At 46.8% G+C, this 536178-nt stretch overlaps 8 protein-coding genes, 1 long non-coding RNA gene and 1 pseudogene across 31 annotated transcripts; 5 read left to right on the forward strand and 5 right to left on the reverse strand.

Annotated features, from left to right (window-relative positions):
- Positions 1-68878: 68878 nt before the first annotated feature.
- ARK2N (arkadia (RNF111) N-terminal like PKA signaling regulator 2N) lies at positions 68879-176279 on the reverse strand. Of its 12 annotated transcripts, XM_070050256.1 has the most exons (7): positions 175991-176252; positions 160473-160611; positions 159385-159583; positions 116545-117328; positions 91720-91902; positions 81445-81571; positions 68879-72890 (listed from the first exon to the last, which is right to left on the reverse strand). In XM_070050256.1, exons 4-7 carry the CDS (start codon positions 117257-117259, stop codon positions 72701-72703), a joined length of 1215 nt encoding a protein of 404 aa, XP_069906357.1. In that variant the 5' UTR covers positions 117260-117328; positions 159385-159583; positions 160473-160611; positions 175991-176252; the 3' UTR covers positions 68879-72700. The 12 variants fall into 12 exon arrangements, with proteins under 12 accessions (XP_069906357.1, XP_069906359.1, XP_069906364.1 ...); XM_070050258.1 differs by lacking the exon at positions 160473-160611; XM_070050263.1 differs by lacking the exon at positions 91720-91902.
- LOC138843206 (large ribosomal subunit protein uL6) lies at positions 104893-107115 on the forward strand. The gene has a single exon (XM_070050265.1). It carries the CDS (start codon positions 106440-106442, stop codon positions 107016-107018), a length of 579 nt encoding a protein of 192 aa, XP_069906366.1. The 5' UTR covers positions 104893-106439; the 3' UTR covers positions 107019-107115.
- Positions 175781-178524, forward strand: LOC138844027 (uncharacterized). The gene is made up of 2 exons (XR_011379347.1): positions 175781-176051; positions 178345-178524. It is a non-coding gene; the product is annotated as an uncharacterized lncRNA (long non-coding RNA).
- Positions 178525-186960: 8436 nt separating this feature from the next.
- Positions 186961-208226, reverse strand: HAUS1 (HAUS augmin like complex subunit 1). 4 transcript variants are annotated; one of them, XR_007921466.2, is made up of 11 exons: positions 208104-208226; positions 207218-207392; positions 202625-202760; positions 200703-200837; positions 196490-196613; positions 196022-196087; positions 192162-192233; positions 191896-191943; positions 190215-190299; positions 187681-187747; positions 186961-187074 (listed from the first exon to the last, which is right to left on the reverse strand). XR_007921466.2 is itself a non-coding variant. In XM_002713514.5 (9 exons), exons 1-9 carry the CDS (start codon positions 208197-208199, stop codon positions 190249-190251), a joined length of 903 nt encoding a protein of 300 aa, XP_002713560.4. In that variant the 5' UTR covers positions 208200-208226; the 3' UTR covers positions 190034-190248. The 4 variants fall into 4 exon arrangements, 2 of the variants coding, with proteins under 2 accessions (XP_002713560.4, XP_051707218.2); XM_002713514.5 differs by lacking the exons at positions 186961-187074; positions 187681-187747 and having other exon boundaries at positions 190034-190299; XR_007921467.2 differs by lacking the exons at positions 186961-187074; positions 187681-187747; positions 192162-192233 and adding an exon at positions 192050-192121.
- Positions 208227-208696: 470 nt separating this feature from the next.
- On the reverse strand, positions 208697-209660 carry LOC100338817 (large ribosomal subunit protein eL8-like; annotated as a pseudogene).
- Positions 209661-211620: 1960 nt separating this feature from the next.
- Positions 211621-223031, forward strand: ATP5F1A (ATP synthase F1 subunit alpha). Its single transcript, XM_002713512.5, has 12 exons — positions 211621-212046; positions 213464-213542; positions 216846-217015; positions 218623-218796; positions 218889-219055; positions 219250-219398; positions 219696-219847; positions 219951-220175; positions 221494-221601; positions 221721-221865; positions 222427-222577; positions 222812-223031. Exons 1-12 carry the CDS (start codon positions 211987-211989, stop codon positions 222891-222893), a joined length of 1662 nt encoding a protein of 553 aa, XP_002713558.1. The 5' UTR covers positions 211621-211986; the 3' UTR covers positions 222894-223031.
- Positions 223032-233253: 10222 nt separating this feature from the next.
- On the forward strand, positions 233254-312634 carry PSTPIP2 (proline-serine-threonine phosphatase interacting protein 2). 5 transcript variants are annotated; one of them, XM_017344148.3, is made up of 15 exons: positions 233254-233564; positions 265239-265339; positions 273089-273166; positions 278242-278276; positions 283597-283703; positions 287907-287969; positions 295324-295422; positions 295983-296028; positions 296960-297039; positions 301505-301603; positions 303263-303359; positions 303483-303561; positions 305786-305820; positions 307117-307174; positions 310978-312634. In XM_017344148.3, exons 1-14 carry the CDS (start codon positions 233532-233534, stop codon positions 307164-307166), a joined length of 1002 nt encoding a protein of 333 aa, XP_017199637.1. In that variant the 5' UTR covers positions 233254-233531; the 3' UTR covers positions 307167-307174; positions 310978-312634. The 5 variants fall into 5 exon arrangements, with proteins under 5 accessions (XP_017199637.1, XP_017199635.1, XP_017199636.1 ...); XM_017344146.3 differs by having other exon boundaries at positions 233437-233564; positions 273089-273170; XM_051851259.2 differs by lacking the exon at positions 233254-233564 and adding an exon at positions 261915-262333.
- Positions 312635-322583: 9949 nt separating this feature from the next.
- Positions 322584-431680, forward strand: EPG5 (ectopic P-granules 5 autophagy tethering factor). 3 transcript variants are annotated; one of them, XM_070050250.1, is made up of 44 exons: positions 322584-322804; positions 336643-337587; positions 339643-339886; positions 341083-341219; positions 342552-342659; positions 343396-343469; positions 345240-345342; positions 349091-349205; positions 349560-349710; positions 350989-351144; positions 354136-354296; positions 355922-356076; positions 358025-358165; positions 360545-360709; positions 363325-363444; positions 364388-364647; positions 368549-368689; positions 370260-370404; positions 370625-370822; positions 371459-371569; positions 372649-372771; positions 373440-373606; positions 374747-374968; positions 377511-377634; positions 378385-378529; positions 382195-382366; positions 383841-384003; positions 392391-392533; positions 393670-393826; positions 397812-398006; positions 399110-399323; positions 401619-401767; positions 402829-403030; positions 403558-403630; positions 405106-405212; positions 406786-406961; positions 410548-410733; positions 411235-411444; positions 412181-412325; positions 417447-417689; positions 420988-421204; positions 421583-421798; positions 424047-424161; positions 427278-431680. In XM_070050250.1, exons 1-44 carry the CDS (start codon positions 322616-322618, stop codon positions 427458-427460), a joined length of 7866 nt encoding a protein of 2621 aa, XP_069906351.1. In that variant the 5' UTR covers positions 322584-322615; the 3' UTR covers positions 427461-431680. The 3 variants fall into 3 exon arrangements, with proteins under 3 accessions (XP_069906351.1, XP_069906352.1, XP_069906353.1); XM_070050251.1 differs by having other exon boundaries at positions 405109-405212; XM_070050252.1 differs by lacking the exons at positions 322584-322804; positions 339643-339886 and having other exon boundaries at positions 337449-337587.
- A 1260-nt stretch (positions 431681-432940) lies between these two features.
- On the reverse strand, positions 432941-449736 carry SIGLEC15 (sialic acid binding Ig like lectin 15). Of its 2 annotated transcripts, none has more exons than XM_008261253.4 (6): positions 449475-449684; positions 438729-438788; positions 437963-438346; positions 436906-437280; positions 436033-436063; positions 432941-434567 (listed from the first exon to the last, which is right to left on the reverse strand). In XM_008261253.4, exons 1-6 carry the CDS (start codon positions 449524-449526, stop codon positions 434447-434449), a joined length of 1023 nt encoding a protein of 340 aa, XP_008259475.1. In that variant the 5' UTR covers positions 449527-449684; the 3' UTR covers positions 432941-434446. The 2 variants fall into 2 exon arrangements, with proteins under 2 accessions (XP_008259475.1, XP_017199632.1); XM_017344143.3 differs by having other exon boundaries at positions 433151-434487; positions 449475-449736.
- Positions 449737-486835: 37099 nt separating this feature from the next.
- Positions 486836-516356, reverse strand: SLC14A1 (solute carrier family 14 member 1 (Kidd blood group)). 2 transcript variants are annotated; one of them, XM_017344141.3, is made up of 10 exons: positions 516248-516318; positions 512607-512758; positions 509388-509544; positions 508638-508827; positions 505536-505664; positions 502604-502796; positions 499481-499628; positions 496776-496910; positions 490883-490932; positions 486836-490077 (listed from the first exon to the last, which is right to left on the reverse strand). In XM_017344141.3, the coding sequence occupies exons 3-10, from the start codon at positions 509521-509523 to the stop codon at positions 489904-489906; spliced, it is 1155 nt and encodes a 384-aa protein (XP_017199630.1). In that variant the 5' UTR covers positions 509524-509544; positions 512607-512758; positions 516248-516318; the 3' UTR covers positions 486836-489903. The 2 variants fall into 2 exon arrangements, with proteins under 2 accessions (XP_017199630.1, XP_008259474.1); XM_008261252.4 differs by lacking the exon at positions 512607-512758 and having other exon boundaries at positions 516248-516356.
- Positions 516357-536178: the final 19822 nt, after the last annotated feature.

Raw genomic sequence — 536178 nt, forward strand, 5'->3', positions numbered from 1 at the left:
AGTGGAGGTGCACACTTTTCTTTCCTTTTTTTTTTTTTAAAGTAGAGAGATCTCTATCTTCCATCCACTGGTTCACTACTCCCCCAAAGCCTACACAGCCAGGCATGGGCCAGACCGAAGCCAGGAGCTAGTGACTCCATCCAGGTCTCCCACGTGGCTGACAGGAGTATGCGTGAACCACCATCCGCTGCCTCCCGCGGTGTCCATGAGCAGGAGGCTGTATAAGGAGGAAGGAGCTGGGGCTCACGCCAGGCACTCGGAGCTGGGGACTTGACTGCAGAGCCAGACACTGGCCCCCAAGAGAAAGTGACTTCTAAGACTTTTGAGGGTTGAACGGCTAACAGGAGTAGTATGGAAGGAAGAAGCAACAGAGGGGAAGCTGTGGCCTGGCTGCCTTGCTCCCGGTGGCCACGGCGGGCAAGATTCCCCTGGGCACATTTTTCTGTCCATCTCAAGCCCCTAGTTCCCTCAGAGCAAAGCCCTCTTCCCCAGCCTAAGGCCCCTGGCTGCTCCTAGAGAAGAGAGGGCTGAGAGAAAAGTCTACCAACAGTGCCAAGCCTCACGCACAACGGGAATTCCAACCCACTCCTGCTACGAGCTTGCTCCTTCTCCATAAAACCATAATGCCATCGCTCATAAGTATTGGAAAAAATGGAAAAACTTTGACAAACACTTAGTACTTAATACCAAGTACTAAGTAGAATTCTTCCTGTTCTATGTCAGGCTTGGCCACTACACATCTATATGGGAGTTATCATCATAACCTACATATTTTTTAATCCTTCTTTTTTTAAAAAAATTTTATTAATTTATTTGGAAGGCAGAGTTACAGAGAGGCAGAGGCAGAGAGAAAGAGGGAGATCTTCCATCCACTGGCTAACTCCCCAAATGGCCTCAGTGGAGCTTCACCTAGGTATCCCACATGGGTGGACGGTCCCATGCATTGGGCCACCTTCCACTGCTTTCCCAGGCCACAGCAGAGAGCTGGATAGGAAGTGGGGCAGCTGGGACTCGAACCAGTGCCTATATGAGATGCTGGCACTGCAGGCGGCATCTTTACCCACTACGCCACAGCACCAGCCCCTAAATCTTGCTTTTTAAACTTAACATTTTGTCAGAAACATGTTCCCATCCTTTTACACAGTCTTTGTAATTATCATGGTAAATGTTTTCACAGCATTCCAACAAATTAATGTATTGTGAAATTACTTAATCATATGTTATTCCAGGACACTTAATTTGCTCCCGGTTTTCATTATTACAGATCATACAATAAACTTCGGGATGCTTTAATTGAAGTATAATACATTTTCTAGGATTGGCATTCCTTGATCAGCAAATATAGAAAACTTTATGGTTCTTGTCACATAATGCTTTATAAAAAGAGGGTGCTGCCAGCAGTATGTGGTGTGCCAGTTCCCCTGCAACATGCTAGGTTTGGTGAGCCTCCTTTTTCTCCTCTTGCTTTGTACCAGAGCAAATCACCAAGGCTTCTGGCTGCCTGATCTGACCTGGACGGGAGAACAGTTAGGGGACAAACCCTGAAATCAGATTGCCTGGCTTCACATTCCAACTCTGACACTGACAAGTCCAGGTAAGTTATTTAACTTTCCCAGGCCTTGGTTTCAGTACTTGGTTTCAGGATGGGCGTGATGACAGCACCCTTCCTCATAGGATCAATAAGAGGCACAGATGAGTTCACACTTCTGCAGTACATAGGCTGGCGGTATCTGGCTAGTTAGCTTGCAGCTCCTTCTCTGTTACCTGCCCATCTCTCCTTGCCCCGCCACATCTCTGCCTCCTGCTACTGCTTGTGATGCCCTACTTACTGCATGCACTACAAACTGCATCCTAACGCAGAACATCCATCAAACAGTAATCATCAAAGAACACACCAGCAGTGTCGGCCCAAGGTCGTAAATCCAAATAGTCACACCTTTCCTATTCAAACATCAGAGAAACCCAAGTCCACATTATCCCATATGCCAACATCCATGCACAGACATGAGCCTCCTGCTCATTAGAATCATTGTAGATTAGAAGAAACAGTTCATTGGGCAAGCAGCTAACATTTCTCAGCCTCAACACATCCATCTGCCTAATGGGAATAAGAGTAACCCCTGCCAGACCTTTCTGATGCGTTTGTCATAGAGAACAAGTGAGAAGACCACTGAGGGTCTGAATTCTGGAGCCACACACGCAGCAGTGTCTCTGAGAATGCAGTGTGATTTTTGTCTTGCTGGCTCTTGCTTTACAGATGAGGAAACTGAGGCTGGGAAGGAGAGGCAGGGAAGGGGTCACAACCATTCATCCCTGAGTTACAACAGAACAGCCTATAGTTTACTCTGGACTGGAATGGAAACGGTATGTTTCAAGTAAGGTGAAGAGGGTGCGTGGAAGGCACAGAAGGTTATGAAAGAAAGAAATTTTGGATACAAAAGCTATTCATCTATTTCTCTTTGACATAGAATTAGCATCTGATTCTCTGTTAAAGCAATGAGTGAATGTAACCTATTATGTTCTCTTGATACCTCTGTTAAATTCTAATTGTTTTAAAAACAACTGAGTTTTTATTGGCGTTGTGGCGCAGTGGATTAACGCCCTGGCCTGAAGCGCCGGCATCCCATATGGGCACCGGTTCGAGACCCCGCTGCTCTACTTCTGATCCAGCTCTCTGCTATGGCCTGGGAAAACAGTAGAAGATGGCCCAAGTGCTTGGGCCCTTGCACCCGCACAGGGAACCCAGAGGAAGCTCCTGGCTTCAGATCTGCACAGTTCCAGCTGTTGTGGCCATCTTGGGAGTGAAGACCTCTCTCTCACTCTCTTTCTCACTGCCTCTGCCTCTCTGTAACTCTGCCTTTCAAATAAATAAATAAATCTTTTTTTAAAAAAAGCCCAAAGGAGTACAATAGATTTGCAAAAATACTCCGTTTATTGGGGCTTTTTGTTTGGGTGATCTCCTCCATCCACTGCCAAAATCAGTATCTAGTGTGTGTGTACAGGTTCAACATGTAAGACTCAGGAGGAGCTCTACAAATATGAAAGATGAAGGCTAGAGAAGGCTGTATTTCCTGAGCCAAAAATCGACAAAATGAACAAGGACGACCCTGTGAGGTAGAGACAGCACTGTCACACTGATCCCCGATCCATGCTTTGCTTCCTCGCTCTCTCTCGGCTCACCAGAGGCCACCTGCATTAGGTTTCTACAGGGCACCATGGTCTGGGGCCCAGGAGCACCTGTTCGATGACAACGCCTATGGAGCCCAACATCAGATCCAGGTTATGACCCCCACTGCCCTGCAGTCAACAAGTCCACACCAGTCACGTACTCACCGACTTCTGGGGCTGATGGCAGAATTCCTGCTCGTCTGCACGCAGCGTTGGCATCAAGGAGACACAGTCTTTAAACTGTGCAAAACAGCTGTGCTTCAACCAGTGGACCCACTGGCAGTGAGGTAGGGCTGTATGATCTAGCTCTGGAGAAAGGATGGGAGTAGGATGTTGTGGAATGGCTGTCTCAGAAAGTAAAGCTCATTTGGAAAATGCTAGAAATCGGTAAATAAGAAGAATCAAGCATGTGCCCTGCTTTTCCTATGCAGATTCCGTTATTTTAAAGCAATGAAATAGTTGATGGGGGTAAATTTCTCTTTCTCTAGGTATTGGCTAGTGAATGAAGAAGAAATCAGGAAGTGAGAATACCATCCCAATGATGTAATAGTTGTAAGCAACAACCATCTGTAGCTGCTATTATCACCAAAAGTGACAATGGAACCTGACGTGTCTCCTGATACAGGAGCACATGGTCACCTATGGGACCACACCACATGACTGTCCAAGATGAAACCTGAACCCAATCACACCTGTCTGTCTACTCGCCATTGATGAGAAGCACAGGAAACAGAGAGCCAAGATACTGTTGGGAGGCAACCAGCAAACTCCACATTGTAGAAATACTACAGGATAAACCACTGTTTCCTTCAAGAAATAAAGTATTAGGTGAAAAAATGAGATGCATGGGGCCCCTGTAGAGTGAAAGGGGTCTATCAACCAACCACAATGTTCAGACTTTTGTGGCTGTGATTAGAACGCACAAGCTTGGGCGGCATTGTGGCGCAGTGGGTTAAGCAGCCCCGGGCAACACCTGCATCCCTTACAGAGTACTCATTCAACCAGCTGCTCTGCTTCTGATCCAGCCTCCTGCTGATGCACCTGGGAAGACAATGGATAATGACCCAAGTGTTTGGGTCTCCACCACCCCTGCAGGAGAGCCAGATTGAGTTCCAGCCTCCTGTCATCAGCCTGACCCAGCCCTAGCTGTTGTGGGCATTTGAGGAGTGAACCAGCAGATGAAAGATCTGTGTGTGTCACCTCTCTGTCACCCAGCCTTTCAAATAAATAAATAATAAATCTTTAAAAATGAATGAGCAGGGTCAGCACCGTGGCACAGTGGGCTAAGCCCCCACCTGCAGTGCCAACATCCTCATATGGACACTGTTTCGAGTCCTGCTATTCCTCTTCCAATCCAGCTCTTTGCTATGGCCTGGGAAAGCAGAAGATGGCCCAAGTCCTTGGGCCCCTGTACCCGCATGGGAGACCTGGAAGAAGCTCCTAGCTCCTGGTTTCAGATGGGTCCAGCTCTGGCTATCGCAGCCATTTGGGGAGTGAACCAGTGGATAGAAGACCTTTCTGTCTTTCCCTCTCTCTGTCTGTAACTCCACCTCTCAAGCAAATAAATAAATCTTTTTTAAAAAGTGAATGAGCTGGGGCCTGCGCTGTGGTGCAGCAGGTTAAAGCCCCAGCCTGCAGCAATGGCATCCCATATGGGCACCGGTTCAAGTCCTGGCTGCTCCACTTCCGATCCAGCTCTCTGCTATGGCCTGGGAAAGCAGAAGATGGCCCAAGTCCTTGGGTCCCTGCACCCACATGGGAGTCCCGGAAGAAGCTCCAGGCTCCTGGCTTCAGATCAGCTCAGCTCTGGCCGTTGTGGTCATTTGGGGAATGTACCAGCGGAATGGAAGATCTCTGTCTCTCTGGCTCTACTTCTCTCTGTAATTCTGTCTTTCAAAATAAAATAAAACAATTCTTTTAAAAAAAAGTGAATGAGCTGTAAAAATAGTCAAATATATGCAAGCAATGGCTAGATATTAATGATGCTGAGGAATTAGGGTTTTTTAAAAAATGGAATAATGATATTGTGATGCTTATACAGACAGCCCTTATATTGATAGATGATATTAAACAGTTCTGGAAGGTTCTTATTCCTCTGGAGGAGCAGGAGGAGTAGGAGCATAGATAAAACTTATTGGCATCAAATTGCTAGTCAGGGAAACAGGGTAAAGAAGACACAGGTTTCATTCTATTTTTCTCTCAACTTTTGCTTGCATTTGGAAGTTTTCTCTTTTTTAAGATTTATTTATCTATTTCAAAGTCAGAGTTACAGAGAGGGAGAGGCAGAAGCAGAGAGAGAAAGAGAGGTCTTCCATACATTGGTTCAGCCCCCAAATGGCCACAACAGCCAGGCCAAAGCCAGGAGCTTCATCTGGGTCTCCCACATGCGTGTAGGGGCCCAAGCAGCCCCGGGCAACACCTGCATCCCTTACAGAGCGCTCATTCAACCAGCTGCTCTGCTTCTGATCCAGCCTCCTGCTGATGCACCTGGGAAGACAATGGATAATAACCCAAGTGTTTGGGTCTTCACCACCCCTGCAAGAGAGCCAGATTGAGTTCCAGCCTCCTGTCATCAGCCTGACCCAGCCCTAGCTGTTGTGGGCATTTGAGGAGTGAACCAGCAGATGAAAGATCTCTGTGTGTGTGTCACCTCTCTGTCACCCAGCCTTTCAAATAAATAAATAATAATTTAATATTATATAATAATAATATAATATTATAATATAATATATAATAAAATAATATAATATATAATAAAATAATATAATATAATAATATGTTATAACATAATATAATAATAATATAATAAACAATGAGCCATCTTCTGCTGCTTTCCCAGGCACGTTAGCAAGGAAGTGGATCAGGAGTGGAGCTGCTGGGACCCAAACTGACGTCCATGTGGGACGCTGGCACTGCAAGCAGCAGCTACCTGCTATGCTGCAGTGCCAGCCCCTGGAAGTTTGCAAAACACAAAGAATACAGCTGGCACATGTCCTGTGTTCTGTAGGCACACAGGAAGATCTTTCTCTGGGTGAGCAAGGTTAGAAAAACGTACACTCTGCACATCTGTCACAGTCCCACCAGGAGCTCGCCACCTGGGCTACCCTTGCCCTGCTATGGGAAGTCCTGGGAACACAGGCAGCTCTGGCGCACCACACACGGTGACAGCAGTCTGCGCACTTCACAACGCTGGGGTGAGAGACAAAGGAATTCCTGTCTTGTTGGGACGACTGTGTGACCCTGGTCTTTGTTCATAGGTGGGTCTACTCCCAACTGCAGGTAGAAATGATTCCTATCCTAAGATAGGCAATGGAAATACGGTGGGGGTTCCAGTCATGGAGGCTACGCCTGTCTGCTGAGGTACGCCAGGGAGCCCTTGCTTCGAAACCATCCCAGCACGTGCGATGACAAAATGGCAGTGGCACACAGCAACACGCATCTCCTGTCTCACTTGTGCGGACCAGCCAGCTCAGCTCCTGCTCCGGGGGAAACAGTAGCAGCTGCTTCCCGTGGCAGGTCCGTGCATTGCGTGTATCGCTGGGGTGACTTCACACCACGTGTCCCCCATCTCCCTCCAGCTGGCCGGGACACAGCCTTCACTGGCAGCGGCAAGTGGACACCTGCCAAGCCTGTGACAGCTTATGTAGAGCCTCAAGGTGACAGGAAACAGAAAGAGGTCAGATATGGTGGAGAACAGAGTGAGAGTGTGTGTGTATGTGTATGTGTGTGTGTGCGCGCGTGCACCTGTATCTGGGAAGCAGGCATTTACTTGGTAAGAAGTGGACAGCACTATAAGTTTCTGAGCGCTGAAAGGAAGCGTAAGGAGGAGTCGTTACTGTGTATGCACGCGATGAAGAGGGGTAGGGTCGACACTAGGGCTGGGACGCATCAGTCCTCAGAATGGCACACGGACCCTGGGAGCACACATGGCAAGGAGGAGCACAGGACACACCTGACATTTTTGAACATAGAAAAGGTTCTCCAGGCACCGCTCTCCTGATGATGACGTGGCATTCCAATAGTGGTTCTTAATCTAGTTGTTTCTTTTAAAGATTTATTTATGTATTTGAAAGGCAGAGTTACAGAGAGAAAGAAAGAGAGACAGAGATCTCCCAACCCCTGATTCACTCCCCAAATGGCCACAATGGCTGGAATTGTGCCGATCCAAAGCCAGGAACCAGGAACTTCTTCCGGGTTCTCCCAAGTGAGTGTAGGCAGCCAAGAACCTAGGTCACCTTCTGCCGTTTTCCCAGGCCATGGCAGAGAGCAGGATGGGAAGTGGAGCAGCCATATGGGATGCTGGCACTGCAGGCTGTGGCTTAACCTACTGCGCAACAGTGCCGGCCCCAGGTTGCTTCTTAATCAAAGGAGACACCAATCAAAGGAGTCCCACGTGCTCATTCATTTCCAAGAAGCTTTCCTGCTATTCCCTTCATAATGATCTGATTCTTTGCTGTTAGTGAACCTGAGCCCAGAAGATCTGTTCATAAATCAGCTCAAATACGGGCTCACGCCCCAAGTGAAGGCGGACTGCATTCATACCACAGAGATTTCTGGCTTCCTTTGACTTTTTAATTGAACACACGGCCACCTGGAATAAAGACTCCATTTTGAGGGCCAGTGTTGTGGCATAGCAGGTAAAGCTGCCACCTGCAGAGCTGGCATTCTGTATGGGCACTAGTTTGAGTCCTGTCTGTTCCACTTCCAATTCAGCTCCCTGCTAATGCACTTGGGAAAGCAGCAGAGGATGGCCCAAGTGCTTGGGCCTCTGCACCTGTGTGGAAAAACCCAGAAGCAGCTCCTGGTTCCTGGTTTCAGATCAGCCCAGTTCTGGCCATTGTGGCCATTTGGGGAGCGAAACAGCAGATGGAAAATCTGTGCTCTCGCATGCGCTCGCTCTCTCTCTCCTCTCTCTGTAACTCTGCCCTTCAAATAAATTTTTAAAAACATCTAAAAAAAAGATTCCATTTTTCATGTTACTTTGTAGCCAGGTGTAGCTGTGTGACTAAATTCTGATCCACGAGATGTAAACAGATTTCCTGTGTGACTCTCAGTGTTCTTCAGCGTGAGGAGGTGTGTCTTTTTTCTCTTTGCCTTTTGTGCTAACTGGAAGATGGACGTAAGGGTTGGCGCTAGAGCCGCCATATAGGATCATGAAGTGGACAGTGCATGCTGAAGATGCTGCAGAAGCAAGTCTGGAAGAGCCTGGGTACTGAATGATTTCAGGAGGCCACACCAGCCCCAGATAGCGTCCCTATTACTTCCTTAAGATAGGAAAGAATTGGGGCAGGCATTGTGGCACACTGGTTTAAACAGCCGCTCAGGACGTCCGGATCCCATACTGCAGTATTGGTTCGAGGCCCAGCTGCTCTACATCTGGTCCAGCTCCCTGCACCTGCGAAGCAGCAAATGCTGGCTCAAGCACTTGAGTCCCTGACACCCAAGTGGGAGACCCGGATGGAGTTCCTGCCTCCTGGCTTCAGCCTGGCCCAACCGCAGCTATTGTGGCCAACTGAGGAGTGACCCATTAGATGGAATAGCTCCTTCTCTGTCACTCTACATTTCACAAATAATTTTTTAAAAAATAGCAAGCATCTTGAATACAGTGTCCATTATATAATCAAGAAAATTAAATAGGAAAAGAATTTAATTCCCGTCTCTTTGAGGCCATTGTGATGCCACCAAGTTCTCTTCCTTCCCCTCAGCCACAGCCAGGTGTGAAATCCCTCCAGGAGCCCGACTCCTCCCCGTGCGGGCACTCCGCAGAGGCGGACATGACCCCAGTGTGATCTAAGACTTTGTTCAGGGTTACGGGCTGGGTAAGCTGCAAGTTCGTTTCTAAGAAGAGACTCTACCTGAATGCACATGGAGAGGCGGCCAGGAAGGGAGAGGCAGGGAGAGAGCGGCCCTGAGTAGCCAGGGAGGGAAGGCTAAGGGCAGATTGGGCCAATGAGGTAGGACAGGGTGTGACGCGGTAGCTCAGGCCTGCAGGAAATGGAGACACGGCGACCCAGCCTTAGCTCTTGAGCTCTGCGTACGCCTTGAGCGGCTCCCTCCCGGCTGCTAGGGGAGGAGGAGGGGTGGGCATCATGTGCACAGAGGGGGCAGAGCAAGCCCCGGGTATGCCATCCCTAGGGGGCGGTTCTCTCTCCTATGTGCACACTAATCCCAAGGAGAACCTGCATAAGAGGTAGATCCTGGAGCAGGCGGCATGGGCATTTGGACAGCAGTTAAGGAGCCATTGGGGTGCCCACATCCCGCATAGAGTGCCTGGCTCTGCTTCTAACTCCAGCTGTCCACTAATGCACACCCTGGGAGGCAGCACTGGTGGCTCAAGCACTTGGGTCCCTGACACCCACGTGGCAGATGCAGATGGAGTACAAGGCTCTTGGCTTTGGCCTGGGCCAGCCCTGGTTGCTACGGATAGTAGAGGAGTGAGCCAGGGGGTGGCAGCTCTCTCTCTATGTCTCTGTCTCTCTGCATTTCAAATAAGATGGAAATAACTAATTTTTTCAAAAAGGTAGAGAGGCCCAGGTCCCAGTCTTTGAGATTCTGACTCTGGACCCCAGGGTAGGGACCAGGAACCTACATTTTAGTTGTAGCCCCTTCTGCACATGGCCAGAGCCCCTGTTTTAGAAACACGACGATGAGAGCTGGAGTCGCTGAAGGCAGGGCCGCTCCATGCCTGCTCTGGTCGCCACTAACCCAGCACCCTGCACACTGCCAGCACCAGGGGCCGCGAATGCCTGTCCACTGGCAGTGAAGAGCCACGTGTGTTCTCGAGCTGCAGACTGACCTACAGATTCCACTTCTGCTCTGCTGCCCTGCAGCCTGCTGGGGAGAACAAAAGAAGTGTCTAACCCAGGTGGAGCGGGGCATTTTCTTTAAAAAATCAGGTTCTCTGGCCAGCGTCTTCATCCTGTTGCGACTCAACCTACTTTGCGGCTTTGCAGCCTGAGTGTGACTGACTGGCCCACAGCGCACCCTGGGTGCTAGCATGGCGTGACTCATTCTTTTGCAGCTGGGGCCTGAGGCGCAGGTTGGGGGCTGCAGCCTGTGGCTGGAGCCTCTGCGGGACTCACAGCCGCGGGCTCGTTCCAGTGTCCTGGGGCCTTCTCATCAAACCTCCCGTGCCAGGCCCAGCGGACTGAGAAACGGCAGCTCCAAAAGTGAGGATACCTTATCCAAGTCAAAGATGCGAAATTCACACTGGGTGACGCACCCAGGCACGCCTCCTAGCTCCAGCCACTCCGCTGTGAGACACCTGCTCATTCTGGCATCATGGGTGCTCTGTCCCAGCCCCCAGAAGCAAGGCTGGCCGCACACCTAGATGTTGGCCTCATGTCACAGTGGACTCCCACTCCTCCCCTCTACATTGTCCCCAAGTCAGACCCGGTGCCTTACAGGGCCACCATCCCTTTGGCTGCTGCCATTCCTTTAACACGTGGCCTTGGGAAAAGGTGGGGAGCATCAAGTTTACACAGGAGCCCCCTTCGGAACCCGAGTCTTCCCATGGCCCAGGAGCACACGCTCAGCTCTCCTTGGGATGGTGTCCCCTCCGTGGAATCCCAGGGCTGCGCCTCCCGGGGTAGCCACTGGGCCTTGGGTCAAAAGCCTCAGACGGTAAAGGCAGAGTTTCAGCTTTGGACCAGGCTGAAGGGGTGGAGGTGAGAGGCGTTTGGCGAGGCAGTCACTGTGGATTTGTCTGACTGGCCCAGGAGGGGGAGGGAAGGGCTCAGGATGGACAGCGGGAAAGAGGTCAGAGGCCTGCCAGACCCCGCCCCCTCCCCGGGCGTCATATGCCAGGCAGATGTGGTCCAGGCTTCAACCCCTATGCGATGCGTTCAGGTTGCATCATTAGGGATGAATTGATGGTTGATTACCAATAATAGCTACGCCTAAGCAAAGCCAGATGGAGAGTATTTGAACTTAATGAGGAAGGAAATGAGCTACCCTCCACATCGTGGGGAGCCCTGCATCAGGGACCCTCAGAACCACAAAGGACTGTTTCCAAAGGCCACCAATGACGTGGGAAGGAAATCCCCCTGGGAACATCCCCCGCGAGCAGCCTTGCGTGGCCGGGGGGCTCCCCCTTCACTTGGCCATCTTTCTGGGTGCCCTCCAACCACCTGTCAATGCAGGGGTCCATCCAGATGTGCCGCACAGCCGCTGCCTGCCCCAGCACCGTGACTGCGGCGACAGCAGCGATGGCTGCCAGGGAAACTGGAGGGGTCGGCACGGGCTGGGGAGGAGGGGGTGTCACAGTCATCCTCGGGGCTTCCAAACCGGCTGCCACGGCGAGGCCAGGGGTCAAGGGCTAGAGACACATCTGGAAATGACCTGCGGTGAGACGGCAGGGTACACATTCTTGTTTCCTGGCAAGCTGCCGGGGCACGGGGCGGCAGAGGTGGGGTCTGGCAAGGACTACGGGGCCAGCAGAACACTTGTTCTGTTTGGGTTTTGTCTGAAAGCTGCCTTCTCTCAGCACAGTAACCCCATGCCCTGAGATCTGACTCCCACAAGGGGTCTGAGTTGCTGTCCCTTTGGATTCACTCCTCTGCCAGGATGCCCTCCTAGATGGACACCCTGCAGGGCTGCGCAGCTCACCCTGGGCTCACGGCGAGAGGGAGGCTAAGCCAGCCACGGGCTATTGCTTTGCTTGTGACACTTGATGCTGGTAGCCCTGACTGTGTCTACCATTTTTGTTTCTCTGCAACACCTGAGGGAGGGGGTGACATATTGTCAACCTGGGCGAAATCTGATCTGTGCTGTTTTGTTTTAAATTTTTTTATGGCCAGTGCCGCGGCTCACTAGGCTAATCCTCTGCCTTGCGGAGCCGGCACACCAGGTTCTAGTCCCAGACGGGGCACCGGATTCTGTCCTGGTTGCCCCTCTTCCAGGCCAGTTCTCTGCTGTGGCCAGGGAGTGCAGTGGAAGATGGCCCAAGTCCTTGGGCCCTGTACCCCATGGGAGTTCAGGAGAAGCACCTGGCTCCTGCCTTTGGATCAGCGCGGTGCGCCAGCCGTGGTGCGCCGGCCGCGGCGGCCATTGGAGGGTGAACCAACGGCAAAGGAAGACCTTTCTCTCTGTCTCTCTCTCTCACTGTCCACTCTGCCTGTCAAAAAAAAATTTTTTTATGCACTGTTATCCTTTTATTTGAAAAGCAGCCATTTTTCCATCCTCTGGTTCACTCCCTCAAATGCCTGCCACAGCCAGGACTGGGTTAGGCCAAAGCCAGGAGCCCAGAACTCATTCTGGGTCTCCCAAGTGGGCGGCAGGAGCCCAAGTACTTGAGTGATCACTTACGGCCTCCCAGGGTGCTGGGATCTAGGCCGAGGTGAGTCTTGAACCCAGGCACTCCAGTGTGGGAAGTGAGTGTCCCATAACTGCTATGCCAAACGCGTACCCCTTGTTTTGTTTCATTGTCGAGGGTAAAACATATATCACATATGATTCACCATTGTGAGCCTAGTAAGTGTACATCCCCATCAAGTCCACTGCCAGGGCTGCGTGCCCATCAGCCCATCACCCCAGAGCCTCTGCACCTGTTGGTCACCCCACTGTCCCCTCCTCACACCTCCCCAACTTCCAATCTGCTTTCTGTCTCTGTGAATTTACCTCTTCCTCACATAAGTGGAATCATAAAACATGGGTTCTTTTGGGTCTGGCTTGCTGCACTTGGCATAACATCTTCAAGGTTTATGTTGTAGCATGGGACAGAATCCCCTTCCTTGTCAGGGATAAATAACAGTCCTTCATCCAGTCATCTGTCAACACAGACATGGGTTCTTTCTACCTTTTGCTGACTGTGAGTGATGCTCAACGAACAGGTGCACAAATACCTGAGTCCATGTGTCCAGTTCTTTGGGGTGCACCTCTGGGAGATCATTGCTGGCTCATATGATAATGCGATGTCTAACTTCTGAAAACCCTGAGCTCTGCTCTTAAGTCTGGTGAAATATCACCTCCACCACAAAGCTCACCGTCCTCAGCTCTCTCCCCAATACAACCAACATGGTCCCATCAGCTCTTCCTGGTGTCTAGGCTACAAGGTCCCTTGATGGCAGGGACAAGGTCCTCACCAGTCTCGTGTCCCCAGAACCCACCGTGGAGCTTGCTCGTGGTGGGCTCCATGCACTTGTGTGACCGACGGGGTGATCCGTTGCTTGCTCACTCTCCACTTAGCCACCGGGTGGGCTGACTGGCTGAACAGACACAGGAGCTCTCCAGATCCTTTTCTTCTTGCCTGGAAAGGGTTACTTAAGACCTGGCTGTCTGGGCAGTCACAAAGTGTGGAGTCAGGGACTGGATGCTTCCTGGCCATGGAAAACTTCTTGAAGCTCACTGAGTGAGCCTCAGCTTCTCCATCAGCACAGCAGAGCCAGGGCTACCACCTCCCACACCTGGGGCTGGTGTGTGGCTGCAATGCTAGCTGCTTAGCACGGTGCTCAGCCACAGCTATGTTCCACACCAGGTCACTAGCGGTGCCAGCACTGGAAGACGTCCCACTTGGTCATGCTTCCCATATCTTCCTGGTTTGCTTTTGGATTTCAACTTCGGCACCTAAGTCAGCACCAGTCATATAATAAACACTCAATAGAAAGTGAATAAACAAGTTGCTGGTTCAGTGGTCAACATTGTGGCACAGCAGGTTAAGTCACATCTTGCCACATGGGAATCCCCTAGCAGAGTGCTGGTTCAAGTCCAAGGTTGGGTGGCCGTGTCTCCATTTCCTGGCTGCTCTACTTCTGATCCAGCTCTCTGCTAATGTACCTCGAAAGGCAGCAGATGATGGCTCAGGTTCTTGGACTCCAGAACCCATGTTAGAGACCCAGATGGAATTCCTGGATCCTGACTTTGGCCTGACTCAGCTCTGGCTGTCATGGCCATTTAGGGAGGCAGTGTATAATGAACAGAAAACCTTATTAATGGAGACTTAAGCCACAAGTTCCTTTATTGTTGACTTGCCATGTCCCATGGTGGGAACAGAAATGATACCAGGGTGATCTCAGAGACTCAGCAATTAATAAAGGCCCCGCCCATATTCTTTCCATCTGAGGACTTCACTGTCCACCGTGTATGGACTCTTATCTTCTAGTTTATTGCCTCATGGTTGCAAGATGGCTGCCCAGCTCCAGCATGATATTCACATATGATAGCTCCAAAACAGAGAGGAAAGTCTTCCTCTCTGTGTGTCTCTCTGATATCAGAAAGGAAAACCTTCCCAGAAGTTGCACCACACGCCACACCATCCCCCATATCCATGCATACTTCATCTAGCCAGAACTAGGTGTGTGGCAGGCTCATCCCCTAGGTGTTGTACCCCTCTTGGGACCAGGCATGACACAGCTTATGACCCACCCCAGGGCTGGCTCGATGCCAGCTGCACAAATCAATATTGTGTTAGGCAGGAAGAAAGGTCATAGCCACTGGGCTGACATCCACAGGGTCCCCTGACTGGCACTGTCCCCCAGGCAGAGGCACAGTTTGCAGTTCCCCAGAGTGACAGTAGCCCACAAGGGGGAGGATGCCGTCATGAAAGATGAGCCCACTTGAGAAACGAGAGTGAGGCTGGTGCCACGGCTCACTAGGCTAATCCTCCGCCTGTGGCGCCGGCACCCAGGGTTCTAGTCCTGGTCAGGGCGCCAGATTCTGTCCCGGTTGCTCCTCTTCCAGGCCAGCTCTCTGCTGTGACCAGGGAGTGCAGTGGAGGATAGCCCAAGTGCTTGGGCCCTGCACCCACATGGGAGACCAGGAGAAGCACCTGGCTCCTGCCTTCGGATCAGCACGCTGTGCCAGCTGCAGCGGCCATTGGAGGGTGAACCAACGGTAAAGGAAGACCTTTCTCTCTGTCTCTCTCTCTCACTGTCCACTCTGCCTGTCAAAAATTAAAAAATAAAAATAAGACTCAGCCCTGGAGCTCCTGATGCAGAGCCTCCCCCTGCTCCCCACCCACCCAAGTCCCCTGGCTCTCGTTCTGTGAGAGGAGGAGCCTGGGTCAGTGACCAGTGACCAGGCTGCAGGCCAAAAGTTTGAGTGAAACCCAGCAGGAACAACACTGACGCCTTTCTCAGGTGCCGTCCTCCAGTGCCTGCTCCCTGGATGCAAACCAGGTGTTGGGCTGACATGCCCTTGGCCAGGGCTGGCTGGACTCCGTCGCCTTGAGCCCTGCCTCCCTCCCTCTGTGAAGGAGCCGCAGGTCTCTGGGACTCCGTGAGCCCTGGACAGGTTGGGGTTCTGTCCCCAGAGAAGGTGTCTCCATCTGCCAGCTGCAGCAATTTGAGAAGCAGCCCCGGGAAGCATGGCCTCACTGCCGAGGTCACAGAAGGGAGAAGTCAGCAAGTCGTCAGAAATCTGACTACTTGGAAGAAGAGTTGGAGCACGGCGGGAAAGGGCAAAAATGGCAGGTTCAACAGGCGCACCTGACTTTCTCCCTTCCAAACGTCTCTGAAAGGATTCCTTAAGAGACGGGAACCCACAGGGACAGGGAGAGGAAATTGCAGCAACAAATGTGAGGGCTGGAAAGCAAATGTGGACACCAGAAGTGGGGCACAGCCGAAGAAGCTGAATCCTCTGCCAGTGGAGTGGGAGAGATGCTGAGAAGCGTCTGCATCCACCCCACGTTGCAGGGGGCATGAGCTGACCACCATGGTGCCTTGGGGATTGGGAGCAAGGGGGCTGATGAGGTGTAGGGGATTCTAGGACACCAGATCCTCCAGGTCCCCTGCCTCTCTCCACAGTGCCGGGCACCCACCTGCTTCTCCAACAGGGCAGGGGTCTACAGGTTTCCTCTCTGCAAAAAAAAAAAAAAAAAAACAGCAGAGTCGCTGGGCAGGGACCAGGTTCTCCCCAGCTCAGCCTCTGAACACTGGCTCCAGACCTTTATCCTCCACCCAGAGACCAGAAGGGAGCCCGGGGGCATCTCTCCAACCAAAGGCAAAACTCAAGGGCAGTGGCCAGGGGTTCCCCGCCCAAGGGCCCACCACCATCACCCTACAGTGAAGCTCACAGTCAGTGTGCCCCACCTGTCTACTCAGTTTCCAATCAACATGCTTTTCTCTCTCCATCCACCACTACCCTTAATTATAAGCAGACGACAGGGCTACCAGGCTCCCTGGGAAGCTCCTCCTAAGGAATATGGAGACCGAACAACACAGAGGCAAGAGAGACCATGCAGGAACGAGAATGAGAAGGGAAGGGGAGGAGGAGGAGGGAGAAGGAGAAGTAAAGTTGAAAGATCATTAATGCACTCAGAGACATGAGAGAAGAGGTGCACCAAGAACATACCAAGAACAGAATGCTACTTCAAAGAGAGCATTTAGAGAACAAGAAAGAGTTCTCAGAAATCGAACAGGCTGTGTGTGTGGCACAGCAGGGAAGCTGCTGCTAAGGATTCCCGCACTCCACATCACAGTGCTTGGTTCAAGTCCTGGCTGCTCCTCTTCCGACTCCAGCTGCCTGCCAATGCACACGCTGGGAGGCAGCAGGTGATGGCTCACATTATGTTCTTGGGTCCCTGTCACCCACGTGGGAGCCCCGGATGGAGTTCCTGGCTCCTGGCTTCCACCTGGCCCAACCCAGCAGACAACTGGGGAGTGAACCCGCAGATGGAACATCTTTGTCCATCTGTCTCTCTGCCTTTAAACACATTGAAAATAAACAATATTTAGAAAATAAACAAACACATGAGAGCAGATACGTGAAGTCCAATACCAGTAGAAGCATTGGAAGAGCAACTTAAAGAATTCTGCAGAGAGTAGAACAGAGAAGCAACAACATGGAAGACCCAGAAACTCCAATTTCAGATAACGGAGGGGAGGTGGAGAGAGAAGTCCACAGAGAAAATGGGGACCCTGAAATCACTCTCGGAATAACCAGGAAGCATTTCCTGGTCTGCAGGAACTCATGTGACAGGTTGTGAACCAGTGGGCCCTCTGGGTCTTCCCTTCTGGTGCGGGCCAGGGCTGGAGGAGAACTCCACGGCCTCTCACAGTCAGTGACGAGGAATGGATTGACTGCAGAAAGAGGGGGCAGGAAGACAGGGATGGAAACCCCTGAATCTCACCATCTCACAGAGGCTGCTGCTCTCGGCAGAGGGACCCCCATCTTCACGGGGTCTCCCTTTTCAAGACAACTGTAGGCTGACTGCCTTGACATGGGAGCCACAATGAGCTACGCGGCATCAGGCAGTCGGGATTCAGGCACGGGACGTTTGCCGTTGTTGGGTAATCCCAGCTACCCGGCTTCCGGAGGCCTTGGAGTTCTTCGGGATTTGTGGGGATCTGCATGTGCGACCCCAGCCTGGGGCGGCAGATGAGGGGCAGGGAGGAAGTCGTCGGTTCCCTAGGAAGCTGAGCCTACGTGTAGCTCCTCCTACCAGGAGATGGGGACCCAGAGACCCAGCTGGCTCATGTCTGGAGACGCAGAACAGGTTCCCGGATGCTTCTGATAATTCTGCTCCCCGCTCCATAAAGACTGCACGGCCCACTGAGCTTCTAGCACAGTGACGGAAAACAGTCCCAGGCCATGCCCGTCGCTGGGAATGCTCAGAGCACTGAGACCAGGAGAGCAGAAGATCCAGGGAGGAAAGCACAGGTCACACCCAAGGGGTCAGTGACAATGGATCTGAACCTCTGAGCATCCATACTGGCAGAGGAGACGACGAAGCAAGGCCCTCAACATCCCAAAGGAACGCGATGCCCAGTCCAGAATCCTCTCTCCAGACAAACTGCCAGATGGGAGAGTGCCGGTCTTCACCTGTGCAAAGTCTCCAAAAATGATCACCCTACACTCCTTCTCAGGGAGCTATTAGAAGTGGCTCACCAAGCCAGCGCCGCGGCTCAATAGGCTAATCCTTCTCCTTGCAGTGCCGGCTTCCGGGGTTCTAGTCCTGGTCAGGGCACCGGTTCTGTCCCGGTTGCCCCTCTTCCAGGCCAGCTCTCTGCTGTGGCCCAGGAGTGCAGTGGAGGATGGCCCAAGTGCTTGGGCCCTGTACCCAATGGGAGACCAGGAGAAGCACCTGGGTCCTGCCATCGGATCAGCGTGGTGCGCCGGCTGCAGCGCGCCGGCTGCAGCGGCCATTGGAGGGTGAACCAACGGCAAAGGAAGACCTTTCTCTCAGTCTCTCTCTCTTTCACTGTTCACTCTGCCTGTCTAAAAAAAAAAAAAAGTGGCTCATCAAAAAAAACTAAGGAAGAAAATGCAGAAACACAAGAGAAAGCAAGGAAAAAGACAGGGAAAAGGGGGAAAGCAGGAAGCCCAAGAGAAGAGCCAAGGGCACTTGCAGGGGGACAGGGGAGGGAGGTTCCTGAGGCGCAGGGAGCAGCCAGCAGGGGCTGAAGCAGTCATCACCCTGCCTTCCGCTGCCGTGCCTGCGTCAGCGCCACAGTGTGCGGTGCCACAGCAAGGGAGAGAACCACGGAAGGGAAAGCCGTGGGGTCCTGGACACCTAAGCTCCAACTCAGGAGGAAAGGCAAACGGAACTTTAAGGGTGACAGCAAAACGTCCCCCAGGGTCAGCATTATGACATAGGGCACAGTAGGTAAAGCTGCTGCTGGCGACCCCAGCATCCCATATGGGCACCAGCTCGTGTCCCAAGCTGCTCCACTTCCTATTCACCTCTCTGAGAAAAGCTGCAGCAGGTGACCCAAGTGTCCTGACCCCTGCCGTCCCCATGGGAGACCCAGAAGAAGCTTCTGGCTCCTGGTCTTATACTGGCCCAGTCCTGACCTCTGTGGCCATCTGGGTAGTGAATCAGCAGATGGAAGATCTCTCTCTCTCTCTCTCTGTAACTCTCAAATACATAAATAAAGCAAAAAAAAAAAAAAAAAAGAAGAAGAAGAAGAAGAAGAAGTCCCAGGAGAAGGACCACTCCAGGAAAACAATCTGAAAGCATGCATTGGCCAGTGCTGCGGCTCAATGGGCTAATCCTCCGCCTGCGGTGCCGGCACACCAGGTTCTAGTCCTGGTCAGGGCACCGGATTCTGTCCCGGTTGCCCCTCTTCCAGGCCAGCTCTCTGCTGTGGCCAGGGAGTGCAGTGGAGGATGGCCCAAGTGCTTGGGCCCTGCACCCACATGGGAGACCAGGAGAAGCACCTGGCTCCTGCCTTCGGATCAGCACGGTGCACCAGCCACAGCGCACCGGCCGTGCCGGCCATTGGAAGATGAACCAACGGCAAAGGAAGACCTTTCTCTCTGTCTCTCTCTCTCACTGTCCACTATGCCTATAAAAAAAAAAAAAAATAGAAAAGAAGGCATGCATTACCTCCCAAGATTGACTTTACGGAAAAATACATTGTGGGAAAACTATGCAAAGGCTACAAAGAAAGCTAAGCAAATGAAAACAACAAAGCAATGATTAACTTTGAGAAAAACAAAAGAAAAGAAAGCGAACAATAACACAAATTACAGTACTCAGCTGTGAATAATTTTTGCAAAGGCATAATAAGCTAGACTAAATGTTGGTTTAAGCAAAGATTATAAAGCAGCCATATTGGAAGATTAGAGAAGGTGGGGTGGGGACAGAGAGAGAGAGAAGGAGGACAAACAGACAGCAGTAAGAGTGCTAAACCTCACCTATCATAATAAGAAACAGGGGCTGGCGCTGTGGCGTAGCAGGTAAAGCCGCCACCTGCGGTGCCGGCATCCCATATGGGCGCCGGTTTGAGACCCGGCTGCTCCACTTCCAATCTCTGCTATGGCCTGGGAAAGCAGTGGAAGATGGTCCAAGTCCTTGGGCCCAGAAGAAGCTCCTGGCTCCTGGCTTCAGATCTGTGTGGCTCTGGCTGCTGAGGCCAACTGGGGAGTGAACCAGTGGATGGAAGACCTCTCTCTCTCTCTGCTTCTCTTTCTCTGTGTAACTCTGACTTTCAACTAAAAATAAATAAATGTTAAAAAATAAGAAGACGAAGAAACCAATAGAATAGTGATGCCTGTAACATAGTAATCAAAAGATAGCAGCATAGGTGTATTCTTCAGACATATAGAAAACCAGCACTGTGGCATAGAGGGTTAAACTGCCACCTGCAACACTGGCATCCCATATGGGCACCAGTTCACGTCCCAGCTGCTCCACTTCCAATCCAGCTCTCTACTATGACATGGGAATGCAGTAGAAGATGCCCAAGCCCTTGGACCCTTTCACTCATATGGGAGACCCAGAAGAAGCTCTTGGCTCCTGGCTTCAGATCAGCTCAGCTCCAGCCACTGCAGCCATCTAAGGCACCTGGGAAAGGAGCAGGAGATTACCCAAGTGCTTGGGAAGAAGCTCTTGGCTCCTGGCTTTGGAGCTCCTTGCCCAGCCCAGGCCATTGTGGCCATTTGGAGAGTGAACCAACAGGTGGAAGCACCCTCTCTCTCTATCTCTGTAACTCTGCCTTTCAAATAAATAAATAAAAATCATTTAAAATAAAAGAAGAGGGGCTGGCGCTGTGGTGCAGCGGGGTAAAGCCCTGGCCTGCAGTGCCGGCATCCCATATGGATGCTGGTTCGAGTCCCAGCAGCTCCACTTCTGATCTAGCTCTCTAATATGGCCTGGGAAAGCAGTAGATGATGACCAAATCCTTGGGCCCCTGCACCTGCATGGGAGACCAAGAGGAAGCTCCTGGCTCCTGGCTTCGGATCGGTGCAGCTCCGGCTGTTGCAGCCTTCTGGAGAGTGAACCAGCGGATGGCAGATCTCTCTCTCTCTCTCTACCTCTGCCTCTCTGTAACTCTGCCTTTCAAATAAATAAACAGGAATCTGCCACATGACATCATAAGTCCTTTAGTAGTACTTGGCTTTGTTGTCATTTGCTTTTAAATCTTTTAAATTTTCATTCATCTACTTGAGAGTCAGAGAAGGGCAGAGAGAGAAAAAGTGAGTGAGAGAGAGAACTCCCACCCACTGGTTTATTCCTCAAATGCCTGCCCCGGTCAGGTGAGAGCCAGGCTGAAGCTGGGAGCCAGGAACTCAATCTAAGTCTCCCATATGAGTGGCCAAAGCTCAGCTTCTTGGGCCATCAGTGCTGCTCCCTGGAGTCCTCATTAGAGCCAGGTCAAACCCAGGTACTGTGATTGGGATGCAGGGGTCCTATCTACCAGGCTAAACATCTGCTCCTTGATTTTAAAACAAAGTAATTAAACAAATGAAAGTATAGCAATATTGGAAGGCTGTGACTTGGAAATTAGTCCAATGTTTGATTTGATTGACTTGTGAACACCGTACAAAGACTTGGGAATTTGCTGTTTCTTAATAGTTTTGAGTCTGTGATTCTCCCCAGAAGGGTGACTATTTCTAAGTATGCATGAGCATTTTGTGGAATGTACAAATGAGCCAACACTCAGACAACCACCAGAAGCACAAGCATAATGTACTTAGAAGAACCGAGAACGCACGGGTGTGTGGACAGCAGCCATCTGTTAGGGACCGTGGTAGTCGGGGTTCTCCAGAGAGAGAGAACCAATGGGGTATTCAGAGACACAAGAGAGGGGCTTTGATATGGAACAGCTCTCGCAACCATGGAGGCCAAGCAGTCCCGTGCTCTGCCACCTGCACACTGCAGACCCAGGAAAGCTAGTGCTGTATCAGAATGAGTCCATGAGCCCAAGCCCCAGGAGAGCCTATGATTTCACTCTCAGCTGGCGGCCCAGGAGCCAGGGCTTGATGTCTGAGGACAGGAGATGACTGTCCCACCTCCAGACGGGAGAGCAGATCTGCTGTCCTCACCTTTGTGTTCTGTCCAGGCCCTCAACATGTTGGCGGCCGACGTGGATGACGACCATCTTTATTTAGTCTATAGACTCAAATGCAAGTCTCTTCCAGAAACAACCTCACAGACACACCAGAAATTGAGTTTTACCAGAAATCTGGGCATCCCTTAGCCCAGTCAACTTGACACTTACAACCAACCATCACAGGGACCCAGGCAGGGGCTATCACACAAGATCGCGTGTTCTCTCTTTCTCTAGGAGGTCTCAGGGTCCCAACTCCAGATCCACCCAGGAGAATTAACTCCACACATGGATGTCTACACAAGCTTGGGCTTTGTTACTGGATTCCTTTGGAAAAAGAAACTAAGACTCACGGGGACCACCTTAAGAAAGGCAGACCATCACGGCCAGGAAATGTGGGGACTGAAACAGGACAGTGCAGGCAGCTCGGAGGACCTGTTCCTCCCACGCGCTCTTGTTTCTTGGCGTGTGTGCTTCTCTCTGGGAAATGACGCAGTTGGATGACCCCGCTCTGTTCTTAGGTATTTCCTATTGTCGGCTCCACGTGACCCTCCCAGAAAGCACTGCTGAACTCACAAACCTCACCTCTACAGCCTCCTGAGCAACAGCGTCTCGGCCAGGTGACCCGGATTCCTCTGTTGAGTTCCATCCCCAATAGGCTTTGTCCATACGTGAGCACCTGGAGGGGAGAGCGCCACCGGCAGAGGCATCAGCTTGGAAGCAACGGCACTGGCTTCTCTGTGGCATGGCATAGGCCACACGCCTGGCTGCTGAGCGGAGCTGAGTCTGCTTCCCAGCCCTTCCAATGATCCTGTGTGGGGTTTGGTTTAGGATGCCCCAGAAGCAGATCTTGATTCAAATGTTCCCAGGAAGACAAAGCTGGGCGAGAGAGGAAGAAACACGGACAGGAGCAGGAAGCTAATAAAGTCCTCAAGTGTGGGAGGTTGTTTAGCGGTCACTATTCCTCCCATGGCAGCATCTGGTGTCTGCTGTCCTCAGTAATGTGACCCCACCACCCCTCCCACCCAGTGGCAGATGTTTTCCTTCTTGGATCATGAGCAGCCTTCGAATTTGTTTTGACCGATGGAATATGGCAGAAGTGGCATTGGGCAGGCTCTGGAACCCAGGGCCAAAGAAGCTCTGCAGCTTCTGTTTGTGCCCTGTTGGAACCCTGCCCTGAGACTCCATCCCAGGAAGTCAGTCTAGCATCCTGGAGGATGACAGGTTACGGGGAGGGGAACTGAGGCACTCAGCCCACCTCCGCATTTGGGAGTGAGTCCATCTTGGACCATCTATCCTGGCCAACCTCCAGCCAAATGCAGCTCGATGGGTACACCTGGGCAAAACCAGCAGGAGAACCAACAGCCACCCCACAGAATCATGAGAAAGAATGAATCTTATGGTTTTATGCCACAAAATTGTAACACAGCTTGTTCCATAGCAATAGAGGAGCCATTTACTCCAGGGCCACTGGAGCTCCATGTTGCTGGGGACTCTGGGAGACAGAGCGAGCATGCCTCAGAGTTATCTCAGCTATGGCAAGGGGGAGCTGGGTATTCACTCTCCAACCCCCTGTCCACTGTTGGATAGGTTGCTGCTTCCGTGGGCATTCACTCTTTCCCTGCCTGCTGGCCAGCTGTGCCCCCTGCATGGTCACAGTATACAGATTTCAGTAGGTTTTCAGCATGTGACCACACAAGGGTCTGGCCACAGCACGGTCAGAGCTCCCCACACTCTAACCCAGTGTTCCACTCAGAAACTAGAGTTCTGCTGAATCAGCTGGAGTCAAAGGCCTGTTGCTTGCCTCCTGGGACCCCTGCATGGTGAATGTATTTCTCTATTGGAGTCCTTCCTGGCTACAAGTTGACCTGCCCTCCCCTTCCTCACCCCCCATCACTCAGTCCAAATTCTGGAAATAGTAAAGTGGATTGGTTCTGCACTCCTCCATTGCCTCTGATGGCCAGAACTCCTCCAACCATAAGGTCACCAAGTGGCATGCATATAGGCTGCTTGCAACCAGGAGCCTACTTGAGCCAAACAAGGTTTGGTTCCCTCCCTCCCTGGGCAAGGCCATTGAGTGTGTGCAGGCACCATGACTGTTGGCCCCACCAAGGTGGGGGAGAGGCCTGTGTGTCTGGATTCTTGCCTCTGCCCCACCTTGCTTTGAGGCTAATGCCCATTGTTCCCCAACTCAGAACTTCTGTCCAGTCAGGGAGCAAGTAAGGAGTCTCTGGTGCCCAAAAGTATTTTTGTCCATCCTTCTGCCTCCCAAAGGAGCCCCTAACCTCTTGATGCCACTTAGAAGTGAGAGGCCTGCCTGCCTTTCAAATAGGAACCCAAAGTACATTTTTCCATTTAAACCACATTATACGGCCGGCGCCGTGGCTCACTAGGCTAATCCTCCACCTAGCGGCGCCAGCACACCGGGTTCTAGTCCCAGTCGGGGCGCCAGATTCTGTCCCGGTTGCCCCTCTTCCAGGCCAGCTCTCTGCTGTGGCCAGGGAATGCAGTGGAGGATGGCCCAAGTGCTTGGGCCCTGCACCCCATGGGAGACCAGGAGAAGCACCTGGCTCCTGCCATCGGATCAGCGCGGTGCGCCGGCCGCAGCGTGCCAGCCATGGCGGCCACTGGAGGGTGAACCAACGGCAAAAGGAAGACCTTTCTCTCTGTCTCTCTCTCTCTCACTATCCACTCTGCCTGTCAAAAAAAAAAAAAAAAAAAAAAAAGCACACACACACACACATTATAAAAGGTGACCAAAGGCAGTTAGCATTGAACAGTTAATTATAAGCTTCAGGAACATTATGAGTTAAACAGAAATTTGTGGACTGGCCTGGAAAACCGACCACCATTTATAACTTGGTTTCTATGGGGAAATGCATTCTGAGTTCCAAACAACTGGCTCACAGAGAGAGTTCTGGAACTCAGCCCAGTTGCCACGTTGGGAATTGTAGGTGGCTACTCTATATACCCAATCGCCATGGTCCTTGTAGGTAGGTAGTGGTGGGCAACCTTGTGGAGCGCCCAGGCCTTTCCTGCTGGAAGCTGGTGTGACCTCACATAGAGGGGGGACATCAAAGGACATCCAGCTCCATGCAACAGAGGACTCTCCTGCCAGCATCTGCGTGCATGCTTCCAAGGCCAAGGAGCCCACTGCTTCACAGCGATGTTACAGGGGCAATGGCTGCTGTTCAACACGTTGCTCCCTTGAGCTGAATCTTCCCTCCCCTTTCTCCCACCCCCACTCCAATTCCCATCCCAGTTCCCACTCCCCCTTCGCACCTTGTCCAGGTATTAGCCTTTCTGTGAAGCCTTCTCTAACCCCCCAAGCTCCTCCACATTAAAGGAGCACTAACAAACAAGCAGCAAATGCTACAAAATACATCTCTCCTTAGCAAGGAGTGGGTGTTCCTGGCTGGCAGGCAGGCTGCATTTGGCACCTGGTGGTTGGGTAGGGTCCTTGGCAGGTGGCAAGGAGACCAGGGAGAAGGCCTGCCTGCTTCTGCTCAGTTAACCCTTCTTGTCGTGGAAGGGACCCACTGCTTTCCCTCAGTGTCACTGGCAAGAACCAGTCACGGCAGGCAGCAGTCGTCACGCATGTGTCCTGTGCCTGGGACCACACACGGGACACTCTCCGCGCTGTCAATCCGCGTTCCGCCTATGGCTGAGTTCTACCACTGTGCTCTGCATTACTGATAGGGACAGTGAGGCGCTGAGGGGGAGTGTCTTGCCCAAGGTCACAGAACCAGGATACAGAGGAGCTGGGCTACAATCCCAAACATGCAGGCTGCAGAGTCTGGACTTTAAGCCCTGCACCACCCTGCCCTGCTCGGGCCATCCAAGGGGTCCCCAGTCTAGTGCACTGTATCCTAAACATGTCCCCAACTGGAGCCCCTTCCATTCAAAGGAAGGGGGAGAGGGGAGGGAGGAGGAAGACGCAGAGGAAGGGAAAGATCCCCCAGGAGTGGAGGGAGCCTGAACCCTAGCTTGGATGAAATCCTGACCCAGCCTGGTGCCCCCTCCACCGCATGGACGCCTGCCTTCCACGGCAAGAGCAACCTTCATGGCCTGCTAGGATCCAGGGGTTTCAGACTTTCCCTGACCCTGCCTGGCTGTCCACCTGTCAACGACCTGTCACAGCAGCTGTCTCAAGAGGAGGCCCCAGGCAGGGGTGGGGAAGCCGACCAGGGCAAGGACCTGCGGGAAATCCCAAGCTGGCCACTGGGAGGAAGAGGCGGGTTCTGCAGCTCCTCCTCCTCCTCTTCCCCAGCCCCATTCACAACTCAGACCTGATCAGTCCCAGACCCACCCTCAAGGCTCCACTTCCCCACCCACAGCTTCTGGGTGACAGAGAACTCAGGGTTAGGGTAGCGGATGGAAGGAGGGCCAGCTCCAATGTCCCAGGACAGAGCCTGGGATCAGAGACAGAGAGACCCCCCACCCTACCCCGGGGAAGAGCCCGAGGAAAGACTCCTCCCGCTTCCGCGGACTTGATAGAGTTTAGACCGCACCGCCCACATGTGGGGCCGCGGGGTCCTCATCTCTGAAACAGGCTCACTGCCCGCAGTCATATCTGTGCCCCTCCTTGTGCAGTTAGGGATGGATTAGATGCTATAGAAGACAAAGCTATGGGACTGGCCACCATGGCGTAGCGGGTTAAAACTGCCGCCTGCAGTGCTGGCATCCCATATGGGCGCCGGTTTAAATTCCAGCTGCTCCACTCTGATCCAGCTCTCTACTATGGCCTGGGAAAGCAGTAGAAGCTGGCCCAAGTACTTGGGCCCTGTGTGGGAGACCCAGAAGAAGCTCCTGGCTCCTGGCTTTGGATTGGCCCAGCTCCGGTCGTTGAGGACATCTGGGGAGTGAACCAGCGGATGGAAGATCTCTCTCTCTGCCTCTGTCTCTCCCTCTCTGTAACTCTGACTTTCAAATAAATAAATCTTTAAAAAAATAAAGCTATAAAATATAGGAATTAGAAAAGTTGTATCTCAGCTGGGATGCCCAGAGTCTGTTATAGAGGCTTGAGTGTTGAGTGAATAATTGTTTTCCATGCTCCTGGTCAATGGTAAGGGGCTCCAAAATTGCGGGATGCTGGCCAAGCAGGCCCCATTTCTTCCAGAAAGTGCCAGGCAAATATATTTTTTTTTTATTTGACAGTGAGAGAGAGAGAGACAGAGAGAAAGGTCTTCCTTTTCCACTGGTTCACCCTCCAAATGGCCGCTACAGCCAGAGCTACACCAATCCGAAGCCAGGAGCCAGGTGCTTCCTCCTGGTCTCCCATGTGGTTGCAGGGGCCCAAGCACCTGGGCCATCCTCCCCTACCTTCTTGGGCCACAGCAGAGAGCTGGACCAGAAGAGGAGCAACCGGGATTAGAACCAGTGCCCAAATGGGATGCCGGTGCCACAGGCGGAGGATTAACCAAGTGAACCAGTCAGGCAAAATTGAAATCTGAAACTTCAAGGCCACTGCCCATTATCCTTCCATGGCCAAAAAGACTTGTTGAGAGGAGTAAAATACCCACCACCCACCAGCAGGGTCTGGGCAGGCTCCTCCCCCAGGGGAGGACACTAGAGATTAACAAGTGCCTTTGTCCCCCAGGGGCTCACAGCCTGGGCAAACAGGCAAAGGGCAAACCGAAGCTGATCAGAAGTTAAGGGCCAGGACAAGCACAGGCCAAGCCAGTGAGCAGGAAGGGCTGTGGGGTTGGCGCAGGGGTGGTGAGGCCTCAGAGAGCTTGAGCAGGAAGCCCCATGGTCAGGTTCACCTGTCAGAGGGCCTGTCTGGGCCGGCGCCTCAGCTCACTAGGCTAATCCTCCACCTGCGGTGCCGGCACACCGGGTTCTAGCCCTGATCAGGGCGCCGGTTCTGTCCTGGTTGCTCCTCTTCCAGGCCAGCTCTCTGCTGTGGCCCGGGAGTGCAGTGGAGGATGGCCCAAGTGCTTGGGCCCCGCACCCGCATGGGAGACCAGGAGAAGCACCTGGCTCCTGGCTTCGGATCAGTGCAGCCAGCTGGCCACAGCGGCCACTGGGGGGTGAACCAATGGAAAAGGAAGACCTTTCTCTCTGTCTCTCTCTCTCACTATCCACTCTGCCTGTCACAAAAAAAAAAAAAAAAAAAAAAAAGGAGAGAGAGAGGTCCATCTGGCTGCAGGTGAGGAAACGGAGGCCGTGAGACATGCTAAAATCCAAGCACCTTTGGGACACAAACTTCGAATCCAGCTAGGGTTTGTCAAGCGGCCATGGTGCTGGGGCTCTCTCACATGGCCCTGGGAGAGCCGTCTGGTCTCAGGCTCTGTGAGGGCAGCGGCTCCCAGCTGCTGCCACCATCCTATCCTGACTCTGGCTTCCCTTAGCTTCCTGTTCCTCCCTAATCACTGGACGTGCAGCCGGCCTCCACCTCCACGCCCAGGAGGGACTCTGAGCGACAAGTATCTAGTAAGACACTAAGCCTGGAAGGGTGGATGTTTGGTGCGGTGGGAAAGATGTCAGCTGGAGCACCCACACCCGCCTCCCATCCAGCCTCCTGCCGATGCACACCCTGGGAGGCAATCAAGCGATGACCCGAGTACTTGGGTCCCTGACACCCAGCGTGGGAGAACGAGATGGAGTCCTGGGCTCCTGCCTGCAGCCTAGCCCAGCCCTGGCTCTTGTGGGCATCTGGGGAAAGAACCAGCAGATAGAAGATATTCTCTCTCTCCCTCCTCTCCCTCCCAATAAGTAAATAATTTTTAAAAAGAAAAACATTTAGGCCTGGAGTGTGGGGGGACAGGGAGGGGGTTAGCGGCCTGGGGTTGTCCTGGAGACTCCTGCCCACCCAGCCCTCCCTGCCAGGAATTCCCTGTCCAGCAGGCTGAAGGGGGAGGAGCCTGCCCCTCTGTGGGAACAACCTCTGCTGAGTGACACCAAGGAGGGCAGAGTTCAAACAGGGGGCAGTGGGGGGCGGGGCCTCCGGGAGGAGGGGAGCTTGAGCTTGGCTCTGACAGCAGACAGAATGGGATCCCTCTCCCCCTCCCCCACCTCCACGCTGAGCCCCCACCCCCTCCTGGCCCTGCCCTCCTCCCTCCTCCCTGACCCCAAGCATGGGCCCCAACCCACTCCTGGCCCTGCTTTCCTCCCTCCTCCCTGACCCCAGCATGGCCCCCAACCCTCTCCTGGCCCTGCCCTCCTCCCTCCTCCCTGACCCCAACATGGCCCCCCACCCCCTCCTGGCCCTGCCCTCCTCCCTCCTCCCTGACCCCAATATGGCCCCCCACCCCCTCCTGGCCTTGCCCTCCTCCCTCCTCCCTGACCCAAGCATGGGCCCCAACCCTCTCCTGGCCCTGCCCAGCCGCCCTCCTCCCCAGGTGGGGGCCTGCTGTGTACGCCTGGCGCACCCAGAATGCCTCTGCACGCAGGGTCCCATGCTCCAGGACCTGCTGTGTGCCTGCCAGCCCTGCTCCGGCTCTGCCTGCTCCCTGCCCACTTCAGATCCCTCCCCCCTGGGCTTTGGCCAGCAAGTTACCTGACCCCCACAAGTTACCTGACCTCTTAGGGCCCACGTTTTCTCATGCAAATGAGGAGCAGCAATGAATAACACCTGCTCTGGGATTGCTGCAAGAGAAAGGCCCAGTGCCAGCAGGTGCCAGGGCAGATCTCAGGGCCTGCTGGCCCCTGCCGCCTGCTCCCTTTATCCTGGGGAATGGGCCAGACTGGAGCACCCGCCTCCTGCCTGCAGAAGTATCTCCAGCATCCTCTCTCAAGGCAAAACCAAGGTAGGGATGGTCCTCATGGCAGTGATCTCTGTAGCAGAAGGCACTGGTGGGAGCAGGGAGGGTACAGAGACGCCCTCCCTACAGCTCTGGAACAAGCGGGGATTGGGGGAAGGCCACTTGTGGGGGAAAGTCTGTTCCCATAACATTTTCTGCAGGGGGCAGGAAGGGTTGTCTACCTTTGAGTTCTGTGCTCTTTGGGGATCCTGCAGTTCACGCATTGTACTCCGCACATCCTGAGTGCTCCGTGCACCCCGAGTGTCCCACTCCAGGACATTAGCTCATCAGCAGGGATGGGGAGTCCATCACTCTCATACCCCCTGTTGGTGACCTGAGTCTCCTGGCACCCAGCACAGTGCTGGATTCACCCTAACCTGCTGCCGGCACCACACTTACTCTCAGAGGGAGAAGGCGCCTGGGACACTCCTGAGAGCTGTGTTCTGCAGTGAAATCGGACGCCACAGGGAAGCACTTCCTGGCACGGGGAAACACGCCCTGTCTCCTGTTGGGTGACAGTGGTGGGCTCTGAAGCAGTGGTTTATAGCAGCCAAGCTTTACTGAAGCCATCGACATAGACTTAGAGAAACAGCTGTCATCCTGCTCACGGGGTGCAGTAATTGTGGGAAAGGGTTAATGTTCTTTTTTGGCTCATTTCAGTTTTTTAGAACATGTTTTGGACAGGCGTTTGTTATCAGATTAAATTGTTGCTTCCAGGACCTAAAACCCTACTTTTACCTTGCTCACTTTCCTGCTCAGAAAAACACCAAAAACACTGCCTTCTGAGAGCGCATGGGGCAGTGGTTTTTTAACTCTTTGGGAGCCACAGAACTCTTAGAAAGTCTGACGAAAGGTGAGGGCCTCTCTCCAGAAAAACGCACATAGAGGCAAAATGTGGGTGATGCACCAAGCGCGTCTTAGAGCTCCGTGAAATCTGTCCATGAACTTCAGGTTGGACACTTCTGACCTGGAGTGGTGGCGGTGTGGTGGCAGGTTAAGTCACTGCTTGGTACTCTGCCTCCCATCTCAGAGGGAGCGGTTCCTGTCCCAGCTACTCTGCCTCCGATCCCGCTTCCTGCTTACGCACCTGGGAGGCTGCAGGGTGACGGCTCTGGAAGTTGGTCCTTGCCACCCGTTTGGGAGACATGGATGGAATTCTGAGCTCCTGGCTTCAGACTGGCCCAGCCCAGGCTGGTGCAGGCACTTGGACCCTGAATTGGTGAACAGAAGCTCCCCCCACCCCACGCCCCACCTTATCCTCTTATCTCTTTCTTGATCTGCCTTTCAAACAAATAAATGAACTTTTAGAAAGCTTCTGGGCCCGGTAAATCCTCAGGTGCTATGGACGAGGAAGGGGCAGGGAGAGAGAAGCCAGGGCGCTGAGCGCTGCAGCAGGCCAGGAGTAGTCAGTTTCCTTGAAGGTCTTCTACAGCTCCGCCGTTCCCACCCCTCCCCCCAACTTCCCCCCACACACGACGGGCCTCCACTCACCACGATCCCTCTGCTCAGTGTCCTGTCCCCTCTCCACCTTCCAAATCCTCTCCATCAATATCGAAATGGCCCTCAGTTAACAAATAACTGAACTCTTCCTCCCCCAACAAAAGCAGTGCGAACACCCAAGGGGATACTCCATCACGGTAGAGTCACTTTAGAGGTGAGCGACCCAGGGCTCGGGTGGGAGCTACAGAAAGTCCCCAGGAACCCAGGCTCCTTCCGGCTTTCTGCTCTGCCATCCCAGGATTTGAAGGTCGTACCCAAGGTTGCCTTGAAGACCAAGATGTCTACAATGGAGTAGAAGGAACAGGGGAAGAGCAACACAGAGCTCGCCTGTGAGTTACTTCCTTTTAAGGAGCCTTCCCAGAAGTCCCACACCTCCTCAGCTGGATCTTATTGGTAGAACCTGGGCTCATGGCCACAGCTAGCTGCAAGGGAAGCTGGGAAATGTAGTCTTCTCAACTAGGCACCTGAGAAGAGAGTGGAATGGCTATTGCCAAGCAAACTTCAGCCTCTGTTATATTATCTCTAAAACCCTGTTCAAATCCCACCTCCTTCTGGAAGCCATGCCTGCCCACGCCCCACCCCTGTGCTCTCAGCTTCTAGTCTGTGTTTCAGTCTTTAATTCTCTGTCGTCCATTTCTAGCTATTATCTATTTAACTGGTTTTCTCCCATGACACATCAAAGTTCGTGGAATTCAACTAAATTACTGATTTGTTTATTTATTTGAAAGGCAGAGTTACAGAGAGGCGGGGGCAGAGAGAGACAGATCTTTCATCTGCTGGTTCATTCCCCAGATGGCCACAATGGCCAGAGCTGAGCTGATCTAAAGCCAGGAGCCAGGAGCTTCTTCCAGGTCTCCCACGTGGGTGCAGGGGTCCAAGCACTTGGACCATCTTCTGCTGCTTTCCCAGACTCATTAGCAGGGAGCTGGGTTGGAAGTGGAACAGCCGGGATTTGAGCCGATGTCTATTATGGGATGCCGAAACTGCAGGCAGCAGCTTTACCCGGTACGCCGCAGTGCCAGCCCTGTTGAGGGAAGTTCTAACACTAAATGCTTTTACTGGGGAAAAAAAAGTAAGATCTCAAATTAGTAATCTAAGCTTCTATCCCCATAAACTAGAAAAATAAAAGCAAACTAACGTGGAAAGCAGGAGAGACAGAATAAAGAATACCAATCAATAAACTTTAGAAAAGCATAAAAATCAATGGAACCAAAAGCTGCTTCTTTGAACAAAAATTGATAAAATTGACAAAACTCTAGATAAATACACTAAGAAGAAAAAGGACACAACTTACCAAGATCAGGAATGAAAGAGGGGACGACACTACAGACTTCACAGATGTTAAAAGGATAAAAAAAGAATTTAACTAGATTAATCCTCAGTCTGCAGCACTGGCATCCCATATGGGCGCCGGTTCTAGTCCCAGCTGCTCCTTTTCCAATCTAGCTCTCTGCTATGGCCTGGGAAAGCAGTAGAAGATGGCTTAAGTGCTTGGGCCCCTGCACCCACATGGGAGACCCGGAAGAAGCTCCTGGCTTCGGATCGACTCAGCTCTGGCCATTACAGCCATTTGGGGAGTGAACCAATGGAAGGAAGATCTTTCTGTCTCTCTCTCTCTTTCACTATACCTGTCAAACAAATAAATAAAATCTTTTTTTTTTTAAAAAAAAAGAGCAATCTCATTTGTTATTAAAGGGATTTATTTAAAAAAAGAATTTAAGTGAAATGTACCAATTTGTTACACAAACCACCAAATGTACTCAAAAAGAAACAGATAACCCGAACAGTCCTGTACCCATTAACAAACCTGGACCCGAGGTTTAATACCTTCCAACAAAGATAACTGCAGGACTTCCCATTCGACCAAACACTTAAGGAAGAAGTAATGTCAGTTCTACACAGTACTTTCCAAAAACAGGAAGGAAAGACACTTCCCAGCTCATTTTATAAGGCCAGCATTACCTTGATGACAAAGCCAGAGAAAGATAGTTCAAGAAAAGTAGAAGCCAATCCCAATCCCAATCCCACATGAACATGGATGCAAAAATCTGTAATAAAATATCAGCCAGTTACATAACAGCGATATACAAAACACACATTACAACAGGGCCAAGGAAAGCTGATCCCAGAAATGCAAGATTGGTTTGATGTTTGAAAATCAAGGTCATTCACCATATTAGCAAAGTAATAAAAATTTTAGAATGCGATCATTTTATTAGATTAAAAAAAGTATTTGATGAGATTCAGCATCCCTTCCAAATGAAGGTTCTCAGTAAACTAAGTACAGAAGGAACTTCCTTAACTTGATCAACAGTATCTATGAGACCTCCACAGGTAACATATCCTCAGTGGTGACACACTGCACACTTTCTCCCTGAGATCCAAAGAAGATAAAAATGCTCTCTTACCATTTCTGTTCAGCATTGCACTGCCATTTCTGCCCAGTGCAATAAGGCTAGACAATAAAGAAAAATTATCTCTGTTAACAGATAACATGATTACCTCTAGATAAAAAAGCCCAAAGAATCTACAAAAGACTCCCAAAACTAAAAAGTAAGTGTAGCAAAGTTGTAGGACACAAGATAAACATACAAAACTTGATTGCATTTCTGTATTCCAGCTACAAACAAGTAGAAATCAATTTTTAAAGTACTCTCTACGATAGCACCAAAAGATGAAATACTTAAGTATGATTCTCACAACCCATGTGTAGAATCTAGCCGCTAGAAAGTGTAAAACATCACTGAAAGAAATCAGAGATAAATACATGGACACAGTGTTCATGGAAAGGAAGAATCAATAGTGTTAAGATACCAGTTATCATCAAAGTGACCTGTAGATTCAATACAATTCCAGTTAAACCCCCACCAGGATTGGGGTTTGTTATGTTTTTTGTACATTTAAGCAAGCTCATTCTAAAATATATAGAAAGACAAAGAAATTAAAATAGTCAAAGGGGCAGGCACTGTGACCCAGCAGGTTAAGCCCCCACCTGCAGTGCTGGCATCCCATATGGGCACCGGTTTGAGTCCCAGCTGCTGCACTTTGATCCGTCTCCCTGCTAATGTGCCTGGGGAAGCAATGAAATATGGCCCAAGTGCTTGGGCCCTTGCACCAATGTGGGAGACCTGGATGAAGCTCTTCACTCCTGGCTTCAGCCTTGCCCAGCCTTGGCCATTGTGGTCATTTGGGGAGTGAACCCTGTCTCTCTCTCTCTCTCTCTCTCTCTCTCTCTCTCTGTAACTCTGCCTTTCAAATAAATAAAATAAATCTTTAAAAAATAAAAAAGAATAGTCAAAATAATTTTGAAGAACAGACGTAGAGGATGCACACTACCTGAGTTCAGGACCTAATGTTAAGCTGCAGCAATTAGGAAAGCGTGGGAAGCAAGCACTGTAGACTGAAGGTTAAGTCACTGCTTGGGACCCCCACAGTCCACTTTGGAGTGCCAATTTGAGTCCCAGCTACCCCGCTTCTGACCCAGTTCCCTGTGAATGCATCCTGAGGAGCAGTAGATGATAACTCAAGGGCTTGGGTCCCTGCTTCTGACTCCTGGAATCAACCTGGCCCAGCCCTGGATGTTGTAGGCATTAGGGGACTGAGCCAGCAGATGAAAGATCTCTCTCTCTCTCTCTCTCTCTCTCTCTCGCTTTCTCTCTCTCATGCATGTGCATATGCATGCACGCTCTGACACTCAGCCTTTCATGTAGATGAAAATAAACATTGGAAAAAAGTGTGGTATTGGCAAAAGGACAGATACATGCAGTAACAAGTCAGTATAAGGGGTCCAGAATAGACCCACACTGATATACTTAATTGATTTTTAACAACAGTGTGAAAGTAATTCCATGGGAAAAAAAAACAGACTTTTCAACAAATGTCTAGAACAATTAGATAATCTCGTGAGAATGAAGAATGATCTAGCCACTTTGGAAAACATTGGCAGCTTCTTGTAAAGTTAAAGCTATATTTACCATGCGACTACACCAGCAATCCCATTGCTAGGTGTTAACCCTGCAAAACAATGGAAACTTAGGTTCACACAAAACCTGTACTCAAAAGTTCATAGCAATTCTATTAACAATAACCCCAAGTGGGAAATAACCCAGATGTCCATCAACTGGTAAATGCTCAAACGAGCTGTGCTACATCATGCAGCGGAATCCCACTCAGAGACACAAAGGAAACAGCGCTTCACTCACAATCCCCTCAAGACACGGAGGAATCCCAAATGCATTTTGCCAAGTGGAAGTAGCCAGACTCAGAAGGCTGTGTGTTGTGTGATTCCATTTGTGTGACACCCTGGAAAGTGCAATCCTGCAGAGACAAGGCCAGATCCAGGGTTGCCAGGGGCTAAGGGGAGGCACTGGCTCCCAAGAAGCAGCCCAGAATTAGGTGGGTGATGGAATCATATCAGGTCTGTGAGGGGGACAGTTGTGTGCATTTGCCCAAATCCTTAAAACTAAGCAGCAAGTTTACTGTTTGTAAAGCTTTTTAAAAATTATTTTCTGCTACCCTCTGTGGTCGTGAGCTTCCTGAGACTGGAGACTGTGGGAGGAGCCTAGCTCCAGGGCTATAGCTCTTGGGGATGCAGGAGGTGAGTTAGAGGAACAAGGCTGCAGATGGGTGGAGAAAGGAGGAAGCCACCAGATGTGGGGACAGAAACCCAGACACTTGCCAGACCTGCCTATTGTGCCTGTATTCTGGGCAGCAAGCCCGGCCCAGGTGAAATGTGGTGAGAATGACCGTGAACTTGGGATTCCTTTCTCTCGGCTCCGGCTCCTTTCTTCCTTCCAGGGATCTGCTTCCCACCGTCAGGGAGTCCACACAGATGTTCTCAGTGGCTTCTGGCTCAGAGATTTGCACATTCAAAGATAATGCCAGAGATTACAGAGGGATGTCGGAAGTTAGGTAAAAAGCGTGCTGAGAGGGGTGGGCGTGTGACAGTTAGGATGGTGCTTGGAACAAATCAGAGTGCCTGAGTTAGTGTCCCAGCTTCCTGCAAATGCACACCATGGAAGGCAGCAGATGACAGCTCAAGTAGTTGTGTCTCTGCCGCCCACGCGGGAGTTCTCGGCTCCCGGCTTCTTCCACTGGGTTTCTGAGGAGTGAATCCGTAGTGAGAGTAACAGGGAAGGCGAGGGGGAGACACCACCACAGAGTCAGTCTCCAGAGACTGGCCATAAGGCCTGGCCACGCTTCCCACAGCCTCCCCAGACCTAGGCCTGGGCCCAGCCACTTGCCTCCCCAGACAGAGCAGCTGAGGTCGCTGTCCACAGCTGGAGTTGTTCTCAGACGCTCAGCTACTCAGACAGCTGCTTCCTCCTCACAGCTGCCAAGGGCAGGGGTATGGGGTCTCTACCTTCAAGGAACCCTACCTCCTGCCTGCACTAGGCTGAAACCCACAACTGGAGACAGGAGGTGGGAGCTGGCAGTGACCTCTGTGGCAACTGAACAGTGTGATTCCAGAGAGAGGCCCTGGGAGGCACAGAGCATATGGAAAGGGGGGGGGGTATCCTTGTCCCCTTGTCCCCGGGGTTTTCAGACAAATCTCACAAACATGGTGTTTAAAGCTGCATCAATTTACCCTTACCTGGAGCCGGGGGCCAGAAGTCCAAAGTCCAGATGCCAGCAGGGCCGTATGCCCTCAGAGCTCCCGGGGGAGAACCAGTCCCCTTTGCTTCTCCCAGCTGCAGGTGTTGCCAGGTGTTCTTGGCTTGTGGCCGTGTTGCTCCAAGCCCCGTCTTTGTCTCCATGTGTCACCCAGCACCCCTGCATCTTTTCTCTTCTTCTCTCTCTACGAGGACACTTGTCATTGGATTTAGGGCCCACCCAGGTAGCCCAGAATGATCTCATGTCAAGATCTTTGACTTAATGACATCTGCAAAGACCCTCTTGCCAAATAAGAACATTCACAGCTTCCAAGAGTTAGGATGAGCACATATCTTTTGCAGGGCCCCTTATGCACCCCCATTACATCCATCAACTCCCATGGTACCTCACAGTCAGTGCCCTCATTTTCAGGAGCTCCCCTAAGCACAAATGACTTTTCCCTCCCATTTTGCTTGGAGGAGGCCTGATTTACCAGTGTAGCTGTGCTCAACGTCCCCCTTCTCTTTCAAAAGTGTTGAAAATATAGGGCAGGTGTTTGGTACAGTAGTTAAGATGCCACTGGGAATGACTGCATCCCAAATGGGAGTGCCTGGGTTCAAATCCCAACCCCACTTCCAGGGAACCTGTAGGCATGGCTCAAGTAGCCAGCCCCTGCCACCTATGGGGGACACCCAGACTGCGGTCTGGGCTCCTGGTTTTGGATGAAGGGCATTTGGGGAGTGGGCCAATGAGTGGAAGATGTCTCTCTCTGTATCTCTGCCTTTCAAATGAATAACGATAAGTAAATAGAAGACCTTCATAGCCAAAATGGGTATGTATTTGAAAGAGCCGAAATGAACTCTGTGCTGACACTGCCCAAGAGTCCGACTCCCCAGGGGCACTGTGGATGACAGTGTCTCACTCCTCTTGTGCTCCGAGTGGCCACAAGACCTGTGCTGCTCCAGCTCACCACAGAGGGCACCGGGCCTCTCGGGTCATTCCAGGTCATGTGGCTGGTGGCAGAAGCGTGACTTGGGTCTAGAAGCCAGGGCTCCCGACTCCAAGCCCAGCCTCGGTGCACAGTAAGCACAGACGTAAAATGATGTGCAGGACACCTAGAAGAGACTCTGCCCTCATGCTGGGTGGCCTCTAATGGGTGCCTGGCCCTCGGGCAAAGCTCCCTGGGTCGGTCAGGGCAGAGTCAGCCAATGCAGCTTTCCCAGGGGAGGCCACACCATGGGGAACAAGGAGGAAGGCCCTGGGCTTGTGTGAGGTGACTTGTGTGGGGGGAGCAGGGCTTCTCTCCCCCAGGGAAGCCAAGGAGCTTGGTAGTTCTGTGGCATCTTCACCTCTTTGGTCCAGAAGGAGCAGGGATGTAGCAACCCCAGAGCTGTCCACTCGGCCCTCAGTATGCACAGGTTCCAACAACCACAGAGAGAGAAAAAAACTTTTTCAGTGGTCCTGGTGGGTAAAGTGGCCACCAGCGAGGCCAGCATCCCATATGGGCACCTGTTCGTGTCTCAGCTGTGCCACTTTTGATCCAGCTCCCTGCAAATGGCCTGAGAAAAAGCAGCAGAACATGGCCCAAGTGCTTGTGCCCCTGTCACCCATGTGGGAAACCTGGAAGAAGCTCCTGGCTCCTACCTGGCCCAGCCCTGGCTGTTGCAGCCATCGGGGACACGAACCAGCAGATGGACGATCTCTCTCTCTCTTTCTCTCTCTCTAACTCTGATTTTCGAATAAACAGATAAATCTTAAAAAAAAAATTTAGTGCCTCTGTACTGAATATATACAGATTTTTTTTCTTGTCATTTTCCCCAAGCCATACAATATAGCAACTATTTTCATAGCATTCTATTTGGTTTCTAACCCAGACATGATTTAAAGTACAGGGGAGGGTGTACATAGGTCAGATTGCAAAGGCTACGCCATTCTATAGAAAGGACTGAGCAGCCACGGATTCGGGTGTCTGCAGGGCGTCCTGGAGCCAATGCTCTCTATCAAGTGCATGCGTTGGGACCATTGTACGTGGCACCTAGGCGGCAGCCACGCAGAGGCTTGTGTGTTTTGTTGTTGGACCAGTATTCTTGCTTTTGTCTGTGCTCCTGCAGAGGGGCCCTATTCCTGTCTCGACCTGTCACAGCCACAGGCGTGGCCCTGTCTGACACGGATGCCTTGTCATTGTTTCTGCTGGAACAGGACGGCAGAGCTCGTGCTTTTGCAAACCTGTTTGTTTCTTTTCATTTCCAAACAGATCTGGTTTCCTGAGGGGGTGGGGATTGACGAGCTCATGGAAGAGCCCCTGGAGAACTAATGATGGCTGGGCTGGGCTGGGCTGGGCTGGGCTGGGATGTGATGGGCTGGGCTAGGGTGGAGTTTGATGGGGCCGGGGTGAGGTGGGCTGGGGTGTGATAGGCTGGGCTGGGCTGGGGTGGACTAGGGTGGGGTGGAGTTTGATGGGGCTGGGCTGGGGTGGAGTGTTATGGGCTGGGCTGGGCTGGGCACGGTGTGGTGGGCTGCTGTGCACGGTGGGCAGTCACTCAGGGACCACGCTCAGGATCTCTCCCTTCATCTGCCCCATGTGCCACCTCCTTCACAGAGCATGGAGAGCAAGGGCCGTGGTCTGAGAGAGGCTTGCAGGAGATCTGGTGCATGGACCCACTTCTGGGCAGCAGGTCAGCTAGGCAGCCCACATCCGCCCACACCCGCCCCAGGCGACCAGAGACCTTCTTCCCTGGACCCATTTATTTGTTGATGGTGCTCTCCCTCCCTCCCTCCCTCCCTCTCCTGGCTGGCACCTGCGAGCAGCAAGCCTCCAGGTCTGCCTGCCGCAGAGGTGTGGAGTTGGGGTATCAAATGCAAGGGCACACAGCCAAACACCCTGCTCCTGTCTGGGTGGGGAAGCCGAGACGCTTGGTGCCCAGTGCTGTCTTGGGGGGAGGGAGGAGAGCTGGGGGAGGGGGCGGAAGGGACAGCAGGGGAGACGGAAGAGGTTTCATTGGCTGCCCAGGCCAGGGGCTTTTGGGCTCATGCTGGGAGCTGAGCAGAAATCTCTGTTGCTATGCTTTTCAAACAATTAAAAAAAAAAAAATAACAGGGCACAGCCGAGGCCCTCAAACTAGGACCCCACCTCTCCGCCTCCAGCATGCCCAGCTCAGGGGCTATATTTGCAAATGAGATGCTGGGCTGGGCATCTGGGTCCTTCCAGGGCTGACCCAGAAGCCTGGCTGCACCAAGGTCAGAAGCCCTGGCTGTCACGGGGCCATCGTGCTAGGGACACATGGGGACTGGGGGACGTCCAGTGGTATTTCAGGGCGCAGGAGGGTCCGTGTGGGATGGCAGCGCATCATCAGCCCAGCACAATGCTGGGGAGACTGCTGCCTTGGTGTCCCAGGGCTAGGAAGCCAGCTGCATGCTGGGCTTTCAGCTTCCCCTAGGTGCTCAGGATCAGCAACCAGAAATGAGTTTGGGGTTTGGGAGCGTCAGGCTGAGCCCAGCGCCAAGCCTCCAGGGAGCCCCTTCAAGCCAGGAGGCAGCTGGGCAGGGTGAGGGAATCAGTCCCCACTGCCTGCTGCCAGGGACCCGGCAGGAATTGGGCCACAGAGCTCTGAGTTCAAGTGCAGGCTCTGCCCTCACTGGCTCCAGGACTGGGACAGGGAACGGGGATGGGACGGGCCTCAGGGGGACAACTCACCAGCCAGTGTCTCGTTTGCTCTCTGGCTGCATGTCCCCCAGCCCCGGGGACCCGTGGCTGCACTGTGTGCCGGGAGGCTGCAGGGCCTGTCTCTCTCCAGGCTGAGTACCTGAGTGACAGTCCTTGGAGACGGGACTCTGCCGCCATTGAGACAGTGCTCCCAGGCATCACCCTGCAGCGAACCCAGACCTGTGCCATTGACTCAGCTGCTGTCACCAGCAGGAGGCCTGAGCAGCTGGGAGATCAGGGCTGCCACAGAAGAGCAAAGAGGAGGTAAGGGCCTTGAGAAAAACTGTCTCTTTCTCAGCCCAGCCAGAGACTCCCCGCCCAGCGCCAGCCCCCAGCCTGCCCCCCTGCCTTCTCTGATTCCAGGCTTCCCACCTGTTCGTGCTGAAAAGGAAGAGCTGTATGGGGGCTCTGTGCTCGCCCACGGCCCCCACGAGAGACACCAGAGCCAAACCGGTCTCCCCAGCTCCAGACAAAGGAGGGTGGTCCCTGGCTGCGGGCTGAAAGCAGATCTGCTAGGGCTGGGTTTCAGGACGCGCCTGCCTTGGCTGCAGGAAGGAGGGAGCGAGCCGGAGGCTGCCGGTCAGGTTCTGTGTGTCGTCCCTTCTGCAGGAAGGGCTTCCGTGGTTTCTGTCCTGTAGCTAAGCAGGCAGAGGATTGAAGCTGGAAGGACTTGCACAGGGGCCAAACAGCTGGGGGTGGACCTGGGCTCCCCAGGGTCTGGCTCCCCTGCACAGGTATTCCCTTGGGCTGTGAGCGGATCTGGGTCCCCACGGGCTCCCTGCTACTCCCATGAGCCCCCTAGGCTGTGGTACTCATCCTGATCATGAATGGGTATCAGATTCGCCTGGGAAATTTTCCAAAATAAACCTTCTTCCCACCCCCACTTGTATTAGGCTAGGCTGGGAGTGAGGCACATGGCTCAATGGGCAGCGGAGGTGGGACCAGAGCCCAGGCACTCCATGTTGGATGTGGGTGTTCTAAGCAACTTAAACCACTGCCCAACTAGGCTCACTCAGGCAGGGGGGCTTGATGGAAGGTGTGGGCTCCATGCCTGCCTGGCAGGAAAGACAAGGAGGCCCAAGGAGTGTGGCCAAGTCACAGCGCTGTAGGGTTGGACACAGGGACCTGCAGCTTACACAGTGTGTGCGTGGGGAGGCTCTGTCAGGAAAATAATAACAGATAACACACACAACAGTAGTGCAAACACGAACGTTTATTTAGTGCGAGACTGGGAAGCACTGCAAATTACAAATGTTAAAAAGCTGAAAAATATCACAAATATCAAAAATATCCAGGACAAATGAATATATTAATAACAGTCAAGTTCACCTCTGTTATACTTTTCCTGTATTTTTTGACTACATTTGTTTTGATGACCTCTTCTTGTGACAATTGTGTAATTTTTTCCATAGAGGAAGGTGAAAGATATGATAGACTTTCTTCTAAGATGGTTGGTCCAGGTTTATTTATTTATTTATATTGAAAGATGGAATGACTGAAAGGCGAAGCCACACACAGAGTGAAGGAGAGTGAGAGAGGGAGAGGGAGAGGGAGAGGGAGAGGGAGAGGGAAAGAAAGAGAGAAAGAGAGAGAGAATCTTTCATTGTTCACTCTCCAAATGCCTGCAATAGCCAGCAGGGCTGGGCCAGGTGGAAGCCAAGAGCCAGGAACTCCAGCCAGGTCTCCACAGGGGTGCAGGGGCCCAAGCACTTGGGCCACCCTCCACTGCTTTCCCAGGGTGCCTGTGAGCAAGGAGCTGGATTGGAAGCAGAGACGGGCGATCCCAGGCACTCTGATACGGGATGCAGGCATCCTAAGCCATGGCTTAACCCACTTCACTGAAACGCCTGCCCCGGAGTTTGGTTTTTATTATGAGCAAACGTTCACATTCACAATGTTTAGGATTGCTTAGCAGTTTCTTCTGTATAGGAGCTATAAGATTTCATGTTTTCTTGTTCAAAGCATCCAGAAATTAAGCACACACAAAAGAAAACCCGGTAAGTTCTATTTAATATGCTCCTCATTTTAAAAAATAAAACAGTATGGTATGCATTACAGGATTGAGCTTCCATCCTAACTAAAGGTTGTTAGGAGGCAAGGTTTCCAGCTGATGCACTTGATGTTCAAAAGGATCTTCTCCAGACCAGCTTCTGGCTCCAGTATCTCAAACTGCTTTTCTTCATACCTACCCATGTATTCCACAGTCCCACCTGCAGGACACGCTCGTGTTGCAACACAGCCTCTGGGCCTGAACCTTCGTGTCATGGTGCCAGAGAGCTATCCCCAGAGGCCACTTCCACACAAGGGGCACAAGCAGCACCCAGAGAGAACTATACCACATATATAAGTCCCATTTACCCAACCAAATGTACCTGCAGCCCCACTTCCCTACGATAGATCTGCAAATACCCAGAGTCACTCCAATGCCATATGTCGTGATGGAGGGGACATCAGAGGAAAGAGACAAGGGACTTAGCATCCAGCTACATTTAAAATTATTCTAGGGGCCGGCACTGTGGTGTAGTAGCTTAAGCCTCTGTTTGCAGTGCCAGCATCCCATAATGGATGCTGGTTCAAGTCCTGGCTGCTCCACTTCTGATCCAGCTCTCTGCTATGGCCTGGGAAAGCTGCAGAGGATGGCCCAAGTCCTTGAGCCTCTTCACCTGCTTGGGAGACTTGGAGGAAGCTGGTGCCTCCTGGCTTTGGATCAGCCCAGCTCTGGCTGTTGCAGCTATTTGGGGAGTGAACCAACAGATGGAAGACCTCTCTCTTTCTGGCTCTCTCTCTGTCTGTAACTCTGCCTCTCAAATAAATAAATAAATCTTTAAAAATTATTTTATTTTTGAAAGTTTTCAAAAGCAAATGGCCACGTGCAGAGATGGGGCCGGCCTTTCCCAACACAGAACCCACCCTGAGGGCCCCCTCCTGCCTTCTGTCCAGCAGACTTTCTGCCCACTTCTCATCTGGCACAGAACTCCGTCCTGGGGCTGGTGTGCAGGAAGCACTGCCCAGTTAACATCCAGGCTGCGCCTGTGGCTGTTTCCTGCATAGTGCAGGGGACAAGTGTGTGCAGTGAGGTTTACAGGTCAGCGGAAAGTTCAAAGATGTGGCTTCAGAGGCCCTGGGTTCTGTTCTAGCTCTGCCATGGCACCTCCCTGAACCTCAGCTGGCTGTGCTGCAGAATGGGCACATATGGGTGACACCTGTTTTGAGTTGGTAGATGTGAAAGCACACACTGGGCTGCAGATTCCCAGACACAGCCCGTGAGCGGAATGTGCAGGTTGGGGTGCACTTGTCCAGGAGAGAAAGCTCCTGGGGAGCAGGACAGTGGCACCTGAGCCAGGCCCTGGCAGGCTTGGAGCAGCTGAGAGAGGGCATCTGGACAGAAGCCACTGGGTGAGCACAGGTGTGTGTGGGGCCCCGACCGCTGCCCCCGGGGCAGGTGGGGGCTGAGAGGTTCTGAAGGCCCACAGCTGAGGTTTCCCCAAGGACGGCCCTGCTGCTGATCAGCAAGGGGGGCGGCGCAGAGCCAGCGTGGCCTGTCCCTGTGAAGTGACTGCAGCCTCCCGTCCTAAGGATGAAACGTGCCTGCGCAGGCTGTCCTGTGTGCCAGGCAGCTGGGGCAGGGGCTGGGCTGGGCTGCCAGCCTCCTGCTACTCCTCAGTGGTCAGTGGCCCTGAGTGGGGGCCGCTGAGTCCGCGGGAAAGTGCTCTCCCTCCAGCGCTCTGCCCCTGCCCTCTGGACACTCCAGCCGTCTCTGATCCCACCCGCCATCCGCCTTCTCACCGACCTGCAATTCACTCATTCCACGAAGGGATCTGACAAATGGTTAAAGTCCCGTTAAGGCCTGGGCACAACACGCTGCACAGGGTAGGCGGCTCTGCACAGAACCAATGAGCTCAGAGCGTGGGCGGGGGGCAGACACCACGGTGAAACAAACCCCACGACGCAGGAAGCACGGGGCTGGAGGAAGATGCAGACAGCTCTGGCTCCGGCTGTTGGGGGTGGGTCATGTATCCGCCCCACGCCAAGGCTGCACTCCAGGTCACTGGGCTGTCCCTTGTCTTCCTGATGACAGAAGGCAAGGTGGCCACACAGCACATCTGTTCCCTGATGCCTCTAGCTCCTCCCTGACACCCCCCGTTCCAACTCCCGGGCTTCCTGATCCACACACGGAAGCCACATCTAGAAACGGGCTGAGACACCACTGCCCTGTGTCCCTGGCCGCAGCCGGGCCCTGCAGCTTTCAGCAGAAAGGAAGCATCCCATCCTGGAATATTTATTATGCTCCCTGTGTTTTCTGCATGGGCCAAAGCTTTCGCTCCCTTTCAAGCACTGCGGGACTTGGACATACACCTGCCATGGTGCACGTCTGATACACAGATGCCCGTCTGATACACAGATGCCCTGCGGCCTCCGTACTACACGAGATGCGCACAGTGGCAGGTGACTGCAATGGCCTGGGTCTCGGCGGGGACGTGCTCTGAGTCTGAAGAGCAAGGGGCTCTCACAGAGCAAGGACCAGCGCCGTTTGAGCTCTTGCTTCCGTTCTCCTCACTCGCGCTGGGTCAGTCAGCCGGACCCCACAACAGGACTCAGAAAAGAAACCAGCAGGAGCCAGGTGTCACCAACTGCCTCTCCTGGCGCGTCTCTCTCGTTTCTTCGTCGGTGCAAACTGACCATGACGCCCAGTTCACAGGACGGAGCATGAGCCCTGCCACTCTCCCATTTATACCACCTGCAAGAGACCAGCGGGGATGCCACTGGGATCTCGGGTTTTGGTCCCAGATGCGCAGGAAGGGCTGTGGATGGCGCGGTTTGGCCAGCATGTCAAGCCTGGTCTGGGGAGAGGCAGGACGAGCGGTTTACAGAGGCAGGAGAGAGCGGAAGTGAGAGTACACAGAGGCCCGGCTGTTCCCCAACTGTGCGCCTTCGTATTTCCCCACCTGCCAGGAACCACTCCAGCCGCCCCCCAGCCCCGGGTGCCCTAGTGAACCTCTCACCTGCTCCACTCAGCTCTCTCCTCCTGGCCCCCTCCTCGACCCCTACACCCTGCACTGATTCCTTTATCACTTTCGTCACTCACACGCGTCATCATGTCTCTCCCCTCCACCAGATGGCAGGGTTCAGCTGGACAGGACTGAGCCACTGTGGCCATCTCGTCCTTTGGGTAACCCTGACAGTCATCCCGACCCGGGTGGGATACACAAGGGGTCAGAGGTAACCTACCTGGGCGTGTCTTGCTGGATTAGGGCCCCGGAGTGCCCCTTACCTAGCGCCTGGAGGGTTGCTATTCCCTGAGAAAGGCCGAGTACACGGCCACCCCAGATCAGGCTCCTGTCCAGAAGCCGCCCGCTCCCACTTACATTACGTTTTGTGTGACCCTGGATTTGGCAGCCTCTTTGATCTCACACCCTCCACTTTCAGCAGCCGGTTCTCCTGTTCTGCGTTTCCCGAAACACACATTCGCTTGGGGCCACGGCGGTATCTCATCTCTGTAGCTTCAGCACGGAGCAGTATGGCGGGAAGCACCCGGGAAATGTTTGTTGCAACCACTTGATGATTCAGTAAATAACTATTCAGCATGCGAGGATCAGTCCAAGTCCCATGATGCACCCAGCGTTTGCTGAGTGCCCACTGCGTGCCGAGAACAGCCCTGAGTACAACTGGGAAGCAAGCAAAGGCTTTCTTGAAATATCACTGCACTTTCCATTCTCACCATTCCTAGTCCTGAGACACGGAAGCTCTCGTGTGGATTTTCACGTGGCCTTGAGTAATCTTACCTTCACCTTCCGCGTGTCCAGTGCTCACTTCCCATAAGAGCTGACTGCCTCGGCTGCATGGCCGAGAGGCTGGCATACAGCCAGAGCTTAACAAACCTTACTCAGGGCTGTGCTGTGGTGCAGGTTAATCCTCCGCCTGCGGCACCAGCATCCCATATGGGCGCTGGTTCTAATCCCCGCTGCTCCTCTTCCTATCTAGCTCTCTGCTGTGTCCTGGGAAAGCAGTAGAAGATGGCCCAAATCCCTGGGCCTCTGCACCTGCGTGGGAGACCCAGAGGAACTCCTGGCTCCTGGCTTTAGATCGGCCCAGCTCTGGCCATTGTGGCCATATGGGGAGTGAACCAGTGGATGGAAACTTTTCTCTGTCTCTCCTTCTCACTGTCTGTAACTCTACCTCTCAATTAAATAAATAAAAATCTTTAAAAGGAAGAAGAAAGAAGAAAGAAAGGGCTGGTGCCACGGCTCACTAGGCTAATCCTCTGCCTGCGGCGCCGGCACACCGGGTTCTAGTCCCGGTCAGGGCGCTGGTTCTGTCCCAGTTGCCCCTCTTCCAGTCCAGCTCTCTGCTGTGGCCCGGGGGGTCAGTGGAAGATGCCCCCAGTCCTTGGGCCCTGCACCCGCATGGGAGACCAGGAGAAAGCACCTGGTTGCTGGCTTCAGATCGGCGCAGTGCACCGGCCGTAGCAGCCATTTGGGGGGTGAACCAACGGAAACGAAGACCTTTCTCTCTGTCTCTCTCTCTCTCAGCAGGAGCTTTGGGGTTTAGCTGAGATCAGTGTCCCTCTAAGAAGAGAGCCAGAGTCCCCTCCCTCTGCGTGTCAGCTCAGAGGCAAGGCAGCCACCCGCGGGCCAGGAAGAGAGCCCTGGCCAGAGCTGAAGTCCACCCCCTCCATCTGGTCCTCCCCAGAGATGGAGAAAAGCCACTTCTATGGCTGAGCGACTGTCTAGGGTATTTTGTCACGGCAGCCAGAGCTGACACAGGCACAGATTGTGCAGGGAATTTGACAACTTCAGCAGGTGTCTTTGTCCCCTCACCCCTGTATGTGTGATGCTATCTGTTCAATTATCAGTCTTGACTTTGGTCAGGGGCGCTGTCATGCCTGTCAAACAGGGACAGCTTGGCCTGGCTTCCCGGGCCCTCTCCCAGCCACCCCACCTTGGGTGTCTACCCCAGGAAGTGTCCCCTCTGACCCTCGCCCTGGCTGCTCTTTCAGCCTACACACAGGAGACACATTCACTTTACTTTAATAGGATAATTTTCAGATTGCAGGATGAGTCAATTGCAGAAAAATGGAACAAACTCCAAGCAGTCCCAGGGTGAAAAGCCGGTCCCACGGTTCAGGCACCAGGATTCATTTTCTCACCCTCTCTGTTCAGTGAACGTCCACTCAAGTGGGTTCCTCTAGCAGAACGGGAGCGCACGGCTTTGCAACAGGCTTGTTTCCCTCAGCGGTAGCCGATCACATTCTTTCCACTCCCCAGGGTTACAGCCGAGAGGAGCCAGGGTCAGAGAAGAAAGTGACCAAGCTCTGTCTTCTGCTTCAACACTCCCAGCCAATGGGCCCTGGCTCCCTTCCAATACACCTCACGCGGGGGGCGGGTGGCTAGAATCACTTCCCGGAGGACGCTGCCATTTTCCGAGAGCTGAAATGTGGCCCCTCTCAGAGCAACCTGGGGTCGCCTACAGGTTCCTCCCAGCAGCTACCAGCTCCCCAGGGACTGATAGCACGGCTCTAGGTTCAACAGCTGGGAAGCCCTCACCACCTTAAACACCCCCTGGACTCCATTCTCACCGTCATGGTTCTTGGTCATGCTATTAAACTGTGCCATTCAGGTAGAATTCAGGCGTCTTTTTTTTTTTTTAAGATTTATTTATTTACTCAAAAGTCAGTTGCACAGAGAGAGGAGAGGCAGAGAGAGAGAGAGAGAGAGGTCTTCCATCTGCTGGTTCACTCCCCAGATGGCCACAACGGCCGGAGCTGTGCTGATCCGAAGCCAGGAGCCAGGAGCTTCTTCTGGGTCTCCCACGTGGGTCCAGGGGCCTAAGCACTTGAGCCATCTTCTGCTATTTTCCCAGGCCATAGCAGAGAGCTGGACCAGAAGAGGAGCAGCCAGGACTAGAACCAGCACCCATATGGGATGCCAACGCTTCAGGCCAGGGCTTTAACCCTCTGCACCACAGTGCCGGCCCCGAATTCAGGCGTCTTTTAGTTACTTGAAAAATATTTATTATTTATTTATTTAAAAGGCCGGGAGAGAATCATCCATTGATTTACTCCCCCAAATGGCTGCAACAGCCAGGGCTGGGCCAAGCCAAAGCCAGGAGCTGAGACGTCAGTGTGGGTGGCAGGGACCCAACCACTTGAGTCATCACTGTGGCTTCTCAGGGTCTACAGTAGCAGGAAGCTGGGGAGTGGAGTCGGGTCTCGAACCCAGGCACTCCAGTAGGGGATGTGGGTGTTCCTGGTGGCATCTTAACCACTGTGCCAAAGGTCCACTCCTTGGAGTTACTTCTTTATGATCTTCTATATTTTCCTTTTTTTTAAAGCATGAATTTCCATTATTATTAAAAAGTCATTTAATGTATAAGTTTCCTTCTCGGCCATCCTGCTATAAACTACTTTTTTCTGTTCAATAGCTGAATCCTTACGGGCCAACAATGTCCAGTAGTTATCTCTTATTGATAGTTTCACTTTCCATGGTTTCAGTCACCTGTGGTCTGAAAATATTAAGTGAAAAATTCCAGAATTAAACAATTCATGCATTTTTAAGTAACTTTTATTCATTGATTGTATCATTCTTCTATTGTATTATTATGGTGAATTTTTTACAATGCCCAGTTTCTAAGTTAAACTTTATCACATGTATACATATGTAAGGAAATACAGAACACACGTAGGATCGATGCTATCCATGGCTTCTGGTCGCCACTGGGGGTCTTGGGACACGTTCCCTGTGGATAAGGGGAGACTCCTGGGCTGTGCTGTCCCCCGCCGCCCCACTATGTGTTCCAGGCCATGGCCCAGTGCTGCCCCTCCACCCCCACCCCTGCCTCACTGGGCGTGTCCCTGCACACCTCTCTCCCGTGCAAGGCTTCGTTCCGTGCCTTACCAAGACGTCCTGTGCTTTTCCTCCACGCTGACAGTAAATATGCTGCGTGGATGAGAAAAAAATCCCCCAGTGATGAAAGCCACGGGCGTTTAGTGCGACATGATTTAATGAATTCATTCTGGAGTGAGCGTGCTTCTCCTAAAACGCTCCCAGACCATCTGCTCGCTAAGCCCAGAACGCTGCTGAGGGACATTGAACTTCCAGCCTGGGAACCACATTCCTCTCTTTCTGAAACTCAGGACATCTCGCTCCCTTTGGCTGCCTAGTCCTTCCTCCGTTCCCGAAACCATTCCACAGGTCCTGTCTCCCCTTGGGCCATTCAGAAGCAGTTAACGGCCCCTCCATCACCCTCCACACACACACACACACACACACACACACACACTCCGGAATGACCACAAGGAAACAGCGGCCACGTTCGCAGCTACAGTGACACAGCGCTTGCTCTACCCCAGACGCTGCCAAGCGCCTCTGCACGCTTCCCTACCCCTGCGTGCTGCTATTGAGTGTTGGGTTTTCAGCTGCTGCTCCGGTCCCCACTTAGCAGGTGAGGAAAGTAAGCGTAGAGAGATTCAGGCCCCCGCATGGCTCCGCAATCCTTCGCCAGTGAACCGCGGCAGACCCATGACCCCAGTCCTGGGTTTACCTGGGCCCAGAGTGTGGGTTCTTACTCCTTTGACCCCCAGGTGTTGTTTCTGGGGCTTTCAATGATTTCTTGATATTTCTGGCACCTGCTGCGTAGTACTGAACACGGCCATGGGTGTCATGAGTGGGTCCTTCGTGGCTAAGCGGCCTTTTGAGCACTGGCCTGGCCCTGCCTGTCACTGGGCGCTGGTGGCACCCTCTGCCTCCATCTGTCACTGCAAGGTGGGAGGGGACCATGTCGCAGAGGGATGCACACAGCCTAGAGACCCGAAGAGGACGCCGCTGCTGGAAGCTCCCACCCACCGCGTGGCTGGGGGCTTGAGGCCGCAGCCCACAGCTTTGATCATCCCACCCTCAGCAAGGCCTTCCTGGCTGGTAGTTGAATTCTGTGTTTTTCTCCCAGACCAATCAGGAACCTCACACCACATTCGCTCATCAAACCACTGGGCCAGGCGTCGGCAGGGGCAGGGTCCTCGGGGGTACTTTTCAGCTCCCTGGAACTTGAATTTCAGTTGCCAGAGGTCACAGGGTCTGGCATACAACCGAGGGGCAGCTGGGTGACTGCTGTCCACATCCAGGACAATCATGGGGGCTGGGGGCACGTGTTTATGGAGGAGGAGGATGGACAGCGTCCTGCTACGCATCGAGGAAGGCAGAGAGACCGGCCTGGGTGTGGGGACATAATGGACCCATTCAAGGGACAAGAAACAACCCCATCTGGACAGGCCCTGGCTGTCTTCAACCAAGGAGTGATGATGACTCCGAAGAACTCCAGGGGTTCCCAGCAAGTGTGTGTGGCCCAGCCTTGGTGCACAGAACAAGGAGAAAGTGTGCTGGGACTGCACGGACAGAGGTGTTCACCACTGTTGCTCCGGTGGAAAAGGGAGAGTCTGACTCCGCCTCTCCCACGCCCACTTGACCCCATCCAAGCCCCGCCCATTTTACCATCAGCATCAGGCACTTCTCACCTGTCTCAGGGGACAAGCGCACATTCTCCCCACACACGCCCACAGCCTGCCCCTCCCCTCCACGCCTCTCCAGTGACTGCCAACACCTTTACATCCAGGGGCCTCCGGCCTTGTGCCTCCATGGCTCCATGGTCATTCCTTGCCTTGCAAAGCTCCCCAAATACACGAGCACAGATCGAGGCCTTTAACTCAATGTATGATGCTAACCTCCACCCTAGTAGTATTTCATACATGGATGTGCTTAATCCTCATGAGGACTCTGTGTGGATGAGAAACAGAGAGGCCAAGTGACTCGCCCACGGTCACACAGCTATTAAGGGTGCTTGCTTCTTAAACACCAGCATCTCCTTGGAACTTTCTAGGGTACCAGCAGCCCCTCTCGAACACCATCTCACATCCCCTGCACCCTGTGTTCACTCACAAGCCTCAACTGCTTGTATGGCACCCCTCTAGCAAGCTTGCTCTGACAGCCCACCCCCTAGGTTCAAGTTAGGGTGGCAGGTCCCCTACTTTGCTGCATGCTGGATTTGCCTGGGAATCTTCTAGAAAATACTGATGCTAAGCCCCACCCCTAACCTTGTGATTAAATTGGGCCAGGTGCACCCTGGACCGAAGTCCCCGATACCTCTCAAACATTGCAGGGGTGGGCAGTTGGGTCAAGGCTTCGGTCACTCTTGCGACGCCTGCATCCCATACCAGAGGGCTTGGCTTGAGTCCTGGCCCCTCCGCTTCCAACCCAGCTTCCTGCTAATGCTCACCCTGGGAGACAAGCACTTGGGTTCCTGCCACCCACATGGGAGACCCAGATTAAAGTCCAGTTTCCTGGCTTCAGCCTGACCCAGTCCTGTCTGTTGTGGGCATCTGGGGAGTGAACCAGTGAATAGAAGATCTCTTTCTCTCTCTCTACCTTTCAAATAAAATAAAAATTCAAAAGAAAGTAGCCACTGGCGGTGCTCAAAATGGAGTAGGGTCAGGAGGTCTTACTCAGTCAGGGACTGCTGGGCCCACCTCAGGCTTTCTAGTAGTGTGGATCTGGGTTAAGGCCTGAGAATGTGCATTTCCTTTTCTTTTTCTTTTTCTTTCTTTCTTTCTTTTTTTTTTTTTTAAGATTTATTTGAAAGGCAGAGGCAGACAAAGAGGGAGGGGTCTTCCATCCACTGGTTCGCTCCCCAGATGGTCACAATGACCGGATCTGTGCCAATCCAAAGCCAGGAGCCAGGAGCTTCTTCTGGGTCTCCCACACAGGTGCAGGGGCCCAAGGTCTTGGGCCGTCTTCTACTGCTTTCCCAGGGCATGGTAGAGAGTTGGATTAGAAGTGGAGCATCCGGGACTCAAACTGGGACGCAAATCGGCGTGCATACAGGTGGTTTCACCTGCTACACCACAGCACCGGCCCCTTGGCGTGAGAATGGGCATTTCTTTCTTTTTTTTTTTTTTTAAAGATTTTATTTATTTGAGAGGTAGAGTTACAGACAGTGAGAGGGAGAAACAGAGAGAAAGGTCTTCCATCCGCTGGTTCACTCCCCAGATGGCCACAACAGCTGGAGCTGGATCCGAAGCCAGGAGTTTCTTCCCGGTCTCCCATGTGGGTGCAGAGGCCCAAGCACTTGGGCCATCTTCTGCTTTCCCAGGCCACAGCAGAGAATTGAATCGGAAGTGGAGCAGCCGGGACTAGAACCGGCGCCCATTTTGGATGCCGGCGCCGCAGGCAGAGGACCAACCTACTGTGCCACAGTGCCTGGCCCCTAGAATGTGCATTTCTAACACATTCCAGGTGAAGCTCCTGCTGATGCTGACCCAGGGACCACCTTCTGAGAGCCCCTGAGTTAAGGTGTCCCCCCGGGTGCCCCCGTGCTCCCAGAGCTAGGCCAGCGCTGACCCTACCTACGCCCTCACCGCATCTGCTCTGACTGAGCCGGTCCCCTCCACCCTGGCTAGGTCCCGCAGCTTTCTGCTCGGCTCTCTTGGGTAACAGGCGTCAACACAGGCTGGGCCGATGACCCCACGGGACAGCCAGGCCGGCTTCCTGTCTGTGAGCTGATATCACGGTCAGCGCGGTCTCCCACTGGGGCCCTCCTTAGGGGCCAGGCACTGTCCTCAGCGCCTCACACAAGGGCTCCTCTAGTCCTCACAACCACCCCAGGAGGAGGTGCTACTATCATCCCATTTCATAGACAAGGAAACTGAGGCACAAACAGGTGGAATAACTTGTCCAGGCCACAGATGGAGAAAGGGGCAGGGCCAGGATTCCACGATTAACCACTAGACTCCTAGAGGGCGCCCAAGTCCAGGGCTCCGCCCTCCAGCCTGGTGTGTGTCCGTGGGCAGCCTTTGTGAGTGACCGAATCCCAGATCTGAATGAAACTAGATCAGCACGCACCCATGTAGTAAGGGTAAGTGTTGTTGAGCAAGGCACACGTGCCTGGCATCCCAGATTGTGTCCCGATGTCAGAGGCACGTCTTACTGTGGGTCACGGTCAAAAAAGTCTGCAGAACCCCAGTGCAGAGACAAGAGCCTTAGCCAGATCTCCACAGGAGGCCACGGTGCCCCTGCAGGCGCAGGAGCTAGAGAAGAGCGAGGTGGGCCTCTGCTGGGCGCCGCCAGCATTGCACCTGGCAAACCGAGGCCCGGACGCCCGGGAGCTTGGGGAGGAGCCAGGATTGATTTTCTCTAGGGAATAAAAGAACATGGGGGTGGGGGGATGCAAACAAAGAGTTAACTCGTTGTCTTTCAAAGTAAGTACTTCTCTGTCTCCAGTACCACAGTCAAGTCTTCCCTGCAGCCTGACTGCATTGGCTGAAGCCCCCATGCATTCTTCTACCCCTACCCCAGCACGTGGCGGATGGAGCACACCAAAGAAGGAAGTTGTTATTTAGTTAATCATTTACTTTTAAAATTATTTTACTCTTACTGCTTTACTGTCATTTTATTTGAAAGGCAGAGAGACAGGCAGAGGTCTTCCATCTGAAGGTTCAATCTCCCCAGCCGCCGCATGCCTGCAAGAGCCAGGGTTGGGCCAGGAACACCAGCCATTGCCTGCTGCCTCCCTGGCTGCGATCGGTAGGAAGCTGGATTGAACCAGAGGAGCGGGGACTTGAACCCAAGCACTCTAACATGGGATGTGGGAGTCCTTAACCACTGTGCCAAATGCCTCCCCTATAGCTAATCACACAGAATCATTCAACTCTGAGCACCCGGGAGAGAAATGTCAAGGCCCCCATCTTTTTCTTGGTGCAATAGCAAGAGATGTGGGATCCAGAATGCACCAATAGCTACTACAAGGCAGGTAATGAACTACCCGACTTCATTAAGGCTGTGTTCCCACTAGGAGAACAGAGCAAAGCCCTCAGCTCACAGGCTGGTTGTCGCTCCCCCTCTTCGTGGAGGAACGACACTAAACCTTGCCTAGGCTTCATATCCGAGTCACGGCACCATTATGTCGCTCCCCGTGTTCGTGGAGGAACGACACTAAACCCTGCCTAGGCTTCATATCCGAGTCACGGCACCATTATGTTGCTCCCCCTCTTCGTGGAGGAACGACACAGGACCCTGCGCTGTTCTTTCGTCTGCTCGGCCCTCCCCGGGTTTGCTGCTGGTTCTTCCCGGGTTGGCTACTAACCCTTCCACCTCCGTGGAAGGGCAGTTCCCCCTGGCCACATTCCCCACTTCCGCAGGGGAGCGGCACACCGCCGGCCGGCTCTCTCGGGGGCTGCACAGGTGTTCCCCTTAGATGTTCCCCTTAGATGTTCCTGGTGCATGCCGTCTCTCTCCTCCTTTATAGTCCTCCTCCGCCAATCCTAACTCGGCTGCCCACACGCCGAGTACGCTGCTCTCCAATCAGGAGCAAGTCCTACAGTTTATTGGTTGAACTGGAGGCAGCTGTGCGGAAGCTGTTTACTTCTCTCCCAACGCCATATTGTGGGAGAGCAGATGCATAGAATAAGTCTTAATTCCAGTAACAGTCTAGTCCGAGTTGCTCCCCACAGCTGGTGAGCAGTCAGGCCTCTGCAGACAGGACAGCTGGGTTGACTGGGATTAGCCTCCATCTGGGCCTCTTCCTTACCTCCAGCTTTGCCCTGTCTTTCGACCTCTCCCTGTGAGCCAGCATCTCATAAGATGAAACAATGGTCTTTGAAAAGCAGGGCCTTCCCAGGGTAGAGTGGGTTTGGGCATAACTCTTTGGTTGTTTTAGATTTATTGACAGAGTGACAGAGAGGGAGAGACCGAGAGAGAGATCTTTCATCTGCTGGTTCACTCCCTAAATGGCTGCAATGGCTGGATCTGGGCCAGGCTGATATCAGGAGCCAGGAACTCCATCTGGGTCTCCCACACGGGTGGCAGGGGCCCAAGCACTTGAGCCATCCTCCAGTGCCTTCCCAGGTGCATTAGCAGAGAGCTGGACCAGTAGCAGAGCAGCCCGGACTGGAACCGGCACTTGGATATGGGATGCTGGCATCACAGGTGGTGGCCTAACCCGCTGTGCCACAGTGCCAGCCCCCTGGGCATAACTTTCAGATCCCCAGGCCCTCAGTGGTGCACGTGTGGTCTTACAGAGAGCACATGTCCACTGTTGTTCACCATAAGCACCTCCCACTGGAGGCCAATCTAATAGGATGTTTTCTTGTCTACTGTGACCCACGATGGTTTGGACCAAGTCTGTTGGGAGGGCAGAGCTCAGGAGGAGAGAGACGGGGAGAAGGACTTGGAGGTGAGGCTGATTTGCAGTGAAATAGATGAAGGCCAGTGAAAGGGGGCAGGGAGAAGGGGCTCACAAAATGTCCCAGGGCTGGGGCTGCAAACCCCTAGACCCTGCCCCCATGCAAATGCCTAGGGTGAGGTGGTCCTGTAGAACAAGTGTTTTGTATTCAAGACCTCAGCCCCGGTGAAGCCAGCCAGTGCGTGCAGACACAGTAGTCCTAAGAACCTAAACCCCAAGTACACAAACCCCGTGGAGAGAACTTGGCACATCCACAGGGCAATCCCCTTGGAAGGGTGTTCCTATCGACGCCTCGGGGCACCACAACAGCCTCGTGCTGGCCTCTGGACACACCACCAGCATGGCCCTCCCACCCCGTCACTTCTCCCCCTGCAGCCTGAAGACTGCCTGCTGCCAGGACAAGCAAAAAACAAGCAGGGAGGCCCCCTCCACAGCCTACACTCCCCCCGGCCCCCTGCGCCCCCCCCCCACAGGTGCACATTAACTCCCCCCACCCTTGCTACCTTCCAGCTCTGGGGGAAGTTTTCCTTCTTTTTTTCCTTTTTTTTTTTTTAATTTATTTGACAGGTAGAGTTATAGACACAGAGAGAGACAGAAAGGTCTTCCTTCCGTTGGTTCACCCCTCAAATGGCCGCTACGGCCGGCGCTGCACCGATCCGAAGCCAGGAGCCAGGAGCTTCCTCCTGGTTTCCCATGCAGGTACAGGGCCCAAGCATGTAGGCCATCCTCCACTGCACTCCCAGGCCACAGCAGAGAGCTGGACTGGAAGAGGGGCAACCGGGACTAGAACCTGGCACCCATATGGGATGCTGGAGCCGCAGGTGGAGGATTAACCAAGTGAGCCATGGCGCCGGCCCGAAGTTTTCCTTCTGATCCAAGTTAAGTTGCCTGTCTCCCCAGTGCCTCGGAAAACTTTCCTGATCCTAAAGCCCCTTCTAGCGACTCCCAGCATCCTCTCGTTTCCTTTACCTCCAGGCTCCAGGATTCATTACCTGCCTTCCAGTCATGTCTTCCCTCCCCCACTCCACACTGGTTTCTTCCCTGCTTTGTCAGCGTTGGCAAAGGTTCCTGTTGCTAAACTCTGTGGGGCAAGGAACAGCTCTTCCTTCCCTGGATCCCCCAGCAGCACCATCCTGCCGGCCCTCCTGGCTCTCCCATCAGCACACTCGCTGCTCCTCTATAACCCTCTGGGAGGAGGGCTTCTCTGTCGGCATGGGTCGCCCTGGAGCGTGGACAGTTTTTCTGACGGGCTCTGACCTGGACATTATGGGATGTTTGCAGCGTCCCCAGGCTCTACTCCCCGGATGCCAGGAGCAGCACCTGTTCCCGTGTGCCAACCAAAAATGTCTTGAGGCATTGTCAAATGTCCCCTGGGTGACAAAATGACCCTTGCTGGGAACCGCTGCCTTCAAAGGATGCTTCCCTTCCACAGGCCCCCTGCAGTTGAGTCTGCAGGTCTATTGTTCTCTCTGCCACTCTACGCTTGTAGACCTGCGTCTCGAAAGGCATGTGGTCACTGCCTGTGGCCCAGCCCCACCGAGTATGTCTCCGACAGGTCAAGCTCAGGGTACACGCCACCTCTTCCTCTCTGAGCTTGCATTGTCCTGGAAGCAGAGTCTGAGATAAGGACGTGGAAGCAGGTGGTTTACTGTGTAGGTGATCTCAGAACTAGGGACTGAAGAGAGACAGTGAAGGGAGAAGCCAATGTTAAGTTCCATCATCCAAGTCACTGCCAGGAGCAATGGCGGCTCAATTCCACTTGGATCTCCTGAGAAGCAGGAAACCTCCCAGACCTGACCAACCAGGGAGACTGGGCCATTTAGTCCTACCCTTCGTTGTGAAGGATTGTTCCAGAACCGTTGCTCCCTTAACTTCTGGGCCATGCTTGAGTCATACAAGCTTAATGGAATCCTGTGGCTCAGAGGAGGCCGTAAAACAGAGATCAGAATGACAGAGGGCCAGCACTGTGGCACTGCGGGTTAGGTCACTGCTTTCAACACCCAAATCCCACACCAAAGAGTCAGTTCAAGTCCTAACTGCTCCACTTCTGATCCAGCTCCCTCTTAATATGCCTGGGAAGCCAGTGGAAGACGGCCCAAGTACTTGGGTCCCTGCCACCCATGTGGGAGACCAAGATGGAGTTTCTGCTCCTGCTTCAGCCTGGCCCAACCCTGGCTGTCAGGGCCATTTGGGAAGTGAACCAGCAGATGGAAGCTCTCCCTGCCTTTCAATAAACAAATAAATCTTTAAAAATTTCAGAACAAGGTAATCCATGTACTTGAACTTGGGTGGGTGCTGTCAGCATTGAGCCTGAGCTCACACATCACTGTCCAGCAGAGGTGAGGTTCAGTGCAGAAGCTACCGGAAGGCACGTGGTCCAGGGCACCCACGTGCTCAGTTCCTTGCACAGTCCCGACCCACTCAAGCCCCATGTTAAGCCCTGTCTGTCTTCCGGGTGGTAGCCAGTCATAATCTAGTCGAAAAAGCTTTGCTGATAATTGACGATGGGCTATAGCAAACCCCCACTCACTGCTGCAGGTCCAGAGGCTGAAACTGCCATTCATTTCTCCTCCTTGCCAGCTAACACTTCAGCTGGTCCAGGCTGTCTGCCTGATGGGGTGGCCCATGCTTATGTTCCTGGGGGGTCTGAGTCCTTGGTTGGTTTGACCCTGACCTTGACCTTGTCAGGCCGTGGTTGCTCTGAGGGCCCATTCTTTGATGTCACTGGGCCTGGATGCCCCAAGCGACGTTTTCCCCCAAGTTCCAGACATACTCTTGAGCACATTTCCTGAGTTCTAGATATTCCTTTACCTGGTACAAGTGGATCACTGAGCGTGACGGTGAGAGGGACCAATCCTACACCCCACCTCGACTCCTGAGGCTGGAAATTCTAACAACTGGGGACGCAGTTTCTCGTATCAACTATATTCTTGATGACAGCACCCAACTCCAGTGTATCATCCCTGGTTGGGGACCTCAGCTGAGCTGTTAATCCACCCTCCCATCATTCTAATAGGTCCACTGTGTATACCCAATTAGTGGATCCCATGGTCACATACCCACCTCCTTTGCTGTAAAATAGGCCTCTTAGGCTGAGACGAGGTTACAAGATACATTGTGGATAAATCAGGCAGTCCCCAAGCCCTCAGGTTAACACCAGGCATCAAGCCCAGGAAAGGTCCCCTGCTTTTCCTAAGGTGCAAAGGCCCGACGCCAGTCAACAGGCCTGGCCGGCTGAGCAAGACCTTAGGGCTCGCCTCTGTGCCGGCAGATCAGTCAGCAGTGGCGGGAGCTAAATGTGCGGGTGCTTGTCTCACTTCCACTCATCAGCATGGCTCCTCCATTCCTGAGGTCGTGGTGCGGGCTGCATGGTGGCTCAGCGCCCGTCCTGCAGTGGATGCTCTGGGCTGGCACATCCGCCCCTCCCCAGACCTCGTCTCCTTTCTTCACGTTTTCCTTTTAGGCCCACGATCCACCAAGCAAGCCATTGTGACCCCAGCGCCAAGTTCTGCAGACAACCTCTTACCAGTCTTTCTTGATGCGGCCTCCCCTTGCCATCCCGTTCCCACCACCTTGATTCCGCCTGCATCACTGCCCTGCTGGACTCCTGCAGCAGCTTCCTAATTCCCCACTTCCAAATATCACCTCTCACTCACTGTTGCCACTGAACTCCTCCCTACACACTGCCTTGGTCTTTCCCATTTCAGAGGTATACCTTCATTGCCTGTATGTGTTTAGATGTCATCTTTCTTCCCAAGTGTAGCCTTTTTGCGAGTAACAAACGTGTTCCTTTGTCTCCATAGTAGCGTGGCTGTAGGCTGTTGCTGAGACCTCCAAGGCCCATCACCAACGGCTCTCCTATCTGCAGCATATCCCCCCACCGCCCCAGCCCTCCCTCTGATACCAGTTTCTCTTCTGCACCATGCCCTCTCCCTGCTCTGTGCTTTGGGCTTTGCACCTGAGTGATACCCACCCACACCCTCTGCGCCCTACGACCCAGGACCTCTCAGTCCCTATCCATCCGTCAAACTTAGCAAAAGTCTTGGCATTCTGCAAAAGCCGCTCCATCATTCATTCCTTCCATTGCACCAGCTGGTGGGGGAAAGGGGGACTTCATTTTGTTCCCATAATACCTTGCATTGAGCTGTAATCTTAGCATTTTGTCAGGCTTTGTGACAACGGTTTGTTACATCAGAGCCAGTCACTTAATGGTGAGGACTTGGCCCCAGGGTCTGGCCCAGTGCCTAGCACACAGCAAATGCTAAGTGTTAGCTGAATCAGTGAAATCTGCGTAGTACAGAGGTAGCAAACCAGCAGTCTGCAGGCCACGTTAGGCCTGCTGCAGACAAGTCTTGTTTGGCCCACACAGGTCCTGGCTGAGCAAGGCCAAATAGGATAGATCCAGGTTCTATGACTGGCAAGAGACGACACGGACTCGGCCTCCATTTGGTTAACTGTCTAGCAGCCAGAGATGTACCCAGGGGATACACCAGACCAAGCCTGAAACTGACTCCAGCTCCCCGGGAGCTGCGTCCCTTACAGGAGTGGCTCACCTGCAGCTCAAAGTCTCAGCAGCCTACAAGAGAATGAGGGTCAGGGCGCCAGGACACCCCAGGTTCACTTTTTTTGTCCCATCCCAAGCCCGGGGAATAAGGAATGGGGGCGGTGGCATGTCAGTGACAGGTCCCCCACGTTTTTATTTCTGCCTGCACGAATAGGTCTATTCCAGCTGTACATTTCAGCAGGCCAGACCACAGCCACTCATGAACATTTGTAAGCCAAAAATCCCATGTTTACATCCTTAAAATTCAGATTTCTATTTTCTTATCAAAATATCCACACATCTGCAACACTGAACCTCTTTTCTCTCCTGCTGGACTTCCCTCTGCAGCCAAGCCAACTTCCCATGTCATTTCTTTGTCCAGGGAGTTACTTCCGTTACCAGCCCTGCTTCTGTAGTCATTGAGTCTGCAAGATTTGTAAATGTTTGAAAGGCAGAGTGAGAGAGAAAGGAGAGGGAGAGATAGAGAATGAGATCTTCCATTGGCTAGTTCACTTCCCAAATGGCTGCAATGGCCAGGCCTGGGCCAGGCTGAAGCCAGGAACTCCATCCAGGTCTCCTATGTGGGTGGCAGGGGTCCAAGCTCTTGGACCATCTTCCACTGCCTTCCTAGGTGCATTTGCAGGAAGCTAGATTGGAAGTGGAGCAGCCAGTGCTTGAACTGGCACACTGACATAGGACCCAGGGTCACAAGTGGTGGCTTACCCCTACCCCAACGTTGGCCCTGAGCGTGCAGCTTCCCAACAGCTCTGAATCATCCTATTGACCTTATTTGATCCTATCGTCGCCCAGGGATGCAGGCGGGCCCACAAACCCCTCCCTTCACTGGCAAAGGCAATGTCCAAGTCCTGGCAGGTCCCAAGCTTCTTAGCAATGGAGTCACGACTCAGCCAGTGAGGGGACTCCGGATTTCTCATCACCTCATGCCAGTTCTCCCCCCTCCCCCCACTCTTTCCTGCTGCTTTAAGTACTTCATTTAGGTTTCAAAACATGTGCTACTTTCCCTATGTTGCTGTGAAATGTTAGCAGGCCTACACACAGGTGCTACCAGCAACCAAGCTTCTCGGCACAGCTAGCCAAACAAGGGCTGGCACGGATCTGGCAGGCCTGATGGCACAGGGCTGGTTCCCAACCATTCAAGGACAATCCCATGAGGTAGGTAGGTCCTATCAGCCCCACTTTACAAATGAGGCACCCAAAGCACACAGATGAGTGTGCTCGTTCATCAGTGGTTAAATGGTGACAACCTCCAACTCGAGACACACACTGCCCCTGTCCTGAGCCGCCTGAGCCTCTTCCCCTCCCCAGCCTCTGGATCTGCCGCCTAGCGGTGACTGGCCTCATGACACTTGCCCACAGGACCCTGTGCCAGCTGTAGCCGCCATGTGAATTCTGACTGGTTGGTGATGAAAGGATTTGGGGTATTTTGCTGCAGGGTGAAAAGTTTGCATTTTTAACGGTATTTTTCAATGTACTAGCAAATGAACACACTTTGGCAAGAGTCCAAAGAGCTCATGAGCAGAACTGAGAGAACAATTTGAGGTGTGGGAGACTAAATGATGAAAGCACCCGATTCCACCTACAGCCAAGGTTCCAGCGTGTGTTCTGCTTCAGCACCGAGGGACACCGTGGACTTAGCAGCAGTGACAGTGACTCTCAGGGAGAGAAATCACTGCACCAGACTCAGGGGTTAGGGGCATGGATGAGAAAACTGCCCCACCCCCAACCCACTGCCCACAGGATGCTGGCTGTCAGGGCCCCCTCAACAGCTGCAAATCTTTCCCACGCCAGGAGCAGGGTCTGCATGAGCTCAAGGGCTGTGGTCACGCTCCAGCCCTGAAAGGAACCCACTAGCACCCTCTGCGCCACCTCACACACAAGGCCTCCCTGGCGTTTGCTGTGAGTTGGTGAGCGTTCGTGTTTGAGCAGGGAATAAAGGCTCCTTGCCAAATAAACTGCACCTTTGAATGGTAGGTTATTTTTTTTAAGATTTATTTTATTTATTTGAAAGACAGAGTTAGAGAGGTCCTCCATCCACTGGTTCACTCCCCAGATGGCCGCAACAGCCAGAGCTGCACCGATCCGAAGCCAGGAGCCAGGAGCCTCGAGCCTCCTCCGGGTCTCCCATGTGGGTGCAGGGGCCCAAAGACTTGGGGCATCCTCCACTGCTGTCCCAGGCCATAGCAGAGAGCCGGATCGGAAGAGGAGCAGCCGGGACTAGAACCAGCGCCCATATGGGATGCAGACGCTTCAGGCCAGGGCTTTAATCCACCGTGCCACAGCACCAACCCTTAGTGGTAGGTTTCAATGCTTCAGAATTCTCCACAAGATAAATTTTCTTTACAGAGGGAAGTTTTCCTGAAGTCCCACGTCAACATCAATATGGTCTGCAGCTACAGAAGGCTGGTCACATTTGTCTTCAATTACAGCTGTCTTGGTCTCCTGGATCCTTGGTAGCTGGATGGCACCTTCCAACTACCCTTTCTGCCCCCACCTGTTACATTTTTTTCACCTATTTAAACTTTAAGTGTGTGGTTTTTTGTTTTTGTTTTTGTTTTTTTTTTAAGATTTCATTTATTTATTTGAAAGGCAGAGCAATAGAGAGAGAGGGAGAGGCAAAGAGATCTTTCATGTGCTGGTTTACTCCCCAAATGGTTGCAACAGCAGTGGCTTGGCCAGGCTGAAGCCAGGAGCCAGGAGTTTCCTCCAGGTCTCCCACGTGGGTGCAGGGGCCCGACCACTTGGGCCACCCTCCGCTGCTTTCCCAAGTGCATTAGCAGGGAGTTGAACTGGAAGTGGAGCAACCGGGACACGAACCAGCATCAGTGCTGCAGGTGGCAGCCACAGCCACGCCACAACACCGGCCCCAGTGTGGCAGCCTTTTCATGGCAAGGCAGTAACAGCTTAAAGCACTATGTAATTTTAGGATGCTTTCATCACCCCCAAGAGAAACACCTTACCCCCTAGCAATCTCTACCACCACCTCTCCCAGCCTCTGGAAACCACTCATCTACTTGTTTCTAAAGATGTGTCTACTCTGGACATTTCCTATAAATGGAAGAGAATCTGTGGTCTGTTGTGAGCACTTATCAGTACTCCTGCTGATGGCCAAGGATACTGTTACACAGCTCAAACCACATTTACCCATTCATCAGTGATGGCCATGTTGGCTGCTTCCTCTTTTTGGCTATTGTGAATAAATGTTATTTCTGTGGAAGTTTTCATTTCTTTTGAGCGCATTTCTAGAACAGCTGAGTCATACTCTAACTCTTAGGGTTACCATTTGAAGAACAGTCCAGCTGTTTTCGGAAGTGGCCACACTATTCCATGCTCGTACCAGCAGCATGTGAGGCTTGAGTTCCCCACTCCACTTGCTCACCACCACTGGTTACCTGATGTTCTGATCCCAGCCACCCTACTGGATATTAAGTGACAGCTCATTGTGGTTCCGACTGGCCTCTCTCTGACCTGGAAGTACACAAACTTTCCATGTGTTTATTGACCAAGCAGACACTGCTTGGAGGACATGTCTATTCAGAGCCTTAGCCATTTTAAATTGGGTTGTCTATTTTATTGAGTTCTTTGGATATCCAAGACAATTTTTTTATCAGAGTTAAGATTCACAAACATTTTCTCCCATTCCGTGGCTTCTCCTTTCACTTTCTTGATCATTTCCTTTGAAGCACAAAATTTTTTTAATTAAATAAAATTTTATTTGAAAGGCAGAGTGACAGCAAAGGAAGACAAAGAGAAATCTTCCATCCACTGGTTCACTCCCCAAAACCCTTCAACTGCTGGGGCTGGGCCAGACCAAAACTAGGAGTCAGGAACTCCATCTGGGTCTCTCACGTGGGTGACCCATGATCTGCTATCTCCAGGCACACTGGCAGGAAGTTGGATTGGAAACAGATAAGCCAGGACTCAATGCCAATCACTCTGATATGGGATGTGGGCATCTCATGTGGCAGCTTAACCTGCTGTGCTACAACCACCACACCTAACTTTTAGTTTTGATGAAGTCCAACTTACCAAATTTATTTGTGACTCGTGCTTTTGGTGATGTAGCTAAAGAGTTGACATCCTCTGAAAGCAACAGTTTGAGACTTGATTGCTGCTAACATACCAGCAAAGTCATGACAAGCTTTTATTATTTGTACTTGAAACAGAAAATAAGCCCTTTATTACATTAAATATATACCACAAAGGACAAAGAATAACACATCTGTAGGAAATTTTACCAGTGAAGTTGAAGGCTCCTCAAGACCTCCCCTTCCAGAGGTAAACATTACCCTGAATTTACTGTTTATTATCCTCATGTATTTATTATACTTACTACGTGTGTATGTGTCCCCTATCAATATGTAGTACCGTTTTGCCTTAGAACATTTCATACAAATGGCATCATGTAAGATGCATTCTGCAACCTTGCTCTTTCTTCATGCCATGCTGTTGCAATTTTTTTCATGGTGATGTAACCAAGTGTATAAATATAGGTCTAGTTCTTTAATTTCCATGGTGGCTTAATGTTGCATAAATATATTTTGCATCTATCATCTTGATGGACCCATGCTGAAATAGCCCACAACTGGAAAAATGACAGCAATCATTTGAGCACATACACTAGTTTCCCTAAAACATGACCTTCATCTTTTTTAAAAAACTACAATTCAAAGTAAAAAACCAAAAAACGACACATTTTACATCTTAACCCTATCACACACATATTTTTGTATAGATGTATGTCAGTATCTAAGAAACATAAGTTTAACAACATTGTTCCCAATTATTTTCTGTTATTCTACTTCCTTTGAAAAACAGTAGTTGGTTATAGATGGGCACCAAACTGACTCCATGACTTCCCTGTATGAGCTGCAAGCACAGTGTTAACTGCTTGGAGTATCAGCATAAGCGGAGAATTGCTGGGTCGTGGGCTGTACACATATTCAATTTTACTAGTCACTTCCAGTGTTTTACAAAATAGTTTTAGCAACGTATACTCCCGTAAGCAGACAGACAATCCACCATTGTTCTCTCTGTTGGGTTTAAACATATTCCTACCTGCTTTGGCCTCCAAGAAATGGCATTTCCTTAGGTACTAGTAAGCCCAAGCACCTTTTTCTGTGTTTACTGGCCATTCCTATTTTTCTGTTCCATACACCATGACATAGGAAATCCATGGAAAAAGTCTGCAGTCATCCCAGAGCCTGGGCTGGGGTGCACACTCAGAAGTGTGGTTCTGATCTAGAGTAGGTTTTAACCTGTGGCCACTTGCCCCAGAGAAAAGGGAATCAAACCAACATTACCTTCTCAGGAAGACTATGAATTCTTCTCAAGCCAGAACAAAGTGGAATAGCAGCAAAAAGGAAAATAGGGCAGGGAAATGAGGTTCTGGTTTTAAGTAAAAAAGTCCTAATTTGAATCAGAAAAAAGAAAAATCTGCTCTTGCAAAGTCTAGCTATGTAAATCTGGGTACATAGATATGCTGTTCTCAGTTTTTCAATCTGTAAAATTAGGATAACAATCTGTACCACCACTTAACTCCATTTGCAAATAAACAGTTGTTTAAAACTTTGAAAACAAAGAGTTTGTAGAAGTTCAAGGTTGTGTGGGTGTTAGTCATCCAAGGCCCTCTAAAAGCTTAAGTGGGAAGGTAGAGCTATTGTCCTTTGAATAGCTTTTGGGGGTGAGCAGCTCTCTGGAGTTCCTGCCTGAAAAGTCTGATGATGGCTCTACAGAACAAAGTGCCCCTAAAATAACACAGCCCAGCCTGTCAGTCTAAGGAAAGAAACCTAAGACACTCTTCATTTTCCAGGTACAGAAACCAAATCCTTCAGCAGCCACATGGCCTTCCCAGGGTCTCCTATTCCTTGGGTCAGGCTTTATTTATTTATTAAATGTATATTTCATTTGAAAGGCAGAGTAACAGAAAGTGGGGGGCAGGGGAGACAGAGAGAGAAACCTATCCTGTTGGCTCATTCCCCAGATGGTACTCCATCCTGGTCTCCCACATGGTGGCAGTGGCCCAAGTACTTGGGCCATCTTCTGCTGCCTTCTTAGGCCCATCAGGGACCTGCACCCAAAGCAGAGTGTCAAACCAGCAGCTCTTGTGCAATGCTTGCATCACAGGCAGGGGGAGGGGCGTCCCTAACCTGCTGTGCTTCGATGGGCTCAGGCCTTTTATACCTCACCCCTTTGAACCTCTGGTCCGACCCCCTCATGCTGCAGAATCCAAGATCCCTTAGCCTGCCTTGCTTTAGCATCAGCTGCAGGAGTGAGGCTCAGCAGTCCACATCACTCCACCTTCCCACACTCGGAATGCAGCAATCAAGGAAAGAAAACGCATCCGACTCCTCTCAGGTGTCAACGACCACAGCACAAAGGAAGTTGGTAGCAAATAGCTTCCTTCCCTAAAGAGTGGGAAGGTATGCAAATCTAATACCCGCCCAGGGGAGGTTCCCAACCAGCTGGCCAGGATCTGCTGCTGCTGCCACACCTCCCTTCTGAGACTGGACCACTCTGCCAGCACTCACTCCTACGTTTACACCTCCACCCTTCCAAATGGGATGTCAAGGCTGCGATTCTCACCATACAAAAGGATTCCTGCCTAAGCCATCAGCACCTGGAAGGCATGCCACCCACAGAGCAGTACAATGGCAGCCCTGAACTGAACTAACAGACAGCACCACCTCTGGGCAAGTGGGTGCTCTTTCTGTACCTCTGTGATTCTCCCCATCACCACCTGCACCTTTTTCTAAGCTCACTGCTCCTTTCCCAACTTTCTACTGCCTTCTTTCGCCCCAAGCAGAGTCTGCTAGCCAGAGTTCCACTGCAGCCTAAGAGCGTCGCTAATCTGGACATGGGTGCCTTTGAACACGGAGTCAGGAAAATACAGACAACGATACCGACCAATGACCTAGAAGAATCATTCCTCACAGAGCGGTAACATGGTTAAAACAAAGCCTAGAAGCAATCCACTTCACTTTGGTTGTAACAGTGGAGTTGGGGAGGTATGTATATATTTGGTAAGGATTTATTTGCAATTTTTCTGTTTGGCCTAAAGTTATAAATAGCAGGCATGTGCTGTGAAAAACAAACCAATAAGGAAGGGAAGGCCAAAAGCTAGCAACAAATAGAAGACAGAAGCAGCCCAAAAAAGTACCAGCCACGCGTTATGTTACTTACTTGTGCCTATTTTTTCAGAAGTAGCATCCAAGGGCTAGAGTTCAAAAACAAAGTCCTATGTAAACAATTTTCTTCTGGAGGCAAAGAATCTCTCATAGGCACTAATAGATCTCAGTCTCAGATACAAGGGAGTGCAAAACAAGACTTTACAAAATTGAAAACATTTCCTACTTTTTTAAAAAATATATTTATTTTATTTGAAAGACAGAGTTACAGAGAGAAGTAGACAGAGAGGTCCTCCATCCGCTGGTTCACTCCCCAGATGGCCGCAATGGCCAGAGCTGTGCCGATCTGAAGCCAGGAGCCAGGAGCTTCCTCTGGGTCTCCCATGTGGGTGCCAGGGCCCCAAGGACTTGGGCCATCTTCCACTGCTTTCCCAGGCCACAGCAGAGAGCTGGAGCAGAAGAGGAGCATCTGGGACCTGAACCGGCGCCTATATGGGATGCCGGCACTTCAGGTCAGGGCTTTAACCCACTGCACCACAGCGCCGGCCCGAACATTTCCTACTTTAATTAAAGTATATCTCCTAATTGCTGAAAGATCTCTTTCCAGTGCAAGCAAAACTAAATGGAAAATTGAGAGATCCAGGAGCTAGATATTTTAATAAAGGTAAGACTCACTCTCCCTGGTGCCTCATTCCCCTTTATGTGAGGCTACAGAAATCATGAGATGATGATATGGTAGTTCCCATCACTTTGATAACCAAATAAAGGAAACTGAGCATAGAACCAAACCCAAACCATGGGAGAAGCTTTGGAGGCTCTTCATTTACTTGCCTAGACTTCATTCAGAATACAACCACGTGCAAAGTGTGTGCGTCTTACCCTGATGTGCAAGGCTTCAGGAAGTGCCAAGTTTTGTTCCTAAGAGCAAAGGGGCCCAGTACTACAAAGCCTTTGGCCTCTTTGAACTTCTCTGGTCCTAGCTAAGGGGTGGAGGTGGGGATGCCACAAGAATACTAATGCAAAACTACCTTATTCAGGATTTATCTATTCATTTATTCAAAAAGGAGAAAGAGGGAGAGAGAGAAATGTGCAAGCAAGCTCAATCTTCCATTTGCTGGTTTTCTTCCCAAATGCCCGAAGCAGCCAAGACTGGGCTAAGCTGAAGCCAGGAGCCGGAATTCCATCTGGGTCTCCCAAGTGGGTGGCAGGGATGCTGCAAACAATTGGGCCATCATCCCCTCCTTTCCCAGGCACAGAAGCAGGAAGTTGGACTGGTAGTGGAGCAGCCAGGAATCGAACTGGCACTCCATTATGGTATGTCAGTGTTGCAGTGGTAGCTGCTGGGCCACAATGTCCATCCTGAAAAACCATCTTTATCTAGATCCAACACACCTTGCAAGTAGGACACAGCTACTGCTTGGAAAAATCAGGCACCCTGTAACAAAACATAATCTACTTTCACATCCAAAAGGTAACTAGGGAGCTGCTCCAGGCACCACCTAATTCACTGAAGCAGAAAGGAAAAAAAAAGTCCTCAGAAAATAGCATTGTTTAAATACACTCTATTTTATTTTGTCTTAAAATAGTTTAACCTTTATGCTACAGACTTATTTCAAAAAACAGAAAATCTTATCTTGCACCAAAAAATATATATATAACACTCTGTTTTATTATTTTTTTCTCCAAAGACCATTAAATACTAAATGGAAACAAAAACTAAATAATGAATGTAAAGAACCAAATTTCATTTTAAAAACTAGAGTTGCACATTTGAAAACATTAATTCTAAGCAATGATTTGTCGTCACTGCATCAAGTCCACACTCACACTCCAGCAACAGCAGATCTGTTACGCGCCAAGTGCATTGGTTCCTAGCCATACAATGGCTAACAGTTCGTTTTCACGGTAAGAAGAGCAAAGGGCTTCAAAGACCTCTGTACTCTTTTAAAAACAAAACAACAACAAAAATATTTCCTAGTTATCCAGTGATTTTTTTTTTAAGATCACTACCCTTTAAAATTTGTTAAAAGAATAAGAAGTAAGTAGTGTTTTAAATAAAATGAAAAATAAAAGTACAACAGCATTGGACTAAAATACGTGATTATTTTAAACAAACAGTGCACAATCTGAGGAAGTTTGGTTAGGGTGCAATCATTTTTATATATACATGGAAGTCACATCATACACATTGGAGAACAGGGATCAGGGGCTCTTTTCCTTTAAAAAAAAAAAAAAAGTTTGAAACAAAGAAGACGAAATTGTGTCCCTAGCTTTTTCAAAGCTCTGTGACACGTGTATAAAAAGCAGGCAACACATTCATCTTTAAGTTACCAATGGTTCTAGTCTGCTAAAAGTAAAGATGAACAAAGGACTAAATTAGCAAATCAGACAGTTCATGTTCACAATCAGTAACAGCAAAAGCAGAGTTCATATTTTAAAGAAGTACGGAGCCCATTCGGTCTGGCTCCTAAAACGACCGTCACTGGACAGCAGAGATTGTAAGTTACATGGCAGTCATGATGGTGCAGTAGCAAGCTTCTGCTCTGCTTCTTCAAATTGGAAGGGAGGGGAATTTAACCAGCGGCATACACCAATCCCATGTGTCCCATTTTAGAAGAGCTACTACTTTGAACATACAGTGTCCTGTGAAGCTTAAAGAACTACTTACGCTATCAAATGCAAGCTCTGGTTAAAAGACATCCCTTTAAAAGAAATTTCAAATGTCACAGAAGTTGTATATCACAGAGTTTTATCAAAACCTTGCCTGAAACCACATCCCCACTCCTCTTGATGGAAAAATGAAAAAAGAGGTGAAACAGGGTCTCTCTACCATCAGCTATTATGTGGGAAAGTGCCAACCACCTACCATCCCTCCCCCTGCCCTGTTTGCATCTCAATGTCTACATCTCTGTTCCAGTGCATCACACAGAGAAGTCAGGGAACGCCTTAAGGAACAAGTTAGGAAAAGTGCAAGCTGATGGTAAAGCAAAAGGCCAAAAAACAGAGCTTGACTGCCAGTCCACCCTCTGTTCCCAACTCAGTGTGCACACAACACGCCCCAAAGGCCTCTCTGTAGAAGGCGCCACTCGGGGATTATGGAGACTATGCCACAGGATCACCTGCTATGTGGAATCAGACGAACACACTGTTGACACAGGAATAAGTAATGCAAACACAGTCTTCAAAAATGGGGCTCTGCTCTAACACAGGCAGGGGAAAAAAAAAAAAAACAAAACAAGATGCAAATACTTCAAGTCATATAATCCACTCTATTCTCTTCCCAATCATTTTCCTGGAAAACACAGACCAGAAATTATACATTTCTGCTTGTCCAATATTTTAATTCAAGTCAAAAATAATGTGTAACAGTAACACTCAATAAATTAGTCCTAAAGTAAAATGTGAAGGTTCGAGGATTCACCAGTAGTGAGTCTTCAGAAGGTCCTACTTCGCACTGGCTTCTGGGTCTTTGGTTTTTGTCTAGAATTGTGGCCATGTGAGGTGCTAAAAGCAGGGGTTCATGATCTTAAAAGCCTGCTCTATCAAAGGTAGACTAGAAGGAAAATGAAAAGCTGAAGAACAGAGGCCAGATCAAATGAGATGCCATCGAGAAGATCAAGGAAAACACGCTCAAATACGTTCCCAAGGAGGAGGAGGAGGAGGTACACAGAAGAACTGAAGGAGCAAGATGAAGGGTAAAGGAACAAACTTGCCTTCACATAAAACACAAGAAAAGGCCAGGCAGGTGGAGCCAGGCAACATCGGATGCCCGTGCACGTGGGCTGTGTCTCCCTCATCCCAGCGCCTCCACAGCACCCACCACCCCTGCACAGTGCCCAGTGCGGAGTAGCCACTTGGTAAATGTGTGTTGGCCGAATGGAAACTGAAATGGTTCTCATGTTCTTCTGATATGGAAGAGCCACCGAGGCATTTAGGAAGAGAGGTAAAGGACTATAGCAACACTGGAGACGGAAACAAAAAACAATGAAAGCAAACAAAAACCATGAAAAATAAAAGGTGAGGTCTTCTGTGCCAGTATACTCCCCTCTGCCTGGGCACAATACATAGTGTTCTAACTCTAGGTATTGCTTTCCAAAGAATTCACTAATAACTACAAGATACTAGAGGGAAAAGTTAGAAACTAATGCCACAAAACTCCAATGCTAGCATTTCCTGAATTCCCTGAAGCTGCTTCTACCCTCTGCTATTCCTTTCAGATACTGTAGACTTACAGTGCTATTCGTGTTCTCACAGCATATATCTGTTTTTTTTTTTTTTTTTTTTTTAAATCATGGTATGCTTTCTTAGAAGGCAGAGCGGGGAAAACATCCCAATATAGCATCAGGTCTAGTTCAGCTCAGGTGTTAAAGTCATTACACCTTTTATGGAGAGCAGCTATGAAAGGTGGCACTCTCCTCTCGGATGTGCAACAGCTGTCGCCTTAGAAGCCACACAACTTTTACGTTCTCCCTAAGGGCTTCTAATAGGTTTCAGTGTTCTTCCATTATTTCACCAAACCATGAAAAACAGTTGAGGGAGACAGATGCTCCCACTGATTCCTCAGTATTCTCCTCCTTCGATGCCCAGACATCCTCTGGGTGGGGATCTACCTGAAATGTCCCTGATCCAAAGGAGACATTTTCCACAGAGTCATAAATTATTGCAACAAGGAGACCAGCTAGGGTTCCTTGGTAATACTTAGAAACACAAAGGGGCAAGTCAATTCTTTGTGTTGTGCGAAGTCCATCGGGAACAAAGTCAGGAAAGAAGGTCGAAGGCTTGAGCCAAAAAAAAAAAAAAAAAAAAAAAAACCAACAAAAACAAAAAAACACTTGTAATACTTCTGTCTTCTATTTTGAAGGACAGGTTTTTAAGTGCACATGCCCTACTAGATGCCAATAAGGACCTGACTGATATGTGTGTGAATGCCCTAAGGTGAGGGTGCCAGTGGGGGCAGGGCAGATAGTGGTCAAGTCTAGATATTAATTTTATTATACAGAAAAATAAATACAAGATTCAAAAACTGAAATCCACGTTATCTGGCAATTAAATATTATTCTAGAAGGAAGGCAGAGTTTCCTAAGATTAAAAGTCACCAAGTAAAATGAAGTCATCTAATAAAATTCATTATTCTCATAGGCCTATTGAGGGAAAGAAGAAAAGAAATCCTTTTCTCTGTGATAAGTTATTTTCCTAAGTGACTTCTTTTAATTAGAAAATGGGGGAGAGGAGATTTTCCATGAGTTTCAATTCTACAAATGCCACAAACAGCTTCTGAAGCTGAAGCTATGACAATGAACTTCCGTGTCACAGAGAGGAGGAGGAGGAAGTGGCAGGGAACAGTGCAGAGGAAACACAGTGACAACGTATTACAGTAGGTATTTACGTCTACTATCCTCATCCAAGGTAAGGTCGACCACTTCTGCTGGGGAAGCCCAAGTCTGCTGAGGAGTCACGGCAGTCCATGGCTGTGTTTGCCGGCTGCTCACGTACTGCGTGCCCGAGCCGTGCTTCCACGAAGAAACACTCTGAATCACACCTCCTCGAGGATGGACACACCTACATGGGAGAGGAAGAGCAAAAGCATGCGTAATCCCACCACAGGAGACACAGAGGACAATATGACTGCAGTTCTGCTGATCGATGCTTTTACTAAAATAAGCCTTTTACGCAAGTTCAGGAAACCTACAATCAATAACCTTTCTTCCCCCCCTTGCACCACACCCGTCTCTCCCCCACTCCCCATCCCTCCCATGTCTCCATCCTTCAGTTTAAGGCCAAATGTCTTGTCTCAGAAACTCCCAGGTTGTGTCCAGCTCAATCACTGGCCACCGGCAAGACGGTATTTTGCTGCATGTGTTTAAACCTCTGGCACCTTTGTGACAGGGCAACATTTAAGTGCAGGACAAAATTAAGATGCCAAACAAGACAAACAGGAGAATGGGTGAAATAACTTTTGCTTGCTAATAATAACTTCAAAGAGAATGAGAGTAATTACACTGTACAGAGCAGATGTCTGCAAATACTAGGTCATACGGAACCAACCAGTTTCAATCATCTTGAAGTCACAACCGAAGTGCCTGGGTCCTTTACCAGAACTGCTTATTCTCTGGTTCAGTAGAAGTAACAAGGCTGAAGCACCCCGTTTAGATCCTCTAAAAAGACCCCATCAGAAGGGCAAACCACTCCTAGAGATCACCAGGAGAAGAGTGTGCCTGAAACACCTTGAATTCCACATGCCAAGCAAATGACACAACTGAGTCCCCAGGATGAAGCACTAAGATAAGGATTAACTCAAAAAAAAAAAAAAAAAAAAAAAAAAAAAAGAAAAGAAAGAAAGAAGCAGGCAGCTCAAGCTGCCATTGCTATAAGTGTCCTCACATCTAAATGACTGCCCAGTCCCCAGGCAGGCATGTGAGAAGTAACCAGGGGTCTGAGGCAGGTCATGTGAACTTTCACAGTGGCTCCCAAGCAGCTGTTCTGACAAGCTGTACCCAATAAGCGACACACCATGGTCACTTGAAAACCCAGTTTGACTTAATACTACTTGCACCATGAGGTTCAAAAGAATATTAGGGTGACAATTCAGTTGCAAAACTGGCGCAGGGCCCAGGCTCCTAGAAAGATGCTTTGCTCTGACAAAGGGTAGCCTGGAACTACTGCCTTCCTAAGAAGGGTGTCAAGGGACCAATGTCTGACTCAGAGGTTAAGATGAACGAGTTCCATGTCTAAGGATCTGGGTTTGATACTTGACTCCCTGCTTTGTCCTAATGCAGATCTTAGGTGGTGGTGACAGCTCAAGTGACTGGGTTCCTGTCACCCCCTGAGATCTAGACTGATTTCCAGGCTCTGGGCCTCAGCCCAGGCCCAGGAAGGGGGGGACGGGGGGAGAGGAAGGTGCAAAAGCACAGACCCCTTGGGGCCAGAAGGCCAACTAGATACAGCGCCAGAATGGGCTAAGCAATTACTAACTTGAAGGCTACTATATTTGCAAAGATCAGCTAATAAAAAGCATTAAGATAACAGAAAGCCCAATGTCTCATCAAAATCTGTCCAATTCATTAAGTGAACTCAAGATTAAGTGACCAGATAGTCACAGGAAAATGGCAGCCAAGAGTCCATTCAATATTTATTGAAATGGTTTTGATGAGTGCCAGCCAACAGACTACCAAGCTTATGCAGCACTTTCAAATATATTACCTTAACAATTCCGACAGATCTATGAAGCAGACACGAAGTTATTGCCCATTCCCAATACATGGGTAAACTGGGGCTTCGACAGGTTCTGATTTGCCTGAAGTCACTGCTTAAAAGTGGTAAAAGTCAAAGAGGAGCTTCAAGGCAGGCCTGACCTCAGGACCAACGCTTTCCACATCACTCTGCCACCTCACAGATGTGTGTAGTAAATCAGGCAAAAACAGCAGAGGATAAGGACAGGATCAGACTAACAATGTAAAAGTTGGGGCTGGCATTGAGGCATAACCCGTTAGGCTACCACCTACCTCGCCAGCATCCTATATGGGCAATGATTTGAGTCCTGGTTGCTTCACTTCTGATCCAGCTTCCTGCTAATGTGCCTGGGAAAGCAGTGGAAAGTGGCCTGAGTCTTGGGCCCCTGTACCCATGTCAAAGATCTGGATGGGGCTTCTGGCTTGGGCCTGATCCAGCTTCAGCCATTGCAGCCATCTGGGGAGTGAACCAGTGAATGGAAGTTTTCTCTTTCTCTCTTTAACTCTGCCTTTCAAATAAATAAAATAAATCTTAAAAAAAAAATAATAAATAAAGTTCTTTAATAGGTCCAAAGCTCTTCTGTACAAGGACTACCTCAAGTCAAACTGGCTAGAAACTTGGTAAGGATTCAGCCAATGCAGTCTTTGGCAGAATTCCTAGAAATAGCTCTGACATAAAAGAAGCATACAGCCCCAGCTGTTACCCTGTATGGCTCCCTAAGTAATCACACTTTGTAACATCAGGCAATGGCTTTAAAGGGATCTAATCTAATCTGTTCATTTTATGGAAGAGAAAACAAGGCCAAAAGACAACTAGCAGCGCCTTAAGCAAGTTATGCATAGAACGGAGCAAAAGCAGGGTCTGCTTTCCACTAAATAACTAGGCCTTCCTCTGGCTACACCTGGAGTACCAGACCAAGCCTGACTGGGAGAAGCACTGCCTGGGCCCCAGGAGCATTTGATAAAAGCAAACCAGACTGCAGACAGTATCTGATGTATAAAGAAAACAAGGAGAGTGAGAAGCTTTAAGACCCAACTTACTGCTAAAGAACAGCAGAAGGAGGAAGAAAAATAAGGAGATGAGGTACTTTTTAAACTATCTAAGAATAGAAACTTCTGTAGTTAATGGTTCCAGAAACCGACTCAGGCTTCTTTAAAAAAAAAAAAAAAAAAAGGCATTTATTAGGACACTGGAACACCTCAAAGAACCTGAGGTTGGTGGGACAAGTTCCAACCCTCTCAGTCTCTTCCTTCACACTTTCCTTCCTCTGGAGAATGATCCCATCTTTGGTCAAAAGCTTTCCTGGCTATGATTAGTTGTAGCTGGAAGAGTGGCTCCCAAAGAAGAGAATCACTATATGCTGAGCAGCCACCACAGAAGGCACTACTCCACCTTGCACAGGAGCACAAATAGGTGTCTGCAAAGCAAGTTCAGGGTAATCATTGCTACACAACAATCACAGTCACTACAAAATGGAATAAACTGCCTTTTAAACACTGAAGCAGGGGCCAGCGCTGTGGCGCAGCGGGTTAACGCCCTGGCCTGAAGTGCCAGCATCCCATATGGCGCTGGTTCTAGTCCTGGCTGCTTCTCTACTGATCCCACTCTCTGCTATGGCCTGAGAAAGCAGTGGAAGATGGCCCAAGTCCTTGGGCCCCTGCACCCACGTGGGAGAGCCAGAAGAAGCTCCTGGCTCCTGGTTTCGGATCGGCGCAGCTCTGGCCACTGTGGCCAACTAAGGAGTGAACCATCGGATGGAGGACCTCTCTCCCACTCTCTCTGCCACTCCTCTGTGTAACTCTGACTTTCAAATAAATAAATTAATTAAAAAAGAAAGAAATGCATTTTCAAAAAAAGAAAAAGAAAGAAACAAAAACAGGGGCCAGTGCTGTGGTATAGCAGGTAAAGCCGCCACCTGCAGCACCAGCATCCCATATGGGCGCCAGTTCAAGTCCCGGCTGCTCCACTTCTGATTCAGCTCTCTGCTATAGCCAGGAAAAGGGGTAGAAGATGGCTCAAGTGCTTGGACCCCTGCCCCCACATGAGAGACATGGAAGAAGCTCCTGGCTCCTGGCTTCAGATCGGTGCAGCTCCGGCCACTGCAACCAACTAGGTACTGAACCAGCAGATGGAGACCCCCTCCCTCCCTCCCTCCCTCCCTCTCTCTCTCTCTCTTTCTCTCTCTCTCTACCTTTCTGCCTCTCCTTCTCTGTGTAACTCTTTCAAATAAGTAAAATAAATCTTTAAAAAAACAAAAATCAGAGCAGGTGCTGATGGCCAGTGTTTGATATAGTTAGCTTACCATTCTAAGAAACAAATCAAATATTGATCATTTTTGTTCTCATTTACAGAGTCAGAAGGTCACCTCTTAGATACTATTCCTACTTATTTTCCTAAACTGAAAATGAACCAAATCTTTGGGATTTTAGGGAAATGACTGTTTGCCTCCCTATTTTTTCAGGGATAATGCTAGCAACTGGTTCCATGAAGCAATCAGTTTTAAATGCAAAAGCTTCCTGCACCAATTTTTTTGCTGCCAGATGAATCAACATTAACACCCATGGCCCAGGACTAATAAGCTAAAATGAGGTAAGGGTCTTATTATTCCTAAAAGCCTCAGTTCTGTGACGGAACTATCTGGGCTTTACACACTCACCTTCCTGGGGAAGTCGCCGGTAAGGCGGGTAGAAGAGAAGGGAAAGGGATCTGGGACAGAGAAAAGCATGGCATGAGGGTCACAGCTGTAGCCAAAACTTCTGGCAAAATTAAGTGGGTACAGAAGAACTACAGAGGCTGGCAAAGTCTGCATTTCACTAGCAATGAAGACCAGGTAAAACTAGACGGTCCAAAAATTGACATCTGGAAATGGTAGCATTAGGCAGTGTGAGGAGTTCATCACAGCAATATAAGGCAGCCATAGACATGTGTTCAGCCGTTAGTGTAGAGAGCGTGCTTCCCAGTCTAAGACCAGAGGAAACCCAGAAGCTAAGAAAGCACATTAAAAGAAGAAAAGATAGTAACAAGCAAGCAAAGAAAAACAACTGTTTTCAAACAGGAGGAGAAAGTCTCTTCCCCTACCTGCTTCCCAGCTTTTAAACACCAATGTTTGCAAGACTATCTGGCTACTTCTACAGACACCTCTGGGGGGAAAACTCAGAAAGAGCACAGTCAGTGAAACTCTACACAGTCCTAGACCCAAAGTTCAATTGAAGAGATACAGCTAAAAACACTCCAACAGATCTGCAAGCTCCACATCCCATTTTACAATGAAAAGATCTAACCAAGATTTCTACTTTTCTATAAGCTTGTTGAGGTAACCTTGTGTTAACCATGAAGTTTCAAAACTGATTAGTCACCTATAAGAAGTGATTTCTCCAGGATTCAAACCAATGGAACAAAGTAAAATACAGCTTTTACACTTCAAAGCCTTTAAGGAAAAGTTCTCAAAAGGAATGTTATAGTCTGTTATTTAAAATACAGCCTAAGTCAAACCTTTTTTTGTTTTGTTTTGTTTTAATTTGAGAGGCAGAGTTATAGAGAGAGGGAGAGACAGATAGGTCCTCCACCCACTGGCCTACTCCCCAAATGGGAGTAAGGGCCAGAGCTGAGCTGTATAAAGCCAGAAGCCAGGAGCCTCCTCCTCCAGGCCTCCCATGTGGGCACAGGGGCCCAAGCACCCAGGCCATCCTCCACTGCTCTCCCAGGCCACAGCAGAGACCTGGATTGGAAGAGCAGCAGTCAGGAATGAACCAGTGCCCATATGGGATGCCAAGGCTGCAGGCAGAGGCCCAGCCCAGCATGCCACAACACTAGCCACGGAGCAAAACAAAAGTTCATAAGGTAAATGGCAATCTGGATAAATGGCCTAACCAGTTCAAAGGGTGTACTAAAGATTCTGTGTGTTGGCAGACAGGAGCTGAATTTAAATTTCCCAAGTTTTCATAGAAATATAATGATAATTTTAACTGCATGTATCAAAACACTGATAAACAAGGAAGCTACAAATTTCAAGATGGAAAAAAAGCTGGTCAAAGAGGTTAAAAAGAAGAGTGGCTCATGTTGTAACACTTCTACATAAGGAAGCAATAAGCAAACGAGACACAATATAAGTTAACTGGACAACTGATCTGTCTTAGCATAGTGAAGATTAGATAAACAACACTGGTTACTACCTTCTCTTTCCTATTTGAGCAGGAACAGGTGAGTACAAAGAATCAAAATTTGAAATGTAACCCAAAAAGCAGCTGATGAATGGATAACCTGCTCCTGGCACCAGTGAAAATACTTAACCTGCATCAATCTGTCTATATGAGAGGTATTTTAATAGCAGGGAGCCTGAAAAAAATACAATATTCTAGAAAGATCCTGAAACAGAGTTTAAAATAATATCTTCAATTTTGTAAGGAATGATTCTGAAATAAACTAATGCAAACACATGCTTAAGTGAAGGAAGAAATCCGTAGCTCTATCTTCCTCATCTGATGGAGAGGTCAGCTTGACGAGAATAAATGAAAAAATGGAAAAGAATTAAACAAAGGAGATAAAAGAAAGATCAAAGAATGAAAATTCTTTCCCATCAAAATAGTGGGAAAGAGGAAGCACCTATGCAGGCATACTCAGGACTTACACATAGAGCAGGATGAAGTGCTAGGGCAAGGCTAGCAGCAATAAACACCAGACTGACCACTCTGGCAGAGATGGTATGCTAAACTGTAAGTTAATTCTACATCCTTAAAGTTCCCACTATTTTTTTTTAAATGCTCTCAAAGGATAGTCAGATCATATTTACGTGCACCTGAATTCACCCTCACACTACACTCCTACGTCTGCCTTTTATAGAAGCAACACAAGAAATGCTAGTGACTATTTTACCCAGCTAACTGATGAGTAAAAGCAAGGTACTATGTCACATACTTAGTTATCGGAAAACACAAGAAATGCTAGTAACTTTTATTACCCAGCTAACCAATGAGTAAGAAAGAACAAGGTACTGTGTCACATACTTAGCTATCAGAAAAGTCACAATTTAACCCTTACACCACAAGAGAAAAGTTGTTTGTTAAACAGAACACACACATTCGGGGGTGGGGGGAGCATTTGGTCTAGTGATTAAGATGCCCACATCTCAAGACCCGAAAGAAGCTCCTGGCTTCGGATCAGTGCAGCTCCGGCTGTTGCAGCCAATTGAGAAGTGAACAGCAGATGGAAGACCTCTCTCTCTCCTTCTGTAACTCTTTCAAATAAATAAATAAATCTTTAAAAAAATAAATAAATAAATAAAAGATGCCCACATCTCCTATCAGAGTACCTGAGTTCAATACCAGACTCCAGCTTCTAACTCCAGTTTCCTGCTAATGCAGACTCTGGAGCATCAAGTGATGGTTCAAGTTGTTGTGTCCCTGCCACCCTAGTTGGAGACCTGGACTGAGTTTCCAGCTCCTGGTCAGCCCCAATCTCAGCCCTTGTAGGCACATGGGGAGTGAACCAGCAGATGGAAGCACATGCATGTGGGGTCACAGTCTCTTACCTTGCACTCTACATAAAAACAGCCCAGCAGACTGTTAGCCATAGTTTGCTGAACTTTACCTTAAAAATGCTAAACTTCTTTTTTTTTTTTATTTTTTTTTTATTTTTTGATAGGCAGAGTGGACAGTGAGAGAGAGAGACAGAGAGAGAAAGGTCTTCCTTTGCCGTTGGTTCACCCTCCAATGGCCGCCGCTGCAGCCGGCGCACCGCGCTGATCTGATGGCAGGAGCCAGGATCCAGGTGCTTTTCCTGGTCTCCCATGGGGTGCAGGGCCCAAGCACCTGGGCCATCCTCCACTGCACTCCCTGGCCATAGCAGAGAGCTGGCCTGGAAGAGGGGCAACCGGGACAGAATCCGGCGCCCTGACCGGGACTAGAACCCGGTGTGCCGGCGCCGCAAGGTGGAGGATTAGCCTATTGAGCCACGGCGCCGGCCAAAAATGCTAAACTTCATAATTATTTTCATAATACTATACACTAATTTGATGTGACTTTATCTTAAGAAACAGGATTTCCTTAGTATAAGAACACTAGAAATATATGACGTAAGAACAGATCAAAATAACTTATGAGTTTGCTTTTAATGAAAGACAAGAAGAGGTATTCTTGGAAACCAGGCAAAGAGGTATGATGACAGGTGCACATTCCCTGGTTGTGTGCTCCCAATATACTTCAAGGTAAGTGAAAGGCAGCAAAGTAGGAATGTGAGGTAAGAAAGAACAATGGCACTTTTTTTTTTTTTTTTTTTTTTTGGGACAGGCAGAGTTAGACAGTGAGAGAGAAAGAGACAGAGAGAGAGAGAGAGGCAGAGAGACAGGTCTTCCTTTTTCTGTTGGTTCAACCCCCAAGTGGCCGTTACGGCTGGCGTGCTGCACCGAACCGAAGCCAGGAGCCAGGTGCTTCTCCTGGTCTCCTATGCGGGTGCAGGGCCCAAGGACCTGGGCCATCCTCCACTGCACTCCCAGGCCACAGCAGAGAGCTGGACTGGAAGAAGAGCAACCGGGACAGAATCCGGCACCCCGACAGGGACTAGAACCCGAGGTGCCAGCGCCGCAGGCGGAGGACTAGCCTAGTGAGCCGCGGCGCCAGCCAACACTTTCATCCTAAGAGAAAAATACATCCACTCTAGTTCAAGCACAGGTAGAGTTGAGATGACCTTGCTATGAGACTATCCCACACGTTCTGAGGTTTCTATCATGTCTGAACAAAAAATGTTTCTGAAGCCAAAGAAAGTCAAGAGGTAGCTCCCACCATTCATGTCAGCCACTTGAGGAGGCTACCAATTTTCTTAGCCTTGTTTTCTGGATAAAAGGAAATTCACTATTTAAAATACCAGAATACTCCAGTTAGTATCCTACCTTGCATGCTCCTGGACTCCCACAATTTCTACTTCACTATCTGAAGAGGCAATATTAATTTCTTCATTAAGTGGTGCATTGCCCGCAGATGGTTTATCACTTGTCAAGAATCCTGGATCCAAGTGACCTGAGAGAGAAGGGAAGAAAAGAAAAAAAAAAAAAAAAGTACTATAGTTTGACTTCTCACAAATAACAGAAACAATTCATTGACAGATTTTACTTCCAGGCTGAATCATAGAATTAGAATAGCCCATATGAGATACTCATCAAGTAAGATGAGGCAGAACTTTTGCTTTTCTTTCATCTGAAATAGTTTTAAAAATTAACAGGATACACACTCATGGCATGTATTCAGATATTATGGCAGCACACATGTGAACTCAAAATCTCGTGTTCTCTACTCCTATTTCTTAAGGGGAAAAAAAAGTTGATGCTTCAGTAAATATCTAATAGTATAAACTATAATAAATACTTTTACTCTGAAATTTTTTTTTTTTAAATTTAGCTCCAGTCGGCTTTTAAATGATCTGTATAACCACCAAGATAGAAAGCAATGAGGTGAAGCCAGCACTATGGCACAGCAGGTAAAGCTGCTGACTGCAGTGCCGGCATCTCATATGGACACTGGTTCAAGTCCCAGCTGCTCCACTTCCAATCAAGCTCTCTGTTATGGCCTGGGAAAGCAGAAGATGGCCCAAGTCCTTGGGCCCCTTCACCCATGTGGGAGACCTGGAAGAAGCTCCTGGCTTCGGATCAGCTCAGCTCTGGCCGTTTTGGCCCTTTGGGGAGTGAACCAGCGGATGGATATCCCCTCTGTCTCTTATCTCTCTGTAATTCTGCCTTTCAAATAAATAAATACATACATAAATAAAAATCTCTTTTTTAAGAAAAGTTAAATTTATTTTAAAAAATCAGCTTGCTGTAGATTCGCTGAATTTCAAATCTCGCCTGTGGTTGCCGTGGCAGGGCCAGACCCAGTGATTTTGTGGGCCTTCTATAGCCCGCAGGCCATATGTTCCCCACCTCTGTTTAAAGGAAGGCAGAACTGACAAGTCTGATCCGAAACTACACCTAGAAGGGAAGGCTAGAAGATCACAACCTTGGCTCCGAGCAACCGGAACGTGGCCTGCGCACTGCCCAGAGCTCTTACTAGACAGAAGCAGACCACTGCTCTGGAAAAGCACAACAGTTTGTGGCAACGGGGTTTTCAGAAAGCACACATGTTAGCACACATGTTATATGCTGCAGTCAAACACATCCTCCAACATCACAGAAAACAAGCTTCTCAGAACTCTCTCAACAAAGGCTAACAGCACAGACCCAAAGTACACAGGTGAAAACTCTTCTAACAGTTAAAAATTCAGTTTACGTGTTCTTATTTGAAAGGATGAATTTTGGAACACTTAGGAGTTAACACGGAATAAACAGCTGCAATGGGTATAAATTTTCATTTATTCTTTAAAGTGTATTGAATATACCGCCATCTGATACAAAAGTATTTCTTCAATTTTAAAAAAAATCTCTCTTGCAAGACACCTCAGATAAGCTAAACCAATATAATGAAAATTAAATTTCACACACACAACTCTCCCTGATCCATGCTTCTTTCACTCCAATGCTTCAAGGTCAGAGAAATCCTACCTCACACTTCAGTCAAGTTTTACAGGAAACATTAAATATAGTCTCAAAGCAAGCTATCATTGTTATACCCTTTAACACTATAAACTCATTGCTGAGAATTTTATCTAAGGGAAAAGACCTAAAAGAGGCAAAATACTATGACATTCAAAGGTATTTACTGTAGTCCTATGGAGAAACATGGGAAATTGCAAACATGAGCATAACAAAGTATCACACGTAACAGTGAAAATACCAGCACATACATGTTGGGTAAGCTGTGAAAAGTACGCAAATCTGAATATGAGTCATGTGTCTTTTTCATAACTCTCTATCATTTTTACCTTTCTCCTTCAATTGAAAATGATGCACATGAGAAAACAAAATTAAAAGGCTTAAAATGGTTTCTAGATACAACTAGCAATTGAGATTATATTGCAGTCTGCCTGGGTCTGTAATCCAGTGGGCACCAGACAAAGCCCCGCCTTGTTAAATCTTGGGCAGTTTCTTCAACAAAACTTGGTTAAGTCTGCATCTGGTAAACCTAGATTCTTGCTCTGCCCCTCAATACCTTGTTATGGTTAAATCCAATTAGGTCTATTATCATATATATTATCCCAATTGTACCGCTAAGGAGGAATACAAATTCTTCAAATCTTCAATTTGTCCATATTCAGTAACTCAAGCAGTCCTGTTTACTTCATCTGTTACTTCCTGCAATAAATACTTCTTTATAATATGCTATGTATTATGCTACGTGCTAGGAACACAATGGGGAACAAGGCAACCAGTCTCTATCTTCACACGCCATATATTCAGGCTAATATAAAAAGCAGCACATTGCACAATGACCAGAAAAGCACTGATAGGGAAGTTTAAGGGTACTTCAGGCCAGTGCCACGGCTCACTAGGCTAATCCTCCACCTGTGGCGCCATTACCCCAGGTTCTAGTCCCGGTTGGGGTGCCGGTTTCTGTCCCAGTTGCTCCTCTTCCAGGCCAGCTCTCTGCTGTGGCCCGGGAAGGCAGTGGAGGATGGCCCAAGTGCTTGGGCCCTGCACCCGCATGGGAGACCAGGAGGAAGTGCCTGGCTCCTGGCTTCGGATCCGTGCAGCACGCCAGCCGTAGTGGCCATCTGGGGGGTGAAGACCTTTCTCACTGTCTAACTGAAAAAGGGGGAGGGGGGGCACTTCAAACAGTTCATGGAAAACAGAATTGAAAGGTAAATTTATTTTGGAGAAAATGTTTTTGAAATTCATAGTTTTTCCAGAACACACATTTTTCCATGGACTTTTTGAAGAACCCTTCCAAAGACCAGCCTGGAAAAAGGAAAGGTACAATCCCCAGACTTGAGGGTGATTAAGGAAGCTGAGTTCCCAGGAAAGAGTGGGCACAGGTGAGCAGAAATAGCATAAGGAACATCTTGTTGCCTCTTGGTCAGAGTTGGGATAGTAAAAAAAGAGTACTGAGAACCAAGGCTGGCAGAATCAGCAGAGGTCAGATCATGGGAAAGAGTCTAGGCTTGACCTTGAAAAGCGGGAAGCCACCAAAGATTTCTGCACAGCAGTGAGTGACATGACCTAGTTTTGCACTGTTAAGAATTTCCTGGAGCCGATGCTGTGGCACAGTGGGCTAAGCTTCCGCCTGCAGTGACAGCATCCCATATGAGCGCTGGTTCAAGTCCCGGCTGCTCCTCTTCTGACCCAGCTCTGCTAGGGCCTGGGAGAGCACTGGAAGTACATGGGTCCCTCTGCCCATGCGGGAGAACCCGGAAGAAGCTCCTGGCTCAGCTCAGGCCTTTGTAGCCATATGGGGAGTGAGCCAGCAGATGGAGGATCTCTCTCTGTAACGCTTTCAAAATAAGTAACTAAAGCTTAAAACAAAAATTTCTTTTGGAGCACAGAAAAGAAACCAATAGCAGCACAGGAAACTGGAAGCAAGGACTGGTTAGACTGCTGCAGTTTCTTGGTGAGAAATGACTAGCTAAATCAAGAAAGGAACAAAATGGAAAATACTCTGTGTGGGTACGGAAGGTTGGTTAACAGGGTGGGGGGAACCAGGCAAAAGAAGGAACATAGGAAGTCAAGAACGAGGCTTAGGTTTCTGAGGGGCAACTGGACAGAGTCACAGAGCTGCTCAAGGTGCTAATGAAAGCTGAGTGTGGCTGATCTGGATATGGCAACAATGTGCCCTTGAGCTGTCCCATGGTCTATAGTCCGTGGCACTGTTCTAAATCTTACATCGGGGCTCAAAAGAGGAAATAAGGACTTGGTAACTCCTCTGCAACAGGCGGGAAAATAAAGGTCATGGAGAGGGAAGGGGGCCCAGAGGAGAACCCCGAGGAACACCAGTAATGAAGATATGGGCAGGGAAAGGGAAGCCCTCAAAGGAAAGCCAGAGGTAGAAAGAAAACCCAAGGACATGAAATCATGGACACCAAAGAGGATTTCTAGGGAAGAGGTATCTAACAGTGCCCAACTGAGGGCTCAGATAAGACAGTGAAGTGGTGTCCACTAGAATCTAGCATAAGATGACCATGGATAAGCTTGGCAAAGGGAGCATCAGAGTAGCGATAGGCTGAAGCCAGTGTAGCCAGGCAAGCAGAAGGATAATGGGAGGGAAGGAGCAACAGGCAAATTTTAAGCTTAGCTATGGAGGAAAAGGATATATACTGCTATTAAGCAAAGAATATGGATTTGAGAGAAAGGGGTATGTGTGCATGTTCAGGGGGCAGCGCTGTGGTGTAGCACATTAAGCCACCACCTGTAGCACCAGCATCCCATACGTGTACCAATTCAAGTACTGGCTGCTCCACTTCAGATCCAGCTCCCTGCTTATGCACCTGCGAAAGCATCCTTTGGCCCCTGCCAAAGCATCCTTTGGGTCCCTGCACCCACATGGGAGACCAGGATGAAGTTCCTGGCTCCTGGCTTTGGCCTTGCCCAGCCCTGGTCACTGTGGCCAGTAAGTAAGTAAATAAATAAAGAAAGAAATCTATCTTTTTAGAAAATTTAATCAGTACCAGGGTCAACAGGGACATAAGGAAGTGATTGGGTGCTAAATACAAACTTCCTGGCTACTGTTAAGAACCTCTAGAGTAATGGTGTGCAGCTTTTGCCACATTTCTTGTCAGAGCCATCAGATAAAACTGGCCACACAGTAACAAGGCAGCTGGGACCCACAGCAGTCCATGGGCTGCCATGCTGCATAGGACCCACCAGTGGCATTCAGGAAATGCCTCTGTCCCTCCTGCTTCCATGCCAGGACAATTAGCCCTTTACTCTCATGTTGCCATCTTCAGCCTACCAGCATTCCTTTGGGAGCTCCTGTGCACAGCCTGACATTCTCTGGCCTTGGAGCCTGCTCTGCTCCACTCCAACCCCTCCATGACCTCAGGAATTCAACCGCAGAACACCCTAGAGCCTACACAAGAGTCAAAGATGCCACCAGGTTCTTCAAATACTGTCAGTGGTAATAACCTTTTCCAGTTCTAAGAACAAGCACTGCAGAGAAAAATTAAATATCTCAATTACCATATATTAAGCTGAAAATAAAGCAGGGCACTATATTTAGCTATTGCGACAGCTGGCTGTCTCTGTGTGTGTAGGTCTTCGCCTGTGCAGATCTTTGGAAAGATACCTTCTTTCATTTGGAGAAAATTCTAAATTTTGCCCTCCCACTACAGACCTTTTCAACACATTAATAAATCTGAATCAGTTATCAACGTAGCCACATACAGAAAGTAGTAACTGAATTATCATGGCAAACAAATTTTTTTTGGACTTTAAATGAAATAATGTAGCTACTTTTTAAACTGTAAATCAGGGGAAGGATGCCTGAGCCTTTTTGCAGCACACTGAAGGAGAGTATTACATACTGGATGACCGTGGCATGCTAGGTGTAAAAAAAGGACTAAGATCTGAACTCTCTACACACTTGGTTTTAAAAACAAACACATTATTACTTTGTTTAGCTCTTTAAAATTGTCTATAACATTCTTACTAGGAGATCAGAAATCTCAACTCTTACAGCAGGTAAATAAGATGTGGATGACCAAACATCATCTCCTTTCACAAGATTGACAGTCTTAAAAGTGCCAATAATAGAAGCATGGCCCCTTGGGTCGGACTATAAAAAGCCTTACACAAGGAACAGGAAACCCAAGATTTGTCTGTCTGCAGTGCTACCATGCTTGTATTACAACAACAAATCAAGATTTCCCTCCCTATTTTAAAATCTAGGGAAAATGCTCAGAGCCTACCTTCTTGAAAAGAAGGCTGATGGGGAAAAAATCAGATACGTATAGAATTTATCATTTCTCAGGAAAACAAATCTAAACTCTGTTAATCACAATCACAAGCTTCCCACACAAGAATTCTACTTCTTGTAGTCCCGATTACATTTGTAATTTTACAGTGAGAAATTACTACCAGTTAACAACAATTAAACCACCTTCAAATATTTCCTAAACAAGGTACATACAAGAAGTGTGCGGGAGGGGGTTATTATTAAAAAGAGATTTGAAGATCCCATTTCAGATCTACTTACAGAATCTTCAGGAAGAATCCTTGGACCCTGAATTTTTATAAGCGCCTGGATAGTTTTCTATATTCAAAGTTTAAGAAATGCTGTAGCAGGTGCTACTAGTATGATTTTAGTTTTGTAGATACAGAAAACTGAGGCTTTCCATAATTTACCTGAGGTCATAGTTTACTATGGCTACTCATTCAAAACCACCCTACAAATGTTCAATTCTAGCATGAAGAAAAAGGAAATACAGGTCAAGAGTTGAAACAGAAAACAGAAGTCTTGTTGACCGGTAGTTTCCTAGATTTCAACATAGTCTGTTAACCTGCTTGTGACTCAACTCTTTCGCCTAGGGTAAAACTAAAACAAATTAGGGACTACTATTTTGGATACAAGGACATTGTCTAATTCCTTGGAAAAGAGGCAAGCTCCTCCACCTCCACTGGTTATGTAGATGATAGGGAGGCTGTGGATCCAGATGCTGACAGTGATTAAAGTGAACTCCCTAACAGTCTGTTTAGGGACTGGGCTCTTGCTCTGCTGCAAAGAGAGCGATCCAGATTAACTGTCAGAACATGTATCTTATTTTAAACCACATGAATGATCATCTGACTGATACCATTAAGTCAAGGTCTTTATAATAAAAACTGGCAATCAAAATCAAGCATTTTGTTGTGATACTGCAAGTACATTCAGATTCACAAGATGCGTTCCCACTATGATAATTGTATCAAGACTGGAGTACATTAAGTTTTACTATCCTGTGTTGTCAGAGTTAGACAAAAATTATTCTGAAACAGCCAATCAATGGAAGAATGCAGAAAGGTCCTGGGAGCTGACTACACCCTCCTATATACGGACTTTACACAGAATTTATGGCCCAATATGCACACCATCTCTGTATATTATACAGAGGAATTGTACACACATATACCAAGAAACATGTACAAAAATGTTAATAATAACTTATTTAAAGCATCACCTTAAACATCCAGAAAATGAGCAAATGAATGCTAAGTAACAGTGCAAAATGAATGATCTAGGACCATACTTAACGTTCACAAAATGTTGAACTAAAAAAAGATCCAAAAATGATTACCTTCAATGTCATACCAATCAGTTTTAAAGCATACCTTTTTACAGATACATAACAAATGTAATAAAACTATATAAAGAAATACATAGGAATACCAAACATTAAATACCAAATTTAGGGTGGAGGGCGGAAAGGAAGGGTAACAAAGCTGAAAACACTGGTGTTTCTCATCTCCTACACTTTTGAAGGTTTTATTTCCTAAGAATGATGGCAGGTGTCTATGTTTGATATTTTAACTAATTGAGTGACAATTATAGTTGGTCCTCCATATTCATGGATCTACATCAGAGGACCCAAATGATCATGAATCGGAAATAATCTGGAAAAAAATTAGATCTCCACTTTAAACATGGATAAAAACATGGACAGCAATAACTTATTTGCATATTATTTACACTGTATTGGGTTTTATAAATAATCTACAGATAACTTAAAGTACGTAAGAGGACTGCATTTCAAGGAACCTGGGCATGCACAAAGTTTGGTATCCATGGTGTGGTAATGGAGTGATCCTGGGAAGTGAGGGATAACTATACTTAAATCTGAAAATGCAATGTTATCCACTGTGCTGGTTAACTTTAAGACCTCAAACGTTGCACCATTAGACTGACTCATATGAAACTGTCTGCTGTATGTCAAAAAGACAAATACTAACAATTCAATATGGTTCAGGCTATTAACAAGAATTCTCCATATGAAGAATAAGGCACTGGTAATCATTCCTTTTTCCCAAAATAATGTACCATCAAGAGCTCTATATTTAATGATAAGATTAAGGGAAGAGAGCCGGCGCCGTGGCTCAATAGGCTAATCCTCCACCTTGCGGCGCCGGCACACCGGGTTCTAGTCCCGGTCGGGGCGCCGGATTCTGTCCCGGTTGCCCCTCTTCCAGGCCAGCTCTCTGCTATGGCCAGGGAGTGCAGTGGAGGATGGCCCAGGTGCTTGGGCCCTGCACCCCATGGGAGACCAGGAAAAAGCACCTGGATCCTGGCTCCTGCCATCGGATCAGCGCGCTGCGCCGGCTGCAGCGGCGGCCATTGGAGGGTGAACCAACGGCAAGGGAAGACCTGTCTCTCTCTCTCTCACTGTCCACTCTGCCTATCAAAAAATAAAAAAAATAAAAAAAATAAAAGATTAAGGGAAGAGAAATTATAATTGACAACGGACAAAGGAACAGATAAACCATCACATATACAGAACAAACTGCATAACTTAGAAACACATATTGTACAAAATGTGGTCAAACACTACTCTGCTATCATTATTTATTTCTTTCAAAACACTTATGATAGTATTAATAAATCCTTAAAAGTTCCTTGTTGGGCAAAGCAAGGATTTACATATAAAAACTGAAGTACAGAGGGGAAACAACTGATCCAAGGTCAAACAGGCAGTTAGCAATCAAAACACAGCCAAAACCAAAGTCAGGTCTTGTTCTAAAACTAGCCACCATAAATGTAGTAGAAGGTCAACAAATAAGTTACTTTTGTTTAGTTCTAATCAAAGTTTCTAAAAGGAAGAATTCAGGACAGTAACTAGTGGAGCTCTGCCTCAATATAAAAAGTTCTAAATTAGAATATTTTGTAATATAAAACTCATTATCCATAAAAATATTTTGGATAGTGACTCAATTGCTAGATTTTCATAAAATCAAAGCATGTCTAATTTAACTAGAAAATTATAACTTCTTACTTTCATCAAAGTAAGAAAATATATACTACATAACAGCCTCTCTCTCAATCCACTCCCTTTCTTCTCATAAATGTAAACATCAGTACTTTTCTTAATATTTAAACTAGAAAGAATGGGGCAGGCATTTGGCCTAGCAGTTAAGATGTCTGCACCCCAGCTTCCAGCTAATGCAGAGCCTGGGAGGCAGCAGGGAGGCTCAACTGACTAGCTTCCTGCCACCCACATGGGAGACCTGAACAATCCATAACTTCTGACTCCAGCCCAGACCTAGTCCCAGCCATTGTAGGCATTTGAGGAGTGAACAGCAGATGGGGGTACTTTATTTATTTTTCTGCTTCTCAAATAAAAATTTAAAAGTAAACAAAGTAGAAAGAATGCTGAGTTTTGTGGAAGATACTGAAGGAGACCTTGGGGCACTGTGAAAGGTTTTCAAAAATAATAGTGCCGGCATCCCATATGGGTGCCGGTTCAAGTCTTGGCTGCTCCACTTCATACCCAGTTCTCTGCTATGGCCTGGGAAAGCAGTGGAAGGTGGTTTGAGTCCTTGGGCCCCTGCACCCATGTGGGGGACCTGGAATAAGCTCCTGATTGGTGCAGCTACAGCCGTTGCAGCCAGTTGGAGAGTGGACCAGCAGATGGAACACCTCTCTCTCTCTCTCTACCCCTCTCCCTCCCTTCCTCTCCTCCTCCCACCTCTCCTTCTCTAACTCTTTCAAATAAATAAATAAATCTTTAAAATAATAATAATAGTAGTGGGTATTTTAAGGCAGAATTCTCACTGCTAACAATCATAGAGCCAAGATACATAAAGCAAGATAGAGAACGGGATTTTTTTTTTCTGAGATAGCAGTAAGAAACTGAAACAAAAGGGTTAGAAAAGATAAATGATACTACTCAAGTGAACTGACAGGAACACTCCACACCAAGAAGCAGAAGAAACAGTTGCAGCGCTGCACAGAAACAGCCCCACCGGGGTTGTCTCAACAGTTCCCTACCCAAGCTGCAAAGCTGCTTATCCAGAATTAAGTGAGGGAAAGAGCTGCCCCAAAAACATGCGAGTATCTGAGTATTTTTTGCATGTTGGGCATTTTTAACCCAAGAAATCTTACTACTGAAATCTACAGATGCCTACAATTATCGTCGCATTTTTGCTTCCTTCTGATTAGATGAAAGACATGCTACCCAAATCTTTTCAGTTATAAATGGCAGCTTGGATAGTCACAATCATTCCCTGCCAGATGTCTCCGGCATGCCCTGCTCTCATCAGCAGGGTGCTCTACAAGGAAAACAGCTGCCAGGATACATGCACATCACATCATCAGAGAAGGGGGTGGGGGAGACCAACCTGCCTCTGCATTCAGCTCTTCTAGAAGCCCGCTGGTCCTCCAGGTAGCTCCTGTGTCCTGGCCGCCTACAGAATTAGTGTGCTCTTGAACTACTGCAGCCGCCAATAAATTGTCCACATTTACCACTTCTGGGTCAGAGCTGGTGTCAGATATATCATAATGAGCTACAACTGGAGGTCCATCTAGGGAGGAAAGAAAATGTACACTGGTATCTAACTTGTGGGGTGAAAAAAGAGTTCTGAAACGAAAAGAGCCCTCTAAATGCCAATTGCCCTTTACCTTAGCATCCTTTCTGATCAGAAAAGCTATACATCTAATATTTTTACATGATGTGTGAAAGTGGAAAAGATAACCCAAGCTTACAGAGATGAGGGACACATTTTGGGAGGAAAGCAGTGTTATGAAGAACAGAAGACAAGACTATACTGAACAGTGTTACAATGAATTCCCATTACACTCCTAAGGAACAACAGAGTTTAGAAAAAGGGGATGATGACTCCTCAAAGTGAAACTGGCTTTTTTTTAAAGGAAAAAAACTGATGCAAACATCAAGACTCAATTTATATGTGTTAAGGGAATGAATCTAGTTCTTTTTCTTGGTAGCTAACATTGAAAGTCCTTAACAGATTCAGAGACGAAAATGACACATCTGTGCATTTTCCTACTTACTCAAAAAAGAAAAAAGCTAACACTGGAGCTCTACTAGACTAACATCTATTGGCAGTAAAGCCCTTTTATAATAAGAGATGTTATACATTTTGCATATTCTGCTAAAAAAAAAAAGACTCACAAAATCCATTTTCAGGATTTTGCTTTAGGTGTCTTGTGAGGGATATTTATATTTTCTTTTCCCTGAGAAAGACAACCAGCTCATACTCCAAGGAAATGATATGCAAACTTACAAGTGATTTTAGAGGAAGCTACTAAAGTTCCTGTTGGAAAAATAAGAGATCCCAAATCATACTAACTAGCTGAAAATGACAGCTGAGTCCCAAAGTAATTACACTGCAGCAATTCATGCTAAAGTAACTCAATATTCATGCTTGTAGAATAGATACATGCTTTAAAATGCTAAATGCTAACTTTTTCTAACGTTAACAGCAAAAAGCAAAAATAAAGTTTGCATAAGTAAGAACTCCCTCTACTATCCCCATTTTAGAACAAAGCAGAAATAAAGAAATGTTTCTCTCTCAAGAACTATTTATGAAGTGCAAGCAAACCATTTACTTCCATAAAATCTATGATATCATTCAATAAATGAATAAACACACCTATTTTATGAAACTCTTGACTACGGTGGAATACATATGCCAATGAATCATAAAACTATATCACAATGAGGGAGTACTGTAATAATACAAACATCCATTGTGTAAATTGTCACTGAACAAAAACATGGAACACACTTGGGATATTAATCCCTTAAAATTAAGTCCCAAACCATAGGTTTACATAGCAACATTTAAAAAAAATGACCAAACATAAAAGCAAATAAGTGCCACTGTATAAAAAAACAGACATGTCACAATATGAAATTCTGACGATCATGACAATTTTAGCTTACTCAAAAAATAATTTCCAATTCCCTTAAAAGGGTGAGTCAAATATTCAATGGTGTGGCCTTAGTATCAGCTGGTAACGAATTTTAGTTCAAACAGCAAAATATTGGTTATATTTGGGGTTTTTCTTTTCTGAAGAGAAAAGAAAGCTGCATCAGTCTATGGAGTTCTCGTCAGAGTTCAAAATGATTATTATGGAACCAAGATACTGTGTGATGTCCAAATACTAGGGTGCAGAAGATATGAGGGCCAAGTACAATATTGACTATTTGACCACATGTTCTATTTTTTAAAAAAAGCTTTGTTTTTCAGATGTTTGCAGTAAATTATTTTGGCAACTGATTTTAAAATTTGTATCATTAAAGCTGTTCAAAGCTTCCTGCCCTCACATCACCCCCACCCCAAATTGAGGCAACAGGTCAACAGTCAAGTCAAAATTGTACCACTCCTACATGTATAATCATGCAAAAAGTATAAGTGTATATATATGTATATATACATGCAGAGCGACATCACCTACCCACAGAAATAACTTGTCTGAAAGTCTTCATCAGTAGGAAATACAAGCACAAACTTGTTATCTGGCTTCATTCTTGTATCTTCCATATTTCCAAACAGCACACCTTATAACTTAGCTTAAATTTAGTATTCATCATAAACAAAGAGTACAATTTTCATATTTTAATTATACTTAACAATTAAAATAAATTATGATCACTGTTACTTTTAATTTCCAATATACTCAAATGATGACAAGTCAATATTATACAGATTTCAATAAGGTAATGGAAAGGTTGCCTTTCTAATATCCCTAACCACAGTCAAGGAACTTGCACTCCAAGACCATCTTACACCTAAATTTAGCAAACCAAGGTTAAAGAAGATATGTTTAAAGCAGTCTAATATTCACTACATGAATATTAGCTAAGTGATGGTGAAAATTTGTGATATTTTAAAAATATGATTCCTGACGCCCAAAATTAGGAATAGGTAAGGGACTACAGTAACTATTTCTTTTAAAAAGCAGCAAAAAAGAGAAAAAAATGGAGACTGCTGAAAAGGGGCTAGAAAATTCAACCAGGAACAGTTATCTATCTGATAATGCCCATCATTACAGAATAGGAGAAACACAGGGAATCTTCCCTTGTTCTCACTTACTATTCCTCTATGCTGCTAAAACAGAGTTTTGATTTCAATAAATCAAAATAGTCACTTCAAATAGTTATCCATGGAAACATTTCCAATCTGAGATTTAGTCATTAGCATAAGCACATTCCATGCTTACAATACTTAAGGTATCTTATCACATTCTCCCACCTGCCTACTCTGGTATCTGTTAAAATCTTAAAGCTCTAAGTATATAATAATGATTTGACTAGTTTTTCTACAATCAGTAAAAGTACATCTCTATAAAGGTAAACGAAACAGCGAATACTCAATTTTTGGCTAATACAGGTGCTATCTCTCCAATTGATTAAAATCTTGATATTAATGCTGTTTGTTACAATTACAAGGCAAGAAAAAGAGTGAAGCAATCCACCAGTTAGTTTTCCTTTAAGAACATGAACTCATCCATTGTATGCTGTAAGTAGGTGTGTGCCCTCTCAATCTCCTATACAAATAGATTCTAACTTTTCAAACACCAAAATACAGATGTATAAGGTACTTCAAAAGGTTTGTGGACAATTAAGAGATGTTTATTTTGGTGAAAAAAAATCTGAAATCCATGCATACTTTTCATAACATGCATTTCCCATAACTTTTTGAAGACCCCACATTATCTGTGTCATCACACATTCCAGACATAGTGAAGACAGCTTTTTATAATCTTAAGCCTTTGGCAATATTGCCATCAAGTGTTTAATTCTATGAATGTTTCCTTTCCAAATATGTTCTAAGTCTCAGAAAAAAATCTGAACCACAAAAACAAAGAAAAACAAAACCTAACTTTTCCTTTACTGTGTTTATCCATGATTAACTCCTCTTTTCAAATCTGACAACCAGAAGCACCGAATTTTTAAATTCTGCATACTTTATCATTCATATTTCACAGTTGAGAAATTTCAGTTCTAATTACATGGAATAAGAATAATCTACAGTTGATCCCATTGTTGAGGGAAAGAGGAATATACAGAGGGGATTGGGAGAAGCACAGGAAGTAAAGATTTTTGGCAGCAGACACACAGGTTAAAGCCCTGCCCGCTCCTTCTTAACTACCAAGCTCAAACAAATTTATTTTACTCCTGGGTTTCTTCACAGGGCTATGGTGAAGGTTAAAGAAGATGTAACACAGAACACAGCAGTTTAAGTGCTGGTCCTCTGCGTCACCTTCTGATTATAATTAGCACTTGCCTGCTTCCTTACTTGTTTTCTTGCCCTTGCATGTACACTTTGTTGGACACAGCCTGCATGCAAGAAGCTTTGAGGAAACATCACTGCCAGGGCCGGTCTTATATTGTCATAGATGAACCAAACCTGTTAAGTAAATGCTTTGTGAAATTAACAGTTAAATAAAATCATTCAGGTGTAACTTTTATATTTTTCTTTGCAGTGAAATGTTAGCTTGTATGTATTCAGATAAAAATGCTTCAAAGCCTAACAGAAATCATTTCTGGATCAGTCCATACTTAGCATCATACTTGCCAATAGAGCACTTCCACTGACACAAATGTTGTAAAGTCTCTTTATGAAGTCAGAACCTACGAAACAGGAATTCATTTTGTATTCCAGAGAAACCTGGAAACACCACTCCTCCTTCTCTCTATATTGAAAAGTGTTAGGCCCAAAGAAAGGTAGGTAATGGACTATTTAAGGATTGACCCTTTGACCCCCTGTATAAGGCCACGGTAATGTCTGACAAAGCCCAGAGGAAATGCCTTCTTTCCTACCTGCCATACTTCATTTCTCCAACCTTCTCACTAGGAAGAAAAATTTTATGTTGTTGCTGCCAAAGGGCCCCTAGATCCAATAGCATTTCTACCCAACATCAAGACAAAGCTTCATTTCAGAGAAACTCGAAAAATGTTCATCTGAAAGAAGGGTTCTTAGAAATTACCACGCTAGTATCCTTCGATAGCTCAGCTGGTAGAAATTACCACACCAAGGGACCTAACCGGCACGCATGCGTGGTGGCCAGGAAAAGGAATGAGGTAGGTATGAGGGATCAGGGAAGAAGCAAACTTCCAAAGCGGCTGACAGGACTCTGCATCTCAGCAGAGCCTCTCATCACATACCAGAATATTGACCAAGATGAAAATTTACATGCACAAGTGACAAAAAAACCTTAAAGAGAACGCCTGTGTTATATTTCTTTAACTATAAAAAATGAATATACAGAACAATTTGAAAAGTCATTTTCAAAGCATCTCCTGGAAAATTACATCAACAAAAGACTCTATATAGAAAAACAGCCTTGAAAACTGAAAGCTATATGTGTATAGTTTCTTCAGAATATCATAAAGCTGGTTTAGTAAAGACAAAAATGTATGTATTTAATTGAAATTAAATATAGCAAAATGTACTGAAATTTTGGAGTCAACCCATTTTTAAAAAATAAAATTGAATCAATATCCATTTGATACTTTTTCTACTGTACTCATTTCAATTACTACAGATTTAAACTTTACAAAGTTTCCAACATGGAAATACAATTTTAATGATTATTTGTCCTTATATCCATATACTATGTCCATATATTATAGGAAATGTCCATCCAGAAAAGCTCTCTGATATTGACATTTGCCATTTTGAAATGATCAAAAAGTTAAAAAGTTCAAGATTATCAGAGGAATTGAAAAGTTGGTCAAAAGAGAAACACAACTTAATGCTTCACCACTAACTAAAGGCTTAGAATCAAGCAAAGTTATTCAAAAGATAAATCAGGTAATTTATTTGGGAACCTACAAATACACAAAAAGGATACTTAAATCACCTTACAATTTATCTTTCTATTTCAGAGATAAATCCATGACCTACTGCCTGTACTATCTACACCTGGGAAGAGCACAAACATTTAGGTAAACATTAACCACATCCTCAAATCTACTTACTTTGCTAAAGATCTATACATTCTAGCTTTCTGATGACTTCCTGAAATAGTAATATGCTAAATATTGTTATTTTACAAAAATTCCTCAATTTTTAACAGGATGATGTAGTAGGACATACCATTTTAAAAGGGAAAGAACCTTGCCCTTTTGTGCTTAGTGGTTTATTTTTTTTCAACATACCAATTTTAAAAACCTGGAAACTATCCCAAAAGTAGGTAAAATCAATTTTTAATTATACTATGTGTAAACTAATACCAGCTATTTTATTTAAAGCAAAGCAGGTTTCTTGACTGAGGACCCAACGTGAACTAACTGGCCGGGAATCAATCACTAACACACCAACACTGCCCTCAACAGAGTCACAGGAAACATTTCTTTTTCAAAATGTTTATTTATCTAGGTTACATTTCAAATGTACAGTTAGGGAAAAGATATAAAGAAAATGCAATGAAAGGAAAACAGTAAGTTGATAACATTCTTCCCAAGTCTTAAAAGTTATAATAAAAATAAGCAAGCCTTCATTATCAAAAAATACACTTCATAAATTATTCCTTCATTTTCTATGCCACTTATGTTTTGTTGTGTTATTTTAATACAATACGAAAATATCTACTCAGGACTAGTAAACTTCAGGTTGGTTCCAACTCCAACTAACTTTCCTAAACTTCGGACAACATAAAAACAGAAATCCATGAAAAAAATTTAAATTATAGAAACTCAGAAGTTATTCATATTATTCACAATTCATACAACTCCTAGACAAATTAAAATGACACGTTTTATCATACAATGATTGAGGGCATATACACCATTTTTGGAGAGGCTATTAATAGCTTTCTTTGAAATATTGTTTTACAGAATAAATTTAATAATTAAATTTCAGTATAAATTTGATGAATTTGCTGGAATTGTTTTATACTGCATTTTCTGACATGGGGCATTCTGAAAAATCTTCACTGTGCCTTCAATGTACTATTTAAATAATAAAAAAGAAAAGGAGGGAAATAACTAAGAGCTAAATAAAATAATGTGTCAACTACTTTGCAAGGTTATCTTTTTGTAAGGACACTTATCTATATAATTTGCTATTCTAAACAAATTTCATGATGATAGCATTAAACCTATCCACCATCTTGCTGTAAATTTTATGTAACTATATCTTTAAGCAAAGCTAGCTGAATATCAAAACTGAAAATTATCAGTAATATCAACTTAGGGTGTTTTATTTGCTCAATGAAAGGACTAGTCATATAATTTCTTCCTTAAAGATGAATTTTTAGGTAATACATTTTATATAAACCAAGAGATACCTGTACCAAAAGGCATGCCTTTGTTATATCTATGTAATAGTAAGGAATAAGAGCAGTAAAGTAAAATAAATTGATTCTCGTATATTTTGTATCCAGTTTGCTTGTGAATGGTCATTTTTCCATTCAATTATTGTTTATAGCTGTTGTCTATATTCCCACTAAACCAGGATCTTTTTGCTTTTTAAGTATGTCACTGCAAAAATTAAAAGAAAAATAAGGAAAGGAGGAGGGAGAGCGGGAATGAGGGAGGCTAGTAGGGTGGGAAATATCACTATATAAACTATATATATAAAATATGTGAAATTTGTTCCCCTTAAAAAAAAAAAAAAACAAAATGAAAGTTCAATTTTTTTTTTAAAAGCCAGGCTACCAAAACTAGGTTTATATGTAGGCAATTTTTTTTCTTACATACCTTTATAAACAATGAATGTTTATTATATGGGTGTTAATGACCTGAATCCATTAGAATCACTGTAGATTACAGCAGTTATCTGCCTCTAGCCACTTGTCAAATATAATATTAATGAAATTCAGAATTATTTCAGAATTCTTAAGATGGGTGTGCATGTGCATTCCCATACACACATATATACATTGTTAAGACTGAATTCATTTCTGAATTGGTAACAAAAACAGGTAAGTTTTACTCTTGGTACACCAATAACAGAATCCTTTATTTTACTTCTAAATTTTAAAAAATGTTACACCAAATATTAAACCTAATATTTTAATTTTACCAGTCTCTAAATGAAATTTTATTTGTGTTTTTAGTTATAGTCAATTTTAATAATGCACATATTTAATAATAATTAAAAGCTACTGTTTAGTAAGTGGCTCAAATGACCACATCATTCTAATCTGCTGCTTAAATTCCCTTAAGATGATTAAGGGTGTAACGTCTTAGAACATTGAACTAGTACAAGCTAGACAGAAAGAAGACTGTAAACAGATTATCAAAAGGCACATTTACCTTTGGTGGGGGATAATTTTCTCTAAATGGCATGAATTAGAGAGAAATACTACTAGGACATATCAAATACTACTGGGACATATCAACATAACAGCCAGTAACAGAGTTACAATAATTTGTTTCCTGACATCCCCCTCCCTGTTTTTTTACAATGCTTGGTAATTTTTTAAATGGAATGACTATTTTTCTAAGTCTACAGCTTAGTCTTAATTCTCTAGCCCATGAAAACAAGCTGTAATATTAAACACTTGCTAGATTGGACAAAGGGAAACTCCATATACACATATTAAAAATCAAGTAATCCAGATATGGGATTTTATTCTTAGATAAAAAGCATTTCAACCATGTTTGGATTAGTGCTGTAAATTAGAAGATGTTTCTTTTTAGCATTAACCTTTTATAGACTACATATAAATCCAAACACCAAACAAGACACAGTCCTTATCCTTGTATAAATTCAAAGAAAATTAAGGGAATTCAAGGAAAATGAAGGGAGGACCACTAGGCACTTACACAATAACTACATAGCAATGCCACCAGGCACAAGCATTTAGGTTAGCAGGTAAGAGGCCTGCATTCTAGTGGGTTAAGCTGCAGTTTGTGGTGCCAGTTCAAGTTCTAACTGTTCCGCTTCTGATCCAGCTCCCTGCTAATGTGCCTTAGAAAAGCTGTAGAACATGGCCCAAGTACGTGGGCCCCTGCCACTCACATGGAAGACCCAGATGGAGTTCCTGGCTCCTGGATTTGGTCTAGTCTAGCACCATCACAGCCATTTGGGCAGTGAATCCAGGGGTGGAAGATCTCTCCCTGTCACTCTTTCAAATGAATAAATTTACATAAATAAATCCACCTGCAGTGTCAGCACAGGAGACCTGCAGGAGGGCCCCTGACTCCCACTTTGGACCAGCACAGCACTGGCCGTAGTGGCCATTTTGGGAGTGAACTAGCGGATGGAAGATCTCTACTTTGCCTCTCAAATGAATAAATAAATCTTTAAAAGAAAGATTTAAACTGCTAACACATAATTCAAAAGTAATTCCTACTTACTAATATTTTTACTTGTAATCTTAGGAATACCAACACTGGCTCAGTGGAAAAGAACAATAACCCACAACAGTAGCTGAGTAAAAATAAAATACGGACACTACTTCAAATACTCAACACTACTTTAAATGTCTAATACAAAAAAAAAAATCATTTTAAAGGAGGAATTTTTAGATTGTGCAACCTGGAAAAAGTGTTGTCATTCTGAAGCAAAAATAACTATTTTAAAAAACAGGGGCCGACGCCATAGCTCACTTGGTTAATCCTCCGCCTGCGGCGCCAGCATCCCATATGGGCACCAGGTTCTAGTCCCGGTTGCTCCTCTTCCAGTCCAGCTCTCTGCTGTGGCCCGGGAGCAAAGTGGAGGATGGCCCAAGTGCTTGGGTCCCTGCACCTGCATGGGGAAACCAGGAAGAAGCACCTGGCTCCTGGCTTCAGATCCGCACAGCGCCGGCCGTATCAGCCATTTGGGGATTGAACCAACGGAAGGAAGAGAACTTTCTCTCTCTCTCTCTTTCTGTCTATAACTCTACCTGTCAAATCAAAAAAAAAAAAAAAAAAAAAAAAAAAAAAAAAACCACAAACAAACAAAAAAAAAAAACACCAGTACTCCATGGAGGCTGGCCCTGAGGCACAGCAGGTAAAGCCACAGTCTGTGGTGTCTGCATCCCATGTGGGTTCTGGTTCAAGTCCCAGTTGCTCCACTTCCGACCCAGCTCTCTGCTATGGCCTGGGAAAGCAGTACAAAATGGCCAAGTCCCTGGGCACCTGCACCCACGTGGGAGACCTGGAAGGGGCTCCAGACTCCTGGCTTTGGATCAGCCTAGCTCCAGCTGTTGTGGCCATTTGGGGAGTGAACCAGCAAATGGAAGAACTCTCTTGTCTCTCTGCCTCTGCCTCTAACTCTGCCTATCAAATAAATAAATAAATCTTTAAAAATATAAATAAAAAAGGTGCTCCTTAAGAAAACAACCCATTATCTTCAAGACACTATGAGAAACTGAAAATCAGGATGGAAATTTATGTATTTCTATTACAAAATACTATTCTTATACTCTCCAAAACACAGACTGTAAAACCGTATTTCAGGAGACGTTTCCAATATTTTAGCATACGTTCTGTGAATTAAATCAGGGTATTATGATGCTCCTTCTCTTTCCATCAAAATTTCTCCTACCACATATTTAATTGAAATTGTGTAGAAAGGCTTTTCAAAATTATTAGCATTTGTTTTAAACATTCAAAATGTTACTCTTACCTTGAATTTTAATTATTAAAATCTGTAATTCCATTCAACTGAAATTTTTTTCTTTAGGGCAAAACAGAAAGTTCTCAGAGCTCTTGTTATCCAGTAACAACAAGAATTAGAATATATCCAGTCAATATAATATTAGCAATAACTTGCTAGTTATTGTCATTCTTAAAAGATGAACTGATCTTTCCCATCATAAAAATAAAAAGCACTTCAGGACATGCTTAATATATATTATGAAACAAAAAAGAAGCCTGTTGAGTGCTTGAGGAATTTTATACATGCATAAAAATGTAGATTAAGATGCTGAAATTAATACTTCTGTCTAAAAGTCCATGGCCAATAAAAATCTGTAATCCCAGGAATAAGGCAAAGACAGAATAAATTTTCCTGAAAATATCTCAACTTCAAGTAAAGATTATAAGTCAAATTTAATTAGTCATCTAAAACCAACATGCTCTTACCACTGATATAAAACTTACATTAAAAAAGTTAGCTGAAGTGGTTTATGAGTGTCAAACTATCATTTAAGAGAAAAATTCATCAGTTATATTAAACTGTTATATATTTTATGGTGAAAAGGCAAACTAACACATTATTGACTGCAAGCTGCCTCGTGTTCAAACCTTCTACTGGTCAAACACTAACTTCAGGAAATCAGACAGTCATTACACAACAGAGAAAGGTGACCTACTAATTTTTGATCAATATATATTTGTGCATTTATATTCTTAACACAAGAACTGAATATATTCACAAGTCTTCCCCAAAGTTCACTCCCAATTCTCATACATCAAGTTCTGAAAGGTGAAAGAAAAAAAATCAATTATCTTTCCATTCAAAACTAGAAAAGGAAAAACATGGCTTAGTCTATTACTATTAGTAACAAATATTTTAACATAGTACCAAATCTTTTTAAAAGAGAAAAAAGGGGGGCGGGGGGGAACGGGCCGGCATTGCAGGGTGGCAGGTAAAGCAGCACCATATAGGTGCTGATTCATGTCCCGGCTGTTCCACTTCTTATTCAGCTCCCTGTTAATGGCCTGGAAAAGGCAGCACAAGAAGGCCCAAGTAGTTGGGCCCCTGCCACCCACATGGGAGACCCAGATGAAGCTCCCGGCACCTGGCTTTGGCCTGACCCAGTCCTGGAAGTTGGGCCATCCGGGGAGTGAACCAGTGGATGGAAGATATCTCTCTCTCTCTCTCTCCCTCCCTCCCTCCAACTCTGACTTTCAAATAAATAAATAAATCCCTTAAAAAAAAAAAAAAAAGCAGTGACAATTTTTGTGAGTAAAATTACTGACAAATATGAAGATAAATCAACAGTCTCCAAATATACTATCTATCCTTCCCCTTATTAAACACAGAATTTACTATTTTCCAAAGCTGCAGCTTCATTAAATAGTAAGATTAACCCTCCTCATATTGATAACTAAGTAATAAATGTGAAGGAAAAGACTCAGTTCCTCAAAAATAAAACCAGCAGAAAGCAAAATATTTTTAAAACCGTTAACTTATATATCTCTATTGAAGATTTTCATTCTACCACAAATCCTGAAAAGATAAAACACCAGTATTTCCCAACTCTAGACCACATATTAAAAAACACCCATTATTTTGCAAGACTTTTCAATCCCGTTATTTTATCCCTTTGACACACTTCTTGGACCCTTTAACACAACTAAGTTTTTAGCTCAGGAACTGAAAACAAAATTAAACTGGTAATACAAAACCTGTATTGAAAACCTAGTAACAGCTAGTAAACTTGGTCTCTTGCAATTTAAAAACTCATTCAGTACATAATCTTAATAGACTGTTTCATCTCTTCCCTCTAGAGATACCCATTGTATGAGGGTTATCATAAAACTCTACTTTGTAATGTTTGCCAGGTTTTTGCCTCAGGAACTGAGCTTTCAGTTAAAGCTCAAAATAAAAAACCATCTGCGTAGCAATGAAAAAATACAATGGTTCCCCCTCATCCATGGTATTACCTTCCTCAGTTTCAGTTATCCATAGTCAACCACAGACCAAAATACTGAGTGGAAGATTCCAGAAATAATTTGTAAGCTTTACATTTTGTACCATTCTGAGTAGTGTGTCCCACCCTCTGGCTCCATCCCCTTGGGATACCAGTCATCCCTTTGTCCAGTAATATCCATCCTCTCTATGCTACCTCCCCATTAGTCACTTAGTGGCTGTCTCAGTTACCAGATTGACTGTCACAGTATCACAGCACTTGTGCTCAATAACCCTTATGTTGCTACATCATTCACCATAAGTAATTTCATAGTAGCATCTCACATAATCACAGGAAGAGTGAACTCAATATGGTAAGGTACTTTTAGTCACAATGTTCATAAAAGCTTTTATTATAGTATACTACTCCAGTTGTTCTATTTTATTATTAATAATCTCTTACTATATATCATTTATAAATTAAAGTTCATCATTGGTATGTCCATTTTAGGGGCAGTTTATATGGAGTTTAGTGTTACCCTTGGATTCATTCATTGAGGGTCCTGGCATGTATCACATCCCTCACACATAAGGGAGGACTACTGTGCTATTTTTCTCAAGCTTGAAACCATACTCCATTCTAGTTTGCTTTCCTTATAAGTATCTTGTAAATTAACTGCAGAGTGAATACTCAAAAAAAAAATGTATTCTCCCTGTATTTAAGTGCTATTTAATATTATCGTTCATAAAGACAAGCAGCAAATTAATTCTTTAAATGACATACAGAGGGGCGGGTGCTGTGGTGTAGTGGGTAAAGCTAGCACTGCACATATAGGCACATTTCACACATGAGCACCGGTTTGAGTCCCAGCTGCTCTACTTCCGATCCAGCTCTCTGCTATGGCCTGGGGAAACAGCAGAAGATGGCCCAAGTCCTTGGATCCCTGCACTCACATTGGAGACCTGGAGGAAGCTCCTGGCTCCTGGCTTCAGATTGACACAGCTCCGGTCAATGTGGCCAACTGGGGAGTGAACCAGTGGATGAAAGATCTACCTCTCTCTCTGCCTCTCCTTCTCTCTCTGTATAACTTTGACTTTCAAATAAATAAATCTTTTTAAAAAATGACATATGGAAGAATGATATAAAAACATTCATCTAGAACATTCATTCAGGAACTTCATGGTGGCATAAACTAGTTGATTTCCCAAAAAGAATCAGAAGGGAATCTGGTTGAACTCTGTAATTAACACACAATTATTCTTAGGTGTTTAAATTTAACTGAAAAGTGATCCCTGTTAGGAATTTGGAAAACATTATGCTGAGTGAAATAAGCCAATCCCAAAGGGACAAATACCACATGTTCTCCCTGATAGGTGACAACTAACTGAGCACCAAAAAGGAAACCTGTTAAAGTGAAATGAACACTATGAGAAACGGTGACTTGATCAGCCCTCGTCCTGATTGTTGATGAACAACTTAATATGTTATCCCTCTTAGTATTTTTGTTTGTTTGTTCTACTTAATACTTTTGGTTGAATACTGTCATCAATACACAATTATTCTTAAGTGCTGAAACTTAACTGAAAAGTGATCGCTGTTAAATATAAGAGTGGGAATAAGAGAGGGAAGAGATGTGCAATTCGGGACATGCTCAAGCTGACTTACCTCAAACGGTAGAGTTAGAAACATACCAGGGGACTCCAATTCAATCCCATCAAGGTGGCATGTACCAATGCCATCTCACTAGTCCCAGTGATCAATTTCTGTTCACAATTGATCATAATGATAGGACTAAGAACCAAAGGGATCACATAAACAAGAATAGTGTCTGCAAATACTAGCTGATAGAATAAAAAAGGGAGAGAATGATCCAACATGGGAAGTGAGATACACAGCAGACCCATAGAATGGCAGATGTCCTAAACAGCACTCTGGCCTCAGAATCAGCCCTTAAGGCATGCGGATCCGGCTGAAAAGCCCATGAGAGTATTTCAGGCATGGAAAGCCAAGACACTCTGGGGAAAAAAAACAAAAACCTAAATGAAAGATCTCTGTGAGTGAGATCCCAGTGGAAAGAACGGGTCATCAAAGAAGGAGGTACCTTTCTCTGAAGGGAGGAGAGAACTTCCACTTTGACCATGGCCTTGTCTAAATATGATCAGAGTCAGTGAACTCAGGGGGCTTCCATAGCCTTGGCAGCTCATGACAAGAGCCTAGGGTGATTACTGATGCCATAAACAAGAGTGTCAATTGGTTAAGTCAACAATAGGAGTCACTGTGCACTTACTCCTCATGTAGGATCTTTGTCCTTAGTGTGCTGTACATTGAGATTTAATGCTATAACTAGTACTCAAACAGTATTTTTCACTTTATGTTTCTGTGTGGGAGCAAACTGTTGCAATCTTTACTTAATGTATGCTAAACTGATCTTCTGTATATAAAGAGAATAGAAAATGAATCTTGATGTGAATGGAAGGGGAGAGGGAGTGGGAAAGGGGAGGGTTGCGGGTGGGAGGGACGTTATGGGGGGAAGCCATTGTAATCCATATTCTGGCTCTTTGCCGCATCTACTGCGAGAATGAAGACCATTCTCAGCAATCAGACGGTCGACATCCCAGAAAATGTCGACATCAGTCTGAAGGGGCGCACAGTCATTGTGAAGGGGCCCAGAGGAACCCTGCGGAGGGACTTCAATCACATCAATGTGGAACTCAGTCTCCTGGGAAAGAAAAAGAAGAGGCTCCGGGTTGACAAATGGTGGGGAAATAGAAAGGAACTGGCAACTGTTCGCACGATCTGTAGTCACGTACAGAATATGATCAAGGGGGTTACACTGGGCTTCCGATACAAGATGAGGTCAGTGTATGCTCACTTCCCCATCAACGTGGTTATTCAAGAGAATGGGTCTCTTGTTGAAATTAGAAATTTCTTGGGTGAAAAGTACATCCGAAGGGTTCGGATGAGGCCAGGTGTTGCCTGTTCAGTGTCTCAAGCCCAGAAAGATGAATTAGTGCTTGAAGGAAATGACATTGAACTTGTTTCAAATTCAGCTGCTTTGATTCAGCAGGCAACAACAGTTAAAAATAAAGATATCAGAAAATTTTTGGATGGTATCTATGTCTCTGAAAAAGGAACAGTTCAACAGGCTGATGAATAAGACCTAAAAGTTATCCGGCTGCAGAAACAAGAACCCAGATTGTGTCTTGTGGTATTTTAATAATGCAATAAAAGATTATTGATTTGAAAAAAAAAAATCCATATTCTGTACTTTGGAAATTTATATTCATTAAATAAAAGTTTAAAAAAAAGGTTTGTAGAGGACAAATGCTTAGAGTTTTTCAAAGAAATAACTATTTACTTATTTGGTTCCACTAAAATTCTCCCAATTTCAAGTTATTTCTGGCATGAAAAAAAAGCATAAAGGAAAGATAACCCCTATTATTATATAAATATGGTTGTATGTCCCAACCACACATAACAAAACTCAAGCTAAATATGTTCTAACACAGCTTTCTATTTTGAGTACCTATTTTTGGGGGTTTTTTTTTGGGGGGGGGGTTGACAGGCAGAGTTAGACAGTGAGAGAGAGAGACAGAGAGAAAGGTCTTCCTTTCCGTTGGTTCACCCCTCAAATGGCTGCTATGGCCGGTGCGCTGCGCCAATCCAAAGCCAGGAGCCAGGTGCTTCCTCCTGGTCTCCCATGTGGGTGCAGGGCCCAAGCACCTGGGCCATCCTCCACTGCCTTCCCAGGCCACAGCAGAGAGCTGGACTGGAAGAGGAGCAACTGGGACAGAACTGGCACCCCAACCAGGACTAGAACCCAGTGTGCCGGCGCCGCAGGTGGTGGATTAGCCAACTGAGCCATGGCACTGGTGAGTACCTATTTTTTAACAAGAAACTGCTTACTATTGTTGTTTTCAAAACACAAAAAAATACAGTGTACAAAAAGAAAACCTTTCGTAAGCAATCCAAAAAGTAGTTAACACAATTTTGTAATAGAGTCAAAGGTTCTGTAATATTTCCATTTTCAGCAACGTTACCTGGAACACTGTTGTTAAGTCTTTGGGACTACTAATGTACTATCAACATTTTTCAAGTCACAGAGGGCCAAGGGCTGCTGTGGTGGCAATACCTGAGAAACAGGCATCTGCATGTAAGCAACTGACTGGATGATAGGGGAAGTTCTTTGGCCAACTAGTTGCATTTTACGTCCCCTGGATCCAAAAGCCCGGTTGTTCTCTTTGCCAGTATCAAGGTTAATGTCTCCATCCATATGCAGAACTTCTCTCTGCCTCCGCATCTCAGAAAAAGCTCATGGCCTCTTCTAGGACACTGCCTATGCAGTTCCCATCACACACAGCACCCCTGTCAAGTAATCCTGGAATTCCCCTGGGTATTCCTTCAGATCCCCCAGCAGGACAGAAGTCAGCTTTAAAGACATTGAGCCCATTTGATAAAACATTATTAGTTCAGAAAAGTGTAGTTTTATTAAAACATACTTACTCAGGAAAATGGCTTAAGCCTTGCTAAGACCAGCCTGACAGATACAGCATTGATAAGCAGCATCTAAATTTATTAACCAAACGAAAGCAATGAATTCCAAGAAAAATAATAAAATGACGAATACAATATTACCATTTCCACAGTTTCAATATATTTGCTTGGAAGCATATATTCTGTTATTACACAACTGACTTATTTATAAAAGAGGTTTCCAATCTTTGCTGAACATGAGAACCTGGACTGGTACCGGGGGTGGCTCCAAGGCATTTGAGATTTGTTTCATTTTAAGCTCCATGGTAATATATAATTTTGATTGAGAACCACTGTGCCATTCAGTATTTTAACTTTCACTTTAAAATTTTTAACACTTGTTTTACTAGCTGCCTTATAATAAATCATTACACAGTAATTCTCAGCTGGTTTTTATCAAAAGTTATTTTAAGTGGGAAAAAAGCCTTAAAGAAAAATCACATAAAAGGTATACAAGAATCTGTGTTATACTTCTGAGTCAGCTTTTACAAACACTGGTCTGTGCAGGGTGTTAAAAGGCACGCCACCGAAACAGAGTTGTGAACAAATCCTATCCTTCCCTGTAGAAAGCACATTAAGCTATTTACACATAACCCTGCATTTTCCAAATATGTGGACACGTGTATGGCTATTAATAGCCAGGAGAAGAGTAGTTTCATAGGATTCCCATTTAGGAACCAAGCTAGACCATATTGGTTTGAGTTTCTCCTAACGCAATTTTACTGAAACCTTCATTCTCTGGGATCTGCTCAGACCACTCTTGGCTGACACTATCTAAAACAGTTTTTCTACCCCACTTGATTTATATTCATCACTTATATCCTGCTTTATTATTATGCACAACATATCCCCACCTGATAGCTTATAATGAATTGTCTGTCTCCTCAAAGAAGATTAGATCATCATGAAAGATTTCTGCATACTAGGTGAAGAAATACTTGCTAAATAATTGAATGTCAGTAAAATCAATCTTGGGCTTATACCATCTCCCAACATCAAGAAGTCTTATAAAGAAGCGTCCTATGAAATGCTCTATAGGGGCTGACACTGTGGGAAAGCAGGTAAAGCCACTGCCTGCAGTGCCAACATCCCATATGGGTGCCAATTCGAGTCCTGGCTGCTCCTCTTCAATCCAGCTCTCTGCTATGGCCTGGGAAAGCAGTAGAAGATGGCCCAAGTCTTTGGGCCCCTGCACCCACGTCGGAGACCAGAAGAAGCTCCCTAGCTCTGGCCATTGTGGTCATTTGGGGAGTGAACCAGCGGATGGAAGACCCCCCCCCCCTCTCTCTCTCTCTCCCTCCCTCCCTCTCCTCTCTCTGTGTAACTCTTTCAAATAAATAAATAAATCTTAAAAAAAAAAAAAAAAAGAAAAGAAAGAAAAATAAATGCTCTAAAGTATGTACCCCATGGAATCTCTGGAATTATGGTTCATTTTTATCATATACTGGCTTTTTATGAAGATGTGAAACAAAGATTTCCCATGTCTTTTTTTTTTTTTTTTTTTTTTGACAGGCAGAGTGGACAGTGAGAGAGAGACAGAGAGAAAGGTCTTCCTTTGCCGTTGGTTCACCCTCCAATGGCCACCACGGCTGGCGCGCTGTGGCCAGTGCACCGCGCTGATCCGATGGCAGGAGCCAAGTGCTTATCCTGGTCTCACATGGGGTGCAGGGCCCAAGCACTTGGGCCATCCTCCACTGCACTCCCGGGCCACAGCAGAGAGCTGGCCTGGAAGAGGGGCAACCGGGACAGAATCTGGCGCCCCGAACAGGACTAGAACCCGGTGTGCCGGCGCCACAACGTGGAGGATTAGCCTAGTGAGCCACGGCGCCGGCTCGATTTCCCATGTCTTAATAACAAGACAGGCTGTCTTTCTCCTGGACAGTAAGAACTTTTTAAGAAGTTGTATCACCCATCTTTAGTGTCCAAATGGCAATTGGACAAATTTGTAGCACAATTCCATCTAGCAAAGAAAATCCTCACATCTTTTCCTGATTACTCTTCCCTTACACTGTCTTCACTTATTAAAAAGCCTTGTTTAAGGGCCGGCACTGTAGCACAGAGTTAGGTTAAGTTCTACTTGCATCCCATATCCAAGTGCCTACTTTGAGTCCTGGCTCCTCCACACTTCCAATCCAGCTTCCTGCTAACACACCTGGGAGGCAGCAGATGATGGCTCAAGAACTTGACTCCAGAAATTTCTGGCTCCTGACACCTGGCTCCAGTTCAGCTCAGGCCTGGCTTGCTACAGATATTTGGGGAGTGAACCAACAATGTCTCTCCCCCTCTCCCTGACACTCTGCTTTTCAAATGAAGAAGAAAAAAAAAAAAAAACTTAAAAAAAAGATTTAAGTCTTGTTTACATGTAGACTTCCTCAAGGACATGCTTCTTCCCCAAAAGATGCTATTTAGCTCATGGAAAAACAAACTACATGGACTCTAAAGAATATTAAACTTTCTTTAAGCCCCATTATAAGTATTGTATAATTCAAACTTTTACGTATAGGACAGGAAATCAGATGGCAACTTTGATCTGACTTGATTTTTGACATTACATATTTCTCAGTGAAAAAAGGAGTATTTAAAAGCTGAGTTCAGAAAATGATGTGAAAACATTTATGCTGGGTAAGATTAAATTGTGGCCTCATAAAGGCTGCTACCAGCAACACACACAGACAGAGAAACACTGAGGCCTTAAAAACAAGAACCAATTACACATGTCAAAACTCATAGAACTTAGAAGACTGAACCCTAACAGCAAACCAAGGACTTGTCAACATAGATTCATCATGCTAACAAAAGCACACTCTGGTGCAGGATATTGATAGTAGGGGAAGCTATGGATATATAGAAGCAGAGGGCATATGAGAACTCTATCTTTTGCTCAATTTTGCTGTGAACTTAAAAACTGCCCTAAATAATGAAGTCTATTTTTAAAAACAAGACCAAGGATCATATTCTCACCTTAAATACACCTGTCCTTTTATTAACACTTAGAAAAATCCTATTTTGAGAAATAGACATATCAAAAGCTAAGTTTATGCTTTTGCATATACAAAGTTAATTTAAGCACTTACTATAATAAATTAGGGAATAATAAGTTAGGGAAAGCTGGTCAAAAATACCTGTTTGAGAGATTCCACAGGTTACCACCAATAAGACTTCACAGCTTGTAAATTTCAGATCCAGGTGTTATAACATTCAGAAAACCAGATTTAAACAATGCATGCTTGTCAAATAATCACTTAAATGAAGTAGAAGGTGCTCATGCTTGTTAATATTGAATGCCATAGTTTATAACTAATATGACTTAAAGAAACTAAACTCTACTTTTTAGAACCTGATACTGATTCACAGTAACAGAACTTGTCAGTGATAACTTATAAACTCCAGTTTCACACAGGTTTTTAACCATGAGAGACTTAACATATCACTGCTTACCTGGGTAGTTCACAGCACTGGCTGCTCATTGTCAAAACCAAGGCAGCTCTAGAAAGATTCCACAGCTCACACCCCAAAGATGTGCACTTAATTTAAGGGCTGCAGTATGGCAGAACAGACATTTTAAATGCTTCCTAGATTATTCTCACATAAAGCCAAATTATAAACTGGACTTTACCTGTCTAGTTTGCATTCATTAGGCTAAAAATACAGTTTTTACCTGATTACTCCATCTCAACATTTTATCATTAATGTGGTTACTAAGTTTTTTAAATAGCTACAAAAACACAACCAGATTACAAAAGGTTTCTAATAAGCACATGGGGCTGTTAGCCATTGAGTCATTACATATTCAGTCTAGGAAAAAGGTCAACTACTGTGCTTCATGGGATTCCTCATGTGGTCTAGAGGTCTTCTACCATTAGCCCCCAGTGCCTAACTTAACATTAAAAAGTTTCCAAATAGTTAAAACACCAACAGGTTACTTATCACAAATTAAGAAGGAAAAATGTGCAAAGAACATGAACAGACTGTTTACCAAAAAAAAAAAAAAAAAAAAAAATCACAAATTTGCCAAACAGGACTTCTCAGCTTCATTAGTGAGCAAGAAATGCAAATTAATCTAGACACAATTCTCCCATCCAATCAGTAAGACTGTCATAAAACAAAATGAAAACCCCAGAATATAATGCATGCACATTAAAATTCCTGGACAGAATAAATATTTTTTTAAAGCAGCACGGCTGGATGTGATGAAGAGCCTTAAATGTTCACACCCTCATAATAGCAAACACTAAAAACAGCCAAAAAGAACATTAGGGAACTTATTTTTTATAGTTAGCTAAAAATAATCCAAAATTCATACACTCTAGGGAGACTACTGCATTTTGGTTACATGCTGAAAATGCCATATTAAGGAGTACGCACTGTGTGTAGTGGGTTATGCTGGTGCTTAGGACACCTGCATTCCTTAAGAGAATGCCTGGAATTGAATCCTGACTCCGTCTCCAATTCTACTTCTTCTTAATGTGCTTGGGAGGCAGCAGATGACAGCCCAAATACTTGGGTCCTGGCCACCCATGCAGGCAGGAGACAGGCTCTTGGTTTCAGCCTGGCTCAGCCCTGAATGTTGCAGGTATTTGGGAAGTGAGCCAGCATATAGAAGATCTCTCCCTCCGTCCCTCCCTGTTGTTCTGCCTTTCAAATAAACAAACAAATCATTTTTTAAAATGAAACATTAAGAGGAAAAGGAAGATTGGTGTATATCTGGTGTGACAAACTTTGTTATATGTTATGGAAGGCAACATGCTGAAATGTTAATTTTAAAAGTTAACAAAAGCTTAATTACAGGTGATTCTAATCTACTTTATGTTCTTCTACTTTAACAAAGCTCTACTACTTTAAAACATCTTTTACATTTCCAAGCAAGAGTCGGTTTGTCAAGTATAATAACCTCTACCACAAAAACTGTGAGGTAAAATGAGAGCTTGTCAGATGTACTTCAGTGCTTTAATATGAATGGTAAGTAATGGGTGCAGAGATTCTGAGGGGCTGAACTGGTCTGGCCTGATCACATGGATTATGAATTCTGATCATCTTTAAACAACTATGTTCAATAGCCTCTCTGACATTCCCTAAAAAATGTAAACCAGCCAAGATAGCCAACTCTTACCTACCATGATGGTAAGGTTGGAGCTTCAACCAGAACAAGCATTTACATAGTGGATCATCACACCACACAAAAGCAGGCCATTATGGCCAAGACAAGGTGAAACTACTACCCTCAGGTTCATTCTATGCTCAATACTATGGAAAAAAGTTACAAGAAAAACTTCTCCACTGTCCTTATACACTGATATATGTATTTGATGTGTTTAGGTAATTAATTTCTTGAAATAAAGTCTAATGGCCAATACTCATAATAAATAACATCAAAATCCTTCCAACAGACCAAAGAATTAGTCTCAAAAGTGATTTTATAGAGAAACTAGCCCCTTCATGAAAAATAACTAATCATAAAATTGCAAAGAGCAAAACATACACATAAAAATCAAAACATAACTCAGATATTTAATGTCTTGAATATTCAAGATAATAATCACATAGTACTTTTACATTAATTCACTATAAAATACTATAAATTTACCATAAAATACTATATATCTGCTCATCTTTAAGTCCCCAAATGAAATTACTGCAACAATTATCTTGATAAATCTCCAAAACCTTCATGGAGAGAACAGTATATTGGTGATACTAAGCTGCCTTTCAGATCATTGCTAACTTAAAAAGAAAATCCATAAACATCTGTTGTGTAGCTATTAAACTCAATTGCTAAGCATAACCATGCATTATGATTCTGTATCAGTATTTGTACTCTTTGAAATAAATGCATTAACTATTAAATTATTTGGAGAACAGGTAGGATGATTTCTCAAACTTTTAAACTGTTGTCAAACAAAAGTCTACAAATAAAGCATTTCTGAATTACTCAATTGGTTGTACCTTGATGAAATAGTATAGTAAGAATCTCAGTTTTTATTTTTACAATTTGTTTCCATTCTGTGTAAACAGCTGGATTCAAATTTTAACACCCAAGAGTTTCCATTAGGTACATCCAGTTTAAGTCCACCTGAATTGTCCCATGTTCATCATTTAACCTATTTTTAGATTTATACAACTTTTCACCGCTCTTGCTATCAGGTTACATGCCCAAGGTCATAATGTAACTCAGGAAACTGAAGTATACATAACTGTTATATTAAAATGCACAATGTCACAATTTTTCAGAGCTAACAATATGAACAGCTGAACTGAAATTCCTAATATTTAAACTGTAGACTGTTTCATCTCTGCTACTACACAAAATTCTAAGATCATTCATGTAAAGGCACCTCCCCAACCTGTGCAGTGCACAGCAGTCACACACAATGGCCCTGCACCTTGACTCACCACTGGATTTTTCACGGTTAACCTTAAAAACTACATATTTTCAAAAACCACATAATCACTAAATGACATGAACAATAAAACTAATTATAGGTTCATATTAATTTACTTTGGTGTTTGGTATACAATTAAGAAAGACAAGAGAGAGACAACTGGTTTTAAACAGTGGTCAAGGTGGTCAATTAGCAAAAATTGTTAGGAAAATCTGAACAAAGCAGCAAAACATACCTAACCTACGTAATATAAGCCAAATAGGGAAAGTGTCTACGAAGACATTTCTCATGCCACCTCTACTAGGGGGTTTTATCTTCAAAGAGAATTTTGTTCATCTACCTTCTCCCTTTCCATAAAGGCAAAGCACTGGGATGGCTACATAAAAACCTGTTTAGTAAGTACTGTTTCAAGAGATCCATCATGATCTTGATTAATAAAATAGAAAAGTATGTAAGAATGCATGAACATTCATATTACATGCCCTAACAGGACTTTTTAAAAAATACTAAGAAACTGTCTTAGAACAACCCTGAAATTTGCTTCTTTCATGAGCCTCACTTACATCCAGTTCAAACTTTTTTAATAGAGAGAAAAACAGTGAAAAGCACTTCTAAACGCTATTTAAAATTTTTAACTAATATACCATATGGATGAGACTTACTATTTGAATGCCTATAAAGTGCTTCGAATCTGATCATTCTTGTTAATTGGGTTTACGTAAGTTTAGTTAGCTATAGGCTTAATTAACCAATATGATTTTTCTTCAAATATTTTTCACTTATCAGCAATATGCTGTCTTCAAGTGTAGACAGAAAACTTTCAGAAAACCAGGGAGAAAATATAGTCACTTAAAAAACCTTTAGAAACCAAAACTTCCCCCTCTTTAAGGTAGCAATACACAAAGCTGCCAAGATGTATGAATTGCCATGTAGTTTACAAAATGTACCTAATCCTAAGAGTTTTTTCAATAAAGAGAATATACCAATTAAGAATCATTCATTATCATCTTTCTTCCTCTATGAAATTTCAAGCCTGCCTTTGTAGTACACAGTACCAAATGTGACAATATAAGGAAAGCAGATGTCAAATATGTGATAAATCACAGATCCCTTTTACCAATGAGAGCTAGAACAAAAAAATTTCTAACAAACTTTTTAAAGCTTGGGGAATTTTTGCCAAAAAAAAACAAACAAACAAAAAAAACACTCTTTTCAATATGAGTGACAACTAGGACAGAAAATGTGAAACAAGGATTACCTGGTTCATCATGCACTAAATCAGGGCAAAAATACATAAAATTCCTTTTTTAGGAGGAACAGTTACTACAAAACTTTAACAAAAGAATGTTTATTTCAGACACCATAAACTTGAGTGCAATGGCTATATAATAAAGGTGCCTATTCCTGAGAACATACTTAGTAATAATGCAGAACAGTAAGTATTAAATCTAAGCAGTGCTTAAAAGGCAATGATGGGAGTTCAGGTAATGTGTTACAGAGAGAGACCTGTGAGAAATAACATTACTTAAAATTAATCTTGTCCCTATTATTAACCTTTTTTTTTTTTTTTGCTAATGTGCTAAAGTGCACTCGAAACCTCAGAACAGGTTTTTAAAATTGGCCATGTCTTTATTTAATAGACTGCAGTCTTCAAATTTACACAGAGCTGCAGGTCGCCTGTACTTTTTCAAGTGTCACTCATCTAACTGAGGCTGACAGCTGAGAAATGTCATCAGGTGCTTTACAGTCAGTTTAAAAAACATCCTCTACCTGGTATCTCTGCAGTGATTGTCTTGCTGCTCCCTGAAACCTCTTCATCATCATCAGATGAGCTTGTGCTTGAGTCACAAGTCAGGTCACTGTCACTGGTACTACTGTCCTGCAGCAGGTTGTACTTCTTCCTCGCAGCAGCCTCCCGTTTCTGCCTCAGTAGTCTGATCCTCTCCTTGTGCTTTTGGCTCCGATGACCTTTAACCTTGGCAACTCGGCCATTCTGTTTATCACTGGATTGCCGGTTTTTCTTGGCAGCCATGGTAGATGTTTCACTTTCAGAACGAGACCGCCTAGACTTGCGCCCAACTGCGGCACCAGACACTCCTGATGGGTCTCCTTCTACTGCCGTTTCTGCCTGGGAGGGTTCATTCTCCTCTGCAGAAGACAATGTATCTGAATCAGCCAGGTGACCACTAGAGGAAGGGGAAAGCATGCAATGATTAGAGGAGTCACTCTCATAAACACGGCCGGCTGTAGGCTTGTCACTCTCTGTGGATGCTAACTGAGACTCAGAAGAGTCCCTTCTCAGTTCCATCAACAAGCAGGGCATTGAAGAAAGAACTGTAGAATCCGTTACGCCATCTTTTGGAACTTGAGATTCCAGTTCTACAGATCCATCTTCCTCCTTGGCCGTCTCTTGTTCAGAGATTTTTGGTGGGACTTCAGACTCAATGAGTTCTTCAACTTTTCCTACTGCCTCCTCCATCTTCATTTCAGAATTTCAAGTTAAATCATGGAGCAAAGTCTAGGAATGATATCAAAGATGCAACAGGAATGCAACCTGCATGAAAACAGACAAAATCAATCAACAGAAATGACAGATTTAATAGATACAACATTCTTACTTTTCTAAATGGCCATAGAGTTACCATTACACAGGCTTTTAAAATATATGTATCTATTATCTCCTGTTTGATTAACAGTAAAATTCAAAGGACTTATTATCAAAAAAACCCTATCAGCATGGTGAGTCAGTGGTATCCAGATGGGGATCCTAAATCCCGGTTAAAGTGCTCAAATTTGAGTCCTACTTCCACTCGCGATTCCAACTTCCCACTAGTGTGCACCCCAGGAGGCAGCAAGTGATGGTTTGTGGCATCAGGTCCTGCCTCCCACATGGGAGACCCAAACTGAGTTCCCAGATCCTGGTGCAGGCCTAGCAGTTGCAGGAAAATGGGGAGTGACCCAGGAAATGGGAGTTCACATGCAGACACTCTCCTCTACCCTCACCTCTGCCTTTAAAATAAATAAGATTTGAAGGTTGGCGGTGGCATGGTGGGTTAGACTGTCACCGCAATGCCAGCATTCCATATGGTACCAGTTAGATTCTCAGCTGCTCCACTTCTGATCCAGCTCCCTGTTAATGTGCCTGGAAAAGCTGCAGAGGACAGCCGAAGTCCTTGGGTCCCTGCACCTAAGTGGGAGACCAAGATGAAGCACCTGGCTACTGCCTTTGGCCTGGACCAGCCCTAGCCATAGCAGACATTTGGGGAGTGAACCAGCAGATGGAAGACTTCTGTGTGTGTGTGTGTGTGTGTGTGTGTGTGTGTGTATGTCTCCTCCCCACTCTGTAACTCTGCCTTCTGAAATAAATAAAATTAATCTAAAAAAAAAAAAAAAGATCTTCAACTACATGCATTTGGCAAAGAAGCAATCAAAGTATCAAACCTGTCTCCATTCCCCTCAGCACTAGTGGCTGTAAGCGGGCATTAGGAAGGAAAGCCACCATCGGCTGTTGCCTTGGTCCTTCCTACTTCCCATGACCCCCCCTCTCAATATACTGAATGTGAATACAGAGTTTACACAGTGTTTTGTTTCATAAACAATGGCCACTAAATACAGTCCAACTACTTTGTGACCCCAGAAAATCTGGTATACTCTATCAATGATTTAAGGAATTTAAAGCACCATACATACATTTTAAACCCTCTCTGCTAAACTTAGAGCCTAACACTGCCACTACCACTATAAGTGATATAATGATAAATAATCATGAAGGAATAGGACATAATCTTTAACTACAAATCTGTGCCTTATATAGTGCAAACTTCATTAACTGGTAAAGGTTTTTCAAAGAACGTTAAGAATGTACAAGGCAAGTAAATACCTCATACCGCACATGTGACATCACATAAGGTAACTATCACGAAGTCCTTTGGTAATAAACATTAATCTAGGGGCCGGTGCCGAGTTCTAGTCCCGGCTGCTCCTCTTCCAGTCCGGCTCTCTGCTGTGGCCCGGGAGGGCAGTGGAGGATGGCCCAAGTGCTTGGGAACCTGCACCCACATGGGAGACCAGGAAGAAGCACCTGGCTCCTGGCTTTGGATCAGCGCAGAGCCGGCCGTGGTGGCCATTTGGGGAGTGAACCAACAGAAGGAAGACCTTTTTCCTCCATCTCTCTCTCACTGTCTATAACTCTACCTGCCAAATAAACTAAAAAAAAAAAAAGAAAAAGAAAAAAAAAAACACACATTAATCTAGAAGATGGCATGCTACTCAGGTGCAATATGGCTTCTCCATCACTTCATTCCACCAAGTTACCTGATGGTTCAATCTATGGTAGACAGAAACTAGAAAACATCTGAAAAATTCTTCCATTTATCTAACACACCAAACCCACTTTTTGCTTAATACAAACACAAATATTCCATATGCCTGTTTGTTTTTCAGACAGCCTTGTTCTCAGCTGCTGACAAAACAAGCATTCTGAGTTTCCTTAATGTATTCATGAAAGCCAGAACATTCAGGGCTCAAGGAGGAATTATTAATTCAAAACAATCCCTTGAAGAACCTATTTCATAAACATATTTATACCATTACTAATATCTGAGTTAAGTGAACATAAGCATAAATATTTTTCCTAACACAAGTAAAAAAGCAGTGTAACACCTCTGAAAGCCAACAGAGGGAGTAAAAGTTCAATCAACAAACTGAAAGCATTAACAATTTAGCATGCTGGCAACACAAACATGAAACAAAATATTCGTATATATAAATATATATATATATATAAAAATTCTCCCAGGTATGAAGAATAAACTCAAAATTTTCTAACAATAAAAATGAGAGTCTATTCTTCTGTAGGGAATCAAGTTACACATTCTGGAATAAAGATTTTTTCCTTAAAATTGAAACATCTGAGAAATACTCAAAATTAATATCAGCCATAAAATACAAAGCATTAAATGTCTCTAATTTTTGAAAGAGGCAACACTGGGCCTTTTCAAATATATAACATCAAAATAAAAAGTAAATTTTTTTTTAATTTATTTGAAGGCAAAGGCAGAGAGAGTAAGAGAGTGAGAGAGGAAGGCTTTCATCTGCTGGTTCACTCCCCAATTGGCCACAACGGCCGTAGCTGTGCAAATCCGAAGCCAGGAGCCAGGAGATTCTTCCAGGTCTCCCACATGGGTGCAGAGGCCCAAGGCCTTGGGCCATCTTCCCCTGCTTTCCCAGGCCATAGCAGAGAGTGGGACTGGAAGTGGAGTAGCCAAGACTTGAAACGGCACCTATATGGGATGCCGGTACTGCAGGCAGTGGCTTTACCTGCTATGCCACAGTGCCGGCCCCTGAAAAGTAAATTTATTAAAATGACCAAAAAACTCCTTCAAAAATTAAGTTATGTGGATAGCGCAAATGAATACATATGCTCTTCCTTGTAAGAAAGTATGACAAGGGCCAGCACTGTGACACATCAGGTTAAGCCACAAGCTGCAGTGCCTACATCCAATATAGATTCCAGTTCCAGTCCTGGCTGCTCCACTTCTGATCCAGCTCCCTGCTAATGCACCTGAGAAAGCAGCAGCAGATGGTCCAAGTCCTTGGGCCCCTGCACTTATATGGGAGATCCAGAAGAAGCTCTTGGCTCCTGGCTTCGGCCTCACCCAGCCCTGGCCATTGTAGCCATGTGGTGAGTGAACCAGTGGACAGAAAATCTTTTTTCCCTGTGTCTCCTCTCTAACTCCGTCTTCCAAATAAATAAATAAATCTTTAAAAAAAGAAAACATGACAATATCAATAACTTCCAGTATGACACATCAATCAAATGATTATCTTTAATTTCAGGTTCATTAAAAGAATTGAATGAGATTTTATTTCTGTTCCCTAAATAAGTAACTAGCGTCATGGTTAAAATCTCTTAAAATATGATCAAATCAATCACAAAATACTAGCAACAATCACAAACAGGACTCCTGTTAGCTGACAATGATATGACCACACAATGTGGCAACTGAGAATGGGAAATCTTTTTATAGTGATATGCAGCAATTCTCATGAGCAAAATTTATGAACAAAAATGGTACAATATAACATTTGTGTAAATAAATAAAATATATTTATATATATGTTTGCCTATAGATGTATGGAAAAGTAAGAAAACAATACTACCAGCTGAAGGAAAAAAAGCAAAAGAAAGAACACTAGTACACAGCTCTATACCCCTTGAATTTTATATCACATACAAAATACATGTAAGGATTATCCATTCAAAAGTCTTTGGAAGAAAAGGGAGCTGTGCTTTTCCTGGCCACGATACCAAACAACTCACTACTTGGGTCAAATTTAGTCAGTGCTTTCTACTAGGTTTTCCACTGTACTGCAATCCTGTTATAAGCAAGTAAATGCAAGAGGGAAAAAATAAGACAAAGTACAGCTCTCTGCTATGGCCTGGGAAAGCAGAAGATGGCCCAAGTCCTTGGGCCCCTGTACCCAGGTGGGAGACCTGGAGGGAAGCTCCTGGCTCCTGTCTTCAGATTGGCACAGCCAACAGGGCTGCAAGGCTCCCCTTGCAGCCAACAGGGGAGTGAACCAGTGGATGGAAGACCTCTCTCTCTCTACCTCTCCCTCTCTACCTCTCCCCTCTCTGTGTAACTCTTTCAAATAAATATTTTTAAAAAAGAAAAAGAAAGTAGAAATATAAGCTTTGACAAAACTTCCTGCAGTGAAATGAAAACTTTAGCAACTTAGCCTTAAACACAGGGAGAAAATATGTCACAAATAAAAATTAACCTTTTGTAGTGATCCCATCCCCCTGAGCTCCTGGTTTATTGTGGAAACAACTTACCTATCCTACCCTTCTGGTGGTTCTTTTTGTTTTATCATGAAAAAGCCAGAAAGGATAAGACTGCAAATCAGGTCTTTTGATGGGTTTTGTCCTCACCTTGTAACTGAATATCATTTTTTTTTCTTCCCCAAAACTGTGCTTAGAAACCCCAATACCAGTGGCCCCTTCCCTTTTCCTCTCTTGGAGCCTGCCTCCATGGCGCTCTGGTGGAGGTCCTTGACTCTAATAAATCTTGCTTTTAATCACAAAAAAAAAAAATTTTAACCTTCCCAAACTTCCAGATTATTTACTCCATATATTGCTTTTGGCCAGTTACCTCCAACTGTTTTGAAAGAAATGGTGGATTTCTCTATAGAAGTAGTCCAATAGCTGGCAGTATAAATTTAAAAAATTGTCAAATGGGAATTACATCATGTAAATGGGATAAAAGGCTTTCAACCTTCTGGGTTAATGGTCACAGTGAATTTATAGTGAAGTACTAAATATACAACATTTTCCCTATTAAAACAGTACCTGGAGCCAGCGCTGTGGCACAGCAGGTTAAGGCCCTTGGCCTGAAGTGCTGGCATCCCATATGGGCGCCAATTCTAGTCTTGGCTGCTCCTCTTCCGATACAGCTCTCTGCTTTGGCCTGGGAAAGCAGTAGAAGATGGCCCAAGTTCTTGGGCCCCTGCACCCATGTGGGAGACCTGGAAGAAGCTCCTGGCTCCTGGCTTTGGATCGGCTCAGCTCCGGCCATTGCGGCCATCTGGGGAGTGAACCAGCGGATGGAAGATCCCCCTCACTGTCTCTCTCTACCTCTTTCTGTAACTCTTTCTAATAAATAAAACAAATCTTAAAAAAAAAAAAAAAAAGTACCTGCCAGTTCAAGTCTTGGCTATACTTTATTTGAAAGACAGAGTTAGAGAGAGAGAGAGAGAGGGAGAGAGAAAGGTCTTCCATCCACTGGTTCACTCCCCAAATCACCGCAATGGCCAGAACTGAGCTGATCCGAAGGCAGGAGCCAGGAGCTTCTTCCGGGTCTCCTACGCAGGTGCAGGGGCCCATGGACTTGGGCCATCTTCCACTGCTTTCCCAGGCCAAAGCAGAGTGCTGGATCGGAAGTGGAGCAGCTGGGACTTGAACTGGCGCCCATATGGGATGCCAGCGCTGCAGGCTGCAGCTTTAACCTGCTGTGCCACAGCGCCGGCCCCCTGGCTCTACTGATCTATCTCCCTGTTAATGCACCTGAGAAAACAGAGGGAGATAATTTGAATCCCTGCCACTCACATGGGAGACCTGGATGGGATCCCAAGCTCCTGGCTTTGCCACAGCTCAGCTCCAGCCATTGCAGTCATTTGGGGAGTGAACCAGCAGATGAAAAATAGCTTTCTCTATCTGCAACTCTGCCTTTCAAATAAAATCAAACTTTAAAAAAATAAATAAATAAAACATCATTTTCCCCCATATTGTTCTTCCTTTCAACCTAAAGATAACCCCTTTCTATACAGGTATTAGAGCTCATCCTTCATTGTTGATTATTCCTTGGATCTTAACAACCTCTTTATACTAAGTTGGACCACTTATTCATTTGTAAAATCTTACTTCCACCTACCACCTCAACCTCACATCTCCCTCTCCAGGTATCAGTCTCTTCTTAAACAAGGTATTTGACCACTTTGTACATGAGATCCAAAACTGATGGGGGTCTCCTCTCATCAGATCAAGGAATCAAATCTGAGTTACTCATGTAGGAGCACCGAATCCAGATTTGTTTCTTCACTACCGTTTAATGGCATAGTTACTAAAGAAATGATAAGGAATCTATCCATTACTCTAGGAATCCTTTCAGACTCCACTGCCAAGGCTATTGTGACACAGTAGCACTCATTGAATTCCCTTGCTTGACTGGTTTTAGACAAGAGGATAGCTTGTAATTGTTTACTGGCTGAACAAGGTAGAGTCTTCATTATTGCTAATATTATTACTATATCCAGATAAATTCTTCTTGGGAATTTAAAAATTATACAAAATAAGAGAACAGCCATATGGCTGTAAAGGGCTCATCCAGTCTCCCGTGGGTTATTTCAATTTAATTAGTTGCCTTTGATTTCTAACTCAAAACCATCCTGCAAATAAGAATTATCATACTATTAACTTTGCTCTGTATCATCCATCCTAAGCTTTTTTTTTTTTTTCCACCTGATAAGTCACAGTAACTCCTAAAAGAGTAATGCTGGCCCAGTGCACTGAAATGACAGCCATCACCTACCAAACACACAAACTAAAACCTGACAACAAAATCCAGACAGATTACCCTGAGAGTCTCTCCTTTTGGCCTCTTTATTGCTCAAATGTGGCTGAAAAAGTTTTTTAACATTGATTCCTAGTTGCTAGTCATTTCCCTCTAAAGTGGGTCCAGTCTAATGAGGATCCCAATAAATAAAAACTTTATTTCAGAATGGCTGATCAGAAATGCTCTTAGAAAAAGGCCTTGGCCGGCGCCGCGGCTCACTAGGCTAATCCTCTGCCTTGCGGCGCCGGCACACCGGGTTCTAGTCCTGGTCGGGGCGCCGGATTCTGTCCCGGTTGCCCCTCTTCCAAGACAGCTCTCTGCTGTGGCCAGGGAGTGCAGTGGAGGATGGCCCAAGTGCTTGGGCCCTGCACCCCATGGGAGACCAGGAGAAGTACCTGGCTCCTGCCATCAGATCAGCGCGGTGCGCTGGCCGCAGCGGCCACTGGAGGGTGAACCAACGGCAAAAGGAAGACCTTTCTTCTCTCTCTCTCTCACTGTCCACTCTGCCTGTTAAAAAAAAAGAAAAAAAAAAAGGCCTTGATCAAAAGTGAGAAATGTGCGAGTTCTATCAATAGTAACATGGATTCAAACTCTAACAAAATAGAACCTGAGAAATAGGAAGGAGAGAGGTCTGGTCCTCATGTTTCCATACCTATGATATGAACTCCTTTAGGCAAGGAATCCCTCAGAACTGCTGCATTCCAGGATGAGCTACTTACCTAAGGGTAGCTGCCTAACAATGGTGATCCCCATCTATGAGTTAACATTAGCTCCTTAAACAAAGCCCTCATAACCATTGCTCTTTGTTTCAAAACAGCTTATGTGAACTTTATCTTGTCTTTAAAAGCTTTCAGGTACCAGTGTTGTTGCCAGGCAGATTAGCCACCGCCTGCAACACCAGCATTCCTATGGGTGCCAGTTCTTGTCCTGGCTGCACCACTTCTCATCCAGCTCCCTGCTACAACCTTTGGGAAAACAGTGGAAGATGGCCCAAGGACTTGGGCTTGTGCACCCATGTGGGAGACCCGGACGGAGTTCCAGGCTCCTGGCTTTGGTTTGGCCACTGCAGCCATTTGGGGAATTATCCAGCAGGAAGGAAGATTACTGTCTCCCAACTTTGCCTTTCAAATAAATAAATCTTTAAAAAAAAAAAAATCCCTTGGGACAGCGCTGTGGTGCAGCAGCTTAATGCCCTGGCCTGAAGTGCATCCCATATGAGGCGCTGATTCGAGACCCGGCTGCTCCACTTCCTATCCAGCTCTCTGCTATGGCCTGGGAAAGCAGAAGATGTCCCAAGCCCTTGGGCCCCTGTACCCGCACAGGAGAATCAGAGAAGTTCCTGGCTCCTGGCTCCGGATCGGCGCAGCTCCAGCCAATTGTGGAGTTGCAGCCAACTGGGGAGTGAACCAGTGGATGGAAGACCTCTCTCTCTCTGCCTCTCCTCTATGTAACTCTTTCAAATAAATAAATAAATCTTTAAAAAAAAAAAAAAAAAAAAAAACAAACCTCTGTCCCTACCCCCACCCCACTGGATGTGCCTATGATCTGCTGTGGCACAAATACCCCAGACTGCAATCCTTTGTTATTCCTGAATTCACTTTTTGCTTTGGAGAATTGGTCTACTGTATGAGACTGACAAGTCCTGCCTCCTTTACAAGTTTCCAGCTTACCCATTTATTCTCCATCTCCACTGTCACCACTCTTTTTTATTTATTTATTTATTTTTTTATTTTATTTTATTTTTTGACAGGCAGAGTGGACAGTGATAGAGAGAGAGACAGAGAGAAAGGTCTTCCTTTGCCATTGGTTCACCCTCTGATGGCCGCCGCGGCCGGCACACCGCGCTGATCCGATGGCAGGAGCCAGGAGCCAGGTGCTTTTCCTGGTCTCCCATGGGGTGCAGGGCCCAAGCACCTGGGCCATCCTCCACTGCACTCCCTGGCCACAGCAGAGAGCTGGTCTGGAAGAGGGGCAACCGGAACAGAATCCGGCGCCCCAACCGGGACTAGAACCTGGTGTGCCGGCGCCGCTAGGCGGAGGATTAGCCTAGTGAGCCGCGGCGCCGGCCCACCACTCTTTTTTTAAAGATAGGATGGGCGCAGATCTGGCTGTTGCAGCCATTTCGGGAGTGAACCATCGGACAGATGACCTCTCTCTCTCCTCACTCTGTGTAACTCTGACTTTCAAATAAATAAATAAATATTTAAAAAAAAAAAAAAAGAATGGTCACAGTGGAGATGGAGAATAAATGGATAAGCTAGAAACCTGTTAAGGAGGTAGGACCTGTCAGTCTCATACAATAGACCAATTCTCCAAAGCAAAGTGAATTCAGGAATAACAGATGTCCTTAGGCCCCTGCACCTGCTTGAAGAACCCAAAGAAGCTCCTGGCTCCTGGCTTCAAATCAGCCCAGCTCCGGCCATTGTAGCCACTTGGGGAGTGAACCAGTGGACAGAAGACCCATCTCTCTCTCTCTCTCTCTCTCTCTCTCTCTCTCTCTCTCTCTCTCTCTCTCTCTCCTTTCAAATAAATAAATAAATCTTAAAAAAAAAAAAAAAAAAAAAAAAAGGAAGTGAAGAAGCCAGAAACACAATAATATGATCCAGGTAATAGTGAGGGTCCACACTCTAAGGGTTACAGCCATGAACATACAGTTGGATGTGCTTCCATTTCCAAGTTCAGCTGTGTAAGTCTAGGTCCAGAGGAGGCAGAAGCTGGAATTACCCAGAATCACAGTGTTGCCAAGCAAACACAACAAAGCAAAAAGAAGCAAGTGTGTGTAAAAGAAGACTATTTTAATAATCAAATCAACAAAGTACAGGGCAGATGTGGTGCATCAGGATAAGTCATTGGAATGCCTGGGTTCAAGCCCTGAATCCAGTTCTAGCTTCCTGCTAATGCTGCACCCTAGGAGGAAACATGTAATGATGGCTCAAGTAGCTGGATCCCGCAACCCACATGAGACCTGGATTGAGTTCTGGCTCCTAGGCACCTGGGGAGTGAACCAGCAGATGGGAGGTGTGTCTGTTTTTTCTGTATCTCTCTCTCTCTCTGCCTCTCAAATAAAATTTAAATGCACAAGTTCAGTATGCTTAAGGAATCCCATGTAAATCAGCTATATTTCTAAATAGCATCAACAATCTGAACATGACATTAAATCAATTCCATTTATTAAAGCAGCAAATAAACACTTAGGAGTAAATTTGGAAGACCATGAAAACTGCCAAGAATTTCTGAGGAAAACAAAAAAAGATCTAAATAGCTAGAAAGATACTTTATATTTGTTCATGCATTAGAAAATTCAAGATCATTAAGATGGTAATTCTCCCCAAACTGATTTACAGATTCAATGTAATCCTCATCTAAATTCCAGCAAGTTTTCTGGGGAAGAAATTGATAAACTAATTTCTATATATAGAAATGCAAATGACTCAAAAAGCTAAAAACAATTTTGAAAATGAAAAACAAAATTTAGAAACTTTACACTTTAAAAAGAAGCTTCACCCACCCCCAGCCCATCCCCAAACAGTATTAGGTTGGGATGCCATAACAAAATACCATATTCTTGGTGGCTTAACAGAATTTTTAAAAAAAATCAATAAGAAAATGAAAACACATGCCACAGACTGGGGGAAAAGTATACAAACAAAATACTTTATTAAGGGGTTGGTACTTTGGTGCAGCAGGTTAAGCCACTGCTTACAACACCAGCATCCCACACCAGAGCACCAGTTCAAGTTCCTGCGGCTCCCATTCCAATCCAGCTCCCTGCTAATAATGTGACTGGGAAGGAAGCAGAAGATGGTCCAAGTGCTTGAGCCCTGCAACCCACATAAGAGCCCCGGAAGGAGTTCCAGGTTCCTGTCTTAAGTCAGGCCCAGCCCTGACCATGGCACTCATTTGGTGAGTGAACTAGCAGATGGAAGATCTATCTCCCTCTCTTTCTCTTTCCCCAACTCTGCCTTTCAAATAAATAATTTTTTAATAAAGATTTACTTATTTGAAAGGCAGAGTTACAGAGAGGCAAAAAGAGAGAGATAGGTCTTCCATCCACTGGTTCACTCCCCAGATGGCCACAATGGCCAAGGCTATGATGATCTGAAGCCAGGAGTATCCTCTGGGTCTCCCATGTGGGTGCAGGAGCCCAAGGACTTGGGTTATCTTCTGCTTTCCCAGCCCATAGCAGAGAGCTGTACCCAAAGTACAGCAGCTAGGGTTTGAACCAGCACCCATATGGGATGCAGGCCCTTCAAGTGGCAGCTTTAACAATTATGCCACAGTGCCGGCCCCATTAATAAATCTTTAAAAAAAAAATACTCTGCAGTTAATTCTCTTCTTCCATAAAACAATCCCCATCTCAAGTTGTAGCCATCTGTGCACAAAAGCTGCTAACCTAGAAACTATTTTCCTCAGCCTCTTTTGCAGCTAGAAGGCACTACTACTAAGACGGATAATGGGATCGGTCCATATTTCAGGCAATGTGCTCTATTTCCTCATTCCCTCTTCCAGATGACAGGACTTTGGCAACAGCTAGTGCAACACATCCTTGGATTCAAACATGGGTCCAAACAAGGAACCAAGTGTTAAGGATGGTATTGCAAAACTCACGAAAGAAAAAATATATTATCTTCTGTTTTAAAGCACCGTAGTCTCTTTCATGAAAAGGAAAGGATTTACCACAGATATTTAATTGGGACTATTAACTGTCATGACCTACTATTTTCTTTCTTCCTAACACGAAACCATAACTACTGTATTTCATTATCTGTACTATATCTATGTCTCCCATTAGTGTCTAAGCTAATGGCAGCAAGGACATTACCTGCTTGACATACTGCTCTCACCACTGAGTCCAGTGCCTAGCCAGAAATAAGCAACTATCTTTTTTGAGTAAATGAATGCACACTCCAATGTTTAGCCTCCTCCAGACTTCACTGACATTCACTTCACTGAAAGTTAAACATCTCACTAGTGTGCCCAAGATAAACTTGTATTTTTGATCAGCTATCTCTGCTACTAAACTGTGAACACATAAATACAGAATGTGTTTCAAGTATCCTCAACACTCAATAGAATGAAATGAAATTGATTACTCAAAACTATCCATCAATGAGATCACACAGCTATCAGTCCACACAAATTTGAAATATATTTTTTAAAAACAAAGGAGACAAGGTTTCATGACAGATCAGGGAGTTTTTTTCTTTTTTTAAAGATTTATTTATTTATTTGAAATTCAGAGTTACTCAGAGAGAGAAGGAGAGGGAGAAGGAGAGAAAGGGAGAAGAGGGAGGGGGAAGATAGAGGGAGGAGAGGGAAGGGGGAGAGGGAGAGAAGGGGGAGAGGGGGGAGGGGGGAATAAGGTGAGAGAGGGGAGAGGTGAAAGGGGAAAGGGGGACAGGGGGGAGAGGGGAGAGGGAGAGAGTCTGCTGGTTCACTCCCCAATTGGCCGCAACAGCCAGAGCTGTGCAGATCCAAAACCAGGAGCCAGGAGCTTCTTCCAGGTTTCCCACAAGGGTACAGGGGCCCAAGGACTTGGGCCGTATTCTACTGCTCTCCCAGGCTGTATCAGAGAGCTGAATAGGAAGTGGAGCAGCTGGGATGCGAACCGGCACCCATATGGGATGCCGGCACTATGGGTGGCTTTATCCACTACACCACAGCACCGGCCCTGGGAATTTTTTTCAAAGAGAAGTGGCTAAAGACCACTCCCTGGGAAAACACAGGTACGTTACAGTAAAAACAAAAAGTTTGGTAGAGAGTAATGGTCAAATTGGATTTGAACTGAATGATGCACATGAGAATATAATTCTCAAAGAAAAGAAGTTTAGAAATACAGATTTAGGGGCTGGCACTGTGAAGCAGCAGATAAATCCACAGTCTGCAGCACCAGCATCCCATAGGAGTGCCAATATGAGTCCTGGCTGCTCCACTTTTTATCCAGGTCCCTAATGTGCCTGGGAAAGCAGCGGAAGATGGCCCAAGTACTTGGGCCCCTGAACCCTCATGAAGACCCAGAGGAAGCTCCTGGATCTTTGCTTCAGTCTGGCCCAGCCCTGGCCATTATGGCCATTTGGGGAGTGAACTAGCAGATGAAGATATCTCTCTCTGTGTAACTTTGCCTCTCAAATAAATAAACAAATAAACCTTTTTTAAAAATTACAGATCTGGGGTGCAGTGGGTTAAAGCCCCAACCTGTGGCAACAGCATCCCATATGGGCACCAGTTCTAGTGCCAGCTGCTCCACTTCTAATTAAGCTCCCTGCTAATGCACCTGGGAAAGCAGTGGAAGATGGCCCAAGTCCTTGTGCCCCTGCACCTGTGTGGGAGACCTGGAAGAAGCTCCTGGCTACTGGCTTTGGATCAGCTCAGCTCTGGCAGTTGTGGCCATTTTGGATGTGAACCAGTGTATGGAAAACTTCTCTGTCTCTACCTCTCTATAACTCTTTAAAATACATAAAATTAGGGCCGGCGCCGCGGCTCACCAGGCTAATCCTCCGCCTTGCGGCGCCAGCACACCGGGTTCTAGTCCCGGTCGGGGCGCCGGATTCTGTCCCGGTTGCCCCTCTTCCAGGCCAGCTCTCTGTTGTGGACCGGGAAGGCAGTGGAGGATGGCCCAAGTGCTTGGGCCCTGCACCCCATGGGAGACCAGGATAAGCACCTGGCTCCTGCCATCAGATCAGCGCGGTGCGCCGGCTGCGGCGGCCATTGGAGGGTGAACCAACGGCAAAAGGAAGACCTTTCTCTCTGTCTCTCTCTCACTGTCCACTCTGCCTGTAAAAAAAAAAAAAAAAAAAAAAAGAAAGAAAGAAAAAAAGAAAGAAAGAAAAAGAAAAAAAAAATTAAAAATTTTTTAATTACATATTTGGACATCATCAATACTCATATAAGGACTAGTGGCAACTGAATATATCAGCTCATCTGAAGAGAAAGCATCACTGAACAAAGAATGCTTCAACAGACACATTAAAGTAAAAAAGATGTGAGCCTCCTGCCTTCTTGTACAAAGTGGAATTATCTTAGAAGAAGAAAAATGATATAAAGTTATCCGTAAGTCCTTTTCTTGTATGGCTAACAACTTCTTGTAAACTTTGAACTGTGAGAAGGTCTGTGAGAAAAAATGTCTTAACTGAGACCAACCACTACAGAAAACCATCCTGAGAGTTTTGACATAGCAATGTATAAAATCATGAAACACTTTAAAGTAATAAAGGTTTGCCTTGGCCAGCGCCACAACTCGATAGGCTAATCCTCCGCCTATGGTGCCGGCAAACGGGGTTCTAGTCCCAGTTGGGGCGCCAGATTCTGTCCTGGTTGCTCCTCTTCCAGTCCTGCTCTCTGCAGTGGAGGATGGCCCAAGTGCTTGGGCCCTGCACCCTCATGGGAGACCAGGAGGAAGCACCTGGCTCCTGGCTTCGGATCAGTGCGGTGCGCCAGCCGCAGCACGCCGGCTGCAGCGGTCATTGGGGGGTGAACCAACGGAAAAAGGAAGACCTTTCTCTTTCTCTCTGTCTCTCTCTCTCTCACTGTCCACTCTGCCTGTCAAAAAAGAAAAAAAAAAAAAAAAGTTTGCCCCCCCCTTCCATTTTGCCCCTGGTGAAAAACAGCCCTCATTAACCATCCTTCAGGAACACTTAAAGACAATGACATTTCCATTAACATGGATTGAATAAACTTAAACTGTATTGCCCTTCTTGGTGAGACAAATGCAAACTGAAGTCATTTGCCATTACAAGTTTACTGCTGCCACAAGCACTTTGCAGTTGAAACCAGAAGGTGACACCATAAGATGACACAAGCACATTCCATTAAATGATACTGGTCTAGGCCATACTGTATTCTGCAGTCATGTAAAACAGGGCATTTTAATTGCTAGCAATCCTGCAACTATTTTATATCACCACCCTATAACTGTGCAAGCAATTCATGTCTCAAACACAATCTCTATCAACCAGTCAACGTACATTGCTGCTCCACATGTACAAACTATAGTACTAGATAATTCATGAATTCCAACCTAGCTTTCTTACACAAAACTATGAACAGGGCTTTCTATCCACACAAAAGAGCAACTTTATGTGGAAGGTGTTTGGCACATCAGTAAAGACAACACTAAAAAGAAACAAACAAGCCGGTGCCGCGGCTCACTAGGCTAATCCTCCGCCTTACGGCGCCGGCACACCAGGTTCTAGTCCCAGTCGGGGCGCCGGATTCTGTCCCAGTTGCTCCTCTTCCAGGCCAGCTCTCTGCTGTGGCCAGGGAGTGCAGTGGAGGATGGCCCAAGTACTTGGGCCCTGCACCCCATGTGAGACCAGGATAAGTACCTGGCTCCTGCCATCGGGTCAGTGCGGTGCGCAGGCCGCAGCACGCCGGCCGTGGCGGCCATTGGAGGGTGAACCAACGGCAAAAGGAAGACCTTTCCCTCTGTCTCTCTCACTATCCACTCTGCCTGTCAAAAAATAAATTAATTAATAAAAAAAAAGAAAGAAAGAAGCAAACAAAAGACACTGCTGGACACCCACATTCCATATTGGAGTGGCGGGGTTCCTGGCTCCACTCCCAATTCCAATTTCCTGCTAATGTGCAGCAGAGATGGCAGGTGATGGCTTAAATAGTTGCATTCCTGTCACCCATATAGGAGATCTAGACTGAGTTCCAGATTTCTTTGCTATTACAGGCATTTGGGGAGTAAACCAGCGGATGGAAGATCTGTCTCTATGTCTAATAAAACTAAATTTTTAAAGACTTTTATTTAAGACATTTATTTACTTGAAAGTCAGAGAGAGAGGGGCCAGCGCTGTGGCATAGCAGGTAAAGCTGCCTTCCACAGTGCCAGCATCCTGTATGGGCTCCAGTTCGAATCCTGGCTGCTCACTTCCAATCCAACCCTATGCCATGGCCTAGGAAAGCAGCAGAAGATGGCCTAAGTCCTTGGACCCCTGCACCCATGGGAGATGCGGAAGAAGCTCCTGGCTTCAGATCAGCCCAGCTCTGGCCATTGTGGCCATTTGGGGAGTGAACAAGCAGATGGAAGATCTCTCCTTCTCTGCCTCTCAAGTAAATCTTTCAAAAAATTTTTTTTAAAAAATCAGAGAGAGAGGAAGAGACAGATCTTCCATCTGCTGGTTCACTCCACCAATGGCTGCAATGGCCAGGGCTAGGACAGGCCAAAGCCAAGAGCAAAGAGCCACCTCCAAGGCTCCCAAGTGGGTGGCAAGGGCCCAAGTACTCGGGCAATCTTCCACTGCTTTTCCCAGGCCATGAGCAGGGAGCTGAATCGAAGTGGTGAAGCTGAGACACCAACATAAGGAATGCCAGTGTCACAGGCAGCATCTTCACCTAACACCTTGCCACAACGCCACTGGCCCAGAACTAGACTTAAAAAAAAAAAAAAAGAAAAGAAAGCCAATGTTTACTAACAAAATAAAGAAGTCTCTACCTACTAAATGTTACAGTATTTTCCCTTGCAGAAATCTAACTTTTTTTTTTTTTTTTTTTTTTTTTTGACAGGTAGAGTTAGACAGTGAGAGAGAGAGACACACACAGAGTGAAGTCTTCCTTTTTCCGTTGGTTCACCCCCACAATGGCCGCTGCGGCCAGCGTGCTGCGGCTGGCGCACCGTGCTGATCCGAAGCCAGGAGCCAGGTGCTTCCTCCTGGTCTCCCGTGCAGGTGCAGGGCCCAAGCACTTGGGCCATCCTCCACTGCACTCCCAGGCCACAACAGAGAGCTGGACTGGAAGAGGAGCAACCAGGACAGAATCCAGCACCCCAACCGGGACTAGAACCTGGTGTGCCGGCGCCACAAGTGGAAGATTAGCCTATTGAGCCAAGGTGCTGGCCAGAAATTTAACCATTTTTAAAGAAAGAAAAAACCTTAGAGATGAGTCTACCTTCCTTGAGAGCACTACATTTTTAATAGAATTTGATGGTAAGTCTTTCATTTTATTTAAAATTGACAGCAAAAATTCTGTCAAGCACAGAATTTAAGGTGCTACCTAGGACATCCATATCCCATGATAAAGTCGCTAGGTTCAAGTTTCACCTCCCTTCTCAATTCCAGCTTCCTGCTAATGCACATGCCCTGGGAGGCAGCAAGGGATAGCTCAAGTTGTGTCCCTCCCACTCATGTGGGAGGCCCAGATTGAGCTACCAGTCCTCTTGGCTTCAGCCTGGCCCAGCCCCAGCTGTTTGCACTCATCTGGAAACTGAACCAGCAGATGGAAGATCACTTTTTTCTTTAATTAATATTTAAAATTTTTAATTTTAAATTTATTAAAATATATTTATTTAGCAAGCATCTTAATAATTATCAATAATAAATATTGATTAAATTTAAAATTCTAGTATTAAAGGTCACTTTTTCTTTAATAGCTATTTACATTTTTTAAAATTTCCAAAACAGAAAAAAGGGAAGTCTATAGATTGTGTCCAATGACTATCCTCCTAGTATACTTAGATATATGTGAGAGCAGATAAATTGTCTCTAAGTTCACAGGTCTTCAGAAGAAAAGGAACTGTATTCAAGAAATCACATCTAGGCCGGCGCCGCAGCTCATTTGGCTAATCCTCCGCCTATGGCGCTGGCACCCCGGGTTCTAGCCCCAGTTGGGGCACCGGATTCTGTCCCAGTTGCTCCTCTTCCAGTCCAGCTCTGTGCTGTGGCCCGGGAGTGCAGCGGAGGATGGCCCAGGTCCTTGGGCCCTGCACCCGCGCGGGAGACCAGGAGGAAGCACCTGGCTCCTGGCTTCAGATCAGCGCAGCGCGCCGGCCGAGGCAGCCATTTGGGGGGTGAACCAACAGAAAAGGAAGACCTTTCTCTCTGTCTCTCTCTGTCTAACTCTGCCTGTAAAAAAAAAAAAAAAAAAAAAAAAGAAATCACATTAAAGAGCTTCAACCACACGTGGACAGGATTAAATGCAAAAATCTTGGACGAGTAGACAAAATAAAGGAATGGGATTCTGCAGATCCCCAAATGGAAGTACATCTGACATGTAGGATAATGTAAGTAATCCGTGGCCAGAAGAAAGAAATTCACAGTTTTACTTCTTTGACCGGGGCGGGAGCGGGGGCGGGGGGGGGGGGTGCTGGTGCTGTGGCACAATGGGTTAAAGCCCCAGCCTGCAGAGCCAGCATCCCATACGGGCACCAGCTCAAGTCTCTACACTTCCAATCCAGTTCCCTGCTAATGTGCCTGGGAGAGCAGAAGAGGAAGACTCAAGTCCTTGAGCCCCTGCACCCATATGGGAGACTCAGAGGATGCTCCCAACTCCTGGCTTCGGATCGTCCCAGCTCCAGCTGTTATAGCTATTTGGGGAGTGAACCAGCGGATGGAAGACCTCTTTCTATGTATCTACCTCTCTCTGTAACTCTTTCAAGTAAACAAAATAAATCTTAAAAAATTGAGGTCTACATGGATAGGAACTGAGGGTTCCACTAAACAAGGGGCCTAATTCTTCCCTTTAATACAGGTTAGACTTAGTTTTCTAGTAGAAAATGGTAAAAATAATGTTCACAGGGGTAGAGAATTACCTACTCACAGGCCATACAAGGCCCCTGAAATCATTTAATCTGGCTATGCCAAGGCAACCACAGGCGGGACTTGAAATTCAAAAAAAATCTACGACAGGCTAATTTTAAAGTTGATAATTGTGTATTAACCGCAAATGATATCTAAATGGTCCACAGAAGAAGAAAGGTTCCCTTCTCCTTTCCTATGATTTCCAAGTTGAGATCTAAAAGAAGATAGTTACTACCTGACTTGTTTTACGTTCTCTCTCAGGATTGCTCCCTCTGGGAGAAGTCAGCCACTTTTACATAAGGCCACTCATTGAGCCCTGAGAGAAGTCAACATGGATAGAACTGAGGGTCCCACTAAAAGCTGGCACATGGCGCTGTGGTGTAGCGGGTAAAACCGCTGCCTGCAGTGCTGGCATCCCATATGGGCGCCGGTTCTAGTCCCAGCTGCTCCACTTCCAATCAAGCTCTCTACTATGGCCTGGGAAAGCAGTGGAGGATGGCCCAGGTCCTTGGGCCCCTACAACCATGTGGGAGACCCAGAAGAAGCTCCTGGCTCCTGGCTTCAGATAGGCACAGCTCCAGCTGTTGCAGCCAATTGGGGAGTGAACCAGTGGATGGAAGACCTCTCTCTCTGAAACTAACTCTGACTTTCAAATAAATAAATCTCTTTTAAAAAAATAAATAAAAGCTGGCACCACATTGCCAATCATGTGAGTGGGTCACTTTGCAAATGGATCCTCCTGCCCCTAATCTTCAGACGTCTGAAGTTTCGGCTGACAATTTGATGGCAACCTCATGATAAAGTCAAAGCTTACCAGCTAGTTGCTCCTAAATACCTGACCCTCAGCCACTGGGAGAAATAAGTGTTTATTATTAAAATTACTTCACTAAATTTGGGGATGATTTTTATTCAACAATAGATTTTACAATCAAGCATGTTAGAAACACAAAAAGAATCACTAATTCATCATATAAATAAAACAAATTATTTCCATAGATAACAAAAAATTTTTTATAAAATTCTACAATGGTTCATGATAAACTAGAAACAGAAGAAAACTAATTGAACAAAACATGACAGGGTTCTTATCTAGCAATTATGCCAAATAAAACACTTAAAAACAACTATTTAAGCTAGGCAAAAAGAACATTAATGGGTTTCACAAAGGAGGAATTAGGTTTTGTGACCAAAACCCTGGCTCCCCAAGTAGCCAAGAGTTAACAAATTTACAGTGAGCTTTTAGGTAAATCATGTATGTTCATTAAGTTTTGGGAAGCTTCAGGAAGAGTTAGGTATATTCAAAGTGTGGAGGGCACAGGGCCTACTTGGTTATCATGTATGCATGTATGTTACATGCATTTAAAGTTCAGTAAAGGGTGGAAATATAGCATTAAAAATGAAAATCAAAAAAAAAAAAAAAAAGTGAAGCTGTGCTTCTTAGGCACAGAATCCTTAACCAGCTTCAGCCAGGTAGGGCTCTGATTTCTTATTAATGGGGGTTCACCATGGAAATGTGTCTTCATCCATCAGTTGTGATTTGTGTCCACCTACCAGGACATTTGGTTGATTTTTTAAAGATTTATTTATTATTTGAAAGGCAGAGTTACAGAGAAGCAGAGCCAGAGAGAGACAGAGAGGTCTTCCATCTGCTAGTTCACTCCCTGAATGGCCACAATGGCCAGAACTGGACCGATCCAAAGCCAGAAGCCAGGAGCTTTCTCTGGATCTCCCATGAGGGTACAGGGGCCGAAAGATTTGGGCGATCTTGTACTACTTTCCCAGGCCATAGCAGAGAGCTGGATCGGAACTGGAGCAGCTGGGACCTGAACCAGCACCCATATGGGATGCCGGCACTGCAGGCAGCGGGCGGCTTTACCAGCTACACCACAGCGCCGGCCCCCAGGTTGATTTTAACTATAACTAAAACAGGTTTGTGTCATGTTCTGCAGAGAGGCTGTTACTTACTCTAATAAACAGCATCTACCAAAACCAAAAAATCTACAGCTAATATAACCATGGTGAGATACTGATTGAGACTTTTCCTTGAGTTCAGAAACAAAAACTTACACTATAACCTCTTCTACTAGAAGGTAGGTCCCAAAAAGTACGAAGTAAAAAGAAAAAAATTATGTTTGTAATTTATAAAGAAAAAGTATTTACAAATTGCATGTCAATGTAAATAAAAACCCAAAAGAACATATATTTTGGTGTAAACAACTTAGTAAGGCTGGACATAACTGATATATATATATATATATATTTTTTGGACAGGTAGAGTGGATAGTGAGAGAGAGAGACAGAGAGAAAGGTCTTTCTTTTGCCGTTGGTTCACCCTCCAATGGCCACCACGGCCGGCGCGCTACGGCTGGCGCACTGCAGCCGGCACACCGTGCTGATCCGAAGCCAGGAGCCAGGTGCTTTTCCTGGTCTCCCATGGGGTGCACAGCCCAAGCACCTGGGCCATCCTCCACTGCCTTCCCGGACCACAGCAGAGAGCTGGCCTGGAAGAGGGGCAACCGGGAAAGAATCCGGTGCCCCGATTGGGACTAGAACCCGGTGTGCCGGCGCCGCTTAGGTGGAGGATTAGCCTATTGAGCCGTGGCGCCGGCATAAACTGATATATATTTTTTAAAAAAATAAACTGTAATTCTATATAATACCAATTAAGAGAATGAAATTTTAAAAATAACAGTGTGAGAAAGTTCTAGAGATTAAAGGAGTTTAGAATAAAAAAGGGGGAAGCTAGGAGTAGCACATTAGTTCTGACAAATACACTAATATGATATGTTAATATGGAGTATGGCAAAGGGATATATAGGAACTCACTGTATTGCTATCTCCCAATTTTAGTTTTGTATATTTAAAATAAAAAACTTTTGGGGCCAGCACTGTGGCGTAGTAGGTAAAGCTTCTGCCTGCAGTGCCAGTATCCCATATGAGCACCAGCTGAATTCCCAGCTGCTCCACTTCCGATCCAGCTTTCTGTTATGGCCTGGGAAAGCAGTAGAAGATGGCCCAAGTCCTTGGACCCCTGCATCCATGTGGGAGACCTGGAAGAAGCTCCCGACTCCTGGCTTCCTATAGGCCCAGCTCCAGTCATTGCAGCCATTTGGGGAGTGAACCAGTGGGTAGAAGATACCTCTCTCTCTCTCTGCCTCTGCCTCTCTGTAACTCTGCCTTATGAATAAATAAATAAATAAATAAATCTTTAAAAATTAAATAAATAAAATTATAAACTTTTTAAAAGAACGTTTAGAAATCTGCTGCACCACAATATGCATATAGCTAGCACCACAGTACTGTATACTTAAAAAAATGTTTTAAGACAGTAAGATTTACGTTATTGTGTGTGGTTTTATTACCACATTAAAAAAAAAAAAGAGCAATACTGTGAATTCCACTTCAAAATGAAACCACGAACCCCAGCAAAACTAGTGAGACTAGTGAGATGAAAAAAAAAATACAGGGGCAGGCATTTGGCACAGGGATTAAAATGTTGCTTAGGATGCCTGCATCCCATTTCAATGCCTGATTCGAACCCAAGTTCATCTGCTTCTGATTGCTCAAGTAGCTGGGTCTCTGACATCCAAGTGGAAGATCTAGGTAGAGTTCCAGGCTCTGGCTTCAGCTTGGCCCAACCACAGCTGTTGCAGGCATTTGGGGAGTAAAACAGCAAATACAAGATCTCTACCTTCCAAATAAAATGAAAATAAATAAAAATGTCCCCTACTCCATCTCCAAAAAAAAATCTCATGGAAGCCTCTAGAAATCCCCACAGGTGTATAGCAACTAAAAAAGCAGTATTTAAGAGAATTTGCTAAAATTTAGTTACAACAGTGACAATTTGTGTTATTTGAACAGACTCATCCCTCTCCACACAGCTAAGTTGGAAACTACTCAAGAATGGTACTATCAAAATACAGCCTCCCTTTTCCCCAGGTCCAGTCACAGGACTACCTTTCCAAAACAGGCAGGTTCTCATCTTGTTTCCAGCCACCTGTTGCTGAGACTAAGTTCTATCAAGTGTTGCTAAGAGATTCAGCACTGTTCTTTTAAAAAAAAAAAAAAATTATTTATTTATTTACTTGAAAGTCAGAGTTACACAGAGAGGTCCTCCATCCTCTGATTCACTCTCCAAATGGCCACAACGGCCAGAGCAGCACCGATCCAAAGCCAGGAGCTTTCTCCAGGTTTCCCACATGGGTGCAGGGGCCCAAGGACTTAGCTTTCCCAGGCCATAGCAGAGAGCTGAATCAGAAGTGGAGCAGCTGGGTCTTGAAGTGGCACCCATGTGGGATGCCAGCACTGCACACGGTGGCTTTACCAGCTATGCCACAGCACTGGCACAGTCAGCATCATTTTTATACGAAGCCCTGACTTGAGAGAGACAGAGGATCTACATTGGGTGCAATGATCACTCCTGCACTAACACAATTTCCCCAATTTAATGAAAAGCATGAATATGCACATTAAAGCAGCTCAGTGAACTTCAAGTAAGACAAATTAAAAGAGAGCCTCAAACAGACACATCATAACACGGATGTTGAATGCCAAAAACAAGGAGAAAGATCTTCAGAACAGAAAAATGTTGTCATTATCTATTTGGGAACCCCAGTAAGATGACAGACAGCAACAGTGAAGGCTAGAGAACAGTGGACAAGCATATTTAAAAAAAGTGCTATTAAAATAAAAACAAAAACAAAAACAAAAACCTCCAAGCCTATATCCAAAAAAGCTATCTTCTAGGCTGGCGCCACAGCTCACTAGGCTAATCCTCCGCCTGCGGCGCCGGCACACCGGATTCTGTCCCAGATTGCTCCTCTTCCAGTCTAGCTCTCTGCTGTGGCCCGGGAAGGCAGTGGAGGATGGCCGAAGAGGTTGGGCCCTGCACCAGCAAGGGGGACCAGGAGGAAGCACCTGGCTCCTGGATTCAGATCAGCGCCGGCCATAGTGACCATGTGGGGAGTGAACCAACGGAAAGAAGACCTTCCTCTCTGTCTCTCTCTCACTAACTCTATCACCCAAAAAAAAAAAAAAAAAAAAGCTATCTTCTAAAAATGAAGGTGAAATAAACTTTCCCAGACTTCCGGAGGAGGGGGAGAAGGCAGGGCTGGGGGGAGGAGTATGCTTTGGTTTTCAAATACAATCAAATAAACAAACACTAGGAACTCACAAAAATTAGAGCTAAAGAAAATATCAATGAAGAGAATTTTATTAGGCTTATTAGGCTTAGAATGTTTTTAATAAATAAAAACAAGAGTGACAGGTGTCACTGCAGAATCTTATACCTCTGTTCTATGGGGTAAGCACTGTGACACAGTGGGTTAAGCCATTGCTTGGGTTGCCCACATCCCATATCAAAGTGCCTGGGATCAAGTTCTGCCTCTGCTTCCAATCTAGCTTCCTACTAATGCATCTGTCCAAGTACTTGGATCCCTCCCATCCATGTAGGAGTTCCTGGCTCCTGGCTTCCGCCTGGCCCAGCCACAACTGTTACGGGCATTTGAAGACTGAACAGCAGATAGAAGATATGCGTGTGTGTGTGTGTGTGTGTGTACATACACTACTCTGCCTTTCAAATATATAAAAAAAGAGAAAAAAAAAGTTGCTTCTGTTATAATTCTACTCTTTTAATACTGGGAAGGCAGCAAATGATGGTCCAAGTACTTGAGGGTCTGCCACTCACTGGGGCAGACCAGGATGGAGTCCCTGGCTCCTGGCTTTGGGCTGGTCTAACCCATGCCAACATGGCTATCTGGGGAGTCAACCAACAGATCAAAGATCTTTCTGTCTCTGTCACTCTGCCTTTCAAAGAGATAAAACAAATCTTGAAAAAAAAAAAAAAACTTGTGGGGCCAGTGCTGTGGTGTAGTGGATTAACGCCCTGGCCTGAGCGCTGGCATCCCACATGGGCGCCGGTTTGAGACCCAGCTGCTCCACTTCCTGTCCAGCTCTCTGCTATGGCCCAGGAAAGCAGTAGGAGATGGCCCAAGTCCTTGGTTACCTGCACCCATGTGGGAGACCCAGAAGAAGCTCCTGGCTCCTGGCTCTGGATCGGCGCAGCCCCAGCCTTTGCGGCCATTTGGGGAGTGAACCATCGGATGGAAGACCTCTCTCTCTCTCTCTCTCTGCCTCTCCTCTCTCTGTGTAACTCTGACTTTCAAATAAATGAATAAATCTTAAAAAAAAAAAAAGAAAAATTTGTAAAGAAATAAGCGATCAAGCTATGAAAAAATATAGAGGAAACTTAAATATGTATTAGTGGGGCCAGTGTTGTGACAGAGCAGGTAAAGGTACCAACTGTAACAACAGCATCCCTTATGGGCATCGGTTTGTGTCCCAGCAGCTCCACTTCTGATACAGCTCTCTGCTAATGGCCAGAAAAGAACAGAAGATGGCCCAGGTGCTTTAGCCCCTCCCACCCACTTAGGAGACCCAGGTGAAGCTCCTGGCTTTGGCCTGGCCCAGCCCTGGCCATTGCAGCAATTTGGGAAGTGAACAGTGGAAGAGGAAGATATATATATATATATAGATCACTCTCTATAGATATATATAGAGAGAGATCTATCTATCTCCTCCAACCAATCTAGAAAATCTACATTCTATATAATTCAAAGTATATGACATTTAGGAAAAGGCCAGACTCTATATATATATATATACATACACACACACACACACACACAGAGTCAAAAGATCAGTGGTTGCCAGCAGATAGGGGTGGAATAAAGGAAGACACAGAGCATAGAGGAATTTTAGGCCAATGAAACAACTTTGTATGACACTGCAATGGTGGATACATGTCATTATAAATCTGTTCAGCAGGCACTGTGGTGTAGTGAGTGAAGCCACCACCTGCAGTGCCAGCTCTCCCATATGGGTGCCATTTTGAGTACTGGCTGCTCCACTTCCAATCCAGCTCTCCACTATGGCATGGGAAAGCAGCAGAAGATGGCCCAAGTGCTTGGGCCCCTGCACCCATGTGAGAGACCTGAAAGAAGCTCCTGGCTTCAGATCGGCTCAGCTCTGGCCATTGCAGCCATTTGGGGAGTGAACCACCAGATGGAAGACCTTTCTGTCTCTTCCTCTGTAACTCTACCTCTCAAATAAATAAATACAATCTTAAAAAATAAATAAATCTGTCCAAACCTCTAGAATGTACACCACAAAAAGAAACCCTAACACAAACCTTGTGGTACAATTTTAATAAATGAACTACTCTGGTAGCGGATGCTGATAACTGCATTACGCACTCCTCCAAACACACAGAACTGTTTTTCAGTGTTATTCAACAAAGGATCTGTTAGTCAATACAAAAAATAGTGAATCCTAATGTGAAGTATGGACTTCAGTAATGCATCCACATTGGCTCATCAATTCTAACACATCTAATTAAAGCAGGATGTCAACAGGACAAACTGGAAGGGGATAACAGAAAAACTGTACTTTAAGGTTTTTTGGATAAACCTAAAACTACCCTAAAAAAATAAAGTCTAATTTTTTTTTAAATGCTGAAGAAGCTTGTTAGCCTGGAGCTGCTAGCAACCGACAGCCCTCCTAAGAAAAAATCCTGGCTGAAAATGGAAGCTCAAAGGCAATACTCAGAGCCAACATAAAAAGAGAAAAGTAGCACCCACATAACAACAGATTAAGCCCCTGGATCCAACCTGGCAAGAGCAGTTGCACATTTGATTTGTCATAGATAAATGAACATATTAAATTTCATTTTGCTTGTAAATAAATGTAGATGGTGCATATATGGACACCTATTATAACCATCTTCTGCAAAAATCTCTGTAGATGCTAGGAATCAATCAGAGCATACAAAACAAACAAACAAACAAAAAACACTGTAGTTAATAGCTCCACTTCCAGACTTCATAGACAAAGCCAATGGGAGCAATCTGCATTATGCTGGCCTTTTCTTCTCTCAGCACTGAAAACTAGTGCCTCCAGTGTGCACTACAGGGTATCTATCAATGCTGCTGCTGGCAAATCCCAGACATGGCATAAATAATCTCAATGAATCAGCCAAGACCTCAATGTGTTTAAAAAGTTTAAAGAAATACGAAAAAAGCAAAAAAAAGATTGAGGCAAGCTTATTAAATATACATATGCACGCATGCACACACACAAGAATGCTTCAGGAATTAATGATTTGTCAAAATAAATTGATGTTTTACTGCATATTTTTAAGCTTTCCAAAAAATTGTAATTTTAAAACACTATAGGATAAACAGTCTACCCATTCTAACAACTATCTCTAAACAATTCTATTTAGGTTTTCAGAACATTCTAATTATTTTTATTAATTATTGCTCACAGCTAACCTGAAATGTACAATCCTCACTGCTAAGAAAAGAATATGTAGGTCAATGACCAAGATATCTTTAGATACATTTAGGTAGATATATTTAGAACAGTTTATGAATTTCCAACCTCATCTTAGCTTAAGACTAGATCATACTACATAAGCAGCCTTCTTGAACCAAACATGAATACTCGGAATATCTAGATTTTACAAAAGAGAAGTTACAGTGTACGTTCAAAAGATAAGGTTTTCTAACAGGCTTCATGGTACACTGGGTTAAGGACCAGTTGGGAGGGACTCCAGCATCCCATATTCAGAGTGCCAGCTGAGTCTCGGCCACTCTGCTTCTACTCTGGCTTCCTGCCTAGGAAGGCAGCAGATTGTCGCTCCCCCATTCGCGGAGGAAGGACACTAGACCCTGCGCTGTTCTTTTGTCTGCTCGGCTCTTCCCGGGTTAGCTGCCGTTCGTTCCCTCACTCATGGAAGAACGACGCCGTCCCGGGTTAGCTGCCGGCCCCTCCACCTCCATAGAGGGGCGGCACCCCCCCGCCGCTTTCCCCGCTTCCGCACACCGCCGCCCGGCTCTCTCGGGGGCTGCTCAGATGTTGCTCAGGTGTTCCCTCAGATGTTCCTGGTGCATGTTGTTTCTCTCCTCCTTTATAGTCCTCTTCCACCAATCCCAACTCTGCTACCCACACGCCGAGCACGCTGCTCTCCTCCAATCAAGAGCAGGATCAGCTCCTGCAGCTTATCAGTCAAACTGATGAGACAGCTGCGTAGAGGTTGTTTGGTCTCTCTCTCAGCCCCATATTGTGGGAGAGCAGATGCATAGAATAAGCCTTAATTCCAGTAACTTAGTCTAGTCTCAGTTGCTCCCCACAGCAGATGATGGCCCAAGTACTTGGGACCCTGACATCCCTATGTGGGAGAGACCCGGATGGAGCTCAGGGCTACTGGTTTCAGCCTGGTTCAACCAGGGCTGTTATAGGCATTTGGGGAGTGAATCAGTAGAGGAAGATCTCTCTGCCTAGCAAAGAAACGATCTTTTTAAAAATATGAAAACAAATGATACCGTTTTATTTAATACAGGCTCCTTTAAAATAAATTTTTCTAATATATTTAGAATTTGGTTGTCCACAAATATACAATATTTGTACTTTTTGCACTAAATCAAAGCACAGCTACATTTCACAGTTAAAAATGTAAACAAGACTGACTGCTCCTTGCCTACACCTATAGTCTTGCTATACGTTTCTAGTCAAAATTTTAATTTCTTTAAGGCCTACACTGTCTATCACTCAAATCTCATTTTTAGCATCATTTTCCTTCACTGGGCTCCAGATCTCGCCACACACAAAGACCTTTTCTGATTCATGAATTTCTGTACTTTGCAATCCCCCTGCCAAGAAAGCATACCCCTAGCTCTCTCTGAGGTTAGGATGGCTTCTTCCTGTATTTCCAGCCTCATCTTCAAAGGGCAGGAAACAAATCTAGTAACTTGTTTCCTAGTTCACAGACCACCTTCTTGCTATGATCTCACACAGTGGAAAGGACAAGGCCAAGGAGTCTCTCTGGTCCTTTTTATAATGGCACTCATCCCAATCACATAAGCAAAGCCCTCAGGACCTAGCCACTATTTCTGGTACCACCTTGGGGGTTAGGATTCATGAATGTGAGAAGATACACACCTTCAGACCGTAGTAAAAGGCCACCTCTAAACACATTAAACACCTCTTCTCACTCACATTCCACTGTTCTCTACTTTTTTTTTAAGTGGCTAAAATTACTTTTTTGGGGCTGGTGTTGTGGCAAAGTGAGCTAAGTAAGTTGTGTATGCAACACCAGCACCCCATATCAGAGTTTGAGTCCCAGCTGTTCTACTTCTGATCCAGCTCCCTGCTAATGCCCAGGAAAAGAAGTGGAAGTTATCCCCAAGTACTTGAGCCCCTACCACCCTCATAGGATACCTAAAGGAAGCTCCTGGTTTCGCCCTGGTCCAGTCCTGGCTGTTGGAACATTTGGAGACTAAACCAGAAGATAGAAGATCTCTTTTTCTGTACCTCTGCCTTTCAAATAAATAAGTAAATATTTTTAAAAATAAAATGTTAAAAATGCTTATATCTGAGACTAGAGTCACAAGCCCACAAGAATGCAGGCAAACTTCAAAGTAATAAGTCTCTGTCTCTAATACAATTATGTCCTAAAACATTATAATTCATATCTACTGCTTATTTTTTTAATTATTTTTAATTATTTTTTTTTTTTGACAGGCAGAGTGGACAGTGAGAGAGAGGTCTTCCTTTTGCTGTTGGTTCATCCTCCAATGGCCGCCGTGGCCGGAGCACCGCGCTGAAACGATGGCAGGAGCCAGGTACTTATCCTGGTCTCCCATGGGGACAGGGCCCAAGCACTTGGGCCATCCTCCACTGCACTCCCTGGCCACAGCAGAGAGCTGGCCTGAAAGAGGGGCAACTGGGGAAGAATCTGGTGCCCCGACCAGAACTAGAACCCAGTGTGCCGGCGCCGTAAGGCAGAGGATTAGCCTAGGGAACCGCGGCGCCAGCCCTCTACTGCTTATTTTTTAAAGGAATACCAAGATTTTCAAAAACAAAATCTATAGCAATCAATTTTCTATCTTAAAATCACCATTAGGAGGCCAGCTGTGGCATAACGGGTAAAGCTACCACCTACAGCGCCGGCATCCCAGATGGGTGCCAGTTCAAGCCCTGGCTGCTCCACTTCCAATCCAGCTTTCTGTTATGGCCTGGGAAAGCAGTAGAAGATGGCCCAAATGCTTGGACCCCTGCCACCTTTTTGGAAGACCTGGAATAAGTTCCTAGCTCCTGGCTTCAGATGGGCATAGCTCCAGCCGTTGCAGCCATTTGGGGAGTGAACTCACATCGAATGGAAGACTTCTTTCTCCATCTCTCTAGGCCTCTGCCTCTCTGTAACTCTGCCTTTCAAACAAATATATATTTTTTTAAAAATCACCCTTGTGCTGGCATTTGACAAAGTGGTTAAAATGCCTCTTGGGATAGCTGATTCCCATATCCAAGTGCCTCATTTGAGCCATGGCTCTTCTTCTTCCGATCCAGCTTCCTGCTGAAACACATTCCAGGTGGCAGTAGTAATGTCTAAAAATACTTGGGTCCCTGCCACCCATGTGAGAGACTGTATTGAGTAGTTGGCTCCTGTGGCTTGGGCCTGGCCCAATTCTGGCCATGGAGGCATTTGGGAAGTGAACCAGTGTATGGAAGATCTGTGTCTCTCTCCCTTTCAAATAAAGTGAAAATAATTACTATTTAAAGTAAAAAATTAGGGTGGGTGTTTGATGCTGCTAACGAGCCACATTCCATATCACAGTGACTGGTTTTAAGTCCCAGCTCTGCTTCCAACTCTAACTTCTGCTAACGAGCACTTTGGGAGGCAGCTGATGATGACTCAAATATGTGTGTCCTTGCTACCCATGTGGGAGATTCAGACTGCATTCTAGGCAACTGGCTTTGGCTGTTGTGGGAATTCAAGGAGTAAACCAGCAGTTCAAAAATCTCTCCCTCTCTTTCTTCCTAACAAAATAATTAAAATTATTTAAATATAACAAAAATTTAAAAAAATAAAATAAAACCACTCTCAGGGCCGGCGCTGTGGCACAGTGGGTTAAGCTGCTGCCTTTAGTGCCGGCATTCCATATGGGTGCCGGTTCGAGTCTCGGCTGTTCACTTCCAATACAACTCTCTACTCTGGCCTAGGAAAACAGTAGAAGATGGCCCAAGTGCTTGGGCTCCTGCACTGGCGTGAGAAGACCTGGAAGAAGCTCCTGGCTCCTAGCTTCGGATTGGCACAGCTCCGGCTGCTGCGGCCAATTGGGGAGTGAACCAGCGAATGAAAGACTTCTCTCCCTCTCTCCTTCTCTCTCCATGTAACTGGGACTTTCAAATAAATAACATAAATCTTTAAAAAAATAATTAAAGAGGGCTGGCGCTGTGGCGCAGCAGGTTAAAGCCCTGGCCTGAAGCGCCAGCCTCCCATAAGGGCACCAGTTCTAGTCCCAGCTGCTCCAATTCTGATTCAGCTCTCTGTTATGGCCTGGGAAAGCAGTAGAAGATGGCCCAAGTCCTTGGGCTCCTGCACCCACGTGGGAGACCCAGAAGCAGCTCCTGGCTTCAGAACAGCACAACTCCAGCCGTTGCAGCCATCTGGGGAATGTACCAGTGGATGGAAGACCTCTCTGTCTCTACCTCTCTCACTCTCTTTCAAATAAATAAATTAATTAATTAAATAAAATAGGAAGGAAGGAAGGAAGGAAGGAAGGAAGGAAGGAAGGAAGGAAGGAAGGAAGGAAGGAAGGGGAGGGGAGGGGAGGGGAGGGGAGGGGAGGGGAGGGGAGGGGAGGGGAGGGGAGGGGAGGGGAGGAGGAAACAAAGCACTCTCAGCTCTTTCCTTTGCGGACTTTACACCTTGATGCTTACAAATTAATAACAGCTTTTCAAGTTTTAGTAGGCACTGTTTTTTAAATATAAAGAACAGAGATAGGGGGCCAGTGCTGTGACATATTAGGCTAAGCCTCTGCCTGTTGCGCCAGCATCCTTTGCGGGTGCCAGTTGGTGTCCCAGCTGCCCTACTTCTCTGCTTATGGCCTGGGAAAGCAGTAGATGATGACCCAAGTGCTTGGGCCCCTGTATTAACACAGGAGACCCAAAAGAAGCTCCTGGCTCCAAAATGGCCCAGCTACAGCCATTGTAGTCATTTAGGGAGTGAGCCAGTGGATGGAACAGTTCTATCTCTCGCTCTCTTTCTGTAACTCTACCTCTCATGTAATTAAACAAAATCTTTAAAAAAAAGAAAAAAAAAAGAACAAAGACAGGGGACATTCAGACTAGAAACCAAGACACAAACTGCAACATATGAAGATAAAACTGGAATAAAACAGGACTTCTGAACAACATTGTATGTCTACTTGCTGGTTTGGGCAAATGTCATCAAAAGACTTAAGTCAGCTCAGTGTTAAAGCAGTTGGTTATCTGTGGAGTACTGGGAAAATTCAATGGTAAGAGAGAATCACGCTAGTAATCATGCAAGAAAATTAACACCCAACAATTAACTGATTGTTCTGATGGTGTTACAAACACACTGCTGCACAAGGGTGATTTTTAAAGCAAACACATATAAAACAACAATTGAGAAAATTTAAGTCCAAGAAAGACAGAAGATAAATAGCACATTATAAGAAAAGCAACAGAAAAGAAACAAGTTATTTGTGTAAATGTTTTCAGTCCCTCCCTCATGGAAACATATACTATGCTCTCTCATGGAAACAAGGGTCATGTTAATTATTTCAACTCACTCACAGCTCCTAACATGAAATAAATATTCAATATTTATTGAAATGATGAACTGAATCTATTTTTAAAACCACCAAGACCACTAATGAAAAAACTAATATGCTTAAAAATATTAACCCCTTTGATATAAAAATATATTCCAATACATAGAATCAATATGATTTCTCAGAGAATAACATATCTTTCTACATAAAACTTAGATAGGGGCTGGAGCTGTGGACAGCTGTGGCATAGCAGGTAAAGCCACTGCCCGCAGTGCTGCCATACCAAATAGGTGCCTGCTTGAGGCTGCTCCACTTGCAATCTAGCTCTCTGCTAACGCGCCTGGGAAAGCAGTAGAAGATGGCCCAAGTCCTCGGGCCCCTGCACTCACATGAGAAGAAGCTCTAGGCTCCTGGCTTAGGATTGGCCCAGCTCCAGCAGTTGCAGCCATTTGAGGAGTGAACCAACGGATGTCAGACACCCACCCCTCCCTCCCTCCCTCCCTCCCTCTTTCTCTCTGCCTCTACCTCTGTAACTTCACCTTTCAAATAAATAATCTTTTAAAAGAATCTTTAAAAAAATTAAGATAAAAACTGACGTAAGTAGTTAAGAACTTAGTAAAGCTGCTTCCTTATTATTTGGTCTAGTACATACAGTGATTGTGTTCAAGCAAAAATGCAAATCAGACACTATGAAACTATCTTAAGCCATAATAAAACTTAAGATGAAAGCAGTATCCTACTCAAAATCAAAATGGAGGTCCCTCCCCTCCGATGCTCAGTTCTAGGAAGAGATTTCATTGTATCCATAACGGTATGTTCCCAATCCTGAAACAGAAAAAATAATCTTTTCTAATTTCTACATACAAACACTAATTTACATAGAAAACAACAGTAACCTTATTTATCTTAAAGCTTATCTTAAAATAAGCACCAATACTTAAATTCTGTCTTTAATTATTGGCAAGCTTGGGGTTAGTTTCTCTACTGAGAAGTTGTGGCATGGATATCTTGGCCAGTGCAGAACCAAAGATTAGGACTGAAATAAAAACACCACGTAGTAGAAACAGCAACACATCCTTTCATTAACTCTCAAAAGGAAGAGTATGAAGAGGTGATAGTAAGACCAAACAGATGAGTAAAAGACTCAAACTCAGAATGATGTAAAGCATTCAGAGTGAGAAACTATGAGTAACTAATTAATGAAGCCTGGCAATGATCACCAACAACTAACATCACTTAGAGGAACCAAACATTGTGTCTCCTGATCCAAGCACACAAAATCATCTGGAAAGTATTTTCCCCAAACATAAAAGAAAAAAAATTGAGGGAACATACAATACAGAAACTGAATCTGATCAAGCTTCTAAATCTAAGACCATTAACAAGAAACCAAGGAGTCAGAGGAAGAAGCTTACTACCACTACAAGAATGTAACTGGCAAATCCCAGCGGGGGGCAACTCAGCCATTTCTTCAACTTAGTTTGCAAGGAAAAAAACTGAAGGGGTAACTTAGAGATTATGAAGTAATGCCCAGATTTTATATGGCTCTTGATGTGAATAAACGTAAAACACATTTAGTATATTATGGAGAAATCCAAGCACTTTCATGTTACATTACTATTTTTCAATGTGATAATGATTGTTTGATTTCCCTTCAAGAGCTGGGCCTGGTGCTGGGCTTAACAAGTAAAGCTGCTGCCTGCAGTGCAGGCATCCCATATGGGCAAGGTTTGAGCCCCAGCTACTCTACTTCTGATCCAGCTCTCCACTATGGTCTGAGAAAGCAACAGAAAATGGCCCAAGTCCTTGAGCCCCTGCACCTGCATGGGAGACCTGGAAGAAGCTCCAGGCTTTGGATCAATGCAGCTGGCATTGCAGCCAGTTGGGGAGTGAACCAGTGGATGGAAGACTCTGACTCTCTCTATTCGAAACTCTTTCAAGTAAATAAACAAAATAAAATAATAAAAAAAAAAGTGAAGCTGACTGAAACACCTCGAGTATTAAAGGGTTAGAGTACACAAAAAGAACACTATAATTAATACGGTATACTAGATCTGTCCAAAATGTGCTAGATTTGGCCTACCCGGACTGAAATACAAACTGTGAAATTGCAACCATGAGGAGAGAGCGGCTTCGCTTCCTTGCCAGCCAACCTTTACTCCACTGATAGAAGCTCTATAAATAGACTAAGAGTGACAATGGCTGCTCAAATCACCCCACAGTGCAGACACTACCACTTCTGGCATCTATCTGGCCCAACATCAGGGTTGTGAATAAATTAGCATCAAGTAGAAAGCCAAGGAAGCTACCAAATGCAAAAAGTGTGCTGCTGCTAATAAAATAAGAGATCCTCTAGAATATTGAAAAGCACCATCAGGGTAACTCAAGAATAATTTGAAACATAGGTTCTGAGTTTCCTCCAAGATTTCTGGCCATTTGCTATCTCCCTAGAAAAACAATCTACATAAAGATGGATCCTGAGGACCCCAAGACAAATGTTGTCAAAAATTTATCCACTACACAAATATCCTCAGGCTAACTGCAAATTGTTTAGTGGACTGGGCAGGGAAGGAAGCTGAGATGGGAAACCCTTGATAAATTGTTAATTTTATATATGCTTCTATGTTAAGTTAAAACTAAGGTAGACAGGAGACTACTTAAAATTTAACCAAATGAAGTTTTTGTTCTTAACACAGAAGGAAAACCGTGCTGTTTTTCCTAAAGTTTTAGCCCACATCCTACTTCCCTATCCCCAACAATACCTTTCTCAAATTATAAGGCTGACTCTAGACATAAGTCGTTTTTTAAACCAGACAGCTCTTTAAAAAAACAATCTTCTGATCCCTTTGGTGTCTTGTTTCTCTAATGTTTATCATGCTAAGGAAAACAATTTTTATACTAATACTTGATCACAATCCAAGTTTACATACATTCTTAATAACAGCTGCTGTAAATTTTAACATTTAATTTCATTGCTCTTTGAATAATCAGAACTAATTTAATAAAACGCAGGCTTGAATTCCAGACAGAGGTAAAAAGTATTTGCAAAAAAAAAGAACACTCCTCAATCATTTAAGTTTAAAAACCTACTTACCAAAATACTATTTTCTAATATCTAATCTAAAATTATTTTTTAAAGGAAAAGACTAGCTCCACACTGCAGTTGTTTTGTTACTCAGCACTTTGCTTCTCTATCACCTACTTTCTCTTCTCCACAGTTTAGAATAGGAAAGAAACTCAGAATCATCTTGTTTACTACACTGAGTTCCTCAAGCAGAAACTTTTTTTTAAGATTTATTTATTTATTTGAAAGTCAGAGTTACACAGAGAGAGGAGAGACAGAGAGAGAGAGATGGATCTTCGATTCACTGGTTCACTCCCCAACTGGCCACAACGATCCGAACCCAGGAGCCAGGAGCTTCTTCCGGGTCTCCCACGTGGGTGCAGGGCCCCAAGGACCTGGGCCATCTTCTACTGCTTTCCCAGGCCATAGCAGAGAGCTGGATCTGAAGCAGAGTGCCCATATGCGATGCCAGCACTGCAGGCAGCAGTTTTACCCGCTACGCTACAGCGCTGGCCCCAGAAACTTTCTTTTATCTACGCATCCATCCCCACCTGGCACAGAAGTGCTCAGTAACTGGATTTTTAATTTACCCAGGTTTAACGCCCTCTATACACACAAGAAGTAAGGTCTACTGATACACTTCTACTTTTGATTACTCTTCACTGAATTAGAAAATACTCATACAGCTGTTTTAAAATTAAATAAAGCCAAGTTAATAATTTAGGGACTTACATCATCTCCACAATTTAAAGTCTGAGCAAAGAGGAATGAGACTCCTTATTTTGAATAAAGACACTAAAGAGAACAGAAACAAAACAAGCACTATACATTAAAGCCACAAATCCTTAATAAGACAACCAAATCTGAGTCACATCTACCATACTAAGGTTTTTAAAATCACATTGACTATCAGTTGCTATTAGTATGTTCCACTGAATCTCCATAGTATTTAACAACTCGTTTCCTTGGCCAGCAATTCAGGAATACAGAGAAAACAAGCAAAACACTTCTCCTTTTCACCTTTCTCCTCCCTTTTACCATAAGGTCACAAGGCCCTGTGAGCTGAGTGTGAAAACAAAATGACTGAACATCAATCCCACCTCTGCTGAGACAAGCTGCCCACACAGAGCAGAAAACACTGCTTCTCGCCCTTGATTTCAATCATAAGAATTCTGAAAAAGTAAGGAAAGGTACAATTAAAAATAAAGGCTAGGGGCTCGTGCTGTGGCGTAGCAGGTAAAGCCGCAGTCTGCAGTGTATCATCCCATAGAGGCAAGGTTTGAGTCCCGGCTGCTCCACTTCAGATCCAGCTCTCTGCTGTGGCCTGGGAAAGCAGTAGAAGATGGCCCAAGTCCTTGGGCCCCTGCACCCACGTGGGAGACCCAGAAGATGCTCCTGGCTCCAGGCTTCAGACCGGCACAGCTCCAGCTGTCGCAGCCAACTGGGGAGTGAACCAGCGGGTGGAAGACCTCTCTTTTCAATCAATCAATATCTCTCTCTCTCTCTCTGTACAACACTGACTTTCAAATAAAATAAATACATCTTCTAAAAAATTAATTAAATTAATTAAAAGAATAAAGGCTAGGGGCCAGCGCTGTGGCATGCCAGGTAAAGCCGCCGCCTGCACTGCTGGCATCCCATATGGGTATCGGTTCAAGTCCAGGCTGCTACACTACTGAATGAGCTCTCTGCTAAGACCTGGGAGGACAGCAGAGGATGGCCCAAGTCCTTGGGCCCATGTGGCCGCATCGGGGGCCCAGGAGAGACTCCTGGCTCCCAGCTTCGGATTGGCCCAGCTTTGGCTGTTTCAGGAGTGGACCAGCAGATGGAGGACTTTCTCTGCCTCTCTGTAGTTCTGCCTTTCAAATAAATAAATCTTTAAAAAAAAAAAAAAGTTTTGTAACAGTAATGCCAAACTGGAATTTGACAGCTAAAGCAAAATAACTATCAAAACCTTTAAGCTGACAACCAAGAAACTACCCAAAATGAAATTTTTACTCTATGAACATAAGGCTCAATGCAGAAAATCCTCCAAAAAGAATGCCTACCTCATCCTTCATATTCCACAGGTTGTTGTTTTATTTTTTTGCCCTAGATGAAAATTCATAACCTTTTAGCAGACTAAGGTACCTTTAGAACCTAGCCCTACCTCCACCTACCCTGTTAATCTCTCTGAAAACTCAAGCCAAAGGCCCCACTTAACCATTCAAGAGTATAGGTATAGGTATAGGTATAGGTATAGGTATAGGTATAGGTATAGGTATAGGTATAGGTATAGATATAGATACCATGACTTTTTGGGCTATTTTCCAGCCTGGAGTTCTCAAATGGAAATCCCTCTCAAACCTCAATTTTAAAAGTTTAGGTTCCAGGGCTGGCGCTATGGTCTAGCAAATAAAGCTGTACCCCATGAGTGCCGGTTTGAGTCCTGGCTGCTCCATTTCCAATCCAGCTCCCTGCTATTGCTCCTGGGAAAGCAGAAGATGGCCCAAGTATTTGGTACCCTGCCAACCCAGATGGAGAACCTGGAAGAAACTCCTGGCTTTAGATCAGCATAGCTCCAGCTGTTGTGGATATGTGGGAAGTGAACCAGTGGATGGAAGATTCTCTGTCTCTCCCTATCTCCAACTTTGCCTTTCAAAGAAATAAATAAATTTGAAAGAAAAAGAAAAAGTTGGGGAAAGCGCTATGGCGCAATGGGCTAAGCCACTACCTGACACACCAGCATTCCATATGGGCCCAGTTCGAGTCCCAGCTGTTCCTCTTCCAATCCAGCTCTCTGCTATGGCCTGGGAAAGCAGTAGAGGATGGACCAAATGCTTGGGTCCTGCACCCATGTAGGAGACCCAGAAGAAGGTCCAGGCTCCTGGCTTCAGATCAACCCAGCTCTGACCGTTTCAGCCATTTAGGGAGTGTACAAACAGCTGGAAGACCTTTCTCTGTGTGTGTGTGTGTGTTTCTCTCTCTCTCTCTTTCTCTCTCTCTCTCTGTAATTCTATCTCTCAAATAAATGAATCTTGAAAAAAAAAAAAAAAAGTTTAAGTTTCTTGGAGCCGGCATTGCAGCACAGCATGTAAAACCACTGCTTGCAATGCCAGCATCCCAAACAGGCGCTAGTTTGAGTCCCAGCTGCTCTACTTCCAATCCATCACCCTGCTAAGGTGCCTGGGAAAGCAGAGGAAGCAAGTGCTCAGCCCCACATCTACAAGCGAGACCCAGCAGATCCGGACTTCTGGTTTAAGCCTGGCCCAGCCCTGATAGTTGCAGCCATTTGCGGAGTGAACCAGCGGAAAGAAGATCTCTGTCTCTTCCTCTTTGTGTAACTGATTTGCAAATAAATAAATAAATCTTAAAAAAAAAAAAATTAAGTTCCTGAGGCCAGGCATTGTGGGAAAGCAGGTAAAGCCATCTGTGGTTGCTCCACTTCTAATCCAGCCCCCTGCTAATGCGTCTGGGAAAGCAGCAGAGGATGGCCCAAGTCCTGGGAATCCTGCACCCATGTGGGGGAACTGTTAGAATTTCTGGCTTCTGGTTTCAGACTGGTCCAGCCCTGGACATTGCAGCCATAGGGAAGTGAACAGTGGATGCAAGACCTCTCCCTCTCTCTCTCTCTGTAACTCTGCCTTTCAAATAAATAAAATAAATCTTAAAAAAAAAAAAAAGTTTAAATTCCTTGAGCACTGTGATCTTAATGGTCTCATTCACGACAGCACCTGCAACTAGAGCATTGCTGGCACAGAGAAAGCAATCAATGAATTAGTGTGGCGAGAATAAAGGTTTCACATGGATGCGCTGTCTTCCATGCTTTCTCCACAGCGCCTCTCTTTTTCAGCTTTTTAGTATGTCTATTTCATTTTCCCTTCCTATTTACAACTACCCAAGAAATTTCATTTAGTCCCAAACTCTTTCCTAAAATAATCTAATACTGGAATCAGTATACTTCAAAACACATGAACTATAGATTTCTAATCATTTATAGGTTTTCTCAAATACTGTCACTTCAGTAAATATGAAAATATTTTCATGTATGTGTCAGAAAATGGGGAAAGTCTAAGATGGTTTACAAAGTAACTGAACAGTAAGGTTTGGGTCTCTAGTATAAACATATACCACCTCCAAACTTTAAAAAGAAAGGAAAAAATTAGCAGATTGCCTGTACTCTACATCAAGTTTATTCATGCAAGTATCAGAACAAAATCTTAAGACTGAGGATCCTGACAAAACAATGAATAAGCAACCACACAAGCTCACAGAAATTACCAGTCCTAAAGAGATTTAAAATATCAATGTCAACATAAACACTAAGACACCTTTAAGGGGCCTGTGGTGCCAGCATGCCATATGGGTGCCAGTTCCAGTCCCAACTGTTCCACTTGCGATCCAGCTCCCTGCTAATGCACTCGGGAAAGCAGCAGAAGTCAGCCAGAGTGCTTGGGCCCCTGCCATCCAATCGACAGACTAGGAAGAAGCTCCTGGCTCCTGGCTCCACCTGGCCCAGCCCAGGGCGTTGGGGCCTTCTGGAGAGTGAACCAGCAGATGAAAGATAATCTTTCTCTCTCCTACTTCTCCTTCTGTAACTCTGCCTTTGAAATAAATAAAAATTAAGACAAAAAAAAAAAAAAACGACACCTTTAAAGGACATATATTGAGCACTGTTTTAACAGAATTCCACTAATTTAGGGCCTGAAGCTGAGTTTATCTTTAATACAGGACCTTGTATTAATCATGAAAGCTACAAAACAGATTACGATAGTTACTCTCACGTGTATGCATGAAAGAGTACTATAACCTAAAGTAGTGGCATAACTACTGCACTGTTAGCTTAATATGAAGGTAACAATGAGCAGTTTCCAGCTCCCAAATCCAGTCCATCCTACCTTCCACAAACAAGTGTTGGGGAGAAAAAAAATCCCATTAAGAAATCCGATTTAGTTGGTCCCTTAGGTTGAAGGAAGTTTCTTGAAGTCTTTCCCTGCCTTTCAGATTCAAATCACCTACTGCAAAGTTTGCATCAGCAACATGTTAACATTAAGGAAAAGATGAGGTCTGAAGATTTAAGATTACAGTGGTACTGAAAAGCAGTCTATAGAAACCTGATTTAGAAATATCTAAGAAATATTTTTATCTCTCATTTAACAGAACTTAGAAAATCTCATTAAGGTTCTTTTTAAAGTAGCATACAGGTCACTGCAGTCAATTCCACCTTGGTTTCTTGAATGCAAATTTAATTCATAATTTTGTTTACCAAGCGTTCAACTAGCATTGTATTGGGCATATCACTCGGCCAAAACGTTGTACTGCCTACTGAAATACCAGCGTTGTGACTCCTCAAGACATCAGGTAACAACTATTCATCGCGGGCCTCTAAAAATGCTTGTTAAATCAAAAGGCAAGGCTCTGATTCCTGGAGAAATCCAGACTGCCAGGATCAGCAAAACTACATTAGAAAGTTAACAGCTTCCATCCTTAAAATACCCCAAGAGAAGAAAGAGAGTGAGCCAAACTGTTAACACGTATGTGCCCAGGGATACCGCCGAATAACACCCGAAGCAGAACGGCCATATGTATCTGTAATTAAGAGGTCCGACCATGATAAAGCATCATCATGTGGGTTTTTCAGCCCCTGGTGGAAAGATTCAGAAAGCCAAAACTCAGGCAAAAGAAAATAAGGGGAAAAAAAAAAAAAAAAAAAAAAAAAAAAACGAAAAGCACATCTAAGCATGAACTGCTCAAGCGGCCAGAGATCTGGGACGACCAATACAGACGCTCCTGCCTTCAACCTGTGCGCATCTATTTTGGGACAGAGGATCGGACAATTTAAAAGTGAGAAATGGCGTGCGGCTCCAGCAGAGGCTGCTGCATAAATAGCACAATACAGGGCGGACGGCGCCGTGAGGAAGGAAAAGTACGAAGCGCACCCGGGGAGGAGAGGAGAGGAGAGCAGAGCCGGCTCTGGGGAGTCAGGCACGGCGGCAGCCTGTAACCGGGGGGGTCGCCGGTTTACTGCCTCGCCGGCTCCGAGGCCAAGTTAACAAACTCCCCAGAAGAAGTCAACCTTGGAGACTGACACACGTCTCCCACGGATCCGGGGAGTCGGAGTGGAAGAGCCCACCAAAGCCTTTTTCTGCCCCCGCGCCACGGCCACCGCAGCCGTGGCGCCGAGGAGGCCGCTGGCCTCTCGGCGGCCGCGCAGGTAGCAGCGCCGGACCCCAGCTCGCGGACTCGGCGAGCCGGCGCCACCGCCTCCCCCGCCGCGGGCCCGCGAGCCTCAAAGTTGCGTGAAGACAACTCCAGGGCCGCGCGGCCCGGGGGGCTGCGGCACCTCCCGCCTCCCCCGCCACGACATGGCCCCGGCGGCCCGGACAGGGAGAAAAAAGGGGGCGGCCAACTCGGCCCGGCCGGGAGGACGCGAGGGTCACCGGCCGCAGGCAAGCCAGGGGGTGGGAGCTACTCGAGCCCCTCGCGGCAGCCCCCCTGCACCCGGGCCGCGCCTCCCGCCGAGTCTGGGTGCCATCCTCGGCACCCACCAGCCGAGCCCGTCACGACCCCTGCGCCCGGACGCCGCAGAGCCCTCGCCCGCGGCCCGCGCTCCTCCCTGGGATGCAGCCCGGATCCCACGGCTCGACCCACGGCCAGGCCGCAGCCCTGAGCTGCTTCCCGCCTCACCTGTGCTCCGCGGCGGCTTCGTGCCTTCTCGCCCGCTCCGCGCGCCCCGTCGGGGCACGCACCGACCCTCCAGCCGGGAATCCCGGCCGCGGTGACTCGGGAAGCGACGGCCACCGCCGCCTTCTCCTGCTTGGCACAGGCCCTGGCAGCGAACAGAGGGTCGCGGTCAGAGCCACCGCCGCGGCCAAAGTGAATCTCGCCGCCTCCGCAGCCTCCACCACCAATTCCCTTCAGTCGTCCGCGCCGCCCCAAGAAAATGTCACCAGAGGCCGTTCCGCTCGGCTCCTCACTTCCGCCCGGAACCACAGAGCCCGCGTCGGCCGGCTAGAGCGGCCGCTGCAGCGAGAGCCGCTGGGGATGGAGGCGGAGGCCGGGAGGAAGCCGGACAGCGCCATCTGGCGGGAGGGGACGCGAGCTCCTCCCGCTGCGGAGCGCCGGGCGCGCCGGCGCCGGCTTCACGGGCTTCTTTCCCGCGCTCCCTCCTCCTGCTGAAGCGGCTGCCTTCTAGAAATGTCCTTGCCTGCCGGTGGGCAAGCCAGTCGGTGCGAGCCAAGAACAGTGCCGCAAGAAAGAGACGGCGCTCCCTTTTCCATGCGCTGCTCGGTACTCACCCCCTCCCGAAGATTTCCCGCGGCGGCTGAATTGGAGCTCCTCCTGCCGGGAGCCCGCTCCCCTCTCCCTACTTTTCGGCGAACGCCAGCGGCTGGGCGCGGGGCTGCTCCGCTGTGCTCTTCCCGTGCAGTGGCACCAACATCCTGTGCAAGTTTCTGGCCGGGACCCTGGCGCGCCTCGCGGCTGGAGCCCCACCTGCTGGAGAGACAGCGTCGGCGGGGGAGACGCGCCCCACCCCGGCCCCGGGCGCCCCAGTTTCCACCTCCGCGGAGTCACTGCCGGCTCGGCAGCCCGCGCTGCAACCGGGACGCGCCCCGCCCTCCAGGGGCTCTCGGAGCGCATCCCTGAGGGGGCCAGGGGCGTGAGGGGTCTGCCAGACGTGGGGCCGGGAGAAGGCTGGGGTGGGCGCGCGGGCCCCCTAGAGTTGGAGGGTGGAAGGCTGCCCGGGAAAGAACACGCCGGGCTGAGGACAAACCTCGCACCCCAAGATCTGGCCAAGGCCCGCGCTCCCTGATCAATCAGTGAGAAGGGGGAAAACAAAGACTAAAAAGGGGGAACACGTGAAAGGTCTTTAATCTTTAAGGAGCTGTGCTCAAAACTTGGAAGAGGCCCCCGTGGCTCACCCCGCACAAGACCCCAACGGCCAGGGCTGGACCAGGCAGCCGCCCGGAGCCTGGAACTCCACCTGGGTCTCTCACGTGGGTGTAGGGGTCCAAGTAGACGAACCGTCCCCTCACGGCCTGCTGCCTGCCAGGGTGCGCATTAGCAGGAAGCTGGAGCGGAAATGGAGGAGCAGGGACTCAAACCAGGCACTGGGGCATAGGAGGGGGCTGTCCCAGGAGGCAACTGCATTGCTGGGAAGCCTCCAAACCAGGCTGTTGCTACTGCACAGTGGTGGAAACTGAGGCACACAGTGACCTGGGCAAGAAGACCCATGCAGAAGTAGAAGACTAGGTTCTTACACAGCCAGCTCAACTCGGGCACCCTCTCAACCACAACCACCAACCGCCTCCCTGGGGTGGGTGGAGAGCGCACCGGGACTTTTTGCCAGATAAAACATTTTTTAGAAGCTATTTATTTTACTTACTTGCAGAGTTACAGAGAGAGAGAGAGGGAAAAGCACGAAGAGAGATGTGATGTGGACCGGGTGCTGTCTCCACTTTGCTCACTCCAGCAGAGTGACCTCCGGGCGGTTCTGCCACCTCTCCGAGCCCCTGGGTCCCTGCCTGTCAAACACGGATGACCCCTACTAGTCGCCTGCAGGTTCATGGTGGATGTGAGGGAAGAGTCCTGCCTGCAGAGCACGTTTGCGCACCTGCTGGGGCTGTGGTGGCAGTACTCTGGGTCACGCACCTCCTGGTGGCTGAATGCCCTGACATTTCCATCCCAACAGGCTCATCTTTCCAGAGTGACAAGTTCACCTGGAACCAGAATGGAACAGTACAGAAGGATGTCACAGAAGTGGAGCAGCAGGTACCCAGAGTGGCCTGGAGGGGCATCCCCCACAGATCCTCCTGTCCTGGGGGCTGATGGGCTGAGGCTGCTCTGTCCCCAGTCAGGTGCTCTGGCACCGGCTCCCAGAGCTTTATTCTAATCAAGTGAGTTCCCCAGATCTGTAACTGTATGGAAAGTCTGTAACTACTGAAAAACAAATGTGGAAGTAAATACAAAGGAAGGATCTAATTATTTATTTTGATTTACTTGAAAGAGAGAGACACACAGATCTTCCATCTACTGGTTCTCTCCCCCAAATGCCTGCTATACCCGCCACTGGGCCAAGCCAATGTCAGGAGCCAGAAACTCAGTCTGGGTCTCCCACATGGGTGGCAGGGACCCAACTACTTGAGCCATCACTGCTGCTACCACCCCGGGTGCACAATAGCAGAAATTGGAGTTGGAAGTTGAGCCCATAATTGAACCCAGGCACTTAAAAAAAAAAAAAGATTCATTCATTTATTTATCTGAAAGGCAGAGAAGGCAGAGAGAGGGAGAAATCTATTTTCCATCCTCTGGTCCACTCCACAAATGCTTGCAATAGCCAGGGCTAAGCCAGGCTGAAGCTATCAGCCAAGAACTTCATCCAGGTCTCCCACTTGGGTGGAAGGGACCCAAGCACCTGAGCTATCATTTGCTCCCTCCCAGGCGCATTAGCAGGAAGCTGGATCAGAGGCAGAGTAGCCAGTCTGATAGGGCATACCACTATACCTGCCCTGAATACAGCATGTTTGTTAGCAAGTGTGTGTTTCTCATTTATTTATTTATTTATTTATTTTTTGACAGGCAGAGTGGACAGTGAGAGAGAGAGACAGAGAGAAAGGTCTTCCTTTGCCGTTGGTTCACCCTCCAATGGCCACCACGGCCGGCGCACCGCGCTGATCCGATGGCAGGAGCCAGGAGCCAGGTGCTTTTCCTGGTCTCCCATGGGGTGCAGGGCCCAAGCACCCGGGCCATCCTCCACTGCACTCCCTGGCCACAGCAGAGGGCTGGCCTGGAAGAGGGGCAACCGGGACAGAATCCGGCGCCCCGACCGGGACTAGAACCTGGTGTGCCGGCGCCGCTAGGCGGAGGATTAGCCTAGTGAGCCGCGGCGCCGGCCCCTGTTTCTCATTTTTTAATGAAAGGAATTGCTCTTTATGACATGGTACCCTGTCTGTAGGGCTTACTGAGTAGGGAAGAGGGTCCTCCATCCCACTCCCCCATATAAACTAGCACTCATCACAGTACTTGTTTATTTCCTTCATAACATGAAATTTTTAAAAAATTATTTTATTCAAAAAAAGCAGTGGCTAGCGTTGTGGCGTAAAGGATAAAGCTGTCACCTGCAGCATCCGGTCTATAGGGGCCCCGGTTTGTTTCCCAGCTGCTCCACTTTCTATCCAGCTCCCTGCTAATGGCCTGGGAGGACAGCAGAGGATGACCCAAATGCTTGGGCCCCTGCAACCACGTGCAAGACCAGGAAGAAGCTCCTGGCTCCTGGCTTCGGCCTGGCCCAGTCCTGGCTGTTGCAGCCATCTGGGGAGTGATGCAGTGGATGGAAGATCTCTCTTTCTGTCTCTCGCTGTAACTCTGATTTTCAAATATATATATTTTTTAAATAATAAATTATTCAAAAAAGCCGACAGATATCCTCTGTCCACTGATTCACTCCCCAAATGCCCACATCAGGCAGGGCTTTGAGTACCCAAAGCCAAAACCCCAGAACTCACATTCCAGGTTTCCCACACAAATGTCAGAGAGCCGAGTTCTTGAGCAGTCTCCCAGGCTGTGCATGGGCAGGAAGCTGGATCAGAAGTGGAGCCCAGGATGCTGGTTTCTTTCCTGGCTGGTCCACTTCTGATCCAACTCCCTGCTAATGGCCTGGGAAAGCAGCAGAAGATGGCCCGAGTCCTTGGGTCCCTGCCACCCATGTGGGAGTCCTAGATGAAGCTCCTGGCTCCTGGCTTCAGCCTGGCCCAGCCCCGACCGTTACAGCCATCTGGAGAGTAAACCAGCAGATGGGAAATCTCTGTGTCTCTCCATCTGTCTCTGTAACTTTGCCTTGCAAATAAACAAATTAAAAAAAAAAAAAAAGCAGAAGAAAGAAAGAAAAGGAGAAGGAGGAAGTGAAGGAAGAAGACAGAGGAGCCCAGACTGTGGTAAGGGGATGGGAATGCAGGTGGGCTCCTGGCTCCTGTTACCCTCTGTGCCACACATCCCTACAGAGGTAACATTTGCCCTCAGGGTTCCAGCTCTGAAAATCCTTTCTTCTCTGACCCAGTGGGGTGGCCCTGTGTGGAGACGTGTTGTCTCTTGTCCTGTTCTGTTCCGCATGCCCCACGGCTGGCTTCAGATATACTCAACACACGTGCTGTGAATGGGGGAAGTGGGTGTAAGATTCAGAAACCGGATTCCAGGATGTCAAAACAAGGAAGTGGTGCCAGGTGCCAAGTGGGCGAGAAGCTGGGAGGAGGAAACCCATAGACAAAGGAGTGGGGCGGCCTGCCCCTGGGGTTTAAAAGGAGGAGGAGGAAGAGGAGGAGAGGCCATGCCTTGAGGGCAGAGTGCAGGTCAGCCTTCTTGTGGCCTCCCTGGAGTCATCACTGGGTGTGGCTGTGGGGTACAGGGGGGAAAGCCCCTAGGGTATTTGGAGAATAATAGCCCAGATAGCAAAGCAGGGGGAGGGGGAAATTAGAGAGAGAGAGATAGAGAGCGCGGGTGTGCGCGGGCGCTAGCTTCCATCCGCTGGGTCACTTCCTAAGGCTAGCCGGGAACTCAGTCCAGTCTCCCACTTGGCTGGCGGGGCAGGCACTTGAGCCATCACCTGTTGCCTCCCAGGATGCATTAGCAGGAAGCTGGATCACAAGCAGAGGTGCCAGGACTCAACCAGAGCTCTGATAGGAGATGTGGGCATGCCAGGCCCCAGCTTAACCCGCTGCACCACAGCACTGGCCCCAAGTGCTAATGGGAAAGCAGGGACAGATGTTCTCACAGAGACTTCCACTGAGTGACAGCCAAGCCAGCAGAAGGGGCCAATGTTGTGGCACCACAAGTTAAGCCACCACTTATGACACTGGCATCCCATATCAGAGCACAAGTTCGAGTCCTGTGTGCTCCACTTTGAATACAGCTCCCTGCTAATGCACCTGGGAAAGCAGCAGAAAATGGCTCATGTACTTGGGCCTCTGCCACTCATGTGGGAAACCCAGGTGGAGTTCCCGGCTCCTGCTGTTGCAGCCATTTGGGGAGTGAACCAATAGATAGAATCTCTCCCTCTCCCTCTCTCTCTTTCTCTCTTTGTCACTCTATCTTTCAAATAAATAAAAAAAATCTGTTTTTAAAAGACCAAAAAGGGGGCCTGCATTGTGACATAGCAGGTTAAGCTTTAGCTTGTGGCACTGGCATTTGAGTACCAGCTGCTCCACTTCTGATCCAGCTTCCTGCTAATGCGCCTGGGAAAGCAGAACTTGGCCTAACTACTTGAGCCCTTGCACCCATGTGGGAGACCTGGATGAAGCTCCTGGCCCCTGACTTTGGCTTGGCCCCAGCCTTGGCTGTTGCAGCCATCTTGGGAATGAACCAGCGGATGGAAAGTCGCTCTCTCTGTCTCTCCCTCTCTTTCTGTAACTCTGACTTTCAAATACACAAATACAAATCTTCATAAACAAATAAATGAAAATGAAAGACCAGCAGAAACCCAGATGTCCCCTGCCCCTGACAGCTTGGAGAGGTAACAGCCAAAGATTTCATGCTGACCTCCCTGGGAGGCAAGTGGGACCTAGCACTGAACACTATAGAAGAAGAGTAAGGGAAACAGTGGGGTAGGAGGGAGTTGCCTCCAGCCCTAGGGACCTTCCCTATGGGTAGTCACAGAAGACCCTCTGCATTCTGGGAGAAGATTCCGTAAGAGCTTCGAAGTTCTGGGGATGCCAGCCGAATGGAGAACGCCTCCACGTGCCGCTCTCCAGCACTGAATGCAAGAACTGCGGGAGAGACCCTGTGCTGGTATCTGCCCTGGTCCCACACAGTTCCTAAAACCCTAGGAATCTGGCCGGCGCTGCAGCTCACTAGGCTAATCCTCCGCCTTGTGGCACCGGCACACCGGGTTCTAGTCCCAGTCGGGGCACTGGATTCTATCCCGGTTGCCCCTCTTCCAGGCCAGCTCTCTGCTGTGGCCAGGGAGTGCAGTGGAGGATGGCCCAAGTCCTTGGGCCCTGCACCCCATGGGAGACCAGGAGAAGTACCTGGCTCCTGCCTTCGGATGGCCGCAGCGGCCATTGGAGGGTGAACCAACGGCAAAGGAAGACCTTTCTCTCTGTCTCTCTCTCTCACTGTCCACTCTGCCTGTTCAAAAAAAAAAAAAAAAAAAAAAAAAAAAAAAAAAAAAGAAAAAGAAAAAAAACCTAGGAATCTGCTGAGCCATAGGCGTGTCTTGTCATTCCTAAGGAGCCCCTGGCCAACACACCTGAGCTGCACACCTGCTACTGAGGTGTTTTGGGAGGACCCCTGGACAGCTTCACGGTGGGGCTGGTAACCAGAGGAATCAGCTTCTAAGGGGTGCAACTTCCAGCCCCTTGCCAGCCTCCAGGGAGGGGAGAGGGGCTGGAGATAGAGCATGATCACCAATGGCAGTGATGTAATCAATCATGGCTATGTGATCAAACTTCGACAAAACCTCCAAACAACAGGGTCCGGGGGGCTTCCCATTGGTGAACACATTGAGGGTGTTCACCCTCAATGGGAGGGTGGTGCACCCCGGGAAGGCACAGAAGCTCCAGGCTGACCTCTCCCCCTGCCTTCTTATTCCATTTGGTTCCTGTAAATGTATTTAAACTGATGCTGGGACTGGTTGCTGCTTGCATCACTAACATCCCATATCAGAGTACTGGTTCAAGTCCTGACTGTTCTATTTCCAATCCAGCTCCTTGCCTTGGCCTAGTCCAGATCCAGCTGTTGGGACCATTTGGGGAGTGAACCAATGGATGGAAAATTTTCTCTCTCTCTCTCTCTCTCTCTTTCTCCCCCTCCCCATCACTCTGCCCTTCAAATAAATAAATCTTTTTTAAAAATTAAATATAGAGTGCTATGGCATAATAGACTAAGCCTCTACCTACAGCTTCATGTTCCAGCTTCTCCTCTTCCGATCCAGCTCTCTGCTATGGCCTGGCAAAGCACTGGAAGATGGCCCAAGTCCTTGGGCCCCTACAGCCTCATGGGAGACTTGGAAGAAGCTCCTGACTCCTGGCTTCGGATGGGTCCCAGCTCCAGTCACTGCGGCCATTTGGAGAGTGAACCAGCAGATGGAAGACTTCTCCCTCTGTCTCTGCCCCTCTGTAACCCTGCCTTTCAAATAAATAAATAAATCTTTAAGAGAAGAATATGGACCATTTGGTCTGATACATCAAGCAAGACTAGTCCTAGGCAAACCCTCTCACCAGGATTCATCACCTCCCAGCCATGTGAGTGTCTCCACCCAATACCCCAGAAGGTGACTTGCTTTAATGCTTTGCCTCTCCCAGTGGTATTGAAACACAAAGGAGTGCCTCTGAAGAGGAATCCACAGGAATTAATCTTTGGTGACATTTCGGGTACTAAATCCTGGGTGGGGAAGATATTACTGGGTGGGGATCATCCCAGCATTCCACAGCCCCACGCATTATCAAGTGCCCATCCTCTCCAGCATGTCTTAAGAGAGCTCAACACATTATACACACAGTTCAATTTTTTTCGAATGACTTTTTTCCACTTATGCAAAGGCACACTGTGTTAGGCTCTTGGTGGCAAATCACCACAATCAGCAAGAAGCAGCAGGTTATACAGAGGAGGCAACTGAGGCTCACAAAAGGCGGTTCACCTGACCAAGGTCCTGTGGACTTATGGGAAGAGTTAGGATTCCTGGAAGAGAATACGGTTCCCTCCCTCGAGAGCAGTGCTGCAGACTCATAACAAGGCTCAGCCTACGAACACTTTGCAACAGCAGTGCAAGATGGGGACACGTGGGAGGGAGAAATGAAGTCCCAAGAGCAAAAAGGACTTGGAGGAAGAGGAAGCTTTCAGCTGGCGTCTTGGAGAAAAAGCAGGGCTTCCAAGGACAGAGATGAAGGAAACGGATCACAGGCAGAGTCTGGCTCCGGGAAAGGAATCAGGAGGGTCAGGGCCCAGAACAAGTGTGATTCTCAGGCAAACGGTCTCTCCCCAGTTCGGGCCTGGGCCTTGAGCCCTCGCTCCTCCAATTGTCATCTTATCTCTTTGCTGAATTAAAACCAGCAATATACATTTGTACAGAGTTGAACCCCGGGCTCGGTGTGATTGCCTGAGTTTCTTTACACAGCCCTGAGAGGTAGCTGGGGTGGGTAGAGCTACCATTTTGCAGGGATTATATGACTGACACAGGAGAATGAATGAATGAATGAATGAATGAATGACTTGCCGCAGGTCACTAGCACTAAATGGGGGAATTTTGACCAAACCGTTCTCTGGTGCCTCTAAATGCTACTCTTTCAGTACAGTATGCATCTGGGGAACGTAGCTATGCCTGTGTGTGTGTGTGTGTGTGTGCTGAGGAGTGGGGAATTAGACTCATTACTGTGCTGTATAATGTGCTGATCATTTGAAAAAAGCCCCGGGCATGAGAACAATACAAGCATTCATTAAAGTACTTCAATAGACACTGGCAACAATAACCTAAAATTAATTGCAAAGCAGAGTGTCTCCTTGTGAGGTCCCTCTTGAGGAGTAAGTGCAAAGGCACTGAGCCTTGGGGGGAAACAGAGAGGGGCTCCCGGGGAGAAAGACCAAGTGGGGGATTTAGAGATGGGAGGTGGCACTGGGAGGGGCCCCACCAGCCAGGCCAACAAGCTCCTGGGACCACGGGACCTGGCAGGTTTCAAAGGCCTCCCCACTTCTTGAGTAACTGTCATTTACTGGTTACCATAAGTAACCACCAGGCCTGGAGGGGACCTTAGAACTCACTGTCTGATTGTGCAGAAGAGGGCTCTGGCCGAGGAGGAACCACAGGAGTTTCCTACCTTCGCTCCTGGGAGTCGGGCATCCCTGCAGGGCTCAGCGCAGCAGCCCTAGCCTTTAGATGCTGCTTCTGGTTCCCTCCCTCAGGTCACCAAAAGAGCAGAAGCCCAGCTCTGCAGGGAGGCCCCTCCAAACCCTTTACCGGGATCACAGGGAAGCCTCATTAAAAGGAGCCAGCCTCCCAGCCCCCGCCCCGAAAATTCCAGGATGCTTGCAAAGAGAAGGGGTGCATTCCAAAGCTGGCCCATCTGTAGCTCAAGAAAACATCGCCTCGTGCACTTTGGTCCAGCCGTCTGGGTGTGTGAAATGTGCGAGAGCAAGCCCTTGCTCCCAGAAAGCCAAGTGCTTGTCCCTGAAACTGACAAAACGCTGAGTTACCTCCAGGACAGGAAGCTTCACCGAAGGCAGCAATCATGCAAACACTGTCTTCCATATGTCTCTCCCCTCCATGCTCAGGCCCTTCCACTCAAATCCCTCGCATGTCAGCCCTTCCTTGTCCATCGCCCACTTCCCACAACCAAACACTCCTGGCCTGAGACTCAATCCCCAGGTCTCCCAGTCCCCCCGTTTATAATCAATGATAGAAACGAATCTGTCCTAATGTGACAGCTGACTAATATCGTGCCCCACCCAGGGGATGGAATTCTTCAGTCCAACTAAAATAAACACTTCTCTGGAAGCCCTCTAGGAATGGAATACAAGGTGGGGATTTCAGATAGCAATCAGCTCGGCTAGGAAGAGGTAAATATTTTTGTTGAGCTAGGTTTTGCAGATTCCTCAAATCATAACACTCTGGCGACCTGGGAGGATCAGTGTAATACACATTCCTCTGTGCATTCTTCCCATCCCCACTCCCAACTCTGTTTGCTGTTCTGGGAAATACTGAGAGGCTCTAGAATTTACCATCTAAGAAGCCAAAGAACTCACAGGCGAAGAGCAATGAGAAGAGCTAAATCTGTGAGATAGATTACCCGCATGGTGGTAAGTCAGAGAAGGAAAGGGTCACTGCCCTGTGGAAAGAGTCGTCTCCCCGAAACAGACTGTGCTCCCAGGCACACATACAAGAATTTGGGGGGGCCGGCTCTGTGGCATAGTGGGTAAAGCCACCACCTGCAGTGCCAGCATCCCATGTGGGCGCTGGTTCAAGTCCCGGCTGCTCCAGTTCCAATCCAGCTCTCTGCTATGGCCTGGGAAAGCAGTAGAAGATGGCCCAAGTCCTTGGGCCCCTGCACCCACATGGGAGACCCAGAAGAAGCTCCTGGCTCCTGGCTTCAGATCAGCTCAGCTCCAGCTATTGCAGCCATCTAGGGAATGAACCAGTGGATAGAAGACCTCTCTCTCTCTGCCTCTCTCTGTCTATAACTCTACCTCTCAAATACATAAATAAAATCTTTTTTTTTTTTTTTTTTTGACAGGCAGAGTGGGCAGTGAGAGAGAGAGAGACAGAGAGAAAGGTCTTCCTTTTCCGGTGGTTCACCCCACAATGGCCGCTGCGGCCGGTGCGCTGCAGCTGGCGCACCACGCTGATCCGAAGCCAGGAGCCAGGTGCTTCTCCTGGTCTCCCATGAGGGTGCAGGGCCCAAGCACTTGGGCCATCCTCCACTGCACTCCCGGGCCACAGCAGAGAGCTGGACTGGAAGAGGGGCAACCGGGACAGAATCTGGCGCTCTGACTGGGACTAGAACCCAGTGTGCCGGTGCTGCAAGCGGAGGATTAGCCTATTCAGCCATGGCACCGGCCTAAAATCTTTTTTTTTTTTTTAAATATAGTAGATGCTTGCAGTTTCTTGTTTTAAAAATATATTTGAATTATTAATTCAACTTTATATTTGAATTATTCCTTCAACTTTCTTTCTTTCTTTTTTTTTTTTTTTTTTTTTTGAAAGGTACATGAGGCTGTCCAGTGGGGCTGGGAGTCCGTGGGCCCCTCAGACAGAGGTAGAATGTCCTTCACAAGCAAGCTGTCAGCTGTGGCTGGAAAGCCTGTCTCCAGACCAACCGCCATCTCCCCCACTAATAGCTTCTTGTGCTGCATATGTGACCTTGCAGCCTTAAATCACACTCTCAGCGTGGCTGCAATATTTCACCCAGAGCTGGCAGGGGAAGGGGCTGGGCCTCTGGGGAGAGTCGTACTTGTTCCAAGAGATCCAGGCTATATTGAGTGACCTTATGGCTTTAAATCACACCTCCAGGGTGGTGGCTGCAATCTATCACCCAGAGCTAGCAGAGGAGGGGGCTGAGCCCCTAAGGAGACAGACAGTATGCAGGAGACCCCCTGCTATCTCCATGAGCCCCAAGCCACTCAACATGTGTATGTGAAACCCCCTGTTCAATGGGCACTCCCAATGGAATGACCCAATAAATAGATGGTAATGCCTTAAAAACCGGGACATTCTCCAAAGCCAGTGTCCTGCTTGGGTACTCCACCTGCTCTCCTCCCGGACCAGATGCTTTACTGTCACTTGCCAATCAAATGACAGTTTCTTTTCTGCCTAATAAAAGGAGGAAAAAGGCCAGTGCCATGGCTCAATAGGCTAATCCTCCACCTAGCGGCACCGGCACACTGGGTTCTAGTCCCGGTCGGGCACCGGATTCTGTCCCGGTTGCCCCTCTTCCAGGCCAGCTCTCTGCTGTGGACCGGGAAGGCAGTGGAGGATGGCCCAAGTGCTTGGGCCCTGCACTCTCCCATGGGAGACCAGGAGAAGCACCTGGCTCCTGCCTTCGGATCAGCGCGGTGTGCCGGCCACAGCGCGCCAGCCGTGGCGGCCATCAGAGGGTGAACCAACGGCAAAAGGAAGACCTTTCTCTCTGTCTCTCTCTCTCACTATCCACTCTGTCTGTCAAAAAAAATAAATAAATAAAAATAAAAAAATAAAAGGAGGAAAAGAACTCACAAGACTCGCTCTGGCAGCTGCCCTCCCCTCTGTGACTGGTAATAGTGGAATGATGCAGGGAGAGATGAGAGAGAGAGAGAGAGAGAGAGAGAGAGAGAGAGAGAGAGAGAGAAAAGGATCAGTCTTCCATCCTCTGGTTCACTCATCAAATGCTGGCAAGAGATGCAGCTGGGCCAGCCCAAAGCAGGAGCCAAGAACTTCATCAGGGTCTCCCATGTGAGCAGCCAGGACCCAAGTACTCAAGCCATTATCTGCTGCATCCCAGGGTGCACCTCAGCCAGAAGCTGGATCAGAAACAGTGGGGACTGGCACCAGGCTCTTGTCCACATGGGACATAGGCGTCCCAAGTAGCATCTTAACCGCTGTGATAGATGCCCGCCCCGCGCAGGTTCTACAAAGTCTTCCTTGGGTTAGAGGTGACTTGTGGAGCCTCACAGAGGGATCGACCGAAGGCTCTTCCTGGCCACCCTGTCTTCCCTGGCACTGGCTGCTGGCATCATCTTCAAGTCTGGAGGGGTCCTGTTTGTCCCCAACAGGCCTGCCTTGTCTCCGTGGGCTTGTTTGCACGGAGGGTTTCTTTTCCAGACTCCAGAGGTACGACTTGACCTTGAGCAGCCCCTTGCTGTCTGTCTTCACAGAAGGAGCCATAGGAGAACTCTGCTCACCTTAGTCTCTGGCAGGGCTGTGCCAGGCTTGCCCCGGGCTGCTGTGAGCTCACTGACGTCAGTGTGTCGTCTTGGGAATGAGACACCCTCCCCAATGGCTACATTCCAGGGAACAGGAGAGGGAAGGACAGAGCAATTTCTGGGCCAGTTCAAGCCTTGGAAAATTTTCTGGAGTACAAAAGATGAGCAGGAGAGCAAGCTTTCAGGGACCACGCAAGGGATTCAGAATTGATTTGTAGTGGGTAATAATCTGGCTCTCCAAGGTAAGTATGCAAGAAACCACTTTCTGGTCTTCCCATAAGTCACTGTAATGCCTGCTCTGAGGCCCCTGCGTGGCAGGAGCGTCTACCCCAATGATTGCTGAAGCCTTGTTTTCCATCTGCACCCAGGCACCTGCAGAAGCCAGGTGCTCAGAAAGTGGAAAAAGCCCTGGTTGTCCACCCATGCGGGCTTTGTTTGTCAAAGCCTAGGGGAGCGCAGTAGCTGGACTCTGTGTCTTTTTTTTTTTTTATCACTTTTGTGTTTATTTACTTATTCTGTAATTTTTAAAAATATTTTTTATTTATTTGATAGAGTGATGAGAGAGAGAGAGAGAGAGAGAGAGACAGAGAGACAGAGGGAGAGAGAGAGAGATCTCCAAAATGACTGTAATAGCCAAAGCTTATCCAGGCCAAAGCCAGAAGCCAAGAACTCTGTTCGGGTAGGGGATGCAGGTATTGCAAGCAGCAGCTTAACCTACTGTGCCACAACTTAATTTAAAAAATACTTGATAGAGACAGATCTTTCATTCACAGATGTGTCCCCCAAATGCCCCCAACAGCAAAGGCTGGGCAAGAACTCTATCTGGGTCTTCTACATCAATGGCAAGAACTCAAGGATTTGAGCCATCACCTATTGCTTCCCAGGGTGCACATCAGCAGAAAGCTGGAATCAGAAGTGGAGTGGGAGCCGGCGCCGTGGCTCATTAGGCTAATCCTCTGCCTGCGGCGCTGGCACACCGGGTTCTAGTCCTGGTTGGGGCACCGGTACTAGTCTTGGTTGCCCCTCTTCCAGTCCAGCTCTCTGCTGTGGCCTGGGAGTGCAGTGGAGGATGGCCAAGTGCTTGGGCCCTGCACCTGCATGGGAGACCCGGAGGAAGTACCTGGCTCCTGGCTTCAGATCGGCGCAGCGCCGGCCGTGGCAGCCATTGAGGGAGTGAACCAGCGGAAGGAAGACCTTTCTCTCTGTCTCTCTCTCACTGTCTAACTCTGCCTGGCCAAAAAAAAAAAAAGTGGAGTGGAAACTCGAACTCAAACCTCTGATATGGGATGTACGCCTTCCTAGCAGCATCTTTTTCTTTTTTAAGATTATTTATTTGAAGGGCAGAGTTACAGAGAGGCAGAGGCAGAGAGAGAGAAAGAGAAAGAGGTCTTCCATCCACTGATTCACTCCCCCAAGTGGCCACAACAGCCAGATCTGGGCTGGTCCAAAGCTAGGAGCCAGGAGCTTCTTCTGGATCTCCCACGTGGGTCCCGGGCCCAAGGACTTGGGCCATCTTCTACTGCTTTCCCAGGCCATAATAGGGAGCTGGATCAGAAGTGGAGCAGCCGGGACTCAAACTGGCACCCATATGGGCTGTCAGCACTGCAGGTGACGGCTTTACCCACTACACCACAGTGCCGGCCCCCAGCAGTATCTTCACCACTGCACCTAATGTCCACCCCCACTTCCTTTTCATATCAGGCTTGGGAGGCAGAGGTCTGGGATTCCCAAAGGCTTCCATGAGGATGGACAGTCACCTGCATCATAGATGGACTCACAGATGTGGAGGGGTGAGTGCCCCCCGCCAGTCTTCTCTCTAAGACCATCTCCAACCACCCCCAGCTTCCACTCCCTGTACCCAACAAATAGACATTACACTCAGTTTAGATTATCTTCAAAGGACAGGAAGAGTCATCGCCTCAGGTTCCTTCTGTTATGCATCAAGCTCAAGTCCCTGACACAAGGAATCACCAGCCTGGCAGTCTACTTGCAATAGATCAGGTAGGGCAGAATACTATGGAAAACACATAGATAAATATGTCAAAACATCATCTCGCCTTCATTCCTTCCATGAGCTTTTTATATGCCTGTGGAGCCACCCACCAGGCTGGGCACCCAGGCCACCGATGTGACCAGAGGAGGTCCTTCCACGTGCAGGGCTCAACCCGATCTGCCCCAGTGGGCAGGACAGACATGAGGTCACCTAGCATTAGGACTACATGACCATGTAATAGAAATATGCACCACATCTACTAGAACCGAGACAAGGAAGCTGCTGACCCAGCCTGGGCTTCTGTGGGGAGGCCTCACCTGGGAGGAGATCTCTGAGCCATGACTCCAAGAATGAAGAGAATTTTGCAGCATAGAGAAGAGGAAAAGCATTGGAGAAAGGTATCACAATGGAGCCAGGCATGCTGAGAATGAGCGTGCTTAGAAGTAGACACTTGTTTGGGAGTGTTGAAGGCAGTGGTGAGAGGAGTTTAGAAAGAATGGAATTCCCAAGGAAGGAAAACTTCAGAACCTGGACTTTCTGGATGTGTCTTCTTTCTCCTTGCTGGAGTGGAAGTATGTGTAATAAATCTCTTCCTCATCTGTGGTTTTGTACCAATTAAGAAATAAGACACAGGTAGTAGGTGATTTAATTTTTTAAAAAGGTTTGATCGATTTATTTGAAACACAGAGAGACAAAGAAAAAGATCTGCTGGTTCACTCCTCCAAACACCCACAACAGCCAGGACTGGGCTGAGCCATAGCCAGGAGCATGGAACACCATCTGGATCCCCCATGTGGTAGCAGGGACCCAAGTACTTGAGCCACCCCTGCTGCCCCCAGGGTGTGCATTCTCAGGAAGCTGAGTTGAAAGCAGATCTGAGACTCAAACCCAGGGACTCTGATGCAGGATGGGGGGCAGCCCAGACAGTGACTTCACCACTGTGCCAACCACCTGCCCAGTCCATATTTAAATATCAACTTTATGGCGGGTAGAATCTCTGTTGGAGGACATGGTGCACACCTGCAGGCCCCACACACTTCCTAGTATGCTTGTGGCTAACGTAGACAGCCCTTCCCTAGCTGCAAGGGGTGCTGTACTGTCCCCCCGGTTCCCTGGAAGGCAGATGTGGGACCTGATGAGCAGCCCAGAATATCCCCTCTCTGTAGGCAGGCAAGTCCTTGCTGGCTTTGCTGAGCGTATCCAGTTCCTTCCCCGAAAACTACCAAGCAGGCAGGTCATTCTTCTTCCATAAAGAGGCCAGAAACAGCAGAATTGTGGCTCACTTGGCAAGGCAAGGCATGGAGGCCCCACCCCACAACTCACGCCCACCCTGTGGTTGCCACATTGCTATTGTTTTCAGAAAGAAAGAACTCCCTCCTATTTGTGCAGGAAACTAACTTTTTAAGGCCCTTTCACATCCATACAACAAAGAAGAAATCGTCTAAGTCCACTTCCTGGTTTTAGGGATGATAAAAGCCAGGCTTGGGGGATTCCAAGATTCGTCAAGGGCCTCGCAATTAGGAGTCACATATCTGCCAGCATTAACAAAAGTCACAAGTTCATTTGGCTTTAAGGTCCCCAACCCCAAACCTTCCTCCCGTGCCTTCCCACAGCAGCTGTCCTGCAAACCAGCACAACGGTTTAAACATTTGCATGGCCAGGCTTGGGGGGAGGGTGTGAGCCCCAGTCCATCTGAATTTCTAGGGGTTGAATACACTGGGCATGCATGAAAGAGATGAATGGCAGAAGAATTAGAAGACTGGAGACAGAAAATGCTTTTTCAGAAATGGGTGAGGAGAGGGTCTTTCAACAACAGAGTGGTGAACTTGGCATTGCTGTGAGGCCTCTGCCGGGCTGGTACCCGGGCACCTCTCCTCCTCCTCCAGGGATCTTTAAAGGTCATCTTGGGCTCTGTCCTCTGCTTCATCCCTATCAAATTTGTTTCCAAGTTCTCTCATGTCTCCTGCTTTTCCATCTCTGCTGCCACATCCTGGCCTGGGTCCTTATCACTTCGTGCTGGGCAGGACTCATGTGTCTGGGTGGGGTGGCCTGGGAGGCAGCAGGGAGGCTATCTGGGGAGATCAGGCTGCAGTCCACAGTGGCTTCTATCTCTCCGCCCCCACCCCCCATGGCCTGTGTGTTCCTCCTTATCAGCTCTCTCCTGAGTACCCCTGGCCTCACCTCACTCAGCCAGACACTGCCCACACTGGAGGCTTCCTCCACCCCCCAGCCTCTTCCTCAGGTTTCAGTTAGCCAGCTGCCCACAGAGGGCCACACACTTATTCTCCCTGAAATAGAAGTGACCCGTAGCAGGGCTTAATGAGATCATCCCCCGAGGAATTTAATAAGGGACAATCCCTTGAGCCAGTGGGAAGAGGGTGTCATACGGCTGGTGAGGGAGGGTGAGGGGACAGAAGGCAGAGGTCCACCACTCCACCTCTGGGGGGCATGGGTGGTCTGGGACCCCCGGAACTGGAAGCAGGGAGATTTGGCAGATGCACTGGGTGAGAGAGCACAGAATACAGCCTCACCTGCTCCTGAAGTTTGCTGCGAGCTGGCAGGAAACCGATGGCCTCCTTGACTCAGCTTCCCGTGAGTTCTCCCAGCTGTTTCTAGAAGTCACCAGCCCAGGAGCTTTGGGTGTCTCCAGACAGACTCTGCGAAGAGCGGACTCTTTGCCCCCTCCTAAATCCCCGGAAACGGGGGCAGGTGTCCAGCATAGTGGCGCTGGCCTTGCGGGGCAGGGGAAAGAGGATGTTTTGTTCTCCTTGCTCTTGAAAGCCGATCGCCTCTGCAGTCGGAGCTGTGCCAGCTGTGGGCAGTGGCCAGCCCGGCAGATGGGGCATTGAGAACACGAGGCGGGGCCTCAGCTCTCTGCTTGTCTTTCTGCCTGGGCACCAGCAACCCCAATGGCACACCTTCTTGGCACCCACACCCCCATCCCACGTGCAACCCCTTGGAGGACAGATCTTGTCTCTCAGCACCAAAGCTTCATACATAGAGCGAGAGCCTGAGGGACTCTGAGGCATGACTAGTGCAACCATCTCCCCAGTTTCCAGAAAGCAACTGGACACAGGGAAGTTATGGGACGTGCCTAGTGCATGAATTTTATTGATGCATAACAAATCACTACCAGCTAGCAGATTAAAGCAACACACACTTATTAGCTCGGTTTCTGTCCATCAGGAGTCTGAACTCGCTTGGCTGACTCCTCTGTACCAGGGCTGCACCAGGCTGCAACCCAGATGTCAGCTGTGACTGCAGCCTCACCAGAGGCTCACACGGGGAAAGACCTGCTCCCAGGCTCCCTCAGTGGCTTCCAGAACTCGTATTCTTGCTCTTGTAGCACTGAGGTCCTATTTTCTTGCTGGTAGCCAGGTGGATACTCTTGCAATTCAAGGCTGCCCACAGTTCCTTGCCAAGGGGCCTCTCCACGGGGCTTCATGACTTCTTCAAAGCCAACAATTGGGACAGTCTGTGACCACAGGGAGGGTCTAGTCTCTCTTTTAAAGCCTTTTGCTTGATGAAGTCAGGCTCACCCAGGATAATCAATGTTTTCATTCAAGAAAATCAACTGATTTGAGACCTAATTATATCTGCGAAATGTTTTCACCTTTACCAAATTCTGTTTGCTACTAACAAGTCACAGGTCTGCATGAGGGATCTCCAGAGAGGTAGAAACAATGGAAGAGAAAGAGAGGGGAGGGTAAGGAGAGGAAGGGAGAAAGGGGGCAAGAGGAGGGGATTTTTCAGGGGAATGGGTTCATGTGATTGTGAGGCGGAGAAGTCCCATCTGCCGGCTAGAGCTCCTGGAATGCTGCTAGCATGGCTCAGTCCAAGTCCAAAGGCTTTGTGGTTTCTTCCATTAGTCCTTTGAGTCATCAGAAGGGCAAGAGCCCAGCTCTGCAGGGAGGTCTCTCAAAATCCCTCCTCGTTACAACAGAGAAGCCTCAGTACATGGAGCCAGGCCCACCACAAGTCCAGGACGCCTGCAAAGTGAGAGACTGATCTCCAAAACTGGGTCCATTCCTGTAACCCAAGAGAACACGCAGGGCGGGCGGAGTTGGAGGGTCAGGAGAGACAAGGGAGGAGTTGCATTTGGTGCAGTGGTTTACTCACTACTTGGGATGCTCCCATCCCATGTTGGAGAGCCAGAGTTCAAGTTCTGGCTCCATTTCCAATCCAGCTTCCTGCTAATGTGCACCCTGGGAGGCAGCATGATGGTTCTGAAGCTTGGGGCCCTGCCACCCACATGGAAGACCCAGATTGAGTTCCCAACTCCTAGCTGCTGCCTGGCCCAGCCCTGGCTATTGCAAGCATTTGGGGAGTGAACCAGCAGATGGAAGATCTCTTCCTCTCTGTCTCTCCCTATCTCTTGGTGACTCTGACTTTCAAATACATAAATCTTTGAAAAAAAAAAAAGAAAAATGAAAAAAGAGAGAGAGATGTAGCGTCCAGGTTTCAAGAGGAAACAGGTCTCCAGGGCCAGCTGTGTTTCAGAATTCAGAATATTCTGACTTTCGGGAGGTAATCAGGTGCCGGCCCCGTGAGCCGCCAGCCCCCGCAGAGGCGGAGCCAGCACCATCATGTGCTTCAAGACTCTGCAGTCAGCCAGTGTTGGCTCAGGTGAAGTTTCGCTGCCAAGCAAATTCAGGTCAAATCAAGTTTTGCCAAATGAATGATGGAAAGCTTTTGGGTTATCTCAGCTTTGTGGGGGCTTTGAAAATTCTAGTAAGGGGTCGTGAACCTGCAATGACTGACACTCGTTGGGTGACAAGTCTTGCTGTCCGCTAGACTTGAGCTGAGGATGCGCATTCCCACAGACTTTGGAGATACTAACCCTTGTCCCCTCTCTGTCTCCTCACCTGCACTTCTTCTCCTTCAGGGGGCTCTGAGGTCACTGACATGAGAGCAGGAGGAGGCCAGGTGGAGCCTGAATGTCTCTATGGTTTATATTTTCTAAGTGGCTCAAGTCCAAAGAAAGTAAGGTTTTCATGAAGAAGAAGAAAGAAGGAAGAATGAAGAAGGAAGAAGGAAGAAGAAAGATGAGGAGGAGAAGGAGGAAGAGGAGGAGGAGGAGAAGGAGGAAGAAGAGAAGGAGAAGGAGAAGGAGAAGGAGAAAAACCATTTTGAACAAATAAATAAAACCAAGACTGGAGTAGAACCCCCACATCAGACTAGAGAGAGGAAGAGCCGGGGCTCCTAGGAGCACTCTGAGGCTGGCAGGACCCTAAGCATAAGGGCTGCATGCTGTGTGGAGGTAAGCTGGTGTGGGGCTGGCATTGTGGTGCAGCCAGTTAAGCTGCTGCCTGTGACGCTGGCATCCATATTGGAGTGCCCCAGCTGCTCTATTTCCAATTCGGCTCCCCGCTAAAGCACCTGAGAAACTAGAAGACGATAACTCAGCTGCTCAGGTCCCTGCCGCTCATGTGGGAAACCAGGATGGAATTCCTGGGTCTTGGCTTTGTCCTGGGCCAGCGCTGGTTGTTCCAGTTCTTTCAGAAGTGAACCAGCTAATGGAAGATCTTTGTCTATCTCTGCCTCCCTCCCCTCTCCGCCTTTTTTAAAAAATTTTATTATTTTTTAAAGATCTACTTATTTATTTGAAAGGCAGAGTTACAGAAAGAGAGAGAGGGAGACAGAAAAACACACAAACACACACACACACAAACCCAGATCTATCCACTGTTTTACTCCACAAATGGCTGCAATAGCCAAACTGAGCCAGTCTGAAGTCAGGAGCCAGGAGCTTCTGGGTCACCCACATGGGTGCAGGGGCCCAAGGACTTGGGCCATCTTCTGCCGCTTTCCCAGGTGCATTAGCAGAGAGCTGGATCAGAAGTAGAGCAGCCCAGGGCTCAAACACCCATATGGGATGCCAGCACTGCAGACGGTGGCTTTACCCACTACACCACAGCACCAGCCCCATCATGCTGCCTTTCAAATAAAAAAGAAATCTTTAGCTAAGCTGTGATCATGGTGCCTCTTAGCACACTTCTCCCAGAATGGAGGGTAGGGGCATCCAGAATGGACACTGCCAGGCTGTCCCTGTTGCTTTCTCATAAAACTGTGCAAGTTAAGTCTCCTCTTGGAAACTGGAGCAAGTCCAAGGACAGAGCTGGTTGTTGAATAGAGTAGATATTGCCTGATAAATTTTCATGACCGATTCTGTACAGTGAGTACAGACTGTCTAACTTATGGTGGCTTGACTTAAGATTTTCCAGCTTTAGGGTGGTATGGAGTGAATCATTTTAGTCTCCACTTTCAGTACAGTATTCAATACCTTACATGAGACAGGCAACACTTTGTTAGGAAAGCACTCTGTGTTGGATGATTTCACCCAACTGCAGGCTGAGTATGTGTTCTGAGCAGGTTTAAAGGAAGGTGAGGCTAAGCTACAATGTTTTGTAGGCTAAATTTATGAAATGCAGTTTCAGCTTCCAACATTTGCAGTTTACAATGGGCTTAACAAGACATAATCCCATCATAAGTCCGAGAGCTTCTATACTTGAAAGGTAGGTGGTCTGTGGTTGCCCTAGTCCCTCACTCACGGGGTCCTATGCAATTAACTTCCTCTGGAATGTTTGGCTAGAGAGACTCTATGATCTATTTTGTCATCTCTCATACTGAGTTTAATCACATCACCTTCCAGGCGAGGGGTGACAAATCGGTACAATCTCAGGACCGAGGTAGGAAACTGGTTTGAGCGCCGGGCACGTGGTCCCAGTGGAATGAGCCTCACTTTGTGATCCGACTTTGGCCCCTGAACTCCAGGGATGATAGCTTTTCAGAGGCTCAGTTTGTTCCCCCTGCTGGCCCATATCACTGCTTTGAAAATGTTCTAAGGTTATGACTGCTCCCTGGTGGCTAACAGTATGTATGTCAATGCCCCACGCCCTTCAGACAGGACCCAGAGTAGGGACTCACAACTCCAGGACAGAGAATCCTGGCTTAGGTTACCAAGTTATTTGGGATGGGGTGGGGGAGTGGGCGCTAACATATGTCTCTGTGTGTTCTGGCCAAAACCCTGACTTGAAGTAGTTCACTGGACCTGGACCATTTTGAGCACAAACTGCACGAGGGTGGGGAGTACTGCCCTTTGGCTTAGCGTTTTCTCCTGATGCCTGGAACGCAGCAAGTGCTCAATATATTTACCCACTGAATGAATGAACTGCTCAAAGGGACAGCCACAGCCCCACTCATTTTTCCCTTATTTTGCTGCCTCTTCATAGATGTAGTATTTGAAAAAGTAGTCATAAAAATTCACCATCTACTATTTATTTTTTTGAAACCCAATATAATTGGAATAGATGAACTTTCTTGACATGATAAATGAACAAATCTGAGCCCAGGCTTAAAGGCAAAACCCTGTGAGTGCAATTTCCACTCAACCCAGGAACACAATGCACTTTGGCAGGCTGTGTTTCCTACACGTGGCCACATACTCTTCTCACAATGCAATCCTGACAATCCAACCCTGGTTCAGGGGAGTAAACCATCTCTCTTGACTCCAGCCAGATCAGAGAGAGGAAGGGACACTTTGTGACTTCCAAGCTTAAGTCATAAAAGTACCATACACTCTGCCTTGCTCTGTTGTTAGAGTCACTGTAAAAATCAGCTATCACATTGGGGAAAAGCTCAAACCAGCTATAGTGGAGACAGTACTTAAAGGGGTCATGGATAGTTTCAGACAGAGGCCAACAGCCCTTCTGAGACCCCAGCCACCAGCCTGCAAATGCTGCCGCCATGCGAGTGAAGACAGGGCCAGGGATCTTCTGCCATTGAATCATCCCAGTCATTAAGCCTTCCTAGTTTGAGGCCCTAGACAGTAAGAAGCAGAGAAAAGCCATGCCCACTGTGCCCAATTCGAATTCCTCACCCCATCCCCCCCCGAGTCTGGGATTATTTTACACCATAGCAACAATGATCAGAACATTTCCTGTTGCCATTGTTACTACACTGGTATGACCATCAAAGACAAACACAGCTGGACATCCATCAAAGCAGTGACAGTAAGGTGACAGTAAGGGAAAAAACCACGCCTCACTCTGGTTTGTGCAGAGGTGACTGGGCCTTTGAAAGGGAGAATGAGGGAGGGGGTCAAGGCAGAGCTCAGGAGAGCCAGAGACGTGGACAAGTACAGTGGGCTGGGCAGTGTAAATGCAGTGAGCCCAGCTGTGTCTGTCAGCAGGCAATTGTCAAGGTCAGGATTCTACCCCCAGCAGAGACGAGAAGACACCCGGATCTCAGAAAGGCACTACAGAGTTGCAGAAAGTACATGAACACTTCAGAGGATTCCTAATTGTGAATCCTTCTCAGTAAGTGTTCTCCAGTTAGGTGTTGTCTAGAACAAATAGTACCTTCTCACGGTAGTGTAGGGCTTTCTTAGGCAGCCGCTTGTAGTGGGGCTGGGGCCACCTGAGGGACACAACCTTGTGCTGCTGGGAGTCTTGCCAACGTAGTCCTCTCTTAGGATTGAGGTTGGCTGGAGCTGTGTGTGCTGAGAGGTGTGAACTCCCAACCACAGCACGAGGGCGTCTCTTGAGGAGAAGAACACAAGAACCCAAGTTCATAAGGAGGAAGCAAATTTAAAAAGTGCTTGCATGTGAAATAATTATGTGTCTAGGGGGCCGGCTCTTTGGCACAGTAGGTTAATCCTACGCCTGCGGTGCCAGCATCCCATATGGGTGCTGGTTCTAGTCCTGGCTGCTCCTCTTGCAATCCAGTGCTCTGCTATGGCCTAGGAAAGCAGTAGAAGATGGCCCAACCCCTTGAACCCCTGCACCCACCCATGAGGGAGACCCAAAGAAGCTCCTGGCTCCTGACTTTGGATTGGCTCCAGCCGTTGCAGCCAACTGGGGAGTGAACCAGCAGATGGAAGACCTCTCTTTCTCTCTCTCTCTCTCTTTCTGCCTCTCCTTCTCTCTCTGTGTAACTCTTTCAAGTAAATAAATAAATCTTTAAAAAAAAAAAAAGCAAATGTGATACGTGCTTTCTGGGAAAGATAAGACGAGAAACAGAGAATGTTAGCAGAGAAATGGAAGCTGTCTTCCGATCAGCTCATTTCTAGCTATTGTCAGGGGCCAGGGTTGTGGCATAGCAGGTTAAGCTGCCACCTGCAACACCAGCATCCCATATGGTTCCGGTTTGTGTCCTGGCTGCTCCACTTCTGATCCAGCTCCTGGATAAAGGCTTGGAAGGGCAGTGGAGGATGGCCAAGTGCTTGGGCCTCTGCACCCATGTGGGAGGATTGGAAGAAGCTCCTTGCTCTTGACTTTGGATCAGCCCAGCCTTGGCTGTTGCAGACATTTTGGAAGTAAACCAACAGATGGAAGATCTCTCTTTCTCTTTCTGTCTGCCTCTACCCCCCGCCCCCGTAACTCTTCCTTTCTTTTTCTTTCTTTTTTTTTTTTTAAGATTTATTTATTTATTTGAAAGGCAGAGTTACAGAGATGCAGAGGGAGAGAGAGAGAGTGCGCGAGGTCTTCCACCCACTGGTTCACTCCTCAAATGGCCATTACAACCAGAGCTGGGCCGATCCAAAGCCAGGAGCCTGGAGCTTCTTCCGGGTCTCCCATGCAGGTGCAGGGGCCCAAAGACTCAAACCGGCGCCCATATCATTTGCCGGCACTGCATGTGGCTGCTTTACCTGCTATACCACAGCGCCAGCCCCGTGGGTTCCAGTTCTAACCTATGGGACATCCGTATTCATTTTACTTTTTGGAGTCTCAGTTTCCTTGTCTATAAGACTAATATTTGGATTGGACAGTTTCTTCAAGTCAGATATTATTGTGAATTTATAAACTGCCTCTCTGAGATTGAGAGGAAATTCTTACTATCTTTTTCAACCCACTGCTAACATGTAGTGTTTGCTAATGCTTGCTGAGCAGTGAGTAGTGAGCTGTGAGGAAAGCAGGACAGCTGTGCCATCCTTCGGTCCCTGAGAGTTGACACGATGTCCTTAAGGTCACATTGCTCAGGAGCAGACGGACCAGTCTCACACTCAGCGTCTGCGTGTGCTGCAGCCAGTCGGATCCCGGGGTGCCAGAGAGAGCAGGAGGCAGACTGTCAGCCCCGAGCAGCTGCTGCAGAACTCACAGACAAGCATGAATGCAAGCACCAGGCACTGCAAGATAAACCTAAAAATAGAACCTGGCCAATGTGAGAGGAAGCCGTGCCGGGAGCCGAAGGGCGTCCACGCTCTGTGGCATGAACTAAAGCTGCCAGATTGGCCTCTTTGGGTGGTGTCTCATCCAACCCACAACATCAGCTGTCCAGGCACAGGGCCACGGCCAGCCTGGGGTGAGCCATCTGTCACGTGTTCCTGTGACAACCCACAAGCAAAAGTTCCCCTGGCAACGAAGCAGGCTGCAAGGACATCCACACACAAGCCTCAGTTCTCTCTTAAAATAGCTTCAGACACATTTTCAGGAGGCACGTCTTTTCATTCATGCTGGACTTCTTACTCCTTGCTTCCCAGGGAGCAGAGGCGGTCACAGCTCATTCTGTTCTGCTGGTAACTCAAGCCCCCGCCTAGCAGTGAGTCCTTAATTTAGTATAGGCAGAGGTAAATTTACAGCAATGCTGCCCTTCTCCCCAGGGCAGATGCAGGGCAAAAGAGAATGAACCTGCAGGGCCTGGACCTCAATGTGCAAGAGTCCTTGAGTTGTGCCACCTCCCCCAACCCACCTTACACCTGAGCAGCTCTGGCAGCTGAATTTGGGAAAGAAAGTTTTGTCTACCTGGCAATACAGGTAATGGAACAGTAAAAGCAAAATGGTCTAAAGTAGGTATCTGTAAGCAGGTGTTTCATGCATCGGTTAACACCATCTTCCGGGGCCATTGCTGTGGCATAGCAGGTAAAGCCGCTTCCTGTGGTGCTGGCATCCCATATGGGTGCCAGTTCAAGTCCTGGCTGTTTCTCTTCCGATCCAGCTCTCTGCTGTGGCCTGGGAAAGCAGTAGAAGATGGCCCAAGTGCCTGGGTCCCTGCACCTGAATGGGAGACCCAGAAGAAGCTGCTGCTGGCTCCTGGCTTTGAATTGGCGCAGCTCCAGCTTGTTGCAGCCATCTGGGGAGTGAACCAGTGGATGGAAGACCTCACTTGCTTGCTCACTCTCTCTCTCTCTCTCCCTCTGCCTCTCTGTAGCTCTGCCTTTCAAATAAATAAATCTTAAAAAAAAAAAAAAAAAAGACCTTCTACCTGGGGATAGTGTTGTGGCAGTGGGTAAAGTGGGTAGAATCCTTTAGCCAAATATATGTTTTGCAAACATCTCTTTTATTCTTTTTAAAAAAGATTTATTTGAAAGCCAGAATGAGAGAGAGGGGAGAGAGAGAGAGAGAGAGAGATCCTCCATCTGCTGGATCATTCCCCATATGGCCACAACAGTCAGGGCTGGGCCAGACCAAAGCCAGGCAGGGACCCCAGCACTGAGGTCATCTTTTGCTGCTCTCCCAGGTGCATTAGCAGGGAGCTGGATCGGAAGTGGAACAGCTGGGACTGGAACCAGCGCCCATGTGGGACATTGGCACTGTAAACACAAACTTAACCCACGTGCCTCAGTACCAATTGCACATTTCCTTTATTCTGTGAGTTGTCTAGTCACTTTCTTGATGGTGCCCTTTGTAGCACAAAGATTTTAATTTATATGAGGTTCAACTTATCTATTTTTTTCCTTTGGTTGCTTGTTCTTCTGATGTCATATCATTTGAAGGTCATGAAGACTTGCCCCTTTTGTTCCAAAGGTTTTGTAGTTCTAGCTTTTTAATATAGGCCTTTGATCCATTTCCAGTTAGTTTTTTTATATGGTGTTAAGTAAGAAAAATGACACCCCATTCCTGCTCTATGAATTTCAAATTGTATGCTTATTCCATACATGCAAAAACAACATATTTGTTATCAAAATATACTTACTCATGCTAGACCATTTCCACTTACTCTTCTTCTATTTGTGCTTTTTTATTTTTTAAGATTTATTTATTTAAAGGTAATTACAAGAGACAGAAGGAGACAGAGAATCTTCCACTTGCTGGTCCATTCTCCAAATGGCTGCAATGACCAGAGGTGGGCTAGGCCAAAGTCAGGCGCTTCACCATGTGGGTGGCACAGACCCAAATACTTGAGCCATCATCTGCTGCTTCCTAGGAAGTTGAATTGGAAGCTGAGGCAGAACTCAAACCCAGGAATGTGGCATGTGTGCATCCTAAGCAGTGGTTAAACCTGCTGTGCCAACACCCACCCCTCATTTGCATTCTTGAATGATACTTTTCCTTGATACAGATTTCTAGGGTGATAGATTTTTTTCTTTTTGAACATTAAAGATATTATTCTGCTGGCTTTGCTCTTATTGTAACTATTAAGAATTCACTGTCAGCTATACTATGCACTTTTTTCCCTCTGCTTTTGAGATTTTGTTTTTGTTTGTATGTGATTTGTACATGCTCTGCTTGGAATTAAGCAGTTAAGACTGTTTGGGATGGCTTTGTGATATGTCAACTTGGATAAAGTCAATTACAGTCTACAGGTTTGCCTTTCTAGTATGCTTCCAGTTAGGGTGGGCCTCAAGGGAGACTCGAGATCTGGAAAGCGGGAAGGGGGCAGTAGATATTTTTCCTTTTTTTTTTTTTTTAAAGAGTCATCTATGCTTTTATAAAAAATGCAGGGTATAATATAAAATGCCATGTCAGATGGAGCTATATATCTTTGTTTTTCTTAGGAGAGAGGAATTATATGGAATTTTTTTTCATTTTTTCATTCCTCTATGTCCAAAGTTGGAGGCAGGTTATATGATAAGGTTCATCATATCTTCTGAACTGAAAAACCATTTATGCCATTTTTCTTCTAGCCATAGCAACACGGTCTCATGATGAAATTTATAACACAGCAGTCTCCCATCTAGGGTGGTGAATAGGGTTCCATCACTGACACAAAACTCTTGCTTTCAGCATCCTTTCAACCAAATCCCAGAATTCGTTCACAGGGTTAGCCACTGCGCAGTCTGGTCCTTCCTTAGAAAAATGAAAACACATTTTAAAAAATCAACTGTCAAGACTTCTGAGAAAGAAGTCAACAACTTTCTTCTCTAGGAGAAAAACCCTTCTTTTTATCCAAAAATTGGATTTACACATGTAAAAATGTATATTTGAAAAGAAATTGTGATGGCTTATTCACATATAAAATGAACCTTGAAATCCCATCTTTACACTTCCCCAACAGCAAACCTGGACCTTTGATCTTGTCCAGGAAATATGTCACAGGATGTCAAATATATAAATACATGACACTTCTAGCATCTCTTTTCATTTCAAATTAGAATGTAAATTTGGAATATACTGCTGCAGTCTTAACTGTGCTTATCAGAGTAGTGGCTGAATCTGGAAGACAATTTTAAAAGCCCTGTAGTCACCCACACTTGCATTTGGTCTTCTTGTTTGGAACAAAAGGTAGACTGGCAAGTACCATCACTTAAGCACCTGTTTCAAATTAAACATCAGCCTTCAGGGTGTAAAATAATTTCTTTATTAGGCAAACTGCAGCAGAAGATTCATATCAGTTGCTTCTTTCTTTCTGGGGAAGTCAGCAGGACAGCTGCATGCCACGGGATTCTCTGTTGAATCTAAGAGGTGGAACAGAAGAAAAGCAGTCTTTTCCATACCAAATCATGAAAGTAATGTGCAGAGAAGAAATATCCCCATTCCAAGAACAGGGAAAGTGACTGGATAAAGGAAGTTGGACTACCCACTCTAGGAGTCAACACAGATTTATCTGCCAAATTCTGAGTTCAGAATCTTGTTTTTGAGATGAATAAAAAGCACCTAAATGTCAAGAGAAATGTTCTTCCTGTGATAAAGAACCTGCATGGCCCAACTGCTATACTTGGCCTCCCAGGGGGCTGTGCGTCCCCGGCTCAGAGGCCAGCAGGCCATGGCATGCCTCACTCCGCCATCTTCACTTCTCCTCAGATCCACCAGTAGATATTTCACGGCACAAATACACATTCTCCCAGTTACTCAGTCATGCACTATGCAGGTGCTGCTGCATAAGGGATTTTACAAATGTAATTACTATTCCAAATCAGTTGAGTTTCTGGTGGACCCGGGGAGTTGATCTCTGAAGTCTCCTGGTGGCTCAGGAGGGGCCAAATAGTCTAAGCCCTCCTTCACATGGTGATTGCAAGCCACTCTGGACTTGAGGGCTGGAAGCAGGGCTAAGATGGAATTACCTGTCTCTGCTCTGTGTAGTTTCTCATCCTGAAATGGACTTGTCCAGGCTTCTTTACAAGGTGGTCTCTGAATTCCAAATAGCAAAGAGAGGGTAAGCTCCAATGCCCAACGATCGGTTTTTATTACATTGCTTTTGTCAGGTTTGCTGTTATCCCACTGCCCAAAACAAGTCTTAGGGCTAACCAGACAATCTGTGGACATGAGAAGTCTTCAAAACTTTATGGAAAAACATGTATTGTGAAAAAGTTGCATGGATTTCAATTTTTTTGTACCAAAATAAACTTGGCTTTAAATTCTATCTTTCACAAACTTTTTGAAGTCTTGCTGTTTAGATGCTGCCTCTTGATGGGAGAAGTGGTAAAGTTGTATTACAGGGGCTGGCACTGGGGGGTAGCGGGTAAAGCCACTGCCTGCAGTGTCTGCATCCCATATGGGCTGCTCCACTTTCGATCCAGCTCTCTGCTATGGCTTAGAAAAGCAGTGGAAGATGGCCCAAGTCCTTGGGCCCCTGTACCTGCATGGGAGGCCTGAAAGAAGCTCCTGACTCCTGGCTTTGGACCAGTGCAGCTCTGCTTGTTGAGGCCAGTTGGGGAGTGAACCAGCGGATGGAAGATCTCTCTCTCTCTCTCTCTCTCTCTCTCTCTCTCTGCCTCTCCTTCTCTTTCTATGTAACTCTGACTCTCAAATAAATAAATAAATCTTGGCCGGCGCCGCGGCTCACTAGGCTAATCCTCCGCCTAGCGGCGCCAGCACACCGGGTTCTAGTCCCGGTTGGGGCGCCGGATTCTGTCCCGGTTGCTCCTCTTCCAGGCCAGCTCTCTGCTGTGGTCCGGGAAGGCAGTGGAGGATGGCCCAAGTGCTTGGGCCCTGCACCCCATGGGAGACCAGGATAAGTACCTGGCTCCTGCCATCCGATCAGCGTGGTGTGCTGGCCGCAGCACGCCGGCCGTGGCGGCCATTGGAGGATGAACCAACGGCAAAGGAAGACCTTTCTCTCTGTCTCTGTCTCCCACTGTCCTCTCTGCCTGTCAAAAAATAAAAAAATAAAAAATAAATAAATCTTTTAAAAAAAGTTGTATTACAAAGGGGTAAGCACAAAGGTTGAGAATTATTGTGGTCATTTCCACAATGAATCAACCAAACTGCTTTACCAAAAGCACTGAATTACATCAAATGAAAAACTTGGGAAAACATTTAAAACTCAAAAATCACAGAAGATTGGGTTAGTCAATATATAAGGACCTCCTAAAAATTGTTAAGAAAAAGACCAGGGGCCGGCGCTGTGGCGCAGCGGGTTAACGCCCTGGCCTGAAGCTCTGGCATCCCATAAGGGCACCAGTTCGAGACCCGGCTGCTCCTGTTCCAATCCAGCTCTCTGCTATGGCCTGGGGAAGCCACAGAAGATGGCCCAAGTCCTTGGGCCCCTGCACCCACGTGGGAGACCTGGAAGAAACTCCTGGCTCCTGGCTTCAGATTCGCACAGCTCTGGCCATTGCAGCCACTTGGCGAGTGAACCATCGGATAGAAGGCCTCTCTCTCTCTCTCTCTGCCTCTCCTCTCTCTGTGTAACTCTGACTTTCAAATAAATATATAAATTTAAAAAAGAAAAAAAAAAAGACCAGAAGTTAATACAAAAATGGCTAAAGGACATACGACAGTTTCTAAAACACAAATGTTCTTTTTGGCTGATAGCAAAGAAAAGGAGAGAATAAGGGACATTTCAAAGTTATTTAGATAATCTTTAAAAAAGTTTTTTAATTGTATGCTATAAAACTTTAACCATGAAAAAGCTACATAGTATAAAAATCTCTTCCTTACCTCCCATACATGTGTTACGTCCTTTTACCTATGATTTTGTTATGAAGAATTTTTAATGTTTCCAAATCTTCAAAAACTTCAATCACTTAATTTATGGTTCCTATATATTGGTCATGCTTCTGACTCTATAATTATTTAAAAATGGGAATATTAAAACTCCCCTATGATTTCGTTGAGGTCCTTTTTTATACTAAAAAAATTCAATCTTTGATCTTTTGGATTATCCTGACCTCAGGTGTGCAGCACGGCTCCAGCACCGCGCTGCTGAGCTCTTGTCTTCTTACTATTGATTTGAAAGGTCATGCTTTTCAAAAACTAATTCCTGCATATATTAACATTTGGAAATAGGCAGATGAGCTGACTGGAAAGAACAGGAAACCCCTGGAGAAGAAGAGCAGGAAAAACAGAACTAGAGATGCAGAATCTTCTCCCTTCTCTTTAGCTGAACTGATGAGTGCATGCCTGCAAGTATCATAATGTCAACATCATAGAGCTACTAAAGGATTCTTAATCACTGGCCATATAGGAAGCAAGTGAGAGAAATGCTTTTTAATATGAAAACTGTATTGGAGCACAAAAATACAATACACAGCCAGAAACCATCATTCTATCAATATTGACATTATCATCTCATCTAAGAACATAGAAATTATCTTTTTAAGGAATGCCAAGAGCAAAAAAAAAAAAAGGTCCTTTGAAGTTCTACTCAATGTACTTTGTTAGGGAAAAGGATGTTTATTTGGCTCTGGTCACAGTTCCATCATGTCTACTTTCTTTGTAAGTTCAGCTTCAATGGCATCCTAAAAGAAGAAATACATAAGTACCATAAACAAGTCATAAAACAGATGCTGTAACTTCCACTGTTATTTAAAATAAGGGAAGCAAAAAGAAAAACATTAAAACAGAAGCATCTTGCGCAACCACTATAGATATCAAATATGGTTTTAGACATTAGACGTTCCCTTGCTTTATACTTCCCCTTTGTCCCCTTTGCCTTCCAATCTCTCTCCTCACCCAAGTCTTCAGTTCCTTCACTGATTCTAATAAACATCTGATGGGGACAGCCTAGAGATGATGAATTAGTGTAATGATACATGAATAGATGATTCTGATTTTTAATCCTAAAGCAATGTACTTCTCACTGCTGTTGTCTTCACTACTTCACATCTGCAAAGCAGGCCAAATTGTTTCTACAGTTTTTTTTTTTTTTTCTTGCTCCTCTTACCCATCCTATATACTGGTCACAGAAAAATCATCCTAAAGCACAGGCCTGATCAAAAAGCATAACTTAGCAGGTTAACACACTGCTGGGAGGCCTACATCCCATATCAGAGGGATTGAGTCCCTCTGCTTCCTATCCAGCTCTTTCCTAACACACCTGAAAAGCAGCAGATGATGGTCCAAATGTCTGAGTTCCTGACATGCATGTGGGAGACCTGCAGTAGAGTTCTTTGTTTTGGCTTTAGTCCGGCCCAGCCCTAGCTGTTGTGGGAATTTGGGGAGTGAATCACCAGATGGAAGGCTCTCCGTCACTCTACCTTTCAAATAAACAAATTTTTTAAAAGTGTGTAGCTTTGATCACATTTCCCTTGAGCCTAAAAATCTACAGACTTGGGACTGGTTTTGTGGCGTAATGGGTTAAGTCACTACCTATGATGCCAGCATCCTATACAGGTGCCGGTTCAAGTCCCTGTTGCTCCATTTCCAGTCCAGCTCCCAGCCATTGTGCCTGGGAAAGCGGCAGGAGATGGCCCAAGTGCTTGTGGGAGACCCCGATGAAGCCCCTGGCTCCCAACCTGGCCACTGCAGCCATCTGAGAAGTGAACCAGCTGATGGGAGTTCTCTATCTCTCCTTCTCTGTCTAAATATGCCTTTCAGACAAATAAATCTTTAAAAAATAAAAAGATCAACAGACTTTTCAAGCAACTTTCAGGTAGTGCCCTATAGCCTCCAAGTCCAACCCTTGTTATGTTTAGTGCCCTTTACATCTGAAGTCGGTTCTCCACCCTGTCTTACAGCACGAACCCTCAAGCAGTTGGACCTCATCACTTGTCACAGTTTGGAAAAGTCCTCCATTTTTCCAGCTCTTATGCCCTTGCTAATTATCTTTGCATAGAATATTTTGCATTTGTCAACCTTTCTTTTCCACTAGGGAAATCTAAGTAAAATATTAAAAGATATATAAAGTACCACTGTGTATTTTTTAATGGAAAAAAAAAACAAATACACACATGCCCAGAAAGTACTAAAAGATCCATAGAAATGGCACACAGCAACGCTGGGACTGTGGTATGCCTCTGAGGAGGAAGCACAGAAGCTGGAGGGGCTTAGCTATCTCAGCATTTATTTCATTTCTTTTACAAAAATCTGAAAAACAGAAAATTGGAACTACTTACTAATTCTCGCTTTGCTTCTTCAATTTTCACTTGAGCAAGAGATGGATTCTTTTAAAGGAAAACAAAAGAAGGGAAGGTTATACTGCCTCAATTCAGACTCCAAGGGACTACAATCAGAAAGCAAGAAATGTTACAGAGGAAATAGCAGACATCCAACACTGAGATTCCCCAACTGACTTTAAATCCACAAACAATTTTCACGATCATTTAGTACGTTTACAGAATGCTGTGGGAAATAAATAAAAAAAAAAAGAAAGAATAATTACCGGCATTAAATCTAAATAGGACTCTAATTTTTTCTTCAAAGGTATAGTCTGTCGTTTTAGTTCTGCTAGTTTCTGGGGATGGAAAAAAAACAGAGTCACAGAGTAATAGATATTCACAATGCAACCAAATATTGCCCGTTTGTGAAATAAAACATAAGAAAATACTGACATTAGGGTGTTCCGGACACTGAATCAAATGATGAGCTTCAAAAATAAATGGATAGACAAACTCACCTCCACTGGAAGCAGTGCTTATAGGATGGCTAAAATAGTAATGTCATACACCCACTGATTAAGAATAAGATGGAAGTATGTGAAGAACATAAACAATGTGATCATGAAGGATTAGAATGTATAAGAACAATTAAAACCTCAAATATATATTTATAAATTGTCAACTTTAGATTCCAAGAATCAGACAGAAAAAAGTAAGGATAATAAAATAAAATCCCCTATTTCTCTCTCTTCCTACCAAAATAGATAAGACACTTACACAATCTGAAAACCCAGAATTGCACTGGGAAACTACAGGAGTTTAGTGACCTGTATTCTTAAAAGCATACTAGAAGAGAAGAAAGGTGCACTTAGATGGTTAGCACACACTCAATAAATCTGTTTAATAAATAAATCAATAGTTTATAACTGACTCCAGTAGAGTTCGCAGATTATAGTAACACAAAAAGGAAACCAAATGTGTGTGTGTGTGGGTGTGTGTGTGTATGTATACGTATAGCCAAGCAGGTAATACAGATGTAAATACTGTGGACATAAAAAGTAAGGGAAAAGTAATCAGCTCAACAGTGTACGAAAGCCCTAAAAATAAGAAATAATAAAGCATATTGAGGACTAATACTTATTTGGGAGGCAGGAAGTGAGATAGAGTTAAGATGAGAGAGAGCCGGCACCGCTGTAGCTCAATAGGCTAATCCTCCGCCTGCGGCGCCGGCACACCGGGTTCTAGTCCCAGTCGGGGTGCTGGATTCTGTCCCGGTTACCCCTCTTCCAGTGCAGCTCTCTGCTATGGCCTGAGAGTGCAGTGGAGGATGGCCCAAGTTCTTGGGCCCTGCACCTGCATGGGAGACCAGGAGAAGCACCTGGCTCCTGGCTTCAGATCAGCGCGGTGCGCTGGCCGCAGCGGCCATTGGGGGGTGAACCAACGGCAAAGGAAGACCTTTCTCTCTGTCTCTCTCTCTCTCACTGTCCACTGTCAAAAAAAAAAAAAAAAAAAAAAAAAAAAAAAGATGAGAGAGAGACAGAGAGAGAGAGAACAATTGCATTCACCAGTTCACTCCTCAAACGCCTGCAGTGGCCCTGAAGGGCTGAAGCCAGCACCCAGGAGCTGGGAATTCAGTCCAGGTCTCCCATGAGGGTGGCAGGTATCCAGTTACTGCAGACATCACCACTGCCTCTGAGCATCTGCATTAGCAGGCAGCTGGAGTCAGGAGTAGCACTGGGAATCAAAATGCAGGTACTCGGGCGGCCAGCACTGTGGTGGAGAGATGCTGATTCATATCCAGGCTGCTCCACTTTGATCCAGCTCCCTGCTGATGGCCTGGCAAAAGCAGCAGAAGATGGTCCAAGTGTTTGGGTCCCTGTGACCCATGAAGGAGACCAGGACGAAGCTCCTGATTCCTGGCTTTAGCCTAGCCCAGTGCTGGCCATTGTAGCCATTTGGAGAGTGAATCAGCAAATGGAAGATTCTCTGTGTAACTCTTTCTAAATAAATAAATAAATACAATAACAAAAACCCAGGCACTCAGATGTGGGACCCAGGCATTTAAAGTTATTTATTTATTTACATTTTATTGGAAAGGCAGACAGAGACACACAGTGATCTCTCATCTGCTGCTTCACGTCCCAAATCCCTGAAAGAGCCAGAGATGTGCCAAATGCAGCCAAGAGTTTGGAACTCAATCTGGATTTCCCACATGGGTGACAGGGTCCAAGAACTTCAGCCATCATTTACTGCCTCACAGGTGTGCATTGGCAGGAAGCTGGACAAGAAGCAAAGGAGCTGGGGCTTGATCCAGGTATTCTGAGGTGAGGGAATCCCAAATGGCATCTTAACTTCTGTGTGAACCCATTCTGAGATGCAGGCATATTAACTAGCATCCTAACTGCCAACCCAAATGCTCACCCCGGAATAATATTTTAAGGAAAGTTAAATTAGGTTAAAATAAATACAATGGTTAAAATGTTCCCTATAAAAGTTGTGTTGAGGCCGGCGCCGCGGCTCACTAGGCTAATCCTCCGCCTTGCGGCGCCGGCACACCGGGTTCTAGTCCCGGTCGGGGCGCCGGATTCTGTCCCGGTTGCCCCTCTTCCAGGCCAGCCCTCTGCTGTGGCCAGGGAGTGCAGTGGAGGATGGCCCAGGTGCTTGGGCCCTGCACCCCATGGGAGACCAGGAAAAGCACCTGGCTCCTGGCTCCTGCCATCGGATCAGCGCGGTGCGCCGGCCGCAGCGCGCCGGCCGCGGCGGCCATTGGAGGGTGAACCAACGGCAAAGGAAGACCTTTCTCTCTGTCTCTCTCTCTCACTGTCCACTCTGCCTGTCAAAAAAAAAAAAAAAAAAAAAAAAAAAAAAAAAAAAAAAGTTGTGTTGAAATTTAATTGTTGGGGCTGGTGCAGTGGCATAGCAGGTAAAGCTGCCGCTTACAGTGTCAGCATCCCATATGGGCGCCGGTTCAAATCCTGGCTGTTCCACTTCTGATTCAGCTCTCTGCTATGGCCTGGGAAAGCAGTAGAAGATGACCCAAGTCCTTGGGCCCCTGCACCCACGTGGGAGACCTGGAAGAAGCTCCTGGCTCCTGGCTTCAGATTGGCGCAGCTCTGGCTGTTGCTGGCAACAGCAGATGGAAGACTCTGCCTCTCCTCTCTCTTTCAAATAAATAAATAAATCTTTAAAAAAAAGAAATTTAATTGCTATTGTGACTATATATATATATATTTTTTTTTTTTTTTTTTTAACTTATTTGACCGATAGAGTTAGTGAGAGAGAGACACAGAGAGAAAAGTCTTCCTTCTGTTGGTTCACCCCCCAAATGGCCACTATGGCCAGCGCTGTGCCAATCCGAAGCCAGGAGCCAGGTGCTTCTTCCTGGTCTCCCATGTGGGTGCAGGGGCACAAGCACTTGGGCCATCCTTCACTGCCTTCCCAGGCCACAGCAGAGAGCTGGACTGGAAGAGGAGCAGCAGGGACTAGAACCTGGTGTCCATATGGGATGCTGGCGCCGCAGGCAGAGGATTAGCCAAGTGAGCCACAGCACTAGCCCCTATTCTGACTGTATTAAGCAGTGGGACTCTTAAGCGATTAGGAGGGGCTGCATTGTGGTGCCACCACCTTCAACGCTAGCATCCAATATCATAGCATCCTAGTCCCAGCTGCTCCACTTCTGATCCAGTTTGATGTGTCTGACAAAGCAGCAGAGAATGGCCCAAGTACCTGGGTCCCTGCCACTGGGAAACATGGCTGGAGTTCCAGGCTTCTGGCTCCTGCCTGGCCCAGCCATCTAGGGAGTGAACAGGTAGATGGAAGATACCTCTCTCTCCTTCCCTATAACTTTGACTTTTAAATAAATACATCTTTAAAAAATTAAGAATAAAAAAGAGGTGATTAAGAATGGATTAAAGCTGTTATAGTGGGAGTGGGCTCCTGAGAGAAAACATGAGCTCCACCCAGTTTCCTCTGTGTCTCATACTTGTGTGTTCACTTGTCTGTCTAATGTGTCATGACTCGGCATGAAAGCCCTCCCAAGATGTGGCCTCCAGACCCCGGAGCCAGAGAAGGTGCAATTATTTACAGATTACTCAGTTTGTGATGTTCTGTTTCAGCAGAACTTGGACTAAGACAAGCAGCTCACCTCCGACAGTGCGACTAGTGACTGATGAGACAGAGAAGCGTCCATGCCTCTGGCTGAGAGCTGCTCCTGCAATGATGAGAAAGGGGCTCAGTTAAAATACTGTCTTGAAGGTGAGCATCATGAAATAGTTCCAACATCTAACAGAGTAAAGAGAAACTATAAATCACAGAGGAACACTTACACACACATCTAAGCACTTTGATGCCACACGCAACCCCTTTCTAGACCCCCGCATTTGCACATTTGTGACAAGATGGGTACAGTGCTTAAAGCCTTAGCTTCAGCGCCTGAATGCAGGAGTATGAATCTGGATCAGCAGCTAAGATGGTAAGTAACCCTGGCAAGTCACCTGTCTTCTCTGCGGTCCTCTCAGTTGTGACAATGAACTAGTAACACTGCCTAGTTCTGAGGATGGAGGTTAGAAGGAAGTCTGAGGCGAGCTGACTCTGCTCTGGCCTTCATACAAACCTCTGCAGCTTTGATGCCAAATCTGAACTCCTCTGACTTTGCCTTCAGGAAATCCATGTTCTGAAGACGACTGTCAACTTTGGCCCTTTCTATAGACAGATGCAGTTCTGCCTTCTTGAGATCCCTTTAAAAAGCAAAATTAAATTATTACTTTATAATAATTTCACATTGATCAGGGCCGACGCTGTGGTGCAGCAGGTAAAGCCACCGCCTGCAGTGCCGGCATCTCATATGGGTGCTGGTTCGAGTTCCAGCTGCTCCACTTCCAATCCAGCTCTCTGCTATGGCCTGGGAAAGCAGCAGAAGATAGTCCAAGTCCTTGGGCCCCTGCACTCGCATGGGAGACCCGGAAGAAGTTTCTGGCTCCTGGCTTTGGATGGGCCCAGCTCTAGCCGTTGTGGGCATTTGGGGAGTGAACTAGCGTATTGAAGACCTCTCTCTCTCTTTCCCCACGTCTGTTTAACTCTGCATTTCAAATAAATAAATAAATCTTCAAAAAAATTATTTCACTGCTTTCCAGTGAAATTATTATAAAAAAAGAAACTCTACTGCTTTTTGGATTCAAATCTAGCTTAGTAAAGGTAGATGATCTACTTATCGGATTTTTCTTTTCTATTTTTTTAAAAAGATTATTTATTTTAAAGTCAGAGTTTTATTTATTTAATTTTATTTTTTATTATTTTGACAGGCAGAATTAGACAGTGAGAGAGAGAGTGAGAGAGAGAGAAAGAGAGAGAGAGAGAGAGAAAGGTCTTCCTTTTTCCGTTGGTTCACCCCCCAAGTGGCCGCCATGGCTGGCGCGTTGCAGTCGGTGCGCTGCGCCGATCCGAAGCCAGGAGCCAGGTGCTTCCTCCTGGTCTCCCATGTGTGTGCAGGGGCCCAAGCACCTGGGCCATCCTCCACTGCACTCCCAGGCCACAGCAGATAAGAGTTTTTATATGTATATATTTTTAAATTTATTTATCTGAAAGTGAGAGTTATAGAGAGAGAGGGAGAGACAGATCTTCCATCTGCTGGTTCACTCCCCAGATGGCCATAATAGCCAGGGCTGGGCCAGGCAGAATCTAGGAGCCAGGAGCTTCTTCTGGGTCTCCCAAGTGGGTGCAGGGGCCCAAGCACCTGGGCCATCCTCCACTGCACTCCCAGGCCACAGCACAGAGCTGACTCGGAAGCAGAGGAGCCAGAACTTGAACATTCACCCATATGGGATGCCAGCACAGCAGGCAGTGACTTTTCACACTACACCACAGCGCTGGCCCCTCTACCATGAATTTTTATATCCTAGACTACCCTGTATTATCCTAGGTCACCTTCCCCTCTGTGCTGCCATCTGGGATTTTTCTCAAGGAATACACAGTAATTTTAAGATTAACTTATGGCAGTTATTCTTGGAAAAAGTAAACCTGTCATTCAAGGGTCTTAAGGCCTATTTGAAAGACAGTGCTTTGCACATACATACTATTTTCTGAACATATTTGCACACCACCAAATTACCTGTGCATTTATAGACTCCTGTCCCACAGGATCTCATTTCTGGGGTAACAAGGACCTAAAGAAGGCCCATGCCACCAAAACAGGACAATCAGAGATACAGTAAGAAAATGCAGCAAAGCAAATATAATGGCACTTGAAGTTACATACTATTTTATAAGTTAAAAAAAATCATGAGGGCAGGTGCTGTCGCATAGCAGGTAAAGCCACTGCCTGCAGTGCCAGCATCCCACATGGGTACCGGTTCGAATCTCAGCTGTTCCACTTCCTTTTTTTTTTGACAGGCAGAGTGGACAGTGAGAGTGAGACACACAGAGAGAAAGGTCTTCCTTTGCTGTTGGTTCACTCTCTAATGGTCGCCATGGCTGGCACGCTGCGGCCAGCGCACCGCGCTGATCCGATAGCAGGAGCCAGGTGCTTCTCCTGGTCTCCCATGGGGTGCAGGGCCCAAGCACTTGGGCCATCCTCCACTGCACTCCCTGGCCACAGCAGAGAGCTGGCCTGGAAGAGGGGTAACCGGGACAGAATCCGGCACCCCAACCAGGGCTAGAACCTGGTCTGCCAGCGTGGCAGGAGGATTAGCCTAGTGAGCCGCGGCACCAGCCTTCAGCTATTCCACTTCCAATCCAGCTCTATGCTATGGCCTGGGAAAGCAGTAGAAGATGGCCCAAGTCCTTGGGTCCCTGCACCCATGTAGGAGACCTGGAAGAAGCTCCTGGCTGCTGGTTTCGGATCAGCCTAGCTCTGGCTGTTGTGGCCATTTTGAGAGTGAACCAGCGGATGGAAGACTTCTTTCTCTGCCTTTGCCTCTCTGTATTTCTGCCTTTCAAATAAATAAATACCTCCTAAAAACAATTAAATACATTTTGAAAATCATAAAGTGTGCACTATTTGTAAAAATAAATGACAGTCCTGCAAGATATAGGCACAGGCAAAGACTTCTTGGAAAAGACTCCAGAGGCACAGGCAGCCAAAGCCAAAATTAACAACTGGGATTACATCAAATTGAGAAGTTTCTATACTGCAAAAGAAACAGTCAGGAAAGTGAAGAGGCAACCAACAGAATGGAAGAAAATATTTGTAAATTATGCAACTGTAAAGGATTAATAATCAGAACCTACAAAGAGATCAAGAAACTCCAACATAACAAAACAAACAACCTACTTAAGAAATGGGCCACGGACCTAAATAGACATTTTTCAAAAGAGAAAATCCAAACGGCCAACAGACATATGAAAAAATGTTCAAGATCACTAGCCATCAGGGAAATGCAAATCAAAACCACAGTGAGGTTTCATTTCACCCCAGTTAGAATGGCTTTCATACAGAAATCAACTAACAACAGATGATGGCAAGGATGTGGGGAAAAAGCACACTAATTCACTGTTGTTGGGATTGCAAGCTGGTAAAGCCACTATGGAAGACAGTTCGGAGATACCTCAGAAATCTGAATATAGCCCTACCATACGACCCAGCAATCCCACTCCACGGAATTTACCCAAGGGAAATTAAATTGGTAAATAAAAGAGCTGTCGGCACCTCAATGTTTATTGCAGCTCAATTCACAATAGCTAAGACATGGAATCAACCTAAAAGCCCATCCACGGAAGGCTGGATAAAGAAATTATGGGATATGCACTCTACAGCAGAAAAAAATGAAATCAGGTCATTTGCAACAAAATGGAGGAATCTGGAAAACATCATGCTGAGTGAAATAAGCCAGTCCCAAAGGGACAAATATATGTTCTCCCTGATCAGTAACAACTAACTGAGCACCTAAAAGGAAACCTGTAGAAGTGAAACTGACACTATGAAAAGCAATGACTTGATCAGTCATTGTCCTGACTGTGAGGAACAGCTTACTATTTTATTCCTTTTAGTATTTTCTTTTTCTACTTAATACCATTGGTTGAACTCTTTACTTAACATAGAATTATTCTTAGGTGTTTAAATCCAATTGAAAATTGATGCCTGTTAAAAATAAGGGTGGGAATAAGAGAAGGAAGAGATGGACATTTCGGCACACACTCCCTCAGACTTACCCCTAAGTGTAGAGCTAAAAACTTGCCATGGGACTCCAAATTCCATTAAGTTGGCAGGTACCAATACCATCTTACCAGTTAAGGTGATCAGTTTAAGTTCATAACTGATCATAAAGATAGGATTGAGTGTCAAAGGGATCACATAAATAAGACCAAGTGTCTGCTAATAATAATTGATAGAATTAAAAAGGAGAGAATGATCCAATATGGGAATCAGGATACACAGCAGACTCATAAAATGACAAATGCCCTAAACAGCACTCTGGCTTCAGAATCAGCCCTTAAGGCATTGAGATCTGGCTAAAAAGCCCATGCATTTCAGGCATGGAAAACCAAGACACTGTGGCAAAAAATGGCCTACATGAAAGATCTCTGTGAGTGAGATCCCAGAGGAAAGAAGGGGCCATCGAAGAAGGAGGTACCTTTCTCTGAAGGGAGGAGAGAACTTCCACTTTGATTACGGCCTTGTCTAAATAATGTCGGAGTAAAAAGTGAACGTCCACATCCATTCATTCCCCACTTTCACTTAAGTAATTTTCTACTTAAAAGAATATTATGAGCCCTGTTTCCCAACATATTAAAAAAAATCCTATTTATAGATAGCTAAAACTAAGTCTGACAATGTCCTGCTATCATCTGTATAATAAAAATTTGTCACCATTTTCAACTCAATTACTTACTCTCGTAGACATTTTTCTAATACTAATGTTGCAGTTAGATTTTTTTCAAGTTTTCCCAATTCAAGCTTGATTTCTTCATTTTTGGATTTGATACGAAAAAGATCAGATGTCAAATCATTCACTGCAGGGATAAAACTACAAGAAGAATTTAGTCACATAAGTGAGCATTACAGATAATTAGAATCATTCCTCATTTCTAAAAATGATTTTATCTCTGTGTGGATTCTTACTTGTGCTGTTTAATCCTGGTGCGTTTTTACACGCTGTTCCCAATCCCTGAATGTCCTTCAGCTGGCAAAGTTCCACTTCTCCCTCCAAACTCAATCTAAGATTTCCTTGCCTCCTGGAATTCACTACCTCTTTTTCTGTGGCTGTGAGCAACAGGTAGTGCACTCTTGTATGGCTGCAGTTGTCATACCACAGTATACATGTCCGTCTCCCTTATTTGACCATGGGCAGAAGCTGTCCTTGAAGGCAGTCTGCTTCTTCAGTGCTCACATACCTAGCCTACAACAGGTCTCTGTGGAGTCACAACAATGACGTCATTCTAGACTTCTGCTGCCGTACAACCTACGTGTTCTTAGACCTAACACACTACTCTTTGGGCCTATATAAAAATTCCAAGCCCTATGGCCGGCGCCGTGGCTCACTAGGCTAATCCTCCGCCTTGCGGCGCCGGCACACCGGGTTCTAGTCCCGGTTGGGGCGCCGGATTCTGTCCCGGTTGCCCCTCTTCCAGGCCGGCTCTCTGCTAGGGCCCGGGAGTGCAGTGGAGGATGGCCCAAGTCTTTGGGCCCTGCACCCACATGGGAGACCAGGAAAAGCACCTGGCTCCTGACTTCAGATCAGCGCGATGCACCGGCCACAGTGCGCCGGCCGCGGTGGCCATTGGAGGGTGAACCAACGTCAAAAGGAAGACCTTTCTCTCTGTGTGTCTCTCTCTCACTGTCCACTCTGCCTGTCAAAAAAAAAAATTCCAAGCCCTGAAACTGGCAATTAAGCAGAACAACCATGCAGTTCTCTGATTGTATGTTAGAACTGTGGTCCTCAGTAAGATATGGCCAAAAACTATACACAGTGTGGAGTCAGACTGTGTTAGACGCCCAACTCTGCCATTTACTAGTTTGTGAAAGTTATTTTACCCAGGCCTCCGTTTTCCTCTTGGGGTTGTTGAAAGAATCAAGTCGTTATAAAGGTGTCTATCACAGGGGCTGGTGCTGTGATGTAGCAGGTAAAGCCATCACCTGAAGTGTCAGCATCCCATAGGGGTGCCGGTTCTAGTCCCGGCTGCTCCTCTTCTGATCCAGCTCTCTACTATGGCTTGGGAAAGCAGTAGAAGTTGGTCCAAGTGCTTGGGCCCCTGCACCCATGTGGGAGACCTGGAAGAAGCTCCTGGCGCCTGGCTGTGGATCAGTATAGCTGCCATTGTGGCATTTGGGGAGTGAACCAACAGATGGAAGACTCCTCTCTCTGCCTCTCTGTAACTCTTTCAAATAAATAAATAAATCTTAAAAAAAAAAAAAAAAAGAATCTATCACAAATAAAGACCCCTAACCTCTTCTACTCAATATGGTGAAAACATGACCAATATTTACCATGCTCAAGTGGATCATTCAGCCTACTGTTTTTCTTATTATTTACAGAGCACATTGTTAAGTGGTACCTAATCCTTTTCCAAATATACATGAGAACCAACCTTTACAAACCTAATCCTGGAACAAGAAAATATTAAAAGTTAACCAATACCAAATTTATCTGAATTAATTTTATTCACTAGCAAAGATATGGAGTTAAATGAAATTCAGTGCTTTCGCATTTATTGTTGATTCTTTATAAAGAATTATCCTAATAAACAGAAAGTCCTCAGATCAATACCTCATGGCATATATGACAACAGCAATTAAAATGGTCACAATAATTACCTAGCAAGTGAGGTATCCTTTGTTTCAAGAGCCACTGCACTGTCAACCAAAGCATTCAGATACCTGGAACCGGTGCTGGAGAGATTGGCAGGAGAGAAATTTACACTCTCCATGAGAAGGTCTTGAAGATGCTTGGCTGAAAAACATAAGGAGTCCCATGGTGACTAAGATGCTTTCCTTGTGTGTGTATGTATGTTTGTTTTTTTGCGTTTTGAACTTTTAATAGCTTTATTTAGTTATAACTCACTACCTAGCATTCCACTCACCTAATGGCCATTAGTACATTTAGAGTTGCATATTCAGCAACACAATCCATTTTAGAATATTTCATCACCCCCAAAAGAAACCTCACATTCCTCAAACATTATTTTCCTTTATTTTTTTTAAGATCTATTTTATTTATTTGAAAGATAGATTGACAGACAGCAAGGGAGAGACAGAGAGAAAGAAATTTTTCCATCCTCTGGTTTACTCCCCAAATGACTGCATCAGCTGGGGCTGGGCCAGGCTGAAGGCAGGAGCCAGGAACTCCATCCAGGTCTCCCACATGAGAGGCAGGGTTCCAAGTACTGGGGACATCTTCCTCTGCTTTCCAAGGCACTCTGATATGAGATTTGGGCTTCCCAAGTTGGGATTTAACAGCTTCCTATCCAACTTCCTGTTAATGCACCCTGGGAGGGAGCAGATGATAGCTCAAGTGGTTGGACCCCACCACTCATACAGGAAACCCAGATGGAGTTCTGAGCTCCTGGCCAAACCCTGGCTGTTGCTGACATTTGGGGAGTGAACCAGCAGATAGAAGATGTCTGTCTCTCTTCTCCATCACTCTGCCTTTCAAATAAGTGAAAATAAAATAAACATATAAAGAAATGAAAGCAAAATAAAGGCTACAAGATAGACAAAGACAGAGAATTTGCTGTTAGCAGACCAACTTACAAGAAATACTACAAGAAGTTCTATAGGCTGAAAGCAAGTGATTCCAAATAGTATTTTGAATGCACATGAAAAGTTAGATCATCCGGGCCTGTACTGTGGCATAGTAGGTTAAGCTTCTACTTGCTGCACCAGAATCCCATATGGGTGCTGGTTTGAGTTCCAGCTGTTCTACTTCCAATCCAGCTCTCTGTTAATGGCCTGTGAAAGGCAGTGGAAGATGCCCTAAGTGCTTGGGCCCATGTACCCACATGGGAGACCTGGAAGAAGCTCCTGGCTTTGGATCAACCCAGCTCCAGTCACTGGGGCCATTTGGAGAGTGGACCAGCAGACGGAAGATCTCTCTCTCCCTCTCTCTGTAACTCTGCCTCTCAAATACATAAATAAATAAAAAAACAAACAAACAAACAAAAAACCAAAAACTAGAGCATCAGCAACTACGGATATTTTTCTTAACTGATTTTTAAAAATTGTATAGAATAATCCTATAAAATTTATGAAAAACAATTGTGTATAATATACTGTTGGGCCATAGAAATATGTTAACAGCAGCACAAAGGATATGGGTATGATCCTGTAAAGGTGTCTAGGGCTAAGAAGTGACTACTCATGGTCCAGTCTGTAACATTGGATATGTGTAACAGTAACACCACAAAAAGGGAAAGGAGAATAGAGATATAATTGTATACAGGTGGATGGAAGATCTCTCTCTGTCTCTCCATCTCTCTGTCTGTAACTCTGCCTCTCAACTAAATAAATAAATCTTTACAAAAAAAAAAAAATGCATCGGGGCAGGTGCTCTGGCATAGGAGGCTAGGTCTCTGCCTGTGGTGCCGGCATCCCATATGGGCACCAGTTCTAGTCCCAGCTGTTCTTCCAATCCAGCTCTCTGCTATGGCCTGGGGAAGCCGTAGAAGATGGCCCAAGTCCTTGGGCCCCTGCACTCATGTGGGAGACTGGGAAGAAGCTCCTGGCTTTGGATCAGCCTAGCTCTGGCCATTGCAGCCATTTGGGGAATGGGCCAGTGGATGGAAGACCTTTCTCTCTGTCTCTCCTTCCCTCTGTAACTCTACCTCTTGAATAAATAAAAATCTAAAAAAAAAAAAAAAAAGAAAAAGAAAAAGAAAGAAAGTATTTGGGGCTGGCACTATGGCGTAGCGGGGTAAAACCGCCGCCTGCAGTGCTGGCATCCCATATGGGCGCCGGTTCTAGTCCTGGCTGCTCCATTTCCAATCCAGCTCTCTGCTATGGCCTGGAAAAGCAGGGACCCTGCACCTATGTGGGAAACCAGGAAGAAGCTCCTGGCTCCAGATGGGTCCAGCTCCAGCCACTGCAGGCAACTGGGCAGTAAACCAGCGGATGGAAGACCTCTCTCTCTGCCTCTCCTTCTCTCTCTGTGTAACTCTGACTTTAAAATAAAAGTAAATTAAAAAAAATGTTTTAATTTTATTTGAGAGGTAGAGTTATAGACAGTGAGAGGGAGAGACAGAAAGAAAGGTCTTCCATCCGTTGGTTCACTCCTCAAATGGCTACAACGGTTGGAGCTGTGCCAATCCGAAGCCAGGAGCCAGGCACTTCTTCCTGGTCTCCCACACGGGTACAGGGGCCCACGCACTTGGGCCATTTTCTACCACTTTCCCAAGCCATAGCAGAGAGCTGGATTGGAAGTGAAGCCGCCAGGAGTAGAACCACCACCCATATGGGATGCTGGCACTGCAGGCAGAGGATTAACTTACTGCGCCATTGCACCGGTTCCAATAAAAATCTTTAAAAAACAACGCATCATTCGAGTAGCAAAGCAACCACAAGAATGCTGGCAGATAGCTACACTGATATCATCAGATAAAACAGACTTTATAAAAAAAATATGGTACTAGAGCTAAAGAGGGAATTTTATAATGATAAGAGTCAATCTATCAAAATATATAACTGCAAAAATATATACACCTAATAGACACCAAGATCTATGAAACAAAAACCGACAAAAATAGAGAGAAATAGACAATTCAACAATAGTTGAAGATTTTGATATCCTACTTTTTTTTTTTTTTTTTTTGACAGGCAGAGTGGACAGTGAGAGAGAGAGACAGAGAGAAAGGGCTTCCTTTTACCGTTGGTTCACCCTCCAATGGCCGCTATGGCAGGCGCACCACACTGACCCAAAGCCAGGAGCCAGGTGGTTCTCCTGGTCTCCCATGCAGGTGCAGGGCCCAAGGACTTGAGCTATCCTCCACTGCACTCCTGGGCCACAGCAGAGAGCTGGACTGGAAGAGGGGCAACCGGGACAGAATCTGGCACCCCGACCGGGACTAGAACCCGGGGTGCCGGTGCCGCAGGCGGAGGATTAGCCTAGTGAGCCACAGCACCGGCCTCGATATCCTACTTTCAATAATGAAAGCAAGGTAGAAGATCAATATGGAAACAGAAAACTGGAACAATGGTATATAATCAACTAATCTAAAAGTCAGTTAAAGAACACTCCAGGGGAAGGCATTTGGCACAGTGGTTTAAGATGCTGGCTGAGTAGCCCACATCCCATACTGTAGTGTGTGGGTTTCAGTACCAGCTCAACCTTCAATTCCAGCTAACTGCTCATGCACACCCTGGGAGGCAGCAGATGATGGCTCAAGTACTTGGGTTGCTGCTACCCTCATGGGAGATCCTGGGTGGTTTCCCAGTTCCTGGCTTGATCCTGGCCCACCCCTGGCTGTTGCTTACACTTGCAGAGTGAGCCAGCAGATGGAAGATATGTTTGTCTCTTGACTTTCAAATAAGAAAAGGAAGAAAAAAAAGAAAAAGAAAAAACAACTTATAGAATGAGATTATTCTGGACTCAAAGTTCATTTCTCTAGACTATATTTTAATAACTACAAAAATAAAATCATTTATAAGTAAAACAATTTAAAAACATTACAAAGGAGTAGCACTGGGGAGGCTTTTGGGATGATGGATGGAGCTGCTCTGCACCTGTGGTGCCGGCATCCCATATGGGTGCCGGTTTGTGTCCTGGCTGCTCCTCTTCCGATCCAGCTCCTGGCTGATGCACCTGGGAAAGCATTAGAAGATGGCCCAAGTCCTTGGACTCCTGCACCCATGAGGGAGACCTGGAGGGAGTTCCTGGCTCCTGACTTCGGATCGGCTCAGCTCTGGCCATTGCAGCCATCTGAGAAGTGAACCAGTGGATGGAAGACAATCTCTCTCTGTGTCTTTACCTCTCTCTGTAACTCTTTCAAATAAATAAAATAAATCTAAAAAAAAAATAGATGTGTGGAACACACTTTTTCAAACCGAATAATCCCAGGAGAAAACCAAAGCAGTCCCTGACACACAGTCCTACTGTAGTTTGTTCAGGGCTGCCACCACAGGTGGTCTAACAGCTTGGCAGGACTAAGGCATGGGGACAGGAGACAGATCAAACACACACGGAGGTCAAAACCCACAAGGCATCTTTCCCACTGGACTCCTAAGTTTAGACTCTTTAGGTTTGTGGTTTTGCTATCAGAGTAGTAACAAAATAATTCTATGAAACCTGAGTAGAAGACACATCTAGCAAACAAAGAAGCAAAATAAGCTGTCTATACCGAATCTTGCACATTTCATTGTTACAAACATTGGTTACTTCTACGATCTCATTCAGAAAAACTCAGGACTTACTCTCACCTTCGGATTCATACTCGCTTGCTTTCTGTTTCAAGTCCTCTATGACTAGGTGGACGTCCCTGTCCCGGGCCCTGTTGCGTTCCGAAAGATGATACAAAATCTCTGTGGTCCGTGGGTTCACCTCATACTGTGGAATGGGATGATCTCCAAATATTTTTTTCAACCACGCAGCAACCTCATCATGAAAAGGAAGAAAATTATATAGACATATTTTAATTGCAATGACACGATGCAGGCATGACGGTGAACAAACGCGAAGTAAATACTCTGGCTCCCTTGGCGTCACCTCCTAACTGTCTCGAGGGATACAAGCTTTGGCAGTGGGCGGGCGCAAAGAGTCGAATTCACCGGGGAACGAATCATTCCTAAAGAGCTACAAAGCGGTACAGACGAACAATTTGCCTCACTAGGAAAGCCTTAAGACTCAATATGCAGGGTACAAACGCAGTCTTACACCCCCCGGGGCTGAATTAAAAAAAAAAAAAAAAAAAAAAGGAGTTGCCCGCAACATCCTAGACGGCGCGTGCCGGGAGACCCCCTGACCCGGGATGCGGGACTTGGAAGCGGTGCCGGTGTGAAAATTCAGGCAGGAGGCAGCAGCGACGGGCGAGCCGAGGCTGGAGGGTGGGTGCACAAGTCCCGCTCCAGCCAGCTCCGAGGGGGTTCGTTACGGCGGCTGCCTGACGCCTGTCCAAGCCCGGGACAGCGAGGAGAGTCCGGGGAAGAAGGGTCCCGGGAGACCCGGCTCACAGGTCACTAAAGACGGGCGTGTGGGGAACAGGAGAAGGCAAGCAGCTGTGGCAGCGCTCAGGAGATGCGCCGGCGGCACCGGCACGCCCCAGACGCGGTCTCGGGAAGCCGCCAACGCCCGCTCCCAGCCGGTCACCTGCGCTTCTTTCGCTTCCCGCGCCTCCATAGCCGCAGCTCCCGCCACTTCACGCGGAACTCCTCGCGGGAGAAGCGCCCCTGGGGCCCCGCCCATACACCGTTGGCCCCGCCCCTCGCCTGGCCGGGGATTTCTGGGAGTTGTAGTTTTATAACCCCTGCAGGGCTGGCGTCTTGCCTCCTCCTGGCTCTCTGCGCTCCGCGATGAAGTACAGCTGCTAACGCCAGGCTGCTTTTTCTTTCATGTAATTTTATTGCTAGCTTGAGTCACATCTTAAAAAAATCCTTGAAATGTTGCTTCTTGCTTAGTAGATTTCTTTCATATTGTTTGCATAAACTTAAACGTTTTTGATTCTATTCTGGCAGTTTGAATTGCAGCAATCTTTTTATTTATTTATTTGAGAGACTGTAAGCAGAAAGCTGGATCAGAAGAGGAGCGGCCAGACACGAATTGGCACCCTTATGGGATGCTGGCACTGCAAAGGCCCAACCTACCAAGCCACAGCGCCGGCCCCAACTGCAGCAACTTTAACCTCACCAATTAGTTCCCACTGCCAAGGAGCTAAGAGTGTAGGTGTGTAGAAGGCATTTTTTTTTAAAGGAGAATCTTTATTATGTACAGGAAGCTCAAAAATGCATACCTATCCCAACCCTGTGGTGAGTTCTTTAGCCTGTTACAGCTTAGCAATGCAAGCCACAGATTTGGATCCTATGCATCGCCTCCCCAGTGATGGTGGATCTCACCATCATCTGTCATTGTAGTTGGTCCTGATGGCTTCCACCAGCTTAGCCAGAGCTCCTTTGTCTTCTGAGTTCACCTTTGAGAGAAGACCACGGTGGTGCAGGTCTTCCTGTGGACAGACACTGAGCCTGGCCTTTTCCTTGACGATGCAGTAATGCACCCCCATTCACAATGTAGGGAGGCAAGAAGCCAGCCAGCTAAGTGGACCCCACACCGTGTGCAACCACCACTGGCTGAGTCTTCTTATTCTCCCCAAAGGTGATGACAGTGGTGACCTCCACTAGGAGGACAGGCAGGGTCTCTTAGTGGGGATGTCACCTTGGCCAGCAGCTTTCTTCTTGGCCCTGGGCACCAGCCTGTGTTCCTTCTCTTGTTTTGTCTCTGGTTTATACTTGTGGGCCAGCTTCCACAGCTGAGTGGCTGACTGGAGGTCCAGGGTCTGGGTGTAGTGGCTAAAGGCAAGATGCACTTTCAACCACTTATACAGGGTGGCCCTGTGCTGTTGCAGCCAGATGTAGCAAGGCCATCTAATAAAATGGATGAGGCTCTTCTTAGAGGGTTGGATGTCCTGTCCGATGCCATAATTCTCAGGTCTCTTCTCAAACAGGAGAATTACCACCTCCTTGGCCTCCTGCTTCTTCACATAGCAGGAGCTGGGGTCACCTTCTTCCTCTTGACTTTACATTTTGGCATCTTGGGCAGCTGCAGGAGAATGTGGCCATTCCCTCATTCATTTCTTGTCTTACCTAAGGTTCTTGCTTGCTTCCAAAACTTTCTATTTAACACTATGAGAGGTTCTTTATACAGCAATATATAATTTTCTGTTTTACATTTTTGTTTCACTCTTAGAGGAACCTGGTGAAATTGGTGGGCATAACTTATTTTGCCCATTTTCACATTAAAACATGCAAACATGGATTAAATGACTTGACTAAAGTTGGATAGCAGAGCTAGAACTTGACCAACATGGTCTGGCTCCATTGTGTGTTTCACTTTCCAAACTGCTATTGGCAACCGTTTATAGTACATTGTGTTACTAGGAAAAGCAGAGAGCTCAAAGGCTCATGTACTCAACTTTCTGTGAGGTTTAATATGAAATTGTGGATCAGGCTTAGCGCTGAATGTGTTTCTCCTAAGGTAGATGCATATTTAAAGTTATTAAGTCTTTCTCTTCAAAGAACTCTTTTAAAAAGATTTATGTAGGGGCCGGAGCTGTGGCCCAGCAGGTTAACGCCCTGGCCTGAAGCACCGGCATCCCATATGGGCACCGGTTCTAGTCCTGGCTGCTCCACTTCCGATCCAGCTCTCTGCTATGGCCTGGGAAAGCAGGGCCACAAGCAGGGCCCAAGCCCTTGGGCCCCTGCACCCACGTGGCAGACCCAGAAGAAGCTCCTGGCTCCTGGCTTCGGATCAGCGCAGTTCCAGCCATTGCGTCCAGTTGGGGAGTGAACCATCGGATGGAAGACCTCTCTCTCTCTGCCTCTCTATGTGTAACTCTGACTCACAAGTAAAAAATAAATAAATCTTAAAAAAAGATTTATGTATTTGAAAGGTGGGGAGAGGGGGGAAAAGAGGGGGAGGGAGATATTTTACATGTACTGGTTCATTTTCTAGTGGCTGCAAACTGCTGGGGATGGACCACGCTGAAATTAGGAGCCTAGAACTCCATCCAGGTCTCCCATGTGGGTGACAGGAGCCCAACAGACCCTGGAACAGACACTGCCATGGGATGCCTCACATGTAGCGACGTTACTGACTGCATCACAACACCAGCCCTTCTTCAGAGGATTCTGACTAGCTCTCTGTATTATGTTTTATGGCTTATCATTTTGTTTCAATAAAATGCATCTCACCTCAGTAACCAAATTGCAGATAAATTGGTGCAGCCCTTGGGTATGGGAAAAAAGTGATCGCTGTCCACTTTCATCACTACATGGTTTACAAAATCTCTATGTAATTTTGTTGTTTTTATAAACCAGAGATAATTTTTCTGTTAGCCTATGCCTCCCTGGAGGATTGACATATTGACTCATGGCTCCCCTTGAAAAGGAAGTTGGATATTAGAGAAAAGGATTGCTGACCACGCACTTGCAAGGCAAGCTGCAGGAGACAATCCTTTTAGCCCAGAAGGTTTTGGTTGAAAGCCAAGATTTGATGGCTGGAGCTGAAAGATGCTTTTCAGAACAGCTACAAGTGTAGGCAGTGTTAAATAGCTTCCCTGATGACATAGTACCCAGAGTCTCTCCCTCTCCCTCCCTCTCTTTCTCTCTTCCTCTGTTCATATCACAAAAATTTCAAATGTTATAAAAAATCTGCGGAAGAAAAATTCCTCCCCATTTATTAAGTAGACATAGAAAGAACTCCACCAGAAAAATAGAACCCCCAGTGTTGTAAAACTAGTTGCCGGCAGAACATTCAAGCCCTAGCCCGGTCTGGAGTGAAACGTAATTCTGGACCATTCTTCTCAATAGGATTGGCAACCACTCCTCTGAGACTCCTGTCTTTGTTAGACTTTTTAAGCAACTTGGTCAAATTCAGAGACAGGATCCTTCTAGATCAAAGCTAAAAGGTCCAACTTGGGCGCGTTCCGGATCACCTGGAACAGGGTGGGTGTTTGTTAGAAATTCAGGGTGCCCCCAAAGGTCGATTCTGAGTGGGGTCAGCGACCTGCGGCGTACAGGTGGCCGCCCCGAGGGATGGCCGCTCTCGGTGGCTACCGCACCATCTTTCAACGCCGCGGACACGGTTCATCTCTCACGGTCAAGTGAGCCGCAGCGGTGACGCCCAGGTCACCTCGCGCAGGGGACTGCTCTTCACAAGTTCCGCTGATCACGTGGTCGCCCGGGGCCACCACAAGGTCGACTGGAAAGACTGAAATTTATACGGAACGAATTCCGGAGCCGAGGCTGGTGAAGGGCTAATCATTCATGTTGAGGTTTAACTAAAAAAAATAATACTTCAAAATAATGTAATCGGACCAAACCCAGGCAGATTCGCGTCCGGGGAGGTGGGGAAAGAGAGAGGTTGTCCTTCCGGGTCAGGTGGGCCGGCCGCCTTGACCTTCCTCGACGCTCGGCCATTTTGTCCCAGTCAGTGCAAGGCTGCGGCTGCGGAGGAGTCACCCCGAAGAGAAGCTGCGAAGATGCTGTCCGTGCGCGTAGCCGCGGCCGTGGCCCGCGCCCTTCCCCGGCGGGCCGGACTGGTGAGCGCCGGGGACCTGCAAGGGAGGCGGCTCGGCGGGGCTGCGGCGCGCGGGGCTGCGCTGTCTTCGGGGCTCTTTTTGCAGGGAGGGTGAGGGGCTGTGGCGGGCGCCGCCATCTTGCTCCCGTGGCTGCTGGGGCTGGGCCGAGCAGGCTGCGGAGGGGCCCTGGGGATGGCCCTGCGAGCGGCGTGGTGCCGAGGCGGGCAGGGGAGTCGATGACCCGGGTGTTGTGCAGAGACGGGGCCTTAGTGGGATTTCCTTGGTCTGGGGGCGCGAGCGGCCGGAGAAGGTGGCATGAGTGAAGGTCAGGGCTTGGGCGCTAGTTCTGGGGGGCCTGTGCCGGCGCTGCGGGGCGCGTCCCCAGTGAAGGTCAGAGGACCGCTGTCTGCCCCGGTTGAAGCCATTCTGGGCTGCTGACATTGTAGGAAGGTCAGCAGGCCCCGGCGGCCCACCTGCGCTCCTCGGAGGTCAGTTCAAGCAAAGGAAGGGATGAAGGTGGTGGTTAGACTGCTTAAGCAGGCGATCTCTCAGTGCTCCATACCGGAACGATTCTGAAAATCCCGGCCGGGTGCAAAGGAGCGTTTCAGGTGGCCCGTACGGTGACAGCACGGAAGCTGGCCGGCTTTTGCTTGGCGGTGCTCTGACACGTCCAAAGCTGTCGCCCTTGGGTTGTCCAACTGGGATTTTTGAAGAATTGTTATTGAGAATATAAGTAAAATGGGACAGAAAGTTGGAAAAATCCCTGTAAGGGTCGATTGCCTTGAAAATAAGAACATACCCTTAAATCCGCGTAAACACATTTGCATTTACCTAATTTCTTTGTCTTGAAGGTAATTGCAACTTGTTAGGTGAAATACACGTAATGGCTGCTTTGCTGTCCTAACACGAGGGCTGGTAGCATCACCAGCATCCTTAGCCATTTTTATCTGGCTTCGAAGCTGCAGAATTAACCATTCACAGCGTGACAGCTTGAAGAAGAGAGAGAGGAGATTGTTGCAGGATTTGGTTCAAGGCAGTAAATAAAGACCCACATGCGCTACATCACGATTTCTACCCTAACCTAAATGCCTGCATTCATTTACTTGGTTTTTGTTTTAAGTAAAATTGGAAGTATATGGAGATTTGCCCTTTGGAAGAAGCAGTTTACCTTATTGAGGATTTTTACTACAGTATTTACATCAACCTCAAAATAGCAGGATCTGGGTGCTTTGGAAAGAAGAAACTTTAATGATAATTGTTTCTTAAAATAGACTTCATTTTCCTATAATGCTTTATTAAGTGCCTTGCTGTGTACCAAAGACTGCTAAAAGGATTTTCACATATATCAAGAGATATTTAAGCAGAGTGTTTTAAATATAATCTGTATTTTCATCAATAATGTAGTAAGATCAGATATTTAAGAATATTCTTGCACTAGGTCTCCAAAAATGCTTTGGGATCATCTTTTATTGCCGCAAGGAACCTTCATGCCTCTAACACGCGTCTTCAGAAGACTGGTGAGTTACTGTTTCTAAGTCTGCACCACACTTACTACCTTATCATTAAAATGAAGACAGATTACATAACTTACGGATTTTTTAAAAACCCTTTGTGAATTTTTAGTTTCTGTAGAATCTTAGATTCTTTTTTTTTTTTTTTTTTAATTTGAGAGCTAGAGTTACAGACAGTGAGAAGGAGAGACAGAAAGGTCTTCCTTCTGTTGGTGCACTCCCTAAATGGCCGCAACAGCCGGAGCTGCACCAATCTGAAGCCAGGAGCCAGGAGCTTCTTCCTGGTCTCCCATGTGGGTGCAGGGGCTCAAGCACTTGGGCCATCTTCTACTGCTTTCCCAGGCCACAGTAGAGAGCTGGATTGGAAGAGGAGCAGCTGGGACTAGAACCTGTGCCCACATGGGATGCCAATGCTGTAGGCAGGGATTAACATACTGTGCCACAGTGTCGGCCCTGAATCTTAGAAAGATTTTTCTTCCTTCTCCTCAGAACTGTTCAAAAACAAGCGATTCTTATTTATAGGTTTTTTTGAAGGCAATAGATGCTACTGTAAATCTGATAGCTTATGAGCTTGTACATTGCACCTGCCATCACGGAGCAGGGAGGTGAACATAGGAAGATAGCTAAAGGTGGGGAAATTTCTGAGATGTGTATTAGGATTCTTTTATTTATTTTTAAATATTTTATTTATTTGAGAGGTAGAGTTACAGAGAGAGAGAGAGAGACAGAACGGTCTTCCTTCCGTTGGTTCACCTCCCCCCAAATGGCCATAACGGCCAGAGCTACGCCGATCTGAAGCCAGGAGCCTCCCCCTGGTCTCCCATGCAGGTGCAGGGGCCCAGGGACCCGGGCCATCCTCCACTGCTATCCCAGGCCATAGCAGAGAGCTGGATTGGAAGACGAGCAGCTGGGACTAGAACAGGCGCCCATCTGGGATGCCAGCGCCGGCCCCAGAATTTTTTATTGTTTTAAAGATTTATTTATGTGAAATAGTTAGCAGGGAGGGAGAGACAGCTTTCATCTGCTGGTTCACTTATACAGATGGCTGCAGCATGAGGGCCGGGCCATGCCGAAGCCTGGAGCTTCTTCTGGGTCTCCTACGAGGGTCATAGGGGCCAAGCACTTGTGTCATCTTCTGCTGCTTTTCCCAGCCCGTTAGCAAGGAGCTAGATTAGTGAAGCAGCTATATGAACTTGAACCAGCACCTATATGGGATGCTGGCATTGCAGGCAGCAGCTTTACCCACTTTACCACAGTGCTGGCCCAAGACTCTTTAAATAATTATTTATACACACACTAAGAGATGTAAAAGAATAGTATTGGTAACTTCAAGGGACAGCTTAACAGTTGCTTTTTAAATGGACTGCATTTTTATTTTTTAAAAATGTATTTATTCATTTGAAAGGCAAAATTACAGAGAGAGGGAGAGAAAGAGAGGTCTTCGATCGGCTGGTCACTCCCCAGATCATCACCCTGATGTCGAGAGCTGGCCAGACCGGAGCTGGGAGCCAGGAGCTTCATCTGTGTCTCCCACATGGGTGGCACGGGCCTGAACATTATTCATCTGCTGTTTTTCTGGGCCATTAGGGAGCTGGATTGGAAGTGGAGTGGCCGGGACAGTTAACAGGCAGGCACCTGTGTGGTTGCAGGTGTCTCAGGAGGTGGCATTACTATGCCACAACACTGGCCCCTAGACTGCCATTTTGAAATAGGCTTTTTTATGGAGTTTAGCAAAAAAAATCAGGTTTCAGCAGAGATACAGATTCTTTAGAATTAAGTTACAAGAAAAGGAACAACATTATGGTAATGTTGAATAATTTTGTTAGCTTGTTTGGCTTACATTTGTCTTGTGAAGATTTTTTTTTTTCTTTCAGATTACTCAGATAATTTCCATTGTGCTAGGCAGCCAGCTTTTCTTTCTTTTACAAAGGGTTTATTTATTTGAAAGGCAGAGTTACAGAGAGGTAGGGGCAGAGAGAGAGAAGTCTTGCATCCACTGGTTCACTCCCCAAATGGCCGCTATAGCCGGAGCTGAGCTGAACCGGAGCCAGGAGCTTCTTCCGGGTCTCCCATGCAGGTGCAAGAGCCCAAGGACCTTGGCCATCCTCTGCTGCTTTCCTAGGCCATTGCAGAGAGCTGGATCAGAAGTGGAGCAGCCAGGACTCAAACTGGCACCCATATGGGATGCTGGCACCACAGGTGGCAGCTTTACCTGCTGTGCCACAGTGCCAGCGCCTGGGTAGCCAGCTTTTCACAATAGAATCTTGTGTTATACTTTAGAATGTAATTTTTTGGCTGGCACCGCGGCTCAGTAGGCTAATCCTGCACCTGCGGTGCTGGCACACCAGGTTCTAGTCCCGGTTGGGGCACCGGATTCTGTTCCGGTTGTTCCTCTTCCTGTCCAGCTCTCTGCTGTGGCCCGGGGAGGCAGTGGAGGATGGCTCAAGTCCTTGGGCCCTGCACCCGCGTGGGAGACCAGGAGAAGCACCTGGCTCCTGGCATTGGATCAGTGTGGTGCGCCGGCTGCAGCGTGCCAGCCGCAGCGGCCAGTGGAGGGTGAACCAACGGAAAAAGGAAGACCTTTCTCTCTGTCTCTCTCTCTCACTGTCCACTCTGCCTGTCAAAAAAAAATGTAAATTTTTATTAAGATTTAAAAAGTTTTATGTTATTGAGAAATGGATTTTTTAAAGAAACATTTATTGTATTTATTTGAGGCACAGAAACCTTTTTGGGGCCAGTGTTTGGTGTAGCAGGTAGAGCTGCTGCCTACAACCCCCACATCCCAAATGGACTGGTTCATATCCCGGCTGCTCCACATCTCATCCAGCTCTGTGCTAATGGCCTGGGAAAAACAGTGGAGGATGGCTCAAGGTGTAGGGCCCTTGCATCCACAGAGGAAACCTGGAAGAAGCTCCTGGCTTTGGCCTGGCCCAGCCCTGGCCTTTGTGGCTGTCTGTGGAGTTAACCATTCGATGGAAGATTGAACTCTCTCTGTCTCTCCCTCTCTCTGTAATCCTTGATTTTCAAATAAATAAATAAACCTTTTAAAAAAGGGGGGAAAAATCCAATAGGACTAGACCGGGTCAAGGCTGGGAACCAGCCCTGATCTCCCACCTGGGTGACAGGGACCCACGTACTTAAGCTGTCACTTGCTAGAGCCTGGAATGGAGCTGGGATGTGAACCCAGGAACTCTGATTGGGGTGTGGGGTGTCAGGGACCAACATAGTCACTAGGCCGGGCACCTGCCCTCGGTGGTAGGTGGAAAGATCTTGGTTACTACTTTAAATGGACTTGTCCTTTCTCAATAGGCACTGCTGAGATGTCCTCTATTCTTGAAGAGCGAATTCTTGGAGCTGATACCTCTGTTGACCTTGAAGAGACTGGGCGTGTCTTAAGTATTGGTGATGGTATTGCCCGAGTACACGGGCTTCGGAATGTTCAAGCAGAAGAAATGGTAGAGTTTTCCTCAGGCTTAAAGGTAAATTCTGAAGTGAGATTTCGGTCTTCTCAGTTATATTCATTTACAGATTGTGTCAGGTTTTTTAAAAGTTTTTAAGTCTCCATTTCTCATTTTTCCCTCCTTGAATATATCATAGATACAAAGAGAATAAACAGGTTTTGATCGACCAGGTTGTCTGGCTTCTTTTACTCCAGGAACTGATTAAATCATAAGTTGTAGCCACCAACTCCAAAATACAAAATTAAGCAGAACTTCACCCAAATTAGCTTTTTTGAAGATTTATTTATTTATTTGAAAGTCTGAGTTCCACAGAGAGGCAGAGAGAGAGAGGTCTTCCAACCAACGGTTCACTCTCCAGATGGCCGCAACGGCTGGAGCTGTGCTGTTCCGAAGCCAGGAGCTTCTTCCGGGTCTCCCACGTGGGTGCAGGGGCCCAAGGACTTGGGCCATCTTCTGCTATCCCAGGCTATAGCAGAGAGCTGGATCAGAAGTGGAGCGGCCGGGTCTTGAACCGGCGCCCCTATGAGATGCTGGTGCTTCAGGCCAGGGCATTAACCTGCTGCGCCACAGCACCGGCCCCAGATAATCTTTTTTTTTTTTTTTTTTTTTTTGACAGGCACAGTGGACAGTGAGAGAGAGAGACAGAGAGAAAGGTCTTCCTTTGCCATTGGTTCACCCTCCAATGGCCGCCGCTGCTGGCGTGCTGTGGCCAGCGCACCGCGCTGATCTGATGGCAGGAGCCAGGTACTTCTCCTGGTCTCCCATGCAGTGCAGGGCCCAAGTACTTGGGCCATCCTCCACTGCACTCCCTGGCCACAGCAGAGAGCTGGCCTGGAAGAGGGGCAACTGGGACAGAATCCGGTACCCCGACCGGGACTAGAACCCAGTGTGCCGGCGCTGCAAGGTGGAGGATTAGCCTAGTGAGCCGTGGCGCCGGCCCACCAGATAATCTTTTAAACTGTGTATGGAGCTTTTGAAGATTAAAAAGGTGTAAGTCAAGAGTGCCTTAAAACTTCCATTCACTATTTCATACTGGTTATCCAGCTCAAAGCTGTAGATAAAATGCAGTGGGAAAAATTTACTACTTCGATTTCTTTGGGGATGTTATGAGCATGTTAGGACTGTTGTAGCCTTGATATTCAGGGAGTATGATATTTTAAATATCTTCACTGTGATGGCATTTATGTGGCATGCCAATTCAAGTCTTGGCTGCTGCATATCTGATCCAGCTTCCTGCTAATGCATCCCAGGAGGCAGGATTGCTGGGTCAGGTCCTTGGACCTCTCTGACACATGTGGGAGGACCCAGCGGGAGTAAGGGAATCCTGGCGCTGGCCTGTGCAGCCTGTGGGCATTTGGGGAGCGAACCAGTAGATGAAAGATTGTCTCGCTCCTTCCCTCTGTCTCTGTTTCACTTTGCCTTTAAAATAGATGAAAATAAGTTTTTTTTTTTTTTTTTAATAACAGTCTTAGCTGAAGAAGGTTGGCTGTTGGAAATTACTCCAGAGTAAGCCAGATGGAAAGGACAGTACTCCTTCCGTCCTGGCTGTTTTCATAGCATGTTTTGATGTATAAGGAGTAGTACCTTTCTAGCTTTGTTGATACCCAGTTTTGGCTTTCGTGCAGGGTATGTCTCTGAACTTGGAGCCCGACAATGTTGGTGTTGTCGTGTTTGGGAATGATAAACTCATCAAGGAAGGAGATATTGTGAAGAGGACAGGTGCCATTGTGGATGTTCCAGTTGGTGAGGAGCTGTTGGGTCGTGTAGTAGATGCCCTTGGTAATGCCATTGATGGAAAGGTAGGTTTAATGGTTAGTAAGTATGGTTGCATCTTTTAACGCATATCAAAACTGATTATTCTGAGAGTTCCTTTTTGTTGTCTTTTTTGCAGGGTCCAATTGGTTCCAAGACTCGTAGGCGAGTTGGCCTGAAAGCCCCTGGAATCATTCCTCGAATCTCTGTGCGGGAACCAATGCAAACTGGCATTAAGGCTGTGGATAGCTTGGTGCCGATTGGTCGTGGTCAGCGTGAGCTGATTATTGGTGACAGACAGACAGGGTAAAGACTCAAATCATATTAGAAAATTCTAGCTAAATTTTGCTATTTGTGAAAATTACTGTTTAGTCTTGGAATGGTAAATGTATTGGATGTAATTGGGACTGTAGAAAGTGATATGAGAGTTAGTAGAAAGATTTTGGTTGGTAAATCCTTTGAATTATTTAATAAGATTTATGTTTACTTTGTCTTTATAGGAAAACATCCATTGCTATTGACACAATTATTAATCAGAAACGTTTCAATGATGGAACTGATGAAAAAAAGAAGCTGTACTGCATCTATGTTGCTATTGGTCAGAAGAGATCCACTGTTGCCCAGTTGGTGAAGAGACTGACAGATGCAGGTATTCAAGAACTTAGTCTCCTTGCCGTTAGCATAAGACCTGTGGCTGATGATCTAAGAACATCTTCTGCTTAATGAAAGCAGATTTTAATTACTCCCTAATGAACTGAACTTTCTAAGACAGTTGTCTTGGATAACATAAAACAATAAAGGTTTTGTTGGTTTCTTTAAAGTGCAAACTATTTGACTCTGCTTAATTCTTAATAGTAAATTTCAGTTTTTGTTCAGTTTTTGTTATGGTAGCCTCTGGTTTGAAAACACAATATTGATAACCTTGTAAAATTTACTTCCTCTCCAGATGCCATGAAATACACCATTGTGGTGTCAGCTACTGCTTCGGATGCTGCCCCACTTCAGTACCTGGCTCCTTATTCTGGCTGTTCTATGGGAGAGTACTTTAGAGATAACGGCAAGCATGCTTTGATCATCTATGACGACTTGTCCAAACAGGTGAAAGGAATTAGATGTTTTGTGGTTTGTATGTTTGAACTGGAGTTGATAAGTGTGGCTCCTCTGTAACAAGTGAACTTCACAATCCTCTTCTGTACTGTAGGCTGTTGCTTACCGCCAGATGTCGCTGTTGCTCCGCCGGCCCCCTGGTCGTGAGGCCTACCCTGGTGATGTGTTCTACCTACACTCCCGGCTGCTGGAGAGAGCAGCCAAAATGAACGACTCTTTTGGTGGTGGCTCCTTGACTGCGTTACCAGTCATAGAAACACAGGCTGGGGATGTGTCTGCTTACATTCCAACCAATGTCATTTCCATCACTGATGGACAGGTATGCACAATTAAAATGTAAAAAAAACCTCTGAATTGTCCCAAGGTCTTGGTTGAGACTTGTGATTATGAAGATGTTGCAGTTGATTTCTTAACAATGTTGCAGAGTGGATTCCTTTCTGAGAGGAGGAGCGTGGTGGGGGCAAGAGGCGAGGAGTCACCACACAGACTCCGGGAGTCGGGTGAAAGCAGGCCTGAGGCGAGCAGCCTGCAGACTCGTTTATTTCAGTTGGTACCACATCTTATATAGCCAAGACCAGCCAATCTGCTCCAGGGGCAGTCTGTCCCCCAACCAATCCCAGCCTGTTGCCAGGCAGTTTCCAAAGCCATCCAATCACAGCCTGTTGCCAGACAGGCTCTATTGCCAGGTGGGTTTCAAAGCCATTCCTGAGTAACTGACGCTCGCTTGCCAGTGGCCACCTTGGCATGGCCTTCTCATTCCACCACGTGAATAGATTGTCAAATTATTTTTACTTACTTTCATTTGAAAAAGAGAGAGACAGATCTTCCATCTCCTGTTCCATTCCCCAAATGTGCAGAGCAACTGGGGCTGGACCAGGCTGAAGCCAGGAACCTGGAATACAATTAAGCTGTCCCATGTGGGTGGCAAGGACCCAAGTAGTGCTGCCTTCTATGGTGTGCATTAGCAAGAAGCTGGAATTGGAGATGGAGCTAGAACTTGAACCCAGGCACTCTAGTAGAGGGTGCAAGCATTCTAGGACATGGCTTAACTACTGCCTGCCTGCCTAGTGGAAGAGTCCGCAGTATACGGAAGAACAGGAAATAGTGTAATAAAGCCCCCACCCCAAATACCATGCCTCATCCATCATGTTTGATTTTTACTCAGCTGCTGTTCTCTACTCCTAGATAATTTTGAAGCATATCCCAGAAGTCATATTGCTTCAGTTTCATATATTTTAATATAAATGTTACCTGTGTTTTCCTCAATTCAATGTAGGGAGACTCTGTGTCTCAGATTAAAAAAAACTTTTTTAAGGAGCTAGACATTTAGCATAGTGGTTGATACCCATTTCCCAGGAATTTTAGCTCATGACAGTGGAGAACCCAGGAGACAGCGGTGATGGCTCAAATAGCTGGAGTCCCTGCCACTCACCTAGGAGGCCTGGGTTCTCCCCCTTGGCCCATCTACAGCTGTTGGGGTGAGCAGCTCTCTATAAATCTGTTTCTCTGCCTCGTAAAATAGATTTGGGTGATTATTTAAGATATTTAGCATTCTCCCTCAGTTTTGTGGCATTTTTGACTCAAGTTTGAAGCTAACTTACTTTAAACTTACTATTGTTTGTATTCTTGCATTGTAGATCTTCTTGGAAACAGAGTTGTTCTATAAAGGTATCCGCCCTGCCATTAATGTGGGTTTGTCTGTGTCCCGTGTCGGATCTGCTGCCCAAACCAGAGCTATGAAGCAGGTAATTATGGATCACAGTGGCAGGGAGGTGTGGATAGCATTGGGTTAGAACCTTATGAACTGTGTTTGAATAGCGTGGTATGTCATTGGGTTACAATACCACTGATTTCTGTATTTCAGGTGGCAGGTACCATGAAGCTGGAATTGGCGCAGTATCGTGAGGTTGCTGCTTTTGCTCAGTTTGGTTCTGACCTTGATGCTGCCACTCAACAGCTCTTGAGTCGTGGTGTGCGTCTGACGGAGTTGCTGAAGCAAGGACAGTATTGTGAGTTCTTTATTAAGTTCCTTCTGTATGTTAGTTTTCCCAGGCCTATAGAGTTGCACTACATATCACAAGCTGTATTGCATGCTGTTACCTTTTATCTACGGTGCACTCGCTGCCTTTCGAATGTGCTTAACTTACAGTATGGTCTTTTATTACCATGGGAATATAAGTGCTATGAGCTTAATAAGTAGAAAAACTTACTATATATGTTACCTTGCTTTTAGTAATTAGGAACTCCAAGATTCCCCCGCCCTCTTGGCTATATGAATGTGGAATTTGGGAGATTGAAGTGATATTAGTATGGTTTTGCCCTCCCCCCAAAACAGTATAAACGTGGACATTTTAACAAGCAGTGCTTAGGGATATACCCAAAGATTACACTTTCTTGTGGGCTTGAGGTAGGAAGGAGAATTGAGTGGAGTGCTGGCCACTCAGATTACCTGTGAGAGAGGGTGATTATGGGATCATGGTAATCGTTGGAGGAAAAGTAAGTTTCTCTGACTGTGGTAACATGGTGGGTTTTGTGCAGCTCACTTAACAGTCTGTTTTTTTTTTTTTCAGCTCCCATGGCTATTGAAGAACAAGTGGCTGTTATCTATGCGGGTGTGAGGGGGTACCTTGATAAATTGGAGCCCAGCAAGATCACAAAATTTGAGAATGCTTTCTTGTCGCATGTTGTCAGCCAACATCAAGCCCTGTTGGGTAATATCAGGTATGGACGCAGATGTTGGCCTCTTTTTGTAAACAGTTAAGTTTTATGATAGTGTTTATTTTTATTTTATTTTTTTTAAGATTTATTTATTTATTTGAACGATAGAGTTACAAAGAGGCAGAGAGAGAGAGAAGTTTTATGATAGTTTTAAGAATTGTTATCAGTTCTGTAGCTAGGCTAGACGTGATACTTTTGTCCGAGTCAGAACTCATCGTCTGCTTCTGTCTTCGGTAGGACTGACGGGAAGATCTCAGAAGAGTCGGATGCCAAGCTGAAGGAGATTGTAACAAACTTCTTGGCTGGATTTGAAGCTTAAACTCCTATGGATTCACATCAAATACTGGTTTGGTTTTATTGTTTCTTCTAGTAAAATCAATTCCATTTGTAAACGGATACTCTCCTACTCCTCATGTACAGAAATCACGTTAAATAAAAGTTCCATGTTGCGTGATAACTTTCTGTGGTTTGTGTCATTTAAAACAATTGAAATTATGTAGAAAAAGTGGTATGTGTGCATCTTAACCCATTTTACTTGAATTTTGGGTAGACCTAGGTAATTCAAGACTGGGCTTTTGCAAGAGTCTTTAATGCTTAGTGGTTGATTATTTTAATGCCTTGTTCTTAATGTACAATTTTTGTTAAGATTTTTTAAAAAAATTTATTTGAAAGAGGAGGAGAGAGAGATCTTCCTTCTGGTTCACCCTCCAAATGGCTGTAATGGCCAGAGCTGGGCCATGCCAAAGCCCGGAGCTAGGAGCTTCTTCCAGGTCTCCCGTGTGGGTGCAGAGGCCCGAGGACTTGGGCCATCTTCCACTGATTTCCCAGGAAAGTTAACAGGAAGCTGAATCAGAAGTGGAGCAGCTGGGTCTTGGAACCGGCTCCCATAAGGTTGCCGACATTGCAGGTAGAAGCTTAACTTGCTATGCCACAGCGCTGGTCCCTGTCATTTGAAAGGCAGAGACAGATCTTCAGTCCACTTGTTCCCTCCCTCAGATGCCCACAATAGCTAGGGCAGGGCAGGCCAAAGCTGGGAGCTGGGTGCCAGAGACTGAAGTACTTGAACTGTCACTATCATTGCTGTCCTGACTTGAGCCCAGACGTTCCCATGTGGGGTATAAGGTTCCCTAAACTGCTGCCCCCCTTTTCCATATCTAAATATGCACATTACCACTGTGGTACAACTGCCTAGTGTTTAGTAACATACGTAAAGATTTGCAAAGTAGAGGCAGTGGGCTTTATACATTTATATAACTGCAGTCTGGAAATTAGCGAGTGTAGTGGGCATTTGTTATTTTTGCCACCCACCTGCCCAGTATCCATCTGGTGGAAAGACAGGCCCTCCTGTCCCTGCTTAATCTTTGTGCTTCCGGATGCAGTGTCCTGGCTCAAAACTAAAGTAGCACGTCCTGTGCCTCGGGCCCTGGAGAGAGGTGAACATGACTGTGCTGGCCTTTTATTTATTTGGTTTGTTACAAATTATTATTTATTATATTGTTATTATGTTATAATATATAATATATTATTAATATATTATTATTATTTATTTGGTTTGTTCCAAATGTTGGGGAGGAGGTGCTTTTTCTGGAGGGTAAGTGCCTGGAACTGCCACGTGGAGCTTGAGGAGAAGACCAGCCCGGCTAAGGCAGAGCCTGGAGGTGGACAAGCACACAGGTCCTGGTGACTGGCAGCTGGTTTTGAGCCCAGCAGCACTTGAAGCCAGTGCTAGCCAGAGACTTTTCAGTTACATGACCTAATGATTCTCCCTTTGGCTTAAATGGATTTGAGTTGGGTTTTGTGTATTGCACAAGAAAAGTTGTGACCAATAATGGGACTGACCGGTATAGTCCCTTCATTGTAGAGGCCCCAGAATTCCTAAGTGGCGTGGCTGATTCAGTGCCCCAGTGTCTGCTGTCTGAGGTGTAGGTTCCTGCCTAAAAGCAAAACTAGATACAATAACATTTTGTAGATGTTGGCAAGGAGAAGATTCAGCAGTGCCTGTTGGGTCTGAAAGGATTTTTCTTTTCATAACTGAATATTTTTTGGATGATACCCTGAAACTTTGCATATCTTATCCTCTCACTATACTTGTTGGCATTGCCTGAAATAGTTACAGCATTGGAGTTGTAAAATGGTTTTATAATTTTTTCAAAGATTATTTATTTATTTGAATTATACAGAGAGGAGAGGCAGAGAGAGGTGTTACATCCTTTGGTTCACTCCCTAATTGGCTGCAACAGCTGGAGCTCCGCCAATCGGAAGCCAGGAGCCAGGGGCTTCTTTCAGGTCTCCTACGCTGGTGCAGCGGCCCAATAACTTGGACCGACTTCTACTGCTTTCTCAGGCCATGGCAGAGAGCTGGATCGGAAATGGAGCAGCTGGGACTCCAACCAGCGCCCATATGGGATGCTGGTGCTTCAGGCCAAGGCGTTAACCTGCTGTGCCACAGCGCCAGCCACTCTGCATTTTCATAAGATAATTTATTTGAAAGGCGGAGTTAGAGGGATACCTTCTGGCTGGCGCTGCGGCTCACTTAGCTAATCCTCCGCCTGCGGCACCAGCACCCCGGGTTCTAGTCCCTGTTGGGGTGCCAGATTCTGTCCCGGTTGCTCCTCTTCCAGTCCAACTCTCTGCTGTGGCCCGGGAAGGCAGTGGAGGATGGCCCAAGTGCTTGGGTCCTGCCACCTGTATGGGAGACCAGGAGGAAGCACCTGGCTCCTGGCTTCAGATGTGCAGCACGCCGGCCGTAGAGACCATTTGGGGGGTGAACCAACGAAAAAAGGAAGACCTTTCTGTCTCACTGTCTGACTGCCTGTCAAAAAAACAAAACAAAACAAACAAACAAAAAAACAAACCTTCTATCTGCTGGTTCACTTCCTCAAATGGTTCCAGGAGCCTCTAATTCCATCCAGGTCTCCTGCCTACATGGATGGCAGGGGCCTAAGCACTTAGATCATCTAACAGGGCATTAGCAAGCAGCTGGATTGGAAGTGGAGCAGCCCAGACATGAAATAGCACTCAAGGGATGATAGTGTTGCAGGAAGCAGCTTTGTACCACAGTACTGACCCCTCTGTTTTCTACCTGGCGTTCTTCACTCAAAGGGAAGCATTTTTCATACAGGTAATGGATTTGTGGTTTCTTTTTTTAAATTAATTATATTAAAGGATGGGTTAGATTTTTGACAAAGTGAAGGTCAAGGGCATTAAGTGTAGACTTAACCACATATACAAACGAAAGTAGAAGTTGATTTATTTTGGGAGTAGTGACTTAATCTGCTGGCAGCACATGTGGTTTGCATGGTAGTGTGGTTTGTATGTTTGGGTCTTTATTGAAGATTTGTTTTTCATTTATTTGAAAGGCAGAGTTACAGAGGGAGAGATACTCACTCCCGAATGGTTGCAATGGCCTGGGCTGTGCCATGTCAAGATGTGGGTACAGGGGCTGAAACAGGCCATCTTATGCTGCTTTCCCAGGTACATCAGTAGGGAGCTGGATTGGAAGTGGAGTAGCCGGGTCTCAAACTGGTGCCCATATGGGATGCTGGCATTGCAGGTGGCGGCTTTACCTGCTGCGCCCTCCATCGGCTCTGTATGTGTGGGTCTTGTCATGGAGGACTTTATGCTTTACTATACTAAAGCATTTACAATCCTCAGTCATGACGAGTTGGTGAAGATGCTTGAATAGGATGCAGACATGATTAGAATTACTCCTTAGGAAAATAAAAGGCAATTCTAGCTAGAGAAGGGAGATGTGAAAACCAATCCAGAGTTCCTGGTAAAAGAGGAAAGTTCCTGGCAGAAGGGGAAAGGGAGGGTGTGAGGGACATTAAATAGAAGAATCATTCATTACAGGACTGGAAATTAGTCAATGAAAAGCGAGAAGCTAAACTTGTATGTCTTCCCGTCTGGAGAACCAGAGAAATGTGGGGACGACTTGGAAGTTACGTGATTTCATTTTGGCCAAGTTCGTTTGTTGGAAGTTCTATTTCAGGTGCTTCCCGTACATTCAACTTGATACAGCCAGAAATTTCTCCCAAAGGTCTGAAAGGAGGACACTGAAGTACTGAATGACGGCTTGCTGCCAGGCTCTCCTCGGGAGGGGTGTCCAGGCCTGTCCTGGCCCCTGCCTTCCGCACAGGCGTCTTTGCAACGCGAGGATTATTACTAAGACTACGAGGCAGGGGGATGCCAGCCTGGATGTCGACAGCCGTGCTCTCCAGGGCAGCCAGACAGCAATTCAGAATGGATTTCATTAACCAGGAAGGTCAACTGCCTTCTGCAAGTTTATGTGTTACCTTGTTTAACTGGCTGAAGACATACAGTTGGGTGTGTGTACATCATTATACATGACACAGCACAGCCTAGCCAGTAGGTTGAGACTGACCTGAGCACCTTCCAGGCTGACGTGGTTTCCTGGTGGCCTGTTAGTAACTCACTTGTCACCGACGAGAGTCCGCACTTCATTCAGACTGACTAGATTTTACCTGCTTTCCTTTCCTGCCCTGGGATCCTACCCGGGATACCACACATCACCACATCTTAGACCCCTCTGGGCTGTGAGGGTTTCTCAGACTTTGTGCTTGTTGGCGATGGAGTTGACATTGTGAGGGGCACTGGTGAGGCATTTTACAGAAGTTCCCGCTGCTGAGTTAGATAGTTCTCACAGTTGGGCAAGGGTGGGAGTTTTGGGTGAAAGACCCCAGGTAATACGCTGTTCTCATCACATGATAGGCACGTGCTGTCAACATGAGTCGCTAGTGTTGGTGCTGACCGGGTCACCTACTGGACGCACGTGGCAGCTGTTTTGACTGGAAAGTTGTTTCTCCCCAACCCTGTCCTCCTCCACACTGTGTGTGGGAGGAAGTCTACCGAGGGCTCTTACTTTGAACAGGGAGTTAGGCTTCACCTCCTTGAAGGTGGAGCATCTACACACATTACTGGGAAGCTGCCATGGTTGTCGTTTGTTTAGGTACCCAGTCACTTACATCATGTGGACTCATGGTTGTTTGACATTGGATTATGATCCGATATTATATTTCTTTGTTCAGATTGCCCCTTCTTTGGCCCCTGGGAGCTCTTTCAGTTGGTGCCTGTATCCCTTTGCTGTATCCCCAATTTGTGTGTGTGTGTACACACGCTTGTTGGCTTGTTTTGTGTATTTCTTGTCCAGCCCTCAAAAAAGTCCATAGGGCTATTTTTAAGAAACTACTTTTTGCTTTATGAGTTCTTTATATATACACATGATAAAGAACACTTTGTAGGATAATGCATTTTCTCTTCCAGTCTAGCATGCTGTTTCTTTTTTTTTTTCTTTAAAGATTTATTTATTTGGAAGGCAGAATGACAGAATATATCTTCTACTTACCAGTTCAATCCCCAATGGTCGCAACAGCTGGAGCTGATCCAGGCCGAAGCCAGCAGCTAGGAACCTCATCCTGGCTTCCCGTGTGGGTGCCAGGGCCCTAAGCACTGGGGCCATCTGCCTGCCCAGGCACACTAGCAAGGAGCTGGATTGGAAGCAGAGCAGCTGAGATGGAGGCGGCCCTCTGACAGGCGGTGCGGGCCTCCCCAGTGCAGTTCAGCGAGCTGTGCCGCATGCTGGCCCTCTGTTCACCGGCTTGTTGCCTTTTGATGATGAAACCAAAAAAACTGGCACACACTGTAGGTTGTCTTCCGGGACAGTAGATATTGAACTTTCCTCATCTTCATCATATTTTGATGGCAATGAGTCCTTGGAATTCCTTGTCTGTCTGAAATTTGAACAATTACCCGAACCCTTGCTCGTTTGCAGAGCAAACCTGTCTTAAGAACTATCCTTCAGGTAGCCCTTGGGCACTTTAGCCTCCTGGGTGTTGGTCCCTTGTATTCCATTCCTGTGCTGGCCTCAGTCTGCTTTGCTTCTAACCTTAGTGACAAAAATCCAGCCTCTCGACTGTAACATGACTTGGTACACCTGATAACACACCTCACCCCACCCTCATTCTGTGGCATCGTGGCCTCTGCTTGGCCAAGCCCTGGTCTCTAGGATCCCACCTGGTGTGAGCTACTTGGCACCTCTGCCAGGCTTGCCTCTGCTCCCTTCAGATTATGGGAACAACAACAAAACCATTAGTATTTCTGTTGATCAGAGAGTTCTTGGGCTGGCTTCATCACTCATTCGTGAGAAGAGAGGAGAAACTGTCTTTGCTAGAGGTGCTTGGGGAGGTAAGGTGCCCAAGAAGGAACAGAAATTAGGGAAGAAAAACACAGGGCATACGTCATACGTTATTAAAGATGGCAAGTTTTGGAAATTGAAGAAGTGGGAAGACCCTGAGGGCTGGAGCCGGTGGAGAAGTGATGGCAAGGGGCTTGAGCAGGAGGAAGGGCAAACCCACGTAGCCTGCGAAGCAGGAGCAGATGTGGTGGGTGAGTGGTCAGGGGTCGTCTGGAGAGCTCAGGCTGGGGGAGCAGACCGGGGATGCCAGAGTACCTCCAGAGAAACGCAGGCAGAGGCATGGACAGTGTGCTGGGCGGGGGGCGGTAGCTTTGCAAGGAGAAGAGAGGAGTGACTGCATCATCCATTTGGGCAGAGGTAAAGGAATGCGTATGCGTACAGCTTTTTAAACAACCGGCGAGTGCAGTTGGCATTGTTTGCTTTGCTGTTCACCAGCTCTGCGTTCGCTGCAAAAATCCTCAATTTCCACTCTCAGCCCTGTTCTCGCTCCTCATGGAGCGGAGCGGTGTCCTGGGCCTCTGGCCCTGGAGCGATGTGAACACGGCAGTGCTGGGTCAGGTCTGTTGCAGACGTTGGGGAGGAGGTTCTCTCTCCTTTTCCTGGAGGGCGCATGCCTAGATCCACCACGTGCAGCTTGAGAAGGAAACCGGCACAGCCAAGGCAGAGCCCAAAGAAAAGAAACAAGTCTTGGCCGGCGCCGCGGCTCAATAGGCTAATCCTCTGCCTGTGGCGCCGGCACACCAGGTTCTAGTCCCGGTCGGGGCACTGGATTCTGTCCCGGTTGCTCCTCTTCCAGTCCAGCTCTCTGCTGTGGCCCGGGAGTGCAGTGGAGGATGGCCCAGGTCCTTGGGCCCTGCACCCACATGGAGACCAGGAGAAGCACCTGGCTCCTGGCTTCGGATCAGCGCACCAGCCACAGCGGCCATTGTGGGGGTGAACCAACGGAAAAAAGGAAGACCTTTCTCTCTGTCTCTCTCTCTCACTGTCCACTCTGCCTGTCAAAAACAAAACCAAAACAAACAAACAAAAGAAAGTCTTAGTAACCTGGTCAAATCTCTGAATCCAGCAGTGCAAGCCAGGGCTAGCCACAGACCTCTCAGTTACGCGAACTCATGATTTTGGTTTAGATGGCTTTGAGTTGATTTTGTGTCTTGCAATAGAAAGGATTCTAAGCAGTAGAGGCACTGACTGGTGCAGTCCCCTGCTTGTGAGAGGCCCCAGAATTCCTAAGTGGCGCGGCTGGTTCAGCACCCCAGCATCTTCTGTCTGAAGTTTGAGTTCTTGCGGAAAAGCAAAACTTGGGCTAGAGGTGGCCACACTGTAGGTGACCACCGCTGGCAGCGAGGAGACCTAGCAGCGCCTGATGGATCTGAGCGGAGCCTCCGTTCAGACCCAGGGGCGGTGGGTACATCAGGCCGGGAGCTGGGGTCTGGGCTGGCTGGGAACTCCTGCCACTTGGCAGTAGCATGGCCTTGAATCGGGCGCTGAGATTAGCTTATCGAAGTCTCGTCTTGCTCTGCAGGAAGCATGTTGCCGTGTGAGCAGATTAATGCAGAAGTCCCTGCAGCGATGATGGGCATACAGCCAGCAGGAAACTCACCAAGAAGCCCAGGAGCGGGCTGGGCCGTGGTTCCTCAGCTCCCCGGGAGCCTTCAGGGGACAGTGGGCCCCAGTGGGCAGCTGCCTTGCAACTTCCTGAGATACCCGGAGCCACAGTCACAACGCAGCATCCTTGACCTTGAGGACTGTGTGTGACCCTTTTAATGTAATCTATTTTTCAGCAGTAGAGAATTAATACAGGCCAGGTGGGATGGCCTGCCTTCCTTTTTTTTAAAATATATATAAAGATTCATTTATTTATTTGAAAGGCAGAAATACAGAGAGAGAAGGAGAAAGAGAGAGAGAAATCTTCCATCTACTGGTTCACTCCCCAAATGGCCACAATGGCTGAGGATAGGCCAGGCTGAAGCCAGGAGCCAGGAATCTGTTCCAGGTATCCCAAGCAGATGCAGGGGCCCAAGGACTTGGGCCATCTTTTACTGTTTTCAAAGGCCATAGCAGAGAGCTGGATCGGAAGTGGAGCAGCCAGGACTCGAACCGGTGCCTGTATGGGCTGCTGGCACTACAGGCAGAAGCTTCACCCGCTACACCACAGCTCTGGCCCTGCCTGCCTGCCTTTTTGGATTTATTTATTTGAAAGGAAGAGTGACACGGAACTCTTCCATCCACTGGTTCATTTCCCCAAAGGTTGCAACAAACAAGTCTGGGCCAGGCCAAAGCCAGGAGCCAGGAACTCCATCCAGGTCTCCCATGTGTGTGGCAGGGACCCACGTCCATGGGCCATCTTCTGCTGCCTTCCTAGGTGCATTAGCAGAGAGATGGATCAGAAACAGAGCAGCTGGGTCTCCAACATGGGTTGTGGGCAATGCAAGTGGCTGTTTAACCCACCGTGCCACACTGCTGGCCCCAGTTTCTGTTTGAAGTTAGCTAATGCTTGGAATTAGGAGATTGGATGGCTTTTGTGTTCTTCCACATTGTGTCTGTGTTCCCCTGATTGTTTAATTTCATTATTTCATAATTGCCATAGTAGTAGGATTAGCTCTGTAGTAGTATTTAGTCTTGTTAGTAAAATTTCTTAAATTAGTTACAGTACATCTTACCTGTCTTCTTTTTTTTTTCCCAAAAAAGGAACCTTTTATTTAATGAATACAAATTTCATAAGTACAACTTGAGGAATATAGTAAGTAAGTCCATTGGAATGTATGCAGAACTATACAGCTCTACAGGTATAAACTTCCTCCTCCCTCTCTATTCCCACTTTTATTTTTCACTGAGATCTATTTTTTTAATTGACTTTATACACATATGATTAACTCTATGTTAAGTAAAGAGTTCAACAAATAGTATGGAGAAGAGGAAAAAAAAAAAAAAAACTGTTCCTGGACAGTCAAGACAAGGGCTGTCAAGTCATTGCTTCTCAAAGTGTCAGTTTCACTTCTAGAGATTTCCTTTTAGGTGCCCTATTAGTTCTCACAGATCAGGGAGAACATATAGTATTTGTCCTTTTGGAACTGGCTTATTTCACCAAGTATAATGTTTTCCAGATTCATCCATTTTGTTGCAAATGACCAGATTTCATTTTTTACTGCTGTGTAGTATTCCATAGAGTAAATATCCCATAATTTCTTTAAACAGTCTTCAATTGATGGGCATTTAGGTTGATTCCATGTCTTAGCTATTGTGAATTGAGCTGCAATAAACATTGAGGTGTAGATAACTCTTATTTGTTGATTTCATTTCCCTTGGGTAAATGCCCAGGAGTGGGATGGCTGGGGCATATGGTAGGTCTATATTCAGATTTCTGGGGTGTCTCCAAACTGTCATCATAGTAGTTTTACCAGTTTATATTCCCACCGACAGTTACTTGTCTTAACACAAAGCTTACCCTACCCAGATAAATGTTTGTGGAATCAATGTTTTCCAGCCCATGGGCAACCCCTTGCAATTTTAAATTTTGCCACCAGGTGGTGGAAGAGAGCTAAAAATTCCCGGCTCCTTGGCTTCTGAGTTACAGAAATCAAGCAGGATACTCCATGAAAGCTGATGAGACTTTTCTTAGACTTTACAAATAACATGTGCTAAAAATTAAACTGAAAAATTCTAATTTTGCCTAGAGTATTTGCCCCCACGTATTTGACAGCTCCAGGAAACACCTTGGTAGCTTGTTTCCGGGTTTGGAGTCGGTCCTTGGCGCCTCCTCCTGGTGCCCACCAGGCTCTGCGCTGCTCACGCTGGCATGATGCATGCCCTCGAGGGACCCGGGCTGGCGGCCAGCTATCTGTCCTTGTAGTTGTGATGGGAGTGGATGAAGCATGAAGGGACAGAACCTTCTAGAGGTTTTTCTAATCACCCCAGCAATGGCCCCGGTCAGGCTTCTGGATCTAACTGGAACCTGCTGGAGCGGCACATTCTTGCCTTAGAGAGTCTGGGGTCCTGGGCTGGGCGGGAACCAGGCTTGGTAACGGGGACTTTCACCCTCCCCTCCTCGAGGGAACGCCTGGCCCTTGTGGCTCTGCCCCAGGAGGGATGTAGGAGCTCTAGCCTTGGACGTCTCATCCCCTTAAATGCGCCGTGATGCAAGCAACTGGGCCTCCCTGGGCCTCTGCAGCACCGGGCAGCGTTTGTCCTGCAGCTCCGCATGGCCACCAGCCCCAGCTGGTTTCAGCCAAGGGTGATGGAAGGCCTGAGCTTGAGCTTGAGCTTCTGGGCTGGGCTGGGACCGGCGGGGAAGGGTCTGGGGCCGCGAGACCCGGATCGGGGTCGGGGAGGCGTTGAGCCCCTGGACGCCCCGAAACGACCGCACTAAGGGACCTGGAGTCCAGCCGCGCGGCAGCAGAGGTGCCGTTTGGGGCGGGAGCCGGCCTGCAGCGACAGCTCGGTGCGGAGTCCCCACGCCAATGACCTCTGGCGCTGCCCGTGCCCAAGCTTCCCCGAGCGCACTCGGGTCTGCCGGGGCGGGACCGCAGCCCCTTCCTCCGCCCCTCGGGGCCGGGATTTCTCCGCGGCGAGTTCGGGAAGGAGACGGGGCCGGTCTGGGGCCAGCCACTGACGCGCCCGCCTCGCCCCCGGGCGGGGCTTCGGCGCGGGCGGCTCCCGGGCGCGGCCGCGGCGGTGCCAGTCCAGTCCCCGGCGCCGGTCCGCGCGCTGCCCCGACTGCGCTGGAAGCCCCGCGCCCTCGCCGGCATGACGGGCGCCCTGTTCAAGGGGAACTTCTGGGTAAGTGGGCGCCGCCGCGGCACCCCGCGCAGGGCGGGCGCCCAGGGGTCGGCGCCACTCGGTGGCCGCGCGCCCGGGCCCTAGTCCAGCTGCTCCGGAGCGGACACGGGGCCGCCGTGCCATGTCTGTCCCCGCCCGCTGGCCCCACGTTTCGCCGAGGTCGCGGGGCCAGGTCCCCCGCTGCGGGTCGCCTACGGTCGCAGACGCCTTGGATCCGGACAGGAACCGCTCCTGTCGCCTGAGAGAAAAGAGAGCCTCCCCTCCACCCCACCCCCCGGCGGGGGCCACCGCGTCCGGGCAGAGCCGGGTCCCACCGCCCCAGGGCTGAGCTGGGGGCAGATTTGGGGAACCCAGGCTGGGAAGGTGTGAGCCTGGCGCGCTGGCAGCCGCGGTCGCCCCAGGGCATGGTCTCGCAGCCCAGAGGGGTTCTCTTTGCCTGAGGTCGGCCCCGGCTAGCAGCCCTGTTCCCTGAGCCCCCTTCCCAGGACCTCGCCCCACACCACACCTTAGGGTGGCGGAGGGGGGTGGGGGCGTCTGGGCTCGGCCCGGAAGGAGAGAGGGCTGAGCCCGTCCTGCCAAGGGGGCGTTCCTTGCTTGGGACCCTGCTGGTCTTCCTCTCTCTTTCCCCGCCCCCCCCCGGGGGGGGGGGCTGCTGGGTCGGTGACCTCCGGGCACAGGTGAGAGCCTGCCTTGTGAGGTCCCCTTTGCAGGAGGTTTTGAAGTCCTGCTAAGGCACTGGCCCCTGGAGAGAGCACGGCTGGGGCGGCTTCGCGGGGAGGGACAAGGACTGCAGGGCAGACACTCACAGCAGGTCTGGGAATTCTTGAGGTGGAACAGAAGAGGTCTGGGACTCATGACTGGTGCTGCGGGAAACAGCAGTGCCTTTCCCCCCTCAAAGCGTGATGCTGTTTTCAGATCTCAGTCCAGATATCTATCACTTCTTCTGGGAAGCCTTTCTTGATTCCACCTAGCTCTGATGTTCTGTGCCTTCTGCCTGCGAATCTGTGGCCTACGGCAGGCGGGCATCTGTGGCTGGGCACTGTGCCTGTTCTCAGTAGCACACTTGTACCGGCTGGCACGGAGCAGGTGCCCACCGGGTATACATCGAATGAATAAAATGGGGCCGGAGGTCATCAGGGCAGGTGACTTGGTGAGAGCTGCAGCTTCCATCCTCAGAAGGCTCCTGCCCCTGGAAGGCAGGGATGAGGAGGGGAGGGGCAGAAATGAGGTCTGGGTCGAGGGTGGCTGGGGGAAGGTCTCAGGGAAAGAACTTTCCCGGTTTCTACTTTCAGAGATAGCCTGAGGCCGTGGGCAATGGTTTGCAAAGGTACCCCTTCCATCTCTGATTCCATGACAAGGAGCAGAAACAGTGATCAGATACTACTGCCCAAGAGGGCCAGAACTCAGCGCTCCGTGCACACAGCTCACGTAAGCCTCACAGCTACTTCGTGGGGTCACTCACTTTCCCATTTTGCAGATGAAGAAACTGAGCCGCAGAGCGGTTAAGCAACATTCCCCAGGCGCTAGAGCTCTTAACCAGTGGAGCAGAGCTCGGCTGCTCGGCCAGTGAGTCAGCGAGGCTGCTGCCGAGCGAAGGCAGCCCCGTGGAGCTGTCTGCACAGCCCTTCCGGGCAGAGCCAGAGCTCCATGTTGGGCAGCCACTGGCCTCTTCATGTGCATCTGTCTGTCTCCTCCAGCTCCAGGCAGGAGTCCCTGGAGGGTGGGCGCTGGGTGTCGCCACCGGAGAGGTCCTGGTGCCTGCCGTGGCGCTTTCCCTGTGGTTTTCTGGGGGTCAGGAAGACAGAACAGTTAGGCAGGACTTAGGGGAAGAGAGGTGGAGGGGAAGATGTTGGAGATCCCAGCTAGCAGGCAAGGCAAGGCTCTGGAAAGAGCTGAGTGATGGCCATGTCTGTGCTGGGGGCGGGGAATAAGGGTGTGATTGGATCAGGTAGGAAACCTTGGAAACACAGGTGGATACTGATGGACCAGGTTCAATACGCGTTTGAGATACCTTCTCTGTAAGAGGTGCTCCTGTGGAGGTGGCCTGTGTAGGGTGAGCCCACCACCGGAACAAGCTTGGCTAGAAGGCAGATACTGCCCCAGGAAGCAAGGTAGGAAGGGCAGGTGTTGACCTTGAACGCCTGGCCTCAAGCACGCAGCGGTGGGGGAGGGCAGTCCAGGGGGGGACAAAGTAGAGGGGTCTGTTTCAGGTGGAGACCATAATAAGGAAGAGGAGGATATGGGTGGGAGAAGTGGCAGAGACGAAAGGGAACAGGAAACAGGACAGCACAGGCGACGGCAGGTCCACGGCAGAGGAGGGGACAGGAGGCTGGAGCGGGCTCTGTGTTAGGGAAATTGAAGAATGAGCCGTGGGCCCCAGAAATACAGAAGTCAGCAGGAGGAACTGGTTTGTGGAGAAACGAGAAGGAGGCAGAGTGGTAGCAACAGCAATTAGCCACAGGTAGAGTACCAGCAAAGCCCAGGACTAAGCCCTGTTCTGCCGCAGCCTCACCCCTCAGCACCATGGCACGGATGCTGGACAGGGGAGGGGATAGGGTGCCAGGCAGCAGGGTTTGGGAGTATGAGTGTTTTAATATTATAGCAGCCCATCCAAGCATGGCGGGGAGTACTCCCTCGCGTCTGGTGGTTGATGTTCTGGGTTTGAGGGGCTTAGAGAGGAGGCGCAGCTGAGTGGACCATGACATGACCTGGAGTACAGGAGTGCCATTGCAGCAGCACAGGTGCACTGTTGGGTTGTGAATCCCAGCTGTGCCCCTGACTAGCTGGGTGGCATCAGGCAGGCGACTGCCACCCTTCAAGGCTCATTTTTTCCATGCATAAAATCGGAACAGTAGCAGTGACTACTCCATAGGGCTGTTGCAAAGATTAACACTGAGAGTTTAGTGTAGAACCTGGCTCACAGGAGCTGTAGTTGTTAGCTATTACTAACAACACAGAGGCGACAGTTAAAGGAAGTGGGTCACAGTTACTCAAGGAGAAAAAAATGAAGACATGAGAAGTCTTGGACAGGCGAATGCCTGTGTGTAAGGAGGAGGAGAAGGCCAAGGAAGGAAGCTTCTAGAGAACTGGCAGGCCCAAGGTCCAGTTTAGTACATGTTCCTGAAAAAGACTGAGTCAAAACACCTTATAGACGTACATGCACCATGAAGATGGAACCTTGTGGTGGCTCCCTTTCAAAAGGAATGATGAGCGTTCTTTGGAACTGGGACCGGCCCCCGCTGAGTTTGCCTGGTGATGGTACACACTTCATTTCTCTCCCACCTTTTCTCTGCCTGCACATTCCGTGTGGCCCTTTGGTCAGGCAGGGCTGTGCCGTTTACCTTGGTTACCTTTGCAAGAACGGAAGCTCTGGATAGGGTTTGCAGAGCTCCAGGGGAATAGCTGAGCCATCACGGGGGCAAAGTCTCAGTCTCTGGCCTGATGAGAGGCAGTGCCCTTCAGCTGTGGGTGTGCTCACACACTGGAGTCTTTCAGACCCAGCGTGCACAGGTGGCTGTGGGACCTGTGCCAGGGGAGCTGGATGAAAGCACTGTCTTCCCACTGCAGGGCAATTCCAGGCTCTGCACTTGGCTACGAGGCCCAGGCTGTCTTTGCACATCCTCTACATCCTTTTTTTTTTTTTTTTTTTAAAGAGTTATTTATTTGAAAGGCAGAGAGATGGACACACATACACACACCCAAATTGCTGCAATGGCCAGAGCTGGTCCAGGCTGAAACCAGGAGCCCAGAGCTCCATCTATGTCTCCCACATCTGTGGGATCATCTCTGCTGCCTTCCCTGGTGCATTAGTGGGAACTGGATTGGAAGCAGACCAGCTGGAACTTGAAGTGGCATTCTGATCTGGGGTGCTGGCGTTGCAGGCGGCAGCCCGGCCCGCTGTGCCACAGCACTACCCCTAGATCCTTATTTTGAACCAAGCTTTCTGATTTCCAGGGCTTTTGGTCCAGACCAGCTTCCCAGTTGCTGTCCCAGCACCCTGCACCTGCAACAGGTGGGGCACCTTTCCCCGGGCATTGGAGAAGTCTTGGGGACATTTGAAGTTGCGCGTTGCCATACTGTCTGCCCAGGGCTGTCCGTCTGCTCTGAACCTTTGACCGTCTTGGCTTCTTGTCCTTCCGAAACCTCACCAGAGCCTGAGCTGGTGCTGCGTCCAACTTTGCTCTAGAGCTTTTTTCTCCAGGGCTCGGAAGAAAAGTATGAGAGGCTTTTCTTTTTTAATAAAGGAAAAGAAAGCAAGTTGTTACAACTCACCCTCCATGCTGCCCTCATGTGCTAGTTTTTAAACAATATTTAGATTTTTTGCTCTAATTTAAAAATATTCTTTCTTGGATCTGGCCCCTAGAAACACACCATAAGAGTTATTGTGTGTTGCTTTGCTTAGTGGCAAAAAAAAAAAACAAAGTGAAATCTTCTGGACAGTTATTCCTGCCCAATGCATTTTCCTAGAGCAGCTAGAGGGAGCTGTCTTTAAACTAATTGTTCAAGTTCTTTTACTTTGGCTTATCGCCTTAAAAATCTCAAAGGTGGGGGCTGGCGTTGTGTATGCTACGATGCTGAGGCATTCCGTATTGTCGCCGGTTCAGGATCGGCTGCTCCACTCTCATCCAGCCCCTACTAGTGGCCTGGGAAAGCAACAGAAGATGGCCCAGGTCCTTGGGCCCCTGACCCCATGTGGGAGACCTGGAAGAAACTCCCGGCTCCTGGTCTTCGGCCTGGCCCAGCCCTGGCCATTGCAGCCATTTGGGGGAGTGAACCAGCGGATGGAAGATCTCTCTCTCTCTCTCTCTCTCTCAAACAAACAAACAAAACTCCAAAGCAAGGCATGGACTTATCTTTTTTTTTGCAGCCGGCGCACTGCGCTGATCTGAAGCCAGGAGCCAGGTGCTTCTCCTGGTCTCCCATGGGGTGCAGGGCCCAAGCACTTGGGTCATCCTCCACTGCACTCCCGGGCCACAGCTGGCCTGGAAGAGGGGCAACCGGGACAGAATCCGGCGCCCCGACCAGGATTAGAACCCGGTATGCCGGCACCGCAAGGCGGAGGATTAGCCTAGTGAGCCGCGGCGCTGGCCAATGGACTTATCTTTTAAAGAAAATAAAAAATTCTTATTGAAATACAAAGGACAGGGGCTGGTGTTTTGGCGAAGTGGGTTAACGCCCTGGCCTGAAGCACTGGCATCCCATTTGAGCGCCGGTTCAAGTCCCGGCTGCTCCTCTTCCAATCTGGCTCTCTGCTGTGGCCTGGGAAAGCAGCAGAAAATGTCCCAAGTCCTTCGCCCCTGCACCCACGTGGGAGACCCGGAAGAAGCTCCTAGCTCCTGGCTTTGGATCGGCACAGCTCTGGCCGTTGCGGCCATCTGGGAATTGAACCATTGTATAGAAGACCTCTCTTTCTCTGCCTCTGCTCTCTGTGTAACTCTGACTTTCAAATAAATAATCTTAAAAAAAAAAAAAAGAAATACAAAGGACAAAACCTAGACAAGGGAAAAGGCATAGAGAATTTTTGGTTGGTAGAAGTTAACAAAATTTTTAAGTCAAAGTAACAAAAGTAGATGCTTTAAAATTTTTTAAATTTATTTAAATCTTTAAATATTACTTACATATTTCCAAAAGATTTATAATTAAAAAGCAGCATTTTCTTTGCGTCTGCCGCATCCAACTCCATGTTTTTTCTCAACATCGTTATGTCAGAAGCTCTTACTGTCTTTTCTTACTACCACCTCATAAAATATTACACTACTGTCTCTTTTTTTTACAGTGTATAAAGGATTATTTATTTATTTAAAAAAGTTTTTATTTAATGAACACAAATTTCATAGGTATAGCTTTAGGAGTATAGTGGTTCTTCCCCCCCATACCCACCCTCCCACACCCCCACAGACACACAAAGTATAAAGTACTGTTTGAAGACAAGTTTTACCACTAATTCTCATAGTACAACCCCTTAAGGACCGAGGTCCTACATGGGAAGCAAGTGCATAGTGACTCCTGTTGTTGATTTAACAATTGACACTCTTATTTATTTATTATATTTTCTTTTTTAAGATTTATTTATTTATTTGACAGGTAGAGTTATAGACAGTGAGAGGGAGAGACAGAGAGAGAGGTCTTCCGTCCAATGGTTCACTCCCCAAATGGCCGCAATGGCCGGAGCTGCGCTGATCCGAAGCCAGGAGCCAGGAGCTTCTTCCTGGTCTCCCACACAGGTGCAGGGACCCAAGCACTTGGGGCATCTTTTACTGCTTTCCCAGGCCATAGCAGAGAGCTGGATTGGAAGAGAGACAGCCAGGACTAGAACCGGTGCCCATATGGGATGCTGGTGCCACAGGTGGAGGATTAACCTACTGAGCCACGGGGCCAGCCCGGACACTCTTATTTATGATATCAGTGATCACCCAAGGCTCTTGACATGAGCTGCCAAGGTTATGGAAGCCTTCTGAGTCCACAAACTCCATCAGTATTTAGACAGGGCCATAAGCAAAGTGAAAGTTTTCTCCTCCCTTCAGAGAAAAGTACATCCTTCATTGATGGTTTGTTCTTTCCACTGGGGTCTCACTCACAGAGATCCTTCAGTGTAGAACATTTTTTGCCATAGTGTCTTGGCTATCTATGCCTGAAATGCTCTCTTGGGCTTTTCAGCTAGATCTAAATACACTATTGTCTCTTGATGGAGCAGTTTTAAGCATTGTCTACTGACTTACTGCTATAATAGAGACCTAGCTCTTTTATATCACTATTTCTACTTCTCTATGTAGTTATTCTGCTACTTTAAGCTTTTGACTGAGAAAGAATTTCAAAGCTAAAGTCAAGAGCATAAAGAATTCACACATGCCTTTCACGCTGATTCCCTCTGTCTCTCACTGACTAGAGTAACATACTTGATTTCCCGTGAACTGCTGAAGGTAAATCTTGCTGATGTGACACCGATGACATTCACGATGTGTGAAGACTGCTTACTCCACAGCTAAGGACTGTTCTACGTCTACACATTCCTGTAATTCCCACGCTTTCACATGGCCTTTCCCCCTACATCATTCTTGTCTATCAGTGCAGCTTCTCCACTGCTCTCTCTCAGTGTAGACGCTCCAGTGTGTGGGTATTTAGAACACTTGTTAGTGCCCACTCCTTCCTGTGGAGACCCCCTCCTGGAGCCCCCCAGGCCCCTCTCCCAGTCTGAACTGGGTGTTTTGCGGGCCTGCTGCATGGCTGCTGTCCCAGGCTGCCCTTCAGTGCTCCCTGGAGTCGGAGCCACTGTTTTCCAGCCACATCACGTAAAGAGCTCCACAAGGCGTAAATCAGGTCAGGTTGTTCCCCTGCTGAAATTCCTCCAAGGCCTTCCCCTTGCACTTGGAGTCCAGAAGTCTGGCCGCGGCCTCTCAGGCCCTGCCCGGCCCAGCACCGACTGCCCCTGAACTTGTCATCTGCTCTCTCGCCTCACGTACTCTACTGCAGGGTCTCTGCATTAATGACCAAGTAATGTATTATAGTTTCCAAGTGGTTGAAGAGAGGAACTTCTTCCCTGGTTACTACTTCTTCTCCAGGGACCTTGGGCAGTTCAGCTCCATACATACGTATGATGTCCAGGTGCCAGCCATAGGATAGCTGCTGTCAGGTCACGGAGAGAAAAACCCACACATCTCACTTTATGGAGATGATTACTAGGCTGGGAGTTGGGCCTAGCTCTTAAGATGCCCTGTCCCACATTGGAGTACCTGGGTTCGAGTCTTGGCTCTGGCTTTTCCAATTCCAGCTTCCTGTGAATGCACAGCCTGGGAACCCGCAGGTAAGGCTCAAGAAGTTGGGTCTTTGCCACCCGTGGGGGAGACCTGGACTGAGTTCCCAACTCTCAGCTTTGGATGAGTAGACATTTGGGGGGAGTGAACCAGAGAACGGGAGCTCTCTTTCTACCTGTCTTTCTCTGCTTCTCAAATAAATAAATAAATAAATATATTTTAAAGATTTATTTGAAAGGCAGAGTTACAGAGAAGCAGAGGCAGAGAAGTCTTCTATCTACTGGTTCACTCCCCAAATGGCTGCAACGGCTGGAGCTGCGCCAATCCAAAGCCAGGAGCCAGGAGCTTCTTCTGGGTCTCCCACGTGGGTGCAGAGGCCCAAGGGCTTGGGCCATCTTCTACTGCTTTCCCAGGCCATAGCAGAGAGCTGGATCGGAAGTGGAGCAGTTGAGACTCGAACTGGTGCCTATATGGGATGCCAGCTCGCCACAGTGCCAGCCCCTAAGTAAATATTTTTTAAAGAAGAAATTATTATCTTCTCAAGGAGATGAGTCTAACATGGAATTTTAAAATAATAGTTTTAAATACTTACGCTAACATAAAATTAAGGAAATTAAAAATACATCACTAGCAAGTTTATATTTAAAAAGATATTTATTTGAATGACAGATCACACACACACACACACACAGAGCTCTTTCATTGACTGGTTCACTCCTTAGCTGGCTGCAACAGCTAGGGGTGGGCCAGGCTGAAGCTAGGAGCCAGAAACCCCATTTGTGTCTCCCAGGTGCATGGCAGGACCCAAGTATTTGAACCATCATCTGCTTCTTTCTAGGCACATTAGCAGGGAGCTTGATCAGAAGTAGAGCAGCTGGGACTCAAGTGTCGGATCCAAGCATCCGAAGCAGCAGCCCAACCTGCTGTGCCACAATACCCACCCCAGTATTTCTCCTAATATTTTTCTCTGTGTATCATTGCAATCATAGTGTATGATGCACTATTTTTTGTATTCCACTATTTCAATGAAAATATATTTGCTTTATTTTATGTATTGTTATCTACTTTTGCTGAAAATTATATAAAAGTTTATTATACAGGATTTAACTATTCTATTGCTGTTTTGGCTTTTATGTAACTTCCAGTTTTCTACAATCCCAGGGTTGTGATACAGGGACTTAAAATTTGGATCCTTTCTGTGTCTATTTCTGGAAACTCATGACGCGACTCGTCACCGCCCAGCCGTGTTCGTGTTGCTCTAAGAAGGTCACCCTCTACCTTTGCACAGGGATTCTTCTCTGCTTAGACTTCTACTTCCCTCCCACATCCCCACCTCGGTTTTGGTGGGCTTGCTTCTACTCTGTTAGAAGACCAGACATGGCTGGGGAGAGCTTTTTGTCCTCTGTATAGATAGGATTAAGCTCGGCCTCTAGTAACATAGACCCCCAGACACGGCAATGTTTGCCTCTCTCTCACACCCTAAGCCCCAGCCAGTCATTCCAGGGCTGGCATGGCTCCCTCCTGCCTGGCACCCTGGATGCCTCGTTCAGTCCCTCGCATGGGGTGGAGTCACAGCAATGCCTATGAAATGTCTGAAACTGGTGCTAATGGTAGGACATTTAAAAATTCTTGGTAAGAACCAGACAGATTTCCCAAGGGGTGGACATATTCTCGTGTTTTCAATAATATTTGAAGATGGTTGTTTCTGTCCATTAGTCCTGGCCATTGTGTTTTTCTCTGCCCATTTGACATGCAAACCCAGTCACTTAATACACTTTGATTTGTGTTTTTATTACCTAGGAGGGTGAACATTTGTTTATGACTTTGTTTCCTCTTTTACAAATGCTTTTGTCCCCTTCCTCATACTTTCCTTATACATTTGTAAACTATTTATTTATTTTAGTGGGAGGTAAAATAGCAAGGTTTATTAGGGCAGGGACATCCGTAAGGATGGATGGGCACCTCTCCAGACAGGGCCTGAGAGACTGGGCGCGGGGAGGAAGGAGCGAGGTTACATGGTTGGGTGGAGAGATTACACCTGGCCAGACCAGGCGGGCAGCTCAGCAGAGAGGCAGAGGGCTGAGCGCCTGTAAACTATTTAATATTGATAAAAATATATTCTTGTCATTCACTACATGCATTTTGCATGTATATTCTTCATTGGCTTGTGCATATCCTCAGGGGTATGTGCAGCTGTGTGTGTAATTCATGTGTTCTGACGTCCAGGGTGGGCATGGGGCAGTGAAAAGCAGTTCTGACTGGTGCATTAGACATCCTGGCTTTGGATCTCAGCTTGGCTCTTGGCAAGTTGAGGGGTAGACCCTCATTCAAATTATTCAACCTCCCCAAGTTTTTTTTTAAAGATTTATTTAGTTATTTATTTGAAAGAGTACACAGAGAGAGAAGGAGAGGCAGAGAGAGAGAGAGAGAGGTCTTCTATCTCCTGGTTCACTCCCCAGTTGGCAACAACGGCTGGAGCTATGCAAATCTGAAGCCAGGAGCCAGGAGCTTCTTCCGGGTCTCCCACGTGGGTGCAGGGGCTCAAGGATTTGGGCCATCTTCCTCTGCTTTCCCAGGCCATATCAAAAAGCAGGATTGGAAGTGGAGAAGCCGGGATGTGAACCGGCACCCATATGGGACGCCAGCACTGCAGGTGGCAGCTTTACCTGCTACACCACAGTGCCAGGCCCCCTTCGCAAGCTTTGTATTCTTTACGTGACTTTGTACAGATGCTCCTCAATTTATGATAGGGTCCCAATTGTAAATTGAAAACATTGTAAGTTAGAAGAACATTTAAGAAACCTCACCTGTGGAACAGTGTAGCTTAGCAACACAGGGCACGGTGGAGTTGGGCGTTTCTCCTCCTGATCATGGGACTAACAGAGCTCTGTTCCCTGCTGCCGCTCAGCAAGTGATCCAGGAGAGGATCCTAGAGCCTACTGTGCTAGCCTGGGGAGAATATGGTTTCTGTTGAGCGCAGGTTGCTGTTGTATCATCCTAAAGGCAAACAAAAATCTTAAGTAGAAAAAAAGATCATGGCCAGTGCCGGGGCTCACTTGGCTAATCCTCCACCTGCGGCGCCGGCACCCCGGGGTTCTAGTCCCGGTTGGGGTGCCAGTTCTGTCCTGGTTGCTCCTCTTCCAGGCCAGCTCTCTGCTGTGGCCAGGAAGGCAGTGGAGGATGGCCCAAGTGCTTGGGCCCTGCACCCGCATGGGAGACCAGGAGGAAGCACCTGGCTCCTGGCTTCGGATCGGCGAAGTGCGTTGGCCGTAGCAGCCATTTTGGGGGTGAATCAACGGAAGGAGACCTTTCTCTCTGTCTCTCTCTCTCACTGTCTAACTCTGCCTGTCAAAAAAAAAAAAAAAAAAAAGAAAAAAGAAAAAAGAAAAAAGATGATAAGTTGGGGGACTGTCTGTACAGTCAAATTTATTGTTCTGGCCTAATATGTGAGTTCACCTGTTACACATCAGGGTTTAAAAACCTCTTGGCCATTTGAAAGCTTGATAAATATTGACTTGTTTTTCATAGAGATTGTCTAAGGTCAGAATTTTATTCATTATTTAATTGGCTTTTGAGCCTGAGTGCTTATATATGCTGACACTTGCAGAAGCCAGAGATCTGTGTGGACCTGCAAAGTCTGGGGAAAAGTTGGTGCCGGCCCTGGAGCCTCTGCTCTTGTGAAGGGGCGGACACTAATTGGAAGCAGGTGACCATTCCTCCTTAGGCTGAGAGGAGTGGTTGAACAGAGCAAAGTCGGGGCAGGTCTGCCTGAGTGCTGTGGGGTACCAGTCCCACAGAGTGCTAAAATGGTACGGGGCATGCAATAGGCCAGAAAATCTGTGTTTGCAGAATGCCTTGGAGGGAGAGTATGACATGACATGGCCCAGGGCTGGAAGTAATGCTTGAATAAGCTGCCTAGAGTAGGGACTCTGAGACCCCAGCTCCACCTGAAGATCATGTCCTCTGAGGGGCAGGAGCCTCATTAACTCTGGCGTTTGGTGTTGGTGAGTGATGCATGCAAACCGAACTGCCAGAGGGAACAGTTGCCATGGTCTTTCCTTTGGCTCTTGTCCTATAGTGCTTGGTCCCTATCCCTATATTTTTAAAAATATTTATTGAAAGTCAGAGTTATATAAAGAGAGGGACACACACACACACACACACACACATATATATATATATATATATATATATATAGAGAGAGAGAGAGAGAGAGAGAGATCTTCCATCCATTGGTTTATTCCCCAGATGGCTGGGCTGGGCCAGGCCAAAGCAGGAGCCAAGAGCTTCATCCAGGTCTACCACATGGGTGCAGGGGTCCAGGCACTTGGGCCATCCTGCGCTGCTTTCCCAGGCCATTAGCAGGGAGCTGTCTTGGAAGTGAAGTAGCAGGGACTTGACCTAGCACCCGTATGGGCTGCTGGCAATATAGGCAGTGGTTTTACCTGCTACACCAAAACGCTGGCCCCTCTGTCTCTGTTTGAACACTAAGATTTAAAGAATGGCTGTTTGTTAGAAGTGACAGATCCATAAGTGGTCACAAATGTCCAAAAGTCTAAGTGTCTTGGTGGCCCCACCTCATAGAATCTGCTCTGAGGACAGATTTCTGGTTATCAAACACAGACGCTGTTTTCTGCATCCCAGGAGATCCAGATTCTGACCTGTGGCACCTGAATTAGGGGTTCAGGAGGACCCCAGCTTTCTAGAGTAAAAGTCTTTACATCAGGCTTTTGTCAGACCTGGGCATTATGGACTGGACCTTTGGGCTTTTTGTCCCAAGCTTGGGCATCCTCACTACTTGTCCAATGCTAGCGCGGACCTATTCAAGCAGGATTCCCAGCTCATTCCTCACATAACAATGGTTGACCTTGATTCTGACCAGCCACAGCCCAGGGTCATTGTCTTGGCTGGCAGGCCTCTTCCTGGCAGCACAGGCTGGAGTTTCCCCTCCCTGGGCAGTGAGGAAGGGTATCTGTGGATGATGGACCTTGGCGCTCCTCCCAGGTGTCAAAAGAGCAGTTGAGCTGCAGATTCAAGGACCTGCCTGTGGCCCTGCCCACAGAAACCAGACTGAAGGTCCCAGGGCCAAAGGGCTCAGCAAACTAGAAGCCTGTCTGCTCCTGGGGGCTAAAGAAATGAGCCCTGTGGGTGGGCTTTCAGATGGGAAAGCTGGAAGCCTAGAAAGACCAATGGCCTGAGAAAGTCTGAGTGTATGATGACAGCAGCCATTCAGAAGGACTTGATTGATTTGAGAGAATGGGACATGGGGAGGAGAGGCCATCAGCCAAGGGCAGCACAGCCCTCCTGGCCTTGGCTATTTGTCATCTGAGGACAGCAGCTATTCTGCTCAGAATAACTGAGTGGCTGGCCACTCAGTAACCACTATGGGCTTGAGCTGCCTGTTGTGCAGTGAGGACAATGAGATCTGCAGGCCCCACACTAGATCTGCAAGGTGTCTCAAATGATAAAGTAGGTCCTAGTTGTGATAAGGAAGTAGAATTGTGGGTAATGTGTAGTGTCTCTGCAGTTAATTTTAAAAGTTGAGATAATGAGTGGAAATCTCTTTGTTGTTTATTTTTATTTTATTTGAAAGACAGACAGACCATTCTTTGTAACATCTCTGGCAGTGCTGTTCCCTCCTCTATGCCCCTATAGGGATCTCTGTCCTTCTGCCATGATGCTAATTACGCAATGTTTTCTTGAGGACTCAGAGGCTCAGGCTTTGGCTCTGGGTAGCCCTGGGTTTGAGCCTGTATGGATAAGCTTTTGCTGATGAATCTTGGGCTGCTGGTGTAACTTCTCTAAAATTCTGTGATTGCCTCTGTAACATTTGGATAGTGATGCCTGTGCTTACTGGAAACCTCTTCTGTGCTAGGCATGATACTATATTTTGGGGGTTTTATATTCTAGTGTGTAAGACCCACAATAGCAAAATAACATACAGTCAGGAACCTTAGTGATTGGAGTGAGGGAAATAAATCAGATGTGTGAGTTTTCCATTGCTGCAGCAGCAAATTAGCATAAATAATTTTTTTTAAGATTTATTTTATTTGTTTGACAGAGTTACAGAGAGAGGTAGAGACAGAGAGAGAGGTCTTCCATCTGCTGGTTAACTCCCCAGATGGCTGCAAGGAAGGAGCTGCGCTGATCTGAAGCCAGGAGCCAGGAACTTCTTCTGGGTCTCCCACATGGGTGCAGGGGCCCAGGGATTTGGCCTTCCTCTAGTGCTATCCCAGGCCATAGTGAGAGCTGGATCAGAAGAGGAGCAGCTGGGACTAGAACCGGCACCTATATGGGATGCTGGTGCTTCAGGTCAGGACTTTAACCTGCTGTGCCACAGCGCTGGCCCCCAAATAGTGTTTATTTAAAGATTTATTTTATTTATTTGAAAAGCAGAGTTACAGAGAGGCAGAGGCAGAGAGAGAGAGAGAGAGAGAGAGAGAGAGAGAGAGGTCTTCCATCTGGTAGTTCACTCCCCAAATGGTCACAATGGCTGGAGCTGGGCTTATCTGAAGCCAGGAGCCAGGAGCTTCTTCTGGGTCTCCCACATTCGTGCAGGAGCCCAAGGACTTGGGCCATCTTCTACTGCTTTCCCAAGCCATAGCAGAGATGTGGATCGGAAGTGGAGCAGCTGGGACTCGAACAGGTGCCCATATGGGATGCCAACACTGCAGCTGGCAGCTTTATCCACTATGCCACAGTGCTGGCCCTACAAACAGTGTTTTAAAACAACACAAATTTATTAGCCTGCAGTTCTGAGTGTTGGCATTCTCAGCAGGCTAAAGTCAAGGTGTCTGTAAGCTGGAATTTCTCTCTGGAACCTTGAGGGGAGAACCACGGTCTTGCCTTCCCCACCTTCTAGCATCTGCCCACATTTCTTAGCTAGTGGCCCCTTTCATTTTCAGAACCAGCAGTCATGTCATTGTGGTTTTTTTGTAGACTGTGGTTATACTGAGTCTACTTGGACAACCAGGACCATCTCCCCATCTCAAGGTGTTTATGTGAGTCATACTCCCAACATCCCCTTTTCCAGGGAAAGTGGCATGTTCACGAATTCCAGGGATTGGAAGATCTTTGGGAGGGAGGTAGTCATTCTCTGCCTGCCACATTGAGTGGTTGGATGGAGAAGCACTCATGTGTTTAGGGGACAGAGTGGTCATAGAGGGGTGTCTGTGGAGTAGCATGTGGGCTGGGACATGAAGGAGACAGGCTGGTCAGCCTGTGGATAACTGGGGGAAGAGGAAGGCATATTTGAGGAACAGTAAGACCAGTGCGGCTGCAGTAGGAAGCAGCTCCAACCCCTGAGAATCAGTTTGACAAGAACCAGTTTGCTGAAATGATCATCAAGTTGCTAAAAACCTGTGTTAGTAGTAGAAAGCTGAAACATGCTGGTACCACATTGTAAACAACTTTTATAAAATTAAGAGGCATATTATTGAGAGTGGCTTTAAGTTTATATAAAAATGAAACAAAGATACGGATTTTCCACATGCTCTTCCCCATTCTTTTATTATTAAAATCTGCATTAGTAGGATTGCTTTGTTATAGTTGATGCACCAATGTAGATACATTGTTATCTGAAGTTCAAACTTGGGGCTGACATGGTGACATCAGCATCCTATACTGGAGTGTTGGCTCAAATCCTGGCTGCTCTGCTTCTGATCCAGCTCTCTGCTAGTGTGCCTGGGAAGGCAGCAGATGCTGAACGAAGTCCTTGGGTTCCTGCCAATCCATGTGGGAGATCTAGATGGAATTCTGGGCTTCTGGCTTCAGCCTGGACCAAATCTGGCTGTTGCAGTCATTTGGGGGAGTGAACCTGCAGACAGATTTCTCTCTGACTCTCCCTTTCCTTCCCTCTGTTGTCCTGTCTTTCAAGTAAGTAAATAAATAAATCTTTAAAGCTCACGGTTTACATTAGAGTTCCTTTGTGTTCCATGGGTTTTGACCAATGAATAATCACATATCCCCCATGATAGCTTCATACACAAGAGCTTCACTAAAAGCTCATGGGCTCCACCTGTTCATCCATTCCTCCCTCCTCCTGAACCCAAGGCAGCCACTGATCTTTTTACTCTCTCTACAATTGTGCCTTTTCCTGAATGCCAGGTAGTTGAAATCATCAGGGTATAGCCTTTTCCAACTGGCTTCTTTCTCTTAGAAATATGCACTTGAGTGGCTGGCGCTGTGGTTTAGTGGGTAAAGCCACTGCCTGCAGTGCCAGCATCACATCCAGCATCCCATATGGGCGCTGGTTTGAGTCCCAGCTGCTCCACTTCCAATCCAGCTCTCTGCTATGGCTTGAGAAAGCAGTAGAAGATGGCACTTGCCTGGGAGACCCAGAAGAAACTCCTGGCTCCTGGCTTCAGATTGGTGCAGCTCCGGCCATTTTGGCCATCTGGGGAATGAACCAGCAGATGGAAGACCTCTCTCTCTCTCTCTCTCTCTCTGCCTCTCTGTAACTCTGCCTTTAAAATAAATAAATAAACCTTTAAAGAACAAACAAAAAAAGAAATATGCATTTGAGATCCACTTCTCCTCTGTCTTCCTGTAATATGACAATTCAGTATTTCTTATTGCAGAATAATACCCTATGGTATGCATATATCACAGTTTATTTATCCATTCACCTATCAAAGGACATCTTGATTGCTTCCAACTTTTGGCATCATGAATAGAGTCCCTGTAAACCTTCAAGTGCCAGTTTGCATAGGCATAACTTTCAACCCAAGTTGGTTGTAATTTAGACCTGGCTTGTCAAATTAAATGTGGTTTTTATGTGTTTTTCACATCTGAGATGCCTGATTACTCCTCTGTGCTCAGAACTCATGCTCCTTGGGTCAAGTAGGATAAGAAATCAGCCAGTGAGTGAAAGAAATAAAGCTGTGGCCTGAGGAGTGTGAAATGGAAGAAATACTCATACATTCTATGACTTCCTTTTTTTTTTTTAAAGACTTATTTATTTGAAAGCCAGAGTTACACAGAGAGAGTAGAGAGAGAGAGAGAGAGAGAGAGAGAGAGAAAGATCTTCCATCCGATGGTTTACTCCCCAATTGGCCGCAATGGCTGGAGCTGCGCCGATCTGAAGCCAGGAGCCAGGAGCTTCTTTCAGGTCTCCCACACGGGTGCAGGGGCCCAAGGCCTTGGGCCATCTTCTACTGCTTTCCCAGGCCAGAGCAGAGAGCTGGATCGGAAGTGGAGCAGCCGGGTCTTGAACGGGCGCCCATATGGGATGCCGGTGCTTCAGGCCAGGGCATTAACCCACTGCGCCACAGCGCCAACCCCTATGACTTCCTTCTAATACCATGATATTTAAGACATGCTTAAGTGTAAAATGTGAGTATGTAAAATATTCTCATTCCTGAAGTACAGAAAAACCAAAATACACTCACCTTGGGCTGGCAATGGTGAAATGGCTGTGGTGAAACTAAAAAAAAACTAAATCTAAAACTTAAATGTGTGTATTTAAGAAAGTTTTCATTTCGTAGGGTGGGGATTTGCTGCAGCACTTAGGATACCACTTGGGACACCCACATCCCCTTGGAATTCCCGGGTTTGAGCCCCGCCTCTGTTTCCGATCCAGCATCCTGTCAATGTGCACCCTGAGAGGCATCAGAGCATGCCTCAGTGCTTGAGTCGCTGTCACCCATGTGAGAGAGCAAGATTGAGGTCTGTCATGACAAGAGCCTCAGGTGATCACTGACGTCATCAGTAAGAGTGTCAATTGTTAAATCAGCAGCGAGAGTCACTGTGCTGGTCCCCATGGAGGACCTCTGGCCTTAATGTGTTCTACTATGAGAATTAACTGTAAAACTTGTCTTCAAACAGTACTTTATATTTGGTGTCTGTGTGGGTGCAAACTGTTGAAATCTTTACTTAGTATAGAGTTGGTCTTCTGTATATAAAGATAATTAAAAATGAATCTTTATGAAGAATGGGATGGGAGAAGGAGTAGGAGGTGGGACGGGAGTGAGGGTGGGAGGGTGGGTATAGGGAGAACTGCTATATTCCTGAAGCTGTACCTATGAAATTTGTATTTATTAAATAAAAGCTTTCTTAAAAAAAAAAAAAAAAGATTGAGTTCAAGGCTCCTGGCTTGGGCCTCACCCAACCCTGGCTGTTATGGGCATTTGGAAAGAGAACCAGTGAATGGGAGATCTTTGTCTCTGTTTCCCTCTCTGTCTCCCTGCCTTTTTTTTTTTTTTTTTTAAAGATTTATTTATTTGAAAGTCAGAGTTACACAGGGAGAGAAGGAGAGGCAGAGATAGAGATAGAGATAGAGATAGAGATAGAGATAGATAGATAGATAGAGAGAGGTCTTCTATCTCCTGGTTCACTCCCCAATTGGCAACAACGGCTGGAGCTATGCAAATCTGAAGCCAGCAGCCAGGAGCTTCTTCCAGGTCTCCCACATGGGTGCAGGGGCCCAAGGACTTGGGCCATCTTCCTCTGCTTTCCCAGGCCATAGCAGAGAGCGGGATCAGAAGTGGAGCAGCCGGGACTTGAACTGGCGCCCATATGGGATGCCAGCACTGCAGGTGGCAGCTTTACCCGCTACACCACAGTGCCGGCCCCCTCCCTGACTTTAAAATAAAATGAAAATAAAGGAATAAATAAAATTTTTAAAAATTTATTTTATATACTTGAGAGAAAGTGAAGGAGGAAGAGAGGAGGGTGGAAGGGAGGGATGAGAAAGAGGGAAGGAGAGAGAGAGAGAGAGAGGGAAAGAGAGAGAGAGAGAGAGGAGAGACTCCCATCAATTGGTTCACACCCCAGATGCCTGGCCTGTAACAGCCGGAGCTGGACCAGGTTAAAGATGGGACCTGGGAACACAACCCAGGTCTCCCACATGGGCAGCAGGGCCCTAAGCACTGGAGCCATCATCTGCTGCTTCCCAGCGTCTGCATTAGTAGGAAACTGTAACTGGAAGCAGAGCTGCTACTCAAACCCCTGCACTCTGCTCCAGGATACAGGCATTCCAAGCCATCTCTATCCTCCATGCTGAATATTTTGCCTTTTAGCCAAATTTAAGTTAAAATGTTGGGAAAAATTCTCCAAGTACATCAGAATTGTTGTCAGTTTTATAGAGTCAATAGGAATGAGTAGAGACAAGACCTATTTCAGAGGGCAGGGAAGGCTGATTTCCTGCCACCTGGAGGGTGAACAGCTCCTGGAACAAACAGCAGGTTACTGGGTGAAATTCTCAGAACCAAAGTGAATCAGCCTGGTGTGCAAACTTGGAAGTGAATGCATTTACTTGAACATTCCTGGTTGATTAGCATTTTTTGCATTTATGTATTTCGGTTAATGTTGAGTATAAGGACTTTGATCAACTTGTAATTAAGCCTGAGTTTATTAATTAGTAAAAAGATGCAAATTAGTTGCATGTTTGCTCTCTCAGATGTCCTCTTGCTCTGATACCCTAGCACTCTGAGACTAGAACATTGTGGAAAAGTAGCTAGACTCCTTGGTTAACTAGAATGTTTAGGAAATGGTACGTTCTGATTAATTGTACCCTCTGATCAATTGCCAATTACCTTGACTCATTGCTGGCTTAAATTTGCTAGAAATTATAAATCCACCTTTGCCTGGAGAAATCCATGCCCAAATAATGTAAGAATAAAAGAAAAAATTAAAAAAATTTTTGATGATTCTTCCAACTATGCATTGAGGTTTCAGGAATAAAGATGGATAACATGGAATAAAGGCACTAAGCCCAGATTTTTAACTTAGAAAAAGCTCCCACCTCCCAGTTACGTTAAATATTTTCTACTAACTTGCAATTTCTTGTGATTAAACAGTGAAGTTGAAAGGGTGTGTGTTGTGATGCAGTGGGTTCAGTTACCGCATGGGCTGCCCATAGCCCATGTAATACCTGAGGTTGAGTCCTGCCTCCATTTCTTTCCATCTTTCTTCCTTTAAAAATATTTATTTATTTATTTGAAAGACAGAGTTACAGAGAGGCAGGGGCAGAGAGACAGAGAGAGACAGAGAGAGACAGAGAGAGAGAGAGAGAGAAAGAGGAAGAGGAAGAGGAAGAGGAAGAGAAAGAGAAAGAGAAAGAGAAAGAGAAAGAGAAAGAGAAAGAGAAAGAGAAAGAGAAAGAGAAAGAGAAAGAGAAAGAGAGAGTCTTTCATTTGCTGGTTCACTCTTCAAATGGCTGTAATGGCCGGAGCTGGGCTGATCCGAAGCCAGGAGCCAGCAGCTTCTTCCAGGTCTCCCATGAGGGTGCAGGGGCCCAAGGTCTTGGGCCATCTTCTACTGCCAATGTGGCTTGGAGGCATCAAAGGATGGTCCAAGTACCTGTGGTCCTGCCATCCATGTGGGAGACCTAGATGAAGTGCCTGGCTCCTGGCTTTGGCCTGGCACAGCCCTACCTACTGAGGGCATTTGGGAAGTGAATTAGTAGATGGAAGATCTCCTTCTCCATCACTCTGTCTTTCAAATAAATAAAAAATCAGATTTTGAGCTAAAATATTGAAGTCCAGGTTTCCCAGCTTGCAGCTGTGATGTGCGTCCCAGTCATTCCTTCTGCAGGGATGTGGTCTTCAGTTATAACCGTGTCCCAAGATTCCAAGATTTGGTCCCTTTTGCTTATCCTGTTTAAACATAAGGGTAGTTGATAGAGAGCAAAGACCTCCAAAATGGTACTGTGGGGGGGTGTGACTTGGAGGGGGTCAAAGCTGCTCGGGATTTTCATAGACTGGGCTCTGACCCTGCACGAGGGTGAGTAGAACACAAGTCCGCTGGTGCAGCCCCTTTGTACATTCTGCTGGATCTGACCTACTTTGGGTTTCTGGCAGCCAGTTCTTTGCTTGCTTTTGGCAGTAGAGGCAGCACATTAGTTGTTTGAGCTGGCCAGCTTTCTTGGCCTGGTGTCTGGACTGCTGGGGTTTGGTGTCTGAACTTGTTTGGTTCCCCTGGGCCCCACCTCTGTGGACCTGGTTCCAGTTTGGACTGTAGCTGTTTCTCGGCACTCACCTGCCTCCTCAGCCCAGGGCAATGTCTTGAACTTGAAAATAATTAATTAATCAATGAGAGAGAGAGAGAGAGAGAGAGAGAGAGAGAGAATCTTTCATCCACTGGTTCCTTTCTAAATGCCCTCCGCAGCCAGGCTGAAGCCAGGAGTCTAGAACTCAGTTTGGTACTTGAACCATCACCTGCTGCCTCCCAGGGTATGCACCAGCAGGAAGCTGGAAATGGAAGCAGAGCTGGGATTTGAGCCTGGTCACTTTGTTAGGGGCTATAGGCATCTCAAGTCTCAGGCTAATTGCTGTTCCAAATGCCTGCTCCCAACCGCACCCCTGGGAGCAGAACTTTGGGGTCTGTATTTCGGGGCTCATCACTGCTCTTACCCTGTGTTATGTGTGATCCTACTCACAGATCTTCGGCAGATTTTTGATCGCTGGAGAAGTCTTAGTGTTAACATTAGTAGTGCTCTCCAGGGAAGTTTAATGATTCTTATGAAATAAAACACCCACTTTCAATCCTCCAATTTTCTCTCTCAGTGAATTTGTAATTACATTTTACAAGTCCCTGAAGGTATTTTTTTTTTTTTTAATTTTGAGCCTGTTGAAGTTTAAAGGGGTAATGTGGAACCTTTAGTTAACTTTCCACACATTGGAATCTATAAACTCTTATACCTTCTATGTGAAATTTACAGGGATAATAGTATTTTACAAAACCATGATCTCACTATACATAGCATCGATTAATCTCTGTTTAGTGAAGTGTGAAGTTGCTTCTAGTTTTCTGATCAGTCTTTGTTCAAGGAATCTGAACAGTTCAGAAAGAGAGTATGCTGATACTAAATGTCCTGACTCGTGTCTGCAGTTACATGTAACTTGCACAATTTTCTTAACAAATCGAGATCGTTTGTTATTGGCTCATATATACCACCTTCGGTTTTCTCCCAACAATATGAGTGTCTTTTTATGCTTGTATGTATAATTCTGCTTTATTATGTTCAGTCTGCTCAGTCTCCCACTGTACCTAATTTACTGAAGCAATCTATTGCTGGATATCTAGGGTATTTCCAGTTCTTTGTAGTTATGATACTATAAAGAACACCATACCATTCTCCACTAGATGAACCCTACTCAAACTTCCCCATAATGTCCTTAATAGACAAAGAGGAAAACACTTCCAGTTTAAGATTTCTGCACTGGGTTTTGTCTCCTGTGATCTGGGATGGTTCCCCAGTCTTTCTGTGCCGTTGATGATTTGGACATTTGTGAAGAACACAGGACAGCTATTTTGTAGAATGTTCTTCAGTTTGAGTGTGCCTGTTTCCTTGTGATTAGACTCAGGCAGCGAGGTTTGACAGGAATAGCACAGAGGCGAGGCACTCTTGGGGCCAGGAGGCACGTGCTGTTTGTGCTGTTGCTGGTGGCCTTAACCTTGATCCTTTGCTCGAGGTGCTTGTGTTGGTTTCCTGTTGCTGATGAAACAGGGTAATGAGGCCATCAGAAATCCAAGATGGGTTTCATTTGGCTTACAGCCCTTCCTCCACCTTCAAATCAGCAGTGCAATATCTTCAAATCTCTCTCGTTGACCTCTGTACCTGTTGTTACACCTCCTGCTCTGACTCCTTGTAAGGACCTTGTCAGGATTACATAGGACCCTCCAGGATAATCCAGAATAATCTCCCCATCTCAAGATCCATAATCACACCTGAAAAGTCTTTTAGGCCAGGTATAGAAACATATTCACAGGTTCCAGGGACCAGAATTGGATTTTATTACATCCATGAGGGGCTGTCACTGTGGCGTAGCAGGTAAAGTGTCTGCCTGCAGTGCTGGTATCCCATATGAGAGCCAATTAGAGTCCTGGCTGCTCCACTTTTGATCCATCTCCCTGCTAATGGCCTGGGAAAGCAGCAGAAGATGCACTTTTGATCCATCTCCCTGCTAATGGCCTGGGAAAGCAGCGGAAGATGGCCCAAGTCCTTGGGCCTCTGTACCCATGTGGGAGACCTGTGCTCCTGACTTTGCATTGACCCAGCTCCAGCCGTTGTAGCCACTGGGGAGTGAACCAGCGGATGGAAGACCTCTCTCTCTATCTCCCACCTGCCCCCCACACCTTCTAATTCTGCCTTTTAAATAAATGCATAAATCTTTTAAAAAAGAGATCCGTGAGTTTTAGCATCTATTGACTGACTCAATTATGATTAATCTTGATTGCTAAATCGTGATTAAAATTTTCCCAAAGTTTCCTTGTGCCCCTTTGAAATCTCTACCACCTCATCATCTCCTTTCCAGTCAATCACTCATCTGCTTCCTGTCACTGCAGATTAGTGCATTTTCTAGAATTTGTATAGTTGAACACAGTGCTTTTTTTTTGGGGGGGGGCTGGCTTCTTTCACTTGTGCTTATTTTGAAATCCATCCATATTGCTGTGTGTATTAACAGCTTACTCCTTTGTATTACTAAGTAATGTCCGTTTCATGGATGTATCACAGTTTCTTCATCATTGACCTGTTGATGGATAGTTGGGCTGTTTCCAGTAATTTGCTGTTACAAATAAAGCTGCTATAAACATTCCTGGTAAGTCTTTATAGGTGATTTTTTTAAAAAAATGGTTTATTTTACTTGAAATTTAGAGTTACAGAAAGAAAGAGGCAGAGGCAGAGAGCCAGAGAGGTCTTCCCAGCTGCTGGTTCGCTCCCCAAATGGCCTCAATGGCCAGAGCTGGGCCAGTAGGAAGCCAGGAGCCAGGAGCTTCTTCCAGATCTCCCACATGGGTTCAGGGGCCCAAGGATTTGGGCCATCTTCCACTGTTTCCCAGGTGCATTAGCAGGGAGATGGATCAAAAATGGAGCAGCCGGGACTTGAACTGGTGCCCATATGGGATGCTTGAATCATAGGCAGTGGCTTTACCTGCTACACCACAGTGCCAGCCCCTGTATGGTGATTTTCTAATGCCATTTACATAATAAAGGTGACATTTGATTCTTATTTTATTCAATAGATTATACAGTTACCATCAGTATTAATCTTGGTACTCAAATTTCCTAGATTTGGACAGTGGGGAGCTCCTTTAAACTGGGTCCTACTTGATGAATCCCCATCATTCTCTGGGCACGTTCTTGTTTTCTAGCGCAAGATGCTACAGGCTTCCTAGAGAATGTCCCTGCATGGGCCTGGAGTCTGCTATTTCTCCAAAGAGAAGTGTTTGTTTTTAAATATCTTAGGGGCTGTTTTCTTTTTTTGTACTTTATTTATTTATTTGAAAGACTGAGTTACAGAGAGAGGTGGAGACAGAGAGGGAGGTCTTCCATCTGCTGCTGGTTCACTCCCCAGATGGCCACAACGGCTGGAGCTGCGCCGATTGGAAGCCAGGAGCCAGGGTCTTCCACGTGGTTGCAGGGGCCCAAGGACTTGGGCCATCTTCCACTGCCCTCCCAGGCCACAGCAGAGAGCTGGATGGGAAGAGGAACAGCCAGGATTAGAACCGACACCCATAAGGGATGCTGGCTCTTCAGGCAAGGGCCTTAACCTGCCGTGCCTCATTGCCAGCCCCATGGACTGTTTTCATTCACCTGTTCTTCAATATGGACTTTATAATGAACTTAAATTTTTAAAGAAATCCCATTCTGACTTGGATTGAAATTATTTTAGCTTCCTAAATCTATTTGGGCAGAATTTAATCTTTTTTTCCAATGTCATATTTTTCCTGTCTTGGGTTAGGAGTTGTTTCTAGGATGTATTGAGACGTGTATCTGTGTTCTCTGGTGAGTTATAGTTTTGCTTCGAAAAGAATTAGTCCTAGATATTTTATAGCTTTTGTCCGCAGTATGAATAGGGCATCCGTATTTTAAAATGGTTATTGTTAGCATGCCAGAAAGCTTTTGCTTCTCTGTGTATTTTGGTCTGCTCCCAAGGTCTCTCTTGCTTATCTCTGGTTCTCTAAGCAGACACTGGTACTGCCAGTCTCAGATGGCTCTGCTTCTGTCTGCAGTGACAAGTTGGGAGAGGCATTACTCTCGAAGAGGGACCATTTCCAGGGCCTCAGAGCTCTGCTGATCCCTCCTTCTTTTTTCCGTAAATTTTTGTGGCAAAAGCTTCGAAGACTGCTAGGGCCGGTGCCCCGGTGCCCCGCTGGTCTTCTCGCCCATGTGAGGAGCCAGTTGCCGGGTGGAGTCCTCAGCAGCTGCGGCTTTGGCACACATGTTGGAACCAGCTGCTCTGCTTCCACCGGGTGTGGGGCAGGGCACTGGCGGGGTTCCCAGTGTCCTCTCAACACCCTGCCTGTTTCCCTGTGGCTCTCGGGTTTCAGCCCCTGCCGACTGGCAGAGGAGGGCTTCGGTGCTAGGATTTTGTTGGGCAACTTTGCCTACTTTCTTCTTTGTTTTGACTGAGTTGGAACATTGTCTTCTGTCTACTCCCATCTGCTCTTGTGCTACAGAAATCCCTACTAATCTCCCCTTTTCTCACTGGGCCTTCCCTATTTCCTGTCGTTTGCGGGTCATTTGTTATGTTAGTGTGACTTGAGAACACGTGGGTGATAAACAAGAGCTGATTTGCCACTCAGGGATAGAGGGAAGGAGAAAGACTTCAGGTTATACCAGTCATGGAAGGATGTTACAGAAAGTTTAGGAAACAGAGGGACGTACTAAGAAGAGAATTACTTTCAATTTTTGGTATACATCCTTCTAGGCTTTTCTACCTTGTTTTATTAATAGAAATATTATTACTGTTATTATTTTGAGAGGCTGAGAGACAGAGTGAGAGGTAGACAAAGAGCTCCAATCCATGGATTCACTTCCTAAATGCCTGCAACAGCTGGGGTTGGGCCAGGCTGAAACTAGAATGCAATCCCGGTCTCCCCACCGGTGGTAGGGACCCAGGTACTTGAACCATCATGGCTGCTTCCCAGGGATGCGGTAACAGGAAGCTGGAATTATGAATGGAGTGGTGATGTGAACCCAAGCACTCTGACACGGGATGCAGGGATCCCAAGCGGTGTCTGGACTGCCAGGCCAGAACACCTGCCCCTCTACTGTGTTCTTACATTCCACAGTTGCTTTCTTAGGTTCCACGTGAGGCTTCCTTTTAAACTGACCAGGTGATTTGAGAGGAGGACATTTAGGCACGTGAAAATGTCAAGTGTGGATCCTGGGCAGACAGAGTTGGGGATGCTTGAGGGCTGTAGGGGGTGAGGTAGGCAGACAGTGGGTGTGTAGAATAATAGTAGAGGAGGAACAGGGTGGGAATTCATTATTGCCCTCACGATCTACTGCTATTGTTAAGAGAAGATGAAGGACACCATTGAACCTTTATAGTGACTTTGACCTTGGGCTTAGGAGAGCTGACAAGAAGTTTTCATGTCTTTTGCTGAAGCACCTCTGACACCTCTCCAGCTGCTTTCTTGAGGATACCTGCATCTTTGAATAGTTAACATTTATTTTACAGTTAGTTTATTTTATAGTTAACATTTATTTTATAGGCTACGCTTACTTTATAGTTATTTGCTTTCAATGAAAAATTCACATGGTCTGAACACATACTCCCTTTTAATTACATGGTTTGTCTTGAAATATTCAAATGTGTCTCCCTTAATTTCTTTAGTTTGCAGAGCACTTGACAATCTCAAGGAACATTATCCATTTTCATCCTCCCAGTAGACCTCAGGTTACAGCCTAGGAAATTAACACCAAGGGAAACCGAGCTGGCGGTTCGAAGTCACATAGCCGGTGGACTGTTGAATTGAGACTCAAATTCGAGTGTGGCATTAAGTATGGGTGCTCTCCATTTAGAACTGCAAGGAAATAGATTAACTGCCAAAAAGTTAAAGATAGGTCTTGTCCTCAAGTAAGAGAAGCTGTGTGGTCAAGTGGTTTAAAGATACAAACTTCCGGGGCAGGAGGTTGGTGTAGCGGTTGAGGCACCACTGGGGATGCTTGCATGCCATATTACATTCCCTGGGTTGGGGTCCCGACTCTGCTTCTCATCCAGCTTCCTGCTAATGCACACCCCAGGAGACAGCAGGAGTTGACTCAAGTAAATGGGTCCCTGCCACCACATGGGAGACCCGGATTGAGTTCCAGTATCCCAGCTTCTGCCTGGCTCAGCTCTTGCAGGCATTTGGAGAGTGACCCAGTGGATAGACGATTTCTCAGCCTTTCAAATTAAATTAATTAATTCATTAAAACATTTTTATAAAGGATGCAGACTATAGCCTATTTCATAATACAGATTTTTGAAAAGATTGATTTATTATTTGAAAGTCAGAATTACCGAGAGAGAGGAAGAGAGATCAATTATCCATCTGTTGGTTCACTCTCCAAGATGGCCAGGGCTGGCCCAGGCTGAAGTCAGGAATCAGGAGTTTCATCCAAGTCTCTCACAAGGGTGGCAGGGGCCCCAAACACTTGAGCCATCTTCTGCTGCTTTTTCCAGGCCATTAGCAGGGAGGTGGATCAGAAGTGGAGCAGCCAGGACAGGAACCAGCGTCCGTTTGGGATGCCGGCATTGCAGGTGGTGGCTTTACCTGCTATGCTACAATGTGACATTGTAAGGATGAAACAAGATATTACACCTGAAATACTCAGTGGTCTTCGGCACACAGCAAATACTCATTGTATATTAGATATGCTTATTAATTAAACAATAATTAATCCATATTTGCAATGACTGATCCATTTGATTTTACCTTTTGGGCGGTAAATAGGTAGGAAAGAAAGCTCAAGGTTGAAAAGGAAGTAAAACAAGCGCCTTGGTCTTTATCCCAGGTCTGTTGCTACAACGCTTAATAAATAACAGAGATTTGGCTACTCTCCTTAGTTGACAGTTAAAACCTTTCACGGTGGTTGGAGGCAGCGATGGGAAAACTTTGCTTCCCAGGGTCTCATTTTCTCTGCCTGTGAAGCATGGAGATTGCTCTGTCCTCACTGTGTTCATGGGGCATCCTGGGGTCCCTCCATACAAAGAAAGTACAGCCCACTTAGGAACCCTAGTCCCGGGTGTTAAACAAACATAGCCTCTGTGTGCAATGCAAAGTAACTGGCCTCCTCCCCATTCCGGTGGGGGCTCTCTGGACGTGCGAGAGGGACCCAGGTCACTTCGTGTGTTTTACTCAAAGCTGTAGGTTTTAAAATGAAATGCGAACTTTGGGGGCGTCTTCTCCGCACTTTTCCTGACAGGCATTCTCTCGCCGGGCTCTGCTGTGTTCTAGTGTCTCTTGTAAGTCCCTCTAGGCAGGGATCGTGATTGTTCTTTTGTGTTTGTGTTTCCTAGGACAGCCGTTCTTCAGTTGCAACCCAGCCATTGGAAAGGGTTATAAAAGGCTGGTGTTTTCTCTGCCTCACCGCTGGTTCGCAATCAGCAGATCTAGGGTGGGACTGAGGGCTGTGCGCGTTTAACGAGTGCCTGGGTGATTCCGGCCAGGTGGTCTTTGGAGCCCTGTCTGGTGCGTTTGTGGGCAGCAGCCCTCCCGATAAGGCCGGGCGTGAGACGCAGCGCAGGCCCAGACGCGAGGTTGCTCAGGGGGCAGCGCCTGTTACCCCGGTGGCGGCTTTGGAGCTGCGGGTGCTGTTTGCGGCTCCTCGGCACCACGTGATGGGGAGGAGAGACGGAAAAGCAGCAGCGGGCAGGTTGTCAGAGGCCCCTGCAGCGCGTGCTGCTCAGGGTGCGCAGGAAGGCGGGGTGGGGTGTAGATGCCGCAGTCAAGCAGACCTGCGCACTCCCGAGCTGGGCTGGGGTTGCTGCGGGCCAGAGAAGTCACCGTCCGCCACGCGGCCTGGGCAGACCTCCTGCTCTGCCCCCACCCCCCCCATCCTGAATGTCTGTTGGCTTGTTTGCATCACTGATTTATTATTCTTTGGCTTGCACATCTGGTCGATGTGGCACACATGTGCTCACTGCTGGCTCTGGCTATGTTTTTTTTTTCTTTTTTCTTTTTTTTGGTCTTAAAAATTTGTGTCTTCGTGGCAAAAGTAGCAATCCATTGACTACAACCCGAAAGCCATTTACCGTTTTTTTGGGATCCCAGCATTGTCAAACCTTTCATTCAGGGTCTCAGGTAGGTTGCCCAGCTGCGTGCCTCTGCTCTCTGACGGCCACGTAACAGCCCCCACTCTGGCTGCTGCCTTGTGTTTTCCTCCCCACCTGGCCCCTTTGCCTCTCTGAGTCTTTGCCTCACCAGGACCCCAAGGCCAGACTTATGGTCAAGGCTTAGCTTCCCCTGTTCCTCCTGGTGCCGGACCTCCCCCAACCCCCACCAGTCATTCTGCTGAATCTTAAACTTTATTATTATTATTATTTTTGCCTTTTTTAAAAAGTGTAATGCCGTAAGACGAAATACCCAGAGCACTGGGTTTTGAAAGCTGCAGGAAACCTCCACAGAGATGGAGGTGTTTACGGAATATGGGCCACTTAGGCGGTGCCTTTCCATCATCCTGGAAGGTTCTCTCGCGGCCTTTCCCATTCCACCTCCACCTTCTGCTCTGCCTCCCACACCAGCACTTTTCTTTCTTTTACCGGAGACTTGTCTTGGCTGACCTAGCACTTCGCATAAGTGGAAGCACAGTAAATCCCTTTGGTGCCTAGCATCCTGCACTTGGAATAATGCCCCTGAGATTCATCCTGCCGATTCAGCAGGTTGTTCCTTTTTGTTGTTGAGTAGTACTCCACTGCGTGAACGTAACCCACGCGTTGTTTATCCGCTCGTCTGTTGGACATTCACGTTGTCCCCAGGAGTTGACTCCTCTGCGTCAATCTCCCACGACTGTTGTTGTAGGAGTCTTTTTGTGGATGTGTGTTTTCATTTCATGTGGGTAAACGCTTAGGGGTAGAACTTTGGGTTACAGGGAATGTGTGTATTCAGCTATTTGAGACATGGCCAAACCATTTTTCAAAATGATTGCACCATTTTACTGTTCCATCAGCAGCATACACGCCAGTTCTGGGAGTTCACATCCTTGCTTTGTTCAGGATTGACTGCTGAGTTTAGCCATTCTGGCAGGCTTCAGGGTGTCACTGTGACTTTCATTGAAACTTCTTTGATGCTTGTGATGTTGGGGAACTTTTTGCTCAAAGGAATCTCTTTTACAAAGGGCGTTTCTGTGAAGTTCAAATTATTCTGCCCAGTTTTTCCTGGGTTGCTTGTCTTTTCATTATTAATTTGTTAGAGTTATGTATGCATTCTGGATATAAGTCCTGTGATGTAGGTTTTGTAATTACTTTCTTCTAGTCTCTGGCTTGCCATTTAATTTTATTTTAAAGATGTATTTACTTATTTGAAAGACAAAGTGTCAGAGAGAGAGAGAGGGAGAGAGAGAACGAGCACTCTTCCATTTGCTGGTTCATTCTTTAAATGACTGAAGTAGCCAGGGCTGGGCCAGGTGGAAGCCAGGAGCCAGGAACTCCATCTGACTCTTCCAGATGAGTGGCAGGGGCCGCTTGCGTTTGCTGAGGACAATGGAGTTATGAGTTTCCACGCTGACTACCGATGGCAGGTCTGTGGTGCCTCCTCCATGTCATGTTGGATGGCGTGTGCCATCCTCTTTCCTGCTCTGATTCCTGACAGCTTACCACTCCTGCTCCCTGAGCAGCACGGGCAGGAATGTACAGGTGAAGTCCTCCAGCGCCTTGGTTTTGGGCACTCCTTGTTTTCTTGTGGGGATTTCTTTTCTTGATTGCCTCTGTAGCCCAGCCACGAAACTGAAACAGCACTTTTTTTTTTTTTTAAGACTGATTTATTTATTTGAAAGAGTTACACAGAGAGAAAAGGAGAGGCAGAGAGAGAGAGAGAGAGAGAGAGAGAGACAGATCTTCCGTCTGCTGGTTCACTCCCCAATTGGCTGCAACAGCTGGAGCTGTGCTGATCTGAAGCCTGGAGCCAGGAGCTTCTTCCCAGTCTCCCATGTGGGTGCAGGGGCCCAAGAACTTGGGCCATCTTCTACTGCTTTCCCAGGCCATAGCAGAGGGCTGCGCTGGAAGTGGAGCAGCTGGGATTGCCAGCACTGCAGGTGGTGGCTTTACTCACTATGTCACAGCGCCGGCCCCCCTCCCCCTCTGCCTTTTTTAAGGCTAATGTTTTGGTTTATGTTTTTCCGTCCAAGAAATATCTGCACCCTAAATTAAGAAAAGGGAACAAACCTTCCCAAATGAGCATCAGGGAAGCCAAATATCTTTGGGAAGAACCAGGGCTTCTGTCTACAAGCCAGCTTTGACATTGGCTCATTCATTCATTCACCTACTCACTCTCAAGTCTTTTTCTTTGTTCTCTTCTGGGACATCTGGCTGGGGACACAATAGGCATCTTCCTTCTACAGAATTTTACTGCAGGCCTTGAGTGTGCGTAATATGAAGACAGAGCTTTTGGGAGATACGGGTGAGGCCCAAGGCTTGGATGAAATCATAGGCACCTGCAGTAGAGTTGGGACAGAAAGGCTATTTGTGCAGGAGACGCCAAGCAACAAATTTAGATGCTGGGTGCTTGGAGAACCCAGAGACTGGAGCATTATGGGTGCTCTGAGGAGACTGGCAGACGCCTTGGCCTTGGGGGGCTGGATGTACATTCAGGAGGGGATAAGGTAGACGCTACCTTAGAGAGGCATTGCTGAGCCTGCATCTCAGGGGGCAATGAGAGGCCTACCTGGCCGAGTCAGAGGGGTGTACACAGAGGGGACAGGTGGCTGCACGAGGCTTAGATGGCAGCTGTTTCTTTGGGAACCTTATCCAGGTGCCTCTCATTCCTTGGCTACTTCCTTCCTGTTGTATGCACCCTTGGTTTTGTCATTTTACAGCTGCTTCCACAGCTGCATGCGTTCTTCTTCTCTTTATGGTCGCATGTGTCTGGGAGGTGCAGTGAAACAGCAACAACCCCTAGCTGACCTCCTGCCTCGCTGCCCGGTCTACCCCCAGGCCTTGGGGCTGCCGTCTGTGCTCTTCGCGGTCTGATGCCATGTTGTCTTTTCCACCAGAGTGGGGACATCCTCAGTACCATCGGCTACGACAGCATCATCCAACATCTGAACAATGGCCGCAAGAACTGTAAAGAATTTGAAGAATTTTTGAAGGAAAGGTAGGGTGCTCTCTGCTCTCTGGACAGGGTGGCCAAGATGCCACTGCAAAACAAGGAATGGTTACTGATATTTGCTTGCGCTTAATGCTTCTGTAGACTCCGCTATGGGTTATTGAATGACACTCAAGAAGTAAAAGATGTATCTGTTTTAAAGTTTAAAGAGGGGCAGGTAGAGAGGGATCTCCTGTCTTCTGGTTTGCTCCCCAAATACCCACGATGGACTGGGCTGAGCTGGGCAAGGTTGAAGCCAGAAGGAACTCAGAAACTCAATCCAGGCCTACCAGGTGTACTAAGTACTCAAGTACTTGAGCCACTACCTGCTGTTTCCCAGGGTGCACATTAGCAGGAAGCTAGAATCAGGAGTGAAGCCGAGACTTGAACCAGGCCTCTGATATGGGATGCAGGCATCCTGATCACATCTTAACTGCTGTGCCAAATGCCTGCCCCTGTCCAGAAGTTCTCAGAAACCAGTTTGAGAGCCGGCGCCGTGGCTCAATAGGCTAATCCTCCACCTTGCGGCGCCGGCACACCGGGTTCTAGTCCCGGTTGGGGCGCCGGATTCTGTCCCGGTTGCCCCTCTTCCAGGCCAGCTCTCTGCTATGGCCAGGGAGTGCAGTGGAGGATGGCCCAGGTGCTTGGGCCCTGCACCCCATGGGAGACCAGGAAAAAAAGCACCTGGATCCTGGCTCCTGCCATCGGATCAGCGCAGTGCGCCGGCTGCAGCGGTGGCCATTGGAGGGTGAACCAATGGCAAAAAGGAAGACCTTTCTCTCTCTGTCTGTCTCTCTCACTGTCCACTCTGCCTGTCAAAAAAAAAAAAAACAGTTTGAGAGAGATTTATGAATGAAACAGCAAGCAAAATATAGTGAGTAAGCAAAATATACCAAGAAGTACAGCATGAATAACAGTGAAAGACCATATGGAGGGGGAGACAAGGGCAAACAGAGGACGGGAGTAATTGCTTCACAGAGGCAGAAATCGCTGCGAAGGTGCATTTGACAGGTGGATGTCTGGATGTCTGGGGGGATGAGCATGGCCCAAGTGGTAGGAGGGTGACAGAGCCGCAGGAAAGATGTGAGCAGGTCATGTTCCCATTGAGGCTCTAGAGGAAATGTGCTTCCTGTCTTCCTTTTATAATTTATTTTTAATTTATTTGAAACGTAGAATTACAGAGAAGGGGAGAGAGAGAAAGAGAGAGAGAGAGAAAGCTTTCATTTTCTGGTTCATTCTTCAAAGCCAGAAGCCTGGGGCCGGTGCTGTGGTATAGCTGGTAAAGCTGCTGCCTGCAGTGCTGGCATCCCATATTGGGTCCAGTTTGAGACCTGGCTGCTCCACTTCTGAGCCAGCTCTCTGCTATCATCTGGAAAAGCAGCAGAAGATGGCCCAGGTCATTGGGCCCCTGCACCTGCAAATGGCCGCCATGGCCGGAACTACGTTGATCTGAAGCCAGGAGCCAGGTGCTTCCTCCTGGTCTCCCACGCGGGTGCAGGGCCCAAGAACCTGGGCCATCCTCCACTGCCCTCCCGGGCCACAGCAGAGAGCTGGAGTGGAAGAGGAGCAACCGGGACTAGAACCTGGCACCCATATGGGATGCCGGCACAGGTGGAAGATTAACCTAGTGAGCCACGGCGCCAGCCCCCACATTGTCTTTTTATAAAGATATCAGTTACATTGGATTCAGAGCTCCAACACTCCAGTACACTCATTTTAATTCAGTTACAATAGCAGGGACCTTATTTCCAAAGAAGGTCTTATTCTGAGAAATTAGGGGTTGAGATATTTATTTATTTGAGAGACAGAGTTACAGAGAGGCAGAGGGAGGGAGGGAGGGAGGGACGGAGGGAGAGAGAAAGGTGTCTTCCATTTGGTGGTTCACTCCCCAAATGGCCACAACAGCTGGAGCTGAGCAAATCTGAAGCCAGGAGCCAGGAGCTTCTTCTGGGTCTCCCATGTAGGTGCAGGAGCCCAAGCACTTGGGCCATCTTATACTGCTTTCCTAGGCCATAGCAGAGAGCTGGATTGGAAATAGAGCAGCCAGGACTCGAAGCAGTGCTCACATGGGATGATGGCACTGCAGGTGGTGGCTTTACTCTCTATGCCACAGTGCCAGCCCCATAAATGTCTTTAAAAAAAAAAAAAAAAAAAAAAAAAGGCCTGCGCCACGGCTCACTAGGCTAATCCTTCGCCTAGCGGCGCCGGCACACCGGGTTCTAGTCCCGGTTGGGGCGCCGGATTCTGTCCCAGTTGCTCCTCTTCCAGGCCAGCTCTCTGCTGTGGCCAGGGAGTGCAGTGGAGGATGGCCCAGGTGCTTGGGCCCTGCACCCCATGGGAGACCAGGAAAAGCACCTGGCTCCTGGCTCCTGCCATCGGATCAGCGCGGTGCGCCGGCCGCAGCGCGCCGGCCGCAGCGGCCATTGGAGGGTGAACCAACGGCAAAGGAAGACCTTTCTCTCTGACTCTCTCTCTCACTGTCCACTCTGCCTGTCAAAAAAAAAAAAAAAAAAAAAAGATTCCCTCTGCTCCAACAAACAAGGAAAGTATCATTCATTTGAAGATTTGATTGGCACATACAGTAAAAATGAGCAAGACAGCAGGAGCTATAGTGAAAGCATTTCGTCTTCTGTGCTGGTTCTGATTTGAGGGCTGCCCGGGCCCTGGACTTAGGACCATCCTAAGGCTGCTCTCGGGCCTGGTGGAAAGGGCCATATCTGGTGATATTTGACAGGGTTGTTGAAGGGGAAATGGCTTGGAGATTATTCCTAGTCTAGGGGAGAGGTCAAAGGGACCAGGCCTTTTCAAGGAGGGGTTGGTGAGGGAAGTGTGACCAGCTGAGCACTCAGAGGAGTGGTGCCCCGTCCATGTTTCCCAGCCTGTTCTGTCCATTTGCTGTGGCCCTGGTACATGGCAGGAAGCTGAAGGCCTGGTTTCCATCTGTCTCCCTTCCCAGATTCTGAGCTCCACCGGGCAGCTCTCATATCACGGTCATCTCTGTGTTCTTAGCACTGAATATGATGCCTGGCAGATCACAGATGTCCAGTGAATGACACACTGATGAGCACATGAGAGGGGAAATTTGAATGGGTGGCGGGAGGATGGCCTAGGTAAACACTCCCCGTATTCAAGGGTGATTTCTGGGAAGCCCTAGTCCCAGCGATTTCTTCATTGGCTGTGGCCCTCGCACCCACTGCTCCCCAGCAGTGCGAATGCCCTCTCGATCTCCTTCCTTCTTCTCCTGCCTTCAGGAGGATGACGGCGTAGTTTCACTTCTGTGAAAGTGCCTTCCTTTTTCCAAAGAGCACGCCATTGTGTCTGCTAGAAATCTCTACATAACTGAACAGGATTCTTGCTCAATCTGTAGTTCTGAGCATGTTAACAGAATCAGAAAGACACAAAGGAGCACTCACTTGCATGGCTCCAGAGCAAATAGACAGGGCTGCCCACAGGGCCAGCAGCATGATGGAGCCAAGTGACACACAGCCACGCAAAAGTGCACCTTGCCAAGGAAGGACGGGGAAAGAACTTTTAGTGTCTGCATCCTCTTAATTTGTTCTTCTCTTTTTTTTCAAGATTTATTTATTTATTTGAAAGACAGAGTTACAGAGAGGCAGAGGGAGGGAAGGAGGGAAGGAGAGAGAGAGAGAGATCTTCCATCTGCTGGTTCACTCCCCAGATGGCCACAATGGCCAAAGCTGCATTGATCTGAAGCCAGGAGCCGGGAGTCAGGAGCTTCCTCTGGGTTTCCCACATGGATAAGGGGCCCAAGGACTTGGGCCATCTTCCACTGCTTTCCCAAGCAACAGCTGAGAGCTGGATCGGAAGTGGAGCAACTGGGCCTTGAACCAGCGCCCATATGGGATGCTGGCACTGCAGGCAGTGGCTTTACCTGCTGCACCACAGCACAGGCCACTAATTATTTTCATACATGTAAATTTTTAAATTTCTTTGAAAGGCAGAGAGACAGAGACAAAGAGGCAGACAGAGGTCTGGTTCACATCCCAAATGCCTGCTGGGCCAGGTCAAAGCCAGGAGTCCAGAACTCCATCCAGGTCTTCTAATGGGTGGTAGGGACCCAAGTACTTGAGCTATCTATCTCCTGCTGCCTCCCAGAGTGTGCATCAGCAGGAAACTGGTTCAGAAGGAGCAGAGAGTTGAACCCAGGCCCTCCGGTATGCACCAAACACTCACCCTTCATAAGCATCTCTTTTATTATTATTATTTTTTATTTTTTTAATGTCAGGAGACTCTTTTAGGAAACAATTTGTCCTATGGAAAAGAAAAAAATGTAAAATGCACTGATCCCTTCAGATTTTCTTTAGCTTTCTTTTTCTTTATTTCTTTTTTTTTTTAAAGATTTATTTATTTACTTGAAAGTCAGAATTATGCAGAGAAAGGAGAGACAGAGAGAGATCTTCCATCCGCTGGTTCATTCCCCAGATAGTCACAATGGCTGGAGCTATGCCAATCCGAAGCCAGGAACCAGGAGCTTCTTCTGGGTCTCCCACGCAGGTGCAGGGGCTCAAGGACTTGGGCCATTCTCTACTGCTTTCCCAGGCCAGAGCAGAGAGTTGGATCGGAAGTGGAGCAGTTGGATTTTGAACCAGCACCCATAAGGGATGCCGGTGCTACAGGCAGTGGCTTTGCCCACTACACCACAGCGCAAGCCCCCTTTAGCTTCCTTGTTTTCTGGGAAAGTCAAATAAAATCAGGTTTAATTCTCCATTTTCAAAAAGCATGTGGTTTTATGGTCTAATTCTTTTAAAGTTATTGGTTGTATCTTTTTATCCATCCTATCTGCATACCTGCATAAAGAACTATCTATCCCAGGGACAGGCATTTGTCCTAGTCATTGGATGCGATTGGGACAGCCACATCCCATATGGTACTGCCTGGGCTGGAGTTGTGGCTTTGCTTACAATTCCAGCGTCTTGCTCTAATGCATTTCAAAGGAGGTAGCACATAGTGGTTCAGGTAGTTGGATCCCTGCCACCCACATGGGAGACCTGGCTGAGTTCCTGACTCCTGGCTTCCACCTGGCCCAGCCGCAGCTGTTTTGGGTTTATGGGGAATGAATCAGTGATTAGGAGATCTGTCTGTCTCTATCACAGTCTTTATACTTCTCAGGTAGATAGATAGATAAATAAATAAATAATTTAAAAAATAAATGTCCATTACAATCATCACCAAATGTTTGTACTAATTTGTTGGTGGAATTTGGATGCTTTGCTACTTCCCTCTCTGTTCTTTTTGTTTGTTATTTTTATACATAATGAATGTGTATTATTTTAATAAAATAAAGTCATTATTTGAAAAAGGCAAATGAACGACTGTGAGAGACTTTGTAACATGTGTAAGACTAAATAATATATTCAGAGTACCTAAAGAACTTGGAGGGACCAGCATCATGGTGCAGTAAGTTAAGCCACCCATGCCACACCTGCATCCCATGAATTTGAGTTTGAGTTCTGGCTACCCTGCTTCCAAGCCAGCTTCCTGCTAATGCACCTGGGAAGTCGATAGAAGAAGGTCCAAGTACCAGGGCCTCTGCTACCCATGTGGGAGACCAGGATGCAATTCCAGGCTCCTGGCTTCAGCCTGGCCTAGCCCTGCCTGTTTTGGTCATTTGGGGTATGAACCAGCAGATGGAAAAATCTCTTTCTCTCTCTGTCTCTCCCTCTCTGTCACTCAGCCTTTCAAATAAATAAAATAACTCTTTTTTTTAAAAAGAACTTCTGGGCTGAAGCTATGGCATAGGTAAAGCCGCTGCCTGCAGTACTGGTAATTTGGGCACCAATTTGGGGCCTGACTGCTCTACTTTTGACCCAGCTCCCTGCTAATGTACCTGGGAAGGCAGTGGAGGATGGCCCAAGTGCTTGGGTCCCTGCACTCATGTGGGGGACCCAGAAGAAGCTCCTGGCTCCTGGCTCCCGGCTTCAGTCTGTCCAGCTCCAGCTGTTGAGGTCATTTGAAAGGATCATTCTCTCTGCCTTTCCCTCTCCCTCTCCCTCTCAGTATGCCTTTCAAATAAATAAATCAATCTTAAAGAAAAAAGAACTTCTACTAAATAATAGGAAAAAAAGCAGAATCTTCAGTTAAAAAATTGCACATAACTTACAGTAGAAGAATTAAGAAAAGCCCAATAAATGTATAAAATAATGTACAATCACAGTAGCAATCTTGGAAATGCAAAGTGAAATGAGAGCTCTTTCTTACGCCTTCCCCAGACTGGTAGCATAAAAAAAAGGAGTAATATCTATTTTGTGGGTGAGGGCTCCTGGGAATGGGAGCTCTTATATACTTTTGGTGGAAGTGCATTTTGAGAAAGTTTTGTTCAGAGGGCAACTTGGCATGACTTTTCAAAACTTAAAATGCACTTGCCTCTGATACAGTAATTCCACTTTCTCTGAACTCTTAGACAAGCACTCAGAGGCATGCCGAAAGTGTTCGTTTAGCTTTTCTTCTGGTGGAGGGGAAAACCTGGAAATAAATGAGGTGAGAATTCTGTACTACTATGTTATGAACATGATGGACTTGTGTGTACTGATAAGGAAAGTGCCAGATGCCACCCTATCAGGTGAAAAGAAGACCAGCAAATAATACAATGGTCTCGATTGTAAAAACATCTAAAGGTGCCGGCGCCGTGGCTCACTAGGCTAATTCTCCACCTAGCGGCACCGGCACACCAGGTTCTAATCCCGGTCGGGGCGCCGGATTCTTTCCCGGTTGTCCCTCTTCCAGGCCAGCTCTCTGCTGCAGCCTGGGAAGGCAGTGGAGGATGGCCCAAGTGCTTGGGCCCTGCACCCCATGGGGCCCAGGAGAAGTACCTGGCTCCTGCCTTCGGATCAGCGGGGTGTGCCAGCCGCAGCGTGCCAGCCGTGGTGGCCATTGGAGGGTGAACCAACGGCAAAAAAGGAAGACCTTTGTCTCTCTCTCTCACTATCCACTCTGCCTGTCCAAAAAAAAAAAAAAAAAAAAAAAAAAAAATCTAAAGGTATGTATAAGTGATTAGTGCAATAATATGAGTACAGGTGTGGAAATGCGAAGAAAAACACCTGGGAAGATTCAGCTCATGCTGTGGCTACCTGCAGAGAGGTGGGGTGGGAGGAGAGCATGAAGGGGGACTTTCGGGGTTCAACTCTGTCTGGGTCTCCCGCATGGGTGGCAGAGTCCCAGACACTTGGGCCATCCTGGGTTGCTTTCCTGGGCATGCCAGGAGCACAGACAGCAGCTTAACCCACTGTGACACAAGATTGGCCCCAGAAGGAGTTAAGAATAACTGCTTCACAGAAGTGAAGACATGCCAACTACAGACGGCCTACACTGACATCCCCCTTCTCTGCTATCGTTGAATTGTATATTTGAGTTGACTGTGAATGAGGAACTGTAGCAGTGGTAAGAGGGCCCTCTTCGAGAGGATGGAAGAAATGGGGACCTCTGGGGTACAGTTTTTAATAGAAATAACTCTTAATTCACTGTTTAAAAATGCTCAGTTTTGCTGTGGTATCCATGCTAGGGACTTCTAGCTAGAGAAGACCACATTGGGGAGGAAGGCCACTGGTCTTTCTAGTCCCTGTTCCATAGAGTTTCTGGTCCCAGTTCCATAGAGTTTTGCGTTTTAGAGAATGGTGCTGTATCCAAGCTTGTACTGACAAAGATGCAGTTTTGCCTTCAAGGGCAGTGGTGTGCAATATGCATTCCGTGGCTAAGAGTCAGCTCTAAGACATCCCCATGACTTTCTCTTCTGTCCCCCAGGGCAGCGATCGAGGAGAAGTATGGCAAAGACCTGCTCAACCTCTCCAGGAAGAAGCCGTGTGGCCAGTCTGAGATCCAGTAGGTACCGTGTTTCTTTCTGCTTCTGCAGAGTTACCAGTAGGTTCAAGTGTGTTCACAGTGGAGAAAGATTGAGACTAGCAGGAGAAAGGCTGGAAGGGACAATGCAGGCACAAACCATCATTAAGATTTTTTAAAATTGTCCTCGAAGTCTTTTTATGGGTATTTGTTTTCATCGGTAGGATTGTATTATATATAATTTTATACTGGAAATTTAATAAAAGGACTTATCATTATATATTTTAAAATAATATTTTAAATAAAATAATTAGAAAATATGTGAGATTATGCATGTATATGTTTATGGTTTGTGATACTTATGAGAGTGTCTTTGCACCATTTTGTAGTTCTCAGCACCTAAATTGCCATAATGATTTATTCTTCAGTCATTCATTGACTACTCTGAGGATACAGAGATGAGCTGGGCACAATGCCTGCTTTAGCACCACACTCCCTCATATATATAGGGCTGGCTTCATGGCCATTATACAGGAACCTACACTCAGAAGGGCTTTGTAATTGGTCTAATGCTCTGTGGTCACCATTCAGAGAGTCTTAATAATTTATAAACAGTGGATCCCACATTTCCGTTTTGTGGTGTGCCTCACAGATTATGTAGCTGGTCCTACTCACATGGAAATCTCTAGATTTCTTCCCCAACATAAGCTTGTTGAGGGAGGCTTAAGAGAATAGGTCAGGCCTCTCTCTGCAGGTGTGATCACATGACATACTTGGTCACTGCTCTGGCTGTGCTGCATATACCTGCAGGGACGCACTGGGGGTCTGTGTCCCCTCCGCCTCAGGGGTCCTGATGAGGGTGGACGGGACATTGCCCTTCCTCTTTTTGTGCTTGTAAAACACACACATTGCTTTCTATAAGGAAGGAAGGAAGGAAGGAAGGAAGGAAGGAAGGAAGATGGAAGTGTGAACCTAAACACACACACACATCCATGCACACATGCATGACAACACACACACACATGCACACACGCACACTCATCCCAGAATTGGACTATTGAGAAGGAGGAAGATATTGAGAGATATGTCAAATATTAATGGTTTCGTAAGCCTAAAAAAAACTTGTTACACTCTCAGATGTATGACATTAGTACAAGGAGAGGTTTTTTTTTTTATTCATTGATAAATTGTACTTTATTTTTATGGTTTTAAGTGCTATTTTAAAAAATATTTATTTATTTATTTGAAAGGCAGAGTTACAGAGAGGCAGAGGCAGAAAGATAGAAAGAGAGAGAGAGAGAGGTGTCTTGCATCTGTTGGTTCACTCCCCAGATGGCTGAAATGGCTGAAGCTATACCCATCTGAAGCTGGAGACAGGAACTTCTTCTAGGTCTCCCATGTGGGTGCAGGGGCTCAAGGACCTGGGCCATCCCCCACTGCTTTCCCAGGCCATAGCAGAGAGCTGGATTGGAAGTGGAGCAGCTGGGTCTCGAACCAGCGCCCATATGAGATGTCGGCGCTGCAGGCAGCGGCTTTTACCTGCTAGGCCACAGCGCTGGCCCCTTAAGTGCCAATTTAAAAAACACACATAAAAGTGAAAAGACAAGCATAATGCACAGCTACACACCCGTCCCCAGGATTTTACCGTTCTTCACTTAGTCACGTGGATGTTGTGATTATTTCTCTGTCACCTAGGTTTTCAGTTATTAACAAGTTAAATGCTTTACATGTAGACCTGGAATCAGCTATTTCTCCAAGTAATATCTGTTTCAGTGATTAATTGTATTTCAGGACTAAACTCCGTTCCAGTGTTGGTTATTGTCATGGAGGTGTCAATGTTTCTAGGTCCTTTCAGGGGTCAGATTTTAAAAGTGTGAGTTCATATTGATAATTTAACTGCATAGGATTCTACCTAACCTTAATTTTATGTTCTTATTTCTTTACTCTTATACTGAAAATCTGACAATATTATCATAATTAGTTGCTTTATATGACAATACATATTAAAGTGCTTCAAAAACAATATCAGTATTTCTACTAATAATATATTTTCTGAAGTTAGTTTTAGATTTTAAGGATTGTTGTCTTTTTCCTCTTTTTGTTGTTTTTTTTTTTAATGTAAGATATTTGTATATCCAAAGAGCAAAACTGACTTAACTTAGATAAGTTTTACTGTTGTTCAAAAAGTGTTTAGACCATTTTATGAAAGATTAGTGGGTCAGTTGATTTAAAAATTAAGTATATTTGGAAATCTATTCAAAAACTCTTGTGGTGATGTGATTTTCCATAGTCATACTCTCTCCACCACATCTTGGGGATGATATTTAGCTGGATCAATCTGCTCAGAAATGGTATTTCTTATATTCTTACACATTTGACATTTGACTTACAACACAGAGCAAATCCAACACCGTTCCCTTGTGCTCCTTGGTAAAGCCAGGCAGTTTTCTTCTAAGTGCATGCCTCCGACAGGAAAAAGCCACAGGGTTTGAGAACTGGAACTGCGTTTCCAAGGCTGATGTGAGAGGCTATTTAGGTGACTGTGGATGAATGGGAAGGCATCTGTAATCACAAGCCAGACTGCCTGCAGACTGGAACTCCAAATTGCCAAATTGCAATGTAGTGGTCCGACCAATCCTAAGTGAAAACTTTAAAGTGGCCTGGGAGGTAAGGTCTCTACTTATGTGGCAGCTGTGAACACAGATCCTTTCTACAGAAACACAGTGAACTTGTAATGCACAGACACACACACACACACACACACACACACACACGTTACCGCAATAAGAGTTAGTAGAAGTAATAATAGCAGAAAAAGACATGCAAAGATTTTTGATACTAGAATTAACAGGTTCAAAAAGCAAGTATATGTAATATGATTCACGAAAATAAAAGTGAAGTTAAAGCATGAGACAGTGACTTTTGGAAGTGCCAAGAATTTTGAAGAAGAACCAGAACTTATACAAAGAAATATAGCATAGTTAAATTAAAAAGTCAGTACATGCATTAAGCAACATATGGAACATAATTAGGGAATTAGAAAAACAGAAATGAAGAAATCACTAGGGGCTGGCATGAAGGAGAAGTTAGTCAATGCTTAGAAAATTTCATTTAGGACGAACAAGTTCAAGTTCTGAGTATGAGTGCAACATGGTTGCTACAGTTGATAACAATATATTAGATTCCTTTTTTTTAAAGACTCAATTTGTTTATTTGAAAGGCAGAGTCACAGAGAGGCAGAGGGGGAGAGAGAAAGACAGAAGGAGAGAGAGAGAGAGAGAGAGATAGGTCTTCCATCTGCTTGTTCACTCCCCAGATGGCTGCAATGGCTGGAGCTAGGCTGATTTGAAGCCAGGAGCCAGGAGCTTCTTCCAGGTCTCCCACGAGGGTGCAGGGGCCCAAGGATTTGGGCCATCTTCTACTGCTTTCTCAGGCCATAGCAGAGAGCTGGATTGGAAGTAGAGCAGGAATCAAACTGGCGCCCTTATGGGGTGTGGGCACTGCAGGTGGAAGCTTTACCTGCTACACCACAGCACCAGCCCCGGTATATTGGATTCTTGAAACGTGCTGAGAGAGATTTTAAGTGGTCTGACTATAAAAAATGATAAGCAAGGTAATACATAAGTTAATCTGCTCTGTCAAGCCATTTTACACTATTGCCTATTTTAAAACATTTTACACAATAAACATGCATCATTTTAATTTGTTGACTTAAAAAAGGTTATAAAAAAGGAAATCACTCAGAATTCATCAGAGAAAAAGAATAGAGATTCAGAATAAAGAAAAATTAAGAGACATGGAGAATAGAATGAGAGATCTAATGCACATCTGATCATGAGAGATAATACGGAGAATGTGAAGGAATTTAGGGAGCAACAGAGGTCGAGGATTTTATAGAATTGATGGGAGCCATAAATACTTAGGTTTAGGAGGCAAAACAAATTCCAAGATTGATAAATTAGAAATTCCCAACTACATAAGAATAGTCAAGCCATGTAGGATCCAGGATAATGAAAAAGCCCTAAAGGAATCCAGAAAGAATGACAAGGAATGTTTATTACAGTGACAGCTGGGTTTTCAACAGCAACAATGAAACCAGAGGGATTGTGGAATTATATCTTCAAATCACATAGAGGAAGTAACTATCAACTTGGAATTACATAACCAGAGAAATTTTTTTCAGGAAAGAAGAAAAAATAAAGATATTTTTAGGCAAACAAAAATAGAGAGTTAACTACGAGCAGGACTTCAGCCAAGAAATATCTAAAGGGTATACTTCAAGGAAGAAAGAAAACAATATAGGCCAAAATGTTTATAGTGCAAGAAAGAATAGTGAGCAAAGAATATGGCAAATCTGGGTGTATATAATGTTTACATAAAGAAATGGTATTAATTTTAGGGATTTAAAAAAATAAGATGGACCCAAACTGTTGGATAATAAAACCATATAATTTTAAAAGATTTATTTATTTATTTGAAAATCAGAGTTACACAGAGAGAGAGAGGAGAGGCAGAGAGAGAGAGAGAAAGAGGTCTTCTATCTGATGGTTCACTCTCCAGCTGGCCGCAACGGCCAGAGCTGTGCAAATCCAAAGCCAGGAACCAGGAGCTTCTTCCAGGTCTCCCACGTGGGTGCAGGGGCCCAAGGACTTAGGCCATCTTCCTCTGCTTTCCCAGGCCATAGCAGAGAGCTGGATGGGAAGTGGAGCAGCCGGGTCTTGAACTGGCGCCCATATAGGATGCCGGCGCTTCAGGCCAGGGCGTTAACCCACTGCGCCATAGCGCTGGCCTCTGGTTGCTGTACTTTAAAGAATGACTGATATCCTTATGATAAAGGCCCATAACTATTACATGTGTTATCATGGGGAAAAGGAAGCACAAAGAGTGGTGGCGCTTTGGCCTACCCCAGTGCGCAGTGAACAGTTGCTTAGAATTGCCTGGAATCGAGGAAACTCCCCTGAAGAAGTCCTAGTCTTCCCATAGTTTTAATAGTTTTGTGATTACTTCACAGTTTTCTCTGTTTAAGATAAGATGCAGATGGAGAAAAGCATGCAAAGGCATTATAGTAAAATTGTGCAATTTCCAGAGCTGAAATCAAATCTGTGCTTGTGTTTTAGCACCCTGAAGCGGGCCCTGGAAGTCTTCAAGCAGCGTAAGTGATTTTTTTTTTAAGTATTTGTTACTCTTGGCAAGCTTTATGTCTGTCCTCCAAAGTGCATTTTAATTGGAACAGCAATTTCATAATGGGTGAAAGAAAGTTAGAGCAACTCCTAAGGTGAGAAACACTCTCAGGGTTGAAATGAGCTGGAGAACCCTCTACTGCACATCGCGATGTGCGTGTGATGTAGAGCAGCGCATCTCATGCGGGGGTGAGCACCCAATCACTGGAGAGCCTGTTGTTAACACAGACTCCTGGACCCAGGCCCTGAGTTGCTGATTAGGAAGTCAGGTGGGGGCGTGGCTGAGATTTCCCATGCCTTGCAAGTTCCCAAGTGATGCTGCCATCGATCCAGGAACCGTGGTGAGAATGACCATCTCCAAGAATTGTCTGTACTGTTTAGTTCTAACTCAGACCTAGTCACTCGAACGGCCAACCCCAGTCCACCTACCTCAGCCAGGCTTGCTACCAGCCTCACCCTTTGTATGTTCTTAGGCCAGCACTGGTTTCCTCCTCCCAGAGCCATCTCCCAGTGCAGGGCTTCAGACACAGGGACAGTGTAGTGAGGGTCTTGCCATCTCTCCCAAAGTGCCAGACATTTTTGTCCAGGAGAAATCCTAGTTACAACAAGCATCAAAGGAAACACTCTTGGTTTTCTCCCCTCCTGCTCTGGCTTGTGGCTATCCCACTCACTTGCAACCGCTTTCTCCTAGGACACCGATGACCTCTGTGCCATTGGGTCCCGTGAGTACTCTCGGGCCTCGTCTGCCTTGACTATTGGGCGCTGTGAGCGCTCCTTCCTTCTTGACGCTCTCACCCTTTCTGACGCCCTTGGCGTCTTCCTGCTTCTCTGGCTGCTCTGCTGTCGCTTTCTTTGTCCCTTTCTGTCGAGCTCCTTGGTGTGGCAGGTCCTCAGGACACAGCCCCAGCCCTTATGCTTGTCCCTGGCATCAGCTACTGCCCTTACTCAGAGGACGTGCGGATGTGTATCTTCAGTGCAGAGCACTTGGAGCACCAAGCTTACATCCTGGTATCTACCTCATGGTTCTTCTTGGATGTTTCTAAGGCACCTTAAGTACAAGAAGTTTGCAAGGAATTCATAATCTTCAGGCCGATTACCTAAGGCAGTTTGAGATCTTTTTTCTTAGAACCACATCCTACTGTTTCCTTAAGAATTCTTATTCATTTTTCTCTTCTCTGAAGGCCAGGATACTTATCCTAAAATAATGGGGCTCCCTCTGCATCCTTCTTCAGCCCTTTGAGAAGAAACTCCAATGGGAGGAGGTTCTTGTGTGTTTTGGTGTACTTTTTAATTTTGAATGGGTGTTTTAATTTTATCACGCTTCTTGAGAGTAGTAAGGTTTGATTCAGAGAAGAAAGAGAGGGTGTTTGGGGTAGTGCTAAGTTGCTGCTTGGGATGCCTGCATCCCATATTGGACCACCTGGGTCCCAGTCCTGGCTCCACTTCCAATTCCAGCTCCCTGCTAATGTGCACCCTGGAAGGTGGCAGGTGATGGCTCAAATACTTGGTTCTCTGCCACTCACGTGGGAGATGCAGATTGAGTTTTCAGGCTCCTGGTTTTGGTCTGGCCCAGTCCTGGCTGTTGCAGATGTTTGGGGGGAGTGAACCAGATGATGAAAGGTCTTTCCTTGTCTCTCTGCCTTTCAAATAAAAAACAAACATAATAGATAAAATGTTTTTAAAAATTCAAGGGTTGAAAAAAAGAGAAAGGAAACGGAAAGCCTTCAGAAACACCAAGGTCAAAATGGTCGGGGCTCAGCTCTGCAGAGGCAAAGTTCTGCTTCCCTACATCACTCTCCTTCCTGTTGTGGTCATCTTTGCTGCTCTTGGGTGGCTGATTATTGACTTGGCCTCTTGTTTGGAGGTCACGTGGAAGATACAAGTCTTGGTGCCCTCAACAGTCTTTCTTCTCAAGTTTTATTTCTGAATTATGGTCTTTTTTTTTTTTAAGATTTGTTTATTTGAAAGTCAGAGTTTCAGAGAGGTAGAGGTAGAGGTAGAGGTAGAGGTAGAGAGAGAGGTAGAGAGAGAGGTAGAGAGAGAGGAGAGAGAGGAGTCTATCCACTGGTTCACTCCCCCAATTGACCACAATGGCAGGAGCTGCACCAATATGAAGCCAGGAGCCAGGAGCTTCTTCCTGGTCTCCCACGTGGGTGCAGGGGCCCAGGGACTTAGGCCATCTTCTACTGCTTTCTCAGCTCATAGCAGACAGCTGGACTGGAAGTGGAACAGCCGGGACTAGAAATGGCACCCATATGGGATGCTGGCACCACAGGCAGAGGATTAACTTACTGTGCCACAGCGCCGGCCCCCAGAGCATATGTTTTTAAATGAAGCAATCATATGTCCGTTCTGACTTTTTTCTAAGCATTTATAATTCTTTCTTATAATTGCATACACACACATCAAAAGACTCTAGTGGGCCGGCGCCGCGGCTCACTAGGCTAATCCTCTGCCTTGTGGCGCCGGCACACCGGGTTCTAGTCCCAGTCGGGGCACTGGGGTTCTGTCCCGGTTGCTCCTCTTCCAGGCCAGCTCTCTGCTGTGGCCAGGGAGTGCAGTGGAGGATGGCCCAAGTACTTGGGCCCTGCACCCCATGGGAGACCAGGATAAGTACCTGGCTCCTGCCATCGGGTCAGCGTGGTGCGCTGGCTACAGCGCGCTGGCTGCGGCGGCCATTGGAGGTGAACCAATGGCAAAAGGAAGACCTTTCTCTCTGTCTCTCTCTCTCAAAAAAAAAAAAAAAAAAAAAAAAAAGACTTGAGTGAATTCTTGCAAGACCCCACTATGCCTATTTCTCTATAATTTGCTTTTTTACTTAACAATGTATCAGACAGCTTTCCATTTTAGTTAGATAGCTCTGTCTTATTCTTTTATGTCTAAAATGTTCAATTTCACAAAATGCCAGATTTTCTCCTCCTGGAAGGGTTGTGCTGTTTCCTCCTCTGACCACCCCCAGCCCAGCAGTGCTGTTTCCCCCATGCTACTAATATCAAGAATTTTCACGCTTTAAAAATTTTACCAAACTGCAAAGTTTGAGTTTTTAAGTTTTTTTTTCTTTAATTTGTGTTAAGGCTGAATAAAGGTTTATTGGCTATTTAGCCATGCTTTTTGAATTTTATGTTAACTGATTTGTTAAATACTGAAATATGTCTGCTTCTTTTGCTTTGTGAAAGCTGTTTTAATAAAGTCATTTGCTCCTTGTTACGTAAATTGCAAGTATTTTTCCATTTGTCATGTATTTTCTAGCCTTTTGCAGGGTTATTTTGACACACACAAAAAAAAGTTTAACATTTTTTCTTAGATCAGCTTTGTCAATCTTTTCTAGCTTTAATGCCATACTTCAACTTGGTTTCTTAGAACAAGTAAAATAAAGAGTCTATTTTTTTTCTATTACAAAGGCAAGCTATGGTTATTGTAAAGATCTTAGAAAATGAGGGACAAAAATCATCAATGATCTATTTACTTTGAGATAACTATCAATAGCCAAAAGTTTGATGTATAACCTTTCTTATAAATGTTTAAGATCATGAGATTTTAGAAAAGAAAAGAATTTTGGAGGGCATCTTAAGAGAATGAAGAATCCAATTTGATGGATTTAGTAGTTGTTTTAGTAATGTCTCCTAGGGGGAAGCTGCATGAGCAGGAACCTTGGGTTTTCTCCCCGGGCCTGAGCATTTACTGGATTACTAACAGGTAAAACAGGAGGTCAAGCTATACATTTTCTTTTCTTTTTTTTTTTTTTTTTTTTGACAGGCAGAGTTAGACAGTGAGAAAGAGAGACAGAGAGACAGAGAGAAAGGTCTTCCTTCCGTTGGTTCACCCCCCAAATGGCCACCACAGCTGGTGCGCTGCACCGATCCGAAGCCAGGAGCCAGGTGCTTCCTCCTGGTCTCCCATGCAGATGCAGGGCCCAAGTACTTGGGCTATCCTCCACTGCCCTCCCGGGCCACAGCAGAGAGCTGGACTGGAAGAGGAGGAACCGGGACAGAACCCTGGTGCCCCGACTGGGACTAGAACCCGGTGTGCCGGCGCTGCAAGGCAGAGGATTAGCCTAGTGAGCCGCGGCACCGGCCCCAAGCTATACATTTTCTTGCCTTGGTTTTCTTGACCAGGCCAATGCTGAGCACATGGAGGGATTCAGTAAATCCTGGTGGCCAGGGATGGTGATACAGGCTCTAACAGTTGCCCCTGTACTGTGCACACACAGCAGACTCCCCCACATCCACATGTTCTACATCCAATCTGTGAGTCAAAAATATTCAGGGAAAGTAATTGTGTCGGTGTTGACAATGCGTGGACTTATTTTTTAAAAAAGGTTTATTTATTTATTTATTTGAAAGTCAGACTTTCAGGAAGACAGGGAGAGATGGAGAGAGAGATCTTCCTTCCATCTGCTGGTTCACTCTCCAGATGGCTGCAATGGCCAGGGCTTAGTCAGGAAGAAACCAGGAGCCAGGAGTTTCCCCTAGGTCTCCCACCTGGGTGGCAGGGGCCCACAGACTTTTGCCGTCTTCTGCTGATTTTTCTAGCCCATTAGTAGAGGGATCTGGCTAGGAACTGGAGCAGCTGGTACTCAAACTGGCCTGTATGGGATGCTTGTACTGCAAGTGGCAGCTTTATCCATTATGCCACAATACTGGCCCCTTGTATACAGACTTTTTTTCTTGTTTTCATTCCCTAAATGACACAATTATTTACATAGTATTTGCAATATATTGGTTTTAAAAAGTAATTGAAAGATCCAGTCCGGTGGCATAGTAGGTTAAGCCTCTGCCTACAGCACTGGCATCTCATATGGGTGCTGACTTTAGTCTGGCCTCTCCTCTTCCAATCCAGCTCTCTGCTATGGCCTGGGAAAGCAGTGGGGGATGGCCCAAGTGCTTGGGCCCCTGCCCTCATGTGGGAAACCCTGGAGAATCTTCTGGCTCCTGGCTTCAGATCTGCCCAGCTCTGGCTGTTGTGGCCATTTGGGGAGTGAACAAGTGGATGGAAGACCTTTCTCTCTGTCTCTCCCTCAGTCTATAATTATGCCTCTCAAATAATCAAATCTTTAAAAAAAGTAATTGAGAGATGATATAAAGCACATGGGAGTACTGCTTAGGTTCTTTGCAAATAGTATGCTATTTTGTATAAGGGACTTGAATGTGCATGGAGTTTGGTATCTGTAGTGGGTCCTGGAACCCATCTCCTGTGGACACAGAGAGACAGCTGTATGTATTTTTTTCTATGGCTTTGTATTTGTGAATCACGACATCTGTAGACCCTGATTATTTTAAATTCTTTTTGCAGAAGTAGACAACGTGGCACAATGTCACATTCAGCTTGCACAGACTCTAAGAGAAGAGGCCAGGAAGATGGAAGAATTTAGGGAAAAGCAAAAGCTACAACGGAAAAAGGTTGGGTTTGCCTGTGTGTGAAGACCTCACCTTTGCTCCCGCAGAAAACCCCGGGCTTGGCTGCTCATTCAGCTCCCTGGCAGGGTTCCACCTGGTGCAGCCACGCCCTTGTCTAACCTGAGAAGTTGAGCCATCCTGTGGGGACTCAGTCCAGGCCGTTATGCTCTGCACCATTTCTGCACCTGCAGCCAGGCGTCCTTTGAAAATTTTTGAGGGTTCAAGGGTCCAGCTTGCATTCCTCTTCTTTTCCAATCTACTACCACATTTCAAATTACAACTGGGAAGGGGACCACTTTAGTGCGGTCCAGCAGGGCCCAGCTGGCAGGCTCCCAGGCCACACTCCTCCTCCTGAGCAGGGCAGTAAGGGAGGGCTGAGGACCTGGGGGAGACTCAATCTCCTGAAGATCAAAATGTAGTCAGACCACCTTCTTTCACAAATAGCGACACTGAGGCGTTGGGAAATCCAAGTCCTTTTTGTCTTCAAAACAGCCATGTGTATGTAGACTCTTTCATTGATGGGATTCGTTCCAACCAACTACGTGGAAGGAGAGAGATAGCGAGGAGTATGTTCTCAAGTGTTAATAAAACTGGCAAGTATTGGGGAAGCTCTAAGGTTTATATTTAAGTGTTTCTTAGGCTGGACCAGCCACTATTCAGACTCCTTTCTCTTCATTCCTGAAGACTTAGATGTTCAGGTTGATCCTACAGCTCAGTAGGGCCCTTACAGGATTTCTTTGTATATTTCATTTGCAAGCCGGAACTCTGGCCTCACGGAGGCCAGACATCTAATGTGACATGTGAAGATTTGCACTCCCATCTCCTGGGACGCCTCTGTGTGCCCAGGCCTCTTGCACCCTTCCTGGCGGCCCCTTGGAAACCCTTCCCTTGTTCGTCCTGACCCTTCCCCATCTATCTCCAGGGTTGTGTCTGCAGTGTGTACCCAATGAGCGACCAGGTTAGTGCTGATCCACCCTTGCTTCAGTCTCAGCAACTTGGCTTTTGGTTCAAAGTTGGAGTCTGGGTCCAGCTAGTGTCTTGGAGGCCACTGGCACCTGGAGCAGATGTGGCATCTTAAAGCCTCCTGCTTTACCTCTCCTGTTGGTTCCTGAGCTGCTCTTAGCATACGACTCTCTCTGCCCATCTCACAGCCTCACTCACGAAGCAGAATGCCTCGGACAGCCGGAGGCATTGTCACCAAGAGGAGAGGAGCCCTTTCCTCCTGTCTCTGAGTGCCCTGGCCCTTTTGAGGGCGAGTTTGTTCACTTTGCAAGGCCTTTGGAACTTCTGCATAATAAGTCACACAGACCAATTCTTGCAGTTGGAAGAACACCCCCTGAATTCTGTTGAGCGGGTAGAGTACCTAGGTCCAGCCTGAAGCTCTCATCCAAGTTCCCTGTCTTCTGTGTGCCCTCCCTGCAGGAAGATATCTTCTGCGCCTTCTTTGGGAAGTCCATGGTTTCTTAACACATTTGTAATTTTTTGTGTCACAATGGACTCGGATTTCGCCACTTCCGTATTTGGATACTTGAGAAAAATCTCTCTCCTAGATAGAAAATGTGTTAGTGCCAACTTCTCATTTTGTACTGGCCATGCCATACATGTTTCGGTTTTTCGCTTTTTGGAAATGAAGCCATTTCCACTTATCAAGGAAGGCCATTGGCTGTCTTCTTTTAGTAGCTGGAACGGGGGCAGTGCAGGTGGAAGAGCCGGTCAGAAGTATGTGGTGTGTTCACTCATACAACTAATATTTCCTGAGATGGACATGTTTCAAAGTGCACAGGGTCACCCTTTCTCACTAAGTATATAGAGTGGCTGGGTGGACTGATGTGACACAGTCATGGTGACCAAGCATGACGCGCCTCAGATGATAGGGGAAGGAAGAGTCTAGGGCTGTAACATCCATGCTATCTGTGCTTCGTAAAGGCTTTGGGTCACACACGTCTCCCTAGGACCTGAGACAGTGAACATGCAGTGGGGACCCACAACCTCATCTGTGAGACTGGGGAAGGCTTCCTGCAGGAAGTGACATGGAAGCTAAGACCAGCAGAGTGAAAGGCTGTGTAGGAGCTGGACAGTGGTGAGGTTGTCAGGCCTACAGGGCCTGTCTCAGGAGCCCTGACATGGGAGACTGGGAGATTCCTTCCCCAGCCCAGAAATGCCCTTGCATGGCAAAGAACTCATTAGTCACCTTATTCGCTGCTGCTGGCCACCTCCAGGATTACGGAGAGAGACGCTTCCAGTTTTCAGAACAGTTTGAGTGTGGGTAGACAGAAAAGTGGACCACAAAGCAGCCATTTCTATAACTGACCTCAGGGTCCTTTGGGCCATTTGCAAATCTTTCCTTTCTCCCCCCCCCCCCCTTGTATCCCTCCGCCCTATAGCAGGGATCATTGTGTTTTCACACTCCCTTCATGCTATCAAATTCCCCCTGATTTCGTCTGAATAGAAAGTCTCAGAGTCCTGTAAGAACAACTTCTCCAAGGGGACCTGGAAGAGAGGCTTTGATTCGCTGAGTGCCATGAGTAGGTCACCGTGTAAGTCAACATGGACCCGAGGAGACTTAAATCAAGGTGGTGTAGCAGGCAGAGCTGGGCCTGGCATCTGAAGCCTGAGTGGCCTTGAGCAAAGCATGTCACCTCATGGGTCCCAGGAGGCCCACTTCTCAGTTTTGAAGAAGTTTAAAATTTTGCCTTCTAGATTCCTGCCAACTTCAAATGCCAGGGATCCCTGAAGGCAGGGGGAGGAAGGACAGGAAGTAAAAGGGTTTGGCTAGTGGTAGAATTTGGCTGCCACCTGACAGGTGCTTGTGGCAGGTGTTATGTAGAATTTAGAGATAAGGAAGGGTCACGAAATAGAAAACCCTAGCTGTTCCCAACTGGAAGAGTGGCAGTGAGTGTGTTTGGACTAGGAAGGACCATGGAATAGACCAACATTGCTAACTGAGCTACTCTGGGAAAATCAGGAGCCACTGTTAAAGAAATAAACCCAGCTCTTCCTCCTGGCTGAGGGAGCCAGTCGCTCCTGTGAGCCACAGCTTCTTGCCTCTGATGGCAAGGGCTGCCCCGCATCTTTCTGCATGGGGCTCATCTGGAGCTCTGTCTGTCCTGTGTCTACCCTGCCCTCACCATTAGCAAGTAAATGAGCAGCTCCTGGTACCTCACTTTCACCTGGACTAGAAGATGACTTGAAAAATCCGTCCAACCACACTTGGTAGCAAAAGCTCCAATTTTTGTGTATCCAGAATTTCATTGTCAGCATAATTAGAGCACTTTTGCACAAAGCCAATGCCAGGTCTCATTTTGAACTGTTGTATCTCTCCGTCTTTCACACTGGTTTTACGGAGCTATCATAAGGCTGGTGGTAGTGTAGAGCTGTGGTTAGGAACAAAGGCACCGGAGTAAGCCTCCTGGGTTCAAATTTCAAATTACTTCCCAAGCCTGTTACTTTGGGTGAGTTAACTTCGGAAAATGGAGATGATATTACTCAAACAGTTTTTGGGATATGTGAGAACTGTTTAGCACACAAATGCTTGGTAAATGCAAGCCACTGTGATTATGTCTGAGAGGTACATTTTTACTATTAGAACCATGTGACTAATAAAAATATTCACATCGGAGTCACAGCAAAGGAATTGCTCCCAAGGAAACCCAACAGGGGCATTCATCTTGCCTGGATAAGGTAAGGGGGGCAGAGCAGCCTCTCTTAGCTGTCCTAGAAATGTGTCTGCCCTTCCCACCACCCAGGCACCTGGCTGGTTGAGGGTTTATCATTGATGGACCACTCAAGTGAATGGCAAAAATCCCTATTTTAACTACCGCAGACATAAGCTTACAGAACAAAGAGCTCTTTGAAAATATAAATGGAATTTTTGAACAAATGTTGAAATTCTGTTTTTTAAACCAGAGTTCCTTGATTGCAGGTTTATTGACGTGATCAGTGAGTTTCCATGGTGTCTGACCACACAGTCTGCTCAAGTTCAAAGATAGGCACCATCACTCATCCTCCACAAGACCTTGGGCAAATTGTTCAGTCTCTTTGTTCTGCAATTTCCTTATTTGTGAAATAGGGGTATAAATAACATATCTGCTTCCTGAATAGTGTAAAGACTACACAGATAACCATGTTGAATTGTAGTCCTCAAGATAAGCCAGTATTGATGATAATTTCTATTTTTCACTAATAGAGCTTGTATTCTTTTCACAGACCGAGGTTATAATGGATGCTGTCCATAAACAAAAGAGCTTACAATTCAAGAAAACCATGGATGTGAGTCACACATTATTGCTATGGTTTCTTCTTCATATTTTTTTTGTAATAGTGACATTTTCTGAAATCTTGTGTTGTGTATGAGCTTATTCCCCCTCAAGTACTTTTCAACAATTTTATTATATATTAATGCAATGTTTTAGGGAAAACAAGCCTTAATGGTTTGGTGTTCCTTGTTTTTTTTTTTTTTTAATTTTTTTTTTTTTTTGATAGGCAGAGTGGACAGTGAGAGAGAGAGACAGAGAGAAAGGTCTTCCTTTTGCAGTTGGTTCACCCTCCAATGGCCACCGCGGCTGGTGCACTGCGGCCAGTGCGCTGCAGCTGGCGCACCGCGCTGATCCGATGGCAGGAGCCAGGTACTTATCCTGGTCTCCCATGAGGTGCAGGGCCCAAGCACTTGGGCCATCCTCCACTGCACTCCCGGGCCACAGCAGAGAGCTGGCCTGGAAGAGGGGCAACTGGGACAGAATCCAGTGCCCCGACCGGGACTAGAACCTGGTGTGCCGGCGCCGCAAGGCAGAGGATTAGCCTAGTGAGCCACGGCACCGGCCTGATATTCCTTTTTTTAAGGCCTTCGAAAGATTGGAGATGAAACTAGATACTTGAAAACAAAGATTTCATCTTTCTGGTAACCTAGAAAATTATAGCAAATTAATTTAAATATTTTAGGCCAAGACACAAAAGCACTTATGCAAGGGCACTTCCAAAGGTTCATAGAAAATGGAATTAAAAAACAAGTTTATTTTGATGCAAAAAATTTTTGAAGTCCCCGAAGTCCTACTACTTATTTTCCGGAAGCCTTTTGAAGACCTCATATATACATGTATTTGCCATCTTATCCATTTTTAAGTGTTCAGTTCAGTGGTATTAATTACATTCATAATTTTTTAAAAAAAGATTTATTTATTTATTTATTTGAAAGGCAGAGTAACAAATAGGCAGAGGCAGAGAGAGAAAGAGAGAGGTCTTCCATCTACTGGTTCACTCCCCAGATGGTCACAACAGCTGGAGCTGGGCTTATCCATAGCCAGGAGACAGGAGCTTCCTCCTGATCTCCCATGTGGATGCAGGGGTCCAAGGACTTGGGCCATCTTCCACTGCTTTCCCAGGCTATAGCAGAGAGCTGGATTGGAAGTGGAGCAGCTGGGATTAGAACTAGTGTCTGTATGGGATGCAGGCTCTGCAGGTGGTGCCTTTAACTGCTACACCACAGTGCCGGCCCCCATTCATAATGTTTTGTAACCATCACCACATCTTTCTCCATATCTACTTTCATTTTACAAAACTGAAGACTCATTGACCAGAAACTCTTATACCCATTGAACAATAACTCATTGGTGGTGATCTCCAAGTTCCAGGTACCACCTACTTTCAGCTTCAGTTGCATTCTTAAGGGATGTTTTCAGTAGATACAGGATTGTGTGTTGACAGTTCTTTTCTTCAGCACCTGCTGCTTCCTCATGGTCTCCATGGTTTCTTTCTCTCTCTTTTTTAATTTATTTGACAGATAGAGTTAGACAGTGAGAGAGAGAGACCCTCTTTCTCTCTGTTGGTTCACCCCCCAAATGGCCACTATGGCTGGAACTACGTCGATCCTAAGCCAGGAGCCAGGTACTTTCTCCTGGTCTCCCATGCGGGTGCAGGGGCCCAAGCACTTGGGCCATCCTCCACTGCCCTCCCGGGCCACAGCAGAGAGCTGGACTGGAAGAGGAGCAACTGGGACTAGAACCCAGCACCCATATGGGGCGGGCAGGCAGGATTAACCAAGTGAGCCACGGCGCCGACCCCTCCATGGTTTCTTAAAAAAATTTTTTTAAATAATTTTATTTGAGGAGGTGGAGTGTGGAGAGAAAGAGAGCAAGCGAGCACTTTCATTTTCTGGTTCACTTCCCAAATGCCTGCAATTAGGCCAGGCAGATGCTGGGAGCTGGAGATGCAATCTGGGTCTCCCACATGGGTAGCAGGACCTCAACTGCTTGAGTTATTCATTATTGGTGCCTCCTAGAGTTTGCATTAGTAGGTAGCTGTAGTCAAGAACAGAGCCTGGGCTAGAATCCAGGTAATCTGACTGATGTGAGACACAGGCATGTTAACTGCTGGGCTAAATGCTCACTCCATCTCCATGGTTTCGTTTCGTTTTGTTTCGTTTCTTTTCTTTTATTTTCTTTCTTTCTTTTTTTTTTTTTTCTTTTTTTTTTTTTTTTTTTTTTTTTTTTGATAGGCAGAGTGGACAGTGAGAGAAAGAGAGACAGAGAGAAAGGTCTTCCTTTTGCCGTTGGTTCACCCTCAAATGGCCGCCATGGCTGGTGCGCTGTGGCCAGTGCACGGCGCTGATCCGAAAGCCGGAGCCAGGTGCTTCTCCTGGTCTCCCATGGGGTGCAGGACCCAAGCACTTGGGCCATCCTCCACTGTACTCCCAGGCCACAGCAGAGAGCTGGCCTGGAAGAGGGGCAACTGGGACAGAATCCGGCGCCCCGACCGGGACTAGAACCCAGTGTGCTGGCGCCACAAGGTGGAGGATTAGCCTAGTGAGCCGGGGCGCTGGCCACATCTCCATGGTTTCTGACAAAATGCATATGGTCATTCAAATTGGTTTCCCTTTTAGGTAAGATGCTATTTCTCTGTATTTTAAGATATTTTCAGAGCCGGCGCTGTGGCATAGCTTGTAAACCTGCCGCCTGCAGTACCAGCATCCCATATGGGTGCTGGTTGAAGTCCTGGCTGCTCCACTTCCATTCCAGCTCTCTGTTATGGCCTGGGAAAGCAGTAGAGGATGGCCCAAGTCCTTGGGCCCCTGCACCAATGTGGGAGACCCGGAAGAAGCACCTGGCTCCTGGCTTCAGATTGACCCAGCTCTGGCCATTGTGGCCCTTTGGGGAGTGAACCAGCTGATGGAAGACCTCTCTTTCTCTCTCTCTCTGCCTCTCTATAACTCTGCCTTTCAAACAAATAAATAAATCTTAAAAAAAAAAAAGAGAGAGAGAGAAAAAAAGGTATTTTCTTTGCTCTCCGTTTTCAGAAGTTCAGTGACGTCTTGGCATGAATTTCCTAATAGTTTTATCTTGTTTGGAGTTTAATCAGTCTCTTGACTCTAACTTTACGTTTCTTCCAAGCTTGGAGACTTTTCAGCCATTATTTCTTCAAGTGCTTTTTCAGCACATCTTCCTTCTCCTCTCCTAAGATTCCCAGGCCATGAATGTGAGATCTGTGTGTGTAGGCCAAAGGTCTCTGAGGCTCTGTTCATTCTTTAGCCTATTTTTCCTCTTTGCTGTTTCATATTAGGTAATTTCTATTATTTATCTTCCAGTGCACTCATTTTTACATCTCAACTATTCTTTTGTTAAGCCCATTCATTTGAGTTTTTTAGCTATTGTATTTTTCAGTTCTAAAATTTTCATTTGGTGTATATATATATATATATGGCTGAGCTTTTCCATATCTTTGCCAATTCTATTATTGTTTTCATTTGTTTTTCAAGTGTTTTTGTAGTTGCTTGCTTAATGTCTTTATAATGGCTGCTTTGAAACTTTTGTCAGGGATTGGGAATTTGGTGCAGTGGTTAAGAAGCTACTTAGAACACCTGTATCCCAAATCAGAGTTTCTGGGTTTGAGTCCCAGTTCCACTTCTGATCCAACTTCCTGTTAACACAAACCCAGGCAGGCAGCAGGTGCTCAAGTACTGGGGTCCTTGCCACTCATTTGGAAGACCCAGAGTGAGACCCAGTCTCACTGCTTTTGGCCTTGCCCATCTCCAGTTGTTCTGGGTATTTGGGTAGTGAACCAACAGATGGATAATCCCCCACCCCATCTCAGCCTTTCAATTCATTAACTAATTAAAAAAATAAAATCTTTGTCAGATAATTTTAATATATCTATCATCTTGGTGTTGGCATCTTTTTTTTTCTCATTCAGTTTGATATCTTTCTGGTTCTTGGCATGTTGAGTAATTGTTTTGGACATTTTGGGTACTAGGTTGCAAGACTCTGGATCGTATTTAAGTATTCTGTTTGAGTTGGGTTTTCTTTTTTTTTTTTTTTTAAACATTTATTTATTTTATTTGAAAGGCAGAGTTAGCGAGGCAGAGGGAGAGAGAGAAAGAAAATGAGAGAGAGGAGGCGAGGTCTTCTGTCCACTTGTTCACTCCCAGATGGCCGCAACGGCTGGAGCTGTGCCGATCCAAAGCCAGGAGCCAGGTCTCCTCCGTGGGTGCAGGGGCCCAAAGGCTTGGGCCATCTTCTGCTATCCCAGGCCTCAGCAGAGAGCTGGATTGGAAGTGGAGAAGCCAGGACTCTAACGGGTGCCCACATGGGATGCCAGCACTGCAGGCAGCAGCTTTACCAGCTTCACCACGGCTCTACCCCCAAGCTGGGTTCTTTTAACACCACTCCAGCAGGGGATATGGGGGACTGCCTCACAGGCAGGGTCACCTCATTACTGCCAGGTTGGGTGGGAGTCCAGGGTCCCACATGATTCCCACTGGCACTGACAGTGGGAGCTGTGTTAACTTCTGACGACAATGAAAGTCCAGAGTCCCTATTTGTCCTACTCTGATGGTATTGAGGCAGGGGAGTTGGGTGCCTCCTTACAGCCTGGGGCTGGAGAAGTTCAGATTTATTTACTTATTTGAAAGGCAGAGTTACAGAGAGGCAGAGGCAGAAAGAGAGAGAGAGAGGTGTCTTCCATCTGCTGATTCACTCCCCAGATGGCCACAATGGCTGGAGCTGTACCGATCTGAAGCCAGGAGCCAGCAGCTTCCTTCGGGTCTCCCATGTGGGTGCAGGGACCCAAGGACTTGGGCCATCTTCTACTGCTATCCCAGGCCATAGCAGAGAGCTGGATAGGAAGTGGAGCATCCGGGACTTGAACTGGTGCCCATATAGGATACTGGCACTGCAGGTGGAGGCTTTACCCACTATGCCACAGCGCCGGCACCTGTATCTTTTCATCTCTCTCTTTTTTTTGCATATGTGTATTTTTTTGACAGGCAGAGTGGACAGTGAGAGAGAAAGAGAGTAAGGTCTTCCTTTGCCGTTGGTTCACCCTCCAATGGCCACCGCAGCCCGCGTGCTGCAGCCGGCGCACCGCGCTGATCCGATGGCAGGAGCCAGGTGCTTCTCCTGGTCTCCCATGGGGTGCAGGGCCCAAGCGCTTGGGCCATCCTCCACTGCACTCCCTGGCCACAGCAGAGAGCTGGCCTGGAAGAGGAGCATCCGGGACAGAATCCGGAGCCCCGACCGGGACTAGAACCCGGTGTGCCGGCGCCGCAAGGCAGAGGATTAGCCTAGTGAGCCGCGGCGCCGGCCTTCATCTCTTAAAAATGTTGAACCGAATGGGTGGTGCCATGGCTCACTAGGCTAATCCTCCGCTTGCGGCGCTGGCACCCTGGGTTCTAGTTCCGGTCAGGGCGCCAGATTCTGTCCCGGTTGCTCCTCTTCCAGTCCAGCTCTCTGCTGTGGCCCAGGAAGGCAGTGGAGGATGGTCCAGGTCCTTGGGCCCTGCACCCACATGGGAGACCAGAGAAGCACCTGGCTCCAGGCTTCGGATCAGCGTGGTGTGCTGGCCACAGCACACCGGCCGCAGCACGCCGGCTGCAGCGGCCACTGAGGGGTGAACCAACAGAAAAGGAAGACTTTTCTCTCTGTCTCTCTCTCACTGTCCACTCTGCCTGTCAAAAAAAAAGTTGACCCACTTGATACAGAGAAATGTCCCCAATACTGTATTGTTTAAAAAGAATTGTTACGTGACTCTTGTTGCATAAATATTTTATTTTCTTGCAATTATGAAAAATTGCAAACTTATGCTTCTGTGGATGTATTACATAGAGAATTTGTAAGCTTGTTTACTGAAATGCTAGCTCTAACCAAATTGTAGGAGATCTGAAAAAGGTAGGAAACAGAAATATTTGATGAGCCCAAACCACCTTTGTACCTTTCTCTGTCTCTTCCTCTCTGTCTGTAACTCTACATCTCAAATAAATAAAATCTTTTTAAATAATAAGGCTTTCACCCCTTTATTATTATTAATTTAAATTTACTGGTTTCGTGGGTTTGAATTTCATTTATAAACATAATTTTACTTACAGATTTTAATAACTATAGAAATACAATTTGCTTCTACATTTCTCATTCATATGTGATAATAAATATATATTTGTATGTATTTATATGTAAAATCCCTGCTTTACACATGAGGAAACCAAGGCGTAGAGAGGCTAAGCAATTTGTGGGAGAACATGTAGACTATGGTGGGACTGGGATTCCAACCTATGCCAAGGTCCAGCATTTGATCTCTGGTTCACAGGTGGCCTCAAAAAAGACAGCTGAACAAGGACTTGGGGTGGCGGCGGCATCTTCATTCTTGGTCAAACAGTTTTTTTAAAAAAAAATCATTTTAACCAGTTCACAGCTAGCTATGTTTGATCACGTTAAGTTTTTGCTTCAATTGTTGAAACAGAAAATTATTTCCTGACCTACTGATGATTATGGGTTGTCAACTGTCTCCATAGTGACAGTGGCATGGGGCAGACCATGGCTGTTAAATCGTGTAATACAGAATTCTTCAAGTCAAAAGGAACATGGCTATATTTAAGCAAAAAAAATGAGGCCATTAGTGCCCTGTGGGGCACATTATAATATTGAGGCATAATTAGAATTGGAATGAATAGGTACCAATTTATTGCACATAAATTCTGAGGATTATGAATGTTACACAAATGTTGGATCACACATTTTAGAGTTATATAAATATTTAGATTTTGCCTATTTCAAATTCCATGTTTTATTGTGTCAATTTTTAAAATATTTATTTGAAAGACAGTGCCTATCTGCTGGCTTACTCTCTAAAAGCCTGCAGCATTCGGGATTAGGCCAGGCCAAAGCTGGGGGCCAGGAACTCCATCCAGGTGTCCCAAGCGAGCGGCAGGGACCGAAGTACTTGAGCCGTCATCTGCTGCCTCCCAGGGTGCACATCAGCAGGAAACTGGAAGTAGGAGCAGAGCTGGGACTTGAACTCAGGCACTCTGATTTGAGATGCAGGTGTCTCACGTGGCATCTTGACTACTGAGTCAAACACCCACTCTTCAATCATTTTTTTTTTCTTAAAGCTCAACTTCTTTGCGTTGTCAAACAGGAGTTATTACTTCCCTGCGTAGGTTGCTGTTACATGCTGTTACATGTTACATGCTGTTACATGCTGTTACATTTGGGACAGGGCTAGGAGAGATTTCGGGTAAGAAAGAGCAGGTGTGCTCTGAGAGCCTGGGGCTGGTGGCGATCTCGGTGTTGGGTGTGATAGGCTAGGGTGGCTGTCTTTTAGGCAGTGCTCACCTGTTTCTGTCCTCTGTTCATCACAAAAGGCAAAGAGGAATTACGAGCAGAAGTGCCGTGACAAGGATGAGGCGGAGCAGGCTGTCCACCGGAGTGCCAACCTGGTAAACCCAAAGCAACAAGAAAAGGTACGGAGCAGGGCTGCCAACCCGACAACGCAGAGGTTCACATGTGTCAGGCTAAAGCCAACCAGGAGTCTTAATAGAAAGTGGACCTGCCCTCGGAGGCCCTGGCAGTATCTTCCCTCAGGCTGGGAGGGTCCCCTGAACCAGAAACACACTTATCATATGTCTGGGGTTTGGGGAAGAGCCGGGGAGGCATGGCCATGGTGGTGGAGGTGGGAGGAGGTTATGATATTTTTCATCTTCCTTTAAGACTCAGCTCCAATACTCTTTGTTGTCTCTTGCTTGGGCAGATGGCTCATTTAATTTGTAAAACCTGCATATACCCCAGAGGGCAAGGGTAGCTCTTTAGGAAAACCTAGGGAGAAGTACTTTATGGATATTTCCCAATGGTGGTGAGATTTGAGGCCAAGCTGAATGGTTTGCTCCCAGGGGAAATGTAGGTAGGACTTGGACTAGACCTTGTTTCTCCACAGTCATTGTACTTACATTGGTTTTGTCTACTGATCTCTGGCTTAACATTCCCAGTGTCTTTTTTTTTTTTTTTTTTTTTTTTGTCCTCACAGCTTTTTGTGAAACTGGCAACTTCAAAGACGGCAGTGGAAGACTCAGGTGAGGGGGCTGCTCCCACCCATGGGGGTGGGTGGGTGGTGGGATTTACATTATCCTAAATGTGTCTCTGAGAAAGGCAGTTTTATATACCTTACAATACAGAATACAGGGATAAACGGTGGGGTTAACAAGGTATGGGAAGGCAGGAAGGAAGGAATGGAGGAGTGGAGGGAGGCATCTCAGAATCCTGGAAACAGGAGGAAGCAGATGAGGAGGCGCAGTCTGGAGCGGCTTCCTGCTCGGGTCTTGCTGCCTTACCTGAAAGTGAATGGTGGTGGGGGAGTCGTGTGGTAGGGGCTCTGTACTCAGCGGCTCCCTCTGACTGACAGGGGCGTCTGCATCAAAGCCCCTTTTGGCTCTGTTAGCCTTTATCTGCTGTGAAGGCAGCAGCCAAGTTGAAGGCCTTTCGGTCACTGAAATCTAAGCCCCAAGCCAGGTGTTTGCAAAGGCTACTGATTCCCAGAATAGCCTCCAGCAAACAAGCCTCTGGCCACCTTGCTCCCTTGAGGAGTCTCTAAATCCAATACTAATGTAACTTGGCGTCCCCAGGCGAATCTCTTTCCTGCATCCTTTGCTGGAGACTTTTCTTGAAAATGGAAAATGCTGGGAGCTACTGAGGTGGAATTTGGCAAAGAACTTCCTCTGCTTTCACTTCTTCCTTGAGCCATTTCTTGCTCAAGGCTTGGTTCAATGTTTAAGTGAAAGTGTTACCCACATTTGCTTATTTCGTAAAGATATTATGTGGTGAGATGCAGTTATGTCCTTCCAGTGTTCAGACCTCTTGTGGCCTTGTGAGCTCACCACAGCTCTGACGCATTTCACTGGAGATGAGAGATGAGCGTGGGGTGGAGTGGGGTGGGGTGGGGTGGGGTGCATCCGCGAGTTCCCCTCCTACTGGTTTCTGAACCTATGCCCCTCTCTCCCACTGCAGACAAAGCATACATGCTGCACATCAACACGCTGGATAAGGTCCGAGAGGAGTGGCAGAGCGAGCACATCAAGGCCTGCGAGGTACAGGAGAGCGGAAGCTGCCTGGGGCCTGGAGAGTGTAGTCTTTTTTAAAATTTGATTTATTTATTTTTATTTGAAATGCAGAGTTTCAGAGAGGCAAAGGCAGAGAGAGAGAGAGAGAGAGAGAGAGAGAGAAAGTCTTCCATCCGCTGGTTCACTCCCCAGATGGCTGTAATGGCCAGAGCTGGGCCGATCTGAAGCCAGGAGCCAGGAGCTTCCTCCAGGTCCCCCACACAGGTGCAGGGGCCCAAGGACCTGGACCATCCTCCACTGATTTCCCAGGCCATGGCAGAGAGCTGGATTGGAAGTGGAGCAGCTGGGACTGAAAACCGGTGGCCTCTGGGATGCCAGCACCGCAGGCAATGGCTTTACCTGCTATGCCACAGTGCCAGACCCGAGAGTGTAGTGTTGTAGAAATGCTCTCATTCACTTTTATTGCACCTCAATTCTCATAGAATGGGGGCAAATTAGAAATCAAGAATTTAAAATATTATTTCATTTGCTTTGAAAGGGAGAGAAGGAGACAGAAGCAGAGACAGAGAGAGATCTTCCTTCCAGATTCACTCCCCAGATGCCCACAGCTGTTAGAGCTGGGCCACGCTAAAGCCAGGAGGCTGGAACTCATCTGGGTCTCCCACAAGGGTGAAGTGCCTGTGCCATCACCTGCTGCCTTTCAGGGTATGCATTAGCAGGATGGGGAAATCAGAAGTGGGTGCAGGACTTGAACCCAGACACTCCAATGAGAGATGTGGGTGTCCCAAGTGACATGTTAACCACCGTGCCAAAAGTCGGCCTCAGAAGTCAGGAATTTAAGTAAAAAGTGAAGGAACTGGAATAACTTATCCATCAACCTGAATAACAGAAAACAATCAGAACGACTCTCCAAAGAAGAATGTATTTATTTGGGAATGGCAGAGCAGTACAGTGTGCACGCCCTAGTCAACTGTGGGTGTTTTTAATGAGAATGAGGAAAGTGGAAATTTTTAGAGGTAAGCATGAGGAGGAGGATGTCAGATATTTTGAAATAATAATCTTTTGCCACAATGATTCATAACTCAGTGGTCGTTAGTTCAAGGTTAAACAGAGAGTTGCTAGGCAGATGTCCTTGGAGAAGTGCTTTTTGGTTGCATTGGGCTCTGTGTATGTAGCTCCGTCAGGGTCCCCTGTCATAGTTGTCGCAGGCAATAATGTATAAGAATCCTTTCTTTATAATGCTCTGAGTTTATTTTTATAAACTTATTTTTCTTAAATTATTTTATTCATTTGAAAGGCAGAGAGAGAGGAGAGATCTCTCATCCGCTGGTTCACTCTTCAAATATCCGCAACAGCCAGGGCAGGGCTGGGCCAGGCCAAAGCCAGGAATGGGAAGCTCAATCCAGGTCTTCCAGTGGGTAGCCAGGACCTGGGTACTTGAGCCATCATCTGCTGCCTCTCAGGGTTCACATTATTAGGAAGCTGGAACAGGGAACTGAGCTAGGACTTGAACCCAGACACTCTGATGCAGGATGTGGGTGTCTTAAGTGGCATCTTAACCACTGCCCCGACCACCTGCGCCGTGTTTGTTTGTTAGTGCTGCCGCTAGCGACTCCATCTGGATCCTGACAATGTTTATACCTTTCACATAGTAAACCTCATCTTTCTGCTTCCTCCCCATCCTGACTGTGCTGTCCAGTACTCTTCAAAGCTTTCATCCAGTGTTTGGTCAGCGCAGGAATGAACCAGGTGAATCAGTTAGTGGTTGATTAACTGTAGTAATTACCTTTTGAGAGTCTTGCCTGCACTTTCTAGGTTCTAAAGGGTGTGCATATAACAGGTGAGTAGGTTTTGGAAGCTCTTTTTTTTTTTTTTTTTGATATTTATTGAAAGACAGACAGAGAGGGAGAGAGAGAGGTCTTCCATCAGCTGGTTCACTCCCCAAATGCCAGCAACAGCCAGGACTGGGACAGGCTGAAGCCAGGAGCCAGGAACTTCATCCTAGTTTCCTATATGGGTGGCAGGGGCCCAATACTAGGACCATCTACTGCTACTGTCCCAGGTGCATTAGCAGGGAGCTGGATTAGAAGCAGAGCAGCCATGACTCAAACTGGTGCTCATATAGGATGCAGGCGTTGCAAGCAGTGGCTTGATTTGCTGTGTCACTACATCAGACCTCTTTTTTTTTTTTTTAACTCTTCACACCTAAGATTTTATCAGCATCTCCTTTCATTTGCAGCACATGATGTTACAATTTCCAAGAGAAAATAAAAGACATAACCTACAAATGTCTTCAAGTTTCTGTCACTCTGTCAATACCTCTCACCAGAGGTTCTCAAAGGGAGGTCCCGGGATGCATCAGTGTCCTCTGAGGATGGCACTCTCAGACAGATCCTAGACCCAATGAGTGAGAACGTCTGGCAGGAGGCCCAGAAGTACCTGTGGTAGTTAGTCCTGCCGGTCACTCGGATGGGACTTCAAGTATGGGAACCACTGCTTCACAGCTCCCCCCACCTTTTCTCCTGTGAGTAGAAAAGGGACCACTCCCAGCCCCATCAGGATCCTATTCTACCCAGCTGGCCTTGCCCTTGAGCACAGCTGTCTTCACTGCGAACTGCTGTTATCTTGTACAGATCGGTGCGTCTCCCCGCTTTAAACCACCCAGCTCTTGCTTCCTATCTGCTCCCCTCTATTCTCTTTCCAACTACACTTTTTGAAGAAACTGTCTCAAGTCCTCGTGCTCCCTACTGCTTCCTCTGGGGTTTGCTCCCCTGCCGCTAATCTCTTGGCTGGCACCTAGGGGCCTTTGCAGTTCTACTCTTAATTTGACTTTTCTCTACTATCTGAATCCATGGGTCATTGTCTTCCTAAAACGCTCTTCTCTGCTTTGCTTTGTGAATGCCAGACTCTCATGGAAAAGCTTAGAGCAAGGCCATTTTTGTAGATACCTACTCGAGGTTCTTTGACTTCTTTGCAATGGAAATTGACAAGAGGCCAATGTGCAACCCAGACAGAAGTTACAGCAGGCTTATGCTTGAGCACAAGGGAAACAGCGGGATGCGAAGAGGGTCCTCAGTGAGGGGAACTGGACAGGCATTTTCACTTGGTGTAGTTCCCCCTTGGCACTTGGCACCTCTGTGTGTACTTGTCCCCCTTAGTACATAATGCTTTGGTCTGCACTCGGCTTGGTACTGTGCACAGGTTAGTTCCTTTCTTGGCACATGGATTACTCAAAATGGTGCTGTTGCTCACTAGCACATCCCCAGGAAGGTTATACCTTGGTTGTTTTGAGCTATTATGGGCATGCACATGGCCTGGGGGAGTTTCTACAAGGTGGTCGAGGGTCTTTTGTGGTTAGGATGTGAACTCTAGCCTCTCATTGGTTTGGAGCTTAGTGGAGAGACCTGTGGTGGGAAATGGATACATGTTGGGTCAGGAATGTCTTGATTTTGTGAGTCCTGTTTTAATTCTGTCTCAATATCATATGCATTTTGTGGATACATGTTTAGAATAAAAGCCTTCATGGGAATGATAATATTTAGGATAATGGTTATTCTGGGGAAGGAGGAAGGTGATGTAGATTGTGAAGTCGCTCAGGGGGCTTTAACAGAATGCGAAGCAAACTTGGGCAGTTTTTGAGCTAGGTGGTTGGTATGTAGGTATTTATTATATGTCTCTCTCTGATTCCATGTGAAGTATTCTGTAGTGAAACTAGTAGTATGGAGATACTAAAATATTTATAAGTGAAATAGTGCATTCACTACAAAATACCCCAGGGAGTAGGATAAATGGTCATGAGTTGATAAATGGTAAGCTGTTGATGGATACAGATAAATTTATTATATTATTCTCTCTACTCTTGTATATGCTTGAAAATTTATATTATAAAAAGTTTTAAAATGTAATAGCTGTGATAGTAAATGTTTAAAAAATATGCTAACATATAGCATCCACTGTTGAATAGACTTTCATCCATTTTGTAGATTGGCTTGACTTTTTCAGAAGTTGCTTTTAACTTTTTTATTAAGGGAAACTTTAAACATGTACTAAGACCAAAGGGAAGTGTAAGGGCCTCCGTGTCCTAATCCTAATTGAGCAGTTTCAATAGTTATGACCACCTTGCCAGACAAATTCATTCATCACGGGGCAGGAGGGCGAGTTTTGGCTCTGGGGCCACCCAGATGGAGATGTTTATTAGACAGCTGGAAATGTGAGCTGGAACTCGGGGCAGAACACTGGTGTCTGGGATCACTGTTCCTTCTTACCTGCAGAAGTCTATCCAGTCCTGTTTGGGTTGATACCATGTTAGAATCTATTTGCATTCCTTTTCCTGGTCAGAGTTCATGAGTGTCCTCGGTGGTGCTGGGAGGGGGCACCCTATTGGACAAGAAGCTTACAGATAACTGGGGATGACACTGCTTAAGTCACAGCCAGTGTCAATGAATGGCTCCTTTTTCTGCACATAGATGTATATATAGTTGCTCTTCTGCAGGTGTTTGAAGCTCAAGAATGTGAACGAATAAATTTTTTCCGGAATGCACTGTGGTTACATGTGAATCAGCTGTCAAAACAATGTGTCACCAGCGATGATGTAAGTAGGAGCATCCACAGAGTACTGTGGCTGTGCCTGTTGGATCCATTAGAGGGAAAACATAGAGATTTATGAGTTCATACCCCCCCAATCCATTTGAGATCCAGAGAGGTAAAGTGACTTGTCCATGGCCACACAGTGAGTTGATAGAATACCCAGATAGGGGCCGGCACCGTGGCTCACTTGGTTAGTCCTCCACCTGCAGTGCCGGCATCCCATATGGGAACTGGGTTCTAGTCCCGGTTGCTCCTCTTCCAGTCTAGCTCTCTGCTGTGGCCCGGGAGGGCAGTGGAGGATGGCCCAGGTGCTTGGGCCCTTGCGCCCATGTGGGAGACCAGGAAGAGGCACCTGGCTCCTGGCTTTGGATCGGCACAGTGCCGGCTGTAGCAGCCATTTGGGGGTGTGAACCAATGGAAGGAAGACCTTTCTCTCTGTCTCTCTCTCTCTCTCTCACACACACACACACTAACTCTTCCTGTCAAATAAAAAAAATTTTTTTTTAAATACCCAGATAAATATGTAACTTGCCTGAATCCTGGTCCATTTTACTACCATGATTTTTTAGAAATTCAGCGTTAGGGATGGAGAGCAGAGGAGGGAACCCAAACACAATGTATGGACAATGTACAGAAGATAGAAGTGTTACAGCATGATTCTGAGTCCTGAGCCTGCTGTAGTCTGGAATGGGTCACTCCAAGATAGCACCAACTACCAGCAGACTGACCCATACTCAGGCTTGTGGTCATTCGGGTTCACTCCAGGGCTCAAAATTTGCTGCAGCAACTTTCACAGAGCTGTTGTCTGGGTTTAACTTGTACATAGCAACAGTAATCAGGTCCTCAGACTGCAGAGACACCAAATCAAGTATCAGCCTTCTTTGCTAAGGAACAGCCACCTAGACCCAGACAGGACATTCACATTAGCAAACAGTTCAGCACCCAGCAAGCCCATAGAAGTGAATGGAAGAAACTTGCTTCAAGTTAGGTGATTGTCTTGGCATTTGTGGGGGACCTTGGTCTTGTGTCACAGGACTTGGTGTGTATGTTTTGGTTCCTTCAGTATATTTTTCTAATTTCTCAGCCAATGTTTTTGTCTTGCCACTGAGACATATTTCCCATCATCTTTAAAAAAAATTAGCATCATATAGGCGTTAAAGAAAAGCCTTTGTATGAGCTTGGGACTTAGGAACGTCTTATTTTTCTTTCCAAAATAACAAAATTTGGAAGAGAATCAGCCATTTATCAAACCTTTCTTTAAAAAAAAAGATTTATTTTATTTATTTGAAAGAGTTACAGAGAGAGGTAGAGACAGAGAGAGAGGTCTTCCATCTGCTGGTTCACTCCTCAGATGGCCGCAATGGCCGGAGCTGTGCTGATCCGAAGCCAGGAGCCAGGAGCTTCCTCTGGGTCTCCCATGTGGGTGCAGGGGCCCAGGGACTTTGTGCCATCTGCCACTGCTTTCCCAGGCCATAGCAGAGAGCCGGATCGGAAGAGGAGCAGCTGGGACTAGAACCAGCGCCCATATGGGATGCCGGTGCTTTAGACCAGGACTTTAAGCCACTGTGCCACAGTGCCGGCCCCTATCAAACCTTTCTTAGTGAGCCGTGCCACATTTGTCATTGACATGCCTCTGCTTGCTGATCTGTCTTCTTTTTGGTAGATGTATGAACAAGTCCGGAAGAGCTTAGAAATGTGCAGCATTGAGAAAGACATCGAGTACTTTGTGAATCAGCGCAAAACTGGACAGACCCCACCAGGTGAATGAGGTTGCGGGGTGGGGGAGAGGTGCCGAAGCAGCTCTGCTAGCATTTCTTGGCCGAGCTCATTGAAGATGTAAGACACCTGCCTCGTAACGTTTTGTTTCTTGATGGTTCTCCCAGCACCCATCATGTATGAGAACTTCTACTCCCCGAAGAATGCAGTCGCTCCGGGAAAGGCTACCGGGCCCAATATAGCAAGGTAATACCGACTGCCCTTCACATGATGAGAGACTTTTCACAAGCATGTTTACTATTAATTTTATAAGACATTTTAAAATTGGTGGTTGATAAATAAAAATGCATTTATTCCTTGTGTGTGAGACATGAGAATTGGAACATTTCTACCACTGCCTTTGCTGAGTGACATTGCTAGCTTTTTGGGAATGGCACTTCTAGGAAAAATGTGAAATGGATTTTATTAGTCATAGTTCAAGGAAGACTGGCTCATGCATGGTGGGATATCATCACCACTCATTCGTGAATCCTGCACCCTTCTTCCAGCCTGTGGAAAGTGGGAGTCAGCCAGCTGTCCCCTTAGGATCAAATCTGATGGACCTGTTTTTGTAGGTCTTTGAATTAAGAAGATTTATGTTTCCAAGTGGTTAAAAAACTCAAAAGGATGCTATTTCGTGACATGTGGATATGACCTAAAATTCAGATTTTAGTGTTTGTAAATCAAGTTTTATTAGAACATGGCCACCTCGGTGGCTTCTGTTTGTGTATGGCTAACTTTCGTGTGGGAGTTGAGCGATCACGAGAGAGACAGTATGCAGGCAGCAGAGCCTGAGTCATTTACTATTGGGCGTATTGTAGGAAAAGTTTGCTACCCTCATATAAAGGACTCGGAGAGGAGAGAATTTCTCTTTCACATGCAGTCAGCTGGAAGCCTAAGCTGTTGAATTTTCAGTCCAGTTTCAGTGAAGATGGCAGGTTTGGGAGGGATCACATGATCATAACCTGAGAATGCTGGAGCCGGTGCTGCAGTGTAGTAAGCTGAGCCACTACCTGCGGCGTCAGCATCCTATGTAAACATCGAGTTGTGTTCCAGCTGCTCCTCTTCCAATTCAGCTCTCTGCTATGGCCTGGGAAAGCAGTAGAAGATGGCCCACGTGCTTGGGCCCCTGCACCCACATGGGAGATCTTGAAGTAGCTCCTGGCTCCTTGCTTCAGGTTGGCCCAGCTCTGGCTGTTGCTGTCATTTTGGGAGTGAACCAGTGGATGGAAGGGCTTTCTCTCTGTCTCCCCCTCTGTCTGTAACTCTACCTCTCAAAAAAAGAAAAAGAAAAATGTCAGGCCCTGTTCAAATCCATTAATATGAGTGAGCTGACTTAGCTCTCAAAATGAGGGAGGAACTTCAAAGTGTTTCTGGAAAAATGGAATTGAAAGAGAAATTTGGGGACAGGCAGTTATTCTGTGGTTAAGATGTCCATGTCCCATGCTGCAGTTCTTGGGTTTGATTCCTGCCCCAGCTCCTGCCTTGGGCTTCTCACAATGCAAACATAGGGAGGCAGTGGTGACTGCCTTCCTGCCACCCTCACGGAAGACCTAACTTGTGCTGTGAGCTCCTGGCTCCAGCCCTGGCCCAGCCCTGGTGGTTGTGAGCGTTTGGACAGTGAGCCTGTGGATGTGAGCTCTTTCTTTTTCACTTTCTGTGTTTTTCTGTCTTTCGGCATCTCAAATAGGAACATAAATAAGTTTTTAAAAATAAAAGATTATTTTGGTGGAAAATCTTGAAATCCATGTATACTTTTTCATAATATGTATTCTCCATGAACTTTTTATTTGAAAGGCAGAGCCACAGAGAGAGAGCGAGAGAGGGAGAGAGAGGGAGAGAGATCTTCAATCTGCTGGTTCACTCCAAATGGCCACAACAGCTGGGGCTGGGCCAGGCTGAAGCCAGGAGCCTCCTCTAGATCTCCCACATAGGCACAGGGGCCCAAGGACCCCGGCTATTCTCCGCTGCCTTCCCAGGCACATCACCAGGGAGCTGGATCAGAAGTGGAGCAGCTGGGATTTGAACTTGGGCTCATATGGGATGCCTGCTGGCACCACCTTAACCCACTGTGCCACAATGCCAGCTTCTCTGTGAACTTCTTGAAGATCTCATATTTTCCCATTTTACACACGAAGATAGGTGTGCTCAGAGCTTAGGAAATCTTGCCCCCATGGATGAGAGCTTAACCCTGCCAGTCTAGGCGATGAGAGCAGGGCTCTGTGCTCCTGCCCACCGTGCACCCTGGCTCTCAACACCAGGCTCAACCTGCAGTGTGGATTTCCGGATAATTTGCTCCAGCTGTGCTTTTCTGGACCCTCTAGCACAGAAACCAGATCTGGTTAGAGTATGGCATGCTAGTAGCATGAACTTGATTGTTATAAAAATAACAAGAATGCGTGTGAACATCTTTGGTTTTCCTTTCTTACAGGAGAGGACCTCTCCCGATTCCTAAAAGTTTACCAGGTAGGCTGCCAAGAAAGGTCTTTTGACATTCCTCTGTCAGGTTGTTTTTGAAGGTTAAATAGCTAAGAGTTGAAGTAAGGGAAAAGAAAAGAGTAAACAGAATTAAATCCCCAGTGGAAGGAGCCTGTGTTAGAACCTTACTGTCACACCATTTATCACAGGGTGAACTTTTGTTATTGGTGACCTGTTTTGTAGTTATCAAAGAGAGTCAGTTCTGGAAGTGACAGAGAAACTTATTTGAAGGCAAATTGCCCAAGAAACTGGTCTCCCTTGGGTCATGAGAATGGCATATATTGCACTACCCATCATGGGGTCATTCACCAGTCCCACTGGTCTCTTCTTCCTCTGAACTCCCATGGTACCTCTGGGAGAACCACGCGTCTGAGCTGTTTTGTTAGTTGTATTTCCGAGATGGTCATGAGATCTTTCAGGGCCCTTTGTCATTTCCTGTGTTGGATTGCAAACACCTAACACAGTACTGGGCACATATCAGGTTCTCAACAAATACGAATGATTTGAGTGTAAAGAAGATATATTTGTCTACGTTCAAAGAAATGTGGAAAGAGGATAATTTATGCTGCATTTAGCGGCTCACTAAAATTTAATATAGTTTCAGCCACTTTTGTAGCCATATTTGAACAATGTGATGATTTGTATTATTTCTTGTTTGCCTGATAATTACCACCTGACAATGTGGTTACTGTTTGTCCACTTTTGAAGATGCCTTTACTGTGGGTGCTGATACCTGGGCATGGAGGTGAAAGAGTAAAGAAGACATAATATTGAGAATGTCTTCTGATTTGTAGTCATAGCTATCATGTATAGTTTTTTTTTTCACCATGTATAGTTTTTGTTGTTGGATATGTTTTCTTGTTACAAAAGGGCAGTCATCTCAGTCTTTTAGTGGAGTGCCTTAGTTTGAAAAGGGCCAAGATTGGGGCCAGAGTTATAGTGTATTGGTTGCCAGTTCGAGTCCTGGCTGCTCCTCTTCTGACCCAGCTCCCTGCTAATGCACCTGGGAAAGCAGTGGAGGATGGCCCAACTCCTTGGGCCGCTGCACCCATGTGGGAGCCCCGGAATAAGCTCTTGGTTTTGGCCTGGCCTAGTCCCAGGTGTTTTGGCTGATTGGGGAGTAAACCAGTGGGTGGAAGATCTCTCTCTCTCTCTGCCTCTATTTCCATGTAACTCTACCTTTCAAATAAATAAATCTTAAAGAAAAGAAAAGAAAAGAAAAAGGCTAAGATCTTATGGTGAAAAATAGTAGCTTCATGTTTTCCTGTTTTCCATCCTTTGCAGATGACCCTGATTACTCTGTGGTTTCTGACTACAGCTTGATCTATCAGTGACATTGAAGGTAAGAGCTGTTAATGTTCACATAGACTCACCAGTGTGTCTTTGAAGCATCTCTATGACACCACTACAAACAAGCAAGGCCGCACGTGAGGCTGGCACACTGGTGGCTGTGGGCCTCCTTGAGGCTGACCTCTCCTGAATGGAAGCAACTGGAAACCACTCCATACCTATTTGAATGAGGGTGTTTCCCTTCCTTAATTCTTCTACAATTATTAGTTAGCTGCTCTTGTTAAGCTCTTCTGTGGCTATTACACACCTATACTTGAAGTATCTCACAAACAAAGCACATGGATTCTTCCCTGTTTAAATCAGTTGACCTTTAGTGTTCTACCCCAGCCCCCAAAATTGGAGAAGTCAAGCAAAAAAAAAGTCAGTACTAACAATCAGACTCACTATGGCATCACAGGATCAGCCTGTACCAGATTAGTACTGCTCTGAGCGTGCATGCTGCGAGGATTCTTGGAAGGGAGCTGAACACTGCTAAGCCAGTCATGGCTGCAGGAATGGCCACGTGGCAACATGTTCTCTGGCATTCAGGTGCTTCAGCTTGCCCCAAGTCAAAACCAGTCTTCACAGTCCCAAAGGAGTGCCTGAGAAGCCAAAGTTGACACTCCTTGCATTTGTCAGCTTTTTGTTACTTTAACTGAAATACCTGAGAAGAGCTTCTTAGAAGGAAGAAGGTATACTATGGCCCACAGTTCTGGAGGTTCACAGTCCAAGATCAGGTGGTTCTATTTGTCTAGCATCTGAGGAGGGCAGAGTGCATGCAGAGGGAGGATCACGTGCAGAGGCAGGAAGCAGAGAGAGACAGAGGAAGTTCGCTCTTCTCCAGGTCTGTGTGTCTCTATTTAGCCCTCATGATTCCATCATGGGAGCTCCTCCTACCCCAGGAACCAACCAATGTAGTTATTTTCCAAGGCTCCACCTTCAGATACCAATATCAATTCAATTCCATCCTTAATCCAGTAACATAGGATTCTGGGGATTGAGACGTCACCATGTGGACCTTTGGGGAACCCTCAAATTATTTTCCAAACCATAACACTCTTCATGAAGTAGAGTTTTTTTGTTTGTTTTTTTTTTTTTTTTGGACAGGTAGAGTTAAACAGTGAGAGAGAGACAGAGAGAAAGGTCTTCCTTTTCTGTTGGAGCCAGGTGCTTCCTCCTGGTCTCCCATGCTGGTGCAGGGCCCAAGCACTTGGGCCATCCTCCACTGCCTTCCCGGGCCACAGCAGAGAGCTGGACTGAAAGAGGAGCAACTGGGACAGAATCCGGCGCCCCAACTGGGACTAGAACCCGGGGTGCCGGCGCCACAGGTGGAGGATTAGCCTAGTGAGCCACGGCGCCAGCCTAAAGTAGAGTTCTTGTAACTCAAGTGGTCTTGAGGTTTAACTCCATAGGCCTATATGCACAAAAAAGTCTGAAAGGCTATATTCTGAAATAGGTAATACTTTCTTCTTTCTGACTGCCCTTTTTCTAATTTGTTTACAGTGAAAATTTATGACTTATTTGACTGAAAATATTTTGAAGAGTTCATCACTGGAGTGGGTGGGTGGAATATAGGACTTCACAAGAGAATTGGAACAGCCTCTTTCCCCCTTTTCTGATTTGGTGTTGGTGATCATTTTTGAAGCAGAACAAGTCTGAACAGTGCTCCATGGTGTTCTTTCTATCCGCTGAAAAGTGCTTGCACATCAAACGTTGAGTACGTCAAACGTTGCTTACCTTCAATCCTCCAAAAACACCTACTTTGTGACTTATAGCCAATTAGGTATTTAGCACAGACACCTTATTGTCTTAATTAGATAGAAATAACAAGCTAGTATCTATTTACATGTAAACATAAGTCCTTAAATTGCTTAAGAAACACATTTAAAACTCAAGTACCTTTGCTGTGAAATATAAGGAAATTGAAAGATTAAAATATTCCATTCTAGGGTGCTGGTGCTGTGGCATAGCGAGTTAAGCCACTGCCTGCAGTGCTGGCATCCCAAATGGGTGCTGGTTCGAGTCCTGGCTGCTCCACTTCTGATCCAGCTCCCTGCTAACGCACCTGTGAGAGCAACAGAGGATGATCCAAGTGCTTGGGCCCCTGTATCCACATGGGAGACCTGGAAGAGGCTCCTGGCTTTGGCCTGGCCCTGCCTCAGCCATTGCGGCCATTTGGGGAGTGAATCAGGAGATGGAAGATTGTTTCTCTCTCTCTCTCTGTAATTCTGTATTTCAAATAAATAAATCTTTAAAAAAAAAACCCTTATATTTTCTAATTATATATAATTTTATGACCTACACATAAATTGCAGTCTTTACAAGCAGACGTCTTTTCTTTTTCATTTTGTAAGCCCACCTGCATCTCACGGGGAGGTAAAGTCCTGGGAGGAGGTGGAGCAGAATCTGAGTGATCCAGTGACTTGGGATTCAGAGGTGAAACCTGCCCTCTGGAACAACATGTGGGTGATGGCTATGGACAGAGCATGAGCAGGCCTTCGAGTTTCTTTTTATGTTTTACTTCTTTCTTTCTTGCCTTTACTTGCTTGAGTTGAGCATATTTTTTGTAAAAGATTTATTTATTTATTTGAAAGTCAGAGTTACACAGAGAGAGAAGGAGAGGCAGAGAGAGGTCTTCCATCTGCTGATTCGCTCCCCAGTTGGCCACAACAGTTGGAGCTGTGTTGATCCGAAGCCAGGAGCCAGGAGCTCCCTCTGGGTCTCCCAAATGAGTGCAGGGGCCCAGGCCACAGCAGAGAGCTGGATCAGAAGTGGAGCAGCCGGGACTCGAATTGGCACCTGTATGGGATGCTGGCACTGCAGGCAGTGGCTTCACCCACTACAGCACAGTGCCAGCCCCGAGCATATATTCTAATGGGTTCAAGGAGCAAGAACTCTGACTTCTGAAAGTCTACAAGTTTTCTATATGAATGCAAGATGCTAGTGCCACGTGTTTACTTGAGTTCAGCCTCTCGAGTTCTGTAATTTTAGGGTCTGTACCAGCTCAAGGAATAGGTGCTTAACATATATGCACATGTATAATTGAATTCAGAGGATTTTTAAGAAAGGAATCTAGTTTAGTTAATAACTTAGTTAAATGCCGTGTCATCTAACATTTAAAGTAGTTGGCGGCCAGCGCCGTGGCTCAATAGGCTAATCCTCCGCCTGCAGTGCTGGCACACCGGGTTCTAGTCCCGGTCGGGGCGCCAGATTCTATCCTGGTTGCTCCCCTTCCAGTCCAGCGCTCTGCTGTGGCCCGGGAGTGCAGTGGAGGATGGCCCAAGTGCTTGGGCCCTGCACCCCATGGGAGACCAGGAGAAGCACCTGGCTCCTGGCTTCGGATCAGCGTGGTGCGCCGGCCGCAGCGCACTGGCCGCGGCAGCCATTGGAGGGTGAACCAATGGCAAAGGAAGACCTTTCTCTCTGTCTCTCTCTCTCTCACTGTCCACTCTGCCTGTCAAAAAAAAGAAAAAAGAAAAAAATTTAAAAAAAATAAAGTAGTTGGCATCTTCAGAATGAAGATTTAAACTGGAAGACTTGGGAATTCATGTTGTATTCTGTAGTTGATTTTAGCTGTTATTCTTTGATTCTAACATGTTTATGTAAAGATACATTGCATTTTTTAATTCAAGTATGTTTATGAATATGAGTACATGTGTTATTTATCTGCCATAAGGAATGCTATCTTCACGTTCCTCTCTCGCTGTTCATTTGCCTTGGCCGAGCGGGCACACTGAACTCTCCTTGCAGGAGACGCGCTTCCGTCGGGAGTGGGTACGAACATTGAAATGAAATGTCTTTGCTCTTCTCTTTCAGAAAACAAACCTTTTTTTCCGGCGAATGCTCCTATGCTTCGGAAAGAGGTCCCCAGAGCAGAAGAATCCATAGCTGAATCTTGCCAACCATGAAGACTTTGCAGTGAACCCTGGTTGCAATTTGTTGATATTTTGTAAATTTATGGTAGGCATTTAGTTCCATTTAAGCTAATAAACTTATGCAGTTTTTATTTTTTATTTTTTTATTTTTGGACAAAGTTTACAAATTGCCCCAGACCAAAGAATCGTTTTTTCTCAGTCAGGTACTGCAGTTGTGGGTGAGTGGTTGTCTCCTGGGGAAGCAGGACAGTGGATGGAGTGGTGACGCCCCCACCCCTACCCCGGGAGAGCAGAGGTGGCTGCCGAGGGGCCGAAGGACTCCTTTGCAGTGGGTGGCAGTGCTGCTAGGGGATTTCCACACAGGCTCACACTTCCAGTGGTGCAGGATGGAAATGACCTTGCTTTTTTGGCTGGGAGACTTAGAAGCCGTCTGATTGCACTTTCTATTTCACAGATGAGGAAATGAAGCCCAAAGTGAGAAATCAATTGCCGTACGGGGCTGCCAACTGATTAGGGACAGCCAGAATCAGAGCGTAGCTCATTCCCATGTCACCACTCTGTCAGCCCCTCCCGAGGTTGCCATGCTCATGCTAAACTTTAGGTTATGCCAAAGATTTTTTTTTTTTTGGCCAGCATTTTTCTAATTGGGAAGCTTATTAGGGCCTCAATGTCAGATGTATTTGTGTATGGATCACTGTGTGTACTGTACTACAGAGAAGTATATTTAATTTAAGCCATAGGTTATAAAATATGCCATTATTTAATATGACATGGAGAAGGTGGGATGGGGGAGTTGCCAATTAACTTGTGACAAACCATTGATGGCCAAGCTCATTCACATGGGAGACACCAAAGCGTGAAGACAAAGAACATTCTGGAATCAATGAAATACAGTGTTTTGACTCTGTTCCCCAAGAGAATTTTGGAGTTACAAAGCCAATCTCCAGTCCTGGTCTTCACAGAAAATCTATCCTTTGCTAGATCCTGAAACTTTAAAGTGTCAGTCTTACCTCTTAGCAAAGTTTTGGGTCTTCCTTTTGTTACCACAAACAGCAGCAAGGTTATGTAGCTTTTCTACATCACTGGCAAACCATGAGAAAAGGGTATATTTTCATTCATGACAAGTCAGAATAGCATACTTCCTTACTGAGTATGTTGTTAAGTTCTGTGTCACTGCAACAAACAAACATTTGCCTCTCCTGCTCTGGGCAGCAGTGCTCCCAGAACTGTGCACAAATGGGATCAAAAGAAGGCCGATCAGTTCTCCTCTTTCAATGGAAGGTGCTGCTGACTGTAGGAGCTGCTTGTCATGAGGGGGAACTTGCATCAGTTGGATATCCTTTTGGGAAAGTGAAGTTTGCAAAGAGTCATTGACTTCCCCAAACTGGAGGGGCTCAGGAAATGGTCTTTTGTTCTCAGAACAGTCTGTGTTTGGGTAGATTATTTATTATTGGCAATTCCTCAGGGATTTCAGTTTTCTCTCTCCCTTGGTCAGTGCAATTTATGTAAACGTGTTTTATGAATGGAAGATAATATTTTTATTCTGTTGCTCTTTCAGTTTGATATGAAGTAAAATAAAGGTTCTCGATGATTTGGGATTTCTGGTGCATTTTTGGGTTAACCATATCTCTCTCTCAAGCCTTATTTTACACCGTGCTGCATTTGTAGTTGTCAGATACCTCAATGACAAGCTGCTGGTCAGGGAGGCCAAGAGAGGATAGCACCCTATCACTTCCTACCAATTCTTTCCGCTCTCAGCTGCAACGTCACTTCCTGCGGGAGGCACCCTGCTTGCCTCTAGTGTAACTTGATTTTCTCTGCCGTACCGTCCCCTGCCCCGTTTTCCTCGTCATTACCTAATTATTCTGGAAATTCACGGTGCAAGCTCTGTGTTCCCTTGTAGCCTGTGACCTCCACGAGAGCCGGACCCTTTTTATCTTTTTCCTGCTATATCCCCTGCATCTGACAGACAGTGGTAAATATGAAAGGATTAATGGCCTATAAGAAGACCGCCAGAGAAAGAAAGGAGGAATAGAGTGAAGAAGGAGAGAAATAAGGGAGTGAAACCAATGAATGAGGCACAGGTGTTCAAGTTAGCAAATATGAGCTCACTGTAGACTGTTGGTGCAATGACATTGGAACCACCAGAAGCAGACCCAAGATAGGGGTTTGAGTACTAGGATTTTTTTCCTCAGGGCAGTGGTGGTGAGGGTGGGGAGGTTATTTCCCCCCAGTAAAACTGCCACTGGAGTTGCCCCAAAAGTGGTGACAGGGGAATCCCCACAATTGCAGCATTCCAAAAGGGGAACACTCAAGGCCAGGGTGATGTAGCAAGCATTGTTCAGGGGATTTTACCAGCAGGGGGCTGGAGCTTGTCCTCGTGGTGGACAGCATGAGAGAGGGATGTTCTCTGTGTGTCCACTGCAAGGGGACAAGGGATGGAGTTTATATGAGAGTCGCAGGAATTTTGGCTCCGGGTCAGGGCCAGTTTGGTTCTGGGCACTAATCTCAACGTTATTATCAGGGCCTGGGAATGTTCAAGGCCCTGGCTTGGGGCTCTGTTGAAGTTGATTTCTTCCTGAGAGGATTCGTCCACACAGATCCAGGGAGTTGGGTGAAAGCAAGCCTGAGGTGAGCAGCCCGCAGACTCATTTATTTCAGTTGCTACAGCTGCTTATATAGCCAAGGCAGCCAATCTGGTCAAGGGGCAGTCTATGCCCCAACCAGTCACAGCCTGTTGCCAGGCAGTTTCCAAAGCCATCCAATCACAGCCTGTTGCCAGTAGGCTCTTGTTGCCAGGCAGTTTCTGAAACCATCCAATCACGGCCTGCTGTAAGTCAGGCTCTGTTGTCATGTGGTTTCCTCTGTTGTCATGTGGTTTCTGAAGCCATCCAATCACGGCCTGTTGCCAGGCAGTTTCTGTTGTCAGTGGCCATCTTGGCATGACCTCTTCACCTCAGTGGCCATCTTGGCATGACATTTTCACCTCCTCATTCCACCACAGGGCTCCAGCCTGCTGGCCATACCTGCAGCTGGCTGGGTGGCAGAGCGGTCAAGGCTTTCTGTGCTTTTTTTCAAGAGTGGGCTTCCAGGGGGTGAACCCAGAAGACATTTGTATGGAAGTGGGCACGTAAGACAGGGAAAGGGAGGAAGGCAAAGAGCACACATGGTCAAGCGAGCTGCACAATGGACAGCTGGAGCTTACTATACTGGGCCTCCCAGGAAAACTGTGGAAGACACACGAGGGAGCTGGGGCATCGACTCACTGCCTCTGCTAGCCTCTGGCAGAGGAAACTCCTAGGAGATGTTAACTTCCTGGTGTTTCAGGATGGCCTCAAACACTGGCAGAGTGGATGCCAGCCTCTGAGAGTTCCTCAGCTGGTGACCTGGTCCCTGGTGGGTGGAAGTTGGGCCAGTGTTTAAGGAAATGGTAGGGACTGAGGGGGTGTGGCTGGGGCTGTGACAGCAGCTGACACCCGCACGGCTCAGAGCCATCTGTGCCCGCGCTAATTGTTCTGCATCCTAAACCTCTTTCCTCCAGTCCCAGCTTCCGAAGCAAACACACGAAAATGACTATGAAACAGGAAGGTTGGAAGAACAAGCTGCTGTCCCTCTTGCTGCAGTTGGTCCCAAGCCCCTAGGTGATGCTCACTCCCCCTCCCCCAACCCTGTTACAGGTGAATCGTGCCACCTTCCAATTTGTATGTTGAAATCCCCACCCCAGCACTTCAGAATGTGACATGTTCAGGGCAGGATCTTTAAAGAAGTCATTAAGGTGAAGTGAGGCCATTGGAGGGAGGCCCTGATCCGTATGCCTGGTGTCCTTACACCAACAGGAAGGCCCCTGAAGGTGTCCGTGCCGAAGGGATGGCCACGTGCAGAGGCAGCAAGAGGGTGGCCATCTCTAAGGCAAGGAGACAGGCCCCAAGGAATGCCAACTCTGCAGGATCTCACCCCCCGGCTCTCAGACTTTCCAGAACCATGGGAGAAGGTCAGCGGCTAAGCCACTCTGGCCACAGTGCTGTGTTCCGGCTGCCCTGGCAAGCTGACACACGTCATCCTGCCCACCTCAAACAGGTCCCGCCTTCATTGGTCAATTAAAGATAAACAGAATAAAATCAAACACATGCCTTCCAGATCCCCCTCACACGCGGCACGTTCTCCGGCTTGTCTAGGTCTCTGGACTAGTGGGCCAACCCAGACTGCCACGCCTGAGGGGTCCCAGTGCCCGGCTGTGAGGCTCCTATCCAACCCTGTTTGCCGAAACGGCCACTTTATGTTTCTCATCAGACGTGGAACCTGAAGAGGCACCCATGAGATTCCTGAGTTCCAGACTATTCCTCCCTCTCCTCGTCTTCCTCACTGGTGACTGCTCCCTGCTGCAGGTCTATTGGCATGAGGAACCCCGAGTGACCCACTGCTGGTCCGCCTTGTAGAGGAGCCCTCTCTCTTTCCCCTGTGGATGCACCCTCTGCCCACCTGCTACATCCAGGACCTCCGGTCCAGCAGAGCCTGAAGTTGACGGGGTGTGAAACACAAATTCCCCCAGTGGGTCCATCGCTGGGAACCATGGTGACAGATGCCACCCTGACCTCTCGGTTCCCAGATCTGTTTTTTCTACCTATTGGAATCATAACCGATATTTGGGACGGGGGGAGGATAGACTGCTGAGTCTATGCCTCCACCTTGGGAGGTCCTGTTCTTGGGCTGATGCCCCCTGCAGAGGCCACCAGGTCAGCAGCCACTAGGGGAGGGAGTCCAGAGCAGACGGGGGATCCCGTGGGCCTTTGCCCCTGCAGAGCCGCCTTCTGTGTGAAGTTGTTGGATCTGGTGTGTTGGATTAGGGTCCAGTTCATTTTAACTTGACCTCCTCTGTAAGGACCCTGTCTCCAAGTGAGGGCACGTTCTGAGGTAGTGGGGTCTGGACTTGAGCCTGGAATTCCTGGGAGGGTTGGCTGGCGTTTGGTGTAGCAGCTGGGATGCCACTTGGGCCTGCATCCCATATTGGAGTGCCTGGGTTCTAGTCCTGGCTCCAGCTTCCTGCTCATGTGAACCCTGGGAGGCAGCAGGGATGGCTCTGGAAGCGGGGTTCCTGGCACCTACATGTGGAACAGGTTCTGGTTTTCAAGATTTGCATATGGAATCTAGATTGAGTTCCAGCTCCTGGCTTTGGCCTGGCCAAACCCCAGCCCCTCCTCCCAACCCCCATCCCGTCTGGCTCTCTCCGCTTTTCAAATAAATAAAATGAAATAAATAAAAGTAGGAAAAAAACCCATCTTTTGCAGGGATACATCTGAAACTGCAGTTTGTTTACATGGGCCCTCCCAGCTGTTACTGCTGTCCGCTGAAGGCCGCTCTGTCTGGGGAGAGTGGGGTTTCCCTGTCACTGTCACCTGCCAGCAGTGTGGCTGAAGGCAGCTCTGCAGAGAGGTCAACTGTTGGGATCTCGATTACCCACCCTGAAATGTAGGGTTAAGCTACCGCCTGCAACCCCAGCATCCCATATGCGTGCCAGTTCACATCCCGGTGCTTCACTTCCTATCCAGCTCCCTGCTAATGGCCTGCGAAAGCAATGGAAGATGGCCCAAATGTTTGGGCCCCTGCACCCACATGGGAGACTGGAAGAGGCTCCTGGCTCCTGGCTTTGGCCTGGCCCAGTGCTGGCTGCTGTGGCCAACTGGGGAGTGAACCAGAGAATGGAAGATCTCTCTCTCTCTGTAACTCTGACTTTCAAATCTTTTTAAAGATTTACTTTATTATTTGAAAGAGTTACAAATAGAAGGGGAGAGAGAGAGGGAGAGGGAGAGAGAGAGAGAGAGAGAGAGAGGTCTTCCACCTGCTGGTTCACTCCCCAAATGGCTGCAATGGCCAGATTTGAGCCAATCTGAAGCCAGGAGCTAGGTGCTTCTTCCAGGTCTCCCACATGGGGGCAGGGGCCCAAGGACTTGGACCATCCTTTATGGCTTTCCCAGGCCATAGCAGAGAGCTGGATCAGAAGTGGAACAGCTGGGACTCAGCCGGCAGCCATATGGGATGCGGGTGCTGCAGGCCGGGGCTTTAACCACAGCGCCGGTCGCTCAAATAAGTCTTAAAAAAGGATAGGTGTTGGCCAGTGCCGTGGCTCACTAGGCTAATCCTCCGCCTGCAGCACCAGCACTCCGGGTTCTAGTCCCTGGTTGCTCCTCTTCCAGTCCAGCTCTCTGCTGTGGCCCGGGAGGGCAGTGGAGGATGGTCCAAGTGCTTGGGCCCTGCACCCACATGGGAGACCAGGAGAAGTACCTGGCTCCTGGCTTCCGATCGGTGCAGCACGCCGGCTATAGCAGCCATTTGGGAGGTGAATCAATGGAAGGAAGACCCGTCTCTCACTGTCTAACTCTCTGCCTGTCAAAAAATGAAAGAAAGAAAGAAACTGAAAAAAAATCTCGAGGTAACATGATATCACAATTATACAGGAGATATTTAGTAGCTAGGAATGATGAATGATTTCCTCGCAGAGTGATTTAGGGGAAGTAATGAATTATTTGTAGAATAAATGACTTCCTGGAAATCATGGGTGAGAGGTTGCACCAATGGAAGAAATTGCCACCAGGTGGCAGCAGAGACCCTGGAAGGCACCAGTCAAGAAAGGTGGCCCAGGGCTCCTTGGAGTTCCCTAGATGTTACTGAACCCCTTAGGGCCCCACTGTTCCAGACACTGGTTGATTTATGAATCACAGTCATGTTACATTTTGGAATGCCGTAAAGTACTATGTGGGTTACAGTCCTTTAATGAATGCTTCATTCTTTTTATCACTTGGTTAGGATTTTTTTTTTCATGAAATTAAAAATATTTTAAATTCTCAGGGCTGGCCCTGTGGCTTAGAAAGTTAAGCCTTTGCCTGCGGTGCCAGCATCCTATATGGGCACCAGTTCCAGTCCCAGCTGCTCCTCTTCCCATCCAGCTCCCTGCTAATGATTCCAAAAAACTGCAGCAGATGACCCAAGTACTTGGGTCCCTTGTACCAACATGGGAGACCCAGAAGAAGCTCCTGGCACGTGGCTTCAACCTGGCCCAGCCCTGGCCATTGTGGCTGTCTGGGAAGTGAACCAGTGGATGGAAGACCTTTCTCTCTCTCTCTCTGTCTCTGTCTCTCTCTCCTCTCTCCTGCCCTTCTCTCTCTGTATTTCTGTCTGTCAATAAATAAATAAATCTTTAAATATATATATTTTAAATTCTCAAAATTGTAGTGAAAATCTATACAGATCATCAGAGGAAAATTGGCAAATATTTATTAAAATTAAAAATGAGAAATTCCGTTTGGCCAGCAATTTTACTTCTAGGACCTTGTCTGACAGAAATACACAAGTGCAAAAATAAAAAATATGTAAGAATGGTTACTTGTAAGCATTGTTTTTAGCAGTAAAATGTTGGAAATGACTTAATGCCACCAGAATTCTGTTTAAATAAAACAACAGAAAATTTAATTAAGGAAAAATGAGGTAGAGTTGTCTGTGAGAAAATATCTCCAACAGTCAACACGGTGACTATTATGAACAATACAGTTTCTCCTCCTTCTCCTTTCTTCTTTTTTGATAGGCAGAGAGAGAGAGAGAGAGAGAGAGAGAGAGAGAAACTTCATCCACTGACTCGTTCCCCAAATGCCCACAAAGCCTGGGGCTGGGCCAGTGCCAGGAGCTGGGAGTGCAATCCAGGTCTCCCACGTGGCTGGCAGGAATATACTGCATGATTTCTCATCCCTGCCTCCATGCTCTGCATTGACAGGGATTGAGCTGGAGCTGGGAATCAAACCCAGGCACTCACAGATGCAGGATGTGGTTACCTTAAGTGCTAGGCCAAACACCTGCTCCTCCAGTTCTATTTTAAATGAAATATTTCTGCGATTCATCCTGGCCCCAGTCTGTAAGTATAGGATACTGCAGGAACCGGTGCTGTGGTATAGTAGGTAAAGTTGCTGCCTGCAGTGCCGGTATCCCATATGGGCACTGGTTTGAGTCCTGGCCGCTCCTCTTCTGATCCAGCTCTCTGCTGTGGCCTGGGAAAGCAGTAGAAGGTGGCCCAAGTCCCTGGGCCCCTGCACCCGCATGGGAGATTCAGAAGAAGCTCCTGGTTCCTGGCTTCAGATCGGCACAGCTCCGACTGTTACGGCCAGTTGGGGAGTGAACCAGCGGATGGAAGGCCTCTCTCTCTGCTTCTCCTTCTCTCTCTGTGTAACTCTGACTTTCAAATAAAATAAATATATCTTTTAAAAAAAGAATACTGCAAACAAATGTAAGAAACCTGCATTTCAATCTTTGCAAAAACTATTATTTATTTGAAAGATAGAAGAGGGGGAGTGGGAGAGAGAAAAAAAAGAGGGAGGGAGGGAGGGAGGGAGGGAGAGAGAGAGAGAGAGAGAGAGAGAGAGAGAGAGAACGAGCCGGGGATCTGTCCAGGATTCATTCCCTAAATGCCTGCAACAGCTGGGACTGGGCCAGGCTGAAGCCAGAGCCTGGAACTCAATCTGGGTCTTCCATGTGAGTGGCAGGGATCCAAGTACTTGAACCATATTATCTGCTGCCTCCCAGGGTGCACGTTAGCAAGAAGGTGGAACCAGGCAGAACCAAATCCCAGCACTCTTGCATGTGACACAGGCATCCCAGGCAGAGTTGTAACCCTTCTGCCCAATGCCAATCCCTGGCTTTGCATCGTAAAGGTCTGCTTATGCTGCACTACTGCCTTCGTTCACGTCCCAGCTCGCCCTGTAGGCAAATGAGCCGACCTCTCCGAGGCTTAGTTCTTAGTCTACAAAGAAAAGAAGAGACGACCAACTCTGCAGGGTTCTTAGGAGGATCATGTGATCAGGGTGTCAGAATTACTCAGCACAGCGTCCAGCAGACAGCAAGAGCTCAGGAAATGTTGGCGATTGTTACTGCGGTGGCTGCAAACCCTTGGCTACTAATTAGGCCAATGATTAACCTGCTTGCTGTCAGAGGTAAATTCTTTTGGTGTCTCAGTGAGCAGCATTTGTGTACTGTATATCCTTTCAAAGCAGGAGTCTCAGAAACACCTTCCTGGGTTCAACTTTTATCATCATCTAATTCTTCTGTTTAGACTAATGCTTTACTTCCTGAATGGATTTGGCACTTTTTTAAAGATTTATTTTATTTATTTGAAAGACAGAGTTACAGAGAGAGGTAGAGTCAGAGAGAGAGGTCTTCCATCCGCTGGTTCACTCCCCAAATGACTGCAACGGCCAGAACTGCGCTGATCCAAAGCCAGGACTCAGGAGCCTCCTCCAGGTCTCCCACATGGGTGCAGGGGCCAAGGGCTTGGGCCATCTTCTACTACTATCCCAGGCCACGGCAGAGAGCTGTATTGGAAGAGGAGCAGCTGGACCAGAACCCATATGGGATGCCGGCGCTCCTGGCCAGGGCTTTAACCTGCTGTGCCACAGCGCCGGGCCGGCATTTTTTCAAAGGCAGAACTTGATCTGCCTGGCCATTGGCCACAGATTCTAAAATCATTCCAGCAGTAAATGCTTCACGGTGGAAGCTCCGGTTGTTTAGCGGGCGCCTCTGCAGCAGGCCTGTCCCACCTCACCTTAGTTGGCTGCCCTTTCCTCTCTAAATGCTCTCCACCTCTGCTCACACAGAGCACCATGGCTCTCTGGCGATGGAGGTGACTTTTAGCACACATGGTGGCTGTTAATTCTTGCCCAGGTACAGGCTAGTTCCTTCAAGTTGTTGTCTAAAAACCCTTTCTTTCCATCTTATAACCTTTCTCCATCCTCCCTGGTTAACCTCTTTTTTTTTATATGAAACTCACCCCAGCCCTTCCCATCTTTCCAAAGTATGCTAGGCCTCTTTTTGCTCATGGGCTGTGATAGATCATGATTTATCTGTGCACCGGGTCTGCTTCCTAACTAACCTGTCAAACATGCACATTGAAGGCTGACCCAGTTTTGCTGACCAAATAGTGGGCAGTACATAAGGTGTTAAAGTCCAAAAAGGTTTTGAGTTGGTGAAGACCAGCCACGGTATTCCAGCCTGGAGAAGTCCTAGCAGGCATTACAGATCAGACCAGTGGTCTGAAGAGTGTTGGTATTTGTCAGGCAGGCAGTAACTTCACACACACACACACACACACACACTCCAGGACACACGGAGTACATGTACATTCTGAGTATCTTCATAGCTTTTTGTTTGTTGTTAAGGCTTTAGGATCAAAACACTGTTTTTTTTTTTTAAGATTTGTTTCTTGGGGCCAGCGCTGTGGCACAGTGGGTTAAAGCCCCAGTCTGCAGTGCTGGCATGCCATATGGGCGCCGGTTCTAGTTCTGGCTGCTCCACTTCCGATCCAGCTCTCTGCTATGGCCTGGGAAAGCAGTAGAAGATGGCCCAAGTCCTTGGACCCCTGCACCCACGTGGGAGACCTGGAAAAAGCTCCTGGCTCCTGGCTTCGGATTGGCGCAGCTCTGGCTATTGTGGCTATCTGGGGAGAGTGAACCAGAGAAGGAAGACCTTTCTCTCTGTCTCTACCTCTCTCTGTAACTCTTTCAAATAAATAAAAATAAATCTTTTAAAAAAATTGTTTCTTATTTGAAAGGCAGATTTACAGACTGAGAGAGAGAGAGAGAGAGAGAGAGAGAGAGAGAGAGAGATCCTCCACCTGCTAGCTCAGTCCACAAATGTCTGCAACAGACAGGGGCCTTGAGCTTCTTCTGGGTCTCTCCCACATCGTCAGCACGAGGGCCGCAAACACTTGGGCCATCTTCCGCTGCTTTTGGTGTTGCAGGTGGCGGCCACAACGTGGGTCCCCTGAGCGTGTGATTAATTAACTCACAAACAGGACTCACTTGGTGTAAACATTGTCTGCTGCGTGCTGACCCGCGTTCCAGGGACCTTTGAGATGCGCCAGGGAACACAGCCGAGCACCCGCTGCGAGGCTTTGGCATTCCAGGAGGGCCACAGACAGGAACACGAAACAGAAAGACAAGTTTCATGCATCTTGTTCCAAGTGCTCAGGAAAAAAATCACAGAGCTGAAAAACGGAGATGTGGCCAAGTTTTTCGCATCTGGAATGTTCTGACGAAGCAGTCTGTAAAACCTATACCAAGACTCCTTTTCGGGTTGCTGTTGTCTGCCTGGGAATATATGTAGCACCGACGATTTACAACTGCCCACCGGCCGCCACTGCACCTGCCCCCAGCGTCATGACATTGCCCATGGCGAAAGACGAAGCTTTAGTGCACACCCCGGTGGACATCAAGGTTCTCTCCTGGGTCGCAGCGCAGAGACGCAGGCGAACTGATGGGATGTGGGTATCTAAGGATCCAGGAGGGTTCCCAAGCCACTCCCCGTCCTCCTTCAAGCCCACGTGGGCGCGGAGTAGGAGCGCCGTAGGCGGGGGCCACCCGTCACCCTGGACAGCCGGAAACCCCATAGGCCCAGCGCGCTCCCCTGAGCCCAAGTCCAAGGCTAAGCTCGCTTTGCCACAGGAGGGCGGAGCCTGGGCTCCAGAAAGGGGCAGGGCCGCCCTCTGCCGCCGCGAACGCGTCTCGGCGCGGTTTGTCCTGCGTTGCGGCCCGTAGCGGCCGGAGATGCCGCCTCTTCTGTGGGAGTGGTGGGGAGTCGGTCATGTGACAGCCGGAGGCCGGAACTGGGCAGGTTGCGTGAAGCGCTGGGTTTTGACCAAAACAAGCGGCGACGGCGCCACTGTAGCGTCTATGGCCGAGGCGGTGAGGCCCCAGCGCCGGGCCAAGGCCAAGGCCAGCCGCACAAAAACCAAGGTGAGGCGTCCCCCCAGACCCCGCCGAAGCCCTGCCGAGTGCGCTCTGCTCCCGCTTTCAGTCGTCGCCCGCTGCAGCCAGCTCTGCTCGCGTCCCGCGAGTCCCGTGCCTCCCCTGCCGCCACCTTCCAGGATTGGGTACCTCCAGCCACTGCCCCCGGCCGTGCCGCTGCGTTCCTGCCCCACGCCCGCTGCCAGTCGTTGACAGGCGCCCCTGTTTCCCGCCTCCTCCTTGATTGACTTCGCCGGGCTCTTGGGTTTCTCCCCGGGGTCTGGTTTCCTGCCGGAAGCGGCGTTCTCTCCATCCCCATCGTTGACCCTCTTCGTTTTTCAGTCCCTCCGTGTATAAAGAGGGAGGGTCCTGTCCTCCACGTGGAGACGGTATCCTTTGACGGAGCTTCGTGGATAGCGACAGGTGTAGGCTGGTTTATGGTGGGGCACGAATGTCTAGACATTAACCCAGGACGGGACATACGTGAATTATCTGGGTTTTCTAGGTTAGCCGGCTTGTAGTTTTAGTGTGTTTTATGTTGATTTGTTTTGTCGTTGGGTGCAGTCTGGATTTGCATGTAGTTCTTGTAGGCTTTTTTGCAGTGAATAGATTAAATGAGGCCCCAAGATGGCCCGATAGAATCTGTCTAGATTAATTTCGTCTCAACCCGAGACAGAATTTACATTAAGGAAATAATAAAGATGGTGTTACAATGAATTTTTCTTAGTAGAAGTGGTCGATGTTCGACAGCCGATGTAACTTAAAAGTGTTCCCATAGTCTGAATTTCCCCTGGAAACAGGGCTTTTACAGGAGGCTGGTTTTCATAAGTACCATATTTAATGAACTGTGAGTGGCTTACGTGGCTCCCTTTCATTATGCCTTTTAAAAATAAGACTTACGGAGTTAGGCACATCAGTGTTCCCAGGTCTGTGAGGAGCTGCTCTGGTGGTCGTTTTGATACCTAATTACAGGAACATTTTTAAGAGAAATACTTTTGCATTGTATTAGTGTGATAAAGGACTATCCAGGCATAGGAGTAAGAAAAAAAGTCATGAGGTAGCCATGCATGAAATCCCTGAACCTAGAATACACTCGTGCACATAAAAACTCATCATCGCTAAAGAGCAGAATCTTCCGTGGCAATCCCTAGTTCCCTTCTCCCCAAATAAATGATGAAACAGATGCCTAGAGGTCTTAGATGGTAGTCCAACATCACTCAGTTAGCGAGAGAAATCAGGTTAAAGCAAGAAATACCGACTCAATCCAGTAGCTTAATAATGACTTCCTATGTCTGTAGAGAAGTATGTGTTTCTATAAATACAATGCCATAATGCTAAAAAACAGTTAAGAGGATTCTTTCTCCACTTACTTAAAGCAGGCTTTTTGAATTAAAAAATGAAAAAGCTGAAACTTTGAAATGCATCATGACAAGGCAACTGCTTATTTTATTGACGCGGTTCAGGCAACTTCCCTGTACAAACATACATTCGTTTATTTTGATCTGTTCGAGTTTGTAAAGAGGTCTTCATGTTGGGGACATTTGGTAAAACCCCAAATCCTCATGTTTCTTACCCTCCAGATCTAATCAGTCACTAAGTCTTGCTAATTGTATTCTAAATATTCTTTTAATTCTGCCCATTTTCCTCTTCCTGCACTACTCTGATCTTCTTCCAAGGAGAATTTCTGCTAAACCGATCTGCTGCCCATTTTCTACACTGGAGCTGGATTGGTATTTTTAAACACAAAGCTGTCTTGATGTTACTCCTCTCGAATCCTTCCCAGGTTTCACCTAGAGGCTAGAGTCTGAAGCACGGAGTAAGGGTCCCAAGTGATCTGAGCTCAGCCTTTCTCCTTAGCCTCAGGTCTACCACTGCTCGCTCCTTCTTTTTTAAAACAATTTTTAGAAAAACATTTACTTGAAAGAGAGTTGCAGAAGAGAAAGAGAAGGAAAGAGAGCGAGCGAGCACTTCGATCTACTGTTTATTCCCCAAATAGCTGCAGAGGCCTGGGCCGGGCCAAGCCTGAGCCAGGAGCCTGGAACTCCATCCAGGTCTTCCACATGGGAGCAGGGACCCAAGTAGTTGGGCCATCGTCTGCTACTTTTCCAGGTGCGTTAGCAGGGAATCAGATGGGGACTGGAGCTGCAGGAATTTGAACTAGTGCTCATATGGGCTGCGGTATCTAACCCGCTGTGCCACATGCCAGTCCCTCTCCTTCCCTGCTGCCGGGCCTTTGCACATGCTGATTCCTCTACGCTGACGTGACTTCCTGCCCCCTTTCACCTAGGGTTTAACTATTGCCCATTCGTGAGGTCTCAGCTCAAGCCATAGAGTTTTCCATCCTCAACCCCTCCAGTAACACTCGGCACATTCTGGGTCCCTCACTTCACTGAGTTAGTTACCTTGGCAGCATTGCGCTTCTCCTGATTGTGAGCTCACCAAGGGATGGGGCTTGTCTGTTTGATCGTGTTTGTTGAATGCAGAAATAAGTGCCAGTATTGAAGTGTATTCCCAAACTTTGTCATACCGAAGAATTTGCTCTACTAAGTATGCCCTGACAAGCTTGAGAAAACGAATAGAAAAAGTCCACAACGTCAGCAAGACTCTCATACCTGTCAGTCTAGAAAATTAATTCTTTTAAGGGTAAATAGATGCATTTCTCAGTGTGGACTGTTGAGCGTTAATGACACTTTGCTGTCTGATGCAATTGGGTGACTATTTACTGAGTCTTGCAGTGATTCTGTGGCTTAGTTCAGGAAGTAGCTAGCGTCATGTGCTGTTGCCTGCAGACAGTTTGCGTGGCTTCTGGATGTGACCCAGCAGCTGACCTACATTCCTCAGTGTTAATTATCTGATACATGATCTCATGTTGCTGGGCCATGGTGAGGTGTCTAGTGCTTAACACCTAATTTTCATTCTGGTATATTCTTTGAGGACCCTGACTTCCTTAATCCTGGTAAATTATGAGTTAAAAAGAGTAGGTTCCTTTTTTTAAAAAAAAAAGAATTTATTTTATTTGTTTGAAAGACAGTTACAGAGAGAGGTAGAGCCAGAGAGAGAGGTTTTCCATTCCACTGGTTGACTCCCAAGAGACCTCAATGGCCAGAGCTGACCATATGGGATACAGGCACCTCAGATGATAGCTTTACCTGCTGTGCCACAGCACCCCCACCAATCCCTTCTTGTTCGTGGCCTAAATGATTGATTTCCGCCTCTAGTCCCTACCTGCCTTGGTGGTTACTGGAGTGAAGTTGAGGGATGCTGTATGGTATTTAGATGCTTTTGTGCCTCCCAGCATCTGTCTATTAAACGCTCACTGATCCCCCAGCGTGTCCCAGAAACCATTCCTGGCTTGGCTCAGAGAGCGCCCCAGCTAGACCTAGTCCAGGTTCTTGTCTTCCTGCATGTAAGAATGTAACTGGGTAGGGGTGAATAGAAGAACAAGATTTACTGAGAGGCAAAATGATAGTACACTCAGGAGTATGAGAACCCTCAAGAGAGAAAATTGCCCCCCCCCCCCCAAGGCAAGAGTCATCCTTTTAGAGTTAGGGGGGCATTCAGGGCAAGGGCCTGGTTGTTGAAGATCCAAAGGAGACAAAGATTTGGGGTGGGGCTGCAACACAAGTGGTGGTCTCCAGGCGTCATGGCGTGTGGAGCATGATAGAAAGTGAGGCTTAGCTGCATGATGAAGAGTGGGTGTGCCAGGCTTTCAGCCATGTTGAACTGACATGAAAGACCATGGGATTTGGGTGGTACACATGGCTTGGGTATTAGCAGTTCTTTTTCTTTCTTTCTTTCTTTCTTTTTTTTTTTTTAAATCCCTTTCTGACTCCCTACCTCACCCACATCATTATTGTTCCTTTTTTATTTAGGTGGTTGGGGTAATGCTTATTAAAGGTGGCATTTAAGGAAAGGCATGAAAAAGATGAGGGAGTTGGCCCTGTGGGTACTGGGGAGAAGTGTTCCAGGCAGAAGGATCTAAGGCAGTCCCATGCATGTCCTGCTCTAGGAACTACAAGGAGGCAGGATGGTTAGGGTGGAGTGAGTGAGGGAGAGTAAGAAAGCAAAATAGCACAGGCCAGGTCACGTAGAGGTAATAACTAGCTTTTACTCTCAGTAATATACTGCATAACCTTAGGGTTTTGAAGAAACCCTGGGATTTAATGGGTTGTGGTGCTTTGCTGAGAATGGATAGGGGCCAAGAGTAGAACAGAGACGACCTAAGCGACTGTCGCGAGAGTCCAGGCAAGAGTGATGTGGGTTGCCCCAAAGTTGTGTGAATGAGGGTGGAGAGAAGTGTTTGAAGTTTGAGAGCCAAGAGGATTTGCCAAGATTTGGCAGCGGAATGAGAGAACGCGGTCAAGGAAGACTCCTGCAATGGAGCAGTGGGGAGGCGGGGCAAGTTTTTGGGAGACGATCAGGAGTTCGATTTTGAACGTCTTGATTTTGAAGTGTCCATTAGACGTTCACATGGAGATGTGGGATAGGGTGAGTTTGTGAATCTAGATTTTGAGAGAGCTTGAAACTGGAGATAAAGATTTGGGAATCATTTACATATAAATGATATTTAGTGCCAGAAATGGAATTAGGTCACTTTGGGGATGAGTATAATTTAAAAAGGGTGACAGGTGAACTCAGGGACAACCCAGTTTTAACAGGTTGAGAAGAGACGGAAGCAGCGAAGGACTGTGGGAAGGACGGGTTGGGATGCACTCCCAGTGTCCTTCACCAAGAGTGTAGTGTCCTAGAAGCTGATTGAAGAAGTGTAGGAAGGAGAAGGGAGAGATCTAGGAAGCAAAATGCTGCTGATACACGCAGTAAGGTTGCTAAGAGCAGCACCAGAGCAGTGACAGCCACGAAGTTGTAGTCATAGCAGAGACCATTGCCCCCGAACCTTCCTACCTGGGTAGCATTCTTGCATCTCCCAGGAAGAGCTGGTGGAACTTCCCAGGGAGCATGTGGTCTGATGTTTATACCAGTGAGTCCTACTCCCATTTTATCTGTTCTGTGCCAGGCATCATGGTAAACGCAGGGATCAGACATGAATGATAAGCAGACCCTGCCTTTAGGGTAATCCAGTGATAAGTATCCTATGAAAGGTATGAAATGGAACCATCCTTGATGAAAAAATGCCTCATCATTATTTTTAAGGAAGGAAAGAAGTTTTAATTTTACTTAGTGAGAGTTCACAGAGAAAGAAAAAGTAATGAAACTTCTCACTTGTTTTTCAGAACTTAAAAATTGCTTAATTTTTAAAAAAAATTATATTTATTTATTTGAGAGACAGTTACCGACAGAGAGGGGGAGACAGAGAGAAAGTTCTTTGATCTGCTAGTTCATTCTCCAAATGACCACAATGGCCACAGCTGAGTTGGTCCAAAGCCAGGGGCCAGGAGCTTCCTCTGGGTCTTCCCCATGGATGCAGGGGCCCAACGACTTGGGCCATCTTCACTGCTTTCCCAGGCCGTTAGCTGAGATCTGGATCAGAAGGAGCAGCTGGGACTCAAACCTGCACCCATGTGGGATGCTGGCACCGAAGGCAGAGACTTAGCTTACTGCGACAGAGTGCCGGCCCCCCAAAATTACTTTTTTAAAAAATGATTGCTTACTTTGTGATGACTTTTTTCTTATTGCTTATTGAATGTATACATATAAGTACATGATGCAAAAATTGACAGCCAAGAAATGAAATGCCCAGAATGCACTTCTATGAACTGTTGTTGATCATTTGTTGTGTTCTTCATTAGGTTTTTTCCTATACCCCAGTCCTCTACATAGTGTGGTTAAGTGTCTTTCTGTGCTTTTCATCAATTCTTCCATTTCTGTGTAATTTCTTGATTATTTTCCCTCCTGTTGAATATTTCTAAAATTGATTCTATACCTCTATGTAACTTATGTGGAGATCAAAAATGAAGAAATATAGATTCTTCTTAATCTTAATTTTTAGTTGTAAGAAATGGGTTAGCATAAAATTATGTAAGCACTAACTTTTGCACATGTGGCTCTATCAATGGAATTGTTTGAGTTGTATTGTGTGGTCTGTAATGATTATATATATATATATATATACACATATATATACACACACACACACATATATAAATATATACGCACACACACACATATATATATACACAAAATGTCTCCTCCTGAATCTTTATCTTAACTGAAGAAGACAAAGTAATTAAAAGTTGGCTTTTTAGAAAAATTGTAAGTGAAATGGAATTACACATTTTAAGAATAAGAATGGATTCAGACTTTGTTATAAGAATTTTATTTCTCCTGAATTCATTGGATTTGTCCCTCTGCTTTCTGAGAAGCATATAATGACAAACTTCCAAATGTAGAGCATGTGGTAAGTATACATATTTCTTGGCTAGTTCCATAATTTCTTCATCTTAGAATTCCAGTACCTGGGACAGAGTTCAACGTGTAGTTGGTACTCAATTCTTGCGAATTATAGGTCATCATTTTTATCTCAAGAAGCATTTTTTGAACTCAATGGTGAAAATTAGAGGCAGATCAGCTCCAGAGAAGTATAAGTGATAGTCCTTGCTCTCGCAATGCTTGTGGCCTGTTTGGGGAGATAGAGCATAAAGGTAAATAACTGTGGAGGTAGTGCGTGGTGAGGGCCGCGTGACAGGTACCTGTCACAGGAGTTCAGAGGGAAGCTGTCGGGAAAGGTTTGTGCTGGGACAGGATCATCACTGAGTTCTCGAGCCAGTCTTCCATTAAGTGGATGGCCGGGACTGTTTTTGTGGTGTTTAGATTATGATGGTGGTGAGGATGCTGGTGGTGCCTCAGAGGCTGGAGGCTTGGAGACTGTTCAGGACCTGGTTCCCTCCCTGGGGTTTGAGGAAGTGAAGTGAGCCCCGGGAGCCCTCAGCCCTGCTGCTGAGTCCCCGGCGTTGCAAACCCCTGTCTTCCTGTGTGCATCCCCAAGGGCCTGTCCCTACCGCAGGGGTCTGAGGCAGCCAGGCCAGGTCTGCGTCCCTCGCTCTCACAGTTGTGCTTGCTGCACTTGCCCTTCCCGCCTGCCCCTGCCTCCTTTGGCTTGGCCAGTCCATTCTTGAAATCAAAGCAGCAGCTCTTCTCTCCCTTTTCCCCACCCCCAGTTAATTCCTTCTTTGGTCCTAACGTCTCTAACAAAGGCAAAGGTGGAGAGAAGAGAAATCCACCACCTGCAGAGGAAATAAAAGCCTGCACAAAGGCTTTTGTGTTTTTCCTGGAGGTTAAAAAATGTCTCTTCAATTGGTTATTGAACCATTTTAGCTGCTGCTGACAGTAACTCCTGGGAGTCCGGTAGGGTGTAGGCGAGCAAGTTAGGGAGTAGTAGCTGGTGGGAGGAAAGCATTTGAGGCTGCGTGAGCAGTCCTGGCATGGGACGAGGCAGCTTCACGAGGGTGAAGTGGTGAGCGGGACAAAGACAGGTCAAGAGCGTCTTGAGGGGAGGGAGAGCGTTTGGTTTAGTGGTTAGCCACTAGTTGGGAAGCTCCTGTCCCACTTTGCAATGCTCAGGATTAGATTCCTGGCTTCAGCTCCCAATTCCGGTTTCCTGCTAATGTGCACCTTGGGAGAGAGTAGGCGATGGCTCAGGTAGTTGGGTCCCTGTCTTCCACTTCGGAGTTCTGAGCTCGCCTTGGTCATTTTGGATATTTGGAGAGTGGGCCAGCAGATAGGAGCTGACATTTGTCTCAGTAAATACAAGAAAACAACAACAACAAATACTGAGGCCTCATTTTTTAAAAGAAATTAATAAACTACCCAGGGGCTGGGGAAGAAGCCTTGGGATGGCGTGTGGGAGGGGGTGTATGGTGGTTGCCAAGTCAGGATCATGTGGTCCATCCTGATTACCGCCAGCTCCCTGCTTTCTTGGTCTCTCTCCCAGGTAACATCCCAGAGTTTCTTAAAGCTTAGAAAAGAAACCAGTCTACCCCCCCCCCCCCCCCCCCCGTTCTCTGTGACACTCTCACTTCCTGCTGCTTTACTTTTGCTTTACTTTTCATTCAGTTCTTACTCAGGAAATTCTTTTAGTCTTTGTTTTTAACCGATTTATTGAGCTATAATTCACAGATGGGAGACCTCAAAAGGAATGAAAAGATCATTTTGGTGCAAAATTTTTTTGAAATTCATGCTTTTTTTTTTTTAATAATACTTCTTTCCCAAGAACTTTTTGAAGACCCTGCACACTATACAGTTGGCCTGGTTAAAGTGTACAGTTCACTGTTGGTACCATTATGGAGTTGTGCAGCCATTGCAACCTGGAATTCCATCGTGGCTGCCTCTTGTTAAATTCATTCTATGGGCAGCGGATGAAGGTTCTAACTGTAGGTCCTCAGACACTATTTGTCTTTTAAAGTACTCACCCTAGTGGATGTGATGTGATGTGATTTTTGTGATGTGGTAGCTGATTCTGGCTTTGATTTGCATTTCTCTAGTGGCTAATACATTGAGCATCTTTTCATGTGCCATTTGTGTATCTCTGGAGAAATGTCGAGATCTTTTGCCTATTTTAAAGTTGAATTGTCTATCTTTTATTATTGAGTTGTAAGAGTTCTTGTATATGCTAGATATAAGCCTGTTATATCTGGTTTGAAAATATTTTCTTTGGTTCCCTGGGGCCGTCTTTTCACTTTCTTGGTAGTTTCAAGTGTGTAGCACAAAAAGGTTTACTTTGATGAAGTCCAATTTATTATTTTTCTCCTTTTGTCACTTTTGCTTTTGGTGTCACATCTAAGAAGGCTTTGCCCAAATCAAAGTAGTAGGATTTACTCTTCTGTTTTAGTAGCTTTTCCATAGTCAGTCTATCATCCTTTTGGAGTTTATGTTTGTATATTGAATGAGGCTGCAGTTAGAGGGCTGGTGTCTAAGTTCATTCTTTTTTTTATTATTTTATTTTATTTTTTTTAATTTTTGACAGGCAGAGTGGACAGTGAGAGAGAGAAAGACAGAGAGAAAGGTCTTCCTTTTGCCGTTGGTTCACCCTCCAATGGCCACCGCGGCTGGCGCGCTGCAGCCGGCGCACTGCACTGATGCGATGGCAGGAGCCAGGTACTTATCCTGGTCTCCCATGGGGTTTTGCATTAGGGTATCCACTTGTTCCAGCACCATTTGTTGAAAAGGTGATTTCTTTCCCATTGACTTGTCTTGGCACTTTTGTCAAAATTGGTTGACTGTAAATGCTAGGATTTTATTTCTGGATTCTCTGTTCTGTTGGTTAATTTGTCTATCCGTATGATAACACTTTTTTGTCTTTATTATTGCAGCTTTGTAGCAGATTTTGAAAGTGCAATGTGTGACCTTTTTCAACTTTTTCAAGTTTTTTTTTTTTTTTTTTTTGGCTGTTCTGGGTCCCTTATTTTTCCATATGAATTTAAAGATCAGCTTTTCAATTTCTACAAAAAAGGCAACTGGGATTTTGCTAGAGATGGTGTTGTGTTTATTATCTTAAGATTGTGAAAGACATGGAATGTCCTTCCATGTATTTGATCACCTTTAATTTTTTTCAGTTAATGTTTTGTAATTTTAGAGTACAACCTTTATACTTCTTTTGCTTAATTTATCCCTATGTACTTTGTTCTTTTTATGCTAATGTTGATGCAAGTATTCTCATTTAATGATTGTTAAACTAACTAAAATTTCACCTCTGCCCTCACCAGCATTCCCACATTTCTCTCACTCTAGCAAACATTTTTCCTCCTAACTATTCCTTTCTGACCTCTCAGTGTAAAAAACTCTCAGTGATTTGTATTAGCTGCGCACTATGTGGCTGGCTTCCGAATCTGATACCCACAGTTCATAGTGTGGATGGAAATACTTTTGGAAGGGTCTCTGGTTCCTTGAATCATTACCATTTGCAGTTTGGCAGCCATGTTCATTTCAGCAAGGTGACCTCAAAATTCCACTTAAGGAATGTTGATCTTTGCTTCTTAACATATGAAGGCCCCACTCTTTTAATCTGTCACTTTTTGTTTGCTGGACATTAGGAGCAGAATAAGGCAAAATCACTGACAACCTTCCTTAAAATATCATAATAAAGAGAAGGTATTTGAGTGATTTCAATCAGATTTTTAGTTTGTTTGAATGTTATTTAAATAATTTTTCCATTTTTTTTATTATTCAACCCAGCTTTCTTCAGTATCTAGTTTGTGTGTTAATGCTTGAGGTATTTTTTTAAATTAAAGATTGATTGATTTATTTGAAAGGCAGAGTTACAGAGAGGAAGAGGGAGGGAGGAAGAGAGAAAGAGAAAGAGAAAGAGAGAGACAGAGAGGTAGAGAGGTAGAAAGGTCTTCCATCTGCTGGTTCACTCCACAAATGGCCACAACAGCTGGGGCTAAGCCATCCGAAGCCCGGAACTAGGAGCTTCTGGGTCTCCCATGTGGGTGCAGGGGCTCAAGAACTTGGGCCATCTTCCGCTGCTTTCCCTGGCCATTAGCAGAGAGCTGAATAGGAAGTGGAGCAGCTGGAACATGAACCAGTGCTCATATGGGATGCTGGCACAGCAGACAGTGGCTTTACCCACTATGCCACGGCACCAGCCCTGAGGTATTTTATTTATTTGAAATACAGAGTTACAGAGAGAGGTAGAGAGAGAGAGAAAGGTCTTCCAACTGCTGGTTCACTCCCCAAATGGCTGCTCAGTCAGAGCTGAGCTGATCTGAAGCCAGGAGCCAAGAGGTTCTTTAAAAAAAAAAATCCTCACAGATACAGCCCTTCAACCTTGGACCTCCAGAACTGTGAGCCAAAGTAAGTCTCTTTGGGGTTGGCACTATGGTATAGCGGGTTAAATCGCTGCCTGCAGTGCCAGCATCTCATATGCGCATCAGCTGCTCCACTTCCCATACAGCTCCCTGCTAATACACCTGAGAAAGCAGTGGAAGATAGCTCAAGTGCTTGGGCCCCTGCCCTGGCGTGGAAGACCAGATGAAGCTCTTGGCTCCTGGCTTTAGCCCTGCCCAGCACCTTCTGATGCAGCCATTTGGAGAGTGAACCAGCAGATGGAAGATCTCTGTCTCTCTCTGACTCTCCCTTTCTGTACTCTGCCTTTTAAATAAATGAATCTGTCTTAAAAAAAAAAATAATAGGTGCTGGCACTGTGGCATAACGGTTAAAGCTGCCGCCTGCAGTGCTGGCATCCCATATGGGTGCCGGTTTGAGTCCCAGCTGCTCCACTTCTGATCCAGCTGCTGCTATGGCCTGGGAAAGCAGTAGGAGATGGTCCAAGTCCTTGGGCCCCTGGATCCGCGTGGGAGACCCGGAAGAAGCTCCTGGCTCCTGGCTTTGAATTGACTCAAACCCAGCTGTTGTGGCCATCTTGGGAATGAACCAGCAGATGGAAGACCTCTCTGTCTCTCTGCCTCTGCCTTTCTGTAACTCTGCCTTTAAAACAAATAAATAAAAACTATTAAAGATTTAATTTATTTGAAAGGCAGAGTTACAGAGAGAGAGAGAGGGAAAGAGAAAGAGCTGGGGGTTGGTGGTGGGGCAGTGGAGAGCGGGATCTTCATCTGCTGGTTCACTTCCCAAATGGCTGCGATGACTGGGGGTGGGCAGGCTGAAGCCAGGAGCCTGGAACTCCATCTGGGTCTCCTACATGGGCACAGGGTCCTAAGGACTTGGTCTATCTTTTGCTGCTTTCCCAAGTGCAGTCACGTGGAGCTGGATTGGAAATGGAGCAGTCAGGACTTAGACCGTGTTCATGTGGGATGCTTGTGTTACAGGCAGTGGCTTAGTCTGCTGTGCTATAATGCCAGCCCCTGCAATGACCTCTTAGTTCCCAGAGTTCCAAAGTGGCACAGGGTGTCACATGGCAGGAGACAGAGCATGTGCATGCATGTGTGTGTATGTGAAGCTAGATGTCCAAACTCTGGTCTCTCTCTGCTTTTGTAGCCACCAGTGTTCAGTCATTGGGGCTCCTCCTTGATGGCTTTATCTAACCCTGGTCATTGCCTGAAGGCCCTAACACTGAACACCATGTTCAGGTTAAATTTTCCTCCTCTTAATACCTTGCAATAGCAGTTAAATTTTCAACATGTGAGGCCTTGGAGGACGTAGTGGCAGGGGAGGTGTTGCTGCACAGTGAAACCAAGCCATAGCAGTTTTCATTTTATGTATCCTTATATTTTGTGACCTGCAGCATTTATCAAACCCAAGTAATTGGCATTGGAATAGTGCTGGTAACTAAAATGTAGACCTCAGGGCTGGTGTTGTGACGTAGTGGGTTAAGCCACTGCCTGCTGTTCTGGCATCCTATATGGGCACTGGTTCGAGTACCAGCTGCTCTACTTCTGATCCAGCTTCCTTCTCATGTGCCTGGGAAAGCAGTGGAAGATGACCCAAATGTTTGGGCCCCTGTACTCACATGGGAGACTTGGATGAAACTCCTGGCTCCTGGCTTTAGCCTGGCCCACCCCTGGCTATGGCGTCCATTTGTGGAGTGAACCAGCAGATCCAAGATATCTCTCTCTCTACCTCTGTAGCTCTTTCAAATAAATAAATAAATCTTTAAAAAACAATAAAATGTAGACCTCATTTGGATTTCAACAGTTTCTACTAGGGTCCTTGTTCTGTTGCAGGATCCAGGATCCAATATAAGATTTCACCTTGTACTTGGTTGTCACACTTCTGAGGTCTCCTCTAATCTTGGACAATTTCTCTCTCTTGCCTTTACTTTCACCTCAGTTATTTTGTGTACTTTCCTGGAGTTTGATTTTTGCTATGTTTTCTCCTGGTTAGATTGGGGTTGTGTTGTTGGGAAGGACACTGCCGAGGTGATAGGCCTTCTAGGAATATCCTGTCTGGTCATCTGCTGTCAACATGAATTCCTGGTGATGATACCTTGATCACTTGGTAGGGTTTGGTCTGCCAGGATTCTATGCTGAAACTTGACTATTTTCTCCTTTGTAAGTGCTAAGTATTAGGGAGAAAACACTTTGAGGCTAGGCTCTGTTTCTGTTTAAACTCTCATTTTAGCTTCCATCAGATTGGCTGCAGCAGTTACTACCATGATGTTGTAGCAGTGATTTTCTCTGCTTCCTATTCCATCTATATTTATTAATTGGAATTCTTCTGTGTGGAAGAGTTATCACTTCTTGCCCATTTAATTTACTTAGGTAGTTATTTATGTTGTGGGTGTTTATAACTCATGGGCATTTATTTTGTTCTATAGGTTATAATCCAATCCTGTAGTTGATTTGCTGGGCAAGTTGTCCCAGCATCTTCTGCTTGAGTTTTTTTTTTTTTTTTTTTTTTAACATTTATTTATTTATTTGAAAGTCAGAATTATACAGAGAGGAGAGGTAGAGAGAGAGAGAGAGGTCCTTCATCCGCTGGTTCACTCCCCAGATGGCCGCAACGGCTGGAACTGCACCAATCTGAAGCCAGGAGCCAGGAGCCTCCTCCTAGTTTCCCACATGGGTGCAGGGGCCCAGAGATTTGGGCCATCTTGCACTGCTTTCCCAGGCCACAGCAGAGAGCTGGATTGGAAGAGGAGCAGCCAGGACTAGGACCGGCACCCATATGGGATGCCGGCACTTCAGGCCAGGGCGTTAACCCACTGCGCCACAGCACTGGCCCCTCTGCTTGAGTTTTGAGTGAACTTTCCTCTTCCAGTTTTGAAATGTAAGTTGTTGCTTACTGTGGTATTTTTCTGTAAAAATTAGACTAGTGAATCTCCAAATTGAACGTTCTCAAAATTAGATGATACTATATGTGAAACACATTGCTTCCTGCATTTAGATTCCATTTGTTAAATGATAGCATTTAGAATTCCACAGTTTCAGAATTCTCATGCCGAAAGCATCAGTTATTGTTATATTATTTCACATTATAAATCTTGTTTTCAGGAAAAGAAGAAATATGAAACCCTACAGAAGGAGGAGTCTGACGAAGTCTCCCTTCCAAAAACCTGCAAAGAGCAGGAAATCTCGTTTCCTGCTTGTGAAGTCAGGGGAGAGCACGTGAAGGAGTTAAGTGATGCGCGCCTCCAGAACGATGCTGCCAGTGGACAAAGCGAAAGTGAACTGTTTGAAATACCACTCACCTCCTTGACTCTGAGCAGCGAAGGGTCCCTGGCGTGTAACATGGAGCCTCCAAAGGAAGGGGAAGAGGGCAGAGCCTGCGTCAGGGACAGTGCAAGCGAGCTGCAGGTTGACTCCGGAGACAATGTTGGAACTAAAATAGAAGCCCCCAGGAACTTCTCGGAAGTAGAGGGAAGTAAATTGGTGCAGTGTGGACCTTCCGAAAGCACACTGCAATCTAGTTTTTCTTGCATTCAGCAGGAAATGGAAAATTTACAAGTCAGAGAAACTGAGGATAGGAAAGAAGACAAACCAGCCCTGGGCTGTTCTTCAGAGGTGCTACAGAATGTTCGCTTGCAGAGTTCCTGTGAAGCTACTGACATTTTTCAGTCACCCAGGGTGAAGAAACTGTATCCCCAGCTGCCCGCTGAGACGGCTGAAGTGCCAGCTCTAGTGGCAGTGAAGCCCTTGCTTTGTAGCGAGCGACTCTACCCAGAACTCCCATCTCAACCGGAGCTAGTGCCATTTACTAAGGAGCAGCTAAAAATCTTAGAACCTGGCTCTTGGCTGGAAAATGTTGAGTCATATTTGGAAGAATTTGACAGTATGGCTCATCAGGACAGGCATGAGTTTTATGAGCTGCTTTTGAACTACTCCCGATGTAGAAAGCAACTGCTGCTGGCTGAAGCTGAGCTCCTTACTCTGATGTCTGATTGCCAAAATGCGAAAAGTCGACTGTGGCACTTTAAAGAGGAGCAAATGCTTGTGCAGGTATTTTGACTAGTGTTCTGTGAAGTTTTCAGGAGCCTGGGGAACTTGGCAGAGGAGCTGCTGGCCCTGGAGTCTGGTTTGTATACACATACTGACCCTGCCTTAGCCCAGAGTAGTAGCGCAGGAATCACAAAGTCAAATGCCCACAGGGCCCAGACATTTAACCTGGAAGAGTGAAGCAGGCTGAGTGGGACAGTGGTCAGGGGTAAGTTCCTGCCTGATCTAGAGGGAATAGCTACTCTGGAGTTCTAGCTGATTGTTCCTATGATTATTGCTTGGTCCAGTGTTGCCACATCTTGATTTTCCAGGAGAAGCTGGCAATCTGGATTTTCACATGAGGTGTCCTGATTGGAAAATGTTGGCAACTAGTGAAACACATACAATCATAATATAGGCCAATATATCATCTCTGCAGGTCAAATTTAGCCGTGGGCCACTAGCCTAATCCCATGAACATCCAGTGGGTAGAGAGTATCAGGGTTGAGAGGAGATGAGGAAATAGGGACGGTCATTAGGTGTGACCTTATCGGGGCAAAGGTGATGGAAAGGAAGTCATTTCATAGTGGCCTGGAAGGAATGGCAAGAAAGAGAAGGCCACTACTGATAGTGAAAGCAACCTACAGGAGACATTGGGAGAAACACGTGATTCCCCATTCCTAACCCTTGTTCATCGGGAAACCCATATGTCTCTGTGTAGATAATAGGGAATCCTTGGAGAAAGAAACATTTGGGAATACTACAGTCAAGAATATAACTGGAGGAGTTAGCGTTGGGAAGGAAAGGGATTTCTTTTGAGCAGAACTACAAAGGATGAAGAGGATAGGTCCAGAGATGTTTTGAGGTACCTTGACATTGAGAGAATATACTGACCTCAGTGTTGTTAAAGTGGAAGGTAAGATCATCAATCATTTTTTTTAAAGATTTATTTATTTATTTGAAAGTCAGAGTTACAGAAAGAGAGGAGAGGCAGAGAGAGAGGTCTTCCATCAGAGGGTTCATTCTCCAATTTGCCACAACAGCTGGAGCTGCACTGATCCAAACCCAGGAGCCAGGAGCTTCTTCCAGGTCTCCCACAGTGGTGCAGGGGCCCAAGGACTTAGGCCATCTTGTACTGTTTCCCAGGCCATAGCAGAGAGCTGGATCGGAAGTGAGCAGCCAGGACTTGAACCGGGCGCCCATATGGGATGCTGGCACCTCAGGCGGTAGCTTTACCTGCTACACCACAGTGCCAGACCAAAGATCATCAATCTTGAGTCTTAGGGGCAAGCTCTTTATTTTCTTACACCTTCCCCTTCTCCCTGACTTTTTATATTTTTTGAGATATTCCTGGACTTTTTTTTTTTAACTTTTATTTAATGAATATAAATTTCCAAAGTACGGCTTATGGATTACAATGGCTTCTCCCCCATAACGTGCCTTTCACCCGCAGCCCTCCCCTTTCCCACTCCCTCCCCCCTTCCAATCACATCAAGATTCATTTTCGAAGACATTCCTGGACTTTCTAAAGTTACTTTTCTTTGAACTTTTTTTTTTTTTTAATTCATTTTATTTGGTAGCAGGGAGAGATCTCTTCTATTTGCTGATTCATTCTCCAAGTGCTTGCAAACAACTAGGGCAAGGCCAGGCCTAAGTCAGGAGTCAGGGATTCAATCTGAATCTCCTACCTGTGTGGCAGAGACTCACATCTTTGGGTTGTCACCTGCTACCTCCTTCCTAGGGTATACATTAGCAGGAAGCTGGATCAGAAAAGAGTAGCTGGGACTCGAACCAGACATTCTGATATGGGATGTGGACATCCCAAGCAGTGACTTAAGCTGCTTATTCCCAATCCCCCAACAGTGTTTCTCTTAACTTGTGACCCATTTATGGTTGGCATTATTTCCTTGGCACGTGATCTTATGGTTGCTGGTGGTGTTCTTCACCCAGTGGCATTGTTCCCTCATCATGATTGTAAGCTCTTTGAAGATGCTGCTGGAGCCTCTGCATTTTATGCCTGTTGCCTGATTACGTTAAAGAGTAACTAGTTTTGTATTTCACCCTTCTGTCCATTGGTAGGGTGTCTGTGCAGACCAAGTGAAAGTTTCTGGCTATCATCGCTACCAAAGAGTAGAGATGAATGAAAATGCCCTGGGAGAGCTGAAGAAACTATTTGATGCCAAGTCTGAGCACCTCCACCAGACCCTGGCCCTTCACTCTTACACCTCTGTGCTCTCAAGGTTGCAAGTGGAGTCTTACATCTATGCATTGCTCAACAGTTCAGCTGTTCTGAGATCTTTAGCAATTCATCAGGAAGGCCGAGGTATGTAAGTAATGAAGGTCTCACTCTTTCTTGTGCTCTAAAATGAACAAAGAATTGAGGGGTACAGCCTGGGTGAACTGCTTGTACACTGATTGTTATTGCAAGGGACCATTTTGCCTCCATTTTACCTGCCTCTCAGTGCACGATGAAGACCTACCTTAATGATGTTGCTAGGAAGCAGTGCTGGGTCTCCTTCCCCGTGGCTGTCACCCTCTGCTTCTGTGGGATGCCAGAATGCCTGCTCTCTAGCATTGATGTCCCTCGCTGTCCTAGTTTATGTGCTTTGTTACCAAGTTGAATCCAAATAGTTTTTTGACTCTGAAACTAATTATCAGGATACTTTTCATCTCCTGTCTGTTGTGCTTTATTTTTGAGTGTCCAATTTGTTGGACTATGCTAATATTCAACAGAGGATATATAATGTTTTGAAGTTTTTATCTAGAATTTTAAGAAATTAGCCCTTACTGGGCCGGTGCCATGGCTCACTTGGTTAATCCTCTTCCTGTAGCGCTGGCATCCCATATGGGTGCCGAGTTCTAGTCCCAGTTGCTCGTCTTCCAGTCCAGCTCTGTACTGTGGCCTGGGAGGGCAGTGGAGGATGGCCCAAGTGCTTGGGCCCCCGCACCCACATGGGAGACCAGGAGAAGCACCTGGCTCCTGGCTTTGGATCTGCGCAGCGCTGGCCATAGTGGCCATTTGGGGAGAACCAATGGAAGGAAGACCTTTCTGTCTGTTTCTCTCTCTCACTGTCTATAACTACCTGTCAAATAAATTAAAAAAAAAAAGAAATTAGCCATTACTACATATTAGGTATTAAATATGCTTATTGAATTATGTAATTTTTATTCTTGGGAGAGACGTTAGAATTCCTTAAAGTAAACCCCAATCCCCTTGTTTTCTAAACTAATCAAAGAGTTAGAGAAAGGCCAGAGATCTGCCGATTTTTGAATAACAAAATAATAAACTACAATAAAGTTAATTTTCCTTTGCTTTGGAATTCTTCATAGTTAAATATTTTTGTTTATCTCTTGAGCAGAAATTCACATACTTTGATGCAACTTATCTCCTTGGATTTTTGTCTGAACTGAGTATTTTAAAGATAGTTTCTGGTTTGTTCTAACTGAAGACATTTAAAGTAGTTCTCCCTACAATACCATTTGTGTGGGACTCATTCAATCCTCTTTTTGAATTTATAGCTTCTAAGCAGACAGAAAGTATTCCTTCTGACTTGTGTCAACTAAAGGAGTGCATTAGTGTCCTATTCATGTTCACCAGGAGAATCAATGAAGATTCTCAGTTCCACGACGATATTCTTCTCTGGCTGCAGAAATTGGTAAGAAACAGAAATGGACAGAGGCTCTTTCCTTTATTTCCCTAGTAATTTAAGAATTATCTTGTGCTTCATATCTTTCTTTGACAACTTCCTCAACTAATTGATTCAATGAGTTAATTACTGACTACTTTCATCATGACACATGGTGATAAGTTATTTGTTATATTTGTTGAGCACAAAGTGCTGGCCTTCATTTTAGGGAGAAATAGAATTGTGGGAAGAATGCCACATTGAAGAGTGGCTGCATGTTCAGAAGGCAGGTATTGATCTAAAAACTGTACAGCGCTTGTCTTTTTATCATCTCGTTTAATGCTGCACTGTCATCTTTAAATTTTATTTATTTAAACGAAGAACTTAAGATTGTGTGAGAAACCAATATGTGATACAGTAATATGAATTTTGGGTACTAAGCATAGAGTTGAATCAAGAAGTTGAAAATAAGAAGTGTGCATGTGTGTGAGTGTGAGAGAGACTATAAGCCGGTTTATCCAGGAGAAACTGAGATACCTTACTTGTTCAGTTGAGACAAGACATCATGGTAAATCTCCTTTTTTTAAAAATTGTTTTTAAGAGAAAGGAGAAAACTATCAGGACTTAAAAGACTCAGGAAAGATGTTAGGTGTATTATGGGGGTGAAGGGGTTGGGTATTTGTTTATTGGTTGTATTTCTCAATGAGGGAGCCTTGAGAACTTTTTAAAACTTACTTTTTGAGAAGTGGACAGAGAGAGAGAGACAAATAGCTCCCATCTCCTGGTTCATTGCCTGAATGCCTAGGAGCTGGAAACTCAGTCCATGTTTCCCACATGGGGGCAGAGACACAGCCACTTGAGCCATCACTGCTGCCTCCCAGGGGTCTGTGTTAGAGGGAGATTGGAATTAGGAGTGAGGGGCACGTGGACTTGAATGAAGGTCCTCCCGTCTGGGATGTGGGTGTCCTAAGCGAGGTCTTAACTGCAGTGCCAAACGCCTGTCCTTCGGTACTTTTTTTAGGTTCATGCTAGAGTTCTTAAATTTAAGATGTTCAAGCATACTTATTCAGATTTTGAGACACTAACAAAATGAGTAGATTAGACTACTTGACTTAAATCTTTTCACATGTGGCCAGAAACATTAGTGATTTGCCAGATTTGGAGAGACACTACCTGTGATGTTTTAATCACAGTATTCATAGATTCCTAGACCTCTGTGATAGAAACTCACTTGGTCTGTTGTTGTGTCTAGTTAACCCTTGGAAAGAGTGCGTGTGTATAAACGTTGGATAGCTCATTTTACCATATCTGCATGTAGCTCCTATTTCTAAATAGTGAAGCCACATGTCCTTTATTGTTCAGGTGTCAGTGTTACAAAGAGTCGGCTGTCCCGGAGATCACCTCTTCCTTCTCAACCATATTCTGCGGTGCCCAGCTGGTGTTAGTACTTGGGCTGTTCCTTTCATCCAGGTGCGGTGTGGCCTTCGCATTCCGAGGGGGTGGGCAGAGGTTCCAGTAGACGTTTGTCCCGAAGAAATTGCTTAAGACAAAAAGGGGGGACTACTTCACAGTGTTGATAGTTGAAATAAAATTCTTAAAATAGACCACTGCCTGATTTGTAGATCTGAAGCTTCTTCCCACCTACAATTGCTAAAACTGACAGGCAGATGTTCAGTGGTGGTCTGGCTTGGTGGGGTCCGGAGTGTTTAGTTCTGTGAAGTTGCTGTACAGAAAACCTAGCCAGGACTTTTTTCTGTACTGCTCCACACAGCTTCCTAAATTAGTTCATCCCACAGCACAGCTGGTACTGGGAAAAGAAGCCACCAGCACCTCCAGGTTCTTTAATACCAGCAGAGAATGTGGGTCTCCTGTGTACTTAGGAGTTGACTATTTTATTACCATTTCTCTTCTCTGCTGCCTGCCTCTGAGTCATTTTGTAACCCATAATAACCAGTCAGATGCACAGGAATCAAAACTTTGCCAGGTTCAACTTCTGCACTTTGCTTTACTTTTGTATTTGGAATCTTTTGAGTTAGAAGGCAGATTTGTTTCTCCTTGGGCTAAAGTCCTAGTGTCACTCTCCATCCCAGCTTGTTATTTGTATATTTACAGCTGAGTCATTGCCGCCAGATAACCCATGAGCTATGTCTCCCCCTTGTGGCTGATTGCAGACACTTAGGTGACTGGTTTCCTTTTCTGATTTCAGATCAAAGTGTTGAATAACCCATCAGGAGTCTTTCATTTCATGCAGTCCCTTGCCTTGCTGATGTCTCCTGTCAAGTAAGTGTGGAAGAGCTTCGCGAAGGGTTGGCTGCTTAAACTCTCTAGATCCCAAGAAGAAAACCACTAAGGGAAGTGTTAGCATTCCAGAATTTACCGTTGCAGATTTTGTTTGGGTTTGATATCCCTTGTCCCAAAATGACTGTTTTAATTAATCATTTACATATAAACAACCCTGTTTGGGATTCGCCTCTTTAGTCATACGTGCTATTGCGAAAGGTGCCTCAAACGAAACAGATGATCTCTTTCTTAGAAGAAGCGATTTAGTGCCAGAGGAGAAAAACACAAGGAGTCTTAAGTGCTAAACTGAGAAGCCATGGTGGACGCAATAGAGAAGAAGAGAATAGAGCTCAGTGGAGTGGCCAGAAAAGGTTTCTTGGTGGATGAGCTGAGTTTCAAGAATGGATTGGATTTCATCTGGAGAGAAGGACAAGGGACGCATGCAAGTGAGGAGAACAATGTGAGCGAGGCCCCAGTACAGTCAGGATGGACACAGGGCCCCTCGTGGCTGGAGTGAAGACATGTGCAGGTGATGGTATTAGGATGTATAACGGGGGTTGGTTGGGTTATGGACAACCTTGAAATAAGTTAGAGGAATCTAGGATTGATATGATCTTGCCTTTGTAGGAATTGAGGGTTTTTGAGCAGGGGTCAAAGTTGTATTTAAGCAAGATTAGAATGGACTGAAGCCATGCTTAATTGCAAGGACATCTGGCTGTCCTGGCTCTGGAACCTAACTCAATATCAAGAGGCCACATCTTAAGTGGGGAGAAGGCAGAGTCTTTGTGTAGGTAAGCCTGAGCAGTTACTGCTGCTGGCTTTCGGGTGCTGAAACGTCTGTTATCCCAAAGGCTTGAAATGGGGCAACGGTAGTAGGAACGAACAGGGGCCTGAAGGTCATCTGCCCAGGAAAGGATATAGTAGCTGATTAAATAAAGAGTGTGGGAAAGGAATGGGTCAGACATCATTCTATACTGAGTCTAAGTGACTGATAGGTATTGGTGGCTTTAACAGAGAGCCGAGAGAAGAGAGCTATTTTATAAGGAGGTCACTGACACATGTGAGTGGACACATACAAGTGGCACGTACCAGGGACATCTGGGGTCCAGGATGAGCTCATGCGGGCAAAAGAACAGCACTGGCACTTCTGAGTTAGAAGTGGAAGAAAGTGTCTGGTTACAGTAGGAGTGGATGGATCTTTAGGGTCAGGGCAGAGAGGAAGGGACAAGGGACTGAGAGCTGGTTTGTAGCCTAAGAGAAGAAACTTGCTGGGTTACGCGTGCTGATCAGACCCAGCCCACGCCTTGGGAAAGCCTAGCTGACAGTTCTCCAGCTTCCTCTTCCTTGCTGCCCGGATACAGGGCTGCTCCTCCCTGTGACAGGGTTTCTGCCTTTCTCTGAACTTCCTGGCCCTACACAAGCCTCTGTGTTACCTCTGGATCACCCTTCTTTATTCAGTGAGGCCTGCTTCTTAAAGTTGTCTCCCTGGAAACCCTGTGTCATCTTGGTTTGAGTCCTGGCACTGTAGCAGTCCATGTGCACTGAGGGCCAGTAGCTGTGTTAGTCTGAGCACTCCTGCAGGCACTCGGATCACTGATTCAGAGTGCTTGTGGTCTCCCCATGGGAAAGAGTGAGGTTGTCATTTTTTGCTTTCTAGCTGGTTCTTATTTCTCGTTTGCTGACTTGAAGCCTGTGAAGGCTGAGGGTGAATAAAGGACCCGGCTGCGCCCCTAGGGGCTTTCTGTTGATGTGATTACCTCTGTTTTTCAGGAATCGAGCCGAGTTTATGTGCCACATGAAGCCCAGTGAGCAGAAGCCGTCCTCGGGGCCCGCATCTGGGACCTGGACTCTGGTAGATGAGGGAGGAGAAGAGGTAACCGTCATGTCTGCGTTTCTGTGATGAGTCACTTTTCATTTGTTTTTCATTAACATGGCATTTGTACAGTGGGGTACAGCATCCTGCTTCAGTACCTGTACACTGGGTAATGAGCACCTGCGTCTCCTCCAGTGTTGCCTTTTCTAGGCATTGGGGATGTCAAATGCTTCTCTTCTAGTTATTTTGGAATGTGTGATTAATTGGTGTAGATGGGGTTACCCTGCTCTGCTGTAGAGCATTGGAACCACTCCCCTCGTGGTGGTGGCTGTCCCCCACCCCCTCCCCCCAGCCTCTTCCCCGCCCCGCCTAGGCTCTGGTGACCTCTGTTCTACCTCTGCCTCTTTGTTCTCTACTTTAATAATTTTTGAACTGTTCTTATGTGCCAGCTATTCCATGCATTTTTCACAGATTATCTCATTTCATTCTCCCCAAAACCCCCATTTCAAAGGTGGGGGAACTAAGGTGTGTGGGTGCACTAATTTGTTCCAAATCACATCATCATTAAATGCTGAGCCTTAGACCACTGTGCTGTGGCATTGCCCTTCCTTAGAATATCCTTCTGTTCTGGGAGAATTTGAAACCTGGAAATTAAATGCAGCAGTATTATGTAAAATTTATATTAGGATTTTCTTTTTTTATTTTAATTTTTACTTCTTTTTATTTGAAAGGCAAACAGAGAGCTAGAAAGATGGAGGAAGACCTTCTATCCACTGGTTCACTCTCCATATAGACACAACAGCCAGGGATGGACCAGGCTGAAGCCAGCACCTCAAATTCGATCAGTTCTCCCTCATGGGTGGCAGGGACCCAAGTATTTGAGTCATCCCTGCTGCCTCCTAGGGTGTGCACTAGCAGGAAACTGGATCAGAAGCAGAGGAGCTGGGACACACACCAGGCACTCTGATGGGGTTGCAGGCATTCCAAGTGGTATTTTAACTGCTGTGCCAATGCCCAAGCCAGAATTTTCTTTTCTGTAGGAACAAGCTTCTGGGGTTGAGGTGTCATCTACAGATAATGTGAGTCTGAATAATAAAGAACTGGGGTTCACCAAGATTCTGCCTTAACTCTTTTTTTTTTTTTTTTAAAGATTTATTTATTCATTTGAAAGAGTTACACATAGAGAGGAGAGGCAGAGAGAGAGAAATCCTCCATCCAGTGGTTCACTCCCCAATTGACCACAACAGCCGGCGCTATGCCAATCCTGAGCCTGGAACTAGGAGCTTCTTCCGGGTCTCCCACGCAGGTGCAGGGGCCCAAGGACTTGGGCCATCTTCTACTGCTTTCCCAGGCCATAGCAGAGAGCTGGTTTGGAAGTGGAACAGCCGGGTCTCAAATTGGTGCTTATATGGGATGCCAGCACTTCGTGCCAGGGTGTTAACCTGCTGCACCACAGCACTGGCCCTTGCCTTAACTCTTAGAATGCCCATAGGTCTTCTTATTTGAAAGGTAGCAAGATAGTTTTCTAGTTTGGTGAGAATTTAGTGATCAAAATCCAGTTTCATGAGGTAATACCTGAATTTTTCTTTCTGTACACATGGTTAGTATATTTGTACGGGATTTTTCTTTCAGCTAATTACTACTCTAGTGCTTTTTCCTCTGCCAAATCCTGACTTGATGTTATTGTCCAGGATGGCTGGTAACTGGATTGACTAAAATACTTCTCTCTCTCTTTTTTTAAAGTTATGTATTTATTTAAAAGTCAGAGTTAGTAATACAGAGAGGGAGTGAGAGAAGGATAGATCTTCCATTGGCTGGCTCATTCCCCAGATGGCCACAGTAGCCAAGGCTGAACCAGGCCGAAGCCAGGAATGATTTAACCTGCCACACCATGACACCAGCACCAAAATCCTTCTCTTTCAAAGAAGTTGAAAGTGCATAGTGGACAGTTCTCATAATGACAGTTGCAGAAACTCTGGACATCAGGTCTGTGTGTTTCCCCAGTGCTCGTTCAGAAGTGGGAATCCCTCTCTGAGGCTCAGAGGAGGCAGCGAGGGGCTGGGAGATGATGTGACGTGTGAACGTCTTTGCTGGGGACTGAGCAGTCCTCCTGGAGAGTTTCCCAGTGCCTGGTGCACACGGTCCTTTAAAAGCTGTTGTTGACCAGTAGTTTTTTTCAGAGTAGTCTTGAGTTAGAAATCTTTTTCTCTGATCAGTTTTCCGCATTTCATCCCAGATGATTATAATGGGTGGATAAGGACCCAGTAAATATTGAATGAATTTAGGTATGTGGGGAGGTGAGGAGGTTGGGAGAGCTGTAGCACATAGGTGGTGGGGAGCAAGGTGCTGCGGGTTTCAGCTCGGCACACACCAGCATCTGCTGGAATCACCAGACCTTGCCCTGGCCCGTGGCACACATCCAGCCTGATGACTCTAATGTACAGCCAGAGTCCAGAAATGGGAGTTTCTGAGGTTCTTTTTTGCTAGCCATTTTGGACATGCAAGAGGGTAAAAATGAGTGGCTTCAAGAGGTTATGAATGAATTGCATTAGTGATAGGAGGAGAGGATAGATTCTTCAGGTTCTCCGGATCCTTTTACATCCTTCCATTTTGAATTTAGCATGTCTTAGGACACAAGTCAGTTTGGTTTCTAAGATGACCTTAGTTCTGTGCATCAAACAAAAGGACCCCAAAGATGTCCCCTATGCATTCTCTATGGGCGACCACTGTTATTTTTATCTGGCTTCCAGCAGCATTGACAACAGAACTTCAATCATCTGTAGCAAATGCTAATTGTTTCCTCATCAGTCTGTTGATTACTACAGTAGAACTTGATTTTGGGGGAAGAGAACTGAGGCTAAAACAACTCTAGAACAAAGTTCTTTAATTGATGTCAAAGCACAGGGCCACACAGTAAGGTTCCCAATCTAGGGGATTATTATTATTTTTTTTTCTATCTTCTTTGGGATGGAAATTTACTGAGAGCAGTTTCAGCTACTAAACAAACGGACATGACCCAGATACATATACAGTTGTGATTGTTGGGGGCTGGCATTGTGCCATAGTGGGTAAAAGCTGCTGCCTGCAGCACAGACATCAATATGGGTGCTGGTTTGAGTTCCAGCTGCTCCAGTTCTGATCCAGCTCCCTGCTGATGTGCCTGGGAAAGCAGCAGAAGATGACCCAAGTGCTTGTGCCTGTGCACCCACATGGGAGTGCCCGATAAAGCGCCTGACTGCTGGCTTCTGCCTGGCTCAGCCTTGTCTGTATAGCTATTTAGGAAGTGAACCAGTGGATGGAAGATCTTCCTCTCTCACTCTGTCTCTCCTTTTCTTTCTATAACTCTGCCCTTCAAGTAAATAAATATTAAAAAAAAGTTGTGATCGTGTGAGAGGGCCTCTAGCCTGGTGGTTAAGATGCCCGTGATCAACATTGCACATTGCCTGGGTTCAATTCCCTGCTGTAGCTCCTGACTCTAGTTTTCTACTAAGGCAGACCCTGGGAGGCAGTAGTGATGGCTCAAGTGATTGGGTTCCTGCCACGTACCTGGGAGACCTGGATTGCATTCCTGGCTCCCAGCTTTAGTCCTGGCCCAGCCCTGACCATTGTGTGCATGAGGAGATTGAACCAGTGGATGGTAGTCTATAAAATGGAGACTATAAATTTCTGTCCTGGAGAAAAAGTCCATTGAAACTCGTGAAAATACTATGTATGCTTCCTATGTACCATTGAGACCTGTGATGATTTAGCTCCTGTAACTAGTGATCTGATCAAATCAGCTGACATGATTTTGCATTTTTTCCCTTAGGATGAAGACCCTGAGACAAGCTGGATTCTCCTTAATGAAGATGACTTGGTTATCCTTTTATCACAGTTTCCATTTCATGAGCTCTTTCAGCATCTTCTTGGATTTAAAGCAAAAGGTAGACTATTTCTTTGGTCATAAATAAAATGTGGCAATGGATACATCAAGTCTTCTTACTTCTTCTGTAGGCTCCTAATTCAGTTTTTCCTGAGCGTGCTTATTCTAGACTTCCTTTCTCTCATGCTTGTAATTCTCCACTTTCTGCTTAAGTAAGAGAAGGCTGACTGGCTTATGTGCTGTCCAGCTGGAAGAAATTGTTTTTTAATTTTGTGATTTGTCTCAAGTTTTCAATTTTTCCATTTCATGTTGCTATAGGAGCCAGAGTAAAGGGATTGTTGATTTGTTGCCATCTTTTTTTCATTATTTATACCTGTAGACTGAATTTTTTCTCTTGTACTTGATTTACTTCCAGGTGATTATTTGCCTGAAACAACAAGACCTCAAGAAATGATGAAAATTTTTGCCTTTGCCAGTTCATTAGTGGAACTTCTGGCTGTAGGGTTAGAAACCTTCAACAGAGCACGCTATCGGCAGTTTGTGAAGCGCATTGGCTATCTGATCAGGTAATACTGCTGGTGCCCTTCCGCCTCTGTGTGCTTTCACCCTGCCTGGCACAGACATTGCTTCTTAGGAATGATGGGCATTTGAGGCTTCTGATTTTACTTCTCATAAAAGGAAGACATTTTCTTCTTTAATTATCTCAAATTTAGCTGGCTTGCTAGATAGTGTTTTTGGAGTCAAGATCCTTTGAGCTGCTGCTGCATTGAAGTCTGGGCCAGAGAGCAGGGATCAAGGAAAAAGCTGACTCTTCTTTCTTTGCTCCCTCCTCCTCCATCTCCTAGCTCTTGCCTTGGAATAGTCGCGTAGCTATGGAAACTTGGCATTGGCTGTTTATATCATTGTTTCCTTGTTTTCTCACTTCTTTATTCTTATTCTGATTTCTGGCAAATATCTTTTAAAAAAATTACAAAGACTCAATCAGTGGCCACTTACTTGAAGTGGGAAGGCTTTATTGGGTATTTGAGTGAAAAGTGGGTTGTTTTTTATTATCAAGTGCCTTACTACATTTTGCTTTCCTCTGAATTCATTTTATACCTTTTGCTTCTGCATCACAATTTTTCCATCTATACTGTTTCACTCTCTATAGCCTTACATATACTGTTAATTTTTCCAAACTCCTCCCCTGAAAAAACACCATAAAACAGCAGAACTTCTCCCCCTCTTTACTTTTCTATCACAACACAATTAGCTTTGATGAATTAATTAGATTAGGTTTATGAGGTAAGCAAGTGATTACTGGGTGCCCTGAATGGCAGGGAGGTTAAAGTGTGGAAGATCTGCGTCCTTTGGCATGGGCAGGGGTGAAGTGTGCCTTTTCCAGGATCCAGCCTTCTACCACCCTCCCTGCTGCCACCTAGTTCTTTCCTAGTTGTTCCTCACCGGTTGCCACCATGGGCTGCTGACGTCTCTTCCTGCTTCTGACCTTGCCTAGCCCCCTTCCATACTCTGGTGTGGTCTCACAGCAGCCCGTGTTCCCATCAGCTCATGCCGCTCTGTGCTCAAGAGTGTCCTGTGCCTCCATCTCAGAGTACAAGCCAGAGTCCCCATGATGGTCTACAGGAGCCTCCACGAGCTGGGCTCCTGCAACTCTTCTGAGTTTGCTTCCAGCCTGTCTGTCTCTCTAACTCTGCTTTAGCACACTGGCCTCCTTCCTGTTCCTCCTGGAAGAGAGAGATGCATATAAATATGTATTGAATAAATGAATTCTTTCAATGTAATGGGAAGGTGCTGGTATCGAATGAGTTAGTGAAAAACGCCCTGTTGTGTGTCTTTGTGCTCAGGATGACCCTTGGCTATGTGAGTGACCACTGGGCTCAGTATGTGAGCTACAATGGTTCTTCAGGACTGCCCCTGCAGCCCTACTCCCTGGAGAAGCTACAACTTGAATTTGATGAGCTGTTTTTGAGGGCTGTCCTGCATGTGCTGAAAGCCAAAAGGTAAAAAATAGGAGGGTAACTGGTGAGAATGAACTCTGCCTGGTAAGAAAGGTATTGACTAATTCAATGTCTGTGTCTTAACATGTGTTATGTATTTCTTATGGGCAAATTTTTGGGCCCTAGTTTCCCCTTCTGTAGTGTACTTCCTGTTGACTGAAGTGATCTCTTTCCAGTTTCTTTCTATCTTAAAATAACTCTATTCTGATATCTCAGTTTTGCCACTCTTAAACTTTTAGGGCAGTCTTAAAGATAGGAAAAAAAGGTCGAATTTCATCACCCACTCAGCCACAGTGCTTTCAGTGGGGCACAGTAGGCACTCAGGATGGGGTAGTGATTCTATCTTACTGTAAGAGTTTAAGGTCTAGGAGAGCCATAGATCTTGGTCCCCTGGCTTGGTTATGTAAATGCTGGCTCGTGGTTGTGCCCCTGTGTTGCTGCCTACAGCCTAGGATGTGTTTGAGGCATGGGGAGGCTCAGCTATGCCTACCACAAAGCCTTCCCTGAGGTCAAGTTTAGGGGGAGGTTCCACTGCAGGAGTGCACCCTGTAGGAAATGTGGACCGACCCCAACCGTACTCACAGACTGCTAGCTCTTCTCTGCTTTGGCCTTTCCCGAGCAAGGTTCCCTCTGGCCATGTGATTCTGAGCCTCACTCCCTGATTCATTGTGTGTCATGCAGTGAATTTGAGTCTCGGTCTGCCATTTTCTGTTACCCTGTGTGAGGTACTTTTTATTATTGGTCTCACTTTGTTCATTTATAAAGTGTAGGTGGTGATAAGAATACTACTGTTCCACTGACTCGTGGGTAGGTTCCAAGGATGTATTGTGGTAATATGTAGAAGTTCTTTTTAAACCACAATGACTGTTCAGATGTAGGTATTGTTCTTGTGTGACTTCAAATGAAGAACAGAGTAACAGAGAAAGTCCAGGTTTCTTTTGCTAAGTGGTAGCCACTTTTAGGTACTCAGAAGGCATGGATCTAGCATAAATAAAGCTGGGCCTACAAAATTATCTTTAGATTGTTTTGTTACGCGGAGCACCAAGTTGTATTCAGGACCCCAGCAGTGAGTCATCACTGTAGCACCTGCCTGCTGTACAGGGAAGCCAGCACAGTGCGTGGGAACTTGTAACAATGTTCATGCAATTCACAAAAAAAAAAAGAGATTAAATTTTAGAATGTTGAGTTCTGTTGTTCTTGAATACAACTTATTTTAGAAATAAATGGTATGAGAACCAGTTATTTAAAGTCATGAAATTTAAATTAAATTGAACTGAACCCCTCAACCTAAAGCCAAATGAAACCAATGCAGACCGAAAGATAGATAACAGAAACCTAAGCCAGACTCACTGAGGTTTGCCATGAGGGGAATTTTGTAGCCCAAAATATATCCCATATGGTGATATTACATTGAGGATCTCTGTAATTTCCATTTATTGTTTTGGTATCTGTTATAAAACAGCATCAGGTCTTGTGGGAAGTGCTAGGCTAATTAGACAGAAGTGTGGCCTACCTTACAGAAGTTTCTTCACCTCTTGCTCAAGAATGTAGCTGTTGCTTTTCCAGACTCTAGGTCAGTATGGGTTTGGGCTACCAGTTCTTTGCCTGGGTTCTAAAAGGTGGATTAGGCATATACTATTCATTTCTTTTTTTTCTCAATAAATTTTTTTAAAAGATTTATTTGTTTGAAAGGCAGAGTTCCAGAAAGGCAGAGAGAGAGAGAGAGAGAGAGAGAGAGGTCTTCCATCTGTTGGTTCACTCCCCAAATGGCCATAATGGCTGGAGCTGGGACCATCCGAAGCCAGGAGCCAGGAGCTTCTTCTGGGTCTTCCACGTGGGTGCAGGGGCCCAAGCACTTGAGCCATCTTCCGCTGCTTTCTCAGGTGCATTAGCAGGGAGCTGCATCAGAAGTGGAGCACCTGAGACTTGAACTGGCACCCATATAGGATGCTGGCACTGCAGGGAGTAGCTTTACCTGCTATACCACAGCACTGGCCCCTAAATTTGATTTTACAACTTACCATAAAATTCATATACAGTTTTAACAAGCAGTTATTGAATGCTCATTTTTCTGAAGATACTGATTTAAGTACTAGATAATTGAAATACAAGGCTGTGGTTACAAACTGGTTACTGAACAAGACCTGTTTTTGCTCTCAAACTGCTGATAGGCTAGTATATGTGCATACATTACAGTACTATGAGGTATTTGTCACAGTGTGATTTAAGGATCATTTGAGTTTGAGTCACCAGGGGTTACTGTTAAAGACGCAAATTCTTGGATTCCCAGCTGTGAGCTCCAGACCCAGGAGCCAGTGATCAGTGAAGAGTCCTCTCCAATCTGCTGCACATGTGAGCCTGTGCACATGTGTACCTCATGCCTGCTAACACACTTCCACAGCTAGGGGTCCTCTCAGGGCAGAGCCAGCTCTGCCTCTTAATACTTCCTCTGTGCCTTAGAAGCCTCATGTGTAAATTGGGGATAATACCAATAATTTTTTTCTTGATTTTAGAGAAGTTTGAATGAGTTGATATACATGGAGCATTTTAATGCTCTAAATCTGAAACTTTTTCAGTGCCAACATGATGATGCCACGAGTTGAAAGTTCCACACTTTTATGTGACAGGTTGTAGTCAAAACGTAGAGGCTAAGAATGTTATGTACAATTGCCCTCAGGCTGTGTGTATAAGGTGCATATGAAACATGAATTTCCTGTTTAGACTTGGATCCCATCCCTATAAAATCTCATTACATGCATTGCAGATATTCCAAAATCTAAAAAAATCGAAAATCTAAAGCACTTCTGGTCCTAGGCATTTAGGACAAGGCACAGATAAGTGCTTCCCGAGTATTTGCTGTTACTGTTGTCCATCTTTGAGGTATTTCTGACAGTGTGGTAGAGACTGTGGGAGTAGGAGTTAAGAATTTTTTTTTCCTGCATGGAGAAGCTGATTAATATATGACATTATTCCTGCTGTTCTTAAAATATGTAGACTCGGTATTTGGCTGTTCATGTCTGAAATGCCCTTCGGGACGCTGTCGGCCCACATGCTCTGGAAGCTCTTCTACCTCATGCACCAGGTGGAGGAGAGTGGGAACCTGCAGCAGCTCTGCTGCACCCTGCAGCCGGCCGAGTGCAAGCGGCAGCTCCAAGGTACGGGCCGTGCCAGCTTTCCTCCCTCCGTGCGCCTCTCACTGCGATCTTCTATTACTCTAGGAGGAATAAGAGAATGTCTTACTGTGTGTATTCAGGTGTCGTGATTTTGAAATCTACAAGAGAATGTTTCCAAATTTGATTAGTCTCCAACAGCATGTCAATAAACGTAATATTCTAACTTTTAAGGAAGCACTTTTTTGCACATGGATGTGAAATGATTCTAGTTTACAATCAGATTACTAAGTATGTGTTAATCACCTATAAATTTTTAAAGTTTTAAGCACAGTTGTCCCACTAGTTTTTTTTTTTAAGTTGTATTTTTTTTTATTTTTTTATTTTTTATTTTTTTTTACAGGCAGAGTGGACAGTGAGAGAGAGAGAGACAGAGAGAAAGGTCTTCCTTTTGCCGTTGGTTTCTTATTTTCTCTCCTTGTTATGTTTGTTTCTAGTATGATAAACATTCTGACTGCTAGTAAAGTGGAATCCCGAAAACGTTTTATGATAAATAAATGTAGAAATGTGCCTATCTTGTTTGTCTTTAAAGATAATGTTTTAAAAGCTAATTAGAGTTACGTCTTTCCTATTTTTAAAATTTTATTGAATTCTTTAAGGTATAAATCCTCTCCCTTGATTGTACCTTAAAATACTCTTAAGTTAGAATGAGAATCCCAATTTTGATTATTCTGGGTGTATTCTATGTCATAATTTCCATTATAAACCTAGTTTGGGGATGGGAAATGAAAACTGGTTTCTTAAATGCCCCACGGGGTTATTTTGAAAATACAAATAATTTGACGAATTACCTTTGATTTCTCAGATGCGTAAAGATGTGAAAAGAATTGTTGGCTTGTTGCCTTCTTACTGTGAAAAATTTCATGAGGGAATTATATATTTCTAAAATGGGCTTTTTTTCCTCTTTCCTCTGTAAAAGTTTGCCTTTGCAATGTCTGGTTTTTTTGGTCATGTATTGCCAAGTTGGTTGTCTATACTGCCTCCTAGTGATAAAATGTAATATTGGCTACACAGCACCCTCTGAGAAATGGACAGAACATACTATATGCTGTTTGTGACATTCAACAGCATTTCAGTCATCATTATAATTCATTTCTTGCCCCAGCTTTTCATTTGTGGGCAAGTCTGTTTTGTTTGGGATGCCATGCTTATGCCAAGGAGTCTTAGCGGTTTTCATGAATAGGGCCTTCATTCATTCGGCCGCAGTCACCTTGTAGCCTCAAGGGTGCCTTCCTGGTGGGCAGTACTGCCTTTGCAGGTGATCTGCCTAGTGCCAGCAGTGATACATTGCAGTTAAAGATGTTGCAATTAATGAAATACTTCCCCAGTGGTGGGTCACTCAATCTTCCTAAGCTACAGTGTGTGACAGATGAGGAAACAGGTTTGGAGGTAACAGTGTCTCCTCGGAGGCCACATTCTGCCTACAATTTGTTGATGTTTCATCTGGTCCAGCCTTCTTCTTCATATTTACAGAAATCCATTTGGGGAGAAAGAAAGACCTTTTTTTGTTTTTGGATATTTCTAAATATCTTTTAATTTTATATCCCTTATCTCTGGAAGAATAATTGAGGTATATATTTCATTTTTATTTTCTTCATATGAACTTACAGACCCAGAACATTTTGTGAACTTTGAGAAGTGTCTTTCTTCCATGAATAGTTCGGAGGAGATTTGCCTTCTGACCACTTTTGCTCAGATGGCTCAGGCCAGAAGAACCAACGTGGATGAAGACTTCATAAAAATTATTGTTCTGGAGATATATGAGGTCAGAATATGAAGTTTCATAAATCAGCTAAAAATTTCTTTTGAGTCATCTATCCATTGATTCTTTTGGGATTGCTTTGAGAAATCTGATTTATTGAGCTACTATGTGTACTCGGAGAAGGGGACAGAGAATCAAAGGAATATCATTTGGCTGTGAGGAGCGTTGGAGACATGAGTCATACCTATGCCATTTCCCACTGCTATCTCTTGACCTTTAATGCAGGATTTTTGAAGGGAATAGATGATCTGGCAAAACCTGATGTTAGAGGTTTTAAGCTGTTTCCTCAGAACCTTCCAACACCCACCAAATTCCATTCCTTGATGCCTGCTAGTAATATGGAAACCTGGCTTTGAAGCCAATTTAAGGAGATGGTAGAAAGAATATTGAACCTAGGCTTGGAGACCTGGGCTTTGTGTCTAACTCTGTAATTTATTGCTGGTCTCATATCAGGAAGATAGCTTACTGCTCTGAGCTTCATTCTTCTCATACATAAAGTGGCAGGCAGGGAGGAGCCCTTGAGTGTCTAGGACCAGCTCAAAGTGGCTGTCACAACTTCATTGGCTTTTTTTTGTGTATTTTAAAAGCTATGTACATTTTGTGCTTTTGACAGTCATCTGTTTTATCTTCATTTCATGGAGATAAAAATGCACCTCCTCCAGAGTATTATATAAAAAATATCCTCCAAAATATTCAAGTATACTCAAGTAAAATTATGTTTGAAGAAAATTCAGAGAATTATTCTGCCCTAATACTTCCAGTTTGAGAATGACAGACCTGGATCCCGAAGGATCAATCTCTGTTAAGCTGTACCTTGTAACCATGCGTAAAGTTAAGACCTTGATAATCGGGAATTTTAGACAAAATTGGGAGAAAGTATATTTTCATGAACATTAGGTGATGTTCTCAAGATCTGGTGAAGTAATATTTGTGCTCTTGCATAATGTTTTTAGTGTTTGACCAGGAGTCACAGTCAAATTTACATATTCAGTACTGCATTCTGGTCCTGTGTGTGTGTGTGTACGTAATTGAAGCAACACTTAGTATTTCTGTGATGCACTCTTAGATTTTTCTGTTCTCTTTTATTTCTCTGTTCTGCTTCATTTTATTAAAAAAAAAAATACTGGCCATTGTCATTAATGGAGTGTATCCTGTGATTTGAAAGATACTGTTAAAGAGAAGTTGGTAAGCAATGTTTTTTTTTTTTTTTTTTTTTTGACAGGCAGAGTGGACAGTGAGAGAGAGAGAGACAGAGAGAAAGGTCTTCCTTTGCCGTTGGTTCACCCTCCAATGGCCGCCGCGGCCAGTGCGCTGTGGCCGGCGCACCGCGCTGATCCGATGACAGGAGCCAGGTGCTTCTCCTGGTCTCCCATGGGGTGCAGGGCCCAAGCACTTGGGCCATCCTCCACTGCACTCCCTGGCCACAGCAGAGAGCTGGCCTGAAAGAGGGGCAACCGGGACAGAATCCGGTGCCCCGATTGGGACTAGAACCCGGTGTGCCGGCGCCGCAAGGTGGAGGATTAGCCTAGTGAGCTGCGGCACCGGCCAGCAATGATATTTTAGAAGCTCTTATAGTTCAGGGACCTGATTGTGTAGGAGAAAATAGACATTTCCATGAAATGCATTCTGATTTTTATCATTTTAATCATTTTCTCAAATTGAGAAAAGTTTTGCCACCAAAGGAACTGTTTGATTGCTAATTACAAACCTTGGGATATACTTTCTGAATACCTCACTGTTTATTGTTATAAATAGTTGCCATTCCCCTCCCTACCTCTCTTGCCCCATTCATGTAAACAGTTTGCTGTCTGAAGGTCTAATTTATCTTTCAGAACATGCTGTGAACTGAGACTCAATCTGATGTTCTGTCTGCTGTACTTGAAGCAACTGTAGAAATGTGTTTTGATTGATACTTGTTATTAAAACTGCCATCTCCCCTGGTTCCATTTAGGTATCTTATGTCACCTTGTCCACGAGAGAGACTTTTTCAAAGGTTGGTCGAGAGCTTTTAGGGGCCATCACAGCTGTTCACCCTGAGATAATTTCTATCCTTTTGGATAGAGTTCAAGATACCATTGATCAGGTTGGAATGGTAAGAGCACTAATTTTGTTTGTTTGTTTATTAATCCTGAAGTAATGGAGCAAGCAAAAATAGGAAGGTTGTTGGGGATGACTACATCACTTAAGGATACAACAGAATGAAAGGAACTGTATTACTGTGTGCCAGGCTCTTTGCCATTCACCACGACAATTTAGGATTAGCTGCTGCATATAAAAAGCTGTGATGTTTCCTCAAATTTCCTCTAAGTTGATTTTACCACCTCCTGTAATAACAGGTTTTTAACCTTAATTCTAGCCTGTAGTTAATTGACATTTTAATTTCATAATTCTTTTGGCTTTCATAATTATAATTTGGAAGACACAACTGTGACAGAGAAAGAAGGCTCTATTTGTGGGGGGCCATTTGCCCAGCAGTTAACATGTCCTTTAAATGCTTTTGTCCCACACTGGAACACCTGGGTTCAATTCTGGGCGTGGGCTCCTGATTTCAGCTTCCTGCTGATGTAGACCTTGGAGGTAGTGGTGATGGCTTAAGTAATGGGAGTCAGCCCTGGCTTCTGGCTTCAGCCTTAGCCCAGCCCTGGCTGTGAGAGGCAGTGGGAAGTGCACCACTGAATGGGAGTGCTCTTCTTTCTCTGCTTCTTTCTCAATGTCTGCCCTGTCACCCTCTGTATTTTAAGTGAATAAAATAAACTTAGCACTTTATTCAAAATATTCAAGTATCTTATTAGGGAATTTATAGAAATTTACCTAAAGCCATACATACACAGAATTAACAGAAAGGAAAAGTTTTTTTAAAATTCATTTTTTCTACTGTTCTTTCAAATTTTGTTTTGGCTCCAATTTGAAGCAGAGCATGAACCTGACAAATGCTAGTTGGTGTGTTCGAGCCATGTGCTGTCTGACGAGTAGCCATGAGGCACATTTGACTACGGAGCCCTGGAAACAGGGCTGGTCCAAACTGGAATGTGCTCTGAGTATAAATTACTGAGTTTTAAAGATAGTGTGAACAAAAGAATGTAACACATTTCAGTAGTTCTTTCATAATGATTACATGTTGAAATGATAATATTTTAGGTATTGATTAAATAAGATTATTAAAATTAATTTTACTTCTTTTTACTTAGAAATGTGGCTATTGGAAAAGTTAAAATTGCATGTGATTGTACAGCACTGTTGTAGATACTATAAAATGAATTTCTCTGCTGATCCCTTAAAGCAAACTGTGTTAAGTAATCCCAGATTTATCTTAATTTGCACATATTCATATATTATTTAAAAAGTGGCACTGCAGGTTTTTGTAAACAGGATTTACATTTTTTATTATGGAATATTTCAGATATACAAATATGCATTGTGTAATGACAGAAATATATTCTAAACGTGTGTTAATATCCAGTTTTGCTGTGTGAATGTATATTGTAGAGTGTACTGATACAAACTAAGGTGGTTCCAGTGTCACTAGGCAGTATAGTCTTACAGGGGCACTGTCCTTAATGTGGCCCATTGTTTGACTGAAACATCAATCCAGGATGGGTGATGGACTGTAAAAGAAGTTGGAATGGTGTAATGAGGCCCTATGTGCTCATTATCTGATTTCAGCAGTTACCAACTCTTAGTTGATCTTGTTTCATCTGTACCCATTGCATTCCTTGTCCCACCTCCCACATTGCTTTCAAGCTAATCGAAGTTTCTTTTAAAATGCTGTAGAGGGGCTGGCCTTGTGTCAAAGTGGGTTAAGCTGCCACCTGCTATGCCAGCATCCCGTATGAGCACTGGTTCAAGTCCTGGCTGCTCCACTTCTGATCTAGCTCCCTGCTTATGTGCCTGGGAAAGCAGCAGCAGATGGCCTAAGTCATTGGGCCCCTTCTGCACACATGGGAGACCCGGATGAAGCTCCTGGCTCCTGTCTTTTGCTTGGCCCAGCCCTGAATGTTGCAACCTTTTGAAGAGTTAACCAGTGGGTGGACGATCTGTCTTTCCATCTCTCTCTCGGACTCTGCCTTTTAAATAAAATAAATCTTTTTTTTAACAAATAAATAAAATGCCATAGAATAGAAGAAGTAATTATTTAAAGTGCTATGTAAAATAATGACCATTGTCTGATTCATCATGACTTTATAAATGTGTGTCTCATACGGTGGTTTACTTCAACTGAAGCATGCCGGTTTATGTATCAGAATGAAGGCTGACCTTTACAAAGCTGTACTCATGTGTTTTTGTTGGTGTATTATCAGTTTAATACCCATTTGATTTGGTTGTTCATGACTTCTATTTTACTTTTCTAAAAATCAAATAAAATTGCACATACTTTTGAAGAAGAAAAATTTAAATCAGTTTAACGATGTAGTTTTATATAGGGTTATCTGTAAGTCCTGATTTTAACGACTATCATTTTCTTTTTACTAAGGTTTCTTTATACTTGTTTAAAGAATTACCTCTGTATCTTTGGCGACCTTCTGCCTCCGAGATAGCTGTGATTCGGGACTGGTTATTGAATTACAACCTGGCAGCGGTGAAGAATAAACTAGCCTGTGTTATTCTGGAAGGGTTGAATTGGGGATTTGCTGAACAGGTATGTGTTAACCAGTCCCTGGAAACTGGCGATTCTACACACATGATTTCAAGGATGCATTTTTTAAAAAAAACTTTACATTTCTGAGTATCATCTGTAAAATCTGCAAATTCTTTTGGCTGTGTTAGAGTTTAGGATCTTCTCTTTAATTTTGTTTGGCAGAATGTGCATCCTCTAAATGAAGATAAATTGTTGCACATTGAAAATTCTTCCCTTCATCCTTTGATCACGGTATCTGTTGTTTTATCTCGGAACTGCGATTCATCCTAATCACCTCCCCTGCCTCTGGTGCCTCTGCCTCCTGCAGTTTACCTTACACATCATTACTAGTGTAGAATGTTGTGTGTTGGTTAAGAGCCTGAGGTCTGTGCAACTTCCCTGGTTCTGATCCCAGCCCCAGTGTCTCTTGGCTGTGTGACCCTGGACAAGCTTCCTGAACTCTGAGTCTCCATTGCTCCTCTGTAAACATTAATATTAATAGATCTACTTTACATGGGTAATGTAAGGATTGAACAAGTTGGGACAAATATTTAGGAGAGTGCATAGCACTCTCAATGATGTAGTTTTGTTATTAATAATAGTATATTATTGGGCGCTCAGACGCAGGGCATGAGGCTGCCACTGCCTGGGTCATGTGGTAGGTCTGCAGTGGCCTCAGCTAAGTCAGCAGCAGTGATGGTTCATGTAGTTGGGTCCCTGCCACCCAAGTGGGTGAGTTGGATTTGATGCCGGTTGTTGGTGGGCATGTGAGAAGTGAGCCAGCAGATGGGATCTCTCTGCCTCTCAGAGAAACCCACCAGAATATTGCCAGTAGGTGACTCTATGTGGTAAGATTATAAGTGTGTGTATTTATTTGTTATTTGTTGTTTACTTATTACATACTTTTCTATGTTTCCTATTGTTCTATAATTAGCATGACTTTTTTTTTTTTTTTTTTTTTTTGTAGCCAGGAAAAGGTCCTTAACCATTCATTCTTTGATAATTACAAGCGTACATGACAACCCTCCACATAGGGGCAAATTATATAGGCTGCAGTGCAGGGTTCCATCCTAATTGCTTTACTCAGAGAAAATGTGGCAAACTGAACAAACTGCTAATACATGGAGAGTGACCAAAGCACCTGGTCACTGCACACCTGTTATTTCACTAGGATTTTTTGGTGGGGGAGGGGAGAGTTAAGGGGGAAAATACTTGTTTTATATATTTAAGGTATGCATTTAAAATATGGTCATGTGATTTCTGAAAGGGAATTTTAAGAATTGTTTAAATTTTAAAAACCATGTAAGTTCATGTACACTGCAGAACAGTTGTGGATTCCTGAACAACAGCTGCTACCTCTCACCCTCAAATTCCAAATGGCTCCTATTAGGACTGTTGTCATCTTTTATTTTTCTAGAATCTTAGTATGTTTAGTTGGAAGGCACTACAGAAATTCTGATGAAAAATACAGCAAAATCAAAATATTGGTAATTATTAGCAAGTATAATACTGCTTTGTACTTATAGTACTTTTAAATATAGCATATAAAGTCATGGAAATATGTATTTAGTGTATCCAGATGTTTGAGTGCGTTTTCATGCCTTACATTGCTTTTAATCAACAAAAATGAAATCTGTCATGTAATTAACAAAGCAGTTTATTATAAAGGGTTTGCTTGTGTTGTTTATGTCCAAAGATTTCCTATCTTGGGATTTCGCCTGTTAAAATCCTTTCCTGCTTCGTACTGTAGACCCTGTTTCTTAGCTCCTTGACCAGAATGCGTATTCCCATGTGGAGGGAAAGTGGGGGAGCACTCAGCCCGCTACAGCAGTTCGCCAGCTTTTGCTGTGAGCGAGTCATTAAGTCCTGGCAGCTGTTCTGTGTTGTGTGCATTGGCAGGAAGCCTGTTGTACAGATTAGGAGCTTTTCTTGAAGTGGGTCACTGACCATCTGAGGTTGCCTGTGGATTCGTGTGGGGCTTCTTTCGCTGAAGAATGACAGGGGCTTCTCCACCTTCACATCTGTGACTTTGTGATGGAATCCCCACTTTCCTTTTCCGAGATGGCTGACTGAAGACTGCTCTTTGCGTCTCCCCACACCTCCTTTATTAGGAAAGTTGTGGTCTCTGAAAGGGCTAAATTTACTTATCAGGCTGCAGAAGGAGACTGAGTGGGAAATTGGATAGGCAATTTAGGTTTGTGAAAGAGTATTTTACCTGTGGCTGAGCATCTTATTTATTTTCATTGATGATAGAAGCAGAAAAGGCAATGTAGACCTAATCTGTGAAGTGTCTTCTCATTTAGTGAATAGTAATTGAGCATTTCCTTGGTCTGTGGTAGTGCCCTTAACTTACAACCCAAAGTGTTTGTAGAGATTTTAGGATGGGGTAGTGGTCACATTCAAATGTCCTTTTTTTTGACTAGAGTGGAGGATGGCTCAAGTGTAGTGTAATTTGTATTGTAATTGCTCTTTAAATGTTTCAAATTTTTTCCTGTTGACATTTTATAACTTCAGTGTTAGGGGCTGTGATTTTTGGAATATCCAAGATCATGTTTTACTTTTCTGCATAATTTTTGGGTTCAGAAAAATAAAAAAATACAAGGTGATATATTTATGCTTATTTTTCTCTTCGAAAGGGTACCCTTCATCTGGATCAAGCAGTCCATACTGAAGTGGCCTTGATGGTTCTGGAAGCTTATCAGAAGCACCTTGCACAGAAGCCGTATGCTGGACTTCTTTCCGAGAGTATGAAGCAGGTATTTCCTTCTCTTACATACTGAGAACGTGAAAGCCTATTTGTAGGGGCCTGGGCAGGCACAGTGACAGTACTGACCCTTAGATTTCCCAAGAACACAAAATTGATTTCTTTGGTGAATAAAGGTTTGTCTTTATTAGATTTTTCATGATCATTTGAGTTGAGCTGCAATGGTATGCTGGAACTACTTGAACCATTGTGGGAGAACTGACTTAAAGTTTCAGGAGCTTTGCAAGTTACATTGGTAGTTTGAAATTGGCCATGGTGAGGGGTAGGAGTTTGATATAGCAAAGATGCCAAGTGGGATGCCTGCATCCCATATTGGAGTGTCTGGGTTCAAGTCCCAGCTCCGCTTTCTACTCTAGCTTTCTGCTGATATGTGCCTTGGGGAACAGCAGATGATGGCTCAAGTACTTGGGTCCCTGCCACCCACGTGGGAGACCCAAATTGAGTTCCAGGCTCCTGGCCTTGGCTTGGCTCAGTTCTGGCTGTTGTGGGCATTTAGGGAGTAAACCAGCAGATGGAAGATTTCTCTGTCTCTGTCTCTCTGCCTTTCAAATAAAATGAAAATAAATAAAAGTTAAATGAAAATTGTCCATGGTGGGAGCTTTTAGGCCACCCAAATTGGCAGATAATATAAATGAGACCCCTCACCCTGGTTGGTCAGCTTATTTGCCAGCACATTGTTCATTGATTGGCAGCTTTTCTATAATTTCTCTTTCATCTGAACTACAATCAGGTGCACAAAGTTACTAGCAGGGAAACCAAAATGGTTAGTTGTAAATGAGAAATTGCTTTCCTGCAGTGCAACAAGAATTGATTGAAGACCAGTTAAATAGGCCGTTCTTCTCTTTTGAGGGCACTGTTTACCAAAACAGGAGAGGGAAAAGAGCTTACTGATGTAATTTGTGTGTGACTAATGTGGTTTAAAATAATTGTTTTAGGTTTCATATTTGGCCAGTATTGTTCGATATGGAGAGACACCTGAGACCTCCTTTAACCAGTGGGCCTGGAACTTGATCTTGAGGTTAAAACTGCACAGAAATGATTATGGATTACAGCAGAATTGTCCCACCGTTCCCTTTTCCAGCATGGTACCTGACATGACAGAGTCACCCATGTTCCATCCGCTCTCGAAGTCTGTGAAAGCGGGCATGCCCATTGGCTGTTATCTCGCCTTATCCATGACGGCCCTGGGCCACAGGTACAGTGTCTGGGCTGAACCTCTAGGGTTGTTCTAGAAGCTCATCTTTCTCATTCCCAGATCTGAGGCCTCCCTAAAGCCTGTTGAGGGGTTGTGAGGGCCAAATAACAGGAATTGATTAATGGTTTCCTAAGGGGAGGTACTGCCTAAATTCACATAAGACAGATTTATACCAGAAAAACATCTTGTTACATAATGAAGAGAGTTGTCCCAGGAGTAGAATGTTCATATTAGTAGTAAATATATATTCTTTTTCTCAGAATATCATCAAGTAAAAATAATTGGTCACCTGTACCAAATATTAAAAGTATTTGTTTATTTGAGAGAGAGAGGGAGGGAGGGAGGGAGGGAATGATGGAGGTAGGGAGGGGGGAGGGAGGGGAGGAGAGTGCGCTCCCATCCACTGATTCACTCCCCAGATACCTGCAACAAGCTGAGCTGTTGCCAAAACTGGGACCCAGGAACTCAATCCAGGCAGGAACCCAATTACTTGAGCCATCATTGCTACCTCTCAGAGTCTGTGATAGTAGGAAGTTGGAATCAGGAACCAGAGCTGGGAGTTGAACCCAGGCACTCTCATGTGGGCTGTGGGCATCTTGACTGCTAGGTTAAATGCCTGCTGTCAGTAATGAATTATTTCGTTATTGATTTATCTATAGGAAACCAGTTTTACTTACTTTTTAAAGTTTATTTATTTGAAAGAGAATGAGAGCGAGAGCAAGAAAGAGAGAGAGAGAGAGAGACCTTCCATCTTCTGTTTCACTCCCCAGATGTCTGCAATAGCTTGGGCTAGGCTAGTCCTAAGCCAGGAGCCCAGAATTCCATCCAGGTCTCCCATGAGGGTGGCAGGAAACCATGTACCCAAGCCGTCAATTGCTACCTTCTCAATGGTGTACATTAACAGGACGCTCAATGGAAAACGGAGACAGGACTCAATCCCAGCACTCTGATATGGGATGCAGGCTTCTTAAGTGGTGGCTTAACTTGCTGTGCCCCAACTCTGCCTTTGTAATGCAGTTTATAAAAAGCACTGGCCGCCCGACTCAAGCTCTTGTGTTAAAGGTCTCTACCTGTCCAGGAGAATGAAATTCCTGATCAGATCGTGTGCCTTTGTGGTGTGAGTCCACAGCTGTCTGTATTTCTTTCATGTTCTAATTGTCTGTTTGATGTTCTCTGGGATCCAGTTAGGTATAACTTCTGTGAGTTCAGTACCCAGGAACTGGTTTTCATTACAATTTTGTCTTTAGTGATCAACACTGTGGTGCAGTAATTGAATGCGTGAATAAATTCCCTGTTGGTTAAAATTTCTTTTCCTTAAAGAACGTTTTCCTGTGAGGCAGTAAGTTTTTTCTAGCCTACGCATTCTGCTAAAGCCACTTTTCACCATGCTTTCTGATTCTTTTATTTCAGACTAACTTGAATACCTTTTTAGCACCCTCAATTCAAAACCTTGTTCCACATTAAGGATAATTTCAGCGAGATGCCAATTTCCCCATCAGCTGTGAGTGTTCAGCGCTGTGCTGTGATGTGGGAGAGAGATGGAGTTGTTAGGTAGTTGTCCTCAGGTTGTTGACAGCTTATGGGCATGGCAGGCTGAAAGCCGCTGGCAGCAGTATTAAATATAACCTCGGGTTGAATAATCTGAATAGGGCAGTGGTTTCCCCAGCCTGGCTGCTCTTTAGAATTCCTCTTGGAGCCTTTTAAAAACTGTAAGTCATCTGGGAGCCAGTTCTCCAGGTGACTCTAACAGAGAGTGGATTGAGAACACTTAGAGTATGAGCAGAAAGAATGTGAAGGAAGGAGAGATCAGTAGTGCAGGATAATTTTATGGAGGAGACATCCGAGGCGCAGGAGCAGAGTGGTGACTCATGCCTTAGGGCCTGCAGTTTGTTGAAGAGTCAGCTAAAAGACTGTTTCCTGCCACCAGCAGCACCTTGGCCTTCTGAACAGCACTCTCAGTTGTTGTCTTGGACTGTTGCCCTCTCATGGATTGTATGCTTCCTGAAAGTGGGGCCTGATCTTGCTCATCTTTCTATTTCTAGAACTTGTACGTAGTAGGTAATTGCAAACTACTAAATGGATGGGGCATCAGGTGTCTGAGTAGGTAGGGTAGGATGAGGTGGGTGATGGGGAACACTTCTGAGCGAAAGCCCCTCTTACTGGTAGGGAAAATAGATGCAGAGTTAAGAAAATGGAAAAAAAGCTACTCTCATTTATTGTTCTGCTACAATGAAGATGTACAATGGTGTGATACCATCCCTAGAGCAGTAATGGCAAGCATAAAATTTGTTTTTTGTTTTCTGGTATCACTATAAGTGATAGCATTTTTTCCAGGTTGCTCTTGGCCATTGTATATGAGGATGCTTCAAAAAGTTTGTGGAAAATGGATTTAAAAGATAAATGTATTTTTGGCCGGCACCACGGCTCACTAGGCTAATCCTCTGCCTTGCGGCGCCGGCACACCGGGTTCTAGTTCCGGTCGGGGCGCCGGATTCTGTCCCGGTTGCCCCTCTTCCAGGCCAGCTCTCTGCTGTGGCCAGGGAGTGCAGTGGAGGATGGCCCAAGTGCTTGGGTCCTGCACCCCATGGGAGACCAGGAGAAGCACCTGGCTCCTGCCTTTAGATCAGCGCGGTGCGCTGGCCGCAGCGGCCGTTGAAGGGTGAACCAACAGCAAAGGAAGACCTTTCTCTCTGTCTCTCTCTCTCACTGTCCACTCTGCCTGCCAAAAAAAAAAAAAAAAGATAAATGTATTTTAGTGCCAGAAATTTTGCAGTCCATGCCTATGAGTGGTTTCAAAGTTCTTGTAAGATGAATCTTTTTTTTTTTTTTTTGACAGACAGAGTGGATAGTGAGAGAGAGACAGAGAGAAAGGTCTTCCTTTGCCGTTGGTTCACCCTCCAATGGCTGCTGCGGCCAGTGCACTGCGCTGATCTGAAGGCAGGAGCTAGGTGCTTCTCCTGGTCTCCCATGGGGTGCAGGGCCCAAGGACTTGGGCCATCCTCCACTGCACTCCCTGGCCACAGCAGAGAGCTGGCCTGGAAGAGGGGTAACCGGGACAGAATCTGGCACCCCGACCGGGACTAGAACTCGGTGTGCTGGCGCCGCAAGGTGGAGGATTAGCCTAGTGAGCTGCGGTGCCGGCCAAGATGAATCTTATAAAAAGAAAGTATCCGTGGATTTTAAGGTTTTTTTTTTTTTGGTTGCAAAATAAACTCATTTTTAAATTTTATTTTTCCGTCAGCTGTTTGAAGTACCCTTGTATTATTTAATGCTGCAACAATATTCCCATTGAATGGATTATCCCCAAATGCACTTCAGCATCTAAGTTTTGCTGTTGCAGGTATATCTGAAAAGCATGCCTTTACATGGATCCTCTTTCATATTTCTCTCCATATTTGAGATTGTTTCTTAAGGAGAGATTTCTTTGAAGTGAGTCATGGGAAAAGAACATTTTTATGCAGGTTGGTTTTAGAAGAATGTTGCCAGTTTCTACTGCCAGATTGAGTGGACTTTTGAATCTTCTCTTTGCTCAAACACCTCATGGGAATGTCCATACAAGGAGGGGTCCCAGGGCTTAGAAGAAGTGCTGAATGAGGTAGTGGCAAGTGCTCTGGACTAAAAGTATATAAGTCTGTGTTCTCATTTTGACCCTACCCTAGGAAATTAGGTGAATTTGGGTATAGTACTTCATCTTTCACATCTGTCAAATGAAAATGTAGATGAACTTTTTAAGTTCCTCATACTTCTGGTGTTCTGATTCTGGTATTTTTCTGTACAGAGTGGACATATGAGATATATTGGAAACCTGAGTTCAGGCATCATAGGCTGATAGCTCAGTGGAAGACCACAGTTTTTATGAACTGGCCACTCTGAATGCTCATCACCTTCTTCTCTCTCACAGCATTGAGAAGTTCTGTGCAGAAGGCATCCCATTGTTGGGAATTCTGGTCCAGTCGAGGCATTTGAGAACAGTGGTCCATGTGCTGGATAAGATTCTGCCTTTGTTCTACCCTTGCCAGTATTATTTGCTGAAGAATGAGCAGTAAGTATCTTCTATCTAGGGCAGAGACAGTCTTTGGAAACAGCTCAAATGACTACGTCCTGTGGCTTCTCAAATAAAATAAAGCGAATGATGTTTTAATCGTGTATTTTTTTATGAGGCAGAAAACTTTGGCACCCCAATTTAGAACAGCGATTCTAATGATTCTAGTTTTACTAGCATTAAAGATATTTTTCCTTCTCATTTAACTTGGGATTGCTCATTGTAGCTTATTAGTATTTGAAAGAGCAGTTGTTTTCCTGCAGTTCTGGGAATGGCACGTCTGACATTGAGCAGCAAATGACTTTGCCATTGTAGCAGTAGCAAAACACGTTGCTTTCAGTTGCCTGTGGTGTGGTAGTGCAGTGTTGCTCAGAGGCAGAAAGAGGACTACCTGTCCAGGGAGCAGGGCATTGCATATCTACCTGGGGCTTCATGAAAAGTGGCAAAAGAGGGGGTAAGGCCTTGTGCAGAAGAGCCCTGTAGTGGGGGGCAGGAAAAACAGCCAAGGGCACAAAGGGGACATTGTACTTTTCAACCAGTGTCTCAGATTTGCCTGGTGTTGAAAATTGCCTGGGAGAGCTTATTAAATACAGATTTCTAGCCTCCTCTCCAGGGGCTTGACTTTAGTTTGAATGGATTGGGGCCTTGGTCTCCCCCACCCCCCCTTTATTTATTTATTTATTTATTTTTATAGAAAACTTTAATAAATATAAATTTCATAAGTACAACTTTTGGATTTTAGTGGTTCTTCCCCCCAATATCCACCCTCCCACCCCCAAACTGTCCCACCTCCTACTCCCTCTCTCATCCCATTCTTCATTAATTTTTAATTATCTTTAAATACAGAAGATAAACTCTATACTAAGTAAAGAGTTCAAAAGTTTGCACCCACACAAATACACAGAGTATAAAGTACTGTTTGAAGACTAGTTTTACCATTAATTCTCATAGTACAACACATTAAGGACAGAGGTCCTACATGGGGAGCAAGTGCACAGTGACTCCTGTTGTTGATTTAACAATTGACACTCTTATTTATGACGTCAGTGATCACTCGAGGCTCTTGTCATGAGCTGTCAAGGCTATGGAAGCCTCTGAGTCCACAAACTCTGACATTATTTAGATAAGGCCATAATCAAAGTGGAAGTTCTCTCTTTTCTTTGTAGAAAGGTACCTCCTTCTTTGATGGCCCCTTCTTTCCACCCTTTGTTTTTTTAAATTGGCATCCCGGCCACTAGGCAAGTATGGGAACTGATTTGGAAAACATCTCTCCTGTATTAGTGCAGGTGGTGGGGGTGTGCTTTGGGGTGCTTTTCCTGTAATGTTCTTGAACCTCTACATGGTTGTCTTAGATCTGAATGCCACTTTTGCCGGTACAGAGAATTCCTTTTAACTCATGTTAAACATAAAAGCTTGTATTCTTTGGAAATTCCTGAAGGTTTTTCAGAATCCCTAAAACGTTCTTTGGTCTGAAAATGGAACCAGTTTCATAATTTTCTGTTCCTCTGCCCCTGCAGCTTCTGTCAACTCTTTATCAGAGGTAAAGTGTGTGACCCTGTGTGCTTGGCAGGTTTTTGTCCCACCTCCTCCTGTTCCTGCACTTGGACAGTGGTGTCCCACAGGGTGTCACACAGCAGGTCACCCACAAGGTGACGCAGCACCTGACAGGAGCCAGCCATGGGGACAACGTGAAGCTTCTCAACAGCATGATCCAGGTCAGAGCACTTGCAAGCTCCTGATGTCACCCTTGCCCATCTTCCTACCCGAAACCCTGGAGCATGAGCACATCCGTGATTTGGTCATTTTGATTCACCTGGCACTGTGCTTTGGGCCAAGAAGATCAACACATTGATGGTGCTTTGGGGTGGTGGCAGGTAGGATTTTGTCGGGGTTTTGAACAAGGGAGGGTTTTACCCTTGAGCCTTTTCCCCACAGGCACACATATCTGTAAGCACTCAGCCCAACGAAGTGGGTCCTGTTGCCGTGTTGGAGTTCTGGGTTCAGGCACTTATAAACCAACAGCTTTGGTATCGAGAACAAGCCATCCTCTTCCTCATGGACCACTTGTGTAAAACAGCATTTCAGCTGATGCAAGAAGACTGCGTGCAGAAATTACTCTACCAGCAGCATAAGGTAAACCTATCAGAACACTTGTCTTTCAGTCGTTAGATAGTAGCTTTCTAACAAGGTTCTCATGGCATTTGGCCTGGCAGCTGAGGCTTCCCACGTCGGAGTACCTGAGTTCAGTACCCACCTTCCTGAGTCCAGCTTCCTGCTGGTTCAGACCCTGGGAGGCAGCAGTGATGACTCAAGTAGTTAGGTTTCTGCCACCCACATGGAAGTCCTAGACTGAGCTCTTGGTTCCCAGCTTCAGTCCCAGCCAGGGCTATTGCAGGTATCTGGGGTGTGCGCCCTGCAGTTGGGAATTCCGTTTCTGTTTGTCTCTCACAATAAATACATTTTTTAAAATAATAAAAAGATTCCTCCAAATGAACAGTCAACTCTGTGGCTATTGCTTTTTTAAAACTTTGTCTTAATGCTGTCTTATCTTAATAATTATAGTCCGCTAGTGTAGTTCCCAGGGCAGTCAAAGGTGAGACACCCTAGGACGAGCCCTGCTCACAACATTAGTAGTGTACTGCTGGGGACATTGCTCCTCTTATTAAAATCTTCCTTTACAGTAAACTGATCACTGGTATTTTTGCAAAGGTCATTGCTAAGGTGTTTTTAAAGCATCCTGACTCTGCTCCACATCTCTTCCCTGTGTAGAATGCTTTGGGTTACCACTGTGACCGGAGTTTGCTGTCCTCTTTGATGAGCTGGATCGTGGCAGGCAACATCACTCCTTCCTTTGTGGAGGGCTCAGCCACACCTACCCAGGTAGGCTATCCACTGAGAGGCCTGTTTGCTATCGTTGTGAGCTTAAATATGATCATCCTTACTAATCACCTACAAGGAACTTAACGTCACTAGCGTTCATTTAGCACCTGCTATGTGTAAATCTACTCGATCTTCACAAAACCTCTGGAGAGATGGTGCTGTTGTTTTCTCTGTTTCAGAGGAGTTAACTCAGATTTGATGGTGCTAAGTGGCTGGCTCAGGATCTGACTGCCCTCGAGCAGATTCTAGTAGGCCTGGCTGCAGGGCCAGCAGCATAGCAGAGAACTTGAGAGTGGGCACTGGGGTCAGACAGCCTGGGTTTCAGCCTGGCCCCTACTGTTTATTAGCTTGCTTACCTCGGTCCTGTTTTCTCAGTTGCCAGATGGAGGCAATGATATCTCCTGTACGTGAAGCATTTGGAACAAAGCTTATCACTCTCAGTGCTCAGCAGCTATTGACCCTGGTTCTTAATTGTCTTTACAGCAGCTTCATTTTCATCATTACTGCCACTCAGACTTTGTGTGTAGAATTGCGTGGGTCTCTCTCTCATTGATTAAACCAGTACTGATATCCTTAGACACCTTTCAGTCTTCCTCATGCCTCATCAAGCTGACACCACCTGCTTGCTGTTACTGAGGCACGCCCCTGGCTGCTGCCTCTTTGCCTCTGCCTTAGCAGTCTTAGCCGCTGTGCTTTCCCCTCCTGTCTCTACCTCAAGCCCAGCTCGTCCTTGTCACTGCCCCCTTCCCTAATCCACCAGCTGGAGCAGCACCCTTGCCTGACCCTCTCTCATGTCCCTCATGCATATAGAGCTTGTCCAGTGAATGTTTTTGAGTGAATTAACATCCTTCTTGTACTAAAGTAGCCTTTCCATAGCAATTTCATGTTTTCCAACTATCTATTGATAAGATAAATGTGACAAGAATATAGACAGATTTAAGAAAATGTGTTCATTTTATAGAAGTGTTTGGGGACTAAGATCGGGGAGAGAAACGATTTTAATTAGTGGAGCATCAGGATGTATCTTGTCAGTCGGAGTTAGAGGCTCATGACCCTGCCTCTCCCTGGTGCTGTTGTAGGTCTGGTTTGCATGGAGCGTGCTGAACATGGAATCCATCTTTGAAGAAGACTCCCAGCTCCGAAGAGTCGTTGAAGGGGAGCTGGTTATAAACTCTGCTTTTACCCCTGACCAAGCTCTGAAGGTGCAAATAGCAGTTCTGCATTTGAGTGGTGGAAGGTGGCCTGCACTTTAATGCTGATGGATTCACCTTAGCCTGTAAACGTCTGTGTTTGCTTTTGTTGTGAATGCACTTCAACCAAATCAATACTTAAAACTCTGTAGCTGAGGTGTACATTTGCTTCTCATGGTATAGCAGTAGAGCCACAACCTAGTAATCGAAGGCTGTGTTCATTGTGCTTTAAAGAACTTCCAGGTGTCATAGTGTAGACTTGGCTTGTGAGTTTCAGAGTCTGTCAAAGAATTTATCATTTTTGAAAGTTCTTTTAAAATCGAAATTTTCACAAGAATGGTAAAGTTTGAGAGGCAGATTTACTTTTGGTTTTCATAACATTCTGCTGCCTTGCTCTGTGGCATTTTACATGCAAAGGAATTGCAGAAATGGAAATGAAGTTAGACTAGATGGCTCGTAAGGGCCATTCTGATTCTGAGGTTGGAAATGTTTTGACAGCAGAAAAGCTGCTACCAAGGAGGTTGAATGGTTAGCTAGGGGGTTCTGGAAGAGAGCATTTTATGCCTTTTTTTCCTTACTAATTTGAAGAGAGGATGTTCAGCGTTCGACTCGGATCACTTGGGAAAAACAGACTGTGATCGTGTTCGTTTAATGCAGCTAACGTCCTTCCTTCCTTGTAGAAAGCTCAAGCCCAGCTGAAGCTCCCCATCGTTCCGTCTCTGCAGAGGCTGCTGATCTATCGCTGGGCCCACCAGGCTCTGGTCACGCCTTCTGATCACCCTCTTCTGCCACTCATCTGGCAGAAGTTCTTCCTCCTGTATCTTCACCGCCCAGGACCACAGTATGGGTATGGTATTCTGTCTTGTAGCACGTTACGTATCTCTGTTTCTGGGTCTGTGTGTTCTTGTACTGTGGAGCCTTAGGATCATTCTTTGGTAGCCTCTGGCTAGGAATCTCTCTCTCTCTCTTTAACATCTGTTATCCTGGATGTTGTTTGAATTTGGGATACGTTGTGGCAACTTCCCTTTACCATCCTCTGTACCTAGTTGTGGGGCATTCAGTACCCTGGAACTCAGCAAGGCTTAGATAAAAGTTTTGGAGATGCAAAGGGAGAAAAAGAAGCTGTCCCCATCTGAGGCCCCCCGTGTGACCATCATGGGACTCTTGTGAGGAGGACTTGTGTGAGTAGCATGGTTGTGAACAAAGGCCAGCCTTTCTGGCAGCCTTTGGGTTGTGCTGGGGAGTGTCCAACACCTCCACTGGATACAAAGGCACCGTGTCCTGTTACTCACCCTAGCTTCTACTTTAACTCCTATCTCACCCTCAGTCCCTTGACTCATTCCTTTGAAACATAAAGATGTTGACTCTTTGTCACTTCCGTTTTATACCAGATTGTAAGTTCTTCAAGACCAGATGCCATTTTTATTCTATTCTCTCTCTAGCATTGATAGTATCTTGAGTTTGTGTAGCACTTCTTCGTTTTTAAACTACTTTCATGTGCCTCTTTTTGTTGGATTTTCAGAGTAACTTTTGAGGTAGAAATAATAGGTATTCATTTAATGGTGTATTTACTCAGCCATAGTAAGGTGTTTTGCCAATTGACTGCTGCAGTTTCTTTTAATTTTTCTTTTTATTTGAAAAAGGGTACAGGAGGCAGAAAAAGAGATACCTCCCATCTGTCGGGTTACTCCCCAGGCGCCTGCAGCAGCTGGGGTTGGGTCAGGCTGAAGCCAGGAGCTGGGAACTCAGTCTGAGTCTCCTGTGTGGGTGGCAGGGACTCACCTACTTGAGCTCTCACCTGCTGCCTCCAAGGGTGTGCATCCACAGGAAGCTGGGACTGTGAGTGGAGCCAGGACTGGAATCCAGCCACTCTGGTGTGGGATGGGAGCATCCCAAGCCATGTCCTACCCAGTGACTGCTGTTCTCGTGCCATACAGAAAGCATATCTGCATTGCTTGTTTATAGATCTGTGCTTATACTTTTTAAGGTTACCCATAGATGGTTGCATTGGAAGAAGGTTTTTTCAAAGTCCTGCTCATATCAATTTGCTGAAAGAAATGAAGAGGCGTCTAACCGAGGTGGCAGACTTCCACCATGCTGCAAGCAAGGCCCTCCGTGTTCCAGCAGAGGGCAGCGAAGGGCTGCCAGAGAGCCAGGCCAGCACCTCTGTTTACTTCACTTCGCCAGAACTGCACACGGAACTCGTGAGGTGAGAGTGGTCATTTATCCATTTACATTGCTGTTGGCGGTACAGGTCTTGTGCTGGAGCAGCTGGCTGTGTTTGAATGTTGCTTTTTAACCCTGTGAGATTGAATATGGAAGGTGGCTTTGGTATAGGTTTTGCATCTTGAAATGGTTTTTCTTTTACGTTTCTCAAGAGAAGTGCATCAGCCATTTGGATGTGGCTCTGGTGGCAGGAGTCTGAGTGATAAATCAGGGCTAATGCCCTTTTCTGTTTCTTTGTTTACAAATAGAAATAAACCTAAATAAATTTATCATAGAAGGTGTGGAGTGATGAAAGCCTGCTAGAATAGTTCTTCAAAGATTCATTTATCTGAAAGGGAGAGTGTCAGAGGGTGAAACAGAGAGGGGGAGGGAAAGACAGAGAGAGAGAGAGAGATCTTCCATCTGCTGGTGTACTCCCCAGATGGCTGCAACAACCAGGACTGGGCCAGGCTAAAGCCAGAAGCTAGGAACTGTGTCCAGGTCTCCAACATGGGTGGCAAGGGCCCAAGCACTTGGGCTTTTATCTGCTCCCATCCCAGGTGCATTATCAGAAAGCTGGGTTGGAAGTGGAGTAGCTGGGATTTGAATCAACACTCTGATATGAGAGGCTGGCATTGCAAGTGACAGCTTAACCTGCCGTGCCACAGTGCTGGTGCTAAAAGAGTTCTTTAAAAGAAAGAAACTGTCCGGGGCCTGGCATTGTAGTACAGTGGGTTAAGTCTTTGCCTGCGATACCAGTGCCGCATTTGGGCGCCAGTTTGGGGCTTGGCTGCTCCTTTTGCGATCCAGCTTCTGGCTAATGCACCTGGGCAAGAACGCAGAGTAGGATGGTCCAAGTCCTTGGGCCCCTCCACTCACTTGGAAGACCCAGAAAAATCTTCAGGCTCCTAGCTTTGGTCTGACCCAGCCCTGGCCATTGAAACCATTTGGGGAGTGAACCAGTGGATGGAAGATCTCTGTGTATATCTCTTCCCTCTCTCTAACTCTGCTTTTCAAGTTAATTAATTAAAAAAAAAAAAAAAGAAACTTCTCATAAAAATGAGGCACAATATTTACATCTCCAAAAGTCATTTTGGTTTCTTTTCACACTGTTCCTTCACTTTTCATGAATACTTTTGATATGAGCCAAATATTAATCTTATAAGTAAGACTTAGTAAACATGGCTCTTAATAATTCACACTGAGTGCAGAGTGGCTTGGAGAGGAAATCTAGCTTTTCCTACACAAGCCCCCATGTTCTCAGCCTCCAGAGTGATTTCTCCCCTCATGCCCTTTGGTTGGAGGAAAACGTATGTTGAATCAGGCTTGACCAGTGGTAGTTTCTGTCTTTGGACATTTTAAGGCCGCTAAGAGAGGCTTCTGGTTTTTCCTCTGTCTCTCTCATCCCTTTCCTGTGATGTGTTCATAACATGGCCCCTAGCTCACTGAATGGGAAGCTGGTGGAGACAACTACCAGTCTCTCCCCTTTCAGGACCCCAAAACCCCATGTGGCCCCCTGTCCTTTGACAGACCCTCACAGAGGTGAAGGAGGTAATTTTCCACTTTATTGAGAGCAGAGCCAGGCTGTCTTCCACCCAGTCCTCCCCCTACCTGCCCGTAATTGTCTTGCCAGCTAGTTCTCTAGTAGTGCTGCTGCTTAAAATATCAGTGACCTCAGCTAAATAGACTGTTCCTAGTAAAACCAAATAGAAAGGAACATCGAAACATCATTATGTTTATAAAAAAGCTTTTAATGGAAAATCACGACTTTTTTTTTAAGCCTGACTTTGTTTTATTTTTTCTTGATGGGATAAGGGTGCACCCACATTGTGAGTTTTATTTGTGATTCCTTGGGGATTCCTTAAAGTGGGGGATATTCACTGTGCCTAAAGTTGGCAAGTGCTTCCAGTGCATAAGTTTAAAAAGCTTTTAATTCTTTCTCTGGAAGATGGAACACGTGTTTGTATATGTGAGTGTTTTTGTCACTTTTCTAAGCACTGAGGCTTACAGTGATCTAATTGCCCAGGACAGCAAAGCTCCATATTTAGAGCCTAAGACTGTGCTAAAAATCACATTTTGCAGGTATACTCTCTGTGTACTGCATCTCACCCTTTGGTGAGAAGCTTTGGTAATGGAGCTCCCCTAGTCCCTTCAAGAGAGAGATCTTCTGTTTGCTGGTTCAATCCCCAGATGGCTGCAATGGTTGAAGCTAGGCTAGTTTGAAGGAGCCAGGAGCTTCTTTCAGGTCTCCCATGTGGATGCAGGGGCCCAAACACTTGGCTGTCTTCTACTGCTTCCCTAGGCTCATTAGCAAGGAGCTGGATTGGAAGTAGAACAGCTGGGAGTTGAAGCAGCACCTATATGGATACTGGCATCTCAGGTGGCGGCTTTACCTGCTATGCCACAACGCCGGCCCCTGTGTTATGGACTTTTCCCTGCTCTTCTGTAATGCTGCCAGAGTTTCCAGAGTTGGATGAAACCTCATTTGTCTGCACATCTTTTTATATTGTGTATAATTGTGTGTGTGTGTTTTTTTTATCTTTCAGGCTTTTCAATGTATATGCATTATGGCTAGAAGATGAGACCTTCCAAAAAGGAGATACTTATATCCCTTCTCTACCAAAACATTATGATATTCACAGGCTAGCAAAAGTGATGCAGAATCAGCAGGTGAAACTATGGCAATGTCTTTTTTAGCATATCTGAACATAAACTTGAATTATTATATTCCTGGTAGGGCCACTTATTGATATAGAAATAGGTGGTCACAGAAATAGTCATTGTTTCAGTGGAATTTGTCAGAGTCTATGTGATCACATTAAAGGAACATTCACTTTTGAATCTCTGGCCCTAGTATGGCCTCACTTAAAGGCTTGAAGCTCTTTTAGGACTTTCTACAACCTCATATGCAACACTCTTCTACAGTGATTAAAAGTATATTGAAGAATAGTCAGTGGGATTTTGTGATTGATTGGATACACACAGATCCCCAAATTGGGCAATTAGAGGTGCTGTTTACAAAGGTAAGACATACTAACAGAGGAAGTGTCTGAGGGGCTTCCAAGAGAACTCTTTTATCAAGCAGCTGTTTGAAGGGGAGATAAGAAGGTAGAAAATGTGGGTAGAATTATAATGTAATTAAAAAGAGTAAGGAGTGAGCTAAAGGTGTTGTAACCTGAGAAATAACAGCAATGAAGGCCAAGGACATAAGGCTGAGAATACAGGACCAGGGAAATAGGAAGAACAAATACAAGATCACGATGTTCTGAGATCCTTTGAGTATAGTTCATCCTAATGCTGGAAGACTTGGAGTGAGGCGCTTCTTGTTGAAACCTACTGCTTGCTTTATAGTTGAATATATTGTTTTCCGTATGAAGGTGATTTACCTGTCAAAGTTAAAACACTATGGTTCCATTCCAGGAACTCTGGATGGAGTATTTGAACATGGAGCGCATACGTCACGAGTTCCAGGAAACTGTGGGTTTATGGACACAGGCCAAGCTGGAGTCCCATTCCCCACCCTGTAGCGGGTCAGCTCAGCTGGACTTCACTGATCCTTTGCTGGGTGAGTCTTGTGAGCCTCAGACCCTTTGTGTGAATGTGTGAACGAATGAGCGAATCAAGCCCTTGACGGTTAAGATTTCCACACTTTTTCCCTCCAGTGAGAATCGCTTTAGAGTTCCATGTTAACCTGTCAGCCGGAGGGCTAGCTTAGGCAGTGAGTGAGAGAAAACAGGTTGTTTATTCTCTCTCAAATAAAAGAAGTTTGGAAGCAAGGATAGTTCATGAAGGCTGCAAGCCTTCAAGGACCCCTGCTCCCTCCTCCTGACTTGCTGCCCTACCATACTCTAAAAAGCAGGACTCACCTAGGCTCCAACATAAGCTTAAGCTTAAGCTGTCATGTTCACAGTCACCTTCCAACAGTGATAGGGATGTTCCCTGCCTCTTATAAGGACTCTTTGAAGAAGCTGCTCATAGATTTTCTGTTCACACCTCATTGGCCCATCCTGACAGACGTGGCTATCCCTGGCTGCAGAGGAGCTGGGACGTGACCCGCTTTTGTGGTTCCTTTTTCCTGTGATGCTTTGAAAAGACATTTAAATCTACATAGAAAAACTATAAGTAAAGTATAGGTTTAAATGTAACTGTTTTGGGGTTTGCAGTTTTAACAATCAGCAATCTTTTTCTTTCATAAACTCTTTCTTTGTATTTGGAACCCTTACCATACAAATAACTCAGGATATTCTTAAGGTTTCTTTTTTTTTAAAGGTTTATTTACTTATTTGAAAGGCAGAGTTACAGAGAGGCAGAGGCAGAGGCAGAGAGAGAGAGAGAGAGACAGGTTTTCCATCCTCTGGTTCACTCCCCAAGTGGCTGCAATGACCAGAGCTGGGCTGATAACAAAGCCAGGGGCCAAGATTTTCCTCCAGGTCTCCCACATGGATGCAGGGGCACAAAGACTTGGGCCATCTTCCACTGCTTTTCCAGGCCATAGCAGAGAGCTGGATTGGAAGTGGAGCAGCCAGAACTCGAACCGGCACCCATATGGGATGCCGGCACCAAATGCGGCAGCTTTACCAGCTATGCCACAGTGCTGGCTCCCCTAAGGTTTCTTTTTTTGTATTAAGATTTAGTTATTTGAAAGTCAGCATATCAGGGCCAGTGCTGTGGCATAATAGGTTAATCTTCCAGCTGCCGTGCCAATATCCCATATGGGCACTGTTTCTAGTTCTGGCTGCTTCTCTTCCGATCCAGCTCTCTGCTGGGAGGGCAATAGAAGAAGGCCCAAGTCCTTGGGCTCCTGCACCCACGTGGGAGACCTGGATGAGGCTCCTGCCTCCTGGCTTCTGATTGGCCCAGCTCCAGCTGTCATGGTATTTAGGGAGTAAATCAACAGATAGAAAATCTCTCTCTGTGTGTCTCTCCATCTTTCTCTATCTATAACTCTGATTTTCAAATAAATAAATAAATCTTTAAAAAGAAAGAATAATACCAAGTATAGAGGACAGTGCTGTGCTTGAATTGTTTGCAGTGTTAAATTCCATCTGTTTGAAGGGCAAACAGTTCATGTCTCCTTATGCCAAGTAAAGTTATGGCTGTTACATTTTCTTTGAATTTTTTTTTTTTCGAGAATAGAAAATTAAATGTTAGATCTGGAATGAAATCGGAAATTCACAGTAGTCCCTTAAGTACTTGTTGACTTATTGCCTTGAAATTCCCTTGGCCTCTCCCTTCCTCTGTTACTTTACTATTGAGAAGAATTGGTGTGTAGCAGCATCAGCCTCCACCTGCTGTGTGATGAAGAGAGAGGGTGGGGAGATATTTATCAGAGCACCTACTGTGCTTTGTATTATCTAGGTACAAAAATATCAGATATCTAAATATGCTTGGGGCTGGCGCTGTGGTGTAGAGGGTAAAGCTGCTGCCTGCAGTGCCAGCATTCCATATGGGTGCCGGTTCTAGTCCCAGCTGCTCCACTTCCGATCCAGCTCTCTGCTGTGGCCTGGGAAAGCAGTAGAAGATGGCCCAAGTCCTTGGGCCCCTGCACCTGCATGGGAGACCTGGAAGAAGCTCCTGGCTCCTGGCTTTGAATCGGTCGTTGAGGCCAATTGGAGAGTGAACCATCAGATGGAAGACCTCTGTCCCTCCCTCTCTCCCTCTCCTTTCTCTGTGTAACTCTGACTTTCAAATAAACAAATAAATCTTAAAAAAAAATCATTAACTTATTAAAAAATAAATAAATATGCTTAATCAACCTGAGACTGTGTGTAATCTAGTTCAAAGTTCTGTGGCACACACTAATTACTGAGACTCTATAAATCATCTCTTGAGTGAATGAATAAGTTTATGACTGACTATAGAACTGTATAAGCATGTTTAAGGAATTTATGATCATATCTTTATTCATTTTCTCTCTTACACTTTCAGCCCTCCTGTTCAAACTTTGCCCTAACTTCAGATTTTTCAGACTTATTTATATTTCTTTTTTTTTTTTTTTTTTCCAAATGTTATTTATTTGAGAGGCAGAGTTAAGAGAGAAGGAGAGACAGAGAGAGAGGTCTTTCATCTATTGGTTCACTCCCCAAGTGGCCACAATAGCTGGGGCTGGGCTGATTTGATGCCAGGAGCCAGGAGCTTCTTCCAGGTCTTGCATGCAGGTGCAGGGGCCCAAGGACTTGGGCCATCTTCTGTTGCTTTCCTAGGCCAGTAGCAGGGAGCCAGATCAGAAGTGGAGCAGCTGGGACTCGAACCTGTGCCCATATGGGATGCCAGCACTGCAGGCAGAAGCTTAACCTACTATGTCACAACGCTGGTCCCATCTATATTTGTTAATGCCCATTCTTTTCTCTACTATTCCTATGAAGTTTATCTGAATGGTAGCATAAACTCTTACCTGGCCACTCCACATCTATCCCTTTTGTCCAGTGCATTGGCCAGCTAATAGCTTCCTTCTGTCTCAAGCTTATGGAGAGCTGTTCACTAGATCCCCTTTACAGTACTATCAAGTCCAAACTTCATAGCATATCTACAAGGCTGTCTGGTAAATTAAGAGCAGGAGTGTTGCCGGCACCGCGGCTCAACAGGCTAATCCTCTGCCTAGTGGCGCCGGCACACCAGGTTCTAGTCCCAGTTGGGGCGCCGGATTCTGTCCCGGTTGCCCCTCTTCCAGACCAGCTCTCTGCTATGGCCCGGGAGTGCAGTGGAGGATGGCCCAAGTGCTTGGGCCCTGCAACCCATGGGAGACCAGGGTAAGCACCTGGCTCCTGCCTTTGGATCAGCGCGGTGCGCTGGCCTCAGCGCCAGCCGCAGCGGCCATTGGAGGGTGAACCAACGGCAAAAGAAGACCTTTCTCTCTGTCTCTCTCTGTCACTGTCCACTCTGCCTGTAAAAAAAAAAAAAAAAAAAAAAAAAAGGGCAGGAGTGTTAGCTCTCTGATTAGACGATACTTTTTGAGGATGAGAATTATATTGAACTGCATTGCATGTTCCTGGGCTCCCATCTCCTAGTAGAATATTAGTAGGCCTGTGAGTGCTTCCTAAAAACTTTCAATTAACAGCACCAAGAAAAATATGCCAGTTTTGTTTGTTTAGGCCTCTTATAGGATAAGGAACTCTTTTGGAGAGCTCTGGCATTTCTTATGCAAGTGACGGCCAGCGCTTTGTCCCCATTTAGTCTATTACTGCCCATCAGTACCCATCCCTCAGTAAACATGACTGCGTTTTCTTTCAGCTAAAGAAAGGATTTTAAGTAACTTGCGGAAGCACGAGGCTCCGCAGCCTCCCCTCCTTCTGCACCCTGCGAGGCCTCCTGTGCCAATTATTTCCTCAGCTGTGCTGCTGAGTGAGAAAGACGCCATTCAGCTGGTGTGCACAGACCTGAACTTGTTGCAACAGCAGGCCAGGTAAGACGCCGACACATCAAGCATCATGTTCCTGTGCTGGCTGCCTTGAAGCTGGGCTGATTTGGTTCCTAGAATGGCCTCCTCATCAGCATGCTCCCTATAGGATTAAGTTGACCAGACTGGACCAGATAGTTTGGTTCACTTGGTTAACTCAATTGTGACACGTCCTTTAATTTCACATTCCAATTATGTGGAACTCTCCTGGACTCCTGGTCGTACAGTGTTTCCCATGGTGGCATTTCAGCATCACAAGTGCCCACTAAGATTTTCTTTGGCTTCTTTTGATACTGGAATGATGGTGTTGAAAGGGTGTATAAACTAAGATTTGCTTGATTTTTTTTTTTTTTTTTTTTTGGGTGACTGCTTTGCTCTCTAACTCCATTTTTAAAAAAAAACTGACAGGGCACTTGATCAAAGTGTGGGAAAGTTGTTTAGTGTTTTGAGTTCACATGGTAGATACAGAATGATAAACTGTTTAAAATTTTGATTCTAGCTTGCCATTTTGTGAGAAGGAACATATGTGCAAAGTCTGTTTTAGTCACAGTAAGCAACCTTATTTTTATAAATCCCATGTGAAATAATTGGTAGTTTTTTTCTTTGGCTCTGTTGGGGCCAGGTGTTCAGTTGTGTTTGTTTGTGTACACACATGAGCAACTGCCCATTATCATAATAAAAAGTATAATTAGACCAGTATTGGTACCTCATGACCACAGTTAGCTTTCTTGGACTTTTAACATTTCAGCAACTCAATACCTAAAAAGTCACTGGTATGCACAAGGCACACCTGTAGGATGATTGAATTGGGATAGAGCTCTCATTTGTTATCATATATTTAAGGTCCACTTGTATTGCTGAAAGCACAGATTTTTTTTTTAATACATCCGAATGTTTTTTAAAAAGGTTTATTTATTTTATTTGAAAGAATTGTGGAGAGAGGAAGAGAGACAAAGATATCTTCCATCCACTAGTTCACTACCCAAATGGCTGCAATGGCCAGGGCTATGTCAGGTCAAAGCCAGGAGCCAAGAGCTTTATCCGGGTCTCCTGTGTGGGTACAGAGTCCCAAGCACTTGGGCCATCTTCCCAAGCTTTCCCAGGTGCATTAGCTGGGACCTGGATCAGAAGTGGAGCAGCTGAGACGTGAATTGGCACCCATATAGGATGCCAACACTGCCGATGGTGGCTTAATCTACTATGCTGGCCTCAGCACACACATTCTAAATGGAGTTTTGTTTCCAGCTGAAAAGGTTATCCTGCTCTTCCATATGGCTTTTTCTTCATTTCTCAACTTTGTGATGAGCCTATCTGCCAGGGAGAGGGTTTGAGTAAGTCTTGGCATACACATCATCTGTCTTTTGTTTCTGTGGAATACTTTGCTCTTGCTGTGCTTTAACGATGGCTGGCAGTAACTGGAAGCTTTTAGCAGTTGAACCTTCCCTAAGACTTTCTTGTACCTCCTAATGGTGTTTTCCAGAACTGCAGCTCTTCGGGAATCTCAGCAGGTTGCCCTGGATGGTGAGCTATTGGACACAATGCCCAAACAGTATGTTAATCGAGAAGAACAGACCACACTCCATTTGGAGTGCAGAGGCAGTAGTGGCAAGAAATGCCAAGGAGCAGCAGTTGTAACGGTTCAGGTAAGATTGTGTAGATTTCTTCATAATATAGAGCATTTTAATTGAGTCTCTAATGTTGGTACATCCTTAAGAAAGGTTGAAAGAAGTACATAGCATGATCTATGTCTTTCTATAAATAACACAGAGTGACAACACACATAGAGCTAATCACATATTTCTGTAAGTGCCAGATAAGTTCTACAAGACAGACTCTCGAATAAGAATCCAAAGAAAAGCAGAATTATCAAGAAGTTTTTTTAGACAGAAAGGCTTAAACTGATCCTCAGAAGATTTTGATGATGTATATTTGGCTTTTTGGATTCGGTTAGAAGGAATGGAGGAGTGGGGAAGCTATGATGTCCTCTAGGTCAGTGTATTTCAGGTATTCTGAGGAAGGATGATGGGAATGACATTGGGACATCTGGTGTGAGTGACCACTGGCTGTGTACTGTGGACAGAAGAAGACCCCCGATGACAGCAATGGGAGGGACATTTGGGGAACAGGTCAGTTGGGGAGAGTTTGCTGACAGGGAGAGAGGTGATATGAGCAACATGATTACAAATGTAACTGCCTCTCTAGAATTACCTTCTTGTTCCAGAACTATAGATAGGCATTGGATCTGTGATATCCTAAGTTCACTTGCTTATAACCTCACAGACCCAATGAGAGTTTAGCTTAAGCTAATATGTCATGACACTTCCTGCTAGGCCTTGTCTAAACATTTTACCTCACATATTTTATCTTCACAGCAGCCCTATGAGGTGTGTATTATTATCTCTACTTTTCAGATGGGGGAATAGAGGCACAGAGAGGGCAAGTGCTTACCAAAGGTAACAGCCAGTGAGTGGCAGAGCCGGGCAGGCCCAGGTGGTCTGGCTGCAGAGCCCAAGCACTGTAATTGCTGCACTCAGTGCTCTCTGAGCTGGGAAAGAAGCACTTGGAGACAGTTGCTACCTTCATTTGCACAATAATAACTATTTTTTGTAGTTAGCTTTTGCAAATTGGAGAAAATTTACTTTTGCTCATACTTGATTGTCAGAAATCCTCCATCACCAATTAGTTTTTTTCAAATTCACCTTTTAACTGTTCCAGTGTATTTTTTTTTTTGTTTTGTTTTGTTTTTTTTTGTTTTTTGTTTTTTTGACAGGCAGAGTGGATAGTGAGAGAGAGAGAGACAGAGAGAAAGGTCTTCCTTTTGCCGTTGGTTCATCCTCCAATGGCCACCGCAGCCGACACACTGTGCTGATCCGATGGCAGGAGCCAGGTACTTCTCCTGGTCTCCCATGCAGGTGCAGGGCCCAAGCACTTGGGCCATCCTCCACTGTACTCCCTGGCCACAGCAGAGAGCTGGCCTGGAAGAGGGGCAACCAGGACAGAATCCGGCGCCCTGACCGGGACTAGAACCCGGTGTGCCGGCGCCACAAGGCGGAGGATTAGCCTAGTGAGCCGCGGCGCCGGCCCCAGTGTATTGTTAATCAGTTTCCTTAGGAGACTTTTCTCTCAAATGTCATCTCTGAAATAATCTTTTATACTTACTCTATTTTATATTACCTTCAAATTTTATTTCTGATTTTTTTTCAACATAGTTGAATGCATTAAAGTGAAGAAATTTGTCTCATAAGTCAGGGTGAGTCCAACTTATTTTCCTACATCTTATTGTAAACATTTGAGACTCCTTAAACCTTGAGTTCTCCTTGGCTAGGTGTTTGTTTTTTTTTCTTTTTTAAAGATTTTATTTATTTGAGAGGTAGAATTACAGACAGTGAGAGGGAGAGCCAGGAAGAAAAGTCTTCCAATCCACTGGTTCACTCCCCAGATGGCCACAAAGGCGGGAGCTGCGCCAATCCGAAGCCAGGAGCCAGGAGCCAGATGCTTCTTCCTGGTCTCCCATGTGGGTGCAGGGGCCCAAGCACTTGGGGCAACTTCTGCTTTCCCAGGCCACACCAGAGAGCTGGATTGGGAGGGCAGCATCCAGGACTAGAACCGGCACCTATATGGGATGCCAATGCCACAGGCAGAGGATTAACCTAGTGCGCCACAGCGCCAGCCTGGCTAGGTGTTTTTAAAATTATTTTTTGTTGGAGTATTTTTCCCTGGTTTCTGATGCTGTAACAAGACCAAAGTACAAGTGTTTAAGAGTCACTTGCTACAGTAGTAAAGCTGCAAGAAAAGTTGGCCAACTTAGAGTGGAGTTTGAGTTGGAGAGGAAAAATGAGAGATATAGTTATAATAAAAGGAGGAGGTCTTATGACCAATCTGTGTTTTCACAAAGATGGTGTTTTTCCATTTTTTGGAACTACATGTCTTTATCAGGCTGTTAATCTATATAGAGAAGGGAATTCTTTGAAAATACATTCTTATAATTGCCTGGTGAGATAAGTTCAGAGACATATTTTTCTAATTCTTTATTTTTTTTAGGGCTGCTGTGGCAGGCAATGATCATCCCACCCCCCCCCTTTTTTTTTTTAAAGATTTATTTATTTCTTTGAAATGTAGAGTTACAGGAGGCAGAAGCAGAGAAAGAGAGAGAGGTCTTCCTTCTACTGATTTAATCTCCAAATGGCCACAACAGCTGGAGCAGGGCTGATCTGAAGCCAGGAGCCAGGAGCCTCTTCTGGGTCTTCCCACGCGGGTGCAGGGGCCCAAGGACTTGGGCCATCTTCTACTGCTTTCCCAGGCCACAGCAGAGAGCTGGATCGGAAGTGGAGCAACCAAGGCTTGAACTGGAGCCCATATGGGATGGCGGCAGCTTTACCTGCTATACCACAGCGCTGGCCCCCCATATTTTTCTGATTCTGACCGACAGCTGCTCTGTGTAGAGTTGTAGATATTTGCTGCTGCAGTCAAAGATCTCTTTGCCTGACCTTCTGTTAACTCTCAGGGTCCTGCAGTGGAAAAATACCACTGGGCAGGCCAGGGAGCTTAACTCCCAGCCTACTAGTGGCTTGTGTCTTTTCTGAAAAAGGGAGCATTGTCTCATATGTCTGAACCCTTGAACTGAAATTTCTTTTATATTCTTCGGCCTTATTAGTTCTGAAATAGACTGGCACACCTTTTCTAACACACTTTCAAAGTCCTTGTTTTGGGAGGAAGGTCAGAACACAAATGGTTTATGACAAGAACGGTTGATGTAAGGCTGGCTTAGATGTTTTTGCTGATGCCAAAGTACTGTGCTTTCTTTCCTCCAAAGAAAAATTGGCAGCTGCTAGTATTGCTTTGAAATGAGGGGGAAAATTAAGGAAGGAGACAGAGGGGGAAAGGTGGTTTTATAGAGGAAGTCTAAAGAATTTGAAAAAGTGGCTAGTTTTGTGACCAAAACTTCATTAGAAATATTCAGGCTTATTAAAGCAGATTTTTTTTTTTTTTTTAAGAAGCAAAGAGAGACATACAGAGGGAGAGAGCTACCATTCACTGGTTCACTGCCCAAATGCCTGTGATAGCTGGAGCTAGGCTGGGACTAAAGCCAGTAGCAGAGTGCAATTCAAATCTCCTATGTGGGAGGCGGAGAATCCTGATTCTTGATCCATCACTGTGACTTCGCAGGGTCCGTGTTGGTGGAGCCAGCAATAGAGCCCAGGCATTCCGCTATGGGATGTGGACATCTTAAACTGCTAGGCTTAAGCCTGCTCCCTTAAAGCAGGCTTTGATTATCTGCTGGTTGTACTCATTTGGCTAGTACCTCGACTTTCAATTCTGTTTGGAAGATCCAGAAGTTTGAGAACCCCACTGATGGGTCCTGGAAGTTCAGTATCAACAGTAATGTCTACTGCAGCAATATTTTTCTGATAATTCAGTGCCGGGGGAATTAAGGCATGAAGACAGTGAACAGCTGTGGTAGTCTGAGGCTTCAGTGAGATTTTTCTGGGAAGTTACATAGTAATTACTAACTGAGAGTGTCCTGGACAGTACTTGCTTGTTGATGTCTTTGGGAACTGGTGTTTTTTTTTTTTTTTTTTTTTTTTGTCCACTCATTGGTAGCCAAAAGCAAGGTACAGGAAAGTTGAAACTTACTGCCGTGAAATTTGGACATTGTCTATGCAAGTGAATTAGATTTGCTCTAATTTTTGACCAAAAATTTTACTTTAATCTGAAGCCATCCATTACCCAAAGGGACAACTTTGGTTATGGATAATTTTTGTTTCAGGAAGAGAAGTGTTAGTGGAGGATAGGGAAGGTAAGTTGAGTGTGTATGACTCATCATGAAGCATCACTGGGAGAGAGTATGTCCTGCAAAGAGTGTGTGGTATAAAACTTAGCCCTCCGGATACCTGTGTTCAGTGACCAGCTCATGGCTGCATGCAGTAGTTTGATTCTGCATAACCTCTTTCTGTTATCCAGTGATATTGAACTTCGTGAAGCTGCTGCTAGTCTCCCTGAATCTCTGACCCCTGAATCTGACCACTTCTCCGTTTGCAGAGTTTCTGTTCTTTAGCACAACCCTTCCTCTACTAGCCGTGCTTGGTTCTCCTCCCGATCCCCTGCTTCATAGCACATCATCTCCTTTCACTCATTCTGCAGTCCCTGAAAGTCCTTCTACAGTTTTGGAGGAGAAATCGTAGCTTCAGTAGCTCCTCAGATTAGTCAATGACCTCTAAAAGGTTCAGAACCACTTAATTGTCTATTGATACTCCTGTTGTTTCTCTAGTCCAGAGTTTGTTCTTAAAAACCTCCAGATCTGGATTTCTCCCTGCCTTCTTAACATTCAGCTTGAATATTCTATTGGTAGCTCAAATACCACAGGTCCCAAGCTAAGCTCATCTTCATACTTCACACCTGTTCTTCCTTTAGTCCCCCCTACCTCATCTCCCCTGATGGAGGCCTAGCATCAGTATCTTTCCTTATACCCCTCCTCAGCTGCATAGCTGCTCCCTTGTAGTGCTTCTACCTAAATACTAGTTTGCCCTCAGAGGTGGCCTTCTCTTTGTTTCTTTTGCTGCTTCCCAGGATAGGCCCACCTCGTTTTTCCCCTGAACTGCGGCATTAGGCTTCCTGTCCGTAGTCTCTTTCTCTGGTCCATATTTTATTTGAAGATTTATTTATTTGAAAGTCAGAGTTACACAGAGAGAGGAGAGGCAGAGAGAGAGAGAGAGAGAGAGAGAGATCTTCCATCTGATGGTTCACTCCCCATTTGGCCGCAACGGCCAGTTCTTCTGGGTCTCTCATGAGGGTGCAGGGGCCCAAGGACTTGGGGCATATTCTACTGCTTTCCCAGGCCACAGCAGAGAGCTGGATCACAAGTGGAGTGGCCGGGTCTCAAACTGTCACCCACATGGGATGCTGGCGCTTCAGGTCAGGGCGTTAACCTGCTGCACCACAGCGCCGACCCCTCTCTGGTCCATTTTCTACTCTATCACCATAGACACGGATCTGATCACATTTCAGGTGAAGATCCACATTTGCTCTCTGGTAGCTGAAAGAAATAGAACTCTTGGGTCCCTTCTTAATCTGTTCTTGATCTTTCCCCAGCAGCATCCTTACCATCTCTCCCATTTACCACACATTCAGTTGTTGGTCATGTAGGCCATGACCCCAAGCAAAACACACAGGTTCATACTTTTGTTCTTACGTACATGCTGCTTTTGTTCTCCTCCCATCTGTTTCTGACTACCTGCTTAGCCTTGAAGACTTGGTTCAGACCGTACCTCCTCTTGGGGCCTTTCTGGACTGTGCTAGTCAGAGTGAGGTGCTCCCTCCTCCCGTTGCAGCTTGTGCCTAAGAGCTGTTGCAGTCACCTGCTCCTTTTTCCTGCCAGACTGAACTCTGAGAAGAGGGCTTCTGTTCTTACTCATGTCAATACTGTATGTGTAGCATGGCTCCTGGTGTGAGGTGGATACCCCTTAATACCCTGCCAATCATTAGGTTGTTAAAGCTGTTAGGTGTTGTGATTAGTTCTATAGCTGTTACTAGACTTTGAGTTACATGAGTTCAGGGACCTTAATTCACGTTTATACTGTTAATGCCTTGCACAGTCAGTGCCACAGAATGGATGCATTTGAAGGAATGAACAACTCTAGATTTATTTCCTTCACAACTTGTAGGAGCTTTGTTGCTATGATTTGTGAAAGATATGGAAGTTGGAATTAGCAGGCAGTCTTTGAATGTACTTACCCTTGGCCAGTCTAAACAGTTTTAACACTTTCCATAAAGTCTCACCCTGAGTATTACACATTGCTCACTTCACATTTTACTCCAATGCAGATGCCTCGCAGGCAGTCTGTCTTGGGGATCAGTAGAGATGGTGGTGCTGCAGTCTCTCGCTTCTCTCCCAGCCCCTTTCCAAGCACTTCTGTCCCTTGCTTAGGTGCTTTGCTTACATTACTCAGTGTTCCACAGTGATGTTGTACCCAGAGAAGCAGGTCCAGAGATGCTAAGAGACTTGCCAAGTAGCTCAGTCAAGGTACACACCTGCATCCATCCAAATTCAAGGCCATGTTCCCATTCAGTATTGCCAGGCTATTTCCCTTTAGTTGCTTTAGCTCCTCTTTCTGAAGTTTAGTGGTGTGATTCTGAGTGTGTGATCCCGATAGTTAAGTCTCGCTTAAATGATCACGCATACCATTTCCTAAGACTATGTGACGGGAATTGCCCTCTTTTCTGATGGTTAGAGAATCCATGATCCTAACTGATCACTCTTGAGTTTAATTTTAAAAGTTAGCGTCATGAAACATAATTTTATATTTTAAATACAATTTTAAATGGCTCTCTTATAAAGATTTCCCATTGTATCATGAACATGTTTATTGCTTAGTAGAATCTTTCTGGGAAGGAAAGTCCTGGAAATTTCCAGCCATCTGCAAGTGTTTGAACTATATATAGCCTGTTTGGGGCATACAAAAGCCAAATATATTTTATGGAGAGAAATGCCTTTTCTGTGCTATCCCATCCTTATAAAAGCCTTTAAAAATTCAATGATATTCCCTGAGGAAATGGGATGATTTATGGTTAGGTTCCTTTTGTTGTACTTCAGTATTGTGAGGCATGCTTGCTAGACCCAGAATTTATTATCATGTGAAAGATTTGTTCATTTCTAGAAATGAAAGCTGGAAAAAACCCACTGAGGGCCTCTCATTATTGTAAAACCTCACTGCAGAATGTTTGTTTAATTTATTTGTCTACTTAAAATGACTCAAGTGGAGGAGCTTCCCCCATACTGCTTTGTTCTATTGTCTATAACTTCTTGTCTTTAAGAGGTGGGAGTCATTCAGTCTCTTTCACCTCTGTTCTAGTAGAAGAAGGAAAACTTTGAACAATGATGGGAACAATGATCAAAAATAAGTAGACTAGAAAATGACAGTAATTTGAGAATTTTTTTATCATAGCCAAACTTAATTTAATATGTCTGTAATATGGGGTGGTTATTTTAAAATTCAAGTTAAAAAAATCATCTTTAGTCTTGTCCCAGAATTTCCTAGGCAGGTGGCCCCTTTTCTGTCCCTGTCCCCTATCCTCCACAACTGTCATCTGTCTTTATCTTTGTGTTGCAGCCTGTGTGTAGGGTGTCTTCTTCTTGCCTGTGTATCTGTCCACAATCAGAAAAGGACATTGAAAATTCACGAATAAAACCAGTTATCACATGGGTAACCACCAGTTAGGGAAAGGGTGTGTTGACAACTCTTCAAGTAGGAAAGATACAGTCTTAAACAGGATTTTAAATGAAAATAAATTTAGTTTTTTAAAAGCACAATAAATTCTCTTTATATCTTCCCTGAGAACCAACACAAATTTCATCAAAGATTAATCTTCAGGAGCCACTGAATTAGTCGGTTGCCCTTTCCTTGGCCTGCAGGTGTCTGAGCACTTTCCTATAAGTTATTTTGTTGTTTATTTTATAATTATGTATTTTTAATTTCTTTTCCCAATGGCAGTTGTTTCATTAATAGCTATACTTTTTTCATGCTAGGCACACATGTACCTGAGTGTTTGGACTGGAAGAAGGTGTGTGTGTGTGTGTGTGTGTGTGTGTGCGTGCACGCTGGGATGGGAGAACTCCGTGGCTTGGTGGTCAGTGGAGAAAAGTCTCAGTGGTGGGATATTGGGTCTGTTTGATGAGGATTTGAAGAGTTGACACATAAAGGAAAGAGAAATTATCCTACGAAAGACTTTGAACCATTGATAAAATAAATATCAAATTCAAGATGATACCAGTTTTTATAGATTTGAAGTTTGGTATTTTTTAAAGAAAATAATTCATTTAAGTTAGATTCTTTATGGAAAATCTGAAATTCTTGAATAGTATTTGGACAAAACTTTCTGATCCTCAGGTTCAGCTGAGAGTTTTGTGCTAAATTATAATATTAATTGTAAAATGATCTTCTTCATCACATGCTCAGTGTATTTGTAATAAAATACCTGTTCTAGAAGCATCTGGGGGAATGAAAAGCCTGTTGACTGCTTTAATTTTTGTTAGTTTGAAGGTATGTGTAAAAATGAAGCGATTAGCCAACAGCTCCATGTTTTGCGAAAAGAAGTGAAGCAGCTGCAAGCAGAAGCGTCAAAACCGCCATCCCTTAGTGTGGTGGAAGCTGCCGTGCACGCAGAGAACCTGATTACGTAAGCTTTGATGCTGTAATTTAAAACGTGATTTTGTTGTGAATAATAACCACATATGGTACTGCCACTCTCCTACCCTGGCCATCCGCTAATTAAATTAGCACAGAGATCAGCAAGCTGCAACCTTTGAGCCAAATCTGACCTGCTTTCCATTTTTAAATGTAAAGTTTTATTGGAATACAACCAACACATTTATTTATAATGTCTAAGCATTTTATGCTTTAATGGTGGAGTTGACTATTTGTGACAGCAGAGATTTTATGGCCCCAAAACATAAAGTGTTTAGTATCTGACTCTGCAGAAAAAGTTTGCTGACCTCTGAATTATGAGTTGATTCAGTGCATTGAAATTCAGTTCCGGAGAGATTTAATGCTTCAGTTTCATGGCAGAGGCTTATTTACCCAGGAAGTAATCATTGTCAGCTATGATTATCGAACAGTGTTCACCACAAAGTTGCTTAGGGGAGGTAGGGCTCACAAATATAGTTGTAAACCTGCATTTGACCGTTAGGGCTTCCCATTGGAGCCCCTGGCCTACTGGCAGTGTCCACTTTGTTTCCCAGGTCATGGCTTGGGATTGGAGAGGTTGCCTCTCTGCCTTTTACTTTAGGTGACTCCACATTTGGTTCTAGAGGAAGTATGGTGGAGACATTGAGTCCTCTGGGGGATTGAATTTAAGGGTTGGGAAGAGAAGGAAATTGGGTGAGCAAGAGGTTGAAGTTTCATTTACTGGAAAAAGTGAGAATTAGGGTATCTTTATTCTAACACGTTACTCAAAATATTTTTCTTTGTTAGTGTTTCAGATTTTAAAATTTAGGGAAATCCGGGTTCTTGTGTTTAAAAAGATATATAAAGAAATATAAAATGCTAAATAATAAATTACATACAAAATATGGAAAATTTCAGTAAAAATAAAAATGTTAATTAGTCCTTATAATATAGCTAATAGAGCATAAAATTATTGCTGTGTATTGAAAATAGGTTATTGGGTAGCGTTGGAAGATACACATTTACCCCTGGAAACATTTCTGAAGTGACATTTCTTGGGGGTAATACCTGAGAAACAAAAGTGTCAAACACTCACCATATGAATTCTTTTGCTGTGGACTAATAGTCATGCCTAACATTTTCCCACAGGGCCTTAGTGAATGCCTACAAGTTGCAGCCTACACCTGGGGTCCAGAAAGTTGGCATCAGCCTTTTCTTTACTGTTGTGGATTATGTCAGTGAGGAGACACAGCGTCATCCTCCCACAAGGCAGTTCTTTACTTCATGCATTGACATCCTGGGACAGGTAAGCTTGTTCTGCCCTTCTTGAGATACAGTGAGTCCCTGCTGTGTCTTCACTGGATACACCAGGCACTGACATCAGACTTACATTACAGACTGGGAATTTTGTTTTGTTTTGTTTTGTTTTGTTTTTTTGACAGGCAGAGTGGACAGTGAGAGAGAGAGACAGAGACAGAGAGAAAGGTCTTCCTTTGCTGTTGGTTCACCCTCCAGTGGCTGCCGTGGCCAGCGCGCTGTGGCCGGCGCACTGCGCTGATCCAAAGGCAGGAGCCAGGTGCTTCTCCTGGTCTCCCATGGGGTGCAGGGCCCAAGCACTTGGGCCATCCTCCACTGCCCTCCCTGGCCACAGCAGAGAGCTGGCCTGGAAGAGGGGCAACCGGGACAGAATCCGGCGCCCCGACCGGGACTAGAACCCGGTGTGCCGGCGTCGCAAGGCGGAGGATTAGCCTATTGAGCCACGGCGCCGGCCAGGAATTTTTATCTAAGTCAGAACTCCTTGGAATTTTTAGCTTCTTAAGATGTGGTTTGAAGGGGCTGGTGCTGTGACATGGCAGGTAAAGCTATCTATCCTTTATGCATACCAATTCAAGTCCCAGCTGCTCCACTTCTGACCCGGCTCCCTGCTAATGTACCTGGGAAAGCAGTGGAAAATGGTCCAAGAGCTTGAGGCCCTGCATCCACATGGGAGACCTGAATGAAGCTCCTGGCTCTTGGCTTCGGCCTGCTCTGGCCCTGGCTGTTATGGCTCTTTAGGGAGTGAACCAGCAGAAAGATGATTCTCTCTCTTTGTAACACTGCCTTTCAAATAAATAAATAAATTTAAAAAAAAAAAGATATAGTTTGAATTATGGGTATAGAATTTTGCTTGTCATATAAAATGTAAAAGATTAAATTATCCACATTGAGGGTCTGGGGAGACATCTGATTTTATCATGTACTGTTGGTGGTGTTAATAACATTCTTGAGGTTCTTTATGATTTACAAGATACTGTGCAGTTCATTATTTTATCTCATCCTCACAGTGGCTCTAAAAGATTAACTGACAGGGCCAAGGAGTAGAGCTGTGAGTGCTGGAACTGAGACTGGATCCCAGCTGCTGACCACACTCAGAGCTCCTTTGCTTTACCACTTCTGCCTCCTTGCTGCTGTCCTCCATCAACATTTATTTGTCTAGTTGGCTTGCAGTTAATTCTATGTATATTTAACAAAGGCAAGGACAAAGTATCCATGCAGATTTATGAAATGTATCAAAAAGAAAGGAAAGACACTTGTTTGAAAAATATGTGAAGACAGATTACCCATGCATGCTCACCCAAATTTAATTGAGTGAGTACTTATTTCTTGAATGCTTATAAGGAAGTGATACTGAGCAGGTATTATAATAGATTTTTTTTTCCTAAGGAGTTTTTTTTCCTGATCATAAAATTAATATGTACTTACTAGAAGCAGTACAGATAGTATAGGAAGTATAAAGAAGAAAAATTTCTCCTTATTCTAACTACTTGATAATACTTATTACATAGGTAATATTTTTATTGTAACTGATCTTGTGTGTATATTTAAACATAATGTATCATTCTTACACAAATAAAGAGATATGTATTATTGTATGCATAGATATATATGTGTATACATGTACACATATCTATCTGTTTAGATGTATGTATACACATCTAAATAAATACAGATATACTTAAAAGTGGGCACGTATCATTTTGTAACTTCCTTTTTTCACTTAAATGCATCTTTTAGACATTACTTCTTATTAATAAAAACAGATCTATATCATGAAATTGAATGTCTGCACAAAATATTCCATGATATAGATGTGTCATAGTGTATTGATCCAGTACTCTGGATGGATTTTTTTTTTTTTTCTTTTGATGAATATTTAGGTCCTTTTTTGCTTCAGTAAGGCCAAGGTAAATATTCTTATATACCTTTGTGAACTGTTTTGGACTCTTTAGAATGATTTCCTAAAAGTATGATTGCTATAAATATATACCATATATTTGGTGTGTATTGTATGGCAGTTTCTGTGTATTGTCATACTGCCCTCCTGGGAAGTTTGCACTAATGTATGCTATCCTAGAAATGTTTGAGTTTATTATTCTGTGTATCATTACCATCACTAGGGATTATCATTGTTTTTAAAGTTTGTTGATCTGATAAGGAAAGTGGTATTTTATTATTCTTTTCTTTTGTATTTTTCTAAGAACTGATAATGTTTCTTTGCATATTGTTGATCATATATATATATATATATATATTCTGATTTCTCTTATGTTGGATTTTTGTTGTTTTTTTTGACTGCTTTGAAAGAGCTCCTCAGATCTGGTGTCTGGATATATGTCATAAATGCATTTTTCAATTTGTCATTTTTTTTAAATTTTGTACTTTTGCCGTATAGCAGATAAAATTTTAAACCTATTACTCTTATCCTTTTATTATTTTTGCCTAGATCAACCTTACTGAAGCCTTCCTGACTCTCAGACTATTTAAACATTCACATTAGAACCATGTTTAAGAAAAGGTGACATTATCTTGAGGATATATTATATTGATTGTGAAGGTTAGCTTTTTTTTTTTTTTAAGATCTATTTATTTATTTGAAAGAGTTACACAGAAAAAGAAGGAGAGGCAGAGAAAGCGAGGGAGAGAGAGGTCTTCAATCCGATGGTTCACTCCTCAATGACCACAATGGCCAGAGCTGCACTGATCTGAAGCCAGGAGCCAGGAGCTTCTTATGGGTCTCCCACGCGAGTACAGGGGTCTACAGACTTGGGCCGTCTTCTACTCCTTTCCCAGGCCATAGTAGAGAGCTGGATCGTAAATGGAGCAGCTGGTTCTTGAACCGGTGCACATATGAGATGCTGGCACTTAAGGTGGCAGCTTTACCTGCTACACCACAGCACGGCCCCAAAAGTTAGCTTTTTAAAGGCATGTGTTAATAAAACCTAGAAGTTTCATTTTCTTAACTTCATGCAGAACCTATTTAGTAATCATGGTAGGCATACTGCAAATGTCCCGTTATTTTAAATAATTTTTAAAAAAAAATTTAGTATGTATGTATGTATGTATGTTTTCGAAAGGCAGAGAAATAGAGGAAGAGTGACACAGAGAGGGGATCTCATGGTCACAACAGGCAGGGCTGGTCAGGCCTCAGAGCCAGGAGCTGGAAACTCAACCTGATTTTCACACATGGGTGGTTGGGGCCATCTTTCACATTGCCTTCCCATGCACATTAGCAGGGAGCTGGATCTAAAGCAGATCAGCCAGGACTGGAACTGGCCCTGCAATATGGGATGCTGGTATCACAAGTGGTGACTTAATCTGCTGTGCTACAAGTTGACCCCTATCCATTACTTTAATCTCTTAAACGTTTTATAGTATGGTTAACTTAGAATTTTCTGCGTGTGGCTTATCCAAATCAGATTAATTGGTGATCCATGATTTTTTTTTTTTTTTGACAGGCAGAGTGGACAGTGAGAGAGAGAGACAGAGAGAAAGGTCTTCCCTTGCCGTTGGTTCACCCTCCAATGGCTGCCGCGGCCGGCGCGCTGCGGCCGGCGTACCGCGCTGATCCGATGGCAGGAGCCAGGTACTTATCCTGGTCTCCCATGGGGTGCAGGGCCCAAGCACTTGGGCCATCCTCCACTGCCCTCCCAGGCCACAGCAGAGAGCTGGCCTAGAAGAGGGGCAACCGGGACAGAATCCGGCACCCTGACCGGGACTAGAACCCGGTGTGCCGGCGCCGCAAGGTGGAGGATTAGCCTAGTGAGCCGCGGCGCCGGCCGATCCATGATTTTTAATATTGCCTCTATTGGAAGTGATGGCTTATCTATGTTAGTTTTAAATGTCTTTTTGACAGCTTCACACTTTCATTTATAAAAAGTTGTACTTACCTTATTTACCCTTAAAACTTGCTTGTATAAATAAATATTGAGGAAGGGAGAGAATTTGATGACTTGTTACCCTTTGATTTCAAGGTGTTTATCAGTGGCACTAAATCAGAATGCAGGAAAGTGCTTCAGACCATCCTGAAGAATAGACGACTCTGCTCCCTCTTGTCCCCGTTCTTCACTCCCAATGCTGCACCTGCAGAGTTCATACAGCTCTATGAGAAAGTGGTGAGGTTTCTAAGCGAGGACAACAGTGATATGATTTTCATGCTGCTAACCAAGGTGAGCTGTGATTCAGTTCCGATGTTGTTGAAATGTGGAAATGATGGTTGCTTCCCACTCCATAGAAAAGGAGAGACTGCTGAAGGTTCATATCCAGAAAGAACATCGCTGAGAAACCTTTTTCACATTTGGCCTGATCTTCAGGCATCCTTTATGGAGGTGGGATGTTGGTTGTGTTGTGTCAGGTAGTCTTATTCTTAGTCCATACAGGATACAGAGGACCTTGTTTCCAAGCCTTCTTTCAAAACTGCAGAGATTTGGAAAAAAAAATTCGTAATAGTAGTTTCGTACAGCCTGCTTTTAAATTTATACTAAATTTATTATGCTTAAGTTGTGTTTTGATAAGTGAGTTGTGATATATCAGAGTCTGTCATGTTTAGAATAAGCCAGATCTAAGCAAATTGCTTTATCCCCATTCTGAATAGAATATTAACTGTGTTAGACCAAGGCAATGAATTTACTTAACTAGTTGAGAATTTCAGAGCTTCAGCTATTTTGCCTTCAATTATATTTCTCTGACATTTATGAAGCAATAAAATCTTGGCATTTTTTAGGGGCTGGAAACTGATCTTGGTCTATAATGGAGAAGAACATGTTTTATAGTTTGGGATTCAATAGTGTGAATTTTTATGAGCTGAGATAGGGAACTGATAAAGACTCAGAAACATGGCTGTTAAATTGAAATGGTTCCATAAAGTGACTCTTTGTTGATTGCACTGGGACCAGCAGAGGAGAACATCGAATTTCTGATCCAGACCTTGGGGTGAAAGATAAAAGTGTATGGATCTTTCAGGAACAAAATAAAATTGTAAACCAATAATGAATGGTCAATAAGGTTTTTAAATGACACAAAACCAAACTAAGCAAAAAAACACACAGAGCTCACAAGACTGTGCCTCTGAGATCCCTGAGAATGTAGCAGGATGGTTGCAACAGAACTTCGTAACTTCTTTTATGTACTTGTGTATAAATTGTAGTTTCAGTTTTTCTAAAAAGGTGAATGCTTGGTAATCTTTGGCTTTGTAACTAAACTTGCACAGTTCTCTCTCTCCTTCACTTTTCTAGTGTAAATAAAACTGCTTCTTGTTTCTTTTTCTTTGTAGTTCGATCTTAAGCAATGGTTAAACGCCACTAAACCTCCTCTGTCTGATCGTACCAGGCTTCTGGAGTCCATTCATTTGGCACTTACTGCCTGGGGCCTTGAACCAGAAGAAGATATTTTGATGCCATTTAATCTTTTCTGTAAGCACTGGACTTACCTCCTTCTGTACCAGTTCCCTGACCAGTACAGTGACATTCTCAGGCTGCTGATGCAAAGTAAGTGTCTTTGTGTAATTCTGACTAACCCCATCCCTGTGAGTATTCAGTGTCATACTTGCCATTCTACAGATGTCACCTAAAAATGTAAAAACAGGATGAATACGGTAGTTCAGAATCTCTATTCATAACCCAAAAAAGTAAGGACTTGGTCAACAGTGTCCCAAACGTTGGTACCTCTCAGATGGTCATTTATATTAGAGTGGGCCCTGATTGGGCAAAGCAGTGACATCCACGGTCATGCACCTGACTCTTTACCTTGACTTTGCTGCTGTCCTCAAGTGGAGTTGGTAGGAAAGGACCTTCCTCCTCCACAGGTGACACATGTGGCAGGGGAGGAAGCTGCCTTTTGACAATATTTCATATGCCAGTTAGCTTCTCAGTAGTTCAAAATAGTGGGTATCTCTTTGAGAATTTTTTTCCCACCCTATTTTTTTTCTCTTTATCTTGGTATAATGATAGTCTGTATTTATAGTTGCCAAGGAAAAGAGCAGCAAAAAGTTTCCATATTCCCATGATTTCTCTCCCCCTTTCCTGTATTTTTCCATAGGAACGTTGGAAATCAGAGGGGGAATAAAGAGTGAAGTCCTTTTTACTTTTTGAATTACACTAGGAAGTAATTTCATTGGAATTTGATAAATGAGATAGTTTTTACTTTTTTTCATACAACTTTACTATGCTAGATGTAATGAAAAACTAAATGTTATTTTATATCATATTTTTGTGTTACTTACTAGAAATTGTTTAATGGGTAAGTGAATGGTCCATTGTATTGGGTTACTGAAGGATCCTGCATTGTATGGTCTCTCATTTTCCACAGCACTTCAAGCTTTAATTATTTCTTGAAGGGACAAGTTGCAGAATGGGTGGAGAATGGTGGTAGGAAATATATTTATCATTTTAATGAGTATGTGCCTGGCTCATTTTTGTTCTGAATTTTCAAAATCTGATGAAGTATGAATTGTAGGTTTCCCCTGAAATCTTTTAAACAGATTGTGAGCTGCATATGTAGGCCACCATTGACTTGCATTTAGCTGAAAGTTTATACTTACCAGGAAAGTAATTCAGTTAAAAGATAAGAATAACAATATTGGGGTGGACATTTGGTGCAGTGGTTGAGATGCCACTTGGGACACCTGCACACCATATCCAAGAGCCTGGGTTCAAGTCCCCACTCTGCTTCCCATCCATCTTCCTGCTAATGTGCACTCTGGAGGTGCCAGGTGATGGCCCAAGTACTTGAGTCTCTGCCATCCACATGGGACACATGGATTGAATTCCAGTGTCCTGACTTTGGCCTGGCCCAACCCCAGCTGTTGTGGGTGTTTAGGGAATAAACCAGCAGGTGGAAGACCTCTCTTTGTCTCTGCCTGTCAGTAAAAAAAAAAGAATAAAAATATCACACTTCTCAGTTTCTATGACCTACGGGCTCCTGTTTCCCCTTCCTCCCTGACTACGATGTTGATGGTCCCAGGGTTCCATCCTCTGCTCTTCTGTCCTACTTGTTCTCCCTGCCTGAGTCCTGGCTTTGCTGCCATCCTTGAGGCAAGCATGACTCCCCCACTGATGGCTTGATTTCAGGCTTCTCTCTAAGGCCCAGAACAAAGTACCCATAGAACACAGACTTGTCACTGTCCCCTAGATGCCTGACGCTGGATAGGTAGCAGCGGTCCCCATCCTCCTTCCCCTGGCTTGCTCCTGCCAATGTCTGTTACCCTGTGGAAAGTACTTTAGGGGAGGTATCATTCCTGTGCTCTGGCGTGGTGCTTTGCCAGTAGCAGCGCTGGAACTAGTTCAGAATACTGGCCTGTGGTGGTTACTTTTCAGTGTTGCTTCTGGGTTTTGGTTTAGGTTTTGCCCATTGGAGGAGTAGAATTTAAGGGCTGGTAAGAGACCCTTCGCGGGAGTCTAGATTCTGGAGTTCGGTTCTACTTCCGGTCTCCCTCGTGCTGCTGCTGCTGTTTGTATCATGCCCCTCCCTAGGTAGCTGTTACCCTCCAGCCAGGAAAGTGGCACCTTGTGACTACTCCACAGCCAGGGCCAAAAGGTGGGATTCGCACCGGACTTGAGCTCCAGTGGCTTCAGCATTGCTCCCTCCCAGGAGGGTGATAAGGAATGAGGAAAGCCAAATGTCTAGGTGGTCAGCTCTTTTACTTTGCTGTCTTCACCACAGGTAGCACCGTGGGTTTGTTTTCGACTTTTACTTGTAATTTTTCATTCACTTTTAAAGTACATACATCCTTCAATGTGAGTCAGGAAGGTTGCTGACTTGCTTTCTCTGTCCTTGGTGCTTAGGCTCTGCGGAGCAGTTGCTGAGCCCCGAGTGCTGGAAAGCCACTCTGAGAGCCCTGGGCTGCTGTGCCACAAGCTGCCAGCAGGGGGCAGCTTCTGCAGAGAGCACCGTGCTTCAAAGCTCCTCACATGTTCTCCTGTCTGATGAGCAGGTGTGTCGCTTTTGGTCTTGTTTATACATTTCTTTTCTGTTTCTCTTCCTGTTCATTATTTTTAAACAATTGCAGTACAGTTTAAGTGACCTAAAGAGCTGCTTTTGAATACTATCCTATCTAAAAAACTGCTTTTGTGTTTTATCTGTGAGAGCCCTGTGTGTTTCTTTGTTGGTCCTTTTCTTTCCCCATGCCTCCCTTGCGGGTCCCAGGATTCTAGTTTCTTGCCCATATGTCCAAGATGAGGCCAGGTGCCCTCCCTGTGAAAACCTTCCCTTCTCATCTTGCCCATCGAACTCATCCCTGGCACCGCTGGTCAAGTTTCCATGCATTGTCCCTTCAACCTGTCAGTTTTGTCCACTTCTATCTGATGTGGGCTCACGTGAGAGTTTATTTGAAATAATGGTTCTGTTTTATAAAAAGAGTTGGAAACCCAGTGATTGCTTTCCCATATGCGTTCTATCTTTGCAGCTCTGTTATAAAGGTAAAGACCTATTGGACGCCCATCGTAGACTGTCATAATACTCTACTAAAAGTAGACATTCAGGGGTGGACATTGTAGCACAGCAGGCTAAGCCACCACTTTGGGATGCTGGCATCCCATATTGGAGTGCCTGGTTTGAGTCCCGGCTGCTTCACACTTGTGATCCAGCTTCTTGCTAATGTGCAAGGGAGGCTGTAGATGGCCTCAAATACTTGGGTTCCTGCCAGTCACATAGGAGACCTGGATGGAGTTCCTGGCTCCTGTCTTCATCCTGGTCCAGCTCGGGTTTTTGTGACCATTTGGGGAGCGAACCAGTGGATGGAAGATGTCTCTCATTCTGCCCCTCTCTGAAGGAATTTGTTAATACATTAGATTCTAAGGGTCACAGTCAATGCATTATAATTACTTCAACACAATTCTCATGTTTAATGTTAATGTGATACTAACTAATGTTAATGTGATACTAACTCTCTCTCTGTTTCTCCCTCTCTGTCACTCTGCCTTTCATATAAATAAATCAGTCTTAAAAAGAAAAGTAGACATTCAATAAGCATATTTTGCTGGTTATCTCTTCTAGGTAATGGAGACAATACAGTGGCTTTCAGACTTTTTCTATAAACTTCGGTTATCCAAGTTGGACTTTAAAAGCTTTGGTTTATTCTCAAAATGGAGTCCTTATGTGGCTGACGTGAGGACATTCTTGGGCTATCTTGTGAAAAGGCTGATTGACTCAGAAATGGCCTCCTTGGCCCAAGACCCATCTGCTAACAGCAAATCAGGTACTGTGCTTTTAGTACGATGTGAGTGAGGTGTTCTGACCTTCCATTAGAGAGGCTTGAGTAGACTCATTAGGAGATTGATATCGATTGTCAAGGAGAGGAAATGGAAAATACATAGCACACTTGTGAGCTGTATGTGTGTCATTCAGGTATTACCTGGGGAAGGTGGGGTGCAGGCTGCAGCTTGTTCCTTCACAGGGTAGGGTGCAGAAAGATAGGGATCTGTCTCCAGTTCCTCTTCCTGATATTTATTTAGCTGATGAAAAGGCTGTGAATATTTAACCACTTGGCTTAGAAAAAAAAAGTATGCTATGAATTTATCCATGGCATTGTGTTATAATAAAAAATTCCTCAGTTCACAGGTAGCAAATGAAATCACAACCATACTTAAGTTACACTAAGCATTTTGTTTGAATATTAACAGAGGTTTGTGAGTCTACAGATAAGTAGACTTTTTTATATAATGTTACCATTGATATTGACAAACAATGAGCTTATTTTCTGTCTTGAAAATTTTGCTGTTTTAGTGCTGAGATCCCTGCATTCAAGAATCATTGCACTGTTTAAGCCATGGATCCTGGTTTTAGAGGACAGTGAAAGGTAAACAGATTTTTCACATATTCAGAGTCCTTTGAAATTTGTCTTCTTAAAGTTCTAATGGGGTTTGGTAACATGGTGAATTTACAACTTTAACTGACAAGCGATATTTCAATTTTGAAAACGCTTCTTTTCAAAGCTTCAGACACCTTCTATGTATGGAATTGTTAGTCACTGGGTTAGCACAGATGTTGTCTTGATATTAATTTTTGGAAACAGCTGGATGTTGCTTTCTAGTTTGCCATAATAACGAAGTTGAATGACTTTGTGTATTTAATTTCAGAAAACTGGACACTTCTCCTAAGGTTTCTCCTAGGTTTCGATAATACAATGTGACAAGGAGCTAACAGCTTTTTACCTGACCTCAGGTTTCCTTTTGGAACTGAGTTGGCTATGGGATTAGCGGGTGGGAATTACTCTTTAAACCTGGGTCTCTGCAGTTAAATGAAAGCATTTTTTTCCTGAGCATTTAAAATGCTTAGAGGCGTAGAGCTGTCCAAGTGCAGGTGTTGTCTTAGGAGTCTTTTGTTCCTAAAAGAATGCACACAGTGTTTTTCTACAAGGTAGCTGGGTGACTGTCAGGAGTTTTAGCAGAATTACGATAGTGGAAAAGCTTAGTTTATGTAAGACATTTTCAGAAACATTGATTTGGTCCTAAGACTTCAGAGCACAGGAGTGTCTTAAGTCCCCCAGCTGGTTGGTTAGTGCCAAAGCTGGGGCTGGAACTCAGGCCTTTGGCTGACTTGCATTTCAGTACTCTTTATATGAACCCATGTTGCTTCAAGAGCCCCTTGGGGAAAATATAAAAGGCTCTGGTTCTTTGCTTTTGCTAGAGGGCTACCCTTGAGTTATCTGCAAGCTTCTGGATTTTATAATGTCTTTATATAGACTGCTGACCACAGTGCAGGCTGTGTGTTTATCTGCATGGAGAATTAATGGAACTTAAATCCTAGACAAGAGTCAGAAGTTAAATCTTCACATACAGAATTTCTTTGGCTATTTTCCTGTCAATTTTTGGTTATCTTATTTTTACATGGATTTTTTTTTATTTTATTCTTGCTTTGGGTAGAAAATCTATTGAAGTCACATCTGAGTATTTTTCTAAGATATTTGAATTGTTACCAACGTGTTCAAGGATGTGAATTGGCCACAAAAAGATGTCAGTAGAGGAGGAGTTGTTTAGATAGCATACGTCTTCAGATTGGGTTCCGTGGTGTGACGGTGAGCACTGGGGACTATGAATGTGGATAGCACACTTCTGAAGCTTGGCAGCATTGCAGTGCATGATAGGAAGGAGAGGAGGTAAAAAAAAGTGCATGGGTAATGCTGCAAGCTACGGTTCCCCTGCAGGAGCTTATGCCTTTGAAATGGTCTCGGTGTGTGTTAGGGTTTTCTAGAACTTGGCCCAGGCCTAGACTCTGCTACCTGGAGTAATGTAATTGTGGCACTTGCTGAGGTCTGTGTTCTTTTCTTTGAAGCAGCCAGCAGCGACATTACCCGTGGCTGGAGAGCGATGCTGTGGTGGCTTCGAGCATTGTGCAGTTGTTCACCGACTCTGTGGACTCACTGCACAGGAGATTCCAAGGTGGGAGGACGTTGTGTCTCTGCTCGGTTTCCATTTTCCCCTAAGTCCTTTGCTCAGACTTTGACTTCTGCTTTGCTACTTTATTTAATTTTCTTTAGCTGGTAGGCAGTTACCTGTGGCCAAAGAAAGGTCACTAATACAATTATTTACTGTTAAATTTGTAACATCTATGTACTTTGTGAGGTTGCTCTGAGTTTTTCAGTTACAGAATATTTGCAGCCATTCTCTTTTCAAATACTGTCTATTCCTAGTTTTTTGAGGAACCTGCCTCTAAATATGTTTCCCATAATGCCTAGACTAGTTTATATTCCCACCAACAATGTATAGATTCTCTTTTCTTCACCCTCTTACCAGCTCTTTATCTTGTACCATTTTGATCAAACCATTCTAACAGGTATGAGGTGATATCTTATTGTAGTTTTAATTTGCATAGTGACTAGTGATGCTGAACATTTTTTCATGTACCCATTGCCTATTTGTATGTCATCTTGAGAAATTTCTGGAACATACCCTTTTGAGGAATATTGGATTCCTACAAGGTGCTAAGTGAATGAAGCAGTAAATCTATGAGAATACATACATGCTAAGGGGAACTGATTCCAGAAGCAAATTTGAGTTAAAAGCATATATTTAGAAGTTTTGTAGAGAAAGTTATTACCCCAACTATTTCCCCCACACCATTCGGTCATTACGATTACTCATGTTAATAAAGTACCCTTCTTCTTTTTTAAAAAAATATTTATTTTATTTATTTGAAAGACAGAGTTACAGAGAGAGGTAGAGACAAAGAGAGAGGTCCTCCATCTGCTGGTGTTCACTCCCCAGATGGCTGCAATGGCCGGCGCTGCGTGATCTGAAGCCAGGAGTTTCTTCCGGGTCTCCCACGTGGGTACAGGAGCCCAAGGACTTGGGCCATCTTCCACTGCTTTCCCAGGCCATAGCAGAGAGCGAGATCGGAAGAGGAGCAGCTGGGACTAGAACCAGCACCCATATGGGATACTGGAACTTCAGGCCAGGATTTTAACTGGCTGCATCACAGTGCCGGCCCCTTAAGTACCCTTCTTTAGTATTTATTTATTTATTTATTTTTTGACAGGCAGAGTGGACAGTGAGAGAGAGAGACAGAGAGAAAGGTCTTCCTTTGCCGTTGGTTCACCCTCCAATGGCCGCCGCGGCCGGTGCGCTGCGGCCGGCGCACCGCGCTGATCCGATGGCAGGAGCCAGGTACTTATCCTGGTCTCCCATGGGGTGCAGGGCCCAAGCACTTGGGCCATCCTCCACTGCACTCCCTGGCCACAGCAGAGAGCTGGCCTGAAAGAGGGGCAACCGGGACAGAATCCGGTGCCCCGACCGGGACTAGAACCTGGTGTGCCGGCGCCGCAAGGCAGAGGATTAGCCTAGTGAGCTGCGGCACCGGCCACCCTTCTTTAGTATTAATCTGGTACGTGAGAATCCTTGAAATTGGGTAAATATCTAGAACCTTAGATTTTTGGCTTTTAGTCCAGATTTGTGCAATTGGTTGATTGATTGGTAAACCAAAGACTTTTATCTGTATTTGCCTTTTAACTTTTAGATAAGCTGTTGCCAGGTGATGAAGGAGCCCTTCGGTTACATCTGATGCATTATTGCGAAACCTGTACAGCCCCTAAAATGCCAGAGTTCATTCTGTACGCTTTCCACAGTGCCTACCAGAAGCTCCACTGGAAGGACCTGCACCCTGACCAGATGCTCATGGAGGCCTTCTTCAAAGTGAGCCCTCCATGCCACCAGGCACAGCCCGGGCAGAGCTGGCGTCCAGGGCACAGTCTGTCCACTGTGACTGTGACCCACAGGGGAGGGGTGTGCCAAGGGGAACTGGGCACACATTCCCATCTGCTTTGGTGCTTTGGGGGTGCTGGTGGAGACCAGCTGCCCATGCCAGTCATTTCTTTATGTTGGTGGATGACTGAAAAAACACCTCCAGGACTATTTTTAAAGCCCAGAGAAAGATCTTGCCTACAACATGTCTGTCCTAGACTTTAGTAATTGTGTTGTGTGAGTACATAATTTATTGACTTGGTCGTGCCCAGTCTTGGTTGGTGTTTGTGTGTATGCATGTTTTCCTAGCCTGGTGTCATTAGAGTGACTTATTATCAGATGTTCTAGTAAAGCAAAGTTTAAAGTGGTACTTAAGCCATTAGTTTCATTTAGCAGTTTGCAAGTGAGTAATTAGATTTTCTGAGATAAAATCCATTGTAACAATCAATGAGGCATCACCATCATGTAAAGACTTGAACTAACCTGGAAAAAAGGGCCAATAAGTGGATGTGCATCTGTGCTGTAGATGCAATGGTTATGAAAAATGGGCATTGAATATTGTAACTTAGGCATTTGGAGCTTTTTTTTTTTAAGATTTATTTATTTGAAAGGCAGAGCAACAGAGATGGAAACACATGCAAACACACAAACACACTCACACACGACAGAGGAACTCCATGTGGGTCTCCGTGCGGTTGGCAGGAGCCCAAACACTAGAGCCGTCTTCCTCTCCCTTCCCAGGCACATTAGCGAGGAGCTGGATCCAAAGCAGAAGTAGAGTATCTGGGATTTGAACCAGTGCTCCAGTATAGATGCTGGTGTCTTGAGCTGTGGCTTTTTTTTTTTTTTTTTTTGACAGGCAGAGTGGACAGTGAGAGAGAGAGACAGAGAGAAAGGTCTTCCTTTGCCGTTGGTTCACCCTCCAATGGCCGCCGCGGCCGCCGGCCGGCGCACCGCGCTGATCCGATGGCAGGAGCCAGGAGCCAGGTGCTTTTCCTGGTCTCCCATGGGGTGCAGGGCCCAAGCACCTGGGCCATCCTCCACTGCACTCCCTGGCCACAGCAGAGGGCTGGCCTGGAAGAGGGACAACCGGGACAGAATCTGGCGCCCCGACCGGGACTAGAACCCGGTGTGCCGGCGCCGCAAGGCGGAGGATTAGCCCAGTGAGCCGCGGCGCCGGCCTTGAGCTGTGGCTTAACCTGCTGCACTTTAAAGTTGGCCCCTGGAGCTATTTTTGTTGCTCTTGATCTTGGCCAAAAGTCCTAGAAGTGATTATTTTTGTTGTTCTTTTTAGGTTTCTTTCTTTTTTTATTTAAGATTTATTTATGTATTTGAAAGTCAGAGTTAAGAGAGGGGGAGAGAAAGGGATACAGGATCTTCCATCTGCTGGTTCACTACCCAAGGGGCTGCAACAGCTAAGGGTGAGCCAAGCCAAAGCCAGGAGTCAGGAGTTTCATCCAGTTCTCCCAGGTGGGTGCAAGGACCCAATCTCTACTGCTTTCTTAGGCACATTAGCAGGGAGCTAGATCGAAATGGAGCTGCTGGAACTCTTAACTGGTGCCCACATGGAATGCCAGTGTCACAGGCAGCAGCTTTACCCGCTACACCACGACACTGGCCCCAAGTTTCTGTGTTACAGGGCCTTTTTTTATAGTCTTGTCTGAGACATTTTCAGTTCGTTTGTTCCTAGTCACCTTAATCTGGGTGTACTCTTAACTCACATTTATTATTGAGGTACCAAAAGTGCTTCAGTTGATACAGATCTGCAATTATCTATGATAATTAGTGAAATGTACTTGAGTCTTTTAGTGCTGCAAATGAAACCCCACCTGGTGTTGCTCTTGTCAGCCTCTCCTGTGTGGTTGAGCTCTATGGGAGGGCAGTTGTTTTAGAAAAATAAGATTCAAGAGTGAGTTCATGAGTGGGCTTAACAGTGCGAGGCAGGTCCTGAGTGGACATTATCACCATTAGGAACACATGAGAGAAAGTTGCTTCAAGAGCTGTAAGGTAGTTTTAACTAGGAGGGTGACCTTAGCTATAAGACAGATTAAAGAGCAGAAGCTGTAGACTCTGTGCCTTGAGGGCTTTTACTGTAATGATAGACAGCCCTGACCTGGCCAGAAGCTGGGAATCTTTGAATCCATTGCTTCTCACTGCCTCATGAGGTATGCTTGCCTTTTTTTTTTTTTTTTCCTTTCTTGCAGGGTTAAAGGTGAGAATAAAGGACAGATTATAAAGAGGGATGAAGAATTGCTTTCTGCAAGGGAAGAGAATTATTAGCATAATATAGTAACAGGAATGGGAGGAAGTGAATCATTTCCAAATTCTTTTGATCATGATTTTACAAGTAGAGGAGAGCTCTTATTTTTTATTTTTAAAAATATCTTTCTTGCAGTCCTAAAGGATTTTTTAAAAGATTTATTTTTTTATTTATTTGAAAGAGTTACAGAGAAAGGTAGAGACAGAAAGAGAGAGAAGTCTTCCATCTGCTGGTTCCCTCCCCAAATGGCCGCAATGGCTAGAGCTGAGCTGATCTGAAGTGAGGAGCCAGGAGCTTCTTCCAGGTCTCCCACGTGGATGCAGTGGTCCAAGCACTTGGGCCATCCTCTGCTGCCTTCCAGGTGCCTTAGCAGGGAGCTGGATTGGAAGTGGAACAGCCAGGATGCAAGCCAGCACCCATATGGGATGCTGGCACTGCATGCTGGGGCTTTAACCCACTGTGCCACAGCATGAGCCCTGAGGGGAACTTTTCATCTTCATTTTGAAAGGAAAAGTTCGTGACTAGCTGTGTTTTATTTTAAACAAATTAAAAATATTAAAATAGGCTCTTAATAAAAGACAACTTTGAGCTTGATTATATACTTTATATTACAATTGCCCACCCAGTCTCTAATAAAAGAATTTTGCAGTCTTCAAAAATTTACAAATGATGTGAAGACATTTTTAAACCACATTACATTAAAATTCAGTGTAAATCTTAATATAGCCTAGTGTAGTGCCTCTCAAAGTGTCAGCATCACCGGGGGACTTGTGAGAAGTGCACATTCCTGTTCCCAGTGCCTATCTGAGACATGGAAATCTCCAGGCATGGGCTCAGCAGTTTGTATTTTGATAGGTCCTCCTGGTGGTTCTCATGTACACTCAAGTTTGGGAACCACTGACCTGTAGATTTCAGCTTTTACCCTGTCCCAGTACATCTGAGGGTTCTGACACATTGTATGTGGCTCCAGTGACTCACATGCTGGGGAGTCTCCACCTGAGCAGGGGTTAGTGCAATCGAGTCTTCTGTTAAAGATGATCGGAATAGACAGTGACCCTGAACAGACACGCTCACACACGCACTCAGATGCTGGGCACAGAAGAAAAGCTGTTGGAAGTACATGAAATCTCTGAGAGGTGGGAGTATGAAGGATAGCTGTACTCTGGGGAAAAAGCTTTGTTTTGTAAAATATAATTTATGAATATCTATGTGTATACATTTTCAAGATACACAAAACAGCATAAAGCCAAATGTTGATTTTAATTCGTTTCCTTTTAGGTAGAACGAGGAAGCCCCAAGAGCTGTTTCTTATTTTTGGGGTCTGTCCTGTGTGAAGTCAACTGGGTTAGTGTGCTCTCAGATGCCTGGAATCCGAGTCCCCTCCCAGAAACCCAGAGCATGATTGTCTGTCTCCTTTTCATGATGGTTTTGTTGGCAAAGGAAGTTCAACTAGTAGATCAACCAGTAAGTTTGGGAGCTTGTGATAAAGACTTGTCAGTGTTCCCAGAACCTCACTTTGTACAGCGCTGTAGTTCTTCAGTTGTTTCTAACACTTCTGTCCATGTGGGTAGATGCGTGGCTTGAGAGATGTCCCTTCAACTGCATGCCTGACTTTCTTGGGTAGTTCATTATTTAATTCTAAATTATGGAGGGTACTGTGCTGGATTAGAATGTTAATCAGTTGTATTTTACATCTCAGTAATTCCTGGTTCTGTCTTAAGGTCAGTTATGGTATATACCAACGGAGCAGAGTCCTGTGCAAACTGCATTGTGAATACCTAGAAATCTTAATGTGTTTTTACCAGGACTTCAGGTGTTGCTTTCACTACTACTCCTAATTTCAGTAGATACTTGGTATCCTGGCTGTTCTGTGCTCATCCTAGGCCACCTTAGTGGTTATTGGAGACATGTATTTCCGGGCAAGTGCAGGCTCTGGAACTAAAACAATATCTGTTTCACTTGTAGGATTCACCTTTACTCAGTCTCCTTGGACAGACAAGTTCACTTTCGTGGCATCTTGTGGATATTATGTCATACCAGAGTGTGCTAGGTTATTTCAGCAGTCACTACCCACCTTCCATCATCCTGGCAAAGGAGTCTTCTGCTGAATTAATTGTGAAGCTCCTGAAAGTGTCTGCAGGCCTCTCCATTCCTACTGACAGCCAGAAACATCGTGTAAGTTGAGAGGGAGTGACCTTCAAGACTGGCAGTCATGTGAGTCCTGCTGAGGACAGTCTTGAACCTGCTGACTGCTCAGCAGAGAAGGTTGGAGGGTGCATTGTTTGGACTCATATCTTGACCCCTTGGAACTTGTAGCTTGATTTTTCCTCTTTTAGAAAGCTTTTCCTTACTAGCAATGTCACATGTTGACGAGAGGTCAAAAGGATTGAGGCTGGTTTCACGATCTGAATGTCATCGACAACAAAAACAAGCAGACAAGCAGGGTCATGTGTGTGAGCTTGAGGTTTGACAGACTCGTGTCCCCAGCTCACTGCCATTCTGACCTTGGACAGGTCCCTTAGTTTTCTCCTTTGATTTGGAAATAATACCTTGCCTCAGTGTGGTGTTTTGTGGATTGAATTTGATAATGAACCTAAAGTTTACAGAAAAGTTCCTGGAAAGTAATTAGCATTTACTTAATATTTTAATTATGTAGTAAGTAAAGAAGGAAGTACGTTCTGCTGAATTTGGGAGAACGTGGGTTCTAGTCAAAGTGTTAGCACAAATTTGCAAATCCCTAGATGCTGGGCCTTTGGGACACCTGGGATTATGTCTTTGTGCAGTTTCCTGGCCTGTCCCCTGCACTGTGCCCTGCAAGCATTCAGTGCAGTGCCATGCTCCCAGGGACTAGGCAGCTTTCATTCCTTGCATAGATTCATTTGAATGATCCTTTTGTTTGTTTGTTTGTCAGGATGCAGTTCCAAAGTGCCAAGCTTTCACTCATCAGATGGTTCAGTTCCTCAGCACCCTGGAACAAAATGGAAAAATCACCTTCACAGTCCTAGAACAGGAAATGTCTAAGCTCTTAGATGATATCATTGTCTTTAACCCGCCTGGTAAGTGACCAGTGGGAGGTCACCTGTTCATTCAGTCAGTGGATTCCTGTGTTAAGGGCATTGTGAGGCCAGGAGATGGTCAGGACCCTTTTGTCCCTTTTTCCAGGATGGTCAGGGAGATAACAGGATACCAGGGACACTCAGCACTGGCAGAGGTGTGAATGTTAAGAATTGGAGCAGGGGTTGACACTGGCAAACGGAGGGAACAGGGAGGTTGCTGGGTTTAATGAGATACAGGAGCCCTAGTAAGTAGCATCTCTTGTGGTTTTGGCTGTTAATGGGGAGAACACTTCAGAATCACGTTAGACTAGTAAAGACCCTTTATGTGGAGAACTTCCATTCCTAGCACTTTGCTTCCTGCTAAAAACAGCAAGGAATGCTGGATAAAATGTTCTTAAGAAACCAGAAATTAAACTTATCAGTGGAGTGACAGAAAGGCAAAGAAATCTCAGAGGCCAGAAACTAAGGGAAAGGAGGAAATCAACAAGGTAGATGGAATCTCTGGGCTGGCTCTCACCCCAAACCTTCTTAGGTATAAAGGCCAGGACTTGCCTGAGATGGTAGCCAGGAGACCCCCGGCATAACCCACAGTTGGCAGCTGTAGCTTAAACATGAGCCACAAGTGAACATGTCCTGTGAGAGGGACACAAAGGCATTAGCTGTGGCTCTGCTGTCGGAACAAATGTCTGTGTGGCAGAGAAAAAGCTACATGTTTTGAAAACTGGTAAGTACAAGCTAACTCTCAATGTGGTTTTGAAGAATTTGTCCTATCTAGTTTTTTTTTTAAGATTTATTAATTTTACTTGAAAGTCAGAGTTACATGCACACAGAGAGAGAGAGAGAGAGAGACAGGGTCTTTGATCCGCTGGTTCACTCCCCAATTAGCTGCAACAGCTGGAGCCGTGCTGATCTGAAGCCAGGAGCCAGGAGCTTCCTCTGGGTCTCCCATGCAGGTGCAGAGGCTGAAGGGCTTGGGCTATCTTCTCCTGCTTTCCCAGGCCATAGCAAGAGCTGGATTGGAAGTGGGGCAGCCGGGACTCAAACCAGCGTCCATATGGGATGCCGGCACTGCTGGCAGCGGCCTTACCTGCTACGCCACAGCACTGGCCTCCCTATCTAGTTTGATCTGAAAAACCCTCAACCTGAAATTCAGTTAAAGTAGTTTTGGGTTGGTAGTGCTGCCGGGTACCTGGCAGAAAGCAGTCATAGATTCTCCTTTCTTTGGAGAAACTCATCTGCTCAAAGTTCTAAGGAACTGATTTTTTTTTTTTTTTAAAAAGAGAGTCACAAAATCCACAAAGAAACAAGGTCCCACAAGCATAAGTCCTGGGAAACTGACAGTCAGCAGAGTCAGACATGGAAAAATTTTAAATCATAGGAATAATCGGTAGAATAAACAAGAGTATTTTTAATATACTGAAATAAGAAGGTTGAAAATATCAGAAGCAAGAGATTCTACAAATCTGCAGATTGAAGAGAATTATGTTTTCTAGCTTTAAAAATACAAACATTTAATAAAGAACTTTAACAGTAGATTCAACACAGCGGAAGAGAAAATTTGTGAACTAGAAAATAACTCTGAAGAAAATACAGATTACAGAACAGAGAGAAAACGAATGTGAAAGTGAGGTTAAGGGGCATGAGGGGTCATCAGGAAGACTTACCATATTGCATCTTGAATCAGAGTTCCCAGAGCACAGGAGATCCGTAATTGGAGAGAAGCAGTATATGAAGAGAGAGCAAGGCTGTGAAACTTCCAGGGCTGATAAGATAATGCTCTTGAGTAAGCCCAATAAATCCTAAGCAGAATACAAAAACATTGACACTTCTGTGCACTATAGTGACCCTGCAAAAGCACCAGTGACCAAAAAAGAAAACCTTTTATGTCCAGGAAGGAAATGCAGTTAACATACAAAAGAACAATATTTAGATGCCAGCTGACTTCTCTGTAGCAACAAAGGAAGCTGTAAAATGCAATAATAACTTTAATGTGCTGTGAGAAAATTACTTATAATCTAGAATTGTAAAATAAAAACCATCTTTCAAGGATAAGGATGAAGTACAGGTACTTTCATTGAGGTGCGAGTATTGTTTGTCTGTGCATACCACTAAAGGAAATACTCAAATATGTTCTTTAAATAGTATAGTGAACCTGAATAGAAGGCTTGAATTGCCAAAAGTAAGAAAAGAAAGTGGTGAAATGTGAGTAAAAGCTACCTGTATAAAACTATAATATGTAGGGCTGGTGCTGTGGCATAGCCGGTTAAAGCCCTGGCCTGCAGTGCCTGCATCCCATGTGAGAGCACCAGCTCAAGTCCCGGCTGCTTGGCTTCCAATCCAGCTCCCTGCTAATGCACCTGGGAAAGCTGCGAAGGGTGGCCCAAGTCCTTGGGACCCTGCGCCCATGTGGGAGATCTGGAGAACACTCCTGGCTTTGGATTGGCTCAACTCCAGCCATTGTGGCCATTTAGGGAATGAACCAGCAGATGGAAGACTCTCTCTCTCTCTCTCTCTCTCTCTCCCCCCCTCCCCCTCTCCCTCTCCCTCCCTCCCTCCTCTCCCCACTCTTTTTCTCTCTCTGTAACTCTGTCTTTCAAGTAAATAAAATAAATCTTTTTAAAAACTATATTATGTGTTTTGGGGTTTAGAAAGCAGAAACTAAAATTATATGACAGCACGTATACAAGGGTACTTGTATACTTCAGAAAGTTCACAGGAAAATGGAATTGAAAGATAAGTTTATTTTGGTGCAAACAAATTTTGAAATACACATAGGTTTTTCATAGTACACATTCTCCATGAAGTTTTTGGTGACACCACGAATGCATGGATTTTGAAGTTAGTATTTCTAATTTTGTTTGAAAGGGCTAAGGACTTAGCTAACTTTGTTACAGTAGGAATGTTACAAAATAGTTAAGAGCCTCACCAAAAGACTAGAAATAAGATGTATACTTTCAAAATTAGTAGATGGAACTAAAAACCAAAATTATGTTCAGTCTAGAGAAGGCAGGTAAAAAAGTGTGGAAAAAGTGAGGAAAAATCCCTAAAATAAGATGGTAAAATTCAAATGTATCAGTAAATGGACCAATATACAAAATAAAATACAAAGTCTCAGGTGAGATTAATAATAAATAGTATATAGCTTTAAGCTGCTTATAAAAAGTACATCTAGCCGGCGCCGCGGCTCACTAGGCTAATCCTCCGCCTAGCGGCGCCGGCACACCGGGTTCTAGTCCCGGTCGGGGCGCCGGATTCTGTCCCGGTTGCCCCTCTTCCAGGCCAGCCCTCTGCTGTGGCCAGGGAGTGCAGTGGAGGATGGCCCAGGTGCTTGGGCCCTGCACCCCATGGGAGACCAGGAAAAGCACCTGACTCCTGGCTCCTGCCATCGGATCAGCGCGGTGCGCCGGCCGCAGCGCGCCGGCCGCGGCGGCCATTGGAGGGTGAACCAACGGCAAAGGAAGACCTTTCTCTCTGTCTCTCTCTCTCACTGTCCACTCTGCCTGTCAAAAAAAAAAAAAAAAAAAAAAGTACATCTAAAGCCTAGAGATATAGAAAGTTTTCAGGCAAACATCTGGCAAATAAAATCATATCAGGCAAAAATTAGAATAAAAAGTATATGAAGCTGGGATCTGTTGGAAGCTCAGTACAGTAATTTGTTGCTGTAAGTCATAATTAATAAATAAAAATTGCTGCTCAGTTGAAATTCAGAGATAACTTTTATTACCAAGAATACTTTTGGCCCTGGAAGTACATTTGAAAAAATGTTTATGCTCATTCAGATATAATGCTAGAGCTTTTAAACTTTTTTTTTTTTTAAAGAGCTTGCTTGATAGGTTTTAGAGTAACATTAACATGTGACATAAAGTCTGTTTAACACTGTTCAGGGGCAATTCAGAAAGTTCATGGAAATTGGAATTAAGAAATAAGTTTATTTGGTACAAAAAATTTGAAATCATATAATAGACATTTTCCATGAACTTTTTGAAAGATACCTTATGTAAACAGGTAGATTTGTTTTGTTGGGTGTGATGAGTGACATCTCCCAACTTATTCCTATTCCAAAATAGCCAGCTCAAAGAGAGCTAGAAATAGTGGGCAAAAATTGCACCTATTATTTCTGAGCTACAAGAATTTTCTATTTTTGAATATGAAGTAGGAATCTATCTCAGTGACCCGCTCCAACTCATTTGCATATCTCTTAGAAAATGAATCCGCTCTTTTTTCTTGCTTTTTATTCTCCCCTTTACCTCTGACTTTTTTCTTTTTGAAAAACTGTATTAACAGTCTGCTGTTTTTATTTAAAAAACAAATAAGGGCCAGCATTGTGGCATAGTGGGTAAAGCCGCTGGCTGCAGTGTTGGCATCTGATATGGATGCTGGTTCAAGTCCCAGCTGATCCACTTCCAATCCAGCTCTCTGCTGTGGCCTGGGAAAGCAATGGAAGATGTCACAAGTGCTTTGGTCCCTGAACCCTTGTGGGAGACCAGGGAGAAGCTCCTGGCTCCTGGCTTCGGACCAGCCTAGCTCCGGCCCTTGCAGCCATTTAGGGAGTGAACCATCAGATGGAAGCTTGCTTTCTCTCTCTCGCTCTCTCTCTCTAACTCTGCCTTTCAAGTAAATAAATAAATCTTTTAAAAAAATTAAGAAGATTAAAAAGAACACAAATAATAGCTGCAGTTAGGAACCTTTGAAAGGTTTTTCACTTTATATTTAGTTTTAAGTAATGGCCTTTATTCTGTGTAAATCACCCCAGAATACTGACAGCAGTGGCAGCAGCGGGGCTGGAGAGGACTGTTGCTAAGTGACTGTTGACACCTGTGTGTTTGTTGTTCATGAGTAAGTGTTGGAGAAGAAACACTAATTAGGTGTGTTCTGATCAGTAAGCTGCTCTTTCATGCCAGCTTGATGTGTGCCTATTTAGGTACTGCTGTACCCGGGAGCTCACAGTGGTGCTTGTGTGCTGTGTCCTGTGAGAGCCGAACACCATCCAGAGCCTGCCTTCTGGGCCCTGTGCCAGCCACTAGAATTATAGAATCTGCCGCAGAGCAGCTGAGAATGAAGCCCTCTTGTTGTCGTGGTCACTTTCCTGGCCCCTTTCTCAGCCTTTCTCATTTTCTGCAGACATGGACAGCCAGGCCCGCCACATGGCCCTCAGCAGCCTCTTCATGGAAGTCCTGATGATGATGAACAATGCCACTATTCCAACGGCTGAGTTCCTCCGGGGTAGCATCCGGACCTGGATTGGCCAGAAAGTACACGGGCTGATGGTGCTGCCCCTTTTAACAGCAGCCTGCCAGAGCCTGGCTTCCGTGCGCCACATGGCCGAGACTACAGAAGCCTGCATCACTGCCTACTTCAAAGAAAGTAAGAGGGCGTTCTGTTCTCACTACGTTGACATTTTCCAAGAATCATTAAAGCGTGATCACCGGGAGATACCATTCCAGACTCTTCCCAGTGAGGGATTGTACCATTCTCATATCTGCTCTGTCGATGTTGTGGAATATATATATATGTATATGTATGTATATATAAATATATATGGTATGTATATATATATATATTATCTCCACAATGTGAGAACCTCTGGCTTACGTCTGTTGGTACAGTCATGTGTTTCATTTTACACTAGTTCAGAGTGTGAGAGCACCCTTGTTATTGTAGGCAAGCCTTGTTATGTCACAAACCAAGTCATAGTCCTCAGACCCACAATCTGTAGAATCATGATCTACTTTGTTAATTTTCTCTACTTTCGTCACTTCTGGTAAAAGGAGTTTTCACAGAAGTCCTTGTAATTGCTTTTTGTTACACCTTTTTTTTTTTTTTTTTTTTTTTTTTGACAGGCAGAGTGGATAGTGAGAGAGAGACAGAGAGACAGAGAGAAAGGTCTTCCTTTTGCCGTTGGTTCACCCTCCAATGGCCGCCGCGGCCGGCGTGCTGTGGCCGGCGCACCGCGCTGATCCGATGGCAGGAGCCAGGAGCCAGGTGCTTCTCCTGGTCTCCCATGAGGTGCAGGGCCCAAGCACCTGGGCCATCCTCCACTGCACTCTCTGGCACAGCAGAGAGCTGGCCTGGAAGAGGGGCAACCGGGACAGAATCCGGCGCCCCAACCGGGACTAGAACCCAGTGTGCTGGCGCCGCTAGGCGGAGGATTAGCCTAGTGAGCCGCGGCGCCGGCCATTACACCTTTTTTTTTTAAAGATTTTATTTATTATTTATTTGAGAGGTAGAGTTACAGACAGTGAGAGGGAGAGACAGAGAGAGAGGTCTTCCCTCCGCTGGTTTACTCCCCAGATGCCCTTAACATGTGGGACCCAGAAACCCGTTCTAGGCCTTCTGCACGGGTGGTAGAATGCAGCTACCCAAGCCGTCACCTGCTGCCCTCCAGGGTATATACCAGCAGGAAGCCAGAATCTGAGGGCAGACAGGATCTAAACCCAGCACTCTGTCCTGGATGCAGGCTTCCCAAGAAGTGTCTTAACTGCTGGGCCAAATGCCTGCCTCCCTGTTATCTTCCTCCCTTCCTCCCTTCCCACTCTGAGACTCCGGAAACAACCTGATCTGATTAGGCATTGCTCAGAACTACCCTCCTGAACTCTGATTTCAGGGACAATCACACTACAGGCAGTGGGAAAGCAAGGAGTGAGGGGCTGGGACGTGTCCGTAACTTTCCAGTGACTCAGGAGGAGGTGCTGTGTGCGTCACCGTGCCACCCGTCCTCCCTCAGAATATAGAGAGCACCCTGTTCCAAATTCATCTGGGTTACTAAAAACCAAATGGTTTCCCTAGGGATATAAAAGAGTCAAACTAAGCTTTGATAAGCAAGAATACTTGGTGATAACCGTTTCCCTTGCAAAAGCCTAAGTTTGGCCGGCGCCGCGGCTCACTAGGCTAATCCTCCGCCTTGCGGCGCCGGCACACTGGGTTCTAGTCCCGGTCAGGGCACCGGATTCTGTCCCGGTTGCCCCTCTTCCAGGCCAGCTCTCTGCTGTGGCCAGGGAGTGCAGTGGAGGATGGCCCAAGTCCTTGGGCCCTGCACCCCATGGGAGACCAGGATAAGTACCTGGCTCCTGCCATCGGATCAGCGCGGTGCGCCGGCCGCAGCGCACCAGCCGTGGCGGCCATTGGAGGGTGAACCAATGGCAAAAGGAAGACCTTTCTCTCTGTCTCTCTCTCTCTCACTGTCCACTCTGCCTGTCAAAAAAAAAAAAAAAAAAAAAAAAAAAAGCCTAAGTGTTCAAACATATTTAAAAGTGGTACTAAAGTTAAAGCTCTTGGATGACTGGGACAGTGTCCGCATGTCATTTTGGTGATCATGATATGAGGAGAACAGTGGTTTATTTCATATGTAGCCCTGTGTTCTGATTTCTCTTTTTTTTAAACTTTTATTTAATGAATATAAATTTCCAAAGTACAGCTTATGGATTACAATGGCTCCCCCCCATAACTTCCCTCCCACCCGCAACCCTCCCCTTTTCCACTCCCTCTCCCCTTCCATTCACATCAAGATTCATTTTCAATTCTCCTTATATTCAGAAGATCAGTTTACCATATATTAAGTAAAGATTTCAAGAGTTTACACCCACATAGAAACACACAGTGAAAAATACTGTTTGAGTACTAGTTATAGCATTAAATCACAATGTACAGCACATTAAGGACAGAGATCCTACATGAGGAGTAAGTGCACAGTGACTCCTGTTGTTGACTTAACAAATTGACACTGTTGTTTATGGCATCAGTAATCACCCTAGGCTCTTGTGTTCTGATTTCTTAACCTCTAGCGGCTGGCCTGGGAATGGACATTTAGCATGAGGGCTGTTCAGTCTGAGTCCAGGGTACATTTCACTTTTGTGGCCTCAGGGGCCGATGTTGGAAATGTTTTCTTGACATGAAGCTTAAAGTGAAAAGATTCATTAAAGTTGTTAAGAATTTTATTCTTGTTTCTCTCTCTTATTTATGTATTTGAGAGACAGAGACAGAGAACCATCCATCCACTGGTTCACTCCCCAAATGCCCACATCAGTGAGGGCTGAGCTAGACTGAAACTAGGTGTCAAGAACTCAATCCCCACCTCAATTCCCGGTGTCCCACATGGGTAGCAGAGACTCAGCTACTTGAATCAACACCTCTGCCTTCCAGTGTGCACATTAGCAGGTTCCACTCAGAAATGGAACCAGTTCGGGGAGGGGAGGGGATGGGCAACACTGTGGCATAGTAGGTTAAGCATCCACCTGTGGTGCTGGTGTCCCATATGGGCACCAGTTTGAGTCCTGGCTGCCCCACTTCTGATTTAGCTCCCTGCTGATGGCCTAGAAAAGCAGTGGAAAATGGCACAAGTAGTTGGGCTGCTGCACCTGCATAGGAGATCTAGAGGAAGCTCCTAGCTTCTGGCTTCAGTTTGGCACAGCTTTGGCCGTTGTGGCTATTGGGGAATGAGCAAGTGGATTGAAGACTCTCTCTCTATCTCTACCTCTCTCTGTAACTCTGCCTCTCAGGTAAATAAATATTAAACAAACAAACAAACAAACAAAAACGTAGAACGGGGACTTGAATCTAGGTACTCTGATGTGGGGTATGGGCATCCCAAGTGGTATCTTAACCGCTGTGCCAAATGTCCCCCTGCCTTGCTTATATTTTGATGTCTCCTTTTAATCTTTTTTAGGCTCCTTCAACCAGAATTTGGGCTGGGGCCCTATTCTGGTGTCCCTTCAGGTCCCGGAGCTCACTATAGAAGACTTCCTGCAGGAGTGCCTAGCCCTCGGCAGTTACTTGACTCTCTATGTCTACCTGCTTCAGTGCTTAAATAGTGAGCAGACTCTCCAGAACGAAATGAAGGTGCTGCTGCACCTGAGCAAGTGGCTGGAACAGGTGTACCCAAGGTATAGCGGCACTTGTTTTGCACAGATGCCTAGCCCGAGGGCCTGTTTTCTGAGTAGGTTCTTTAATTTTCTAAAATGGGAATTTTGAAGCACCAAGCTTGAGTTCCCTTATGAGTTGAGGGGAGATAAAAATCTCAAGCTCATAGGGTTGTTACGAGGCTTAACGTGAGAGGACAGAAAGCCCGTACATGGTGTCTGGCACATGGTGAGTGCTAAGCAGTAGCTGTTAGCAGTCCCATTATTTTAGGAGCATGATCACCTGTGCCTAAGCCTCTAGGGCACTAAATGGCCTGTGCTTCAGACTGTTGTGGACTTTCAGGTAAACGGGGGTGGGAAAAATCCACTCCTGATTTTGTTTTCCTCTGGTGCCTCCCCCAGTTCCACGCAGGAAGAGGCCAAGCTGTTTCTGTGGTGGCACCAAGTGCTGCAGCTGTCTCTGATTCAGACCGAGCAGAATGACTCGGTCCTGACAGAATCTGTGATTCGAATTCTGCTCACACTTCAGAGCAGGCAGTGCCTTGTGGCGGAGGAGAGGCTCAGCTCTGGGATCCTGGGGGTAATCGGCTTGGGCCGGAAGTCACCCTTGTCTAACAGGTAAGGAAGCACCTGCTATTGTTCTAAATAGGCCTCAGACGTCTGCGTTGATGTATAGGTTGTGATACCTCAGTAGGTTTTGCAACCAGGTTTTCCAGAAAAATTAAGAGGAAAAAATCAGAGCCGGATTACTTTTTTATAGTCTTAAGAAGCATTTTTTTCTCATCTTGACGCTACTTTAGGTTCAAACAAAATTTTGTATCAGTAGCGTCTGTTGTATTTTGACTTTGTATCGTTACTGCTGCTTTTTTTTTTTTTTGATTTGAGCCCGTGATGGTGTGCAAGGTTAGGTTAGAATGCCCGGTGTGCTGCTTCACTACAGGTGCTAGATCACTGTGCGTGGGTTCAGGGGAACCCCACACCTGTGGGGGACTCGGATCAGTGCACCATTAAGTCCTCAGCAAGGGTGAAGGGCAGTTGGTGAGAAGGACAGGTAATAAGAATCAGGTCCACGTATTTGTTGCTCAGACTCCCAAGGCATGGAATAATTTACCATCTGCCTTCTGTCCTGCCTAGCAGTTCTTCTCCTGTTCTGTCTGCTTCTTGTGGAATAGCCCATTCTGCTGTTGCAACTTTGGGGACAGCTCATTGCAGATCAGTTAATATCATGTTTCTTTGTGTGTGGTAGAATTTAGCAGAACTATGTGATTGGTTTCATTTTAAATTTGCCTTGTGTTTCTTTTACTCCCATCAGATATTTTCATTATTGTTTTTTAATTGTAGTAAAATGCCCATAACTTAAAATGTCTCATGGCAGCTGCTGTAATATAAATAATTCAGTGACATTTAGCATGTTCACAATATCGTTGCAGCCCTCACCACTGACTAGTTCCGGAAGGTTTTCATCATCCCCAAGGGAAGCCATGTACCCATTAAGCAATCGCCTCTGTTTCCTTTCACCCTTAGTCGCTGGCAGCCTCTAATTGGCTTTATGTATTAAATCCTGTTTTAGACATTTTACATAAATGAAATCAAATAATATGTGGCATCTTCTGTCTGACTTCTTTCATGTAGCACAGAGTTGTCAAAGTTCATCCATGTTGTAGCATGTAGCAGTACTTCACTCCTTTATCATCGTATGGATATACCATGTTTTGTTTATTTATTTGAAAGAGTTACAGAGAGAGAGGGACACACACACACACACATCTGCCAACCTCTGGTTCACTCTCTAGATGACTGCAACAGCCAGGGCTGGGCTAGGCTGAAGCCTGAAACCAGGGGCCAGGAGCTTCATCCAGGTCTCCCATGTGGGTGTCTGGGGCCGAAGCACTTGGGCCATCTTGTGCTGCTTTTCCTAGACCATTAGCAAGGAGCTGGGTTGGAAGTAGAGCAGCTGGGACATGAACCAGCGCCCATATGGAATGCCAGCATCACAGGTGTGCCATCACTTGCTATGCCACAGCGCCAGCCCCTTGTTTATCCGATTATCAGCTGATAGACATTTGGATTGTTTCAACCTTTACCTAATTGCGTAAAATGCTGCTGCGAACATTCTTTTAAAGGAGTTTGTTAGGACATCTGTTTTCAGTTCCTCTGGGTCTGTTCCCAGGCCTGGAGTTGCTGGATCCTGTAGTAACCGTGTTGCACTTCCTGAGAGCTACTTTCATAGCACCTGCACCATTTATATTCCCACAGCAGCCTGTGAGGCTTCCAGTTATTCTACATTTTTGCCAACACTTTCATTCTTTGATTGTTGTTGTTGTTGTTAATTTATTTATTTTTATCCGAAAGGCAGAGATACAAAGAGGAAATAGAAACACAGAGAGATCTTCCATGTGCTGGTTCACTCCCCAAATGCCTGCAACAGCCAGGCCTGGGGTAGGCCAAAGTCAGGGGCTGGCAGTCCAAACCTGGACTCCCACATAGGTGGCAGGGATCCAAGTACTTCACTATCACTTCCTGCCGTCCAGGGTGCACCTTAGTAGAAAGCTGAAATTAGAAGTGGAGCTGGGGCTTGAACGCAGGCATTCGGGTATGGGGTGCAGGCATTCCAAGCAGTGACCCAACCACTGCACCAAATGCCTTCCCTGACACTTTCACTCCTGAATCTGAATTATACCTGCATTGTTTGCATGGTGATCATGGAAGGGGAGGTTCAGGTTCCTTGTTGATCAAGTTGAAGACTTTCCTGAAGAGGTTAACGATGCAGTAGACCTAGAAATGTGTTTATCCTGTTTTGTTTTAATAGAAAATGGTGGTTATTTTAATATCATTTCCTCCTTCTGACCTCCCCCTAACCCCTAAGGTTCCGGGTGGTTGCCCGAAGCATGGCTGCCTTCCTTTCAGTCCAGGTTCCTACAGAAGATCAGATCCGATTGAGACCTGGCTCCGACTTACATCTGACTCCCAAAGCCCAGCAGGTCGGTACAGACAGCTTTCTGCCTGCGGGTCAGAGGTCTCCCGCCTGCCTTCCCTGTAAGGTGGCAAGGTGGTAGCTCTGGCTCATATACACGATGGCATGAGGCTTGTAGGAGCACGTGTGCTCATCCCAGATTTTAAGCCATTTTTTGTAGATACTTACCTAGAACACTGTTATTGTGGATGAAGCAAGGCCATAGGCAAACCAGTCTAGGTCTGAATTTTGTTCTGGTAAGTGTAAATGCACACTTACCTGCTAAAGGCTTGCAGCTGGGGGCCGGGGGCTGAGGGCTGAGGGCTGAGGGCTGAGGGCTGAGGGCTGAGGGCTGAGGGCTGAGGGCTGAGGGCTGAGGGCTGAGAGCTGAGGCGGGTGCAGAAAATGCAGCCACAGTTGAGATGGAAGGAAACTAGCTGAGTTTAACTTGGAACCAAGGAAGGGATTCCTTTGTGAGTCTGAAGGTTGACCACTGTTGGCTGATGCTGCAGACAGAATGGTAGCTCTGGAAAATTATAGTTTGTTCTAGAAACAGGAAGACGGTGTGGGCAGTGGTCCCATTCTGGTATCTCCTGCTCACCTGTCTGTAGGCCAGGAAGCACAAGGTGCATACTCTGAAGCAATGGCTGGCAGTCCTGGGTGCCGCTCTCTGCCAGGCATTGCCCTGAGCTACAACTCACTGGCTATGCACAAGTCAAAGTGTAACTCGTTTATTCCTCATAATAACAGCAGAGGAACTGCTGTTTTCCTGGTTTTGTGGATGAGTAATCAGTCATGGGTCATACAGCTTGAGAGCGGGGGGCTGGCTTCACCCTCATCAGTCCAGCTGTAGGGTGTGTCTGTGCCTGGGCATTGTGCAGACCCCTCGGCTGTGCTGTCTAAGCCAGCTACACATGTATGAGATCTTGCCTATTAAGAATGAAGATCAGGCAGAACAGTTGGTAGGTTCTTCAGAGGGATCCCTGTGTAGAAAATACCTGATGATGGTTGCTCACTGGCCAGACAGCACAGCTGTTTAAATCCCTAATGTCTCACATGAGGTATCACAGGTGGCAGAAGTTATTTAAAAAACTTTTTAAGTTGTTCTTTAATAAAATTAAAAACATTTGGAACTGGGCCAGGGCTGTAGACAGAAGCTGGCAGCTTAGTCCAGGTTGCCCACATGGGCAGCAAGAACCCAGTCGCTTGAGCCATCACTGCTGCCTTCCGGTGTCTGCATTTGCAGCAAGGTAGAGGCAGGAGCAGAACCAGGAATCCAACCCAGGCATTCGGATAGGGGAGGTGCGCATCCCAACTGACATCTTTTTTTTTATATATATATTTATTTTATTTATTTGAAAGAGCCACAGAGGAGACAGAGAAATCTTCGGTCTGCTGGTCCATTCCCCAAATGGCTGCAGTGGCCAGGGCTGGGCCAAACAAGAGCTAGGAGCCTCTTCCCACTCTCCCATGTAGGTGCAGGGGCCCAAGCACTTGGGCCATCCTCCGCTGCTTTCCCATGTGCACTGACAGGGAGCTGGATTGGCAGTGGAGCAGCCGGGACTCAAACCGGTACCCATATGGGATACTGGCATTGCAGGAGGCAGCTTTACCCTCCCTCACACTGGCATTTTAACTGCTTAGCCAAAGGCCTACCCCGAGATGAGCCTTTTGAGGGCAGATAGTGACATCAGAGAGATGTATTTCAGGGTGTATATGAGAAGTCTTCAACTCCTCTGTGGCCACCAGAACCTGGAGCATCTAGGCGTGACTCCAGGTCACCTGGGCCCAGCCTCTCTTTGTCCGCATTTCAGGGATGATTTTCTGTGTGTCTCCTATGAACTTGCCATTAGGATTTTTAGACTTGAAAATGGTCATCTTTTTTTTTAAGCTTTTATTTAATAAATACAAATTTTATAGGTATAGCTTTAGGAATATAGCGGTAACAGTCATCTTTTTTAAATAGAATGATTATTTATTTATTATTTATTTATTATATTATTTATTTATTATATTATTTATTATTGTAAAGCCTCAAAATGGACCATTGAGGGGCTACTTGAAAAAGAAAAGGAGGGGAGAGAGAAGAGAGACACCGTGGCTCATAGGAGTGCCTGTCCCCACTCATTCAGTTCTTAGATCGAACTCTGTTCACAGAGCTCTTAACTTGGTCCCCAAATCCTAAGACTTCTATGTACAGCCTTCCTGGTAATTTATTTCTAAGCTTTCAGTTCATTTGCCATCCTTAAAAAATCTCCCTCCCTGTTTTGTGAACCAAGCCAATTCCATCATTTAGTATCTATCATCTAGCACTCCGGTTGAGAGGGAGGGGACACGGTGCAGGGGAGGGGGACAGGGTCACAGTCCTGGGGTGGGTGAGCTTGTGCAGTTGGAAAACAAGACTCCCTGCTGTTGCGAGTCCTTGTTTTCTCCACGTAGTCTCTTCTGCTAGGAAGGAAGCAGAGTTAAAGTGATTGAGTCAAGGCATGTTTTTCCTTTACTGCTCTGGAGAGAGGTGTGGGAACATTGTCTCCATCCATTCTGGGCAGATTCGGGAGGCACCTGATCCGGACTTTATGCTCCTTTAACCTCAGCCGGCCATGGCAGCAGGTTTCTGCAGCAGTTCATTCAATCAGACCAGTTACACATGACCTTGTTTTGTAACCGAGGAACAAGCCCAGCACCACATGGGGCAGGGCTCACTTGGACGAGATGCTGGGTGCCTGTGATTTCCCAATGGCTCCTGGGAGGAGGGGGCTGGTGATCTGTTGGGGAGGAGCCCCCTGGTGAGAGTTGGGACCAAAGGAAATGAGAATGAGGCGGCTTTCAGGAAGCTGGGGCAGGGGGGTGACAGGTGAGGAGGCCAGCGGTAAGACAGGCCCGGCTGAACCATAGCTCTTGGCCACAAAGTGTTGGGGAGTAGCCCCAACCAGGAGAGGGGAGGCTGGATGTGGAAAGCTGCAGAAGCCAAGGAGGCTTTGAGGTGCTGTCCTCCCTCTGCGAGTGGCTACTGGTGCCTGCATTCTGGACTCCTAGTTCCCAGCTCACAGTGGAACCACATCGTAACAGTAAGTATGCTGTGCCCGTGGCCACCACGTTTCACGTTCACTGTGGAATTAACCCCCCGTCTTTCGTGTCTTTTAGGCTCTGAGTGCTCTTGAATCCATGACCTTGAGTAAGCAGTATGTTGAGTATCAGGATCAGATACTGCAAGCCGCCCAGTTTATAAAGCACCCTGGCCATTGCCTCCAAGATGGGAAAAGCTTCCTGGCTCTTCTTGTCAACAGTCTGTATCCAGAAGTGCATTATTTGGACAACATTCGATAGTACCACTGAGACTCTTGAAAACCATGTTGCTCTTTAAGTTTACATTTAACTTTGCTGTTGTACCCCTAACTTCCCTCCGTTTCACCGCAGAGTAAGTTCAGCCAAGGAGCAGCTGAGTGAGATGCAAGTCGGGAGGCATTAGGGAACTCTGGGGTGTGTGTAAGTTTGTCTTCTTAGCTCTTAAAACATTCTGGGAGCATCGTAACTTTTATGTTCGCCCACAAGTGAAATTAACTGAGCTTCCCCTGGGTGCAGAGCCTCTCGGAGTTGCTGAACTTCGCAGGCGTCTCGAGTACAACTGCTCCAGGAATCGTGTGGAGCTCTCACTTTTACACCCCATTTGTGTTCTTCCAAAGTAAGAACAAAAGTCAGCCTTGAAAATTTCTGCATTTCTCAAATGTGGGGAAACACACCAGCATCTGAGTATTGTGGTAATTCCCTCAACAGGGAGCTGGAAGTGCTGAATTGGTTCGTGTTGCATGTGATGGGGTAGGCTGGCTCTCCGTGACGAGCTTGCCGTGTACAGCAGGGGAGCACAGCCAGGGATGACTGTCCAGTCACCACAGCCCCGCCATTCCCTTGGATCCTACCCCCAGCCCAGCCCCCCAGTCACACCACTTACCTGACCCTGTTGACACTGAAATTTCCAAGTTGGTATCCAGAGGCCTCTCGTGTCAAGAGACAAGAGATGGGGAGAAACTGGGCCCCACTGTGTATTCCCTGCGTGTTCTTCCCTCCATAGTTAAACGCAAATGCAGGTTTGGGGTCTGCTGAAACACTGTCCTGCAGAAGCCAGGTCGGGTTGGGAGAACTGCTGCGGGCTGGCTTTCTTCCAGGAGCCACGTGCCTTCTGTTAGCAGCTGTTCTCATTCATTGCCAGAGCCTCACAGTGGCACTGCCTGTGGTGTCGCCATCTTCTTGCCCGTGGTATCATTGCCTGAGCAATGGCAGCTGGACTCTCGTCATCGGATTCGTGCTGCTGTCAGCTCCAGATGGATTTCATACGTCCAGCTTTGCCTACAGGGCAGCCCGGGAACATAAGTAGTCATCTGACGTGTCTCAGTGGCCGCCAGGAGCCTTTAGTAGGGAGACAGGGATGTGGGCCAGCAGAGCAATGACTGCTTCTCGTGTACCCTTGGCCGTGCTTCCCCCACACCTGGAGGCTTGTGGGAGCTCTTCATTTTGAACTTGTGCGGTTGAGCAGTTCTGCCTCCTGGGCAAGCTCTGATGGAGCGCATCCAGTTCAGGCTCAGAGTTTTGTGGGCCACAAAGCCTCGTCTTCCGGGGACATGTTCTTTGTTTTCCTTTCTCCCCATTTTCAAAGTCGGTCATCCACCTGTGTATAAGAAAATTTTAGGAGCTCTGCCATTTACCGAGCTGATCTGACAACAATGGTGTTAAGATGGGAGATACCTTGTGTGCTGTTTTCTTTGAGGAGGAGGCAATTATTGATTTCCTAGAATGTGAAGTTTTTCAGTGACAGTATGTACATTTTAAAGAGAATTATGATTAACCTGTTAATTTTTGAAAGTTTATAATATTTATAATGTATTTGGTCTGTAAAAATGATGAAAAATAAAATCGACCTTTGGTTGTAATAGTTATGAATCCAGACTGCAGGGTATCCCACTACTTCGTCAAGTATTTCAGTTGGTAAAATTGCTGTTGGTTTTATGCCTGATGTCTTCTAGTTGTAACCTCATCATCAGAGATGGCCAGTGGAGGTGCATCTTCTTCCACTGCTTTATGTTTACTCTCTGGGCTAAGAAAGTGCTTTAAAGGCACCGGCTGGTTCAGATCATGGCAGCGCTGCTGGGGTCTCCTGGGAAGGCAGGGCAGCAGGCCTGTCAGCCTGCCCACTGCTTTCAGGGCTAATGGGTTTCCAGAGAGCACAGGGCCACGTTTTCAGAGACAGCGACTGGGGCTGCATGTAAATCCTGGGATCAAGGAAAAACAGAGCCTGCCTTATGGGCCGAGTGACGTGGAAGGCAACCTGTTGCACGCTCCAGACTTCTGGCACAGTGGCCGGCCCTGGCACCCCGCTCAGATAAGGATGTCTGACAGTTTCCTAGGAGCAAGAGGAGGCAGCATTCTGATCCCAACAAAAGAGTGCCTCTCGGCCTCTCCATTCCTTGTCCCCCACCATGCAGTTCTCAGATGGGGGCAGAGTCAGCTGGGGGTCAGTCTTCTCCATCCAGCACCTGCAGGGCGGGGCGGACAGCTGGATGCAGGGCGTGTGAGGGAAAGGGGTCCTGCAGAGTGTGACAGTGGCAGGTAGGGCTAGGGCTCTCCTGTACGTTTCCAGAGCTCTTACTCTCGGGACCCCAGCTCGGAGGCTGACTGTTTCTCAGCTGCATGATCAGTGTGTTGTCCCAGTCACCGAATGCCTCTGCCTCCCCGGTATTGGGCCCAGTTCAGTCAGTTCTTTGAGTCTGGGGGAAGTCTGATCCCTTCAACCAGTGACAGCCTCCTTGTTCCTCCCCGTCATCTGCCAAGGTCAGTTTGTCCATGTTGCCCGAGTTAAGAGTGTTTAAATGAAGGTGATGGTTTTTCATTAGGTGTTTGTTGCTACAGTTATTTCTTTGGGAGCAGGAAGTGAATTCCTAGGGTCACATTTAAAACCAGAGGGGCATTTAATACTCATCTCGTCCCTCTTGTGAGGATCCTGTGATGCCCTGCTGGGCATGCCCAGGCTGCCACTGTGGGCTCTTTTTGTAGTTCTGGTTGTTAGCGGGCCAACGGCTCCTGGCAATGTGACTTATTTATTGGTCAGGGCTCTGCCTAGAGCAATCCAGGCTAGGGCTGTCCTCTTGTACCGCTTGGGACAGATCTCCTGGCAGTTTGAGTTTTTGTCACGTTTTGGACCCAACCCCTTAGTCTTTTGCAGGCTAGGTGGCCCTGTGTCTTTAGTTAGTTCTCTTCTCCCATGAGGTCTAAGAGGACTGCACTTTGTGAAAAGTTCTCACATTGATCCATGTTATCCAAGAGAGGCCAACATCAGGGTGAGACGGATGAGGCATCTGGGGCACCAGTTGAACTGGTGCTCACTTGCAGGTGCCAAGAGTGGGAATCCTCCTGTTCTGACAACTCACTTGCCACGTCCTGCTCCCTGCCCTTGGGTTACGGTCATACTACCGTGGTCCACGTAGTGTAGTTGGCTCCTCTGGACTCTTGGGTGGCAAGTAGCTGTGCCCCAGACCTGTGGAGTGTCAGTTGCTGCGAAAGACTAGTCTCCTTGCACATCTCACACTAAGTCTAACAATAAGGCACTTCACAGGTAACCCTTCACTACTGTCTCCTCTCTATTTGGGTCTGACTTTACAGCTTATTTTGAGATGGTAGCTGATCATTTTTCTGCCCAGTTAACTTTGTCTTATTAAACAAAATGGAAATATAAATGCTGGGAAATAAGCATGTTGCTTGTTCTGTTTTTTTTTTTCAATGTCCCCTTCTGTGTTCTTTCATGGGCAGCTGGGTGATGCTGGGTGAAGTCCTTGATTTATAGCCAGGCACCAATGCGGACTTCATTGTGGTGTGTGACAATACGCTCATGTTTTAGGGAGGCCCAGAGCAGCTATATGATGGGACTTCAAGAAGGGTGTGGAAAAATGGAATTGAAAGATTTACTTTGGTGCAAAAATAGTTTATGTCCATACATATGAACAGTCTTCAAAAAGATCATGCAAAAATGTATATTATGCAAAAACTATGCCTGAATTTCAAAATGTTTTTGCACCAAAACTTCTAATTCTGTTTTTCGACAGACTTTCTGAAGTATACCTTCATATGTGAAGTTTCTTTCATTCACACTGGATAGGTTTTTGATACTTGATGATGATAACTTGAAAAAAAAGCCACCTGTGGATCCTGTTTTGGGATGGTGAATCACTGAGGAATGCTGTTGTGTGTAACTTATCTTTAATGTACAGATGCAGTATCTCATTGAGCACTGAGAATCAGAACTCACTCTTCCTTCAGTGGTTTGAAGTCACTTTCTGAGAAGACAGAGGCTGTTGAACCCTTCCTTCTCCCATGTCTCATGTGCCCTTCAAGTCCTCTGATTTTAAGTCATTACATGTGCAATATTCACTTCTTAGTCACGCTTGAGCCTTTTACAAGCTTGTACAAAGGATGAATTTTTATATAGCCATGAGAAACAGGAAGAAATGAAAATTGGTGAAGTAAAATTCTGCAAATAAACCAGATTTGAATTCAGTGTACACGCGGTGAGCCTGTCTCATTGTTTTGGGGAGGTTGGTTTTTTGGGTCTTGTTTTCATAAATAAATCACACTAAGAAACATTTTAGAAAGTTTGTGATGGGTAGAAATGTTATTCTGTGATGTTTCACCTCAGTGGAGAGGCCTGTAATTTCAGAAAGAACCTGTGATTTTGGACCTGAAGAATTGGCTTGGACAGAGGCCACTTGGTGACACCGCAGAGGTGAGGAGAGCCCCTGTTGCTCTCTAATGTGGACTTGAGCTTGGTAGGAGGAGGGCTGTGAATGCTGCTAAAAGGCTGCCAAGACCTGAGACGTGATGGGTGCAGGTAGAGGTACCTCGGAGAGCAGAGCTGTCGGGGCAGACAGTGTCCCCGAGTTTGGTCAGGGTCTGCTCTGAAAATCCACTGTCTGGTTGCGCCGGGATGCCAGAGCACTCCTCCTTGGTGTCATTTCTCATTAACCTTTGTAAGACACACCTTGGGATGAGCCCAGTGTGTGGGAGGGTCTGTGCATTTAGGATTAACACCAATTTGGGATTTCCTGGGGGATGATACCTTCTGGGTCTGGGTGGACTTGGCCACTTTTTCCAGAAAGAATACTTAAGGGTTAGAAAGTGGTTCACAAGTGCACCAGTGTTGGTGAAGGGCTGTGCCGAGGAAGTGAAAGGTTCTAGCTGACCCCATACCACACTGGGAAATCCAGTCTTGGAAACACCGTGTCAGCTGCTTAATTTCATGGCCCAGGCCACTGCATTGATGCAGCCTGTTGCTTGCTTCCCTGGTCCCTCATTGCACTAACAGTGGGCCAGATGGGGAACAGGCAGCCCTGCCCCCATTCAGGTCACTCACAGAGGCCTGGCGTTGGTCAGGTGCGGCCCCTCCCCACCCTACCCTGTACCCCTCGGAGCAACTGCTTTCTTTGGAACCCAAGCAGGAGACTGCTATGCACTGTGCACAAATCCTAATGGGGTGCCAGCCACTTCTCCTTGCTAGTTCCCCATGGCCCAAGGTGTCTCCCCACTGTGTGAAACCATCAGCCTCCATCAGAAGCCATTCCTCTGAGGAAAGGCACAAGGACAATCAGATTGTTAGCCTGCACCCTTGCATCTACAGTGATGGCAACAATGGCAGGTGCACCCAGAGGGGAAAGTTGAATGCCAGCTTGCTTTAAAATCACTTGGTGTCAGCTGGATACTGGTTGTAAACAATACACCAGATGGCATTTTGAGGACTAAGGACATGTGACTATGAATTGTGAGATGATGATATTGATTTACTATGAATTTTCTCAAGGGCAGTAATGGTATTTTTAGGGGTGAAGTACTGTGACATCTGCAGCAGTTCAGCCCAATCCACATGTGCAGTACGCAAACCCGGCGAACTGCATCGCTGTGGTACAGAGGTGGGTATCGGGATCTCCTTCCTTTCCCAGCTTTTGTGCTATGTGTTTGAAAATGATCATAACAAAAAGTTGGAGGCAGAATCATCTGAAGAACTTGTTTGGGCTTCCAGCCCCCAACCCACTCCCCTGCCTGTGATTCAGTAGGTGCAGGTGGTGTGCAAACCTGCAAACTGGGACTGGAAGTCCAGGCAGATGTCAAAGCACACACCGCTCCTCACACACCACTCCCAAGTCCTTAACTTCTTCCCTGGTGGTAGAAGTCTTTCCACGCGCAGGCCCCAGAGTACCCCCGTATGAGGAAGTACAAATGCTAACTCGTACAAATGTAACAGCTAAGACAGGCTCCTCGATGGATCCCATGTTAGCTATGACCTCCATCTCCCACCTGCCTTGGCAGAGGCTCTGGGGAGCGGGGAGCCTCTGAACCCACCACCCTGCTTAGGAAGTGAAGGTGGAGATCCCTGAGCCCATTGGAGCAGAAGACAGCAGTGCCTCTTAGTCTGGCAGAACTCGGGCAAATGGGGCACAGTTGCCAAGGTTTTGGACTTTGCACCTGCTGGGGAGATGCAGGTCGAGCGGAGGATGGAGCTGTAGCTGCTTTATCCATGGGCACCTTGCCACCCAGACCTCCCCTCGGGTCTCCAGCTTTCAGTCTCTGAGGCTGTGGCTTCCACAAGCTTTGAGAAGGCTGTTTGGTTTCCTTTTTTCTAGCTCCAGGCAGCACGGAGCAACTGATGAGGTACAAGGTGGGCAGAGGGTGTAGGTCAGTCACAGTGGAGACCCCAGGAGGCAGGGGCTCCAGGATTGTCCTGTGGCTAAGTTTCCAGGTTTGCATGCCCTAGTCCCAGCCCAAGTTCACTCTCTGGAGCCCTCTGGTCCCCACCAGGCTGGTGTGGAAGCCACCCGTCCAAAGGTGGCACATCCAAAACAACCTTGAAAATTCCAAGCCCTTTGTGTCTGTTATTTCCTCCGATCTTGACAGTCCTGTTAGCCAGAGGTGAGGAAGATTACTGCCCATGTACAATGGGGGGCGAACTGAGACCTAGAGGGGAGAAGGAAGTGTGTCTGTCCACCGAGCCAGTCAGTGACAGAGCAGGACGGAACTGGGGCCTGCAGCCCCATGCCCAGTCTCCTGCCTTACTCTGCGGTTCTAGGTAGCAGGTGGCAAGGGGAGCTTTCCCGGAAGTTTCACGTGCGGCTCACATGTCCAGGCACACTCCTTAGAATGCTCCCCCACCCCCCGGCCCAGATGTCATGGAGACTTCAAGATTGATGTCCTTGGAGGAGACAAGGCGAGTCTCTGTGAGCAGGGGCCTGGGAACCGGGATGGCTGCACCAACCAAACTTCATGCTGGATGTCACTCCTCACGGTGCACAAGTGGCTGCCAGCGGCCGAGGGACTCCTCCTGGGGGACACATGGCAGCCAGTGGACCCTGAGGGTTCATCTGGCTCAGATTTTCGTAATTGGACTCCTGAGCCTGGGGCCTGCAGATGGGAGAAAGTTGGCTGACCAACCAACACAAGGGGAGGCCCCCCACTTCCCACCCTGCACCCCAGCAGCAGGCCAGGAAGGGGACATGAGATGGAGGACATGAGGCCGGAACCAGCAGGGCTTGGACAAGAGCCCAGTGTTGGAGGCAGGACAGGAACAGGGAGGGGCTGCCACAGGCCAGCGTCCTGATCTCAGGGCTCGAAACCAGCTCTGTGTCCCTGACCTACTGAACTCCACTGCCACCCTGATTTCTGCCTTGGAGCACCCAGGTGAGCGTCTCAGACCTTGATGTCCACAGAGCCACATGTGACCCTCACGTCCTGCTCCACACAGTCCCTCTCCCAAGCCTGCCCCCTCCCTCCACTGCCAGTCTCAGCCTTGTCCACGGCCTCCTCCCAGGCCTCCTGGCCCCCTCCTGTTCAGAAGGAGCCCGGCATCAGCTTAAAATCATTTGGCGAATCCCCGTCGCCCTGAGAACAGCCCCGCAGCCTCACCCGCCCTCACCAACCTCACGCTCCGGCCTCCTTCCCGGTCTCCCCTGCACCTTTCCACTCATCTCTCCCCCTTCTCAGATTGCCCACTCCTGCCTCCGGCTTTGGGTCCCCTCAGTGTCAGCTTCTCAAATGTCCAGATCTTAGGTGGCCACAGCTCAGTGGCCACCCTCTGCCCAGGGACTCAGCGTCTGTTTCCTTCACAGCCCAAGATGCCTTTGTCCGCGTGTTTGTGAAAATTCTTCATACCGCAACGTGAGTCCTAATTCCCATCCCCGCTCCGTGTTAGCATGTGCACTCAGGGCCTTTGCTGTATCTTTAGCATCCAAACCAGTACCTGCGCATGGTAGGTGCCCGGTAAATATCTGTTAAATGACTGAACAAGTCAGGTCATTGCTGTTGCTGTGAGCTAGCAAAGAACAGGGACATGATGGGGACATGACAGGTGGGCTGGCCCTGCAGGGAGGGCAGCACTGGGTGACTGCTGGCCCTCAAGGCACAGGCGGCAGCAGACTTGGGAGTGTGCCTGCACGTGCCCAATGTACCCTGAAAGGCTGCTCCCCTCACCTTTCTGGCACCCCCAGCCAGTGACAGAAGTCTTCATGTGGGGGACACCACAAAAGAGGCCAGCATGGGCCTGAGGGTCAGTGGCTCCCAGGGGCACCGCCAAGGCCCTCAGGACCCCTGATGGGGTTCTGTTTGTGGAACCTCAGAGGCTGGAGGTAGGAGACAGCGAGGTGACTCTTGAGCCCCACCACACCAGGCTGGCGGTATGAGGCAGGAAGGGACAGGTTGCGGCGACTGGTTCTTGTGGCCTGTCCAGAGAAGGGCTTGGGGGGCTGCAGGGAGGGCCCTGGTCAAGGCCTTGGCCTATTCTTTCTCCTCCTACCACTAGTCCTGAGTGGCCTGCACTTCCTGGCCCCTGGGGACCACGTGGGGGCGGGGTGGGGACAGGGAGGGCACTCACCGTGGAGGGGTGTCCTGTGTGACCGAGTGCTCTGTGTAGGGGACAGAAAGAGAGAGACGCATGAGTGTCCACTGCAGCCTAAGCCGAACTGTCTGATGTCCCTCTTCCCTCCCCGCAACGGAAAAACAAAGAAAAGAAATCAGCCTCAAGGAGCCCGCCCAGTAGATGCACAGGGCGGGAAGAGGGGACTCCAGCCAAAGGGCCCCCCCCCCGCCCCCACAATGCCAGGCGAGCGCGGTTGACCCGGGGGCGCGGGGAAGCACGGAGCACATTTCCCATCCAGCCCAGGGCCGGCCAGGGGGCAGACCCCGAAAAACCCTGTGGGCTCCAGCAACCACGCTCCCTCTGCCAGCCGCTCTCTTCGCTCAGTGTTCGCTTCCTGTGTGCGCCCTCACCTCAGCCGCATAAAGCCGTCCCTCCTGGCGCCTCCCCAGACCCCCACCGGATGACAGGGGCCTCTGGCTTCCGCAGTGCCCCGGGGTTCCCACTGCTTAGCACACTGATCTGCCCACTCCGCCCTCAGCAGGCAGGGAACCGCATCTTAGCCACGCGGTCCCAGCACCTGCGTGGCACATAGCAGGTCCTCAGGTGGCTCGCCGACCGTAACACCTCGGAACGGCGCCGTCTGGGACAGGCGGTGGGCAGGGCTGGCTCTGTCTTGCGGCGCTCTCTCTAGGGCTCCAGGCCAAAAGGCAAGTGGCGTGGCCTCTCCGGGCCTCAGCTTCCGTACTGGACAACGGAGCTCAGGTTGGCTTCCACCTACTAGGTTTGATGCCACCAGAGGAAAGCGACAGGAGGGCAGGTGCACTGGGGACGTCCAGCCGGTCAGCCCCGCCCCTGCCTGGCGCCCACCCGGGCCCGGGACGCACCCACCTTGGCGCCGGCGGGCGGCGCCGGCAGCCAGGAAGCCGAGCAGCAGCAGCGCCTTGAAGCCGAGCGCGCCGAGCAGGAGGGCGATGGCCGGGGTCCCGCCCGCGCCGCCGCGAAAGCGGAACAAGTAGACGCTGGCCTCGGCGTGACCTAGGCTGTTGGCGGCGGCACAAGTGTAGCGGCCGTCGTGGGTCAGCGCGGGCAGCTCGGCGGTCACCTGGTGGCCGTGGCCTTGGCCCGGCACGGAGAGGGAGCCGTTGCCCAGGGCCGGGCCCGACCAGGAGAGCACGGGAGGCGGCTCCCCTTCGGCGGTGCAGAGCGCGCGGAAGGCGTGCGTGGGGCCGGGCAGCACCGAGATGTTGATGATGTGCGGCGCGGCTGCGGGGAAGGCGGGCGGAGGTCACCGAGCGCCCTTTGCCCGAGCTCTCTGGGCTGGGGGGGGGGGGGCGGCTGGGAGAAGAAGGACTGGGTGCTTGGGCCTGGGGCCCAGTACAGGCATGGCCTTGGGCAAGCCATTCCATCAGTCTGGGCTTCAGTCTCTCCACGTGTAACATGGGGATTGCAGTAGCACCTACCTTATGGCGTTGCTGAGCTCGGCAAACGAGTACGGGGGGGGGGGGGGGGGAGGGGCGTGGACTTATGCCCTGGCTTCCTAGTATGAGTTGCCTAAGCCCTTGTGGGCAACCAGGGCTCCGGAGTCGGGGACCCTGGTTCAGGCACTCGTATATCTAGGGGTCTCGCATAGTGCTGGCCGCTTGGAGGGCTCCATTGCCCCCCCGGGGGCGGGGCTGCAGGGGTCCTTCAGGGCAGGTGGCACACACTCTTTGCAGCTCCTGCCACATTTAGGAATTTGTCCCTTTGTTTTCCTCTCCGCTTCATCTGCAGGCTACTGTGCAAAGCCTCGGTGAGCTCCTTACAATGTCTATTCCTGGGCTCCAGCCCTTGCTGCGTTTTTACCAAAATTCAGAGGTGGCCCTTAATCACCCCCCCCCGGGGGGGGTTGGGACCCCACCCCCAGCCCTCTGGCGCGGGGAGCAGGGCCTCAGGCGCCGAGCCTTACCACTCACGCGCAGCCGGACGCCGTGGCGGCTCTCGAAGCGGTCGTGGACGTCGCCGGCGAACTCCACGCGGCAGAAGTAGCGGCCGTCATCGGCCAGGGCGAGGCGCTCGACCCGCAGCGACAGGTCATTGCGGCGCGGGTTGCCCAGCAGCCGGAAGCGGCCGTGGAGGCTCAGCGCTGTCTGGCAGAGCTCGCTGCCCCGCGCCGCCGTGCAGCGGAACACCTGCGGACCCGCGTAGGGCTCGCCCACGCGCCAGATGGCTGTCAGCGGCCCGTCGTAGTGGCGGTGCGGGTGCGTGAAGGTGCAGGGCAGTACGGCCGCGTCGCCCACCTCCGCACACACCTCAGCCGGCACCTGCATGGACCAGCGCTGAGCAGGTGCACCTGCGGGCCGGGGCGGGGCGTGTCAGGCCAGGGCGCCGGCCCCAGGCCCCGGAATCCGGGGCTTCCCATACTCCACGGGGGTGGGAGGCCAGGCCTGGAAAGTCCAGGACTCAGGGAGCGCCCCCCACCCCTGGAAACTCCACCCCATCACGTGAGAGGTATCGCCAGGACCTGGACTCCCATGACTCGGGAGGGGCCTGGACCCTCCCCACTCCTCCCTGGAACTATTGCCTGCTTGGTGGCGGCTCCACCGCCCCTTCTGGCCCAGCGAGCCCGTATTCTTCCTTAGATTCTCTCCTCCCATACTCGCCCAGCTGCGGGAAAACCCTTGGTTACCATAGCGTCCCCTGCGCAGACCCCAGGAGGCTGCTGAAGGACTCACTGTGCACGTCTGTGCTGAGCAAGCTCCCGGTCGTCTCTCTCTTAGTTCTCACACAGGATCCTAGGGTAAGCACATTTCATACAGCCCAGTTAATAAACCGAGGCATGGAGAAGTGAAGCGACTTGAGTCCCACGGCCAGGATGAGGCTGACCGGCTTCCAAAGGCACAGTACGACCTTGCTCCACAGCCTGTACTCCAGGGCGCTGTCGGGAGGAAACTGGGGGCTCCTAAGAGGGAGGCCAACACGGCCGCTTACATAGGGGAAACCCAGCCTAGGAGGACACAGGGTTTTGAAGCTTATGTGTTGAGCGGTGGATGAGATTCCTCTAGAATCCAGCTCAACCCAAGTGGACGGTGCCCTAATGGACTTTGCTAAAGACAGGGAGCTGAGACCAAGACAGGTGGGCTGTTCTGAGAGTCCCTGCTCTGTGCAAACATCTCTGGACTCAGTTTCTCCACCTCCTGTCTTAGGAACCACTGAAGAATGATCCAGCCAAGGTCTGGAAGCTGCTTTGTGGGAGGAGGACCTGGGAGGGTCAGGCCAGGGGTGATGGCTGCTCGGCTTGGCCAGCCAGAGCCCCGGGAGTGTGGTTCATAAAAGGGATCTTTAAGGGAAACAATAGAGGGGCCCTTATAATTTCTGAAGGACTTGGCAATTTACACAACTCTTTACGTCAGGGCACCGCCCAGCACCCGCAGAGAGAAGGGCAGGGCAGGTGCTATTACAGATGCCACACGGGCAGAGGTGGGAGAAGCCTGGCTTTTACGGACTCCAAGCCCAGTGCTCTTTGTTGCTCGAGGTAATTTAGCTTAGTTCCCTCTTGGGGGCGCAATCCTCTCAGCCCAGTGCTGGCAGGCCGTCCGCGGTTCAGATCTGTAGGTTGGGAAATTCTATTCCTTCAGCACAGAACCAACCGCAAGGCTGTTGCTGCTCTTGGGAACACGCACATCCTCTCCCCAGGACCTCATCGTGGCCGTCCTGGTGCCAGGTGGAAAAGCCCCAGACCCTGACCTGCCCTTCCTCGTCCTCACGGTCCTCTCCCTGGAGAGCAGTGTGTGCTCCTGTGCCTGGGCCCTGCAGAGCGGAGCTGGTTGTGGGGACCACACCCCCAGTAAAACCTCACTGTGGTGCATGCCCCACTCGCCAGCCAGCGAGGAGAACTGTGTGTTCTTTTTCCACTCCTCCTACTTTCAGCCCGATCTCTTTTCTTCTGGACTTTAGATGGACATTTCTGAACCTGGGTGAGGAACTGGCATTTATCCCTAGTAAAAGTGTGTTGGCTGAGTTGTTCATAATCAAGGAGCCTAGTTTGAGAAATTGTGTCTGAGCGTTTTGCTAGTTATGTCAGTTCTTCTCCCTGCACCAGGCACCTCCTGACCTTGAGGCACAGCCCCTGCTTCAGTTTCCCTGCCATGGCCACCTGTCTTACCCCAGTCTCCTCTGGCCTCCTGCATCCTGCTGGCCGCATGGAGTCAGGCACTGACTGCTCATGTATTTATTGTGCATTCATGAATCCCGCACAACCTTTAGTGGACACTTCCTCACTCCATGCCGGGCACCGGACTCTAAGCTGCAGTGGCAGAAATGACCAGGCTATCTTATGGGCCCCTTGGAGCTCACAGCACAGGAAGGGAGACCGATCTACAGACACATCATTCCTCTGTGGTCTGCCAGGTGCTGTGACGATGGAGGTGAAAACACCCCTCTGTCTGGACACAGTTGCTGGTCCCTTTCTCATGTAGCACCCCTCTCCCCCACCTTGTCCTTTGGCTAGCCTGAGTGGCTCCTACAGTGAAAGGTCTTCCTGAGCCCCGTGCCTGGATCTGGCACTGGCGCTTCCTCCATGTGGGCGATGCCTGTTGAGCCGCATGTCTCCCAGAAGCTGTGGGAGGGCAGGGACCACTGACTGTGTTGCTATCGCCCAGCTTGGGGACTGCCACCTGCGAGTTGATGCTAAACTGAATTCTCTGTGACAGAGCAGAAGGGTGGATGATGAGACTGACGGGGATCAGAGAGCCAGAGTGGGAGTGGATGTGTTGTAGCAGAGCCTTGAGAAAAGAGGGGAAGGGATTTCACTAAGCCTGGAGGCAGAATGCTGGGCCCAGGGAGCAGTGCAGTAAAATCACGAGGCGTGGGCATCAACAGAGGTTGCAAGGCATGATGGGAAAAGGAAGCCGGGGCAGAGTGCTTCGGGGGAACATGAGAGACCTTCTTCCTTTGGTGTGAAATGCACATCAATCCCCTGAGGTGCCAGCATCGTAGAGAAGGAATAACTGGAGCTTGCAGAATGCATGTGATGGGGCAAGGTCATTTTACGACCAGCAGCAGCAGATCCACCCCATCCTGTGGTTCTGCCTCTTTGTTTGTGTTCTTACCTTCCCCCCTGTGCCCGGCTGCTCTAGAAGAATAGCCTAAAGTGCATTACAAATGCCCACCCCCCGGGGTGGGTTTTGTTCTGGGAGCAGAATGAGAACACAGAGGCCCTTTCACGGAAAGTTATCATCTTGGCTCCCATCAGATTTGTGCCTGCTGACTGGGCTTCAGAGAGGCAGGCACCTGCACTTGCTCTTGCACGGAGACCTTTGGGCCAGCTGGCCCGGGGCAGTCAAGGTCAGGACGGGGAAGGCCTCAGCAGGAATTGCCCAGGGAACAAATGTATTTGCTTTGGTTGGGACCCAAGTGCCCCAGCATCCCGACATTTACCATCGTGTTCATCTGCTCAGCCAGGGCCCCGGGTTTCCTGGGCTGGACTCAGGGGCCCTGCTTGTGGGGTCTCTAATCTCTGTCTCACATCTGTCATCCTCCAGGAGCCAACAAGAGCCCCACACTCTTCCTGTTGTCCAGAACACCGCCCCCCATGGTGGGCCACAGAAGGTGGCGGGCAACAAGGCAGGAGCTAAGTGACCGGCCAGCCTCCGGTCACTCTTTCATCAGACTTTTCTCAAGCACCTGATGGGTGCCTGGCACCCGTCTAGGCGCCTTCCCTTCCCAGGTTGTGTGAATCACTTAATATCCCGTGTCTCAGCCCTTCCTCTGCGAAACAGGGAAGAGAGGATTGAGGACTGCGTGAAACCGCACGTGTAGATCATCCAGCATGGATGATCACCCACAGCAAATCCCTGTGCCTTCCCACACTAGCCCTACAAAAGGAGTGTGAACGGTGTGAGTAGACAGCGTGGTAACCAGTGGTGGAGAAGGGCTCAGGGGGACACACAGCAGGGGGACCAAAGGCACTGGTTACCCCAACGTTGCACCCCTGGTGGCTCCATTTGGCATCTTAGACCAACTGAAGTACAATAGCCCACTCCTCACCCCCAACTCACCTGGAAGTTCGAAGTTGATTCTTTTATTCACCTAACATTATAACTGAGCATTTACCGTGAGCTGGAGTCCGTGCTAGGTAATGGGGCTTCCACTGTAGTGACAATGCCCTCCTCGGTCTGTGGACAGCCTGCCATTGCCCCAGCGCTATTGTTTTTCATTTGTGCACAATTCTAACAAGTGCATTTAGTTAGTTTCTCAGTTCAGGGAAAATAACCACTGAGGGGTTTCGGTTTGTAGGTCCACCAAAAGCAGCAAGAAACAGCAGGTGACATGTGTTCCGGGAGGGAGGAAGGGTTTAGTAAAAATAATGAAAAGACAACTCAGGACAGAAGAGATAAAAGTACAGTATCAAAAAAACCTTGGATGCAAAGAAAATTTTGAAATCCATGTATACTCATATAGAATGGGGGAAAGATGATAGAGTGACTGAGGGCCTTGGAGAGCATAATGGCTGATTGTAAAATCATATGGCAAGATGGTGGCTAGAAGGTGTTAATGATAATGTGGGTTTATTGGTGCCCACAGGGTAGCAAAACTTAAGCATATAGCAGATTTTCATTCTCATGCATACATGCGAATGCACACACAAGTTCACAGTGCATATACACACATATTGATGTATGCTCATCCTATGACTTTTCCAGCTTATGAGTATGTCTTCACCCAAATTTTGACGTTTTTGTGATCTAAGTTTAATGGACTCAGGGTGTCAGCCATATGACCTACTAGCCTTGTACTTGGTTGAGAGAAGAGAAAAACAAAATCATTTTTCCTCCTCATTTTGCTACATAAAAACATTTAAAATGAACTAGATATAAGTACGTGCACAAGAAACCAAGATGCATCAGATCAAGTGGCTCTGCTAGAATCTTCAATGACTTAAAACAACTTCACAATCAATATATACTGAGTGGCTGGCGGCGCGGCTCACTAGACTAATCCTCCGCCTTGTGGTGCCGGCACACCGGGTTCTAGTCCCGGTCGGGGCGCCGGATTCTGTCCCGGTTGCCCCTCTTCCAGGCCAACTCTCTGCTGTGGCCAGGGAGTGCAGTGGAGGATGGCCCAAGTCCTTGGGCCCTGCACCCCATGGGAGACCAGGATAAGTACCTAGCTCCTGCCATCAAATCAGTGCGGTGCGCCGGCAGCAGGGCGCCAGCCGCGGCGGCCATTGGAGGGTGAACCAACGGCAAAGGAAGACCTGTCTCTCTGTCTCTCTCTCTCACTGTCCACTCTGCCTATATATATATATATATATATATATATACTGAGTGACAACTGGGTGTCAGGTGCTATTTTTAATTCTGTTTTTGTTCATTTATTTGAGAGGTCGAAAGAGTGTGTGTGTGCTTCTATCGGTTACTCCCTCCCAACAACAGAAGCAGGGAGCTGAGAGTTCAATCCAAGTCTCCTATGTAGGTGACAGGAACCCAAGAACTTGAGCCATAAAAAACACTGCCTCCCAGATCTGCATTAGCAGGAAGCTGGACTCAGAAGTCACAGGCAAGCTTTGAACCCAGGAACTCCAGTATAGGATGTGGGTGTCTTAACTGATAGCCTAAACATCTGCCTCTCAAATACTATTTTAAGCTCTCTCCAACACAGTGATGAACAAAGAAAAATCATACTTCTTAAAGAGCTTATATTCTCGTAGGAGAGATAATAATAAGTATGACCTCTCAAAGACGATAGAATCCTGGAAAAGAAGGAAGAGGAAACAGAGGAGGGTAAAAGGTGATGGAGTGCTGGTAGGGAAGAGGTTTGGTGCTGATATGAATAGAGGGTCTCTTTGATGCAACATTTATACACTAACTTGAAGGTGAGGGAGTCAGTCCTGTGAATATGAGAAGAGTACTCCACTCAGCTCAATGACAACAGGAAAGGAGTGTTACCGGCCCAGTAAAGGAGTAAAATTTGTCCTTTCTGAATTCTAGCAATGATTTCCACCTAGATTCTGAAATCCTGGTGGTTCCTTGGAGGGACCTCAGACCAATGGTTGCGGGCAATGTTAAGGTCAGTAGGATGGGCTCCAGTGTCTCCCATCTCTCAATAAACCAAAGAAGCTTAGTTTTTAATCTGCTTCATGTATTTGACTTCTGTATGTGACACAATTAAAGGTTATGTCACTGGGTTATCACCAGGTGATATGGGACCACTGTTGTATATGATGTCATTGACTGAAATATTATGTGACATATGACTATATATGTAGATATGTTTGTAAGTATATGCTTTTGTAAGTATGTGTGTATATTTTTGTATGATTGTGTGTATATACACATCAATGGAGGTTAGGCAGGGGGAGAGAGAGAAAGGAAATACAATTAGTATTTTTCTATAGAAAAAGTTTGAAAGTCCCATATTATATAACTGCTAAATTTCTTCCCTGCTCTAACATTCTTATTTTCTTTAGGGAAAGCATGTTTGATTCTGTGTAGAGCACGTGAGAGCTAAAGCATGCTGCAGCAACACTGTAACGTTACCTTACTCTGTTACTAGTAACTGGGCATGGTGCTGAAAGGCAACAGAGACATGTCAAGAAAAATTCCTTTAAAAGAAGGAAACCCAGCCTAGCTTAACATCAGTCACTAGGTCTATTTCTATGTGTAAACTCTTTATGATGTTTTCAAGGGGATCAAAAATATTTGGATGACAAATTCTAGGAAGTTTTATAATGGTAATGCTATTTGATTATGAAAAATACTATTTATGGAAATATTTAAAATATTTTAACTTAGAGTAGAAAAATTTAAAAATCACTTTTATTAAAGTAGAACTTATATTTAGTAACATGCACTCATTTAAAGCATTTTAGCCCAATGGGTTTTGGCAAATATATACATCTATGCAACTACTATTTTTTAAAGACTTTTATTTAATAAATGTAAATTTTGAAAGTAAAAAAAAGACCTTGGAGAAGGAATCAACCCATAGGAACCTGAACCAGCCAACTTCGCAGCAGGCTCATGGAACAGGTGCACACAGTGGTGCCCAAGGCACCACAGAAAGGTTCGGTTGCATGAGGAGCACCCTGTTGATGGCATGACCCTGGGCGGGGTGTCAAAAGTCTGTCTGGGGCTCCAGTCCTGCCTCTGATGCTGGCTTTGGGACCTTGGGTGAGTCCCCATGGCTCTCTAGCCTCAAGAGGTTCATTCATGAATGATGTTTCTAGATGTTTACCGAGGCGACTTTTCAGTCTAAGCGTTGATGTCTGAAAAACACTATTTAATTAGAAGACTTCAGGAATAAGGCACGAGCTCCCCAGGAAGCTACTTGGAAAGAGGTGTTGCTGCCTCGATGGTCCCACAGAGCCATTTGCTGGATTCCCCCATAGCTCCCTTCAGGCCTCCTGATCTGAGGAAGGTCATGGCATTGGGCGTCTGCTCCCACATAACCACAGTTACAACTCATCTAGGGAGTAGTTGACTCATCCCGGACCCGATATGGCAGAGCCCATGCCAGGGGTGCCGGTGGGACAAAAGTCATGGGAAACAGGAACATAGCTGCAGCATGTGGGCGGGGAGAACAGACCACAAGAGAGGCTCAGAAATGGAATCCGTGGTTTGGGCCGTAGATGATGGAAGATCCTCACCCGTTCATTGGTGAGAAAGGAGGCAGGAATTTACATGGGATTTTCTCGGGACGCCATCCATGGGGGCTGTATGCATGCACGCTTTGGTTAACTTTCGAGAAAGCAGCTTTTTATTTTCATGGCAGAACTTGGGTTGGGCACTGTCTTGGTTTTTCAAGGTCTTCCTAAGGCCTGGAATTGAAGACCCTCCCCAGGGCATGACATCCAGGAAAGTGAGCTCCGTGGTCATGGTGGGACAGTGGCTACCAGGAGTGCCCTCATGGAATGGTACTGTGACAGAAGTAGATCTGCTGGGGCTGGGCATGAGATGACAGTTTTCTGGAGGGAGCAAGTTACGGGTTTTGAGGAGGGGAAGAGGCTGCCAGGTGGGCAGTCACCGTGGACAGGCTGTGCCTTTGGAGGGAGAGCATCGTGGCACTGGAGTCCCCAGGGACCTGCTTGGGTTGACAGCTGGCAGGTCGCCAATCTGACTATAGCAGCTCTCCCTAAGGGGGCCTCCTTCCTTGGGGACACCTGGGTGTGCTAACAGGGGTGGATCCGGTGGAACCTCCTGGGCACAGTGGCACCTGGAGAGCTGGGAGAAGATGTTTGGGGGCAAAGAGAGGTGTTCATTGTGACCATGTCACCTCACCGGCTGGGCTGTGGGTGGAGCTGGGATGCATCACCTCCCATCCACCTCCCTCGTGCCTGTCAGCTTGCTGCCAGCAATTCTTTTTCTGGGACTGCATGTTGTCAAGATAGGATACTGGTTGGGAAAAGGTGAGAATACATCAGAGGCCACAGAAGAGAGGAGGGGGAGGAAGTAGGATTCCATCCTCCCAGGGAACCAGACCCACCCAGAGGGTTCCAGGGAAGGAGTGATGGAAGAAGGACTCCGAGTGGAAGGCCTGGCCAGTCTCCGGGTGCCTGGGGGCTATCCCACCTCCTCCTTTAAGCCTTGTCTCTCCAGCCCCTTGGCTGTGGGTAGTTGTGGATGCTGCCTGCATACCTGAGCTGATGAAGGTACACAGACAGGGGCTGACCCTGACCTGGACCTGGACCACTGCAGGGCACTGCTCTCCAGAGCTCCTGGTCCTTCCTGTCCCTGCCCAGCTCACCCAACCTCTGCAGGGGGCCCTGCTGCCCTTGGCTCCTCCTCCTTCCTTTGTCCCAGCAAACCTGTCCACACCAGCCACTGGGAGCAGAAGCATCTTGGCTCATTAAACCCTCGCATTTCCTCCTGACCTTTCCCTGCACACCAAACAAGCAGTGACGACTTTGGCTGTTTGTCGTGCCATTTTGATATGTTTTCCTGCAGGGGTTCTAAGCTAGTGAAGTGAACAACTCTTAGCCCCAAGCTTTGCCAGGCTCCCAGCTGCTGTATTGTACACAGTGCAAGGAGCCAGGTATACCCACAGTACGCTGCAGGTCACATCCAGGCTGTGTGGCCCAGCACAGTCCCCTGGCCTCCCTCAGCTGCCTGGAAACAGAACCAAGCATGCTGTATTTGCAGGCTTGCAGTGAAAAGTCTTTGAGCTTGGCCAAAACCCTGGCACAAGACAGCCCCCAGGATGACACCTGCTCATCAGAGCTGAGGCCTTGCCCACGGTGACCCAGGTGGTCAGAGCCCCCAGACCAGTGTTCTTCCCCATGCCCCACACTCGCTGGCCTCTCCAGCCTCTAAAACTAGGTCTAGGGCACAGAGAGGGGAAAGACTGGGAACACTGTTGGGGAGCCCCTGGGGGATTAGGGCCCTGGGTCTCACTTATGGGTGGGACCTGCATGGAAGAGGGGGGCTTGGGAAGTAGAAGGGGCTTCTGGGATGAATTCCTTGCAACTTCTCTTCCACTAAGGGCCTACCCTAGGCCCCACACGCTGGTACAGACAGGGTAGTGACTGTAACGAGGGCCTCAAGTTGGCACAGGCCCTAGCTCATGGGGGCCAAGGGCTCACTCTGTAGTGGAGCCCACCTGCCCAGGTTACTGTCTGCATTCTGTGGCTGAGCCACTGGGAGGCGATCACAGGCAAACAGCACCAGAAGCAGGGAGGAAGTGAATCCCTGGCTCAGCCGGGTTCCCAGCCGTGTGGGTTGGACAGTGAAGCAGCTGCTAGTGTATACAGAAATGGGTCGTCTTCCCCAGGGGGTTCAACTCTGCGAAAGATTTGGCCTCGTGGCACAACAGCCTCGACCCACAACACAGCATTGTATGACTTGCTTCCTGCTATTGAACGGGTGACTGCTTTGCTCATGCTTCCTGTAAAGGTGTCTGTCTTTAACTGATCCGTAGCAGCTGACCCTCAGCAGGAGCAAAATAACCAAACCCAAACCCAAACCCCAGAGCCTTGCCTCCCTGGAAGCTTTGTGACTTCCATAGCTTTTCCACATCATGTGTTGCACAGCCACGGAGCACCGTGAGTGTGCCGGGGACCTTCTATCCAGCACCTAGTTAGTTATCCTCCCCAGGACCCACACGAAGTGGCGGGGCTCAGGGCAGTTAACAGACCACACCTAGGAAATACCCGGATTCAGAGCTGTGTCTGTTGTCAACACACATCCTTAGTGGCTCTCCTGTTGGCTACAGGGGCCGGGCACTTCCTGAAGCTTCCACCCTCTTAGGGTGGGACCCAACTCTTAGAAAGATGGTTGAGTTAGTTAGCCTTTCCCAATGCACCTGCCATCAGGCTCTGTGCAGGGGACAATGGCAGCATAGGGTGGGGCAAGGGGTAAGGGCCCAGTCTAGAGCCAAATACACTCAAGTTCAAATCCTAGTTCCATCTAGTGCACTCACTGAGCCTCTCCGTGCCTCAGTTTTCTCAGCTGCGAAAAGGGACTATAAATAGTCCATTTCATAGAGTCACATGAGCCAGCACTTAGTAAAAGCCATGCAGCTGCCTGCTGTTACCATCTGTGCTGGACAAGAACTGGACTGCACACTGTGCTGAATGTGAGAGAGAGGGGAACAGGAGCCTAAAGTGGGGACGTCATTGTCCACCGTGGAGACAGGAGCCTAGCAAGGCAAGTCCAAGGTCAGTAAGAGCATGATGGCCGTGTACACGTTGGTGTGGGTGCTGAGTCCAGGACCCCCTGGCAGGGGCATCCCAGGCTGCGGTGGGGATAGAACCATGCCTCTCAGGGACTCCCTGTGCCATTTCCCCAGTTGCCCTCACTTACAGCAGGCACCAGGATCACCCAAGCAGCTGGTTGAAAATGCACACACTCCTGGGCTCTGCACCCTGCAGGTCTTGGGGGGAAACAAGGAATCTGCATTTTAACGAATGTCCCTCCCCTGGCATTCGAAATAGGTGATCCCTGTGCCCATTGAGAAGCACTGTTCCCCAGGACACCAATTCACAGAGCAGATACAATGATGTTGCTACCTCAGCACTGCCATGGACAGCTCGTCCTGCAGCCTCTGACGCTCGCCCTGTTCTCCATGTGAACACATCTGTGCCCTTACCCCTACACTGTCCCCAGATGACCACATGCTCTCCTCCCTGATGCTCAGGCAGGCCTGTGCCCGTGAAGATGTGACAGCCACACCCTAAGTCAGCTCAGAGCCTGCAGACTCCTCCCCCTACCTGGCCCAGGAGCCCCCTGGATCCTCAGGGCAATGGGTAAGGCAGGTAGCCTTGGAACACATGGGGACGTTGAGGCTCAGAGAACTCAGAGAGCTGCTCCAAGTCACCTGGAAACCCAAGGCAAAGCCCAGATCGGAACTCCTGGCTTCTGTCACCACAGCTCCCTTTCAGTGCGGCTCTTCCTGCCCAGGCCCCGGGGTGCTTGTAGGGGAGCAGCCACACCTGAGATGTTGTCAGCGCCTAGCCTGGGCCAGAGAGAACAGCAGAAACTCACCGGTTGGGACGACACACGCCAAGCACGCCAGGAATCGAAAGGACCTTTCCATGCTGTGAGCATCTGGAGACCCCAGGCCAGCCCCACCCTCCACCAGGTCGCCAGCGAGAGCCCTCCTCTGTGTGCAGGGGTGGGGAGGAAGGTGGAGGGTGGGCGATGTGCCCGGGTCTGCAGGCCCTGCTGGGCTTGCCGAGAGCTGGAGGAACTGGGAAGAGCAGCCAGGCGGTTGGCAGTGTGATGTGTTGTGCCCCGTGGAATTTAGTCATCTGGACAGCTGAAAGGGGAACCGCAGGGAGGATTTTCCAGGACCGGAAACAGGGCAGTGAGTGGGGAAGAAGGGGGCTATCAACCTCAGCGAGAAATCTCTGTTCTAATGCTCTAATGCTTTTCTTTTCTTTCTTTCTTTTTTTTAATGTTTGTTTATTTTATTGTATTTTATTTGAAAGGAAAAGGAGAGAGAGAGAGAGAGAGAGAGAGAGAGAGAGAGAGAGAGAGAGAGAGAGAGATCCTCCATTGACTGGTTCACACTCCAAAGCACAAGTGCCCGAAACAGCCAGAACTGGGCCAGGCTGAAGCCAAGAGCCAAGGACTCAGTCCAGGTCTCCCATGTGGGTGGCGCTTGAGCCGCTGTCTGCTGCCTCCCAGGGTGTGCGTGCTCAGAAGGCTGGCTGCAGGTGAACTGAGCTTAACCGCTGTGCCAAGTGTGCGCTCCTCGGGCACCTCACCTCCCTTCCTATAGTTTCAGTGCCAGGTGGGTTTTCTCTTCTTCCATACCTTGCATGGAAAAAAGTTGTCAATATCTGCGCGCGCGTGCAAGAGAGAGAAAGAGAGAGAGAGAGGGAAGGAGGGAGAGAGAAGCTCCTGAACTGGGAGATGATTCACTGTCATGACCACAGCGCCCTCGGGAGGGCCTGGGTTTGCAGAATTGCGGGTCCAGTTGGGGGCGGGGCGGGGCTTGTTGAAATGCAGATTCAGATGAAAGAGGCCTGGGCTGGGCAGGTAATTTGCATCTCTAATCAGCCCCGGGATGGCTCGTCCCAAGTCCTGGAGCCGCACTTCTGCAGCAAGAGCTAAGAGAACTCTCACCCTGGAGCCATTGGGTAGGATTCCCAGGGGACGTCAGGACCCTTTGGGGCAGGGAGGGACTCCTGGAAGCTTCTCTTAGGTGGTGAGGTGGGGTGGGATAGGTTGAGCAGTGCAGGGATCTGGGTGTGGTGGACAAGCAAGTGGACTGACAATGAGACCCTCACAGGGCCTGGAGAGTCCCTGATCTTTTTACACTGGGTTTTACCGGGACCAGGCTGTTGGGTCGCTCTTAAGGAGCTGAATTTGTGCCCCTCACCCCACACAGAAGATCTGTCAGCAATTTGCCTCCTCCTTGGGTTCTTCCCCATTTTAGACCAAGGACAAGTTCACAGCCTTGAGGGCTAAGGAGAGATTAAACGAGCTGTGGTTTTTAAAATTTGTGAAATTCTTGCAAGACAAAGGCTCCCACTATTTAAAGCCAGCGCCATCAAGGCAGCAGGAGGAAAACCATAAGTTCTTAAGAGGTCTGTCTACTTCAGTCATGGGTTCTCCCAGAGTCGATGGGAGGCCCTGCTCCCCCTGGTTTCCTTGTAAAAGCCAGGGGATCTGACTCGCCCAAGTCACTCCTCTCTCGACTTCTCGATCTTGGAGGTGCCCCTCTGTGCACAGTCTGGCCCCAAGCCTGAACTCCAAGGAGAGCTGATCTTTGGGGAATCTGCAGTGTGCCTTGGGACACTGAGGTTGGGAGACTTGGGAATGGTCCAGGTCACCTCCCCTGTGACAGCGGGGCACACTGTCTGCCTTGAGGCATCACTTGTCACTTTCCCTCTCAAAAGCTACCTTCTGGCTTCTTATCAAGGAGGGGGGCTTTCCTTATCAGAAAGGGCTTCTCTTATCACAGCAGGGCCCCAAGAAGTGTTTGTCCAGTGAAAGGCTCTTTCTACCCTGGACCTGGTCAGGGACTTTGTTGGGACCAGAAAGCTCAGCGCAAAGGCAGAGGGGCTCTGGTTTATGACAAGCAAGGAAGGTAAATAGAACAAAAGTTTTCCATGGCAGGATAAGCAGGTGACTTGAGGTCTGATGCTTCCAAAACTTGGACTGGGTCTCCAGTGCCCAGCTCTGTGTATGTGTATGAATATGTATGTGTGTATGAGTGTGTATACTCATATAGTAGCTCCTTAATTAACTGGTATTTAGCATTTCTGTTTGTACAATTGGACAACAAGCTGATGCTGACTTTTCCTGGTCTCTCCAGGCTGGCCCATGTGTGGTTTATAAGTAGGGTGACTGTTTAAGGGGGCTTCAAAAATAGTTCCTGGAAAAATGAAATTAAGAGATACATTTATTTTGGTGCAAAATTTTTTGAAGTTCATGCATAGCTTTTTTTTTTTTTTTAAGATTTATTTATTTGAAAGGCAGAGAGGTCTTCTATCTGCTGGTTCACTCCCCAGATGGCCGCAACAGCCAGAAATGTGCTGATCCGAAGCCAGGAGATTTTTCTCGGTCTCTCACGTGGGTGCAGGGGCCCAAAGACTTGGGCCATCTTCCACTGCTTTCCCAGGCCACAACAGAGAGCTGAATCAGAAGTGGAATAGCCCAGACTCAAACCAGCGCCCATATGGGATGCCGGTACTGCAGGCAGCAGCTTTACCCACTACGCCACAGTGCCGGCCCCTGTGCATACTTTAATAACACACATTTTGTAGGAACTTTTTGAAGACCCTTTATATGCATGGGTTTCAAGATTTTCTTGCACCACAATGAACTTACCTTTTAATTCAATTTTTTGAACATGTTTAAAGTACCCTCCCTCGTATAATTATTATTCAAACTGGGACACTTTGGCCTGTGACAAATACTAAACTCTTGGGACACCAGTACAATGTCCTGAACCAGAACCGTCCTAGGCAAACCAGGCACATGGGCTGCTTTTCTTCTAGAAACATCCTGCACTGAGTTCCCTGGCAGCATGTGTCAAGGCTTTGCGGATCTACACCCGAGTATGGGGTGGGTAGACAGTGGAAGATGCCGGGAGGCCCCAGGACAGATGTCCTGACCTATGAGGGATTTGTTGTGACTGTGGCTTCTGGCTGGGCTCAGTCCAGGTTCTTGTCTCCATGAGGGACCGAATTCAAGGAATGGTGTAGACAATGGTGAGCAGGGAAGCGAGATTTATTGAAAGCGAAAGCAAACTCTTAAGGAATAAGAGCAGGCAAGTCAGGAAGGAGTGGGCTGCCTGATCAAGATTCGGGCTGTCCTTCTGTGCTCGCTGAAGGTTCAGCGTGGGGCTTGATGGCAGGGCTTGAGTGCCACCCATTCCCATGCCCGTTTTTGGAAATCTTGGACATGGGATGGCACAGGTGCATGATGGGAGTAATTTTATTATAATGACATTTTAATAACCTTCAAGATCATTGCAGGGATGCAGCCTGCAGCCATATTGGATTTATTATTATTTTTTTTAGTCGATTCTAAGCTGTGAAACTCCAGCAGCTGTGGTCTGCACGGAATGGGGTGGAGTTTGGGGCAGTGTGCGCGGGGCTGTGGTGCCCGTGGGCCCCAGCGCAGGTGCTGGCAATCTCAGTCCTCTTTGCTGGCCACCTCCCTCCCCACATCATTGATTTATGATCGATCACTGACTTTCCAATGATGTGAAAATGATAAGCGTTCAGTAGAAATCCAACTCTGAGTTTGGAGTTTTGCTCTTTTCCCAGGATAGTGGTATCAGTACACTACTCTTTCATGATGGCCGCAAGCCACAGCTGCCAGTCAACCCTGTGATTGCAAAAGGGAGCAGCCAATCTCTGTCCAGAGTATCAGACGGTGGAGAATGCTGTGTTGCTAAGCTGGGCCGCTCAGGAGCTTAGGTGCCTTAAATACAATTTAACTTACATTTTCAACCTATCCTGGGTTAGTTGAGGTATGACCACATCATAGGTTGAAGAGCATCTGTATTCATGTTGGAATCCAGCTTCTTGTCTCTGATGCATCAAAGAATTTTTTAAAAAATATTTTAATTATTTATTTGAGAGGTGGAGTTACAGACAGAGAGAGGGAGAGACAGAAACAAAGGTCTTCCATCTGCTGGTTCACTCCCCAAATGGCTGCAACAGCCAGAGCTGGGACTATCCATAACCAGGAGCCAGGAGCTTCTTCTGGGTCTCTCATGCAAATGCAGGGACCCAAACACTTGGGCCATCTTCTACTGCTTTCCTGGGACATAAGCAGGGAGAGGACTCGGAAGTGGAGCAGTAGGGACTCAAACCGGCGCCTATATGGGATGCTAGTGCCACAGGTGGAGGCTTAGCCTACTAAACCACAGAGTCAGCCCTGTGCATCATAGAATTTGAGGATGAGGCATAGATCAAAGTTAGCAGAAGAACAAGATTTATTTATTTATTCCTAAAATATTTATTTATGTATTTATTTAAAAGGTAGAACAACAAAGAGAGACAGAGACAGAGAGACAGAGACAAAGAGACAGAGAAACACACACACATGGAGATTTTTATTCACTGGTTTCTTCCCCAAATGGTTTCAACAGCCAGGCTGAAGCTAGGCCAAAGCCAGGAGCCACCCTGGTCTCTGACAGGTGTGGCAGGGGCCCAAGTATTTGGGCCATGATCTGCTGCTTTTCCAGTTGCAGTTAGCAGGAAGCAGAGCAGCTGGGACTCAAATTTTGGTGCTCAGTTATGGGATGCTGGTGTTGAAAAAGCAGTAGCTCAACCCATTGTGTCACAACACTGGCCCCAAAAATAATATTTGTTTGCAAAGTGAAAGTACACACTCAAGCCAGACTGCAGGCTTGCTCCAGAGTGAGCTGCAAACCACGAGGTTCGGGGCCATCCCTTCTGTGCTCTGGAGGCGTGGGGGTGGTGCGCTGGGCAGATTTCCAGGAATTTGGTGACTGCCCCTTTTCTGGCTTTTTAAGGAAGTATCGTGGCGTCAGGTGCGTGATGGCAGTGGGAGTGCCAGCCATGATAACTGCATTTAATGACATTGTCATAGGCTATAGGTCCTCGTGGGGAAGTGGTTGGCAGCCGTGCTGGATATTTTCAGCCAGCACCGGTCCTGGGTGGCAGCTTTGCTACAATCCTGATTTCAGGTTGTCGGCCGAGGGAGGAGTTTTAGAGGAATCCCCGGGGGAGGGCGTGGTGACAGATTTCCTCCAGCTCTTTCTCTGACCCCTGATTGTCTCCTGACCTAGAGCATTCCGGTTATCCAAAGAAGAGCTATTTCTTTGTTTTATTTTTTAAATCTTCCTTTCTTTATTTTAAAGGCAGAGTCTCGCGCTCTCTCTCTGTCTCTCTCTCTGTCTCTCTCTCTCTCACACACACACACACACACACAGATTTTTCCATCTGCTGGTTCACTACCCAAATGTCCACAACAGCTGGGGCTGGGCCAGGCTGAAGCTGGGAGTCAGAACTGCGTTCGAGTCTCCCCATGGGTGGCAGGGATCCAAGTACTTGGGCTTGGATCACCTGCTGCCTTGTGGGTGCATTAGCAAGAAGCCAGCTCAGACCCACACTACGATATGGGATGCAGGCCTCCCAGCAGCGGCTTAGCGCACCGCTCCACACCGCCTATCCTACCCTTTCTGAGTTCCTTTGCCTCACTCCTCCTGGGGGCTACTATCTGAAAGGGCCTGAGATGCATGTGCTAGGGGCCCTGCAGATGAGCTGCAAATCAATACGAGCATTTTCATAACCGAGGAAACAGCTGAGCACATGTGACTCAAGGCCACTTATATACCCTGGAAGGCTGTGCAGGAGAAGGTGGTACCCGGAAGGTAAGGAAGGACTGGGCTCTGCAACCACGGCTGTTTCTGGGGCACTTAAGGGCCCCTCTCAGCCACCTGGCCCTCTCCGGGTTTAGTGTGGTGACAGAGGCCCCTGCGAGGAACCAGGGGTGTCACCCTCGGGAGCTATAGTGGCTGAAAATGTACCTGCGGGGAGGGGTAGTAGAGGCTGCGGGAAGCTCCAGTTGGAGGGCGTGAGGTTACAGGGTGGGGTGGGAGAAGAGAGAGAGAGAGAAAGAGAGAGAGAGAGAGAGAGAGAGAGAGAGAAAGAGAGATGAAGTTCTCATTCCTTAGTGCCTGCTGACTCCCTGCCTACCCCAGCTGGGTGCAGGGATGCCTCATTCAGGGAGACCCAGGGCCAGGATGGTGAAATCAGGTCTCTGCCTGGAGGATTCCAGAATGGAGAACTTTCGCTGATACCTGGCATGGGGACCTGGAGCACAGGCCCTTGGCACCCCATGTCACCTCACACTTAGGCTTGGAGGAGGGTGTCCTAAGTTATTCTCTGTTGGGGTAAATAAAGCCACATCCTCTTGCGAGTGATGACAGAAGATGTTCCTCTCCATTTCCTCTTCTCTGGAAAATAGTTATTTTCAGTTCTCTGCGTCATTTTCCCCCCTCGACCCTGCTGCTCACATGGGAGAGGCAGTGTTGTGTCCTGCAAGAGCACAGCTTCTGCGCCAGGCGGCACCAGCGCTGTCACCAAGTACAGTGCACTGGGGCAGCTGCTTAGTTTCCAGGTGAAATGTGGATGATAAAGTGGCCTCCTCCTGGTGTTGCTATAGCAACCACAGAGTGGGCGTCCAAGGGGCAATGCACAGCACGGGCTCGTAGTAAGAAGCGAGCTCATCACCAACAAGGTGCAGTGTAATGTTGTTATTTGGGATCCTATGTGTGTGCAAAAGATGTAGATTCACATTCTGATGTAGAAAACCCGAGTTCAAGAGTTAGAAGGTGGCAGTGGACAACAGACATCTGTTAGAGGCCAAAACAATTCCAGGCACTGTAGAAACCTTTTGCAAGCTAACTACCAAGACTATGTTCTGTAAATCAAAGTGGGTCCTCAGAGGACCTGGACAAGTCTTTGTCGTCAGGCTCTGGTGGTGCTGTGGCTTGGAGGTGGTTTGTCCCCCAAGGTTCTTCATAGGAAGCTTGGTCCCAAGTGTGGCAACGTTGGGAGATGGCAGAGATCTTTAAGAGGCGGGACCGAGTGGAAGTCATTTGGTCCGGAGGTTCCACCTTCATGCGTAGCTGAATAACCGTCTCCCAGATGGTAGGAAAGATTAGTTCTTGTGATTAGTTCGTTCTTAGTCCCGCCCCAGCTTCCTGCCATGTCATGTGACCTCTCACGACTTGTGCGCATGCTCCTGCCCCTATGATGCCCAGGTACAATCCCTGCACTCTGGAATCTCCCGAACTGTGAGCCCAATAAACCTATTACTTTTTAAAAGATTGGTTGATTTATTTGAAAGAGTTATATAGAGAGAGGGAGAGAAGGGGAGAGAGAGAGAATGAGAATATCTTCCGTCTGCTGGTTTGCTCCCCAGATGGCCGCAACAGCCGGGCTGGGCCAGGTCAAAACGAGGAGGTAGGAAATTCATCCAGGTGTTCCACATGGGTAGCAGGGGCCCAAGCACTTGGGCCATTTTTTGCTGCTTTTCTCAGGCCATTAAGGGAGCTGGATTGGGGCCAGCACTGTGGCATAGTGGGCTAAGTAAGCCTCCACCTGTGGCAACGGTTCTAGTCCCAGGAGCAGCCGAGGAATCAGAGCTGATTCCATTCCAGCTATCTCTCTCTTCTCTCTGTCTGTAACTCTTCCTCTCAAATAAATAAGATCTTAAAAAAAAAAAAAAGGAGCTGGATCAGAAGAGGAGCAGCTGGGACATGAACCAGCATCCACATGGGATGCCAGTGTCTCAGGCGGTAGCTTTACCCAGTGTACCACAATGCCAGTCCCTAAACCTATTTTCTTTACATAAAGTACTCAACCTCAGGTATTTTGTCATAGCAATATTCAGCTGATTAGGACAGGTTGTTATTAGGACAGGTTGTTTTGGGATGCAACATAATTGCTTTTAATTTTTTTTTTTTTTAAGATTTATTTATTTGAAAGTCAGAGTTACACAGAGAAGGCGAGGCAGAGAGAGGTCTTCCATCCGCTGGTTCACTCCCCAATTGGCTGCAATGGCCGGAGTTGCGCTGATCCGAAGCCAGGAGCCAGGAGCTTCTTCCGGGTGTCCCATGTGGGTGCAGGGGCCCAAGGACTTGGGCCATCTTCTACTGCTTTCCCAGGCTGTAGCAGAGAGCTGGATCTGAAGTGGAGCAGCCAGGTCTCGAACTGGCACCCATATGGAATGCCAGCACTGCAGGTGGCGGCTTTACCTGCTACGCCACAGCGCCGGCCCCAGCAACATAATTGCTTTTTTTTTTTTTTTTTTTTTTTTTTTTGGGACAGGCAGAGTTAGACAGAGAAAGGTCTTCCTTCCATTGGTTCACCCCCCAAATGGCCGCTAAGGCCAGCGCACTGCGCTGATCCAAAGCCAGGAACCAGGTGCTTCTCCTGGTCTCCCATGGGGTGCAGGACCCAAGGACCTGGGCCATCCTCCACTGCACTCCCAGGCTACAGCAGAGAGCTAGACTGGAAGAGGAGCAACCAGGACAGAATCCGGCGCCAGAATCCGGTGCCCCGACTGGGACTAGAATCCAGGGTGCCGGCGCCGCAGGCAGAGGATTAGCCACCGGCCACATAATTGCTTTTATTTATATATTTATTTTTTTGGACCAGCAGAGTGGACAGCGAGAGAGAGAGACAGAGAGAAAGGTTTTCCTTTGCCGTTGGTTCACCCTCCAATGGCCACTGCGGCTGGCCGGCGCACCGCGCTGATCCTATGGCAGGAGCCAGGTGCTTCTCCTGGTCTCCCATGGGGTGCAGGGCCCAAGTACTTGGGCCATCCTCCACTGTACTCTCTGGCCATAGCAGAGAGCTGGCCTGGAAGAGGGGCAACTGGGACAGAATCCGGCACCCCGACCGGGACTAGAACCCAGTGTACCAGCGCCGCTAGGCGGAGGATTAGCCTGTTGAGCCACGGCGCTGGTTCCACATAATTGCTTTTAAAAATACTATTATGGGGCAGGTGTTATGGCCAGCAGGTTAAACCACTGCTTGGAATAACCTCATCGCTTCCCTTATCACAGTGCTGATTTGAGTCCTAGCTGCTTTGCCCTTATGATCCTGTTTCCAGCTAATGTACCTGAGAGTCAGCTGACGATGACCCAAGTGCTTGGGTTCCTGCTACCCAAGTGGGAGACCTGTGTCATCTTGAATTTGGCTTTTGTTGATTTTCTTTCCTCTTGAGAATGGATCATATTTTACTCTTTCTTAGTGTGTCAAGACATTTCAGATTGTTCTCTGGATATTGTGAATGCCATGAATGGAGCCTGGATTAGCAAATGGCACTTGGTAGAGTGTAAAGTATAAATTCCTATTTTTGGGATGTCATCTTTTCTGTTCTTTTATCCTTGGATAGGCTGCTTACAATCTGTAGTAGGTAGTTAGGGGTCAGGCATAATTTTGGCTCGGGTTTACACATGCGCTTTGAGACTTGCAGCATTCGCTGTCACCTTCCTGAAGCTGGGGTTGCCTTGACCACTGTCCCCTGGTTCTTCAGGACCGAAAAACTGGGTGCCTTTTCAGTTTGGTTGTCCCTTAAGCTCCTGACTGCAGCCTGCCTGCTGGCCGGAACTCATATCAACGGAAGACCTGCCTCGCACTGTTCCCTCCAGGGTCTTCAGGTTGTGCCCTCCAGCTGGGATTTCTAGTTGTTTATCTGTAGGAAGGTTGGGTCGGGGCAGTGAGAGCCAAGTCAGCCCTATCAGAAAGGAAATTCAGTTCAGACTCTGCTTTGCCTTTTTTTTTTTTTTAATTAATTTGTTTGAAAGGCAGAGTTACAGAGCGAGCAAGTGAGTGAGCGAGAGAGGTCAGTCTTCCTCCATTGGTTCACTCCTCGAATGGCTGCAATGGGCAGGGCTGGGCCAGGCCGAAGCCAGGAGCCTGGCACTGCATCTGGGTCTTCCTTATGGGTGGCAGAGATCCAAGTACTTGCAGCATCCTCCACTGCTTTCCCAGGCACGTTAGTAGGGAGCTGGATCAGAAGCAGAGCAGCCAGGACTCGAACCTGTGTTCCTATGGGATGCTGGTGTTGCAGGCTGTGGCTTAGCCTGCTGAGCCACAAATGCTGGTCCCTAGACCATGCTTCCTATCCACTGAGATGTACTGACTGTCACTTAATGAAACAGCTATTCTGACCTCATCAAATGTCTGTGGTCACTGCTATGAGAAATGTCTCATAAGGCAGTGGGTTTTCAGGTACTGCATAATGCTGGCGATATCTTTGAGGAAGAGGAATTTTCGCCAGTGCTTCTACCCAGTGCATCAATGGACGAGGGCCCTTCTTCCTGAAGGGAAAGTAATGAGAATGCGCACACACAGGAGATACTGACTCAGAAAGGATGGCCCCAGCCCCTGTGGGTGACTCACTGAGCCTGGAGGAAGTGGCCAAATGGCTGGCCACATGCTAGTGATTGGTTCCGACTTCTCTAGACTGAGAGCCAGTCAACTCCGACTGCAGAAAGGTTTGAACTTGATTTACCAGGTCAGTAAGGAGGCATGGTCTGTTCGCTTTTATTTACCATTGAAAGGGCATGAGATCCTAGGATGTGATTAGAAATGAGCAAATAAATGCAATTTGGATTAAGTCATCTGGACATGCAAAGGGGGGTTGGGAATGGGAGCCAGAGAAGGCACTAGGAGCTTGTGGGGGAAAGGTTAGAGAGGGATGGGGCACAAGTGGGCCCTGCTGGGCAGTGGGGACTCTGCCTCCTCCCTTTCCTGGCCACTAGGCTGGGGGGTTGATGTTTGGGAGCAGCTGGGAAGAGCCCACGTGTCAGATCCGTGCCAGCCTTTGTGATAGCTTCCGTAGTCCCTGACTTACGCGCCGTGGGGCCATTGGAGGGGCTTTATGAAATACCCCCCCTTTTCTCCTCTGTAAAACTGGAGCCAGGGGTCAGAGCTTTTGAAGCACCCTCCTGGTTTCAGCAATCTCTAGGAAGCGCAGCCCTCACTAGGCGGGGGAGGGGGGATCATGCGGAATGGGAGCTGAGACCGGAGGGTGAGGAGCCAGAGGCCAAAGACACGCTTACCTGTCCCTGAGAACCCTTCTCAGAGCGGAGGGTGGGGGACAGGCAGGACCCAGAAACTCCTGCTGTCCAGCGTGTGACACGGTTCAGCGCTCCCCCAGTGGCACTGCCCTCACCTGCCAGGTCAGTGTGCCCTAGTCCTCCCTAATGCTTTGGCTGCTGCCTGAAATGCTGTCAGCTGGGCTCCCTCCGCCTGGGCCAGGCTCTGCGTCAGCTGCAAGCAGTAGCCTTGCTGTTCTCACACCTCTTCCTGGCTGCGACTCCAGGTGGGTTACAACTGGGAGAGAGGGAGGAGAAGGAAGAGAACCAGAGCCTGGGAAAGCAGCTGAAAGGAAAGTGATCAGATCAAAGGTTTGGGAAGAGAGCCTGGGGTCCGTGTGTCCCGAATTCTGCAACGCAGCAGCGGCTTGGCTCAGGGGCCATCCTCTTGTCCCTGCACCACCTCCCCTCCCCTTCCTCCCTTTTGTTTGTTAACTGTTGAATTTTTGCTCACCAGCACCCTCTATCAAACTTAAAAAAAGCCAGAGGAACTGTTTGGAAGCCTGTACACTCCCTCTTTAAAGGAATTTTCACCCAAATATCCCACGACAGATTTACCCTCCTTCTAGAGAGCCATGAGCCCTGTCTGCTCTGACTGCAGCGCTGGAATCCACACTTTCTCAGGAGATGCTTGGTCTCAGTACACAGCTGTTCCTTGTCCACAGTCTAATGAGATGGTGTGTCAGGGTCCTTGCAGAATTTCCCGGGGTGACCCAGCAGGAGAGACATTCATTCCCCTCCCCCAACCCCAGAAAGACTAGGCAGTGGTGGAGGAGGACGCTCCAGCACCAAGAGCTTGAGTGCTTGCAAATTTGCTCATATAGGACCTCCAGCGCCACATATGTGGCTGTGGCTCAACGGCATGCCTCCCAGCTTTTGTTTGCAGTTTTCATTTGTCATCATGGGGCCGCCTGTGCATTTTAGAAATTTTAGAGAAAATGATAAAGAGGTCGAAGAAAGTCATCCATGAGTTTACTGTCATCGGTAACCTTTTGGCACATTCCCTTCCAGTCGTTTCTTTTTCATCCTGTAAAAAATATACAGACCAAGTGGTGTGTACTATTTCCTTTACCGCTTTTAAAACCTAACCACATACCAATAGGATTTTCCTATGACATTACAGCTCTCTGAAAGCATCATTTAAAAAATATTTATTTGAAAGTCAGAGTTAGAGAGGAGAGACAGAGACAGCGATCTCCCATCTGCTAGTTCACTTCCTAGACAGTCACAGTGGCCAGGCTGAAGCCAGGAGCCAAGAGCTTCCTCTGGGTCTCCCATCTGGGTTCAGTCATCTGCTGCTGCTTTCCCAGGTGCATTAGTAGGGAGCTGGATCGGAAGTGGAGCAGCTGGGACTCAAACTACTGCCTAAATGGGATGCCCATTTTACAGGTGCTGGCCACAATGCTGGTCCCTATGCATCATTTTAAAAAAGATTTATTTATTTATTCGAAAGGCATTTTAAAGGGTTGCATGGCATCCTGTCAAAAGTACATTTCTGGGCCAGAGTTATGGCACAGGGTGGCTGTTCAAGTCCCAGCTGCTCTGCCTCCCATCCAGCTTCCTGCTAGTGCACCTGGGAAAAGCAGCAGCAGACAGCCCAAATACTTGGGCCCCTGTCACCCATGTGGGAGACACAGTTGGAGTTCCTGGCTCCTGGCTTCAGCCTGGCCCAGACAAGGCTGTTGTAGCCATTTGTGGAGTGAACCAGCAGATGAAAGATCTCTGTCTCTGTCACTCTACCTGTCAAATAAATAAACAAATTTAAAGTACTCTTCTATTTTACTTAGGAAATGTGCTGAGTTGCAGATCTGAGCCACTGTAAGTGAATCTGAAGCGAACTTGTTGATGCACAAGTTCCTTTAGGACAGACTCCCAGGGGAAGGAGGACGGGACAGCGTTCCCTTGGTCTTAGGCAGCAGAGTCTTTCCTGGCCTCCATCCTCTGCCCCGTTGCAAGCTTGAGGCCCATTCTGAAGTCACTTTGTGTCTCCCTTCTTGTTAGTTCTGCACAGCTTGTACCAGTTCACATTCCCAACAGCACTGAATAGAATTTGAGGTAATGTTGAGGGGTCATTTGCAAGTTGCAAGAAACCCCTACGGTGCTTTGACCAAAGAGAGTCACACGTTCCCCTGACCTTCCATCCTCTCTGTCCCCCAAATAACGACACTTCTAGCCATTGCCAGAGAATCAGCGCGCCTTCTGGAAGTCCCAGCTTCTCCTGAGTGGTTTGTGTGTGTAATGACATACTCACAACAACCCTGAGAGACAGCCGCTGTCCCATTTTATACATGAAGAGGCAGAGGCCCAGAGACCACGAGGAACTTTCCCTAGAGCCGGCAGGTGGCGAGCGGCAGAGGGGTAGAGCAGGTTGTGTGGCTCCTAGCACCTGAGCTCTTGCCACACACACCGCGGAGCTTCCAAGAAGCTGGGTGAGAAACGGGCTGAGAGCTGGGGTTTCGATCTGTCGGCTCTGAGAGTCAGTCGAGAATCAGGGTGGAAGGGCAGGGTGGGGTGGCTACAATTTTGCTTTCTGTTGTGGTTTGGGTCACCTGGCACTGAGGCCGAGGCCAGTGGGTGGCTGCTCTAGGAAGGCTAGGCCCTGTGATGCTGACGCAGGGAAAATGTTCCCAAAAGTGTTGCTTCTGCCCCAATTCTGTGGTTCAGGCTTCAGGATCCTGGGGTCTGAATATCCCCGAAATCAGGCAGTGCAGCTGCTGCGCTGCCCAGAAAAACCAGACATTTTAGTTTAATATCTTTGCACAACTAACCTAGCACAAGCACAATTTCAGTAATAAAAATATGATGTACTTGTATATACTCGCCTGTGTGTGTTTTTCTTCTTATTCACCTTTTGTTTTTGTTTTTCCCCCTTTCTTCCCTTCCTTATTTTAGTTCAGTGTCCTGAGCCACCATCAGGTAATCCATGTGTACAACTGCTGTTCCCCCTGCCATATTTCTTTGTGCCATGTGATGCTGTGTGTGTGTGTGTACATCTATATACCTAAGTATGTGTGCATAAACATTTACATAGACATAATTTTTGTGTGACTAACAAAATAGATCAATTGATAGCCATCTGAGTGTGGCTTGCTTTTATTTCCCAAGAATGATTCCTGGAGATCTCTTTAAGACATATGGTAGGTAATTTATTCTTTCTTTCTCTTTAAAATCTACTTATATACTTATTTGGGATAGAGAGATAGAGATTGAGCAGGAGAGAGACACAGAGAGGGTCAGACCAGAGAGCTTCCGCTTACTGGTTCAACTCCCCAAATCCCTGCAGCAGGTAGGGGTTTCGGTGTGGCGAAGCTGAAGACAGGAGCCAGGAGATCCATTCAGGCCTCCTACATGGATGCAGGGACCCAAGTACTTGAGCTGTTGTCTTCCGTCTTCCAGGGTGCACATAAGCAGGAAGCTGGATTGGGAGCAGAGGTGGGACTCAATCCTAGGCGCTCTGGGTATGAGATGCCAGTGTCCCAAGTGGTGGCTTAACCACTGCACCACAACACCTGCCTCTGATGAACCTTCAACATTTGGCCTCCACAGTTACTGAGGAAAGAGGAAAGAGAGCAAAGGATAGAGGACCAGAATCCGGGGAGTTTTGTGTCTTCCATTATTTCTTCCTGTCTTCCATTGCGTAGAAACCAGAACTGAATTAGGAGGGAGACTGTGAGATGTCTTTCTGCATGCTCAGAGAGAGCAAGTGTGTTAGTGAGGCTAGACTCAACTGTATTTTTAAATATCCAACTCTTTAAGTCATGTGGAATTAAGACAATTATGGTATAATATATGCTGTTGCTTGCATTTTCTTCCAGATAATTACTCAGTTGCAACAGCAGCATGTGTAGCCTATTCTCTTTCTACTGAATTGCATTTACTGTTTTGTTGTATGGAAAATCACATTTATGATGATTCATTTTAATTTTCCATTCTGTTCCACAAATCTATTTGTCTTTATGCCACATGAATCTGATTACTATGGCTTTATTTTAATATTGGATATTTTAATATTTAACAAAGACAGCCTCTTATTGTACTTCATTTTCATGTTTTCTTGACTGTTCTTGATGATGTTATTTTGTACTATCTTTTAATAATTAACTTTATTCAACCAATTATTAATTTTAGCTGATTAAAATTCATTACCCAATTTAAATATTTAAATATTCAATGTTTAAATATTTATTGACATTTAAATACAATTGCACAAATTTTAGATACAAGTACTTTAACAATATTTATTTATTTATTTGAAAAGCAGAATGACAAAGAGGGGGAGAGACAGAGAATGAAAGATCTTCCAAGGGCTGGCGCTGTGGCTCAGCAGGTTAATGCCTTGGCCTGAAGCGCTGGCATCCCATGTGGGCGCCAGTTTGAGACCTGGCTGCTCCTTTTCTGATCCAGCTTTCTGCTGTGGCCTGGGAAAGCAGTAGAAGATGGCCCAACTGCTTGGGCCCCTGCACCCACATGGGAGACCCAGAAGAAGCTCCTGGCTCCTGGCTTCGGATTGGCGCAGCTCCGGCTGTTGTGGCAATCTGGGTAGTGAACCATCAGATGGAAGACACCCCCTCCCCCTGCCTCTCCTTCTTTGTGTAACTCTTTCAAATAAATAAATAAATCTTAAAAAAAAAAAAAGAAAAAAAAAGAAAGATCTTGTATTCACTGATTCACTTCCCAAATGGCTGCAATAGCCAAGCCTGGGCCATACCAAAGCCAGGAGCCAGGCACTCCATCCTGGTCTCTCACATGGGTGGCAGAAACTCAATCACCTGGGCCATCTTCTGCTGCCTTCCCAGGCACGTTAGCAGGAAGCTGGATTGGGAGCAGAGTAGCTGGGATCAAACTGTCACTCTGATATCAAATGCCTGTGTCGCAAGTGGCATATTAGCTTACTGTGCCACAATGCTGGCCCTTACATACAAGTATTGACTTCTGGAGAATTAACATTTTAATAGAATCAACCCTTTATTTTATAGTTTCCTTCATGCATTTTGTGCCCTTTTTTAATTAATTTTTTTATTTAAAAAGACCTGGTAATCATGAGATATCTATTAGTTACTGGTATCTCTTACCTGCAAAGATGACCATCAATAATTCCTCTCATCCCTGCCCCACAGGTTACTCCTCCCATTAAGGGAAGAAGTTGGAGGCCGGTGCTGTTGTGTAGCAGGTTAAGCCACTGCCTGCAGTGCTGGCATCCCATATTGGGCGCTGGTCCAGTTCCCGGCTGCCCCACTTCCAATCCAGCTCCCTATAATACATCTGGGAAAGCAGCAGAAGCTTGCCCCAGTCCTTGGGCCCCTGCACTCCCGTGGAGGCTGAGATGAAACTCTTGGCTTTGCCTGGCTGTTGAGATCATTTGTGGAGTGAACCAGAAGATGGAAGAGCCCTCTCTCCCCTCCTCACCACCACGGCCCCGCTCCCGCCTCCCCCCCTCCCCGTAACTCTGCTTTCCAAGTAATTAAAAAAAAAAAGAGAGAGAGAGAGAGAGAGAGAGGGATGAAGTTGGTCTTTCCTTCCCTTGAGTCTGAGCTGGTCTCGTGACTTGGTTTTTACCAGTAGGAAGGGTGGAACGCTGTGATGCAGTAACTTCCCACCTGAGGTCTAAGAGCGTCTTACCTTTGCTATTTTTGTGTCAGCTGCCATTTTAATTTATTTGTTTATTATTATTTGTGAGGCAGCAACACACACATATTCACAGAGTAGGGGAGGGAGTCAGAGAGAGGGCAAAAGAGAAGGGGTGGGAACTCCTCTATCCACTGGTTCATTCTCCAAATGCCTGCAAGGCTAGGGCTGGGCCAAGCCAAAGCCAGAAAGCAGGAAGTGAATCCAGGTCTCCCACAGGGTGGCAGGAACACAGTCACTGGAGCCATCACTGTTACCTCCCAGGCCATGCGTCAGTAGGATGCTGGAATCGGGAGTGGAGCTGGGACTCGGACCCTGGGACTCGGACTGGGGTGTGGACATCCCAAGTGGCATCTTAACTGCTATGCCACATGCCCGTCCCTAGGCTGGTGTTGTGGTGCAGTGAGCTGAGAAGCTACCTGTGACAGCATCATCCCCGTTTGAGGGCTGATTCCAATCCCGGCTGCTCCACTTCGGATCCAGCTCCCTGCTCATGTGCCTAGGCAAGCAGGGATTATGGTCCAAGTGATTGGGCCCCTGTTACCCATGTGAAAGACATGTGTGGAGTTCCAGGCTCCTGGCTTTGGCTTGGCCCAACCCCAGTCGTGGACATTTGGGGAGTGAACAAGTAGATAGAAATTTTCCTTCTTTCTGTCTCTCTCTTTCTACCTCTGCCTTTCAAATAAATAAAATAAACCTTTAAAAAAATACCTCCCCTGTGTCTGCTATTCTAAATCTGCTTTCAACAATAGAAGAGAAATCACTGCCTCCTGAGTTGGCCGTTCATGTTCCTGGCTGATTCTTTTTGCTCAGACATAGCTACTAAGAAGTCACACCCTTTCCTCTCCTCACTGCCTGCTTCCTCACTTAATCAGCGACAGCACAAGGCAATAGGTTGATAGGTACCGTGACTTCAGCAGAACTTGACTTCCTGTGGGTATCCCTGCTCCACCCCCCTCCCCCCACCAGTGTGTTGCATCTGGATTCAATTTTATGATGCCAGTTAGGGCAGGAGCATCAGGCCTTTGATCTGGCTGTGTGTGTGTGTGTGTGTGTGTGTGTGCTGTTCTACTGAAATGCCGCCTCTACCCAGGTGATTATATTTCTACATATGTGCATGCTTTTGCACCCTTAGGTGCCACTTCCCATCTCTCCTCCTTGGGAATATGATGGCCTCAGTCTGCGGTGGAACACTTCTGAATTTAAATACTATTTAATACTATTTCTGGCGCTCACTTTGTTCTGACGCGCAGCAAGTTACTTAGCCTGTGGGATCTGATCCGGCTCCTCTGAAAAGTGGGGAGAAGTTGATCTGGATGAGGCTTGGACATCTGTGAAGGTGGGAGTGCTGGGGGGTCCCAGTCCACTCACCACCCTCACCTGTGCCCCAGAGCTTGACTTGAGTTTGTGAAGGACAGCTTTGTCTCTTGTTCTTCTAGAAGTAGAGATAAGAGACAAATGTTTCCTGGAGTTGCTCTAGTCTGAGGAGTCTGTGACTGATAGCCAATTTTATGAGAGGGTTCTTTTTTTTTTTAAAGTATTTATATTAAAGGGAGGGAAGGAGAAAGAGGGAGAGGGCAGTGAGAGAGAGAGAGAGGGGTGGGGGATTGATTTCCCAGTCTCTCATTCATAGTTTCACTGCCCAAACGGTGGGTATCAACAGCTGGAGTTGAACCAGGTTGAAGTCAGGAGCTGAAAACCCAATCTGGGTCACCCAAGTGTGTGGCAGGGACCCAAAGCTTGATCCATCGCTTGTGGCCTTCCAGGGCGTGTGTTAGCAGGAAGCTAACAAGGGAGCAGGGGCTTGAACGTAGGCACCTGGATCGGGGGTGCAGGCAAGCCAGGTGGTGTCCTGCCTGCTGTGTCAGATGCCTGCCCGATGGAAGTGTTTTGATAAGCAGGAGCAGGGTGGTGAGGGCTGAAAGGGGCGTGGGGAGAGGATCGCAGAGAGGACAGGGGGAGGCCAAAGGCAAAGCCGCTGGCTTTGGATGCTCTGACGCCTGTTTAATCCTTTGCTGTCTCTTGGACACATTGTTTCCTGAGGCTTGCCCATGTCCTTTGTTGTCCTGAGCAGTTTCACTGGCCACTCTTTGTCCACACAGAATGGATGGTATTGTGATCTGTGCAGCAATGGGGTTTCACGGTGTCTTTCATCAGGATGTGCAGAAAACGTGCCACGGCTGTGGGTCCACAGGGCACCTGTTGTATCCTTGACAGGGTCCTCCCGGAGAGGGCAGGACTCCCTGGGGCCGAGGTTCTACCCTGTGAACATGTTGGCACCAAGAGAACCAGGAGTTCCACTCCCCCTCCCTCCTCTCACTTACAGGTGTGGGGGCTGGGAGCCTGGCCTGAGCTGCGGGGAGCCCCAAAGAGCTGACAGTTTTGAGCTGTGAACACACAGTTCCCCACCACCTGTCACCTGCCTGCTCAGTGAGGGCGAGGGCTGGCCCCTTCTCTGGATCCTGAGCCCTGGGAGGATGCCACCAGGTAGCAGAGGGGTTTGGTGACTACTCGAGAAGGCTGGGTGTGGAAGTGTAAGAAATTGAGGATGAGTAAGAGCTGCTCATGCCCGTTTTGAAGACTCAGGGTGAGGAAAAGGTGGGGCAGGGAAAATCAAGAAAGGGAGCTTTCAGCTTTCACCAGCCCAGGCTGACTTCTGTATTTTTTGAGCAGAGGAGTGTGGTGCCCGAGAGCCAGGGTAGCAGTCAAGGGTGGCCGCCGATCATGCATATGTCCAACAGTTACTCATCAGACCATTACCAGTGTGTGCTGGGGATACAGAGAGTGAGACAGATACAGTCTGTGATCTTCAGAAACTCACCCTCCTTTCCACCTCCACACATGTGCTCACGGCATTCTCTCTGCCGGTCCTTCTTCCCATCTGGTCGAGGGGTTCTCAGGCTGGGCACTATTGACCTTGCAGGCTGGGCGATCCTTTGTGGTGGGGGACTGTGCTCAGTACTGTGGGACCTTTTGCAGCCTCCCTGGATTCTGTCTACAAGGTGCCACCCCCTCTGTCCCAGGTTGTGACATTGAAAAACATCTCTAGACGTGGCCAGATGTCAGCTAGGGAACAACGGGTTTGTTTTGAGTTTATTGGTATTTCATGGCCTTGCTCAAGTGCCACCTCTTCCATGGAGCTTCCTTTGGCTGCTTCTGCTCGTGTTGATTTCTCCTGGGCCATTTACTGCTACTGTTGTACAATTTAACATGCAGTTATCGACTCTCTTTTGATCTCTGTGAGGAAAGAGTTATTTTTTTAAGTAATCCCTAACTTTTATTTATTTATTTATTTGAAAGGCAGAGTTAGAGAGAGAGAGAGATCTGCCATCCACTGGTTCACTCCCCAAATGGCTATAATGGCTGGGGCCGGGCCAGGCAGAAGCCAGGAGCCAGGAGCTTCCTCTGGGTCTCCCATGTGGACAGGGTCCCAAGGACCTGGGTTCTCTTCTACTACATACCCAGGTGTACCAACAGGAAGCCGTATTGGAAGTGGAGCAGCTGGGACTCAAACTGGTGCCTGTTTGGGATGCTGGCATTGCTTTCTGTGGCTTTAGCCCACTACACCATAGCACTGGACCCATCAGGTCTTGAAAATAATCTTGGAGTTGAAGGTTCTGTCCAGGCACTGTGGTACAAATTTTATATCTTCTAGAACTAGCTGCTTCCATTCTGCCAGGGACACCCCAGTTCCTTCAATTGTCAAATTGCACACAGAGCTTTATCAGAAATCTTCAACCACACATCATCAAAGACACAGAAGGGCTAAGCAGGGAGGTTTTTAGGTACTAGTCCTCCTTAAACTGAATCAGATTTTATGCTTTTTATATTTTCTGAATGGTATATTGTTGGCATGGCACATGGCCAAAACATATTAAAAGTCATTAGATTATCTTAAGGACTTTCCTAATATTTGATAATGAGAGTTCTCTTGCATTGGATTATATTTCTCAAGTAGTCTTATTCTCTACAGTCTAGGACAGGCTTAGTAGCAGTTGATGTTATTAGTTGTTAGTAGATGACTGAACAATCTTATGCTCTTTCCCTTTATTTTGTTCAGTGAGCATTAACCATGGATTTTCCATCTACACTGACCTTCACAAGGCATTGTGGGGCATTCAGACATAGATGGCACACACCATTGGCCTTCCAGGAACTTAGATGGATATTGTTGGAAAGGCAAATACCACAGGCAGAGTTCACAGAAAAATCCTACCCCACCATTTGGAGGCGTCTCCAGCAATGATACTGACTACACATGTGTTACCCTTGGGAGTGTTGGGAGGAAAGTCATTTAAGTGGCCAGTGAAAGTTCAGAGAGGTGGTGATGCTTTGAATATACTCAGGAAGCCATCGACTGCATATGCAGCAAGAGAGTGGCCTTTCTCAGTTCTAAGTGGAGTGGGAGGGACGCAAGGTGAGAACGGCATGGCCAGGGTGGCGGTGGGGAGAAGTTAATCTAAGCAAGAAGTGTCTGTGCCACGTGGAACCTCAATTCTGGCAGCTGCAGTCCTACCTTTCTTTGTATTTTGGGTGACCAGAAGCCTTACTAAAACCACAGGATGTGACACACTCCTTTTTGTCGGGCTGCACCGGAGACTGAGAACAAAGACTGAGAACTGTTAATTGTGAGGGCTCAGGTTTTCTGTCTCCTTCAGAGCCAATGATAAATGGCACATGCCCTGGGAAGGCACATGAGGTCCAAAATGGGAAACAGGAAATTGGCTGGGGTTTTATGGACAGGCATGTAACAAGAGAGGGATGTTTGATTGTTCTGATTAAGAAAATCTGTTTAACTGTGGAAAATGGATTATTCAACCCCCAGCTAGGCAGATGTTGAAGAAAATCTCACATTTAATGGGTTCTTCGTTAATAATCAGAGCAGGGCTAGAAGGAAAGAATGGGTTGTGGAAAGCTGAGTGGAAGAGAGAGGAGTCCCAGGGGATGACTGATGCTTAAGAGAAGCTTTGAACAACACCTAATATACAAGTGCTTTATTTATCATGACAGATACATTCTCCCTGAAAAGATAAATAGATCTATAACATCATTATTGCAAAGGAAAAGCAGCAGCAGCCATTTTCAGGTTCAGAAGGTAGCAATTGTTAATGAAGATTTAATGCTGGGGGAGGGGGATGGGAGTAGGCATGTTCTCACATCTAATGTGACATTGATGGCCTCCTTCTGGTCTGCAGAGGAGACTATGGAAGAAGATGGAGAAGAAACCCAAGGCTGTGTGTGCTCAGCCCCTCTCCTTCTAAACCACCCTCACCCTCACCAATCTTGTATTGATTTCTTATATTAGTCCTTGCCCTGGAGATCATTTGGAGCCACTCAATTCTTACTTTAAAATGAAACACACTCTAATGGGAACAGAGAAGTTGACAGGAGGACAAGAGGAGGTGTGGGGGATGAGATTTGAAGGGCACTGAGGTTTGGGGCATCTTGAGGAAGGGAGGTATGAAAGGGGTCTGCAGGAAGATACTTGGGGCTGGCAGTGGACTGTGAAGATCAGTGAGTGGTGGGAAAGGGTGTTAACAAGGAGCTAGGAGGGCTCTAGGCATAAGCATTGCTTGGTATACAGTTCATGATAATAATTCAAAAAGCTCATTAAGTGACAGCTATGAGAAGGAAGCTGTTTCAGAACTGGTGAGGGTGTTCCAGCTCTCTGTTGCTTTCCCACAAACTGTTCCAAAATGCAGTGGCTTAAATCAATAAATATTTTCTCATATATAATGGTTTTATGGGTCAGAAATGAGGATAGGGCTCCGCTGGGTGATTCTTCTGTTCTCTGTGATGTCTCTGAAGGTCATTTGATGATGCCCTGCTGGCATGTTAAGAAGAAACAGTCAACCCATGAGCATTTGTTGACCACCTACTTACATGGTGGCTGAGAGCACAGGCTCTGAAGTCAGAATGATGCTGTTTCTTCCCATCTGTGTGGCTGTGCAAGAGTCACTTAGCCCTAGAGTCAGTTTTCACATCTGTAAAATAGGAACACTTTCTCATGGGGTTACTAAGAGGTTCAAATGGCATCATAGGTATGAGTAATCATTGACTCTACATTGGTGCTGCTGCTGTTTTTATTTCTCTGGGAAAGATATCTTGCTCCATGTATGGGGGCACGATGGTGTAACAGACACAGTTCTGGTTTCAAGCGCCTCTGTGAGACAAGCCTGACACCACAGATGAATAATGAAATCATGAACAGTGGCCATGACAGATGCTGGCTTAATGCAGGAACTTGCTGTAAAGATGACTTGGATCCTAGAAGACATGGAGGGTGAGTTTGTTTTAGAGAAATGAGTCAAAGGACATTTGAGGAGGCAGGGGATGCAAAGGAAATGAGGAGGAAAAGCTGAAGGGATATAACAGGGGCAGCGGAGTAGCTAAGCCTGGAAGGTTAGCGACAGACTGAAGATTTGCAATTCCACAGTAAGCCCTTTATCCTGTCTGCCAGTTGTTTTTCATATTTTCTGCTGAAATGTTCTAAACAGGAGCTGTATGAAATCCAAAGCAGCAACTGTAAGCAAGACATTTTGTGGAAGTCTCATGTTTTATTTCAGAAATTTATGTGGCTTTTGTACTTTGCTCAATGATGTCCATTTTTTTAAATATAAAGATGAGCTTTTAAATTACTTACCTTTGAGTAGAAGGAAATAGCCTCCAGCTTCCCTTCTTTGGGGCACGTCATCTCACACTATGGTGGGGCTCCTGATCCTGATGCAAGATTCGGGGTTTGAGTAGGCATAGGCTATAATGAAAACCACAGATCAATGCAGATGGGTGGCAGTTGCTGGAGGAAAGGGTCCACGCGCCTGAGCTGAAGAGCTCACCAGATGTGATGAGAAGACACGTCAGTGTCTACAGGTCCAAGGTCAAATCCAGATGCTGTCACTTTTTGACTGTGTAACCTGTGGAAGATGTAACCTTTCTTAACCTCAGAGCCCTTCCTCACAGGTACCGTGAAAATTTGCTACAGCACCTACTTTGAGGGTTGTGGGATTTCGATTATAGGTGATAAAACATAGATTGTTTAGCAGATTCTGAACCTAATAGAGACCTGGGAAGTATTATTCTTAATTCCTAATCCCTCCTTCCTTCTTTCTCTCCATGGCTACCTGCCTCCCACCTTGCTATGCTTTGCATATTTGGCTCCCAGATGCAGGCAGAATGATGTCCCTAAAATCATAAGTTAATGGTACTAACAGGGCAGGAACTTAATCCAATGATGTGTTCAGGAGGCAGTCCAAGGGGAAGGTGCATAGGTCATTGGAGGCACATCCTCAGAAGGTTGTTCTCAAGAGACGATTTGCTATACAAGACTGAGTTGGGCACAGCTGCTCTCCCTGCTTCCTGGTTCATCATGTGATCCTTTCTCTATTTGCCCTTAGCCATTTCCATGCCCAGGCCTCACCAAACGCCTGAGCCAGTGGGGCCAGCCCAGGGTTGGACTATGAGCCTCCAACACTGTGAGCCACAATCACCCTCCTTCCTTGAAAGTAGCCGGTGTTAGGTGTTTCATTGTAGTGATGAGAAGCTGCTGCGTCCTCACTCCAGCATTACAGAATGGCAGTGGGAATGCAGGGAAGGAGGTGATGCCTGGGTCTCCTCTCCCAAAGCCAACCACAAATTTCCCCTCTCTAAGAGCCAACTCCAGTGTCCACATCTATAGAATGGGAAAACTTCCTCATGGGTGTGAGGGGGTTCACACGAGATCACATATGAGTACTCAGTACATCGAAGTCTTTTAAATCTCCCCATGGCTATCATCTGGAACATAAGCACCCCCTGTCTCTCACCTGCTCTGGTTGCTGCATTCTTTCGAACTCCCTACAGTTGTCATCACCCAAAGTTTTCTGCTTCACTACTTCCACTTCCTGTCTCTCATTGTCTCTTTCTCTGTTTTTTAAAGATTTATTTATTTACTTGAAAGTCAGAGTTACACAGAGAGGGAAGGAGAGGCAGAGAGAGAGAGGTCTTCCATGCTCTGGTTCACTCTCCAGACAGCCGCAATGGCTGGAGCTGTGCCGATCCAAAGCCAGGAGCCAGGAGCTTCTTCCAGGTTTTCCATGTGGGTGCAGGGGCCCAAGGCCTTGGGCCATCTTCTACTGCTTTCCCAGGTCTCAGCAGAGAGCTGGATCTGAAGTGGAGCAGCCGGGCCTCGAACCGGTGCCCATATGGGATATTGGCACTGCAGGCAGCAGCCTTTCCTGCTATGCCACAGTGCCAGCCAGCCCTTCTCATTGTCTCTTAAATCCAAGGCCCTCTGGCTTTTTCTCTCTACTCCCAGCTCTTCCTCCTGAGGTTATAGTGGATTCTATTAGGAGGACACAGTTTCTCTTTTGATCAGCCTTCCCTTAACCTGTACTTGCAACCTATAAGTATCCCTATGTTCTCAGTCTGTCAAACTTGCAACTTCATTGTACTCTGATTATTTTGATAACTTGAGAAATGAGAATATAGAAACTCAAGAGGCAGAGACCAATACAAAACTTACATTTTCTGTTTATTTGATGTTAATTTTGAGTACAACTCAGAGGTTCAGGGGCACTGCTCCCATTTGGCTTATGATTCCTCAACAAACCAAGCAGTCCTGGGCCCGGGAGCTGACATAGCTTGCTTGATGAGGTGGGGAGATGTGGAGGGGGCTTCTCCACATCCCTTAGCAAATCCCCAAGGATAATTTTTCTTTTTTTAACTTTTATTTAGTAAATATAAATTTCCAAAGTACAGTTTGTTGATTACAATGGCTTTCTCCCCCGATAACTTCCCTCCCACTCGCACCCCTCCCATCTCCCGCTCCCTCTCCCATTCCATTCACATCAAGATTCATTTTCAAGTATCTTTATATACAGAAGATCGATTTAGTATATATTAAGTAAAGATTTCATCAGTTTGCACCCACACAGAAACACAAAGTATAAAATACTGTTTCAGTACTAGTTATAGCATTACTTCACATTGGACAACACATTAAGGACAGATCCCACATGAGAAGTAAGTACACAGTGACTCCTATTGTTGACTTAACAATTTGACACTCTTGTTTATGGCGTCAGTAATCTCCCTAGGCTCTTGTCATGAGTTGCCAAGGCTATGGAAGCCTTTTGAGTTTGCTGACTTCGATCTTATTCCGACAGGGTCATAGTCAAAGTTCTCTCCTCCCTTCAGAGAAAGGTACCTCCTTCTTTGATGGCCCCGTTCTTTCCACTGGGATCTCACTCGCAGAGATCTTTCATTTAGGTCTTCTTCCTCTTCCTCTTCCTCTTCCTCTTCCTCTTCCTCTTCCTCTTCCTCTTCCTCTTCCTCTTCCTCTTCCTCTTCCTCTTCCTCTTCCTCTTCCTCTTCCTCCTCCTCTTCCTCCTCTTCCTCCTCTTCCTCCTCTTCCTCCTCTTCCTCCTCTTCCTCCTCTTCCTCCTCTTCCTCCTCTTCCTCCTCTTCTTCCTCTTCTTCCTCTTCTTCCTCTTCTTCCTCTTCTTCCTCTTCTTCCTCTTCTTCCTCTTCTTCCTCTTCTTCCTCTTCTTCCTCTTCTTCCTCTTCTTCCTCTTCTTCCTCTTCTTCCTCTTCTTCCTCTTCTTCCTCTTCTTCCTCTTCTTCCTCTTCTTCCTCTTCTTCCTCTTCTTCCTCTTCTTCCTCTTCTTCCTCTTCTTCCTCTTCTTCCTCTTCTTCCTCTTCTTCCTCTTCTTCCTCTTCTTCCTCTTCTTCCTCTTCTTCCTCTTCTTCCTCTTCTTCCTCTTCTTCCTCTTCTTCCTCTTCTTCCTCTTCTTCCTCTTCTTCTTCTTCTTCTTCTTCTTCTTCTTCTTCTTCTTCTTCTTCTTCTTTCCCAGAGTGTCTTGGCTTTCCATGCCTAAAATACTCTCATGGGCTCTTCAGCCATAACCAAATGCCTTAAGGGCTGATTTTGAGGCCAGAGTGCTGTTTAGGACATCTGCCATTCTATGAGTCTGCTGTGTATCCCGCTTTCCATGACGGATCGTTCTCTCCCTTTTTGATTCTATCAGTTAGTATTAGCAGACACTAGTCTTGTTTGTGTGATCCCTTAGACTCTTAGACCTATCAGTGTGATCAATTGTGAATTGAAATTGATCACTTGGACTAGTGAGATGGCATTGGTACATGCCACCTTGATGGAATCCCCAAGGATAATTTTTCTAACAAATAGGGGAGGGGAATCTGATCTCTCCTCTGCTTCCTCCCTCCCCCTCTCCTTCTCTCTCTGTGAAATTTTGGACGCAGCAACAGTCATGACTTCCCTCCTGCTGTATAGCATGAGAACTCTGGAAATCATCTTCTAAAAAGGACCATTTATAATGTTTCTATTCTTCTACACCGACAAGAGAACATGATCACCCAGTCTTGAAGCACTTGCGTTAGTCATGCTTTGGGGAGAAATGATGCCTCTTTATTTTCTATGGTTCTGCCAGCTCTCATTCTGTATCCGCATGGGTCATGTTTCCTGAAATGTTGCCAGGGCTTCCTCATGCAGCATGAGCATGGATTTGTGTCTTGTTTCTAAGATTTTGACTGTTAACACCGAGAGGGTATTTGCTAATGTAATAATTCCCATACCTGTTGGATATGAGGATGTATGCAGTTAAAAAAAAAAAAACCTCTCAGACCCCATTCCAAGATCAGAAACTCGAGGCAGGCCCAGGATTCTAAATCTTCTTCCCAGGGGATTCGTGTTTCTAGCTCAGTACTAGCCTGAGAAGCTTGCAATGTACCCAAGCCACAGATTTGCAAAGGAGAAAATGGAGGGCACGTAGGTGATGTGCCTTTTCCAAGGTCACACGAACTGGTTGTAAGTCCAGAATTAGCCTCAGGGGTTGCTGACTTCACTGACCTTTCCTCCAGACACGTTTGTGTGGGACCTCAGTGTTTTCCAGAGGAGTCTCTGTCACTGATGTCTCCAGGCTTGCACTGGCAATGATGCTTGCTTGATCTGATGCCCGTGTCTAAGCTGGTTCAGGCATAGTGCATGGCACATAATATCTTGTTAATAAATATTTGTTGAGTGAGGTGAGGCAAGAAAAAATTGTGATGTGTTTTAAGAATAATTTATTTATTTGAAAGGCAAAATGACAGAGAGAAGGAGAGATCTTCCATCTGCTGGTTCACCCCCCAAATCACCACAATGGCCAGGGCTGGGCCAGGTCAAAGTCAAGAGACTGGCACCCTATCTGGGTCTCCCACATAGGTAGTTGTGGCCCAAGTACTTAGACCATCATCCATTGCTTTCCCAGGCTCATAGCAGGGACCTGGATTGGAATCAGTGCAGCTGGGACTTGAACTGGCCCTCCAAGATGGGATGCCAGCATTGCAGATCTGAAGCCAAGAGCCAGGAGCTTCTTCTGGGTTTCCAAGTGCAGGAGCCCAAGCACTTGGGCCATCTTCCACTGCTTTCCCAGGTGATAGGCAGAGAGCTGGATTGGAAGAGGAGCAGTCAGGACTCGAACCAGCACCCATATGGGATGCTGGTGCCACAGGCAAAGGTTTAGCCCACTGTGCCACAGCACCAGCCCCTTGTTGAACTCTTTATTTAGTAGAGCAATAAGACTTTGACTATCAAGTAAGTTAAAAATATGTTATTGTAAAAATTAAAAAATAAAGGAAAGGGGAGGGAGGGAAGTATCATTATATTAGAATTTATTAACTACATGAAATCGGTTCTCTTTATATTAACCAATATAGGTAAATAAAAAATGAAAGTCAAATGACAGAAAAAGAGAGGGGAAAGGGAGCAGGAGTTGACGGCTCAGAGGGCAGCTCATCCTGCTTGTCGGGAGGAGGGAGTAAGCCAGCAGACTGTCTCGGGGTCTCGGAGCTCGCTGTCCTGGCTGTGTGCAGGGTCACCTGTCAGCCAGCAAGGTTTCCCTGCTGGCTGAGGTCTCTCATTCAGGGTTCACCTTGGCCATACCTGGGGAGTACTGGGGAGGATTTTGCTGCTGGGGCTACCCTGCCTTGAGGTCTACTCCCTCCTGGCACCAGCTCTGGGGCCTGGGTTTGCCTTAGGACTCACAATTGTAAGCTCCTGCGGTTCAGCCCAAACTTTCTGTGGCCGTATAGCCCCACAAAACCCTCCCTTAGTCTGTCTGAGGATGCTCTACTGGCAGATAAATCATGATGCTGGGACCTGCACCCTGGTCTTGCTGCTATTTTTTTTTTAAGATTTATTTTATTTAAAGGCAGAGTGACAAAGGGCAGAGAGAGAGAGAGAGAGAGAGAGAGAGAGATCTTCATTGGCTGGTTCACTCCCCAAGTGGCCACAATGGCCAGGGCTGGGCCAGGCTGTAACCAGGAGCCAGGAACTCCACCTGGGTCTCTGATGTGGGTAGCAGGAGCTCAGGCACTTGGGCCATCTTTTGCTGCTTTCCTGGGTGCATCAGCAGGAGCTGGATCAGAAGCTGAGCAGCCTGAATTTGAAGCAGTGCTCTGGTATGGAATGCCGGTGTCACACGTGGCAGCTTAACTCACCACACCACAGCGCTGGCCCCATGCCTTGCCGTCTCTCTCTTAGCTCATCCCCTAAATTGCTTCGCTTTCTTGGCCTTTGTTGTAGATCCAGAGACCAGGGTAGACTTACTTCCTATCAGGTCCTCCCCTAACATTTGTGGGGCTGGGACAAGAGTACATAAAATGAACACCTTGGTCCACGTCTCTGTCTCTTCCATTTAGTGTCCAATTTCTTTCTATCCTGGGATATCTACTTGAATTTCAAACTCAAGCAGGGCACAATCTGATTGGCTGTGTCTGGATCAGGTAGCTTTCCCCTGGGCCAATCCCTGTGGCAGGGGGGATTGGAGTACTGTCACTGATGACTAGGTCTGAGTCAATATACTCCACTGTCTGAGAGTATGATAGTGAGGCTTCCCGAGGGACCCCAGGGATGGACAAGGGGACAGGGACAGGGGAGTGCTATTACTGGAAGAAGATGCGGAGCAAGCTGGGAAGATGAAATGAACAAATGGCTGGGTAGAGAAGGTAGGCTGCTTTTTTTTTTTTTTTAAGATTTATTTATTTAAGAGGTAGAGTTACAGATAGAGAGGGAGAGACATAGAGAAAGGTCTTCCATCTACTGGTTCACTCTCCAAATGGCCCTGATGGCTGGAGTTGGACTGATCCAAAGCCAGGAGCCAGGAACTTCTTCTGGGTCTCCCATGTAGGTACCTTGGACCATCCTCCACTGTTTTCCCAGGCCATTAGCAGGGAGCTGGATTGGAAGAATAGCAGCCAGGACACAGACTGGTGCCCCTATGGGATGCTAGCACCGCAGGCAGGGGCTTAGCCCACCACATCAGGGCACAGGCCCTAGACTGGGATTTTGACTTTATACAAAGAGGGACCAGCGCTGTGGCGCAGCAGGTTAAGCCGCTGCCTGTGATGCCAGCATCCCATATGGGTGCTGGTTCCTGTCCTGGCTGTGCTGCTTCTGATCCAGCTCCCTGCGGTATTCCTGGGAAAGCAGGGAGGATGGCCCAAGCCCCTGGGCCCTGCACCCACGAGGGAGACCCTGATGAAGCTCCTGGCTTCCGTCTGGTGCATTACTGGCCATTGCGATCATCTGGGGCATGAACCAACAGATGGAAGACCTTTCTCTCTCTCTCCTGCTCTCTCCCTCTAACTCTGCCTTTCAAGTAAACAAATAAATCTTTTTGAAAAAAAAAAAAAAGACTATTCAAAGAGAAAGTAGCCACATTGTAAATGGCATGGAGGGGAAAACGTCTTCTCAACCCACAGGACTCCTGACCCCATAGCCATCCTGCTGGCTCTGGTGCACACCCGATCTGACTCTTTGATCCTTGCCTGCTGGCTTCTCTCTTCCTTGTACTGTGTTAGCCTGGGGCATGCCTGTGAATGGTACTTGTCCTTGGTGTCCTCTTGTGTGTCCGTCTCCCACTCCTCATTCCTCTCCTTTGTGACACTGCCCTGCCTCTGGATGACTGCATTCCTTGAGTTTTCCCATCAAACCTCATCCTGTTAGAATCCATTTCCTATGGTGTTTTTCTATGGCTATCAGGTGGGAAGAGAGCAGAGAGAGACACATTCAGTGGGCTTATGATATTTGAGACCGTCATGTGTTGATTTTCTTGTAACATGGCACCCTTTTTCTGAAAACTCAAGGGAATGCAGAGAAAGCTTGGTTCTCCAGGTGGGCTGCTGCGAAATGCATCTTAGGGAAAACAGTTTTGGTTCCTCTTGGGCCGCGCCGTGCAGGTGTCAATCTGACCCCTTGTGGGTGTGGCTGCACTGATTCTGGTGACATGGCACACGCACCCCTGTGTACATAATGCTGATTTTGCAAATCCTCAGACCCCATCTTGTAATCTCAAAATTCATGGTGCTTTGCATTAAACGACAAGAAACACTGGGCATATAATCTATTGGTAATGGATTGTTTGATCCAATAGATATCAGGGTGACATCTGAAGTCTCTAACAACTGGTCTGGCAAGGGTACTGCCCAGTGAGAACTATTACGAAACTCTCAGCTGTGCTGAGTATTAACCCTTTACTTGTTGGATTGCAGAGAAATTCCTTGAGATCTGAGAGAGAGAGCGAGCGAGCGAGTGAGCGAGTGAGCGAGCGCAGAGTGATGGGGCTTGGGGCAGTGGCTGCTCACCACAACACATGCAAGGATTTCAAAATAACTGGAGTGACCTTCCTTACATGGGTCAGCAGCATGTCAGTCCCAGATGTGAGATGCAGGGCAGAGTCACCTGGAGTCCTGATGGGTCCAAGTTTGGAAGATCCCAGAATGAGGTGCAGTGCTGGGCAATTTGGGATGCTGAGTAAGGGTCTTCTCAGGCTGCCATGAGCTTTGTAGCCGGGAGCCTTGAGGGGCCTGTGACAAGGCTGCCGGGACAGGGATGCCCATGAGAAATGAGAAGGTCACAAGGCCGAGCAAGTGGGGACAGGGGTGGCAGCTGAAGGAGGTGCCCGGGTGGAGGAGCGAGAAGCCCAGCTTCCCTCACTTGAGGAAGGGCCTGGAGAACCATAACCTCCGCCTCCTTCTTCATCATTTCTGCCTCTGTGTGGAGGTGAGAAAGGTATTTCTGGGTCATGTGAACAAGTGAAAGAGGAGAATCGCACAGCAGCTCATGAGGAGTGGTGAGGTGGGCTCTGTGCCGTTGCCTTGGCTGTGAGGCGAGGTGGGAGTGAGGCGGGGAATAATAGTTACTGTGGGCTGACTTGGTCTTTGTGAGCTTCGGATATTTAAAGAAATTGATTCTCTGCCAAAGCCACTTCCCTGTGCCTCCCCCACCCCCTCTCTCTGCAGAAAATGGCACCTTGGTAAGAGCCTCATTTCTGTGGACCCCGGCAGTGCTTCCGAAGGGCAGTATCTGGGGGATGCAGGAGGAACCCAATGAGCTTCCAAAGCCAAGTGCTGGTGAGCCTGGGAGGGAATGTGGCCGCGTGAGGCAGCACCTTCTCCAGACACCACCTCAGTCACTGCAGTGTCCAGGGATCTCTGGACGTTCTAAGTCGCGGTCGTTTCATGTAGTAGAGCCCACCAGAGACATCTTAGTCCTCTAAGATTCACGAGACCCAGGATGGGATAGGAACAACTCTTTTGCATAATTCTGATAAACGCCCCTGGTTGAGAAGCATTTTAGAGCATTTATGAGAGGTACCTGAGGCTAGAACCTACAAAATGGAGCCATCAGAAGAAATCCAGATCTCAAATGTGTAGCCAGAGTAGTGGTCAACAAATCTGAGTGCTTTTAGGAGAGGATGTGTGTAACTTAGGCTTCGCTGCAGTCCCCACTATTCCCTATTGCCTTCTTCTTGGGAGCTTCCCTTTTTTTCATTGCTTATGACTGATGAGAACTTCTCCATCCATATGATGTGTATGAGGATCCTGCACATGAGGATGCTGGGAGGCAGCCCACTGGTGCCCATTGTGCTGCCCGCTGTGTTGCTCTGGGGCCCCTCTTTAGGTACTGCCTGCAGAATAGGTTTTTATATATACATGAAATCAGCCTCTTCCTTCTGTATCTGTGTTTTGATTATTTTAAAAAGTGACATCCTTGTGGTCCACAGGTTGCAACATTCCCGGAAAGATGTAATCTGACATTTATAGTCTTTGAGCTGATGCATTTGAGAGAGAAGCTGCGGAAGCAGTGAGCTCTGCCTCCACAGGTAGCAGAGGAAAGTCTGCCCATGTGTTCTTCCCAAGGGAGGAATGGATTCTCCAACACTAGAGTTCCAGTAGCTGGTGCTAGCTGAGTTGCCCCGGAGACTTTGTAAACTGCTAAGAACCCAGGGCTGGGGCCCTGTCTAGCTCAGTGCTGTCCAACAGAAATACAATGTGAGTCACAAATGCAGGTCATATATGTAATTTTACATGTTCTAGTGCCCACATTGAAAACAAACAAAAAACTAATTTTAATAATATGTACAAAGCATTGTTGTTTCAATACTTATTCAATAAAAAATTATTGAAATATTTAACATTTTTCTCTTTGGTCCTCATTGTTTGAAATCCAGTGTGTACTTTAGACGTAGAGCGTGTGTGTATTTGGCTTAGTTTCATTCCAGTGCCGCACGTGGCTCCTTGCTACCATGTTTGATAGGGGCTCCGTGAGGGGCCAGTATGAGGCTCTCAGCTTGAAGAAAGGCCTCCTTGTTGGGCTGGCAGGTTCTGTGGCTGCTGCTGTGTGTTTTGTTGTTCCAAGATGCACTTGCACTTGGGCCACTGACTCATGTCCTAGCTGCCATTTGTTTCCCATGGTCCAAGGGGCTTAATGTTGCCCAAGTTTCCTGGCACAGTGCCAGCTCTTCTCTGCGCTTCATTTCTTCCCTTTCAAGTCTTTGCATGTCATTGCAACATAATTCAAAGCTTCCATGGGCTGGGAGCCAACAGACCCAACCCAAACAGGAAACTGGCTTTCTCATTGTTTATTTAGAAGCACGAACCAGAAAATGTTGAACACTTGTTTTCAGTGCTTCAATGAGCTGGAACTGAATAGAAACTCAACTGTTTCCAGTGGGGCCTTCCAACACGGAATGATTTAGAGGCTTGAACCGTTAGATCAAGAGAACTAATTAGAACGTGAATTGACCCTAAGCTTTGCTTGTCTGACCGTGATCATATCTCATCCTCTACTTAGAATCTTGTGAGTCAAGGGCTACACAAACAACCTTGCATGAGGTTGGGGTATCCTACATAATCTGGGAAGATCCCAGCAAGTATTACACAGAACATCTGGATGTAAAAGCCTTTGATCTAGGTCTCTGTCCCAAATCCCTCAGTGAGTCCCATGACAGGAGTCTCGCCCATCACTGTAGCACTCCCCAGGGTGAGCACACAGGGACTGTATATTATATGGCGGTTTTACATACCACTGTGGCAGATGTGTTGGCTGCCTGTCCTCTGCTTTTCCTCCAATATGGCAGAGTTTACCTGTTGCAGTAGAAGCTGACAATATCAGATACATGCTTTTCTAGACTTGGTTGCAGCCAGGAATGGTCATGTGATGATGTGATGTGACAGAGTTCCTTTTTTTTTTTTTGCAAATCTCCAGTAGTTCATTCCTGTTAGGACTTTTTCGTGTATTTATTTGAGGGAGAGGGGGAAGAGAGAACATCTGCTGTTACACTCCCTAAATGCTCACAACAGCTGGGGCTGGACCAGGCTGATTTAGGAAATGGGAACTCAGTCTGGGTCGTCACCCGCATGGGTGGCAGGGACCCAAGTACTTGAGCCATCATCTGCTGTCTGCTAACTTGCCAATTAGCAGGAAGCTGAAATTCAACATGGAGCCAGGACTTGAATCTAGGCATTGCAGTATGAGATGTGGGTATTTTAAGCAGTGTCTTAGCTGCTGTGACAAAGACCTGCCCCCCTTCTCCACCCCTCCCCATATGACTCGCTCTATCAGAAAGACTTAAGTGAAAGTATTTTGCGGGAGCTTTTGGGAAAGATTTCTCGTCTTCTTCTCCTTCTCCTTCTCCTTCTTTTTCTTCTTCTTCCAGACAGAGTTAGAGAGAGAGAGAGAAAGGTCTTGCTTCCATTGGTTCACCCCCCAGATGGTTGCTATGGCCGGCATGCTGCGCTGATCCGAAGCCAGGAGCCAGGTGCTTCCTCCTGGTCTCCCACACGGGTACAGGTGCCCAAGCACTTGGGCCATCCTCCACTGCCCTTCTGGGCCACAGCAGAGAGCTGGACTGGAAGAGGAGCAACCGGGACTAGAACCCAGTGCCCATATGGGATGCCAGCACTGCAGGTGGAAGATTAGCCAAGTGAGCCACGGCGCCGGCCCCAAGATTTCCCTTCTTGATTCAGAGAGACATGAGAGGCTGACTTCTTGCAACTCTGGTTGCCGCTCTCGTTCTTGATGCGGTTATGACATTTGCATCCAAGGAGGCCATTCTGGGACCACGAGGCAACAAACCAACAAACCAGGGATGAAGACAGACCCTTCTGGGGTGCTGAGAATGACGACGAGAATGAAAGATGATTGCACCCTTGATAGCATCGTTGGGCAGTGGACCAAACCTGGAACTTCCTGGTTCTGGGGATGGGATTCCTATTGGTTAAATAAAGTTTAGTCAGGTATTCTCTTACCTGTAGATGAAAGCATCCTCCTGGTACAGATTCCTGGTGTTTAGTAACATATTCTTGTCTTTACTTTCTAGAAGGAAAAAGTCACTGAATACTGTTCCCGCAACCTTGTTGCCTGGAGATTTCTTACCCATATGGTTACATTTATTCAGCTACTTCTCAGTTCACTTCAAAAAATTCTCACAAAGGGAGAGACCGCGACTATCTGTTTCACTCTTTTGGTTGAACTTAATGTTATATAACATTTAAACATTCAATAAATACCCATCACTTCATGAATGGGAGCTAAGAGGTGGAGTTCTCAGAATTTGGTTATTACGTAGAGGAGAGAGAATGAACAAGCCAGTTTTGGCTTGTTTATTTGGGTAGAGAATGTTTCCTTTCCCTATGAACTGATATGAGAGAGACATAGACAGAGACAGGCAGAGAGAGAGAGGATAAGTGTTGAATATGAGTTTTGTCTTGGATATGTTGAGTTGGAGGAGGTGTTTTGGACCAGCCCCTTTAGGCATTGAGGATCGGTTCTGGATTGAGGTACAAGAAGGATGGGTTGACAAGGAAGAGTGTATGTAGCAAAAGAAGTGACTTCAGTACTCAGGATGATGTGGGTCCACCACCCACTCTGCCCAAGCTAGAAGTCAGGAAGTCATCCTGGACACCTCCCTTTTCTTCATCCCCCCATCCATCCATCCTCTTGCCTCTCTTACCCACGAACATCTCTCCATCCTCCTTGTGGGAGGACTATTAGGGCTCAAGCCACCACCATGGCTTCCACACATGGATGCAGTGGTCTCCTAATTGGCTTCCTCAGTCCACGTGTCGCTCCATTTGCTCACCATGCTACAGTCACACAGATCTTCCTCAGTCCTTGAAAACACCAATCTTCTGCCTGGCTGAAGCCTTTATTCACAAGGTTTCCGCTTCTAAGAAAACTCTGTTCACATTTTCCAGTTTCCTCCACCATCTCACCTCTTGCCTACGCTTTTGCTCTCTGCTTAACCACCACTTCCTCAGGGAGGCTCCCCTCACTCCCCTCTAGCTCACTCAGCCTTGTGGCCTCAGAAGTTTAACTTTGTTGGAGCACCATGGGGAGTGATTTGCCTTTTGGTAGCATAAATAGGCAAATAAAACTTTAGAAGACATATATGTAAACAGCAGATGTATTAATTAAAATGAGAACTGTAACTACCAAGAATTAGAAGCTCATGAGTGTGGATAAGGTTTGTTTTGTTTTTTTTTAATCCTAAAAGGCAAATGTGCACAGGGAGCCAAATAGCTTGTGAGTGGAGGATCAGGATCAAAGAGCATATAAGACTAGGATCACATGGTTCAAATTACCAAACTGTGAGGCCCCAGTGCACCTGTGTCCATCACAGGGCTCTCCCTTGACACCTGCTCCTGTCCTTTCCATTCCAGTGATGAAGACTCCATGCCTGTTTGCCTCCATCCTCTGAACTCCAGTGGTTGGCTGGCCTACCTGATGGACACAATGGGCTTTCAGTGTGCTAGCATCTCCCTGGTTAATCCTAAATATGGTCTGATCAAGCTTGGGAGGGGTCTTCCCTTCTAGGTGACTTTGTATTTGCTGTGATCTCTTGTGTCTATCTTATAGTTCAAGAGCGTGAAGGCAGACTATACTTATATTTCTTCCTGTAAAAGTCTATTAATTACTGTATCCATTTATTAAGCCTTAGGTTCCTTCAGGATCTGTATTGATGATTATTTTAGCAAATGGAGCTGTAAGCCTTTCCAGTGGTCTGGGGGAGGAGCTCAGATGGAACTTGTTAGATGAGGGGGAAGGCTGAAAACAGTCCTGTGCATAAAGTCTCATCCTTTACTTGCTTGTCACAAACACCTTCTGTAGAAAGCCCTGGTCCCCTGGGAACCTGCACTTTCATCTGGACACGTTCCCTGCTAATCAGATATCACGGTAGCATGCAAATGGCCCTTGCCCTTGCAACTCATGGTAGGTACTGTCCAGAGTCCATAGCATAAGAGCCTTAAAACCCATTGTCTTTTCTCCCTCAGGCAAAAGAGGATGCTTAGGGACCAGGTCTAGTAGATTTATTATCTTGAAGTGATAGACAGGAGAGGTTGTTATGACAGAAGGCACTTCCATTGGTGGTGGTGGGGGGTACTCCATTGTATCTTCTCTTTGGGCTACTTTGGAACTCATCCTTGACATTTGAAGTAAATATCCAGTTTTATTGTGTGTTCTTTCAAATATCCTAACCATGGTAACCATGGTAAGAGGTAGAAGACTAGTGCTTCTGGTGGCCTTGGCAAGCAAGGCTGCGGCTTCACCCTCGGGGGATCACACTCTGAGAAGTGGCTTAATCTAGACAGTCAACCCCTGAGGCGTGCCATGGCCCAGGATTGGTCCCAGAGGGGGTGCCCAGGACCTGTGTGACAAGGCATGGAATTGGCTCTGAGCAGAGGGAGCCCACGGTGTGAGGGGCGTGCCCCCAACATCTGTAATTGGCCTCTGTATTTCTTCTCATCCCTGTCTTGGGAGAACAGTGGCGAGTTGAGAGGCTTCCCAAGGGCATGGGGTGGTTCAACCTGAAATTGAACAGGGATCGCTTAACAACACACATGGTGCTATTTCCGAGTGTGATAAAGGAATAAGGAACAGAAGCAATACATATATATGTAATGTGATTGTTCATATACATTATAGCTATAAAAGGCCCATTATACAAAACTGAGCTTCGAATATAATTTATTCATCTACTTACCAAGACATTTGTTATACAGACAATAGGATAAAAGACAAGTGCTCCTTGAGAATCCTTAGTTAACTTTAGGATAACACTTAGTAACAAAAATAGCCTGAGAGAATTAATATCATTTAAATTAGACAATGTCCAAGGCTTTAAAATGTCCCTATTAACAATTGTGCATGAGCAGATGGGGAGAAGGTGCTGTCTCCGTCACACCAGAGTTCTTCTCTGAAGATCAATGTGGGTCCATGTTAGAGGACTGTGCTTCGCTGAGTCTTGGCCCAGATGCTTCTGCTCCTGAGGCTTGCTCTTTAGTTCCCCCAGCTCTTACTTCACAAACTCCCGAACAAGGAAGATTTCAGTTCAAACCCTGAAAATTTAGTTTTTCTGCAGGAATATTAATACATCTATGACAGTTTCAAACTCATGATTTCAAAAGATTTTGATCACAGGTTTTTAAAAATGTTTAAAAAATTATTTTATTATTTATTTGAAAAGGAGAGAGAAAGAGATCTCCCATTTGCTGGTTTCCTCCCTAAAGTCCCACAATAGCTAAGTCTCCCATGTGGGTGGCAGGCACCCAAGCACTGAGTCATTACTGCTTCCTCCCAGGCTGTGCATTAGCAGGAAGGAGAGTCAGAAGCAGAGGCAGGACTCAAACCCTGCCCTGCACTAGCCCAAGTATCCCCGGGGGCATCTGCACAGCTGCACCAAATGCCTGGCCTTGCCCTCAGGGTTTCTTAGATGGACCGGTGTTTGCTTGTCTGTTTGCCTGAGAAAAACAAGAAGTGACTTCCCTAAAATACTCACAGTTTACCACCCCACTGCTGTTTATCCCTTCAGAAAACTGTATATTGTGCATGGGGCACTGCAGACCCGAAGAGGAAAAACCCTTGAGGATTCCAAAGTTTCACATTTCCAACCTGCAGAACACTGAACGGGTATGTACTGAAGTTTCACTGCCTTCATTAGCATGTTTGCTCGTAGAACATTTAGAGAACTTAGAACTCTATTAAATTAAAAAGAAAAGCAGGAGACTTCCTTAACTTTATCTATTTCTTTTAGGTGGTTCAAATACCATAGGTTTCTGAGAGAGAATATTGTAAGTATGCAGGAAATATTTTTTTTTTTTTTTTTTTTTTTTTTTTTTTTTTGACAGGCAGAGTGGACAGTGAGAGAGAGAGACAGAGAGAAAGGTCTTCCTTTGCCGTTGGTTCACCCTCCAATGGCCGCCGCTGCAGCCGGCGCACCGCGCTGATCCGATGGCAGGAGCCAGGATCCAGGTGCTTTTCCTGGTCTCCCATGGGGTGCAGGGCCCAAGCACCTGGGCCATCCTCCACTGCACTCCCTGGCCATAGCAGAGAGCTGGCCTGGAAGAGGGGCAACCGGGACAGAATCCGGCGCCCCGACCGGGACTAGAACCCGGTGTGCCGGCGCCGCAAGGTGGAGGATTAGCCTATTGAGCCACGGCGCCGGCCAGGAAATATTTTTTTTAACATCACAAATTCAACAATTTCTAAAAATAACACCTGTACACAATCTGACCTTAACCTCCAGTCATCCTTAAGTGAGTTAGAAATGTGACTTTTAAGGGCTCTTAGATGTTGATGATACTATGCCTTTGTGGCATTCGCAGAATCAACTAAGGGATTAGAGTAGAAATAGCTATGCTGAGTATTTTATAAACATGTCTAGGCATTGATTACACCAGGAACTTTTCCAACTCACTGAAAACATATATTTTCTCACAAGAAAAATTATAAACTCTACCTTTAAAAGTCCTTTGCCATCTCTGAGAAAAGTGACAGTTACAGAATAATGTTGATGGATAAAATCCCTTCCCTACTCCTGCAGCTCTGTGGGCCTGAAAAAAACCAATTATCTCCCTTAGAGAATGCCACACACACACACACACACACACACTCACATGGTGGAGCAGGGAGGCCACACTGCTGACGACCTGGGGAGCCAGCGCCCGGCCAGGCTGCACCTGCTGTGGTGACCACAGCTTTAATGTGTAACATGCATTGATTTGAAAAGAACAGCCTGTTTCTGTGAGAATTCCAGGCTTCATTGTTTTCACAGATCTTCATCTGTAATACTGTTAACATCTTCCAGCCAATAAAACACCGAGACATCAACAAATATAGATAATTAGCTCCTGGTTTACTTCCTCTTCCTGTTGGAGCGTTTTGACTTTATAAATACTTTACAGGCTTAGTGCCAACCCCTACAGGGGTTTCAACTTCTATATGAGAGCACATTAGCTGGATGTGGCTCTAATGTGCTTGAAGATATTCCTGGAGTCCAAATGAAAAATAGGAAATGAGCTTAAGAACACATCACCCATCGGTTAGTATCAACAACAACAGTTTGTTGGGACCTGGGGATGAAATGGAGAAGCAGGCAGGTGGAAATGACTCAGGACCATGGCTGTGGGTGGCGGTCGCTCTCACAGAGGGCTGTCCACCATCCTTTTCTTGGTTTGTCGGTAAAAGATGCGGTTTTCCTCCGAGTAAGTGACTTTACTGAGGGGCATCTTGTAGATGTTGGGGTTTTTGGTGGTCAGCAGGAGGAACAGTAGTGTGCTCAGGCAGAAGGGCCAGGTGCAGGCCGGCAGTCCAACCTGCGGAAGAGGAGACAAGCCGCAGAGTTCTTTGAGAGCCCATCTGAAAGCGAACTACACAAGCACTACCCTTTGCCCCATGCTCCTTCAACCTGGGCGGATGCGTCGCTGAGGACACGCCCCTGGATCTTGCTGATGTCCAGAGTGTACGACCTCAGAGCATTTAGCAGTGGGAATGTTTTGATCCATTCTCTAGGGTGGTCCATTGTGTTATGTCTCTATCCCGTATGTCTTTCCCTCCCTCTTCTACAGTCAGACTTCATGGACCAGAGGTCTACACTTAGCACAAGCAGATGCCATTGAGCAAACTGGTAATGACCCCTGACCCCTCATCACGTCCGCAAGGTCTTCTCTGGTGTGTCCAGCCTTCGTGACCTCTCTGACTACGACTTCCACCCAGTCTAGGCCTTGGGCATACTTGCTTTACTTATTTCCATTCTGTCTTCCAAATAGGCTGCAAGGTCCTGATTTCTCATTTACTGCATGGTCCTGTTTTTGTTGGTCTGTTTAAGTAAAAGACATTCTAATGTCAGGTTCTTGACACTCAAGAGTTAAGACTATGGACTTAATAACAGGTTTTCAAGCTATTGATAAAGTGTTGCTATTTTTTAAACCAGGAAACCTGCCATTTGCAACAAAGCCTGCTGCTTGGACTTCAGACTAAAGCTTGCTGGGAAGCCGGAGGGTGAGAGAGGACAGAAAACTCTGTAGAAGGGCGGGGCGTGGTTATCACCATGGATCCTGCCCTGCCCTGTGAACTTCTAGAGGGTTTTCCACTCAGCTGCTGAGATGAAAGCAAACTCACCCTGGCCATTAGGTTTGTCAGGCTTCCTCCGAGGTAGGCGGTGAACAGGGCTACAAAAGAAGAGAAAAGCACAATGGCTCATAGATATACTTTTAACCGCAGGAAAGACCGCCTTCCAATATTAATCGCTGGGAATGTACACTTCCACATCCCACCAGTGAGCCCAGCACCCTGGCTCGAAGTATGAGCTTTCAATCAGCAGCTCTGGGTTCAAGTTCTGGCTCCTACCCTTAGTAGCTCAGTGAGTTCTGTTCTAAGCCTCCATTTCCTCACCTGTACATGAGGGTGATAAGAGTCTCTCTCTCATGGGCTTGATGTAAACATCAAAGGGAATAAATAATGCTGGTGATTAGCACACAGTGAGTGCTTCATGAAAGTAAGATTTTGTGGTTACTGTTCTGTTGTTATTATTTGCTAATAGTTAAGAGAAAGGATTTTCTGGCAAATAAACGTCCCCCTGTTGCTTTGCCCAAGCGTAACTAAATCAAAACACAACTTACAAATGTTTCTTGGGTTCGCATGTTTTCTATACGCTCTCATTGCATCTAGGAGTCCCATGTTAGTGGTTAGAATTCATAGTTGCCAAAAAAAAAAAATCATGCTCCATAAAAATAAAAAGACAATAATACCAAGTGCAGCAGAAAACAATGCAAACTTGGGACTCCTCTCCATAATGACTTTTTTTCCCACAAAAATACAAGGCTATTTCCCAACATTTGTGGACAATGGAATTAAAAGGCAACTTCATTTTGGTGCCAAAACATTTTGAAATCCGTGCATAGCTTTTTCATTATATGCACTTTCCACAAACTTTTTGAAGTATCCTGTACCATTGAGGTTGGCATACCAGTCAATACATAAATATCCTACTTTGTATTTACTTTGGGTGAGTGGAGGAAGTGTGAACAGGTAGTTTTAGTGTATGTGTGATTTTTGACATAAAACACCACGCACACAGGTCTCAAACAGCAGGTCATCAATCCCTGGTTCTGGGTGACGAGGAGACTCAGGGGCTCCGTCGGGGATGCCCTGAGATGTCATGGGGGCAGCCTGGAGAAGGATCTGCATATATTGACCGCATGGCCACCTGGGCCACCAGACCCCCTGCCAGACACCCTCACTATCCATCTAGACTTCACGTCTGGCGAAAGATCCTATCCGCTCTCTTGGAGGTTGGGGTGTGTCAGAGAATGGTGGGCAGCCTTCTGTGCGCCTCACTTACTGGACACCTGTGCTTTTACCAATATCATGTCTTTTTACCTGGAGTTTCTGATTCAGTAGGATACGGAATTCAGTGATAGCTGAATTGTTTCATACTCGAGGGAAGAGCCTGTCTTTGGAAATAAACAATGCTGGCTTCAAATCCCAGCTCTGCCATTGTATGTGTTGTCTGAAAATCATGACTATCTCAGAATCTAGTTCCATCATCTACAGAAAAACAGTACGGAGAATGTGCTTCACAGGGAGGGGATGGAATTGCAAACGAGATCCTGTATTTCCACAAACAGCAGCTGTAAACATGTCTCTTTCACCACGGGATTGAGACACTGTTCTGAACAGAAGTGTGGGTTAGAAGGTTTCCACCCTAGGCCGGCACTGTGGCTCACTTGGCTAATCCTCCACCTGCGGCGCCAGCACACCGGGTTCTAGTCCCTGTTGGGGCACCGGATTCTGTCCCGGTTGCTCCTCTTCCAGTCCAGCTCTCTGCTGTGGCCCGGGAGTGCAGTGGAGGATGGCCCAGGTGCTTGGGCCCTGCACCCGCATGGGAGACCAGGAGAAGCACCTGGCTCCTGGAGATCGGCGGCTGCAGCACACCGGCCGTAGTGGCCATTTGGGGCGGGGGGGGGGGGTGAACCAACGGAAAGGAAGACCTTTCTCTCTGTCTCTCTCTCACTGTCTATAACTCTACTTGTCAAAATAAATAAGGCAAAAAAAAAAAAAAAAAAAAGCAGGTTTCCACCCTTGGTTTAGCCAATCTCATTCATTCATTCCACAACTACTCAATGGCTCTCTGTTAAGCACCGGGGACACTGTCCCTGCTCTCTTGAGTACTCGCTCTGTCACAAGTTCTCCCCTGAAAATAGGAGTGCTTATTTTCATTTCTCTCCTTGTAACACTTGTTGTTCTTCTAAGGCTTCTGTCTCATACTGTTCTGTTGTCTGCAGTGATCTCCCATTCTTGGTTACTTTTTTTGTCCTGAATAATAAGTTAGACTTCAGGTGCCCATCAGTTAAGATTCAGAGTTGGGCTGGGAGAGCCTGCATTAGACGGGAAGTTCTGTATACCTTGGTCAGTTGTGTTCTGGCTAACTGAAGGAGAGGAGAGGCAGGACTGGATTTCAGCTCTTCATGGATAACGTCTCTTCCAATAGATTGCCATGTGTGAGTCCATTGGAAAGAAGTACAGGTGTGGGCATTATGGTATAATAGGTAAGCCACTGCTTGGGGCACCCATACCCCATACCACAGTACCTGGGTTTCAGTCCCAGCTTTGTTTCTGACCCAACTTCCTGCTAATGTGCACCATGGCATGCAGCAGATGATGGCTCAAATACTTGGGCCCCTGCCACCCATGTGGGAGATCATGGAATTCTGGGCTCCTGGTTTTGATCTGGCAGAGCCTTGACTACAGGGGGCATTCGGGGAATGAACAAGCAGATGGAAGACTGATCTCTCTCTTTCTCTTGCTCTGCCTTTCACATAAATAAGCAAAAAAAAAAAAAAAAAAAAGCTGTGAAAGAAAGAAAGGAAATAGATACAAAATTTGTTTACAGTTCCACTGATCACATCACAGAGTTGAGAAATCCCATGACCAGGCAGTTCTGATTGGAGGCGGGGAAGGCAGCAGTGCCAGGTACTATCAGAATGTCCTAGGTTGTCCTCCTGATAAAGACGTTTGGTTCGAACACAAGAGCAGCACTGTACTACATGTCCGTTATTTATTTACCTTGGCTGACAAGGCTGGTCTTTTGTCTGGCAGTATCAAGATGGTGAGGGCAAGCTGAAGCATTTCACTTGTGAGATTGGCTTTACAAGAGGGGCTGGAGGAAATTCATGTGCAGAGATGAAAAAAATCCGATAGGACCGACCAAGAGTGGACGAATGGGCACTTGGTAGCCATGGAAACTTACAGGCCCTATGGAACGGTGACTTGGGCACCTATTGAAATTAAAATTGCCGTTCTCTTTGAAGCACTAATTCAGCTTCTAGAAATGAATCTTCCAGAAATAGTTGTAATAAATACACACGGATATTTTGTACCCAAAATGTTGATGATATAGCACTGCTTGAAATGACTCCAAGTAACAGGGTGCCTGTCCTGGGAAGCCTCTGCGTAGGGGCTTGCCTGCAAAGCAGAGGCTCTGTGCCCTGGGCCGTGGTGCCAGCTCAACCCTGGGCTCCCGCTCCCCGCTCAGACACTCTTCACCCAGTTAGCAACCCTAGGGCAACGCAAGGTCCCAGAACAGGGAAAGGCAACATCCAAGGACAGCAAACACCATAGAATAAGGATCACAGATTGAACAACTCACAAAGAATGAAGCTAATCGATGAACCAGCCAGGATGAGCTCAGTAGACAACATGATCAGCCACACATGGCCTGGGTGACCAACTACACTGCAGGTTCTTGTGAAGGGGTAGAGAGAGAAAATACCATGTCCGGTGATAAAAAAGTGAATATGGAAACATGTAGTCAAATACTAGAAATCCCAGGAGGAGGGTGAGCAAGGAGTGGAGGGAAAAGATTTGAAAAATTAAAAACTGATAACATCCCAGCAGTAAATTGAATCCCTGAAGGCTCACACTGAAAGGACCTGAGTATGTGGCAGCTTAGAAGTGGGAAGAGAGCCTCCACATCTAGAGAGACAATGGTGAAAAAAAAATATATGAGGGATCTCCAAAAAATTTATGGAAAATGTACATTATGAAAAAGCTATGCATGGATTAGAATTTTTTGCACCAACGTAAACCTTTTTAGCATTTAATTTTTTTCACTTCTTTATTTTTATTTGAGAAGTAGAGAGAGACCTACTAGTAGATGGAGACCTCCCATCCCCTGGTTCACTCCCCAAATTCCCTTTATGACTGGGGTGAGGCCAGGTGACAGCAGTAAACAGGAACGCAGTCTAGGTCTCCCAGGTGAGTGGCAGGGACCCAGCCACTTGATCCACCCTACATGAAGGTTTGAAACCCCAAACCAAGCTTAGAAGAGAACTTGGAAGATTGGAGGATAAAAGATTCTAACTCATTGAGCTCAGGTGGCCACAGAATCTGCCCTCTCTTTCTCTTTGCTTTGAGTAAAAAGCTTTGACAGGACTGTTAGGAGAAATAGTAGGGTTTCTGTAAAGACCAAATGATGTTTAAATAGTGATCCCACGGCAGTCTGAGTTTTGTGAATCTTACAGCATTGGAAAACTCAAAGTGAACAAGGAAACCCTTGGTCCCAAGTGGGTATGTGATGCAGTAGTTAAGTTGCGATTAGGGACATCCACATCTCGTATCAGAGCGCCTGGTTCGAATTCTGCCTCCTCTGTTTCTGATCCAGCTTCCTGCTAATGTGCACACTGGGTGGCAGCAAGTGATGGCTCAACACTGGGAGTCCCTGCCACCCACATTGAGACGCGGATGGAGTTCCAGGCTCCTGGCTGCTGCATGGCCCAGCCCTGGCTGCTGCAGGTATTTGTGGAGTGAACTAACAAATGGAAGATCTCAGGGCATTGATGGTTCAGTGGTAGAATTCTCACCTCCCACAGATGGGAGATCTCTGTTAATAATAATAATAATAATAATAAAACACTTGGTTCTTCCCCTCCCTTTGCCAGTGCAGGAGTCCACTCTCCTGACACATGGTCCACATTGTAATAACTGCTTGGATTCCTTGGCCTGATTAGTCTGGTGATAAACTGAGTTTAGATGTATTTCTACTAGGCTAGATACCATTTTCCACATTACACTTCCCCTCCCCCACTCTAGAATATTTTCTTAAATGCTTTCACCTGTATTGAATTAGCAACATCAGAGGCTGGGGGTGAATATGCCTCCCCTTAGAATCAGCCTGGGAAAGCCATTAGCTGTTCAGATCCAAATCACCTGAAGTCTGTTTCAACCCAGGGGGCTGCCCTGAGGGCCTGAGTGCTATAAAAGAGAAGCCGATTGGGGAGTGTGAGTGACTCTAAAAGTTGCTGGAAAATGTGGATTCTAGACTTGGATTTACCCCCACTGACCACTGCCCTGTAGCACGTCCCTGAACCTCTCTGGCCGCAGTACCCCAGCAGTTAAATGAGAGGGATACACTAAGTCTCCAAAACACCTCTGGCTCTGGCAGGCTGGGTGTGGGTAGGATCTTGGGGATCAGAAAGGATGAAAGGAGCCGCACTCAGAATGTGGCTCCCCGAGCAGCCGCTCGCTCAACTCGGACTCTGCCTGGAGCTTGTTGGAAATGCGGCTCCTCCCACCCTCCCATGGAACACTGAATCCGAGACCGAGCATGGGGCCTGACGGCCCGTATTTTCACAAGTCTGGATATATGCTCAAGTTTGTGAACAGCTGCATTACTGTGATTCTCAAAGGGCTTCACCAGGGGTCATGGCGCCGTGTCTAGCTTGAGCTATTTCCTTTCAGTTTCTTGCACCAAATGATCAAGTTTCTGCCTTGAAACATACACATTTTAGAATGGTTAAGACAACTCAGCAGACGCCACAGCCAGTTGGCAAGCAGAGCGGACTTTACTGCTCCCAGAGGGAGGCATCACTTGTCCTGGTCATTCGTGCAGGTAGTAGGGAGCCCAAATTAGAACTCCAGCCCTAATTTCTCATATAGTCCTTTTTATTGCTTCCTTAATTTTGACCCAATAGACATGAGCGACCCTTGTGCGTAGATGCATGATTATACTCACCGCAGGCAAGAGCCAGGAGGTGGGTCTGCCAGGTGAGTGCCAAGAACATCCCTCCAATTGCGATGCAGGCCAGAGAGCTGTTGAAACCCCAGAGTCCAAAATAGATGTCCTTAAATGGAGCTGCAAGGCTGAGTCCTGTTAGGCAAGACAGGGTTGGTCAGGGCTTTGGACTAAAGGCAGGATGCTCCAGTAGAGGTCTGGGGGGGTGGGATCATGGTAAGCAGCCCAGAAGCTCCAGTTGGACCCATGGAAGCAGAGACCTTAAGAAAGGTCTGGGGGGGCTGGCGCCGCAGCTCACTAGGCTAATCCTCTGCCTGCGGTGCTGGCACCCCGGGTTCTAGTCCTGGTTGGGGTGAAGGTTCTGTCTCGGTTGCTCCTCTTCCAGGCCAGCTCTCTGCTGTGGCCTGCGAGTGTAGTGGAGGATGGCCCAGTTGCTTGGGCCCTGCACCCGCATGGGAGACCAGGAGAAGCACCTGGGTCCTGGCTTTGGATCGGTGCAGCGCCCCAGCCGCAACCCGCTGGCCGCAGCAGCCACTTGGGGGTGAACCAATGGAAAAAGGAAGGCCTTTCTTTCTGTCTCTCTCTCTCTGTCTAACTCTGCCTGTAAAAAAAAAAAGAAAGAAAAAGAAAAAAAGAAAAAAAAGAAAGGTCTGGGGGAATCTACAAAGAGATCAAGAAACTCTACAACAACAAAATAAACAACCCACTTAAGAGATGGGCCAAGGACCTAAAAAGACATTTTTCAAAAGAGGAAATCCAAACGGCCAACAGACAGATGAAAAAATATTCAGGATTCACTAGCCATCAGGGAAATGCAAATCAAAACCACAATGAGCTTTCACCTCACCCCAGTTAGAATGGCTCACATACAGAAATCAACTAACAACAGACGCTGGCGAGGACGTGGGGAAAAAGGCACACTAATCCACTATTGGTGAGAATGCAAACTGGTAAAGCCACTATGGAAGACTGGAGATTGCTTAGAAACCTGAATATAGCCCTACCATGTGACCCAGCCATCCCACTCCTTGGAATTTACCCAAAGTAAATTAAGTTGGCAAATAAAAGAGCTGTCTGCACCTTAATGTTTATTGCAGCTCAATTCACAATAGCTAAGACATGGAATCAACCTACGTGCCCATCAACAGTAGACTGGATAAAGAAATTATGGGATATGTACTCTATAGAATACTATACAGCCATGAAAAAATGAAACCAGGTCATTTGCAACAAGATGGAGAAATCTGGAAAACATCATGCTGAGTGAAATAAGCCAGTCTCAAAGGGACAAATATCATATGTTCTCCCTGATCTGTGACAACTAACTGGGCACCTAAAAGGAAACCTGTAGAAGTGAAACGGACACTATGAGAAACAATGACTTGATCACCCTTGTCCTAAATGTCAAGGAACAACTTACTATTTTATTCCTTTTAGTATTTTTTTTTGTTCTACTTAATACCTTTGGTTGAACTCTTTAATTAACACACAATTATTCTTAGGTGTTTAAGTTTAACTGAAAAGTGATCTCTGTTAAATATAAGAGTGGGAATAAGAGAGGGAGGAGATGTACAGTTTGGCACATGCTCAGTTGGACTCACCCCTAATGGTAGAGCTAGAAACGTGCCAGAGGATTCCAAATCAATCTCATCAAGGTGGCATGTACCAATGCCATCTTACTAGTCAAAGTGATCAGTTTCAGTTCATAATTGATCCTAATGATGGGATTAAGAGTCAAAGGGATCACATAAACAAGACTAGTGTCTGCTAATAATAATTGATATAATTAAAAATGAAAGAACGATTCAACATGGGAAGCAGGATACTCATAGAATGAGAAGCAGACTCATAGAATGGCAGATGCCCTAAATAGCACTCTGGCCTCAGAATCAGCCCTTAAGGCATTCTGATCCAGCTAAAAAGCCCATGAGAGTTTCTCAGGCATGGAAAGCCAAGACACTGTGGCAAAAAAAACAAAACAAAACAAAACAAAACAAAACAAAAAAACACCTGACCTAAATGAAAGATCTCTGTGAGTGAGATCCCAGCAGAAAGAACAGGCCATCAAAGGAGGCACCTCTCTCTGAAGGGAGGTGAGAACCTCCACTTTGATTATGGCCTTGTCTAAATAAGGTCGGAGTTTGTGAACTCAAGAGGCTTCCATAGCTTTGGCAGCTCACGACAAGAGCTTTGGGTGATTACTGACGTCATAAATAAGAGTGTCAATTGTTAAATTAACAACGGGAGTCACTGTACACTTGTACATGTAGGATCTCTGTCCTTGTGTTGTACTATGTGTTGTACTATGCAAATTAATGGTATAACTACTACTCAAACAGTACTTTAGGGCTGGCTTTAGCTCAGCGGTTCCTTTGTCTACTGAATCAAACAGTACTTTATACTTTGTGTATCTGTTTGTGTGCAAACTGTTGAAATCTTAGTATATACCAAGTTGATATTCTGTATATAAAGATAATTGAAAATGATGAAGAATGGGATGGGAGAGGGAGTATGAGTTATAGTTGCGGATGGGAGGGAGGTTACGGGGGGGGGGCAGCCACTATAATCCAAAAGCTGTACCTTTGAAATTTGTATTTATTAAATAAAAGTTTAAAAAAAAGAGAAAGGTCTGGGGTATAGAAAATGTCCACAGTGATGTGGGATGGAGCAGGTGCTCAAGAGTTGGTGATGGGTCTTAGGCTTACCAGCTACTATGCCCAGCAAAGATCCGATGGCAGCGTGTATGCACATGAGCGGGGAGGAGAGGAGGATGGCGAACAGGAAAATACCCCCAGTCCACGGGTTGTCACAGCCGTATATCTGTCCGACTCCCGCTGGCAGAGCCTTCAGTAACTGCAAAAGGAATCACAGAAATGAGGCCACACAACAGAAGTCCACAGGACACTCACACACTAATACAACGTGATTTTAGACTTGGCGTGCCTTCTCTCTCTCTCTCTCTTTTTCTTTTTTTTGACAGGCAGAGTGGACAGTGAGAGAGAGAGACAGAGAGTAAGGTCATCCTTTGCCGTTGGTTCACCCTCCAATGGCCGCCATGGCCGGATCTGAAGGCAGGAGCCAGGTACTTATCCTGGTCTCCCATGGGGTGCAGGGCCCAAGTACTTGGGCCATCCTCCACTGCCTTCCCGGGCCACAGCAGAGAGCTGGCCTGGAAGAGGGGCAACCGGGACAGAATCCGGCTCCTGGACCGGGACTAGAACCTGGTGTGCCGGCGCCGCAAGGCGGAGGATTAGCCTATTGAGCCGCGGCGGCAGCCTGTGCCTTCTCTTTCAGATGAGTGGTATCAAGTGCTCAAATTTCCTCTCTGTTTGATTACAGGAGACTCCCAGTCCCAGCCATTCTTTTGCTTTATCAACAGGGATATCCTAGTCCTTTCCTGCTGCCTGCTGAGCCCACCTTCTCCAAACTGCCCCTGCACTCACTGGCTCTGCTTCTCACCCCGACACTTGGTCCTGGTTGCTGACTAGCTCCCAGTGTGGCCTCACCGCTCCTGGCTCCGAGGGTGCCAAGCCTTTCTCTGAGGATGGCAGGGGACACAATATACACTTGTTGGACTTTGGGCTATCACCAATGCTTCCCCGTGACCAACAGGAACACTGTGGCTACCACGCCCTTCAGTTCCTTGTGCTCAGGCCAAAGCCCTGAAGCCAAGTTGAATCTTGTTCACAATTTAGAAGCAATGACAGGTAAGCTCATGCATCAGAACTGTATTCGCCCTTTGTTGTTGACTAGAACATGTATTAATTTAAATCAAGACATCTTTAGCTTATTGCAGTTACAGACAATTATCAATCCAGCTTCAAAACCTAAAAATTCATGCAAATGTCACAATTCCACTTGGTGGTTGAGGCCTGAATTTGGCTATGTGTTCACACCATGGTATTTCTCAGGAAAGCACAGGGATTGACTCAAATGAACACATGCGGATTCCTTATAACAGGACCAGATTAGGCGTAATGACCTGTGAAATTTCCCTCTGGAGCAAGGTCATTGACTTACTGAAAGCCGCCTTCCTCACCCCTTCCTCTCACCCCTCCACCCTTTCTAGCTCATGGGGTTCCCCTGGGCAAGAACCTTCCAAAGGAAGTAGCCCCAGTGTTAGAATGGGAGGCACTGCTCTCTTCCTTCTTACATTAGTCTGGATATAATGTTGGCTTCTCCGTGCTGGTTTGGTCCTTTCTCAGGGCACAGGACCAGGCTGTGAGTTTGAATCTACCCTAAGATGGGCAGTGGATTCTTCCAGCCCCTGCTCCACAAGGTCATTTCCTGTTTCTTCTAACCAATGCGGACTGCATAGGCTTTACCTCAGAACTTGGCAGTAGAGCTGTCTTTCAGGTAGCAGGAGGGGGGAATTAAGAGGGGGGAGGAAGGGGTAGAGGGCTGGGTGAGGCGGGAAACAGTGTGCTGATGGTTCCGTCAGAGGAGAGGACAAGTCTAGCCCTACCCCAGACCAGCTCCGTCCCATAGAACTTTCTGTGATGGTGGAATAGTCTACATCTGCGCTGTCCAGTAGGCATTAGCCCCGTGTAGCTACTGAGCACCTGGAATGTGACTAGAGAGGTTCAGGAACTAAAATTTTAATTACTCTACATCCAAATCTAAACAGCCACATGGAGCTAATTATTGTAAGAGGCAGGGCAGTTCTAGATAGACACTATTTTATAATTTATTTAAGCTTATTTTTTGTTTGAAAATTTAACAATTTTTAACATTTTGCCATATACACATATACTATTTTTTTCTTGAAAACAGAGACACTAATATCATGAAGTAAGGGATTCAAGGCAATGATCATCACATGGGGAAAGCAGAATATTGTTTTTCATGGGGAATTCTAATAAGTCTTTGATTTTCCTTCCAAGTTATTTCTAAAATGCTCCCATTCATTTTCTGAGCAGGACGCTCAAGGAAAGGCCAGCTGAGCTCCCCAGGATTTCTGAACACTCAGAAAAGAGCAGAGCAAAGCGTGCAGCATAATCTGTAGTGGGAGAGCTACTCTTGCACACTAAAGAAGGTAACTTCTTTGGTTTTCTTCTGATTTCAAGTGTTCGCTTGTTCCCAACAAGGGAAAGCTTAAACAGATTTATTCAATAAACACCAACAGAAAGAGCCGCGATTTGGTTTGGGTTCACTATGTTTTCAAAAATGTGTGCTCCCTCTGCCAATCTGTCAAGAGGTACACAACGCCGTGTACATCCAGTGACACAATGGTTCTCACAGTCGGTCAGGATTTGGGAAGTTTGTGAGTGCAGGTGCGCAAGCCCTTCCCCTCGGGGTGGTGACTTAGAGGGTCTGAGAGGCAGCCTGTTCTGGGATTTAAAAACTCTGCAGGTGGTTCTGGTGCCTTCCGAAGCTTGAGAACCCTCAGTGGTCATCCATGCGCTCTGAGATATCATAAGAACAAGCCCGACAGAGCTCTAAGAGTCAGCATTTGGTTCCTTTGCATGGAGGAAACACATTATGGTAGCTTTAACTCAGGCCCAGGGCTGCCTGCCTCAAGGGCTGGTCCTCGTCATACCACCCCAACAGAGGCTGAGCTCCCAGAAGCTCTGACTTGCAGCGAGCTACACTCTGGAGTTAGTGCTGTGGATTTTTAGGAACAGGGAAGGGGGCGCATTAGCTCTGACAAAAGTAATTTTCAAAATAATCCCTTAGACCCCAGAACTCTGCAGTAGAACAAATGCTTTAGGTGGCAAAAGGAAGGCAGAGTCCACCCAAGAGCTGAGTATCTAGAAGATTCTGATGCCCACACATAATTAACCAGGAGGACACTGGGTGTCTTCAGGGAGCAAGACAGTGTTTCTTACCTCCAGGGCGCTGAGGTTAGGCCAGGTGATATTAGGAACGGAGGCTACAGGTATGATCAGCGTGCTTGGAAAGAACGCATTGTAGTGTCCTGTGGCTGACAGGTACATTGATAAGGCCATGTTGAAAGGGAAGGTGAAGACAGGCAGGTCCCATTTGCAGAACACAGAGTTCAATGCACTTGAGAAGACTGGGCTGGAAAAGAACAGAACAGAAGAATCTGCATATGTCTAAAGTGCTGTGTTGGCAGACTTGCCACAGAAGGAAGCTGGGGTGAACCCTATCAGAGACAAACCCTAAATGAAGGCAAAAGTCATCCCGTGGAGTGAGTTATAGATCAAGGAACTTTTTTAAATACTTTAGACATTTAATGTTATCACACAGTGAAGGCCCCTGTATAACACCTCTCGATCACGTGGCTGGTGCTTCCCTGAAGGGCACGACCACCATCTGACTGGGTGTGTGTGATTTCAGGTGTGTTTCCATGGATCTATGTGAGGAAAAGAGAGATAATTGTTCAAGGAAGGATGCAGGTGGAGTGTGTGTCAGAGGAAAAAGATCTTACAGGCAGGGGGACAGAGTTTATGTCCTTGAGCTATTGTGACCACAGGCAAACATTTCCCTCAATTCCCATGCCTATAAACTTTGGATTATATTGAATGATCTTCAGGCCCTTTATGCCTCTCTCACTTGTTGATTCAATCAGAAAGCATTGCTTTAAGATGAGAACTGCAGATTTCCTGGGTTGTGGGAGGAAGTGTGGGTAGGCACCTGCATACCAGGTCTCCTACCCTCAGCCTGTTCTAAACAGGTGCCAGGACACTTCCTGGAGAGTTTGGCTCTGCCCACAGGTCCTCTGCACACCTGTGGGTGCAGTCAGGATAATGGCCCTCCCTTAGACACTGTCCCTAGAGGGTTGGACATCTCCTATGTGCATAGTAGTATTTTGCATTCTAAATATGCTATGTTAAGAAGGAAATGTTTGCTTCCAGAAAAAGATTCAGATAATATCCACCTAGACACTAGTTTGGAGGATTCAGGCTTTTACTTTCTTCCTTCCTTTTTTTTTTTTTTTTTTTTTAAAGATTTTTATTTATTTATTTGACAGGTAGAATTATAGACTGAGAGAGAGAGACAGAGAGAAAGGTCTTCCTTCCGTTGGTTCACCCCCCAAATGACTACTACAGCCGGCACTGTGCCGATCCGAAGCCAGGAGCCAGGTGCTTCCTCCTGGTCTCCCATGCGGGTGCAGGGCCCAAGCACTTGGGCCATCCTCCACTGCACTCCTGGGCCACAGCAGAGAGCTGGACTGGAAGAGGGGCAACTGGGACTAGAACCGGCGCCCATGGGATGCTGGTGCCTCAGGCAGAGGATTAACCTAGTGTGACGGGGCGCAGGCCCCTCTTTCTTTCTTTTTTTCTCTCTTTTTAAAGAAGGGATTGAATTCAGTAAAACATTTTATTGAAGAGGGCCCATGCAGGGTGTCAGCAGAGTTCATGTAAGCATAGTCATTCTCAAAGTGGGGACCTTTTCCCAGCTACATCAGTGTCACCTGGGAACTCCTTAGAAAGGCACATTCTCAAACTGCATCCACATGGCCTGAAGCAGAAGCCACGGGAAGAAGGAGCAGCCATCTGTGTTCAACAAAGTCTCCAGCTGATTCTGTTTTTTTTTTTGTTTTGTTTTGTTTTGCTTTTTGACAGGCAGAGTGGACAGTGAGAGAGACAGAGAGAAAGGTCTTCCTTTGCCGTTGGTTCACCCTCTAATGGCTGCCACGGCTGGCGCACCGCGCTGATCCGAAGGCAGGAGCCAGGTACTTATCCTGGTCTCCCATGGGGTGCAGGGCCCAAGCACTTGGGCCATCCTCCACTGCCCTCCCTGGCCACAGCAGAGAGCTGGCCTGGAAGAGGGGCAACCGGGACAGAATCCGGTGCCCCGACCGGGCCTAGGACCCGGTGTGCTGGCGCCCCAAGGATTAGCCTACTGAGCCAGGGGTGCTGGCCTTTTTTTTTTCTTTTTCCCCAGTTGATTCTGAAAGCATCCAGGTTGGAGAACCACCGGTGTAGGAAGTGGGTCTCAGCCTCAGCTGCACTTTAATCTGGGGGTCACCGCAGACCTGTCACATTGGAATGTTGAGTGGGGGTGAGGTGTGTGTGGGGGCCACCAGCACTGCTGTCTTCTGGTGCTCCCAGGGCTGCAGTGTCATTGTGCATCCAGAGCTGAGAACCTCTGGATGAAGGAAGGGATTGGTGGCCACGCAGGGTGCTCAGACATAAGGCCAAACAACTGGTTCTAAAAAAACATGCATCTTTGCAAGTAGTTGTTTCTGTTGTCAGTGGACATAATCTGAATCTATGTTTTTTGAAAACTTTGTATTTGAAAAATTTGTGGCAAAATACACAAAACGTTTAGCATTTTAACCAATTTTTAGCTATGTATGACATTAAGCACAGTCACATTGTTCTCCAACCACCCCTGCTACCCATTCACAAAATATTGTTCACCTTGAAAAACTGAACTCTAGGGGCCGATGCTGTGGTGCAGCAGATTAACACCCTGGCCTGAAGCGCTGGCATCCCATATGGGCGCTGGTTCGAGACCCAGCTGCTCCACTTCTGATCTAGCTCTCTGCTATGGCCTGGGAAAGCAGTAGAAGATGGCCCAAGCCCAACATGGGAGACCCAGAAGAAGCTCCTGGCTCCTGGCTTCGGATTGGCACAGCTCTGGCCGTTGTGGCCAATTGGGGAGTGAACTACCGGATGGAAGACCTTTCTCTCTCTGCCTCTCTTCTCTCTGTGTAACTCTGACTTTTGAATAAATAAATAAATCTTAAAAAAAAAAAACCCTGAACTCTATACTTAATAATAATAACTTCCTATCCCATCTCCCTGTACAAGTTTTTCAAAGCTGCTTTAAAAACCAAGTGTCACTTACCACGTCATGGACACAGCAGATACAGGGAATAACAGCCACCAGAAATAGTTTCCTTTCTCTGAAAAGACAGCCATGAGTATTCCCACCAGCGTGGCATTGTAGCCCTGGAGCCCCGCTGCTATGGCCGACCTGGGGACAAGAGCATGGACGTCTCCTTGGTGGACTTCAACTGGACTTGCACAGAAACAACACTTGTAACCTCCAGATCACACTCACGTTAGAAAAGGAGGCTACGTATGGAAATCTATTTCAAAGTCTGTGTAAGCATCATATAGATAGTAATAAAAACATGAAGATGTAATACATGTTAACCCAGATGGAAACAAGAATGCATGTGCAGAGCCACCCTCCACAGGTTGTCACAGCTAAAGACAGGTCGCAGTGTCTGAGGGAGGGAGGGGATCGGTAAGGCAATCTGCCCTGTTGCTTGTAACCTTTCCTCTAGAAATGTATTATTATTTCCTTTAAATCATTAAGGGCTTCTTTATTGGATTGGGCTTTTAGCATGTGAAACTATTTCCTATGTCTGCTTTCTTGGTGATTCCTGGACTGTAACTTCACCTTCATAGAGTCTTTGATCTTCCAACTTAGCGTGCATTTCCATGTTCCTGTGCGTCTAGTTTGTTGTCCAAATATATATTTTTCCAAATTACTGCAAAAACATTACTATTTTTTTTAACTTGGCAAAGTACTCCATTTAATGGTGTACATGTTTAGCCTTTCTCTTTCTGAGGTCTGTTTTTCTGCTCAGTATTCCAGCTCACTTTTAAAGGGTAGCCAATGGGTACATTTCTACTCTGGCTCAAATTGTTCCCATTTCATAATTGGGAACTAGAAGTTCTGCATGAGAAATGGGACAATTTCTATAGAATTAGCCCCAAGGCAGACGAGCCAGGTCTCTCCTGCCCCAGGGAGCTCTGAGAGCTGGCAACATTGGGCATGATGGAGCACAGAGAGTCCCAAGAGCCCCGAGCTCCAGGGCAAAGTCTGCAGTGGGCACGGGGCAGTGAAGATGGGGAAGTGAGTGGGCGAGGCTGAATACAGGGCCTGAGGGGAGGGGCTGCAGACAGTCAGCTCACTGCAGGGGCTTGGAGGGCTTCTTCCTACAAGGCCAGGAGGCACCAGTGGAACAGGCATGATAATGTCACACATCCATCTGGGCCAGAGAATTAGAGGTGGGACTTCCTGTTCAAGAGTCCTTTGTATCCTTAAATAATCCTTCAGGGCAGTTGAGAGGTGGTGCAATTTGCCTTGGTGTGACCCTGAAGTTGGCACTCCACATGATGACAGTGGAGAGCTCTGCAAAGACTTGTCCTTTCAATAAATGACTTGGAGGTTTAATGCTTGGGTTTGATCAGTGGAAAATTAATGGCAACATCTACATGTTGTGTAATGCTATAGTCAAAGCAATGGGAAGACATATATTCACTTAAAATAGGATTGACATTTTAATGTGGTATTTTAGGGACAAAGAAATAGATTTGAAAACACACACACATAAATACAGGTTGAGGATGCCTTATTTAAAATATTAGGAACCAAAAGGGTTTTGATTCAGTTTTTTTTAAAGTTTGTAATAGTTGCATATGCATACTCATAATGAGACATCTTGGGGATGGGACTTGAGTCTAAATAGGAAATTCATTTATATCTCAAATGTACTTAAACAGGCCGGCGCCGCGGCTCAATAGGCTAATCCTCCGCCTAGCGGCGCCGGCACACCGGGTTCTAGTCCCGGTCGGGGCACCGGATTCTGTCCCGGTTGCCCCTCTTCCAGGCCAGCCCTCTGCTGTGGCCAGGGAGTGCAGTGGAGGATGGCCCAGGTGCTTGGGCCCTGCACCCCATGGGAGACCAGGAAAAGCACCTGGCTCCTGGCTCCTGCCATCGGATCAGCGCGGTGCGCCGGCTGCAGCGCGCCGGCCGCGGCGGCCATTGGAGGGTGAACCAACGGCAAAGGAAGACCTTTCTCTCTGTCTCTCTCTCTCACTGTCCACTCTGCCTGTCAAAAAAAAAAAAAAAAAAAAAAAAAATGTACTTAAACATATGGCCTGAAGGTAATTGTGAAAAATATTGTGGAATTTTCCACTTGTGGTGTCATGTTGGTGCTCAAAATGTTTAAGATTCTGGAGCACTCGGATTTCAGATTTTTGGATTAGGGATGCTCAACCTGAATGACCTGACTTCTAAACAATACTTGACAAGGAAAATGGGGCAGGCCCTGTTTCCCTGGAACAAAACAATGGAGGTATATTCACTGCGGCACAGTCCTAGACCACATTCCCAAATGGAGAAGACTCTCTTGGCCCTCATTTTTGGATAGGCTTTAACCCAAGATAGAGCCTCGCCCTCCCCAGGGAGCAGATTGGGCCCTGAAATTGATGGGAAAGTGAAGTATTTGCGGACTTCCACCAAGAGCCTCCCTAGGTGATTTGCAGCAAGTAGGACAAGAGCGTAGCTGTGCAGTGGCCATCCACTGGGCATTTAGGCACTGATCCTGGACACCTGGAAGCCTGGCACCCTCCCTGAAGGAACCGGTGGTCAGGAGCTGCCTACTCCTCTGCTGGGAGTTAGCACATCTGTTCTTCAATGACGAATCGATTTATAAAGTACATGATATTTTTACCCAACATATACATCAGAAGACTCATGAATGCTTACCAAGACAGATGTGTAAGCTTGCAATTTATTTGGATATTCATCTCTCTGGGAACTAGGCTGACCTTTGCTCTCTCTCTTTGAAAACAAGTTTGCTGGGGTAACCATGGAAATAAGACAATAATGGCGTTATTAAGCCACTAAGACTTTTCATGAACTCAAATGAAACGATGATGACAAACAACTTCATCAATCATTGAAGAAGGTCTCCTTTAGAATCTCTCCTGGTCATCACTGCCATGAGAATGTGGCATCATTCAGACTGGCCTCTGATTCAGAATAAGACTCTCAGTGCTTCCCTGACCTCTGACAAAAGGCAAATACAGAGTGCTGTGGAATAAAGGTTGTTTCTCTCAGGAAGGGCGTGGCTTTGTCACTGCTGCCCAGTCACTCGTTGGCTCCCGTGTCCCAGAAATGAGCTGAGTAGGCCTGGATAGCTGTGCCTACCTGTCCTGGCTGAGCAAGAGGGCAGTCAGGGTGGAGACCACTGCACCCACACAGCCTGTGAGAGCCCACCAGGGGTTCTGGACCAGGAGCCCCACCACGATCAGGATGCCACTGATGGGGTTGCTGACGAACACCACTTGGGATATGCCCCGGAGAACCCAGCTGATGAACTGGAGTCCCACAGGCTTGTCTGAAAGAGATGACATGAGCAGAGCTGAGAATGCAAGATGAGCCATGCTCCCGTGCAATGCCAGGGCCCACCCTGAGCAAAACCGTCAACATCCCTGGAGGTGAAACCTACTTTTGCTGTTTCTTTAAGCCTTTTCTCTCTGAGCCCTTTGACCCTCCAGTGGCACCCAGATCCCTGAGCACATTGATTCTTTGTGCTCAACATAGCTCCTGCTGGTATCTAAGCTCCAGAAAGCATCTAAGGTACTTACCACACTTACATGGTCAGATGCTTAAGCCAAAGGAATGAGTTACCAATAGCAAAGTTTTAGCTTTAAGTAAGGAAATTCCAGGATGAAGCCAAAAAGCCTTCCTGTCATATGAGTTAGACTCTGGCTCTGACCACTGTTTCCATAAAAAGAGGTGTGAAGAGGGTTGCAGGTTAGAAGATTGCAAGTAGAAGACTGCAGAGTAAAGAAACAGACAAAAGGTTGGGAAATATAACTAAAGATAGAAGTAGAAGTAAACCATTTTCCCAAGTTCCACCCATCTCATCTCTACAAGAGTCGAAAGCATAAATACCTTTAAGCCATTCAGCGAATTCTTTCATGTCGCCGGTGACATAGCCAAGTGCCTTGGGGATGCATCTTCTGCCTCGAGATGGTGAAATCTGGTTTTCACTGTGGTCCAGTTTAACCATAGTGGGGAGATCCTCCATGGCAAGCTCTTCTTCTGTCTCCTTGGGGGAAGGACAGAACTCATGAATACCTCTCAGTGGGGATATTTATCGGCACCCGCTTTGGGCCAGTAGCCACAGAAGATGAGTTAAAAGGCATTCACCTGGACCAGGATGTCCCATGGGACAAAGAAAGCACCGTTTTCCTCCTAAAATCTCCCCATGGGAATTATAACCCAACCCCTACCCTGCCTTTGTCATCAATGCCCCTCATGCTACCATGAGAAGGTTCTGGCCCTGCACCCCTCCCCTTTATTAATGTTTAGCTATTTTGATTTTATTTGAAAGGCATAGTGACAGTGAGAGTGAATGAGCTGTCTTTCACTTCCCAAATGCTTGCAATAGTTGGAGTTGGGCCAGGCTGAAGCCAAGACTCATGAACTTCTTCTGAGTTTCCCACAGGGAAGGCAGGGGCCCATGTAGTTGAATCATCACCTGCTCCCTCCCAGGGTGTGTACCAGCAGAGGTGGGACTCAAATCCAGGTACTCTGATAGAGCACATGGGCATCCCGTGTGGTGACTTAATGGCTGCACTACAACAGCAGCCCTAGTTCTGGTCTTTTAATTTCCTAAGGATCAGTTTTTGTGGAACAAGCAATTGTTCCGCATCTACTTCCTGCATTCAAGGAGCTCTGTCTGGTTAGCAATTCTGAAAACTGTTGATTTCAACATAATGAGTCAGATAATAATATAGAAAGAGCTAAGATTAGGGTCTTCCACTTCATGCTGTCAATTCAAGAAGGAAGCCATCAGGTTACAAAATGGCCTGCTCCCTAATACGGACCGATCAGTCACTTTCCTTTATTTATTTATTTATTTTTATTTATTTTTTGACAGGCAGAGTGGACAGTGAGAGAGAGAGAGACAGAGAGAAAGGTCTTCCTTTGTCGTTGGTTCACTCTCCAATGGCCGCCACGGCCGGCGCGCTGTGGCCGGCGCACCGCGCTGATCAGATGGCAGGAGCCAGGTACTTATCCTGGTCTCCCATAGGGTGCAGGGCCCAAGTACTTGGGCCATCCTCCACTCCACTCCCTGGCCACAGCAGAGAGCTGGCCTGGAAGAGGAGCAACCGGGACAGAATCCGGCGCCCGGACCGGGACTAGAACCCGGTGTGCCTGCGTCGCAAGGTGGAGGATTAGCCTAGTGAGCCGCGGCGCTGGCTCAGTCACTTTCCAAGACAAGCAGCCTTGTCTTGGAAATTAAAAAAAAATGATGTAGAGTTTTGAAAGGGAGGTTCAAAAGGCAAGACATTTAAAAACCAGTCAGTGTGTGTTGACATAGTTTAAGGTACTTGCCCCTTCCAAGTTCAAGATTGCTTGAATTTAGTCTACACGCAACTGCCTCAGATATTTTTTACATTTGGAATTTATTATTTAAATATCTTAAAACAGGTAGGCATGATGTTTGACAAAAGGGAGGGAAACTGGGACAGGTGGATGTAGACAAAGCTGCCAAAGCCAGGGTTGTAACCTCAGGGTTGTATGGTGTAAGAATGTCCAGGGCGTGATACAGGTAAGCAGGTTCCAGGAAAACACCTAAGATATACCATGACTTGGGTTTACTACAGGACTGTGCATTTCTCATGGTAAAACGAGAGTTTCATGGTGCCGATGGCAGATACCAAAAATCCCAGTGACGTAATCCCAGAGGTAGGCAGAGGGGAAAAGACAACGGCCAGACCACCTGGAGTGTGCAGAAAAGCCCAGAGCACAGCCAGCTCTGTGGGAAGTGGGGGAACCCATCAGCCATCAGGCCCCAGAAGGTGTAACTGCGGAGTGTTGAAGCCACAGTCATAGAAGACAGGACCAAAGAGACACCCAAAGACCACACAGATAAACTAGCTCATCCTCTCCTCGTGGCCAGGCTGTGAACAAGGGGTCCTTGGGGCTGTTTTGGGCTTCATCTATGATAAATTGTTCCATTTACCATAGTCATCAAGTACCTATTAGCAGATAACATATTTCTTACTCTTTGTTTTAATCCTGATGCTAGTTTTGGCATCTGTTAATTCTAGCACAGAAATCAATGTAGGTAACTGATTTATTACTGAATAACAATTGCATTTCCGCTACATGACTTCACTGCCCAACTTGCCATCCTGCTTTTTTAAACAATGGGGAACCATTAATCACTGCCCAAAGTAGAAGCTGTTTATACAAAGCATTCCAGACCCGGGTCATTTTGTCTTGGCAGAACAATGTTAGAAGCCAACATGTGTGAGACTTCCAATGAATCTTTGCATTAAGATATTCTGAAATTGAAAACTGCTGGAAGTCAGGAACCAAACCAAGGCCATATGGAGCTCAGCTGGTTTCGTAGTTAAAGCTGTAAATTGTTCAGATAATTAAGCATTTACAAAGAGTTGCCTTTGATTTCATAAGCCAAGCAATAGCTATCATGTTTTTCCAGTTATCTTCCTCTTTAAATCTCAGGAGCTTGCTAAGCTCCTTCCTCAGCTACAATGGCCTGTTTTCAAAGCCACCCCAGCGTCTGAGAGGCATGGAGCTTCAGCCCAGCAACAAGCCCTGAGACAACCGCCTTGAATCTCTGGAGCTGAACGCAGCAGGTCTTAAACGTGGCAGGGTCCAGGGAAGACCTGAAAGTGGCACTTTCCATCAGCTACAGGAACAAACCCCAGAATAAACAAGGTCATGTTTGTATTTACTTTAGAGGGCTTTTAATACCCCACCACCTCAGAGATTCCAGAGACACAGATCCGAAACCCGATAATATAACTGGCTGGACGTGATCGAGAGCCTGAATGGCGTGAGTCCTCCGATGAGCCGCCCGAGGTTAGGTAAAGGTTAAACCGTCCGACTCCACAGCCCAGCCTAGAGAAGGCTGGTTGCAGCGTGCGTCTCCAACATGCACAGAGCGGGATGGGCTGGAGTGCTGGCAGGGCGCAGACAGGGTCTCCTCCTCGCTTGAGTAGAGAGCAGTTGCAGTTCCAGAGTCTCAGGAGCTATCGACTCTGCACTGCTGAGTTCGCATGGAGCCTCTGGGAGCCCCGATTACTTGCTCCAGAATGCAGGCATGAGACTGATGAGGAGAAATCAGTAACTTACACTTGGGGTTCACTCTAGTAGAATTTTATCCTGCTAGAGCATTTGCGTGTCTTCAGGGAGCTTCAAGAAGTCACACATCCTATGTGAGAAGGCAATGCAAGGCTGCTGCTGCTCAAGTCTCAATCCCGACCGAGTAGGCTATTGCATTTCAACTAAGAGAGGGCAAGGAAAGAAAAGGAACTCGAATAAAATAGAAGCAGGAGAAATCTAAAAAACCCCAGACTGTGTTTTCCCAGCCTTTCCAGGGGGTGTCAGAACTCCCCAGTTCAAAGTTCCAGACCCGAAACTAAGGTGACTGCCACGTGCCTCTGGCTCAGCCCGGGGCTGCGTGGCTCAGAAGAGCTTGCTGACTCTGCTCCCCAGGTCTGCTCCAAAAAGACACAGCAGAGCTTGCAGCAGGTACCCCAGTCTGTTGAGATGGAGGCTGCACAAAGGAGACGCACCCGGCCTTGGGGTGCATTTTCAGGCTCAAGCTTAGCCTGGAGATGAAGTCTCTGCACCTGGCCTCACCAACTTCACTTCCAAACAGGGTCTTCCAAAAAGGACCTCCACGGGTGTTACCAGAGCCACCAAAGATCACCCTTTATCCTTGCTTTTTCTCCATGCATAACGAAGGACGAAAATGTGTGACTCAGCAGGATGCATATCTTGGCTCCACTGAGCACGGGGAGGCAGGAGGGCACACAATGGGTTCCTGGAGAGGAAAGATGTGGCCCCACAAGTCCTTCCGCATGGGTGAAGAATTTGCAGGTGGAAGGGAGACAAGGAGTTGACTGCAGAAACGGAGTGCTCATCTTGCTGAAGCAAACAGAAAGCCGTGCTCAACCACCCTAGCAGAGCCCATTGCGTGGATTTCGTACTGCTCCGCTTGTTTCTGCACTGGAAGGAGGCTGGCTGGTCTGAGACTGGTTCTGGAGGGCCAGGATGTGGCTTTGAAAGTGAGGGGACAAACTGTAAGGGTTCCATGGGGACCAGCAGCACCGAGGCAACGGGTGGCCTCAGCTTGTTCCTTCTTAAAAGTGAGACGGAAGCATGGTGCAGGTTGTTTTCTATCGTGACAACAGCCATACCTGTTATGGTGCAGCAAAAGCCCAGCCCCAGAGATGGATAAATGGCTTTTCCCTGCTTGTATTTAAACATGAATTTAGGGGGCCAGTGCTGTGATGCAGCAGGTAAAGCCGCTGCCTACAGTGCCGGTGGGAGCCTTTAAATACTGAACAACATGTTGTTACTAACAAGTCTTAATTGGATATATTAAAGATAGCTGTTCTTTTTAAATAAATTTCCCATTTTAAAATGTCTTCCACTGCATCCAAGGATATCATTCTTCCTTAAGAAGTTCCAGAGAACGTATCTGTGGCATTTCTGTGTTTCTCTCCATTGTATTCATTTTTACTTTCTTATATTGGCTTGGTTTGAGACCTGAAAATGTTACCAGAGTGACTTGGAAAAATTCACAATTGTGGAAAATATTTCAGACATGTCTTAGGAAAAACATGAGTGTGTGTGTGATTGTGTCTGTGTGTGTGAGCAAACTGATGTGTCTGAGGGTTGCATAATAGTAAATATTTTTGTTTGGTAAAAAAACACCATGAAGAAACCCAAGGGTAGAACTCATATTAGGTTATCAAAAAAAAAAAAAAAAAAAAAAAAGAAAGAAAGAAAGAAAAAGAATGAAGAATGAGGGAAGAAAGGAAAGAAAAAGGCCAGTAGGGGCTGTCACTCTCTCCTTGTGTAGATGCCTGCCCGGAGCCCATCTTTCCCTTCACCAAAATCACACACAAATCAGAGAACACAACTTGAGCTCAACAATCACTCAGTGCATTTTTCAGAGCCAAGAGACCAATTTGAGAACAAGCTGGTCTGATTTTAGAGACCACATGGTTCAAGCCTTCAGAGGAAACAGAGGTTCCGAGTGGGGCCCCCGCAAGTTCCCCGGGCAAGCAGCCGGCAGAGGCAGCCCCTGCAGAACAGGTGAGCCCTGCTAGTTCTTTGTTTTCCAGTCTGGGGCCGGGAACGTTCCATCCAAGTCACAGTGAAGGCACAACTTCTATGTGCCAGGGTCTGTAGCAAGTGCCAGAGCTCAGTGAGGGAGGAGACACAGCCTCGCTTCACCATGGCTTTGGAACAACTGTAGGGTTGGGGTTGAACAACAGTAGTGGGCCCTACTGTCCCATTGCACCTGATGCACTGGCTGGAAGCAGTTGCTCTCTGATACACAAACATCTCCCTGTGCCTCCGAGGGAGCCTGCCTCTCCTGCCTGCATGCGTGCGCCTGTGCTGAACTTAACATCCCCTGGATATTCAGGAAGCTGCACCTGGAGAGCTTGGACTTGGCAATCACTTTGCAGACCATTACTGATTTTAGTACGAGGCGATATCAGGATGTCAATCAACTGATATGCCCTCTTTTTTTTGTAAGATTTTTATTTATTTGAAAGTCAGAGTTATACAGCGAGAGAGAGAGAGAGAGAGAGAGAAGTCTTCCATCCACTGATTCACTCCCCAAAAGGCCACAACGGCTGGGGCTGGGCCAGGCTGAAGCCAGGAGCCAGGAGCTTTTCCAGGTCTCCCATGTGGGTGCAGAGGCTCAATGACTTGACCATGCTTTGCTGCTTTCCCAGGCACATTAGCAGGGAGCTGGATGGGAAGTGGGGCAGCTGGTAGGTGACCTGATGCCCATATGGGATGCTGGTGCTGCAGACAATGGCTTAAACTGCTACACCATAGTGCTGGCCCCGATACGCCCTGGCAACACAAACTCATTCTCTTGTCAACACATATTAGAAATTTGTACAACTAGAGGGGCCTGAAAATATTCAATTTTCCATGCCTCAGGGATCAGTTTAAAAACAGCAGAGTTTTGGGTATGGATATGGAAGAAAGAGTTTGAACATGCAAGGAGACTCAGCACTGACATTTGTTCAGCATTTAGTCTTTATTTCAGAGGGGGGAGGATTGAGTTTAAATGCCAGGAGTTGCTCAATTTCCTTTAAAGGTGTAATCGGAGACGAGGAACATGCTGTCGGGTTTTCCTGCCTCCCAAGTGGAGCACTTCCCTGCATGGAACACACTGCCTCTAGAATCCACATGCTGGAAGGTGCAGCGGTGGGAGCTGCCCAGTTCCACTGACTAGTTCCCCCCGGGGGCCCCTCGGCGCCCTCCCTTGAACAAGACAGCACATGCAGAAAGGTCCATAATAAACCCAGGCTTCGGAAGGGCCATGCCCAGTTCCCCTGCTTTCCCCTTTGAGTCATACAGGTGCTTGTCTCCAGCCCAGCTGTCCCCAGGACGCAGCCTGGAACTTTAACAGCACTGAAGGGCTCAGAGCCATTCAGCTCATCCAATGGACACCCTGCCGAAACCCCCCCTTGCACCTCGGTTCAGGTACGGCTCCCACCTTGCTGCTGACATCAGGGGTCAAGCCATTGCTCCTAAGCTGCCAGAAAGGAGGCTGTGGCTGTGGGAAATTGCTCTGCAGTCTATCAGAACCAACCTGCTGCTTCTACACCTTCCCAACAACGTGAGAGCTCTTTGTCCATGAAAAAGAGAAAAAGGGACAAAGAGCAAAAATTAGGATGTAGAAGACAAGCCCCAAACAGAGCGATCCGTTGGAATTTCTTAGAAAAGAGGGCACTTACACTGCAGCTGGCTCCCCCCGGCAGAAGGCGGTGGCTGATACAGGCCTGCTGGGCTCTATGAGAAGGCGAGTGTCTCAGAAAAGATAGTGCCAGGGGCCGGCACCCAGCGGCTTTATACCCACAGCCCCACTCTGCACATCCGTGCACTTGGCTTTCTCCTCCCACTTCGGGCTCTGGTGCCAAAGCAATGCTGGGGAACTGGTCCCCTGGCTGCAGGACCTGCTGCCTCTCTCTCTCCTCTGTTCTTGATCAGGTGCCAAGTGCCTTGCCATCGTTTCCACGGCGTTGTGAGGTCTTTGGCCAGTGAGGATCCTACTCACAGTCATCTTTTCCTTGTCCACGCTGTTTCCTCCCGCCCCCTCCCTCACCCTGATGTGACTTTGGGAGATCTGTAACCAAAAGGGATCCACACGGTGTCACTCAGTAAAAGCCGCGGGTCAGGCAGAGTGGGAGCAGGTGAAGGCTCCTCAGGTGGAATTTTCTTGCACCAGACACAGTTTCTGCACAGGTGTGAGGCCTGAGGGAATGGTGGGAGGACAGGTGTCTACCAGCAGTTTTCTGTAAACCAGTCGCCCCCTTGCTCTTCTTTCCCTGGAATGTCTCTCTTCCCAGGTGAGAATCCCAGGACAGCCGCTCCTGCAAACAATGCATAGCAAGGGAACCTCACACTGAATTTGAAAATGCTCTTTCCCCATTCTTTGTCAATTTCAGTTTTTTGTGGCTTGTTCTGTTAGGGCATAAATCTAACTAATTCAGGTGCACGTCCGCAAACACAGAATTAAAAAAATAAAAAATCCCACAGCAAGCACGCAGATGGCATTGGTCCTCCTTTCAATACCACCCCCCCACCCCCCGACTTGCGGCTCCACCTCCTGGATGTGCGGCTCCACCCCCCCACCCCCCACCCCCCGCCCCGGGACATTCAGCTCCGCCCCACCCCCTGGACCTGTGGCTCTCCCTTATCGGCCTCCAGCCAGGCGGCAGGGAATTCGCGGGGCTCCACATCCTGGACGCTCGCCAGACCACGGCGGTCCTGGTTCCCTTGGGGCTCCGACCCTCAAGGTGGCTCGCAGGGTTCAGGCCCTGTGTGTCTGGGGCCTGGGAGGAAGTCCACGGGTCCAGGTTCATGATAGGGTTTGAGGTGCAGGCAAATCTCCCTCCAACATTTTTTCCTGGTCAAGTTAGGAGAAAATGAACTTCTAGGGATAGCATGAAGGAGGCAAATGAAATGCAAGCCAAGGGTGGGAGGGCCTGCTCTGGGGATGAAAGGAATTATGCTGGTGGATCATGATGAGTAATGCCACCCGGGGCTCCGAGTACTCTTCTGTCTGCTGGCTTGTACTAAGTGCTTTGCAGGCATTAACCTTGTAGCCATCACAAAGTTTCCTGGTTTTGTCCCTTACTAGCTGTGTGACTTTAGGTATGTTACTCACCCTCTCTGAATCTCAGATGCAACCCTGTGAATTGGGGTATTGTTTGCATTTTGCAGCCTTTGCAAGGTAGTACTGAAGATTGACATGGCCTGGCATGTGGAGTTGCCACCTTTCTGATGTCTGTCTCTCTCAGTCAGCATCTGTTTGCCCTGAGAAACCTTTCTTCCGGGCCTTGACCTCAGAAGGGGGAAGCAGGTAGGTGGCTAGTGCAGGACTTGCCATGTCCTCATGCTGAAGGTCCTTGGATGCCGGGGCCTGGGGCCACCTGGCTACTGTGGCTTTGGAGAGGACTCTGGGCTGGAGATCGGAGCTGAGCACCCAATACTGAGAGCGTATGCGCGTCCTCTACTCTCTTTTTATAAAAACATTTTTGTCCATTTATTTTATTTATTTGAGAGGCAAAGGGACAGAGAAACAGAAAGTCAAACAGAAGATCTCCTGTTTGCTGGTTTACAGCCCAAATGCCTGCGGTGGCCAGGGCTGGGCCAGACAGAAGCTGGGGGCTGGGAACTCAATCCAGGTCTCCCTGTGGGGGCGGGGGCCTCACTGCTTGAGCAGGGTGTGCATTAGCAGAGACTCAGGGGCAGGTGAACCAAGTGGCCTCTTAACTGCTGCGCCCAACACCTGCTTTTGGGCTTAGTATTTTTAAACAATCCTAACTGCACAGCCCAGTGCCTTTTTCTCGGTTCTTTTTCCAGTACCTTCTGGTGTCACTTGCTGAGTGCCAAGGCCATACCTTGTTCTTGTCATGCCTTTCCTGAATCTGTCCTGCCACATCTTATCTTTGTGTGAAGCCTCCTCCCCATCCCTTACTCAGTGATGACACCTTGCAGCTCCCAGTCTGGCAACAATCACAAGTGAACATACAAAGAGCCTCCCTCCTCTTTGACTTACTCCATGGAGTTTCTGCCCATAGGAAGTCCTTTCTCCCCCACACTCTGCCTAAATCCATTTGGATTTCCAAGTGGACTCTGGATGTAAAGTGATTTATGTCTAATTCCTCAATGGACACATAGTGCAGTCCCCCAGTTCTGCACCACTCTGGTCTTGTCTTTTATTTTCTGAAAATATTTCTTGCTGGAAGGTACTGAACATGAAGGTCAGAACCCAATAGCTCTCCTCATTCATCCTGGATGTCTTTCTTTCCAGAGAGATTTTGAGGAAGTTATCAAATGCATGTGAGAGGAAATAGGACTAGAGAGAGAAGTGAAGAAGATGAAAGAATACAGCTACAGAGAATGATGATTTTTTAAAAAATATTTATTTATTTATTTGAAAGGCAGAGTTACAGAAAGGCAGGGGGTGGGGAGAGAGAGAGAGAGAGAGAGAGAGAGAGAGAGTCAGACAGAGAGATCTTCCATCCACTGGTTCACTCCCAAATGGCTGCAATGGCTGGAGCTGCGCCAATCTGAATCCAGGAGCCAGGAGCTTCTTCCAGGTTTCCCATGCAGATGCAGGGGCACAAGGACTTGAGTCATTTTCTACTGCTTTCCCAGGCCACAGCAGAGAACTGGATTGGATGTGAAGCAGCCAGGACTCGAACTGGCGCCCAAATGGGATGCTGGCACTGCAGGCAACAGCTTTACCTGCTATGCCACAGTGCTGGCCAGAGAATGACAATTCTAATATTTGTCCTAGAATGTTTTGCATTTGTAGATCTTTCTAAATATGTGTTCTTTGCCTCAGATGTTATGACAGCACTTTAGCTTTGATTACTGCTCAGTATTGTTCCATTTGTAGGCAGTTTAACCTTATGAATAATTTGCAAGCATGTGTGACTAGGCAGCGCTCGCACTCAGGAATTCTGTGAGAGAATGCCAAGGAGGCCTCTTCTGCAGCCTGGGCACGGCTTTTCTGAGTGGAAGAGAGAGTGCGAGAGGAAGAGCTTTCTCATGCTTCCCACCCCTGCCCCCAGGAAGAGACCAGCACCGACCACAGCCTGGAACAGAGCATTCTCCTGCAATGTGTTCGGAGTCCACGGACAATTTGGTTTGGTAAACAAACAGGCGCCAGATGAGAGTCCAAACTCCCACTGACCCAGGACGCTCCGGGAGATGGGTACCCTGTGCGTTAAGCATGTCATAGACGTGAAGCTGCGGGACAAGCAGGTGTAGTGCACGAATCTCACGGCAGCCTTGACTGCCTGCTTCTTGCCGGGGAAGTGTGGGGCTGGAGGACGGCACGAGACACAATGCACCTGCGTTTTGAGCCCTTCAGTGCAGTCCAGGAGTGAGTCCAGGGGCTCAGCAGCTGGGAGCACCAAACAGAGGCTCTTCCTCCTGCCCAAAGCAGAAGGGCAGGGGGATCTCTACCCCCAACGACCGCCTTCATCAGGTGCCCACATGCATCACCTTTTCAGCTTTGAAATAAAAGCCAGGCCAGTGTGAGGCTCATGATGGGGATCTTGATGTCCTTGGCCAGTGCCTAAGTGTGTTCGTGTTGTGCCTTACACAGATGCACCATGTCTGAGGGATCACCCTTAACATTCCAGACATCGATGCATTTATCACAGTGCAATTCCTGCAGATGGCACTGAAATATCTTGGGAAGAGGGTGCTTGCACAGAGGGGCTGTACTGGCTTACAATGTCCTGGGCTGCCTTTTTTTTTTTCTCTTGTGTTAAAAAAAATTGTTTCTCGGGGCTGGTGCTGTGGCACAGCAGGTTAACTCCCTGGCCTGAAGTGCCGACATCCCATATGGGCACCAGTTCAAGACCTGGCTGCTCCACTTCCCATCCAGCTCTCTGCTATGTCCTGGGAAAGCAGTGGAAGATGGCCCAAGTCCTTGGAACCCTGAACCCATGTGGGAGACCCGGAAGAAGCTCCTGGCTCCTGGCTTTGGATAGGCGCAGCTCTAGCCATTGCGGCCAATTGGGGAGTGAACCAGTGGATAGAAGAGCGCTCTCTCTCTCTCTCTCTCTCTCCCTCCCTCTCTGCCTTTCCTTCTCTGTGTAACTCTGACTTTCAAATAAATAAATCTTAAAAAAGAAAAAAAGAAAAAAAAACTGTTTCTCAATGAGGAGCAAAAGGGATAGAGTTGGGAGAAGAGGAGAATCATCTCAATCTCTTTGGGTTATGGTAAGAAAGGGATTAAAGTGTTGGGGAAAATGAGGGAGGGAGACTAGCATGGCCACATTGCCCTGGGCCCTCTCCCAAGGGTAACTCAGCTTATTGGATTGCTTCCTTACTGCAAAACATATTATGATATTGGCTGCAAGCTTAGAAGGCTGAGCTTTATGATTGGGCCAAGGAAAACAGAAAAGATGTAGTGGCCTGGCATTGCCATTGCTGGTGGGGCTCTTTGGGCACCAGGGGCCCACTGGGATACCAGCAATGTGTTAAAATGAGGCTGCTCTCTGGAGCTGGGGCAGCAGCAAGGGGTGGGTTGGGGTGGGAGTCGGGGTGGCAGCCGCTCAGTCTCCTGACAGTTGTCCAAACTGGAGGCTTGCTATCTGCTGCCTGCACAGTTTTGTCAGCTCAGTCTAATTTAAAGGGCTCTTAACGGTGTTTAGCAATGCTCCATCACCATTCTCCTGTCTTATGCCAGCTGGCAGCCAAGAGCTAGAGAGGGATTCAGGCTCCTGGCGCTCCCCACTCCTCCAGTCCCCCCTTGGCTCCTCTTTCCTTACTGTTGGCATCTCCTGAGGTTGGGGTTAAGGCCAAAGGCAGGAGGAACTTAGGGCAAACTGTTCAGGGATCTGTCCCAGTGGCTGGCTTGAAACCAAGCCATATTGCACCCTTAACTTCTTGAGCTGATAAGTTGAGGGCCTAGGATTTAACTGACCACAGATTCCTAGCAGAGCCTTGGCAACCCTCACCATAATAGCACTGATCTAAGACACAAGTTGTGCAGGGAAACCACAACACACACAAGAGAGTTCCTAGGCATCTCTGACAATGGCATCTTGTTCTTAAAGAATAAACTTGACTCTGCTTTATTCAAAACCTAAATTGAACCCAGTGAAGAAGCTTTTGAGATTATTTTTTGATGCAATGTCTCTTAGGAAAACATAATAAAAACCAACTAGGCATTCTAATACCACTGTCCTTTCTATATAACTGGTGAAAATACAAAAATTTCAGCTTCTCATTTAAAATTCAGATATACAAGTGGCAACACAACTAGAAGAAGGGTTATCCATGCATTGCAAGCCCTTGTGTTTTTTAGTAAGAGGGGGTAATTCTCAACACTGTTGTAATTCTAGGAGAGTGCTCATGTTGATTTTTTTTTCCAGGAGTGAGAAAAAGGCAAATAGAACTCAGCTTCCTGGGACCTGAGGTGACTTCTCCCAGCTGAGTTCTGGGTTGTGGAGAAATAGGAATGTGGGAAGAAGTAGGAGAGGACAGATTTCCCACTGCTTCGTCCCAACCTGCACTCTTTTCCTCACTCCGCAGAGGCTGTTGTTAATTTTCTCCCAACTCCTGGAAAAAGGGACATATTTAAAGGGGTGGGGGCTGATATTTGGTCATTTCATGTGGCCTGTGATATTGAGATGTGTCAGTGTGAGTGAGGTCAAAGAGTTTACCCCTGGCTAGTCCATTAGCTCTCTAGCCCCCAAATCCATGACACACTGAGCCATCAGCCACCCGTCCCCAGTGTGCCAGGTGAGATCATAAGGTGGCCAAGAGAGCACAGATGGGTGAGAAAAGTCCTTTTTCTATACAGAAGAACACCTAAGATGTGGCTCAGGAGATGTCATCTTGGAAGTAAGACAAAGGACTGTGGTCTCCTAATGAAACCCACACAGACAGGCCCAATGAATTAAATATTGTTGAGGGAAGAAACATGATCAGAAAAACGACATCTGTTGTTGCTTGGATGTGATATGTCCTTCTAAGCTTCTCATGGCTTGGTCCCCAGAGTGACAATGTTAAGAGGTGGTGGAATCTTTAGGAAGTTGGGGATCCAGTGGGAGGTGGTTTGGTTCCTGGGGTGACTGCTCTCAGAAGGGATTAATGTAGTTATCATGGGCCTCAGTTGGTTTCATGAAAGTGAGTTGCTATAAAAGAGTGAGCCTGACCCCCCCCACTCCCCACTTCCTGTCTCACCAGCTGGCTCCTCTCTCGGGTGCTCCCACATTGTGGTGCCATCTACCACGAGGCAATCAATGGGGCTACGCGAACTTGACCTTCCAGCCTCCAAAGCTATGAGCTAAATAAACCTCCTTTCTTTATAAAGTACACACACAGCCTCAGGAATTTTGTGGTAGTAATGGAAAACTGACTAATACAGTTGTCCTGTGTAGCTTTTGCCGCTCAGCATCACCTAGAACTTTGGCTCCTTCCGACTCAGAGTTTTGCAGGATCACTTGACTGCCATAGAAGCGGACAACCGATTGCTCAATAGCTTCTTTTTTTTTTTTTTTTTTTTTTTTTTTTTTTTTTTTTTTTTTTGACAGGCAGAGTGGACAGTGAGAGAGAGAGAGACAGAGAGAAAGGTCTTCCTTTGCCGTTGGTTCACCCTCCAATGGCCGCCGCGGCCGGCGCGCTGTGGCCGGCGCACTGCGCTGATCCGATGGCAGGAGCCAGGTACTTATCCTGGTCTCCCATGGGGTGCAGGGCCCAAGCACCTGGGCCATCCTCCACTGCACTCCCTGGCCACAGCAGAGAGCTGGCCTGGAAGAGGGGCAACCGGGACAGAATCTGGCTCCCCGACCGGGACTAGAACCCAGTGTGCCGGCGCCGCAAGGTGGAGGATTAGCCTAGTGAGCCGCGACGCCAGCTTAAATAGCTTCTTATCCCCCACACTGGAAAGAGAGAAACTTGCCTTAAATGAGTACTTGGGACAGCATTGAAGGGTGAAGAAAAGTTATTCATGGGCAGCCTGGTGCAGTGTTGCGTCATGCTTTTGGGTTTAATGTCCTTGACTGTGGTTAATGTTCTTAAGTCCCATCACTTAAGGAGCGGCCTACAGACCACCAGCATGGACATCTGCTGACCTTGTTCAGAAGTGAGGAGTCACAGCCCTGCCCAGGGCTTCTGTATGTGAACCTGAATTTTAGCCAGATCCCCAGGGCTGGTGTGCACATCACAGTTGGAAAGCGCTGCTCTAGAGCATCCTTGACCTGACACTTGCTGAAAAGGGATGAATTCAGGCCCTGGAGTGGTGACAGCTTACAGATTCCAACGTCTTTGCTGGAGATGCCATGGTGACCCCAAGTGAGTCACGGTTGTAGTCCAGCCAGAAGCATGGAACACGCTGCCACATGCTGGGCCGTGTCTGCCCAACATCCCATTAGAGTACATTAGGCCTCGCCCTCTTCCTGGTGTGGTTGCTTCACACAGGTCATCAGTCACCATGAGAGATTGTCATAGGTCACAGGAGGAGGATGCTTGTACGTGTAGGGACAGGTCTTTCAGCCAAGGCAGCCTGACAGTGCTCCCATGGTCCAGACAGAGGCCTCTGCGCCTGGCCACCCACAGGACTGACACCTCCTGCCCTTCAGGAGAACCCAGGGTCTCAGGGATCTATCCTAAATATTTTTCTGATGTCCCTCCATACCTCCTAGATCTTCGTTCTGCATCTTGGATTCCTTGACAATTTTTTAAAAAGATTTACTTATTTATTTGAAAGGCAGTGAGAGAGAGAGAGAGAGAGAGAGAGAGAGAGAGAGAGGGAAATCTTCCATCTGCAGGTTCACTACCCAGATGGTCACAATGGCCAGGGATAGGCCAGGCCAAAGCCAGGAACTAGAAGCTTCATCTGGGTCTCTCACATGGGTGGCAAGATCCCAAGCAATTGGGCCATATTCTGCCACTTTTCCCAAGCCACAAGCAGCGAGCTGGATGGGAAGTGGAGCAGCCAGGACTCAAACTAGTGCCCATATAGGATGCTGGCATCACAGGCAGTGGCCTTACCTGCTACATCACAACACCAGCCTCTTCCTTGACCTTTTAAACCTAGGACCCCTTCAAAGACTCCCTCCTACCATATCCCAGTTTATAACTTCTTTGGCCCAGAGTCCCCCAAAACTATGGAGCTGTTCTTTCCACAGCTCATACCACAATAAACATGTTAAGAACATTGTTCCAAGCTCTACCTGCCTTCCCATTTACTATCACTCCAAGCTAAAGGCAAAGGTGGACCTGTGCTTCCCATTAGGGGCCACTGGGAAAGGGGAAGCTTCAGGCTCTGGCGTGCATCTCCCAGAGTATTTCTCTTGCCTCTCACTGTGCTTGTCACTGCTTGCAGTACATAATTGGAGAGTCTTTGCTTTACTGAGAATGCCCACTAGTCTGGAAGCTTCCTGAAGGTGGAATCTAGGCTAGTCTCGTTCACTGCTCTAGCCCCAGCTTCAGGCTCACTCTGTGGCTTGTGGTGATTCTCAGGAGTTATTTGTTGAGTCTATAGTTGAATAACTTGGAGTCTTGCAGGGACAAGCTCTTCCACAGAGTCAGGAGTGTGTGTCATTGGGGTGGCAAGGAGGTGGCGGGGTAGGTTTCCCCCAGATATAGCCCTCAGGGAGGGTCCAGCATTATAATGTGGACATGCAGTCAAAGTGGCCATGCCCCTGCCATGTGGGGCACCTGCAGATGGCCCTTGCTCATTTGCTTTTGCTGTAGGATAACCAATCCAGTCACCAAGCACCCAGCACACCAGCCTTGCACATGTACACCAAGGTGAGAGGTTTTCTCTTACCTCTAGAACTTTCCTGAAATTGGGGAGGGCTGAGCCCCCTGCAGCAATTGTATAGACTGGCCAGTTCTGGGGATGCATGAGCCATCCTGAGGGTGGCAAGCAAAAAGGAATCCTAAATCCCCAGGGCTTCCTTGGTGGAGATCAATGTGGATAACACAGGGTGGTTCCAACCCCTGCTTGCCGGACCCTGGCTCAACCAAGCTCAAGAGGCCTGGGGTTCCAAGCATTGGGTGTGGGGCATGGCTGGTGTGTCCGTCTTCTACATCCGGGTCATAGGCTGTAGGCGTGTGATGCCTTGGGCAGTTCTCTGCCCTCCTACTACCCAGGACTCAGCATTTTTCCTCAGGCCACGGGCCACAGCCCTTTCCAGCTAGCCACCATTTTCCAGTCCTCTGTGCACCCAGGTGAGTCTATAGGATGCTAGGAACCGGCATGAGGTATCAGAGAATTCTCACATTCTACGGCAGCAGCAAGATTCAGGAATGACTGATGTCAGCGTCAGGGCCGTATATGATCAGTGGTTATGCTGTGGGAAGAATTGTGCTTTATCCTTAGCACAAAAGAGATTCATAATATCCTCAGCCCAAGAGGCACAGGTGCTTCCCTTGCAGCAAGGGACTGGTGCCTGTCCAGTTTAATAAAGAATCGTCAGATTTTAAGGCTTGCCTAAGTGACACCAGGTGATGTACAATTAATGCTAAATTGCAGACTTCAGTGTTCTGAGGGTTTGGATAATATCCGCCGTGTCTAGAGAAGCTGGAGCCAGCCTTACTGCAGAAGGCTCTTCCCATTTGAGCAGCATTTGGTGAATACAGAAAAAGGGGGAACAGCCTCCCAGGCGGAGATCTGTGTATCCACTGAGAGCAGTGGGGCCCGTGTGCGGTGCCTTGTCCTCAGACTGAGGGCGTTTGCTGTGAGTCATGGCCCACAAATGCAGCCCCAGCTTGTGACCACGAGGAAAGCCATGCTTCTTCATGTTCGTGGAAGGCACCAGAACTGAGGGTGCACTCTGACCGTCACCTCCTCCGGGGATGCCATGACCAGGCATTGAGCCCCTGCTGCCTGTACCTGGGTGAGGAACAGACCTCACCCTACAGATGCAATATGACCTCTAGAAACCCCAAGTTCCATCATATGGACTCTGTAAACTAGAAGGTACTGGGTCCCTTGTACAAGATACACATTCAAGTGATAACCATGCAGCATATCCGTTGCCCCTGGCAGGGGACTTCTGGGTGCTGATGGTGTTCTGTTGGCTGAGCTGGGGGCTGGCCCCCTGGGTGTCCTTTGTGATAAGTAGTAAGCTGTCCACCTGTGATCCGGACGCTGTCCTGTAAGTCTACTACACTTCATGAAGACGCTAAGTGGGGCAAAGGCCGCCGGGAGCTGAATCTGAGAAGTCTAGACCGACAGGAGGAAATGCCCTGGAAGTGAATGCTGATGTGGGGCCAGGGGATTCCGGTCTGGGTAGAACTCAGGGCTGGAGACGTTGACCTTGGGGGTCAATTACGCGGAAGCAACAGGGAGGGTGAGCCCAGGGTGTGTCTCTCCCGGGACTCTGGGGAGCCGACAGAACCAGTTAGCAGGGGGAGGATCCTCGCCAGGGGCCCTCTACTTGGCCCCGCCAGCCACTGGCTTATCCCAAGAATGCATTCTGATGGCGTGGGGGCCGACGCTCCTTCACACCTTCAGGTGCCATCGTCGTCCTTTGCAGAGCTGAGGAACCAGAGGCTTGGTGGAGTGCACCAGGGCTGTGAATGGGGGCGCCCAGCCAAGGCTTCCTTCTCCAGGCCCCCGCACTCCCAGCCCTGCCGACCTGCCTCGGAGGGCAGCCCGAAGGGCACGGCACTGCCCCTCGGGACACAGGGGCTTCTCCAGATAAAGGAGGAGTGTGCTGGAATGGGCGTGCGCACACGGCGGCGACGCGGGTTTGCTGTTGCTGTCGCACTGCCTCCCGTGCGGCTGCAGGGCTTGTGCTCTTCCTGTCCGCATGGCAGGGCTGGAGGTCAGGGTGCCATCCCAGACTCCGGCATGCTGCGGGGCGGGGGCGGGGCGGGGTGATGCGCCAGGAGCAGGACCAGTGCATTTCCCCTAATGGAAAATACCAGGGCAGGGGGGAAGCCTCAGGCACGTGTGGAAACGCAGAAGGAAAATTACTACCAAGGGGTCACCCCTCCCCCCGCCACGCCGAGCGAGGACCCCACCGGGAACTCCTCACCGTCGCTCAGGGAAGGGCAGGCAGGGCACTGTAGCTGCTTGGGCCGGTGGGAGAAGTTCTGCGTTTGCTCTCTGCCTCCTCCGTGGGCTGCTGCCCCACCCTCCCTCCTTAACGCTCCTTGCTCTCGCCTGGGACATCACACAGGGTGTCTGCTCTCACAGGGGCAGGGTCCTGGGACAAGCTGGCCCTATTCCTACCCAGCTGCCTTTGCTTTTGCTGTTCCTTCTTGAAAGATGCACTTGGGAGCGGGAGAGTTGAAATCCTAGTTCCGAGTGTAAGAACGTGTCAATTTGAGACAAGTCTTGTGCTCTGTCCTTGGCTTGCCTTTCTGTAAAATGGGCATAGCCCTTTCAGTGTTGTCACAGAATGGCATATATGACATCCCTAGTGGAGAGGACGGCACAGAGTTGGCGAGTAACCAATTACAGTTGCTCTCTATCTCCCTTTCTGCCTGTGAGTCCACATCGTGTTCTCCAAACGCTGCTATGATTTCACTCAATTGGACAGTGCACCTGCCTCCCTCTGAGGCCCAGGCGTGTCCACTGTGGGGCCCCGGCCAGCCCAGGGCTTGGGTTTTGCTTTGGAAAAGGAACAAGCACAGTGCCTTCGGATCCTCAGAGGCCTTTTGGCTTCTGTAGGGTCTAACGTGTTTTGGGAAGGCTAGTAACTGCACGTGTACTTGAAGTCCGGTGGTGCTTGGATTCTGCAGGAAGCTCCACTTGGCCTTGAGAACCAGAGCAGAGCTCACAGAAGACACTCGTGGCATTCGAACTGGGTGCTGCAGACTGAAAGGAGTGTTTCTGGTGGAAAATGGAAGAAAGAGATAGACAAGAATAGCATGAAACAAAGCAGAAAGCCGGTGCCCTGGCTCTGAGGCTCTGCTGAAAGGGAGAATAAGGAGAGCAGCGGACGGATGGTGAAGCCCCGTGGCTGGGAAGCTCAGGAGTTAGGGCTTTGTCCTTGGAAGGATGCTAAGGAGGAGTCCGTTGCCACCTCAATCACTACCAAGTCTACCGCCACCAAGTTCACCCCCATCATCCCTCCCCCCTCCCTTCCACCATCATTCTGTGTTACGAGAATTGTCTCTCCGGAGTGAATTATCATCATGACAATTAAAGCATAATTAAGTAGGGAAAAACATTTAAAGCACACCTAGTTTTTATTTTTTTAAAGATTCATTTATTTATTTGAAAGTCAGAGTTACACAGAAAGAAGGAGAGAAGGGGGAGGGGGAGGGGGAGAGAGAGAAAGAGAGAGAGAGAGAGGGTCTTCCATCCACTCGTTCACTCCCCAATTGGCTGCAACAGCCGGAGCTGCACCGATCCAAAGCCAGGAGCCAGGAGCTTCCTCTGGATCTCCCACACGGACGCAGGGGTCCAAGGAGTTAGACCAGTGACCACTGCTTCCAGTGGTCACAGCAGAGAGCTGGTACGGAAGTGGTGCAGCCGGCACTTGGACTCAAACCGGCGTTCATATGAGATGCTGACACAGCAGGTAGCCTTTACCCGCTATGCCACAGCACTGGCCCCCATCACAACTAGTTGTTAAATAACTAGCACAGTCCAGAGAGAGCTGAGGGAAGCATGTGAGGCACAGGGCTGAACTGATCAGCCTGAGCAAGACACCTGCCTTCTACCCGGTGCTCTTCAGCTCACTGACGGCACCATGAGTGGAGCTGCAAGCCGCACTTCAAGGTCAGGACCCCAAGTCACAGAGGCTATGGAAAATTTTCTGAGTATAATGCAAGAAAGACAGCCATGACTGAAATTAGATTTGTTAGCAATTTCTTCACAAAAAACCTGAAAATACCACTCAACTTGCAAGCAGTGCCAATCAGTGCCTTATGGTGGATTGGTAGCCAGGAGCTAACTAAACCTTACCTCCCTTATCTCATTTAATAGTGAAAAGACCTCCAATTACAGATCCATATTAACTCTTGGTTCAGATGAGAAGCTCAGACTAGGAGGCATTCTCAGGTTCCCCAGGCCTCACAGCTTACAAGTGCTTTTCTTAGCAGATGTGTGCTCTTACGCACTGTAATGTCCTCGATCAGGGACAGATGGGGAGAGCAGGTGCTGAGCTGGCCAAACCTGTATACGGGAGCGCTGACTGCTAGAGAAACCTTGGACGGCTTTTGGAGGTGCTTTGGCGCCCTCTTGTGCCCATTTTTAGGTGTCACAAGCCAGGGCTCAGCGTGCCTGCGTTCAGCAATCAAGGTGAACTCGGGATGAACAAAGAGGAAATGGGCCAAGAAGTGGGCGGTGCTGCTGGGGAGGGGAAGAGAGTTCCGGAAGAGCTGTCTTGGTCTTGGACACTGCTTATCTTGTTTCTCATCTCTCTATGGGTGGCCACGCTCTTTCTTAATTCAGGGGTGAGTGTGGTTCTCATACTTTGGCGTGCACAGGAGTCGCAGGCGAGCTTGAGGGTACAAAGCCTGGGTTCCAACTGCAGAGTGTCTGATGTGAGGTCTGACAGGGCCCTAGAGGTCTGCATTTTCTAACCCCTCTGTAGAGTAGCCGGAAGGTCAACTCACGATCTTTCTAATTTAGGATAAACTTCCCCTGTGTGCAAGTCTTTTTACCAAATCGTGCTAGCACAACTGGATATCTGCTTGCCAAAGAGTGAGCACTCTGCTCACACCATGGGCACAAGTGGACTCAGAAAGGGTGGACGACCTGGGTGTAAGAGCTAAGACTATGAAACCTCAGAAGAGTTGTTGTGATTCCCCCAGACTGAGCCGCTGGACATTCAGGTACCTTGCTTCTCTCCATGGATGCCCACCCGGCACCCCCACCCCCACTGCCCCCTGGGCCCAGGAGTCCAAACACACACAGAGCCCGGCCATAAGGACATCTCGCGCTCCTGATGTGTTTGTCCCCAAAGTCTGTTGTGCCTCAGTAATGATAAGATGAGGGCCCCAGGCTCAGAATTTGCCAAACAGGAACTGCTCAGGTGACAAGTAATATCAGACAACATAAAGTTAGTGCTAAATTGTTAACCAAAGTTGCCTTTCCGGTGAAAATTATACTTTTTTTTTTAAGAATAAAGAAACTACCAGGACATTCATGGAAGTGAAACACATGGACATTTATACCTGAGGACTTCAAAAAGTTCATGAAAAATGGAATTAAAAGAGAAATTTGTTTCTGTGAGCTTCATTTTTTTTTTTTTTGAAAGGTAGTTACAGAGAGAAAGGGAGAGACATAGAGAGAGACAGATCTTTCATCCCCTGGTTCACTCCCCGTATGGCCACAACTGCTGGGGCTGGGCCAGGCTGAAGCCACTCTGGTTTCCCATGTAAGTGCAGGGGCCCAAGTACATAGGTCTTCTTCTTCTGCTTTTCCAGGCACATTAGCAAGGAGCTGGATTGGAAGTGGAACAGCCGGAACTTAAACTGGTACCTTTATGGGATGCCAGTGTCACGTGGGGGCTTAACATGCTATGCCACTATACCAGCCCCATCCACGAACTTTTTGGACTCCTTGTATGTTTCTCAAGTTATGCTAAACTGTACTTGTATTTTGATGCTTCCCCCAGTGTTAGCAAGAAACTGTGGCCCCAGCAAGCTCTCTCTGGGTCATCTGGGGACTGATGTGTTAGTGGGGGTGGGGCATGGAACCACCTGAGGTCTGCTGTGGCTCTAGCAGATGGCAGCCATGGCTCAGGCCCCTGGTCAGACGTCTCCAGGAGAAGACTTTGCCCCCCAGTGACGAGCAAGCTGCCCCCCTGACCTGCAGCCACTCACACCACTGGGTGACCCCTGACCTGGTCTTTTGCTCTCTTCTTATTCTAGCAGCCCCAGACCCATCAGCACTATTCCCCGGGGACTCTGTGGTGCATTTCACTATCCTTTACCACTTAGCTAGATGTTACCTGCTCAGGGTTACCTGCATGCAGGTCTCCATGGAGCCCCTTCTCTGTTGACATCACCTGCCTACATGTCCGCTCGCAGAAGCTTCTGCTGTCAACACCTCCCTCTCCCTCCACCTTTTTCTTCTTCTTCCTCCGCTTCTTCTTATTTTTTATTTATTTGAAAGGCAGAGTTAGAGAAAGAGGGGGAGAGAAGATTTTCCATCTGCTGGTTCACTCCCCAGGTGGCCGCAATAGCCAGAGCTGGACCGATCCGAAGCCAGGAGCAGGGAGCTTATTCTGGGTCTGCCATGTATGTGCAGAAGCCCAAGGACTTGGGCCATCTTCTACTACTTTCCCGGGGGCATCAGCAGGGTGCTGGATTGAAAGTGGAGCAGCTGGGACTCAAACTGGTACCCATATGGGATGCAGGTGCTACAAAGGACGGCTTTACCTGCTATGCCACAGTGCCGGCCCCAACCCCTCCACCTTCTAACCCCATCCCCTGGGCATCACTCTACCCCACCCCATACCTGCACCTGCTCACATGGCAACCTGCTGCCTCTCACCTGCAGCACTCCTCTGGAACAGGCCAACTCCCAGAGAGGTGGCAAGGCTAGTGGGCAGCTGGCAGCTCCATTATATTACTTTTCCTTTCTGGGGCTAAGATGCTCACTCAGCAGGCTTCCAGGGCCCATGGGAAATGCTGTTGCTTTGTCAGCTCAGCTTTCTGGGCTAGATGTTTCTGGTTAGTGGCTTCATTTGTGTGTGTGTGTGTGTGTTTTTTGTTTGTTTGTTTACCCAATCTCCATTGGGGTGTAGGTTGGCCTTACCAATACTTGGAAAAAGACTTCATTTTTTTAAAAAAAAGATTTATTTATTTATTTGAAAGTCAGAGTTATACAGAGAGAGGAGAGGTAGAGGTAGAGGTAGAGGTAGAGGTAGAGGTAGAGAGAGAGAGAGAGAGAGAGAGAGTCTTCCATCTGCTGGTTCACTCCCCAATTGGCCACATGGCTAGAGCTGCATCTGTCTGAAGCCAGGAGCTAGGAGCTTCTTCCGGCTCTTCCACATGGGTGCAGGGTTCCAAGGACTTGGGCCATCTTCCATTGCTTTTCCAGACCACAGCAGAGAACTGGATCAGAAGTGGAGCAGCTGGGACTCAAACCAGCACCTATATGGGTTGCCAGCACTGCAGGTGGCTCTATTCGCTACGACACAGTGCCAGCCCCAAGACTTCATTTTTGAGGATTCTCCGTGCTAGGCAGGTCCTGCCTGCCTTCAGGTGTCCAGTGCTTCTCTCTGCCCTCCAGGGGTCTTCTGCACTTATCACCCCCCTTCCCCAGTCAGGGAGGGGGGCTGAGAATAGGTACTGAGGGCCTCCAGGAGCATCTCTGATTGGACACAAGTTGGGACCCAGGAAACAGACATTATAGGTTGTCAACCTTGGCTGCACATTAAAATCACATCCAGAACTTGAAGTGCTCAGGCCCACTGTTGACTTGATGATCTGGAACAGGGCCTGGGCATCAGAATCAGGAGGTTCTAATCCAGCCAGGACTAACATCCTGTCATCCTATGCAATGATCTCGAAGTCTGGATCTTGATCCAGTAGAATCTGTATGTAGTCCAAGAGTTTGTGGGAGGTTCAGATCCTGGCTCTACCCAGATCTATTGTATCCAAGTCTAAGCCCCATAGATTGGGGTGGTTTTGTGGCACAGCTGGTTAAGCCCCTGCCTGTGTCACCAGTATCCCACATCAGAGTGTCAGCATGAGTCTTGGCTGCTCCACTTCCAATCCATCTCTCTACTAATGCACCTGGGAAGGCAGCGGAAGATGCCCCAAGTGCTTGGGCCCCTTCCACTCATGTGGAAGACATGAGAGAAGTTTCTGGTTCTTGGCTTCAGCCTGCCCCAGCCTGGGCTGTTACAGCCATTTGGAGAGTAAACCAGCAGGTAGAAGATCTCTCTCTCTCTCTCTCTCTCTCTCTCTCTCTCTGTGTCTCTCCCTTTCTCTGTCATTCTGCCTTTCTTAAAAATTTATTTTATTTATTTGAAAGGCAGAGTAATGGAGAGAGAGAGAGAGAGAGAGAGAGTTAGAGAGAGGAGAGAACAGAGAGAGATCTTCCATCTGAGGATTCATTCCCCAAATGGCCATAATGCTGATCTGAAGCCAGGAGCCAGGGACTTCTTCTGGGTCTCCTATGTTGGTGCAGAGACCCAGGGACTTGGGCCGTCTTCTGCTGCTTTCCCAGGAGTATTAGCAGGGAGCTGGAATTGGAAGTGGAGCAGCTGGGACTTGAACAGGAACCCATATGGGATGCTAGCACTGTAGGCAGCAGCTTTGCCTGCTATACCACAACGCCAGCCCCAAAATAAATCTCTCTTAAAAAAGCCCCATAGATGCGGCCTACACATTGCAATGTGCAATGAAGGGGGAAGGAATGCTTGGAGGTGGTATCCTAGTTTTAAGTCTACACCAGTGGTTCTCAGGGTATAGACTCCCAGACCCAGGCATCAGCATCATCTGAGAACTAGTTAGACTCAAGTTCTCTGCTCTAGATCGATGGAATCAAACCCTGGGAATGGGGCCCATTTATCTGAGATAAACTCCTGGGGGATTCTGCTACACCCCCTACCATCTACCTGTGTCACCTGAGACTATTTCACAGATGGTCTGGGGTCCAAACTCAAGAGGTTGTGTAAGGAAGGAACCGCTTGTCACAAAGGACTGCTGGCAGAGTTCTGGAGTGGCTGCCCAAAAGACGACGAAATGCTTGGCGTTGGAGGGTGTGCTCCATTCTGAAGAGTTCTGTCCCTGAACACTGTTCACGGGCATTGGGAGGAGGCTGTGAGCAGCAGATTTTGGAGCAAGATTCAGTCAATTGGCTTGAGAGGTTGTGTGTCTGCTGTAAGTCTGTTGTTGGGTGAAACAGATTTCAAATTCTAGCCAGTGGAAGTGAGTGGGAAGCCATCAACTATTTCTTGGCCAACTGTGTGCCACCAATGAGCTAGTTCTAGGAGAAAAAGAGACAAAAACAGCTGTGTGTGCATGTGTGTGTATGATATATGTGTGTGTATGTACACGTTTCTTTATTTATTTGAAAGTCAGAGTTACACAGAGAGAGAAAGAGAGGCAGAGAGAGAGAGAGAGAGAGAGAGAGAGGTCTTCCATCTGCTGGTTCACTCCCCAATTGGCCGCAATGGCCAAAGCTGGGCTGATCCAAAGCCAGGAGCCAGGAGCTTCTTCTGGGTCTCCCACATGGGTGCAGGGGCCCAAGGACGTGGGCCATCTTCCACTGCTTTCCCAGGCCATAGCAGAGAGCTGGATCAGAAGTAGAACAGCCAGGACTTGAACTGGCGCCCATATGGGATGCCAGCACTGCAGGTGGTGGCTTTTCCCACTATGCCACAGCACCGGCCCCCACATTTCTACATAGTACACACCTCATGCCATTAAAAGCATTTCTTTTTTCTAACAAAGTTAATTTTATGCCTTACCCCCTGGCGGTTTATCTCTGTTGGCCTTCTCTTGGATGTGTGAAGGCACATATGTCCTTTCATTTTTCTACTCCATTCACTTTTCTCCCTCACGTCCTAACATACCTTTTGGCTTGTATGTGTGCCTGTAAAATGTATTATTGTTCTGTGTGCATGCCCAGGTGTGTAGACTTTGCTGACTTCTGTGCTGTGAGGTCTCCCACCATGGCTTGATCCATGCTATCGATATGATGTCAAAGAATGGCATGGGAGGAATATGCTCATTTGCACTGTCGGCTCCCAGAGTCGCAGCAGCTGGCTCCAGCTCTATACTGTTGGTACTTAATTGAACTGCTGGTCTACACTGACTCCTTCAGTATCCTGTAGACACCGAGTGTTTTCACAGGTTGAATTCTTTTATGCCATCACTTTCCATCTTGCTTGCCATCCTGGATCAACTCAGGTTGCTTTATGGCGATAATACTGCACACTTAGAATGGCTGACAGGTTTTTTCAGTAGTCAGTAATTAGAATGGCATGCTCAGAGAGGGCTTCTCGCTCTTAATACAACCAGATCATAATGCTTTGGTGGGAAAACGTATGACAGTTGATACTTTAACAATTCTCTGTCATCACTTGGAGATTTTGGAGCTGCTGAGTGAGCTGCGTGCGTCAACCGCCTGCTGGTGAAACTCCTGGATACTCACTCCCCAGACAGCTATAATTCTATGGTTGTGAAAATACAGCCTGAGACCTTCTTGGCCTCAAGGTGTGATCGCAAACTCAGAGCTGGCCTCTGGAGTGTGACTTGCTCCCTTTCCTGCGCGGAGCACGCGTCTCTATAGACAAGTGCTCCTTTTTCCTGGAAAAGTCAGTGTACACTGGCTGTGATCTGGCAGAGAAATATGCTACCCAGTGCTCTTGGGCTGGTGAAAGATGGCTGGGATCTTGGGACAGCCAGAGAAAAGAAAAATATAGAAACTAGCTTTTTCTAAAGGATTGATTTTAGTAAAATGTAATTCTTTTTGGAAAACTGCATTCAGAGAGGGTCTGTCTCCTCTCTCTTCCCTCCCCTGCCCCCTCTGCTGTCATCACCCATCATGCTAAACTGGAAGCGTGTGTGTAGAGGGGTTCTCACTGTGGCACTAGAGGAGTCTTGTCCTCCTCTGAGGAAGGGGTGTGGGGGCTGCCACGTGGCTTCCCACAGCAGAGTTCTGAGGTTTAGGAGCTCAGTGCTGTAATCAGTGACGAAAGACATTCAAGAGGGATTGGGTTGGGCTTGGGAGGCATAAGTCTAAGAAGTTCTCCCTGAAAAA

This window comes from Oryctolagus cuniculus, chromosome 10 (genome assembly GCF_964237555.1).
Source record: "Oryctolagus cuniculus chromosome 10, mOryCun1.1, whole genome shotgun sequence".
In the NCBI taxonomy this organism is placed as follows: Eukaryota; Metazoa; Chordata; class Mammalia; order Lagomorpha; family Leporidae; genus Oryctolagus; species Oryctolagus cuniculus.

Excerpts from the sequence above, each read along its gene's own strand:
- LOC138843206 (XM_070050265.1), top strand. The coding sequence starts at position 106,440 with ATGAAGACCATTCTCAGCAATCAGACGGTCGACATCCCAGAAAATGTC.
- ARK2N (XM_070050258.1), bottom strand. The coding sequence starts at position 117,259 with ATGAAGATGGAGGAGGCAGTAGGAAAAGTTGAAGAACTCATTGAGTCT. Across the intron at positions 81,572-91,719 it reads AGAGCTGAATGCAGAGGCAG|GTCACTTGGATCCAGGATTC; the intron begins GTTGGTCTCCCC and ends CTTCTCTCTCAG. Across the intron at positions 72,891-81,444 it reads GGAGTCCAGGAGCATGCAAG|GTGTGTCCATCCTCGAGGAG; the intron begins GTAGGATACTAA and ends TCTCCCATGTAG.
- HAUS1 (XM_002713514.5), bottom strand. The coding sequence starts at position 208,199 with ATGGGCGGGGCCCCAGGGGCGCTTCTCCCGCGAGGAGTTCCGCGTGAA. Across the intron at positions 196,614-200,702 it reads TTAGAAAAATGTCTACGAGA|GGATCTCAAGAAGGCAGAAC; the intron begins GTAAGTAATTGA and ends TGCTTTTTAAAG. Across the intron at positions 190,300-191,895 it reads AAGAAGCAAAGCGAGAATTA|GATGCCATTGAAGCTGAACT; the intron begins GTAAGTAGTTCC and ends TTCTTCTTTTAG.
- ATP5F1A (XM_002713512.5), top strand. The coding sequence starts at position 211,987 with ATGCTGTCCGTGCGCGTAGCCGCGGCCGTGGCCCGCGCCCTTCCCCGG. Across the intron at positions 212,047-213,463 it reads TTCCCCGGCGGGCCGGACTG|GTCTCCAAAAATGCTTTGGG; the intron begins GTGAGCGCCGGG and ends TTCTTGCACTAG. Across the intron at positions 219,399-219,695 it reads GAAGAGACTGACAGATGCAG|ATGCCATGAAATACACCATT; the intron begins GTATTCAAGAAC and ends CTTCCTCTCCAG.
- PSTPIP2 (XM_051851259.2), top strand. The coding sequence starts at position 262,094 with ATGTCTGTTGGCTTGTTTGCATCACTGATTTATTATTCTTTGGCTTGC. Across the intron at positions 295,423-295,982 it reads ACCCAAAGCAACAAGAAAAG|CTTTTTGTGAAACTGGCAAC; the intron begins GTACGGAGCAGG and ends TTGTCCTCACAG. Across the intron at positions 297,040-301,504 it reads AGCACATCAAGGCCTGCGAG|GTGTTTGAAGCTCAAGAATG; the intron begins GTACAGGAGAGC and ends GCTCTTCTGCAG.
- EPG5 (XM_070050250.1), top strand. The coding sequence starts at position 322,616 with ATGCCGCCTCTTCTGTGGGAGTGGTGGGGAGTCGGTCATGTGACAGCC. Across the intron at positions 377,635-378,384 it reads AAGTGATGCAGAATCAGCAG|GAACTCTGGATGGAGTATTT; the intron begins GTGAAACTATGG and ends GTTCCATTCCAG. Across the intron at positions 410,734-411,234 it reads TTCAACTAGTAGATCAACCA|GATTCACCTTTACTCAGTCT; the intron begins GTAAGTTTGGGA and ends TTTCACTTGTAG.
- SIGLEC15 (XM_017344143.3), bottom strand. The coding sequence starts at position 449,526 with ATGGAAAGGTCCTTTCGATTCCTGGCGTGCTTGGCGTGTGTCGTCCCA. Across the intron at positions 436,064-436,905 it reads CGCCGCCCGCCGGCGCCAAG|AGCACTCGGTCACACAGGAC; the intron begins GTGGGTGCGTCC and ends TCCCCTACACAG. Across the intron at positions 434,488-436,032 it reads ACACAGGACACCCCTCCACG|GAGGAGTCCCTCGGCCGCTG; the intron begins GTGAGTGCCCTC and ends TGTGTCCCCCAG.
- SLC14A1 (XM_008261252.4), bottom strand. The coding sequence starts at position 509,523 with ATGGAGGATCTCCCCACTATGGTTAAACTGGACCACAGTGAAAACCAG. Across the intron at positions 505,665-508,637 it reads CTCTTGCTCAGCCAGGACAG|GTCGGCCATAGCAGCGGGGC; the intron begins GTAGGCACAGCT and ends TCTTGTCCCCAG. Across the intron at positions 490,933-496,775 it reads CCTCCTGGCTCTTGCCTGCG|CCCTGTTCACCGCCTACCTC; the intron begins GTGAGTATAATC and ends CTTCTTTTGTAG.